The sequence below is a fragment of the Phymastichus coffea genome, unplaced genomic scaffold (assembly GCF_024137745.1).
Source record: "Phymastichus coffea isolate CEN01 unplaced genomic scaffold, Cenicafe_Pcof_1.1 PCOF00028, whole genome shotgun sequence".
Classification (NCBI taxonomy): domain Eukaryota; kingdom Metazoa; phylum Arthropoda; class Insecta; order Hymenoptera; family Eulophidae; genus Phymastichus; species Phymastichus coffea.
Window position 1 is genome coordinate 2175976 of NW_026706839.1, and position 571923 is coordinate 2747898.

The 571923-nt window shown below is 36.7% G+C and overlaps 40 protein-coding genes and 2 long non-coding RNA genes across 74 annotated transcripts; 16 read left to right on the forward strand and 26 right to left on the reverse strand.

The window, feature by feature from the left end:
* Positions 1–1236: 1236 nt before the first annotated feature.
* LOC131662863 (zinc metalloproteinase nas-13-like) lies at positions 1237–5187 on the forward strand. Its single transcript, XM_058932834.1, has 4 exons — positions 1237–1621; positions 2987–3292; positions 3934–4067; positions 4955–5187. The coding sequence occupies exons 1-4, from the start codon at positions 1237–1239 to the stop codon at positions 5111–5113; spliced, it is 984 nt and encodes a 327-aa protein (XP_058788817.1). The 3' UTR covers positions 5114–5187.
* Positions 5188–6480: 1293 nt separating this feature from the next.
* On the reverse strand, positions 6481–38253 carry LOC131675783 (glucose dehydrogenase [FAD, quinone]). 2 transcript variants are annotated; one of them, XM_058954927.1, is made up of 8 exons: positions 38148–38253; positions 20316–20485; positions 16846–17089; positions 15860–16118; positions 15074–15334; positions 14311–14541; positions 8677–9004; positions 6481–7384 (listed from the first exon to the last, which is right to left on the reverse strand). In XM_058954927.1, the coding sequence occupies exons 2-8, from the start codon at positions 20483–20485 to the stop codon at positions 7072–7074; spliced, it is 1806 nt and encodes a 601-aa protein (XP_058810910.1). In that variant the 5' UTR covers positions 38148–38253; the 3' UTR covers positions 6481–7071. The 2 variants fall into 2 exon arrangements, with proteins under 2 accessions (XP_058810910.1, XP_058810909.1); XM_058954926.1 differs by lacking the exon at positions 38148–38253 and adding an exon at positions 37705–38008.
* A 4648-nt stretch (positions 38254–42901) lies between these two features.
* LOC131675754 (uncharacterized) lies at positions 42902–52909 on the reverse strand. Its single transcript, XM_058954876.1, has 15 exons — positions 51782–52909; positions 51400–51531; positions 51005–51097; positions 49651–49818; positions 49143–49280; positions 48567–48715; positions 48408–48512; positions 48272–48303; positions 47803–48001; positions 46221–46445; positions 45243–45407; positions 44437–44671; positions 43782–44359; positions 43201–43719; positions 42902–43138 (listed from the first exon to the last, which is right to left on the reverse strand). The coding sequence occupies exons 1-15, from the start codon at positions 51837–51839 to the stop codon at positions 43025–43027; spliced, it is 2910 nt and encodes a 969-aa protein (XP_058810859.1). The 5' UTR covers positions 51840–52909; the 3' UTR covers positions 42902–43024.
* On the reverse strand, positions 52908–104429 carry LOC131675765 (alpha-tocopherol transfer protein-like). Of its 3 annotated transcripts, none has more exons than XM_058954893.1 (5): positions 104306–104429; positions 56020–56160; positions 55736–55895; positions 54522–54991; positions 52908–53838 (listed from the first exon to the last, which is right to left on the reverse strand). In XM_058954893.1, the coding sequence occupies exons 2-5, from the start codon at positions 56156–56158 to the stop codon at positions 53687–53689; spliced, it is 921 nt and encodes a 306-aa protein (XP_058810876.1). In that variant the 5' UTR covers positions 56159–56160; positions 104306–104429; the 3' UTR covers positions 52908–53686. The 3 variants fall into 3 exon arrangements, with proteins under 3 accessions (XP_058810876.1, XP_058810877.1, XP_058810878.1); XM_058954894.1 differs by lacking the exon at positions 104306–104429 and adding an exon at positions 59931–60061; XM_058954895.1 differs by lacking the exon at positions 104306–104429 and having other exon boundaries at positions 56020–56164.
* On the reverse strand, positions 61674–64205 carry LOC131675764 (uncharacterized). Its single transcript, XM_058954892.1, has 8 exons — positions 64122–64205; positions 63842–63953; positions 63542–63662; positions 63368–63460; positions 62735–62961; positions 62152–62364; positions 62057–62083; positions 61674–61997 (listed from the first exon to the last, which is right to left on the reverse strand). The coding sequence occupies exons 1-8, from the start codon at positions 64193–64195 to the stop codon at positions 61908–61910; spliced, it is 957 nt and encodes a 318-aa protein (XP_058810875.1). The 5' UTR covers positions 64196–64205; the 3' UTR covers positions 61674–61907.
* On the forward strand, positions 66455–78721 carry LOC131675762 (odorant receptor coreceptor). Its single transcript, XM_058954890.1, has 9 exons — positions 66455–66564; positions 68516–68647; positions 68734–69117; positions 69412–69666; positions 70011–70255; positions 75396–75495; positions 75583–75687; positions 75795–75950; positions 76034–78721. Exons 2-9 carry the CDS (start codon positions 68516–68518, stop codon positions 76082–76084), a joined length of 1428 nt encoding a protein of 475 aa, XP_058810873.1. The 5' UTR covers positions 66455–66564; the 3' UTR covers positions 76085–78721.
* LOC131675763 (ras-related protein Ral-B) lies at positions 86414–104022 on the forward strand. The gene is made up of 5 exons (XM_058954891.1): positions 86414–87939; positions 93462–93634; positions 97907–98143; positions 100465–100707; positions 102469–104022. Exons 1-5 carry the CDS (start codon positions 87678–87680, stop codon positions 102640–102642), a joined length of 1089 nt encoding a protein of 362 aa, XP_058810874.1. The 5' UTR covers positions 86414–87677; the 3' UTR covers positions 102643–104022.
* LOC131675759 (citrate synthase, mitochondrial-like) lies at positions 104107–111929 on the forward strand. Its single transcript, XM_058954882.1, has 8 exons — positions 104107–104956; positions 105562–105774; positions 106226–106576; positions 108983–109203; positions 109975–110107; positions 110906–111103; positions 111287–111388; positions 111496–111929. Exons 1-8 carry the CDS (start codon positions 104825–104827, stop codon positions 111712–111714), a joined length of 1569 nt encoding a protein of 522 aa, XP_058810865.1. The 5' UTR covers positions 104107–104824; the 3' UTR covers positions 111715–111929.
* Positions 111930–112468: 539 nt separating this feature from the next.
* On the forward strand, positions 112469–114212 carry LOC131675767 (synaptosomal-associated protein 29). 2 transcript variants are annotated; one of them, XM_058954899.1, is made up of 3 exons: positions 112469–112685; positions 112896–113204; positions 113439–114212. In XM_058954899.1, exons 2-3 carry the CDS (start codon positions 112941–112943, stop codon positions 113973–113975), a joined length of 801 nt encoding a protein of 266 aa, XP_058810882.1. In that variant the 5' UTR covers positions 112469–112685; positions 112896–112940; the 3' UTR covers positions 113976–114212. The 2 variants fall into 2 exon arrangements, with proteins under 2 accessions (XP_058810882.1, XP_058810880.1); XM_058954897.1 differs by having other exon boundaries at positions 112911–113204; positions 113439–114209.
* A 159-nt stretch (positions 114213–114371) lies between these two features.
* LOC131675768 (uncharacterized) lies at positions 114372–116377 on the reverse strand. Its single transcript, XM_058954900.1, has 4 exons — positions 116282–116377; positions 115645–115855; positions 115116–115330; positions 114372–114802 (listed from the first exon to the last, which is right to left on the reverse strand). Exons 1-4 carry the CDS (start codon positions 116294–116296, stop codon positions 114638–114640), a joined length of 606 nt encoding a protein of 201 aa, XP_058810883.1. The 5' UTR covers positions 116297–116377; the 3' UTR covers positions 114372–114637.
* A 1030-nt stretch (positions 116378–117407) lies between these two features.
* On the reverse strand, positions 117408–119229 carry LOC131675766 (alpha-tocopherol transfer protein-like). Its single transcript, XM_058954896.1, has 3 exons — positions 118821–119229; positions 117991–118354; positions 117408–117878 (listed from the first exon to the last, which is right to left on the reverse strand). The coding sequence occupies exons 1-3, from the start codon at positions 119102–119104 to the stop codon at positions 117621–117623; spliced, it is 906 nt and encodes a 301-aa protein (XP_058810879.1). The 5' UTR covers positions 119105–119229; the 3' UTR covers positions 117408–117620.
* A 243-nt stretch (positions 119230–119472) lies between these two features.
* LOC131662864 (uncharacterized) lies at positions 119473–124295 on the reverse strand. Its single transcript, XM_058932835.1, has 7 exons — positions 123909–124295; positions 123457–123820; positions 123125–123379; positions 121798–121905; positions 121376–121677; positions 120692–121055; positions 119473–120614 (listed from the first exon to the last, which is right to left on the reverse strand). The coding sequence occupies exons 1-7, from the start codon at positions 124190–124192 to the stop codon at positions 120357–120359; spliced, it is 1935 nt and encodes a 644-aa protein (XP_058788818.1). The 5' UTR covers positions 124193–124295; the 3' UTR covers positions 119473–120356.
* Positions 124296–124902: 607 nt separating this feature from the next.
* On the forward strand, positions 124903–127336 carry LOC131675761 (CXXC-type zinc finger protein 1-like). Its single transcript, XM_058954889.1, has 6 exons — positions 124903–125081; positions 125288–125409; positions 125480–125570; positions 125652–125893; positions 126003–126579; positions 126649–127336. Exons 1-6 carry the CDS (start codon positions 125055–125057, stop codon positions 127135–127137), a joined length of 1548 nt encoding a protein of 515 aa, XP_058810872.1. The 5' UTR covers positions 124903–125054; the 3' UTR covers positions 127138–127336.
* Positions 127337–127509: 173 nt separating this feature from the next.
* On the reverse strand, positions 127510–129981 carry LOC131675757 (uncharacterized). The gene is made up of 3 exons (XM_058954881.1): positions 129672–129981; positions 128210–129424; positions 127510–128128 (listed from the first exon to the last, which is right to left on the reverse strand). The coding sequence occupies exons 1-3, from the start codon at positions 129724–129726 to the stop codon at positions 127704–127706; spliced, it is 1695 nt and encodes a 564-aa protein (XP_058810864.1). The 5' UTR covers positions 129727–129981; the 3' UTR covers positions 127510–127703.
* Positions 129982–130630: 649 nt separating this feature from the next.
* LOC131675756 (ER degradation-enhancing alpha-mannosidase-like protein 2) lies at positions 130631–134003 on the reverse strand. Of its 2 annotated transcripts, XM_058954880.1 has the most exons (4): positions 133917–133982; positions 133762–133842; positions 131847–133544; positions 130631–131757 (listed from the first exon to the last, which is right to left on the reverse strand). In XM_058954880.1, exons 3-4 carry the CDS (start codon positions 133186–133188, stop codon positions 131030–131032), a joined length of 2070 nt encoding a protein of 689 aa, XP_058810863.1. In that variant the 5' UTR covers positions 133189–133544; positions 133762–133842; positions 133917–133982; the 3' UTR covers positions 130631–131029. The 2 variants fall into 2 exon arrangements, with proteins under 2 accessions (XP_058810863.1, XP_058810862.1); XM_058954879.1 differs by lacking the exon at positions 133762–133842 and having other exon boundaries at positions 133886–134003.
* A 159-nt stretch (positions 134004–134162) lies between these two features.
* Positions 134163–139463, forward strand: LOC131675755 (protein phtf). 2 transcript variants are annotated; one of them, XM_058954877.1, is made up of 15 exons: positions 134163–134294; positions 134455–134594; positions 134663–134874; positions 134961–135141; positions 135231–135467; positions 135537–135752; positions 135972–136036; positions 136208–136374; positions 136466–136602; positions 136691–137000; positions 137090–137318; positions 137401–137496; positions 137559–137702; positions 137783–137878; positions 137950–139463. In XM_058954877.1, exons 1-15 carry the CDS (start codon positions 134269–134271, stop codon positions 138097–138099), a joined length of 2406 nt encoding a protein of 801 aa, XP_058810860.1. In that variant the 5' UTR covers positions 134163–134268; the 3' UTR covers positions 138100–139463. The 2 variants fall into 2 exon arrangements, with proteins under 2 accessions (XP_058810860.1, XP_058810861.1); XM_058954878.1 differs by having other exon boundaries at positions 134663–134868; positions 137950–139462.
* Positions 139464–139989: 526 nt separating this feature from the next.
* On the forward strand, positions 139990–150298 carry LOC131675760 (lysophospholipid acyltransferase 6). Of its 5 annotated transcripts, XM_058954883.1 has the most exons (11): positions 139990–140204; positions 144296–144441; positions 144649–144726; positions 145285–145376; positions 145442–145553; positions 145731–145857; positions 146004–146154; positions 146226–146431; positions 146509–146706; positions 146808–146959; positions 149097–150298. In XM_058954883.1, the coding sequence occupies exons 1-11, from the start codon at positions 140118–140120 to the stop codon at positions 149302–149304; spliced, it is 1557 nt and encodes a 518-aa protein (XP_058810866.1). In that variant the 5' UTR covers positions 139990–140117; the 3' UTR covers positions 149305–150298. The 5 variants fall into 5 exon arrangements, with proteins under 5 accessions (XP_058810866.1, XP_058810867.1, XP_058810869.1 ...); XM_058954884.1 differs by lacking the exon at positions 144649–144726; XM_058954886.1 differs by lacking the exon at positions 139990–140204 and having other exon boundaries at positions 144306–144441; positions 144657–144726.
* A 1602-nt stretch (positions 150299–151900) lies between these two features.
* LOC131662896 (chaoptin) lies at positions 151901–161600 on the forward strand. 2 transcript variants are annotated; one of them, XM_058932873.1, is made up of 16 exons: positions 151901–151947; positions 152343–152631; positions 153580–153750; positions 154004–154479; positions 154668–154887; positions 155055–155383; positions 155462–155680; positions 155740–155961; positions 156039–156210; positions 156254–156804; positions 157476–157670; positions 158042–158326; positions 158527–158652; positions 158716–158829; positions 158916–159151; positions 159224–161600. In XM_058932873.1, exons 1-16 carry the CDS (start codon positions 151945–151947, stop codon positions 159510–159512), a joined length of 3897 nt encoding a protein of 1298 aa, XP_058788856.1. In that variant the 5' UTR covers positions 151901–151944; the 3' UTR covers positions 159513–161600. The 2 variants fall into 2 exon arrangements, with proteins under 2 accessions (XP_058788856.1, XP_058788857.1); XM_058932874.1 differs by having other exon boundaries at positions 156272–156804.
* Positions 161601–161726: 126 nt separating this feature from the next.
* LOC131662865 (uncharacterized) lies at positions 161727–162826 on the reverse strand. Its single transcript, XM_058932836.1, has 4 exons — positions 162740–162826; positions 162295–162613; positions 162002–162222; positions 161727–161936 (listed from the first exon to the last, which is right to left on the reverse strand). Exons 1-4 carry the CDS (start codon positions 162824–162826, stop codon positions 161727–161729), a joined length of 837 nt encoding a protein of 278 aa, XP_058788819.1.
* Positions 162827–163107: 281 nt separating this feature from the next.
* On the reverse strand, positions 163108–169523 carry LOC131662866 (xanthine dehydrogenase/oxidase-like). The gene is made up of 24 exons (XM_058932837.1): positions 169492–169523; positions 168736–168806; positions 168483–168663; positions 168269–168400; positions 168050–168206; positions 167757–167982; positions 167472–167692; positions 167281–167383; positions 167071–167201; positions 166742–166864; positions 166500–166667; positions 166142–166420; positions 165920–166027; positions 165609–165825; positions 165341–165524; positions 164892–165271; positions 164617–164810; positions 164396–164554; positions 164176–164304; positions 163970–164103; positions 163616–163871; positions 163453–163549; positions 163255–163365; positions 163108–163182 (listed from the first exon to the last, which is right to left on the reverse strand). Exons 1-24 carry the CDS (start codon positions 169521–169523, stop codon positions 163115–163117), a joined length of 3861 nt encoding a protein of 1286 aa, XP_058788820.1. The 3' UTR covers positions 163108–163114.
* Positions 169524–170501: 978 nt separating this feature from the next.
* Positions 170502–177031, reverse strand: LOC131662897 (xanthine dehydrogenase/oxidase-like). Of its 2 annotated transcripts, none has more exons than XM_058932876.1 (24): positions 176909–177031; positions 176050–176120; positions 175797–175977; positions 175586–175717; positions 175367–175523; positions 175080–175305; positions 174799–174944; positions 174599–174701; positions 174390–174517; positions 174192–174314; positions 173950–174117; positions 173594–173872; positions 173391–173498; positions 173080–173296; positions 172812–172995; positions 172369–172748; positions 172102–172295; positions 171881–172039; positions 171657–171785; positions 171450–171583; positions 171126–171381; positions 170932–171028; positions 170739–170849; positions 170502–170664 (listed from the first exon to the last, which is right to left on the reverse strand). In XM_058932876.1, the coding sequence occupies exons 1-24, from the start codon at positions 176938–176940 to the stop codon at positions 170597–170599; spliced, it is 3783 nt and encodes a 1260-aa protein (XP_058788859.1). In that variant the 5' UTR covers positions 176941–177031; the 3' UTR covers positions 170502–170596. The 2 variants fall into 2 exon arrangements, with proteins under 2 accessions (XP_058788859.1, XP_058788858.1); XM_058932875.1 differs by having other exon boundaries at positions 174799–175019.
* Positions 177032–180396: 3365 nt separating this feature from the next.
* LOC131662818 (probable serine/threonine-protein kinase ndrC) lies at positions 180397–188395 on the reverse strand. 2 transcript variants are annotated; one of them, XM_058932766.1, is made up of 5 exons: positions 188022–188395; positions 185139–185213; positions 184040–184433; positions 182767–183251; positions 180397–182443 (listed from the first exon to the last, which is right to left on the reverse strand). In XM_058932766.1, the coding sequence occupies exons 3-5, from the start codon at positions 184356–184358 to the stop codon at positions 181769–181771; spliced, it is 1479 nt and encodes a 492-aa protein (XP_058788749.1). In that variant the 5' UTR covers positions 184359–184433; positions 185139–185213; positions 188022–188395; the 3' UTR covers positions 180397–181768. The 2 variants fall into 2 exon arrangements, with proteins under 2 accessions (XP_058788749.1, XP_058788748.1); XM_058932765.1 differs by lacking the exon at positions 188022–188395 and having other exon boundaries at positions 185139–185225.
* Positions 188396–192495: 4100 nt separating this feature from the next.
* LOC131675741 (sushi, von Willebrand factor type A, EGF and pentraxin domain-containing protein 1) lies at positions 192496–217460 on the reverse strand. Its single transcript, XM_058954854.1, has 34 exons — positions 217389–217460; positions 213445–213478; positions 209331–209412; positions 208564–208730; positions 206462–206605; positions 206145–206374; positions 205555–205908; positions 204876–205250; positions 204630–204798; positions 204184–204546; positions 203923–204105; positions 203671–203847; positions 203370–203572; positions 202643–203266; positions 202395–202518; positions 201005–202327; positions 200472–200924; positions 200178–200395; positions 199855–200107; positions 198934–199775; positions 197974–198857; positions 197515–197894; positions 197017–197434; positions 196399–196940; positions 196109–196321; positions 195877–196032; positions 195665–195788; positions 195480–195542; positions 194672–194862; positions 193953–194590; positions 193522–193871; positions 193124–193326; positions 192761–192877; positions 192496–192527 (listed from the first exon to the last, which is right to left on the reverse strand). The coding sequence occupies exons 1-34, from the start codon at positions 217458–217460 to the stop codon at positions 192496–192498; spliced, it is 10701 nt and encodes a 3566-aa protein (XP_058810837.1).
* A 9395-nt stretch (positions 217461–226855) lies between these two features.
* On the forward strand, positions 226856–233983 carry LOC131662867 (UDP-glucosyltransferase 2-like). Its single transcript, XM_058932838.1, has 6 exons — positions 226856–226944; positions 232041–232374; positions 232563–232985; positions 233087–233318; positions 233388–233613; positions 233686–233983. The coding sequence occupies exons 1-6, from the start codon at positions 226856–226858 to the stop codon at positions 233981–233983; spliced, it is 1602 nt and encodes a 533-aa protein (XP_058788821.1).
* An 8290-nt stretch (positions 233984–242273) lies between these two features.
* LOC131662868 (serine protease nudel-like) lies at positions 242274–251106 on the reverse strand. The gene is made up of 11 exons (XM_058932839.1): positions 251067–251106; positions 247701–247961; positions 246983–247180; positions 246464–246670; positions 245421–245584; positions 245233–245357; positions 244461–244826; positions 243368–243663; positions 243028–243169; positions 242830–242954; positions 242274–242515 (listed from the first exon to the last, which is right to left on the reverse strand). The coding sequence occupies exons 1-11, from the start codon at positions 251104–251106 to the stop codon at positions 242274–242276; spliced, it is 2166 nt and encodes a 721-aa protein (XP_058788822.1).
* A 2135-nt stretch (positions 251107–253241) lies between these two features.
* On the forward strand, positions 253242–318777 carry LOC131662848 (neutral ceramidase). Of its 5 annotated transcripts, none has more exons than XM_058932814.1 (15): positions 253242–253363; positions 256182–256372; positions 256907–257050; positions 257544–257720; positions 257852–257979; positions 258630–258828; positions 259587–259793; positions 309039–309161; positions 311705–311899; positions 313357–313593; positions 314248–314343; positions 314458–314628; positions 316699–316814; positions 316891–317059; positions 317138–318777. In XM_058932814.1, exons 2-15 carry the CDS (start codon positions 256220–256222, stop codon positions 317162–317164), a joined length of 2142 nt encoding a protein of 713 aa, XP_058788797.1. In that variant the 5' UTR covers positions 253242–253363; positions 256182–256219; the 3' UTR covers positions 317165–318777. The 5 variants fall into 5 exon arrangements, with proteins under 5 accessions (XP_058788797.1, XP_058788794.1, XP_058788791.1 ...); XM_058932811.1 differs by having other exon boundaries at positions 253339–253472; XM_058932808.1 differs by lacking the exon at positions 253242–253363 and adding an exon at positions 253373–253573.
* Positions 260444–263401, reverse strand: LOC131662850 (adult-specific cuticular protein ACP-20-like). The gene is made up of 3 exons (XM_058932817.1): positions 263306–263401; positions 262173–262463; positions 260444–260974 (listed from the first exon to the last, which is right to left on the reverse strand). The coding sequence occupies exons 1-3, from the start codon at positions 263315–263317 to the stop codon at positions 260687–260689; spliced, it is 591 nt and encodes a 196-aa protein (XP_058788800.1). The 5' UTR covers positions 263318–263401; the 3' UTR covers positions 260444–260686.
* On the reverse strand, positions 267375–271471 carry LOC131662852 (prisilkin-39-like). 2 transcript variants are annotated; one of them, XM_058932819.1, is made up of 4 exons: positions 271419–271471; positions 269681–269836; positions 268793–268933; positions 267375–267868 (listed from the first exon to the last, which is right to left on the reverse strand). In XM_058932819.1, exons 2-4 carry the CDS (start codon positions 269711–269713, stop codon positions 267605–267607), a joined length of 438 nt encoding a protein of 145 aa, XP_058788802.1. In that variant the 5' UTR covers positions 269714–269836; positions 271419–271471; the 3' UTR covers positions 267375–267604. The 2 variants fall into 2 exon arrangements, with proteins under 2 accessions (XP_058788802.1, XP_058788803.1); XM_058932820.1 differs by lacking the exon at positions 271419–271471 and adding an exon at positions 270068–270095.
* LOC131662851 (cuticle protein 7-like) lies at positions 271501–280137 on the reverse strand. Its single transcript, XM_058932818.1, has 3 exons — positions 279998–280137; positions 275489–275752; positions 271501–273355 (listed from the first exon to the last, which is right to left on the reverse strand). The coding sequence occupies exons 1-3, from the start codon at positions 280004–280006 to the stop codon at positions 273083–273085; spliced, it is 546 nt and encodes a 181-aa protein (XP_058788801.1). The 5' UTR covers positions 280007–280137; the 3' UTR covers positions 271501–273082.
* On the reverse strand, positions 302492–305644 carry LOC131662849 (probable cytochrome P450 6a14). 2 transcript variants are annotated; one of them, XM_058932816.1, is made up of 6 exons: positions 305575–305644; positions 304664–305033; positions 303980–304323; positions 303681–303914; positions 303335–303586; positions 302492–303265 (listed from the first exon to the last, which is right to left on the reverse strand). In XM_058932816.1, the coding sequence occupies exons 2-6, from the start codon at positions 305023–305025 to the stop codon at positions 303090–303092; spliced, it is 1368 nt and encodes a 455-aa protein (XP_058788799.1). In that variant the 5' UTR covers positions 305026–305033; positions 305575–305644; the 3' UTR covers positions 302492–303089. The 2 variants fall into 2 exon arrangements, with proteins under 2 accessions (XP_058788799.1, XP_058788798.1); XM_058932815.1 differs by lacking the exon at positions 305575–305644 and adding an exon at positions 305248–305473.
* A 6529-nt stretch (positions 318778–325306) lies between the features above and the next one.
* On the forward strand, positions 325307–346324 carry LOC131662946 (pyrokinin-1 receptor-like). The gene is made up of 5 exons (XM_058932964.1): positions 325307–326728; positions 342227–342450; positions 342726–342875; positions 343475–343744; positions 344495–346324. Exons 1-5 carry the CDS (start codon positions 325837–325839, stop codon positions 344738–344740), a joined length of 1782 nt encoding a protein of 593 aa, XP_058788947.1. The 5' UTR covers positions 325307–325836; the 3' UTR covers positions 344741–346324.
* Positions 346325–349156: 2832 nt separating this feature from the next.
* LOC131662775 (sorting nexin-4-like) lies at positions 349157–351735 on the reverse strand. Of its 2 annotated transcripts, none has more exons than XM_058932686.1 (10): positions 351491–351735; positions 351240–351346; positions 350946–351162; positions 350775–350880; positions 350591–350700; positions 350390–350527; positions 350098–350308; positions 349768–349900; positions 349581–349695; positions 349157–349479 (listed from the first exon to the last, which is right to left on the reverse strand). In XM_058932686.1, exons 1-10 carry the CDS (start codon positions 351575–351577, stop codon positions 349429–349431), a joined length of 1275 nt encoding a protein of 424 aa, XP_058788669.1. In that variant the 5' UTR covers positions 351578–351735; the 3' UTR covers positions 349157–349428. The 2 variants fall into 2 exon arrangements, with proteins under 2 accessions (XP_058788669.1, XP_058788668.1); XM_058932685.1 differs by having other exon boundaries at positions 349157–349502.
* A 2959-nt stretch (positions 351736–354694) lies between these two features.
* LOC131662870 (mucin-17-like) lies at positions 354695–365503 on the forward strand. Its single transcript, XM_058932840.1, has 4 exons — positions 354695–354835; positions 355608–355752; positions 356140–365208; positions 365430–365503. The coding sequence occupies exons 1-4, from the start codon at positions 354695–354697 to the stop codon at positions 365501–365503; spliced, it is 9429 nt and encodes a 3142-aa protein (XP_058788823.1).
* A 1652-nt stretch (positions 365504–367155) lies between these two features.
* On the forward strand, positions 367156–469584 carry LOC131662893 (calmodulin-A-like). Of its 4 annotated transcripts, none has more exons than XM_058932868.1 (9): positions 367156–367650; positions 418591–419113; positions 425682–425723; positions 448150–448395; positions 455113–455146; positions 456858–456959; positions 458305–458440; positions 458582–458730; positions 460921–469584. In XM_058932868.1, the coding sequence occupies exons 2-9, from the start codon at positions 419027–419029 to the stop codon at positions 460950–460952; spliced, it is 828 nt and encodes a 275-aa protein (XP_058788851.1). In that variant the 5' UTR covers positions 367156–367650; positions 418591–419026; the 3' UTR covers positions 460953–469584. The 4 variants fall into 4 exon arrangements, with proteins under 4 accessions (XP_058788851.1, XP_058788853.1, XP_058788850.1 ...); XM_058932867.1 differs by lacking the exon at positions 367156–367650 and adding an exon at positions 400110–400149; XM_058932869.1 differs by lacking the exons at positions 367156–367650; positions 425682–425723 and adding an exon at positions 400110–400149.
* Positions 434026–438693, reverse strand: LOC131662894 (troponin C-like). The gene is made up of 5 exons (XM_058932872.1): positions 438561–438693; positions 438112–438130; positions 437801–437944; positions 435409–435657; positions 434026–434238 (listed from the first exon to the last, which is right to left on the reverse strand). The coding sequence occupies exons 1-5, from the start codon at positions 438561–438563 to the stop codon at positions 434210–434212; spliced, it is 444 nt and encodes a 147-aa protein (XP_058788855.1). The 5' UTR covers positions 438564–438693; the 3' UTR covers positions 434026–434209.
* Positions 448158–450781, reverse strand: LOC131662895 (uncharacterized). The gene is made up of 3 exons (XR_009301807.1): positions 450403–450781; positions 448924–449027; positions 448158–448267 (listed from the first exon to the last, which is right to left on the reverse strand). It is a non-coding gene; the product is annotated as an uncharacterized LOC131662895 (long non-coding RNA).
* Positions 469585–469736: 152 nt separating the features above from the next.
* Positions 469737–474185, reverse strand: LOC131675782 (endoplasmic reticulum resident protein 44). Of its 2 annotated transcripts, XM_058954924.1 has the most exons (7): positions 473971–474185; positions 473448–473520; positions 473143–473298; positions 472262–472562; positions 472060–472107; positions 471497–471792; positions 469737–471412 (listed from the first exon to the last, which is right to left on the reverse strand). In XM_058954924.1, the coding sequence occupies exons 1-7, from the start codon at positions 474025–474027 to the stop codon at positions 471084–471086; spliced, it is 1260 nt and encodes a 419-aa protein (XP_058810907.1). In that variant the 5' UTR covers positions 474028–474185; the 3' UTR covers positions 469737–471083. The 2 variants fall into 2 exon arrangements, with proteins under 2 accessions (XP_058810907.1, XP_058810908.1); XM_058954925.1 differs by lacking the exon at positions 472060–472107 and having other exon boundaries at positions 473971–474181.
* Positions 474186–497019: 22834 nt separating this feature from the next.
* LOC131662871 (transcription factor btd-like) lies at positions 497020–498582 on the forward strand. Its single transcript, XM_058932841.1, has 2 exons — positions 497020–497156; positions 497587–498582. The coding sequence occupies exons 1-2, from the start codon at positions 497142–497144 to the stop codon at positions 498580–498582; spliced, it is 1011 nt and encodes a 336-aa protein (XP_058788824.1). The 5' UTR covers positions 497020–497141.
* Positions 498583–514009: 15427 nt separating this feature from the next.
* LOC131662938 (zinc finger protein 41-like) lies at positions 514010–518085 on the reverse strand. 5 transcript variants are annotated; one of them, XM_058932958.1, is made up of 6 exons: positions 517688–518085; positions 517365–517611; positions 515488–515889; positions 515089–515352; positions 514825–515006; positions 514010–514282 (listed from the first exon to the last, which is right to left on the reverse strand). In XM_058932958.1, coding segments are annotated over exons 3-6 (804 nt in total). In that variant the 5' UTR covers positions 515845–515889; positions 517365–517611; positions 517688–518085; the 3' UTR covers positions 514010–514281. The 5 variants fall into 5 exon arrangements, with proteins under 5 accessions (XP_058788941.1, XP_058788939.1, XP_058788940.1 ...); XM_058932956.1 differs by having other exon boundaries at positions 514825–515352; positions 517688–518082; XM_058932957.1 differs by lacking the exon at positions 514010–514282 and having other exon boundaries at positions 514346–515006; positions 517688–518083.
* An 855-nt stretch (positions 518086–518940) lies between these two features.
* Positions 518941–523262, reverse strand: LOC131662937 (zinc finger protein GLI1-like). Of its 5 annotated transcripts, none has more exons than XM_058932952.1 (3): positions 522396–523262; positions 521623–521700; positions 518941–521035 (listed from the first exon to the last, which is right to left on the reverse strand). In XM_058932952.1, the coding sequence occupies exon 3, from the start codon at positions 520979–520981 to the stop codon at positions 519806–519808; it is 1176 nt and encodes a 391-aa protein (XP_058788935.1). In that variant the 5' UTR covers positions 520982–521035; positions 521623–521700; positions 522396–523262; the 3' UTR covers positions 518941–519805. The 5 variants fall into 5 exon arrangements, with proteins under 5 accessions (XP_058788935.1, XP_058788934.1, XP_058788932.1 ...); XM_058932951.1 differs by having other exon boundaries at positions 521619–521700; XM_058932949.1 differs by having other exon boundaries at positions 521619–521908.
* Positions 523263–537338: 14076 nt separating this feature from the next.
* On the reverse strand, positions 537339–538613 carry LOC131662941 (uncharacterized). The gene is made up of 3 exons (XR_009301810.1): positions 538599–538613; positions 538300–538522; positions 537339–538216 (listed from the first exon to the last, which is right to left on the reverse strand). It is a non-coding gene; the product is annotated as an uncharacterized LOC131662941 (long non-coding RNA).
* A 22119-nt stretch (positions 538614–560732) lies between these two features.
* Positions 560733–561979, forward strand: LOC131662940 (15-hydroxyprostaglandin dehydrogenase [NAD(+)]-like). The gene is made up of 6 exons (XM_058932959.1): positions 560733–560900; positions 560967–561090; positions 561153–561259; positions 561322–561492; positions 561570–561709; positions 561778–561979. Exons 1-6 carry the CDS (start codon positions 560805–560807, stop codon positions 561926–561928), a joined length of 789 nt encoding a protein of 262 aa, XP_058788942.1. The 5' UTR covers positions 560733–560804; the 3' UTR covers positions 561929–561979.
* The last annotated feature ends 9944 nt before the right edge of the window (positions 561980–571923 follow it).

Genomic DNA, 571923 nt, shown 5'->3' on the forward strand with positions numbered 1-571923 from the left:
TGCTCATACTATTTACATCGAGCACTTGAAATTGCGTAATTTCAGCAGAATGTAGTTATCCCACGCTACTCTAGATAATGCAACACATTTCATTTTGGATATAAATTGTGTATTTTTCAAAACTAGAGACTTCAGTCCGCTGGAGCGAGTTCAAAATAAGCGTATATCATTTTGCAATAATATGTTGGCAAACAACATTTCATTAAGAAGTAGTCGGAAAGGTAAATAAATATTTTTTTTATTTTTGGCATTCATTTGTTTCGTATCTTTTTTGCATTTACGTATATACATCGATAAGATACTTCATTTATTATATAGCAAACTGGGTTATGGCCGCTCGAAAAATTAATCATTAACTCACTGAAAAAATGATTAATTAATTGAATAAATTTACCATTATTAATTTTCAAAGTTTCCATAATCAAAACGTTCCTTATTCACATTATTATGCTATGATCCCTAAATTGCTCGACATAATGTATAAAAACAACGACACATGCAAATGCAAAAGCGAAAGTGAATCATTGGAATAACAAGTTTCGTGGATCATCTGACATTGGTCGCCAAGACAGTGATGAATTTTGCAGAGCTAGTTGTTTCCGTTGCGTAGAGCGACTTGGCGGGCTCGATTATCTGTACTGGCCCCGATACTTCCGTATAAGTGTTAGGCAGCTATCGGCCCCCGCGAGGTGGGGCCTTCTCTTACGAGTATAAAGTCGCCAACGGTCAATGAAACTTCATCAGTTAGACGGTGCTCAGAATTCACGTGTCATTCAAGCTCCTAAAATCTAAATTACTTTAATAATTTTCGTTTAATTTTTTAAGGTGTCCATTATAGCTTAGGTAAAACCTAGTTTATTTTATACTCAAATTATTTATTCGATCATTTTTAAAAGCTGTTTGATGAAGCATAATTATTCAAATAACGGGGAAAAGCTAAGGTTATTAGGTCTGACTACACAAGCTTATTATTATTTACTCTATTTTTACAATATCTATGAAATAGTGAATTTTTTTCTGTAAATCTAAGTTTAGTGAAATTTGTGTTTCGTTTCGTTTTTAATAAATATTATATTTTTAAGATTTATCAGCAATATTAGTAGCTTCACTATTAGATATATTTATTTTGATAAGTTGCAATTTAAACAAATGTTTCAACGAAGTTTGCTCGATAAAGCTTTACCGCACATCTAATATTACATTCTCTAATAAACGCAGCATCTTCTTCAGAATATAATGGGACATTCGAGCGCAACAACTGTAAGCATCCTTCTACTTCTGGTAGTTTCGGCACAGGCTTGGCCATACTATCAAAATTTCCAACAATTCGACCCGTTCCGCCAGAGTCGAGATGTGCATGACAACACGGTTGATACTACCGACAGTATAATTGGTCATTTAGCTCATCTTGCTGGTCAACTTTATGGAGAACCCAACAATGAAACTGGTCTTAAAGTCGCCGAATGGCACGAAGGTATGAATGTCAATCCCGAGGAACTAGGAGAATACGTCGAGGGTGACATTTTGTTTCCCACTGCTATTGTGGGAAGAAATGGAGTCAAGGCCGAAACTGCAAGGTGGCCTGATGGCGTTATACCTTACATCATGAGCCCTTTTTTCAGTAAGTTGTGAATTTGTTTTTGGCATTAGATTATATTACAAAATGTAGTGTTGGACAAGTTTCGACTCGCGGTGACTATTCCAATGCTGAAGTATAGTAACATTATAAGGATTCCCACTACAATGAAAATTAAACTTGAAAAAGATTTTTAGTTACCTTATATTTGTATATTCTTAATAACAGTGTAATGGCGATAAGCCAGTGGCACTATTCAGAAGTTACGTTACTGTTTACGCTTGTGGAATCGTTACTTTTAAAAATGCACTTAAATTGAAAAATCGTTTTTTATTTAGTAAATTTGATTCGAATTAATTTATTCTCTATTAAAAAACCAATACTTTTGAATTATTCTATTACGGTACACATCTTTCAAAACAAAAAAAAAATAGACGAATTTTGGAAATAATGCTTTACAAAATTAATGAGTTCAAATAAAAAATTTTTTTTTATTCCGATTCTTTGTAGTTTTCGTTTATTACAAATAGAGTATAAATTAATACAGATAAGTGAAGACTTTGAAAAATAAACACTTAAAAAAGTATGATCGTTTAAGTTTATCACAAGACGTATAGAATTGATTAAAACGATAATTTTTTTATTCAGCAAAATTGTAACTAAGTTGATACTTTAATTTTTTTGTTCATTTATAAAATTTATCTATTTTGCAAACATAACAATAACAATTTAATAATTTATGGAATAATACCTCGTTACGTGTTCTGGAAAAATTGGAAGGTCAATTATTAATTAGTGTATTTGATTTTGGATAATGAAAATTTAGTTGTCGCTATAACTTAATTCTATCGAAATTAGTAACATAGTCACCGAATAAATTTAAATCAGCATGGAATCTTATGAGACAGAAGGTAAGCAAACGCGCTAACTGAATCCGATCAAAATTATTGACATACGCCTACCGCATTGCACGCACATCTACTCACTAGGTAATTCAAGAGAAAAAACCCAAAAATATCACTTCATTGACATAGTTACAAAATGTTTTCAGCCTTTGCTTAAATATACAGATAATATTTATGATTTGCCTTTTTTTCATATTTGGGTCAGTGCTTTCGCAAAGAAAAGCAAATATTATGTTGAAATAGTTCGTTCTTTTGGTCAATCAGGTCAAATGTTATGTTAATATTATATTAGAGATGTTACTGCACGTAGCTATTAGACGATAATGTGACAGATTAAGACACTCTATTTAACTGTAATTACTAGTTATACTGATTATGACAAAAAGTAGTTTCACGAATTTTAAGTTCTATATCAAAGTACTTTTCCTTCAAACGGTGTTTGTATCATTACTACATTTACTATTCGAGCATTCCAATAAATCCAAATTAATTGCATTATTAACAGACCAAAAGCAACGAAGAGTGATTTTCGAAGCGATGGATGACTACCACAAATACACCTGCATCCGTTTCAAGGAATACAAGGGCGAGGAAAGTGATTATATACGTATAACAGCCGGTAACACTGGTTGTTGGAGCGCTGTGGGTAGAGTTGGTGGTCGCCAAGACGTTAATCTCCAAGTGCCCGGATGTGTCACTAAGAAAGGCACCATCATCCACGAACTCATGCACGCCGTGGGCTTCCTTCATGAACAGAGTCGCTATGAAAGGGATAATTATGTCAGTATTCAGTGGCATAATATTCAAAGAGGTGACTGATTTTATATGTCATTCATACTTTTTGGCGGTCGAGTTTTATTAATAATAATGGAATTCAATTAGCCACTTAAAAAAGTAGATTTGGATTCTCATTAATTTTATTTTTCTAACTAAAATAAAACGACTCAAATTTACAGTCAAGATAGCTTTACAATAGCTTAGAGCTTAGAAAGCTTGAGGTAAATAGTAACACTTCTGGTTCTCTATCAGTCAAAGTCGAGAACAATTAATAGCTCGGTATACGGGGCGCGCTCAACAACAATAAAAGAATTGCCGGGAAAATAAAGTGGCCACTGTATTCAATCACGAGTCTGCACTTTATCGCCAAACTTTTTTTATTAACGGACTATCAAAGCAAATGAAATTAACCGGCAGAGCAGTCAAAAAGTTTTGCAGTGTTTAACGACTGCGAACTCGTTCGTGTAATCGGAACGAAACTTAAATTTGAACGACCATTCGCAAGCTCTACAAGACGATCGACTTAATAATTTATGCGAAACTTAAACAATCGATCCCGAAGAAAGCAACACCGACGATGATAAAAGCACACAAGCATTATAACAAAAAGAATTTATTTGCAGCTCTGTTTTCAACTGCGCTAAAAAGAAATATAAAGCAAATAACTTATTACAGGTCGTGAAACCAATTTCGAAAAGTCACAACGTAGCACGACCGATGCTTTGGGCGTGGGTTACGACTACGGAAGTGTAATGCACTACTCGGCTAACGCTTTTTCTCGCAATGGCCAGCCAACGATCGTCCCAAGAGTAAGTATACCAAAACGCCTCGGTTATAAGGAGCCCAAGGGAACAGATGTAAGATCGCTCCCTAGTGGTTACTTGCTCGTCTCTTTTATTCTATTATCGTCATTCTTTGCTTTAGGCTGAGGTAAATTTATTCGCTTTGCTAGTTATTGCCGATTACCTTACCCAAGCGTGCTGCTAAAATTGCTTCAGTCATCGTGTTTATGATTTACTGCGAAGCTAATTTCTACTTGTATCGCACTTTATTAGAGACGAGATTAACTATAATGAATGTTGAAATTAAATGGAGTGGCAACATTTTTTATTCAATTTATTACAAGGTTCCATGCAATTCAACGAAAGATTCAATAGCTTACTAAAAATTTTCGTCAGAATAGATTTCATATTATGCTTCAAGTATGTATTATTTTTTTAAATATCTGAATTTATCTCAGCTTCATTAATTCTGATAATTTAAAAAAATGTATTGAGAAATTTAGTGAACAAATAATTGCCATTTCATAATTATTAATCAATAATTATGAATTTAATTTAATTTAATTTAATTTTATTTGGTTAAAGCTAAGAACAACGAATACTGTGAGAAATTGCTAAGTTATTTTTTGTATTTAATATTTTAACATACATTTTTAACATTGCAAACTTAACATAATATTGTGTTAATATGCGCCAAGAAAAAGGATACTAAATATATAAAATATTAATATAGAATGTTGCAAAATAACAAATGTACAATACCTACGAATAATCCTGACTAACATCAATGTGCATCTGTAAATTACTGCTGAGAGCATTTTATTCAAGTATACTTTATTCATACAAATACCATTCACATAAAAATACGTGTGGATCTATTTTGATTGATCAAATGAATCCTTTTTCTTGGCTAGGAGCCTAGAAATATTTTGGATTTCATTGCCGAAATCTTCCAGGGAAATAGAAACGCACGAATCGGGCAAAGAGATGGTTTGAGCACGAAGGATATTCAAAAGATCCGAAGGATGTATAAGTGCGCAAAACGGCGACGTAGCAGTAGCTTTTTCTTTTGAGCAAATGTCATTCTGAAGAGGCTCGCACACAAGTGATTCATCCAACGCCATTAAGCCATTGAACTGAAAAGCAAATTAAGAAACCAAAGAATAACAAATGAATTAAATATATGTTAACGTATATTTAAGAGATTAATGTGTAAACTGTTTTCATGCATAATTGAGTAATATAACTGCGTAATCATCCAATGTTTTCACCTGTAAAAGTAATTATTCTCTTATACAACGCAATCTTACTTATGAATGATAACTAGTGAAGCTCTTAAGAATCTCATTTTATATATTTGTGGTTCAATATTATACAATAAATATGAATAAAGTTTCACTTTTTAAAACAAGTGTATTTATTTTCAAAGTTTGTTTTGCGTCTAAAAAAAGAATTTGCGTATGAAAAAGAATGAAAACAAATGAAAGTAGCAATACGAGGTTGATTGTATTATTAGCTAAAATACCAAATCCACAAGATTAATGTGGTGCAATTTTCGTTTTTGCCTTCCATTATTTAGTGTGTAATCGTGTTGTACTTGATCACGAATATAAAGACAAAAAAACGAGGGTTAAATTAGCGACTTGGTAATTGGTATACCAACCTTTTCAGAGCTTTATTAAAACCAAAAAACCAAAAAGAATTTCACATTTAGTAACCTTATAACAATTTCTCTCGGCTGCATTCTTGATACTGACATTTTGCCACAGTGGAAAACTATCTGATTAAAACAACTGTTAATTGTTGACTGCGTGTAATCCTTTCGGATTGCTGATTAATTAGCTATGTTTGTTTATTTAATAATGATTTTGCATAATTTATGTAATCACGTGAATGATCTGACTATCATATTTGCTTATATAATACTGAAGATATAAAATATATATGATTATAAAGGTTTGCAGTTGAGAACCGTGGATGCAGTAGATGAAGATTTCGGGTTCCTCCTGGTTACCACCTTTTATGCAAAACAATTTTTTGTTAATTTGATGTAGTTTTGAAATCTTAACAAATACTGTTAGACGATATCTGTTATTAATAATTAATAATAAATATAAATACATCATCTAAGTTATAAATTTTATTTTCATAGAGAAATTGTACAATTCCTCTGCAAGTGTAAATTCCACGGTTGGTAATAATTTATTTAACAGCAAATGACATTCCGTAACTATTTTTGTACCGATAATTTTGTACTGATGGTACATATATCTACCAATCCTTTATTTTAAAGCTTCACAGTTAATTATTCTGTTATTTCCTTGTACATTGATTTACTTACAAGACGTGTTAATATTTATATAGTACATTTAATCTATTCAAATATTTATTAACTTAGAATTAAATTACTTTCATAATAATCAAAACATTCCATAGAATAGTAGTAAAATTATTAGAAAAAATTATACATAATAGGATATACACAAACTATATCAGATAGATAATTTCTAAAGCTTTTAAAATTTACAAAAATATTTGAGCTACTGTCTATTGTGGATTTGTGAAGGCACTGTTATCTAAAGAATGCAGAATACACAATTAATTATAAAAATATTGTAATTCGGCTTATCCTGAATTGTCATTACATTTATTCGTTTAAGGTAACCATGATGAAGTTTATATTATAACATCTTGATTTACAGTGAACGTAATTTCAGGCAAAATACGTATTGAGAAAAATCAATATCTTCACACTACATGAAATAATAAATTCGTTCAGTTTTCCATTTATCAATCGAAAGCGTAATATTGTTTTCGCAAATTGCCTTTGCAAACATAATTCTGTGCTGTTCTTGATTGACGCGCAATTTTTCGATCCAATAAAGAGCAATTCTATATTTCGTCTGAATGCCCCGTTCGTGGAAAATCAAATAAAAGCAATGAAACATCCCTACAAATGAGGAAGATGTGTATTTCCCACAGCAAGCGAGGTACGAATTCATACGACAAATATTTTCATCTTTCAATGAAATCAACCTAACCAAGCTCTTTTAATGAAATCAGCAGCTCGTTCGCCAATCATGATTGCCGGTGCATTTGTATTGCCAGATGTAACCCGTGGCATGATACTCGTATCGGCCACTCTGACGCCTTTGATTCCACGAACTCGAAGTTGGTGATCAACCACAGCGAAGAGATCTTCGGCTGGGCCCATTTTACACGAGCCTGCCTGATGATTCTCCGGCGCTGTGTCGTGTTTAATTGCGCATTCCCAGTAGGCGTCGCAGCCGAATTTCAGGTGCTCGCAATTCTTCACTGCCGTACGATCCAGTTGGAAACCGTACCTAAGAAAAATACGTATTTCAATTAATTACTTGACGTTATTAATAGATATACCCTCATACATAATATTTAGTCGAATTTAAATATTTGAAGTTGATTAGTTTAGTTAGATTTTAGATTTTTTCGATGTTCAAAAAGTGATCTGAAGGTGGAAACAAAGAAATTTGCTTTCCGAGATCGATCCATCTACTCTATTCAGATGGCTTTACAAACACTGAAAAAATATATTATCGAGAAAGAAGAGTAGTTCTTCACTCTCATAGGTTTTCAATAGGAAACATGTAATGACGAGAGCCAACCCTCGATAAAGCATTTATATCATTCTAATGACGTTCCGCCGTCGGTTTGATTTCCAGTCACTTCAGATGATCCAGTCATACATTTTAATAACAGATTCAATGGGATATGTACATTTTTCAGACTTCAAATTATTTGCAGAGTACGAGATGGAACTGACCCAGCAAACCGTCATAAAAATTATATAGTTGTATTTTTATCGAGGGTTGATTCTCATCATTACATATTTCATTCTATGTAGAACTGGTATATCTTAACGCTAAATGATATTTGAAGTCATACAAAAATATCTCTTTTAATTTGCGAACAGTACTGCAATTGAAATTTCGAACGACTGAATTTCGCAATAATGAAGTATAATTTCTCGAGTATAAGTAATTCAAAGAATTCATAAAGTGAAGCTCGCTAACAGTCGAATGAACAGCTGAAAGCATTTCACAGAGTTCGCCATGTTATTTGGATTCGTGATAGCATCTACAGTTTATGAAGTATTTCATGTCTGCGCACAACGCACATGCGAATTTATAGAGGAATGGCACTCGACCTGAACATAAATAGAAAATCAATTACGCGCAAGCGTTTTGAATGCACCAAAGGCATTTATTTACTGGTTGTAAATTAAGTTATACGATGCATTTATGCGATGACAATACAACTTTGTCACGGCCCATTCATTTCATTTATAGAATTGCGTGTAACCGTTGTTGCTACTTTTTTAATTCCGCCAAAAGCCGATAAGATAAGTAGATTTGCTATTTTATTCTCGAATTCATTTGCTCAGATTGCAGAAATACCAATAAATAAAAATCGATGAGCGATAAAATTATATTCTCAACAGCCTATCAAAGCAGAATCAATATGCCAGAGAGATATTAAATCTACATTTATCGGCCTTTTTCCCCTTTGCATCAATAGAAGCTCTGCTCGTGTTAGCATGTCACAGAGAAAAAAAATCTCTTGGCAATAAATAATAAGATAAACGACGTATGCTACTTACTTCTTTAGTGCTTGAGTCTCGGTGAGGGCGATGCTGAATTTGATACCCTCGATGAGGGCGCCAACGTCATCGGGGTGCGTCAGGTATTTGGCATAAATCATGGGCTTAGCCAAGGGGTCGTTGCTTCTAAGACGTAGATATCCACGACTCTTGGGATGTAGAATCGTCGGGATTATGAGTATCACGCGGTTTTTGCCTTTCTTTTCGCCGACCATGCCCGTTTCCGAACAGTCAGCCAGGTAACCACCGAAGATCAGCTGCACGTCCGGATGATCTTCACTTGGCTCTGCATATTTGGTGTTGATCATTGCTGTCACCTCCGATATCCCTAAGAAGCAAGTTTTTCCAATTAAATTCATTGCAATAGAAATGGTTTATCTTACCCGAATAAAATTATACGGATATTATCGTTCGATCGGACAAATGCTCGGTTCTTGGAAAATCGAATAAATTATACGTAAATTATTAAGATAACACCTATTACTATTATCGATTTTATTTGGAGCGGTGTAAATTATATATCGAATATGCATCGTACACTCATTAATTATCAATGATTGATCTGCACTAAACCCTTATTCAGCAGTTTATTTCTTGATATTTGATAGGTGTATTCCCTCTTGAAAAAAATTGATGTACACTACGAAATGGAATGACACTGGGGAAATTTACTCATTTCCGATTGCCGACGACAAGGTGTGAAATCAATAGATCGCGATTGGCGGCGCGGAGTGTAGCGCAACTACAAATGTAAAAACATCGGTGTGTCCGCTTTACGATCGCGCAGCAAACGTCCGGCGTATTATTCATTTTAGTGTTTGTTAAGCACGCATTAAATCAATTTTATGAGAATCCCCTTGTAGCCTCCGCTGCGGGCGCGACTCACAGTCGTTTGCATTGGTAATGCAATCACACCTCTCTCGAGTGCACGCATAAAATTTATAGCCCGAAAGAGCTGTGCGCGCGACATCGCGGCCAAAAGTTACAGTGGGCTCGCATATTATGCGTAATTCTGCCGCGTCGCCGATTAGCTGACTGCGTTAACGCCAATCGACTTGACGCTAATCCGCTTCGCCCTTCGCCCTGAGTACGTGACCCGTCGAATTACCACTGACATCGCAGTTCTGGCCAAAGTCGCCGAGAATATGATTTTATATTAATGCGCTGCTTGGGAACAAGGCGTACTCCACGCGTTGACCTAATTACTTGCCGCGGAACGCGCTCTGAATTCCTAACTTCTCCTCGGCACCTCGGCACCTCGGACGAACTTGTGCGCAAAAATGATGCAGTGATAAATACGGATTTCACCGATTTTTCACGCGAGCGTTTATCGATTTTCTCGTCGGTTGGCCACTTCATAGTTATGTGGATAATTTACATGCGAGCCGTAAAGCTGATTTTTCGTTCCGATAAGCCAAAAAACTCGCTGAATTTCAGTAATCCTGATGGCGAACGTTGAGGACGGGGCTAATGTGCGCTAATGGCAAAATAAAAAAAATAAAGGGTTTATTTTATCATACGAAAGCTCTTCGGGATATTTTACTTATTGCAGCCTGGTGAATTTCGAATATGATGTCGTACAAAACGAACAGAAAAAATGCATTTGAATTCCAAATTGTTTCGGTGAACAGACGGAGAGTGCAAAAGATTGGCGAAATGATAGATCGTAATATTGAAAAACTCTTCTAATAAGCTACAGCACCAGCAGCACTGCAAATCACCCGACAATATCGTGAACGGTGCATTTTCCACGCAATCCACTAGAAGCACCGGTTAAAATCTCAATACCTTTTCATTTGCTTTATTGGCTCGTTTGCATTCTCCGCGCGCGTAACAACGGACAAAGAGAAAAAGAAAAAAAAAAGAAAAAAAGGATCGGATATATCTGGCGATGGACGCCATAATAGCTGGCTCGCAAAACATCGATAATCTCAGCAATCTGTCGAGCGGGAGATCTCGGAATACAATGGTGAGATTGCACAATCCGGCCGAGAGCGGGATGGTCCTCTCTCAAAGTACTTAATCAGCTACGCTCGCGAGACGCCAGCGTTTTGTGTTTGCTTGCCTCGCGCGCAATTACGTGCACCACGAAAGGGACACCACGGCGGTTACATCTCACTATATATGTATATATATAGAAACATGTATGTGTCCACTATGCCTGTTACCCGGCATAAACTTTTACGTAATTGTTAGAGAAGCTACACCAATTTAACGAGTCTGTACCTTATATCTACGACTACGCTTATGTTTATGTCTTGAATCGATTCAACTGTATTTAGCTATTTTTCATTGATTTTCTAGTTTCTTCATACATATTTACATGGTAATTTGACGTTACCTTTTCAGTTGATGTTTTTTCAATGTGAACTGAACGCAAGCTTTGCAGCTGAAAAACACTATTTCGATATTAATGATATTTTGTCACTCATTATTTCTTGAACAAAATTTGAAGTACCCCGACAACGTTTAGTAATTAATCAAGCTTCTTATCTTGTCAAAATATTTGAGCTTATCGCATTAAGTATTGAAACTATTTCTTGTGTTACATTTACTGTCGGGTATGAAATACGCCCGAATGACTTTACACATGGCGAGAGAATGAAAATAAAAAGTTGAGCAGCTACAAGGTTCATTGTTAAACGTGAAACAAGGGATAAATTATTGTCGCGGCTCAGCTAATTTATAATCCCACATAATGAAGTTAAAGCCAGACACGAGGCAAGGCTTGCAGAATGTATCTGCCGGTCAGCCGCGATAATTTCCAGTCGCGACGGCTATTTTCGTTTTGTTTCTTTTCATTCTGTCTCATTCCGTCGCCAGCTCATGAATAAAATGCAATTTCGCGGGAGGTAATACCGAAAGCAATGCACTTTTCTGCGATTTCATTTTTCCTATCTCTCCGCGCGGCATAAGGGTCGAGCCCTCGAGGCTTTCATTCATGTAACACTTGTGCGCTGCCCGAGGGTATGCAACTTGCCCGCGCGCGCGTGAATATTCGATCGTAAATCAAAAAGTCGCGGCGCCTTTCAACGCGCCGCTCTTTAAGTGATTACTTTCCATTTTTCTGCTGCACCACGGAAAGTCCAGTTTCATTAGGACGCGAATGAACGAGATGCACAGGTCGCGTGCGTAGCGTACGTCGGGGTCGTGCGCGCTTGTCCGTCTCTCCCGCTCTCTCACCCAAGCGAGATGCATTTTTAATTGCCGCCCGGAGGGGAAAGTTATGCACGTAACGTGTCTCGTTGGGGCAAACTACGCTAAAGGTTGTATTATTGTGGGGCTTCCGCGACCGTTTTTCAATGTGCGCTCTACTTAGAGAGCTCTAGCTTACACCATGTAATTTTAGATGATACTCCAAAATTACTTTGACTGCTCTATAATAATACACTTGGAAATTGTCATATTTTATCGTCTAATACAATGCCATTCAGAAGTATGCTCTTTATTTAATGAGAATTTAAATTATAATTTAATGCATCGTACTTTACGCAAAAATATAAATAACTTTGACAATCACTAAAATCGGTGGTGTGCTGCTAAACTACAATTGAAAAGTTTACCGAGCAAAGCTCGTTAAAGTAAAATGTGAAAAATTATAATTTTGCAAAATGAAGAGCATACTTCTGAATTTAAAATTTAAATCTTGCAAAATTATAATTTTCCACATTTTAGTTTAACTAGCTATGCTCGTGAAACTTTTCAATTGTACTTTAGCAGCGCACCACCGATTTTGGTGATTGTCAAAGTAATTTATAGTTTTTGTAAAGTACGATGCATGTTTTAATAGATTCTAAATCAATTCAATATAATATACGGATACAAAATTTAAAAAATGTATCTAATTTATTTGTTGGAATCGATTGCCATACATAGACAAGATAGCAGTCACTGATAATAGTTATATACAATTGGGGAAGTACCATTCGAAACTTTATTTCAATAAACTTTATTACATGAACTAATTGAAATACGAAAAAGATAAAAGTCAACTAATTATAGTTACTGTTTTAAACCAATTGCATAACGGTCATTTGTGCTAGTGACGTTCAAAGTTATCACTCGATGGTAGCTATAAAAAAACAAAATAAAATTGATGTTTTAAATGAATAAGTATGTTTATCAGGCAGCACTATCAAGCTATCAAAAATGGAGAAAAAAGCTCGCGCGTCGGCGTGCACAACGCTGGCACGCCAATACATCAGACATACGAAGCTACCCGAGAAAAGATAACAATCAATCCGACAGAGCTTGGCGCCAAGAAAAAGAAGGCCCCTAATTCATCTCTCGCTGCTTAATAAATGCAGCGGCTGAGGCGATTCGGACATATGATAAAATCCGCGTTGCACCGTCATTGATCGCCGCTCGCTCGCGGGCGCGAAACAGATTATTGCGCAATCTGCTTTCACTGGCTGCTGCATGCAGTAGTGCCTCGCGCTAGCACACTATGATGAAGCCGGAATTTCATCGTGAGATGCGGCGCGCTATCGTTAATGACGGGTGGTGCCGTGCAAGCTTGGTTTGCGAGCGAGTCCCGCATCAGGAATTCGCGATCGTACGTGATTTGCTGAATTCCGATGACTAAAAAATTACCGTCAAGCGTTAATGTAGTCGATGCTACGGCGCGTTCAATTGTGTTGTGATACAATTTTATGAAAATCTTCATCGTCGAGGAATCGTGTGCTTACGAACAGTCGATGAAGAGGAAATATTGCGTCGAAGCTTTAGGAAATTTCCTCTCAGCAAATTAAGCCTTGAAAGTTTTTCCTGGAAATATTCCGCTTCGCTTAGTCGTACATTTATGGAAGATTGGAATGACAGATGCGAGTGATGACTTTCTTCGTGCTTGAGTTGATATTTACATTTGGCACGCGAAAAGAATTCGTCAAGGTGACTCCGTGCATAAATCACATTTTTTAGAATTCAATCGCATTTCTGTTGGAAAAAACACTGAGAAAGGAGGAGGTAGGAGTAATCACGAGAAAGTTGCTGATACGTACAAAACTAGATTAATAATTCACAGGAGCCGTTATTGCAGAAAGAGGCAACGGCATTTTACGAGTCGCGCAGTATTCCCGAAAACATCGGAGTCGTGCTTTATCTCAGTTTTGCGCTCGTCTGAGCATACACATCCGTTACTACTTACACTGTTTGGGGGGGAGTAGCGAGCGCAGCGTAAAATCTGTTCTCCTCTCACGGGAATATATGAAAATTAGAGGCGCTCGGAGGCGGCGCTCGGCGGCGGCGCCCAGTTGTTTATTGAACTTTCAACAACAGCTTATAGTCCCGAGCAGTGCGCGCACGATGAAAAATCGCTCTTTACCTTCCAAAATATGAAAGTGTTGTAAATTATGCCCGTTTACGTAATATCCTAGCAACAGCTGCTTTACATGCGCGCAAAATTCTATTTGGGAATATAAATGAGCCAATTTCACGCAGCCTCCAAAGTACGCGTTGATGCTGTCAACAACAAGTATCGATTCTTGTCTTCTCGCCGCCCCCTCGAAAACGAGTAATTGTACGGTTAAGAGAGGCGCTTCAAGGCACTTTCGCCGTGGGAAAAGTGTACTGTCATCTACCTATCGATCGGGAACGTAGTAAATCAAGCACCATCGGATAATAAATCAGACTCACCGGTGCCGGACATCAGTCCGTCCCTGAACAGCAAGTACTCCATCGCGGTGGCCCAATTAAGTGGAGTAGTGTCGGTGTCGTTGATGGTAAAGGCAATCGCGTAAGCAGCATGATTGTGCAGATTCCTGCCAACTCCCGGCAAGTCGTGCACCACGGGCACTCCAACGGCCTCCAGTTCCTCTCGAGGTCCCACGCCGCTATTCAGCAAAACTTGCGGCGAGTTTACTGCCCCTGCACAGATCACGTACGACTTTCTTTGGCTTTTTGCATCGGCTTTCTCGCGGCTATGGCACGCGAATAAAAGCTGGCTGTGTTATTTTGGATTTCGGAGGGTGGGAGTAGTGTCCTTGCGCAATAAAACTTGACTCGATCCATTTTTCACCCAACAACGCTGCGTCAAAACGAACGAGCCGTAACTTTAAATTGCGTTTCTAACTTTGTTCTTTCCAACTTTTTTCTTTGTGTCTGTTACAAGCCAGCGGACAATTTTTCAAAATCCCCGGGTGGTCAGTATACACCAGTGTCAAATTGACTCAATCAAACTAGTGCAATTTGTGAAAAATTGCTGTTTCAGCAACTTTGTTACGATATACGTATAGTCAGTGGACATACCGACCATTTTCTGTGAAGTTATTGGTCGTCGTAAAAAAGCCAAACGTATCTTGATGGCTATTTCAATACTGATTGAAATTACTTACCTGATCAAATCTATTACGAAAGTTAATCAACATATTGTCGCATAAAAAAAAAGTAACTTTCATACCTCCGCTGACAACGACTTCCTTGTCGACAGCCACACGATGCAATTGTCCGTCATGCACGAATTCAACTCCCACGGCTTTCTTGTTTCTGTCGAAGAGTATCCTCGTAGCAGTGGAATTGAGCATAACGTGAAGATTGCGCCTGTTGCGCGCTGGTCTAAGGAAGGCTCTTGCGGTCGATAGCCTCGAGCCGTTGCGCGACGTTGTCTGTGCTATCGCGAAGCCTGTGTGGGTCCTGCCATTCAGATCCACCGAATCGTAACCTACATAACCACGTTTCATTGCCAATCATTATATGTTTATCCATTTGCTAACCTACGTGGGTTACAATTCAACGATTCAAATAAAAAGCGTGGCTGTACGCCTCTACATGCCGAGTGGGAGAAAAATGTACCTAGCTACTAGAAAACTCTAAGCTTGCGCAAGCCGATAAATAGACAAAAAAGCAATCGTGACGTGGGTGAAAAAGGGTATCTAACAAAAAATAAGAAGAGAGGTTTAATTTACAGCTGCGAAACAGAATATAAAAATAAAATCGAAAGGACACAAAAAATCTTTTACGCGCGACGTCGCAAAGAAAAAGAAAGAAGAGTCGAAATTATTTTTTGATAGCGCTATCGAAAAATAATCAAGAAGTCTCGCGCAGAAAGGAAAGGTGCAGCCTGCAACACAGCGACAGAGAAAACGATCGAATTGTCGGGCTAATTTGCGGGAGGATAGGCGGCGGGTGGGTGGGGGAAACGAATGCAAATGCGAATAGTGGAGAGAGAGGGTACATGTTCGCTCACCCATTTCCTTGCCAGCCTCGAGGAGAGCGTGACTCAGCGGCGGGTGATAAGGGAATTGGGTGACGGTGAGTGGTCCGCCGACCCCGTGATAGCCGTAATCCATGTCGTTGACCTGCAGATTGTCCTCGCTCTTGATAAAGTGGGCAAGCACGTCGTCGTACGACCAGCCTGGATTGCCGAGCCTCGCCCAGTCGTCGTAGTCCTTGCGTGAGCCGCGCATGTATGTCATACCGTTCATCACCGATGTGCCGCCCAACACCTGTCCGTGGACGCTTTATTACATCGTACTTCATTCCACCTTCTACTACCGCAAGCTCAAACGCGTCCGGACCAGATACAAAATAACCGCGAGGATCGCGCAGTCATGCAAGCTATTCTGTACAGCTCAATATTTTATTTCGGTATTTTATTCTTTTTGTCGTTGGGGATATGCGTTTTGAAAACAAGGTTTCTTTTTAGCCTTCGTATCGATATCGCGCCATGTAAAGTTCACTGGATAGAGAATATTGTGTTTTCATTTTTCTTTTTGAAAAAAAACAAACAACATCAATCAGGCAAATATAAAGCACTCTATATTCGTTCTCTGCATATCATGTATTCACAAAAGAAAATTAAATTTGTGCGCTTGATGTCAAAAAAGCACAGCGGTCATCGATCTTCATTTTTTCACGTATATTTTTATTAAGCACAATATTAGGTCTAACAACAATATCCGTGAAATAAGCGGATATGATAATTTCCGGCATATTTTCTCAGTAATAAATGCAAAAATTAAGAGGAAAAAATCGCATTCAAAGGATTGTCAAATTTAATAGAATGTGAAGGCAAGGAATTTAAAGAAATGTTTGCTCTTGTTCTACTATCTACTATAATAACAAAAACTTGTTATTTTAGTAGAACATGAGCAAATTCAACAAAAATCCACTTGATTTTTATTAAAGGTGATTCTTGAAAACAAAAAAAAAACGAAAAATAAATGCACGAACCTTTCCTCTTGGCCAAAAGCATTTTCGGTCTTCCTTGTTCAGACATGCCTCATCTTCGCTCTCGGTATAATACTTCCAGTCGATATCCGAGTGTAGGAAGTTGAAGAAAAAGGAAGGTATTTGGGTGCCCGTCGGCTCGTCAAGTCCAGCCTCTAAAAGTAGTACTGAAAATCGACTTTCCTCCGATAACCTCGAGGCTACTGTTGCTCCACCGCTACCTCCTCCGATCACCACGAAATCATACCTGGATATGAAAAACATGGAAACTCTCAGCCGCAAAATGTATGCAAAAAAAATGAAGCTCGTGTCGAAAGTTTCAATTTGGATCCTATGTACAGCATGACTGCTTACATAATCTTTTTTATTATTCCACATACCGAGCATTCAACAGCGTACTGAAAGTTTACGAAGGCATTAAAACATTACAAAAGAGCCGTGGGTTGTCGTAGCCGACAGCTAAAAAAGTCCGGATCATTCGAACCCACACAATCAATTTTCGGCTCAAGTGAAAAATCACTTTGACATGTAGTAAAATGATTTTCAAGCAGACACTGGGGTAATCAATTTCTATATGCGTCGAAGGCAAAAATTGATTGATGTTTCAAGTGCACATCGATGCGAATGAAAACTAGAAAGTCTTGTTCAATGGGCTATTGCGATATGAATCGAGACTTTCGCAAGAATGGAAACGCCTTTCAGATATTTTATGTGAATCCATCGATTAATAATAAATCTGACAGAAACGTCTATCTTTCCAAACGAAGACAAGTGATGTACTTTTGATTCCATATTAGTTTATATAATTAAGTCGATTGCAAATGAGAAAATTGTGTGCCCCAGTTCTTGCGAAATTCATCATTATTTGTTTGAAAGGACATCAATGAAAACTAGTACTGCACGTGAAAAGAAATGTAAACTGATCTGCACGGTTAGCGACTGCACCAGCAGGTGGTGCAGCGCAACCAAGTGTACCAAATCCCGATTATTGCAACGGCATAAAGCATTAGAGTCCAGAGCAAATCCCCGGCTGGCACTTGGGGGGCCATAAAGTGGCCTTAGCCCGAAAGCCCATAAATCGGCTGATACTCGTCGTTCGGTTACTAGCTGCAGCAGCAGCAGCAGCAGCAGCAGCACAAGCTTTCGAAGTGGGTTAGCGAAAGGTGCGCAGTTTCTCACATGTATACTCGAGAGAGGGGGGGGGGAAGAAAACAGGTTAGGTTTGACGTAATTTCATTTCGCGGCCGCGCGGAATCACTTTCTACCACTCTATACTTCGCGGTTTCCGCGCCGTGCAAAGCGAGCTCACGACTTTTCTTTTCCTGTCTCCCAAACGCTCGTGCCGCCGCATCCTCTCTGTGTCCGATTGTTTGGTAATTCTCTCGCTCGCAACGCGCCTAGATACTCTACAGCTTTTACGCTTTTGCGGAGAAAACAAGCATCTTATTCTTCTTCCGTTCCTTGGCCAGTATTATTTTTGCCATTGCTTGGATGGTGTATTCTTGCCGCATAATATTTGTTATCATTTCTGCTTATATCTGAACATCATTCTAGTTTAATGATTGTCCTGGGTTTGTCTGCTTTTTTTAAGCCTCTGCTATAAAACTTGTTGCCTAGCTCTCAAACAAGATCAACGTTTGGTCAGAACAAATTACTTTGATATTGTAATTAAGGTAGACCGTAAACTATGTCTCGGGTCATCTGCTGTAAAGTACGCAATGTGCGACGTAACGGGATCCCATCAAACGTATATCTCACGTACCGAGTTACTCAGTCGAAAATATTTTCGCGAATTCGACGATGAGATGCGAAGAACGAATAATTATTCGAATGGATTTTCGACGAGGCTGATTCGTGTAAAACAGTTCGTGCCAAAAAAGTAATATTCCGGTAATAATGCATGTACGAAAACAATTATAAAAACGTTCTATGAAACCCGCGTTAGTTCTTTTCTTAACGCAGATATCAATAACTATGTTAATTAGAATGATGGAGAAAGTTTATACCGACGTTTGTATACTAACGTATAACTATTTATATATAACCTTTCTTTTATCCAGTGTAATAATAGTTGAAACATATTTTTCCATCACAGTTACTTCGAGAATCATATTGTATTAAAATAATCCTTAAAAAAAGTTGTTTATTTCAAGTAACCTTATCGCGCGCACGTACGACGACCATTAACTGAACAATCGCCATAAAAAAAGAGATCTTGAAAACGGTTTCAAAAAAAACGAAAAAAGAAGGAGAGAAAGAGAGAAGGCTTGCAGCCAAAGATAGACTCTGTGTGCTCGAGTTTTTACGCGGCCCATCAAGTAGTAACAGCCGTCTAGTCGTTAAGCCATTTCAGATAAGAGGTTCTCGTGCTCTCCACGAGGACGACTATTTTTTTTTCGCCGCCCCGAGTGCAATGGTGTCTCGTATGATAATGGCCGTACCGCCAAACAATTTCGGATGAATTATATCCGTGCAACAATTGACAAAGAACGAAGCATTATATTTGCACGAAATAATTGCCGAAAAAGAAAGTAGAGAGCGTGTTTTGTTGCTAAACAATGCACAGTGTGTAGTCGATAATAATGTATGTTCATGATGGAGATTATTTGTGCAGTAAACGAGCATTTTGGTATTGTAATGTTAAGGACGGTATATTAATGATATGCTCTTGGGCAACATAATTCACGCTGGATCCTATCTGTAAATGCGGCGAGGTTAGAGACCCACTGAGGCCTCTCGATATATGCCTACGTGAGCATGTCGATGCGCGAAGCCCGTGAGAACTAATTAGACCATGAGTAACACAAGCACCAGCCAATGCTGTGCCTAATTGCTATTCAATTTCGGGTACCGCTAGACAAGACATACGTATTCATATGCGGCTACTTTTATTTAAGATACTTCATATATCGATTGCTGTCTTTGTCAATATTTTCGATTATATTCCATGATTATGACTGCGTGGCATGAAATTTAATTGTGTCACAGTTCAATTTTGAAAACACCCGTCGGGAAAAATAATTCTCGATATTAAAAATATTCTTTTCATCGCATTGAACCACGATATAAAGTAGCGGGTATGTTAATCAATACGAAAGTATTTTAAAAACAAATAATAGTAAATGATGAATAATGCTTGCAATAACGATTTCATCATTGACGAATTTACTTATGAATATAACCGATTATATACTTCCGGAAATGTTGATATTGCAAATTATTTTTATATTTCACACATGACTTCGATAAGTACAGTCTATCTTTTCCAAATAGTTTCATATCGGGTTACTCGGTCAACATTAGGCCCACTTAGTTCAAAGGTCCAATAGTAAGAAGGGTTGCTTTAAATTACGATAACTTGAGCCAATCACCATTGATTGATTACACGTGGTATCGTTGCTTATGTAAACTTTAAACTTAATCTCATGGTTTGAAAAATATAAACACTTTTTAAGATAAAAGTCGAATGATACCTTGGATTAACACGTCTTTGATGTATAGGCCTATTGCAGGGATCCTCGAGATCGCATTGGCTCCTGAGGAAAACTTCAAGTAAGCCCATAAAGAGCATAAATGATGGTCCGCCACATGTTGATGCCAACGTCGGCCCTACGGCAGTCGTCAAAGGGCAATTGCAACTCATCTGTAATCCAATATCCAATTATATTCGGTAATGTTCTTGAAATCTTATTAACTGGCGACATTGTGGAGCTATTAACATATCCGACATAACTGACGCATTTGGGTAAATTGATGATTATCGATTTGTGACGATAAAATGGTTTCAAATTAATTCTGCGATGTATAGATAAATACATATATACACACACACATATTATGTAAGTCGCTCGCTCGAGCGGGTTCATCTCATTGCGCAGCGACATTTATAATTGTGACCAACCCGCTAGTTTTATTTTGATAAAAAAAAAAAGTTGAATCAACATATTTTGTACGATTGCTGTGCCTATTGACGAAAAGATCGAAATATTCGAGTACTATATCAACTCGCAAAGGTCGTCAATCTGATGAAATGATTAATTGTGATTTTGCTTTTAAACAAAGGCTTAGTGAATTGCTGAAATATATTTGGCGTTCCATTGGTCGACCCGAGCGGTGAATGAATGCCACGTAACAGAGTAAGAGGCGAAGTAAAAGAAGAAAAGGAAAATAACGTTGCGCGCGGGCAATGAATGAATCTCTCGCTCGATAGCCTGGCACATACAGAGGCGTAAGCTTTGGATGGAAGACGTAACAATGGGGAAGTTTATGAGGGTTTCGGGTACACTAAAAGCACACGTTACGCTTTATGGTGCAGTACGATAGGAGGGCGGAGGGGCGTGAAAGGCACTTCTATAATTGAGATAGTTTGGATTAGAACGAAATCGAGAATGAGAAAGCGGCATCTTGATTTTATTGCTCACACGTGCTATCGCGCGCTCGTAAAGTGCCTCTACGTACAGACGGGATCGCTGTTCCAGATCTCATGTCCAAGCAACAAAAAAAAAAAAAAAATACAGCTCAATTTCCAAGTGTTGCAGCATTGCTTAATAAGAAACTTTGTTCCTCGTCTGCTCCTTCTCGGCGGTGAGAGTTATACGCTCCGGGAGAAGCGAGCATCGACGGGTCATCGGTAGCCAAAAAATGGCAAATATACGCGCGTCTCGTCCGAGGGAGGGAGTACAAGATGATAAAGTGCGAATTGGTTGGGAAAGAAGACGTGCTCTCGAACGAGCGACTTGGGAATTTTGCCAAGCGCAATAAAAGCGAGCTTGGCCAAAAGACCAATGCCAAGTTATTATTACAATGTTTCTGTAAAACAAACAATGACTCATCTCAACCATGAGAGATGGATCGACCGCATCGATGGAGAGCCGTATACTCGACGCTATTGTCGTTTCCTTTTACGGCTTCCTATCGCAAAACGAGAGATAATTCATCATCATAGACAAGAGGCTCGTGCAAGTTCACGAACCCTTCCTGCATCAGATAAACGTGAATTTTTGAGCACTTTGTGAAAGCGTAACCGTTGGATCGATTATATCAGCTGTACAGCCGTGGGCATCATCCTTTATAACAGCACGCGGATCCGACACAAAACGTGTAACCTTCGCTTTCGATACCGAAACGAACGCCTTGTACGACACAGCACGCCGTGGATTTTTCAAAAATGCTAAACTATCGACCTCTCACCCTAGCTGCTGGGAACGTGCAAGAGAAAGCACCAGTACATCTGGCCAAAATAAAAACATTCTATAGGTACTGCCAAGAGAGTGAGAGAGAGAATGTCACGTCGACCAAACATACATCAGAACTGACGCTCATATATATAGATGAAACATTGCCATGCAACATCCGTTACTGTTTTTCCGTTCTTTTTATTGGATGCTCCGCGTAAATATTGAAACACGATATGCCAACAATTAGTTACAAGTAAATACGGTCGAGCTTGAAATAGTAAAATTGAATTGACCACCAGTGTGAAATAAAAAAATAAAAAAATAAAAAAAACAGCGTGCTGTGCTCCTTGCCATTTGGTATTTTTTCGCTGGCGCAGCGAGACAGATAATGGCAAACTAGATTTTCTGCCTACCTTCCCAACAAGGTTGCGCGCATCGAAAACTCAATAAACCGATGTTTTTTTTTCCGCCCCGCCGAGACCTGAAAAATGTTATTACTTTCGTTTCATCGATTACTCGGACTCCGCGAGCACTGCTTTGTTTCTGTGTGCCTCGATTGTTGATTTTGACTCGCGGTTTCACGGTTGAAATCGTGAGCAACGGCGCGGTAATCAATAACTGATAATCGATCGAAATAATACGTACGCGCCTTTCCATTTTGTAATAGTGATTACGCTCGGCTTCGGCATTATGAACCTGACACACATTGACTTACAGCATCATCGTGAAACGTTTACTCTCGCAAAAGAAAGACCCTCGGCAATCGGAACTGGTGAAATGTTCGCGAGGAAGGGGCAAGACAATAAAGCTATTCTTCACGCCGCTTTAATCGGCTTTCTAGCGCAACTCAACTCTCGCGAAGCCTCTCAGGCTTGCGTAACATTTTTACAAGAGGCACCTTTTTCGACTTCCTATACACGCATCCGCCGTGCAGACCTTCCTCGCATTTTTTTTATTACTTGTGCGGAGTTCCGCAATGATTTTTTTCTTTCACCCGCGTGCGTACGTGCGTAAATCGTATTTTCGGAATTCGTAATATTTCACTCGGGCGGAATCAAAACGTATGGGCTCTCGATTTAGTATTGCGTCGCCATGTGTCCCCATATTCGATGAATTTCTGTCCACACGTACGACTGCCTCGATTGACAGTGTGAATATGAACTCGTCAAAATGAAAAATTTGAAATCACTCGATATTCGCATCCAAACGAAGATATTAAAAAATAGAGTATTTCTTTTACGCAAAACGTATTGGAAAATTATTTCACTTTAATTAACGCTGCTCTATTTTATTATTTTATCTGCAATACGAATTTAATCATTCGTTGGTATCTTTATAAATTTTTTTCGTATAATCACGGTGCTTTAATTTGCGTGGAAGGTTTGAATTGAATACACTTGCAGGTACGGGTAAACATAATCACAGCCTTACTTCTAATAATGATGAAAAGGAAATTTTATCAAGGTTGAGTGATCAGCTCAGTCTTTCTTCGAAGTATTCAAATTTTCATTTTTTAGTATTTCAGGAAACTAGCAGGACTTTAAAGTCATTCGCTATCAGATTCGATGGCTGAGTTCGGGCTGGATTTGGATCTGCATGAAAGTCCATTATAAACGAGCAGTGATATGGCAAATATGTACCAAAACAAGATCACGGCGGTCGCGAAATTGAAACCCTACGATTCAATAAAAATGACAATTGTGCATCTAATAATAGGTCTCTAGAAGAAAATAGAGGGAAAGATAAAAAGAAGAAAAGAAAGGTAGCGCACTGTTATCCCCGAAATGTAATTAAACCCTTCCGCGGTTCGACTATCTAATAGCACTCCAAGCTCCGGACAGTGGAATAGCACTCAAAGACAAAAGCCGGAGTGAAAAGCGTAAAAGTATCAGTGTGGCGGGAGAGGAGGGAAAATCGGCACAGCCAGACTTGAACTGCGTGACTGACTGGCTGCTATACAAACAAAAACCAATTGTGCAGAGAGCTAGATCAGCGAATTGCGAAAGTCACGCAGCCTCTGCTCTGTCTCGCTCTTCCTTTATTCCGCTCTCCCGCGAGACTGATCGACGTTGCAATTATCATGTGTCTTCCACCGACGGCTATTGTTGCCGTACTCTCCGAGGATTTTGTGTTTTTTCTTATTCCTGGCATTTATTGAAGCCAAATATGCCTTTGCCGGAAGCGCTATACTGACCTACTGCAACTTTAATTATTTCAACTTCAATCCATTGAATGCCTGTAGCTAATATTTACATGAAGTTATGCGGTGAACAGCCATCGAATATCGATAGTTTCCGCATGTGGTACTTCAAAAGAGGCTTTTCAGCTGCGGCAAATAGTTTGGTGGTTATGTCTAGTATGCCTATGTGGCTATTTCAATTTAACTGTACATTTACTCGATTAGTTCTGTACTTTTGTGTAATACTTACACTCGTAAAGGACAGCAAGTTACGCTGTAGTATCAACTTTATCGAGAGTTCATTTCAATTAATCATCTAGCTCGATTCCGTTCGTGTATCTTTTACTTCAACTTTTGACGACACACACAATTTTATCAATATTATTGCACAATTATATATTATATTATATTAAGAATTTTTTATGTTTATGATTTTAGGCTTTATTTACATTTAATAACAATAGCTCATTTGTCTTTTTCTTTGGAGCTTACGTTGAGTAATTATATGTTGAGCTGCACACAATTAATAATTATTTTAACAAAATTTGATCATCTAAACCGTGTTTAGCATTCCAGACCATTGGGAAGTGATTTTTAGAGGATTCATGTATTGACCAACGTTCATCTATAACCGGATTCATTTATAATGGGGAAAGGTTCCGTACGAACAGAAATAGAGAATATATCGAAGGCGTTGTTCACGCAACTTTCAACAGTATGTAAAATCCATTAACATTATTCGTAAGTTCATATTGTGTTGAACAACCTATCGATATAAGAGGCAAGATCGTAAACGATACTAACGTATATCATTATAACGAAAGTAGTCTACTTGGTAAATACGTATATTATGTGCTGTGCAAGTGACGCAACAGTATATTCAATGATCGGTTAAGAAGTGGAAAATCATAATCAACACCTGACCCGCTTATTTTGGTACGTTTAGGCTAATCGAGAGAGAGAGAGAGAGAGAGAGAGAGAGAGAGAGAGAGAAACTAGCTGTTTGGTGCAAAAATTAGAGATGGATGAAAAGAAAACTATCCAGGGATCTTTAGGGTAATAAAAGTTGTAAAGTGTGTTTATTAAAGACGTATTAATAAAATGTTACATCTAGGTGGTTTATACGATGTATTCTATTGTACATAGTGCATAAATATACATGTATATCAAATCTTAGTAAAAATGAACAATTGTATTAAATATCATATTTTTTTTGGAGGTTCCACTACTCCACCTGATCTAGTTGTTAGGAAATGATCATGACGATCCAGCCCTTAATTTTTCAGCAAATTTGTTCTCTCGATTGGCCTATGTGTAGGCGCGCAAAATACAAAAGGTGATTTCCGATTGAGCGAATCAAGTTGTAGCGGCGCGGCGGTAGCGCGATGAGTGGCGCGGCATAAAATATGGATAAAGTTGTAAGGTCGATGGCCCCTCAGTACATATACATATACGTGCGGTTTGAATTATTCGCATTGCTCTTAATCGACTACCTCTGCTGGCATCGTTTGCTTATTCACGTGTATGATCGATAGATACATGCACGTGATGACGACTCATTGAGATTAGCCCGCGCAGCCGATCGATAAATTATTTCTTGGTGGCTCGTTTTTTTCTTGCGGTACAAGGCGTCATTATGCTTTCGTTATTTGCCTTTGGAAGTTTCCCTGAAATGAGCAGTAAGGTTAATTACAAGTTGATTTTACCGAGCGCAATGTAACGTCCAATTTTGTCTAATCCTAGCTTTTCTTGCGCACACGCGTGTGTAACATCCAATAAAACTAAACTGTTATTGAAATTGATACTCGATTGTTCAAGTAACTTTACAGCGTTCGCGTGCATCATTGATTGCAGGTCGTTAATGATTGGCGTACAGCGAGACTAATTATCATTTTACAATGACCAGCTGCTAGTGTTTTAGAGAGAATAATTAATTGCACTCTTGATCAGTGACACGCAGATAAAGCGTGCCCTTACACGTAATTACAGCAGTTTCATAATCCATTAAACCTACGCAAGCAGCATCTATTATTCAGCTTTAGAGTTGCCATTTCTATGAAAAATAATTCCGCGATGCTTGATTAGAGGGATTTGAAAACAATCGCAAATTTGCGACGATGGTCTAACCGGTCGTTACACGCTCGCGTTGTCTCTTCGTTTCACAAGGATCATGGTGTAGAATTGAAAGACCCTCGGTAACACGGCAACTTCGTCGTATCTACATAAACGCACGCCTACGCCGTCGACGATGAGATTGCTTGCGCTTATGATTGTAACACACCATTGTCCCCTTTGTAAAACAAACACTTGACTTCTTCCGAGTCGAGTTTGACGCTCGTGAAATTCAATATCAACGGAGCCGATTGTCCTGCGCGTTTGCAGGGATCATCATTTCACTCTCGGATTTTTTGCTGTTGTTTCATTGCTAATCTACAATTTCGCTATCGTTGTAATACTTGTATGCTGAACTTAAGGTACATATGAAACTTTGGTGAGTGTTTCGATTTATTCGTGTGTTTGCATTTTTCTAGTTTAGATTTGTAGTTGTAATGTATCTTGAAAATAAATAAGCAAGAAATAATAATATAAAGCATGGTCATTTGGAAAGATTAAACGGATGAAACTCAGATAATATTTATGTAGTGATAGCAATCAGAAGTCCCTATAATATTATATTAACTGATTTATTTACGTTAATCTCAATAGTGGTGTTAAAATTGTTTGCATTAAGTAAAAGTTGGTATTTGGTTTTCTTGTATTTTAAGTTACCCATACGTCTACAATAGTTATTAACAACAAAATAAAAAAATAAAAAACACTTATTGATCCACGTGTACGACAATGAATGAGACACGTAAAATTGGACATCTGTGAATCAATTTCTAAAAGTTCTTTTGAAAAAAAAATTTCCATTACTCAGAAAATATTAAGAAGCCTTCGAAAACCTTTCATCTGAAGTAGCGTCAGACCAAAAAGAGAGAAACTTATCTATAGAGAGACTATGATCACATCAAAAGATATACAGTACCTTGAAAACCATTTTATTTATGTACTTGACTTGATTATAGTCTGCGTGTTTTTCTAAATGACGCTTTTATATTTTGAAATGGCTAATTTTCCTGAAAGATCAACTAAAGCTACATTAAATAGAGAAATTATGATGATGTTACTAGAAGTTTCTCTCGGAGTTTTTTAGCAATTACCGAAAATGGGAGTTTTAATTAAGAGCGACGCGACTCGTTAACACGCCAACTACTCTAGGACGGAAAAAGCGGGGCGCGTGAACATGAATCGTGGCTAATTAGGTAAGCTTTTTTACGTTTTTCGTTATTTGTCGTTGCAAGCTCCCGCGAACGAGAAAGCTCTATCTCGGATTTTGCGAGATGTCAAGGGAAACTTTTACTCGCGAATGAATCGCCGAGGCATCGTCCATTGTGTGCCGGTAGCCACTTTATAGCCTGCTCGGTCCACGGCAATGGATGCGCCAAAATATCGCACGAAAAAAGAAAGAGAAAAAAGGGAGAGAGAGAGAAGAGGTAAAGGATAAATCCTCGTCTGTTTACTTTGTGCCTGTCCTTTTTGCTCCTTTCTTCTTCTGCTCTGTTTGCTTTTGTGAATGCACGCCTGTCTTGCCAAATCGCTCAACCTGGAAAAAATTCTTTCCCGTCGAGACGTAACGCGCGACACGTGAAGATATCCAGCATTAGCAAGTTACCTTTTTGTACTTCTTCTTTTCTCTCTTTCGGGTCCTGAGTTTAATTACGGGATTTATCTCGTCGAGGCGTACGACAATACTGGCGCTTCTCTGCACGGCGCAAGATAGAAGGATCGGTAGAGAAAAAGAGAGACTGGAGGACGGTAATGAGGCATGGAAGGCGTTTTACTGTCACTTTGTCGCAATTAAGTATTTAAGTGAATGGCCTATTATCTGCTCTTATAAAAAAACGTATATTTCGAAATACCAATGCTTTAGGTAAACTTGTGCAAATGGTCGTCAACAATTGACAATGAAAATGACGGAGAGTAACTTTGTTTAGAAATGTACTGGGAAGTTTTATAACGAACTTCAAGGGGCCGTTGGAAAGATTATGTCCGTCTGTTTGTTACATTCGTTGTGCAGCGTGTTTAAAATACCATTGCACAAACTAACTACTGTTTGAACATTTATCCGCTACGATTAACCGAGTTTTCAATGTAACCGATTTTCACTGTACTTACAAGTGATTAGGCAAAGGTAATTGTTATTTCAGGTATTAGCAATTTGTAATACGTACAATTAATTTTGTTTTCAATGAAATAGTTTTCTAATATTTTTATTTGAGAAAATATCTTTATTGTTTTAAAAAGCCATTAATGTAAAAACGGTGTAAAGATAATTTATCATAAATTTGAAATTTTTAATAAGGTTTGGGGACGTGCAAAGATCGTCCGTACCCAACGTGATCTAGAATATATATAAGTAAAATCAAATTGTAATTGATATTACAAGGCTAAGGTGTTCACGCTTGAAGTTGAGGAGAAGGAAAATGCTAGAGTGATCTCCGTGAACTAATTTATTTAAAAATTCCCAACGTTTCGGAAAAATTAATTTTCCATTTTCAAGGGCTGCAATTTTTACAAGTGTTTAAAAGGTAGTATACAAAAAATTGTTTACGAAGCGCAAGAAGTACAAAAAACATACCTAGATAAATAAATAGAACACTATTCCATCACAGTCAAATTACAGTACAGAGCAATGCTACTCTGTTTGTCACAGGCGAAATTTACAAACGTATAAAAGTTTTGCAACATTTTCCTTAAAAAGAATTGTTTATGTGTAGCGAGTAAAATTGTTCCACTTGTAGTTCGTAAAAGCAAATGTTGAAACCAAAGAAAGCCAGTCAAAACAGAGCAGCGGTGGGGAGTGATGAGTGTGTATATGTATGTGATGGACACATAAACATGACACTCACTGACAAACCGCTACATACTTTTAATAAACCTCTTGTAACTCGATTTCAAATACAACGTATCATCTATGCGGTTTAAAGTATGAGAATGTGAATAGATTTGTAACATTTCTGATATGCGAGTTTTTTCAACACTATTACGTTCAATATCTAAAACATTTACTTTATTGAAATCTATTTCGTGACCAGTTTTTTTGACATGCATATAGAGAGCGGATCTCTCTGATGTGTTTTTTACGTCATTTTTATGTTCAGATATTCGCAGTTTTAATTTTCTCTCTGTCATTCCAATATAAATACTATTGCACTGTTTGCAATTAATTTTGTAAACTAAGTTGCTTTTTTCTTTATCCTCTAAACAGTCTTTGCCTAATGTGATAATTAAGTCTAGTTTATGACAAGTTTTGTTGATAATTTGTACATTGTGTCTTTTAACGATTTTTTTCTGTTTTTCTGTGAGATTCTTTATATAAGGCAAAACTAGCTTCGGAGTGTCAACTATTGATCTTTTTTTATTTTTACGAGATTGTTCAATGACATCTCTGTTTTTATAAAATTCTAGTCTTTTTTTCACTTGTAAATCGATTAATTCTTCCGGATAATTATTGTTTAATAAATAGTTTTTGATAGTAGCTAAGTTTGACTCATGGAATTTTGTATCTGATAGTAGGATAGCTTTATCGGTTAAGCAGGAAATAATTTGCATTTTTATGGACTTTGAGTGGTGAGAAAAATAATTTAAGTATCTATCAGATGCACATGGTTTTTTATACCAGTTGATTGTTATTGAGCCATCCAATTCTCTCTCAAGTTTTAAATCCAAAAAGGAGATTGATCTATTATTTTCTCTTTCAATTGTAAATTGTAAATTTTTGTTGAAATTATTAAAAACGTTCAAAGCACTGTTTATAGTATGTTTTTCAATTATAATGAGTATGTCATCGACATATCTTTGGTATAAAAAAATCGAATTTTTTAACTTCTCTAAGGCTGTAGTTTCTAAAGCCTCCATGGTGAGTTCTGCAAGCCAAGGACTAGTGCAAAACCCCATGGGGGCACCTTTTATTTGTTTGTAAAATTTGCCATTGAACTGAAGATATGTTTCATCTAAAATTAATTTAATACCTTCTAGAAATTCAACTTTTGAGAGAGGAATGTGATTCTTAATGTAATTCAATTTTTTTGAGATGACTTGTAACATCAAGTCTTTTGGTAAATTTGAAAATAATGATACGACGTCAAAAGACACAATTTCAAAATTATCTGGAACGGTGAGATCTTTAAGTTTTTTCCTTAATTCTGTACTATTTAATATGCATGCTTTAGGTTTTAACCGACAGAGGTTCAACAAACCAGTTATCCATTTGTCGAACTGGTAAGTGGGACTGTTGACGGCTGACACAATGATCCGGACGGGGTAACTTTGTTTGTGTACCTTAATTAGAGCGTAGGCTCGTGGAATATTACTGGTGTTAACATACTTCTTAGTTACTTTAACTGGAACATGATCAAAAACATGGTGTTTCTCCCAATCAACAACTAATTTTGTCATCTTCTTTTGTAACTGTGGGAGTGGGGATTTGTGTAATTTTAAGTATGATTCGCTATCGTTTAGTAAAGATTCTACTTTTTCGATGTATTCGTTACGGTCAATTATCACTGATTTGTTGCCTTTATCTGCACGTGTGACTAGTAGGTCTTTATTTTTCTTTAAGAACCATTTGGTTTTTTCTAAATTATTTTTAATTATCTTGTCTTCGAAAGTCATGTTGTTTCTTTTTGTTTTAAGAGTATGTAAAATGTCATCTCGAAGTTTTTCGTTCACGTCATTGTATTTCAGAAATAATTCTGTGTCTTTAATAAATTGAAATTTAGTTTTTTTATCCAAGTCACTGACAAAATTAAATTTTTCTCCCAAACCAATTGTTTCTTTTACGAATGAAGGTATTTCTTTACTTGTTAAACAAATGACATTGTTCTTTTGTGAAAAAACAGTATGTGTGGAATTTTTTGCTAGGTTGCGATGTGCACCGGATTTTGAGATGCGTAAATTTGAAAATTGTAATTTTTTCCGTAGTAAAACTTGCAGTTTCTTATCATGCGATAATTTTTTCTTTGTGTTGTGAAATTTTAAAAAGGAGTCTAAATAAGAGTCCAAAGCTGATTTTATCATATTATTTGTCTCAACACATACCTTTGAAAGGAGTTCAAGCACTTTTTTGCCTAAATAATTAATATGGATATTTAAATATTTAAATCTTTAAATCTTTAAGCATTGCTCTGTACTGTAATTTGACTGTGATGGAATAGTGTTCTATTTATTTATCTAGGTATGTTTTTTGTACTTTTTGCGCTTCGTAAACAATTTTTTGTATACTACCTTTTAAACACTTGTAAAAATTGCAGCCCTTGAAAATGGAAAATTAATTTTTCCGAAACGTTGGGAATTTTTAAATAAATTAGTTCACGGAGATCACTCTAGCATTTTCCTTCTCTTCTTCTGATCTAGAATATGCCTGAAGGAGATTCGTCTCACTGTCTGTCTCGACTAGAAAATCTGCGGAGATATATTTTACGTACGTTATCCTTTCGACTCGACATTTGCGTTTCTAATCTTCTATTAGGCTAAAAAATATGCAGCCCTCAACTGCAATAGTATCGGAAAATAGTACAAAAATGAAAGTGAAAATATTTTCAAAAGACAATCATGTAAAAAAATATTCATCTTTCGTCTTCTCACGTAATCCATTGAAATAATAAACTTTAACTAACTATCTCTCCATGATTCCTTCAACAAAAAAGACGGAAAAGATTAGCGGTGCAGTACAGCGTTCCGAAGTTAAGAAAAAACACTTCCTTAACAGTGTATCATGCTTTAAATCTCATGTGCCATCAATCAGCCACAACGAAAACAGAAGGAAGATAAAAACGAGGACACCAAGTTTAGAGAATGGTCGCGCCGTGAACACGTTGCCGCGTGGTAGTTTAATAAAAAAGAATCTTCGTAGCGATTTGTCTTTCAGCAAAGACATTAGCGTGCAGCCACAAGTGCAGAACTGGGGGAACTCCAATTAGGCGTAGGGCGTTAATTCGTTACACACGCTCTCTTTATTCCCCCACCCCCTCTTTCTCTCTTTCTCAGCAAAATTTGAATTAAGTCTAATGGTCGTTTTAATAATGATTTCGGTAATTGGTCGCGGGCGCATGCCGGCGAGAGAGTTCGCATACTCGCCTCAGGCATTTTGCACAACCACTAAAGTAGAAATCCTTTCACCTCTCGGCCAGCAAACGTGTACAGACACACACACCCACACACCCACACCCACACACACACACACACACACACACACACACACACACACACACACATAACCTAATTTTTTTGCACTCGTTTTGTGCTCTCGTTATAGCAGCAACGGCAACGGCGCCGTGGCCTATTGTTTCGCGGGATTTGCGGATTCTGTCTCGCGACTTCCTTTTGTCCGGACGTCATCCTTCCGTCGCGGAAGTTTTTTCTTACCCCTCCCTCCGTCACAGAGGATTTTGCAGATGAAGCCTGAGTGAATTGTGACTCAGATTAAAAGCTTGGCTCGTGATTTCTGAACGAGTAATTCCATCGTTTGTCATTTTGAAAAATCTCACAAGATTGATTATTACAGCTGAGTAGTGATTCAACAGATTAATATAAAACCAAGAATGTAGGTCGGATCAGCAAATTAGAAGAACATAATCTAGTATTAATTACCCTGTGATTAATTGTGAGAACTGCTAGTAACACATTATCCAACGAAATAAAAAAAAATCTAAACCGCATAACGTTCAATGAATTCATCTGATAATCTGAAATCACCCGCTGCGCTGACATCATTTGTGAGCCGCAGTTGAAAGATTAACGAGTACTCGAGATTTTCCAAAATAAAGTCTGAACAGTCATGTTGATTTCGGCTTTTAAAATAAAAAGTTTTTTCTCGGTGCCTGAAATAAATAGAAAGTCCCACGCCATAATCCACAGTACACCTACAGATATCTACATCGGCAGCTCTTTCTCGTGCTCGAATTTTCCGCGGCCAAGGAGAAGAAAAAAAGAGGGAGAGCGAGAGAGAGAAAGAGAAGTCGACTGCTTAATTTAGCGGTGGCACGATCCGCTCTGCGGCAGCAAAAGGACATGGCGTGGGAAACGATATGGATCTGTTTCTCTCTCTCTCTCTTATCAACCCGACTCCATCGCGTATATAGAGCAGCGGGTGGCTTGACTTTTCTAATTGAACCGAACGCCTATTTCGTACATTACTTATTAGAATTCTAATTTTTTCGTTTTGGAAAAGTTACAAGTATCCATATGAAATAGAAATGAAAAGGTTAAAAAATGGTTTCGACGGGTGATTCAATGGTACGGGGACCACAAGAAATGACGTGGAATTGGTGACATGGCGGTTGTGTGTGTGTGTGTGTGTGTGTGTGTGTGACGACGGAATAATTTAAGAAGTACTTTAAAATTTAGTACATCGAATTTATCAATTCAGACATAAGCGGAAAGTACAAATTTGCAGTATGCAGAGGCTCCCAATAAATTGATGCTAACTGCCCTGGTCACTAAGAGTCTCATTTTCGGTTTCACTCTCACTCGAACTCTTTTTCCTTTCTTATGACTTTTCTCGATGTCCAGTCCTAAACTCGCCAATCATACATGCTCCGTTCCTTTTTTAAATAGAAAACTACATCTGGTTATGCGTAAACTCGCAAACTCTTGATCCTTTTGCCCCGCCTATTCTTTGCAATAGCGATCCACAATAAAAAAAAATAGAACGGTAACTCTTACAAATAGGTCTACTGCGTGTTAGATTTTGAAATATGACACCCGTATGTCTGCGGGAACTGACTGCAGTACATAACTACATTTTTCCTGCAATGGCAGTTCTTTTGTAGATACTCCCTCGGTATATCGATAGGGAAAGAGACTATCATGAGAATCGGTTTTATGGGCGCATCGTATACGCTATACGCGCGCCGTTTCCCAATAACAGACATGGAAGATGAAAAATGACTATACGCGCAGCCAAGATCAGTTGTACACAGTACACATGCGCGCGCGCGTTGTGCAGTAATTTCGCGTTTACGAGTAATGAAAGAAAGTTTAATAATGAATAATACAGGCCGGCAATTCATTGGAATTTCACATGCGAATGCAAGCATTGCTACAACATTCACTGAAGAACGGTGTTATAACGCGGCTATGACGTTTTAACGCTTACGTGGCGCGTAAATCGAAAGTAGTTCCTATGAGTTAACGTAATAAAAAAGAGCGATATCCAAACAAAGCTTAGCGCACATCGGCACAACACCTATAAGCTAAATCTCAATAAAGCGCTTTAGCGGGCAGAGCAAGGGGCCTTTATGAAATAGCCTCGAGCTTGCTTTATAACAAAGACGGCTCGGGATAGATATATACGCCATAGGAGGGATTACATGTCAAGGATCTAGTCGTTAAGCCCGGTTTTATGAAATTTCGTGGCCAACCTGCGCTGATAGACTGTATTGTGTGTGTGTGTGTGTGTGTGTGTGTGCGCGCGCGCGCGCGAGCTCTTTGATGGAATGCTAATCGCTACAACCCGCCAATTGCCTTGTGAAAATTTCTGCCAGATTATTTTATACGACGAGACTGTACACGAGAAGCGCATTCGACTGGGCTGTTTACTACCGTAAAAGCGTTGCTTCGTAGAGCAAAGGTCAAGGCTGACTTTTGAATGTCAGAAAACGATAATTGGTGAATGTACGTGGATCCGAATGCGAAGCTCGGGTGCAGCCCTTGAATCGGACATATACACTGCAAGCGAAGTTCAATGAGGCGACGCAAGAGCGAGTGGGCCGATACAGTGTCAATAATAGAGAGCAAGCCTTAACACCGTAGGCCTGGGCTGCAACCGAGGTTTGGAGTACTGAGCACTTAACGCCAAATCCCCACTGCACATGCACGAACCTACTGCATTAAAGGATTTGAGGGGCAATGTACACTTGATATCCCTCTCATCCCTGCCACTATAGTCGAGAGTTCGTCCTGATCCGCGGCGCGCTCCATCCACGACGCAGCCAACTCTGCTGATTCACGGGTCTACTCGCGGGCCTCCGACAGTTACGAGCTCGCTTACGGCGCGCCCAAACGGATTCTCGATAGCGCTCCATCTGGCCTTTTTTTTTGATGCCGCTCGTTGAAGGCTATTGGCAAGGTGATGCGCGATTGGTTTACCCGCTATTGCGCACGGCCTTCTCGGGTCATTTGCGAGCAAAGGATGCAATTCAAATTTACGTTGCTTTGCCGAGGGATTAATGGCACAATATCTTCTCGACGAATTTATAGAAAGTTTCCTTTCATTTGAATTTCGTTTTCATAATACGAAATTACGCATGCACGGTCATTACAATTAAGGATAATACGGGATCGGAATGACGGCCGCGGGGAAAAAAAGCACGCGATAAAACTCATTATCCGTCCCGGAATCCAGCGAGTAAACTCCGCAGACTGAAAATTATCGAGGCGTACGTCGGATAATAAACATGGCAGCTAGCCTAGCATAATGAGAATATCAACGCAGGAATAGGAATGGAACGTGCAATTTTTCCGCTATTTTCGTATGAAAACAAACGGCATAACTTTGCCGCTTTTGATCAGAGCATTGTCAAATTTAGCGCTTGCAATCTCAGCGGACCGCATCGCGTGCGAACAATAAGCCGCTTACAAAAGTTGCTAGAGAGAGAAAGAGCTGTGTGTACGTACAGACAGGCCAGAAATTTCACTCTGGAATTTCGCCTCTTTCCTTGCCGTCATCATCCCTTTTCCCAATTAGCCAACGAAAGGGTAGGGGCAGATAAATGGGCTGTGTGTCGGCTGGAATTGCCGGGGCAAAACTATTAAGGAGAGCGAACGAACGGAAAATTTGCGCGAGCTCGGGAAATTGAGCAGCTCGTTAAAAGTCCCGTATCTAGCTTTCCAACCGGGCTTAACTGATTTCTATAGCGCTGCTCGGATTTTCGGCACAGCACTTAAAACCCCATTCAATTTAACCGTTGATTGATCCTGGCTTCTCACTCTTTTTCATTTCGTTCTCGGTGTCGCTTTGAATGACAACGCGTGTATACCCCCGCAGCAAACAATTCTGCGCAAAGAATGTCAGGATTCTTGAAAATTTCGGTCAAATTCCGGCTAGCGATGTATACCCAGTTTGACCCGGGGATAGCACAGAAACGTCGCGCTGATTCCGGAGCAAAATTTTTAACGACATTCTATACCAACTATCTCGCGGTTGCACGACAGAACGTGAGATCGATTAGTATTTGAGAGGCAAGGACGAAATGTCAGGGATTGTGAGAGTTTAAGGTTTATCGGGAAACGTTTAAGTTCTGTTACGTAAGTTGTCAAAGTACGAAACTCGGAGAGGGAAAGAGTGGGTGAAAAGAAAAGAAAGAAATCAATCGGCAACCGTTTTTCTTTTTCCACGAAGTTTCAATGCAACGCTGACGAGATAGCTGCGGTTATTACACGTGCGACGATATACATAGTACACTTGTGGCGGCGCTTTCCTTCTATCCCTAGCTCTCTCTCTCTCTCTCTCTCTCTCTCTCTCTCTCTCGCGTGCGCGTGTGTGATCGCGTCGATTGATTCAAGATGTAAACAGAGCCAATTGACTTGCGCGTGCCGCAACGCCGGTTCCGACTGTTGAAAATTCAATTGGATCTAACGCACACGTCTTTCCTGGTCGAGCAAGCTGCAATCACCTCTAACGCAAATGTAATTTGAACACGAACCTTCAACGGTCATTGTTTCACGGTTACGAAGGGATTCACTGACGATCGCGTTCGCTCAGGACGCAGTTTCACAATGACTCTGTTGTCGTTAGGCAATTCACTCAACCGCGCGGGCTGCGTACTAAAAGTAACACTACTTTTAGTACGGAAGGCTCTCTTTTTTCCCTCCTAATGCTCCAACGAAATTGGTTTATCACTCTTATATCTGCAACGCTTGGAAATGCTCTACGTTACTGTTCTCCTTTGCGGTTTTCAATTGCAATTATATAATTGCCTTAAATAGAAACCTTATATTTTATTCATGCGCGCGGCGTTTCAAGTTCCATCCAGTCGGAAGATTGTAGTAGAATGAGAAAGAAAAAAAAATTAATAATTGCATTAGGTATCAAGTGAAATTACTTTCATGAAGTCGTGGCACGGATTTCGCGTTTTATTTTATTTTATTATCATTTATTTTTGTAATCCGTTAAAAAAATAACGTTACTCAAAATTATACTAGCAGCTGAAATTCAAAATTTTAAAGTTGACTGAAACCGTGCCATCAAAACTTTATCATTTTTTTATCAACGAATAGTACGGCAGCCCAAATAGAAGTTTTAAATAAATTTTAAAAAATTGTGAACTTGGTTGTATCATTCGAACCTATTGTTAGCCCTTTTGAATCTCAAATCTACTATGAATGCATAATACTTGAATGTTTTGATTGTCGTATTTTATCATTAAATGTAATAAAATAAAAAAAACAAAAAAAACTCACCGTCAGCTAAAACACGACCGCTCCAGCCTGATATTGTAGTAAGAAAACCCGTAAAGTGTCCCACTAGCGTGTAAAAACAATTGCACTGCAAAGCGTGTGCCTATTCCCTCGCACGCAGGCGTATGCCTATATATATATATACATATATATATGTGTATCTATCTCTCGTCTCGTCGCACGGCGAGAGCGTCTGATATATATCCGCGCACGAGTTGGCGGCGCGCGATGTTCTGAGCTCCAAAGTCTCGCGACTGGGCGAGTTGTTTGGCGTTGCTGCTCCGTTCGCTCGTTACCTCTCTCTCTCTCTTTCTCTCTCTCTCTCTTTCTCTCTCTCTCTCTGTCTGTCTCTCTCTCTCTCTCTCTCTCTCTCTTGTAATATTCGACAGTCACTCTGAACCTCCACCACCACGGCCCTTTTCCCGGCGTGCGCGCTTACAGCTAACCTTCCTTTGTTACTGCTTGAAGGCTTAGAATCCCCTTCTCCTCTCCCAGTGCCTTCGTTAATTATAATCTATACGTTCTCGCGTGCAACGCTAATGACAATCGTTTAATATAATTTTGGGTGCTAACGATCGCACAATTGACCGTCGCATTGGCTTGCCGAACTATTCTCATTTCACTGTGCACTCTTATTCGACAACGTTACTCGGGATTTGAGGCTTTAAGGATTAGGTTGAGGATTTGTATTTTGATACTGATAATAATTGATCGCATGCCGCTGGGGGCGCAGATTGTAGCGCTCGAAGCAGTCGGATTCTCCGGTCAACTGCGATATAGGATATGGCCCACGGGTTAGCTCAGCCTGCGGAAGCTCAGGTAATGTATCCTCGAAGTATTTAGAAGGGCCAACAGAATCTTGAGCGCAATTTGTTTTGGAAGCGTAACGTAACGACGAGGCTATGACGCCGCTCGAAAAAATAATTAGTTGCTTTCGACATCGTTCGCAAGCGTAAATTTAACGAAAGCATGGCAGAAGATCGCGCTTAGAAGCGTAACGAAGACACAGCGTTGAGCACAGCGAATTAATTAATCCGAAGTGAGGGCAGAGCCAGGTGAGCCGGGTTATTCGTCGAGGCGTGCGCGCGACGCGGGCGTCCTTGCGAACTTTCGGTTTTGCTAGCGCCGAGGGAGCCCCCCCACGTGCGCGTGTACGCCGCGCTTAATATTCAAATCTGTCCGAGCTGCTCGGACGCGGGACCTCGGGACGGGCCGTTCGCAGAAGTACGCGAAACCACGTCGAAGCCGTTAAATTGTACCGGGGTGCATCCAGGCGCGTATAAACCGCCAGCGCCCTCGAGGGACGAGCGTAATCGTCGTCGCAAATCCATTGGCGCGCCCGGAAAATTTCGTGCATGCGCCGGTAATGCCTTACCCTTGCGCCGAACATTAGACGATGAAATATCGCGCGTGAATTCCCTCGGCGGCGCGTGCGACTATGTTTTTGGAATAAACAGCGAGGCTCGAGCGCCCAACAACGTAAACACCCGGGCATCGGCCGGTAACGTGAAATGCTCTATTATGAGGGAGTTATCGTCTATCTGGTTTTATAACGGCGGCGCTATTAATCTGCAAATTACCAGCATTATTGTCAACGATCCATCAGGACGCGGCCGTGAGCTAGAACGAGCCGCGGCAAAATACTGCAGCGTCATTTTCCCGATAATGCCGCGGCTTGTCAAATAAATGAACAAGTGGAGCAAGAAATGTTGACACTTTTTCATATGAGCAGCTAGCTAATGAGTCTGCAACTTTCAAGAAAGTTGCCAGCTGCTACTTCATCCCGGCTCTAAGAGATATCTTTTCGTTGTTAATAGCTACAGCGATGTGATTCAGCTAGCACATTTCAATAAATGTAAGTGCTTCGGAAAGAATAATTAGCGGGAGAGTGAAGGGGGCAGAAGCGCGGAAGTGCGAAGCGCGAAGAAAAAACTTGTGGAAAAAAACAGAGCTAAGCGCGAGAAAGAGAAAATGAGCCGCTCGTGTGATTCGTTTCACTCTCTATGATATAAGTATACAGCGTTGTCGCTGATTTGCAATACAACAGTAAACACGAGAAAATAACCGTAAAGGTCGAAATGCACGAATAAAATCTTTGACGACTTGCCGCTCTGTTTCCAAACTCTTCCTTCCCTCTATGTAGCTAAGGCTATGGTTGCTTACGGTCATTTGTAAGAAGTAAACGAAAGCATTTTGATTTTTCGACGAGTATATTGCTATAAAAATCACTCGGACACTCGTCAAAGCTTGCTATAGATTCGTCGCAGCAACGGGTATGCCATGATACACTTCTCCATCTGCTATCGAGTTGGCAAACTATCTTATAAGGGAATTCTCGATTTAACGTTGAAACCCGGCATCCCGACTAGTTCACAGTGAGCGTATTTCCAAGCAGAACTTGAGTAAATTAGCGCGAGTACAAACTAACAAACTTGTTCGTCATTGATTTTGTTGCTGACGCTTTCACACTGGGCTGCGCAGCTTATCGCAAGCTCCGGTATAGTCGTTCGTGACGATGAATTTAGTCGACATGGAAAAGGCAAAATACGGCAATCTGTATTGCATTGACTGCGATCGATATGTCGAAATGTAACATTCGGGCAATTAATTTCATTGAACGGCATATCCCGCATCAGTCCGTTTACCTGTCTAAGAATTCATCGGCAGCTGCGTTTGTTAGCGCATAAATAATAAACAGCGTCATAAAGCAGCACACGTACGCATTGCAGATAACCGCAGTGGCTAGGAACTGCAGTTAGGAAAATGGATAATTGTTTATCGCTCGATTAGATTCGCTCCGTGTAAGTATTTACTCAATTGTGCTAATGCTCTCATTGAAATAGAAATCCGATAGCGAGTTTGAAAGAACTAAGAAGTCGTTTGAGGCGTGTATAAGGCTTCAGATCCTATAGCGATTACACGTGTACACGTAGTATGACGGCTGAATCGACGCTTTAAATTACAGGCCAAACGTTACGTCCATAGAACTTGAAAGCTAATTACGGATTAAACTAGGACAAAGGCCGCAGAACATTCGTGTACCAAACGAAATGACAACTCTCGACGAGCCGACGCCTCTCTCCTTTAGCCTTGTGTACACCGAAGCGTGTCTTGTCAGTTGTCAGCAACGATGCGACTTTCGACCTTTTGGCCTTTTTTCCCGCTCTAATAGTTGTTGAGAGTTGTGAAGCTCGCTGTTGCGATAATTAGTTGGAAAATTTGAAGGCTGCACCAACCTAATTGCTAAGTTAGGTATGATGATAAGTTATGAATTCCTTTTTGGCATCAGTCAGAAGGATGAAATATTTCAACTATATTGATCGAATTTGTTTGCCGACCATCACTTTTACTTCTCAACGGCATTGCGTAAATGGAAATAATAAGGATGCGTTGAATTATTTGTACTGTTCGAAATGAAAACCAATACTTTCCCGTTACAAATCTTCATATTAAACACTATATCACAATAAATTAATTAAAGAATTAAAGCAACGGCCACTCTTGTCCATAAATTTATCGCCTATTTCATATCTTTATTTATTGTAAACACGATAAAATTGAAAATAGAAACTGGAACATATAACAACTTTACGTAATATTGACATTATATACAGCATAGATTTCATAATGGTTAAATACTTTTATCGGGACTCTTGATAGTTATTGACCCGGTATACGCTTACAAAGATTCAGAATAATCTTCTTGAGAATCGAGAGTAAAAGAAAAAGGGGGATCGACAAGGACATCGATTCCATCCTATCAGCTCAAATTGAAATTCCCTTAGTTGTTTTTAGTTCCTTTGCTTTTTGCACGCAATCGAAAACACTGTTTGGAAGTTTCGCTTAGTGGATGTTATAAATTTTCGTCATTAAATTGGATGGGTTTTCGTTTAGAAAAACGCATTTTCTTAGTCTGCGGCTAGCAATGAGAAAAATTTTTTGAATGAAAAATCACACTGCCGCAAATGCAATGCAATATGATAAAATACCGTATAGCATCGCCAACCGAGATATTTCGCGCGATACGCATATCAGAAAATCAATTTTCCCAAAGCTTACTGAGAATAATAACCTACGACACGAAATTTTACGTAAGCATAGCTGTGTATACTCCCACTGCGGATAAATCATTTTAACGAGATATTTATTGTTTTTCTCGTTATTACAATGCGATAGATCCGAGCAGCGATAAACTTTTATAATCAAAGACAACTTCCTACCTGCGAAGTGTAGCCGCTAAACATCGTGGAAACTCGCAAGTTCGTGATTCGACCGTGCAGCAATCAGTTATAGCAATCGGAAGTGGTAGCAGCAGTTCGATGGCTGTTGGGCCGAGAAAGACGCTGTGTAGAGCAAACTTCATCATTCGCAAGTCTCGCCGATGATTAGAATCGCGTGCGACTCAGCTTTAGGAATTTTACGAATTGAAATATGACCATCAGATTCGCTATAGACTGCAGTACTTTACTGATTGGAAAACTTTTAGATTGAACATTGCATTGAATTGGCCGACTGGAGGACTGGTTTTTGCTTGTTAATACAATAAAATTGATTATTTTTTATCAAGCTATTCACAGATGTACCTTTAGAACTACTGATACAACAGTTACAATAAACTTTCAATTTATTATATAAAGTTATATAAATTTCAAACGCTTGTTTATGTTATTATTATCGTTATTGTTATTATTATTATTATTATTATTATTATTATTATTATTATTATTATTATTATTATTATTATTATTATTATTATTATTATTATTATTATTATTATTACTTTAAGAACCACGTCCATGTGGAATGCTGCGTCGATCAAACCTCATCATCCACAAGTCTCGCTGGAGATTAAAATCGTGTGCGACTCAGCTTCAGGAATTTAACGAATTGAAATATGGGCATCAGATTCGTGTATATTATGCAGACGTATTAGGGATTATTCATTTTTTATCTTGGAAATTTTAATTAGCGTCGTTAAAAAACTAATTAACGTTGAGAACGGATTATTTAATCAATTACGCTTGACAATTGTCAGGGGCTTGAAATATTGGTTAGTTGGATGTGGTAGAGCTTTGTTGCGGTAGAAGTAATGAATTGAGCAAGTAACAACTAGCACACTCAATATTGTGGAGTACTGGTGCTTCAATACTTCAGTGGTTAGAAAATTCTGTTGATTTTTCTCAAAACAACTACTGCATTTCGAAATTACTTTTATTTCCATAAAGATCACGTTATTAAATTCGACTAATTTATAACAATTCTTAATTTAATACAAATCTCATTTTGTATACGATCAGTTTTCCATCGATACATTTAAGTCGCTTTACTCGTAATCGTATTCGTCGTACATATCATGGTCATCATAATATTCGCCTTCGGCATCTTTAGTTGAATTGTCAACATTAGACTGATCATTGCTAGAATTGTTAACTTGATTCTGTAAATTGAGATTTTCATTGAATTTAACGTAGTATTATGTAAAGCTATGTTTTTACTAACCACATTTCTCATGCTGCTATTTGTTTTATGATTGTCTGGTAAATTATGATAGCTGTCGTTATTATCAGTATGTGTCGTTGGAACATCTACGTTTACCAATGTATTAATTTGTTCTCTATTTCTTTCTTTAAATTCATTTAATATTGTTTCATTTTCTTCATTTCCATATACCGGGAACACCCACAACATTTTTGGTATCTTCTCGTCTCCAGTTATATTTCGATGTAATTTTGTCGATGCTATATTGATTAATTTTTGGGATATTAAATCTTTTTCTTGGGATTCGGCGTACTCATCCAAATTAACAATTACTTGATATTGTCGAGAATTTGAGTCATTTTTCTTGTCAGTGATATCCTTTGAAAATAATTTTTTTATTATTTCCGGATTTTTATCGATATCGACAAGTATACGGATTTTCCCTGATGTTGTGTTTGTATTATTTTCAGAATTCCGCGAATTGGGAGAATGAACTGACTCCTCAGGAACCAGTGGATATGTTTTCCTCGAACTCGAGTTCTAGAATACAATATTTATATTGCAATAGCTCTTGCTCATTTATACAAAATTTATTTACTTACCGACAATTGTGTCGAGTTTATATGACCATTTTCGAATAACCATTCTAAAAATTTGTTGAAAGTTGATTTTCCTTCAGCTTCTTCGAATTTTATTCCGTGAGTAACGCTACTAGTGACGCTTTGTGACTTTCCGTTATAATTTCCCATTCTGATTACTGTATCATTGTTATTAAATTTGTCGGATTTACCCAACGATTGTTCTTCATCGTCCCAGTAATTTATGAGTTCTTTAATAATTTTTCGAATGAATTCAAATTCTTTTTGTTTCTCTACCGGACTAGTTTTGTTATAAAAGTTAGGGTTATCATCATAGTCTTCCGGTATATAACTATCACTATTGAACATTCTCATGCCTACTTGAGATTTAGAATTATCCTTATCGTTGGTTTGTAAAGTAATATTTTCGGTATTGTTACTACTCCCGACGAAATAATAAATGAAAAAATTCAAGGGTGGAGGAAAGTAAATCAATAAATTTGGCAGCGGCTTATTATCCTTAGGACTAGATGAAAGCATCAGCTGTGACGTGGACTGACTGGGTTCCAATTTGGCAACGTTTGGCCGAATCTTTTTGAAATCTAAGTAAAGAAACATACTGACGTTCGTAAAATTGACTAATATTTATCTTGCCTAGTGAAAAAATCCAGTTTTTCACCTTCAATCTGCTCTATCATCGCTCCGAGACTTCGTGCCGCCGAGACTTCCTGATGCTTTAATGCCGTGGCGTATCGATCATCTACGAAAAACATTTGCGGCACGCCTGCATTTTGGCGAGCCTTCGTATCCAAATGACCACCGGCCGATCCGGACAGACCTGGCGGCTTTAACTGATAATAGGATTGCCACGAGTTCCACGAGTTCTTGACGACTCCTCCAAAGTTCTGTGGCAGCTACGAGAATTTCAAGTTGTTAGTTTGAGACTGGCCACCATCTCATGATGTTCGTTCACTAAAAAATCGCCAACTCGCTTCTAAGTCCTCATTATTTTGAATTTGAAGTTTTCGTCCTCCAGGAAAAGTTTTGATTAAAGGCACGACAGAGTGACTCGAAAGTTAATTAACCTTGCATAGAATAGCGCGTTATCTTCTGTAATTAACCATTATGTCTACAAATTACAAGATTCAAAAGATTCTTATAAAATCAAGTTTCGCTACAGATTGCTTAAAACAAGAAATTAATATGATCGAAGTGAGCTGTAAGAAGCCATTATAGTAGTTAGTTAGTTTAACTGATTGTCAAAAATGACGGATCAACGAGGATGTAGTTTCTTTTTTTCGAAACATATATATCTAAAAGATCACTCAAGAAATAGAAGCATATATTTCCAACGTAAAGCAGCGATCAAACGCACTCCATTGCCTGCTATTCCAATCGAACAAGGATTTACTGGTCGGTCGCCCAATTATCGTAAAAGTATTTTCTCGTCGATACGCGAAATACGGCTCCATCGGGGATGCTTACCCCGTAGGCAACATCCGACGGACCTTGAGGTCGGAATGGAATCTCAAGATGTGCCAGTCGGCCATCCTCCAATTGACTTGCCTCGTTGAATTTGAAATTGGCCGGCTGCCGAATCGCGCCTCCCGACTCGGCCTTTTGTCGGTGATCCCCAAATGCCAAGCTTTTCTGGAATTTCCAGACTTTTACAATCCTGTTTGCGCGCTCAGTTAAATACACACTAACATTTCGTATTCTAGGTAGTTTGAAAACCTTCTCAATTATGCGACCCGAGTATTCGCAAAGGAAACTTGCCAGCTTCGCGAAAACCCGCTCACGTTGTCGCGTACATCATACAGAATTTCTCCGAACAAACTTTACAAATCAGTTTGGGGATGATTTCTGCCTTGTAGTTTCAAATCCTCCAAGTTCTGTTTCAAGTATTAGTAAAATTTCACTGTGACTAGCATGCGAATTTCTCGGCGCTTCTTTTTCTCGCGTGGCAAAGACGAATTTACTTTATGCTTAAACTTCCAAAGAAAAAATTTATTCAAACTTGGAGTCAGTATATACTTGCGAAGTGTTGGAAAATCTCCTCAACTTGTTGGATATACTCGATGAAAAGTTTCAAACATGGCTTCAAATCAACAGATTTAACTTTTGGCTTTACAAAGTAAATTATTCAATGCAGTGCTCGCGCACAAAAAGTTGGTTAGTCACATTCCAACTGCAAACTAATATTTATGTTTATTAAATAAGTCAAATAAGTTATATCGCTCGAGTATTAATTTAAATTCTTAACATTCTCTCGAAACTCGTCAGGCAATTCCTTCTTCCCGGTAAAAAAGGATCGAATAGGGCCTCCGTGAATTTATCCATAGAGAGAGCGAGAGGGGGGACGGGGAGATCGATCCCAAAGCACGACCCAGTTTTCCGTTTTCTCGCCCGTATAAACTGGATCCGAAGGAATAGCAATGAAAAAAGGTGTCTTGGCATACTCACATCGCTGTAGAAGAGATTTTTCGCTCTGTCGGCTATCGAAACTGGAAGAGTCCTCTGAGTGGGGGAGGCAACAGCAGCGAGCCGATGGGCCGCGAGATTGCGCAGCGAAATCCACGCCTGAAATTCGGGTACATTGGCGCTTGCTGACTCTACTTCCATCAGCCAAAGTCGGTAAGTGTCCGGATCGAGAAGCTCCTCTACGGTGTTCAGCCATTCTACAAAACCCTGCAAATTTTTTTTCAACTGCTCTCCCTCCATCTCCCTCTCTCTCTCTCTCGCTCTCTAATGTGTTATCATTAATATATAATGAACATAATATTTCATTGGCTGTTATTATACTGATGGCACTTACATTAACTAAATGGCCATTCCAATCGGAAAAAGCATTAATAGCAATGACTATCTATCCGGCTACAAAATATATAGCTTCCGGGACAACACCAGAAAATAAATACTGAATTTTTCCTTGGAGCTATTTTTCATTGAGCTTAAAGTAGAAGTATTGAGTTTTATTTCACGAAAGTATCGTATCCCTCAAATTTTATAGTAAAAATGATTTGTTCTTATACGAAAAATTCCATAAAAAAGCACCATTACTCGGAACCGCTTGGAAATAATTTCATATTGGACGCAAACTCTAAATTATACGAATTCATTATTCTATGAAACTAATGGAAGCTAGGAATATTTAACCCCACTTTTGCACTTAACACCCTGTTTTCTCTCTAAAAGTTCTAAAAATATTCAAAAAAGTGAACGTAATTTTGTATGATTTATAATAATGCAGGGCTGATACATTTAATTAACAGTTGCGTGTATTTACAAGGTCAAAATTTCGAGCTAAAATAACTTATATGTGCTTAATATGGCCGCACTAAAAGCAAATACAACTTTTGATTATTTAATATGAGCCGTCGCATATCGATAAAATCACTCTCGGTCAAAAGTTACGTTTGCATTTGAAGTGACCATATTAAACGCAATTACCTTATTGTTTGCGACATATTTTGATTCCAGGAATCCAAATTTGAGCTCAGATTAGCGTTACCTTTCTCAGTATCCGATTGAATTTCGAAACGCCACGGAGAATAAGGTTTTTCTTTCAACTGAGTTTCTAGTCTCAGCGCTTTCATTCGATTTCAACAATTACACGAACAAAAAAAAGTTTTCACGAGTATGCAAAGGATAGTAGAACCATGTATACTCGGAAAATTAAGAGTTCATATATTTTGGACATTTAAAAAAACAGTGTCGAATTTTGGTATTTTTTTATGAAATTTCTCACGAGTCGCGTGCATAAATATAGTACTTCACATCGAATATATTTTCTTTAAATTGAATAAGCTCAATTTTCGAAATAAATATTGATCTTGATATTTCAATTTGAAATACGTACGCGCTTTTGCTTAAATGTTACTTTAATTACTTTGAATATACATGATGTATTCGGTTAGGTGACATTTCCCATTGAATGTTTCCAAATAATGAAAAATACGTAATAAATGGAATTGTTCTCGTCGATCTCTAAGATCCCCAAAGCATTTTTTTCAATTTTCAATTAAGATCACAACGAATAAATTACCTCATAGTCTTGATTACTTTTCGCCTTGTCGATCCAATATCGAACCGCCTCGGCTCCAGTTCGACGCTTCAAATAGGTCAGCCAGACTGAATCGCCACCGTGCTGGGATGTGCTCCGCATAATCGGACTCACACTCACCCGCCCCGACTTCATAGGGGACGCTGCGTAGTCTGGATTTTTCCAGGATGGACCAGCTATGCTGTAGAAAGTGAAATTATTTGATGAAAGTTCAACAAGCATTGTAAATTACGTAAATTGAAATTTGAAAGTTTTGCGTTTCTCAAGAGAATATTAAAACAAATAAGATTTATCCTTTTAGCGAATTTGAGTTGAATTATTTTTATTCAACTCCGAGTAAGATTTAAGATTTAAGGTACAATATATGTCTATCATTTAGCACATTTTACAGTTTATTGAATATGAATTTAGAAATTTTTTTACGAATGACGAAGTAATATTAAATACTCACGATAAAAAACCATCGTAATATCGCTGAATATCCTAAAAATAAAAAACTGCTAGATAAAACTGGATGAATGGAAAAGTAATTTGATATTTGGAAAACTAAATAGATGTTTTCAAATTTGTTTACATCTACAAGTTACCTTTTCCGTGAAATTCATCGCTTCGCGATACTGCTGCAGTCTACGCTGCTCCCCGAGTAAAATATCTTTCTCAATGTCCGAAAGGGTCGTCCGAATGCCCGGGTGCTAATTAATAGTTTCATCTGTAGCTCATATTTCAATCAATAATTATTAGAGTACCTGCGTAAGATCAGATGAAGGTCGACTGCAGGATCTAAGAATTGGACAATTGTTGCCCGGGGTGTTACAGGGAGCTTGCAGTCGTGCCGAGCATACTTGATCTATTGGGCAGATCCAGCCATAGCAAAGCTTGCTTGAAGTGGATTCAACTGGAACGTGATAATGCCGCGCATACAACAATCAACCTAATTATAGAATTCGCATTTGTAAATCAATTAACCGCAGTAGACAAACAGGAGCTTCTGCATAAGAGTATAACTTAGTTTTGATTCCGAATTCATTCAATAGTTAAATACTCATTACGAAACGTCCTGTATGATGGAAAAACTACATTTTATTTAAACATAACGTAACATAAATCATCCTTTCAATGATTGTTATATTATTCATATTTAAAGTATAAATTATTCTTGTTCAAAGATATGATTTGTACTTTTACAGTTTACTTAATAATGTCAGGACAAATAACAACCATTAATAAACAATTCAAATAAAAATATTTAAGTATTTTCAAAAGTATAATTTTTTGCAGAGAAGAATAGAAATCATCTTTCATTAAGTTTTCTTTCATCTCACAGGTGTTTGGCGTAACAAGACAGTCGGGTATGTGGGCACAAGACGACATTGCACATTTTTCTGCAGGTCTTCTTAGGAAGCAGTCGTGCTCGGAACGACAGCCCAATTGTCTGCACTTGTCGAACCATATTTCAACATCTGCAACGAGAACAAATAAAAACCTTCTGTTAATATAAAGGAAATATCAACAATTCTATTATTTTCTAAAATATAAATCACAACTATGCTCCTATCTCTATAAAAAGTCATTGGAAACAAAAGCTTGGTGTGCCCATTATTCTCAGCGCTGCTCTTCTTTACAATTTTATTACATTTATGCATCGATCGTATTTAGAATTTTTATACGATAGAATAACAATAACGTGATAGTAAAATTATTACTCACTGAAACTGGCTCTGAGTTATTGTCAAAATGTCTTTATAGAAAATTTATATTTCTTTTTCGTGCAGTTTTCTCTGAAATATACATTTTTTTCTTACTATAAATGCAGAATGAAAATAAACATACCTTCTGAATAAGCGCAGCTCTTGGTAAGTCGGCAAGGTGGCCTCGGGCAGTAGTGCGTCTCTCTAAGAACGCACTGGTGGCCTTTTCCACACTTAACATTTAAACAGGAAACTGGCTCATCTGCAAGTTCTACATTGGAAATGCAACGAGCAAAACGCTGTTTGCAGTCTGCAAAGAAGATTCAAACATAAAAGTTTATATCATCGACGGTACTTTTTATTCAACAGTCTGGTAGAACATTTGTGTTTTTAGTAAGGGAACGGACAATTAGATAATAGAATTGTTAAGAAAAAACGATTCTTGTACATTTGCATTTAGACATTCAGGCACAAAAAGACATTTTAAATATACATTTTGCATAATATTACTAACTGTCAAAGAATAGTATATTTCGATATTACTTGTGAGAATATCTTTTTTACTTTTTAATTTTTGAATACCACTTTTTAATTATTTCATTCGATTTATTTAAATAAATCAAAAAAGCCCTTTGGTTGCTTCGCTTCGTTCCGATTCTTGTGAATTAATATTATTCGTGTATAGTCCATATAAGATATATTTTTCATGATATATGCATAATTTCCAGTAATTTATGCCTCGAAAAGTGGGTCTATAAACATTTCTAACATTTATCTTACTCAAAGATCAAAATAATGCTTCTTAATCTGAAATTTTTATTTAGCATCATATTGAATGTTAAAAAAATCTTACATCCTCAAAAATTTAATATTGCTTCTAAATTACGACGGATGAAAAAAGACTCGACGTTAGAGTTTGGGTAAAATACGACATAATATTCATTTGAAGACATCACGACTCGTAGCTTAACCCGTGAGTCATGAACAGCACGCTGTTTCGATCCAATTATCATCTCCACTATAAATGTTACAAGTACTTAAATCTCTGCGGAGCCACTGATCCAATGTTGATCATTCCGACTTTCGCTAGGTATCTGCTAAGGGAAAGTGGAATTGCCTGTGTACATTTATTACAATGTTGACTTTTATTGTTCTGAATATGATACCGCAAGAACTCTAAGATTGACATTTCTTTATTATGTCTTTATATATAACATTTTTTTTAATTATGCGTTTGCACAAGTCTTAGGCTGGCCTTTTAATTTTTATACAGGTCTTCATTTGTCGTAGTGACTAAATGTTTTTGTAATTTAAATACTGATTATAATTTTTATTAGTTGCTCTAGAATTAGTGAGCAGGGAAACACCAAAAATTTTTGAAATGCCGATGAAAAATGTAAATGAAAAACAAAGATTCCTCATCAATGTTTAGTTGGCATTCTTTTGATCGATGCGAGTTTACTTTGTGTGAAAGTTGCATCATAATTATTAATTACCGTTATTCCACGTGCATTCATGAGCTCGAAGAACGCATTTGTATCCATCGGGGCAGAAAACTGATTTGCAAGTTTCAGGACCTCTCAGTGACTCTGCAAAATATCCAACGCTGCACGTGTAATATACTAATTAAATTAGAAAACTTTTTTTTTATTAAAAATACCAGCTTTTTTCAAAATTTCAACAATTGCTTTTTAACGTAAACTAAAAGTAAACTAAAAAGTAGTTTGTTTAAAAAATTTTCTCAAATTTGAATTTTGAAATATATATGTTAAAATGTGACATCTAAAATATGTAGATACAGAATATTACAAATATCATATTTGTATAACATCACAAAATTTCTTCTCTGAAAATTATGACATCATCCATATAACTGGATTTAGAAACTTACCTAGTTGTGACTTTGAACAGTAAATCATTTGAGGACACACATTATAATCGCACCAAAACTTGCGAATGACACATTGCTCATTCATTTCGCAAGTTAGTTCATTGCATACTGTTACATGATCAACACTCGCATCTTTAACAGTGATGAAATCGACCATTTAAAAACATTATTTGAGTTATTAATATTTGATAAAGGAATTCCACAAGAGCATTAGACTGCAAAAATATCTTAAAAAACTACATTATAATCCGAAAGTGATTTCGTTTATTACAATAATGAAATCAAAGAAAATTAATTATTCGTTTATTTTTGCACTCAGCACAAAATTTATAAAAATAATACATACAATATCGATAATGCGAAATAATGATTAAAAACTTACTTGTCAATATTACCAAGAAAAATCTTGGAATAAAAGTGATGAGAATGGTCTTGAGCATTTCGTTCGCGGACAGAGAGTTAACTGAGTACTAGTTTTCTTTTCAACGACAATTACTCGTCGATCGATTGGTGATGCATGAGGCTAATATTTCCCGCAAGGATTACATTTCATATAAGTAACGAGAACATCGATGACTGACTCTTAAGCATTGATTTTCATCAACAATTTTTCATACGATATTGAGTTGCTATTCATGCTATTATTTTTATTTACGTAGGAACGTAGATTATTGATCACATATTCAAATGAGCTTATCTATGAATAACATAACTGAAAAATATCTTGATGTAATAAAGTTTTCTTAACTATCTTAAACAGCATTTCTACTGACCATTCATAATGCATGCTTTTTACTTTTCGATTTAATAATTTTATGGTATACGATCTACCTAAATATAATGTAGCCCATCGCCTTTTTAGTTCGTAGTAGTGTCGATTTGATTTAATAACTATAAGAATAAAAAGTGATTTTTTATAAGATTTTGGAATTTAGTAGAAAACGAATAGGATAGCGTTATTTTGTTTTCGACATTCAATTTGACAGGTCAAAATATGCCAGAAAGTCAATAAGTTCTATTGGACATTTCGTTTCTTACAGAACTTTAGAAACAAAAATTTTACTTAAATCTGTCAGCACTCAAGTTCCATTAGCTTTGAGTTTTTAAGCATTGCCACAACCGAGGCCACAAATTTAAAAACTTTGTAACAGTCCAAGTTTCGAGTGGAAAATTAAGTGAAATACGGTTTCCAATGAATTTTGATCTGCAAAATTTGAACTTGTACTTAGATTAACGATATGGTTTCTTATTTTTTATTAAATTTAAAATTAATCCATGACGAATTATTTTTTTTATTTAATGACACTGAATTTGCTACCTCATAGAGAAAACTTTATAGAAACAGGGTTTCAGATGTTAGGAATCATAGTACATCATTTATAAAGAATGCTAGTTTTTATGTCTATGTGTAGATGTGTATGTAGTGTATATGTACACAATATCAAGTTATCTATAAAACAGTAATTGCATATAAAATAAATTTTTTTCTTACTGTTGTTATAATTTTTACATTGTTCTTATGATGACTATTAAGAATTTAAATGGATAAAAACTTTTATTCAGTTATTCGTTATTATTATTATTATTATTATTATTATTATTATTATTACTATTTGAGACATGAGATGAAATTGTAATAGAATTGAAAGAAGATATACGTATACCACGTCAAAAATAGATACCGACACCCTACATCACCAACAAAATTTATATTAAGAACTATGTTCGATACGTAACGTACAAATACATCAGTAGTTGATAATATCAATTATATTCCATCTTTTCCACTGTTTCCTGTCTGTTTCATTAGATGATCTCTGTGATTGCGACTACGGTCGTTTTAAAACTTGTAAATCTTATGCTCATTTTTAAAATGATTCTGAAGTTTAGAAAAAAGTAAAATTTTTCAGAGACTTTTTCCGACATAATTCATGAAAGTATGAGTGTGGTTGAGCATAGGTAATTTATTTTGCTAAGCAATACACCAAATAAATATTTACATGAGTATTAATTTAAAAACTTGTATAAAAGTTTTAAGAAGTATTTAATCATTATTTGAGCGACAAAAATGAAAGTAAAAAAGCAAACTCAACGCCTTTAATGAATATTCACAGATCTACAAGAGAGCTATGAATACGCGATGTAGTAATACTGTTACCAAGATGTATTAAAATTTTAGTAAGAGTATGGTCAGTACTACCCCGTCTAAATAATTCCATTGACCGTAGAACAATGAATAACTTGATGGAAAAGTTTATTTTAAAAACTAAGTCAACAATAACTGTCCCTAGTCGATCGTTAATTGTCGGAATGATCCTTCGAGTCCAAATAGATCATCGTAAGTCTTTGGTTTACCAGGTCGTAATGCTTCATTTGTCTTGATTCCTTCTTGCTCTTTGAACCAAGGTCCATATTCTTCCAATTTCCTTATCCAAGTATCTGAAAATATAAGTGAATATTTTGAAAATACTGTAAATAAAAAAGTAGGTTTACAAGATTTGACTCTTTTTCAGATCAGTTAACTATTATATCTCTGTATAGTTGAACTTGTTCTGTCTATTAAAAGATATTGTGAATTAATATATAACGTTGACTAGAATTATTGAATTGTATTTAATAGTTAAAAGAAATATATATATACGTATTAATTTTCTAACTTCCAAAATCATACCACTATAGCTTGTTTGCTACTATTCAAATAGAATAATTTTTTCATGGCTCAGTAAAGCTTTAGTTGTTGCATTTGCTTTGTAGGTACATCTTTTTGTTAATTTCTCTTTTTGTACGAATTAAGGGCAATGTTTTTCATCATGAGACAACAAAATATAGTCAATATTATAATTTTAAAACATTGATTTGAACACAAAATTTACTATAAACAATGTATCATAACTATACGAGAATAGACATTGTAATAAATGTATTTTTTTGATTGATTATGGATAAAGTACGTTTCATTATTACAATTATATTTCTAAAAGAAATAGAAAATATATTTAACTTCATTCCTTAATAATTTTATATTTATATATATTTTTGCTAACAAAACTAATTATTTCAAGTTTTTAATTATTTAATTGAACCGTATTAATTTCATAAGTACATGATAAATAAAAAATTACCATGAATATCTTGAATCGGACCAGCATTGCCACCGTACTCATTTGGCAAGATTTCTTTCGGTACATACTCATAAAGTTTTTCCAGGCTACCGTGCACGTATATTCTATTTCTGATTTTTTCTTTTAGAAAAGGTTTAACAAAATTAACAATCGTATCAACGAGTGGACTAACGTTGATAACGTGCACTTCCTTGAGTTTGACGGGATAAGCTTCTTGGACACAAACAAGAAATTTTTTTACGAGGGCAGGTGTGAACTTAGAAAAATGGGATGGAGTAGCAACTGTTGCATCCAAAATATAGACGTCACCAGCAACACCAACAAGTTCTTCTTTAAGACGAATATCTCCGATCATCATTACTAGTTTCATTGCTTCTGCAACATTAGGAGTGGGTAGGTCTTTATCAATGCCTCGCATTACAATTACGCGGCGTCCATTTTTAGTTAATCCAGGGAGTGGTGGCACCTGGCTGTTAAAATAAAACAGTTTTTAGACCAACGGAAGAATTTTATTGAAGACTCCATGTATTAGGAGTTTCTTTTATGTCAACTAAATTTATGCTTTAACTGAAATAATACTTAGCAGGGTTTACCATTAAATATTTACATAGCAATCGAATAGAAAATCGTTTTGATTCAAAGACAGACAAGCGTCTCATCAGCTAAAGAACTAACATTTTTTTATTGTGTTATAAATTTTTAAATTTATAATGTAATATTTAGTTGAAGACTCTTCGTGTATATCTTATCTCTCCAATCGTTTGTCTAAATGAAACATACTATCGGTGAAGAAAACTGTCAGTAAATAGCCGTGCCTAAATTACGACTGATCACTTTCAGAGTGCTTCATGCAAATAAAAGATAAAAGGTAAGCATATTTCCCATCTGTAATATTTGTTCACATGAGGTTACATTTTCTTTCAGTCATTAAAGTAACAGTTGGAAAATATGTACTAACACGTTTTCTCTGTAAAAATGGCTACATAGCTCGTTTCTTAATTGATCGGTCACAATCTAATTATAAGCATTATCGAACGTATTCTTTTTGAGTACCATAAATTTTTTCTTTCATTTCGGCAAACGATTGTAAATCGATCCGAATAAATTCTATACATTCAATCTGTTTTACATATTGGTGGGAAATCTTATTTATAATTAACCTTGCCTAACAATACAAGTAGTGCTAAAGCTGAATTTTATTTTTGAATTCTTACACAATGCTTGTGATTTCTCTCATCTCGGGTCTAGTGATATCACGGTTGGCGAAAAATTCGGGAACGAGAGCGCGCATCGTGAAATACATATCCAATTTTCTTTTACATTTCTCCAATGAAAATTTGCATCCACGTAAAAAAGTCATCAGTCTGTAGTCATCTATAATACGTAATATCATTATTCATCAAAAATCGATCGAACGAAACGTCATAATATAAAATTAGAATAAATTGAAAAAGAAAACATAAGAATAATTCCATTGATTGTTTTAGTTACAGCTCACCGTCAAATGTAGGCAAATGTGGTTGTTTGGATAGCCAATCTTTAATGTACTGTAGATCCTTGTCGCGTGTATCAACATTTTCATTAAGCTCCAAGCGAATCAGCTTAGACATTTCCTCCGTCGGTTGAATGAGCAACATTTCTAAAAGTCGAAATTTAAATGTACTTATCGACGTTTTTATATTGAAATATTTAGATTTTATTCAAACTTTTACAGTAACATATATAAACTTGAATAATATAAATATATATTTAATTCAAATAACAATTTTTTCTAAAATAAATCATTGATAAAGTCCCGAACATTTTCTAAGTGGAATTCACATGCTTCTATAAAATATAATTAAACTTGATTTTTAGATCACATACAAAAAGGAGTAACGTGAGAGATTTTTTATAAATCTATGCCTTTTATAAAGAATAATTTAAAGAAGTTAAAAGTATTTTAATTATATACATACTTTTTTAGATATATGTTATAATATTAAATGATGAGAAATATAACAATGTAAAGGTTATGTTTAATACGTGTATGTGTTTTTATATTTCAAGTTGAAGCTTAATAGAAGTATTGTAAGTTGTAATGAAATATAGAAAAGTTCTAATGTATTATCGAATATAATAAGGAAAACTGAATCTCAAAAACTGAAAAACTGACTTCATTCCAAATTTTAAGACTTGTTATCAAAGCTCCCAACTAAAATCTACATAGCCAACTAAAACGGAAAAAGATTGTTGTATTTTTCTTCCATAATTATTTGTTTATATGAAAAATATCTACGTAAGCATAGCTAATTAATTTCAGGACGTTCAATGACACTATCTGACGAAACGGCTGCATAAAATGTTGTAAGATTGATTAGCTGTAATCTAGATATGGAAATACATCAATTATACTTTTTGATATACTGTCTTTCCTACATATTAAGCATTAAAAGAAGACGTGATAAATTTTATAAGTCTTACAGAGCTGTAGATCTACATTGATGGACGGCGGGTCTTAAATTCTATGCTTCGTTACTCTAAATCTTACAAGTGGGCCTAAATTGCTTCATATTGTTGGGGAAAAGGAAAAAGTAAATTTATAATTCATGGAATTTTGTCTCTATTATGTCGAAAATTCAGTGAGCTGAAAATGTGTATACATGAAGTTACAGCATACGTGTGATTGCATAATTGCCATTATTAACGCTGATCATAATATTACGTCTCAGGCAAGTCTTTCGAGAGAGCCATTGCCTCAGAGCATGAAAATTCCTTTCACTTGCAGCGGTTACTGTCACGAAAAAGTTCTGAAAATTGTAATGGAAAATAGACAACACACCCGCGCGCGCACACACACACACCCGCACACACATTAAGTGATTCACTTAAAAAGATCTTATCTCGAAACTAATTAAATAATATGGTGGTGAGATTTTTTGATGAGAGTTCTTTGAGAATTATATGATTGTAATGATTTATATTATTTAATTTCAAAAATCAAATTAATAAGTCTTTATAGTGCGAGTTCATACTTGTATCATGTATATAATAATTCATGATATAATATGATTATTTTGTTCATAATTTTGTTTATCTACTTATTTTTGCAATAAATCTGAATGGAATACTTATGTGACAGTGACCAAAAATAGCCGTCTCTGATAATAAGTGTTTTAGACATTGTTACGAGAAAAAATTCAGACTTGAATATAGTAAACTAAATTAATTGGAATCAAATAACGATTTTTTTCACGTTGATTTTTTTAAATGGTTAAATAAATTTTTTATTTTATAGAAGACGACGTTAGTGAAAACATTATAAAAGAATAAATGTTATAACTCACATTGAAAAATTAATAGTTTTATTTTTAGATATTTAAAATTAAATTGACTGTTGAAAAAAATGATAAAAACATTTATGTATGTCTAAAAATGTAAATTGACCATAGGAAAAAATAAGAAAGCATTTATTCGTTTTACGAAAATAATGTGTTTATGAGGCGAAACGAAGATCAATCAAATAAGATATTAAAAATAATATAACGGAGAAAAATATAATGAAGTGGATAGATTTGAATAAATTGGAAAAGAGAAGCATTTTACTTTTTGCATGGAGACTTAATTCTGAATTTGATATTTCTTATTATTTCTATTTATGTGAAAATCATCTATGCGCTATATTTATTGTAAAAATGATAAAAAGTTTTGTTTTCTGTCTATAAAACTTTTCTTTTTTTATAAAAGTAACAATACTACTTTATCATATATAAGCTCATTTTTTTGAATGCTCAGGCCCAAGCTATCGAGTTTTAGAGGTTTATTTTTCTTATTTTAGCACAAGTCACACGACCAATAAAGCTAAAATAGTGTACTACGATATGTGTGCCTTATAAGTATAAGCCAATTATTGTACGCTGTATATAAACAGACACAGCTCTATGGAGGTCTGTATTTGGGAGTCGTGAGTGACAATGGTTCTCAATCTCACTCTATAAAAGACATAGAAAGTGTTAAAGTCACGATTATAAATATTTCAACTAACATAAAGCGCTTTAGATTTGTTGGTCGTATATTGATTTAATTATAGAACCTAATGTTCATATATATATGAAAAAGTCTTATTTGGATAAAACTCACAGGACCCGATATAAACTTATTCAATTTCTTTACAATAGGCAAACTGACAATGAAAGAGCACCCCCTAAAAACGAAACAGTTATTAGACATGTAGTAACTTACTGTGAGTAAATACTATTATGCTGTAATAAATTAAAATCACTAGAAAATATTGATTCATATTAACATGGTTACTATCATATAACCCAATATAGCTTATAAATACTAATTTTTAGAGATCTAGCATTCATTACATGTTTTATTAATAAGATGTCTCGAAAAATTAAACTTTAAAATTTCTGTAATTTTTGTAACTAATTAAATTATATTTTATTTCATGTTGAAAAATTTTATAATTTGACACCCCCCCCCCCCCTCCAAGTATTTCGGTACATATTATTCAGATACTCATTGGAAACATTTGTTCTATGACTATTCTTTTATCGAGTAAAATTGATATTTGACAGATTTACAACAAATATACTTTTTATATGCAGTTTGCACTAAAGCAATTCCGAATGATTGTGTGCAACCATTTTATTAGAAAAAAAGGACACGATGTAAAGTTCAGATTATAAAATCAATAGCAAACCAGAAGCATACTTATATTTGTTTTATTTACGTTGGAGGCAGCTGAATTGATTATTAAATTTTCATCTTGATTTTTCTGATAAAACGACTGCACAAAATTATCCAGATCTGCTTTATCAAAAACTGCATATCAAAAGATATTTTTTATATATCTACAAATTCCAATTATACTCTAACAAAGAATAATGATCGAACATAGGGCGGCCTGTTTTAAGATTTATTTGTATGCGCGCATGTGTGCGTATGTGTATCGGTGCGAGGGGGTGCTACAGGGGTGTTTGCGATTACAAAAAAAGAATTCAAAAGATTTCAACGACTAATATCTGATTTTAAAGATAATTAAAAATGCTACTAAACCTTCTACTAATATATAATTAACTTTTCATTTTGTAAAAGCAACTAAATTTTGCAATATTTTGGATTGTGAAAAATGTTTGGTATTTAAAAAAAATTGTATGCTGATTAAATCATTGATTATAAGATTCAGTCATGAAATTTCTTTGAGGGCTTCGTTTGGTTTTGATGAAAACTCCTAAGTTGGTAACATAACGCTCTATATTTAAATAGTGATCGATTGCCACCAATTCAATCAAATTGCAAAGAAATATTACACTCAAAACTACTTTCGATGGAAACTACGTATAAACGTACACTGTTTTCACTCGCGTGTAAGCACATTTCATTTCGCAAAAATGACCAAATAAAATATTTAGTACTCACTTTCACTGGCGTTCACTTTCGTTTTTAGTCACAGGTGTAGACAACGGCAAGTTCGCTTTGACGACTGGTTTGACGTCGTGTACCGCGGACAGAGAAACACTAAGTTGTGTTCTTGATGCCAACACACGTAGAGCCATGCTGCGTATACGAGAGTGGGAAAAAGCAAGGACCGGTTTATGATAGCGGACCCACTCTCTTTCCCCCTTCCACGCTGATTTGCTAACTGAACGGTAACCAAAACTTTCGACACTCGACACAAGTAAGCTTTGATTTAAAAAATTATTTTTTCTGTAGAAATAGCACAGAACGCTTCAAAATTATCTAGATATCTAGATATGAACATTGATCGACAATAATCTCTCTGCTTACTTTTTTCTTACCGAGTTTAAGTAGTTAATTACTTTTTTCATGAATACTTGAAGAATGTACTGAATTTTTTAGTTTTGAAATTTTTTGACGTTTCCATGCGAAAATTCAATTTTCGGCAATGGGCTCTGTAACTTTTGTGCATAATTACAATTGTTTTCTAATAAGAATATCATTTTCATGATCATTTGTATAAAAAAAATTAGCTGAAAGTGGCCAGTCCTTCTCTGTCTGTCTCTCCCCCCTTCTCTCTCTCGGTGGAGTAGAGTTACTTACTGCTGATAGGGCATTTTTATTTATAATTCCTAATGACTAGAGAAAATAATGAATATCATTGCAACATCAGAATTCTATACTTAGAAATTTACTTGAATATTTTCTTAAGTACACAATAATAACCGATGAACATTCTGCAAGAGTTAATCTTGTATAAGGATTGCAATATTGCGAAAATAATACAAATTAGCTTGTCATTTGTCAATTGTTTGCCTTGTTAACTTTGATTTTTATGCTGACATGTTCAGACCCCTTCATCGATGTTCAGCCGGGTTTATTTCTAAATAAAATATCTAGCGTGTTATATCAGGTTAGACGTTTGTTTTATTCTCATGAATAAGTCTACTAGCCTCCATATAGAATAAATATTGTATCAGTAAAGTTGCATACAGACTTAAATGACAGCTCGGAATCATCTTTGTTTTTTACAAAGATACCACTACAGAAAACGCTTCCAAATCGATTAATCGCATTCTAAGTCTTATTATTCAACCGTGTAATTTGTTTAAGTACAGTAGTAATAGTAAGCCATAGGGGCGATGTTGTCACTAATTTTTTCCATTAATTATAAATCTAGGGACATTGATGGGGCGCCTGAATTTTATGAATTTCTTTAGAAGAAATTATTATGATGAATGAGTCGAAATTTCTTCTCAACTAGTCTACTAGTTTAGGCAAGAAATTTCAGGAATAAAATATAACATTTATTAAACTTTTATGCGATGTGAAAGTGACATCATGAATTTTTATGATGTGATATACACACACACACGCGCGCGCACCAGACCAAATTGTGTAAAATCTACCTTCTTAGTTTTACTTGGAGTCTCTAATAACGTGGAAAAACGCATATGACTCAATAATTTAGTAATGTACGGTAGTAGTGATTTAATTTTAGTTCGTTTGGCAGAGATAATTATTTAAAATCAAGTTTTGCAACTAAGAGAAATTTTCAAATAATCGGCTTGATTAAACGTCCTGCAAATGAATTAATGTATGTTGCGGGAGAGGCGTAAAATAAATTTGATGCGTATGAAAACGTTAATAGTATATTATGTGTGTTATTTGCTTTATTTATAATATAAAAGGAAACGTAGCGAATCAAGAATATAAACAAAACATAATCGAAAACTTAGTATCTGTGTAATTGATTTGAGTAAAAATTCTATTGAGTGCTTTTATATTGAGATTTCGGATACACATGTCTTTGATCATAAGCCATTATTTTATTAAAATTTCATTACTTTAGTAAATCGCAAATGATGCAAACTGAATTTAAATATTTGAACGAACAATGTAAATATGTACGTATAAACAATAAGAATGTGTGTGAAATTACAATTTAAAAGCACGAGTAATTGTGGCAGTTACAACAGCAATGATCATCAATGTTGAATGGGTAATAGCTTCTTGGCCGCTGTCATCCTGTAAAAATAGATATCTTAATTCAATTGTAGATGATTGGATAAAAAGAAATTTCTTACGGCTGGTGCGTCTTGTCTTTTCCGTCTCTACAAGAAAATTCAGCATGATTAGTTTTATTTAGAAGAGAAATTCAATGTGAAGTTTAAAATCTCACCTCATTATTGTCGTAATAAATTTTTTCCATCTTAGCAAATGCCGGTTGACCAATGATGGCAGGAATAGCAGAAGGCAAATTTTGGAGGTACTCTAATTTACCAACATAAGCAAGTTGTTCCGCGCCACTTCCACCAGCGAAATACGGTACCAAATTGGTACGGTCTTGTGGACAAGAGTTCATCACAATCGTCAGGGTATTTGATGGTGAAACCTAAATTACAATTTCAAATTGAACTTTATGTGGAAACATTTACTTACAATGGAACAGTTATTTAAATTACAAAAATATATTAGATTTATATATATACACACTAATTTCTATAAAAAAAATATCCGCAAATAAGCTTTCTAACGTGTTGTTGCATGAAATACCATTTTTTAATTATTCCAAACTCAACCAACGATGTTTCCCAGATATCTTTCTTGTAAACGTAATTTTTCTTTATTATTACTTTTTACGAGATGGCGGCAAAGAATAAAACATAGACCGATGAGAGTTAGACAGACAACATGGCAGTTTGTAAATAACAACTGAGTTCTATTTTTTCATTATTCGATAGCTGATGGAACACAATACTTACGTAGTGCTTTAAGTGTTCAAGGACGTTGCCAAGCTCATCGACTTCAACGTGCATAATTACTAGATGGCCTCGTTGATTTTCTTTGAAGCTCAACTTTTTAACATCGGAAAGATGAACAATGGTAGGTGCACGCAGTTGAGTCTTCCTCAATCCATCGACAAGGCTGCCGAAGATGGTGTTTTTAAACTTCAATGGCATTTTCGTTTTCTCACCCTGCGAGGTTGGCTCTAAATTAATAAAAAATATAAATTACAAGAAAGGTTAGGTATCAATTAAAGCAATACATTCCTAGAAATTTCTTTCAAGAAAAAGAAAATCAAATTTCACATATAATCCCTAAGTAACTATAAATTCAGAACAGTTCACAGTTGATCGTGTTTTTATTTTTATTATTTTGCTTTTACGTAATTGTTGCAGGGCGGCTATTCTTTTTTAATTATTTGTCTTGCTTTATTTAAGTAAATATTTATATAATATTGCAGCGTATATACATATAATTATTAGCAACATAAATTCAAGTTCACAAGTTACATTGGAAGCTTAGTTTTATTGTTTATAAAATCAATTCGTAAAACTGAACTCTCGCGTTGCTAAGTATAACTTTATACTTAATGATTTGCAAAATAATCTTACCAGTTTGCGATAACTCTAATGCATCTCGACGTTGACCATAGATCAGACGTGCTCGAGAGTCTGAAAGACTAGGTGATATCTTGTAAAGGTCACCTATAAAAATGTTTTATAAAAAATGTGTATTTGCAAGCAGTGAAGCAATCGATTTATTTTTGTGCTAAAACAATCAATTACTTATCGACATGTTTCTGGTTCGTTCAGCCCATGAAATCAACGAAACGATGCTCGATCCCAATTTTTGGTCGCAATCGCAGCTTACATCCCCCTTCGTATGACCGGCGACCGCGGGGCAGGTCTGCGGATATATGAATGTTCTTAAAAAATGATTTTTCTTTACAAAATACTTGCATTGGTTGGTATGCTCCTGGACGATTCGCGAAATATAGCAATTTACAGAATTTACGTCAGGTCGTAAAAGAAAATTGTCTTCAGGTAGAAAAATTGCCGAATTTTCAAATTCCAAATTGAACAAACCTCCAAATGCCCGCGAACGGGAAACTCATCTCGGTTTTCGAGGTACGCAGGCACGTCGCTTCGGTAGAGCTCGTCGACTAGCAGCAGAATCACGTTCAGCGGTCTGTCGTTGCTGCTACGTATGAGCGCATGAAGAATTATCCATTGTCATTCGATTACATAAAAGAGAAGACGAAATAAAGTAAATACATGTTCGAATGCGAGTAAGTTTTTTAGTAATCACACACATTAGCTATAAAACGACTGAATAAAGTCGAACCTTCGCTTCAACTCGACTGACCTTTTATCAATTGCAACTGGCGAATCCTCTTGGACCGGTGCAGCTTCGATAGCACCTTTCATCAATAGCTTCATAGATGGCGGCGATAGAAGCTTTTCTCCTTCGTTCGATTCTAGCAATCACAAATAAAAAAGCACCAAACATAAAAGACATCCTTTACATGGGCCGCGCGTGGATAGGCATGCCAATATCAAAGCAACGATTGATTACCAGCTCCAAAGCCGCTGGCGAAGACTCCCAGCAAAGCAAAAAGTACCAAAGCTTTCTTCAGTTCCATCGTAGCACAAGCTTCTTCAAATCACAATGAAGCGTCAAAGATTCGTCACGAGTGATAACTATTAAAGAAGTTTTTAAGCGATTATGCGGATCGGAAATCCAAGTGTAGAATGACGTCGCTGCCGATGAAAAATTCTCGTCTGGCCAATTAACAAACGAACGAATGTTTAGTTGTTGCTACGTTACGCCGAACAAATTGAACGATTTCGAACTTTTCCCGCACGAATGTTGGTTCGTTGCTACGTTACTGGAGAAAAAAGTGAAAAATCGCAAATTTTCACAAACGATCGAAAAAAAAGCGAACGATTTGAAATTCGTCGCAGCTTGCCGTTTGTCCGCGTGTTCGAAAACAAAAATAACCACGTTAGTCGAGGTTTCGACATGACAGAATCGCGATATCGACGGTGTTTTTCAAGGCGCTTTGGCGTAGATCGATGATTCGGTATATATACATAGGTATATGATGAAATTCAGGACGAACTAATTGACGTGATCGTTAGCATGACAAATCCAATTATTCGTGGGCAAATTCGGTCGGGAGAAAAGGTGGTGTACGGTAGCACTCGATGTTGACACGTTTCGCTCAAATGGAAAAGTAATGCCCGAGCCCACGTTTGACGCTCGTCTCGACGGAAATAATTTTCCTCTTCGCGCGAGAATTGGTGGATCGATATCTGCGAACTTGACAAGAAGCGAGCGAGAAAGCAAGCAGGTCCCTTTCTCACAGTCGGCGTCTACGTGGGTCAATCGTTATGGAACAAAAGAGCACACGAGTGCTCACATGTACGTGCATATATCGGCTCTGCTCTATTTCCAGAGTACTTTGCTTGGACTTTCGCGCGTATATATACACTCGTTAAGCGCTTTCCGCCCGAAAGACGACGACAATGCTTCGACTGATCAATGCACGTGCTTACGGACGGACAACTTGACTACTGGCTTTACTTTGCTTTTCTAATTGAGCTTGCACACGTTAACCTTTGATCGACGCTGCCTTTCTAAAATCAAACGTTCGGCATTTCTCGCGAGCGAGCGCGTTTTCAAGGCTCTTCCGCTGTTTCGAAGGATCGCCGACAATATCGTTATTTATTATCGTCAAGTTCTACGTTTCCTTCGCTCGATAGAAAAATCAACAGTCAAACTGTTCGCGACAAAATTGCCTAAACCTTTGTTTTATCGAATATCCATCATTTCCACTTTCTGATATAGTTGAGTAAGTTCTAGTCACCTGTTAGTCCGTAACAGTGAACAACAGATATACAGTATGAAAGTTTTCAATTCTGTAGAAATGTCGCAACGCAGCACGTACGAAATACACACAATTACGCTAGTTTATTCAGTGCGCCTTGGGATAAGAAAATGTAGCGTATGGATTAAATGTAAGTTGAGTTATTCGTTATTGAAAGAGGTACTATAAGCTCGCAACCACTTTCCGATCCATACGAGTTACGGAGAAATATTTGAAAACATTCCAACCGCAAATTCATTATCCATCCAGAGCCATCCAGATAGAATGCCAGCGACAAGTTTCGAGAAGCTGAAAGGAAGCGCCCAAGTGAATGAATTTCAAAGCGAACTTTTGACCTGTAATACCGCAAGAAAAGCCGATGCCGATCGTATGGAACGTTTGTCAGCGTGAGCTTCGTATACGAATGCGGCCGCGATGCCAAACAGCCGAGAGGAATCGATAATCGCAGCGTAAACATCGAAGAAAAGTGCGTAACAGCAATATCGCGGAGAACTCTCCCTCGACAGAAAATCGGTGTGCCTCCCCTCGCTTATAGCACTCGCCGGGCAGTATAAGGTTCCTCGAGTATGCGTTTATGAATAATGAAGGCGGCGGCGGCGCGATGGCGAGTATCGTTGGCTAGCCGCGACGCCGATTGGTCCACGTTAGGTCGTCCGTCTCACCCGCACTGGTCGTGTAGGCGCACACTCGCCCATTGTCTATAAGGCTTGTGTGTGTGCGTGCGCGTGCGTGCGCGTGTGTGTTTCTCTTTCCGCCGACTATACACCCTCGAGCGAGCGAGCGAGGGCTTGGCGAACGCTTCAACCGGGCAACGTTGACGAGTGTGTCTTAGCGCGCTGTCGGGTGTGCACATCATCTCTGCTTTTTTTTTTTGCTTCTCCGGGGCCGAACGCTGCCATCGCGATATAAGTCTTCAAGGTACGACTGTCACTTTCACTTTTGTCTGGCTTTTTGCGAGTGAAGTGTGCGTTACGAATCCCCCCTCCCATCGCCGCCTTTCTCTGGCTTATCGAGAGAGCAGAAGGCGCGCACGTGACCTGTTGCGTCGCTCGGGCCAGCTCTGATTTTTCGGAGGTTGGGCTTCGCTTCTCTTACTTCTCGCGATAATCGCGCCTTGCCGTGTGCGCGCCTTTCTTCTTCTTCCTCGGCCGCCCGGCGAACGTTATTGTCATGCTCGCGTGTGTTCTCTGACCATTTGCGATGGAGATGCGAGCCAATGGTTTTTCATCTTGAGATTTCGATCAATTGCTCGATATTATGATGTTTGCACTCACGCCGAGCTTGACGACGCCAATCATTTTGCAATCTTTCAATTTTCTCACTACAAAGTTACAAACGGATAGGCAAAACCGATTCACCTATCGCACACACACTGTGACACAAAGCATTTAATCAGCGAAATAGTCGTATTAATACTTTTCTTGGCAAATGCTAATACGCGGAAGCAAAAATCGGCAGTGAAACGGGAGAACGAGGAAACAAACTTTTTTGTTCTATCGAAGCCAGTACAAACCTATAGTCTTGTATATATACAACGTATTACACAATGTTATTTTGATTCTCTTCACTTTAATTACTTGGATACTGAATTGTGAAACCACGCACAATTGGAGCACAAAAATGAGAAATCGTTAGCCTAGCCGTTACGATATGTTGCGTTACAAAACTCGTAAGAATTTCATTTTTCGCTTTGTAATTAATTTCCTTCGTAAATAACGACTCTGTGCACACCGTTGCATCGTAGATTTGGGATATTTGCTAGACCGTACGCCCGTTCTCGTTCCAGAAAGTGAAGCTAAATCTGCAGTAAAATGCATTGCAATTTCTTTACCATTTAAACAAGTAAGCTTGAGAAAAAGCGAGCAGAAAATGGAAATAGCATTGCGGTATTGCATTATTAATTATGTAACAATGTTGTGGTACTAGAGTAAAATAAATATAAAATGTTAAGCCACCGGAAATTTCCGCGAGGTATATTCGTGAAATTGAAAAACTGACGTCATATGGAGTAAATAACAAAAGTGGAAGAGCTCGACACCGCGTACTTTCGAAAATTCGAATTCGGGCTTCGATCGTTGTCATCGTCGTCGTTGACGTCGTCGTCGCTACGACGTAAATACTTGGAGCGAAGTTAACCGTTGCTTATACCCTAATGTTCATCAAGGACCTTGATAGTACGCACTTAAAGGTTAAGCACATCGAACGTCAAAAGCTTGTGAAATTATTCAATAATTGGTTTGTTTTTGCGACATTTCTGGTTCGATCGAGGCTCCGGCTAAATATTTCGATTACGTACTTCGAAACCGCCAGGATTACTATACTGCATTATTCGCGGAACCAAGCAGAAAAACATTTATGCGCTATATTTTCTTTCGATCGTAGCGAAAGAAAAAAGAAACTCGGAAAATGCATTCGATCGATGTACCGTATGTACGGAACCCGAGTGAAAGTGTCATCGCGCGAGTGCAAACTCTAAAGATTGAATGTTTCGAGAAACTTCTGTTATATGTATACGCTTCAGTTAACTATGTTCCGCGCTGCAGAATAACGTTTTATAACGTATACAAGATGTACAGATCGCGTAGATCGCATACGCGAGCTATAGACGAGCGACTGTGCAATATACTTTTACTTAACGCTGTTTACAGACATTTTATTCAACGTAGATTTCGATCTATGTGAAAAAAAAAGAAAAATCATCCTTTTATCTCGTCATTGTTATTTCATTAGAGAGCTCGTAAACATACTCATTAATGAACGCCGAGCAATCTGAGCTGTCGGAGAAACGTGCAGCGCCAATTAGCCATAAGTAAAAGTCCGATGCGGATCGATACCTTTAACACGCTTGCTGGCATTTCAATTTGCGCAGATGATGAAAATGAAGCAAGTGGGCCTTGTGGCCGACCTGATGCCCAACATCAGGATCACGCAAGCCGTCGGTCACTGGCTCTTCAACTACTACAGCGAAGGGATGAGATTCCCTCATAAAATTTACTGCATGGTGAGTTCAGGATCGATAGCAACGCAAATCGCGCGACGGCAGCAAGTAGCAGAAACATAAAGAGAAAATGCGGCGAATCTACGCAGGTGACGCTGTTTCTGATGCTGTTCCAATTCGGCACTATGGCAGTGAATTTGGTGAAGGAAATCGACGACGTCGACCAGCTGACGGCGAACACGATCACGGTGCTGTTCTTCTTGCACCCGATCGTGAAAGTGATCTACCTGGCGGCGCGCGCCAAGATATTCTACAAGTGCCTGGGCATCTGGAACAGCCCCAACAGCCATCCGTTATTCGCCGAGAGCAACCAGCGCTACCACGCCCTCGCGCTATCCAAGATGAGGAAACTTTTGTTCTGCGTTTGCGGCGCCGTCATATTCTCCGTGTTGTGCTGGACGGGCATTACCTTTTTCGAGGACCCCATTCGCACGATTCACGATAAAGAGACCAACGAGACCACCACTATACCGGTGAGTGAAATTTGTCCGTTTACGCTTCCTCTTCAGCTGCACGATCGATTACATTCCGAATTGGCCAACACGAGAGTTGGCTCGAATAATTAACAATTGTGCGTTTCAAAAATGCTCCAGAAATTGCACCGTCAGTCACGGGCTCGCGCTCGCTCGTGCGCCTATGAGCGAGCCAATTATCGCGGGTTGTATAATGAGCTATCGAATAATGCTTACGCGACGTACAGACTCCAACTCGGTGACGCGTCGCCGCTGCCTTATCCCGGAAAAATACCAAGCGACAACAATTTGCAGGTTCCAAGACTGATGATCCGCTCCGCGTATCCGTGGAACGCGATGGGCGGCGTAGCGCACATCTTCTCGCTGATCTATCAGTTCTATTATCTGGCCATCACAATGGGTATCTGCAACATGTTTGACGTGCTGTTCTGCTCGTTCCTACTGTTCGCCTGCGAGCAGCTGCAGCATCTCAAGGCCATTATGAAGCCACTCATGGAGCTGAGTGCCACACTGGACACCGTCGTACCCAACAGCGGAGAGCTGTTCAAGGTAGCTGTTCTTTCAGGCGCTCTTAACGAGCTAGCTGACGGCGCCGCGTTGTCCCTTGCGGATTTCGCTCTTAAAAGATTAACTTTGCAAAATGAAACTAACAAGCTAGCGCGCAATCAGCGAACCTGCGAATGCGGCGACCAATCGGTCCATTCAAGCTCGACCGCGCCTCACGATGTCACGATGATGAATTAACAGATGTTGTCGCAAGCTCTCAAAATCAACGTTATCGGGCCGCGAGACTGCATCGCAATCCATAAATCTGGCCGGCGATCCAATTTCTGCCGATAAATAAAACGACACTCGACAACGTAAAGCCGCTATCTCGAGCTGGTAATTTACAGGCTGGCAGCGCGGACCACCTGAGGGAATCGTCGGGTATCCAACCAAGCAGCAACGGCGAGAACGTGCTCGACGTCGACGTACGCGGCATATACAGCAATCGCCAAGACTTCACGGCGACGTTCAGACCGACCGCCGGCACGACTTTCAACGGGGGCGTCGGTCCGAACGGCCTGACCAAGAAACAGGAGATGCTCGTGCGGAGTGCCATCAAGTATTGGGTCGAGAGACATAAGCACGTCGTCAGGTGAGTTGCAGCAGTAATCGTGGAAAAGCATCGCGCGGCTGATCGATTGATACGCCACAGTCCCTCGGTCGGCGTATCGCTCGATGGAAGCCTATCAATGCGATGCGCACCGATGTGTTATATGCGCGCAGCTTTGGGACGCGAGGCACTCGCGAATACAAACCGCAACGTATACGTCAGTCGCGAATGCGCAGCGAGCGCCACGCCATAAATCAGAGGCCGCGCCGCGCGCGGAATCGCTCGCCGAAATATGTAGGCCGCGAGGGAAAGAGAGCCGCCACGCTCAAATTGCACGGCGTTTAAACTAATGACGAAGAGCGCGGGGCTGCCTCGCGGGAGATATGCAACACGCGCATTTCGCGTCGAGAGCTGCGCGACTCGATTCCAAGTGATTTTTCGCAATCGTAAATCGAGGGAGACTCGCGGGCACGCGGTGCCACTATCGACGGTCAGATCTCTTATCCGGATCTTACGCGGTGAACGCGCAGCTGCGAGCGTGCCCGCCCATTTGGACTCGCAAATTTCACGTTGGCAGTTGCCAGAGCGAATGCAGTTGCGCTCGGAGAGGGAAATAGCGAAGCGTCTGGAATTTCATAGAGCGGCGTGTAAAGTCGACTTGTCTGCTCTCCTTCTGGATGAAAGCAGTTACGTAACAATCGTAAATAAAGTTCGGACGCGATAAGAGCACGTCGAAAATCCTCTATTCTAATCCGAGTGAACTCCGCGATATAATGAGTCTCCGGCAGTAGGTAAGCCTCGCGCTTAAAACAAGCTGAAGTGCAAGGATATTCCGGGCGGGACCGTGGGAAAAGACGAGGGAATGGGTAATTAGGTGGAGCGAAATCCAGGCCAGCCAGCGGGAGCGATCGCTCAAGGGCTAACAAGCGAACAGTTAGAGCCGAGAGAGCTGCGTCAGTCGGATAGAGGCTGAGGTTAACCAACGTCAATCATTAATAGCTCGGGCGATCTTTGCCATTGCAAGCGCGCGCGGCGGCCGCTTAATCGTTTGCTTTAGCAAGGACGCTAACTAACCCTTCAAGGCGGCTCTGTCAACATTTGTCAGTCGAACGCTAACCAAGCCGAGCCGAGCCGAGCCGACAAGTCGACCTCATGTATGCACATCAGCCTTCGCCGTTAACTTTCGTTCCTTTTCTTTTCGCTCGCTCAATTATTCAGATGCTCGCGACAACGAGGCTAATCATCGTCGGCTTCTTTGCGTTCGTTCAAACGTCTATCCTCGCAGATTTAACGAGCTCGTGCTCGTTTGCCAAACATAATAATACCGTGAAAACGGAAAATTTCTCCATCTCACTTTTTGGCGCAACCAAAGTGAAGTAGATGGATAGAAATCCTTTAGAAATGTCTCGCGAGATATTTCTCGGTCGTCGCTCGTCGAAAAAGCTCTAGACGTGCACACGCGAGAGAAAAAAGAAAGTCTCTCTCTCTCTCTCTCTCTGTCTCTCGCTCTCTCTCTCGCGCGCGCGCGCGCGCGCGCGAAGATATGACGACGCGTCGACCAATCGATCGTACGCCAGCGCTTGCCGCAAATAATTCATGCGCGAAGAGACCAGAAACACCCATTATATTACAGACACGGGCTCGATGAACGATGAAGATGCTCGGAACGCGACGCTGCGTGCCAGAGCTAGGAAGGAGAGTTACGAGGGTCAACAGGTTACGCCGCTCTACTGATTCTCGCGGCGAGCGACGGGCTCGCGAAGGTGCGGCGTGGCTTACCAATCGCGCGCGTCTACGCGAGCTTCCTCGGCGTCGAGGAAATACCCGAACGCGGATTTTCCGAGATGCCCGTGCGACGGAAATTCGCGTTTTCGCTTCGACGAGCCATACTCGCGACTGTTGACTTTGTAATTATTTCCGACTACGCACAGCTCGGCCGTCATTAGAGTTTAACAAGTTTCGCCGTGTAAAGCGTTGCGTTATTCATCGGCGAAAGGTATATTCCCTAACTAGTTAGCGCGATAAAATGTAGGGTGCGATTCGGTACACAGCGACTTTGTTCATTAAGCTACCGCGCCGCTCGCGGCTGTCTGCAATACTCGAGCCTTTGCTGGCAGCGCACAGTTAACAACGCGAGCTCGTAGTTATAAGTTTTATTGGGGGGAAAAAAGGAAGTACGCGCGAACCTTTAGCGTCGATCGATAATAACACACGCAGTCGCAAGCAAATCCAAGAGAACGTTTTTCGTTGTTGTTTCGCGCTTGTGTCTCGCTGACGGCATCGATTACGCGGGGAAATAATGAGACGACGATTTTCACGACCACCGCAGCGCCAGTTCGTGCCAAGTAATTGACGTATTCGTCCATCGTAACGTTAATTGCACATGTCGATGGAGAAATGGGATGTAAGCGAGGAGGGAGCGGAAGGACTAAACAGCGTCAAGCAATTACCTCAAGAGGGAACTAAATCTATCAATCAATGCTGTGCCGCCCGACAAAGCGCTCCCGACGCGTGTAACTCGTAATCACTCAGCTTGTCACGCACACCCGTACGAAGTTTAACACTTTGCGCGATTCACGAGATAGATAGATGCATTCGAGTGATTTGCTAATCACTCGGCAATGCGCTCGTCGTCTCCTTTTTCTGGACGCTCGTTATCGCCCGCGAGCATTCAATTTTTTTTACGACATTGACGAGAATTGTTTTTGCGCGGCCAATCGATGATTCTGCACGTTCGGCCGAATCAATTCTTACGACACGCGGTACTCAGCGGTGATGTCCAAGTTTCCCGACGGATAAGGAAATCTCCGATTAACACGCGCATCTCGCATCCTTCGGCAATCCGACCTTGAGTATTTTTACAAAAAATGTACGAATCGCAGGCGAACCCGCCTTGTTTCCCCAAGTTATTTACGCCGAGCGTCGGAAAGGCAAATATCCGGGAGACGCGTGCGGGCGTACGTGCGAGAATCGATACGTCGGTATTTGCGATAAAATATTGACCGAATTCGCGCGCAAGTCGCTCCAGCGAACGCGTGCCGGAAATCATTTGAGCGTGGGCCGAAAAACACTCGAGCGCCGCGCGTGCAAATTTCATTCCGCGGAGCGCCCTGGACAAACGACGCAGCTGCGCATTAATCACGACCGCCCCGCAACTTGAAGCGCAATCGAACGCGCGGAAATGAATAGATGCGCTCGTGCATCTGGAAAAAGCGTCCTCGGTGCGCGGAAGAACTCGCGTGCGAGCGTCGAATGTTCGACGCAGCACGCGAGGCCACGGGCGAAAGTCGAGGACCGGTGCGCGCGAGAGCGTGACATTAGCAGCTCGCTCGGGTATTCGGGCGGCGTAGACAGCGAGAAAGCGAGTGCCGGGGGAGTGCAACTGGTGCGCGTGTCCCTTTATTTCGCTCCTCTTATCGCTACTCAACGATGAGGACAGCGTTTCAGGCCTGGAAAGACAGCGATCGTGAAGGACGCAAAAAAAGAGAAGCTTGAGATGACGATCAATTTAGTCGGGCGAGAGGAGAGAACATAAGGTCTTTTTTTCATCTCGAGGGGAGGTGGAGTTTGATCGAAGTTGCGTTAGAGTGGTGAGAGAGGGAGAGAGAGAAGTGGGTTTTTGTCGGCGAGAAGAAAATGGATGAGCTACGAGGAAAATGAAGTTTGCGAGAAAGAGAGAGAGGGAGTTGATTGACCTTGGTTGCATTTTCCCTTCCAGGAATAAAAGCGTCCTTGTAGTAGAAAAAGTTCATGGAAATAAATTAACCTGCTACTATGTAAGTTGTGAATTTGACTAATCTCTGAGTGATCGATGAAACAAACATTAAATTGATGATGTCGAAAAGTCGTAACTTTGTTACGACGTAGGTGCTTAGGCACAACTGTCATAGTCAGTCGAGTGTTTGTGCGAGCGGTTTCTTCTATTCTTGACCTCAACCTTTAAAAGTTGCCAGTACACGAGTCGGTTAGATTTTTCAAAGTTGTATAAATTATTTTTTCAGGCTGTGTAAGTCTCTCTCTCTCTCTCTTTCTGTCACGATAGTGCATGAAGTTATTTCTCCCTTTCCACCGTGTGAATTGTCGATTATTTACACTAGCAGCGGTATGCGTAATCAATATTGCAGCGTGGTTAAAAAGAAGACAACTTTTCAATGTCCTATGCGACATGCGCTACTTTGTAATTATCAATAGCACTCTTTGTTTCTTTGTTCAAGTACGTACTTGTATTAGCTCAATGTAATTGTGACACGAGTGCGCGCGTGCTCGGCCGAACGTCAATAAAAACCTACCAAGATCGTCATAAGCGTAGCTCCAGTGGTTAATAAATCTGCCCCGGGGCCACAGGGTCAGCACATCAAGAAACTAACATGGAGGAGGCAAGCCCGCAACATCGTTTGATTTGATGCAAAACGTGCAATAACCGGCAGTACAGGCGCATCCCTGACTGTTGATCGGGGACTTCCTCGCGGGGATATACGCGAAAGCGTTTGCGTTTGTTCCGGGTCTGTCTGGCGCATACAGCTTATAAACGACGGCAAGGCCGTTGTGCAGAGCTGCAATCAATCGTCATAGCTTCATTCGTGTAGTTACGCTCACCTTATGCTTGCCAGCGTCAGACTCTAGACGCACTCTATACACCCTTCGAATTGTGTGCGCGCGCGCGCGTATCGATTGACGCTTGAAAGCTCGGATGGCAGTGAGCGAGAGAGAAAGAGAGAGAGAGAGAGAGAGAGAGCGACGGGAAAGTGAGGTTTCCAAAGTTCGACTACACATGAATAATGCAGACCATCGGCTTGGTAATTGCCTGCTAATTCCGTCGCTGCCCCCTTAAACATTAATAGGATGTTCGTTAGTAACGCGAATCGCTATATATAGCGTGCGTTTGCTGCTCGTTTTTGTGGCCTTTTTTTTCTGTCCCGTAGCCATGGTACTTTTCATAAAGCGCCGCGATGATATCGTTAAATTTTATTAGCGGGCTCTTTTATGTTTTACAAAGCACGCCTATCGAGCGAACGGCTAATGAAGCGTTTTATCGGATTGGAGCGATTGACAAGGCCAATAAACGTGATTAGCGTCGGAAAATGATAATATGACGCGGGGGCCGGTATTGCTAGGCGTACATTCATTGCCATGTGGGTGAATTGCAATTTGCACGTTTTTCTAATTGATCGCTTGATTTCAGGCTGGTAACAACGGTCGGTGACGCTTACGGCGTTGCTCTTCTGCTTCACATGTTAACGACTACCATTACCTTGACTCTACTCGCTTACCAAGCCACGAAAGTACGCTTGAATTCATTACTACGAGAGTTTGAGTCGTGAAATAACTGGCCTAGCCGCAATATTTTATATTTGATGAACTGTGTGTAGGTGAACGGGGTGAATGTGTACGCGGCGACGACTATCGGTTACCTGCTCTACACTCTGGGCCAGGTGTTTCTGTTCTGCATCTTTGGCAATCGGCTTATCGAGGAGGTTGGCACACTGCTCTGAATATTTATGAGATAACTTTGTTGTTGCTACCAAGGGAGCCATAATGTATAATATTGTTTTGTTTTTCTCTTTGCCTTTACTTTGCGCAGAGCTCATCTGTTATGGAAGCCGCATACTCTTGCCACTGGTACGACGGTTCGGAGGAGGCAAAAACTTTCGTACAAATTGTGTGTCAGCAGTGTCAGAAAGCTATGTCTATATCTGGTGCCAAGTTCTTCACGGTATCGCTTGATCTATTCGCCTCGGTGAGGAAAAACTTACTCGACATTTACCATATCTTGAATAGTTAACCCGAGCCACTAATGCAATTGACTTTGGTTCAACATAGGTATTGGGCGCTGTAGTGACATACTTCATGGTATTAGTGCAACTGAAGTAAACGTTGAGAATTGTCGGAGCGAGTGAACAACAATATCGATTCGACTTTACGACTAGTAGCTACAACTTGGGATCGCTTCCATCCAGCAGCTCGCTATCTTTCGAGAGAGCGAGCCCGCTCGAACTTTGTTATTTGGGAGATTGCGCAGCCAGACGAAAACCCATCGCTCTCCCGCGCTTACTATCTTTTTCTCTTTCCCTCTCGATGCGAGGCTGAGGGAGAGAGAGAAGGGGGGATATTCGCCGTGTGCTTTTACCTCTTGGGAGACCCGGGCTTGCATACATCTTTGGCGAGTATCGCCGTTTCTCCAAGAATGCTGTCTATTTATTTATGGCCCGACATCTATCTCGCAGGATTCCTTGTTTTCTCCAATCAAAACCTTATTTTACATTTTTTTCTTTGCTCAAAAAAACATTTTCAATCGTTGCCTCTCGTCAAATTTTATTCTATATTTCATATCTTACTCTGGCTAGAGAATATTAAACACAAAATATCTTTACTTTTTTTTTAATGTTCGATACGTATTTCATTTATAGTTTTTTTATCAATTTCATTCACTATGGTAGCCAGCTGATGATCAAACACATTCCGAGTGTGATTATCAGATATACAGCCAGATGAATGAACTACTGCAAGCGAGTTGTATATTCGCCGATGAATTACTTCTTACAGATTACTCATGTTTATTTTGAGCTATCGTTGCCGTGGTTAGCTTACAATTATTATTTATTTATTGATTTACTGTGAAGAGTCAATATTGATTATTAATTTCAAAGTATTAACATACTTGCAGGGGAAATAATACGCTAAACATAATTAAATACATAAGTAAATTTGCATAACAGTTAACAATGTATTATTTTTAAATGATTTATCCATTGTTGATTGTTGAGCTTAGTTCATGAATACATAAAGTAAACAGAAAATTTAATTTACATAATACCTACACTGCATGATGCGCTTTTCAACGACTTTAAGACGTTACCTAAACTGGTCAATTGTTAATTACATTATTTTTTTGTAGCATTTTATTTGGACATCAAAATAAGCTTTGTGTACGTTTTGATTGTTTTCTTTTACCTTAAAATCATGCGAATAAGAAAATTATTAAAACCTATAACTGTAAATATATTTCCTATTATATTGGTTACGGTTGAAAGACAAGTATATTTTACTATAATTAATATAATTTTTTTCTAAATATTTAAGAATTTCTTTTCAAGAATTTTCCAAAAAAATATTTGATGAATGTGTAATAAACTTAAACTAACAAAACAAATTACATTAATACGTAAAATATATGAATAGAGTTTGTGAATGATAATTTGCATAGTGTACATATATATTATGATGCTGTATCTTATTAAGGTAATGTATAAGAAATTGTAAATCAAATCAACTCTTGAATACCAACTGGAAATGTTATTTCTCTTCCTTATTTTTTAATCCCACATCATTGTTAACTATTTTCTTTTTTTTTTTTTTTGAAAAAAATAATTAAACTCTATTTAATCTTTTAGTTATGTTTGAAATAATTTAACTAAGAAACTGCAAAACTACTAAACGAGTGTCTTAAGATATTTTATACTTCAACGTTAAAGAAATATTTCATTTGTTTTACAATCAATTATGAGGAAACTGGATGTCAAATAATTTAGTAAAAAACACTATGTACCAAAATAACTTTAATTTGATAAAAATGCATTGGTATTTTGGGGTTGATTTTTGCAGCCATATACTTTTTTAAAAATATCTGTGATCACATTGAATATAAATATCAATTCACCAACTTCTGAAATCACGTTAATTTTTTACTATTTTTCAAAATTATTTTCCAATTGATGCTGTTTCTATGCAAGAGTATAGTTTGGAAAATTTTGATCATTTTATAATCGAAATGATTATATATTGTTATACGTATCTGAGTAAAAAATCGACCATAATTTCGCATTTACTTTGGGTGTTGGTAATTCAAATTTCGTAAAGTAATAAATCTAGCCATATTCTTAACTGATAACTTTGTTTATTGCAACGTTTGCATTTTTTCAATAAAATATTTAGGATATTAACACGTTGAGCGAAGCATGACTCATTTTGGGCCATGAATTTTTTGTATTAAATATTAAATATCAATTATCCTTTTCTCTCATTAATTTGCAGCATTACAAAAAGCATGATTTGTTTAGAAATAGATACTGACTTATACCAATCTAATTGGTAATAATGTAATATTACCGCCTTATTTGCCTATAAAAAACAAAAATACACCAGACTTTTTAGGGCCTTCGTATTCAACGTTTTAATTAATATCATTGTATAATAAAGTCAATGCGATTGTGAGATCGTTACTATTTTTTAGAACGACATAAAATATTCAATGGGAATAAGTTATTTCGTTAAAATTTACCTAATGTTTTGGTTATGATATACGTTATTTCCATAGTATTGGATTAATATATCATAATAAAATTACAGAGTATTTTTGCAAAAAAAAAAATTTTAAATGTAGTAGAAATTGAATTTTAAAGTGCAATAATATTTTGGTAATTGGTGTTTCTAATTTGTTTTCTCTAATCAGTCTTATACTGAATAACATAATAAAACATTATTCTCTGTAAATTTGTGTAAAAATACTATATTTCTTTAATAAAAACTACGAATTTTCAAACTTTGTTGCTATACCGTCACTTATTACGGATTAAAAATAAAACAATGGATATGAGTTGCCAATATAAAAGAACTTTCATTGCTTATTTTTCATTTTTCTATATAATAATGGATTTCGTTGATAAAAAATTTATCTTATTCTGCCAGTATTTTATATGCTTTCAAAGTACTTACGCACTGGCTTGGAAGACCTTTGTTGAGGAAAGAAGAAAAAGCTCTACATAGTGCAAATTTCAGAGGCATTCACATGTCGGAAGTTTTCAAATAAAACTTGGCGAGCATGATGAAATGGCGGATAACAGCGAGACAAAAAAGTCTAACCAAGACTAACATCATCGTCTATTATAAAAAGTTGTACCCGCTATAAAGTTTTTTTTTACATTTCAGTAAAAAAAAAAGAAATTTCGTCGACGTATGTCGACAAAAGTTTTATCCCAACCTTTCTCTGCCAAGGGGATCATTAAAAAGCATAATATGCGAAAACACGATATCGTACTCGAGTACATACATAGAATGAAGTATAATTAACAATTCCAAGAACAATATTAAAATAGAATTTCAGAAAGCTTTTTAATATAATGAAAAAATAGATAAATACAAACTTTTGCAGACTATTTTTATATCGTGAATGATATTTGAATGAAGCAGCAATAACTTTTGTCAAACACTTCCAAGTACTTTTATTTTTGAATTTATCATTAAAATGGCAATTAAAGAAATGACGGAAATTCTAATCCCAGTAGTAATTATTAGGTTGGATTAGATAGAGAGAAGAAGGAATTGTCATTAATTGATCTTTTCTCGAGTCAATGGCCACCGTTGAATTTGTCAGTAGTAGTCGTGCGATACGTATAGGGTCTAGCGATAAACTGCGAGCTCGACAGAGTTCACCGTGAACGTATCAATTTTGGGCGCGCTTACAGGTGATCGCAGTGGCAAGCATTAAATAAGCATCGCTTTTCGGCGAGCTCGTGCATCGCATCACAGTCGCTGATATGCTGGCGAGAGCGAAGGCCGAAGCGCAGAAAAGCTCATCGCGCAGTCGATCGCAAGTTGCAAGCGTGTAGGTAGCTGCTGGTAGCTTGCAGCTAAGCCGCGGCGCGTGGCGCATGCGCCCGGGCAAGTAGAGTGGCGGCGGCTGGAGCGAAAAGGGGAGCTTCGATCGTGTCGGTGGTGGAGCTGGCTGGCACGCTGAACGAGCGAGCCAGAGAGAGAAAGAGAGAGAGAGAGAGAGAGAGAGAAAGAGAGAGAGAGAGAGAGAGAGAGAGAGAAAGAGAGAGAGAGAGAGAGAGAGAGAGAGAAGAGAGAGAGAGAGAGAGAGAGAGAGAGAAAGAGAGAGAGAGAGAGAGAGAGAGCGCGCGCGGGGTTGCGCCTCTCATCCGTAAACGAGGCAGGCTTAACCTCGTGCTGTCCCCCCAGCCACTTTTCGCCTCCAGCACGATGTGTCGTCGTGGACAACCAGCAGCGACGACAGCCAAGCAGCCGCGGCAGCCAGCCACCAAGACAATACCTCGTTCATACACTTATAGCAATAATTCATTCCTCAGTGCCGCGCATTCGCCAGAGATATGGGGACGAGACGAAGGTGCCAATCAGTTACGAGAAGGTAACCCTTCCCTACCCATCACTTACATGTGTGCCAATTTTTAAAAAATACGAGAGAAGGATCAAGAGAGAGGGAGCGAGAAGAAGATACATAACAAGTGCTCGAACAGAAGATGAAGAGGAGCAGTTGCTGCTCGTCGTCGTTGTTACGGATGATGATGAGGATAATGATGACGACTTGTTAGCGCTTCTTGGCAAGAAGCAGCAGCAGCAGCAGCCACCATAGGGACGAAAGCCATCGGGAGCGGCAGGCGGAGGAAAAGCCTCCCGGCGCTCAGGCAATGCCGTGAGTACTTAATTTTTCAATCGCTACCCCGACAAAGTCATGAGCCAACGTTGCTTGTTTACTCGAATTGACGACCGTTACGCAACGCGTACGCGCACCACCTACATCCCTACCCCACTTGGCGATTTTTCATTTCGATGCGCGGATGAGAGAGCCTTTGCAACTTCGATTGATCCTTCGGAAACGCTGAAATGGCTCGGTCGATTATCTAGCCAAGCGAATTCGCCACCGAAAATAGCGAACCAGGCGAGGAGCCCGCGAGCATTCGAATATATATATTTTTTTTATCCAGAACGCGCTTCGTCTAAAATAAATAACATCTCAACCGTGAGCAATTAAAAAGGCGCCACTGCATCTGTGCACCATCGGTTCGGTTGGCGCGCGCGCGCACCTTTGACATTCGCGTGTATTACGCACAACCATGCTAATGATAACATATTAAATAATATCAATCGTTTCGGGGACATTTGAATGCAAAAAGCTCCCGCCATCTTTAGGGACAATTCTGAATACGCAAGCTCTTGGTGTTGCTTTTCTTTTCTCACTTTTGCCTGTTGCTCAACTAATTAAAATCGGCTCTCGCTGCAGTGAAAGCTACGTTAAAGCCATACGTTCCTGTAATTTAATTCTTCCTAATACACATTCATAGCCAAGTTCCGGCAATAATGATTCTATTTTATTTTAAATTTAGAGGATTCGCTTAAAAATCCATCAAATGGATCTACATAAAAGGGCTGCAATCTCAACTGTGCAATCGATTTTAAAACTTTTAATGCAGCTAGTTTTCAATGATTCAGATTGAGCGAAATAGATCCTTAACAGTTAGCATTACTACAAAGTCGGTTCATCTTAGATTCCGTGAGCCGTTCCGCCCGCATGCCAAATTTCGCTATTGAGCGATCTAGACTCAGATTACATCTTCTCGTTATCACAGCTTTTGTAAGCGTTTCCGTTTGCGATGTTGCTGCTGCATAAGTATTCGCAACGCATGCACTGTATTGACGTGGCATTATGAACAGTGAAATCATAGGGATACAAGTTTCCTTCCAAAAATATTAAATATTATTGAAAAAACTAATGTTGCGCTCTTGAAAGCTATATAAAAGTAGAAAAATATGCAGTCAGGAGTATTAATTGCCAGAAGTATTAAACGCAATGTACCTGTGCATGTAACTGCTACCATTACGCGACTGTTTTACCTTGGCGATGCTCTACAACGCGATGTGAAAAATGGGTATTCGAATAGTTGGCTCGCATGCTACATATAGGAGGAAATGACGATAATTCAAGTAGATATAGGTTGATAGGAAAGTGTGGCATAGAGTAGCACGAGTCGAGATGCACTGATAAGATCGTTTTACGATGATCACTCGACTAAGAGCGAGCGAGCGGCTCGTCGACTGAAGAGCCAAAAAAGGTATGGCCAGTTTAACGAGTACTCGAAAGTTAGCCTTCGCGTAATTTCTCTTTTTTTTTTGACAAATAAGTGCCTTCTCGAGATGTTTACACCCTCGTGCCCAGCGTTGAGATGCATTTCGTTTTTATTTTTACCTTTCTCGAAGACAAATTTTTAACACCCACTTAACCTAACTACTTGGCAACACTTATCATGCGTTATTACGTTTTGCTCGCTCTCCTCGTTGAACTACTTTACTTTAGGAAGCTCGTAAACACACAACGTAGTCAACCGACTGAGAGTAAACAACGTCGTCAAAGTGAAACGCTTCGCATCGTTCTTGAAGCACTTCTGATCAGATAACACAACTAACATAGCCACTATCTTTCACAGCGACTATTTGGATTTATTAGCGGATCGGAAAAAATGTCGATCACTGGGATTTAACCGGAGAAACATCCAAATATTTTTAGACGTTTCTCCGTTAATCTTCTATGACAATTCGCAATGAAGTGTTATTAGATGGGAGTGGTACAGCGTCGGATATCCCGTTAATTTCTTTTTCTGGTTGACAGACAAAATACGTCTTCCGGGGGTTAATCGTGGCTATGTCCCGGGAGGTTTTATTTCGTTCATGTTCTCACGAGAACAAAGTCACTTTGCAACTCTTTCATGCGAGAAAACACGGTCACTTGGCAAAAAACCGTCGCGAGCAGATATTCCTTTTATATCGTTGCGAGAGGAAATTATTTCGTTTTAGCATCTCTCGTCAATTATAATCGCATGCTCGCGAATAAGAAAGAAAAAATTTCACACTTTCCGAAGACATTAGAATTTCAACTTATTAAAAACTTAGCTCGTTTACTTTCTTATCGGAGTGAGTTTCTTCGCGCGCTAGTCCCCAAAAGTTTTCACGCGACATTAATTTTCACGGTAAATCTACGCGTTGCCAATCATAATCAGCGACCAGATAGTTGGGCAAATCTTCGAAACTCAATTTGCTAAAGTACTTCCTGGTCGCCTAGGAAAGTATGAAATAAATAAATCTTTAAGATGATTATAGCTGATGAAAGTTTTCTGGCACTCGTCAACGTTTAAAACCGATGACGCTTGCAAAAAAAAAAACAAAGAAAGGAGAGATTGACAGGGTTTTGGTCCGCCAGTTTTTGAATAATTGTTGAAAGCTCTGGCTGTCTTTGTGGGGCCGATAACGGAAAAAGTTTTCCAAGCTCGTACGAGCACACCGAAGCGCATTAAAAGTGCAGTTCTGCAGTTTCACGATCGCTCCCGGACAAATACCGACGACGGGCTATATGCGACCATTATTCGCAAAGATGTACCGTTTCAGCAGAACACTTTTACGAATACTTGTATACTACTTCTCTCGGCTTTTGAGATACAACTCGTCCGGGCCTTCATTATTCCAGTCGCAGCATGGCACTTGACGATATTACTTATCGCGTCAACGTTGTTTGCAATATTTTTGTACTTGCGAAAAAAGAATAGGCGAGCAAGTATCAAAGTTCCCATTCGAGAGGCCCGCAACGTTTTCGGGGTCACTGGTTTCAAACGCCAGCAAGGCTCTATATTTTTTTCCTCGGCTGCGCGCGGTTCGATGTAGGTTACACTTCAATTCTGCAAAGAAAATGCAAAGCTCGGTGTCCTCTTTTCTGTCTTTTCTGTCTTGATTTCAAGAAGACTACAGCCCGCTCGCAGCATTTCTCGCGACTCGTTACAACGTAATTCAGTTTCAAAAGTCATTTCGCGAAAGCTCCGTAAGAGCGCGGCCTATTAATTTCCGCTCGCAAACCCAAACACTACGGCATCGGAGAAAGACGGTATAGCTGTTGCCTCGGCATCAGTTTTAATTTCCGGCTTGTTTGCAAGCCTTTTGGGGTCCCCTTTTGGACAAGCAAGCAAACGAACGAGTGAGCAAGCAAGCAAGCAAGCGGAGCGTCGCGTATCGGCCACAGATTGCTTTTCCATGATCAGCTGCGCTTCTTGTCCTCTTGCCTCTGTCTTCGCTCGTTTGCACTCCTTGCGCATCATCGATGTTGACAGTGAATATATTGCTCGGCTGGGCTGGGCAGTCCACCCTCCCCGAGGGATACACAGGCAGGTAGGCGTGTGTTGTTGTTGCTGTTTGTTTGTTCGAGCGACTACGGCAGTGCCGCTGCGATGTTTGCACGATTATACGGCATTCCTTGATTAAAATAGATCAAACAAACTTGGACACTGTCTTTAACCCGCAGCGGCGATTTTCTCGCTGTTTGCAAAGTCGAGCTCGCTCGCGCGGCCGGAAATATCATTTCGAAAAGATGACTCCGTTGGAGCGAGTAAGCCAGAACGGCGAAGTCGGTTTCTTTTTCGCTATTTCCCGGCGAATTTGCTAGATTGCATTTTCGACCAATTAGCGCTGCACGACAATTTAAAATTATTCTCTGCTTTTTCACTGTTGCACGGTTATGATGCTATTGATGCTAATCACGCGTCGTCTGGATATCGGTGGCTGTGTATCGTTGATGCAGACGTTGATATACAGTAGGATTCGTGTTTACTCGCGATTTGTCGGAACTCAGCAAATCCAATGAATTGAATGTACACCTTACAACGAATTTACAATTAAAATCGCTGACGTGAAACACTTCGCCTGTTATAATTAACGTACTTTTATTCTTTATCACATAAAAACACGTACGATTGGCCAAATAAATCTTTCAGCCTGGCGTAGGACGAGTTACCATCGGACTGAACGTATAGCTGAATAACGTAACGCAAATGAACGATTAGAACGACACACGATAGTGAAATCATTAATAAGAACACTAACTGATTTCTGAAATGATGAACGTGTGGAGACAGGTCAAACTTGTGAGTGAATAAAGGCATGCTCGATAGCCTTCTTTTTTTCCGTCAGACTCGGAAAAATCATCTCTTTTCACTCGTTTTGTAAAGAAGAGGGCTGTTGTTGATGTCGCAAAGCGCTCTGAGGTTACAAAAATACACTTGTAAAAGCTTTTCGATTCTTCTTCTTTCTAATAAAACGTAAGTCTTGAAATGTGAATTGAACTTTTTCGTGTCAGAATCAAAGTTCCGTCTTTGCTATAGTCGACGACAAAGATTTATAAACATATTTTGAATTAATCAATCTTTAATCGTGAGCTTTCTAGAACAACTTGTCTCGAGTAAAATTACTGATCCATCGCATTGACAATCATTGGTATTAAATAAATACGCTCGAGTTGGAATTGGTGCTACATTTATAATAGATACTTGTTGATGAAAATAAGAAGTTTTGTGAAAAGAGTCAATTTTATAAAGCAGCATTGAGTATTAAGCGGTATAATAACGGTGGAAGCGGCTAAATGATTATAAGACATGGAAAGTTTTACTTGGCATCGTAACTGACGTCAGTCTTGTACAAATTAATTGCTTGGTAAGGGCTGGAACTGTTTATCCTAAATTATATGGACTTAGTTTGATAGCTAACAATCTTTGAATAAAGTATAAAATTGAAATCACTAATTAGTGATGATAGCAATATGGTAAATTACAAACGGCATAAAATATACGAATTACATTTCGTGATAGCTTTAGTGGGTTAATGCTGCATTATTATGCACACAGATAGGCATACTGGTATTTGGCACAATTCAAATGCACAAGCGACACCGGAAAGAAATTCACTCATAGTAATTATTCAGTATCGGTCGCGAAATCCTAGCCACGAACATCATCATCATTGGAGTAACAAAGGAGCATCGCGTCTTGTTTACCAAGCGGTACAGTGATCGTTTCTAATTTGACATGCATTGTTAGTCAACGACAAAACTCGCAGCAAAATCCGAGATGAAAAAAATGACAAGAGACGTCATAATGAAAAAAAAAAAAAAATGAAAGTCGGCAGCAGGAGAGCGAAACATTCCCGAGACTCGCACAATGACTCATCACGTCCATTTACACCACCCAGTGCACTCGAGCATTCTTGGGGTAAAAGATAGCGAGAGCAAGGCACTTTGGCCGCTCTGATAAAAAGTGTCGTCGAGGGAACAGCGCATCATAAAAGAGGGAGAGAAGCTCGTCTCTCCCCGTTAGAAGTTAATTAACGTCGTTTGTAGAACTCGATCCGGCGCGCACTTGCGTCCGCTCTATCTCCGCGACGGCTGAGGTGGAAAAAAAAAAAAAGGCGGAAAAAGGAGGCAAAACGAAAAGTAAAGAACAGCAAAAAAGAAAGAGTACACTCGGAGAGATATCTCTAATCCGATGCGCGCGCGCACGGAAAGTGAAGAGGAGGGTAAGGAGAGAGGGGGCACGAAAACGCGCCGCTCTCCCTATACCCGAGCCGGGGGGTCAGTCGAGCCGCGATACTGCCACGCGGAGGAGTGTATCTCACGCCTGCCGGCTTTTTTCTTTGCTCTCGCACGCCCGCGCCTCCCACTGATGCTCGCGGTCATTGTGCTTCACGATTGTTTTCTTGACGAGTGACGCGAAAACCCGGCCAGCCTCATATGCTTAAATGGTATTTCCGTGTTGTTTGCCCGGAGCAGGCAAAAGTTTCCCCATGCTAAGTTGACGTTATATGGGGAATACAAGATTCTGCCATAACAGCACCAGTCGCGACTCAAAGTTTTTACCCCCTCCAAAATAGTTCCAATGGGATTATCCGCCAAGTTGGTGAATTAATAACAACTTTCTGGGACTAAAATTTCTTGTGGTTTGACGAACATTTATACTGATTGTACGTGTGTTTGTTTCTCGAAGGCTTGTTGATTGAATTTTCTGCAAGTCCTGCGGGAAATAAGAGTTGTGAATACATTTTTTTTAGAGAAATTCAATGAAATTTATACCATTATACCATTTATTTATCACAGTAGGAGACACAAATATTTGTCGATAATAATTTCTCGTTTGTAGCATCTTTAGTAATTTACTGCTTTCGTGTTATACGTGATAAACAAATGAACAATCAAAACAGTTACTACTGTATTTGACGCGTCCTTTCCAATTTATATTTGATAAAATTTCAAAAGACTTCCTTTCAAATAATAAAATTAATCCGTTAAAAATGTGAATAACCCTGAAATGAATATTCATCCTCACGAGAAACGAACACATTTGCATCGATAATACGAGTTTTAGCGTCTATTGAGATTCTGAAACATAATCGAGCTCCAAGTAAATGCAATCGAGTGTCTTTAAAAGCAAAAAGAAGAAAATAGATGCTAGCGGATGTAGCGCCGACGACATATTTACAATATACACTACGCGCTACAATATACAATGTGCGCAAGCACGGCAAAATAGAAATTTTCCCGATAATTTGCTTGCCCCGTCTGGGATTTGCAGTCAAACGTGCAGATGCATGCACGTATACATTTATGACTGCTGCAGAAGTAGCATCAGAGAATAGGAGCTAAGCCTGACAGCGAATTGGGCAAAATTTGGAAACGCGTGCGTAACTCAGCGGCGCAATATATTCAAAAACAGTTTGCGAAGAAAGTGTAAGCGGCAAGTGTACGTGCGTAATAAAAAATGCAGGTAACGTGCGCAACGCCTGGGCGAGCGACGATCTCTTAAATCTGCTCGACGTGCTCAGTGTGCGCGGCTGGTGTGTTGCATAGCGTGTGCGTGGAGGAGAAATGAGTGAGGACGCGTGGTCGCAGCTTGACGACGGCCAGTTCGTTAACAGCAGTGCCAAGTCGCCCAGTCTCTGGGACAGCAGTCTCAGCCAGCCCAGCCTCTGGTTTCTGTCCTCTTTGTCGTTCGTTGCGCGAGCCAACGATCTGTTGAATGGCCACTGGATGGACGAGCACCTCGCCGAAAAGAGCCATCACACTACCGATGCTGCCGCTGTGCCCACCTTACGCACTGGAGCTCTTGTCGCAAGCAAGACTTTGCTCGGTAAACAAATCCGTTCACCGCACCCACATTTCCATGGATTGTTGCTACTTGACTATAGATTTTCTTTTTTACTTTTCGTTTGTTTGTTTTCCCTCGCGGGAGCCAGAAAAATTGCTTTCGTTTGCAGGCTTCCGCTGAATTGTGGGATACCAAACTTCTCGACTTGATTTGATTCTAGATTTATAGACAGCAGAAGGATGATGAGTGCTCAAAGAAAATGAGAAAAATCGCGTATAGAGTGCTGGGCTCTGCAGTAGTTTGTTCAAACTTGCAGCGACAATAAGTCAAAAAGCTTTTACCGGAGAAAAAGCCGTGCTCGCAAATATTTGTTTTTGCGGTTGAAAGCTCGCTCTGCAAAATATTTATTTGGCCGTTTTGGCTCGGATGCGCTGCCACGTCAAATTAAGTCAATTAAATAAAGAACATTGCGATGTCTTCGCAAATATAATTAATCAAAAATGTTTTTCCAGATGCTATAATTCATAAGTACTTAAAATCACCATTAAAAGCGTATTTTGTTGATTTCCAATTTTTGATTCATGAAAAAAAAAGCGTTATTATTCAAAAAAGAATTCTATATGAGCGAATACTGTCAGGTTATTCACTTTGCTGATGATATATTTTGGTGCAGCATTCAATGCAAATTTCAGTTTTCAATCATTTTAATATCTTCCCAATCTTTCTCATAAAAGATTTACCGATGTGTATTCGACTTTTGTGGATACTGCATGATGGAGTTTTTTCACATTCATGATAAAAATTCGACAAATTTTGTTATTTGTACAATTTGTACATCAAATATACGCGAATTTTTCTTTATTCAATAGAATCAATATAACCACCTAAACTTTATTTACATGCGACTAAGCAATTTTATAAAATTTAAATCTAAAAAGTTCACCCATTTTAACGAATCGAAGCCCAATGTGATGCCCCCGGTGAGCATCCTAAAAGAGAGGTAAAAGAAAAAATATATAATTAAAACTTAAAGAAGAAAAATATATATAATTTTTTCACGTAATAAAGCGAATAACACTTTCATTATACCCATTTCAAGCGAAGTTGGATTTCCTCAGTTATATTTTACATGGCTCTACACACGCACACTTGCATTTTTCTTCTAGTACAATCCTCTTAAGTTTTGTCTCAGAATATTTTTTTGTTGTCCCCAATCGATCCTTTTTTTCATTCTATTCGTGAAGATTAACTCGGATTCTTAATGGCGGAAAAATAAAATCGCGAACAAAAGGCGCCTAGCTTTCTTCCTTTTTCTCCCTCTCTTTTCGCCCTCGTGCATTGTGCTTTTTTTCATTTGGCGGATCTCTTTTAAAGTATCTATCTAGTCGCTTCGTCGTTTCTGGTTTTTCAAGCAAAGCGAAGGCTTGCTCACAGAGTTTCAGACGCTGTACGCACACTAACGTCGTAATCACAATACACGTATCAGTGCTACGGCTACTCGCCTGGAAATTAATGTGGTAAAAAGCTTTTCATTGTAACTCTTTATCTCTAATAGAGTTGAGGGCTTTTGATGTTCAATATACAAGTAGTTCACTTCATTCATTTATTCATTCTTAATTCATTTTGTTCGCGTAAAACAAACTAATTTCATAACATTTTTTATGTATCTCTTCTCCTTGCATATAATTTCTTACACGTTATACACCGTCTAAAAAATTTCAATATTACACAGTTCAATATTTCCCAAAAAAGTAAAGCCTTGCTTATTACTCTACTAGTATGCAGCTATATATCAAAAAGCTAAATGTAGAAGTAGGTAATGGTAGACTATATATTCATAAATTATCACTAAATATTGATAAAATAGTTTATATGACTTTTGACAGCTACAAAATAAATATATCTGCAAATTTTGAGATTAATTTTCTTAATAAACACATAAAAAAGGAGAGTTAAATGGGTAATTTAAGGAAATATTTTATTATAATCTTGAATCGTTTTGTTATGCAAACTACATAATTGCTAAAAAAAACTGAATATAACTATTTCGAATTTTTTTATTAATTACCAAAAATTACAAAAGTCGCTGAAATACTACTACAAATATACCGTGTATATTCTGTGGAATTGTGAATTATGAAATGTAGATGTAGAGAGGAACTGGAATAAGTATTTTATATACATTTCAAAACTTGCAAAACAAACTTCTGAAAATAATTAGTAAAAATAAATTTATAACTCAGAATTATTCACTGCGACAGCATCAAAATTATGTATTAGAATTCTTACGTTACCAAAGAAAAAAAAAGAAACAAAAGTATTCAGATTCAAAATTAACAAAACGATCCATAAAAATCGTAATTATATTATTGTTATTAAAATATTGATCATCCACACAATAAGTTTTATGTTGTCATAAAAGTATTGTCAAAAACAAAAAATTAGATAACAAAGAATGTATAATAATTTCTATGATGAAATATTAATTTTATTTTTATTATTATATTTATGGTGCTAATTGTTAAGTATTTTTTAGATTAAGTTTATAATATTCAAGTTTTGTATCTACTTATTTGTACTGCATAGTACATATAATTCTTACAACCAAGAGTGAATTTCTCTCCTGTAGACTGACGGTGAATAGGTTGATACATTTATACATAGTAAAAATAAATAAATAATAAGAAAAAAGTCAATGAAAAATAAAAAAAGTAATAAAAAAAAATATAAAACATGCAGACGTACAAATAAAGCAAATTTCCGTTAGTCCGAGAATGAGATACTATTTGTGCGTAACAAAGTACAACAGATCGTATAAGATTCATATGAAATAATCTTTGCTAAATCATACTTTGTTATTATTTATTTAACATTAAAAGGTTGTTAATAAGTACTAATAACGTAAATTATGCCACAATTATTGTCGCATCGAAAGCGAATTAATCGATATGAAGCAACCAGAATAACAACGATTACTTATTGACTAGACACATATATACTATAGACTAAACGCGAATAATAAACACTAAAATACATGCAGGCATGCGAAAGACTTTAAATCTTCTTCGTTGGCTTTGACACAAAAACAAGTCTTTATGTAGTTCAAGATGAAAACATTGATAGAGCACTTATGCACACCAAAGACAATGCGAGCTCGTTGCCTTGAAGTGCAGTGAGGTACACGAAAGTGACGCTCGTCCGCTCGCGACTTTGTCGTTCTCATCAGCTAACTTGCACATATAAATCTGCATATAGTGGCGCGCGCGAAATTCTCTCCGTTCGCGGGATTATATTATATAAGCTTTGCACAATTTTGCATAGCAGATATGTAGGTTGGAAAAGCGTGCATGTGCAGGCTCTTCGCCCGTCAAAAGATAGAAACGAGTGAGCTTTCCGCGTGCGCGCGCGTGTTTATTTGAATTTCGCGTCTGGCGAGAGGGCGACCAAAGTCCCCGTTTGTGCTGTATATAGATCGCGTTACCGGTGAAAAGCTTTGAGCCAATGGAAGTAGCGGCAGCCTCTTTGACGCGGCCTTTGAAATGGGTCCCGCGAAGTCTTCTTCCACGGCCCTCAATCGGGCAGTCGTCTGGCATACGAATACGCATTACTGTTCGCTTGTGTATTCTGCGCTACTCGACCTCGCCGATCGTTCGCCCTTTATCGTTATCGCGCGCATTCCTGACAACAAATAGAGCCATATCCTTTATTCCTAGCTCGGTCAGATGAGGTTTCTTTGAATTTCCATAGGCCACGACAGAATTAAAGCTGAGACGACAAAGAATTTGCTCTTTTCGAAATGCATACGCGGTAATGGTCGTTGACGCGTGTGTCTACATCGAACAACTTAGTGTCAAACGAAGTTATCATTAATCTAACGTGCTTGTTATCAGGTGCGGGGTAAATAGGTAATTATGTTGGCAGTGCATGCCAGCAACACTGGTAAAATAAAGCTGGCGCTGCGACGAGTAGTGGCAGGAAGACAAGCTACAGCCGCATTACAGGGAACTTGTCTCAAACGCAGCAACTAATATAAATTATGCAATGCAACGCGTGGCATATCAAAATTAGTCGTTTGCATATGCCACGTTCTACGCGTAATATCAGGTAATCTGAACGATCACAGGGAACTGCGTATAAAGAGGAGCTTCGTGGTATGCTTTAAGCAATCTCTTATCTTGGCGTTAAACACCCGTTAAATGCGCGCGACAAAACGCACAAGCGGCGCGTGAAACGGCGTATTTGTTCGCTGCCTCGAAGTAGAAATTGAAAACGCCAGAGCGGTTTTGACGCAGCAAACCCTTTATTGGATAATAAGTGCAGGTGCTTTTGACAAATAATAAGGCTATTTGAATTAGCGGTTAATAGTCCTATATAGCTGGCTTTTATCTCTTTAACGTGGCTCGCCAGATTTACCCGCGTGGTTGTTTTTAATTACATCCTCTGTGTGCACCGACGCCCTTTCTCTCTCTCTCTTTCTTTCTCTCTGTCCGTTTGTCTTTGTGGAAAGGGACTCAATTTCAATACAAAAGGGAAAAAAATTTTATTTTAATACACAGAGGCGAAATTCCTATCGCTAGCCTCCATATTTCAAACGTCCTTTTTCATGTCGCAAGATTCAAAGGAATTACCAATATTCATTGACGAAAATAAAGTAATAAAAAATCTGCGTCGCAAAAGATTTAATAAAGTTGGAAACTAAAATTTTTTTTAAAGTACATGCAATTTTCAATATTATTTGTGATATCCTCTGCAGCATGAGCTTCAGAAACTTCATATAATACCCGGCTCGACCTTCTACTCGCGCAGCTGGTTGTTATCGGATTTACGCATTAGATTCTTCATGGTGGTATGAAGGTTTCAGAACGCCGGGGTGATATTACAGTTGGCTTTCAGCTCAAGATACAAGCTCATTCCGACGGTTTCCACGTGTACAGTGAGCAATGCATAAAGGTCATCATCTTACACCACAATAATAATTAAAAAATGTAGTTTACTTTAACGTCGGGTGGAGATTAACTTCCCCGTGAAAATAAGCGCGTCGGCATCCTCCCGAGGCTATGCAAGGCAAACTCCACGATAAATTGTTTTCCGAAAGTTTGATCAAAGCCGTAAGTCAGTTTTTTCACCGGTAAACTCGTGCCCCATCATTCGCCAGTTCTCAGATACACGCCAAGAAATGAAATAGGCAAAAATATAAGAGAAGCGAATGGAAATTAGAAAAATCCGCCCGTCGCGTTAAAATTACATCGTGAAAATGCACTGCTTTGCAACAGTGGCAGCAGCAGCAGGGCTTTGCTTGGCTTTCGCGATAAACGAGAAATAAGAGAAGAACCGAAAGAAAAAGGCACAAAAGCGCGCATCAAAGCCTCTTCGTTTTCCGTGGGGTGAGAAATCTTGACACTCGAGGTAGCCGCAGCAGCACGGCTCCGCAATTATCGATCAAAGCGCGTTCGGCGGCAATCTAATTAAAGTTGAAGTTGGCTGCGGTATACTGCTATACTATCTGCTCACACGTCTATGTCAGTAGGTGTATGTATGAGTGTGCGTATGTGTGCGTGTTACAGAGCTCGACCTCGACTACTTGGAGCGGCGAGGTGACGGCTTTGGTGAGGCAGAAGCCGCTGCGACGGCCAGCAGCGCAGCTAACAAGGAAGAGGATAGTCCGGCCGACACACTCGAACGAGTCAAAGTCATCTTTCTCGGGGCACCTGGCGTCGGCAAAACCAGCATTATTCGGGTGAGAGTTTATACAATACGTAGACACGCACCTGCTGCCGGCACTGACAAAACAGGAAATTACGGGCCGCCGAGATACGGAGGACAGCAGCTGAGAGCGTAATCGTCCTCGCTGTGTTTCATTTCGGGCAACGAATTAGGCTTTTCGTCGGCGCGCGAGGAAATGCCTTATCTCCCGGATTTTACGTTCACGCGGCAGAGAATCGCAGATGCAGTCTACGAGCTTTCTGTGCGGCAAATATCAAATCCCCGTTTCTCAGATTCTCGTTTCATACTCGATTTCATTTTAGATAACTGCTTATTTATTCACAAGTCACAATCGTAACATCTGTCACTGTACTTATATTTTACATCTTTTTGGTTGTCTACAATTTACTACAGCTATGTAATATAAAAATGTATAATATTATATAACATTTCAAAAAGACGCGCAAATGTTTCGAGAATAAGTTAACTTACTCGTACGTTCAAGCCATAACTTCTTCTAGAATTAATGCTGATTTTTATCGCTTCCTTGTGCAATCCCATTCATTTCGTATGAAAGAAGTCTTTAAGATGAAATACTGAGAGTCTGGTCTGATATCTTCAGTCACAACAGCTATTAATCAAGTTTGTACCAACCGGAAAATTATGGAATCTTTCTCATTGAATGCTTTCAGAACTTGACTTTTCGTTGGAGTCACGGAGAAGCAAGCAAATTTTACGTGCAATTAATGATCTCATTAAAAGAAGAAGTAGCAACTGTTTAATTATCGAGTTTTGGATTCTCGCAGGCAAAATCTTGAGTTGTTTGTTACACAAATTATTTGAAGTATTTATTTTTGAAAGTGTTGGGAAACCGCTTCGTTATTCATATTTCATCAAACATACATTTCATCTGGCTGACTACAGAATCGGGTTATGCCTTTCGAGCTGTAAAATTTTGTTAAACTCGGGAAAACTTTTATATGATTTTTTTGTGATGGATCGTAAAAGAACTTCGGAACCATTTCAACCTTAGATTTTCAAATTTATAAAGGACTTTTATTTTCGATTTTAATTTATCACGAGTACTTTGCTACTATGATAATCTCGAAATTTATAGACCAACAATTTTCCAACATCTGAAATCGAGCACAGTAATGTCGGAAATTCGCTGGCAATGTATTTTACTGGATTGAACCGTACATTTTTATGTATGCATTTCATTTTGGATGAAAATAGCCAGGGCTATTAACGATACGTTATTTGGAAGAGCGAGCAAACCGCACCCGCAGTAATTTATCTTCATCTAGGTTGATAAACACTTCGTTACGCTGAAATCTCATTATTTTTATTTAATCAAGCGAACCTCGCGTACCAGTATTAATCACATTTCGTTCTACTTTTTTTATCTAGTTAAATATGCCTGGCCGAACGGCTCATCTATGCTAATTGCTCTCAATATTTATCCAAAGTTTTTAACGCAACATAGCTGAGGCTTTGGCGCATGTTATAAGCAGTTTCAAGCATAAATTCGAAGGATTCGCTTCAGTTGATGAATTATTAATTGTTGCTCATATTACCGATGGAACATCGAACAACTCGCGCAAACTTCCCACGAATATTAATGATTTTGCGATTCCCATTATGCTTTAATAATTTAACGGGCCAACGGTTACGAGCATTTTCAAGCTCCATTGTTGAAAATTTAAATCTCAAAAATAGTTAAACCTCAGTGGAATATTGAATAATCCATTTAATATACACATTGAATATTCAGACAATGAATAAATTGAATTCAAAGAATTCGAAATTCCTTTGGCAACCCGTGGAAAATCGTAGAAAGTGGACATTAATGTAACTGTTAAACATTTCGAAGAGTTGTTTGAAAAAGCAAAGTTTCTGGGTTTATTTCGCGGTAGTTGTAAGTGAGTAGATTCTCGAGAATTTCCTTCAATTCGATGGAATGCCATTGAATGAAAAGCGGCACTCAAAGCAAACTATCGAATCGTCAACATTCCGTATCCAGCCGCCGGTTCGATTACAAAAAAGAAACAAAAAGAACAACAACTAACGGCAGACGCGCAAACAGACGTAGGAGCGCACGGTATCGCTTGTTGGAAAACAATAGCGAAGCCGAAAACGAATCGTCGGCGGGCGCGTGCACGCGCGGGTGGCAATAACGCTCGGATGCGTCTCGAAGCGCAAATTGAATTTGCCTTTGTCGACCGTTCCGCAGTCTGCAGTCTCTCTTTCTCTTTCTCTCCCTCTCGGTGCAATTTCGTTTGGCCTCCTGCAAAACTACGCGACGCTGCCAAACTAATTATAACGAGAGAGCCAACTTTTGAGGCTCGCTCGCTTTTGTAATTAGCGTCCGTTTCTCGCGTCCGAGCTTTTTTTCGTTCGAGCAAAAAGGAGCTCTAATGCGATTTCATCCATATAGCATTTGCCTGGGCAATGCGTGAGCGAAGTAGGCATCACTTTTCGAAGCGCGCTACAGCTTCTTATTGACATTTTTACTGAACGTGTTTTTGCGGTAAATGTCGTCCGGACAATAGAATTGGAAAAAAAATGTTTGTACGACATGACAAACCGCTAATGTAAACGGAAGATTTCAAGGATAAATTAAATATTCAGTATGTCAATACATCAGCCTAGCGTCGATAAAGAAAGATAAAGAAATGGTTTTACGCCGAACGAACGTAAAACCATTCCAATGTAAAGATGTTCTTACACGTATCCTTAAGACTATTTTGCAGACAATGACAAATCAAATCACACGAGACTTTCTCTGTTCCCTGGCCTTGAAGGTCGTTTAAACGTAAGGCTTGATCGTGCAGGCAATAAGCTAAACTGAGAGTGTTCGTTAATCGACCCTCTGACGCACGGGCTTATGACTGAATTATACAATAGTGTGCGTTGGTTACGAGGGCTCTCTTGTGAAAGCGTCAAACTATTCATAAAGAACACAATGAATAAACAAGCAATCCATCGGCATGATTAACGAGGTATAGCATTGCGGCTGAATGCTTTATTAAAATTTGCCCGCGAACAGGAAGGAAGACGCGACGAGGTAAGCTAAAAGCGTCGGAGGGACGAACCCATTAGGAATTAACGGCGCGGCAAAGTATTGGAAAGATAGGCGTGCGCTCGAGAGGCGAGCTGAGTCGCGACGGCATAATGAAATGGAATATCGCGCGGGCGAGCATTTCATGGGCGTCGATAATTACAGAGGCGCGCGAGAACGTAAAAAAAACTACGACGCGCGTCATTTTCTCGCCTCTCCTTTCGCGCGCCGACGCGTATACTCGCCGTGACGACCAACCAAAAAGAAAAAACAAAGGGAGCACGCCCGATCAATGCCATTACTTTCCACGAGAGAGAAGTTGAAAATCCATTTCCTCGCGAGGCGCTCGCCCGCGAAACGACTTCCGTTCTGTCTTATGATTAGCTCCTCGGCGCGGTTAATTGAGTGACTTGCGCACGCGCGACTCGTCAATTGAAATACAACACACGCTCCATTCCCCGAAAGTTTTCCGCTTTTAATTAGCGAAAAATCCTCTCTGATTGAATATCGTGCCAAACAGAATACGCGAGCAAAAGTAGTTTTAGGTTTTCGATAATAATAAAAATAAAAATGGTGCAGTTACGGCGAAACGAGTGACGCTCTAATCTAGAAAAAGGGGCTATCTTACGAGAGAGAGAGAGAGAGAGAGAGAGAGCGTTGTATTTTCGCTTCTTTATTTTTCGCTTTTCGGCATTCCGCACTGTTGCCTGGCGATACAATCAGTGGGAGCTTTATACCGATTTCATTTTCCGAGAGCTATTTACGCCCCGAGGCGGGGGGGAATAAATGCAGTGCGCGCGGTGGACGCAGCGATTTTTGGTAGACGTCCACCTAAATTAACTTGTGCGAGAAAGAGGCTTTTACCGCCAAGGGGAAAAATAGCGTGTTTTTTTTTCGTAAACTTTCAGTGGGAATTTGCCTCGACAGTTGGGATAACGTTGAATATGAAACGATTGAGGCTATCGAGGGAAAAATGCATTGACGTCTAATCAAGTGCGAATTCAGAGTGATCGAGGACGAAAAAAGGGAAAAATGTTCGATTCTAATTGCTCGAATGCGTACTACCGAGCTGAATCGGGGCGAGATACATAAGCATGCCGTAGTTTCGTTGACAAAGGTCTTTTTAACGTTGCTACGTAGTTTCCGCGCGAGCACGCTGAAGCACGCCGAAGGGATAAAAGCTTTTCGCGCGAGAGAAAAAAAAAAGTGTGCCCGTGTGAGTGAGAGCTGATGTATCGATTGCAGCAATTCGTATGGAGCGAATTCTCGGAGGAGTACAGGCCGACCGAGCGCCGAGAAACCTACTACCCGAGCGTCGTGCTGGCCGAACGGTTGTACGAGCTGAAGATCAGTGATCTGCCGACTATACCATATTTCCCCGTCAGCTCGCACCTCGAATGGACTGACTTCCGTTACTATGGGCTGCGGAGCGCCACCGCCTACGTACTTGTGTTCGACCTCAGCAATCAGGAGACCTTCCAGGTGTGTTGCTTTCGTCAGTTCTTTTTATTAGAATTTGCCTGCTTTTAGAAGCGAGATTATTTTCAGCAGGTTTTCATCTGATTTTCACCCAGTAATTTATTCGACCGCGCTGAAACGGAAAGGTTTTTTCAGTACACATTTCTAGGAGTTGCATATGATTGGCACACCGGTAAGCCGGATCCGTTATATCGACAGCGAAGTTGCGGGAGCGTCGCCGATCGAGAAAAGCTTCGAGCTGCGACGGACAGCTAATTTTGCGTCTGCTCTCGGGCAGAAAAGAGAAAGAGAGAGTTAATCTTCAATATTGGCTGAACTAACATTTACTCTGAGTTCTATTACAATCCAGACAGATAAAAATACGACAGTGCACTGCTATTCATGAATAATTAATGACATAACCAATGGACTGCGCCATTCAGCCAGATTTCCATTCCAAACATGTTTTTAGCGATATATTTTTGAGTTTCGTTCGCTCCAGATTAATTGATAGAAAAAATGCGCATGACAATGTACACGCCGCCGCAGAGACATTCGCCAACTATTCGAATTTTGACACTCGAGAATTTCCGAAAATTTTCCATCGACTGAAACTAATTGCGACGACGTGGCCTTTGATTAAAAGTTTTAATTAAAATTTTCACAGCATATAGTGGAAATTCGAAAACAATGTGCAAATAGCTATTAAAATTTCGGTACGGAACTAATTAACAATTTTTTTCCCCACAAAAATAAAGGGCATATCCGTTGACTTTGGCTACTGCCAATTTAACAGCCAGAACAACCAATCTCTCGTCCAAATAATCCCATTGACCTAGTGAGCCGTGACTGCGACGGGCTACAAAAAAAAAAGTTTTAAAGTCAGAGTAGTTAGCCGCATCCTCATTTATCCGCAACGCCCGAGCTCTAATAAACTCGTAACCATGAAAACTTAACGCCCTCGTCGTCGCTGTAAAAAAAAAAGGCCGGTGAGGGAGATTTTAGCTTTAAATCATACGACGCGCAAAGTAAACGCGAAACTTTTCGCGCGTGCAAACAAAAAGCCACACACTCGCAATAAAATCCAAACGAGTCTCGAGTGCAAATGAGCCACTGCGAAGTATCACCGGCGATATTAAATTTTACATCGCGAGGTTTTCTTCTTCTTCCTTTTGTTTTTATCATCTCTCATTTTTCTCGTTTAGAGACGTCCTGTACAGGAACGCAATTATATCGAGGCATTTTGTTCTCTCTAGCTGCTAAGAACGTCAATTTCGTATAATGAATCGATAGTACTTCTCGATTTTTCATTCGAGCCGGGTGGATTTTCAACGCTCAATTTTTCACGACAACGACCACAATTGGAACGGCATCTCCGAATGAATTCTTATTTTACTCGTACAATGTATATGTAACCCATGCGGTATCGACCTTTCTTGGTCTCTTTTTAATTGTAAGAATTCATCGAGAATATTAAAAGTAAATACGTTTCTCGCCTCGTAAAATGAAAATAAAATTTGATTGTTTGCAAGAAACCCGTATAAGCAGCTTATATGGGATGCTCCTTCGGTATCCCCCCCCCGCACGCCCAATAAATCATTAAAACAAAGCTGTTAGGTATTATGGTTGTCAATGCTGAAACAATTGAGCACATCGTGGATAAATTACGAGAAGTAAGAAAAAAGAAATCCCATCAGAATTCAATTTGCGGAAAAATTGATCAATCACCGTCAGTGATCTTTATTCGTTGCGCGCGTGTGTTTTTTCCTTGGCAATCTGCGAAATCAAACAGACTCTGGAAATTGAATTCCCCGGAAGTTGGCTAGGTCCTTTTTGCCCCTCGGCTGCGCACATACACATACACACACACACCCATACACACTCACAATAAATAAACACAGGAGCAGTTGATGTTTGCAAAAGGGGGGTAGGTTGACTTGCTGGCAGCGTTGAAACTAGTTCATTGAAGACGCGCGCTCGTGCAAACATTTCTGCCTACATAGATGGTATGCAGAGAGGTGGCCATTCGAATATGAATGCGAGCGCGTTACGCCTTTACGTGACACAGGACGCGGAGATCGAACAGCCCTGAATTTCAATTTATGGAAATCTCGCCGCTGACCGGAAAACGCGCGCTGGTGCTGGCCGCCGGTCTGGCGTTGCCTAGGCTGTGTTTCGAGAGGGACCTGTCTCCTTTGGCGCGCTCAAGTGCTTTCGCGAATGCGCATGGCCCGAGGGTCCGTCGCGATGGAATCGAATCGCTCAAGCTCGCGGGGGCCGACGCGCACGTCGGGAGTGGACGCAGGGCCAACTGACCCGCGCCAATCGGCTTTGTGTGTTCGCAGTACATAAGGACGTTGCGCGAGCAGATCTATGAGGCTCGCGACATGCGTAACGTGCCGGTGCTCGTAGTGGGCAACAAACAGGATAAGCTACCCCCGAGCGGTACGGGCGCCAGCGGTGGCAGCGGCTCGAGCGGCGGCGGGCTGCCCGGCACGAGGCATCGTGACATCGTCAACCTGGTGCGCAAACACTGGCGTTGCGGCTACGTCGAGTGCAGTGCTCGTTTCAACTGCCGCGTCGTGCAGGTGAGTATTTATCCCAGCCGTCATCGATGGCATTCTCACCGCACGCGCAATGTCAGACTTCATTATGTAGCCTATTGGCATTCGATTTTGCGCGTGAGAGAGACGTAGAGAGGCGATTTGTGTTTGTGCGTCGTTGACGAGTTTCTGCACAACACGTTGTCGTGTTTTAACTGCTCAAGAGAGTGCGAATTTCCACCTTCTCGAGGCGCACTCGAGTACAGTGTAAATTCATATTAAAATATCATGCTGGCATTATGTGGCCAAGTAGGTAGGTGAATTATGCTGAGTATGATCGCGCTCGTATGCGAGTCGAGCATCGTGGGGTCCTATACGCTCGGAGCTTCTTGACTATTCCGTTTGTTGTGAAATTCAACGAAATTATGCCGTTTTCCTTTTGTTATGGCTAGCGCCGCTATTAAATTTTAATTATAATGCGCCGTAAATTTTCCTTGCCCAATTAATCTGTTTTACTAACATTCAATATTGTTCGTTGTTCAATTTGTTTGTCCCTAATTTGTGCTTACGGACTTTCGTTGTACCTTAGATCGTTAAACATTTATCCACTGAGAATAATTGTATTCGTTGAGTCAGCTGTTCTTTCTCAAATTTATACTAATCGTTTTAATATTTTACTAAAGTATAGTGTCCATATCTATCAAGATGCAAAATAACGAAATATTTAAGAAATTATCGAGTCGTGATAAGCAAACAAGAGCAGATGTTTTTTGAAGCAACTAATAAAAAAAGGGGAGGGGGCAAAGACGCTTGTTACTATGGACGAGAATCATAAGGTTAAGGCTAAATATTACAATTGTCGTAACGATTTTTTTTTTCGAGTTTCATTCCTTTGCGTCGAAGATATGTCTAAAAAGAAGAAAGATGCTGCCCAGAAATGAAAAAACGTCTTGCAATGTATAAAAAAAAATGAAACGCGCGCACGTTGGGATTTATTCTCACGAAGAACAAAGCTATATAGTATCTTCAATTCAGAACAGACGACATAAAACGAGACGGAGAAAGAGGCGAAATCTCTTACTCTCTATAGATCCCGCATATCATTTCGAATTTGTATTTCCTTCTCTCTCGAGCAGCCGTCTCTTTAGAAAAGCTTCTACATAAAAATCTTCTGCTTGCCGTGTCGCGCGAGAGGAAATATATTGCATCACACATAGGGATCGAAAGCTTTTCCAAGTAAAAATTTTTCATGCTAAAGAGCATAAGAATGCACGGTAAATAAAGGAGAAACCACGTGCGCGTTCAACTTCCACGTTTCATGCAAATGTCGTGCCGTTTAAAATGGTCTCTTGAGCTTGTGTTCTTCAGGATAATTACGTTCAAACCCGCACACATATGCTAATTGGTTGTAATTTCTCTGATGCTGAATTTTGCACATGTGAACTACTTGTGCTCGACTTTCCAGAAGCTTTCGCTTTGTTTGCCTTTATCGCATAACTACGTTTATTCGACTTCAAAGCTTTGCAGAATGTGCCTTTACCTTTTTTCTTTTCTCACCGCACTACCCACTCTACTCCACGCAGAAGCTTAAAGCTTTAAAAAAAAGAAAGAAAAGAAAAAAACCTTTGATGTAGCTGTAAAAAAGGACAGAAAGGTTTCGAGCTTACGGATTAAAATAATTAAAATACATTTGTAGTAGGTATAATGTATGTTTTTCTGAGAGAACTCTTGTGTAATCATGAAGCTGTTGAGCGTGCAAACTTGGAAACTACCGAGCCGAAGGTTTATCTATTGCTTCATTCTCAGGTATTCCGTGAGCTGATGAAGAGCATCGCCGTATTGGAGGGTAAAACCGCGTCGTCCCCCACGAGCTCCTTGCCGCTACTACGTTCGCAGGAGGTAACCTCATCAGGTAGCTCGAGTGGTAACGACCCCGCTTCGGCAGGTGCAAGTGGCTCCGACAAGTGCACACTTCTCTGACATCAGGCGAATAAGCCCGACGACGAGCGGCTCGATCACTAATAAATACATCTCTTCCCTTCCTCTCATGCCACCGTAAACCCCTTTCCAATTAAGAAGTAAGTACATACATGTTGTGCTAATCAAACAGACAAAAACAACAAAAGTATTTTTCATTGGGTTCGACGTTTACAACAATACATTTTGGTTATGCATACAGATCGAGCGACAATTTTTCTGTGATTTTTATCGGATATACAAACACGCCCGTCTTCATGTATTTAAATACGTTTCATTACCTGTTGGAAAATAAAACAAATTTTAGGAAAGATATTATATACATCGCGACGATTAAACGTACACGGCCTAACGTAGCAACGTGCCATGATATATAATGTGAGTGACCGAAATAAGAAAAAAAAATGAAAAAAAAGAAAAACGGCTCCAAGCAATATTATTAATATACTTATAACCGATAACTAGCGAGGGGCGAGCAAGGCATTGTATATTTTGCTATTGTAATTAAAAGTTGCGAGAATCTTTTCGGGGCGACCACGCGCGCACGACAGGTAACATCAGCAACAAAAACACATACACGATACAGAGGTTGATGATCGTTTACGAGCAAAGAATAACACGCACCGAGTAATATACATACACGTTCTTCTAGCCATATGAGTTAATACAGAACAAAAAATCGTAACAAGCAAGCAAAAAAAAATTATACACACACACACACGCGCGCGCGCGCGCGCGCGCACACACACACACACACACACACACATATAACTAGCCGTTGACGAACGCGTCCGCTGAATTGAGGGCGCGCGATGTGTGTTTGCAGTATATATTGTTTGTAAAATGTATAAAACGACAAAAAAAAATATGAAAAATAAATCAGTAATATAACGAACGAGAGAACATTGTAATTATAGATAGTGCATTACAATTAGGTTTTAAGAATAAAAGAAAAAAAAGGAACAGATAAACATAACATTGTATTACGATGCTAACGTCAATTTGTAGACATTGAGAGAATAGAACAACAAAGCTACGCGTTCGCGGTAATTAATGATAAATTAAAAAAAGAAAATGAGATGCATAACACTGCACTTCTAACGACAAAAAAGTAATCACTCGAAAGAGTAAACGAGATATACAGAGAATGTCCGACATTGTTCTTTCCTTCCTTTTTTAATGCCTCTCTTGCACTTTAGTTTTATGAGTTTTCATCTTCTGAACGCTGATGGTTACTTTGCCCGATTGGCGATGGAATATCAAGTGCAATGACGTTTTATCTGATCAGTTTGCTTGAAAGTACACGAGATATAGCAAGTGTGTCGTACATGTAATGCAGTGCCAAATTAATATCTGTTATTCGTCGATTAGAGAGTTGACTGTGTGTATATATATATATATATATATATATATATATATATATATATATATATATACACATTCATGCACGCGCGGTTGTATATGTATATCTATTGTTATTACGCCTGCGAGGCGACAAAATAGAGCTATACGTTTTGCGAGCTTTAACTGTTACAACGTGAGCGAGAACAAAAAAAAACATTGTAAAAAAAGTGAAGATTTAATTGACTTTATCATAATATAGTTTAAGCCTGACGTTATTGTATCTAATAAGTTAGATAAAATATATACAACGCGTAAGTCTAACCTTGAAGTGATTCCTTTTCGCAACTGAGTCGCGCAAACGTTGAAACTGTGCCATGTTGTATTATTAGCTACACACACAAATGTTCGAATCATATAATGGTAAATCAGTTTTAGTCGACTCTTTTTACCGTGAACTTTCTTACACTCTTTATTAGCATGTGGACTGTTAAACGAATCTTAGATGAAAAAAAAAGTGATGCGTTAAGCGTCGACTGTTGGAAAATAAAATAAATAAACGTTGTTGCCATTTGTGATTTTTGGCGGGAGTGACACGATGAACGCTAAGAAATAAATAGAGTACTAAAAACCTTCACTTCGGCTCTGTTCAATCTCTAACCTCTTTTCTCATTCCAAATTTCCAAGTTCACCTAGCTGCAAGCTGCTTAGTTTCGGCGCGGTATTTCAAAATTACCATTTCAATTATAAAGTAGCTTTATTCAAAAGTGATTCATTCTTTCGCTATAATCGTTAAAGTACTAGAACATTTGGCCAAGTGCTAAATGTGTATTTATTTTGAAAAATGTTGAAAATCTGTCAAAACGTAAAAAACAAAAGCAATTTTTTGAATTCGGTCAACATGGTGTTACTAAAGCTCGATCAATTATCTTCATCCAGTAGTTTCATCAGCAGTTTCGAAGAATTCCGCATAAAGGTAATTACATAGGTTAAGTGTGTTTTCCAATGGTAGTCACCAGTTTGAGATTTTCCTAACTCCAAATTCAATTTATATCCTATTTTTTGACGTAGCTTTATCTTGATTTTTTGTAAATTTTATGTAATTATTCCATACCAGTGACAATTGTACACTTGATGCAATAGTAGGCGGCAATTAATTAATTAACGACAGCTTGATTTATTATTATAGTATTCATTTAGTAATGGACATATTAAATTACGATCCCCACTTAACTCCAATTAAGGGTAAATTACACGACATGCATTAAGGATGGATTTTAAAAAGCCACTGAGCACTGATAATTATAATGACACGCATAACCAACAGTTTTCAGTGCTATTAATTCGTAATTCAATGAAAACGAGGATCGAAATTTAATGTGCATTGCATAAATTATAAGAAATAAAAGAGAAGCAGCTTGCGCGCGTGCGACACCGCGTATGAGATTTTTTCCTCGAACTCAAGAGAAAAACCAAACGTAAGGGTACTGCAAAGGATAGACTAGAGAAAACTGTCGGACGGAAGCTCCGATCGATAAAGCGGGCATTTAAATTTATAATTTTGTTGTCGGTGTTCCGAAGTTGAGCACAACGCGAGGCGCGCCAAGTACAAGCAACGACCTGAAGGAGGCACTCTGCGAGAAGATACCGCTGCACCACGACCTACTACGCAAGTTCCAACAGCTACACGGCCTCGAGGTGGTCAGCCAGATCACTGTCAATGACATCTACCGTGGCCTAGACGGCGTGGACGCTCTAATTAGAGAGACGTCGGAGGTTGACTCGCAAAGCGGGGTGAGCGCGCTCGAGCCGATTTCAACGGCGACGATCGATCCTCCTGCTCCTTTTCTTTTCATTATTTGAATTGCATAGATGACGGAAACTTGGAGTAAGGCCGTCCCATCGATTGTCTCGTTATTCCTCGGCCGCGCGCGTCCTACTAAATATTTGCAGGCTCGCTGCGCGAGCGAATAATTTACATCGGGAGATATTCGTTAAAAACTTGGATTTCGCACTCTGAGTTCGAAACTGTCCGTGCATTTTTCTCGCGCGCAGTCGGAATACTACTGGCGGCGGGATCCCTTCAAAGTGAACTGCGATTTGCATTTTGGAACTTGTCTGTTCGCGTGCATATTCATGTCGCATTGGTTTTCGTCGCGCTCTCATCGGAGAGCGATTGTTTTTGCCTGCGCCGCGGCCGGAGGAAGGCAAACGAAAACGAGAATGGGCGCGCGAAATGTTGCAGGTAAAGTACCGCGGATTATCGATCCCGGAACTGTTTAACCTGCTGCCACGACGAGGCAACTCGCCGAGCCCCGAGGCGGTGTTCTGGCTACTGCTCACGGGCGACGTACCGACGTGCGAGCAAACGGAATCGCTGGTGGCCGACTGGGCGGAGCGACGCGAGAAGCGCAAAAACTGGTGGTGGTCCGAGTCGTCGAGCGAGAGCGGCGGTGTCGTTGGCAACGTGCTTCGTGCTCTGCCCGACAATGTGCCCCCCGTGGGCAGACTTGCTATTGCCCTTACTGCCCTCGACGCCGATCAGCATTACAAGAGAGCTCTGCGGACGGGGGCTATGAGCTACACTTATTGGGAGGTAAATTTCTTGCCCATTTGTCTCCTGTCGGTGCCCGATCGAGTTACGGGATTGCGATTTTCATGAGGGTTCCGAGGTGGATTGCAAAGAGATATTGCCGCTTTGAACGGGAAAAAGGCGCTCTTCGATCGATATAATCGAGTTTACGAACGAGCATCCCTCTTTGAGGTGCAAGCGATAGCTATAAATTGTGCAATTCCCAGCCTGCAAATTACGTTTTCCTTCTTTTTTTTTTTTTAAGGCCGATCCCCGCGATCCAATTCAGTTACGCGTAAAACTTTCGGTCGAGTGGATCATATTTTTGCCCCGCAGCACTAATGAGATTTTCGAGTTGATCAAAAGAAGAGTTTTTAATCGCATTAAATACATCCGATTATCTTTATTTGCATCATTTCATTCGAGGGTGAATAGTTTCCATCTTCGTCCATTCAATCGAAATTCTGATTGCAATTGCTTGTTTTTATTTTATCAAATTCGTGACTTGTCGCACGCTTCCAAAGTTGTCACGCTAGACACAATTGATAGATCTTTGTGCTCGCTTATCCATCTACGTCTTAGTTTTCCAGTCATCCTCTTCTCATACACGCGGATACAAATTATCGAGCACAGTTGACTAAAATTTATGTATTCGTTACGCGTAGTAGCTTAAGCGTGTTGTGGCATGAGTGTCCCATGACACGCGTTTTTCTTATCGCAGCTTCTGAAAAACGCGTCGATCAGTTTACCACAGTCATCGCGTTACTAAGTTCCTAAACACGAGGCATTACCATAACGCGTTGACAGTTTCTTTTTATCCTATAAAAGCGATATATATCGCGGATGAACGTTTTGCTCGACGTCGGAAGAAAAAAAAGAAAGTTGGGGGATCCATCAGACTTGTCTCGAGTTGAAAGTAAGCGATTTATCACCGCGTTGTCGCGTGTATATCAACGGCAATTCCTGGAATTCACGTAGCTGCGAAAAGTCGTCGCGGAATAAAGGATCTCCCGCGCGTGGTCGTCGCCGCATGAAAAGACAGGAGCGACGTTGTAATAAATGACAAATACATTTTTCCTGACTTTCCGCGATGAAACAAAAGAAGAACAAACAAAAAATATGCCGTCAAAGTGTAAATCTTTGCCGGACGAGTGAGCCGCTCGAACAGAATTTTCGGCTGAAAAATTGTCACGAGGCAGACGCGCCGCGATAACATTATTCGGCATAACCGTTGCCGTTTTCTCTTCCTGCTTCCGCGCACTGCTGCCTGAACTTTATTGTCATTTAACCTTCGAATCGGAAGCTCGGCATCGCGGAAGCGCTAAAAATACCGTGAAAAGGCACGGCAGATGTCCTTTTCTTTTTGCGATTCAGATTAATAGGTCAGGCAAACGTAAAGAGAGAGAGAGAGAGAGAGAGCCACGAGCGTCGTAACGTCACGTTTTGCGCAAGAAGCCGTCAGCGTGCTAAAACAAGGAAAAAAACCTTTTTGCTTTCCTCTCTTGCATTTAGAATGAACAAACGTGCGACTGCAGCGGAAAGCGCGAAGATGGAGACTAATGAGCGTATAATCATAATTTAGAGAGAGAGAGAGAGCTTGATGAGATTTTTTTTCAGCTTAGACATCCGCACGTTAAACGTGTTTTTAAACACAAAATAAAGGCTGCAGTGGTAGGAGACGTTTGAAAGTAACTTATTTCGTGTAAACGGACGAATGCAGTTACACTGGTAACTGGATTCGTCCATGCGCGTACTTTCATTACATAAAGGTATATATACAAAAGCCACGACAAGACGTTATGCAAACTTCAACTGAATTTCGTTTGAGTTCTTTCACAGGAACAGACTATGCTATACGTTTCAAGGGAAGCTATTTATATCTTAAGTCTCTGCAAAAGTGATTTTTTTATCAGGAACCAAGTCTTTATAGATGAAACGTTTCTACGATTCGCGCAAAAGGCTACTTTGCATAAATAACTACAAATCATGAATATTACGAGAGCCATCATGAGTAATCCTCTTCTCTGTAAAATATTTAATCAAAGGAATCTTTCTATTAAAATAAGAATATTTCTTCTTCTCGTGTGCTTTTCCACCACCGTAAGAAGCTTAGTCGACAAACATTAATCTCCTCGCCTCATCAATATTAATCTTTCCATTCTGCTAAGGGAAACTCGACTAACGTCATTTGCAATTCGCAAAGCAATAACAACAATCCATCGACGCGTTTGACCTACGTATTATCTGCTACTCGGGTCATTGAATTAAAATGAACGTCTGCTGCAGAGGCAGACAATGAAAAATAATAATCGCACGGAGAGCGTTTAATCACGTTACAGCGGCGCGTCTGCCTTTAAGAGAAATTCCCTCGTGGCCGCAATGTCCCCCATCAATTACCGCTCGATAACGTCGTCGTCGTTTGCCCACCAGCACATTTACGAGGACAGTATGGAGCTACTGGCGTCGCTTCCGGCCATCGTTGCACTCGTCGGCTCCAACAACCAGTCGCGTCCCACGCCCCTTACGCTGCTCCGGAAAACCGACTGGGCCGACTTCTTTCTTGACTGTCTGCACAATTCTCGCGACACCTTCACCGAGGCGCAACGCCACAGTTTGGTGGATTTCCTCAGGCTCTTCATCGCCGTCAACGCGTGAGTTTCGCTATTGGTATTTTGCTTTTTTCCAGTGGTAAAGAACACTTATTACTCGGCTCTTATGCATGTGCGCGTATTCTCGATCGAACGTTTACATGGCAAACTCTTCCCTCGATCGCACGTATGATCCTATGTAAATAAATCCGAAATGCACGAGACGTATAATAGGGAAATCAGTGATATTTTTGCATACCAAAGCTTACCCGGTCTTTTCAAAGCTTTTATACTCTTCTGGCTACATTTATAAAACGAAAAAAGGGCTGTATTTCGCGCTCAATTATTCATGAAAAAAGTACATAGATATCTATAAGCAGTTCACCTAAAAGTGGCATGTATTGAATTTTTCATGATTACGTTAGCATGAGAAAGAAAAACACAGATGTAGCGCCGAAGCTCGCGAAAGCGAGATTGAATTTCGCACACTGCGCGCACGAGACTCCCGATGTCGTTTTAGATACGTACTGTCAAAGGGAGAAAAAAGAAAGAAAGAAAATAAAGAGCGCGCAGATTCGTCGAGTCGGCTGGAAAACAAATGCAATGTATAATTCAATCAGCTTTTCGAATACCGCGATTTGATGATAAATCGAAATCAACGGAGCAGCGCGCCTCCCGTTTCCGTAACAATAAGCCGCACGGGATCACAGAAAGAACAATGGCCCCTCATCAATCTCGCCAGCCGCAACAGAACGCACGCGTACAGCACACACATGCAGGCCGAGTATTATCGCTGAAGCTCGCTGATTTTGCTCTGTGCGATACGTACTACAGCGACGATGACGGCGGTATACCTGGAGCGCACGTGGCCCAAATCATGGGATCCTGCCAATTCGACGCAAGCCGTGCTCTGGCCGCAGGCGTTCTCGCTTATGCCAATGAACCCATCACTGGAACGCTCAGTCAGGTGCGTATATATACACGCGGCTAGCCGTCGTAAATCTTTCTCGACTCCCCCCCCCCCCCCCTCCCCCTCCCACTACCTGCCGCAATATGTCAATTTGCTGGACCTCTCCATTTGTTCGCACGAGTTCGCACGTTCCACGTCAGACTCCCCGTGTCGGCGTATATGCACCCTTTCGTGCGTGCTACGGCTGATTCGCCGTTGGCAGGCCAGCAGCAAGCATCAGCTACACTGTTATCGAGCGAAAGGAATATTTGTTTTTCCGTTCGCTCACGAATAACGCCGCGTGTTTAATTATTTACAATAGCCAAATATTGCATCGCGTTAATAAACGTGATACCTTTGACGACGGATTTTAATAGCAATGATGGTTCGCGTTTATATCCGCGAATTACACTTTGACAAGTACAAATTGCCAAAGGCGCATTATTAATATCGCTGACGAATAATTAAAATAATACAACGTATGTTGTATTATTGGCATTGAAGCAAATGAACTAGATTGCATCGAACAGTAAGGAATATCTAGAGCGCGATATCTCCAATCTGACTTTTATTAGGTTTTTATTTTGATTACAATATCGCGTACGGTTAAATATTCTGGTATTTTGCCACCTAAAAATAAGTCAAGTTTAGAGTCTACTCGCTTGCAAAGTTCCACTGGAATATTATAACCACGAGCTCCTTTGGGCGTGAAGTTTTCCAAACAAATAGATCCCGACTGAAAAATGTAAGATTCCGTGATAGATTTATAAGCACGAGGTTGGTGTAGCGCTGGTGAGAGAGAAAAATATGTTACAGTATATGGACTTCCTGATGAAGTTGCAGAACGCCGTTGGCCGAGAACCAAAAAACGATATTTTGAGAAACTTTCTCAGCTCGCTCATAGACAAGCGCTTTCAAATCGCTGGCCATAAAATTGCGCAGTTCGAGGACACGCGATACACTGTCTTGCGGAACTTCGTCAAGAATCACGTGCCCAACGATCCGGAAATCAAGGTGATTAATAACATTTTGCAAACTTGCAAGGGAGCTGAGAAAGAAATCCAATGAAAGCTCTCTCTCTCTCTCTCCTCTCTCGACATTTTCAATATCCCAAGCTTTTTTCTTTTTACTGCTTGTGCGTTTCCATTGAAAAGAAAAATAAATAAGCAACAGAACGAGCTTTTCCTTTTGTTCCAGCTATCGCAAGAAGTATCCAGCATTTACACAAAGCAAATAAAAGAGGCGCGAAATCGATCGGTCGTCGCCGAACAGAATGCTATTGCCGCACCCTTATTCCAAGTAATACGGTCCCAATTTTGGGCGGAAATTCTTTGAGAAACCTCGATAAGAGCGTCGGCTCTCAAAATAAATCTTGATGTACTAAAATCTCAATTGAACTATTGCAGTTTTATGGACTGCGCGACATGGAGTACAACCAGCTGGTGCTGTGTATGTCGCGAGCTTTAGGAATCGTGGCATCGATGATTTGGACGGCGGCGTTAAACGCGCCGGTAGAACGACCGAGGGCAAAGTGCACGCACAGCTACCTCAACGACTTCCGCCGCGACGATCATTCCAAGCGCCCTGGCAGAACAGCCAAGTACCACAGGAAGCCCGCAAAATAGAGCTCGACGATTGGAAATTGCTTGCGCCACCCACCCAACCCTACGCACATTTTTCTTCTCTTGTTATATATTGTAAATATTGAATGATATTTGTTTCGAAAATATAATGTATTTTTTTATACATTGAAAATTGACATTTCTTCAAATATATCCTCAATATTTATCGCTTTTGTCGATATTTACATCAAAAAGCAAATGGTACATCGAATCAGATTATTAAAGGCATTTTCATAATACAGAAACAAATTATAAAAATAAAGTTCTGCTAATCAATTTTACGAACGGTTGAATCATTGAATTCCATAAAAATATTTTAATCTTATTATCAATAGAAATCACATTAAAACTTTTATCGATTTTAACATCATTTAACGTGTTTAATGGAAATAAAACAGACGATAAATTAATAATATATTTGTATGAAATTTATACTAACGTTATTTTTCTCCGCTGCAAAATTATGTTTCGTGTATTAATGTAATCCTACGCAGTTGTCTAGACAAGACCATAACATATACGTATGTATGTATGTATATGTACACCAAAATATAAGTTGAATCAGCAGGAACGAAAGTTACAAATATTTTCTATATCAGCGTCGGAGTACAGTAAGTTTTTATTGACCAATTTTTATAAGATCAACGCCAAAATAGATAGACATGGTGCCGCCATCTATTATAATAACGTGGAAACTGGTATCGTCAACGCTGATTTGAGTGTTATTGTCAGTGTCCACTGCCTTGCCCGTGTCATTGTGTCAGTCTATCTCGTCTACATGTATTCTTACAATGCTGCACTTAGTACTTTTCACAGGTCTTTTTTATGTATGATTTTACATTTAACAAAGATATAGTTCAGTATTGCTGATAATTTCACACTTGATCAGTTTATAACATATTATAGAAAGCTGTGAACTTTCTTGAAAGTTAATAATCTGTCAATTAGTGAGAGTGAGAAAGATTTTCCCTTTGGTGAGTCACAAAGAACGAGCTATCACAATAAGAGTAAAATATAGTACAAATATTTGTAACTACAGCAACAATTTTCATTCATTTCTGTTTATTTAAAAATCTTCATAATTAATTTAACTGAGAATTATTTAATTAGTTCGTTGAGTGAAAATGTAAAATTGTGTTTAGCATATTTCTTAGTAGAATTCACAATCATAATTTTATTTTTAGTTTTATATTTTTCAGATCATTTTCATTAATTGATTTCATCTGAAAATGGCTGGTAACGATTATTTGAGAGATCCAAAGAATCCATTTTTCTCTCTAGAAGATGATGTAGACGATGAAACCTTTTTAAAAAGTGCACCACCTAGATATCCTTCCACAAACCCATTTCAGAATTACGATAATGAACTTGAGAAAAAGCATCAAGAACTTGTTGAACGTAAAAAGGAAGTTGAACAGAGAACATTACAATCATCTATGCGTTCTATGTCACTATTGAGAGACACGGAAGAGGTCGGAACTGCCACTGCTGAGGTATCTACTTTCATTTATCAGTAATAGTGATTAAAAGTACAGATTAATTCCAGACATAAGGTCAATCATCTTATATTTCCAGTTGTGGTTTAAAATGACAAAACAATCATTTTAGTTGTGTGTTTTTTTAATACTTATAGGACTTTTCATTAAACTTATTTTGTACATGTCAAGTTTATTTGATAAAGTTGAAAAGAGATGTCCAATTGCTCAAACTCATAAATTGATTTTCAGGAATTAATACGTCAAAGAGAACAATTGGAGCGAACAGACAGGCGTCTCGATGATATCAACAATACTTTAAGATTTAGTCAGAAACATATTCAAGGGATAAAAAGTGTGTTTGGCGGATTGAAAAACTATTTCAGTGGTAGTAAATCCATGGATGCACCTCCTGGATCTAGTGCAGGGGGAATAAAAACTCCTGAATCACCTTTGTCACCAACATCAGAGGCAAATCTAGCTGACAGATTGAATAAAACAGCAGAAAGTGCTCGTCGTAACTCAGAACATCCATCATTTCGTCTTCGAGGTATGACCGAAGAGGAAGAAGATATTCATCCATCAACAAAGAATCTAACTGCAGTTTTAGAGGCTAATTTAGATGAAATGAGTAGTTCAATTTCCAGATTGAAAGGTTTGGCTATTGGCTTGTCAGAAGAAATCGATACACAAAATGATTTGATTGATAGCATCACTGATAAAGCAGAGAAAGCAGATATTACTTTACAAAGACAAAATAAAGACATTAGACATTTATTAAAAAAGTAATAAATTGATTAATTTATTTGTTGTGAATTTGCTTATCTAAAAGTTGGAGAACCCATAAAAGTGATGCATTATCAATTAAACGTTTGTGGATAAAAATTAGAAAGTTCATTTTTAGTACAATTTTCAATGGATTTCTTTTAAAAATATCAGTGAATGTATCATTTTTATAATAGTTAATTTGTACTCAATATAAGATTTATTTATAACGAAGTTAGTCCATCGACTTATAGTACTTTTATATTGACTGTTTTAAATGGAATTCATTATATAAAAAAAGTATATAGAACTTTGTGTATATAGATAGTGTAAAATTATTTCAATTAAGACACATTTTTATTCTATAATTTGTTAATATTTTTATAAGATAATTACTATGACAGTTATAAAACGCTCATATAATATAAAAATGTCACTCAATTTAAAAAAAAAAGTTTCTGTAAAAAAAACTGAAATCTATGACTGCTGATGAATTCATCATGTATAAAGCATAACGTTTACCATTATAATAATGTAAAGAAAATTTACATAAAAGCAATTTATACTTAAGCAAGGAAAATTAAATAAAACGTTTCTAGATCATTTGGACTTCTTCAGTACTGCATAGGTATTTAAATATGTGCAAAGAGTAGAAATGCTTCTATATTAATTCAAACGACTCGAGGTCATTGAAAATACACCTCCGACTCGTTAACATCGTTTGCCACGGAAGTCGCTTCAAAGGCTAAACGTTTAGTTTCGCGTTCTGCTGCTATTGCCGCATGTTCAGCTGCAATCTTTTGATAAAGATCAAAGTGACGGTTCTTTGCCCTCTCTACACTAGCCGTCTCCTGAAAATATTAAAATAAAAATTAGTTTTCATTTTTGTTATGATACAGGCAATTTAGAAAAATTAATCATTTGTTAGTCTCCATAATTAAAATTAATTATAATTATAATTTTTAATATTATATTTAAAACTTTAAACTAAGTAAAAAATACGACTGATCTTATTGATTCTGCACGATATAAAAATTGAAGTTAAAAAGTGAATTTAGATAATATGTTCTTTTACATTTGACATTATTTCCTAAAAATACCAATAAATTTTAATATAACGAACTCTGGCTATTTAATTAAAAAGAATTTATCGACTACCAATACCTTGGGTAGTTGAACTGGAATCCCCTGTGAATTGCGAGCAGCAATTTTATCATAAAGTATTCGATGTCTTTCCTTTGCTCGTCTTACGGCCTCTGAATCTTTTGGTTGTTTAAATACATCGTCGTAATTAATCAAGGAAGGATGAAATCCATTCTCATCTACAGTATATTCAATCGTGCGCACTTTAAATTTCGGGTCGATATAAGAGAAGGATCCTGTAAAGAAAATCATTGGTTAAACATGCCGATTATTCATGAATTTGTTTTCGTATAATAATTAATGTGCGTTATTCAATTAACATCAAAGTAACGAATCTTCTGTCTCGATGTAAGAGCTGCACTCATCGTGATTTTCAGTATGCAATTGTAATCAATGTACAAAGAATTTATCATTGAAAAATAATATTAGATTTATCAGCAGAATAGGACTAAAACAAAATCGCGAAATCGTTGATATACCGAGAACAGAGATGGTGTAGTATTAGCAATAATGGTTATAGACTGATAAATATAGGTATATATGCGCGTACCTTTAACGCGGCCAGTGCCATCGCCTGCTTCGCTTTGAACACGATCAACGTGTCCTGGAAAGCGACCAGCGCTATATTGGAAGCTATAAGGGTTTGGTGGTCCCTGCGTCGTTGTCGTTATTGCGGCCTCGTAATCGTCTGTTAGCGCTGACTGCTCATGCAAAATGTGGGACACGTCGCCACTGCTTAAACTCGCCAACGCGAGGAAAACCTGTGCGTACGCATTCCGTTATTAACTATCTTATATTATATATTCCGTTATAAACTATCATTTCCTTGACGAATTTTTTACGACATCTAATCTATGATGATCCGACGAGTTGTTGTTTGTTATATTTCCAATAAATTTTTGGAGAGGTGACTGTTTCGAACGTAGAAATGCAGTTTCTCAAGTAAAGTTTTATTCAATATATATAAGGTAATCTGCATAACATTAGAATTCCGATTGGAAACATTATTGGCAGAGAACCATCCGAAGGCGGTTTAATTACCACGAGTACTTTCTACTTTCACTTTCCTTTGCTATACTCGCGAAATGATTCTCGTTGGTAACATTGCATCTTGCCTTTCAAACGAACCAGCACTCATTTATCCGTAGTTACTGTAAACAGGCTTTATATTGCGTGAATGTACTTACTATGAGAATCTTCATCGTAACATCAAAACTCGTACGCAATGGAAAGACGAACGTCGCGGAACCTTGTGCGACGTGCTACTGAGACATGGGATAGTCTTTGCGGTTCCAAGTTCCGAGAGCAGTGAAAGTAATGTTTAAAAGCAGTTTGACGAAACGCGCAAGTCTGTCAGTAGACCTCTCTGACGAGGAATTGAATTTTTGAATTTGAAATATAGAGGCGTTATTTTACTATTTTTTTTTTCTTATAAAAGAACGTGAAATGCTTACATTCAGTTTGAATTATAATTTGACTGCACATTAAACTGGTCGAGTGTGAAATGGTGTAGTAATTTTTTTGTTTTGCAAGAATTTATTTTTACGTATGATTGGAAATTTCATGATGATATAATCGTGAAGAAAACCGGTTATCAATCTTGATGATTCTGCGTACTCAAGAAAAAAGACGATTTTAATATGAATGTTGTAGCGTTTTCTACTCAATATAGAAACTCTTCTTTTACTTTGTGAAAACTTCTATCTGAAAGTTTGAAATTTTTATAAATTTATAAGCTCGTCTTCAAATAATTAGATTTGTGCTACATGTACGTAACATTTTGAATAAGAGTCTTTTCTACCCATTACATAAGTAAAAATTTCAATAAAAAATAACGTTAATTTCTTAAAAAGTGGATAAAAATAAATTTGTAAAAAATGTTTACTGTGAGTAGATTCATTATAAATACAGACATGAGTGGAAGTGGGTGAAAATTTTATTAAATTGAGGCTCATTCAAAATTAACATCAGCCAAATAAAATTTCATTCAAAAGTAGTTTTCAGTGTTACTTTTTACTATTAACTTCACTACAAGTTTACTAATCACTATTAGTGAACTTGTAAGATAGATTCTGCTATTTATTGTCCTATATTCATATATTCAAGTAAATTTTTTACCTTTTTTTCATTCCAACGACTGATTCATTCCAAGGACTGATTTCCTACTTCCAACGACATTTTTTAAAACTATTTTCCTTAAACTGTGCTTTCAGAAATTTATATAAAGAACTTTTGCAAGATAAATAGATGCAAAACACAACTTAGATGAATGTTGAAAAATATTGTTATAAAAATTATTCATCAAAATGAGATCATACATTTGTGTTTCTTTATTATGCATTTGTACTTATAATATCGTCTACAAAAATATTTCTCGTGCAAAATCTTTCCACTATTTTAAAGAAAATGACAATGTGAAAAAAATCGTAGAAATATAGTAGAAACCACGCCAAATTCGATAACTGTAGTACATGCAATAGCAAGAAATAACAGTAAAATGATTTTACACAAACATCTTGTTTCTTCTCAATCAATGTCGAGCTTTTTAAAGCTTCCTTCAACGCCAAAAAGATCCGTGGCTGTTTTTTCTTTTCCGGGCCGTTTGCTCTCGTCGACTCGAGCACTTTCCTGCTCTTCCAGAAACCAATCACGACAGCTTTCAATTTTTTTGATTCGTGCTTTGTGAAGATCCTCAAGAGCTCCAGCCTTACCACCCAGCTCATTTGGGAAGATTTCTAATGGTAAAAACTTTTCCACGGATTCCATTGATGTGTGACAATGCATCTGTAAATCAATTTGTTTGACAATATTGTGTACCCTTACGTAAGTACATCTAAAAAGCTGCGTAGAATTATTTTTAAATATTCAATATTAGCGGATTAAATGTCACACTCACCACATCTAAAAGCTCTTTTTTCATAAAAGGTCTCGCCATGTTTATAATTATTTCCATGATAGAGCTCATGTTTACGAAGTGCAAACTTTTCAATCGCACGGGCATGCCATCCTGCAGATAATACAGGAATTTTTTAAGGCCTAACGGGCTCACGCGAGCAGCGTGGCCAAGCGCCAAGTTGGCGACATCGAAACAAATAACGTGGCCGACAATAGGACCTGTCCCATACGACCACAAATCCATATTCATGGTAAGGTATTTCATGTGATCGTTGTAGTTATAATTGGCTGGATCAGTGTCGCGAAGGCGCCCAAATATTACGGTATATCCTTCTTTTGTACGTTGTTCGAGAGGAAATAAATATCTTGAAATGATATGCAAATATAAAAAAATATCGTGTATCAAGAATATACAAACATTATGGACATTAGTTTAACAGTAGCAAACAAACCGATGTAACTTTTGTATTTTAGTTTCAGCGTTAAAAATCATGGGACCCGATATCTACACATATATCAATATAAGATTTCGAGACTGAAAACCTTGTAGTACAAAAGTGAAATTTTATTCAAGTGATGTTTTCACTTACGCGGCAATTGCAAACCGCAACGAGTATTATTTTTCAAAACAAGTCCGTTAATCAAGTTACTTTCGCTATGTAATATTGCAATATAATATTGCAACATTAATTTCTATAAATATAAACATTGTTCGTTCAATGACGCGATTAATAAAAATAGAGCAAACAAATTGTAATTTTTCAAGTCTAACAGATGTGTAAGATAAAATCTAAATCAGTCATATTGTTCGAATAATAGCTAGTAACTTACATTGTATCAAATATTTTCCTTAACTCTTTACAGTTGATCGGATCTCTATTTGAAAAAAATTCAGGTACGTGGGTTCTGACGGTATAAAACGTATCAATTGTATTTTTGGTTGGCTCCATCAAGTAATAATTGCTGTGCAGAAATAAAGCCAATTCGCTGTCAGTAATTTTTGGTAAAAATGGTTGTTTCGCGCACCATTCCCGTAACGATTGAATATCCGATTCTTTCAATTCAGGATTCTTTTTCTTTGCTTCCTCGTAAGAGAAAAAAATCGATTCTGCCATGTCTGACGGTGTGACTTAGTTCAACGTACTTAACTGAATACTTATGAAATGTTATCTAGAGCACTACAAGTCAACGACTAGTTTTCAAATGTCCTCGCGTTTGAAGTGCTCGGCAAAGACTGGAATATAGTATTAGAGTGCAATTTCAATTGAATCTCACGTCATCATCCCGATGGTCACGCATACGTTACCTATGTCGCATTTAAAAAGAATGACTTACGTTCAACGTTTAGATACCAATTGTAAGTGCTTCTATTATTAATCAAAGTTAATTTTCTAAACGTTTTGATTTCTATTTGGAACCTTTTATATTCAACTTTGTTATTAATTCCATAATCTTCACATCATTTTTATTATAGAAGGCTTCATTGAAAACATAGTTAGTGTTATATAATGCACATCATGCGATCTATGTTTAGTATTCTTGCTCGATTATCGTATAAAAACAGCTTGATTATTATTTAGTAATTTAATTGTACTTTTTCAAATGACAGTCGATTCATTTTTATTATCTCATTTAGAAAGTATTTCTTTATTCACTACAGCTATAATAATATACCGACGGAAATAATTGCTCGTAATAAAAAGAGACTGCGATTGGACAAGCTTCGTGTTTTTATACGTTTCCACTCCCAGTACAGACAAACAACGCGATGCTTTCTCGAATAAAGCTTATTGAAAAAGTTTCATTCTACTCTATTTATGCGTTCAACACTTGTAGAAAATGATTGCCATAGCACTTGATTTTTTAAATTTAATTAATAAAGATCAAGTTTCGTCAAGTTACCAAGTAACCGAACAAACTTAGATACGTCAAAATAACTGTATAAGCATCTCGATTACGTCATCGTTGAACCAGCTTTTTGATTTGACTTGAACTAGTTTTGAAGCATAAATTTGCTAACTTTCTGGTGATGAACTTGAATTTCAAAATATACAATTAACCGCAAAGTTATGCTTTCATAAAGTCAACAATGAAACGTGACCAGAACATTTCAAAGGAGACTACCCTCAGTAAAACCGATCTTTATTCAATATTGATATTTTATAAGCCTATATGCAGTTATATAGCGCGCGCGGCGCGCATTAAGACTACTATAGTGTTGATAAAACATTGATGTAACAAAAATTGTCATTCAACTTTTATTATCTTCTCCATAAAGAGAATTTACTGTACGCGTTATATTATTGATGAAGGTATCGTGAATCAAAGAAAATATACACGATGGTAAGCGATAACATGATACAGATTTCAATCGATATCCAGTTTCTTGAAACTACCTTCAACTCCAAAAAGGTCATCCGCCGATTTCGCTTTTCCTGAACGTTTGCTTTCATCGACGCGAGCACGTGATTCTTCTTCTAAAAACCAATCCCGATGCTCTTCAATCTTCTTGATTTCAGCTTCGTGGAGTTCCATCAATGGCCCAGCTTTACCTCCCAGCTCATTTGGAAGAGCTTCAACGGGCAAAAACTGTGCCACACTTTCCAATGATGAATGTAGGTGCAGCTACAAAAATAGTATAGCCCATGATTAGTTGTCTCTAAGTATTGAGCAACATTCTGCACGAATAGCCTTATAGTTACAATATCTGTCAATTCTTTCTTCATGAAAGGTTTCATCATGCCCAAAATAACATCCATCGCTGGAGTGGTATTCATAAAATGCAATCCCTTCAATCTAACGGGCAAAGCTTCCTGCAAGTAATACAAAAATTTCTTGAGACCCAATGGGCTCAAGCGTGCCGCATAGCCAATGGTCACTTTTTGGACGTCAAATAGAAGAATATGACCCTTTGTGGTTCCCTTACTATATAACCACAGGTCCATTGCCATATTGAGAAATTTCATGTTGTGGTTGTATACGTAATTTGACGGATCAAAATCAATGAGTTTACCCAAAAAAACGGTATAACCTTCTTTGGTTAGTTGTTTAAGAGGCATAAAAGACCTGAAAAACCACATTATAAATATGTATTTGAATTCCCAAGCCGATTTAATCTTGGTAGAAAAACTTTTTCATTGGATCAAATAGAATTTTAGAACAACACATCGAATTACAATTTTCTATCGTGACAATTAAAATTTTAATAACATGAAATCAACATTGAGTAACAATCACTTATCTTGAAATGATATGCAAAATTATAATAATATCGTGCATCAAGAATATACGAACAAAAATACATCGGAGATAGAAGCGATGATTCTATTGTTAAAGTTACTTCGTGTTCTTTTTTTTTCTTTTACTTTTTGTGGAAGATCACTTACGATATATAAAAAGCTTGTCGGAGATCTTTGTCACCAAGAGGATCTCGATTAGCGAAAAATTCCGGTACGTGCGTTCTGACCGTATAAAACGTATCGATAGTAGTTTTCGTAGGTTCCATACGATAATAATTACTGTGCAGAAACAAAGCCAATTCACTATTAGAAATTTTTGGCAAGTGTGGCTGCTTCTCGCACCATTCTCTCAAAGATTTAATATCCGACTGTTTCAACTCTTGATTTCTTTTCAATTCCTCCTCGAAAGGTACAGAAAGTAAATTAATACTTCCAGACATAATGTTGATTTAAAATTTGGATTCCAATGAATTATTCAATTCATCGGTTGTGATACCAACTCTTTGAACTGCATTAAACAGACTAACGGAAAACTAGTTAGCGTTGTGATTTCAACGAAAGATACTAACGTAATGATACTCGTAGCCAATGTCATACTCGGTAAAATTGCTACTTCGGCTATGATTTTTGTACACGAGACCGCCCCCGCATGCATTTACATCCTTTTGTTCGAATACCTTGAATGGGGAATGCGTGACAGAAGCTGAATGTAACTAACAAGCGTATTTATTTTTTTAATTCTATTTCCATACACTGTCGTGCTAATTATAATCGTATAAGCGATCTAACTTATATTATGTAGGTTAGCAATACGCAAAACAGTTATTGCCCTTTTCCTGTACGTTGATGAAAAATTTGATCTTTCATCCTCAATCACATCGGAAGTACGAGATTTCAAGAATGACCAGTCAACTTTCTAAATCGAAATTCGATGAGATTTATTTGTGATGGTGGTGAATTTTACTATAGTTGCTTGCCTCTCCGAGTTAATGTACACCACAGATCTTCTCTAAATGAGGTTTTCACTATTTTCAAAGTTTGTTCAGGAATTTACTAAACGAGTTTTCGACTTATTAAAAAACAGAAATGTTATATTTCAAAGAAAATTTAATGAGCTATTCGATGAGCTTATTCATTATTATTATCTTTTTACCTAATTTTTTTATATAATAACCGTGAAAAACATTTTTCATTTTTCAATTTTTTTTCAAAAATTCACCAATTTGTTAACGATTTGTCCATAATATTGTACAGAAATTTTCGTAAACTATGTAAATAATATGAGGAATAAATGCAATAATAAAAAATACGGTTCATGTGTTTCAAAAAGTTACAACTGTGTATCTTTATTATGAACAACAATATTAGAAGTTTTCTTTACAAACAAATGTAAAAATTTCAAATGAAAGCATTTTTAAAAGTTTTTTTTAAAAATAGTTCAGAGCTTTACACTTTTTAATTTTCTCCTATTCCTTCTATGAGTCTTGATTATTTCTTATAATTTATTGTTTTAGTAATTTATTAAGATGCTAGATTCATCACAAAATTGAGAAATGTTTTAGATCAAATCACTGCCGTTATTGCGTCACAGGTCAATAGCGTTTATAATACCAATAATTCTCTTGTTTGAAAAATGATAAAAAAAAATAATGGATCATGAGATAACAATTTTTATTTCATTTTGATCATACACCATTCTACAGAAAAGTAATGATTAATTAGTTACTATCTTTCTGGCATATTTTAAGCACGGAATCAAAAAAAATTTAACGAGATAAACGTGATAATTATTTTAATAAAAATAATAAATAATCAACAATATTATTAAGTAATTTAATTGTTCAAAATAAATGTATACATATGAATATAGTTAATAAAATATTAACTTGATCAATCAATATCAAGTTTCTTGAAACTTCCTTCAACTCCGAAAAGATGAGTAGCGTTCTTTGCCTTTCCTGGGCGTTTGGACTCATCAACACGTTGAGTTTGTTCCTCCTGAAGAAACCAGTCACGATGCTGCTCCAACTTCTTTAACTCCTTGTCAAAGAGTTCCTTTACCGGACCAGCTTTACCTCCCGACTCGTTTGGGAGTATGTCTTTAGAAATATTAAAAGCTGTGATACCATCGGCACTTTGGTGCAAATGCAACTAAAACAATGAATATTTTATAGACGAAATTTGCAAATTATTTCTCTTGGTAAAAGAAATATAAAGTAAGAACTTACAATGTCCAACAGTTCCTTTTTCATAAAAGGTCTCATAATGTTCATAAGTACATCCATGACTGGATTGATGTTGATAAAGTGAAAGCCCTTGAGCCTGACCGGCAGACCCTCTTGCAGATAGTAAAAGAACTTTTTAAATGACATGGGACTGCAGCGTGCCACATGGCCCATTACCAAACCCTTTAAATCCACGATGATTACGTGACCTTTCATTGTACCCTCCTGATAAAGCCAAAGATCCATCACCATACCGAATAACTTCATGTTGTACGTATAATCGTAGTGGCTTGGATCGAAGTCTTGTAGAGCACCGTAAATCACCTTATAGCCATCTCCAGTGGGCTGCTCGAGCGGCATGTTAATTCTAATTTTTTCATTCAGAATACCAATGTAAATGTGTTTATCGGTGTTAAAGCTTTTTGGATATTATATGTTGTTCAACGAATCCTTACGCCACTTTGGAAATGTGCAAGAAATCTTTGGCCTGCAGTGGATCCCTGTTTGAAAAGAACTCGGGGACATGAGTCCTCACGGTGTAAAATGCATCGATGGTAATTTTCGTTGGCTCTAAGCGATAGTCGTTACTGTGCAAAAATAGCGCAAGCTCGCTATCATTGATTTTCGGCAGATAAGGCTGTTTTTGACACCAATCCCTCAAAGCTTGAATGTCAGCTTCTTTCAATTCGGGATTTTTCTTCATTTCCTCTTCCAAGGGTACAAACTTTACCATCACCATTTTCTCTAACGAACTTCAGCAATTGTTCTGTTGGCACTTAAACTGCAGAATATCAAGAGCTTAATGCGAGAGTGGTAAGACTTTCAGATCAAAGTATAAAATGTGGGAAAATGAGAGCTCGACGTAGCACATAAGCTCTAATTGATGTTGCGTAAATGCAAAAGGAAAAAAGGAAAACGTAACCAAGACGTATTATAAAAGTCATGTATTCCTGTACGCCACCAACGAACTCAAATAATTCGCTTGTCATATCGCACTTGAATAAAAAAAGTTATAATGGCATATGCATACAACCACACGTTTCCAAATACGATATTCCATTGTTTTTTCAATACTAGTCAATGTAACTGAGTATATTCAGTTTTTTGCAAAATATTACCATAAGATCGTTAAATTAAATTTTATCTATTTTTTTTCAACAAAATAGAATTAACGAATACATGCAATTTAAATAAACTGATCTAATACTAGCAATTTTTATCATTATTTTCATGCTAAGTTAACAATTAGATTATAATCTTGCGCTTTTATTATCGGTGATATTATTTTATCATTAATTATTAAAAGACTGTCCACCACCCTTTTAACTTACAGCAATTTTGCCGATTGTGCGCCTGAATGAATGCTACCAGGGTTACAAGCTAGCTTGTACAGTGATTGGATCAATATGCATATATATATGTATGTTCATTAACAGAGCTTACTGGAATGAACTCATCTTTGTGTACACATTTCTCCTAGTAAAAGTTAAGGTTTGAATCAGTTTTTAAATAATTTAACACCACGTCCAGCACCATTCATTCAAAATAGCTCTTACCAGGTATCAAATCAGTTGGAATTAATAACTTGCATCATACAAGCGATGGGAGATAAGAGTCATGGATTATCGGTAAATTTGATTTTATTTATTCAATTATATGATATATCATCTTGATTATTATTATTTAGATTGATACCTTTTAAATTAATAATCGCCACTTTTTTTATATATATAAAGTGTATCTTAGTATGGACAAATTGGTTATGTTTATGAAAGAATAAATAGTTATTTTTATTTCAATTTCATAGTTTTTAATATGTTTATAATTACTACAGAAAGAAGAGATTGCTAAAAAGTTTATGCTTCCTGAAAGAAAAAGTAAAATAGCAACTCTGTTGAAGCAAGATGGGCAGGCTTATTGTATTTGTCGTAGTTCAGACAGTTCACGTTTTATGATGTAAGTATATGTTTTAGTGATCAGAACTCTTTTAAATGATACTATCACAATGTTTTTCTGTTTTTTATAGTGGATGTGATGCCTGTGAAGAATGGTATCATGGTGATTGTATAGATGTTACAGAAAAAGAAGCCAAACATATAAAACAGTTTTTTTGTGTGGTTAGTATGCAATCTCAAACCTTAAGCCTATATGAATAATAATAGTAGAACAAATATAATGCTGATATTTTATCTTAACAGAGATGTAGAGAAGAAGATCCAACCTTGGTTACTCGGTACAAACCAAGGAAAACTGAAAGGATTGAAAGGAATGATCAAGATGATCGAAAACATAAAAAATCTAAAGACAAAGAACGAGGTCTGAAATATGAATATGATGCACCATGGAATCCAGTGAGTCCACTAAAGAAGTCTTCTAAACGTTGTGGTGAATGTTCTGGCTGTTTAAGGACTGAGAATTGTGGAAAATGTGATGCTTGCAGGTCATTAAAATTTATGTTTAAAATTTTTGTTTTCAATCCTTGTTTCGTTTTGAATTTCAAATTAACTCAGTGAAACTATATCAATTGTTACTTTTATAAATTTTTATAGGCACTTAAAAAAGTACGGTCCATCAATTCGTCTGAAACTAAGATGTGAGCAAAGAGCCTGCAGAGTTATTACAGATCCGTTAAAACCATCTAGAAGTCTTAACCGCAATGTCAAAATAAATAGAAAACGAAGACGAGACTCTAGCAGTGAAAGAATTGATTTTTTGGAACCTCCTAGACATTGCTATGGCCCTTCTTGCACCAAACAATCTAGACCTGGTAGTAAATATTGTTCTGAAGATTGTGGAATAAAGTTAGCTACTAGTAGGATATTTCAAGTTCTTCCTCAGAGACTTCAAGAATGGGCACTTACATCATGTATTGCCGAACAAAATAATGGAACAGCTTTAGAAAATGTAAGAAGACAAAAAGATGAAGTTTCAAGAATTCTTCAAGAATTAGACAAGCGGCATGCAGAATTAGACAAAATTGTGGAAAGAGCAAGGCATGCCACTATTGATCCTAAAGCTGATATCGATGATAATGATGACACTGAGATGAGTATGTACTGCATTACTTGTGGTCATGAAGTAAATTCGCGAACTGCTATAAAACACATGGAGAAATGCTTTAATAAGGTAATAAAATTTATTAACATAGTAATAATTTTAAAAAATTACTGTATTTCACATTTTTAATTTTTTTAGTATGAATCTCAAGCGTCATTTGGATCTATTTTCAAAACAAGAATTGAAGGGCAGAATATGTTTTGTGATTTTTATAATCCAATCAACCGCACTTACTGTAAAAGATTACGGATCCTATGTCCAGAACATTGCAAAGATCCCAAAATAAGTGATACTGAAGTTTGTGGTTGTCCTTTAGTGACAAATGTGTTTGACATGACAGGAGAATTCTGTAGAGCACCTAAAAAAAATTGTATAAAACATCATGTTTGGGAGAAACTTCGCAGAGCTGAAATTGATATGGAACGAGTGAGACAGTGGTTAAAAATTGATGAACTTTTTGAACAAGAAAGACAAATACGACAAAATATGGCATCAAGAGCTGGTGTCCTTGCATTATTGCTTCATTCTACCTATAATCATGAGATTATGGAGCACATTACCCAAGAGCAAACTAGGGAACAAATGAAAGCAATGGAAGAGCAAATGCAAGCAAAATATAGTATGTAGTTAGATAATTAGAATTAAACTGATTGATGCAGAAAAAGCGTAACTTTAAACACGTTTATATGTAACGCGCATGTTATAAAAAAATCTTACATGTAAAAGTATCTTATCAAAGCAATAACTTAACTTTTGACTTAAGTAAATTGTACATTTTGTAGAAATTGTAAAAATGTCATGACTTTAATACACAGATCGACATACTTATATGTTAATTTATAATTTTTGTACATATTCTTTATTGCATAGTTTTGTTATGTAGAATTTTTTAAACAATTGTGTTAATGAATAAGCTTTTTTTGTTTTTATTATGAACGTTTTTATTATTCAAGTAAAATTGCTTTTTATGTACCTTTACTTTAAGTACAAAATTCCTATATATATATCAGTGTAATTAACTTTAACTTTTTAATTTAAAATCAGAGAACTGATTTACTATATATGAGAAGTTATATTTTTAAATAAAATTAAAAATCAATATTTCAATAAAAAATTTTGCTATAAAATCAAGTTCAATGAAAACGAAAAATAAAATATAAAAGTATTAGCTGCAATATAAAATTAAAATGAACTTATTGCTTTTTGTTTGGAGAACTTTGGAAAGGACTTTGTCTCTTTCCTCTGATGTATTCTCCAACTGGTGATACAATTTGCTTATTCCAAAAATAACGACTTTTTGATGGTGTAGTTGGAGTTTTAATAGGTGATCTTGGACTTGTCTGAAATTGAGATAAATTTCTTGGTGTGACTTCAGGTGAGAATCTTGTTCGATTATCAGCTTTGGGTGATAATTTTGTTTGATGATGAGTTCCAGGTGACAATTGTGTCTGATTAACTACTTCAGGTGATAATTTTATTGGGATGGCTGTTCTAGATGAAAATGTGATTCCATTTCTTGTTGGAGGTGATAGAAATATACTATTTGTTATTTTAGGTGATAATCTAGTTTTATTTGCTATTTCTTCATAATTTTGAGATCTTAAAGGTAATCTAGATTCTGTAACACAAATTACAAAATGTTACCTGGATATTTTTAATGAAATTTACTTTCAATATATATATATATGACATATATTACCTGTTACATTGCTGCCAATATTATTAATTTTGTTAGTCAATTTAACTGGAGACTTCTTTGGACTTCTTTTTCTTTGATTTTCTTTATTATATAATTTTTGGCATGTACAGACAACACTTTCTTTTCTGATTTTTTCTATTTCTTCAGATAAGAATTTCAAAAATCTATCATACAGAAGATGAGGTAAATGCTTAACTTCTTTCAAAATACTTTCACAAGATTTACTTCTATTCATCCTCTTATGTTGATAAGATGTGTTATAATTCTTTAATGGAATTTTAGATAATTGCATATCATCAACAGTTTTACAGCTGGTAGAGTATTCATCATCCCCGTTGCAACTTTCAGTAACTGAATTTAACTGTGTAAAAGAAAAACTACGAGTCATTAACTTTTCTGAAGTCTCACAAAATTTTTCCCAACGAACAAATGATTCAGTAGTGTTATGATTACAAATATTGTTTGATTTTTTAGATGTAGGCAAACTACAATGACTATTTATTGATTTTCCCATCTTTCTTGGCTCTGATTTGTTAGTTTGCTCATCTACTATGTTATCTAAATTTGTAAATACAACTTTTCTGTTAAAATTGTTATTCTGTTCTTCATGAATTTTTACTTGGTTAATAATTTCTGCCACTACTTTACCAGTGTTTGTATTAGAATCATTCGGAGATAAACTTTTAAGAAAATAATCTGAAGTATTTGTAATTTCTTTTTCTTCAATAATTGTTAAGAGTTTTTCATGTAATGTTTCTAACACAGGAGAACAGTCTTCAGGTTTAACATCAATTATCTTCTGGTGTTCAGCTTGACTTGTACTTGAAATATTATTTGATAAATTCGAATGGCCTTCTTTTGAATTAAAAACTTGTCCTAGATGCATATACAATGTACTGTCATTACTAGAATTACTGTAATTAAGATCTCGACAATCACTATAAACATCATCACTACTTTCTGAACAAAGAATAGCCAAATTGAGATTAGGTTTACTACTATCTTTGTCTAATGAACTAATAGAGAAATTTGTATCTTCTAACACGCTATTGGAATCTGTTTCATTTAATACTATATGTCCAGCTAGAATAACGGAATCTCTGGATGCTTGTAATATTTTCTTCATAGTATACATATTGCTTTGAAGATCATCAGAGCATGTGCTGTAATCTGATGAACTGCATGCAGCTTCTCCCTTTGACTTAGGTTTAGAATCTGAAATTTATTATTGAGTATTTTATTTATAAATAATATTTTGATGCTCTGAATGTTAAGACATTTTAATGTTGATCATCAAAATGTTTAAGATATGTTTTCTATTTAAAATAAAAACATTTTTGTTAATTTAAAATAAACATCTAGTTCATGTGATTTCTGGAAAGTATTTGACTCTAATTTGGAAACAAAACAACAAACATTTTTCTCTACATTTTTGAAAAAAGAAATATAAAAATTGACTCACCTTCTGATTCTGATGTATTATGGTGACTTCTTGGTAAATACATATTGTAATTCATCTTTAGAAGAAATTTTATGTATCACCACAGAAAAGGCAGCAATAATTATCAATTGCACTTAGATTTCTATAATATACACTATGTGGGAAGAATCACGTTTTACCGACTTCTTTGAATGACGGCCGACGACAAATGCATGATGATGTATGTGCGGTGAGATTTTTTCCACTGTCTTTCTCACGAGATAACTTCGTAGAAATCGGAGTCCTCTAAAATACTCTCATACTCCTAGCATATTCTGAAGGATACATATGAACGAAAACAGAGCATTTTAAGTATACATCCAGACATGTATAGTAAAATGGAGGGGGCAGGGGAGGGACTTATGGCGCAAAGAAGCAAATAATCGCCCGCGGTCGAAACTCAAACGGTCATTTTTGAATCCGAGCGTGTTTCTACCAATTGTATACGATAAAACTAAGAGATAAACTAAATGGAGTTCAGTCTTTCCATAATCATGGAAGGATGATAAAGATTTTTTATATAGTACACATATTGATTATCGTGAAAATTAACGATCATGATAGACATATCTGTAAGTCAATTTATGTTAGATCTATGCTGTAGTGATGTGAATATGGTTATTTATGTTTCAAAGTTGGGGAATATGGATACACAACCGGAGGAACGAGTTTCTGATTCTCACAATGTTCAAGATTTCCAGAACAAGTGCACGTATATATTATCACAGGTGTATGTTATGACGTGCTAATAAATCGAAAAAATATAAACTCTAGCTATCAACTTACACAATAATCAACCGTTTTTTAAATATTTTTTAAACATTTTTCAATTTATTAACAATGGTATTTTAAGTAGGAAAAAATCGTACAGTATAAGCTTGTAATTTCTTTTCAAACAAAATATATTTCAAACCATTATAACTGTTAATTTGCACAGATTCTTATGATTTAAATCGCATAAAAATTTTATCTCAATAATTGTGTTCCAAAAGAATTTTCATAAGATTTTAGACTTGTAATAATTCATGGACAGATGAGAAAAACATTTGTTAAACAAACGTTTTATAGTTATAGTTTATAAAAAGTAATCCATTAAAATAACTAAAACTTAAAAATGTAATTTTCTCTTATATGTTCACTTACAATACAAGTCAAATCACATATTTTATATGAATTATTTCATACCAATAAATGCATTTATAAGGAATTAATTCATAGATAGAACAATGTAAGTAAAAAGTAAACTTCATTAGAACATTGACTAGCCTGTACATGTACTTATTTCAATTTTTAAGTCAGAAAAGTTACAGTTGACAAACTTTAGTGAGATATGTACAAGTTTAAAAGAACTCTCCTATAATTGATATTCGTTGTAGAAAAGGCTGAGACTGACAGCTCAATAGCTGAAAATCCGTTTTAGCAGTAATGTTTGAAGGATACAAATTATTTTTCCTGATTTTCTCTAACATCATTTGAGGATCAAAGAAAGCTTTCCTTTCTGAGGGAGTGTCTTTATATTCAGTAGAGTTACTCTTATCAGTGGTCTCGTCATTATAAGTTTGAAATTCTTTGCTATCTCTGGAGGTTGTCACCACTGTTTCTACATTTTCACTATCATCCACTTTATAAATCACACTTGGAGGAGCAACTACTCTAACTTTATAGTCACTTGAGTCTATTGTCATGTTAGTCTCAAGATTATCAGTTTTTTTTGTTAGTACTTCTTCAGATGTTTCTACACTCAATATTTCTGTTACATTAACAGCATCATCTAATTTAATTTGTTTAACCTCTGAGAGTTTCTGAATTTTTATAGTTTGATTATTTTCAACTTTCTTATTTGTATCGTCTCCAAAATAATTCACATTAATTGGATCTTCATTTTTTCTATTACTAACTGCAACAAATTTGTGCATTCTGGATTTTTTTTGGGGAAACAAATTGTGTGGGTGTTGACAGCAATGCAATGCACCAGGATCAATTGGATGAGCTTCTGTATTGAATATATATCCACCAGCATCTACAATACAATGTCCCCATGGGGTTTGAATGACATCACCATGTTCTCCTAAATAAAATTAAATCAATTATGATAACAATATAACACATCAAATATCATTGATAAATAAATTATTATAAGGCAGACTGAATTGTGACCTGCATTGTGTATAAAATTATCAGGATCAAAAAGTAGATATAAATATTTTGTTGTTTCTGCAAGGAAAAATGACTCCATTCTATCAGCCTTGCGATGATCTCTAACATCATTGATAGTTGCATACCCACAGGTGGTTTTTGCACTGTGTTGTAAACTTCTCAAAACATCTACTCCAACTTGTATAAGAAAAGGATCACCTGTTGCTCTATAAAGATACATGACTGATTCTATCAATTCAGGTCTCAATGGATATCCTTCTCTGTTTGTTCCTGCTTCAGCTTGTGGAATATTGTAAAATTCTGGAGTAAATCCAAATTGTTTCCAAACTTTATGGTAATTGTGAAGTGACTTCATTGCATCTCCAACTTCACCGAAAAGACTTAAAACACCTGGCCAATAAGCATCAAGTGATTGGAAAACTGGTAAAGTCACTTGACCTTTTGTCATAGAAACCCAAAGGTGCCAATCTTCTCTACGTATATATTTCTCAATAGCAGCTCTATGTTCATGAAAAATTGCTGCTAAAGAAGGATCTTGAAAGAGCAAAGTTCCCTTAGCTAAGTACTCAAAGTAGGAATCAACTCCAGCACCTATTCCAGAATCTTGAGCAGTCCAGTGGCCATTTAAAATGTCTACATGATTACCAACAAGACCAATGTTTGACTTGTAATAATGCAAAGCCTTTACTGCATTCATAGCAACTTCTTCGTACAATGGATCACCAGTTAACCTTGACAGAGTACCAAATTCCAGTATGAATGTTCCAATTCCAGCTGTACAAGTGATGGTAGTCTCTCCTGGAGGAACTCCATATTTTAAATTTACTGTTCCATATGGCATTCCAGTTGGAGTATCAAAGGCAACAATCAATCTTTTTGCCATATCCTCAGCCAATCGTAATAGTGGCCCATTACATGGCCACCCTGGTTCTAATTGCATACCAGCTTTTTTTGAAAGTAAATGTGCACTAAGTAAACCACCAACCACTCTGATATTAGTTTCAAATACAGACACATTGATATTAGCTTCAAAGTCAGATCTTGATGCTATAATTTCTGCTACTCTGCGAAACTCTGTAAAATTACCCATTACAGCTAATGTGTCTAAAGCATCTATAAGGGTCAATGAAAAACTTCCCCATGTATCAAATCCATCACAGCTCAATGAACGTAGTTCATCGTAAGGATAGGCATATTTTAAATAACTAGAGTAGGCATGATCAAACATTGCTCTTGTCTCTTCTCGCAATTTCAGTATGTCTTTTTTTTCTAACCTTTGAGGTAGGCCATCGACTAATAACACACATTTTGCTATAATCAAACTTAACAGAGCTATGAACATCTTCCTGCATGTGTTATTCTATAGTTATCAATTTAAAATTTTTTTCACAGAAGGGCTTTGAATTTTGTTGTTGGAGTATTCTGATTGTGTTTTCTATATATTATCCTCAATCAAAATCTCTAAACAATTAAAATTTAAACAATTACTTTACTATACTTAAAATTTTTGATATTCATATGATATGCTCTTAAAATTATGCTGTTTTAACTATGCATATGGTATGAAATCCGAATTTAGTTTTGGCCATACTAGCCGATAAATCGATCAGTGATCACATATATATCTGTAGGTTAGGTACGTTCTCTTAACGATTTGACAAGCAAAGCTGCATAGCAGAAGAATGTAATATCTGAATACTGAAATTGTAAAGAATAAGTATATGTGAGAAATATATGCAATAGTGGTAGTGTAGTCGTATGTCGACAGAAATACAGTCTGCTGATCAATCATTTTTTTTCGGGCAAACAAAACTAGCTCCTAATTATGGTATTTATGTAATAAATTTAATGCCATAATTATTGGCTGATTTTCAAAATAAAGAAAATTCTTCGTTACAATAATTGTTATTAGTACCTATAATAAATCACAGCAAAATGTTGAGTCAAGATAGTATGTATTTAAATATTACAGCTAACTGCGCAGACGTGACAGCAGCTAAAAAAGAATAATTTTATATAGAATATCGATGTGCACATACCAGACCAACGATTCGACGTTCAATCGTCAACCTTCAATGTCGCAGTCAAAGCCGCAACAACAATGACGGAAGTTAGTGAAAACAATGGGAAAGGCACTTGGCAGCGTCGCGATTATTCTTCGGTTGCCGAGTGATATTCCCCACCGATTATTCGAGAGGGAGAGAGAGAGTGGCAATCTTTTAAAATTTTTTAGAGCACAGTTCACATTTCACTTACTCGGCTCGCTCGTCGAGATCGAGAAAAGAGCTTTCGAGGTTACATATATCCCCGTAAAATATGAGAGTTTTATTGCTTTATTCAAGAGCTCTCCAAAAACTGAAAGAATTCAAGAAACGACGAAATTTTGTAGCTGATTTCTCGTATTAAAACGGAATTTAATGCGATGGCATTAAACAATCTTGTTTATTGGTATGTGTATTATTTTTACGTCTCTATACGTAAATAGTCTTTACCAGAATAACATTTTCACTATCAACCAAATTTTTAAAGCTACAAATTAATTTAATTAATGTTGTTTTACATACATATTTTATTTAAATGTATATGCTTTGAATAATGAATATTTCAGGTATCAAAAAAAAATAGGAACTTATGACAAGCAGCAATGGGAGAAAACTGTAGAGCAAAAAATATTTTCTGGTTTTACCAATGTTCCTATGAGAACAGCAAAACTTAAAACAGAACTGATCGATGTTGATTTAGTTCGAGGTAATTTAGGTTTTACTTCATAAAAAGTAATAGTTTGAAATTGTTTTATTAATGATGATTGAAAACAGGTTCATCTTTCACAAAAACAAAACCAAAACATGGACTGGGGACAGTGGTTTATCTTGCAGTTCAAAGGCTGTTATTTTTACCATTCAATGCACAATGGTGGATTCAACAAACAAGCACTCGCATTTATATATTTTTTTTACTTCTTTATGGCCTGCAAATGCTTAATATCTACATTTACTTAAATTATTACCTGAAGGAAAATGATGTAAAAGTTTAATTGGAATTATTGAATATTGAAATTAATAAATATTGAAATTCAAATGTAAAAATGTTGTTTATAATCTATTATTTGCTTAGGTGGTGACAATGTCAGAGGTTCTTGTACCTGCAGTAATGATGTTAACTTTATCTATGGTACACTCACAAATCGTATCAACAAATTCTGGACCAATGATATCTAATAGCTATGAAAGACAACGAATTAGACGTGCTAGGCATGGTAGAGCTCGACTGAATAAAAGAATAAGAAGGAATATACGTATGTTTTTATATTTGTGATATATTCATAATAGAATTAGTTCATTTTATTTCATTCTTTTTGAATTAATGTACATGGTAATATTTCAGGCGAGAATGACGATTCAAAGACTTTTGTAGATACAAATTCAGAAAAAGTTAGTGCAATAATTACTGAAACCTCACCTTCAGTTAGATTTGCAAAAAAACTCATAATTGAAACATCAGCTGTAGCAAGTACTTCTAGCACAATAAAAGATTGCTCTGTATGTAATAGTCGTAGAAATTCACTGTCAAATCCTCAACCTTATGTTGAAGCCCAGAATTTAGCTATAGAAAAACAAATAGGTAAGTGTTTATAAAATATGTAACAATAATATTGTTTTATATCAACATGATAACTACTTCTGTTTATAGTTTTAATAAATAATTTAGAAGAAAATCAAGAAATTGAAAATGTTGTTCACCAAGATGACGATGGTTTTGAAAGCTTAAATGGTAATGCATCAAGTGATAACGACAGAGAAGCCTCTAGTTCCAAGAATGAAGACAATCAAAATGAAAATTCAGAAAGTATAGTAAAATCAAAAGAAGATAATGACAAAGAAGAAAATCCTTTGTGTGATAAAATTGGTTTGTACTATTATAATTGAGTTAAATTTTATATCTTTTATCAAAAATTGTAACTGGTGTTCATTTTTATCATATTTAACAATACACTCATTGCAGTATGATAAATAATCAGTTTTAGCCATTCTCATTAAAAAAAGTGTAATGTGTTTTATATGATTTAATCTTTTTTAAAAAGGCAAGATGACTTAGCTAAATCAACGTTTTCTACTTTACATGCAGCTTCTAAAGTTTCTAGGAAAAAAGGACATTTTAATGACAGTGAAGAAGATGAATATGACAGTCCGGTAAGTAGCCAAGTTATTTAATAAAATAATATTAGATGACCATAAAATCAATTGATTCAATTGTTGAATTAATAAAAAATTTTCAATTTTGATTGTTTTACCAGAAAATATTGAAAATTGATATGTTTGAAGAAACATGATCAAGTGGTTAACTAAATAATTGTATTACAGAGTAGTGAACATCCTTCAATTCCAAGTTCAAGAAGCAATAGGAGAGATTGCGAGAGTGAAGAAGAAGGAGAATGTGAAGAAACCATGACCAATCATTTGATGGAAGCTACAACTTCTGCAACCGAATGGATGGGTGTTACTACAAATAGTGACGAATGTAGTTACAGGTATAAAGTAAAAATTATATTGACAATTGTGCAGATATTATTTTTATAGCTTTATTGTAAATAAAGATGTTGAGATTCTAATTATTTACAGTTCTGAATTTGAGGAATCTGATCATGATAGTGAAGCTAAAGTGAATTATACAGAGTTTATAGAACATCCATTTTCGTGGGAATTCGAACTACCACCATCAGTTTTCCTGAATTCAAGTACTACTTCATCCGACAAAGGTGAAAATTAATTTTATAAAATATTTATATGAAAAATAAATTATTATTCAACAAATAATTACAATTTCCGATTTTATTTGAATTTTAGTTTCTTGTACAATTTGGACACATAGAGATATTAAAAAAGCTGAATTGTCGGTATTAGATATCAGTTCAGCAATAATAGCAAAAGTTGAATCCATGCCGGAAAGTATGGATTATTTTTATGCTGGACTAGTATTAGCTGTTTTATTGTCTTCTGTGCCTTCTCTTAGACGTGTTAGTGACCACTTTGGAATAGAATCCGTGAATAATACCGTTAGTTCCTTATCACCTAGTGAATTATTAACTGTCGATCCGAAGACGCTTTCAGATATAATATGTAAAATGATTAACGTCGCCTTTGGTTCATCGATGATGTAAGTTGAGTTTACTAAATTTCAGTATTATTCATACATATAATAACGAATAAGAATTAATAACGATTTAAGAAAATTTTCATTTACAGAGATCGCGTATTGATCTTATCTTCAGCATTTGAAAGACTTGTTTTAGCATCACTATTATTTTTTCTATTAGCAGTAGCCGAACGAACATATAAACAACGATTGCTATATGCAAAACTGTTTTCGCATTTAACGTCGTCTAGACGTGCAAGAAAATCTGACTTACCACACTTCCGTTTAAATAAAGTTAGAAATATTAAAACGTGGTTAAGTGTAAGGTCATATTTGAAGGTATATATTTTCTGGTAAATTTTTACAGCTAATTATTGCTTTTATAAACATGTATTTTGATATAATTATTTAAATATTGTAGAGGAGAGGTCCTCAAAGATCAGTTGATGTAATCGTGTCTTCAGTTTTTATAATCACTTTAGCATTACTATCGTTTGTTTGCTTAGAACTTATTAAGGTATGTTGTGATATATTTTAGAAAGTTGTTTAAAAAAATAATATTTGAATTCTAAATTTCAGGATCTTGATACATTACACTCTCATTGCAATGTAGAAGCTTTGTTTTGGAGTTTTTCACTCGGTCTATTCATATTAAGATTCATGACACTTGGAACAAAAATCAATAAAAAGTATAGAAATCTATCAATTTTAATCACGGAGCAGGTAATTCTGAAGAGAATAAAAATTCTCTATTTACACAAAATAATTGATTTTATTTGACTAAAAAAAAAACTATTTTTTAGATTAACCTTTATTTGCAAATTGAACAAAAACCTCATAAAAAAGAAGAATTTATGGTAGCTAATAGCGTTTTAAAGCTAGCAGCAGATTTGATCAAGGTAAGATGTTATTACTACTAAATTAAGATATTGCTATAAATAATTAAATTTTTAATTAAATCATTTTTCAGGAGCTTGAAAGTCCATTTAAAATTTCTGGTTTATCAGCTAATCCTTATTTATATACAATAACAAAAGTTGTTCTTCTATCAGCGCTGTCTGGAGTACTTTCGGAGTTATTAGGTTTTAAACTAAAATTACACAAAATTAAAATTAAGTAGACAATCATTTCATACATTTTAGTGGGTAGCCATTAGATTGGATGGTATGTACCATTGTACAAAGAATATTGTGATTTGAACTTGACCAAATTTGTTAAGAACTCAATTAAAGTTGACGTTTTGATCTATGATAATACGTGGGAGCTTACACGTAGAAAAAAAATTTCATATAGAACAAACAGATTAGCAAGTAAATGTCCTTTTGGAGTTATAGTAAATGAAACGTAAGCTTGAAGTTAACGTTTGCTTCGTTTGATTTTTAAATTTTACGTCGGTTTGTTAAGATATTTAACAGCAACTACCAGTATATATTCGAAGTGCATAGAAAAAAATATTGTTAAACATTTTAAGCTTGTTAAGAAGTCTTAGTATCTAAAGTATTTCTGAAAATTAGAAGTGGATTTCGTGGTAAATAGCAAATTTCACAACGCCAGAAGTGCTTTATTTTTATTGTTAAAACCCAGTAGCAATGTTCAAATTTTAGAAGGTGTTTTACTGGTGATTTCTGTGCAGTTGCAAGCAAAAGTAATTATTATTTCTTTATACAAAGTTTTAACACGATTTTACCATAATGACGAAAATTATTTTTTATGTTATGTATATATTATCAGTAAAGATTATAAGTTTCATTATTCAAGACAAAATGTACATCAATGTATTTTCGTGTTGACTGTTTTACAAATATTTGACGATTAGCTGCGACATTAGGATGACTATAACAGTTTCTTGTAAAACAAGTAAGTATTACGTGAGTTGTATGGATAGTATGAAAGAGAAAAATACTAGAAATTTTATTCTTTATGAATATATTTGTAATATTTAATATAATGCAATATATTCAATTTGTTTTTGAAATAAATTACTGTATTTCAGAATCAATAAGTATATGTATAAAAACACAATGGCAGTTTCTTTATTTTTCAAAATAGGTTGAATTGCCACTCCTAATTCGCGATATGATGTACACCATTATAAGGATATTTTTAAATATAATTATTTACATTGGTAAATTACAAGCTTTTAGGATAACTAATAGAAAATATTACTATTGACGTTAAATTGTATAATTTAGTTAAACAATACATCTTCACATGCATAATTATAACGTAACATTTTCATTCTGAGATTATCATTTAGCTATGCTTTATCGCGATTAATTAAATATCGTTAATGTTTTTAAATTTAATTTATGTCCGTGTCTCGTCATGCATGTATAGTTTATCACATTGCTTGTGATAATTATTAAACTGTAAAAAATAAATACCTTTTAAGAAAGAACTGATCAAATTAAGACATGTTATGATCAATATGTATGTGGTTGTACTTTTATTCTTACAGGATAATGATTAAAATAATATGAAACAATAAATTATTCTTGTGACAATAGATTATTCTGTTGATGTTCATAACACAGTGTATTCTATAATAAACTAGCACGAGTGTATTATAAAGGATAGTAATTGCAGATATATGTTGCTAGTGTAGTTGTTAGTAAAAAAACGTTCAATGCGCACCTTTACGAAGCACTAACTTGAAATATGTCTGAGTTTTTATATCATAACATAATATGTAAATAGTGATCGAATATGTTCAAATGAGTGATTTAAAATATGTACATACATGTTGATTAAATAACCAATAGATTTAAGTGCGTTCGAAGCCGAGAGAGACAGAAGCTATAATTCATCTGTGATCGAATGCGTAAGTAATGTCACGCGGTTCTTGGCTCTGCCTTCCTTTGGTCATCTGAGGGTGGCTCACGCAGCCACATTTCAAACTAGCCAATGTGAACGTAGCTTGATCCGCGAAGCGCGTGCGCACTGCGCAGGCTGTGTGCGTTTCTGGTAGAAGAGTGCGCGCGTGAGAGAGAGAGAGAGAGAGAGAGAACCGGGCTAACAGAAGAGAAACTGTAAAACTAGTGCGGACTGTTGTCGCCGTCAGTGTGTCGTCCAAACGAGTAACGAGTGAGAGAGAAAGAGAGAAGAGAAAAGAGAAAAAAGGCGGCAGTGGCCCTGACCATGGCAGTCGCAACTGAAGATTTCTATTACGATGGATTTCGTACCTTCAGTTGGCTGTCCGAACTCGTTGACATCCCTATCGATCAAGTGAGTTTTACTTTTTGATCGAGAAAAGTGCACGTTTCTTGTTTCCTTTTTAATTTGGATACGCCCATCTTGTACCGGCTAGTCTCTGCTATCTGGAGTCTAGGATGAAGGGAAATGTATACGTACATCTTGCGTGACACGTGCGAGGAACGTTGCAGAAAATTCGTTACAAAAGGGGAGATCTGTCATCTCGCCTGTATACATCGCATCGTCCGCGTGTGTACAATACGTGCGTGCGAGAAAGAGAACACGCGCCACAGTAACGTTCCGATGCGCTCGTTTTTTTTTCCGATTGCCGATGTGGGAATGCCCTTTTTGTCATAACGGTATTCCATCCCGAGAGCAATTCAAATTACGGTCAAGCTTACTTTCACCGCGGGTGTGTCTACAGAATATGATTTTTCAGCCCTCTAACCTCGCGGAGATGCCTTCGCTGTCTGTTTCCGGTCCTCGAAATGGAAAATGTTATACTTGTTCCATTTACGAAACAAGCGAAACTTACGCTGTTTTTCGTAAACTGCTGGCTTTCACGCGAGAACGGCGCGACAGCGTTTTTCCAGGCAAATAGCGATGATCTCACTGCCAATAGTATTTTTAGTTTCAAAGTGTGAGCGCGAAAATTATTTGGGCAGACGCCCCATTTAAGTTCCTGCGAGATCCACGCAGCCAAGTTTCCTCGCTCCAAAATTACGTAAAAATTATGTAAAAATGATAAGTGAACCTTATGATCGCCGATTTTTCGCGGCGCTAAGCCGCTAAGTCGGCGTGAATTGACGTTCACGCCGTTCGCTTCGCGCGCGCACGCGGTCCCTTAATTTACCTAACTGCGCGCGATTCAGTGGACTACCAGACGGTGATATTGAAGCTCATCGATGAAACCCCCATTTGAGCAGCGATTCGCCATAGCTTCCCTTGCTCAATGCATTCTGTATCGTGACCGGCAGTTCTGGAACGTTCCGTTCACGCGCCTAGCGGTCGCTCTTTCTTTTCCGCACGCGAGTATACAGCCGCACACACTTGTTGAGCTTTCGAGACGATGGAAATGGCTGCCTTCGATTTCCACGACTCGCTGAATGAGATTCAAGTGATAAACACCATTCACTTGATGAGCTCGTTTGTTCAAAACCCGCGTGTAAAAAAATCAGAGCCTTTATCTCATTGTCGTTCCCCTTACAACCTTACCCGCTTCCCGCTTCACGGCGCTTTGTCGCCAAGAAGTTCCCGCATGTATAAATATACCTTTTCATCGACGCATACGATTATGTCATCGGACGTAAAAATCAAAGCTTCCCTCGGTCATAACATTGAGTGTGTAATTATATAAACGTGGCTTTCAGTCATTAATTTATAAGTTGCGCGCAACCAGTAATTTTTTCTCGGTCAAACGATGTACAACTTTGCTTGCGTCGATTACAAAAGATCGGCGATGCAGACGTTGTCTATTTCTAATGCTAATGAGATGTGGGAAATGGAATGCACGCGGTTGAACCAGCTGGCGTTGGTTTTGCTGTTTTACGATGCTAAATTTTCAGAGTTACGACCCATCTGAAAATGTGTAGATGGCGCCTAGTAGATTATTACGAACTTGGGCATTAGAGGATCAACAAACAACATTTGACGACTCAAAACAAGTGCAAATTACAGCTCGAGTACTCGCCGTAAACACCACGGTGAAACCTTAAACTTTTTCCATCGGAAGAACAGTTCCGCAGAGCCAAACTTCCACATCTTCCGCGTCTCTCAAGAAAAAAAAAGTCGCATAACACTACACGTGTACGTGCGAACTCGCACGAGACTTTATTTACAGTTAACAGTCTATTTCCGACTATACCGACTCGACGAAAACGCACGTAGGTGCGCGCGTATTTACGCTACTTGTTGCATCTCTCGCGGCTTGCACACGCCAAACTATCTCGAGTTAACTGTAAGCGACATGCGACTTTTTATGGGCCGCGAGCTCGCGCGTGCGGCAATCATTGTACGAGTTCATCTTAGTCTGCGTACGAGCGCGAAGAGCGTTGCAGTGCGTCATTCAAATGGGTGCACACAGCGCTCGGGGTTATATTTATTGGATGACGCGATTATGTCAGGCGTGTCGAATGGAATATCTTTCGCGACGGTCGCCGCGACCGCGCCTATACCGCTCGTTCATTTGCCTCGTCCGTCGTGCGACTTTCAAGGCAAATACACTGGAACGGCGCTGTAATTACACGACAATTTATCTAGATTCAAGATCGATGTGTCCAATTGACTCTCGTGTCAGTTTTACAAGAAAAAAAAAACTATCAATTTTTACGAACAACTTCATGTCGAGCGTGTCATTTTAGAAGACATCCGTTCACGAACGGCGTAACATGTTATGAAAGCATACTCTTTTCAATTTCAAATTCTATTCGCACCGTAGCCATTATTGAGTGACTTTTGTACGAAACGCCAGTGCAAAACACAAGAAAAAACTCAGCAAGCTTGTGCTAAAACCAAATATTTGGTTTCTCGCGCGTCGAAATTGGCGTTGAAAAACGTGGATCGACAGAGGCTATTGTAGCTGTGCGTAAAGTCGCGGCGTGACGTGATTGCGAGGCCGCCCACCGAATTCGAGGGAAACATTTCAACGATCTTTTCGTTCAATCGATAATCGCGAATTCAGCCGAACGGACATGAAATCGAACACCAATCATATTTCGAAATACATAAAGGAACGGCCGTCAGTTGCCGTTGAACGCGTGACAGACATCACGAACGCAATCCCAATCAAGACTATTCGGATTGTCCGTTAGAGGGCTTTGCAGCGAGAAACTCCGAGTGAGCCTGCCTTTGATGATGTACGTTGATTCAAAGCGCAGGCAGCGGACTTATACCGTGTCTCGCGTGATTATTACGCGCGTCTTTTTCATTAGGCGATAATCGATTCCTGATCACGCCCGCTAACCTCCGTCGGTTTGTGCTCTCGCAAAGCACGTTTTCAGTCGAGCTCTGTCACGAAGAACGAGAGCGCTTTTAGCTTTCGCAAGTCATTCCAACGGAGTCGCGGAATAATTTTTTTAAACGAGGTCACCGAAAATTGTCAGCCGCTGAGCTCCTTAACGACTATCGTGTCCTTTTAGACTGCAGTTGCATGCTAATGACATGGACGCTTGCGAAAGATTGTGACAAATTGGTGCTCTATTCGACCAGTTCGAAACTGGTTGTAAGAAAAGTCCGTGCACGGTAAAAATAATTAGATATCGATTTATCGCTCTGCAAAAATATATCGCGCGACAGTACGAGTCGAGCGCCGAGGAGGAGACGAGCTTTCAAAGGGATAATTCTGCCCGCGCCGACTTATCGAATAATCGACATGCATAAATAGAGGAGGAAAAACAAAGGCAGCCGAGAGCTGTGTTTTTTTTCCTTCCGATAATCTCATTATCAATGTAGCTGCAAAGAAGACGGCGAGCTTGAAAGATCTGCGGGGCGTGACAGGTGTAGGTTAGCGCAAGATTAAAAAGGGCCGTTATGTCGAGCGCAGAGATGAACTGATATCCAGTCGTAGAGAGATTTGCCGATATAGGCGTCCGAGCTGGTGAACGGGTGTACGCAACGAGGTCGCCTCTGTCACGCACTCGTTTGCCTTTGTCTTGGAGCGACAGAGGCGCGTCGGAGGAGCGTCGGAGGAGAAATCGCGAGTCCGCGGGCACATTGATACGCGACGCCGTCGCTTCCTTTTCGCCGATCGATTTACCCACACGTGCTCTTGTTGTGTGCAGCGGCCCGATGTTCTCGTAGAAGCAGATCAATACGCGCGCGTTACCGCGCTACGTCGTCGTGGATTCTGCACGAAGAAGCATTTGCGTATATGCTTGTTTCTGTTTTCGGATCGTTCGCTCATTATCCAACGGATATGTTAATTTGGACGCCTTTTGTACTTGTAGACTCTGTTTAATGAGAAACCAATCAATGGAAAATCCCTTTGTTTTACAAAATACGGATGAATATCGAAAGCTCGCCCTGGATTATAATGCGCCAATGGTATTAAAGTTAGATACGATAATCGAATCAGCGGGCGAGCGGCGCAGTAGCAGTAGGCAACTAACGAACTTGGCTTCTTGCAGGTGAATTTCCTAATAACCCAGTTCACGGCATTGGGATTGGCTGGATTACTGAGGTCGCCGTTAAATCCAGTAGTCGCTTCACCGGCAAGCCGACATGCCTTTGGTCTTGTAATTGGCCTTGTCCTTGGTTACTTCAATTTTGGCAAGTAAGGTTTCTGATCAGGCTTACTGTTTCTCGCTATCGAACGAATCGACGAACAACGCTCGCGTTCGCGGAACCCTGTCAGCTCAACGGTGTACAGTTGTCGATTGGACTGACGGTTGAATTTTCGTTCATTGGGTTGCAAGCATCGCGAACACCATTTCGGCCACGAGGCATGCGACAAACATTAATCCATCGTCCGCTTGCTCAGACAGGCAGTGCACTTGGCGGGACTTCCGGCGCTTTGTTACGTGGCGATGCGGATGCTCGATTCTCACCACATGCAAAGGTAAGCAGGCGCAAGATAACAAAGAAACGACGCATTGTAATAAATAATAAAATTTCGCTTGTAACGTCGCTCCCGTATGAGACACTCTGCGCGCCGCGTAATTTTACTTTCGTATGTATCTAAGAGGATTAACTTGCGACGATAACTTGCCGCTGCTGACGATGCTCGATCATTTTGCGGCGAGTCATCCTCGCCGGATGCCTCGGATTATTTCATTGGATTAAGAACGTCCCCAGCAGCCATTCGGCCAATCGCTGTACGTATACCCACCGCGTTCTGCTTTCGTTTTCATTCGCTTGCCGTTTTTCTTTCCTTTTTTCGCCGCGCGAAATTAAAGGAAATCGTTGTTTCCTGTCTCGTTATCTCGATTTGGCTTTCAGCATAGTATCAATGTGTGCGTATGAAGTGCAGCGTCGATGCGCAAAGCCCGCGTATACGTTAATGATCGGTACTGAGTAAACAAAGGTCCATTTGTGCAACCTCGACACGGAATAGATTAGATTTAAAGATATTTCGATACTTCGCTTCTTTCGTTTGTTAATGTCTTTCTGTTCGCAGGGTTGTTCTTGCAGTTGCTCTCATATATCTCTCGTGTATCCATTTTCATCGTCAGATGTACGACTACGGCTCTTGCACATTGGACGTCACAGGTATACAATATTCCAGATATTTAATCAATAAAAATTCTGCAATTTATTATTTTACTTGTTAACAGCTCCACTGATGGTGATCACTCAAAAAGTAACGAGCCTGGCGTACAGCGTACACGACGGTCTGACGCGTAAGGAGGACGAGCTCACGCCCTCACAGCGATATTATGCCGTACAGTACGTTGTATATATATATCTATATATATAGGCACATTTTATTTTTATGGCTTTTATGAGGACACTGCACCATCCAATTTCTTTCCGTTATTCTACAGATTTCCATTACAGATAGTTTATTAAAAAATTCGTATATAAAATTGGTTTACTCTTATTGATTTTTTCATTGGGTTATAGGAAAATGCCAACAGTGTTGGAATATTTCAGTTACGTCTTCCAGTTCCAAGCCTTAATGGCGGGACCCATAATTTTCTACCGCGACTACATCGATTTCATCCACGGGCGTGGCCAGAAATTATTTAAGGTACATATGGAGTATATTTTAAACGAGAGTGAATATGACTTGTGGATGTTCAATTTGTATTAACTCGTATAACGTTGAAATTTAATGGGGACGATTTATTTATAGGAAAGATAGTTGCTAATTTTGTTTGTTTGATCCGTACATAGAGTCCTTACGATGAGCAAAGCACTCGAGTTAATGAAATTGTTTTGGAGCCATCGTTAACGCCGATAGTGGTAAAGAAGGTCATAGCAAGTCTTTTGTGCGCTGTGATTTTCGTTCAATTGATTCCATCGTATCCCATAGAAAAAATAAAAGGTAATGTCTTCACTCTAGAGCAAAAATTATGTTATGTTCTTGCCATTGCTACGTTATAGGTATTTTTACAGATGACGAGTTTCTTTACAATACTTCGACGGCGCAAAAGTACTGGTACCTAATAGTATCTACGATGTTGATTCGTTTTAAGTATTATCACGCTTGGCTGTTCGCTGATGCCATTTGCAATTGCTCAGGTTTGGGTTTTAATGGTTACAACGAAGACGGCACGGCACGTTGGGATCTCGTGTCCAACGTTGACGCTTTTAAATTTGAGGTAAGCTTTTTCATCCTCGATTCCTATCGTGCATATCAATTCAATTTAATGACTGATTGTGTTGTGTTTTTTTGTAGACTGCATTAAGTTTAAAAGATAGTATCGACGCCTGGAATAAGGGCACGAATCGTTGGTTAAGAATGATAGTTTACGATAGAGTGAAGCACAATAAAACCATACTTACCTACAGTCTTTCTGCCTTGTGGCATGGATTCTATCCTGGCTACTACCTTACCTTTGCGAACGGAGCCTTCTTCACCGTTGCTGCACGTACAGTGAGTTACGCATTCGACAACAATTTTATTGCCATCGGTATCACATACTGTTTATCGAGTTTCGTGCGCTTTGACCTATATTCTATTTTTATCTTTTGCAGGTTCGTCGGCATGTTAGACCGTATTTTCTTACCTCAAAGACAAAGAAAGTATTTTATGACGCGCTTACCTTGGTCACGACTCGATTGATACTGACCTATATCACATTCAGCTTCATCCTTCTCGAGTTCCAACCAAGTATCACTTTGTACCTGTAAGTGAACTATTTGTTGCACTTTATTCATGAATATATAACATTACCGTTATAAATATACTAGCGTACACCGGTTAAAAGTATTTCATAGTTATGACGTCAGTCACATTGATTATATTATAACAAAAGAATATCTAATATCCGTTTATTTCGAATTTCTTTTTCAAACAATAGTCTGGAAAAAACACCTTTATTTAACGAACTGAAGAATTCGGGTCATTGTTACTCGCTCGAAACCAATTATTTGACAAATATTTAAATACCTCTTCATCTGGTTCTGATATCGTTCTTTTATCTCGTACTACTTACCGATAGCTACAGCTCGCACCCGAAAAAACATCTAAAAAATTACGCATCAACAACTCCAAGGAGTATTCTCGAGACATGGCAATATTATTGACATATCAGTACACACGTTTTTAATCCATGAAAAAACAAAACGTGCCTCGTTGTTCCCACGAGACGACGCCTTATGCATTACGTATTACACGTTCCATTTTTTGTTATTTTCCATTTACACATGGATGTTTATCATTAAGTGTTTTTGAGATAAGTTCGCTAATTATAGTATCTTTGTTTTTATGTTATGTTCTTATCATTAATCGTGCTATAAGTTACGATCGAGTGCTGCGGAATATAATAATATTGTATACGTGACCGAATAGTCGATTAGTTGGACAGTTCGGTCGCCAGATGACGCTTGGAATAAATATATATCGTGCGTCTCCAAGTACACACGCGTTCGAAAGTCAGTCACCTTTTAAGCTCCGATATAGAAGCAACATACTGTGCATGCAAACGTTATAACAGTTCGCGACAGTATACTCCAAAATAAAAAAGACCAAGCAAGCGTTTTACGCGCAGTATTAAGAATATGTGTAACATTTTCTCAAAGTTAAGTAATTCGAGTGAATTTATTACTTTTCGAGAGATAATCTACACAGTCGAGCAGCGTAAAAGCACGTTAAAGTATTACTGCAAAAGCCGTGTGACATATATGCAGAAATAATCTGCTTTGTAAATTTACTGTAAATAACTGTACATAGAAGTTACCATCTCAAGAGGTACGTATCAAGATAGCATACTTTTCGAGTAAACTTCAATATTGCTTAACACTGACAAATATTCACGATTGTTTTTTTCTTGCCATACAAGGCCCAAAACAAATATACGCAGTAGGCCGCAGGGCCGTACACAAAATATCGGATCCGGCGCGTGTTGCTTGGGCATAGTGCGATATCTATAGATATATATATTCTTACTGCTGTATTGCGCATGTATATACAAAGCATCTCTTCCCTATGCACATGGAAGGAGGAGAGACCGATGCTCCTCTTTTGCATGTACTCGCTTTGTAATTTTTCTTCGACGAGCCATAAATAAAATCATGCATCCTTGAAAAACTTTCCAAAACGCCATCGAGCTCAATACAGTATTTCCATAATGATAACTCATTAATTATTCATAGTTTTTTCAGGATTTGACAAATAATAATCTGAATGATCGAGTAAACAATCGAACCTTACGTGCCGTTGAAAAATAACAAAAATCACGACTGTCTAAACGGTTTATTGATAAAATGCTATTGTTTACGATTTTAATCAGTTTATTTAGGGAAATAGACAATATGACCGCGCGTGAATAATAAGATAACTCACCATTTTCTTCGTACATACAAATTATGTTAGTATCAGGCGTTTCAAGTACAAAAATTATCTTTTTTATCGTACGCGGGTTTCCTTGAGACAGTCTGCATGCATCCATTGAGTTTTGACATTAGTCGAATTCTGTTTGTCGTTTGTTCGACAACGTGCATGTACGCCACAACCATACCATATTGTTAGCGGGATTTGCCACTTAGTTTTGGTATTTATATGAAATGTGTATAACCATCGCGAGTCAGGTATTATGTTCGGAATCATACGTAGAAAGAAACGATTATCACTTGGCGAACAATGTTTTCTCAGTTCTCAACAGTCAAACAGTTCGTGAACCGGTTGTAGCGTAAAAAATTAATAAAAACAAATAGTCGCTTTCAATGACAAGACAGGACGACAGCGAGCTTCGCATTTGAAGTTGACAATGAAAATACAAAGGAAGCAAGCAATTGAGCATGTTTGCCGGTGTGTTTTTGCAGGACCATGTTCCTCGCACCGCATTTGCTGGGAATGTCGGCGATATTGGTGTTGCCTATGATGCCGAAGGCATGCCGCGAAGTGGCCTCTCACAAGCACAATCATCACGCAAGGCACGAGAAAGCGGCCACTCTGTTGCACGCCGCCCACCATCACAACAGCTCACAGCGCACCTCGGCCAGCAATGGCCATGTGCACAAAGGCAAGTGAGCGACGGCAGCGACCTTCCAGTCAACGCGTACTTTACACCGCGCGCAATGCAATATTGTCTCGGTTTTTTCCTCATATTGAGTTTCTTGGATTGTCGAGAGCGATATTGTATCTGCGAAGAGCGGAGTTTGAACATCTCTCTGTCGTTGCGCGTGATAATGGCAGCGGCAACTCGGTCATATATACACACATATACATCACATATATATTTTTTGAAAGAGATATATGTTGACAAGAACAAAACAAGAATATGTTTACAAATACTATATATTGTGTGTGTGTATATATATATATACACACACACACACACGTACATGTAAGATTGTATGCCGTATGAGTGTTTGTGAGAATATTTGCAGGAAGGGACTGCAAGTGTTGTGTATGAGGTATTTGTTGGTATGCGCGGTATGAGTCAGTAGAGAAGATATTACAACTTATAATCGTGGTTTAGATAATTACGCAGACGTTTTTATCAATGTTTTCAGAGAGTCTTTATGTTGAGTGAATACTTAACGCAAAGTCAGTGTACACTGTTAGTTGTTACATAATTCTTTATATCATTATGTGTTCTTCACTTGTCATATACTGCATCCTTTTCTCTCTACTGAACGTTAATTTTTGTGATTTTACACCGCCTTGAAAAACACAATTACTTCGATATTTGCAATTTTGTTTTAAAAAATTGCACTTTAATCATACTTTCGAGAAATTTAAGTTTTTATTTGTATTTAACCATACTTGTTAAGATACGAAAATGCTACTCATTTTACATTCGTTACCAATTATGTTTTGAGATATAAAATGAGAATACATTCAAGTGTCAGACAAAAATAAGATTTCGGAAGAAAAATTTACAATGCAAACATACTTTTTATACGATATTTTAATTTTTATAATATTCACATTTTTACCTTGCAAAATAAAACTGAATTATCTTCAAAGACTCTGAACTATATTTATTTTTGTACAATTCATGGTCAGAGTTGTATCAGCTGTGTAAACGTTTTCTGATCAACAACCATAGAACAATATTCCCATAAGCGTTGATGTTTATTATCAGACTTCACGCTTCTTGCTCGATTTTTCGAGTTTATATTTAGCGCTTCCGATGGGTTCAAATGGTATAAACGGAAATTGAAAAAATGTGTCTACGTTGCATCGCCTTCGATCAGTTGTTTTAAAGCTGAGACTGACAGCTGCGATGTCCGAATTGATAATCAAACTTTTTCCTAAACTAACAAATAAAGTCGAACGGAATCTCCACTTTTAGAGCTTTTGCTCTAAATTTGTAAAACCTTTGTTTATATATGTCTTTCTATAAATTTTCTTTAATTACGCTACGAAAAATATCGAATAGATGCTATTGATGTCTTGTTCATTTTCTCAGCTCATACATCACTGCGAGATGAAACTAAAAAAATAAATTTTTTTCAATTCACAAAATGACAATACAATGTATAAAGTCTTCATTTTGTTGATCATTTAAAATGTTACCAATTATAAATCGATCTAGATGTCTTTCCATATTATGTTGATGAAAGATTTTTTTGTCGTTTCGGGTGCGAAAGTCGCAATATGCTTTTTAAGAAGTTTTCCGTGCGAATATTGGAATAACTGATATTTTCATTCGAAGCAATCATAAAAACTAACACGAATTCATTTTATATGTAATCTTTTTTTTACTCTAAAATTACGACTTTTGTATTGTGTAATATGTTATTTTTTAATACATGAAATTTTCTCCAGATATTCTTGTTGATTTTTTTCACGATTCCCCTTCCCTTTTTCCTGTGGTATTCAACTATTAGTATCATTTAATTTTAGAACGGCTGTTTTGTTTGTTATAACAGTTATGCCGCACACACCTGTTTGTTTAAAATTTTTAACTTAACTGTTAGAACAATATTAATTATTAGGGAAGATAATCATTCTTTCACGAATTGGAAGTTGTGTTTTATTATACTTATCAACTTTTATGTAAAATAAAAATGTTAGCATGAAATATAAGAAAATGCTGTTTTGTCAATAAATTTACTATTTCAAACGAATCATTTTAGATTATTGAATATTTGATAGAACCAAGTGGAAATCAAAGAAAATCACAAGAAACCTTATAAAAATGAAGATTTTCACAAGTCATCTGTCTTCGTAAAAGCAAAGCTTGCGCCAGATCAGCTGTTTTGTTTGGAATAAAAAAAAGAGTATATTGTTGTAAGAGAAACTAACGGAAGCGTATTTAAAAATGAAGAATCAAGTCAGAAGTCGCATTAGGAAAAGTCTAGTCGCACCACGTCGCACCTTGTCGGGAAGTGCAAATAGAAGAAAAACAGGTAGAAGAAATGGGAACGTGGCTGACCGATAGCGTGCATGCTTATACATTTTTGCGCAACTATTTTCATCCGCGACCTAATAGAATATCGCCGAGGTATAATCGGGTAAAGAGAAGCACTGTAAATGTTGGGTTGGGTTGCTTCTCTCCGGCTGGCTCGCGCGCTCGCTCGCGTACTCCAGAAGCCGTACGACTTAGCTTTTCGAGAGTAGCTCGGACTCTCGTCGCTCGGGAGACGGAGACTAGTCGCTCAGTATCTCTCTTGAGGTTCACCCTTTTCGCATCGCGCTGCACGCACGCCCTCGATCGTCATGGTAAAACGGGCTTCTTCTTCATCTGCTACCTTGCTCGCTGCTTTTCCGTGACAAAAGTGATACATACAGTGTGTTGCTCATCTCTCATTTGCATTTTTTTTATTTTCATTTTCGATACCTCCATCTATCTGTGCGTTTCTTTCAGTGTGCTTTCGTCATTGTCTCTCTGTCTCATTGTCTCGTTGTCGCAAGAAACTCTTGTCTATCCTCTTCTCATGCTGGTATATGAAACATTTCTGAAACATTGACAATCAAAGAAAAACAAGCATGAGAGGAATCATCATTGTTGCCATCTAGTCGAGAAAAAGTGCATCGTTTGAGAAAGCAAGTTTGTATAGCAGCACGAAAAGAAAGAGATACACAAAAAACACACACACACACACGATCGATTCCAGAATCTCATGACGTTCGTCAAGATTGGCTACATGATGATGATCATCATCTTCATTTTGATGTTCTGGACGTCGATGGTACGGATGTACGAGCTGCCCGTCCAGTATCCACCATGCTTTTTCAATCCATTATGCACCTGCTCCAAGGCTATACCTGATTTAGGCATCGTCACGTGTTTCAATGTGCCAATGCCAAGGATACCACATCCCATCAACTCCTCTAAGGTGTTTATGCTTCAACTTGAAAATAATGGGTTAAGATCGCTTCAGCCTCAATTTCTCATGAACACTGGTAAGTTTCAGTGCATTTTACTTTTTTAAATACGTGTAACCGCGTTTTTCAATTAAATATGTATTCTAGCTTATGTCCATTTTTTGCGCGTACCACCTACTTATTCGCTTTTGTAAGGCTTGCATCATTGAAAATGATTCTTCTGCATATTTTCTTTATTTATCGAATAAAAATCACTGGGCTGTTCTCACAAGGTACTTTGAAAAAGAGAAATACTGTCAACTGCAGAATATGTTTAGATTTTCTGGTGTGGGATCCTGATTTTTAAATATTTTTTTTATTAAAGACTGAATTGCGCAGTTAAATGAAAACATCGTTTTTTTTCAAAGATCTATGCGTTTATTGAATAATTTTATCAATTTTTTTTAATATTCACGCGTGCAAATCACATAACAGCAAATTCAGGTATTTAAGAATTAAATTGCTCAAATGAGTTAAAATTGTGTATAAAGGAAATTCAATTAGGGATCAGCCGACCGTTGGGTTAATCAACCAATAAGGACGATTTTATAAATTGGTCCTGAAATGGAATGACGTGTAATTATTTCGATGACTGTTCAATTGTTTCAATAACGTGCAGATCAGAATTGTTGATTAACCGATATTGAAATATTTCTGAAATAAACATTGATCAGCGTTTGTAGGATTAAGATGATTCTAATCCTTGACAAGTATTAAATTTATGGAATAACAGTTATAATTTTTGTTGATCGTTAAACAAACCAAGAGCGATGTATAATTTTGAAGTACTTTATTTCTCCGACAGTTTTCGGAAAGCTTTATTGAATTTTAAAGGAAAAAAGAAAACTGATCCTAATCTCTGAATAAAGGCCAGTGATATCGAGATTCGTTACTTGATAGCGCTGGACGATAAAAATTGACAGGCGAAAAAGAAGATTTGAAATTGCACGGCACAGACAGCGAGAGTATATGCCTTATGTGTCCCAGGTCTGTACAAGCTGCAGATCAGGCATAATCCCCTATCGGATATACCGGACGAGGCGTTCGTAGGGCTTGAAAGATCGTTGTGGGAGCTTGAACTACCCTACAACCGTCTTGTGAGGGTGCCCAGCAAATCGTTCAGACACCTTCAGAAGCTGCGGCTTCTCGATCTAACAGGTATTGGTTTTTCCTTTTTCTCGCAATCTCACAATCGCAATCTCCCTCGCTCGCAAATATATATACAATCGCCAGACTCGTGCCTTATTGTTCGCACGCCGTGAAACATCACTGCACGGTCTTCACAGTTACGTCAATGTAAATTACACGTGATCGCGACGTCACACGTGTAAAATTGAAGAAAAAGAGATTACAAGTAAACGCTCACTTGAAAGAGTAAACAGACTAGATTACGTATTTTAATGTTTCTCAGGCAATCAAATCTCACGCATAGCCGCGGACAATTGGCGAGGCTTGGAGAACTCATTGCAGACTCTGCGAATGGGCCGTAACACTATCGACAAGTTACCAGCTGATGCGTTTGCTGGACTAACCTATCTCGAGTATCTCGATTTGCGCGAGAACAGTTTGAAAGAAATAGACCCATCGGTTTTCCGCGATGGCATGGCTCATCTGACACATCTCTACCTCAACGATAATCAACTCAATATGATACCTTACAATCAACTGTCGGCGCTGAAGCGTATGCGAGTGTTGGATCTGAGTTACAATCGTATTTCCAAGATGATACATCCTCAAATGGAGGCGGAAATTAAAAATGTACAAATGAATTTAGATATTCTCAGGCTCGATTACAATCAGATTGACGTGTTGTTGCCGGGATCTTTTCAACATTTCTACAAAGTTAATAGGACTTATCTGAACGGGAATCCCATTCTTAATATTGAGGTAATATTTAGATGCTTTTTCGTTGAAAAATAGATTCACGGCTTAAAAGTTCGAAACTATATTCGAAAGGGAAATTTTTTTATAAAAAATACCAATCCAAGTAATATTAAATAGTACAGTTGAGCCTCAAATTTTCGTCGATATCATTACTGTATATTACATAAAAAAATAACTGTTTTGTATTCAAGGAAGGTGCATTCAAAAATTCAAGAATCCGTGAGCTTTACTTGACCGATTGCGATTTATACGACGTTGACTCGCCAGATTTTATGGGGTTGGAATCATCGTTGGAATTATTAGATCTTTCTGGCAATAATTTGACATCATTGCCGAATCGTATCTTTCAGCAGTACGACTACTTGCGAACTCTCATTTTCGCGGAGAATCATATCGTCACATTTAATCCAAGTAAAATTGATTACTTAATATGATGTAGTTTCCGGATTTGGGGCTGCAAGCAAAAACTAAATTCTGCTGCATATACTTTTTAAGTTACAATGAGACTCAATAAGAGCTGAAAACTTTGCATTTAGTTTTCGTTTGGCCCCTGAACAGTATACTCATAAAAATCTCAGTTCTTAATTACTCTGCAGCTGAAGTGTTCAACGGATTTCAATACTCTTTGTATCATTTGGATTTGAGTGGACAACAGAATGGACAGATATCATTACAAGATTTGCGAACAATGCGAAATTTAAGACACTTGCATATCTCCAAGATGCCAGGATCGACATTGTCGCCGAATGATTTTCTCGAGTTTGGAATGGATATAAAAGAGCTGAGGATTACTCAAAGTAACTTGCAGACTATTAAGAATCATGCATTTCAACATGTTCGGGGAATCAAATATTTAGATTTCTCGGAAAATTCTATCTCGTCGATTGAAGATGATGCATTTTCTGAGGTACAAAAATCATCTTCTTTTCATCATTATTCTATTCTATTGGTAGAATCGAAAATACGTATATACTTTTCCTTCAAGGTTGGAAATTCATTGATGATTCTAAAAATCGCCCATGGACTGTCACTTAGTGAATTACCAAATAAACCTTTTAAATCTTTGACCAACTTGCAACATTTGGATTTTAGTAACAACAAGATAAGGTCTATGCCAGAGACTTCGTTTCATTTTTTAAAGAGAATAAGACGAATTGAATTGCAAGACAATGAGATAGATTCTATTAAAAAGGGAACTTTTCAGGTAATACTTGAATCGGAAAATAATATTATTGCGTCTATTTATGATCTATAATTTTTCAGGGAGATATTCATTCATCATTGGAAGACGTTAATTTTGGTTACAATCGTATCAACAGCTTAGCCACTCACACGTTTGTTGATTTACCAATATTAGGAACTATCAATCTTGAAGATAACACAATCAGCAACATCGAAAGACGTGCTTTTATGAACATGAACAAATTAAAGTATATCACTTTGAGAGGTAACAAGATAAAGACTATGCATGACGAAGCTTTCCAGGTAGATCAACAATTCTGCATACTTTCTGTCGTGAAAAAAGATGTGAATTTCATACGGATGTAACTTTTTTTTCACAGAATCTACCTGAACTAGAATTTTTAGACATCGCCTACAACGAACTTTCCGAGTTTGATTTTGGCGCTTTCGACCAAGTTGGGACGTTATCATCATTCAAAGTCAACGCTAGTCACAACAAGATTCATCGACTAACAGTGAACAGTTCATACTCGTCATCCATAATTAACAATAGTAAGTTGCAAAATCACTTGAATTACATAATTTTTATTTGTAGATTCAATGTATTTTCCAGTGAGCGGAATGATGCAATCAAATATCAAAGTACTCGATTTTAGCTGGAACAATATCACCGAGATAATGCGTTACTACTTCAAGCCAGTGGAATACTCGCTAACGCATTTGTATCTATCGCACAATGATATTTACAATGTGACTCAAGGTGTTTTCGGAAATATGCCACATCTACAGTGGCTTGATCTCAGTTATAATGATCTGATGGAGATAGATTTTGATTGTTTTAGAGAGACAAGGAATCTTCAAGTGCTCAAGTTTTCTCACAATAATCTCATGGATATCCCTGGGGAATCGTTCAAACCACTGAAAAAATTGCGAATAATTGACTTATCGCATAACAGATTAAGAACTCTCACGGACAATTTATTTATGGAAGCCAATATCGAGAGTCTTGATCTGTCCCATAATCAATTCATGAGATTGCCCATCAAAACTATGTCAATGTCTGCGGCTGCCAGTTTGTCGATACTTGACTTGTCCTGGAACTTTTTGTCTGGAGTACACAATACCGATGCCATATTTAGATTGCGAGTAAGTTACAATTTCAAGTTCAGTAATTCTGAATAATTATGTTCTAAATAAAATTCACGATGTAATGATGAACGCTAAGAATTCGGAATTCATGGCAACAAACAGACCATAGACTCGTTAAATATTTCATGTAATATACATATAGTATATGGTTGAAAGAACAGTAAATTAAAATCTGTATCACGTGGGATATTAATAACGACAGGTATCAACTAACAAAATACTTATAATATGGAGTTCATTTAGTAACTGCAATACTTTTTAAAAAACAATACTAAATTTCATTTTTCTTTAAAAAATACATAAACTTTCAATTTAATTAAAATTCTTTGTTAGATAAGCACATACATATTTGTACTTACGTAGTTTCATGAATTTTGTTTCATTGGATTGGACGCACTCACGTCCATTTCGTAATAAAATAAGCCTATTCACCTTTAATATAATAAACCTATTCGACGTATAGCTCTCGTTAACACATAGTAGCTTTCGAAAAGCTCACATCGCTATAAAAAGCAATGACATAATTAAAGTTAACGTTTATACTATCTCATAAAAATACATAAAAAAAGAAGGCGGGAATGGCTGGAGGTTGTTATTGGATTTTCCCGTAGATAAGTAAATTCTTGGATTGTCGATGCCCTTATTTTTTCAATTGATGGAATTTGTAGGGCTTGACTTGGCTCGATTTGTCCTACAACCGACTGGTGAGACTTGATGACGGCGTATTTTCCGATTTGCCGCAATTGTCCTATCTCGATCTCAGCCACAATAAACAGTTGATCCTGGAACCCAGAGGAAGGACTTTTCATGGACTGGAGGATTCTTTGCTTTTTCTTGGACTCAGCAATATTTCTTTACTATCGGTAAATAACTTTTTATTACGTATATTGTGTGTTAAATATAATAAAATCGAATTTTTTAATATTTTTCCATGATCCGCCCCAAAAAGAAGGACGAAGTAAGAATCATGATATTAAAAAAAATCATAAGTAACTGTTCATTACGCATGTATTGAATCATGTTTCGTAATTATGTGACATTTCATAATTATATTAATGCAATCGAAACTTATGATTTGCGATCATGACTCATTCCCATGTAATTAATATCAGACAATCACATTAGCAGTTAAGAGTGTAAATCATTGAGGAAATTCATGTTTGCGTGTGAATATTCAAAGCACCTGGAGATATTGTCTAATATGGTTGCTTGTTTACGAAAAAACCTCGCGTAGGTCCCGGAATTACCATTCCAACATCTGCAAAGGCTTCATCTGGCGAATAATGAGTTGGCTTCTGTACCAGCGGAGATGGCGTCGAACTTGACGAGCCTCCATTCACTAGACTTGAGTCACAACGACCTTACCGTCGTTCCACTTATTACCCATGCTCTGCCCAACTTACGGATGTTCAATATCGCCTACAATCCAATTACGATAATCACGAACACGAGTTTCCTCGGGATCGCCGATAGTCTCGAAGAGCTCGATATACGCGGCCTTTCTCTCTCCACTTTTGAGGTTTGTTCCGCTTTCGTTCTCTGCTCGCTGCTGCTTAGTGAGCTACATTGTCTTTAATTCACTTAGCCGTTGTACTACTTTTGATAAACCAATGAACCGCTGCTCTTTTCTACCTTGCATGAAAATATTTCTTTTCTCACGAAATGCCATATTTCGCTAGTCTTGGCTTTCCTCTAATTTCAATAATTTGTTATAAACAGGCTGGAGCGTTGTGCAAAGCATCGAAATTACGAAGACTCTACTGCACCGCGTATACAGGGTTAAAGCATTTCAACTTCCCTAATTTCTTGCAATACAACCATGGTCTGAGGCATTTATTTATTGACGTAAGTGACAGTCTCAAAAAAGTTGACTCGATGTTCAATCCTCAAATTTTTCAATGATCGTAGGTTCAAAACGAGACGAATTTGGAAAAGGAAATGAAAGGCCCATTCCCGGTGAAATTGTACAACTTCACGTTCAACGGCCGAGCACTAAAAAGTATTCATTCGGATGTCTTACACGTGAGAATGACGAAATCTAATATGATTCAAGTGATTTTTATGCAGGACATTACGATGTGCCAAACGAAAATTTGCTTTACACACAGGGAATGAAAAACCCTCATCTTCACTTTGGTCTCTTCAATACTAGTGTCAACAGCGTGCAGAAGGACATATTCGCACGTGCCGAGCTCGTAAGGAACGTGACTGTCGAGCTTCGAAACAACGATATTCGCACTTTACACAACCCGTCCAATGCGTACAAACCGGCTGTGCCGGGTAAACGATTCCTTCTTAGGCTTCGCATGCGTGGTAGTCATATGAATTGCGACTGTGACATCGGGTAATTAATCTCCTTTTTTTCAATATCATGAAAATATTTCGAAATGTCTAATTTGTACTTTTCCTATTTCAGTTGGATTGAGATGTGGCAGCGAAAGCACAGACAGTACGAAGAAGATCGCTGCATGTCGCATAACGAGTTGAACAATTACGAGCGAGAGGAGGGAAGTGAATACGAGTGCTGGGACAATGGATGGGATGACGATTTGAGGGAGAGCTTTTGTGAGAACAAAAATAAAATGCCCGTGTCGGAGGCCCTCAAAGCTGATCTTGAGTGCGGATGGTCAGTTGGTACCAAGTTGCAACTTTCCAAAATGCTCGCTTTGTCTTTTGTGACTGCGATGCTCGTTACACTTTACTAATCTCTAAAATAGAAAATTTTTTACGTGTGATTGTGAGATATAACATTATTAGACTGCTATGAAACAATGAAAATGAGGGTTGTTGATAGTTGATGATTGAGTGGCTTATTATTTTACACTAACAGTATGAGACGTTCGATAAACAATTATCAACAAGATGGTGTTTCTTAAAATTTTGGTTTTAAAGAAATACCACAGATACCAGGATAAGACGAATTTTACCAACGGTATTTTGAAGAATAATCTTTTATAAATCTTTTACAAATTTCACGGTGATTAACGAACTTACATAAAGCGTGTGGACTAAGCTGTACCAGCTTAGCCTTTACAGCTTTTATGGCTTACGCGCATTTGTACCTTATCGGAAAGAAACTTTATATATTTATATCTATATATATATATAGATATATGTATATATATATTCTTGTGAATACATTTTTTATATACATTCATTTTAGGCACAATTATCACCAACATTTTTATATGCGCTGATGTGCCATTTGTTTCAAGTTGTAAATGACTAATTTATGAAATGAATTAGTTCATTTTATAAGATTGCATCATACGAATAAATATTATGATAATAATACCATGCGAACGTTTCAAACCACGTGCATAAACAATTCTAACGTAAAATAACACGTATGTGGTTACATTCAAGTAGTCTACTCATTGCTAAATTTGAGTGTAATAGTCACATAAAGGTTTGACATTCGGATAAAAGCGATTATAAAGTACATTGTTGCAAATTAAATTCCAACGATTTTCACGATATAGATCTTGAGATGCAAACCCTATGTTTGAATTTAAATAATATAATTTTTGCATGCTTCACTGATACATATTTGGAGTGTTGCTGAATCCATGTTTTCTTTTTGATGATATACATGGATATTAATTTCGAACATAGTTAGAACGAAAAATATATACTAAATATAATAGAAGGTTTTTTTAAATATTTAATTGTAGTAAAATAATCACTCTGACAATGTTAACGAAAATGTCTACTTTCTAATAAGCTCCATACAACATAGTTAATGCCTAATTTTTTGTGAATGTTTTAAGCATTGAGCCTTGCAGTGTATTGTATTTGAGGTCATTTCATTTCACATGTAAAAATTATTCGAAAAAATTGCATTTTTCAATAAAGTTTCGAAGTACATTGCAAAAATTTGCTGAAACGCATAATTCTTAAGAGTTTTTTCATTTTTGTACGATTTCATTGATTGCAAGACTTGAGTCCCTGTTATTTGTTGGTTTTCCGTTGATTGTAAGAAAATGATATGATATTTATACATCAATCAAATGTTTATATGTAAACATAAATATTCATTCTTTTTACTATGTATATAAATACTAAAAGCTTATAATTATACAAATAGTTAATCTTGCCTATATATCTAATTGAACTTTCAAGATATAATCTTGAATGTAACAACGTTTGTTAATTTGATTATTCATATCTTTTTTGACGAGAATTATAATAATAAATATTATTAATTTTTTTTGTTCTTTTCCGACAGCTTTATCTATGATAAAGATGAAATAAAATGATTTTAGGGTGCTAATGACATGTTAAACGAGCAAATCCCTATTCATCGAAATTGACCTTCAATTTTAAGGAATTGCGAGATAGGTACATATTTTCCCAAGTACAGACACAGTTTACAGTTTTAAGAAAGTTTCTGAAGTTACTAAAAATATATCAAAAATTATAATAATTAAGTAACTTTTGTAATGACGTAGTAGCATTGAATGAATCTATTTACTTTTTGTAATTAATTAATCTATTTGCATTAGCATACGATCGACAGCCTGCATATAATTTATCACGTAATAAGCAATGTCATGTAATTATAAACGACTCGTATTCGATTAGTCGAATATGGAGGGAGAAAATATAAATTCACCGATTTACTTGATATCAATTTGTCGATAATGTCTCAACCTCTAATTGTATATTTGAAATATGCAGATTTAATTAAGCTTATAAATATCTCTTATAATACGTAATTGATTATTATCTTGTTCATATTCAAGAAATAACGAAAATTGTAAACAAGTTGAAGAATTTTAATGTACTACTATTTCCTGAAATAAATTACTTAATTTTCTTAAACAAAGCGATTTTCTAATGAGATCCTGAAAAACAATGTTTATACAATGTAAAAGTTTATTACATCAAGTACCCAAAAAATTAAACTCAATTAATGATTAATCGTATAACATGATTTTTGTGAGAATATCAAAGGCCATATGAATAACCGGCCAAACTATGACACCGAAAATAAATACCAAGCAAATGTAGATGCAGGTTATTTGTGCGGCAAAGATCGACATTTTCATGATGATTTGTTTAACATTTTCCGTCTCCTTTAGATATATTACTTTGTCAAGAACGAACCGTACAATGTGCAAAAATATCTGAAAGAGTTGATGATGTTTTCAACAATTTCTTATACTATTATTGAATAACTAACAATAAGGACCTCTAAAATTGCAGGTGCAATGTTAAGAACGACGTAGAATAGCGCGAATAAGCAGCGCCCAGTTGCTTGGCCCAGGATTCTAATCAAAGTAGAAAATGAATATTCTTCGCAAGATATTCCGCGAAGCTCTTGATAATCCACTAGATATTTTCGTATCTTCATCAAAACTGATTCATTCTCCATTTCTTTAACGATGATTAAGTCTTCTATACTTAAATTTTCTAAATTCGTTCAAACACAAATTTCAGAAATTTAATTTATTTAGACCTCCGAAGAAAGTAATAGAAATATACCCCTTTTTAAATCATTCCACTGTGTATTATCCAAATTTTGCATGTAACTCGAGGAGCTATACTTCAATTTGACAGTATTTTCAGCTGTTTGCAGAATTGAAAGATTTGGATATTCATCATCTTTATCGATCATCTGATCAATTTTGTTACCGTTTACCCCTAAAGGTTTCGAGCATAAATACGTGCTGTTGAACATTTTCTGATTCTTATCTCCAGATTCATCTTTATCGTTACTGTCAAGTGATTGATCTGAGTGATCTTTAGTTTCACAATGACACTTCAAGCTTTGGTGAATTTCGGATGAATTTGATCGATTTTTCTAAATTTATGGTAAAAAATAACAAATTATTTTCGATTCGGTGTACTGCTCAATAACTGCACTTATTCTAGATATTGACTATAAATAATTCAAATTTATGAAATTTAACATGTTTATAAAACTTACATCGAGGTTAGTGCTATTTTCAATGACATCTCCACATTGAAGTTGATCAACTAAAACTCTATCGAATTTAGATTTGTCTGCAACCATTTTTATAAACAATAAACCTACACTTTTGAAAGTAAAGCAATAATGATTTTGACAAATGAAATTTTTTGGAGTAAAAAAATTAGTTCATTTTTTATGAAAAACGATGAAGATAATCTATCTAACCAAACGGTGTTTATAAATAACGTGAAAAACAATTGAGTGGCTTCATATGAACTCTATGAGTATCAATACGTTTTGAAAATAAACTACCAAATATCATTATACTTGATTGAAATGATTTACAAATTTTCAATACATTGGAATAGATAACATTATTCTTATTTCTATTTACAACACCATAGCATCAACGTTAGTTAGACTACTCAAAAGAATATTTTCAAGTGTAAGAGCATTATCTGAAAAAAAAACTTGTTTAATTATCATTATATTATCATTATATACAATTATATTTGGTTACGTTTACGTACCCAACTGATACCATTGATCGTAGTTTCCAGCATCAGCACGAGCCGAATTCAACGCATAACGTATTGCGATTGGAATTGAACAACTCATACAGAGTGGGGGTTCACCAGTAGCTAAGCGTTAATATATTTTTACAAAAAAAAGTTACTCAGAAAATTTGAAATTATTAATTTTATATATACGTTTATATTAGCTTATACCTTTCGATCGCAAAATTCCATATGGGTTTGGAGCGTTGCGACGAAATGAAACTCTGAAATCGACCGGAATATCCTTAGCGCCGGGGATTTTGTAATTCTATAAAAAAAAAAAAAGAATTTTCAGAAAAATAAAATTTAAGCTGACGATGCATATTTTACTTACCCACGTTCTGTAATTGGTCAAACCACCAGTTTCCGGATCATAGATCAAATCTTCACACGTCCAGTAACCGATTCCCATAACGAACGCACCTTCTACTTGACCAACGTCAATCTTTGGGCTCAAACTAACTCCAGCGTCTTCCATAATATCTACACGGTGGATCAAGTGTTGACCTGTAAGCATATCTACTTCTATTTCTGCAACTGTCACACCATAAATAGCGTATGGCTTTATTTCTTCTTGGGTCTCAGTGAACCTGCGCGAATGTGATCGTATTAACTTAGTTTGAATTCCTATATATTTCTATTATAATAAACAATGCACTATTTAATATTACGTGTAAGTCTAACTTACATGTAAGAAGCACACATATCAATATTGCTATTATAAGCTTCAAGCACTAAATCTGGCCATGAAGGATTGCCTCCAAGTTTTTCTCTGATTGGTTTTAATCTTTTTAAAAGTTCTCTACATGCCATTACAGTCGCCTATACAGAGTTGGAAATAGTTTAATTATAAACGAAATTGTGCTATTGCATGTGTAATATTACGTAACTCACGTATCCGCATGCATCGCTGCCAAAGCTACCGCCTGTATTAGAACTATTAGGGGATGTCAGACTGATACTTGGTTTGATACTCACCATGTTTACATCTATCCCAAAGGTGTAAGCTACTATTTGAGCAACCTATAATGAAGACAGAAACTTCAAAAGTTCAACTTCTGTTGTATATTGCTTTATACTTAGAAGAAAATATATGTTGCTAGTATAAACTTACCTTAGTATGCAGTCCTTGACCCATTTCGATACCGGCCGTTGTTACGGATACTGAGCCATCTCGCGCGTGTATTGAAACTAAGGAATGATAGTTTCCGATAATTTGGAATGGGTACTTCATTGGTACAATGGATATTCCTCGTTTTTTCCATCGATTTTCCTAGAAGAATATAATTTATCAATTATTGCGCTAAACATTAATTTTTTGTGATTGAATATTACAATATTGAAGTTGTCAACTGCAGTTTTCCGCTGCTCATAATCCGAAGTCTTCTTCAATTCTTCGATCATTGGAATTAAAGTTTCTTTATCGGCAGGGTTCATGTTAATTATTTTAACATCAAGCGCATCTCTTCCTGTTACTCTCGCTATTCTTTCCATGATATGCTCGACTGTCGCTATACCTTCAGCCGAACCTATATAACATTCGATAGATAGAGAATTGTAGGATTGTTAAGCACTAAATAGTAGTATAATCTTAAGCAATTAAAAACTACCTGGTGATCTGCACCAAGTATTTGATGGAACATCAGTTATGACATCAAAACCAGTCATATTCCACGTGGAATTATCATAACAATTGTAGAAATGGTGAATTGTAATCAATGCGTGTGACTCGTTGAAAGCGGCACCACAATTGCCCCAATAATTGCCATTTAACTCTTGAATCTTGCCATCGTCGTCAACGGTCAAATCGTATTCAACGTACGCCGAGGTTCGTTTACCAATCGTACGCATATTGTCTTCGATTGACATTACTAAACGCGTTGGTCGATTCAATAAGTGACAAGCTAATGCACAGGCGCAGGCGATTTGTGTGGCGCGACTGATCTTCGCACCGTATGCTCCACCTAACCTTCTCACACTGACGTTTATGCTGCAATAACAAATTAATTGATTGATTAAAACGTTATGGTTTAATTATTTATTTGATTGTATTCTTTACCTATTTATTTTTACACCTAGTACTGTGGCAATACTTCCCTGTACCAAATCCATATACTGAGTGGACGAAAATACATCCATGCCATCTTCAACAGGGATGCAGACGCAAGATTGAGTTTCCATGTGGAAATGATATTGGGGCCCACACTCGTAGCTACCTTTTATCCTGTGTTTTGGATTTTTTCCTGTCATGCAATATAACAATTAATAAAAAACGTGTTTGAGGTAGTTGATTGACTTTTACGATGTAATTGTAACATGAATGATACCTGCTGGTTGTTTAGCAGGTATTTCGACTACTTTCTTTATACGCATTTTATCATTATTTGCTATAACATCGCGTACGGTTACCATGGGCTTTCGTCTTGGCCCGTCGGGGTAGACAATGCTCACTTTCGATGCTGCCATGTGAGCTATTGTACGAGATTTAGCGACGATCATCCCGTATGCTTGACCTGCATATGTTATTTCTTTATCTGCAAATAGCTAGACAAGGAAGAACTTTTTATATCGATATTGAGATATTAGATATTAAATATTATTATCGAGATTTGCTTATTTGATTTGGCTGGATACGTACAGATTCATCGTATGATAAAAATAAAGGCCATTTATTGCCTGAATTAATAAATGAATTTTTTCCTGGAATATCTTTAGCTAAATAGAATGCTATGACGCCATCTATATTCTAAAGAAAGTAAATTATATTATAGATAAATGAGAGACAACTTGAAATGTTTGTGCAAGCCTCTGTATATATTTTAATAGTATTAATGAATCATAATACATTATAATTATTTACCATGGCCTCTTCGTATTGTATCTTAACAATAGCACCCGGCCTTTCAGCTAAAGTTAAAACGCAAAATACTTCGTTATCGTTGGTAATAATATCATCGATGTATTGACCTTCGCCAGACGTTTGATAGATTGATCCAATTTTTGGCATTGGTTGATTCAGTGGCCATAAATTACGATCTGTATCGAAATCCTGTCTTCCTGAGGATAATTCTCTATTTAGTAGAGATCCACCATTCTGCAATTTTGGATCTGCTTTGTTACCGTACATTTTCAAAACATACTATGGAAAGGAAAATATAAAGTACGGCGATTACAGTATATAGAATTTTATTCTATTGTTAAACTTGTTTATAAAATACCTTATAAAATAAAGATACAGCGAGAAGTTGTCGAAATTCAGGCTTGTATTCTGGCAAAACATGATCTGGATTCAACTCGGATGTTAATATATTTAAGCCTTTTTTCAATGTCATTAAATCAAATATTGATTTTCCGACAAAAAATTCTTCAGTCTTCGTGGCATGAAGCTTCAAAATATATTGTTTATAATTGTTGTTAAAATTCACCTTTAAAAAATACAGTATAAATTTCATTTACTCACAAAATCTGGTCTTATGCCACCAAATATCAAATTCGGTTTCTCTAGAATGTCGCCGTTGCTGTTTAATTTGAATAAGAAACCAGCATTGACAATAGCATGAGCATTTTGAGCTCTCGGCATGATCTATATATATACACACACACACATATATATATATATATATATATATATATATATATATATATATATCCTAAATCTATATATATATTAAATTTATATTAAATTAGATCTATATATATATATATATTAAATTTAGTGTTCTTTGGGGTTCCTTTATTATTTTCTATCTAATCAATAAATTTGTTCTAAGTGATATTATATGAACATACCTTATAGCTATTGTACTTGAAATCTTTTATACTCAAAGATGGAAGAATTATACTGTAAATTAACTTTTTATTCATTTTTGTACTCAAAAATTCGAGAAGAGTCATGCTTATCTTTGAATCTGGAGAGTCCACTGTTTACAGAAAGAATAACTATTAACCCCATAGTTATGACATTGCTTACGCTAATAGTACAAATTTTATGTTATTTACAAATATGTATTTGTGCTCCAGCAGTTTCTAATATCAAGAATATATCCGAAGGAAATTCGTGGTACTGATTTTTTATCATCAGATTTCCAGCTATTGTACCAATCTATAAAATTAAAAAATCAAAGCTCTCGCGATACATTCATAAAATCATTTCACAATTTTGATCATTGAAGAAGAATCATTTTACTCACATTCCTAATAGGGATACTTGCAACGAGATCAATGTGCTTTGCCATACGATTTAAGTATTCAAATCCAGGTTCATTGGAGTATTTCTCAAATGCAGTTTTGGCCATTGAAAGAGTAACATTTGCCCCTAATATTAAGGAGTCCTTTGTTTTCTCAATTCTGTGTAAGTCAGAAATATTGTTAACGTCAATGTATATTTGAATTTTTTTAGATCGGTAAACACCTAAAATAAACGTAAATCGGTAAAGAAAATGCTATTTGGCGTCAACGGAAAATTGTCTGTATACCATGAGCCGTGTTTCCGCCATTGATTATGTACGATGCATCTGGAATTTTTCGAAATATTTCAAAGACATGATCTATGGTTAGCACTTTATGGAATTGTACAGAATCTTTGAATTCGACATAGATAGTTCGAGGAATACTCGATTCATAAACAATCTTCAAATCATTGCATGTATTATTACACATCTTTTTGGGGCAATTCTTACATGCTTGAATCTCATATAATTCCTGAAAAGAATTATTATTGAAATTGTACAGGTCATAATTTAAATCCACAAATGCATTTTTTTGGTACCTCGATATCTTTTATTTTCGCCTTCATCATCGGTGGCGCATCACTAGCAAAACTCTTGAAGGTATCTAAAATAGGTCTATATCCGGTGCATCGACAGAGATTACTTGCAAACGAATTCTCTATTTCTTTCATTGTCATCTTGCCATTTTGCGCAAGACTACACAACAAAATCAACGATTTATAATTGCATTACGTTCAGATATTATTTATTTTGCTCACCTAAACATATTCATGACCCATCCCGGGGAGCAAAAACCACATTGTGAGCCATTCATATCGGCGAGTGCTGCTTGTAATGTATGGTAACCTTTCTTCCGGTTACCAATCCCTTCTATTGTTGTGATTTTCCAACTTGTTTAAACAGGGAAAAAATGAATTAATTATTATTAAAAATCTAATGAGCTACCGAGTGAAGAATTTGTTGCCGTGTTACCCATCACAAATGTAAACTGGGACAAGGCAAGAGTTCACAGATATTACATGGCTATTCATTTCCGCTACTACAATGCACGCGCCACATCCTCCTTCGTGGCACATAGCTTTCGTACCTTTTAGCTTAATAACATCCCGAATAAACGTATTTAGCGATGTATCCACAGGTATGTCGTTAAATACTAAAATCATTAATACATTATTTTAAATACCATCTCAGTCATGAAATAACAATAACGATTCGAAATAATTACCTTTGTACGTTATATTATTTAACGTTATTTGAATCGTATCATCCCCATTACGAAACGTAGTTGAAGACTCACTGAATTTTACAAAAACATATCCAAAATAAGATTGTTTTAATTTTCAGAAATTCTAAAATTTTATTGGAATTTTCTATTTTTAACGCATGCATCGGTTCATAATTTAGTAAAGTTCGAACTCAAGATCAAGTTAGAATGATCTGAGTAGACATTTAATCGAGTAGGTAACTAACTGACTTTACATTGGTATCTCGTCTCAAGGCATGCTCTCTTAATAATCGTAGTATGCTTGTTGTTATATTATTTTATTTTAAACTGTTCAATATTAATGTACACATTGTAGTTTAATAATTGAATAACATAGCGATAATCCTTTTTTATATCTTAGCGGTTTTTTGTTTGACTTACAAGTTCCTGAACAATACAGCGTAAAAATATTAAAATTAAATAAATAGAAAGGTTTTTACTTCAAGTAGGCACAATAACTGAGAAAGAGTCAGTTTTATTGATGATTCAAATTTTGAGATACTATGGTAAAAGTATGAAATGATCAATCGTTTGAAATTTATACTAACGACTAAAGGTCGTTATTAGTTTATTATAACAGACCAATCACCTACTGCGTATAACATCAATCAAATTAATACGTTGCATAAATAATATTAAAAACTATTTGTTTTTAACTATAAAATCTAATTATTTCTACAATATATTTATGGCACGTTTGAAATGTTGGAAACTTACATTTGTTTCAAATTACTTTCTCCTTGATCCATCTTTAAGATGATTCAGAAAATAATTGTATTTTATGTACGTGGTAATATAATATCAGATCCTTTCTGTTTTTATGATTTACTCTGAATGACCAATAACACTTTTGTTTGCTAAGAAATTTAGAAACTTACTTTGTGCTCAACAGTCCAATCACTACTGAATGGTAAAAAATCCCTTTCTCTCTCTCTCTCTCTCTGAAATGTTCCCCACTCGTAAAGCTTGAGCAACAAGTGCAGTTCGATGTAATCTTTTTCTATATTCCTGTTTGTATGAACAGGATCTGACGTAACGATAATTTAAAAAATAAAAAAGTGTTCAGTGCCTCACCAATGCTATGTGTAAACATTTTAAGCTTATAAATTTTTTATATCCCAATGTTCAAATACTTGCCTATTATTTATACTAAAGTTCGAGGATATTTTGTTAAGATCTAATGGAATAAGGAATTCTATGTAATATACTATTCAGTTTCAATCCGAACATTTTATAAGCTTTCTGATCTGAGAAACGCATTACAAATATTATATATATATGCATAGTCTTAACAAATTTGTAGCGCAATAAAGTTCGCTATCAGATCTCACATATATGACGAATTATTAAGCGTAGCGGCATCAAATCAGGGTGCTCGGGAGAGCTCGTTGGTCATTAAGTAAAAATGGTAAGCAGACTAGCTTGGGGTCCTCAGATGGAGTTACGTCGAGTGGAAAGGAACTCGTCGCGGCATTCTCCTCGAAAGATCGCCCGAACCTCGGTCTCTTTTGCCCCACTTCGCAGCTCTGAGACACCTGACTGAGGCTTTCCAACGATTACCAAACAAGCTGTGGGTCGCCATTACGTTGCCATAGGTTAATAGGTCATTTGGGTTATTGGGTCATTGGGTTATATGAAAATTTCATCTCTCAAAAGTTCTCAAAAATCTGAATGACGTTACTGAATTGATAAAAAAAATGGAAATCATCATATAAAATCCTGATAAAGATAGAATGGTCATAATATTGAAATTTATTTTAACTGCTTTGCATACTTTTCTACGATACAATCAAAAATATCATACATATTTAATACATTGTATTCACAGCACCATATCATTAATAGTAGTTAAGCTATTAAGGAGAATTTTCTCTAATGTAAGAGCATTATCTGAAAAATAAAAAGATAAATATATAATGTATATAAAATTGCTAAAGAAACAAGCTTTCGATGCTTTCACCTACCCAACTGATACCATAGATCGTTGTTTCCAGTATCAGCCCGCGCTGAATTCAAAGCATAACGTATTGCAATTGGAATTGAGCAGCTCATACATAATGGCGGTTCACCAGTAGCTAAGTAAGAGAAAAATAATTTTGTAAAATGTTATCAGAGAATTAAAACGCTAATATTTCTGTACGTGAGGTTCATTAACACCTTTCGATCGAAGTATTCCAAGAGGATTCGAAGAGTTTCGACAAAATGAAACTCGGAAATCGACTGGGATATCCTTGGCCCCGGGAATCTTGTAATTCTATAAAAAACAAATGAGTTTTCAGAGAACATAATAATAATAATTTAAGCTGAAAACTGTAATATACATTTGTAATATATATGTATATTTCATTTACCCAAGTTCTGTAATTGGTTAAGCCTCCTGTTTCCGGATCATAAATCAGATCCTCACACGTCCAGTAACCAATTCCCATAACGAACGCACCTTCTACTTGACCAACGTCAATCTTTGGGCTCAAACTAACTCCAGCGTCTTCCATAATATCTACACGATGGATTAAATGTTCACCTGTAAGCATATCTACTTCCACTTCAGTAATTGTTACACCGTAAATAGCGTACATCTTGATTTCGTCTTGTGACCCTGTAAACCTGCCAACGATAAGATCATGTAGTTTAAATTCAATATTCACTTTTTCTCAAATTATAATTTAACTTACATATGCGAGGCACACATATCAACCTCGTTTTGATGAGCTTCCATCACTAAATCCGTCCATGAAGGATTTCCCCCGAGTTTTTCTTTGATTGGTTCCAACCTTTTTAAGAGTTCCTTGCATGCCATTGAAACCGCCTGCACGACAGGAATTAGCTCAGTTTTGCTTGATTTTTAAAATTCCTTTAATATGTTGGAAAGTAAAACTCACATATCCGCACCCATCACTGCCAATGCTTCCGCCTGTATTAGTACTATTTGGAGATGTCAGACTGATACTTGGTTTGACACTCACCTTGTTTATATCTATGCCAAGGGTGTGAGCTACTATTTGAGCGAGCTATAATATTGTAATGGACACATTGAGAAGAAAACTGAATTAGTTGCATATTACTTGTGCTTTTGAGAAAATGGCTACTGTTAGTACAAACTTGCCTTAGTATGAAGACCTTGACCCATTTCGATACCGGCCGTTGTTACAGACACTGTACCATCTCGAGCGTGTATTGCAACCAAGGAATGGTATTGTCCATATACAAGGAAAGGATGCTTCATTGGCACTATAGCTATTCCACGTTTTTTCCATCGATTTTCCTACAAATCAATAATTAGATAATTAATGTGCTAAAGATTCTTTTTAAGCGATTAAACATTACTTTGTTAAATTTGTCAACTGCAGTTTTCCGCTGCTTATAATCTGAAGTTTTTTTCAATTCTTCGATCATTGGCATCAAGGCTTCTTTATCGGCAGGGTTCATGTTAATTATTTTGACATCAAGGGGATCTTTTCCTGTCACTCTCGCTATTCTTTCCATGATATGTTCGATTGCCGCATTACCTTCAGTCGCACCTATTAAAAGGCTACGTAAAATACACATCCAAGAACATAAATTAGAATGTAAAAGCAATAACAAGAAATATACCGGGTGCTCTACACCAAGTGTTAGATGGCAAATCAGTTTTAACGTCGTAACCAACCATGTTCCACGTGGACGGGTCATAGCAATTACACAAATTGAAAATAGTAAGCATCGAGTGTGACTCGTTAAATACAGCACCGCAATTGCCCCAATAATTTGCGTCCAGCTGTTGAATTTTGCCGTTATCGTCAACGGTCAAATCGTACTCAATGTACGCAGGTGTTCGTTTACCGACCATACGCATATTGTCTTCGATTGACATTACCAAACGCGCTGGTCGATTCAATAAGTGACAAGCTAATGCACAGGCGCAGGCGATTTGTGTGGCGCGACTTATCTTTGCACCATAAGATCCACCCAGTCTTCGAACTTTTACGTTTATGCTGCAATAACAGACTCGTTTTAACGATACGTGGCGATCGAATTATTAAAATTTTTTTCTTTACCTATTCATTTGTACGCCCAAAACGTTAGCAATATTTGCATGTACCAAATCCATATACTGCGTGGCAGAAAATACATCCATGCCATCCTCAACGGGAACGCATAGGCAAGTTTGAGTTTCCATGTGGAAATGATATTGCGGGCCACACTCGTAGCTACCTTTTATCTTGTGTTTTGAATCTTTACCTGTTACGCAGTTTAACGATCCATAAAATACAAGTTTGCTATAATTGAACGACTTGCACAACGTAGTTACAGCGTGAAAGTTACCTGGTGCTTGTTGAGCAGGCATTTCAAACATTTTTAGTATGCGCGTTTTGTCATTACTTGCTATGACATCATGTACGGTTACCATGGGCTTTCGTCTTGGCCCCTCGGGGTAGACAATTCTCACTTTCGATGCTGCCATTTGAGCTATCGTTCGAGACTTGGCGACGATCATACCGTAAGCTTGACCTGCGTATGTGATTTCTTTATCTGCGAACAGCTAAGAATAGGTAAGAAAAAACATTTCATTTCACATTGTATAAAGTATATGTAAGTATTGTTCAGTTGACGTAAATTAAAATATCTATGCATACAATTTCATCGTTTATTAAAAATATAGGCCATTTGCCAGATGAATTGCAAAACAAATTTTGTCCTGGAATATCTTTAGCTGAGTAGAACGCTATCACGCCATCTATGTCCTAAAAAGCGTCGATAAAGTAAATGTTTTCAAAAGTGTAAATGAAATAACTTATGATAATTTTACAAGTTAATCTCAATACAATTAAGAGCTTACCATAGCTTCTTCATATTCAATCTTTTCAATAACGCCAGGTGCTTCAGCTAAGGTTAATACGCAAAAAACTTCGCTGTCGTTGGTAATAATATCATTGATGTATTCACCTTCACCAGATGTTTGATAGATTGATCCGATTTTCGTTATCGGCTGATTCACCGGCCATAAATTGCGATCTGTGTTATAATTCTGTTTTCCCGATGACAGTTCTCTTTTCAACAGTTTCCCACCACTGCGCAATTTGGGATTGACCTTATTATCATTTATTTTCAAAAGATACTGTCGAAAAATAAATTATACACATACCACACAGAACAAGGAATTTCATTTTTTGAAAAATATGGATTTTTAGCTACCTTGTAAAGTAGAGATATCGCAAGAAGTTTTCTGAATTCAGGCTTATAATCTGGCAAAACGTGATCAGGATTCAGTTCCGCATAAAGTATATTAAATCCATTTTTCAATGTATCCACGTCAAAAATTGATTTCCCGACGAAAAATTCTTCAGTTTTCATAGCGTGAAGCTTTAAATAAAGTGTTTTGATATTTTATTTCTTCCCCACCATAAAATATAGCTGCGTGCAATGCAATTACTTACAAAATCCGGTCGTATACCACCGTATATGATATTTGGCGTCTCTAAAACGACGCCTTTATTATTCAATTTGAATAGAAAACCAGCATTCACAATTGCATGAGCATTTTGAGCTCTCGGCATGATCTACATGTAGGTAAGTTTTTTTTTCATTATAACATGATCTTTATATTCATTTAACTTCTATTGAGTGAAACGTACCTTATAGGTGTTGTACAAATATTCTTTATCCAGAGCCGGGAGAGCAATGCTATATATTAATTTTTTATTCATGCTTGTATTGAGGAATTCGAGTAGAGTCATGCTTATTTTCGAACCCGGAGAGTCCACTAAAGTGAAGAAAAAATGTTACTACATAAATATGTCATTATGTTTAAAAATACATTATGTTTAAAAATAACTTAATTTACAGAGATGGACTTTCGCTCCAGCAGCTTCTAAAATCAGAAATATATCTGAAGGAAATTCGTGATACTGATTTTTTATCATCAAATTTCCAGCTATTGTACCAATCTATAAAGAAAGTAAAATTTTTTGCAAGTTTTCTCAACATTCTGCCGAAGTATATTTACTAAATTTGATTACTTAAATGGAATCTGTTTATACTCACATTCCTAATGGGTACACTTGCAACAAGATCAATGTGCTTTACCATACGTTTCAAGTATTCAAATCCAGGTTCGTCAGCGTATTTTTCAAACGCAATTTTAGCCATAGACAGAGTAACGTTTGCCCCCAATATCAAGGAGTCCTTTTCTTTTTCAATTTTATGCAAGTCAGAAATATTATTGACATCAATGTAGATTTGCATTTTTTTAGAACGATAAACACCTAAAACAAACCAAATCAACGAAGGAAATGCTATTTGGAAGCAACGGAAAATTGTCGTACCGTGAGCTGTATTTCCGCCATTGATTATGTACGATGCATCTGGATTTCTTTGAAATATTTCAAAGACATGATCTACGTTCAATACTTTGTGAAATTGCACTGCATCGTTGAATTGTACTTTAATGGTTCGCGGAATACTTGACTTATTCACGATTTCCAGATCGCTGCATGTACCATTACACATCCTTTTGGGACAGTTCTTGCACGCTTCAATCTTATACAGCTCCTGAAAATAGTCATAAACAAGATATAGAAATTATAAGTACTGATAGTAATTTCATTCCCACCTCAATGTCTTTTATTTTCGCCTTCATCATCGGTGGCGCATCACTAGCAAAACTCTTGAAGGTATCTAAAATAGGTCTATATCCGGTGCATCGACAGAGATTACTTGCAAACGAATTCTCTATTTCTTTCATTGTCATCTTGCCATTTTGCGCAAGACTACACAACAAAATCAACGATTTATAATTGCATTACGTTCAGATATTATTTATTATGCTCACCTAAACATATTCATGACCCATCCCGGGGAGCAAAAACCACATTGTGAGCCATTCATATCGGCGAGTGCTGCTTGCAATGTATGGTAACCTTTCTTCCGATCACCAATACCCTCAATCGTTGTAATTTTCCAGCTTTGTAAAATAAGAATAAAATGAATCAATGAAAAGAACTGTCATAAACGAAAGGGAATCAATTTGTTCGTTTTGCTACCCATCGCAAATATAAACCGGAACAAGGCATGAGTTGACAGACATTATATATCCATTCATTTCCGCTGCCACGATGCATGTACCACATCCTCCTTCGTGGCACATGGCTTTTGTACCTTTTAACTTGGCAATATCCCGAATAAACGTATTTAACGATGTATCCACAGGTATGTCGTTAGATACTAAAAGCATCAATAGGACATTGAGCGCTATTCCTTATCAAAAGATAGCGTAATGATAAAATTCAGGATCACCTTTGTACATGATATTATTGATCGTTAGTTGAACTGTAGCATCGTCTTGAATAGTCGATAAATGATTACCGCTAATTTTTAAAAGAACACGTAAAATGTTATTTCAAAATATTTTACAATTTTCTTCAAAAATGTTGTGACATGTCATTTCCTCAGGTTTTTAGTACATGGGTATATATTAGATTGATAACAAGGTACATAATATCGTATGTCAAATGCGTGGGTAGAAACTTGTTACAAGATAATATCATGTTTCTCAACAAGCTTCGTACGCGTAGTGTGTTATTTTGTTTTATGTAGTGGATACAGACTTACACATTACAATAGTCCCGAGCAAATCATTAAATATTCCGTTTTTCTATGTACTTTTTATTCACTTTGATTGTCCCTTTAATAAGTACAAGTTAAATAAGTATAAATATTAATCGTATAGTCCAGAAAACCTCCACTTTTATAAGATCTTATGAGCTTTCAAATATAATTAATCGTTCTCTATGATGTTTAGTATCGTGCAGGAGTATTTTCATGATATAGGAATTGACAAAAGCGCAACTGAAGAAAAGTTAACTTACTTTCAGATCAGAAGAGTTTCAGGGTGAAACGATCATTCAAACTATTTATAAATTACCAAGAAATCTTAAAATTGATGACAATATTATTCCGGCTGAGCGTTTCAATCAATGCTAACAATTTGAAACAACCATTTTAAAAATTAAAAATATAAATGGTTCTCAATTAGATAATCTATGTGAATTTATTAATCTTCACGAAGTATGCCAAATACAATTTTTAGTTATAAATTCTATTGATTTGCTTATATTGCATAATATGAATAGATCTTCATAATTTTTTAACTCACTTATTATTTAAATTGCTTTCCCCTTGACCCATTTTTAGGATGGTTTTCAAAACAATTTACAATTTATCCAAGTAAAATTGCAGCTAAACAGCTAGTCGGCGACAAATTTACTTTGTACTTGGCGGAAAACTCTTTGACATAAAAGAGGAAGCCCCTCTCATAAATGTACCCCACTCTTAAAGCTCGAACAGCAAATCGACATTCTCTTCCGCAAGTGTGCTTCTACCTATGATAGTATGTAATAATAAAGCACTGTTGTAGTCATATAGTCCACTTTATTGGCGCTTTTATACAGAACAAGAGCTTATGTAATATCAATTGAAAACTTTTGCTTAGTTAGCCTGTCAATACTATTATTATACAAATTTAAAATGTTTATCTCGAATGTAAATATAAAAATATAGTATTATCTTGCATGTTTTATGCGTGCAGTGTAAATAACGAGAGATCCGTAATCTTTACTGGCATACTTCAAATTCGCGCAATATTTTGCGTTTTTTATTATTTATCTATTTACTCATAAATAATTATTTTTCAAAATTACGCATGTTGAAGGTCAAAGCAAAATACACCTCACTAGCAGTGTGAATATCATTATAACGTATTCACCCCCTGCCCGAATAATTTATAGATCGATTCAATTTTGGGCATTTGTTGATTCCGATCGGTGTCGTAATCTTGTTTCTTGGCAATTCTTTTTTGAGCAATGAGTCACCATTGTGAAATTTCGGATTTGCACCGGTTATACCGCTTATTTTCAATAGAAACTGTGAAAAATAAAAAAAGATGTAGCTTTTGTGCGAAGTATTCAATATAGTTGGAAGAAATGATGTCTTCACTTACCTTATTGTATAATAATCACATGACAAGAAGCTTTCTAAAGTCAGATTTGTATAATCTGGTAAAACGTGCTCTGCATTCAATTCCGCATGTGAAATGTTTAATGTTTTTTGAATGGCTTTGACATCGAAAATTGGATCCTCTTGAAGACATTCTTCGGTTTCTTTAACGTGTTTTATAATGTTTTTATTCAAGGTTTGAAACATTGTTCGAAATATTAAATAAAAATAAATTTAATCATTGCATGCGCATTTTCAGCTCTGTTTATAACGAATTATTGATAGCCATAACAAAATTGCGTTAAATTTGTCGTTAGGCTATAAACACCTTATAAGTGTTGTAGACATATTCATTACTTACGTTTTGAAAGGGCAATATACTGTCCATCAACTTTTTATGTACATCTTATTACAAGTAAACGTATTTAGTAAATTGTATATATACATGTCATTATTGCTGATAAAGTGAGAGGATTTTTATTACTTTCGTGAATTTCATTGTTAATTGTAATTTGAATAATAGTCGTCATCATCCCGGATATATTATAAGCGTTTATGGCTACAATAAAAATAAAATAGTTTGAACTATATGAAAATTGATTTTCTTCAAATCCTGTGATCAAATAGAATAATTTTCGATTCGTATTTTCATATTATTTTATACTAATTTGTTAATCCATTCATTATGTTAAATAATGTTGAGTGAAATACATTGAATATTTTTATGGCTTTTATTATATAAGAAGAAAAATTTTTTGTTAATCTTATTACAAAAAATAAAGTACATCATAGCTACAAGCATAGCTTAAATAGTTACGTTATTGTTGAAAAAAACATCTTTGGGCACAGTTAATCAGTCATTTCTTTAGATTTAGTTAAAGAATTGACTATAAAGCATATGAAAATCAGTTTATAGTAAAATACCAAGTTGTCCTCCATATATGTAAGTATATATACATGTTGATTTTATGGATAAATTTACCTTTCATCTTTTAAATTATTTTTTCCTTGGCCTGGTTTTAAAATACTGGATTTTCAAGACAAAGTAGACACCGCGGAGTTCAACGAGAAATTATGCTTTGAAATATTTATTTGCTTTGTGGACTGAATGCTATGACTACTACAGAATCCAATAATAAAGTATTTTTGTAAAGCTCATCACTGATTACGTCTCAATGGGCAATCAAATCTCATGTAACCCTAATTTGGCAGTTTCTTACGACGAAGACGGTATATATTACTCTACCCAGAGACAAGCTTAATATTTGTTATCATATTAACGTTTTTGATGTTTTTTATTGTAAGAAATTGTAACAAAAGAGAAAAAGAAAACATTCTTTGCTTCAAGTAAATAAATTTACTTAGCGTATGTTTATGAAGTATCAATTATGTGATTATGCGTTTTTAGATACTTCACTTGAGGATTAATCTGGACGATCAAATAAGTTTTCTGTAAAAAAATAGATTATCTATTATCATATCTAATCGATTATCAGATGAAATTCTAAATGAGAATGTTCATCTATAATAAAAACAAATAAAGTTAGGAAAATTAATTATTTTAATATAAAAAAATTAAATAAAATAGTTGCTTTGATAATACAATAGTAATATTTTGAATTTAATATAAAGATTTAGATACTGTAAGTATCTGTTCTATGGAATAGAATTTAAAGAAAAGAAATTATAAATTAAAAAAAAATTTTAATATCTGCATAAGCAAATTTTTTTTTCGCTATATACTATTTTTCTAACTAAACATACAAGGTGGAAATAATAAAAATCGTTCAAATTAGTGGTATATTTATTGCATATAAGTGATACAATTTTTTTATTCGCACGAAAGTTAATATGCCATTTGACTCATTGCCAATCGTAGTTGCGTTCTTGTTTTAGAGATTAATATGTATAGCAATTTTGTGTACACACGAATAAAATAGATGATTTTTTGTATGGATGTTTTGAGAAAAGCATTATTTTATTTTTTAAGCTTACGTTTTTACGTTGTGGCAAGCTATTTTCACATATTTTATTCGAATATTTCATTAAAAAAATGAGTCAGCATTATTATTCAATAAAATAATAAAAATAATAAATTACTGACTCACATAATAAAATATAGTTATTTTAGAGACAAAATCACGATTGCCATTGACGAAGTTAAACATGATGTTGTTGACATTAACTAAATCGGTAAAGATTGTATTTGTTGCACTGCTAAAGTTAATTAGTACTGATACTAATAATACAATATTTTGAATTATATGCAACAATTTTGACAAATAATAGTTTGAAAACCAATATCGTACTTTTCATTTCATTTTTGTTAACAATTTTACATCAATAATGAGATTTGCAGTTTACAAAAAAATAGGCCTTCACTAACAAAATACATTTTAATTGATTTCAATGATCATCAACTTCTGTATCATAAAATATATTAAACTTGTAATATAATAAGCAGATACTAACATTTTTAATATATTTACGGCTTTCTTTTACGACCCAAGCAACTTTTTTTAAAAAATATAATCAGAAGCTTGAGTCAGTCGTTCTACATGTTTACAGTGATCATCAATTCTATTTAGGTACTCGATTTTTGTAGATATCATAAGCCTTTTGTAAAAAATAAATTTATTCTTTATCTCATCTATTTTATAATTTATTTATTTTCAAGTAATTTATAACTGTGTATATTATCTATGAAAAATATAAATTAGATTTTTTCAAATTTTAAAATAAAATTTACATATCGCTGTGTTTTCTAAAAATATAAAATTTTCATCGTTGCAAAATATTCTGTCTTTTTTTTTGTTTATATTGTAAGGTTCAATTGCTTGGTCAATAAAATCTAATAAACACATGCGAGTTTCACTTGGTGCTTATCATAAAGTCACTGTCATTTAAAAACTTCGACAGAAATTAACATAAATTACATATACAATTCATCCAAATTCCCATAAAATAAAAACAAAATTAGTAAATAATATAGAGAATAATTAGTTATTTTCACTGCAAGTGGCCGTATTCGGAGTTTTACATATAGAGCACACTCGGTGGGGTAAATGAGTAATAAACGACGCATCTACACGCAGATTATAATATATTAATTATAATAAATAAAATTTTGGTTTTCCAAGTCTTTTATTAAGAACACTGTCAATGCTATTGAAACGGCTGGCACAAACATGTGCTGTCAAAACCATGCCTTTGTCGGGTCAAAGTAAAACTACTATTCATTTAGCTAACCTACACCCCATGTGATGAGTGAAAGTTTTACTAAAGGGTGAGTCATCCTCCAGTGTAATCAATCCCGTCTCCTGCCTCCTCTTATATAATAGCACTACTACACTAGGAGGAGCTGTTCACGCGTATGGGACCCATATACCGACCGAATGTACTCTGTATGTAAACATCCGAATACGGTCGTCTGCAGTGAAAAATACAATATCAATGGTATAATTTTAAAAATGAAATTCAAGGCATAACTATCTTTGTGAACTTTCAAAATAACGTTTTCGTCAACATTTATGTTGACAGCTACTTGTTATATCATATAGCAGTGTCTAATAATTAAAAATAATAGAACACGTAACTCATTAGTTACGTACAATTATCATCTTATATTAAATGAGTACACAGTTGGATATATTTATATAATGCAAAACATATTGTGTCTTTTTAATAGGAACAATAATATATTTAATTGCTTGTAAATCATAAATCATTGATTTTTCACTGTCAATGTCCAACTGTGTATCACAGAATTATCAAAGCGTTTGCATAAAACCACGCATCTTAGAAATGTCTCCTTTCACAGCAGATAAATTGTTGTAAAAATATAAATAAATCTCTCCCGAATAGTTGGAAATGCACATGATTACGTATATTCGTTCCTCGATCGAAATTATTAAAATTCAGAATCAACCAACACTGCCATGGCAGCGACACGTCAACGTAAATAGAAAAGAAAGATTAAAAATCAAAAGCTGAACCCTGTTTCAGAGGGGGTCAAAACGCTTCAGAACATATTAGTGGTTTTGACATCCCTTTTGAGGGCCGAGCGCAACAGAGCATTGCGCATCGAGTTAACTAGTTTCTCGAGTTCTTCGACCTTCATCTTCAGTATCCGGTTGTCTTTTTCCAGTTCGACTGATCGCCTGGCCATTTCCATTTCCTTGGCTTTCTTGTTCATGCGCGATTTTCGCGATGCCTCATTGTTTTTTTCACGCACCTCTCTGTAACCCTCATCTTCCTCATCGTCATCCTCACTTTCATCGAGTGTACGCTTTCTACCTCGACTACTTCCGCTGAAACTGCTCGTACTCGAAATTGTTCGTGATCTCCGAGGTCGCATTGATCGCCTTTCCACTGGTGTAGGTGGGCTGTCAGGTTTCTCGATTTTAATGATGTTGCGTAGTTGTCGGTACGAGTGTCGCGTTGGCGCCGTGACCTCGGATGACGTAGATGAATGTGGAGAGTGCTTAGGACTTTCATGTGGCAGAGGTGAATCCACAGTTTGAAGTCGAGCTTTGAGCGCATCGCTGGGTGTGTTGGGTGCAGAAATAGCTATCGGTTCGTACGTTCGCGGTGATACTACTATATGAGCGGGCAAGTTGGTCGATGGCATGCTTATGATGTCAGTCACTCTCGATGAATTCGTTGATATGCTGTCGTTCGGCGATGGAATGTCTTCCTAAAATTTAAGCATAAAACTTTGATTAATCGCTGATTTAAGTATCTAGGTGAAATTCACGTTCAGACATGTCGAGTAGGAAGCGAAGATAAGACCATAGCAACGTTGATTAACAATTACATCAATGAATATTGTTATCATTTTACGCGCAAGTATTCTACAGTATAGATAAGCAGAAGCACGGCCGTACTGAAGTTATCATGGCGAGATTGCGAAAACTGATAAGGTGCGGTAAAAGACGACAACATATTTTTCCAATTGAATTCTATCATTGGCTATTTTAATATCGTGAGCAATATTTAATGACTCATTGAAGTACTTACATCGATGAGATAAGATAGCAAATCAAAGTTACTGGGCGCATCAGTCTCTATCGACTGGAAGACGTCCGGTTTCATTTTAAGCTCATCAGATGTAGCTTTCGGCTGATATATCGGTGCAGTTGTAATGGTTGCAGTGGTAGAGTTACCGCTGGGTATCGCAATGATACCAAGATCAGTGAGCTCTTGCCAAACGTTATTACTCGCGTTTGTCTCCGGCTTGATGTCTTTTGAATTCATCCAAGTGTTAATGGCTCTGCTTTTGCTATTTGTGTTAATAGTGTTGTTGAAATACATATTTTGCTGTTGATGATGATGGTGTTGCTGATGATCAACTAATGTATAAGCATGGTCATGCTGTGGCGGTAAGTCGACTCCGTCGCTCGTGCCGCCAAGATTGTTGTTGTGATTATTATTTGTCTTCATTAGATCCCTTGTCGCCCCGTCATCAACAATCAAGACGTCGCTATTGCCCTCATTTTTTGTATCTGTAAAATGAATTTCAACATTGGTTATGACTCTCGACTAACGGAGGCAAATGTGAGTGGCTGAAAATTAAAAAATTTAATATTCACGTTCAATAAAAATTTGTTCGCTCTTGAAACATGAATGTGTCACACCGAAATTAGCTGTTTACTTGAAACAACTCTTGCTAAGATTGAGAGATGTGCGTATGCGTATGCCTGTCCTCGAGCTCTTTAAGATTACAAGTTTTAGTTTCGAATTTAGCTCAAGAGAAGCTATAGGATGAGCGAATATATTCAATCACCAACATTTCCTAAAAGTACAATTTGGGCACATTCGTACTGCTCCAACTTTGATGCATTATTTACACTCTTTTACCCTACATAAATTTATGTAATATTTTTGTTTACGTAACGTAATTTCAACCTATCTTCCAAGATTTTTATTTATATTTTTTGGGAATTTAAAGATTCTAATGTTGTTTGAGAAAGCTCTATATAGTTTTTCAAAATAGTTGTTTCAAATTAAAACAAGTTTAGACGATTCTGCATTATCATCGTTAAAATTTGACAAAAAGAATAATTTATTATTTATCAATATAATTAACGACAATTATCTATCAAATAATTGCAATTACGCTTTCTATGGACTGAAATAATTTAGGAATATTAATGAACTAATAAAGTTACGTAAAACCAAGATTGAAACAAATTAACCGCAATAAAGACAACATTTTTGTCAATTTACCTGCAAAGAAAGATGAAATTTTATTGAAATCACACGTATACAATGACACGAGTGAAATACAAACCTGTGAGTTTAGAAGCCATGATCGATTCACCTACAGGAAAATCGCATCGGGCTTGAATGCCGGCTATGCACCAGCCACTTAGATCCTGGAAGTTCTCCTCCCAAGCGGACAATGGGGTTGTAGCGTTGACGTTCAATTGTTGCTGAGTTAAATGCGTTGTTTGCTGCTGCTCTTGAGGTTGATTTGTAACGGGATTGACAATAGCGTAACTCGCTGGCTCGCGAGGGAATGACCATGGTTCGCGCATCAATTCGAGTTCCATCGTCGGACTCAACAAGGGAATCGTCTCCACTTTCACCGGGGCGAAGAGGTCCGCCATGGGTAGATGCGTCTGCGATCTCACGCCACGAGAAGCAGATGACTGACGATGCTTTAACTTGCATGTTTCTAAACCCTGAGCAACAAAGTCGTCGTACATTGTTAGACCTTCGTAATACTGATTCATGTTAAGCTCGTAGCTTTACATTGTTGTTGTTTTATTGTATTTTATATTTTGGGTCTATTTTCATTTATAAATATATATGCAGAAAAGAAAGTGTTTTATAATAAAAAAATGTCACCAATATATTCAGCTTTGCAGCGTACTTTTCAAAAATCACGAATCCTACGTTTATATCAAAAGGTAGTTTTATCATTTCCATGCTTTCAAAAATTTTTGTACGTCAATTTTTTTAGTAGTTCACAATGTTTATCATGAAGCATTATAATTTTTTAAAATAATTTTCAATTTATTTTTCTATGAATATCTTTATGCCTTATAAATTGATAGAGGGTGATACGCCATATTTTAGTTTCTATACCTCGTATACAGTTGGTAGCATATTGATCTGCCTATAATGCACAAAAGTAAGAAAAAACCAAGTAATTAGTCTATACATTTTTTTTAGACCTTACATAAACTTAAGTTTATAGATTTATTGTAGAATGGAGATAGTATTCTTTCCTCTCTTAATTGCTTTTTTAGAAATATGATCACGACAAGCATAATGTTTACTTGAAAAATACATTTTCATCTAGTCATGTTTATTAAATCGTCACAGAAGCAAGGACATTTTTATTTAAAAATAATCAGGGGAGATCTTAAAGAAACAATGCTTACTTTGACTTCGACCCCGTGCTCAATGGAAATGTTGATGGCCGTTTGGCGCTCGTAGACGGGAGGGATTGTGGATACCTGTAACAGCATCAATTTCACTTTTATTAATTTCAACAGTTTCATCGAATTAGAGTATATTATAACAATTTATTTGAAAAAAAAGTTTTGAGAAATTCCTATACCGCGCTGAGCGACCTCTAAAGTTTTGATTAGTTTAACGCCAATTGTTTTTGAAAACGTTGCAACCCATCGAAAACAGTTACCTCGCGAAAGTCTTACATAAAACCGTCTATTTTTGATGTTGATTACTTCGTAAAACTTCAATATATGCCTCGCGCGTTAATTTACTCGGGACAAAAATAAGCCAAACGAATATACCTAATTTATTCATGACAGTATCTTTCATCAGGCACAGTCGCGAGTTGAATGCAATGCGCTCGACAATTTCAAGCTCTCTTTATTCCGTTAGCATAGGAGTGCGCGCGATAAAAGAAAAAAAAAGGATAGAAAAAACAAACGATTCGTAGAATTTTCGCCAGTGAGTCATTCAATATTTCATCTCTATACATATATTTATTCGCGAGCGCGGCGCGCCAGTCGCAAAAAAAGATAATGAAAGGCCACGTCGTCGCACAAATACAATATCAAACCTTAGCATCAGCCACTGTACTATACTATAGAGCGGCAGAGTGCAGGTTCGTACGTGTTTCGTTAAGAATTTATCGACCGACAATGCAGCGCGTGAGCAACGACGGCAGCCGGCTTTCGCTTTCGTCTAGCAGGAAGACTGACTGATGTTCCCCCTTCTTTGTGTCGCTGAATTCCTAGAAAAGGATCGTAAACGTCGTGCCCTACTTTCGCTGGACCCTGTTTTTAGTACTGCGACGCAGTGCTCCGTTTTCTCTATAGCGTGTGCATCGATTCATATGGTGTGTGCGTGTGTGAAAGAACTAGCGAGTTGAGAGAGGTGGAGCAAAAAGCAACAGCTCGTACATACATGAGCCGAGCAGAGACCTTGATACGGTCGCGTTGTGATCTTATCGCCGCCACAGCGGCGGTAATGTGTTTTTATCCGCTTCCCCTTTATCATCTGATAGGAATGCTACACGAGCCATAGCGATATCTGAATATAATTTTTACAAACATTTCATTGATAAACGAAGCAATTGAATTTTAGTTGAAGAGGTGTATCTTTATAATTAATTTTTTGATAAAGAAATAGCTACGATTTTTCAAAGTAAGCTTGCTGATTGGGAAAGGTATGAGGATCAATAACAAAATTCGAGGAAATCGTTTGCTATTTGCGATACATACGTCAAAGCCATATGTCTTATCTTACTCGACTCGTACGTACTTACTCTCGTGTGTAGTTTATATTGGTTATATAACGAACTGCGCGTTATTTTGAAAAAGGGCATTTTTTTTTTTATTTTTGCTTTTATGAAGTGTTAAATTATTTGTTATTTTTTAATCGGTTTATCCGTGACTACACATCAATGCAGCGAATTATTGATCTATATATTCATTCCCTTCATTAATAATTTACTGTTATATAAGACAAGGATAAAATGAATAAGGTTTTCTCGGAAAAATCAATAATTCATTCGAATTAAGGAGGAATTTTTTTTAATAACTAGTTGTAAAAAGAAAAAAGAAGGCCGTAAATATAATTCGAAAAAGTGACGACAGTATGAAGGGAAGATATAAAAACATTCTTCCCTCGAACGATCATGGGGAATCCCCCAATAACAGTATCGTGTACGGCGAAAGCGTTCATGTGTAGACATTTTCAACTTTGAAAGGCACACATACGAGTGCATTTACCTATACTAACAAGTAACTTGTAAGTGTAGAGTTCGGTCGAGCGCCGTGAGTCACGCGCTCACTCGGCTCCCAAAAAAAAAGAGATACAGTTTCGTGGAGAAGCGAAGAAGCTTTTCGAGTGCAGGCACGAACTTGCCCGTGAAACAGACTTAAATATATTCGCGTCAGAGCCAAGTCCATTGACCGTGTCTGCCGCCTCGTGCTCCGGAAATTCCACTGAGTTATCCTCTCTCTTTCTCCCACTCTCTCATCGTCTCATGCGTGTCTGTCGTGCTCAACGAGGAAAGTTTCATCATCTTCTGAAACCTGCCCTTCTCATCAGTAAAATTAACAAAATCGCTTGTAAAAACGTGTGAATATCACGTGAGATACGTATTGGGTCTGTCTCTTGGTCGGCAAGAAAAACAAAGTACCTCCCTCTATACTACGATGACGTCTTACTACTGCGGATATAATGCATCGACATTGTCGTGGCGCGCTCTCTACAAAACGATGATTAAGTAACCAACGTGTGGCGACGTCTCCTGATGCTATATATTACGTCAGACGAAGTTCGTTGTTTCGTTAGCAACCCATGTGTATCGTATCCGCCGTTTCGTGAGAGGGATGCGCATGGTCGAGCGCAGACTTCTGGAACCTTCACTAAAAAGATCACGGTCACGCGCCTCTCTGTAGCCTACTTTTTTAGTGTCCGTGCAGTTCCAAGAAAACGAACATAAGTTTCGCACGTACACTGCCTGGACATTAATTCGCGATTTGCGAAGTTCAAAATCCAAATTATTTTCGACGATTGAGCATCGATAACATCAAACGGGTTTTTGCTCGCAAGTGACGGAGGGAGGTGCACACAATTAATGTCCGGGCAGTGTATGCTGACTAGATACGATTAAGTTACGTAAAGTCATAGATATAGCTTTGCAACTACTATATGGATAATTAAGTGTAGCACTCACCGGCCGGGATGTTACGTAAACATTTCGGTGTCAATTAATTTCGTCGCGAGAATCTTCACGAGATTAAAAAATCAAAAATGGATATTTGCAATGATTAAGGAAAACTTACCCTCCCAAAAGCTTCGAACCACTCTACGAAGTCCACCGGTGTGGTAAAGTCACGCACGGCTGGTTCGAACAAGGGTACTGCTGGTCCTTGCTCGACAGCTGTCAATTGATGCACTTGTGCTGCTTTATTGTCTTTTGTTTTTACACTTCGCAAAACTTTCACGTATTGCAAAAATAAACAACGTGAAAGCTTGACGGCAAGTAGTATGCGAGCACAGACTGCAGTTTGCTTCTTTCACTGTGGTTATCAGTTCCTCGTGCGACGGTGCGCTGAGTACGAAAACACGTCTGCTTTAGATCGCTCGTCAGTAGTATCTGGCGCCAGAGATGTCTGGCACAAATAGCAGCTCTCCTCACGGCGAGGATCGAAGCAAGCCTCCACGGCACGCGCGTCACGAGCCCGCGGCACTGCTCTGCTCTCTCGCAATAGCCACCAATCCTCGTGGGCATGTCGTGATTCTCGACCAATCAGAGCCAAGCTTCGAAAGTTAGACGTCATCGTGCCTCATCAATTTTGCACTGCTATCGTGTACACGACCGTATGTGTATGTGTGGATGATCACGGCCTGGTGGGCGGTAAGAACAAACTTGTGTTTGTTTAACTGTGTGCATATAAGAGAAAGTTTATCGATTTATTGTGGACATAAACCACCGCGATGGAATTGCAGGGGTCCATTTTATCTTACGAGTTGATACATACATATATATGGGTAATTCTAGGCTATTTCGATTGACTTGTAACCCTTAGATTACGGATTTTTTTTTAATTTGGCACAATTGTTGTACACATAAAACTGAGATTTTTCCCAAATTTTGGAGACGATACATTAATTATATCAAAAGTTATTAACAATTAAAGAAAAATGATAAAAAATTTTCAAACAGCTATATTTTAAAAACTAATAAAGATATCGAAGTCGGATTTTTTTCAAAATACTTATAATGCCTTAAAATTTCGAAATAATTACAACAATAAACAATAAAAATTTTTTTTCGAAAGTTATTAACTTTTTGTTTAAACAATTGCTAATATCTCAAAAAGTATATTTTTTTTTGAAAAATTCTTGCTCCTACGTATTCCTGAGGATTTTTGCTATCGAAATCAATCATAAAATTCAAGGGCCCGACATATCGGAAAGCGTAGCCCTAATCAAAAGAAGACGCCTCGGCGTAAGGCTGCGGTAGCGCTCCAGCGGACTCACGGTCGAAAGGTACTTTAGCTTTAATCTAAAAAACTAATAAAGATACCGAATCGGAGTGTTCCCAAATTACTTATAATACCTTGAACTTTCGAAATAATTACAACAATAAACAATAAAAATTTTTTTTCGAAAGTTATTAACTTTTTGTTTAAACAATTGCTAATATCTCAAAAAGTATATTTTTTTTTTGAAAAATTCTTGCTCCTACGTATTCCTGAGGATTTTTGCTATCGAAATCAATCATAAAATTCAAGGGCCCGACATATCGGAAAGCGTAGCCCTAATCAAAAGAAGATGCCTCAGTGTACGTCGCAACGACAGCAGGACGTCTTCGTGGTCTTACGCTGAGGCGTCTTCTTTTGATTAGGGCTACGCTTTCCGATATGTCGGGCCCTTGAATTTTATGATTGATTTCGATAGCAAAAATCCTCAGGAATACGTAGGAGCAAGAATTTTTCAAAAAAAAAATATACTTTTTGAGATATTAGCAATTGTTTAAACAAAAAGTTAATAACTTTCGAAAAAAAATTTTTATTGTTTATTGTTGTAATTATTTCGAAATTTTAAGGCATTATAAGTATTTTGAAAAAAATCCGACTTCGATATCTTTATTAGTTTTTAAAATATAGCTGTTTGAAAATTTTTTATCATTTTTCTTTAATTGTTAATAACTTTTGATATAATTAATGTATCGTCTCCAAAATTTGGAAAAAATCTCAGTTTTATGTGTACAACAATTGTGCCAAATTAAAAAAAAATCCGTAACCTAAGGGTTACAAGTCAATCGAAATAGCCTAGAATTACCCATATTTATATACGAGCAATAGTATTATATTTCCACAAGTATACTCAATTTCTAACTTTGGTATATTTATTTGAAAGGAATAATCCAGTGACCAATGATTGTCCTTAAGGAAAATCATTAGAGGTCATTCTGTAAAAAGTATAGAAATCATTTTCGACTTAAAAGTCATTACGTAAGCTCTATAAATTTTACATCGTTTTCTGAATACTTAGTAGGCGGAAAATTACGCTAAGAATTGGTGATTTTATAGTTATTCCATATAAAATTTTTTTTTTTAAAGAATGCACGAAGTGATTAAAATTTATGATTAGATCGACTTAACAACTCTATTGTCAATTCGAATTGCAGAAATTACTCATGCAATATAATTGCTAGTTTATTACAATTTCCATCGATTGCGGGTAGGTGCAATTACTTTCTATTTTTAGTTTTAGCAAATGATTTTGCTTTTACTATATTAAGATGTATAAAATATATTCATATTCTGAATTTTATTTTTAAGTAGTAACATACCTAATAGTCAGACGACATAAATTTTGAATTACTACATATGGATTTTTTGTGTAAAAGCTTTTTATATTTTTTGATGATTTTAATCATGAATCAAAAATAATAATCGACTGTACACGTTTTCTAAGGACGTACAATTGTAAAAATTCCATACAACAATTTTTATATGATATAATTGATATGATTTTTATAAATGATGTGTAGAAATTATAGTAAGACTTTAGCAATAAATAGAGTTTAGTTTAAAAATAAATATCACTAGTTTGCGGGTATCGATTATATAATAATTTAATCCTCACGTGCTTTAAGAATTTTATTCAATATTCTGTTTATGAGTAGCGCGTGAATGAACTAATCAGATGATTATTTCATATTGCTTCAAATGATGAAATTGCAAAAGTATAAAAATACAGAAATGATAATCTTTTCGTGTATCGCTATTGATAAAGTTAGATACTGTAAGTACAGTAAGTAATTATATAAGAACAAAAATCGTCGTAGCTCTCGTGTCTTATATGTAGTCCTAGATGGTGATTAGAACATTCGATATTTGTCATTCGGTTATTTTATTAACGCCAATCTACAGCATCTGTAGCAATGTCAAATTTTTTCACCGCATAACAAGAAATGTAGTACAGGATAAATGAAGGAACAATTCCGGGAATATAGTAGAAATATTTTTTTTATTAAAAACAATATTCGTCGAAGCATTTTTACAGTGTCGATGGAGAACAAGCTCTCCTCTTTTAAACAATAAAATGTCTTATACAATGAAAATGCTTTGAGCTTTTTCCTACTGACTATAATGAAATATTTCTTGTATGCTTGTTTATAAATGTTAGTTGTCGAGAGATTTTTTGTTATATGTATACTTTATAAAACATTCTCTCTCGCATTTTGTTTTCTTGTATTTCGGTCAATGTGTAACGTAAATTATTGTACAAATAGTTACATATTTATAATAACAATATATATCTATATAAAATAAAAATCACTTAAGCCTAATTATCATTTCATTAATGTATAATAATTACAGTCAGCACACATTTGTCTTATATACTTTCGCACCGTTAATATATATAAAGAAGAACTATACTGGGAAGACTTTTCAGATGAAAATTTTTAAATAATATAAAGAAAAAAATCCTACAATGTATTAAAAAATGAAATATTCATTCTTAACTACGGAAATACATACACAATATGACTGATGGAAACTCAATAAAAAGTGAATAAACAAAAAAAAATGAAATCACCGTCGCAGAAAAAAAAACTCGAGTATTGTTAAAACGTAATAAACAATAAAATAATTGTATGTATAATAAAAAAATTCACCTATTCAATCAACTTCTCAAAATTAAATATACTGATCTACATGTAGGTCTAAGTTATATGCAACTCGCTCGATCATCTTTCATACCAATTGTAAAATCAGTCGTACTTGGTATTATCATATATAAAGTAAAAAATTAAAAAATCATTCCGTACTTAAAAATTAGGAAAAAAAATCAGAACGATCGTCCATTTTTCGAAGTGTTATTTCATTTTTTAGCTTTCAATAATATGATCGCGATGCTAATAATTGCGAACTGCGAGGAAAACGCGCCGAAGCGGCGATCGTGTACGTCGTTAATTTTCTTGTGTGTGCTAATTATATACTGTTTTTCCTTCTTCGAAACTTAGATAAGATCGATCGCGGCTACAGGAGCTTTTTTCTCGAGCAATTCGTTACGAGTCACCTCAACTTATCTCTCGACTCTTTTTCTTTTTGCTTTCTTATATGGGTAAGTACACAATTCGGATTAAAAAAGCGTGCATCAAAATAAATAAAGTCGTTGCGTGTCAATCGTTTTTTTAAAGTCATTTTCGCAGACGTCGGTCAAACAATCGCATCGTTGAGCTCGTCGTGATAATTATGGAGATTCGTCACTTTCGATTTTGGCCACTTTTCCCGAAAGTCACTGACCTTCGCTATCGCTGTCACTCTTATCTACAAATTCATCACAATTCAATAGAATTAACTTTTCATTGGTCCCAAAAAAAGTGCTCTCATATAATATTATCAACAACAAAAAATAATAAGCTTAAACTCTATATGTAGAAAAAATAAAAAATGAAGTTAAAAACGTGCAAAAAAAAACTATGGCAACATAGAGGAATTGAAAAGTAAAGTGCTTTAAATTTGAACAGCTGTGTGTATTTGTATTTTATATTTCTACGAACCTTTCTTTCCGGGGTACGCGTGGCGTTTCAGTCTGTCGTAAAGATCATCTTTCGTACCGTAAATGCTCGCGTTCGATCGTGCGAGGCTATTCATTTTGCCGCCATTGTGCAAACTCTCTGCGTGCAACGTGAACAAAGAATACAATTTTGTTTTACACTTTTATACATTTAACATGATGAATTATGTGGGCATGACTTAATTCGTACACACCGTTTTCATTTTGTACAGTTTTCACGCGTATCTTTTTTTTATCACGACGTATTGTTTGTGTGCGAGGCAATTTTGAAATTATTTCTGTTCTTTCAATTTTTTTTTGTGTACTCAAAATATAATGGCGTCTGATCGCTCAGATTCGCTCTTACCTTTCATGTAAGTCTCATTGTAAAAGTTGGGCATTTCCCAACCGTCCTCCTCGTCGTCGTAATAGTGCGCATAAGTGCTGTGATGCGACGGCGCGATCGACTCTGCGTACGGTGTTGGTGCACCATAGTAGAAGTTCACTTGCGAGCCGTTCTGGTCCGTTGCCGGTGTTAACATCTTCTTTGGCTCTTTCCTCCTCGACGCTCTAAATAATTAATCAAATACATCGCACATAAGATTTTTACTTTCAACACAAATATTATAAAATGTTTCTGTATCGATTCGTATTCTCTTGAAAGTAACATAATACAATTTTTATTCTAAAGTGGAATTCTTAAAATTTCGATTTTTGTTCATCGTTCATAAAATACATAATAAAATTTTCATCAGCAATACTAACCTCGCGCAAATCATCCAAACGAGCAGCACAACAATGATAATGAGCACGACGCCACTGGCAATACCACCAGTTATATAGAAGAATGGTGATTTCTCAGCACAGTGTTTGCCCGTAAAACTACCACTGCATCTACAAGATGGCTCGCCCTTGGAGTCCTTTTTACAGACGCCTTCGTTCTCGCAGAAACCAAGGCACACGTCAACGCATTCGTAGCCAGTTCCATTGTAACCAGGCTTACATTGGCATTTAAAATCGCTTGTCTCGACGTTGAGTAAACAGTAAGCGTTAGGATCGCAATGCATCTCCTCACCATTGACTTCACAGGGATTCGTGCATTCTTCTTTATTGACCTGAAATTCAAAATTTTATTCGATATTATTACATGTCATTGATGGATTGACCATGATGCGAATTTCGTCAATTATACTCACAGCAGCCGATCCCTTAGTACTGGTATTGGGCGGACAAGGTATACACGAAGTCTGTTGAGCTTCTGGCTGATAAGTGCCCTTCTTACACTCGATGCATTGGTTGAGTGTGCCATTCAGATGACTACCAGGCTCGCAAACTGGTAACGAGCATTCTTCAATCGCAGCCGATCCCAGATTCGGCGTTGTTCTACCCAATGGACAAGATTGACAGGCCGCTTGGACACCCTGCATTCTGTACGTTCCTCGTGGGCAAGGTTCGCACTTGCCTTCGACAGCCAATTGTTGACCGGAACCGCATTCGTCTCGGCATTCTTCACGCGATACAGCCTCGGCTGTACGAGTTGTCTTGCCAAGACCACAGATGAGACACGAGAAACTACCTTCTTCTGGTTGGTAGAATCCGTGACCACAGCTGCGACAGAGTCCTGCCATGTCGTCGTAGTACTTGCCAGCAGGACAACGTTCTTTACAATCTGCCGCGCTTCGAGCGCCTGGGCCTATTGTAACTGACAGCCGGCCAGCTATGACGGGACATTGACTGCACTTTAATTGCCCGGACTCGCTCTGATATGTGCCCATTGGGCAGAGCTCACATTTCTTGGTTGTCGTGTCGTAATAAGTACCGATGGCGCAAGGCACTATTTATTGATAATGACAAATGGTTAACCTGAAGTATCATAATAATTGTTAACATTTTGTGATGAAAGACAAAAACTTACCACAATCGGGAGCCATGACGACTTGGCCGACGGGACAAGCGTAATCGGATTCAAGGACTAGAGAAGCTGGATCAGGAACGGTGTTTGGCAGAATGTCGTGCACGTCGAATTGATCTTCTTCGAGAATCAATTTTTCAAGTAACGTTTGCACTGACGCTCGCTCGTTCGAGTTTGTGTTTAAAATTGGATCGCTAAACAAATACGGAAAAATACCAATTGTTAGGTTTTTAATTTTACACATACTAAATCTACTTTTCGTTTTAGATGAACGCGAATATTTACAAACGAAATATTGGTTAATGAGACATGATATTATAATATAATTATTGGCAAATGAATTGTTATTTAAATGTAAAATCTATCGTATACTGCAGCGCTGTGTACGCAGAAGCAGCCCCGTTTGTACATCCATCCTGTTGGTTTTTTGCCTTAATCTTACGATTTATATCAGCGTCAATGCATTACAGCAGCCATGATTATTACCTGTATACTACTATGAAGCATGTATAGCACTATAGAGGCATATGTCAATATATAAATATTGTTAAGTGTGTATTTTATTTTTATGATGAAGCCATGCACCATACTAACGCTAACTGTAACATAATTATTACGCGACCATATGAGTATTATTTGTTAAATGTTTGTCGATATTATTAGTTTTGCTTATAAAAAATGTTGTTATGTGTGTCCACAATTCTGCTCAATGTCAGGTTACTGAATGATGAGTTTCTCTCGTTAGTGATGGTTAGAGATATCTGAAAATTCTATTTAGAGGTTTTTTTATCGCGCATAAGTCATATCTTACTTTATGGCTGGGAAGGATATTTCCACTTCGTAGGTATCACTGCCCTGGCGCGCTTGTCTCATTCTATTGTGCAAGAAATTATTTTTTAGCTTTATCAAATTGCTTTTGATTTACGTAGTGTTTCTTTTGCATCAATATTAAATTTATGGAACTGGAAAATTTTAACATAATATAAGAGAACTTACGGCTCAGTAAGAATATCGATAGTGGCGGCATAAGTTCCAGGATCGTCACTGGGTGCTTGTCTTGTTGATCGCACACGATGATCGCATTGGACATTAATAAGCAGATCTTTACATTCGCGAGTCCCTACTCAGAGAATAATGCCAATTAAAAATTTATTCAATGACTGTTATTAACAAAACAACATTAGCCATTGTGAAATGAAAGTGCGTACCTTCAAATGAATTAGAACAGAAATTCCAGTCTCTGTTTAACGAGTTCACTGCGCGCCTGACCTTCTGTTTCAATACTTCTTGACCAGCCTCGTTACAAAGTACGGATGTTGGGAAGTTCATCTTGATCTTGAACACCCTTTGTGCTGCCGTGGCACCTATAACAATAAACGTTAGTTCTTAATATCATATTTTCTTTTAACGAAGAATTAATCTAGTATATGAATATCTTACTTGTACAAGCAGGATAAATAAGTGGTAAACCAGGATCATTGGTTGGTCGCCAGAAACCCTCAGCACCGCAAGTATAGAACTTAGGTACTTCTTGAGCGAATCTCAGTCCAGGATTGCAAGAAATTTCACAGACCTTAAACTGACCGCCAGAACCCCAGTCTTTGCACTGTTGTGTACCACCAACAGGATCAGATAATTCAGGGCAAAAGTCGTCTAAAAATTAGTTAAACATTGAGTATATGAATTCAAGTAATAAAATAAAGTTTCAAATAATTTTCATCATCACTTACAAAGTACGTAAACCTTGAAGTTACAGCTAGCAGAGTTTCCGGCCTGATCGTATGCCACATAACTAATATCATAAGTTCCCCAGAGTAGCGTTTGACCAGATCTATGTCCACTCTTCTCCTGTATCCTAACAACACCTACATTATCGCTAAATTTGGGTTCATCCCAAGTGACAATCGACGAGCCATTTTTAGCAATAACCCAAAGATCACCAGGACAATGGTCAACTTTAGGTGGAATCTTATCAGTCTCAAGTTGTTGGCACTTGCTACCACCATAACCTGGTGGACAGACTCGCTGACCACAGTGCGATGGCGCAATACGCTCAACACCACCGATAATCTCATCATATCCAGACCAAGTAAGTACCAAGCCTGGATAAAGCACTGGCTCTGCGCGGCAATCGCGTACTTGTTTTTGAATCTCGTTGGTAACGTGTAGAGCGCGTTCCCAAATCTGAACTTTGGTAAGATGACCTTGGAAGCCGGATTCGGTGTAACCTTTTGGGCTTTCACTTTGTGGTTTACCCAAAACGGCCCATGCGCTGAAAATTTGGAAAATAATTCATTAGTTAAAATAGAGATACAGTTGCTGAATTGTTTTAAAAAATTATTTCTTACTAGGATGGCAAATTTCTGCCGCTACCGTATCCTTCAGTTTTGCTAGCAATCAAACCTTCAGTGATGAGAGTCAATTCACCACCATTTTCACCATTCCAAATGACAGCGATATGATGCCATTGTCCATCATTAATGGTTGCGTATTCTCTGAATGGTAGATAAACGTCTTGGAGATCGTGGAAGATGGATACTTGAACTCCATTACTATGTGCTTGTAGCATTGGCCTACGGTATGTTGGCACATGAGGAGAGCTGACAGCGTAAAGCGTGAAGAAGATTCCAGCTTCATCACGCTGAGTGAACTGCACCCACATAGCGATAGTCAAGCTCTTTTTAGCTCCCGTAAAGAATGGTATAACTTGCGATGCACTGCTACGAGTTGGGTCACTGAAGTAGAGATCGTAGTCGACTTGAATTGCTGCAGAACGTTCAAATAAAAAGTTAGTCTTTATTCAAAATTGTTATTAGATAATAATACTACTCATTTAAAAAACTTACATTTTCTGCAATCATCACCAGTTAGATTGAACGGACATTGGCAGAAGAACTTGCCAGTGAGATCGATACAAGTAGCCGATGGCGGACAGGAGTTCTCTTTGCAATCGATAATATCTTCCTCACAAGTTTTACCCGTATATCCGTGGGGACATATACAAGTGAAACCAATGCCATTATCGATGCACGTTGCACCGTTCTTGCAGGCACCAGCTTGACAAGCATCATACTCGTATTGGCAACCGATTCCGGTGTAATCGTCTGGGCAAGTGCAGTTAAGACCTGAGCCAAAATCTTGACACCGACCGTTATGCATGCATGGATTTCCGATGCAGCGCTCAGGCGCTGTCTCGCAACGTTTGCCATCAGTTCCAGATGGGCATCTATAAATTCGTATTAAATGTTTATCTTGTATCAATGTAATTTGGAAATTTTTTAAAGCATATCTTTATAAATACTTACACGCAGAAGAAGTCCTGGAAAAGATCGACACAGTTGGCATCGTTCTGGCAAGGTTTATTCTGGCAAGTACCGACATCGTGTTCGCACCTATTACCAGTCCATCCTTCCTTACACATACATTTAAATCCACCGATTTCATCTCTACAGGTAGCTCCGTTGAGACAAGGATCAGATAAGCAGTCATCAATATTCGTTTCACAAGTAGCTCCGGTGAATCCTTCTCTGCATTGACATATAAATTGATTATCTAAGTCGACACATCGTTCAGTACCAACAGGACTGCAAGGATCACTAAGACATTCATCGATTTCAGCTTCACACTGTAAACCCACAAATCCAGGTCGGCATCTGCAGATAAATCCTTCGAGTTGGTCGATACAAGTACCGCCATTGACGCAAGGATTAGAAGCACAATCGTCAATTGTATGTTGACATTGTTTGCCAGTATAACCAGGTTCACAGTTACAAATGTAATCGTCGATCTGATCGGTACATTGACCATTATTACGACAAGGTTTATTTGCGCATTCATTAATATTGATTTCACAAGCCGCACCAGTCCATCCAGGATGACAAATACATTCGTGACTAAAGAGCTTGTCTACACAGACACCGTTCAGGCAAGGATTGCCGGAACAAAGGTCGATCTTTTCGTGACAACGTTTTCCTGTGAATCCTGGTGGACAATCGCACGTGAAATCATCGATAAGATCGGTACAGTTAGCGCCAAGAAGGCACGGACGTTCAGCACAATCATCGGTATTAATCTCACAACTCTGACCTTCCCAACCAGGGAGACATTCGCACTTATAACGACCCTGTTGCAAGGCTACGCAAGATGCACCGTTATGACACGGATTGCCGTTTGTAGTGCAAGGATTAATCTGAAAAATTACAATAGAAGTATTTAGATGTAGCACAGAAGATTTGGTCGAGTTGAAATTTAATAAAAATATTTACCGTAATATCGCAATCAACTCCAGTATAACCAGATCTACACAAGCAAGTGTAATTGTTGAATCCAGGTTCGTCTTTGCACATGGCTCGTTCAGGACAAGTGTTATTTTTGCAGTCGGATTTCTCCTCCTGACAATTTATACCTGAATAGCCTGTAGGACACTGGCATCTGTATCCCTGTGGCAAGTCGATACAAGTTGCGCTGTTGTAACAAGGTTGGGAAGCACATTCGTCGATATCAATCTCACAACGTCGACCCGAGAAACCGGCTGGACAGAAGCATTGTACTCCGTGACCCATAGGCACACAAAGTCCACCATGTTGACAGATATTATCGGTACACTGAACAGGTTTGCATTCTTCTCGACCAACAGCCCCGGGTTTATCAGTGTACGAATTTGTGGGACATTCTATGCAAGTTGTTGCACCATGCTGAGGTTGGAAGAAGTCCTTAGGACACTGAGCACAAGGCGCGAGTCCTGTGTCAGAGTACATTCCAGGAGAACATTTAGCTTGGCAGCGGTCTTTGCCCGGGGATGCTGGTTGATAAGTGAAAGTTCCAGCTGGACAAGTCTGACAGTCTTTAAAACCACCGATAGGAGGTTCGCCACTGTAGCTATTCCGTGGGCATTCCAGGCAAGGAACAAGACCTGTCGGTGAGTAGGTACCATAACCGCAAACAGGTATGCAGTCATCGATGCTTTTTGAACCTTCTTCTTTGGTGTACGTTCCAAATGGACAGCGAAGGCAAGTACCTTGACGGTCAGTATTTTGGTAGAATCCTTTAGGACAGGAAGTACATTGTTTCTGCTTTTCGCCAGCAAAAGTTCCAGCAGGACAGTGCACTAAAATTGGCAAAATATATTTATTATTTTAAACTTATGAATTGTTATTTTCAATTCTAAAGCTGGTTGAGATACGTACAACATCGTGGAACATCATTGGTGTCCATATTGAGTACTTCACCGATACTACAAGTAAAACCTCGCGAGATTGATGATTTAAGAGCACGAAGAGGAACACATTGGTTGCCAATGGCCGAAACATTCAATAGAGGTTCAATGACTTGACTGGATTGAGGTACAGATAAATCAAAGATCAAATTCAATGTTGAACCGCAAAGATCATATAGTTGTGGTTGACGGACCGCTGGTACAATCGACAAAATGAAATCCATCTGTAATATAAATGTCCCATTTTAAACTACTTCTTCATCTTCACTATCTTTTTACAGTATAATTACTAACCCTCAAAAGGTTTTCTTCGAGCAATGTTGGCACAGAACGAACAAATGACACATTCATATGTACATTGATAGCAGAACAACGTTGAGTCAAGATGTTGTTAAGATTGTAGTAGTATTGTGAAAGTAAGTCTTGGTATTGAGGAAGGCATGAGCGATGAACAACTCCGTTAGCTCGGTAGTTGACCGATGCAATAACATGGTAATCGGCTTGTTGCGTGTCTGTCAATAAAAAATTTTAGTATTAGTAACAAATCTTTTCACAGAGAAATAGTTTATAATTAAGTTATAAACTCACTTTCAGAAACACAGTCTGGTACAACTGAGCTTGGAGCCCAATGTTTTACAGTGTCACAAAAGTATTGCCTAACAGCCTGACCGTCCGTAAATCGGTATCCAGCTTTGCAAGTTGCGATACAATTTAATCCCTTCTCGCTGGGAAGGCATTTGAGTCCTCCGTTTGCTGGAGGCTTTAATTCCCAATCGACGCAAGGAGTAGCTTGGACGGATACTTGGAAATGACACTGTGCCCTATTTCCGCTGGAGTCGGTTGCATAAACAGTAACATTTTCAAAACCACCAATTGGAATTATCGCACGCTCAGGAATGAAAGTTATTCTGACAGGACCAGATGCATCGGTTGCGTTAATTCTACGACGAGTCTCGTTGAAGTTCACTGAATAGCTGTCCTGCTTGTCTACAAGCTCAATAACATAACTTTGCGGGCAGCTTAGTTTTGGCGGAGTCACATCTGAGAATAATAATATACTATTACTATAGACTTTTCCTATAAAAACATATTTGTACAACAATAATTATGTATAAATTTACCTGGTACAGTAATGTTGACCTCACAAATAGCTACATTGCCATCGTAATCATAAGCGATATATTTAACAACAGTATCCTCGAAAATCTTGATCGGAGTCTTGAAATATTGTGGTTTGATCTCAAGCCTAGCAATGCTACCACTATTGTCAATAGCTGTAGGCTCAGTAAAATTCACTGGAAGCAAACCACCATCAGATCCTTTCTGTACCATGATCGGTTGTTGTGGGCAATTTTGGAAAACTGGTGGCTCGTTATCAACACAAGGTGAAAATCCGTAATCATAACCAAGCAAAGGTTCTTCAACTGGTTCATCACAGCCCATTAATTCGAATTTCAAACAAGCGTTATCCATGTAGCTGACAATTCCAAGGATAACAAATCTAGCTTGAACGTATTTTGGTAGAGTAATCATAGCCAATTCACCATAGTTTCCAGGATCACGCATCGTTAGATTAAAATTGGGGAAGTAAACTACGTAATTTTCGCTCTCGGATTGCTTGTAGAAGAATCTTATTTCTGTTGGTCTACCCACTATGTCATTGGTTACAACACCCTTGACTAAAATAGCCTTGATCCTGTATACTTTGCCCATATCAACACTAACGTAGGTAAATGCCTCTTGCTTTCCACACCAACCAGTAACCGAGTTGAGCCTGATATTTTTAGCCTCATAGTTGGGTCTTTCAGAGGTAGCATTAATAGCGGAATCTGGAATTTTTCCTGAAGCCAAACCTAAAGGTTTAACAACTTTACATTCGGGTTCTCGTAGACAAACGATCGGTCTGGGATTGATCAAAATATAGCCTGGGCGAGAACAACCAAATTGAACTTCAGAACTCTGCTCGTAGCTTCTAGCAATTTGATAACCGTCAGCCGGTCTCCCAGGATCTTCGCAGACTGGTCCTTCGCAACGTAAGTTACCGAAATCCCAGATACCGTTGGCCTGACAACGGACTACGTTATCATGACGATTCGTCTGTCCTGCGAGTTTGAATGTATCTTGACAGCCAAAGAAGAACGAAGATTGATATTTGGTGTCCATGTATTGTCCGTATTCGGCACCAGGAGTCGGTAATGGTAAACCACAATCGGCTCGTGGGCAAGCTGGCGGTGATCCAGAGAGCCAATAATCTGGATAACCTGGTTTTGGATCGTACACGCATTGTCGGAAATGAGACGTAGCAGTATTTCGGAGAGAACGTCCGTTATTATTACATTTGAGTGTAACATTTTGTTTAAAGGGAACCAATACACTAGTTTCGTCACTTCGAAGTACCGACAGGCCTTCATTTTTGTCGTCCGGTAGCGAAACACATTTAGCATCTAAAAATTGAGCATATGATTTAGAAACATTTCAATAAAATTAAAAGATCATCAAGTATCGACATACATTGACATTCTGGAGTTGTGCCGTTCCACACCCCACTAGAAGTGCAGAGTACAGCAGAAGGTCCAGCAAGTACGTATCCAAAGTCACATTGGAATTTTACGAGATCACCAAAATGATATTGAGCCTAAAAAAATTTATATATATATATATGTGTGTGTATGTGTGTGTATGTGGGGGGGGGGGGGTATTAACGATTTTTTTCTAACTCCAAATGTTTTTAAACAGTCATTCTTGGAAATACTATTTACCTTAGTAGATAAGATTTTTCCGTTTTCAGGAGCAGCCAAAACAGGACACATGACTGATACGCAAGTCTTATTTCTCTGATAAAGATCGCCGTCCCGTTCGCCGTTTTCAGACTTCGCGATGGCAAAACCAGCAGTACCATTGCCTTTGTAAAGTTCATAACCCGTATTACACGAGCATGTGAAGCTGCCAGGATTATTGATACATTTCTGATGACAGCCGCCATTGTTAGTGGCACACTCATTAATGTCTGTACACTCAAGACGAGTGCAACCCATAATTTCAAGTTTCATGCAGGGAGCTCCCACATAGTCTTGTATGCGGAACCTGATGTATCGCGTCTCAATTGGCATCGGCAAGTTCAGAACCGAAAGTGTAGCCTCGAGGATGCGGAATTCCACGGGCGTGCCGTCGGGATTTGTGTAATCTTTGAAGATATCGGTCAGATTATCGGTGTATTGAATGCGAACCGCGGTAGTGAAGGCAATATTTCCATCGGCACGAGCAACTACTTGAGTTCTGAAGCCTCGTATTATGGTCGGCGCTTTCATGTCGATTGTGGCCCAGTTTGCTCCTGGCTCTACACTATTGCCACACCAGCCATCGCCGTTGTTCAGTCGGATGCCCTATAATCATTTCAATAATCAAACTGAGCAAATACTGCACAAGTAACAGCTGTTACATGCATTGATTCAGCGAGAATATTTTGTAACAAAATTCAAAGCATACCGATTTAGTATATCCGTTTTCGGAGCTGGATACGGTAATCGATTCATCAGGAATACCGCCGTTAATCATACCCAAATCGCCAATCGGTCTACATTCCAATGTCGAAGCAAAGCCTGATTTGCATTTACAGGTGAACGCTCCGGGTGTGTTAATGCATTCTGTTGAGGCGAGATCGCATTGGCTTGAAGCGCACTCATTGACGTCTATTAAGAAAATTTTTGGTCATAAATCTCATGCACTCTATCGGCTTGTATTTGAATTTAAAAATGATTCAATATAGTTAAGTAGATAACCTATGTACCTTCACATGTGGGTACGTTTTCGAAACGCTGCTGGGTGCCGCAAGTGATTATGTTTGAACCGGATAATTTATAACCTCGGTTGCATTGTACACGAGCCTCGTCGCCGAAAAAGTAGTCTTTCGAAGAGTCGACCACGAACCCGTTCTTGATAGTTGGTGGGATCGGACATTTAGCTCCTGTAATGATGAGTTTAGCATTTTTTACCACTGCTCAATGTATGAAAATGTCAGATTTATTTTTAGGAAACTCACGGGAACAAACAGGAACGTTGTCAGACCAAGTTCCGTTACTCATGCAAAGGATTACTGGATGACCACTTCTGACGTAACCAGGTTCACATTCGAATCTTACGATTGTACCGTAGCTTCTTCCGCCACCATTTAATACAGTAAGCTCGGCATGCGGTGCTTCCGGAAGAGGTGGACACTGAGACGCTATGAAAAAGTATAACCAAATTAAAATTCTGCAAAGTCATATTTTTTAATTTTAATTATCAGACAAACAAGCTTTACCAAGGCAAGCAGGTTTCTTCTCCCACATGCCGTCAGCTAAACATGAGATCTTCTCAGTAGGTCTGCCAGTTGGGAAGGCGAAACCAGCGTAACATTGGTATGTAGCGATTCCACGATAAGTAACGTTAGTCGATCCAATGGAGAATCCATTATCTATTTGTGGTACTGGACCACAATAAACTTCTTGGCATTTTGGTATGTACGTGACGGACCAGTTACCACCAGCCAGACATTCGGTAGTAATTTTAGCTTTGCCAGTTGCAAATTCTTGACCGAGAGGGCAAGAAAATGTGATTACGGTACCAAAGGCTGTGTCGCGACTTGATGCCATTGCTCCTTCACCTGGTTGTAGTGGTGGGCAATCTAGAAAAATAAATATGTAGCTGAAGAATAATTATTCTAATTTTTATTTTGAACAAAGATGTGATAATATTAGAAAGACGAACCAGCTGAGAAAGAAGCTTGCCAGCCGACTTCACTGTGCAGAGCGTCAGAGACAAATCTAATCAGCATCTCTCCGCTCTCGGCTGTCAATGTAATCTTTGGACGTGTACTAGTTGTGAATCCACTACCAGAATGTAGTCTCAAACCGTTAGTGTTAGGTCCATCGTAAACCTACCGATGAATTTCCATGGTGTCGATCAAATGGAATTTCTCAAATCTCAATGAAAAACGATTTATTAATTATTTACCTGTACGAAATCAGTCTTGTGAACGATAAACCTGTCGAACTTCAAGGACAATGGGCCCCCCTTAGGATTCTTAATGCGATACAAGCATTCTTGATTGTTGGGATAATCATTGAGGGAGAATGATGGTGATTGAACAGTGCCATTGCGAGCAACGATAGTAGCTTTGCATCCTTGAGTGTAACGTATGCTAAAGCCACGACGCGAATCTCCGAGGTTAGTCTTGAAGTAAAGATAGAGGTTGCTGCCCGTCGACATAATAATCTTGGGGTAGTCGTCGTCGGCGCCAGTAAGCCGTGCAATTGGTCGGCTCATTGGTGTATCGCCGTCCCTTATCAAGATGTAGTCGCGTTCTGATTCCAGATCCATATCTTCGATCTATAGAAAACAAAAAAAAGTGTACCTGGTAATTTTGGGTTTCGTGATTGGTTTGCCTGAAGAATGTGACCATGAACGTGCAAGATGTATTGTTTCGTGTATATATCGATTGTCGATTTCAGTTAAACTAATTTGCATTTCAAGGATACAATTGAATTTTTCGATCGCGAGATGTTAATAGTTCTCGCATTAGCATGCGGTCGTGTTGGTTTAGAAAAAAAATTTAGTAATTTGACGAGCGTCGAGATTGAACGTTATATTCCAATCAAATGACGATATTTCATTCATAATAAAATAAACTTACCTCGAGCGATAAGATTCTTCCTGGTTGTGCTTGAATAATATAAAGGCACTCGAGTCCACCAGGATAGTTCTGTGGGTAGCCTGGTGAGGTGAGTAATTGGCCCTGAGGCGTGGCCCTAAGAATGCCGCCACAAGTTTGCGGCTCAGTCTTCCATGAGGCACGGAAACCTTTACGTTCCACCGAGCCATCGGTACTGAACTTCACGATCATGAAGTTCGACGCCGAGACAAATAGTTTATTGCTTAGATCTTGTTTGCCCGAGAGCGTTGCTAAGTTCACCGATTTTTCTTCGGTACGACCGCCTACTAGGATCTGTACTGTGTCGTAGCTCTTCTCTGTCTCGAATTCTTGGAACTGATGGCAATTTTTTTTTTAATTTGTGGTGTTTTTATGCTTGTGGTCTTTTATTACTTTTTAAGTGATTGTCAAGTTAAGTAGCGTAACGTAAAAAGGTGGTTATGTTTTCATAAAAGGATGTCAGTCTTGAAAAATCGTTGTGCAATATTTAAGAGGAGCGACAAGATTATTTATTGTATATTAAATAACAATTGTTGATAATGTTAAAAAATTTATCAAATCCAACTATATACCTGAAGAAGAATATTATGTCCTTGTGGTCCTTCAAGTGTCCACTTGCAGTTGCTCAAGGGTGTGTACTTATGTGGATAGTTCGGACTTTCAACAACATCACCACTACTTGCCATATAAAATTGACAATTTATTGGACAGTCAATTTCATCGGAATAATCACCACAGTCGTCCTGCTTGTCGCACTTGAATGCATTGTTGATGCACTTGCCATTCGAGCAGTGAAACGAGCCTAGAGAACAAACAGACAAACGAGTATTAGTCCAAAGCAAGTCTTCAATATTTTTTTGTGTTCGACAAGTTGGAAAGTTAAGCTCACCTGCCGGACAGGCATTGGCACGACACATGAAAGGAAGCAACGACTCGCAGGTCGTGAGCTCCCAAGATTGATGCTGCTCGTCTGTAACTTTGACGTCAACGCATTCACCATCACGGGGGTTCGGCTGTCTCGTCGCCCAGAAACCTACATTCATCGCCAATACGTATGAAAACAATCATTTGAGATGAATAACGTTTCGCATTTACCAGTAATAACAAAACCTACGCGTATCTTTTTTGTTGCCCCGTTGGACTTTCTACATAGGTGCGTGAAACACGCACACACACCGCCGTGAATTAATAATTTATGAAGAGAAACAGGCAATGCAATCTATTAAAGTCGTTTCTAATTACTTGATTAACATTTATTATCTTAAATGACTTGTCTGGTTATGTGGAATTTCCTAAATTTAAAAGTACAAGTTTTCTTTTTTTATATATACACGTGCTTTTAATTCTACTCCCGCGTTCCTATTATGCAAAAAGGGAATCAGCCTAGCGCGTCCGTACAACTAATGTAAGCGAGGGCATTGTAGTGTGGACGTACGGGGAAAAGTGTGTCTTCGTGCCGCGAGGCAAGCATCAAGTTCCGCGTTTCCGCGACCTCGATATGATGCTACTTTGCCGACTATAAGACCCTCTGCGTGAGCCAACGCGATTTTCTCGCTCGCGTGGACTCGATTGCGAGCTCTTTTAGAAAATTCCAACGGTTGACGTGACTGAAGACATCATTGTGTTCGTGCGCCTGATGGCCATTGCCAACGTACATGACTTTTCGAGCGTAACGACATTTTGTTCCTTTTCTAATTTTGATCATGTTAATTATGGGACATTTAATAAGTTTCGTAATAAAAATACTAAAAAAACGTAATAAATTCCAAAGTGGAACGACTTTCATGAGTAAAGTTGACGATATGAGTTATAAATTTTTAAAAAGTTGATGAGCAAAGAAATTCATCAATTAAAATTACAGTTTTCATGGAAACGCTGTGACTAATTAATTAAAAATCTACGAAAAAATTAGACGCTGGCTTCGCAGTTAAAATGATATTCGCAGACTGTAATAAATTATTACATAGCGAATCAGTAGTCATTAAATAATTCACATTCGTTTCCATGTTACGAAATAATTAATGCACAGTCTTTTTACATAATGATAAACGGCGTTTTATTTCGTCGATTCGCCATACTCTTTTAGCATAAAAAAAAGTTGTGAAAATCCATAAATATCGCAATGACAATTATTACAAAATCCTAGACTTCGATTTCGCACGGCGTTTCAAGCTCGAGTAGTCAAGACGAACGCGTAATCGAGCGACATTTTTATTCGCGGCACTTTCATTGATAAATTACTTGACGAGGTGAGCATGTCATTTTCGCTAAATACCAGTGATGCGACGATTTCGCTTTCGTGCATAATGTGTTATGAAAATGTTTTTTCATTTTCGAAATCTCAGACTGGACAATTGCTATGCATTCTGTCGCGATGGTAGATTATATCAAGAAAACGGAAATAGGCCTGCTGTATAGGAAAAAGATTTTTATGCGCTGCGAAAAGATGATTATTTGCGTATTTATCGCTGTTATGAAAGCTCACTTTGCCGCAGAGCTATTTTACATCCGGTCATGATGGTTTATGGTTGGCTTACAGAATATCACTGCTGTTGTTTCATTAACTCGGAATGAATATTAAAGAGAAAATACGATGTAAATTGTGCACGTGAATCAATCGCTTTTACGTTAAGGTCAAAAAAGAAGTTACGCATCAATTATGATCAATAAATGACGCTTTACTTAATATATCACACTTCATTCTAAAAGAGAAAAACGCAAACAAATTTCTCTTCCGCTCTGATGGTTTTATTGAAATTGCATCAAGTCCATGCATATACTTAACAAGACGGATTTCTATACAATTAAACTACTGGTATTTTTACATAAGAGAAGCAACGTTTCTTTTTTTATACAGGAGATTTATAGAGTTTCTATTAACATTGATTTTTACGTAACAATGCCAGTTCTGATGTGCATATTGCAGTATAGTTGTACTTGGCATTAATTTGTTATTTCTGGTAAATACACAAAAGCAAATGATGCACTCACCGGCATATTGCGATACGAGCATACCAGCAGCGGATTCGAGGGTGTTGGTTCTCAAGTCGTCGAGGGAAGCTAATCCAAGCCAATAGCGGTCTGAGTGACGGCCGATCATCGAGACCGACACGTTGTTTTCCGCGTACGACTCGATCACCATCAACTCGCTGCCGTATCTGTATTTTTTTTGTTTTTGGGATGGAAAATCTTTGAGTAATGATTTAATCTTCAAACTTACATGCTGTTATGGTAAAGCATCGAGTATTCATCCATCATCGATCAACTTGCAGAGAGTTCTTAATAGTCATTTATTTAGATTAACAGTGGTTCGATCGATTCACCGAGATTAGAAAGAAATCCTCATAAACTATCACATCGTATCTTTAGTTAAAACTTGATAAGAAATCAGCGCATTATGCAAATGATTGTTCACGTGCAGTAAAATTTAGGAACAAGTTCAATGAAAATAATGATGTTTCATTTTGCCTCTTCGCCCTTATAAGAAGAACATATACTTGAGTTGCTCTTGCTCACATAATTAAGCCTTTAGCACAAGTTTACGAGTACTAGTTGGAGCAGTAGCCTATTTGCATGCCCGAGTTACTCAATCTGATCGTGCGTGCGCGGTGCGCGCTCTCGATTACAGTAACAGGCGCGTAATTGGAAAGTATCGAGGATCAACTGCAACTGCGATCTTTTGACGAACGAATATCGGAAATATATAGACGCGTTTACAGCATCGTGGGAAAGTATTTATTTGTTCTTGTGTACTTTACCTTCTGCATAGTTCCGCTGCCTTTTCCCATGAATGCCTGATGTTGAAGAATTTGTAACAGTGGATGCCCTTCAGCTCCCATCCTATGAGCAAAAGATCATAAAAAAAGCAGTGATGAGTTTTATCGTTCGATATTTACCGTTAGGACTCGCAAGTTTGCAAGATTTACGAGTTATTCTGCTCGCGCCTTCTTTTTTTTTCCACGGGCTGACAGTTTGTTTTTCAATGAAATTGTTGCAGATTATCACTTGATATTCGAGACTAAAGAAAATGTACGTCGATTTTCTCGAGTTTTCTCTACGTTGCTCGTCGAAAAATGTATACGTTTAAAAATAATTGCATGGCTGACAAAGGCATAGATTATTGAAAACCCGGTACTTTCTAAAACAATATTGGCACGCGAGTTTTTTCACACTCGCCGAGCAATCAAATTGTTGACGGGCTAGAACCATACAATTGCAGGTGAGAAATACAATCGCAACACCCAATCATCATACTTTATTTTGCCACATACTCACGGTCACAGTCAAACAAACTCTAATATAATGATCGGGTTAGCAATACGACCTTCATAAGCCGTGAAGGGTCAAGCTTACCGATATAACGATTGATCTCTGCTATGAAGCTGTTGAAGAGCACTGCGAGGAGATCTTAGCTGACCTCGATCGTTTCTAGTGCGCGTGCGTGCAAGTATTGCCTGTGCGCGCATATACACAACCAAGCGAGGAGAACGTCCAGGTATACAGCCAAAGCACGTATCTTTTATACCATACATTGGGTTGATAGGTTAACTCTGGAATGCATTTTGTTGTTTAAGGCTATTTCATGCCTTATCTTTCTTTCTCTTCCTCGCGTCTGTCTCTCTAATCTTTGCTTCCTCTTTTTTACCGTCTGACCGTGCAGGACGCGCGTTAGGAATCACATGGTTGAGATAATCGCGAGAAAGGCAATCGCAAAAAGCGAGATTTTTACATTGACCGATGACTGTGCACATTTAAATGTGAAATAGCTTCGAGTTTGATCACTTGCAAATGTATAAAACGCTAATCTAGCGATATTACACACTTGGATGGCTCATTAAAGAATGACAACATGGAATAAACTGCTGAAAAAAATTGGCTATTGAACCAACGTAGAATAATCAACCTTGTATCACTATTATAATGTATTGAATTTTTTTCGAATCCAACACAAATTGTATTCAGGGTCTTCTAACAAACTTTCAACTTTTTCTATCTATTTAACCTATTCGTCCCGAACCAAAAACTATCATATTGTCATCAACCAGCAAATCATGAATAAATCAGTCTTTCTAATATAAAGTCTTTCTCTCTGTAAACCCATTTATACGACAACTATATTCGGATGAAGCGTATAATCAGCAATAACTTTCGCAGGTGACCTTCAGTAACGTAATTTAAAAAATTTTCTCGGTCCTAATATCTCCAAAATGCAAGTTACAAAGATAAAACTCTAAATGAAAATGAAGCTGCCAAATGAATTCTGAAAAGCTATCTCTCAGCTGTACATTACTCAAAACATCCAAGAAGATCCGTCCGTCCGATATATCGAGCCTTTCAATCTGAACGTGCATTACACAATCCGCCGCACAAGGTTGCGCAAGGAAAAAACCCTCGAGAGACTTTTGGCTGCGCCGTCGCTGTGCCACTCCTCGATAAAAGATCCCTCTCGGTAAAGGCATCGCATCAATCACCGGCCAATCACTTCCGCGCGATATGCATCTATATATAAAAGTCGATCGCCTTGAGCAGTAGAGGGGGGGGGGGGGGGGAGCGACGATCCCCGGAGTAAAAATCTAGGCCGTGCTCGAATGAATCACGCATTCGCGCGGATCCTGTGCTGCCGAGGCGCGCAGCATCCGCGATCGCAACTCTCTCTTTTCGCGCGCTTTTTCTGCGCGTCTTTTCTTTGTGCGTCGCGCAGCCGCGCACTGTCGCGTTATTCCGAGAAGCTGATCCGTGTCACCTGAATCCCCCCTTTGGTCTGTACGATACAGTAGAGGAGAGAAGTCAAGGTGATCGACCTCGAATCCATTGCAAAAGTGGTCGAGCGGCTACTTTTCGGACTGCATCATTCTTAGGATTTCTCTTGTTTACCGCACTCGTGCGATTATCGCCAGAAAAGCTGTTTTTTTATCGCGATTTATTTGGATGAATTGTTCTTTTTAGTTGACCAATCAACCTATCAAACTGTTTTTTACTATCGCGATTATGAGTTTAATGCACTGAATTCGTGTCTCCTATCTTTTTTTCTCACGTCTTTCGGCCATTGCCAAAACTGTAAAGTTGCTTTCACGTGGAGTGTTTAACGAATCTGTGACTTTAGGATAACTTTCAGAAAAATATCACCTCCTGATTGTCGTTTGCCTTGGGTTATACCTTGCATTTTAAATGACGCGGCTTTCGCAGCTTCTTGAAAATTTGCATTCGAAATCACTTTACCGCGCAGACATAAGTGTTTATTAAAAATCAGATTGTTTGCGTGTGTCAACTAGCTATAGAATATTCCACGGCATAGAAGCTAAAAACCAATCTTTTAAATTAAACTAGCCCACATGCCAAGAAGTTTGAAGCAATTGGCAATGAGCGCGTACAAATGAGGCAAATCAAGTCGATACGATGCTCCTATGTGCGTTAGCTGCAGGATGAAAGTGTTATTCCTTCGACACGTGTGTGATGTGCATAAAAAGAAATATACGGCGGCGTCCGTGGAAGCGCGAGCGCGCGCGAGAATTCGAGCATTCGTTAGTGCGCGCGAAGGAAGCAAGGCACGTCGTTCCACTTTTGCGCAATTATGTAGGTTGCCGGTACTAGCAGCAGTAGCCGATCTTCTCTTTTCTTGGTGCCGTTAACCTCTCTCTCTCTCTCTCTCTCTCTCTCTCTCTCTCTCTCTCTCTCTCTCTCTCTCTCTCTCTCTCTTTCTCTCGCTGACTCGCGCGCACATGCGTCAGAAAATCACGATGCGTTGGCTACCTTACGCTCCTGCCGCGTGAGATGGCAGTGTGTCGGATGTTACGCGACTCGAGAGATGTCGAGGAAAAATGTCGCTATGACGGTTACAGATTTTTCCCAGCTTGCCAGTTGCAACGACGTCGATACCGGAATTTCCGTTCGCAGCGATAAGTCAAGTTAAAATTGGTCGTAGTCCGTCGGAACGACGTGCTTAACACCGTTTTCTTGTTCTCGCGTGCATTGCTAAGGATCGCCAAGTCAGCAGATAGATCGCCGTGCGAAATTTGTAAGCCGCAGCTACGCGATAACTACGAGGAAGTGAAATTGATGTCACTGTGTAATCGCAACAATTTTGCTGCAATCGATTTTTCTTGCGTATTCATTAAAATAAAATTGGCACAGTTTTCATTTGAAGTAGCTATAGTTAGGTCTAATCGTATTGACAATGAACGTGCTATAACATCTCACTTATTAGAACGTCCAGGTTCATTAAACCAAATGATCGTGATCCGGTGTGAGTTGTTAGATAATATTTTCATTGTCGAATGTGGAAATATCGAACGGTATACCATAAGTTGCTGCCGCGAGTGTAGAAATTATTTATACATCAACGGCAGTGTGCCATTTTTAAAACACATTAATGCCGTTAACGGTCTAATCATAATTCATTAAACCGCAACTTGATTAGCAATCGCGCGCGGCATTCCGTGCTGAACAAAATCATTCGCGCGTTCACATATTTCAGCGAGCGAAGTACGCGTAGATATGCGCTTTCGACTAGTCGCCGCATTAGCTTACGTAAGTCGCATGCTAATTCGAACATTTCACTGAAATTCAAAAGCGGAGTCCGAGTGAATTCTCAATTCCCAATGGATTTATCTAAAAAAGAACCTTTCATCTGCCCGTTAAACTTGCGTATACGTATATAGAAGAAAAAAAATGCGCCTTTCTCCATGTGCGCGCAAAAGAAGGCGGCGTCGGCGAGGCTTGAAGATCACGCGGAGAAAACTCGAAAAACCAGACGACTTTCCCGACTCCGAGCCACATGCCTCTGTCCCTTATTTTTGTTCCGATGACCGTATCCCATATGTACCCCACACGGGCGTCTACATATTCGTGGCGGATGCATGTGCTTATACTCACCGTTCGGACAGGTGAAGATGCTTGTGGCCGAGACCTGTAACAAACGCAAGCAGACATGTTATTTGTACAGAGCCAGACAGTGACGGCGATAAGCACGGCTTCGTTTCTTTTCTTTAATGGCTTCCCGCTTCGGTACTCGGAGACACTCGCTCAGGTATTTCTTTTTACGAGCTGCAGGTGCATAACATATCGACGGGGGTACGATGTAATTGCGTAATCGTGTGCGCAAGAGGATTTTTCAGCTGCCTGACGCACTTGTTGCGTTTTATGCGTGTGCGCATATATATAACATGAGGAGAATTAGGTAATATTTTAATATTAGTCTGTGCAACATTATTCGAGGGGAATGCGCATGGGAATATATCTAAGTCGACCTGCATATACTTAATGACACTAGTAATTTTCAGTTTTGCCATGATAGCTCGCTTTGCTCATTTTCCAAAACGTGTTATTTTCATCGAGAAGATGACATGCGCAACTTTTCATTGATTGGACACACAGGGCTTTAATTGCTGTTGTTCCAGGTGTGACGGAAAACATTTTTTTTTTTCGAGAGAGAATTCGATTTGAGGGCCGGGCCTATAGCTTTGGTATAAGCGACAACTTGATATTTCAGAGAATCTGATACTCATCTATAAGAGAAGATATATTTAAATGCTTGAAAACTGGATGTAGTAATATACGACTTTTAGAGTTTATTGAACCCTTGCTGCTGGCTCATTAAAAATACGAGATCCTAGCGCGACTTTCTATACGGTCGAAGAGACGTTCGTTGACCATCGTGCGGCATACATGTTGCTTGTATATACCGGCTTTACGACATTTTTACGGGCAAAAACCCATAGACTTCCTTTGTGCGAAGTCACTTGCAAAATTAGCCTGCAGAAAAAAAAGAACGTTCTCGAAGTAAAAAATTGCAAGTTTTTACATTATACTTCGAAAGAAAATCTTTATTGACATCATAAGCAAAATAAGTCCAACCCTAGAAAATCTTTGACTAAGTTAAAAAGCAACCGCAGCAACAGAAAACGTTTCAATATCGTCCTTTTGAAAGCACTAGGCACAAGGCTGGCGTGCGCGCAACAACATCCTGCTGGAAACTATAACACGCAGTATCCAATCTTAAAAAAAATTGAAGGAGAACAGAAGTCTGAAATAGCGCAAGTCAGGTTAGCGTGACGGGATGCACAATTCGGTAGTTGCAGCAGCAGCAGCAGCAGCAGCAGCACGGACAATAGGTGCATATAAGAAGCCGCAGGTTGAGATGGCTTCGCTGGTCTCAGCTTTCTCCAGGCAAAGCTGCATTGCACCAGTGATATAACAACTTCTCGTGAAGATGTTTGCGCTTTATCGATTACTGCTTTGTTATTGGCGACTTGTGCAAGGCATGTAAGATTTTCATCCCGTTGATTTGTCTCGCACACAAGTTGCGGCCAGAAAATTTTGCGACGCGGAGAACTTTCGTGTGGATCTTGTGTAATGAAACTCACGGCTGTCTCTGGATAGTATGCGTTGTGTTCAATTGAAAAATCAGATTCAATCGAGATTTATTTTTTTCAGCGAGCAGATATATACGATTTTATCGCGAAGCAAATGTGTGTATTGCTGTTCTATTTAGAAGCGCGCAAGTTTCATCACACGAGCACCTGTTGTGGCAATCGTTTTGTTTCCTTTAAGTCAGCTTTCAACGGGTCCAAGATCAAGCGCTTGCAGGTTTTTCTAGGTGAATGGTAGTTAAAGTTGCTTGAATGAGCAACACACATTCCACTATACTTGTTGTTCTGGGCCGCAACTGATGTGGTGCACTTAGTGAAAGTATAAAATAAACCGAGCGATTGCACCTCGTCGGCTAAAGCGCTCTTTTTATACAATGTGCAACGGAATGTCGATGCGGTCTTGGCTATATTTGCATTCCCGACGTAGTCGAAATAAGGAGCCGACTCGTTAGTGTCATTCTAGAGTGTTATCTTGTTTTTTCCACGTGTGAAAAAAGCCAAGTTTTTATATTTACACACAGCTATGGCATTGTCAAAACAGTTATAGCGGGCTTCGCATAAAGATTTTCATCGAGCAAGAATACGCGCGCATTTCGGAATGAACATTTTTTACGTTAGAGAAAATATTATCAGACTGTCGCGCTGTATACAGTTACAGAGATAAACTACTCGGGCTATCGTTCTTCTATGAAAATAGCGAGATCCTCAGACGACAAGTACTTCGAATCGTGCTTCCGTCGCCCGAGTACAAAAGATCGACCACGCGAGAAGCCACTGCTCTATCGGCTTTACGAATCTCGGGGCGCATGTGATCATCGTCGTCCTAGCAGTTTTCCCTCTATATTCGACGCATCTGAAGCCCTTTTGCCGACAAAAGTTTTAGTAGGCGATGCGCGCCGTGTATTACAGATACACATACAACTCGGTTAAATGACATAACGGATTATCGCATTCCATCGGCAAGAAAGCATTATATGCCGTGCCCGTGCGCGAGATACGCATTCCAGGCGTGTTGGCCAGATTATCGCAGGCGCTTTTAATTTATGGCTCTGCGGAAATATCTCTCGGCGAAGTCTTTCGTTTTGTTCGCAATTCTCGCGTGAAAAAATTGGATGTATTGTCGATGCGAGGTATGCGCTATTGTTTATTGTAACCCTGAATTGATTGCCGATTTCTTTTTTATCCTCGGTCACTGTTGCAACTATACGTGCACGTGACATTGTAATTTCTATTATCAGTCAAATTTTCCATACAACTTCATCGGAGAGGGAGAGAGTTAATGGCGATCGCGCTAAACGGTTGAATCGCCTAACGAATTGCACACGTTTTGCGCAATAAATCAATTTATCTCAGCACGCGAACATTGTAGTCTAATGTACGTTACGGCAACGTAGGTATATTCGCCATCTGAAAACGTAACTTTGCGTAAATCTATGTGCAATTGTCAGGCATTTGCCATTTACGCAACGTGGAGATATTAGTCGAAAAATGGGCGATAATACGCCACGACAGATCTAGTTGTTTGTGTGTTGTATTATATATATACGTATACAGCGAGTGCCAATTTTCTGCGTGCAGCTCTTGGGCGCACAGCAATGTACTTTCACCGCTCGGCTGCTTTAGTATTAGGTGCGGAGATCGGCCATTTCGCGCCTGTATAGCCAGATACCTATCTCTGTGCTTTTTTCGACGTCGCGACCGTTTAATAGCCTTTGAAATCTTTCTTCGTTTAATGAGGTTTTCCTGTCGCCAATATTGTAATTTTAGAAAGGCATTATTACGAACCAGCCTTCCGTAATGCACAAAGTTGATTGAACTTGATAGTTTCCTTTGCGCGAGCTAGAGACGTGGCCGATCGCTGTATTGACAGGTCCGGCAATAAATATATCCGCGTGCGTTCGTTTGATCGACAGTGTCGCTTAAAGGAAAAATCACATGTTTGCTCTATACTTGGCGTCAGTTTTCCCAGCGGCTATTTACGGCACGAGTCGTGTAATAACAAGGCGTCACGTTGGAAAAGAACGATTATTAGCTCGCTCTTGCACCCTTTTTGCCCCTGGATATCGCGGCACGGCTCGAACCACTGTGAGAATTGCCAGCCGCTAATTTATTTAGTTCCGACACGCGAACGCGTTGCTCTGAGCTTTTCTCGCTTCTGCAGCTGCGCGCATTCCGCGTCTCGCAGTGACGAACTCGGTTAATTGATAAATCTTGTCTTTGCCGTAGCGCGCTTTCTGCGCTTGAAGAAGGAAAAACGTGTAATTGAAAGTGAGAGACGAATATATTGTTTGCGGTCAATCGTGAAAGCTGTACACCGCTTATTCGTTATTTAATAATGTTTTCCGGTGTATGAGCTTTTACTTGCGCAACATCTTTGCGAAAACCTGTTTCGAGCTCGCGTGTGCGTGTGCAAATGCGTTGAGAGAGAGAGAGAGAGAAATAACTTACCTGAGACTCCGTTAGTCCAAGATGGCATAAGAGGACGGCCAGCCACACGGCCGCCGATTTCCTTATCAGCATTTTCTGCAAGAAGAAAGAGGGCTATTATAGCGCGCGTGCGTATCGAATGATTTGTATTTCTGTTAAACTATTTTAATTGCCGGCGGTGTGTTTTCATGCGTCGTATAGAATTTCAATGGCATGCGCGCCGAGATTATTTATCGATACTCGCGGGGATCGTTGCTTTGTTGTGGTCCGTTTGCCAATTAAGTCGTCGAAAAATGCACGCTTGATCGTTCGTGCAATCCGAATCAGCTTGTAAATATGATAACAAAACGAAATGCGTGACGAAACGTTCCCAGCGAGCTACACGTACATGACGAAATTCGCTGAATTAATTCAGCGAGGAGAGGAAAGGAGAATAGAAAAATAAAAAGGAAACTGTAACGCGGCGCGCACATGCGCGAGCATTGCGCATTACTGCAGTTTTATCGATACACGAATCGCTTTTGCTCGGCGCACGCTGCGCTTTCCTTTTGTTTTCGCGCATTGCGCACGTGTGCACACGTGTGTACGTGTGCGCGGACGATTCGTCTGAGAATTTTCTCGGCAGACAATGGATGACATAATTAAACGTAACGGGCTAAGGATGCCTATACCAGCGTCCTCCATTCACATCACAGAGCCGTGAGAGCATCGTTTTGGCGCCCCGATTGTCTGCCGATTCGTTGCGTGCACTTGCGTGCGACGTGCATTGCCAGGTTTATCGGTTGAGCTTTACGAGACATACTTATCAGAGATTATCCATGGAAATGTTTGATTGTCACAGTCCGCAGAGACAAATGTTTACGGATTTATATCTATGTACTCGGATGTTGTTGTGCGAATGGAAAGTTATGAATGATTGAGTATATTACGTATTTGATGTACGACTTTGTGATAATATCGATGATTAAGTTCAAAATAGATTTAGTATCAATGCATTGATTGGCAATTTAATTGTATTTTTCACGTTGTAATCAATGAATTACATTAATTATTACTTTATTTCAATTATCTGGTACCTAAATTTAGACTTTGAATGCTACGCATAAAGTAAAATCATCAAAGCAATTAATTTCATAACTCAAACGAAAGTAAAGAAATAGTATGGACCATTTCCTTGCGTCAAAAATTTCACCAAACGCATCAAATAACAATAACAGTTCATTTCTCAAAAAAACAGCATTGTCAACGATACCCAGCGTCAATCCGTCATAAATAAGACCTCTTGCAAAAAAAGCCGCATCTGTGTTCCCATGCATGATATATAATACCGCGCTGGAAATCCCTATGCAATTCTTAATTGCCACGCACGCGCATGACGTAACGCGTGACGAACACTCGGGTATATAGCGATGAGAAGAAGATGCATCCGAATTCCCGACGCGAAAAAGAAAGCTTTCGTTAGGCATACATCCCATTCGACATAAAATTCTTCTCGAGTATTTTACAGTTATGATCCCGTAACGACACCTGCGAAACCAGTTTTCCACGAACGAATAGTTTCTGTCCGTTTTTTTTTTGCCCCCAAGAGATTCCAATAGATTTACTTATAACTGTATGGATTGTCGAGTGGTTATGCGGCAAAACCGAGAATTCTTCTCTTTATAATATCGAAAATACTATAGAATTGTGAAAATAATTACGTCCAGATTTGAATGTTCATTGGACGCGAGAGCCCATTCGTTGGGCATGCGCGCGAAAAAGAAAATACACGCATAAGCTACCGTTCCGCGAGATCGGACGTCTCGTTACGCGGAGAATCAAATACTATGCACAGGCACCGTTACACCTGCGTCTTCCACACTGCGGAGCAATTATAGCGGCTGCGATTCGAATGCCATTAGAGGGCGCGTCTCGAGGCCACGCGACTCCTTGTAATGCCGACACCGCTTTCCGCTTAGGACTTCTACAATGTATGACTTATCGTTTTATGAAAAGTGACATGATTACATGTGGGTCGGAACGGTACTCTGCGCTGTTCGAACATTCTATCGGGGAATGAACACGTTTTACAGTGCGCTATCATGAAACGCGCTAAGCGCGAATCAGTTCGCGTCGATAAATGAGAGAGTACTCGTATATCCCTAAACGATAAGCTGTGAGAGTTACAGACGGACGACCACGGGGATGGGCTGTAGCCAAAACGTCTGTGCAACGATTGCGCGCAGGGCTTGTGTCGGTCAGTGAAGAAGCATCGATGAGATAACACGTCGACGCCTAACTATGTAGGAAATTACTTGCTTAAAGTTGAGTTCGCTCTTTCATAATAAACAGATAAGTTACTGATATGTACATAAATATCAACGACCAAGCCAAAATTTAGCCGCAAACGTCGGTGATCCATTAATTAACCACGCGAGTGAGCATCGTGGCCGATATCCATGCAGATCTGCGCAACGCAATGAGAGCTTTTACCCGTGTACTCGTAATTCGCTCCAGTTACAGAAGAGCGCGAAGGGAGATGAGCGACATTGCACAAACATTGGATTATAACGGCGACGTAACGGTGCAAGATTTTCATTGAATTGTTGCGGCGCGCGTCGAGATGAGAAACTTACCAGATGATTTTAATGCGAACTGTTGGTTGCGGCTTTTTATATGAAATTGTGTTAATAACACTCGTATCCATTTCAGTTGGGCATTCGATTAGTTTTTCGTTTCGCATTAGTAGCTCGTTCGCCTGTAGCGCGCGAAACCAACTAGTAGTTTAATTATTTGCTTGAGCAATCTCTCTTGGCGACATTCGCGTGTAAATTGCTCCTTGTGTCGAGCGTGCGAGGGGCTCGAATAAATTGTGTCCACAGTGTGCACAGAGCGCAGCGAATGGCCTCGCACGAGGGGGGAGAAAAAGCGGCAGCAACGCTTTTCAGTAACACGAGAGTTTTAACGCTCTCTCTAAAAAAAAAAAAAAAAGAAAAACGATGGACGATTACGAATTCAGGGTTAGTCGTTGGTACATATATATAAATAAGTCTTTTCGCGCCTTTCCACGAGAGAAAAAGCGTACAATCGAAAGTGCGTGTAAGTGGCTTTTCGTAGCGCGCCCATCGACACGCAAACGGTGAAATTGATTTCGTGTTGAGAATAAACTTTATGCTGGATTTAATGGTTTAACGAGCTGTGCGTGCAATGAAAATGGCAAGAGAGGAATAAGAAATTTTTTTTTCCCGAAGCGAGCGAATTTCTACCGATGAACGCAAGGCTTGACGAGTTCATAACTGTTTTGTGTGGCGGTTAATGGTGAACACGGTGCGTGAGGATGTCGAATGATTGGTTTTATTTCGACGAGATGGTTATTATTCAAGAATTTCACCGCTAAGAATGAAGCAGACGCATTTTGAAAGTGCCGAGTGGATAGTACGCGGCAAGATCAACGCCAATTCAATGGTATTATCGAATTGACAAAATACAAATTCGTTGCAAGTTATTTCGAAAGAACAACGTAACGAATCGCGATGAGTGAAAAAATAAATCTAAAAAGTTACTGTAATCAGAACAGTTACAGGACAGGTGCCAACTCCCGTCTCTCCAATAGATTACTCGCCGTCGCCTTCGGCTTTTGTCGATTCAGGTGAGGGGAAACGACGCTTGGAAAGTATACAGGCGAGGTGAGAAAGTGCGTGCAACGCATATAACACTGATATATCGTGTAACAATTGGCATGAGACGCACGCGCCCGCAAACGGCGATTCGACGTTGACGTATTTACGAATATATACATGTGGCCGCGTGCGGAACTCCTCGCGTTATTTGTCACCGCGCGAACCGGTATTGAACGTCACTGTGCATCAAAATAGAAATCTCGTATTTAAACTATCGTTACGGTTGTTGAGGCGTTGACACGACTTTTTTTCCCCGTATATATCGCTTTCGTCGAGTAGGTGCAATCCAGCTGTAAGAAAACATCCACGGGAACAAGTAACCAGTTGCACGAAAAATCTACAATCTAGAAATGCGAGTATTTACAGTTATTGCTCGGGCAAGTGTTATCGCTTGAAGATATACTTCGCCAAGTCGCGAGCGTAAACTTTCATCGCGCAAGCTAAACCAGCGCGCGCGCGCGCGCGCGTAACTACTCGGCGCTACAATTACAGCAATTTTTTCAATCAGTAGCCGATCTCTAATGCCCATACTTTTTCTTCAACCATCCAGCACGTCCTTACTAGCCGAATTAATGAAGACTCCGAGTATATAAGATGTGTGTGCAAGTGAAACTCGAATGGTTTTCTTCTCTGAAAAATCTCCGTACGGCCGATCGTCACACTTCATCACATCGACATATAATGAGTAACGCGAAGCGAAAGTAAACTGTGTGCGTGTGAAAAGTTTATATGTGTATAGAACAATGAGTCTACTCTCGTGCGTAGGCGAATGGACGTTTAAATGCAGAGGCGAACGTATGAAGCCGGAAAAAAACACGAACTCAGTGTCGCGTGGTTATATCAAGATCGATTACCGAGAGTCAGGTCGGAAGTATTAGCCGATTAATAAATAGGAAAGAGCTTTCAATTTTCGTGTTCTTTTCTTTTTTCCATTATCACTTTCAGGTAAAAGTTATTCATATTGTTGTATAAGGATTATTAAACGTTCCGAAACACTGAATGATAATTTTTCGTCGAGTACGCATTTTCTCCTTCACCAGTTATTTTCATAATTTCATCTCTCTCTCTCTCGCTCTTCGCAGAAGTAAACAAGTATTATAACGTGCAATATTTTCCTTTTATGACCCTTTTTATACTAAAAAACGTAAACTCAAGTGAAAGCTAAGCTTTTTTTTGAATATTATTGCAATTCTGTAAAATTTGAATTTCAAAAATACTTCTGACCTCTCGCAGTCAGAATTATTGCTATAGCAAACTCTTTTTCCTTTTTACAACCCCGTGTTTATAACTCTAGCTCCGTTTTGCAGCGGAACAGTTACGCGCAAAAATTTCTCATCGCCGATAAGAGAAAATAGCGTTCGAGCACACCCGCATTCCGTGAAATCGGGTGATAACAAAAAAAAATGACAGAAAAAAGAAGGCAAAGACGATCGATTTTGTTCAAACTAAGAACCGAAGAGGACCGAGTTGCGTAGAAAACCCCATCGCACTCAGACACAGCAGTAGGTCTTTCTCTCTTCTAACGGTACACGATCCCGCAATCGCACAGTATCGGACCAAACGACAACGACGCACCGCACAAATCCAAGAGACACTTTTGTCGACTTTCGATTTTTCGTCTTCTTGGTCTCTGTCTCTCAGTCGCTCGCGAAAACTACCACGCCAAACCGGGTAGAGGATGAGTCGAAAATATTCTACGTGACATACGTGTCAACAGCTCATTTGCAAGGCTAAGTTTGTGAAAATTGCACCTTTGCATTTGTTCAGTTTGCGTGCGAGTGTGACTTGGAATATCTTTAAAGGGGAGAAAGCCCAGTACAATGAACATATAGGATCAAGTCGAGTCATCAATCGTGCTACAGGTCAACAAATTTTCAACGAGTGTTAAACACTACCGTGTGACTTTTTTTGACCGCTAATGGCTATTTGTAATCATCACTGGAAGAGCATATAATAAAGGACTAAATAACCGCAATAATACCGCATAATTGATCGTAAAAAGGGAGTTATTATCCTTCGTCCTTTGTCTCGACACTTTTGGCCGCTCGCTCGTTGCTGCTGATGGACTGGCATAATGGTGCGCGCGCAGAGCACGTTTTCCCACGGCGGGAAACGCGCCAAGTCGCCCAGGATTTCACGCTTTGATGTACACGAAAGCAGCTCTTTCGCACAAACGCAGTCTTTATCGGCGTTCTGGTTCACGAAAAAAAAAATTAACGCAGGGCAATTAGTATGCGTCCATATACTGCCCCGAAGGGAAGTTTCGTTCTTTATTCGTTGCTACGGCTTTCGTCGAGGCGTAGATTTTTGTGCCTATAGCTTGATTTCTCAGAATAATGAAGGCTTTACCTACACGATAATGTTCAATATTAACGAATCCTTCAAACGTGTAAATCGTTTGACTTGTTTCAAAGGAAAACTACTATTACTCGTAGTTCTCAATACCCGCTATCCTTATAAGCTCAATCACCTAAAAAGCAATCAAAATAATCTTCTTCGGAAACTTTAAAGTTCATTTAAAGGCTGTCCAAGACCAATTATCGTACAGCTCAAGACGTCAATACCTAATGACCCACTCAAAACGGTCATCGAAAAGTGGAGTCCCTCGGCTAAAAGCCAAAAGAGGACGGAAAAAAGGAAGTCTGTAACATATTTTCCGAGAATCTACACTTGTTTTACTGCACAGTAAGGTGGCATGGTTTTCGCATCGGCCCATAGAACTCGAAAACGTATACGTATACATATATACCAGCATAGGCCAAAGAATGGTCGAGAGTGAGAGAGAGAGAGAGAGAGAGAGAGAGAGAGAGCAAAAAAAGGTAGTGTAATAGGCCTTGAAGATGTGCCGAGCCCTCCCTTTTGTTTCTTTTCACAAAGGATGCTAAGAGGCGCGTAACGAGCGAGTGTGTATGTGTAATGTCATTGTAATCAAACAAATAATGCACAATGGTTTTGCGCGAATGCTTTCACGACCTTTTTTAGTTCGTTAAAAGTAACGAAGAAAAGTTTCTTTTTTTCGATCGATTGTATCGCAACTTATATACATATTGTAGAAATCCAATATACGGTTAGTCACCTCTTTTAAGCTGTCGAGCACTGACTATTAATCCAATGCCTATATTTGATTCAATGTCGATCGGTTATATCATATAGATAATGCATACCAATGTCTGACACACACGTGCTTAAGAAAAAGGGCGTTGACCACAAGAAGTCTTGATCGTCGTGGACGATTATCAACGGAAGTATTAATAATTAGTCAATAGCCAACGGGATATCTTGCGTTCGTGATCGTTGCAACGTCACCTTATTTGGTAGCCTACTTTTGCCAACCTGCGACGCTGACTGAATATACATGAAGGAATTTTGTCGGGACGCGCGAAAGTTCGCGATATTTGATCGGACACTTTTTTGCGCGATTTCAAGTCCAGTAAAAGCAAGTGTTGTTGGTTTTTCAACCAGACCAATAATTAAGCTCGGCTGATTTTTCGGGAAACGCGACAACTGTTCGATGATTGCCGGCTTGAGAAAAATGTGGAGACGTACCGTTAGGATAGCAGTAGTTACGACCTTTTTTTGATTCACGAGGCTCGACCGGAATTTGTTGAAACGTAGATTTCAGATTACGCAGGTTTACAGCATGGATAATTAATAAGTTGATTTGAGAAGATTCTCGGTTGGAACAGAAGAAGATAATCGGTTTGCCAAAGTCAAACGGATGGCGAGAAATCGGTATTGTCGAAACTCGATCCCAGCAAAAGATGGGCCTCGGCGATACACACAAAAGAAACCCATCGCCAAAAAGATTTACAGCACTGCAACGCGCCATAAATAAATCCGTTATTAACAGCAATACACGTCACCCTCCACTGCACGATGAATATCACGCAGAGTGTGCAATCCTTTTTTTCCTATAGATATGCCCAGCTCCGTAATCGTGACGTGTGTACTTGTGGAAATGTAGAAGAGCCGATATGCGAAGGAAAGTCGATACGATCGTTGACCGTCAACGGGTGCAATGTCTGCTCTCTGTACAGTAGTCTTTATATATACTATAACACGCGTATGTGTACGCGCGCGCGTGTGTATGTGTGGGTGCCCACCTAAGCGAACTTCCGCGGATGGCCAAAGTACCTTGGCCGTGTGTGTGCGTACATCACGTGTTTATTTCATCTTTACATTTCGTCTCTCTAAGCACAGCTGTGAACAGCTTTTACACTGATGAGCTACTTCTTCTCTGTTCCCCTCTTTTTTTATCACTTTTTCGCGTTATCACGTTGTTAATTTGCTAGCGTGTCAAACGACGCGCGCAATCGCGAAAGACACTTTATGCACAAAGACAATCGAAGAACGAAGACGTCCGATTGTGATCTAATTGCCACAGCGGCGCACGATTGCAAAAGTGAGTCCCACGCGATCTATTACTGACGAAAGCTAATTGGCCGTGGCATCATCGATGCAATAATACACCGCCGCTGCACTTTTTTCTCGCGGCCGTGACATTACATACGCACTCGTTTCCGTCTACTTCTCTCTAACCGATCGCAATCATTAGATATAGATATATATGCATGTACGAACGCGCGGAAAACGCGTAACTGTATATATATATGGAGCTGCTGCTGAGCTAATTATGATTCTGTATCACTGACGCGCGCGTGCCTCGAATACGCCATTCAAATCTTAACGGGACGCGAAAAAAAAAATCCCGACGAAAAAACCTTATTCGTTCTATGAAGATGTTAAAGAAAGAGGGTTTCAAGGTGAATGTCGAGGAGTGAATCATTGCAACGAATCCTTATAGAGGCGAGATGCACAACCGAGGCCATGAATTTTCGCCACACGCGTGCGGCGAAACTTTTTTTTAACGTATGCAACGTATGCCTTCAGGATGAGAGTTTGAATGATAAAACACACATCGGAATTGTTTTTTCTTTCCGATCGAGTGACGAAGGAAGTCTGCGAAGAATACGTATTAGTGAAGTCGTCGTAGGCGGTATTGCAATTTATTTATTTGCAATGCATTTTTGTATCTCCTCAGCAACAAAATCCCAACGAATTGCGGAATAACGCAACGAAGGCATACTTTTTTCCACTTAGGTTTAGAGAAAAACTTCGTCGTGGCTATAGTAGCTGGGTGCGCTAATCATCATTACGACGCTTAATTGCTTTTTGCCGAAATGAAATTCAACGCGCCCGCGTTGTCTGCGTCTCTCACGGCTACTTTTACTCGCTCGCAAGCGAGCTTACGTAAAGTATATGAATGCGCTTCAAGGGAGGCACAAAGATGATTAGAAAGTGAATAATAACACTTGTTGATTATTGCGTGCGTCGCTCGAGTATCACACGCTTATCGGAGAAAGAAAAGAAGAGGAAGAAACATTCGGATGTTGGACGACGTGTGAGACTTTCTAAAGTCGATGATGATTTATCCATATCTATCAATTATCCAGTGGTACAGTAAAGCATCTCTCATATGTACGCGTGAGAAAAGAGACTCTCCTTTACGTCCGTTGAGCACGCGTTCGAAAGTTTGTATATATGCCTATTCAACGGTATTGGCTACGTATTCTGATGCATAACGCATAAACATTTATTATCGAGTCAAAATTTCTCAACGAAGATTAATTTGTATACGCGTTTTAAATATGCTTGACAAAGTACAATGCCACCCTAGACAGCGCGCGCATTACAGTAAAAGGCTCGTCCCTGAAAGAAAAGCACGTAGTTTTTCACGCTGGGCTTTTCCTACGGTGGAAAGTAAGTTTTAATGGACTTTCTCTCTCACGCGCTCAACGCAAACATTGCGCAGTGTATATATCTTAAAGGATGACCAATCACAGTCCTACATTGTTTTTTAATGACTTCCGATTTCTACTTCTTCCAAAATGCAAAGGCTCGAGTAGGCTTAACGATAGGTAATGACAAAAGAACTAAGCTGTCGCTGGGTTATTTAACGATAAAAAAGCGCGATAAACCGTTAAGGCGATAAGACGGCGTAAAGACACTTTTATATTATACACACACACATATATATCTATATACGCGAAAGAACGACGGTCAACGTCGTCATTGGAAATCGAGAGAGAGAGACCATAAGGACCGGTTTTGCCGTGTGCTTTTCTCTAAAGCGCGCGCGAGTGAGCCCACGGAAATACCCTCGTTCTTCGAACGGTAATTCATTCCCGTAGTAAGCAGTAGTAGCTTCTCGTGCTTGTACTTTTTGTCGCAACCCCCCCCCCCCCTCCCCGCCCCTTCCAATAAAGTCACCGTGTAGCTACGTAAGTTTTCTAATGCTTCTCAAAGAGGAACCATTATACACTAGAATACGGAAATTAGCAAAAGCTCGATGGTTATTTAAATAGCAAACACGTATCATATCGATATTTACCGCATTCCAAACGATCGCAAAACTGGGAGAGAGGTACAATATCCATGAGTGCGAGCGCCGCAAGGATTCAAGGTTCCTCCTCCCTCCCTCTCCCTCCCTCACTCTCTCTCTCTCTCTCTCTCTCTCTCTCTCTTCTCGCATCGTTTTTATCTCTCTTTGGTTGTTTTGCGTTTATGGATCTCCAATCGCAGCGAAATATTCTCTCCCCCGCGCGCTAGGAATAGAAAAAAGTAAAATAAAACGTGCTCGCCCCGGCTCGAAACTCGTTTTTGCCGCAGGTTAATTATATCCCCGCGCTGTCTTGCCGATCTTATTTTATTTCATAGTGTCTCGCGCGTGGCGTATGTATAATTGAAAATGCAGCAGAGGGCGAGGACGAAGGCGGGTGCGAACGAACGCGCGCGCGCGCGTCGAACGAGCAGGTGTGCAGCACGCGGCGTTCATCCTTTCAATCGGTACGTTCAGCATTGTTATCTCCTTTATTTCTAAGCAACTTCATAAAACTCACTTTTTTGTAAGCAGCAGCGGCATATGGACTTAATAATCACTGGTGCGAGACAAACAATTATTCCTTCACTCGTCCCTGTATTTTTTGACTACTGGCAGAGGGCCGTTATTTCGTTAACAATCCATATATATACACACATATATATATATACACAGGTCTTGATATACACGCACACTTTTTTCTCGATGTGGGCCCTCCCGTTCAAAAAGGAGTCGCAGCCTTACCTCCGGCCCGCCGCCTTCGAGACTAAGCTGAGACGCTTGGGCCCCAACCGTGAGTTGGTTCCAACAACCACAGGCCGCGGCGGCGCGCCAGTGAGAGGGGAGAGAGAGAGAGAGAGATTCTCGAGGGACTTCAGGCGAGGCGGCGGTGGCTATACGGCAACCTATCCTACACAGCTCTCCCTCTCGCTCCTTCTCTCACGCGAGTTTGTCTGGCTACGTGTATACCTGTTCCCCGAGACACACACACACACGCGCGCGCACATACGGCCGTTAAGCTTTGCCTCCACTGACCGAGGACTTCCCTTCTTTCCGAGAGATTGATTTTGCCCGCTTATTGGATTATGCAGTCGTGGTCCAAGGCTTTTCAATGGGACTTGACTTTTTATAGAAGATACACGTCGGCTCCCCCGCTCCCCCTACTCTAGTCGCCCACCTGCGTAAATATCTCAAAGTAGATTTATGCTTCCGAAACGCTTCGATCGATGTTCAAAAAGAAAACTACGTTGCGCAACATGTGCATGCCTAAAAGTGAATAATAAAGGAGAAAAACGGCGTGCTTGGTTATTCAACCATCTGCTGGCCGAGGAGGAGGCAAAAGTGGAGAGCGCCACTCTGGCAGCAGCAGCAGCAGCAGCAGCATTTGAGACGTTGGTGAACGGCCAGAGCCGCAGCCAACGTTGTACCTGCTGGCTTCTCTCTCGTGCGGCGGCGCCGCGTGTATATACGTACGTACATTTTCCTTCTCTTTCTCTTTCGCCCATGCTTCGTGCGTACGGACAGTAGGCCATGAGACGACTTCTCTCTCGACATGCGTGTGTGGGGAGCAGTGACTCTGCGCGACTTATGCCCTCGCGCGGACAGTATGTCGAGAGAGATGCACACACGCGTGGTACCTACCTCATGACGCAGCCGAAACGTCTTTGTTTTTTCTCGTTTTTTAGAGCGAGATAGAGGATTCTTTTGTTGTTTTCCTCTTACTTCGCCTCTTCTTCGTGGTCTGATTTATTTTTTCTTGGGTTTTACATTTTTTTTATTTGGGATTGCTTAACGCTAATCAATTTTTTCTTATTTTCTTTTGCATCGTGCACGAAACTGCACATGAGATTGGGTGGAATATTCTGAGGGACATGAGTCATTTTGCCTTAGCACTAAAACCTTTTTTTAATGATGCAGAGTTCGTTCAATGTAAAGAAAGACTTTTTGCTTATTTTGGGCCACAGAGTCACCTCCCTGTATTTTTATATAACGAATAAAATTTTTATATAAATGTATAATTATCGATCTTATTATTAGTACATAATATTTGATGAGAAATTTGAGAGTAATCTATTCAATGTTACTTGTAGTACCATTTTCGTCTTAGGATTGCAGATGACAGTACCACAACATAGTTACACTTCAAACGTTTGTTGCCAAGAATTATCTTACAAAGTGAATTGAATGCTTGGACAAGCGCGAGTCATTTGACGATCCATTAAATTCCAAGCTCTGTCATCATTCTTTTATAACGCGGCACCATCGCGTCTCCGGCAAACTCACCAATGGCGAATCGAAAATTGATAATTTTTTTCAATAGACCTACACAATGAATCAATTGTCTTGCCATTTCGTTCGGAAAGTATACAATTATCGGTACTCTTTTCAGTTTCATTTAGTAAAAATTTTCTCATCGTTTAACAAAAATTGACCTTACTTTCCTATCTCTAACGGGAAAAAAGTCAAAATAATCTGTCCGAGTACTTTCGCATCCAGTAGGTCGTGACTATCGTGTTCTGCGCGATATCGCTCGTGCGTCTCGTATATGCGTAGATTGTGCAAAGACCAATTTTTCGGTGAGAGTTGACTTATAATTATAGTATTATATCAATACTACTGCTGCTACCTTAGCTACTATTAGCAAAAAGAGCTACTAGCTTACTTGATATTCATTAACTAAAAAAGATAAACCTTTTTCTTTCCTTTTCTACTTGATACCGATGACACGAGACGCTATGTACAACAACATACGACCGTTACGGAAAATGCTTTTTTCGTGTTTCACTCCACTCGGAAACTTCTCTGAAATGGCGTTGGTGCTGTACTGTAATCATCAAACACGGAACATTTTTAGTTTCCTTTGTTGCTTTTCATTTCTCGTTACGGTTTTCAGATTATAATAATATGTGTCAGCGTACGCGTGTTATCAAGAGCGAGAATTAATATACGTTAATGACAAGGCATTAAAACATCATTGCAATAACTTCCGCAAATGCGAGAGCCACTGATTAAATTGTAGAATTACTTTTTTAACTTTAAAAGTTGAAACAACTTGATTCCCAATTATATATTTATGTATATCGCATAGGTTGCACATCCTGTAATTTCATTCATAATCTCGACGGGCGTTTAACAACGCCTACAAGGCTCAAGATGAAATACCATCTGCTTGTACAGCAATAAACTCAAATTCATCAGGGGACGGTCAACCCAATTTCAAAAAGAAAAAAAAATCTCGAGCTTGAGAGCCATCGAGATCCCGCAAAAGCAGCAACGTCCATATAATCATTACACACGCGCGGAGCTTCCTCCCCCTTTATAGTTTCGCGCGTTAAATCTGCCGAGGAATATAAAAATTACAACGTCGTTTTGACGCAGCTGATATGTACACTTTAACGAGGCAAGACTGTATATATCGTAGGTGTACTTTACCTCCTCTGTTATCAGTAATATACCGTGGTGTATGGTATGGGTGAAGTCCGCTGCACACTGTATACTAGTGCCTAGAGGCGTTCAACCCAACAGCCATCCTACTCTCGTCCTTAGACTGCTCGGCAAACTGGAAAATCCTGCACGCCGACCGAGTGCAATGATTTTTTACGCGCGATACCCATAGCTGCTCGCAAAACAGCACGTGAGACTCGCTGCAAAGTGTCTCGTGCGAAAAAACGATCAAACTCTTTTGTTCTGATTAATTTACGAGGGTTGTATTATTGCCTGTGAATTGAATTTCAGTTATTTGTACGTACGATAACGGTTACACGAACATTTAAAAATGTAGATAGATCGGAAGAAGATTATTAGCTACCGAAAAGCATTTTCGTATCAAATTGAAATAACATATTCTAAGGGATAATAATAATTTCTATGTATTTTATCTAAATACAGGGAAATATTAAGCTTATATTTTTTCGTTTCGCTTAAAACTAAGAATTGCGCGTTTTCAAATAGCACTACCAGAAAATGCAGTTGCATGACTAACAAAGTTCCTTCAATAGCTAGACTACCAATTCTGATACTCGTTTGATAACAAATGTTTATTGAAGATATTAGTAAGTTTTCAGTGAAATAATTTATTTACATAATTTTGCAATTTTTTAAGTGAATTGTTTTATTAGAAATGTTCAAAACGAACTTGATTAAAATGGCCTCAATTAATTTATTGCATTATAAGCAAGGTGGAAAACTTTTTTGGATATAGTTCGTTTGGGATTGTGTAAGTCGATATTGGAATAAAATATCTCTGACTGATAGGATGTAAGAGGAAATTTTTATCAGTACAATGGATCAAATTTGCAGATATTGAAGATAACGATGCATTCAATCTTTGAATACAAACTAAACGACTAGCTGATAAGAGATAATCGTATTAAGAATGTATTTGTAGACATATAAATATACGAGTATACATGAATTGAATAGAGTTCTTAGCAGTTTGGTTGCAGGCGGATGGCGATTTTATTATTCCGAAAAAATTTTCCGCGTCACCGCGATCAGATGATAAATCAGTTGAAAAATTCCAATAAAATTAGTAAATTTCGTAGTAAAAACGTATCAAATAATAAGAATGCTTTTAAATCGTATATTATCAATTTTCTTTTTACTGCTACTATTACGATCTTGCAAATCTTATAGAATTTTAGCGCTTGCGCCTGTGGAAGGTAGAAGTCATTTCAATGTCTTAGAACCATTGTTCAAGGCACTTGCAGAAAAGGGACATCAAGTAGACGTTATTAGTCATTTCCCATTAAAACAACCATTTCCAAACTACAACGAAATTGTGAAATTACCACCACTCAATCTCTCGTCAAATCACGAATATGAAAACTTTTCGACGCGCAAAAAGAATTTCAAGTCTCTGCATATTTGGAAAAGAAAGTATTGTATCGATACACTTGAAAATCCGGAAATAACACGAATCATCGACCACCCACCGACCGATCCACCCTACGATCTGCTTTTAATTCAAGTAAGCACTTTCAAACATATATAATAAGAAATTTCATACAATTTAAATAATTATAAAGAAGTACTCAAATTTACCGAGTGCAATTAGTTATTTACATTGTGCAAATAAATATTTAAAAAAAGTCAAAATTAAAAAAGAGATGTTGAAAAAAATGCTAAACTATTGACCACCTTGACATTCTCCCTCAGTTTGTCAGCGGGTATCAATGTCTTACAGCTATTGGACACAAATGGAACGTTCCAGTCGTTGGAGTCGCAACGACATTTTTATATCCATATAATCATCGTTACATTGGGAATCCATTAAATTTGGCCATGTCATCAAGCAATCTTCGTGTTGACAAAGAAAAAATGAATTTCTGGGACAGACTATACAATTTCATCATGACGCATTATGCAATTTACGAATTTTACTCTGAAGCTTATAAACAAGATGCGATAATGAAAAAATATTTAGGTACGAACACACCTCATTATTCCGAATTAGAAAGAAGTGTATCACTGTTATTGAGCAATTCACATCACAGTCTTCACGGAGTTTTACCGAAGGTTCCTGCTTTAATTCAGATAGGCGGAATCCACATTGAAGATGATAATTCAACAATTGATCCGGTATGGAAAATCACCTTGTTATCTTTGTGACAGACAGCGTATTTATAAACATTTATATGCACAGACATTTAATACATATCAAAGTCATTATTTTTCAACAGAAGTTAGCAAAGATAATGGATGACAGTGAACATGGTTTCATATATTTTTCATTTGGAACTATTACGAAAATTGAATCTCTACCACCGGAAGCACTTGCACAATTATTTGTTGCTTTTCGAAGAATATCACCTATTCAGATAATCATGAAGTCGCAAAATCCTAAAGCTCTACCGAAAAATCTACCGGATAATGTACATACATTTTTCTGGTTACCACAGCGGAAAATATTGCGTCAGTATCAGTATATTTTATTTGAAATCTAAGATTCCGAACCATGGTTATAATATCTTTTCATTTTAGAACATCCGAAAATTCGAGGTTTTATTTCGCATGGAGGAGGATTAGGTACTCAAGAGTCCGTTTATTATGGTGTGCCTACTATTTGTGTTCCACTTTTCGCTGATCAACATATTAACTGTGATATTACTTCTGAAAAAGGTTTCGGACAAAAATTTATCATGTTCAATGCTCCTCAAGAAGAGTATCATCGTGTAATTGACGAATTATTGCATAACCCATCTTACAAGTAAGTTCTTTTTTTGAATAGTTTTAAACGAGAAATTTTGTTTTATTTGTATTAATTTCATATGTTTATCAGACATGCCGCAAAACGAATATCTAAAGTGTATAAAGACCGTCTGGTAAGTCCAAAGGAGGAGGCAACATACTGGATAGAATATGTAATACGTCATGGAAAAGATGCTCTTCGATCTCGTTCGTTAAATTACAAATGGTGGCAAATTGAATTGTTTGATGTTTATGCTTTCATAATGATATGCATTTTAGCTGCAATGTACACAGCGTATTTTGCTGCATGCCGTTTAATAATGTTCGCTTTATCATTTATTAAATCGTTTACCTTAAGATATATACGACTAAGTAAGAAGTTACGTTAGAATAATGTCAGAAAAAAGTGTATTATTATTGTAGTTAGACGTATCTTAAAATAAAAGAGAATGGAAATTAAATATGTCCTGTAGTCAAGCTATGGTATATTAGTCCGTGCAAATACATTTTGTACCCAATAACAAACATCAACAATAGCCCAGTGAAAAAAAAACTGATTCAGGGATAAAAAATACATAAGAAAGCATAACTATTTTCCATTTGCAGAGAGAACATTGCTCTATGCTGTGAACCCACGAGAATTCCTATTGGCTTTTATATTCGCCGATCGAAGTGAGCGTAGGCATATTATGGACGCGCGCGACTGTGCGTATTCGTGACGCAACGGTCACTGCCGTCGCAGTTAAAAATTGGCTTTCTCGCAAGAGTAGCAAGAATATGTGTGAATGTTTGTGCAAGTATTGATGTAAGAACAACACATATATATATAAGAGTGTGATGCTACCATCGAGAGATAAATGACTTGCACGCCTCGTTAGCTTACAAAATAATTGAAAGCCTTTTTTCTTTATGGAAGTGTTTAACTACGCTGCGACTGTATGGAGTACCACCTTGAGACGTGCAGGAAATTGCGAGACTGCGTTTCTTTATTTTTACTTTAGAAAAGTATTATTACCGTAAAGTCTCTAAAGAAATCACGGAGATGAGAAACGCGATTTTTCGGTGCTTCATTTTTTATCCAACTATTAACTCCTACTATTAATTGAAAATTATTAGTTGGAACACTATGGATATCAAAAGATGATCATATACACATAACGAGTGAAAGTAATGAAAATTTTTGATTGTTTTGTAATAATATACCCGTATGAAGCATCTGCTTTTTGCATATTTATGAGCAGAGAATAAACAGAACCGGAGAGAAATTTCAAAATCAACATAAAAGAAACTACAATTTCATGATGTTTAGTTTGAAATTGTTTTTCCGCTCATTGCTGAGTCTACTTCAGATCATTCAGAAAAATTGAACTGAACAGATAGATATCAATTGAATGGCACTACGTGACAGTATAGCTAATTTTCATCGAAAAAAGTATGTAACTTTTAAATACATTACACAGTTAAATGAAAGAATACATTTACTGGATCTTTGAGTTTCATATCTGTAGTTCTTAAGCTTTAAAATAAAGTTTTTATGAAATCTATATTCAACAGATTTTTTTTTCTATTTATATCATAATAATAGTCTACATAAAGGTAATAATGTAGATATAGATACACTCAGTTTATCCATCAAGTACCGGTATTCATACAGAAAAGACCATCGTGCCCTAACGGAAAGGGAAAAAAGGGAAGAAGAAAAAAATGACGCACAGACACCGTACGGAATCGACAAGTCTCAATCTGCCACACTTTGCACGCCAACAAAATCAATTATCCATCGTGAAAGTCAGGAAGAAATGGCGCCAATTTGAAAAAAAAAACATGATCCACACATTGATCACCATTCAACGTTTCCTCCCCCTCCAGAGAGAAAAAAATCAACTCGTCTGCATACCGACCAATTCCTAGCGGTAGGATATAAATTTGGACTGCGTAAGGGGTCATCGGCCTTCTCATACTTTCGCAGGTGGTTATATATGTTACGTCCGCTTATGCTTTTTTTCGGGCGATAACGCTTTGCTTGTATGTTGCATTAAAAAAAGGAGGGATCTTGGCCTACAAAAGGCCTTGCGCGCCGCACCGTTTGCTTTTAAAACCGGATGGGTCATTACATCGTGATTCACGGCGAGATGTATTCTTCGTTACCTTCTTTTTCTTTACCTGGTTATATGTCCGCTAGGAAAAGCGGCTGAAAACTCACGAGATTTTTTTGGACGGAGATCGTCCAATATTTGTTTAATCACTGTGATTTATACATCATTCTCGATTTGTGTTAAGTGCACCCAGTGCCAATTACTTTTCACACGCTGAGCAGTGTCGCGATTTGCAGAGTCACGATGCACGCGTGACTTTGCAGAAATTTCTACAATTGTCTATGAACGTCAAGCATTTAGGATTCAATTTTTGTAAAAAAAATTGGCTGGACGTTCGACGTATCCATCATCATCGTCGCCGTAGTCGTCCGGTTAATTGGAATTCTCTGCAAGAGGCCCAGGAGTGTAAGTTATGCGCCAAGCCGTCAAAGCCGAGCACGCAGAGGAGAGAGAGAGAGAGTCGCGACTAACGGGACGACGACACTCCGCCGCGGCCAGCCAGCTGAGCATAGCTTGTTTTGCGCACGGACACTTTGCGTATAACGCAAAGCTCGATCGTGCTTCGACTTCGAGCTGTTCCCGCTTATAGTATGTGCTGGGCGAATTAGAGGTGCTTGACTATCGCTGACAACATTACTGCTATAGTATTTACGAGTTGTCGAGTGACTTGGACTTTTCTCTACTTTGAATCTCATTGATGTCTTTGATTGAGTGTCACGTCTGCGAGATATTAATTTTTGAAATGGGACAAGATTAGAGAAATTATATATATATTCTCCTTTTTTCAAACAAATATTGCTTTTATCATGGGAAGCTTATTAATAAAATGTCTAGTACATGTGTATACATAACTCTTTACTGCATTATATCTTATCTAGACAAACATTCTAATCTGAAAGCTGTGTGCTTTTATCCTGTAACTAACTTTGTTATTTGATCCGTCTGCTATTCTTCTACTTCAATTAGATTCCAATGTGAATAATTATCTATTCTTGGGCAGATTGATTTGTTTTCGTCGTAAAAGAAAAGAAAATTTAAGTGTGTCAAGTTGGTCAAGAACAATTGAGTTTCGTCGTTAAAGATAAGTAGGTGAGAGATCGCGAATCCAGCTGACGGTAGGATGTCATTATCAAAGTAAGCAAAGAATGAAAACCGTTGAGCGAGGGACACGTTTTGCCACTTGTCAGCGTCAACAACGCGAATGGTAATCAGTACGAGCGTGGTTTTCGTGGCTTTGCGAAAAAAAAAAAAAAAAAACGAGGCCTCGCGGAGCATGTAATTTTTCGTCATGTTGTCGTTAAATTACATAATGAAAGAAAATTAATGTTATATACTACTTTCATCAGCTTATTATGATAAGACGGAACAAGGTTACTGCGGCATACTCTACCACTTGATTTCTTTACGAAAATTTGTTTCGAGTTGCATATAAATAATTAGTTTCGGCGTTGAAAAATTATTATATTTTTATGTAGGTATACATTTATTGATATTTATTTTTGCAAGGAAAAGATTACGACAGATTGAAAAAATATATTGAAGACATCGTTATTTTAAAAATTAATTTGAAGAACTCTTTTTGAAATTGCAATGTATACGTAATATTTTACAGTGTTTCCGAAAATCCTAAAGAGACGGAAAGTAAATGAAAGTTTCGCAACATTTATACACATCGATCGTAGAATCTGATTCTAAAGTCATTAAATTGGCGAGAGTCGTAAAATTGTTCTAAAAAGTATCGCTGTTAAGCATCTGTACTCCAAGTCGTGAAGATTTTCAAGCGATAATCTATACGCTAACGTAACTTCTCTCACTTGGAAATTTTATTTCAATAGGGATAGAAAACCTGTTGATCAACAATACCCGTAAATTAAAGAAAAATCAGATAACTTCTACGGTAAAAACGTTCGTAACATTCTAATAAACATAAATAAAATATTTGTCGTCATCCTAGTACGCAAACATAGTTTCGAGTATTCAAACAAAGCGCGTACGCACATACCTCACTCAGTCTCTCGATATTGCAGTTAAGAAAAAAGAAGCAGAAAAAAGAGATCCGAATACTAAAATAAAATCTGAAAATACAAGGAATTCCTGGGCCTCGCAAAAATGTTAAGTCGCGCATGTCAGCAAAAAAAGGGCGTTAAAAACCAGTGGGAGCTAACAGTCGTTTTTTCTTCTCATTTCACGTTCCTTCAATTCTCTCTCATCGATGCTCGGTCTCGTGTGCGGCTGCACACACGTAATATGCAACGGAACTTCACACATTCCTGACGGCGGCAGCATGCAGCAGTAGCGATGCAGGTGCTTTCTCCTCGCCTCTTCGTCATTCGCTCTGTTTCTCGCTTCGCATACATCGGCATCCGCCTTGCTCTCGTCGCGCAACATAGTTTACAGCTTCAACAACCGATTCTTCTTTTCGTGATTATTCGAAGATGTATTCACTTCTTTTCAAAAACCTTTACCTCATTTGCATGAGGTTTATTAAAAATAGGAACCGTTACGATACGTTCACTCGTATATGCATCATCGAGAGTAAAAAAAAAAAAATCCGATAAGCTAATGCTCAAAAAAATACTGTCTATTCAGTATATACCTCCACTTCATACACTTTTAATACACATTTCGCCGATCTATTTCAAGCCAATCTTTCTCTCTTCTCTCGCTCACCTCGAAGGATGGTTTAAACGAACGGTACTTGTCCTGCGCGGCGCCAATTGCATAATCACAGGGCGTGTACGATCTGTTTAGAGCCGACACTGCAGCAAAGCCCCGGAATGCCTATATATATAGCAAAAAGAGATCATTGTATATATACAATATTAATAACGAAAATCGCAGTTCAGATCCTCAAGCTGTTTTTACAGCGCGCGGACCGTCCCTATTATTATGTATAGCGTTGCACGGCGTCGAGACAACTCGAGTTCTGATGAATCGCTGGGTGTGTATTATATGCCCAGCAGCATGCTCGGTGGTCGGCATAAGAAATAAAAATGAGTTTGAGATTAGTATCGAGGTTTAGCTATATAAAATTGCGAGAATTAACTTTTTTCTTTTAATATTTATATTTACAGCGAGAATCTGTGTGACGAAATGTGCATCAAAGCTTTGATTCATGCGACGGCAGAAGCAACAATTTTCTCTCGGCAACGACAATTCCGCACGTAATTGACTAAATAAAAGTATAATAATGCCGCGCTGCGCGTTGAGCAATTCACTGGCGCAAGCTTATACGATGGTTAGCTTGTATATTGCGCGCCGCCTCCTGCTTCACGTTGCGAGGGTGCAATGCATATACGTACACAACTTCGTTGTAGCAAGATGTGTACGCTTCGCTCTCTGTTTTTTCAAGGTTTTCTCCGCGACAGGATAAATCCTTTGCGACATGTTGCTTCAAACGATTAACAACGTGGCTCGTTGTATTTACAAAAGAGCCGCTCGCGCACGCTTGCATTAAATTCACCACAGGAAAGGTCACGACGACGACGTTGTCAGTTTTACGCGGATAATATCTCCTCGTTTCCGGTTTATGTAATTGACTCGGTCACAAAGGATGGTGCGATTGACAGTATCGTGAAATTGGTTCGTTCCTCGAGTAGATAGTTATACCGTCTTTTATTTTGATGATCGCGAGGTGATTTCAGTCTAAGATCCATCATAAAGAAATCCGGAAAGAGCATTTGTGACTATAAACAGGGAGGAAGAAAAGAAAGAGAAATTACAACAGCCGCTGCAATGGTACACGACGATTGGTTAACTGTGCTGTTTATTGAATTGAAAATTGAATATTCCGATGGGTGTGGTTATAACGTAATGAAAGTTCTTCTTAGTCATGGCAGAAGCTGGGAACAGTAGGTACATCAGATCGAACGGTTCCGTTTAAAATGCTGTGAAATAGGCATCGATAACGGAAAAGGTATAGAAGAAGAGAGGGCGCAATTATGCTGATCCGATCACGGTGCAATTACAGAGACACGAATATGTGCTAGGTGCACATTCATCCCTGCAGCATTGCTGCGCTATTTCAATCACGAAGCAGAGAACGAGAAAGAGTCGTGAATCAGAGTTATTCCCTTTGGTTTTCGCAATAGTGCGCGCACGCTAAACGTGTGTCACGTGCTATATAACGGATATTCTTCGCAGAGAATTCTTACGCATGCTATTTCATAGCAATTACATATGGACAAACGTACAGTTAGGGAAATAAAACGATATGGCGATCGGTCGACGCGAGGCTCATTGATTGCGAGGCGCGCGCGGCGATATTATTCAGCGGGCATCATCAGGAAGAAGAAGCGACGCGCGAGGATGGAAAAGGCAAAAGGTAGGCGAGCGAGCGTGAGCCGAGGAGGAGGTGGAGGGAGCGAGAAAGAGAGGAGAAGGAATGTAGCGAATGGGGTCGCTGCCGTTGAAGGCGAACGGCTGCGCCTGCCTGCCTGCCTGCCTTCCTCCATAATACTCAGCCAAGCCATTCACATTCTCTGCGTACTAATTCGCCAAGAGGGAGAGAGCAACGTACGCGACCGTCAGACGAACGCGCGCTTTCCTTATGTTGCCGCATGGCGCAGCGAGAGAGAGAGATGGGATTTACGGACTTTTGACATCTCGCTTGACAGACTCTTGCGGCTATGTGTATGTTTTAGCTGAGTTTTATGTCGTGGGCAGATGCAAGTTGTGACTACTTCTTTTATTTTCGAGCTTGTCACTTATTCGCAGAATCGTTCATCATTTCGCAAATGCCCTACTGAATTGCTTACGATGACTTTCTTTTTTCTCATTTTTGGTGTGTTGTGAGATTCTAAATTTTTTAAATACGATTATCTTGAATCCTACAATGAGTTTCCATGAATTCAAAAACTACTCGTGCATTTGTATGGACGTAATAGGATAAGTGAGCTTTCGACTTATTTACGCGTTTTTTACTTTGTGCGAATGGTTTGAGAGAAAATTACGTTAATTATATTATTGCTGGCGGTCGGCAAAGCTTCAAACGATACTGAACTGTCTTCCTGCGGTGGCACAATGCTGCTTAGATGGCAGCACCTCTAGCAAACGTTTAACAAAATTACTGTTTTACAATTTCAGGATTAAAGTTGTTATTTTTAACTATGAATTTGAGACTGTACTTTAGAATATTCAACATTTTTTGTATTATTGAAGTGAGTTGCATTACAATTTAAATATACGATCATTCTAATTAATTTTTTTTATATGGAGTACAAATACAAATTTGATCGCAATTCCATATGTTAAGTTTCTTATACGTATAATATGAAATTGAGAGAAATCACATAAAAAATACCTAAAATTTACTCAAAAACGCAGTACAGAGTGTTCACTTTTATTTTTATGCCAATAAAATTCAAGATTATTCCAACAAAAGCATGAATTTTCAGTTATTTTGATTACGTGAAAATACTATTTGCTATGATTGTAAAGAATCTAAAACAATTTTTGAAGTTTATGATTTTTTATTGACAGTTGGCAAAACATTCTTTCAGTTTTTATAGTTCCTCTACAGACCGTTAATGTGACGCAGATGGCAGCACGTCTATAAGATTCCTAGTAGAGGTGATGGTAGGATATAAATGAGTATTTTATTCCGCAATTATTTCATATTAAATAAGATCAATTTTTAATTTATCTGAAGCAAATTTGTTACATTAATTTATACTGATATCATATAAAAAACTATCGTAGAAATATTATTTTCGAAATATTAATTAAAATTTACGAAATGACCAAATTTATTTTTGCATTTTAGGAATAGAAGGAATTTCTTATTCAGCCTGAAATTTTCCTATTGCTATTCCGCGCATATCTCTAGAACGATTCAAGCGATTTCAAAGGGAGTAAACTATTTGAAAAAGTACGCTTCCTAGACAGTGCCGTTTCCTTACTGAATTGATTTGAACATTACATTATGAGTAATTGCAAAAATTTTTAAGTCGGCATTTTTTTTTATTTAATACTATATAATAGTATTATTACAGGAAGGATGTTGTAGTTGGAACAACTACGAGTATAATTAATAATTATATTTCTTAGTATCGCTCGAATACTTATTTAATATATGAAATATTTAATAAATATAACAAAGAGAATCCATAATTAATTCGAAAACAATTCATCATAGAAAGGCAACCTTAATATTAACACCCCATAAAAAATAAAAAAACAGGTTAAATCCTCTAACAAAACCGAAACTCATTTTTCATTAAACTTTGATTATACCATGATGATAAGGATAACAAAACGTAATAAAATTCGTCTTAAAATAGATACAGTGATACGCGAGATGTCTGATATTTATTGTTGTAAGTGATGGCGATTGTAAATGATTTTCGAAAAATGATGGTGACAACATCCGACCCGAGAATCTGATCTCGTATCACCTTGACCTTTAAGTTATCAATAACTTACATGAGAAAACAACGTAAAATACGGTTGCAGATATTTTTCAAGCTCAAAAGTTCAAGTTCGTCTTCAGGAACAATTTATAAAGTAGCACAGATCACATGGTTCAAGATCTAATTCAATTTTCCACGATTCTAAGCATTCTGTAACTTTCGAAACCACTCAATCAAACTTCCGACCTCTCTTGCTCGACTTCTCGTTTGTGGTGCGTAAAAAGTCCTTTGAGGAAGTGAGTTGCACTTTGGGTCATAGACCGAGGACAGTTTCTTTCATCTTCAGCCTCGAGGCAGTCGACAATTCCGTCGCATTGCTTTTTTCCTGGGATGCATCTATTGAATGGCGGATGGCAGACGAATCCCGGACATTTGTCGGACGGATGAAAAGCAGTAGATAGTTTTGTACGATCATCTGTAAAATAAGTTTATTTGAGAAAAATGATAATCGAACTAATAATAATAAGGATAACAAAACGTGATAAAATTCGCCTTAAAATAGATACGGTTAAAATAGATATGATCGTAAAATAGATATGGTTTCGAAAGTCACAGAATGCTTAGAATCGTGGAAAATTGAATGATCTTGAACCATGTTAGCCATGATTAGCATGACTGTAAAGGATGTATCAATAAATTGTGTGCCAGGTAGAGTGATGACTATATGTAACATTTGACACCCAATTAATTATCTAAAAATTTTTATTGAATGAAATTAATTTTACTCACTTATAATGTCGTTGATCCAGTCGACGAAATAAGAAACTTTTGTATAAGCTCCTGGTTCGTTTACTCTGGCGCAACCAATGCCATGGCTGACTACACCACCAATATACCACTCCAAATTAGAATCTCTGCGTAAAAAGGAAAAAAACAGAAGTTATATGCGATGTTTTCTAAGTATCAATTACTATAAATTTTATAAACCTGCACATCAGAGGTCCCCCGCTGTCTCCTTGACATGCATCACGACCTCCCAGTTTATAGCCTGCGCAGATTTCCGCAGCATTTCTGTCTGGAAAATGTTTGCACGGGACTATTGGCACTTCAACTTCTTGCAAATGATCAGCTGCGAAAGAGAATAACATACGTCAAATTGATCGTCGACAACTTTGAAAAATATCTTTCTGTTTAAGAATACATGAATCTTTTTTTTTTCGTTCGAATGCATTGTTTCATATCAGCAACCTGCGCGCGGTGAACTGTACGTTGGAAATTTCCATGTAACACTCATTTATAGGATATAAAAGATAGAAAGTTTCCTTACGGTCGGGTCCGCCTTCCACGAGAGCACCCCATCCCAGAGCAACGCAACTGGCACCAGGGCTTGGTTCCATATTCCAGCCACTGAAACTGACGGATGCGGGCAAATTCACGGAACTAACCCATTCATTAAAATCCAGTGGTTCATTCAGTCTTACAAGAGCGACGTCGTAAATTAAAAGTTGCGAGTTGAAATGCTGATGTATAATTACTTGGGTCACACGACGAATTTGACGTGCTGGTGAAAAAGAATGACGGCGTAGCGAACCTGCTTCAATCTCAAAGTAGCTGTGCTGGGCACTGCATGAAAAATTATTAGAATGTCTGAGACGATTGGTGAGAGTACTTAAAAATATATGCGAGTGTGAAATACTACAAATCAAAATTATAAGCTTTTATTCGTAGCTCTATAGTTTGTAGAAGTAAGATAGCACAAAAATTATAAAAAGTTTATGAAAGTTTTCTTTCATTAATTTAAAATGTTAATACCGCTTGGCAGAATTAAAATTAAAAACGTTGTCTTTGCAATGTTTTAGTTTGTAGAAATGAGATATCATCCGATCATTATTTAACTGAGGTATGGGACTTATTCTACTTGATTTCTTTTGAGCTTTTTATCAAGAAAGACAGACAATGCGGATGTCGTAACTGGAAAAGCTCGAGGGATAAATCATTTGCCGAAGTATTAAATCCAATTCAATTCTTTGAATATTAGCTAAAGCATAAACAACTAGATGTGATCTTTCGCCTTCGACAGATTGTTTTTTCATCGAGCTTGTCGTAATATTATATGAGGTCCATTATTGTTATTATGACTTTAAGAACTACGTCCACGTAAATGTCTATAACGTTATTGATCATTAATTAAATTTAAGTATCCATCAACCATCGATGAAAACACATTTTAACACTCTACCACAAGCTTAGCGGCATTCAATGACGATTTAATAAAATTTATCGAGACCTTAAAATGCTCCCCATTGCATTGAAGCGCCACGTGATCAAAATCACTGGGAGTTCGAGAATAAAAAAGAAGAAAAAATAAAGCAGCTTTTGCTCTCGTGGACAAAAGCCTCGCCACTCGCATACGCACTCACCCAGAGAAGCAGTGGGCAGCGCTGAGTATCCAATATGGGTTGACGACGGCGCCGCCACAATGGAACCAGCCGTTTTTATTGATTGCCACAATGAACGGCCAAGCGCCTGCTCTCGATGGTCGACCACCTACGATGCTCACGAGCGGATTATCCGAGTTACTTGAGTTTAACGCCTGCAGCGAACGGTCGTCGCTTGTTGTCGTTTGATCGTCCCTGCTTCTGGAATTATTCACACGACCGGCATCTGGACAGCGCACGAATAATATTTCTTTAGGACATTCCTGAATTATCCGGCCATCTTGTAGCAAAAAAGGACCGAAATCTTGGTGATTTGATGCGTCTACCATTTCTTGCTCGGGTTGGCGGCTGAAATTTCAAGAGAAATCCTTGAGTATCGGTGTTTTTTAAATGAACATTTGAATAATTTGATCTTTTGTTCGCCAAAGAAGGTGCGGAATCAAATTTAAATATTGAATAGTCTCAGTTTCAATCAAGTGTCACGTGTTAGTAAACGCTTTGGTAGCGGAGATAATATTAAAACTTTTAGTTACGGTCAATTATCGAACACGGCTTCTTTCAGCTTACGTTACCCGCTTGTGATGCTCACAATTAATGTAATGGGGAAAATCAGATACTTGACGAAAGAATCCATACAAGAAAATATTTTGTTTCGCTGTCAATCTCGTTCTTTCGAAAATATGAATTTTAATTGAATTTGTTGAGTTGGCTCGTATTACGTAGAATACTCATCAATTTTAAATGAAATAGGGACCTTAGAAATCCAAGCTTAGCGAGACAAGCCTCGCTAGCCCAATGATTAGCTTTGCTGCAGACGTGATACCATCTACCTTTCCAATTTCTCTGCAAAAATCCGTAAAGTGAACCAGCTGGAAAGAGCTGAAATAGAAAAGCTCTCGGTCACTATTCGGTCGTTTAAAATAAAAAATTTCATTCCAATACCCCTAAGCTAGTTGCAGCGTAAGATCGAGTTAAAACGCTGCAATCTTCTTCGTCCTTTAAGTTGACGCAGGTATTGTTTCCGTCGCAATAGTCTTCGAGCGTGAAACAATTACTAGGTTTACCGCCGATGCTATCATGGCAGCTGAACGACGTCTTCGGACAACCTTGAACAAAAACGAGATTTTCCGTGGTATATATGATTTTACATGTAGCGTATACTACTAACTTTTGTTGAAAAGGGTGTTTCATTTTCCCAGCACACTTTTATACTTTATTTGTGATGATCCTTTTGTTCCCACGCGCGTCGACTTCGTTTGTGTTGGTACGAGCTTTGGGTTGGGTTACACATAATAGAACATGGCATCGTTAAGAAACGCGAGTGAGATTGAAGTTTGATTTATTTTTGGTAACAGAAAAAATTGTGTGAAACCTTAACTTATCGCTTTCTGCGAGATTGACAACTCGAGATCGGTTTCATCGAGAAAATTTTATTGATTAGCCGGTACATTAAGTGCTACGACAAAGCAGCTTTTGTTAAAAAAAGCTGTCATACAATTTTACGAGATAGGATATGATATTTGAGTTTTTTTCATATGTAGATCCTTTATTTGCACGAGTCACATGAATTATTAGCAAACTGCACGTGGGGAATTTTCTACAATGGTATTTACCAAGGTTTGATGAAAAAGATTTTTTAGATTGTTTTGTGCATAGCGAGTTTTGACTAAAAATAAGTCCATTGAATTTTTCAAAAGGTATTGGTTTTTATTTAAAGCAACATGTTTTCAGATTACTTTAGCTGCTTAAATTCTTCAGAATTACGCTACGTATATTTGGCCTACGATAGAAGGCTAATTAGTGCATTATGGTGAAGTGGTAAATCGCACATATCCTTGAAGCACTTCATCAAAACTTAATCATTAAAATGTATTAACATCCGAACGAAATAAAAAACAAGTTTCATTTTTTTTAGCTTCAAAATTACATACAGGAATCTATTTCAAAAGAGTTGATTTTAACAAATATAATAATGATCAAATTACCAAAGCATCCAAGCTCGTCCTCGCCATTTGGACAGTCCAGATAATTATCACAGTAGCGTTTGCTATCTAGTCGTTCTCGACACGAGCACGTCCTCTCGTCACTCGAGTCCGGGCAATCAATTTTATTGTCACACCATTTAAATTTGGGAATGCATTTTGAACCGTCGCTGCAAATGTAATGATTTAACGGACACTCCCGTCTGTGTTCTGAAAAGCGCAAAATTGAGTGTGCCTTTGTTAAAAAAGCATCGATATTTAAATATTTTTAGCGCTTCTTGTTATTTGCTCAAACTGAGCTGTGAGACGTATACTTAAACTTAAATATGTAAAATGGAAATTGAAAAATGAAACATGAATATAATACAAATAAATATGAAATAAATAGGGATGAGAAATTTTTAAATACAAAAGGTAAAAACATAAAATAAATAATAATACAACCTTCGTGCAGTTTTACGTGTGGGTTGAGTTGTGAATAAGAAAAATCAGTTGGAACCCTACTCTCTTTTCGTATAATACTGAAATCAGGATTTGCTGGAAATTGGTAAGTCATTGGTGACTGCTGCACAGGCATAAAGGTGCAATAAAAGAGAGGATATGCATTTTCTTGGTTTTGGAAGCATGCTATCTGACCGTTTGATTGGAATGGCCAATATCCGGGCGTAAATGCATTGGCGTATACTTGTTGCACTTGAGAAAACTGCCCCAAATCTGACACTAAAAAGAAGTCAATTTATCGACATAATGGTAATGCATGTGCGCAAAAATCGAAATTTTACAGCCAGATGTACAACTAAAAATATACCTTACGGAGAAAAATACGTTTTGAAAAATGTTTTTGGATCTTCGTGTCAACAATAAATGTCATTGAATATTCTCGATATATGAAATAATTTCGTTAAGTCGAAAGAGATAATATCTCGTTATATCGAAAAATGACCGCGAATCATACTTGGCAAATGCTGTTATCGTAATCGCTTACAAATAAATTAATTTACGAAAATTATCAAATGACGGAGCTGTGCTGGTATACTCAGCGGAGGAGAAAGAAAACTACATACACACACACGGGCGAAGAATAATAATTATAAAAGAATAAAATAGAAAATGCATTGTCGATAAAATCTAAATTTGCGCGCTACGTACGTCACCGTGACGCGATAAAAAGTTGAAAGCGTCAATATCCATCAAGTAGCGCAACAGTACGGCTTCTGCAAATATAAAAATGGGAACTCACTTGACTGCGTATCTAGTGATTCGGGAGTTCCGTAGAAATAACCGAGTTCCGGTGTAAATTGTATCTGCTGACTGCTTTTTGTCATCTCCATAGCAGGCAATATAGAGATTCTTTCTCCATCTGCAGCTTCGCGCTTAACGCGTGCTGTGAAAGAGCCGCGGGAATTCACTGGGCGAATTGGAATTGCATTAGCCCCCCGTGATTCCTGCTGGTAACTTTCACGTCTGTCCGATTGTCTTGCAATGCGAATGACGTTCTCACCTTGAAAATTGGAAATTGTTTCACTTCCTTTTGTCGATTATAAATGCAGTAAAACTACTATTACCAAAGTCAACATCACTGAAGGTTAGCAGCGCATAGAACCAAAAACTGCTGACCAGAGCGAGTAGGATGATTATCAAAACTGCGCGATATCGATTCACTAGAAATAACAATTATCAAACATTTATCACATAATTACGTCGCATGGACTTTCAATATTAACTTTCAAAGAGAACAATACTTTATAAAAGTTTTATAAAAGCGTCGTATTTTGCACTATAACAGCTATAAGTGTTAATACGGTAAACTGCGATGTATATGACTGTTGAAATTAAACTGCGAACAAGTAATAATTCCGATAGAACATTTCGAGTAAACGCTATACGAAAATTGCCGTCGTAAGCTGAAGTATCGAAAATTTCGCAGCTGCATTTCGAAATTTCAGGTGAATGCCATTTGAGACAGCAGCGTGCGCGTTATTTTCTCGTGTTCAGCCCTGTTGTATATAGGTACCACAGCGACAACAGCCATGCCATTTCACGCTGACGTCGCTGAATTTGAATGTAATCGCATACAAGATTAAAACGTGGAAACGCTTTTTGGCGCTCAGTTAAAGTATATTATCTAGAAATATAACTGTTTTCATGACTGTATGTCATAAACGTACAACTTTGAAGGATGAATATTCAAAATAGTAGCAGCAACTTAATTATTTGAATTAACGCGCTGAATTGAGAACTCGTCTAATATATTTGTTCAAAGGTTGTTAGCTCGACTTTTTTATTGGTAATAATATCAAGCAAAATCAAATCGCATCAACAAATATATAAATAATGAATAGTACGACATTTTCTTAATCTCTGCATTTCTAAGTACATGAAATGGAAACTTTTCATCAAACAGAAATCACCTTTATTATTTACAATGGCTGATTCAAGATTCAATACGTTTATTTTCTTTATTCTTCTTATATTTTTGACCTTGCGATTAATGTCTGAATAGGGATTTGGGTGGAAATTCAAATCGATATAGCTTGTTACTATTGTGGAAAATCGCTTCAAAGTTTTAAGCTCATTAGTGTCGCTGAAAATTGCTTTACGACCGGAACAAGTTTCAAGTTTTCATCCTGCTTTTAACCTTATATAAGCTCATTACATATACTTGGGTGTAAAGTTACAGAGCCATTTACATACATGTATTTGGTTCTTATTTTCAGTAGAATTTATCAATTAATTACGATTTCATTCCAAAGGTAAATAATAAAACAGCTGATTAGCAAAAAAAATTAGTTATTAATGAGACACAATGAGACATGATCCTGTCGTTTCTGACAGAGAAGCAAATTAATTTTATTTCTTGTAAAGCTTTAATAAAGTTTTCAATACAGATTGGCTTGATGAAAGAAGTCTACAGTGAATATTGACGTGAACTGATCTTACTATCTTAATAAGCATCCCCCAAGAATTATCAACAGAGCTTTATTAGCTTGGATTACCGTAAAATTTATTTTCCTTTTTTGTTATTGGATGAAATTGAGTCTTACGCTCAAATGTCAGATTTTTATTGTTATCAAAAAATGTAAATCCCTTGTATAATTTTTTGTTACTCTCGATTACTAAAATTCCACCTAAATTAATTCATTATGTATTCAGTTAAATTCGGAAGTCGATATTAAAAAAAAAGACATTTCAAACTATTGAAAGCGTCCAAAATACAAATCATCGTTAATTGATCGCTATTGTGCGACAGTGAAAAATGTGTCTAGCATTTCATGCACACGACGGCTTCTCTTTTTTCTTGTCATCGCTCGATGGTGTAACAGATATTGGCCGAGCAAAAAGAGTTCAACTGGCCTCTCTCTCTGTCTCTCTTTCACTTTCTCTCGGACGATTCTGTCTGACTACACACCACACCATAGTAGTATATCCACAACCATTCGTTCGCTGTGGTGCCGTGATAAAGTGCACGTTTTCTCTAATACGATATCTAACATACCGTGTACTTTTTAATTTGTTTTCCTTTCGAAAATGCTGATTTTGACATTGCGTAAATATGCAAATCACTACTAATTTGTTACTTACTGGAACATAAATTGTGAACGTATAAAGTGAATCGCGCGAGGATTTTTGGGAGAGGAGTTGGATGTCGCTATTGATAAATGTTGTTAGAGGAAACGAGAGGGATAATAGGATATCCAATCTCTTCAAGGATGTTATCGAATAAGTTTCATTCGACTTTAGAATTGCTTAACAAGATGCATTTCGAAGATATTGGACGGGGTATACGGTTGCGAATCACCCGTTGATCAACAGATTCCACTTTCCTTTATTATGGTGAGTGATTTTTTACCCTCTCTCTCTCTTTCTCTTTTACTTTGCGATTGAATTACTTTAAGCGTAGGAATTTTTCCCAATTACGAATCTCGCAACATATGAATAATTGAAAGAAAGTAGAGTGACATTTTAAAGCCGACAAAAGAGTACTTATTCTTCAAAAATCGGTCTGAAATTAGCATGTGTTTAGCATCTAGAGAAAGTTGTGAAAAATGCGGTCAAACTTGACCGTAACCAAAGAACGAATGAAGCAAATCCACTTGCTTAAAAGTGGGAAAGTTTTTTGATTGTTATTCTTTTCTGTTTGTCAGCATTACTTATTGATGGTTCATTTGTGTAGTTATAACGTATTTCTATGAGAAATAAAATACAAGGTATTCGCGTTAATGTTTATGCGCCTTGTAAAGATGCGTTGCTTGAAAGCTCTAATCATTTGCAAATTTTTGAGTGGAATTTAAAAAATCATATACACCGTTATATGCCAGAATGGACGCTAAGTTCGAATTCTTGATGACAAATTTGAAGTTTACGAAATAGCTTTTCAACTTATGACATTAATTAAAAAGTTCTTATGACAAGAAAAAACGAATAAAGAAAAAGGTTATAATCTCCCAACCCAACATCAATCTATGTGTATAACCGTGTGTACAAGTGACATCTAAATCGATGTTGCAAAAAGAAATTACAACCTGTACTGCTGACGAGGAAAAGGCCATTAGCGTTATCACGCGTAATGATAATACATATAGTTGGTATCTGTGGTGATTATTACATCCGCGTGTATGGCAGTGCAGCTTTTGCTCGTCGATCATTTTCACACTCGACTTCCTGACTCGTTGCCGTCGTTACCAACGCAACACAGTTCCAACGTTCTTTGATTCTCACGACGAAATTGCCGGTTTATAGTTTTACTTGACGACGGCGTTACGAAATGTTGATAATGTCGATATAATGGTGAAAGATTTTTTTTTTAACTCGCAATCGACGATTGACATAAGTTTACTTTTTTGCATAAAAAATTTTTGAAATTTTTATATTTTATATAATTTTATTTTTAATTAAGAACTAAATTTCTCGTTTTAAGAGCAATTTATATAAGTATATTGAAAATCTCAAAATTTTATTTTGTAACATTTCAATTGTTGGAAAAATTTTCCTTTCAAAATTTAACATGTAATCATAAATCGATGTAGAATAAAATAATTTTATCTAAATTCCTTAATGAATTTTTTCTGCCTTAGTATTTAACTTACTTTTCTAGATAAAGCATACAATAGAAATGACATCACTTTTAGCGATAAGTTAAAAAATGTTGCTCTTAATAGTTTCATAATTCAACCAATTCCGAGATAATAAATTATACAAGCAAAAAAAATGGAGCTATGAAGTTACTTTAGGAATCTTCATAAAATACGTAATTAGAAAGCTTTTATTGGCACATTATTGACAATCCATTTGTTTATCAAATTTCAGTCACGCATTTGTCCATAAAGAAGAATTTACGTGTACAAACGCCGACCCAGAAGGTATCTTAGTTCGAATGTAAAAGATCTCTGATTTCTCGCGAGTCAGGGCACATCGAAAACCTGACCTTCGATGATTTGGAATCGTACATTCTTTGCGTGTTTCCGAAACGTGGACGTATTTACGACTGACAGATACTCTTCCGCTTTTTTTTTTAATTTCGGATACTGCCTGCGGCGTATCTCCGTTCAGTGATCGACGTGCAAACAATAAGCGATTGGCGATACGTGACAGATAAAAATGTAGATTTGCGTACAATACGTTATTGCCCTTTTAGTTGACGAATAGTGCTTTTAGCGAGCTTCCATATCAATCATTGGAACCATTTTTTTTTACTTTTATTCAAATTCAATAATAAACAGAGTGCCATCTAAGTCAACATTTCATTTCATTCTCGTCACGAGTCTGTTTTATGAAAAGTTTGTAAAAGTTCGACATGAGTCAAAGCACGAACCATTTCTATGTACGTTCGCTAATCTTGTTGTTAAATAAGCGTCATGCAAAAAATGTAGAAAAATTTTATTAATATAATTGTAAATCTTCACTGCGCTCGTATACGGACGACATTACCTATAGAAGATGCTCGAATATAAAACTGGAATGCAATGTTTTTTTTACCTAAAAATGTCAAATGACAATTAATAAAACATCGCATATAAACTAATAATTCTATTTAAAATCTACACATGACAAAATTTTCAAGAATAAATTTTTAAGGTCAATAACAGCCGGCACTCGGCGACCTTGACAGATAAAAATTTCTAGAGCAACTGAAACCCGTTTGCAAGATAGACTAAACCGTAAAAAACATTAACTGGCAAAAAAGCAGCTTTGGCATATACGTTAAGACGTGGTTGTCTCGAAAGCAAGTGAAACATATTACAAACCGCATTTCTTTCTGAATTATTTTCGGTAAAAAGTGAAAGTAACAGTTCTTAGCATCTCGCCCGCAGCCTCGCCGGCGGTTTATTCGTCGGGCGACGAAGCTCTTTAATAGCTGCGATATTTCGCACAGTCATCGTGTCATTCAATGGAGCGCTCGTGACTGAAAATTGAACTATTGCTAACGATGCCAATCATGGATAATACGTTCAAGTAACTTAATTAATTTAACGGTTGGCATTCCTTAACCTTCTATTCCATTGTACAACGCTTTGAAATGTTCAGCTATACAAGGAAAGTTCACGGTGCACATTAGAAAAATCAGCGAACACGCAGTAGGCAAGCGGCAACTGACGTGAAAGTTGATAATACTAATAAGTTGGTGAGCGAGTTATCCACTGACGATATAGAATGTAAACAAAGTCCACGTTGTCGTAATGTGCGCGGCTTTTCCATCGATCGTAATCGTAAAACATGCGTGCAACACTTGCTCTACAATTCGGTGATAGCAATCGAACGCTAACAGCGAGAAATAGTCGCGGCCGGAATGTTGTGACAAGTGTGTGCATACGTGCGAGCGTACGGTGGCCTGTCAGGGGAAGCGGCGGGGGCTGACGTCAGTGGTCCGCGGAGCCTGCGAGCATAGCAGTGCGTGCTGTTGCGGTGAGGCCCCGCGCGAGCAGCGCAGTCGATCAGCGAATTGAAAGGAGAGCGAACGACGAGAGATCTCTCTGCGTTGAAAGACAGTGAGAGAGAGAGAGAGAGAGAGAGAGTGAGAGCACCGAGTGCATTTTTTTATAGTTGTTTCTTCGAGTGCTCGTTGTTTCTCCAGCGCCTACCGAACGACGAGGATATAGACAGTGATAATACAAGGTGGTGGCTACCTATCTCTTTAGTCTGTTTGTTCTTTGTGCGATTTTTGGTTTTCTCGGTTTTTTCTCTCTCCTGTGCAAGCACGTGTTCGTTCGTTGTTCCTCGAGCAAATTAATGTTTACTGCCGGGCTTCTCGCTCGCTCTCCTTCGTGGCTCGCTCTACAGGTTTACAGCTTGGAATCTTTTTGGAATTCTCGACACTTTTAGATCTTTTCTCTCTTGCCTAAGAGAGACAAAGAGATATCGAAGCTACTTTTCGTCGAATACTTCTAATGGTGACCGGCTAAGCGAAGAATTCTTTGACAGCTGAATCACTTAGTGAAGAATTTATCAATTGTTTCGTATGAAAAATTAGTATCTACGTGGTTTGGGAAGGCCGTACGAAGATTCACATTGTCGATACATTTGTTCGTTACTTATAATTTTGAAAGCATCGTGATATGTTCTTGCATTTTGCAATATAAATGAAGGTCGGTGAGAGCATTAACGTCGAGATGTTAAACGGAGAGTCACGGCTGCACTCGCATAATGCACGTTAAATAATTGCCATTAATATTCCAGTAAAAACAGTTTTATCTAAGCCATCTTTTTGTCGATTCTCATTATGAACGCGCTCACAGATTATCCATTTACGCAGAACGATATTTGAATGTCAAGAGCAAGTGGCACAGCATAGAGTATTTATCGTCGCTCGCGCGCACGCAACGATAACATCCGTTTGGGATATATATACAAGTATTTCCTTGACTCGCTTTCCCTGTATGCGTTGTAATCGCTTGAACGAAATGGCCTGTGTATAATAAGCTGAATTGACGAAGCAACCAACAATAGGCTATTCACGTTGTACATATTTCGGCAGTAAAAGGAAGTTTGCTCTTGGAGACGAAGTGGTGCGCAATAAATTATCGCGAAGGACTTGAAAAAATCAAGTACATATAGGTGGCTCGCACGTGTGCACGGAATTGAGAGACAGAAAAAGAGTCGAAACGCGCAAGCGAGCGTACACGTGTGTGTGTTCGTAACAGCGCGAGTGGCGTGTTGGTGATTCAGTGAGCTTTTTGCATGTGCCAAGTGTTTTCCTCGCTGCACAAGTGTTCACTAACTCCAGAGAGTGTCGGATATTTCCAGCGGCAATTTTCACTGGCCGGATGTGCACTTAGGTGAGCGAGGGAAAGAGATATAGAGGGAGAGCAAAGCATTGTGTAGCGTGTCACACGATAGCGCAGCGACTGCTTATGCGTTGAGCGTGCGCGAGCTTATCGCTTTTGGCTGGCCGGTTTCGCTTTACGGGAGTTTCCTTACGACTCGATGTCAGCTACTAATTGTACCGTGGCTGGTTCTACTTGTGCATCGCCCGAGGTATTTCTTATATACTTTTCTTTTTCGGATAGAACTTGTTATGACGAGTTTCCGAGGAGTTGTATAAGCTTCTTTGTTAGACTGCTAAATGGAATAAACTTGTATTTAAAGTCATTCCTAAACTAAGCAGACAAAATTAATAATTGATTGACCGATCTTGCCAAATTGCTGATCATGATGTTTACCAAAATAATTAGATTTGCAAGTGTTCCTCTTTGATAATTTCATTTTATGTAACTTTAGTTTACTTTGTTATGCCCATCTCGCTGAATATTCTAATGAAATTAGTCCTGCTTATGATTATCTCTGTGACCAAACGACAGTCTTGGACATTATATCGTTTGAGCGCGTACCGATTGCAGCGATAAATTTGAAAACTAATCAACGTGCTATAAATTTATCTTTATCATAAATTATTATTATTATTTATGAAGAATAACGATAAGACAATGAATCATTTAACATATTGTCGTGAATAACAATCGAACACAGTTGATGGAATCAAAGTACCGTGCACGCGCGTCATCGTTCATTCACACATGGAATTTGCAAATATTTCATAAGAGTTACGATTAATGTGCATTATCGTAATGTAAGCTTCTGTGCGGGAATAAAAGATATATTTTAACATCTGTCTGCATGGTTCTGGGTCATGCACTGCTTTCGTCTGACTTCGTTCAACTATTAAACCACCCTTTTACTCCATCATCTCTTCGTATATAACGCATTCGAAAAAGCAACGCAAATAAAGTCTGGAATTCCGACCAAGTTACGTATTGGTAATACGTATTATTTCTTTCTGAGTAGTTTTAACTTTGCTGCGGTATTGGTCAGTAAATTTTAACTGTTTTTAACAAATGTTGCAATCCAACTGTTGCAAGATGAGCTCTTTGTTTCTTACTTACGTACTTCGGTATGGCAGGATGACGAAGTGTCAATAAATCTACTTTTTAAATAACATCGGCATAAAAAATTATCTGATTCAAACGCACGACACATGTATTCCTATCTATTTTACCTGTTGGAAACTAACTCGTCGGAATCGCTCCAATATTCTGCTGTTTTTTTTTCGCAAATGCAAATCCTTTTACTGTAATGCAATGATAAATCATTCATCGTGTCGTTACAAATTTATCACTAAATAAAAAAAAATTATCATTCTTATCGTAAAACTAAGTAGATAAGATGAGATAAAAACACAGGTATATAATAAGCATGAGGAATAGTCTATTGTTTTGTTGTATCGCAGAGGAGTCTTGGGGTGCGTTGGAGAGAACAGGAGATTGAATGGATTCGTTGACGTTCAAGTGGAAACCGCCGACATGTGGTTTAATTATGATCGGCCTTCTAATTGGTTTACTGGTACCGAGTGCCGCTTCCTCTTACAGCATTGGCATCGGCATCTCCGACACCACTGGACCTGTCGCCGAAGTCGTTTTTGTAAGCTTCTCGTGCTTTCAAAATATAATTAATTAAATTTCAAGGTACTCTGTGCTCTTATTTTTTTCATATTTGATGGATGGTATATCGGGATATTTTTCAATGTCGAACTTTCTCTATTTATCTTAATTGGTTATCGATTTTACAACTTTATTAAAACTTTGCTTTGATTAGATTATAAACTTTCGATTTTGTATCTTAGTACGAGATTAATTTTATGCGTCAAAATGATAAGCTCTAAAATTTTACGGTGATGGCTACATATATTTTGTACATGAATTTTTACCTTATAGTATCGTTCGTTATTACTTGTTAACAAGCGATACTTTCGAGATTGTAAATCTAAGAAAATTGAAAAATATGGAAATGGTATTTAATATCGTTATACAATGTATAAGTAAATATGTATTTGGAAAGAGCAATTACAAATGTCAATATACTCCTGTGTAGTGAAAGAAAATATATCAACGTAAAAATTTGATTCCCAATATAAACATGTACAAATGCAATAATAAATAGTTATATTTTTTATAGATGGGCTACGCGAAAATGGACCAAAAAGGCTCTGGTCTTCATTTGAGAACATTCTCCCGAGCATTTATTATTGACGATGGTGAGCAGAGGTTCGTCTTCGTTACGGTTGACAGTGCAATGGTTGGCCACGACGCGAAAGCTGCGGTGAGTAGGATCAGCCGTTATCGAACTGTATTAGTTGTGTTCCTGTACATTAGTTCGAAACAGAAGGTCGAATCGTAATCGATGCTATCATAATTTGTCGTGCTTATCGCATGCGTACAGAGCGTTGTCAAAGAATTGATACAGGTGTTCGAAAATTTTTCTTGAAATTCTTATATATCAATTGTCTTTTGACTTTTATGCAATTATTTAAAAATCTTTCAGCACATTTTTAGCTTTTTAGCTTTTAAATTTTCGAACAATTGCATTATAAATACAGTTAATTTGATTGATTCGACGTCACTAATAATGTACCTCTACAAATGAACGCTGTGAATGCAACTGAAGTCACTTTAATTAAATGTTTGAAATCGCATAATTATTGGTACATAGTTGCTAATAAAAGGACAACAATCACTATACAATATATAGTGATACACTAATAAAAAAGCGTTAATTCGATTGCAAATTATAATCGCATTACGATGTCGTGCAGGTACTGCGTAACCTTCAATCAAAGTACGGCAAGTTGTATACGGAGTCGAACGTGATGATCAGCAGCACGCATACGCATTCGAGTCCAGGCGGTTTCATGATGGACGTGCTTTTCGATTTATCGACCTATGGTTTCGTCAAGGAGTCATTTAGCGCTTTAGTCAACGGCATTACCAAGGTAGGTAAAACACGGAAATCCGACTACAAGTACGCGACAAGCGGCTTTGATGAGTCTGTAGACAGATCATCGCCACTGTCACGCCGTCAATTGACCTTTCAATTGTTCTTTTCCGTTCTGTCTCTTCGCAGAGTATCGACAAAGCACACAACGCCATTGTACCTGGACGTATATTCGTTACACGTGGACAAGTATTGGATGCCAATATCAATCGCAGTCCATTGGCCTATGTGAACAACCCTCAAGAAGAGAGAGACAAGTTCTGTTATGCTCGATCATCTGATAGCTGTTTTTTTTTTATTTGATTGTTACGTGAGATGTTTCAGTTACGACATAGAAATTCATAAACGCATTGCACTATCAGACGTACAGCGTGTGATTTTTATTGGCAACATTTTGAGAAACAAAAGCAGTCGCTCCGTGTACGACTATAATCTTTTGTACGCACTTCATTTACTATTTATGTTAATCTACTTTTTGAAGTAGCCGTAAATATATTTCATTGTCGAATATTATTACTGTATACGTACAGTACTTCTAAATTTTACAATGCAGTATTGCAACATTCTTAACATAGTGTTATTTGTTTAATTTTATGATATTCGGATAGGATTTACTTCATTTTCATAAAATGTTCTAAATGTACATTAATTAATTGAATGACGCACTACATATTTAATGCCGTCTAAATGCGCGTTGGCTTATTTAAATATGAGGTAGAAATATTCAAAGCGTATCAAATTATTACTCGCTGAAACTGAAAACTCGACATTGATCTCTTTGGTTTTGAAGTTGTTGAAAATATGTTAATTTTGTTTGATCTGAAACGTCAGCAGCAATGCAAAACAATAAACCGCTAATTGTTTGAGCACATAAAACAATTCTGTTACATTCGCATTTACTTTGCAGATACAAATATGACGTGGACAAAGACTTGGTGCAACTCCAATTTGTCGCAGCGAACGGCCAGCCACTGGGTGTGATCAACTGGTTTGCCGTACACCCGACAAGTATGAACAATACGAATCACCTTGTTTCGAGCGACAATGTTGGTTACGCGTCCATGCTCTTCGAGAAAAAAATCAACAAGAACGTCATGGTGGGAAAGGTAAATGAATTGTCCAGAGCAGAGTAATTTCAATTGCAGGGTTTTGCGCGGCTGCACGCTTTAGAAATTCAATCCAATGATATTATATAGTCAACCCGTTCTTGTATACGCCGCCAGAGATGGAGTCGGCACTCCTGCGAACCGATCGACTGAGAAAGCTTTGACGTTGAACGGGTGAATGGTGTCACGGCGTTCGGCGTTCAATAGGCGCGCGCCTGTGAATGGATGTTTCGCTTTGCAACAATTTACTTGGCTTGTAGCGTGGTCCCCGAGAAATCAACTAACCGCGCGTCGAGTTATTTTACGTGTATTTTCAAAGTGTAGCCAATTAGAGCAATTAACTTGGCTGAGGCGAGAATTCGCCATCAATTGCACGACGGAATTGCGGAGGAAATGATCCTTTTTAAAGCTTTTCCGTGACAAACTCTTATTAATTGAATGCCAAATGTGAAATGCTATAGAACATTAGTTGAATCGTATTAATCAAGTGCTCGTATTACCGGAGCATGTTGAAAATTAATCATTTATGCAAACTATTCAAGGACTAAAATTATTAATGCTATACGTGCTATTTCTGTTGATTCAAATTGCGATGTTGATTGCCATTGGGTATTCTGTATAGCGGTTTCAAAATAGTTTAAGAAATCAGTGATTCTCAATCGGACTAGTGAAATAAAAATATTTAAAAGAGGATTGACATTAAAATATCATATTACTGCTATTTTACTTATTTTTGTGTTTGCCATGATGAATTACAGGGTGAATTCGTCGCGGCCTTCGCCTCGACTAATTTAGGAGACGTGTCGCCGAATACCCGTGGTCCGAAGTGTGAGTTCTCGGGAAAACCGTGCTCAGCGCAATACACGTGCCCCGGCCAAAAGGAAATGTGCTTCGCTTCTGGGCCTGGCAAGGATATGTTCGAGAGTACCAGCATTATTGCCCACAAAATTTTCGACGAAGCCTGGGTAAGTCTTCTTATAAAATTCTCTTAATCGCCGTAGTTCGTTATTGTCAGCAAAATATCCTTTTGCGGCAGATTTTAATTTCGTAAAAAAATTTTTTTCTCGCGGTAAATGTGAAATAGAGAAAGTGGTACGTTGGAAAATCTTATACGTGTCCGTGGCGCGTTTATAAGCGTGGGAAAAAGCACCGTAAAAAAGATGTATACGAACGTTGACATAATCATTTAAGCACGTATTAGCGGGGAACAGCTTACGAGCTGTCGCATTGAGAGATTTCAAAGTATAAGTATCAGTACGTGAACATCAGTTATATGATTAGCGTCGTGAGAAGAAAAAAATGCCCGTTTAGAAAAGAATAATAGACTTGTGATGGACGCTATCAAAATCTTATTTATCCTAAGATTATTATTATTATTATTATTATTATTTGCAATTGTAATTAGAGAGCTTCTTCCGGGAAACAAACCAGGTAAGTAAGACGTTTGAGAAAAATATTGAATACTGGTAAGATGCATTTTCCGAATTAGCACGTAACGCGCAAGTATAATCTACTTAGAAATTGATATTTCGAGTGCAAATGATATAATAAAAAATCGCTGCAAGCACTTTGAGAAACATTAGAACGAAGTAAGGTGCACTAGTTATGAGTTTTCTTGAAAAAATAGTTTATTCAATTCGTGAAAAAAATAAAATTTGCACAGTTAACAGTGATTGTTTAGTGCGCTCGACTAAATAATATTAAATAATACTAAGGTGAAAATTCTCGGAGCAGTCTCTAAGTGACGCTTAAATCGTTCAGAATCGAAAGCTTTTGCAAGCTCGAAAGATTTATCTCTGTGAAAGCACACACAGATCCATTTGGTCGAATCTCGTTGGTAACATGTCGAACAGGATATTCATTTCCTATCGTAGTGATAATCTCCGTAACCGTGAAGTGGAACGGTAGCAATTGGCACTGGGGCATGAATCGGTTGTGGATGAACGGCATGACCGATCTTCTTGACGACAGCTTGGAATCCATTGTGATCATCGGCGGTATACTCGACAACACGAATTGTACCATCGGGCTCGTTTACACTGTACGAACCCTTGACCACGTCGCCGTCGCGTTCTTCGTAAGCTGATTTGACATCACCGGTGTGTGGATCGTTTACTCCATAGTTGTAAGCGTATTTCGGGTAACCCTGTGAGCAGATGCAAATTGATTTATTGAACAGAAATTTGGAAGGGCAATGATCGTATATTGTCTATTTGAAATAGGTGAAATATGGGTGACGAATGATATACTTTTTTATCGTTGTTACAACTGATATTTGCCTATGTCAATTAGTGGATGAGGTACGAATGAAACTTGTTAAACTTTGTGGCAAACACCATTTTTGACATTGAATTATTGTTGGCAACAAAGTACTTGAGTTGACCTTTGGGATATCGTCTTGTTTGAAAATATTTGAGCAAATTCTTTCAAGTATAATTTATTTAAACTTATTGTCAATTGGATTCAAGTAATCTATTAAACATCTTCTATATATATTTTAGTCAATTAAATATCGATTAGACGATAATTTAATTTCGCTTTTACCATCATTCGTGGTAATGCTGTGACTAATCGAGTGAGATTGAGAATTTGTTAAATCATGCAAACATAGTAGTATAAAGCAATTTTCACGAATAGTTTAGAGTGTGACGAATTAAATGAATCACATTTTAAAAGGACAGTTGTTTTGAAGTATTTCAAAATAAGAAGTTGATTAAACCAACGTGATTAATCAACATCGAATGACCTATATACTCTATTATACAAATCGCGCTAAATTTCGAGAATTCTCTCTGTATTGTAATCACAGCTCTGGTATCCGGTTGATCCTTCCGCTCCTACCCGTTCGCGTGTTTATTCAATGCACGAAATAACGCGTACCATTGTTGGCGTAGATGTTAATTAGAGAAAGATAAGGGTATACTAGATATTATTGTACTTTGATGTAAGAATTACAAGAAATTATGACGTGTGAACATATCACCGTTGTATTTTATTTAATTCACCTTATATAATCATTTTATAGTTCATTGCAATGAAAAATATCACATGTCCATAACGACATTTTGTTGATTGGTTACACGATTACATTTTATGAAATAATAATTTGTATTTCATTTAACATAAAAAATTGAAATAACCATATATGAAAAATGAGTTGAAAATAACTATAATAAAAAAAAGTATCAACTTTTAAATTAAATTTTTATTCAATACGCGAGCGAAAATCCTTTGATGCATGAATACAAAGCAAGTCGTTTTAAATTTTCCTACTAAAAATTCGTTAAACTCTACTCAAGAAAATTTCTCGATTATAAATATAAATGAAAAAATAATCAACTTACATGGTAGTCTCCGTGATGTCCGTGGTGTTCATCGTAAACACCATCATGATGATCGTAAATACCGTGACGTCCATAATCAGCGTAAAGAGCATGGGGATAAGCAGCAGGTGTTCCGTAGACAGCAATAGGTTGATGACCAAGTCCGTGAGTAGTAACGGTGACAGGCGCGGCAGCGAGATGTCCATGAGCTGTTCCGTAGGGATAACCACCGTCAAGGGCGTTGTAATGGGCGAGCGGCGCGACACCGGCTAACGCGCCACCACAAGTCAGCAGAAACACTAGAGCGGCACTCTGCAATTTTTTTCCCTTTTTTTTAATGTGAGGCGTGACTTCTCGGTCTTTTGCATAATGCTTTCGCGGGCATGAGAAAATTTGCATTATATATACGCGAGCATGGGAAGTGACGGATATATTAGATGATGAGTGCGGACTTTTTTTCTCTCGACTGCCGTAGGATGAACGATGGGACCATCTTAAATGATTTTAGATGTGACGTTGTTACGGAAATGACATAGTTCTATGATACATCCTGTCAAAAACAAGTGAAACGAGGATTTGTAACTCGATTAATAGTCTTGTCAGTGACAAAACACTCGTTTGTAAACAAAAAGGCACGTAAACAATTTTTTAACAAAATATTGACTTAGCTGTGATTAACCGTGGACGAAGAAAATATTTGAAATTAATACCGAATGTTGTTTGAACGAGCTAAAACATTTTTCATTTTAATTTAATGAAACTAAGTGGAAAATCGAAATAAAAAGTATAAACGTTTTATTTGAAAATTGAACTAAATAAACTTTGAATTTGAAATAAAAATAGTCTCATTACAACATACGAAATTTAGAACTTGCAAACTCTAATATTATTTGAATTAAGCGCTCGCGCAATCCATTCTACTGAAAGCTCCACTTGACACACAGTATACAGTATGTATTTCACGAAGAGCGTAAACTCGACGTTAACACCAGCTTTCGAAGTACAGTACTCAGCAATGGTATGGATGGTAATTGACAAACACTGAAGCCACTGGCTACAATATAAGAATGAAAAGCCCAATCGCCCATACAATGCGCTCGCAAGCTCCCGCACAAAACAATGATTGCACTTATAATAGACTTTTTCCACTGTACCTCGGCAAACATGTTGAATAATGTAAACTTGTTGTATAAGCTTGAAATATTATTAGCTGAACGCTAGGTATTGTCGAAGTGATAACTAGACTCGTGCATCGCTCGGCTTTTATACCTGTGTTCGGGGCGTGTGCTGCTCGTCTCGAGGGGGCAACACACACACAGACCACCTCTACTCCACGTTGTGTAATTCAAGGTCTGAGACACACTCTTAAAGGCAGCTCCTTATTTTTTTCCTCATCAATGAAACTATGAAATTGTTGTGTGCGTGCAGCTCGACTTTCTTACCAAATAGCCGGCTCTATTATGACGAAGGTCGCCGCGAAAGTCGTCCACCGCGACCAGAGGGGGGCTTACCGTGAAATCAGAGCAAAAACGCACAGACGCGAGTCGAATTTTTTGTCTCTATCATTTTTTTATCATTGGAGATATACGTGCTTTGACCTCTTGCGCTGGGTTGGACAGCTTGAACTGTGCAGCTTACCGTCTTTACGGTTTTATCCTCGGATTTTTCGGCCGTTTTAACTTGCGATGCGGTCAGTTGATCTTCAATTTTGTGTTTTTCTGATTTCATTTTTTTATACGTGTTTCATGTCTGTATTTGCATTCGGGATTGATATTTTGTCAAGCTGGGTCAAACATTTCTTTTTGTTTTACATGGAAGAATAAATCTTTGACACTCGTTGTACGTGACGTGTTTGAATTATAGGAGTAACGAATAAAAACTGAAATATTGTCAATAACGAGAAAAAAGAAAATATGCATAGGACCTCTACAAACAAAACGGCGTGAAACATTATTTCATTTCGACAAGTGCATTGTTGAAATTTACGAGTTGAATCTTTGTAGAATTAAAAAATATATTTATCAGCGAAGAATGAAATGAAATTATTTTTAATTTTACCATCAGTATATCAAAGATTAAAAATACTATATAATTTTGAAATTTTTCCAAATATCGTTTTTCCAAAAATTTCACATGAATGTTGCTCTTTTTACGTAAGATATTCAGATAAAAGTAACTACTGTTCGCAGCAGTACATATCTTAATCTGATTTGTAGATTACAGTCACCCGCGCGTTTCATTTTTAGTTCACGGACATCGAAAAAGTGACAATTCTTAATTATAACGATCAAGCAGATTTGTTGTAAATAAAATTAATTTTATATTCACATTACGACCAAATTAATTTCACTTCACGCTAATTGTATAGTCGCAAGCATTCATAATTATTCGTGCTTGCAATTAATGCGGATTATCAAATTAACAGTTTGTAGAGTCTGACATTCTCAAAAAAAATACATATAACGAGTACACCTGTCGTTACACAACGCGCGCATAATTTCAGAAAAAAGTCGCGGTACTGCTGCTGCTTATGTTCATCCGAGCGTGAGTTTTGAAGCGAAGAGAAAAAAAACTCGTTCAGCGTGATAATTACACAAACGGAATAAAAAGAGAAATGCAATAAATCCATCAAAAAAAATTTTCTCTTTTTTATGCGCAGTACAATGATATAGTCATATTTTTGCATGGCCTAATTTTTGTCTTTTTGAAATAATTCGTACGCATACAAGGCCTCAAAGCTTTTGACGTGTAATAGCACGAAGACGCATAGCGTTTATTAAAGTTCTTATCCGCGGTAATCAGTTCACTAAGGCGTTACCCATAAGATCACCTCGCCTATTTTTACGCGTCTCTGCACGGTTTTTTCTCGCCTCGAGTGACTCAAGTGTCTTACAGTCCGAGCATTTCTTGAGAACGCGGTTTTACGACGCGCGGGTGCGGAGGGATAGACAGAGAAAAAAGAAAGAATCCTTCTGACGAATGAGTGTCAAGGCGCTAGGTCAGGGGTTTCCCATTGATGTATCGGTTTCCAAACTATCGCAGAAGCGATGAGGCGACAAATTGCCCATCGAAAATCACTTCTCCACTTTGAAACTTCTCTGTACTGTTGTTGAGACTAATAGACCTGTCGACGCGACGATGTGAAGGTTTTTCACGACTGCCGGAAGTTTTTAAAGTGCATGAATGTTTAAGACTTGATATCGCCTTGGAGAAATCTCCTCGAATTATTCATTCTTTTGTGATTCCGTCTGTGTGCGTATACCCGAAGAATGAATATCTCTTCATTTTTTTTATTTCATCGTACAATGCCGAGATTTCAAAGAGTGCTCGGTGGATTCAAGAAGCGGAATTATTTATAGGCTAAACCGAATAAATAAAAATATATAACTGTGTATATTTATTTTGTGATACTTCTTCTCGAGAAATTTCATATTTTTCTTTTTCTTCTTCGAGTGGTTGCTTAACCATAAGTGAGACCATAGCCCTGTTTTTCTTTTTATCACTGTAATAATAATAAAACTCCGCATTGAGAATCAATTTTCGTGTCCTGTAGGCGAACACTCCGTTCTTCTTTACTTGGAGAAGGGAAAAAAATTTACGATGCTACTGCGAAACGTGCATCTTTCTAGTTCGTGCATGATCCGAGAAAAACAATGAACATAGGGCGTGTACGGCAAAATGTAGGTGAGCTTCACAATTTGCTGCGCTTTTACGATCTGCACCTGCAGGGAGAATCTAATTACTCATTCTCTCTATGCGTGTTGGAAGTGAAAAAGGATTACGGGTTTTTTTAATGTTGTTTAATTCGTATTGATAGCTTTACGCAGTAGGATCTGTTATGGGAGCAAACAGAATATGTATGTGTTCACTTGGCTAATTAAGCGGACTGAGCTAACAATATCATCGAGTTGACTATTTGGTACTGTGTACGATTTAATTGAAAGCATTAATGCACGAGTATGCGTAGCTTATTTGCATTTACCTACTGTTACATGTGTATTCATAATTAAGCTGAACAGAGTAAATAATCCAAGCAACGTTCATCATAAAAACAGTCATTTTACTTTCAGTTTGAAAGTAAAATTAAAAAACTGTCATGTAGTTGCGTGCGTTTACACAATGCGTCCGTATGTAAGTTAGCCAATATCTTTTGTTAATACTGCGCAAAAAAAATTCAATGATACGCGTAACTTTCACAAAAGCATTGGTCGCTACACCTACAGCATACTTCCTTTGAAAGATTATATTATATTCGCTCGAATACATTTAAATGTGATTACATAATGTACAGCATAGTTTTGGAAACGTAATTGATGTATCAGAAATATAAAGCATTGTTGAAAACGTGCAAAGATTATTTTCATGAATCATCTTTACGAGTACGCGAAGCTTTTAATTTCCTTTCAAACTTTTGCAAACGAATCCATCTTTTTCGTTTCTTGCCCTGTCGTTTTTTTGCAAGATTAATGAACATGCAGCTTTCCTCGTCCATTAACAGACTCGATAAATTAAGTTACTCCCGCCCTGAAAGTCAAACAAAAAAAGTTAATGTTTCCTGACTTTGACCATTCGTTAAAAAGAAAAAAAAAAGAGGGGACGCGTATTCATATAACGAAGTAAGTTGCTACTATCTCTGAATGAGCTTTCCGGTGACGCGGACGCGTGTTGCTAACGGCAACCCGACAGCCAAACTCTCTTGATCTTTTGACTTTATGAGAAGCACTCTTACTTTTTTTTTATCACCCGACGCGACTTTCCGTGATTTGTTAATTAAACTGAAAAACTAGGGCTATGTTCTGCAACAGAACATAGACGTGGACCAGTAGTACACGTGTGATAGAGTGAATAACAGCTCGTTTAGGGCAGTAGTTGAAAAAAAGTTGAACACCATTCAAACAGAATGTTCTCAAGGGATACAGATTTGATGCAAACAAATGTTCATTGAATGAATTATTTAGGCTATTCTCTTTCAAGAATGGTCACTTGGCCTCCAAAAATCAACGTGTCTGCAATATTATATGAATTTTTACATCATTCGAAAATGTATCTCACAGATGAAATTAGGATGTTTTCATTGGCACAAAGTAGACAATAAGAAAGAGATCTATTATGGCGGCGCTTAATAAGCTCATTAGGATATATCCTAAGAAATGAAGTTCTACTGACAATTAGTTCACGTTCGTACATATACGTAAAAGTCAACATAAACATATGCGATTAATATTCACTTTATTTACTTACAAATTTGGTATAACATTCACAATATAAATATTTATTTAGTGCAAATATATTTAAAAAAATCAATTCATTTTCTTCAATGACTACAATCGGCATTTAATGAATATCTCTTACGCATATCCATCAAATGCTATAACTCTGCTGCTAACTTTCTCAAGTACGCAGGCATCCTTGTAAAGTTTCAGTAGTAGTCCAAGCCCACAATATAATATGGCTTAATAATAACTATGTCCGTAGCCGCCGAGTCCATAGCCTACTCCTGCACCATATCCACCGTACCGATAACGATTATATCCATAGTATCCAGGCCACGCACTGTAATAATAGGGATAAGATGCGACAGTTCTGCCAAGTCCGGCTCCATAACCCCAACCGGTGCCATAGCCGTCGTTATAATATAATGGCGAGATGACGTCAGTTGCGCGAGGATAGTAGCCATAACTATAGCCATAACCTCCGGCATAGCCAGGATACTGATTCTGTTTTTGCGAAGATAGAAAATAATTTTAGAATGGCTTTTAATAATTATAGAAATTTTAGCTTCGCGGAGCTTTGCTATTATATTGAATATTGATCTTTTGGGTATTATTTGAAAGAATATTTAATTTCGCTCGAACGAACTGTGTGTTATGATTTATTTTATTGAAGGGCGGTGGAGGGGGGGGGGTGATCAAACAATTTCGCCTTATTCACCACTTTAGAATTATATAGCATATATTGTAATATAACAGCAACTTTATTTTTATTTGTCGCGTATTGTTCTAATTTTATGGCACGCCATCTGAAAATTAGTGCAAGAGCACTTTAACAGTTGTTACCGAGAAAATGCATGTGGGTAGGAGTATACCGAAAAAAAAAAGTAGAATCTAAGTAGAAAATGAAAGAGACCCAGCGAGGAAAAATGAGTGGGCCTGAGTACCACCGCGTAAATGCAAAGCATTCGACCATGGCTTTGCATTCCTAATGTTAAGCGCCCCGTGGCTTTTTCTTTCATACGTGAAGATCCTCAATAAAAATTTCTCTCACGCGCAAAGAAAAATAAAAAACGAAAACATTGCAGTAATGCGACAAAAATTTTTGTAATTACCGAGTTTAACAGTCCAGCGACAACACGAAAGTGAAAAAAATCTTCATCGCTCGCCACGTAAAATGCACGTTTAATCTCTTGCCTAACAATTACGACCGATAATTACTCTCTTGGATAAATCCTTCTCGAGGTTCATAGCAACTTCGCGTATCATTCTCTAACTCCCCGAGAGAAAAGAATAGATAGTAAAGTAATCTGCCTCCGCAGCAGCAGCAGCAGCCCACGCGTGCCTCTTCGTAGTCAGCGAATTTCATTTGAAAAGGCGACCACGTACGTCACGGATAATAACTCAACGCTCCTATTTTAATACACTCACGTAGTACAAGTCATCGTCACGTGCGAACAAGTTGGCGATGCTTCCTGGACTGGCAATATCTCTCTTCACGCCTTTTGACGTCGACGCCGAGGGCAATGATAATGACACTGTGGCCAAACATAGCTGTGCCAATAGCATCAACTGCAAAATATGTTTATCTATAAATTATATGACAACTGATTTATGATGATTAATGCGTCGACATTTATCTGTATATTTCATCAAATTTTTTGAAATTTCAGTGATTAAGCATTATCGAACTGCCCTATGATTAGATATTAACAAATTGTTTGAGCTATATTAGTCACTATTGCGATGGAGAATCGAATGAAATATAGCGTCTATGATATTACGTGATTTCATCAACTTAATCGCGTTGAACTTTTTCAATAGAATAAGAAATAGTTCTCGATGCTTATGAAATATTATGTAAAACCGTATATCGAGTGGCACATCTGTCTGTCAATTAACAAAGGAGTCATTTATGACTGACATATTAGACGAAAAATATTGCAAATCATGAGAAAGTAACGTCTTTTTTTTACATTCTTATCAACTTTACATGGAATTTCCGATACATTGACTGCGATACATTAGCTCTTAAAACAAGCTCTGCTAATAACATTATTCAAATGAAACGTTTTCTTATAAATCACTGTTTTATTCCTTCTTACCCTGTCAAGTGAAATTGCATCTAGTTATACATATATACACCGCGACGGATTTATCTTTCGATATCGTATCCTACTTTGCGCACCTTTTTCTGCTGAAAATCAACTTACTTATGCTCACTAGAATTTATCTGATTATCTGCGACGTTTCCTTTTTACCGAATAAAAGAAGTCGTGCAAATATTCAAACAAACAATTGGATTGCAATAGAACTCACCTTAAACATGTTGTTTCTCGTTTGAATCGACATCTACAAGTGACATCATATAATGGCTGTAATCTGATTTATATACCGTCGTGTTAACGAGAAAAATCCAGTGGCCATCATATTTTTTTCTATGCAGTCCATTGTCATTGAACAGATTTCTCTTCTCTATAATAAAACATAAAGCGATATAGGTATAAAAAAACATTATTCTCGATTTGCATGTAGATCAATATCGCAAGGCATCTGAAGCTGCAATTGCAGACGTAAGTGTTTAACGACGAGTAGTAAAGTGTGTCAGTTAAATCAAAACTCTTTGTAATTATACTCGCTACATAGCTTCTCTGAGCATTAGAGAGGTAAAACTCAATTTGTTATCGTTAGTAGTTACAGTTTCACCTAGTATTATAGGAAAAGTCAAGCGCGCGAATGCGTGTGCGAAGCAAACACAAAAAAGGCTTATGTAAGGAATGAAATAATAAAGAGTTAGCGCGTATATTATACGAGTTGTCACATATTTTCTTGCGCAAAATGATAGCGCGCGCACGCACACAGAAGAAAGTGGCGAATATGCGCAAAACTGATCCACGCGCTAGCACATTTTCTCACGTTTCCAATTCACGTAATAATCCTCGCCGCGCGCGCTAACCATTATGTTAATTTCATTACAGGCAACCGCCTGCTCGCTGCTCATTCTATGTCGGTCGTGTGATTGAAGCAAAGCTGTGTATTTTTTTTTCCTTCTTCGGTACACTCCTCCGCGAGTCGACGACACTGGCATTTACACGAGATCACTGCATCTCGGAAATGAGTTGCGCCTTTTTTTTTTCCTTTCTCAGTGATATAACGAGTGGGTAATAGAGAGTGACATTGCGGATTCTGCCGAGCTTTTTAAAAACTTGGCGAATTACGGCAGGCTATGTCGTTGGACTTTTCGATCGTTTGCTTTAATTTTCATAATCGTATGACGATGGGCTTCGACACTGTTGCACAAAAGAACGTAACTCAAAGAAAAATAATTTGAATGAAACTTGGACAGCCACCGTTGGGAAAGGAGAAGATTGTTATGCAGTACGGATCGTATTTATACTTGCATTGTAAGTCATCGAGGGCACGAAATTGCAACACGCACGAGCTCGCACTATTTTATTTTTATTAGAAAACGTTGCAAAACCATCTGCTGCCAAGTTTATTATGCACATGGTGATTAAATAATTTTTTTCCCTTTCTAAACAAACACCATTAGCATATTTCAACATTGTCGCCCGCTTTGTACGCCACAAGTCGATCATCGGCAGTCGGGTAGAGCAAGGTGAATTTTCAAAGACGACAAGGGATTTTGAAAAGTTTACATCCTCCGGAAACAAGCAACGATCCTTTCCCGCAGGCGACGTTATTGCTGAGCAATCGGGTTTCAAAACCGAACGCAAAAACTGCTACACTGTACGCGCGCGGCAAAAAGCTCAAGAACACGCGCGGGGAACCTTTTGCGCAAGCGCTCGATTATACTCACACGGCTACTTATGTATCACGTCGTCAGCCGAAGAAAGTACAAAAAATACAAGGCATAAGAGGTCCTTCACTTTCGAAAGGACTTTCGAAGATACGTTATGGTCGCACGTCCTTTACAGCTAAACTAAATTAACTTGGGCGTTGCTGGCGTGCTTGCGAAACCCTTCGCGAGGAAATGGATCGCTGGGTTTCCGTTTTTGTCTTTTCCTTTTGTCCGTCACGAAGGAAGGATTGTTACCTTGCGCTAAACGAGCGATTATGTTGTCGAGGCTGGGAGTCAAAATGGTTACGAGGCAAAAGGGGGCGCTGGCCAGCCTGTAATTATAATTTTACTCGTAGTATATGCGTTTGTCGGTTTGGTTGAAAGGACTGCAAAAGGGATAAGTGTATACGTGGAATCGTCTGTACATTTGGCTTCGAAAGATTCTTTCATTTGGCTGTATTTTTAACTAATCTTATACCAAACTATTTTAAGACAATTTTCCAATAACAAGAAATTATTACGAGTGGTCGCGATTCTCATACATGTAATTAATTTATATCCACGTCATTCATACTCACCTTGTATTAATTGTGTGAACTATCTTTAAATGTAATAATATTAAATGTGACTCATGACGGATGTAACAAAGGTAAATGAATTTTTGTGGTTTTTATTGATATGTCATGACAAGTTTGTATAAGCTTTACAAAAATACAATATTTTTATTTTCTCTTTGATGTATGTAATTGCTTATATATATATAGTGTAATACCGTATTAATTACATGAGTAAATGCGCATCGTCCAATGTCTTCCTCTCTTATATTCTTTCTGCGCAGGCGGCTAAAGTGTAGAGTCGCATATATTGATCGATCAATACTAATGCAATTCGTTCATTAATACGTCGACGTAAACCGTGTCGTAATATAGTTGATATACGTTAGTTTTATTTTTTTATGTATATAATAGATTGAAGATAATCGTACACTCTGTACACCAAAGTAAAAAAAAAACTTTCTTATTGTAAACAAAATTACATAGTATTTTAATCGTTTATTTATAAATTAAATACTTTATCTACGAAACCTTTACGTATTGTTAGGCTTGGATAAGTTCGATTGAAAAGTGTTCTCACACTTTGTCGATAAGATAAGTTATGAAAATAAAAAATTCAAAGCAGAAACGAGTATAGCGGAAAGTGTATTCAGTAACTCGTGACGTGAAATTGCTTCGCTAATGAAATCGCATGGAGTGATACGCTTTGATGCTGTATCCACTTTCTCGTAGATGTAAGATGAACTGTTCATGTTGAACACTTTCTTTTACTTTTTAAGAAAAGGAGTATTACTTTTTTTTTAATTTTACGTCATCTTATGATCTTGAATTTGATTTTTATGTTAACAGATTACATTTACATTTTAACTTAAGTATTTATAATTTCACACAAAAACCAAATTGAGTTAGACGTGCTTAATTTTCCACATCTAAGAGATCATTAAGAATTACAACACAAAAAAATATTTTCCAAGGGTAATCTCACTGATTGCTAACTTTTTCACAATTTGAATTTAAATTTTGCAGAGAATACACAATGAAGTCGATAGAATTTTCACCAACTCAATCTAGATTTAACGGAGTAAAGCCACTGTCCTATTGAAAATATAAACATATTAACGCCATAACTTTTTTCACAAGTAAAATAATCACTCCTTAAAATCTACTTAACAAAATTGTCAAAAAGTCAATACTCTGCGTTTAATTGACACAAACATCAATACCAGACTAACCTAATCAAGCAAAATAAACATTTATTCGTTATAATTGGCTGACTGTATAAGCCTTTCAGAGCATTTCATTGTGTACCTCTGTTCCACACTCCGTAAAACTTTACTTGCATCGATTATTTCAAATTAAAGTCGTCTAAGGAAGATGCTCGTATCCGTAATACTCAGGCGCATGTGCTACAAATTTAGGTATGGGATGAGGATGAAGTTGTGGTCCAACCTTCTTGACAACAGCATTGAATCCATTATGATCATCAGCTGTATACTCGACAATTCTCACACTACCATCAGGCTCATTTACACTGTACGAGCCATGAACTACGTCACCATCACGCACCTCGTGTTGCGTCTTTACATCACCGGTGTGCGGGTCGTGAACTCCATAGTTAAAGGTGTATTTCGGATGAGCCTACAAAATAAAAAACAAATTTGCATTTTTACTGAACGTATTCGTACTTTGTTAAATGGTATGAAAGCGATTGCCCAACTCAATTTCGAGGATTTGCTAAAGGTAATAAGACTTTTTTTGAAGTTAAAGTTCTATACCTACTTCTTGGTAACAAGCTCAGGCGTTTAAAGGGAGCATCAAAAGATGCTAGACGAATATCTATAATTAGTTTACAGTGTATACAAAAAATTTGTTTACAGCTTGGCTGAGGTATTTTAACTACGTGGTGCTTTTTAATATAAACGTGTTACGAATAAATTCGTGAAAATTAGATTTATTGTGATTGGATGAAAACTGTTTAAAAAGAAAAGTTAGTAAATAAGTTTTTAATCTATTGTTTAATATTAGTTTTATCGATCAACAGCATAAAATAATCTAATAAAAAGGGTTTCTCAATTTGTTTTTTTGTTATCGAACATCATAGTCATCAGTCTATGTCAAATAATAGTCAACAGAAAAGACTAAACAAGTTTCGCGAACTTTCGAGAGATAAGTCGATTCGATTTAAGAGAGAGGTAGAAAGAGAGAGAGAGACTCGTGGAATATTGTCAGAAAAGCATCTCGATAAAATCAGCCATATACACACCCTTAATGTCTACATAGAGGACAAAATTGAAAGAAATAACAATAACAGTGTGAGGATACATCGTAAACCAAGTCGAGTATTGAGACGAAAAAAATCGGAAGTATATATAAAGTTAGCGCGTTTTTCTTTTAGACTTATTTCGTATATAACAACGTACGATTGCGATATAACTAGCAGCTGTTCTTTCACATGTTCGAGCTTTCCGAGACACGAAAGCTATTAGATTGAAAGATTTCGCGCGCTTGAAAAGACCATCACGCAGTAAAAGTATAGTTAAATGTGCAAACGACCAAGATAGAAGATTCTTTTTCTGTTCGACAATACAAATGACTCTGTTTTTCTATCGATACTTTTAATTATCAAAGTAATTGTGGAATGACATTATTTTTTAATGGGTACGTCGATCTTGAAAATTCATTTTATATATGCATTTTTTAGACGTTTCAATTAATTTTATCGAGAGTAAGTACATTGCCTTCAAGAACCCTACTTTATCTAGACAAGACAATTTCAGTGATATTAGACCGAATAAAATCTACAGATAACGCCTTCGCCTAATAGTACAGACATGCTATATTGTTGAGATTCGTTTTTTGCCACACAATTGCACAAAAAAGATTTGTTCTAGAAGAAGGCTCATTTTATCGTTCATATGCCTTTTACGATTTTCTTAAAAAAAATAACAAGCAAGTAAAAAAAAAATGGTTGAACAAAATGTATCAGAAAATGATGGAAAGACAGCCAAACTAACTTTCGTATTTTGAAACTTGCAACGATTATCTAATTGTGATTCCCCGAACACTTTCTTTCGCTCTCCGTGGAATTCCTTTCTATTCTCTCTTGTTTGATCAGCGCGAGTATAAAAACGAATCGTTCACACGTCACGACTTGTATATACCTACACATACATACATACTGTGAGAAAGAATACAAATATCTGTATATCCACAGAAGACTCACAAATTACACATCCGTAGACGAGGTGAGAAAATGCGACAGGTTTCGTGCATAACCATCAAACTGTCGTCGCGTGCATGAAAATTCGATGCAATAAATAGCCAAGACAAAAATCAAACATCGTCGTACAAATTCTAGCTAGCATAGATTTCGCATCGAGGTGAACTCGTGATTCCACCTGGAAATATCATGAATAAATTTGAATGCCCAAAAACGTGCGATAGATTTCGACGGATATTTCACACGAGTGAAAAAATCATTCCCAGTCTACACTACATGCACATAGACCATCACCATAATCAACATCGACGAGAGAGAAAGAACGAACATCCTGTCCCACAAGCGAACGAGCGAGGCGCGATGGGGATAGGTAATCCCGGAGCGGCATCGCATGCGAGTGTCGCAAGTTAGGTGTCTGCACACAGCAGACAAAAAGCGGTGGCGGTCTTTGGCTTGCAAAACTACATCCTTCGTCGTCGTTGTTGGGTATCCTGCAATTATCATTGGACGCGGATCGCGGAGAAGAAGAGAAAGATTGAACTGAGACTTACGTAATAGTCATGCTCAGGCTCGTGATCGTGGTGATGGTAAGGCTTAACGTGGTGGAGATCGTGGTGTTCAGCAGATAACACGTGGTGATGAAGTGGTGCTGCCGATACTGCGTGAATAGGTACTGCTACGGTCGGTAAAATTGCATGACCATCGTGATAATCCTCCAATGCGTAGTCAGCTAATGGAGCGTGATGGTGACCACCATTGTAACCAATTACCAAACCATCGCACCAAACTATCACAACACCCAGTATCCCCAGTATCTGTGTAAAAATTATCATAAAATTATATCACATCAGGAAAATATGCGAGCTTATGATGATTCATGGGCTCAACTGTTTAATTCTATTTGTTACTGAATAATTTATGCAGGAAATAATTGTATTTTATCGCCTTAATACGACGTCAGTTTACAAGTTATTCGTGCAATTTTTTTAAGAAGTAAGCGCGTGATCGGTTTATTCAACGCATAATAAAATGTAATTTCATTCTACTTAGTATGCATCAACATTTTCTCATAAATATTGCATAAGATTTTAACGAGCTTTCAAGTAAACATAGAATTTACCAAGCTCATTTATACCATGGATGAAATGCTCCACGGACATATTAAAATGTTTTTTTTTTTGCAATTTTTCAAAATCTCATATATATATATACATATACATATATATATATATATATATATATATATATATAATACGCAGGTAAATTTTACAGTACATATATCCTAATTCGTTATTTTACGTTTCACACGTTAGTGAATTTTGTCTGTGTATAATGGCATCATAAGAACCATCTGTCTATGTGCGCGAACATTTCCTTTTAAATTTTCATCGTACGACAGATGTTCAACACGCACGCGTAAACATTACTAAACCATAAACTGTTATCCATTAGAATAATAAAAAGTCTTCATTGTCGATAAAACTGAGTAAAACAAATTAATACCAACATGATTTGGCCAAACGAGCATATTGTATACAAATATTAAAATTCACGTTACCTATAATGTCAATAACACTATTATTGTTTAAGATGTTTACCGAAACATCAGTCACGATATTTTCTAAAATCTATCAATTAATTTTCTGAAAGTTTTTCACTGTTTAATTTATAAAATCTTAGTCATCATGCGGAAATCGATGAACGCTATCGATCTGAAAGAAATGGTAGTCGCGTGTGATAATAAATTTAAATATTTTCCGTCACACTTTTGTGACAACCTAATTACTCGTAAAAATGTCTTCTGCGTGTTACAATAACATCGTCGACGTCGATTTCACGCTGCGTAATAACCCTTGTGCAGTTCGACTTAACGTATCGAACAAAAAATAAAAAATTCGCAATCTTATTTCCAACATCTGTTATACTTTTTCTCGTGTGTGCTAGGAAAAAAAAGACACGGCATTTCCGCGCGAACGGCCTTTCAAGTCGTCCTTTGAATCACCGCTCGTTATACGTTATACTCTTATATATATGCATTATCGGCTGCCGACGATCTTGAGCGTTTAGTGCGTAACTTGCGCAGCTGTCTTATCGATGGGAAACTAGCTATTGTGGTTTTTCTCTCTTGGATACTGTGTTGTCGGAAACCTTTTAGGCAATCAAGTGTATATGATATTTCACAAACTTTGAATAATGGAAAAATCGATTGGTGCTGATTTAGCTATTGTCGATGTGTATATTCGTATACTGATAATGCGCAATTAAAATGTCAAAAGAAATAATGAATGACATTGTGTCTGATTTTCAGTATAGATACAAAATTTTCTTTTTGTAAAAATGTAAACGAAATTTCATAAATATTCTATTTTCATTAAAAATTTTCGTGGAATGAAGAACAGAATAGGTAGCAAACTTCGTCTGACCTTTTACATTCATTTCTATTTAATAATCTAAACTGCGTTGAAAAATCTGTATCTCAAAAGCGCATTTAATCTAAAATACGCACGAGAAGCTATAGAAGATTTTAGCAAATACTGTTCGTTACTCGAGATAAAAAATTGTAGAAAATTAATTAACTACATTAATTTGGCTGATGATTATGCTTTAGCACACTTTTCCATGACGATGTTTGTGTTTCTGAATGGCAAATAATTTGTTTATTATATTTCGAACAGCAAATTTACTATAAAATAAATGTTATATCTCGTAGAGAATATTTTGTAATATATAGTAATTTTTCAACATAAAAATAATTCATTAACAAGCTTACATCTAACTACAATTACAATAGACATTATTTCAAAAGGAGAAATAGCGTTAAAATAATATATCATTACAGCGTCTATCAGACAGATGAAAGGCAACGCTCTTAACAACTTACAAAACTATGGATTGTTTTTCACACGCACTATTGTTCGCAAAACAATCAATAAATATTTCTTCTACGTTCATATGCTAATATGCGTCACTATGATAAGAGAAGCTCGCGATCTCATACACAATTTTAAACAGGATATCCATTAGTTCTTGAGAAGGCGTTCAACGGACAGCTCTAAATCATGTAAAGTGTCATAATTTTAGCGAGTAAAAAAGTTTTCTTTCTTCTTCTTAACGCTATGTAACTTCGCGTCGCGTAGACCATAATCTAATGTGTATAGAAAAGCTATTCGTCTTAATGCTTAGTGAGAGTCGTGTGAAACTGCTAACGCATGTGCTTCTAATATAATTTTTTTAATTTGTATAAAAATGAAATGTGCAGTACGTGATGAAAATGACTCATCTCTAGAGTTTAATCTTCAATAGGATTCGCCGCCAAGTCGAGATCTCATTACAGAAGTATTTTTACGTAATATACGGTGAATGGAAAGAAAATTGAATTACGCCAATTGAATTCAACGAGCAAGAAAGAAACAAGAATCACGCTGACACAACAATCAGCAACGAAATAGTGGCGTACACAAACAAACAAAAAAGTGCATATTCGCACGCTATACGAGGCACGAAATTTATTCGCGACCGAATCATTGTTCCGGTCGAGTGAATTTTTCGCCGGCATGGCAACAATGAGGGAAAGACAGAAAAGTAGGAGGAAACGGAAGCAGGAGTACGTGCGATCTTGAGAAAGTTGAGTGTTAGAAAAAATACGAGAAGGCGAGAGGAAAAGAAAACAAGAGCGTCTAACACGTGTCGCAAATTTGCAAAGCACTTGTGTATAACCAAAGACGAGTAAGTGTCTGGCTTTTTTTTTGTTAGTTTTCTCCACACGCGCGTTTAGATACACTTAAAATTTGCCCCCTTTCTTCTCATCAGAGTTTTTCTCGGCACGAGGGTTCGAAATTAATTGGCTTGGGAATAAGCTTGTTATTATAACGCTAATTATTCATTACATCAAATGGCAAGTGATGTTTCCTTAACCTTCAGGATGTTTGGAAAGAGTGCAATTACAATCAGTTTTTGAGTAAGGAAATTAATTAAATATATTTTTTGAAAAAATAGTTTCAACAAAAAGTAATAAAAACTATTAATATACGCGCCTGTTACTGATGAATGATCCATCGAAAGGTGTCTTCAAATTACCTTAACATTTTCATTGCGTTGAAAAAAAGATGATAATAATAGTAATCTCCGTTACATGCAATTAAACAAAGTTACATTACTACCTAGGGACTCATAACAAGCATTAAAAAAAATGTTGGAGTAACGAGAAGAATAAAAAAAAGGAGTTGCGCGTGCCGAGAGCATCAAACGCCTTTCCTTCGTAGCTTAATAAGATAGTAGATGATCGTTAAACTGGTAAGCCAAGCCCTGTAACGACGGCGTACCTAATAACACTTTCCTCGCAAGTCTATCTTTCTCCTTCGTCGCTTGTAATAACCATCGAAAATACGAGATAAAGAGATTATGAAATATTATGTTAACGCTTAATTGACGATAACTACACGGTAGCTAATGTTAATAAAAATAAATTTATCATGACATGATCTTACGATTGAATATTTATACGAATAGTTTACACGATAATGTATTTTTTTTTAATTAGATTAGTATCGCTGTTTAACTCTGCGCAATTGAATATATAAACTGGTCAAGCGCAGCTTTAGAGTTAAATTTTAAAACGTACAGGGCTGAATTTATGGTAAACATGTCTGTCTACAACACTCGAGTATATATCTTTACCTTGAAAATGTTGAAATAGCTTCTGCTATTTCTATGGCAAATGAGCTCGCCAGAGTATAAATACAGCGCGAATAATGATTTTGGCTATAATTGAAACTTAACATTCGCAGTTAATTATATGTATGTAGTCGAAAGTAAAGATGAAATTCATTATTAACGTATATAATCTTACGTTAATTACGTCGCGCATCATAAAATTTTTAAAAATATTTTTTTACCAATTCCGTAAAATAAAAATAGTGAATAAAGTACATTAGTCGATAAGTGTACATCTCTAAAAGACGTTTCAGGCCGCGAGCATCACACGTATCCATAACCAAAGTTGCACACATGAATTCCAATAAAAAATAATTTCACAACGTGTATAATAATAATAATAATACCTTAAACATCCTGACGAGTTAGGAAAAAAAGAATAAAAGAAATTACTAGGCTGCACAGAATTTTAGCATATAAAATTAAACACACAAGAACAAAACAAAAAAAATATAACAAACTTTGGTGTACGAAACGAACGTAAGAGTGGTTTTGCGCGCGAAGACACTGATAGCATCATCTCTGTACGATGGGCTTATATCCACCTCCCACCCCACGTAAGCAAGGTTGAGAGTTGGTCCCTCTCTAACGGCTGCATAATCCCTTCTCCCTCTCTCTCACGCTGCGGCTTGTTTTTTTTAGTATGCCGTCAAAGTAAGAGAGCAAGAGACCCTTGCGCGAGGGCTCCTTTCTCTACATACCTCCCACTTTCAGAAGTTAGCTACTGCCCGCGCGTTGCTATGTATAATACACGCCGAAATGATCTCTTTCTTTCACTGTTGCTTTGGAGTTTTTTACTTCTTCTTCTTCTGAGTGATAAACGTTTTGTGGATCGACTATTTTGTTGGATTGAACTTGTCGCGTGGTAAATCAGATTTTCATGAAGTCATGATGCGAGTTACGGAAATTTGAAATGAATGTGCAACATCAATAAATTTATTTTGATATTAAACACCGTGATTATTTATTTACACAGTTTGATATAAAAGCAATTTATGTATCGCGGCTTTACACCCATTACAGTTCCAATTAATGTACACACGAAGTTCCTCATATTCCGTTTAATTATATAATAAAGATACTATTGCATTTCTAACAAGGCATGTATTATTTGGTATTCAAAAATTTGCAGTTTTCATTGTTTTTGCAAATAATTAAAAAGTTTTGTCTACAGATCTTGCGAAAATAATTATTTCATTTCCGGTAACGTTAAGTATTAATTATTTAAAATTGTTTTCATCAAACTCAATGCTCGATCAAAAAAACAACTTGACGAAACCATCGTTTGCCAAAGCGAGACAAAAAAAATCTACGGTTTAACGATGCTCAATTGAGAGGATTATGCGCGGCAGGGTCGTTGAAAAGATGTGAGGCATGTGTCGAAAGTGAAACCGCGTCGCCGCGTATTATACACGTCAGAGTATCGTTTCGGCCTAGTTTTCGCTTGGCTTGGTCGCGCGAGCGCAAAGGCGTGGTGAATCTCTCTCTTTTTACTTTTGCTGTTGCGCGACACGTGGACGTTTGAAATGGCGTAAGAACATTGCCGCCACACACACGCGCGCGCACACCCACACAGACACTCAGCTCGCGGAAACTCTTAAAGAACTTCCTTTTCGTATTTTAATTTCTTGCGAGCTTTTGCAACTTCGACGCGCGATGCACGTTTAGCGCCTGCTTAATTGCTCGACTTTCCACATGCAGTGCAGTACTTGGCGTCGTCTTACATGCGGAATTTCAAGATTACGCGCACACTCGACTTAACTTGATGGTTCCTCTTCACTTCGGAGGTGTTACGTAACCTTATAACTTTTTTTTGTTCAAACTCGACTTGCATTTTTATTTGGATTATTCAAGATTCGATTTGTGAAATATGTTTCTGACCTAGTCTCAAAACTATCACTGTATTTCTATTTCATTGGATAGATTGCTAAAGGCACTTCAAATTACAGCTCAAATGCAAACTCGAATCGATGAGCTAAATTGAAGCGCTTTCGTCAGTTTCAAATGTATTGTACATCGTATTAAGGACTCATCCCTCAAAATCTTGTTTTCCGCTATATCTATACAATTCGAACGAGGTATTGCGGTTGAATCAATTAGTCGTAAATATTCGTTAAATAAGCTATTGTAAGAAAATTGATAGAAATACGAAAAAAGTGTAAAGATCAATAAATTGTACAATCCAAATATCATGACTCGTGTATATTGATCATTATAACCTTATAGCGTTCATGACAGCTGCTGTTTTTTAATTTTTTTCACAACATGGTTTTGTAACAATTTTTATATGCGCAATAGACACTGATGACACTAACGCATAGCGTTTTATTAAAAAATCAAAACAGCGCAACATAGTCATACACATGTATATTCACAAATGTGCACTGAAAATAAATCCTTGTAATCGTACTATGCCATGTATTTCCGCAAGATCTTTCGCCTCGTCAATGTAACCGTCACGCGGCGGAAGAGTCGCGAAAACGAAACATTTCGTAAGAGAACTTAAGCCAGCGCAAAAGGTTATTTTTTGTTTTTGTTCATAGAAATATTTGGCACGTTGCTGCTCGCAAAGCGAGAGATCAACATAACCAATCGTTCGAGTGAGAAATCACGCCTCTAAATAATAGGTCATTGAACGTAATTTCCCACGAAGCGCATATGTCTACTGACATTTATCGCTATTAGGAAAACGCTCGGAGCGACTTTATGTACTACCGACTGTTAATAGATTTGGGCATATGATTAAATGTATCCAAAGCTTACTCTGCATTACACCTGTATACTTAAATTATATTCGTGATCTCCGCGAGATTTGTAATGGGAGAATCGTACAGTGTCTCGATTTTATAACCGTTTACTTATATACTTGTCTGTGAGATATCGCGCAATTGTTGTAATTAAACAATCTTTGAACCGTTGAATTTTTCTTTATTTGTGCGTGTTCTTTTCTTTTCTAATGCATTTAAAGTTTCCTCCACTGAAGCATCGCAATTTTACCTGTACTAAATAAGTTGTCCGCACGAAGTATTACGTTTTATTACGGTTGGGATAATTGAGAATAAACCATGATCGCTTCATCAACAAGTGCATTCGTTCCTTGGTCCGTTCGTTTATAATAGAATAACAATATCAACGTAGCGGAACTACAAGTTAAATAGTCATTTTAATTATTATTATTATTATTATTATTATTATTATTATTATTATTATTATTATTATTAAAAGAATTATTACGTAATGTTTCCAATATGAATATCCGATACTGATTGACATTTACCTAAATATGTGTATACTAGTGAAATAAATGAGGTGAATTGACAATATATACCTACTTTCAGAGGAAAGCCCTAAAAAATAACTACGGAGAATAAATCAACAAACCGCTCAAGTTATTGCAACATCAGATATCACTCTCTTTCTCATTCTCTCTCTCTCTCTCTCTCTCTCTCTCTCTCTCTCTCTCTCTCTCTCTTTCTCTCTACATATGTAATATATCGGGTCATCGATCTTCAAGAAATGAAGATCAAAAGGTTGCCAAGAAGTTTATTGATTGTCGTGAAGCGAATCAGTCGTTACAGGGCAATATGTTATATGTGTGTTGTTATTATATCAATATTGGAAAATCGAGGTTGTTGTAATGTACATATCAAACTGAAACTTTCCATGTTAGTTGTACGACTTTCTGTACATAAATCACAATCCAATCAAGCGCTACGTAGCGCGTCGCATAAAAGCAAATTCACGAATTTATAACGAATAAACTCGAGGAGCGCATACAGTAAACGTGTGCGAAAGCAAAGTTGGACTGTGAGTGTGCTATGAAATCGCAACGCCAGCTCCAACAAATGAAATCGCGTTCGATCGCGGAACGGCTTGCTCAATGTAGGGTAGGATGTAAGGGTGGCCGCGTACAGTAATTAACGGCGAAGCTCTATGTGGCATGTTGGAATTACGCTGTTCCTGTATAACTGTTAAACTGCGGGCCCCGCGAGTTGATGTGCAATTTCCAGCGAATACGACATGTTCGAAATTTAGTCGCGTTAATTTATTTGATTGATCAAAGGAGTAAATTGCGTTAATTTACAACAATGATATATCCTGTTGGGCAGCACTTTTGCAACAAGTCTTTTATTCCAATGACCACGGATGAGAAGCCCTGAGTTTAATGAATTGCGAGTATTGAACTCGAGACGTCCAAAATTTTCTGCTTCAAAATTCCACACCAAATCTTAGCACTCATTCTTCATTTCATATGTAGAAATTAAAACTTTATTAATATTGACCAAGTTAAAAGCTTATTCATTTTGGAATTTAGTGTAGTTACAAATTAATTTTTTATGCGAATTTTCAATTCGATTTTTGTACATTTTCTTGCAAAACTTTGAAAAAAAAATCAAAAAATTGTATGTAAAGTAACGTAAAAGTGTCACATGTTACAATACTCTAACTGACGTTACGATTGTCGACGCAGTACAACATCTTTTCAATTATATAGTCGTTAGTAGTTCATTTAGCGTATTGATCAAAATATAATTCAATAACCCGTAAACCCGATGAATTTCCGTTCTATCTCTGCAACAATTGACTTTGTTGGTGTTAATAAGGATGAAGCAAGCATGAGCCGAAAAAGAGATTCTCGTTCGAAGCATCATCATCGCGCTGTACACATAGAGAAGAATGCAAAAAGCCATAAGACGTCGCTCTCGCGCTCGTGTAATCGACTTACGCAAGAGTAATTAAAGAATTTATCATCAGCGCGAATTTTCTCCCTAATCGGCATAAAAGCGTGCGCACGATCGAACCGGATGTTTTGAGACGGCTTGCGCTCGAGTACCGTTGCAACATCATCGTTGTCGTCAGCGTCGTCGTCGCAAGTATAGCTATTATATAGTGCATTTGCGAGAGAGGGAGGGAGAGAAAGAGAGAGAGAGAGAGAGAGAGAGAGAAACAAACTTTCTTGCTATGAACTTTAGTCTTGTCTCCCTTTCCCTTTGCTGTGGTTGCTGTTAGTCTCGTGTTAGTCGTGTGCGCTATAAACCTCGACAGAATCGTCCTTTCAAAGCCACGATTTACGAAGCTTGTATTTGTGCAGCTGCAGCTACCGATAGACTTATATGTTGACATGATAATGACGCCATTGTGCTTACAAACTTTGTTATCAACAAGTGATATTGCTTTTATTTGAAGTTGAAGCTGCTCACGTTATTTAGTTGCCTTTTTTTTCTTTTAAGTGGATTCGATAGCTTAATATGGCAATGACACTGCGAATAATTTTACTCTAATAAAAATTACAAGATGAAATTGTTTTCGATGCCACAAGACTTTAGTTTAGAACATTTGAAGACAACAACTGTGTATATAGGCAAATGAAAGCTCTATTCCTTTCATGTAATGTGAATGAAATGTCAGAGAGGTCGAGACGAAATTAAAAAATATTGCTGTCGCGAAAGCAGCTTTTCACTAGACTGGTATTGAGAGCATACTTATTTCCTTTTTAAATATATATATATATTGTCGACATGCGAATTCTTTGTAGAAAAATTCACCACGTGAAATGCGAATGGCCATACGTAGGTGACCTTATAAAACTCGGCTATATTATCAGCTTCGAAAGACATACATAAAGCTTTTGTAAAGCTTGCGCCTTATTCTAAAAATACCTTTTAGCGCAAAAAGAATTACCAATTGAAAAGTCAGTTAACGAAGAGAACACGGCATTATAAGATAGGCATAGATTTTCAACAGTTCAAAAATAGAAAATCACACGAGGATTAACAAACCATAATTTATTCCGAAATACATCGAGAGTCGAAATCGATTTTCCTTTCGATGGAAATGGATTTCACAATAAGCATTCCCAGCAGGCAATCAGTTATCTCACTGCACAACTCCGATGGCACAATAAAAGTCTGGTATAGTCAGCTCGAGAGAAAAAAAAAAGCTTGTCGAGCATTTGACTGTAATCAATCAATTGAGCTCTTTTCCATCATAGTCAAACGTGCGCATACGAGTAGTAGCAGCGCATTTCCTCGAAAAATATCCTATCTCCTCTCTTACGACTGGTTAGCTATACGCATATTTCGTTCTCCTCTCCATCCCACGCGCGTCTAGCGCGCGGTACAAGATTTTCCAGAGACCTTGATCGAAAGTAATGCGCCTCCGCTCAAACGAATTTCGCGCGCATCCACGTGCCTATGCGCCTAATTACAATTCCCTGTTCATTCAACTGTACTCAAAGTTCTCGAATAGTAATAGTTGACGCAAGCGAATCACTGATAAAATGCTGTAATCGAATTACTCTTTAGGATCCGCGTGGCGCAGGATCAAAGAACACGTCGGTATAACAGAAAAACAAATAGAACAGATTTAAGTTACATAAAATATATCTTCCTCTATATTCTCAGAGAGCACGTAGACAATGCTCATTCATTGGCATGAAGAAGAATCGCAGTGGTATATATATATAAAATATCCTTTCTGTCACTTTTTTCTCTCATTCGCTCGAGTGGTCCGCCCATAAGATATGCCAAGTATAATATAATTAGCTGTGTACGTGCGATTCATTTCGTAATTCATACCTTACGGTTATGCTCGCACGCCGACTCTCTAACAAAGTCTTTCCTGCAAAAAAAAGAGAAGAAAGAGAGCAAACAAGTAGTGCCATTGTGCTAGTCTGGCCGTGCGAGTTTTCTTCTACATATTTCTAATGAAATATATATATATATATATGAAAATGTAGTAACGAATATTATGCATTACATGAAACGAGAGTAACCTTTTTTTATACGTTGACGAGTATAAGATCTTTATCAGATAACGTAAAGATCACATTGATGAGTTGAGGCTACTTATTATTAACTTGGATTCCATAATCCATTGATTAATCGCATTGATGAACTTATTTATATAACCTTCTACGGCGGTAAAAAACTGCCAGAGTTAGGACTTGAGTCCAAGTCTTTATTTTTGTTAGTGGTTGACAGCTGAAAAACTAAAAATAAATAATAGATTTACTCAAGAGTATTGTTATGTACAAAAATGCTCATTTACGACAAATGGGAGAAAAATGACGATGGCGAAATGTAATATTCATGTAATATATTGATATTGTTTTTAGATAAATATCGCAATTTTAACTCAACTTGACTTCTCATTATTTTTCTTTAAAAATACATTCTATTTTTGATGGTAAATTAGTACATTACGATACAAGTGCGGGAGAGTAGTCTCGTCTCGTGTAGCGTTTACGCTCAAGCGAAGCGGGGGTGGAAAGGCACACGAGACGAGAAACTCTTTTCTGAACATGTGTCGTACCGTATTTTTCGATACGACGTGTGGAAAGTGTGATTTTCAACGCACGTTTTTCGCCGAGTGTGTGAGAAAAACGAATTTTGCGCACGGAGTGTCAAAAAAAATTTTTTGTCTAACTATTTTTCTTTGCAAGCTTATTATTAAAATACATATATTTTCTAAAATATATGTAAGCTATTTTAGTGAAAAGAGTGCGATAAATGGGTGTATTAATGCGTTTGAAAATATTTTTATATCTATCATGCACAGAAATCTTTCAATAGCTTTTCTTCTTGTTAAAGAAATTTTCGTACATATAACTTAAAAAAAATTGTTCACATGATTGCTTATCGCTGTATCTTTTCGTAACGAATCTCGTTATCCATCGTAAATCCTGGAAAAAAAAATAATAAATGTGAATCACAAAAATTTGTCATGCGATAAAATGCGAACAGGCTTTATGCTTGAAGTATAATAGATTCACCTTTATAGCAATTCAATTTATTGGGAGTTTTACAAGTAATAAAAGTTACTCGAGTGACTTGTCTCGTTATTTGCATGATTTGTGGGTGTTGTGTATACAACGGTATACAGTATAATTTGGTATATCTGTAGTCTTGCGCACCCACGCGTAACATCGCGCTTAGATTTTTCACGCCGAGGCGTGATATTCTTCATGTGGAAAAAAGGTGTTTTTATAATAAGAAGTTATCTTTGCATTGTGAGAAAGCATCTTCTTGTATCAAGAAGATCGTCTTATTAGATGAAATTATTTTTAGATGAAATTATTTTTAGATGAAATTAGAAATTAGATGAAAACCTCTTGTTACAAGGGGATTATTCCTTCAATATGATATTAAACTTTTACTTTTGACAACGCAATGCCTGAACGCGATACATGTTAGAATAATGAAATAAACTGTACGCATAAAAATTGCTTTTTTGATAAAGCGAAAATTTCCACATTGAATGAAATATACGTTGCGTTTGACGTTACATGTTATCTAAGAGATGTTTTGGTTTGATATACATCAAAGATTGAATTTCCCCAAGAATGTAGTCGAAAATAAAATTATAAGCATTTATACGTGTGTTACATTTAAAGAAATTACGTATATTACTCTGCTTTTGATGGCCTCTTGATTGGAAACAATCCAGTGAGCTTGATGCATTAATAGAAAGATTTAGCTGATTTTAAATTAGTTCATTCGGAAAACTTTAATTGAGTTAAATAACACGCAAATGTCCACTTATTAAAATTCAGATTATTTTCATTTAAAACTTTCTCTTAACTTATCTAAGTAATTTTTCTTCTAGATCGTAGAAAATCAATTCGAACGATCAGAAAAATCTTTCACTTTAATAAAAAAAGTTTCGTAATTACAGAGTTGAAATGACTTTCCAAAAGTATTTACTTCTTCATCGATAGGAATCTTTATGAGCAACACATGCTCAAAAAGAGCTCATTCAAACACATATACACATACATTGACCCATCACAAACAAAAGTTCGTTTTATTTTTTAATATAACATATGAATCTATATGGCAATCAATCGAAATAAAAGCTACTATGCGCACCAATTCTAATCCACAAGGGTTACGCCGCGAAAGGAGCTGAATGACGTGCGCATGCTTACAATGCTGCAAAACCAATGGTTATCGTTGTCGAACACTGCGACAGATGTAGCCTCAGTAACCGCTAGTTAATGGTAATTGGCGTCGCCTCGCAATCCCAATAAGTACCGCGAGGTTCACGACGAGCGGCAAAATTTTCACCTCATATTGGGCAATTTGTGCAGTACTAAGACAAAAGGATCCTAAGATTCTACGTGTACATGCAATTCTGACAGTAAATATTCCATTCTTCTTTCGTATCGAGCACATTGCAATAGATGCGACGCTGTTCCTTATTGGATAGGTTTTATTAGTGTTCTTATCTCGACAGGTTTAGTATTTGCACGTGGCATTGTTATATTGAAATAGAAATAATAAATTTTGAATTGTCGACTATTCTACGAATTTGAAAGCCATTCAAATCTGCTACATTTTAAATGAACGAGTGAGCAAGACGAATATTTAATTAGTATACTGAGCAGCAGCAAGATGTAGCTTTCGAAATTGTACATCTACAATCGAAACAATCACTCGCTCAAAAAAGCTGCGATTAGTCAATTTTTCATATTCAACAATCGAAAGAGAATAACATAAGCAGAAGTGCCATCAGAGATGAAAAAAAAAACAAACGGAATCCTCGGGAAAGGAAAGAAAAAAACGACGATGGCGCTCACATAAGAGCCTAGTTCGCTCTCCTTTCAGAGGCAATTCAACAGCTCGTGCATCGCGCGCGCTCGCGCCTGTCGAATTCACACGGAGTGCCTCAAAGTATATATAAGGCGTGCATATAGACACACGTCGCTTGGAGCAGGGCTCGTCCCCGCGCGACGATGTATAATATATCGCCGTATTCGCGAAAAACAAGAAGCGCTCGCTTATGCACAAGAGCGTAACTCACACTAGATGAGCACTCGACGACGGCGCACCCATGAAAATAATCCGGACCACCGTGCAGCAGCAAACGACGGTACGATCGCGCGCCCCGTGCACACGTGTGTGTGTGTGTGTGTGTACGTGGCTATAATTGACGATGATATTCGCTAGGGTACGGCTTTCCATAATACGTGTCAAGGATACCTGCTCCCTTCCACGTCACGTTACATCGCGCGGGGCTAGGGATTTTCTGAACAACGTTTCCGCGTACATCAACGATTCGAATATTTCGATTCGCAGCCCAGATCTTTCTTTCTGTAGGTGAGATAATGCCAAGGGTATTGTTACGCGGAGAACGAGCAGATTTTGTTTCCACCACTATCTAACTTTATTGTTGCGGCTATGGCGAGGAAATGTATATCAATGGAACTCCAAGCCCTTTAGATAATTTACCGAAATATTAGAACGCTAGATTTACGTAGTCTCGAAGATGAACCATTCTTGGCTTCCGCGCAATTATCGTATCGCACAAATTGGTCATTATTGTGAGGCTGATTCGACGTTGACTTAGTTATTGGACTTATCTTTATTAAGCTATGCTCTTTCATACAGATCATTAGTATGATTAATGAATCAGTCGTTTATTATTATACCTGATGCAATATGTTAACGGGGACGAAGCTATTTTATAGCAGTCATATGGCGATAGGTTGATACGCTATTCATTATTCCTGCTCTGAAATTACTAACGAGCTTATCGGCAAATCTGTAGCATTAGCATTGACCGGTAACAGCAAAGTAGCCATGTGTGTATCACTCGCATTCGAAAATCAGTTCAAATTGTACTCCTTAATTAAGACATGATGGTTATCTTGAGACTTAATGAAATTCAGAAATGTCAATATCGGTACAAAATAGTACCTTCGTATATATCGATCACAAATTGTAATGGCTTTTTATGCAGTCAATGGTGAAGCCGGAAAAATTGCACTGCATAACGCAGCGTCTCAGTAAATTGCGCGCCCCAATTAATGGGTCGCAACGACACTGATCGCCCCTTGCAATGCAAGCAAATGCAGTGGGTGTTTGCGCAATGATTAGAAAACCATCGCGAAGATTAATTAGTCGATCTCTTGCCTTCGTTCTCTACCTGTGTGTAGCATATGTGTGTTGCGTATTTGTGTATTACGTTCTATACGCGTGAGTCGGTGCAACAACGTCTTTATTATTATATTTCTCTCTCTCTCTCTCTCTCTCTCTCTCTTTCTCTCTCTTTCTCTCTCTTTCTTGTGCAAGTCATCTCTATTATAATATGCATGCATGAAATTCAGTGCATTGTATGCATCTCAAAACTTCGCCGGTGGGATTATTTAGAAGAAAATTTGCGTAATGCAACTTTGCTAAGACGAAATCCATACGTATGTTGGTGGCTAATAATGGGAAAGTTCCTAGCGTATGTATGAATTTTCATATAATTATTAAAGTTGTTACCAAAGATTTTAGTAAAATAAAATAGAAGTCACTCATAAAGCTTGTGCAAGCGACTCTTCAGCAAGGTTTTCACGAGACAATACTTCGTGATAGTTAGAAAAGCGAGGATGTTGAATAAAATAGCCTAGTTTATTAAATAATTAGGTTACATTGTGATAATGATTTTGGTGCAAGATCATTGGGTAATTATATAAGAACTACGTTTGAATTGATGAGCGAAAAAAAAAATGATTGCATACCAAGTCGGAATTTCGTCTATTCAAGCGCGAAATCCACATAAAAACGTATTATTTATTTCGTATACTTGCCGACTCATCGTGCCAATGCGTAAACTTGTTGATTCATTTATTCGCAAACTGCCGCTCTGTTTACCGTTGGTTCGAAGCTCAATTTCTTTTTTCTCTAGCCACAGCCGAGTGTGCCGAGCGTGTATCTTCTCCTATGTATTGCGTAAAGCGAAAGTGAAAATGTACCGCTATCCCCCTATGGTCAAACATATTACTGCTACTGAAGATTCCTTATCTATCCTTGCGTGCGTACAAATCGATATCCTCCTCCCACGTCGTATGATCATTGCCGCTGTTGCGATTCGAGGGAAGGTATACATATATACATTGTGGATAATGAATTTCGAATTAACGAAGGTGCTGTTGCTTGCAGGTAACGTGGGTCGCAGGGACGTCGCATCGTACGATTTATTTTCTGTAAAGAAATAACGCACAGAAATGAATAAATCAGCGATGCTGTGTATAGTATAGACGTCGTCGTCAAAGGACGTGTAATTAGCAAGCACGCGCCACTTGGAAATTCAATTAGTCCCCGTGCGCACAAATAAATAATGAAACGGTCGCAATCGATTTCCCTGAAATGTACCACACGTTCGATGAATTCAGCATATTGATTTACAGAGAGCAGTGAAGTTTTCAATATCCGGCAAAGTAATCTCTGCGTTTGGGGCGCGAGGGGAGAGTGACGAACTGCGCTCTATGTTTCCCACGTAGAATACATGTGTGAATATATATATCACCTTCATTACGGAATAGATTTAATGCTGCAATACTGCACTCCTTTTCAACTTATCGGCTTCACAATCGTCGCGTTGTCGACGAAGTACACCGGTTGATAAATCTGACCTACTTTTCTTCTTCTCCTTTCTGTATAATCTTTGTTACTTGCACATCATGTGATAGAGGGCGAGTTAAAATGGGATTTTTTGTCTCTTTGTGGCGACAAGTGACTCAAAAACAGAGTAACAATTGAAAAGAACGAGGGGACTTTGACAATGCTTTTTGGTGTTTCAACGTACGAGTTATTTTTGTCAGTTTCTTTGACTCGAAAAAGCTTTCTTTTCATCAAACTTCCTACGTGTTTACAATTATTTTGACGATTTCGTTTGACGAAACGGAAAATTATTTTCTGGGTACAGTGTTCTGAGATCACATAGTCGAGTTTCGAGGGTAAATGAAAAATTTAAATTTTTCTTCATATTTAATAATTCGGGACGTACATGAGTTGCAATCAATCAAGTTACTTTCATGTTTGAGTACCCTTAGTTTTTTTTATTTTTATCTCGCACTCAGTTTTAGTTCTACGTACGTCGTTTTTGCTACCTAAAATAGTCGACATTATTACGAAACACATAGCTAATTTTGTCGAAACAATAAATAACAATTTACGTCGTTTTTCTGTTTCAGGTAAGCGAGACAAAGCAAAATTCAATTTCTACTTCCACAGAAATGTTTGCGTGAGTTGAACCATTCATATCAATCAGTAAAAGCCGTGAGTATTGAATTAAGCAAAAAAAGGACCCGAGTTGGCAAAAACAGATCAATTTTCCCAAAAAGAGAGAAAAAAAAACAAAAGAAGTCCTCCTCTCGAGTCGGCCGTCGGAGGCAAACAAAAAATCATACATGATCACACTAACGAAATTCATCTCGTCTTGATCTTCAATCTCTTTCGCTCGTCGTCGTTGATGCCTGTGAGAGCTCCGCTGTCCTATTTCCCTGACCATTGTGTCAGCAATCTCAATGTGCTGCCGTGTCTTTATTTTTTCTCCCTTTTTTTTATATTTCTCGTGGCGTTACTTTCTCAACCTTCGCAAGGCTGATTTTTTCAATTGAAACCCATACTCTCGTTGTGATTTGTCACCGTATAGGACAAGAGCATAGGATAGCGAGCGATAAAGATATAACGAGTTGAATCAAAACTGCGTACACCGGACGTTGTTGCGTTGATGCGTGTACGTTTCTCTCGCGCAACCTCCTTCGTGCATGTGATTCTCTTTCTCTCGAGGGGATTGCCTAAGACAACACTTTTATTGGTACCTTTTTTCGCTTGCAACGAGTTTATGGGGGTGGATGCTAATCATCGAGCCTTGCGCTAGTCTAGTGGAGAAAATAAGAAGGAAATTATGTAAATCATTACTTTTTAATAATGCTGACATAACGAAGATGTTGATGCGTGAACAATCTTGGCGACGTGAGCGTTAGTAGATTCTGTCAGTATACTCTTTACTACTTCTCTTGAACTGCGAGGAGATTCTAATTCCTCGAGTTATCATTTATTTAATCACTATTTTAAACTTAGTCATTCTTATTTTTATAGCATTTGAAGATAATTTGTTTATTACACGAGGAAAAATCTTCGGCGTACAAAATTCAACATTTCATTAATTGACTACTTTCATTCTCTTCGTTTATTTCATTACGTTCATTAACAATTTCAACAAGTACATCTGTTAAGTAATCCCCTTAGTTCCCGCTAACGTTAATGTTCCTTGTACCATTTCACCCTTGTTTACACGAGGGCAAGAAAAATCTGTTTCACCTAGCAGGATGATTGATCGAATCACCGCGGGGAAAAATACATTTTTACCTCGTGGATATATGTAGGTAAGTTTTTTTCGAAGCTGTGTATCCAGTCGAGTGTCGGGTTTCCCACAAAAAAATCTTTCCATCAAGCGTAAACAACGTTGCGATTTTATTCTCAGTTCAAGAGTGTTCAGTCGAGAAAATTCCAATGTTGATTTTCCAAAAATCATAACCGGTCGATTATGATTGCTTGCAGCCAACAACAAAAATTTGTAATTAAAAGTCAATCTTGGGGATGCGTTGTTTCCAGAAAATATTATGATTTACAAAGCTGAGGAGGGAGGGAATTCGTCGAAGGCCGCTATTTCAAATTCGCGATGGATTTGCGTAACAAACGAAACCTTCGGAAAGTTCAACGTACCTATTTTCGTCCGGGGAAGGTCTTCTCGTCTAACTAAGCGTTCTCGCAAACATTGATCCTTTCGATTTGCATGGAAAATTTTCGACTAATCTATGAGCGTTATTTTCACATCGACGCGTGAATCGGACTCACATTGCTTCGAGAATCAATGTACACCACTGCCCTTCCTTCGGATTAACCTCCTAACGAACGATTCATGTAACGGTTTATATCTGACTGTTGACGTTTAATAATCTGACACACTGATTGGCGCGCTTCGTTTATTTCACATGTTCTTCAATGATAAACCTGTAGATAGATACGACGAATATATATATTAAAGTACAAATTAGAATATTCGAGGTATTTCTTTCAATTCCTATTATCACATATATGGATCAAATTATTACTGACTTTGTAGTCTTTTTCACTCATAACACTTGCTTATACCTATTCTAGAGGTTGAGGAAATAAAGTTATTAATTACGTGGTTTTTTATATCTCTTAAAAATATATATGTGTTTACCAAATAGCATTCAATATTTCAACTCAAAGAGTGGCCTGATCATGGGCCATGACTTGTATTTTTCTGTAAATATATTAACTGAAATCTATGAACAAATTTATGAATAATTTGATAAACATTAAAGAAAGAAGCAACTATTATTGGTTTTAACTTTGTGCATATGCCTCATTTGAAAATGAAAACCAAAAAGTTTTTTTCTACATTTTCCTTCGAGAAACTAGAACATATTTATTTAGAAATATATTGTTAATATTTCAAAATGACTAAAATTAAATAAAATTAAATAAAATTGCTTCAGATTTCGATTTAGTCTTTTGTTTTTAATAAATGTCACTTTCGTATACGTATATGTAAGAAAAAGAACAATAGCTCAGAACTTTTATTGAAGCTTTGAATAAAAGTAAGGTATTTAGGTACATTATTTCTTATCTAACAACAGCTTTTTGTTTCGCTGAGAAATAAAGTATAGCATTATCGTGGCGTCGACGTATTTTCATGTTTAAGTGGAAGGCCATGGCAAGTTTACTCGTCACGGAGAAAAGACGGAGAATTTATTAATTTTTGCATTATTAAGACGTAATTAAAAGCTCAGAGTAAAAGACGAATGTGCAGCGGTTAAAAAATAAAACAAGTTTATTGCAGCTTTGCCTTGCGTTAAATTCGACTTTCACTGCCACGCTGTTCTTTTACTTTTTTTCCCTCCTCGCAGATGATTAATAATTTCAAATTTTTCCTTTTCCTCTTTTTCCAGCAATGCGAATATAAGATTTTCAAGAGCGCAGTTTAGCCTCCTTACGTTTAAAACCTTATAATCCGAACTGTTTAAGATCGTTGAAAAACGAGGTCAGGTTTAATTATTCACATTATTGACTTTTTCAGGGTTTGTTAAGTGAAACATGATTATACTCTTTCGATCAATCGCTTAGTAAAATTTTTCAGATTACCGACAGGTATTACAAAAAAAGTATAGTGTATTTAAAACAAATGATGAAATAGGATACTATCGGTTATCAAAACAGGCACTTAATTTTTAATTTATTTTTTATAATGAAGATTATTTTTTGTAACAAAATATTTTTGAACAAAATATCATTGTACTCTTTGACACAGTTTATCTTCCAGTCACTGGAAATTTATTTTCGCGCCATACACTTCATTCACACGATCTTTGACCGCGTAGGAGCGACGCGTAACAAGTGGTCATGTAGATTTGCTCGTGAGCACCGCCGCTCGAGTCAAGTTTTGCTGTGAGCAATTGGGGCGACGATTTTATTCTCATTCTTTTTTATTAGCATAATCTTAAGTCACAAGGTCAATATGAATGAGAATTCATTGGTTACTAGTCTCGTCAAGCACGCTTCTTTCATTTGTACTAATATTCAGTTTCATGTGCTTGAATCGCAAATATTTATAGGAAAAATTACAAATTCTAAGATACACCACATACATCAAATAATTCTATGCTTTGAAAATCCGTTAATATTAATTAGTAAATAAAAACTTAATTAAAATTACATTTGAACTTACGTGAACATTCGGTAACTCGTATCGTTTGATTTGTATTGTGAACATATTTTTGAATAAGTTTATTGTGAATGATGCTTCATCTTATTAAAAAAAATAATGAGTCCATATCCAGCATTGTGATTGACTGAAGCTTGAAAAAGGCGTGGAGAGCATAAGGACAAGAACGTTATTATGCTTTAAAATATTCATGTTAATATGTAGTTACATAAAATTTATCTTTCAGTGGTGTATTCAGTTTGTAAACAAATAAAATGATAACACTGAGAGAGACTGTAGCAACTATAAATATTATGTAAGTTCTAGTATATTTTATGAACCGTAGGTCTATTCAAGCTTTTGTATCATTTAGATATATTTCAGAATGATCAATGAACATTGATGGTCATAGTGTTTCGAAATTACATTATTTATTCATGTTTCTGTGATATTAGAATATTAAAGTTGACAAACAAAAGATTTGATTAACGCAATAAAAAACTAAAAATCGAAAAGGAAGAGCGCACGACGTGCGCTTGACAACACAAGTAAATTAACAAAATATAATCATAATTTTAATTTACAAATAAAAACGAGATTCAAGTGATATAGTTGTCTTTCAGCATAATAAATTAATCATGCGGTTTTGGAATGCTTATATACTATTCTTTTTCCAAAAATTTACAATTAAAATTTTTTAGAATACACGCAAGTTGTTCTGCGTGTGAAACAAGATATTTTAATCGAATTTCATTGATAAAATAGCCGAACATTGACGCAATTTGAGTTGATTGCTATGCTTACCTTTGTTTCTCAAAATTTGATATATTGAAAGGCACGCAAAAGAAAACATTTGATATATTGAAAGAGAATATTTGATATATTGATAGGCATGCAAAGGAAAATAGGATATAACACAAAGGATATAGCTTCATTTGTCCTTGAGGTATCATTTTTTCTGAAACAACAAGACGCGGCTAAAGTTTTCTTAGAAATGAGATATTCGACTGTTTCAATAACGTCTGTTAATCAGGAAAGCTTATTGAATGAGAAATTTTTTCTGTTTATAGTTGATAGTCTTCGTTACGTAAAATAAAATATACGATATTCGAACAGAACAACTATCTTTAATTACGTGTGTGCAGAATTTGAACATTTGATGTTTTATTGCATCAGTACGTGAACGCGACCTTCGTAAAATTTTTAAGTCTGCTCGATCGGAAAGCTTGAGGATAATCCGGGTGAAATCGCTCAAAGCGAGGATTTCAGGTGTCTATTTTTTTGCGCTCGAGTGATGCTGCAGTATTTTATCCTCCAAAGCCACCGAAGGATCATGTCTGTTGCAATGAGAAACAACGTTGAAAAAAGAAAAAATAATAATAGAAACTTTTGTCAATTCCGTCCAGATTTTATTGTTTGCATTTGTAAATATTAGCCGTAAAATGTATTCCTATCAAAATGACAAATTAAAAAATATTGTTATTTAATATTTTCGAATGGAATTAGATAAATTTTGCTCAAATCGTTTAAAAAATTTAATGAAATTTGAATATATAAAACTATATTTCCTTTTAAACATAACAATAGATCATAACCCTTAAAGCAACTACGTTTAATTAAAAGTCGTAGTGTATAGTTGAGTGATTAAAAAGTGTATTAATAATTGGACGGTTGTGAAATTGAGTTACTTCGGGAATTTAAATTGGTTGGAATAGGCGTTGATTCTGTAGTGTAGATTTATTTGAAAAGTTACGATAGGTAATTTAACCACGAAAGACAAAGGGTGAAAATACAATAATACGGAATGTGATCTCACGTTTTTGTCAATAATGAGTCTCAATCCTTCGTCGATTTACCGTGAAATGGGAAAAGGAAATGGAAGAAGGTTTACGCTTGTCGAAGGTCGAATAGTAAATTTTTACAGCACGTAGATACATCTCTGATGTTTGTTCGATCTATTCGCTGCTCTTAAGTAAATCTAGTTTAAAAAGAGTAAATTCACTGAAACGTGTAAAGGTGTAGGGATGACGAATGCATCAGTAAATACAGTGGAATATGTTCGAGAGAGCCCGTAAAAGTTATTCTTACTGTTAGTGTTTTCAAGAGTATTGTAGATTAAAAAATAACGTAAAATCATTTTTTTAAATTGTCCGTTTTCAAAGAAATATTAATTTCTACAATATTACATATTTCATTCAAAATATGCAGTATTTTTCGTACTTGAAATATAGTTTTTCAAGGTAAGTGCAATCCACAAATTTTTTATTGTTTACTTTTTGAAAAACTGTTGTATATTAAACTCTCAAATCTATATATGTATAGAGAATACAGATTCTTTTTTATAGAATGAATAGAAATAAAATCTGAAATGCTATGAAAATTAAAATGTGATAATGGAAAGATTGAAATTAAATTTAAAAAATATATATTTTTGGGCTTCAATTAAATTAATCAAACTTTGCGTCAATATACGTATGTTAAATTCATTATATTATATGTGATTCCACTTTAAGTACTCAATATTAATTTTTTATGTGTTTCTCGCTTATCAATCCCTCGCTGTTTCTTCTTACATACGAAATATCAGTTTTCGATACTCTGTGCGCAAAGCGCGTCTTTCCCGCACGCTCGGCAGAAAATGTACATTCAAAATCACACTTTCCACACGTCGTATAAAACAATACGGTACGGCACATGTTTGGGAAAGAATTTCTCGTCTCGTGTGCTTGTCCACCATCGCTTCGCTCGGGTATAAACGCCACACGAGACAAGAATGTACTTTCCCACACTTGTATCATAATATACTATTTATAAACGATACAATTTATGAAGGTATATGTGTATGAAGAAATCACTTTTATATATATATATATATATCTATATAATGCTAGTACTATCTAACTATTTATACCAATACATTGAATTTTTTAATTTATGAAGATAGTTCGCATAGAAATGAAATCGCTCAAACTTTTCAAGAAAATATTGCTTCCCTAAAACGTTTAATATGCCCATTCTCATAATCTCTTCGTATATGAAAGACATTTAAATCAATGAAACTTTTCCAATTCCGTTTTCATCGACGCAGAAGCGTAATCAATCTGTACATTCGCCAGGTGTAGCCTTCTGCCGTACCTCTTTTGTTGGCCTGTTTCGAAATCATGCACGAACGAGTTACATTCCAACAATAATCATAATAATGAACACAAACAACAACCACAACACGAGCTTTTATATGCTAATCGAAGATGCTCCTTTTTGGACAAGAATTCCTTCATTAAGTACCAGATCCTGGAGCATAGATACATCAAACACCAATTACCTCTCGAGCTGTGTCAATCGCAACCTCTCACGTACACACGTGCATATGTATTGACGTAAGTGGGTCACTGCTGATATTCCAGTGCTAGCTCAACGATATCGATCGACGTTGCGATGTATCAAGCGATCCCATGGGGGATATTCATATTCGCTCTTTGTTAATTCTTTTAAAGATTCTTTACTCTCAAATTAAAATATTTAATTTCCGCGTCAAATCATTTTTTTTAATTGAATATGGCGATAAAACAATTATTTGTTAGCAATTTTTTCAACAATGTCAAAGTTTTTTCCATAAATTTCTTGTAAGTAATCTTGTGAAAAGTTAAAATTAAGAGTTCGTTCAGTTAATACTAAGCTTTCAACCGTAGGCAATGTTATTTTCATTGTTTACGATATCAGATTTACAAAAGTTTCACTCTAATACTTCTTCGCATAAAGCACCAAATATTTGATTTTTAATGAAGTTTACGTTTCAAATTTTCATAGTAAGCTCTGTTATACTCCCGCAAAAATTCATCATTGGTCTACCGTTCAAACTTTGGAGAGAATCGTCAGAAGCTCTTTAAACATCAAACATTCCTAAAACATAGTTCAGCACGATAATGTTGGGGGAAAAGGGGGTATGCATAAGTCAAGCTTGACCTTGTGTAAACTGAATTCTCTGTAAACTCCCAATTCGATACAATCCATTATTTTGGCGTTGTATCCAGGAGTGCAGAGCGATTAGGATTTATGTGCGTCAAAGCTAAAAAGAGCTCCTTTCGGAAGATGATTACAAACTGGTACGACAATGTGCAATTTCGGAAGACTGTTTTTCTCTGTTCCTAGAATGACAATGTTATGGTTACAGGTCACTCTTATTCATTGAGGCATAGAGTCAATGGATTGTTTGCTAAGCAGTTCAAGGATTTCAATTTTTTTTTACGTCGTACGAGATTTTTGCCATTATACGGGAATACACCTTTAGCTCGAGGGAAAGAAAATGTAAATATAAAGATATATATTTATAGAGTCGGGATAGTATCTTATCGGGTGAAAATATTTTCCAAGACGCTCGCGAAGACGTTCGTTGGCAGTTGCAAAATCGAGTCGATGAGCCCTTACTCGTTCTGTTGTAGATGGCAACTCGATTATTGATTATGTGCTATATAAAAATGTTGATAAAAATGACTTTAAAAAAACTTTATATTTGATATCTCGTAAAATTAAAGAGTAAAGATGATCATGAGCAATTATACATACTTAAACCAAATAATTACGGGGCTAGTATATTTGGTATACTTAACTAAAAAAATCAATACATTGATTGATTGTACATGACGCTTGATCCCAAGTCAAAATAGGAAAAACATGTGTGAAGGTAAATAAAGTTTTCAGAAGTTTTTATTACAACAACCTAATAAATAATGCTAAATAACCAGCAATTTCTTACGGTTAGAATTATAGTACATATTTTTATTAATTATCAATTATCTTTGTTATTTTCATGTAAATATTTACATTATGTACTTTATTAGTATACGGTGTGAGTCTGTTACTTTTTGCCTATTTTAACGTTATAGGTAAATACGAACGGAAATCGGACCTGTCGAATCGGTTCACAATGTAAAATCCTAAACGTTAAAGATTAGAGAAAGAAAAAATTCATGTCTGAATAGAAATTTGTCGACGAATGAAATCGGTGACGTAAAAACGCCGCAAACAATCATGCACTATAAACAAAACGAGAGTACTCTACGCGAATGCCTCGATTTGCAACTTACATAACAGACAGTCAAATCAGTTATGACACAAGGGAGACTTTTTTAGTTCTTGCCGGAATAAGCATAAGTTCTAAGTGTTCGTCAGTTCCCATGGATTTACTTTGAAAAAGCCCGTCGGGTAAAATTCATATATTCGTCGGCAGCTTACAATCATGCAATTTTGAGCGTAGTATACAGCCTTGTTAAAGCATCAAGCGATGACGTTTCACGCGCGAATTCGAATCAAGTCAATTCTTATGCACACTCGCATGCCTATGCAAAGTCGCGCTCGGAAGAAAAGCGAGTCGATAGGTACGGTCGTCGCAAAAGGAGCATCGTTCTTTTGCTCGCGCGCGCAGTTCTGCACACGTGTCGAAACTCCCCCCTCCCCCCTCCTGTATACACATACGCGAATGTGCATTTCACTTTCGCTCGCGCGCGCGCACACACCGAACTCGCTTATATACGTAATAAGCGCGGGACAAGATCGACGAGATGCATTGCTCTGAGCGCCCCGAAAAACTTCCATCTATAATACACCGCACGTACATATATATGTATATATATACTACAAAGTGCACGAGCATGCGTGTTTCTGTGTGTTGCGTTGTTGGCATAACCGCACTATTTCTTGCAAGTACATTTTTTCTTTCTTCCTTTTTTTGCGTACCAACAACAGGATGTTCTCTCTTTCCCTCTCTCTCTCTGTCTTTTAGTTATTATAATATATACTTAGGTTGTGGATGAAGGATAGAGAGAGAAAGAGAGAGAGAGAGAGAGAGAGAGAGAGAGAAACCCAAAATGTATTGCACACGCTTCGCACACGTATATGCACGTGAAGGATTAAGTGTTTAACGACCTCCGCTACACAGATTTTACGTCTAATGTTATGTTCGCGGGCTTTTAACTATCCTTTACGCTTGACATTAATTGAAGTAATTTAGGCAAGCCGACACATTTCTCCTTGCGAAAATTGCCGCTTCTACTTTTTTATGTTTTAGCTCTCTAGCGAAATTAATGAAAATAGCGAGGTTAGATTTTTTTCTTCTTTACCTTTGACTTTTATTGTTTGTTGCGAAAAATTAGTGATTTAAGAAGACAGGCAGCAATATTGTTTAAGCTTTAATTGTATTTCATAGTTATTTCGAGGTGTCGTATCTGAAAAATAAATCGTGAATAAATAACATTTACCGGTATATGATTGAAACAATTATAACTAAAAATATATAATTAATAAGAGAATTCAAATCCAGTGGTGATAAATAGAAGTATATGTTCATCCTTGGGATATAAGAGTTGTTTTGTTCGTTAATTTATCTTGGTTTCTTATCAAAATGCCGTGAGTGGCGCATGCAGGAGCAGTGAGAGACCTTTGAATTGGATCTTACCGTCCGATTGATTCAGCTTTAGCAAACTCGTCGTTTTCATTTGTATTGGTAGTTGTACTTACGAGAGATCGATGCAGATGCAGGTGAGGGTTGGCCATGAGAAGGTTCGCTACGTTACGTGAACGGTTACATTATCGACTTCGAAGTCACTGAGCTCTCAGTCGCTCTCTTTGTTAACCTTTCTGGATTATCCTGACTGATGTTGTGTAAGTTATGCAATGTGTTACTTTTTTTGAGAAAAAATATATTGTTTAAACAAATTCAATTCTTTTATAATTACATAAAATATTATTTGCTATATCTCGTTGCATATGTGTTTATAAAAAAATAACAATTAACAGAAATCCAAATATATACTCGACTGGATTTTCATTTGATTGGAATAAGTCGTTATTTTTGGTATGTACATTCTTTAAATAAATATTTTATTTAGCATCTAAGGGTATAAAATGTAACGTTTAAATCACATGTAAAAAAAACTATAAAGCAATCTTTCGTTTATCAACTTTTAAATAAATACCATTTTTAGGTGTTTGAAATATAGACTCTGTCGCATATTCAGCTGTAACTGGAGTTTTATTACAAAGAGAAAATTTATAATGCAGAATCAAGTGAAATAGAACCATTTTAGTTTGAAGTTTTCCTAGACCCTTACCTATAAACAGAGTATTTTATGGAAGTTTATTTTAAATATTTATTCAACTATTTTTAAATATTAATTTACTTATGCAACTTCTTGGGCCTTGACCAAATGGTAAGTAAGAAAAGGTATTTTGGGATGCAATATTTTCCTTACTAAATCTCATTGGATCAAACTTTTGTGGATCAGAGTGAATATCTTCATTATCGTGAATGCCAGAAACTGAAATTATAATACGTGTACCTTTTTCAATAATAAAATTTGAGTTTGGAACTTGGTAGTCTTTTACACAAACTCGATTCAAAAACGGTACAGATGGATGTTTCCGCATTGTTTCTATATAAAATAAGTGTAATTTTTTGATTAGTTTCAACTTTCTCATATAAATATCATAATTATTAACTATGCACTATGATATTCAAACATATACCGTGAAAAGTCATGTCAAGATATTTTAGTTCCATTAACACTTCATAAGTTAATTCATTACAATTTTTGTTCGAATTAAATATTTCTTCATATAGCTTATCTTGTACATCAGGATTCAGAGCTAATTCGTAAATGCAGTGCGTAGCTATTGAAGACGACGTTTCAAATCCAGCCAAGAAAAAAACTATGGCTTGAGCTATGGCTTCTAATGGTTCAAGTCGTCTTGCAATCTTTTCTGTAAATGTTTCATGAAATTTAAATATTTATACTTATGTTTTTCATACATAATGCATTGATTACCTTCATTTATTCCATTTACAGAGTCTCCCATAACTTCAGTTATCATTTGTTCATAATCCATAAGATCCATTAATGAACCCAAAAAATCTTTTCTACTGATTTTGCCTGCTCTTCTTTGATCAACCATATCTTGAAACAATTTTACAAAAAATGACGTGATTTGAGGGTTTATTAAAGGTATCCGAAAAAAATCCAAAACACAGGGAGCGAAAAATCCTAAAGCAGCTCGGACTATACTATTTTCTGCAAGCAATTGACCATAATGACGATATATATTGTCAGGATTCCTAAGACAGTAACTGTCTAAGCCAAAAGCTAAGCTGAAAATTGTATCTGTAGTATATCTGTAATTGATTATTCTTTATTATTTTAGTTATTTATTTGATTTTCTAATAAACTTCTACATATTAATAGCTTCTATTTTACATAACTTACGAGGTATTATATGTTTATATTCATTCGTTAGTAAATCAGTTATAATTTCAATTATAATATTAGTCATGTCAAAGATTTGTAGTCTATAAAAATTATCATAATAAAAAAAAATAATTATAAACATTTACGAACATCACGTAGTTAGAACCTTAAATGTAAATCAAGTAGTATTTGTGCTAAAAATTAGTCAAGCAACATGATGCTTCATTCAGATTTAAAAAAAAAAACGATACTATTGAAAGCACGTACCTGGCAATAAGATCTTTAAGTTCAAGATTATCGGTCTCCGATAAATTTTCATTGATTACTTTGATCATTTCATCTGCAATATTCTTTAAAATAGGAAACATTTGTTTGAGCTTCCCAGAAGTAAAAGATGGTGATAATTTAGCTCTCATAGTCCTCCAAACATCTCCATTTAATAAGAATATGTGTGCACTCAATGGATCACATTTGTGGTTTGAATATAGACCTCGATCGCAGAAATATGTAAAATCCTTTACTAATACGTTTCTAATAAGCTCAGGGTCGTTGATCATCAAGACTGGGTTGTAGAAAACGTATAAACCATGGAAAGGATACTTTTTAAATTTTCTATAACTTCTTTTCATTACATTACCTTTGAGTAGAAAAATAATTATTATTACATTCTCATCTAGAATATTTTTCTCAATTCGTAACGAATGATATGACGAATGGTAAAAGTGACACGAGAACTATGAAAACTGATGTAGATATTTATCAGAGTATACTGTAATGTGACTGCAATCATGAGAAATTTTTAAAGGCAGTGAATCAATGTTTATAGTTACATAAAAAATGATAATAATTACCTAAAGTAATTTTTTTTGTAAAAAAATCTATACCGAATATGCCAGTGAGCACTGTGAAATCGTCATGAGGTATTTTTTTCTTTCGCCAATATGAATAAACTTTTCTTTTCAGATATAAATAAAAGAGAATAACTGCACTAATTAACCAAAGTACTTTTGAGTGTAATATTTGTTCTCCTAATTCAAACATTTCTGTAGATAATTAATAAGTTTAAAAAATAATTGACTTTCTTGATTAAAAATAAAAATGTTTTCACACTCTCAACAACAACTCGTATTATGCTTCACTAGCTTGCTCGGACAGGCTATGTTTGTTATGTGACTTACCAAGATCTTATTTCTTGCCACACTGGATGGTCGTGAGAAGCTGATTCTGTGCATATGAGATGCATTATCTGAAAAAAATCAACTGAATAATTTATTCCGTGACCACAGTCATAATATTTAGACATTTTTTTACAATTACAATATAAGACTCCTGACTTATAAAGTTTAACAAAATCAATCACGATCTAGAGTTTCTATTTTAATATCAAATAAAAAAAATGAAATTTCATAATTATTCACGTGTATTTTTAAATAACAAATAAATAGAATATTTGGATAACGATCATTTTCATAGTCTAATTAATTGTTCAAATATAAACTATTTAAAGTACGACTAGAAAACGTTGATGATAGTTATAAATCACTATTTATCAGAGTAAGAGAAACAATGTAATATCAAAAGATGTCGCAAAATAAAAAATAAATAGGAAAAAGTCTTTCGCATTAGAGATCACTCAAGGAATGTTCGTGCACGCATACTTTCGAAGTTAAATTTATGCGCGCCTCTTGCAAAATGTTCTTTCCGCGTACGTGCGTTTTTGGTCCTCGCGCACGGAAGCATGAAAGTTTCTCGCGAGCAATTGTGTCACTTGGCGCGCGTCTAAGTGCGTTACGCAGATATACATATGAGAGATTTTCGGTGCATAACGCAACTACGTGCTCCTTGCTAATAAGGTTTCCAAATCATGTATTACATTCCTGTTGCTCCGAGTTTATTGACGCAAGTTCTTTCTGCTTTCCTTTTTGAAAACAAATCTGAATGAATAGCTTTACAAAAGAAAACTGATGTGTTTGAATGGTATTTATCATTTTATCCACATTTGATGAACGCTGCCAACATCGATTTTACTATTACATTGGAAAATAATGAATTCCATTCTCATTTCATTCTTTTTTAAGAATTCATTTAATTGAAACAAAGAAGCATCATGTTTCATTTACAAAGGCTTAATCAAAAAGAGGAACATTATTACCGTGGCGACGGCGCGGTTTCCTTGATTAAAAGAGACTTTCTACATTGAACATAAAAATAAAAGTCGAATATAATCAAGAGCGGGCGCGAATGCTCGAGTCGCGCGCACATTTAATTTTCAACGTGAATAAAAAAGAATTACCCGTGGTGTCGCTTGCAAAATAGATTCACGCAGTCGCGACCGGAATGCGCGCAGACAGAACGTCGCGCGCCTGAACGTATGCGTACTACTTCAGTGCGGTTGCAAAGCCCGACGACCTTTTGCCGTACCGAAGGGAGCCACCAACGCACAAAGTACTCTCAAATCAGATCGTTCACGTTTAATTTGTTCTTTGATTCTCAATTTTATCATCTCATTTCGTAAGATTCATTTACGCATACTCCAGTTACAATTGTAATGAGCATTTTCATGAAAAAGTTTGCTCTATTTTTGTAGCGCGATATATATCTTCCTCGCAAAGAATACAGGCAGTTATGACATTTCGCTACAAAAACAGATGAATAATGCAGAAATCACACATGAATAAACAACAGAGCCGCGTAATTTGTATAATCTGTACGCTTTACAATGGAATGACTACATCATCGAATTTTCATTCGACAGCCCAGCGTGCAATTCTATTCGCTGATGCGAGCTGTCATTATCGAGTATACAAGGGATGTTGCTTTTTTTTCAAACCGATCGATTTGTATATAGCCGCCGGTGATGTTGCCTGTTTACTAGTACACGCCTGTGAAATTAGAACGACATGTCGGCGCCTATTTCACTTTTGTTGCTGAGCTTTTATTTCTCACAGGAGATCTACGTGCATTGTAACACGCTGTTTTTTTTCCTTTCTTCGGGGATTAAGCGCGGTACTTATTGCTTGTTTCCCCGCTTTCTTCTTTTCGACGCCGGTTTAATATTGAGTAGGCCTTTTTCTTTTCATACATCAACCTCAACAATGGCCTCGTAGCTTTAGTTTTAAAAGCCTCGGTTTTTTATTTGAAACGTGAAAACTTTTTTAATCGAATTTTTTATCAGATCTTAAAGTTCGATGTAAGTATAATTTCAAAAACAAGATAAAAAAAGCCTTTGTACTTTACAAACTGATGAATATCTTTAATTTTATCACCTTCCAAAAATTTCATATATACTTTGCATGACCGATTATTTATTATGTTGATTTTACTCCTTATTTCTATTAAAATCGTCGAAATATTTCATTGATTTTACTGAAAATTGCTTTCGATGTACTTCAAACTAATACTATAATTTTAAATGAAGTTATCAAAGCATATTTTGAGCAATATTTTATCAATTCCTGGCAGAGTTTTTTTTTAAATATATGTTTATTGTTTAAATATGCAGAATTCAATCAGTAAATATGACACTCTACTTGAATGATATTAAAAGCTGCCATTTACGAAAATTTACAAAGAATTGATGAAAGAGAAGGAAATACCGCGAATTAGCATTCATCCCATTTATATCCGTCCATTCACTCATTCAGAAATTCGCACCACGTTACTCTATCAGAAAGATGAAAGGAAAAAGAACGATCTATGAAAATGAAACTGCGCAGATTGTTATCGTAGCTGCCTTTTATTTGCTTATCGTTGCATGCGACAGTAACAACTCTTCCCATGCCAATCCTGTAACGCCTCTTGCATCAAGGCAGCAGCTGTAATTTTTCATCGATCGCACCGGTCCGATACAAATTGGTCGTGGCACACGATCTTGCGTTTGCGTGCCACACTTGCCTCGCGCCACGGATGTTAGTCTGATAAAATTAGTCGTCTATCGACGTGGGCGTCGTACCTTTTCTCTTTGTCCAACTTGTTTTATTTTCATCCTGCCACCCAACAGCGTGTTTTTCTCACTGCATTATTTATATGCTCTCGTGCCGATTTCACGCCAATCGTTTCGAAATATACGTATGTTATATACTACGTGTATACTTATTTGTAGAGAGAAGAAAAATGGCGAGGTGATAAAGCAAATCGATTGGGAAATCGGGCAACATTATCTATTGTTTACTTTATTTATAACACTAGCAACGGTTTCCTTCTTCTTCTCTGATATGTTAAAACCGATGTAACGCTTGGCCAGTCGCTCGTGAGAGATTCAGCATTTATCGCGAGGTAAATAATTCGTCAAAATGCGTTTATCATCTGTTCTGCGTATGGAAGCAGAAATTTATAAGTAATTGACAGCCTTTTCAAATATTCTTTTTGGTGACGCAATGTGTCATTGTAAAACAACACTGATATCGATATTGTTTTCTTGATTATATCATTGCTGCGACGATGAGTACATTGATTTGTGGTCGATCATTGTACGATTAAAGAACTAAGCTGACGACCTTGTTATTTTCAGCAGATCATTTTCCCATTTAATGAAAAACATCCTTATATCTCATACATCACTACATTAGTAACAGATTAAAGCTTTCGCGTTACCAAAAATTTGTGATTTAGAAACATTAACCTTATTATTTTTCATTTTCAGAATCTATGGTCGAGTGGAATGGCAAGCGAGGTGAAAGGTCCATTACGCGTCGTTCATCGTTTCGTCGACATGCCCAAGCAAAAGGCCAGTTTCTACAACCAGACAAGCGGGAAGGTCGAGGAGGTAGTTGTCAACCAAGTTTTTTAGCAGTACTTCTCTCTTTCACCCACGTGATTCTCTGCTGTTGTGACGGTATTACACAGCAGCAGCTTTATGCGTGTAATCTGATCCGGCGTTTGCACGCGTCTGACGAAATACGCGTCGATGCGGAGGCAAGGTCGGAACCTTTGCAATTCCGGCTATTGTTGAAAATCAGATTAGACTGAGAAACGGACAGGAGATCAGCAGCAGCGCATAGCTTGCTCTTATCGATCGCGTCTCCTTCACTTCGAAAGACACACTTTTTCTCTCTCTCTCTCTCTCTCTTTTGCTGATCTCATCCAAGATATCATTTTTCCATTCTCTCTCTCTCTCTCTGGCTTTGGATCATTGTGAAATAGCAGGCTTTCAAGGTGGGAGAATATCTCTCTCGTGATACTCCGAATTTTCCGACAATCGCGTCGATGCTTTTTTCTCACAATTCTGGGGCGTGAGAAAATAAACAAGAATCCGATTAACGAAAATTTTGTTTATCAAGGAACAAACAACACCCACGGGTCTGTCTATCAAAACATACCCACAGTACTAAAAGCTGCACAGTGTCTTTAGATAATCATCGTAGACTGACATTGGGTGAGAACTATTTATTGTTAATGTCAAAAGCTCATACGTGCGTAAACTTTTGCTTGCAGGCATCGCAATAGTTTTTTCGCTCTCCTGCTTATTCGGAAAGGATCGATGAGCTTTTAATAAGCTTGCCGTGTAGTCGATCTGGCGATAACGATGCGTATATTTCTAAGCTGTCAAATTCGTTTTTATTTTCCAGCTTTCAAAAAATATCCTGCCAATTAAAACACCACTTTCGAGTTGCGTTTCTTCTTTTTTTCTTCAACGGTCATTAGTAAACACGTTTGCAAAATAGTTTGATACACGGAATAATCTTGCGAAATATAGATCATCAAAGTGCAGCATACACCGATGTATAAATCGATCTTAATATTTGCACTTGCACGATTTATATTCCCGCGCGCGCTTGGAATAATCATAATTCTTGCATATCAATCGCCGCACAGCGATCTCTCGTGTAAATAGAAAGCAATTCCCTTAATGAGCGCTCATTGTTTGTAAACTTCCTCTTGATCGCTGTTGCTGCAACGTCTAAGCATTGATGAATTTTTTTTCCTTTTGGTCAGTCCACGAGTAACCTTCAGGCATCGGCAGCGTCATTGCATCGATGGTAAATCGTTACTTCCATTTTCGTTTTGATCTAATGAGCTGGCTCTTTCTTGCTTTCCAAGTAGTCATTCTCACAATCGAACGCGCGGCCGCTTTATCGAGAGCAAATAGCAATCAGACCAGATTATCTTTCAACGGCCAGCAGCTCTATTTGTAGTAATAATTATAAGATAAACATCGCTGGTATTGCATTGTCTCGTTAGCTACCATTACTCATTGCGAATTTTTCAAATCTTTCGCACCATTATTATTATGATCGGCAGCTGCCACTAAAAGGAGCCCATGGCGAGCGATCGATCGATTGGTGTGTAGCCCGTTGAGAGTCCAAGGATCTGTTGCATCATGAAGTTGCTTCCGTTCGTGAAAGGGAAAGAGAGGAAAATCAGCGGTTGGTCTACTTTTACGTTTAGATATCCAATGAGATCTGATCTGCAACGCGCGTGCACGCAACGTAATAGATCCGTTTTCAAAAGAAATGACGCGCCCCTGCCCCAGTACGAGAACTGAAAGTATCTTTGCGTATATACCTGCTTTTAACCTTGATGCCTAGGGTCGACAGAAAAAAAAGGACTGTTATTATTTTCGCATCACGTCGACGCTTGTAGGACTTATGGTGGTAGGGTAGATTAAATTTTGAAGAAAATGTTTGTTTTGCTTGTCGTCGTCGTCGATGAATTTTTTCTGAGCGATTTGAATAAATTGGGAAATAACTGGAGTGCCTGAGACAGGTGTCCGTTTTTTGGACGTTGAAAATTTTTCAATTGGCATTGAGAAGAATGTTATTATTTTGCTAAGTTTTCCTGTGGGACTGACGTGATAAATAAACGTTTTTAGTTTAGTCTATCAACTTTACAATGAACAAAGTTCTGTCCAATCGGCAAACGAATGTTCACAAATCAAAACTGAAAGCTTAATGTAATTTCGATGTAAGATTCGATTCTACCTTTCTATTTCCTTTCTAAAACAAGTCAAACAGATGGAATACAAATTTTCTCCCGCCAAAATCATTAAAGAAGTTCAATGGAATTTGTATTGAAATCTTTTCAGGTCAAGTGTTTTAATTCCGTTACAAAAAAAATTATCCTTCGAGAATCGATGAATAACGAAAAAATGAATTAATGAAATGATAAAAAAAGTCCTAAAAGTAAAATGCATTCCTTTTTTCACCATACAATTTTATCAAACGAATAAAAATAAAATTACCTTTAACTTAAATTTTTAATTTTAGTATTCATCATAAGTCTAAATACTACGAAATATCTCACGCACGGGAGGTATAACAGAAAAAAATGAGCTTAGCAAGATTATAGCCATCAATAATATTGCTACAGGTACACGGCTGTCTACCGGCAATGGGTTACAGTTTCGCAGCTGGCACGACAGACGGTCCAGGCTCGTTCGCCTTCGAGCAAGGCACAACCACGTCCAATCCGTTCTGGAACACCGTGCGCAATTTCCTAGCTAAACCGACGGCCGAAGATATTCGTTGCCATGGTGCGAAGCCAATTCTACTAGCCACCGGTCGTGTGAGTATTCTACTTTTATTTCTTGTTTTGGCAATGCATAGCTGCGTCAGCTCGCGCCAACTTGCTGTACGCGATAAATTACCTATGGCTTCTTACCACAGAAAAGAAGAACGATCATGCTTGCAACGTGATTTTATCGTTTACGGGGAAATAAGTTGTTGTAAGTTCTGATTATGTGTCGCTTGTGCATGATGAAAAGCTTGCCTGTGTTATAAATAAAAAGATTTTCTATTGTATACGAGTTGACAAGCAATCGCTTTGTCCAATATATTTTATTAAAATTCCTTTTTGGTATGGAAATAAAATAAAATTAATTGATTAAATGCAAAACGTGCAAGAATATTAAATTTTCATGGATGATCTGTTGTACGTTATCTTGAAATAAAGCTCACCAAAGGACATTGAGCTTTTATTGATTATGCCATGGGTACTTCAAAAACGGCAAGTGCAGTTTACTAAGCAAATTCAAATCTTTTTAGCTTTAAAAGATTTTTCTGGTATATATTTTCGGTGTAATATCTTGAACTTATTAATATTTTAACGATCGTAGTATACAAAAATAAATTCATCGACCAAATAATCTTTTAGTGCAGCATTGATTAACAAGTGTAGTCCTCTTATCAAACTTTTTCCTCGTAAAAAAACATTATCACGTTGAAATTTATTCAGGCGAAGTATCCAAAAATAATCCAAGGCTTGTTATTAACGTTCAATAAGACATCTCTCGCGATGCGATTCGCATTAAGCATTAAACGAAGTTAGAAAGCCAAGTGCTGGTTAATTACCTTTATATAAATATAGTTTAGCAGAGCACGGCGTAACCTGGCGTAACAACTCTCAGAAAGGGTGAGAATGCTTCATTAGTTCGAGGCTATTACAGCAAACGTTGGAGGGTCATTATTATGATGATTATTATGTTTTGCGAAATCGCTGACTATCGCGCGGCTCTTTGTTTCTGTAAATGACAGAATAGTAGGCGCTCGTTTGAAATACAAACAGTGTGTATGAAATGATGCTCTATGTTCCATGTTTCTTTAAATGTTCGTTCGCGCGTGTAATTAGGCTTTCGTTAATTGCATGCTAGCAAATACAGTGCGCGATATAAGCTTTGACCAACTGAAACGCGCGTAAGTCCGTATGGAAATATGAAATCGCTTGTGTATCTGAGTCTTCATTTCGCGTTTGACGTATTATCAAGGATATTCGTGAAAATGCAATTTGAAACATGTTACTAGAAGCTCTGCAAAATCACCAAACTCGATAGAAGTTATATTCTATATGACGTTCTATTTTTATGCACGAGAATAACTAACGATATCAGTGCAATATGAAGAAAACGAAACACTGACTTTCAAAAAAAAATCAAATTCAGGGCATGAAGGCGTGTAAAAAATATTATATTGATCCTGTAAACCTCGTACATAATGCATAAAAAATAAAATAATAATACGATACAGATGGTGCTACCATATCAGTGGCAACCAAAGATTGTATCAACGCAACTGGCACTAATTGGTAATGTGGTATTGGCTGGGGTGCCGGGTGAGTTCACGACGATGTCTGGCAGGCGACTACGCGAGTCTGTGAAAAAGGCTATCACACGAGTAGATTCATCCCTTGAGAACATTAACGTCATCATCGCTGGACTCTCCAATACATACAGCGATTACGTTGCCACTCCCGAAGAGTATCAGGTATTTATGTGCTTTGAATATTACATATAAGGTTGCAGTCGTATAGTTTTCACTACAAAAACAATTTTTAAATTAAAAAGATTAGGTTTTGAAATGAGTATACAGCAAATTAAAGAATTTCATTTTATTTCAATTAACAAGCCACAAAAATGATCTAAAAATGAATACGTTTTATTACTCATATCGACGAGTGCTCGATAAAGTAAAGATTGACCCTTGTGCCAAGCATGTAAAAAACAAAATAAAAAAAAACAAAAAATACGAAAGTTTTGAAATTGTAAATTAAGCAATTTTTTTATAGTGTTCTTTTATGAAGCTATTTTTATCTGCAGGTAATTGTTACGAATTTTATGTATTTTATTATGTTACTCTAGATATGAAAATTATTTTGTTATTTATTTCACGGAATACGTAATTTGAAATTGAAAAATATCGAGGTTCCTTTGTATTCTAATATCTTTCCCGATCCTGTAAAATTTTAATTTCGTACTAACCATCTATACGTACACAACAAAAGCAAATAGAAAACAATTTCCATGTAGAACTTTTATTACTCTCTTGTATGCTACTGACCATGAAAAGCAAAAATCAATAATATGACGTAAATTTCAATATTACAAATTAAACTGGACGATCAATAATTATTTCTCGCAGATTCAGAGATATGAGGGAGCATCAACGATATTCGGGCCGCACACATTGACCATCTACCTAGAGCAATACGCCGAACTTGCAGAGGCACTCGTAAAGGTATGTACTTGCACCGCATAAATTCGTAAAATCTCTTTTATCTCTTCTCTTGCTTTGAATACTAAGTATTTAATCAAATTTTTCCTATACTTATATGTGCGTGTTTATACACAGAGAACGACTGTTGACCCTGGACCAACTCCACCCGATTTATCAAAAGTAAAGTTAATCAGTTTGGTGCCACCAGTTATTTACGATTCGCCTAAATGGGGCAAAGAATTTGGTGATTGCGTCAAACAACCACCACGCACTGCTAGGCCTGGCGATACTGTCAGTGTCCGATTTGTAAGTATTGTAAACTATATATGAGTATAGTGGATGAATATTTTGTGTTTATAAGTAAAAAAATGCCTTTCACTCTTCACAAAACTCGATTTTGTCGAATATTTGAATGATTTTGATAGCAGGTAAAATAATTGTTATAATTTTAATTTTCTATTTATTATTGGATTATATTTATGTCACTAGAAAATACTTATAATTATGTAATTATTTAATTAAACGTATTAATTTACTAGAGCATTAGATATATTTAATTACATAGAAAAATTGTAATTTTTTACCTCTCCAAAGGTCAATTTGTTAACTTTATATTTGACATTAATTTTAATTTTATATTTAATTTCATGCAATTTTAATTTTATTTTATATATGGTTTTGGTGAATGCAAAACATTCGTAATTACACTTACTATGTTGTTTAAATTTTAAATATAAATTTTTTTAAATTTTTTGTATAAAAACAGAATTTAGAACAAAGCTTCCTCTACAAAAAAACAAAATATTAAATAAAAAATGTTAAAAATTATCAAGACTTTTTCTCATTAAGAGTATTGAAATCTTCATCGTCAACGTTTTTTTAAGAGAAGAATGGAATTCGAGAGTGAAATTATCCACCATTTATTCCACCATTTTTTTCCGCACAGTAGATTCACCGGTATGTCAGGAATTTCATTGCAATTTGCAGTATTAGCGCTGGTTTGAAAAAAACCAAAATAGTTAAGATAAGTTATTTTAATTAGTAATTACTCATATAATGTGGAACGTGGATATATAATATATACTTTTTTTGGTTAAAAATTAATAAGCCTTAAATCTGTTGAGTTTGCCGAAAGCAATCTGAACAATCTTTCAAAGATGATTTTATCTAACGTATCATTGAGTCAATTTAGTCGTGCGCGGAATTCAGCGCGGAAAACGGATCATGCGTAACGAAACGGAAGCAAACTTTTTCCCATCGTACATAAAGGCGTTGACAAAAAATACAACGTTATATGCATTGCTCTATCCGTCTCTTTTTTCACAAAATTCCATGCCTTATACGCATTTTTAAAGACTAACTTACTGCCGAAATGATCCTGTGCTTATTAAGTGACGTTTGAGCGATTGTTAATAAAACGAGAATAGCCGTTTTCTCGATTGCATTCACGTGCCAGTTTGACATGCGCGCTGAAAGATTATATATGTATATCCACGGCGAAGCTCGACGATTGTATAAGATTTTTACGTAAAAATGCCCTCGTTTTGGTGCAAAAACATATTGCATGCTCTCTCTCTCTCTCTCTCGCTTGTAAAAGGATAACACATTTATTACGCAACTGTCGGAACGAGCTCAAATGAAATTACTCGAGCATGTAATAATTTTATTTCCCATTTTCACATGCCGATGCACTCACCGAGATTGAACGTATTTCTCCCTCGGTCTCTTTTGGTTTTCATGCGGCACATTCGCTTCAAGATTATGTGGCGCAGGATTATGCGCACTCAAGACGAATAGCTACTCTATGGATATATATCGATGCGCATGTTTGCAAAGTTATTATACATATCGCATATGGACCATTTATTTCGCAAAATGCTTTCGAAGTGATTGAATTTCCGATGCTCTTTCCCTGTATGCATGCGAGTATTTTATTGGGAATATTTCTCAGTTTTCTCTTGTGCTACTTTGGGTTTTTCATTCGTTGCTCTTTCGTTTCTCTGAAAATTTATTGACAAGAATGTTGCTCTAGAGAAGAATCGATAGACACCTCAAGGATAGCTTTTTTATAGAGTTTTTCAAAACCAAGACACTGTGAGGCATTATCACTCTAAGCTGAGAGCGTGATGTAAAAAAGCGTCATGTCTGTGATAGTCGATTTATCGAGTGCCGTTTTGAATGACGATGCCAGCACCGTTTAAGCGTGCATCCTTCAGGTTCCAACGGAGTAAACGCGCGGTTGTACGCGTCACGCAAACTATAAACGGGTCGATAATCTACCCTCACGGGGCATTACGCTTGTCGTGGAATTCTTTGCTTTCTTTGCGATTATAAATTTTTATGATTCTTGAAGAATGTTATCGTTTTTTTTTTCAGATTTCCGGACATCCAAGAAACAATTTTATGACTGGAAATACGTATCTAACTGTCGAGAGATTGGAGGAAGACGAAACTTGGACGCCAGTTGCTACAGATGCTGATTGGGAGACCAAGTAAAACGACAATCTATATTCAAATTAAGCACGTACTATTAATCAAAACAATAATGATAAAAATGTCCATTTCTAGGTTTATTTGGGAAAGAACTTCAGTAATACTCGGTTCTAGTCATGTAATAATTAAGTGGGAAATTCCCGAAAATGTTATACCAGGGGAGTATCGTATTCGACACAATGGTTACTACCGTTACATCCTTGGTGGAGTATATCCATATCAAGGAGTCACTGATCATTTTCAGGTAAATTCACTACGACAACAAGAAATATAAAAGATTTTGTTTTGTTCCTATTGATAATTTTACTTGTAACAATTGTAGGTAAAAACGCCTTACTTGAATTACTGATAAGTCTTTGCTATAATAAATTCAACGACTAAAAGACTTGAGATATATTCGAGAATGAACAAACGAAAACCACTGAATAGAAGTAATGAAGAGGAAAAAAGTCTTGCCAGTGGAATAAAAAAAGTTTATGTGCTTTACTTTGAAAAAAGTTTCGCGGTATTCACTTTAAAGAAAACAGACTACTCTTTAAAAAAAACAGACTACTCTTTACAAAAAAACTACTCTTTATTCGTGTACTACAAAATAGATTCTTTTGAAAGTGATTTCAAAAAAACTAATTACTGACCACTATCGAGACGTTGAAAAGAAATTTAACTACGTAGAATCGACTTTTAAATTTAATTATGTGTTTTGAAGACTTTTATTGAAATAAGTTCTAAAAGACTTTTCATCGTTAAATTCATTCCAGATTTCATTAACTTTCATATAGAGTTAAACGTAGATTGCACTGTTTTGTAAATAAATTTGATTGATGTTTAATTTTTATATCATTTATTCTTATATATGCGGAAAGATTTGACTACTGCCAAAATATTTATGTAAATCCCCTTTTTTTTATAACCATAACAGTTATAAGATAAATTTTACAAGAATCCAATGTTTGTATGTGAGATCCAATCTTTTATAGATTAAAATAGTCAATAATATGATAAAATTACATAGCGTTTTCCCAGGGTAAGTTTATAATAATTTCTACTTCATATGAAAAATAATAGTTACATATTACGAAGATAAAAAAAGTATCTGACAATCCGAATTATAATTATAGATTATGTATGAATGATAATTAATTGTCGTCATAATTTTTTAACGCAAACGGTAGTGGAAATTTAAACTACATAAGATATAAGATGTCATTATGAGTTAAAAATATTGATTATAATAAACTATATTTATATAGAAAAATGAGTGTTACTTTGTCATGATTGTTCAAAAAATATTATAATTTTGAAAGTTATTACTTTAAATCATGAGTTTATCGAAAAATATGTACTAGATTTATAGTAATTTTTTTATACTTTTAATTTTTTGCACAAACGTCTTTCAAAGCGTTATAAATACTCAGAAAATGTAAGTCGCAATTATTTTTGTTGAGAAAGTTGAATATTTAATTGTTCTCGTCATTTATTCGCACGATTTCACTTGTCATTACAAAGTAATCGTATATGCTGAGAACTACCGGTATTGCAAGGTTTGTTCAAATAAGAGAATTCTAATGAACTGCAGAATTGAAAATTTAATTAAACCAAAAAAGCTTTAAAATAATTTTCAAAGCATATAATAACAAATTTAAAAAATGTATTTATTCAAACTTTTTAGGATAAATAAAATTTTGGATCATTCAAACATAATACTACAAACCATTTTTTGAATCGTGTAAATTCTTCGACAATATATCATTCATAAATAAATTCGCTAGATATTTCAAATGTAAAAACTTGATTGCTGAGTCACAAATTAAAACCTGTCTTTTTAATTGCATCCAGAATAGAGCACGTATCATCAGTTAAAAATTCAATCATATCTCACAAATTGTTTTATTTTTTCCAAAGATTAAATCGACATCTTCGTAATAACAACAGCACATTTATACATATTAATAAATATACTGGTTAATAAACTTTGTAAAAAAAGGAAAACTTCTGACTTGACAACATTTTCTCTTTTTTATTCTTTATTATGTATAAAAACCGACAGATTTATTTGTAAACAGAAATGTTAAAAAGATTTTATTTTCAAAGAAAAATAAGAAAGTGACATTTCCAAAGTCATTGTTGAATTAAATTAAATATTTTTTCTCGAACACCGTTTAATGAAGAATATAATTAAATTAAAACAAAACGATTTAACAGATAACTTCACGTTTTCCTTGACTCTGAAAGAAATATTTACTTCTTGAAATGAAATAAATTACTTAGTTTAACACTAGCAACTTTTGCATGCTTGTGTCAATCCTTAATTGTCATTTCTCCAGCTTTACAAGATGAGTGTGACAGATTATTATTATTATTATTGAAATAATTACGTTCATTTAAAACTACATAATTTTCCATAATACAACATATTATCTGATATATACGTACGGAGACACACACACATATGAGCCAAAAGAATATGGAATGTATTTTAAATGACATCTATTAAAAGTTTATTGATTGTAATCTCCGATCATCGATATAACAAAAATATTTTACCATGACAGGAACGGTAATCGTTATGCCCTTTTATAAAGAATTTCTGTTAAAAGTATTTTAAAATATAAAAATTTATATTGAGAATGTTCGTATAAGCAAAGAATCCGGAAAGAAACGCTAGTAAATGTCTCTGGAGAACAGAAAGTTTAGTTTGCATGTTCATATACAATAGTAATATACGAGTACCAGTAGGCAGATGTGAATCTATACGTGAAGATCTTTCGACATATGCTCTGGCTGTCTCAGGATATGTATGTATATATATTGCTAACATAGTTTCGATACTTTCGGTGATAAATAAATAAAAAGCTTCTGATGTTGTTTTATCGTCCGTACTTTGAGCTTTTTAATAATGAAGTTTGTATAGAAAAGGCTATTGAATTTTTCTTCTCGAGACGGATGGTTACTCGTAGATGAAAAAGTTAATGAAGCTAGACTTTTGTAATCATTATGCTAAGTTAGTCATTAGCATAGCTGATTAAAAAAATTTATCATATCTATTTTGAAAAATTCATTTAGCATAGTTACTCGTTAAGATTCTTTGAAATTATTTTAAGGGACTAATATAAAATAGGATAGGAAGTTGGATAGAATAGGATAGGTTTTATTATTATTTGCATACTCTTTCTTTTAAAGCAAAAGTTAAGCTTTTTATTGAAAGATAAATGATAAATAAATGGAAGCTGATAAATATTGAAGTATATAATTTCTTACCAGTGCTAGCGAATAATTTTATTTTACCAAATTTAGTAATTTCATTAGTTGAAAAAGATAGATATTTACTCGACATTTAATTAAAAAGTGAGTAAACTCGTGTGAACGCCCAAGCATATAAGATAAAAGAGTTTTATCTCTGACCTGCCTGAAAGAATGAAAAAGTGCTCTCACTATTCTCGACACTGGCAAATCGCAAAAGAAAGACAGTGGCTGCGGTGTTCTCGACAATTTTGTTGTGTTCATCCGAGTGTAAAAAAAGAGTCAGTTGCTTAACTGAATGAGATAGCCTCCAATGAACACTGACCCTCAGAATATAACACAGCTACATCGATACTTCATTTTAATGGAGCTAACAATGCTCAAATTAGTGGAAAATTATTACAAAGATACTGGTAATTATTAATATAACGTATATCTTGAATAATAAGCTTATTTTGAATATTCCATTGTAATACTCAAAACTTAAACGTAAGATTAATTATTATTTTGATTTATGACTGTTTATAGTAAATATTTCGATCTTCAATTTTACAAATACAACTTTGCAATTTTTATATTCAATTATGGATTAAAAATGAATATAAGCTTGGTTACAAATTGTCTTTTTTATCTTTTTCACGGACGATTTATGAGTAATGGCTTTTTAGCTAAAACAATTACAAAGTATAGGATAAATAATGCTCAATTCGACATTATTTGTAACTTTTTCAAATCCACATATAGTTTCAGTGATCGATCTTAGGATCTCACCATGAAGAAATTAAATGCCGTTGATATATATTGCAATTGATACGCGTACGGCTTAATTTAGAATTGATATAAGGCAAATAACATTGATTTTTCGTATCTCTTAACGAAGTAAAAAAAGCAATACTATTTCCTTCTGTACTCGTTGATTGTAAACCACGCTACATTTTCCCTCGCAAAACTTCGATACGAATTTCCTGATGCGCTTTAGCAAGCGAACGAGTTATTGTTTACAATTGATTTCTGTACTAGAGGGGAGAAGGCGATAAATCTACTTGCTTCGTCCGGTGCAAAAGCGAGTTACGATCGCTCCATGCCAAATGTAAACGAAATTTCGCCGAACAAACATATATATTATCGTTATCTTGATAACAGGTCGAGAGATTTTCGCGCCTCTTGCATCCGTTCAACGTTTTCACCTCAAGCCAATTGTATTCTAAGCAGTGCTCGCTTTTTCACTTGTCTGCGAAAATGCGCCTTGCCGTAACATCTCTCTCTCTCTCGTTCTCTCCTTTTCAGCGAGTATCCGGTTTTGTGGGCACCTCTTTTTTTTCGTGTATGTTAAAATTAATTGAGATGGAGAATTGTTTCAGCCAAAATTAACGAGGGATTCCCATTGATACGCCTAAGTTTAAAAAAATAATTTATACGAGGCTGTAGAAAAGCTTTGTGTCAAAATTTATAGTTGAATCGAATAGTTTCTTGTGTAAATTTATTATTTTCAGCCGATTAACAATTATCTAATCAATTTTTTTGCTTAGCCCAAATTTCGATATAGAATTGATGATGATACTGTCATATTCTGAAGCAGTTAAATTAAAATTATCAACCGACAGTATAGCTTGAAGTAGGATAATTATAAGTTAAATTACATTTATGTTGTAGTTTCTTGTTTAATAGTCATTTAGTTTCTTAAAGTACATTTTCATTTTATCTAGAAGAGGTCCACTTAATAGCTAGATATATTTGAGTAAAAAATGGTTCTAATCTAATTCAGCATCCAATCCCTCTCCGTTCGTATAAGCTCTTATTTTTCGAATTTATCTCACTTCTATAATTTTATCTCTTTGTCCGGGCAACCCTTGTACGAAGTTCAATGTTCCCTTTCCCGACCGATATTTACCAAAAAGCTTAATCGTGGCTCAGCGCGTCTGGCAACTATAACGCAAACACGTGAAAGTTGTGAAATGCACGTGTTTACTTGAATTGAAGTAGCATCTGTCACGTCTGCTATCGGAAACAATTGTTAGCATTCTCCAATCCTAAATAAAACAGTACAAATCTACGAATGCATAGCAAATATGATAAAGCTAGTGAATTTCATTTGGAGCCATTGCGTTATTCAATTTTCTCTACGGTACTCTTCGTAATTCGATTCAGCGCCCACCGAAATTGATTTATGAAAATTGATAAGAGCTGACCACGCGTCTGAGAATTGGCTGAGATTGCTGCGGTCAGGTTCAAGATCAACCACATCTGTTTTTATGCCTCTTTACTCGGAGTAACAGATCTTTCTTGGCGTTGCGAACGACGCCTGAAAATTAATTCCCGAGCGACACTCATCAAAGTTTATAACGAATTAAGAGAGGACATTTTTCAAAGACAAAGAGATAGAACAACGGATTTTTATTGAAGGTAATATCGAGTCTGGCGCCCGTATTATTTTCACGTTCGCTTTGACAATCGATTTTCGTATATAAACGTCCTTCAAGATTTATACCCGCAGGATTTAACGCAAAAGGTTGAGTCAACTTTAGGGTCGTTTTCACACGTTGAGAGAATAACAAATGATGTAATGGTATTAGTGAATTAACAAAAAAGATTTAGCTTGATACGAAGATAACTCTTCACTGCTTTTGTATTTATGAGAAGTTTTACCCATAAAATTATTTTATTAATAAGTTAAAAAACCAAACATACTTACATAATTTTTATAAAATGTAGCGGTCATTAACTTTTTTTACTAAACAAAGTGCCATTAAAAAAAGTTTTTCTTTTATTCTCCATTTTTTTTTCAAACAAAAATAATGATAGCATCGGCTATAAGTTCTTTCTTATTTCATTCATTTTTCACGCATAAGCTAACAAAAAAGTTATGATTATGAGGAAATAAATTGATCAAGGCATCATTTTTAATTATCATTTTCTTAATTATAATGCTTACGTAATTTGTAACTTTGTCCGGCATAAAGGCAATATTTAATCATACAATAAATGCTATCAATCAACATTTGATTTAACTTTGATCTTATGTTTAATCAATCAAATCATGTACACATATTGTTTTAAATAAAAAAATTTATTTGGGTCATTTTAGTTTTTATTATTATTACTTTTACAGATGAACACTAATGCATATTAAACTTTGGTTGTGATGTTACGTTTGTAAGTTTTATTCGCTATAATAGATTGTATACCGTGAAGGTATAAGATACAACTGAATCTTGGACCAGTTTTAAGAAATTGTGGCTCCGTTAATTTTTAATATTTTTTCACGCGGGAGACATAGTCAAACATTTATAATTTCAGAAATTTGTAAAGATTTGGTATATGATATAGGTCATAAGTGGGAGCTACAATGATTAAATGATTCATTATTTTAAAAATCAAAAGGTAAATTATTTTTCAAATATTTCTAATTTTATTGCATTAATTAAAATAAATAGCAGCTTAAGTTAATTCTTAAAAAGATTAAAAATATACCGTTTGAAAACTTTAAAATAATAAAAATTAACAAATTATCTTGATGCCTCTTTAAAAATTACTTCCAAATTTATCTTATGATGCATAACTATATATCAAGAGTGCGTGTGATTTAAGTTTTGGTATGCTTTGTTTAAGTATTTTCTGGTTGTCGTCAAATATTTTTGGAATGGATCAAATAAATAGTGTCACATAGATAAAAAAGAGATAAAAATATGCAAAGCTATAATTTTCGAAATATCATTTATATAGATTAAAGATTACAGTTTCTTGTTACGTCATATTTTTACAACTTGAAATCTATGTAATTAACCGATAATTATCTGAATAGTATCTAGTTTCTCTGCAAATAAAAATCATTATTACGCTATTTTGGTAAGAAAGGATATGATAACCAATGAATTTTTTTCCCTTTAATTTTTAAATTCAAATAATTCCTGTTGCACCTGTTCAAATTGATGATGCATGAAAATTCTTCCATACATATTTTCGAAAAATCCAATAATCTATATAGCAAAGAATCCAGGAGTTCCAGATTTTTCTTTGAAATGATACAGAGATGAACAAAAAATAATTTATGAGTAGCATTTATTTACAAATGTGAGATGACCTTAATATCATTTTCTTTTAGTAAGTTTACGAATTATTATGAATGAATGTGCTTTCACGACCAAAGAGAATTACTGGTATATTTTCCATGCTTTCACTGTAGGAGTTTATCATTGAGCCTGGTGAAATGGTATATTCATAGATTTTTTTTCGCTTGTTCTAAGTATATTTGAGTGTGCAAAAAGTATCTCAATTACAATCATGTGATCAAGTTGACTTCTTAGGAATAATCAGAATAAACATGGAAAACATCCAGACGAGGCCATCTATGTAATGAGTATTTTTGTCATTCGATATTATTTTGAGATGAACCGAATCTAATCAATTTCTTCTTTCATTTTTAAAATACCGAATGATTGTGATAACTACCACTTGAATTATTCGTTCGATTATTTTATGGAAATCTTTATTACTTTTTTTACTAACTAAATATAATCTTTTGTTTTTATTGAACATGTTCTAAGTAAATCTATGAATCGAAGGCATCGATTGAATGATACGTTAATTTATTTCTGATTGAACTGTGAAAAGTAGCCTTGAGTTTAAAACATATTGATTATTAATTATTCAATCCATATAATTAAATATGATAAATATATCTAGCATTTATAACGTGAATAAATACATAAAATTGATGAAACAAATAATGTATTTTTCGTTGTTAACTGGTTTGCAGATAATTTGAAAAAAATCACCTTTCAAAGCTTTTTACTGAAAATATTAGAAAAATGTACACACTAACTAAATTAGAACTTAGCGATCAAATAGATTTAATCTTCACGTAGATATAAATTTATCGGTAAAAGAAAATGTTGGATTTCTTTTTAATCTGACCAATCCTTTATTAATATCGCGATGTCTTTCATAGTCGATGAATATTTTAGGAGATAATCGTACCTATAAGTCACAATTATTTAATTTTATCCTCTTTATTTTTCCATCGCGCTTATTTATTTATTCGAATATAATAAATCCGTTCAAAGTTTGAGTCGCTCGATATCCTCAAAGAATTCTAATTAGCCTTTCTACTTAACAACCACGCACGCGCAGTCGCGAAGTAGGGGTAGCGTGCAAGCTCCCCACCGCTCTCTTGCAAGCTCTCGCAAGCATATATACATCCACTCAGTATACGCTTTGTCGGAAAAAGAGAAAGATAGAGCAGTGTTGAAGTTCGGTATTACGCTCCCTCTGTTACTGTGTGCGGGCATCCCTTGCTCGCCCTGAAGCATCGCCGTTTGCGCGCATGTGGCGCTCGGTCGTCCCGCCGAATGACAAGCCGCGGCGCAACGGCAAGCGAGCTGCCCGAGCGTCAGTTGTCGCTGCGACAAGTGAGAGAGCACACCGATGCTGACAGAGCTGATGATACGCTACTATTTCGAAATCCCACGGGCAGTCGAATTCAAGTTTAACTCAAGATGTACATGTACACTTAGTTTGTTTTAATTGCTGCGAGGAAAAATATATAATTTTCACTTTCCACTTTGAATCGTGAGGTGTTTTGCTACTTTGTGGACTATTTATTTAAGTGTTTCAAGTGAATAAATTCTTGCCGCTCCAATGACGGATGGATAATTAAAGTTGTTAAGAATTGTAAAGAAGCAACAATGTATTGTGACTCAAGGGCGGCGACCCCGCCGTAAACTCCCAGTAACATAAGTTAATGTTGATAGATTCTAATAAAAATTAAAGGAAAAAAGAATCATGAATGATTCGTACGAAATCTTCAACGAGTCGTTCGTGAACGACAACACGACAATAACGGCAGTAGCAATTGCTGGTGATGTGAATGTGCATCACACTATTTACAAATTATACGGCCCAGTTCGAGATCCACTTTACGTGGTGATCCCGATCAGCATAATCTACGCGTCGATATTCGTTACGGGAATAGTTGGCAACATCAGTACCTGCATCGTCATCGCGCGCAACAAGTCAATGCACACCGCGACCAATTATTACCTGTTCAGCTTGGCAGTCTCCGACCTGTTGCTCCTAGTGCTCGGTATACCACCTGAAATCTATATGGTTTGGTACAAGTATCCATATGTTTTCGGTGAGACGTTTTGCGTGGCTAGAGGTTTCGCGGCTGAGACCTCGACTAACGCCTCGATATTAACAATCACGGCTTTCACAGCCGAACGATACGTTGCCATTTGCCATCCGTTCCTTTCGCAGACAATGTCCAAGCTTTCACGCGCGATTAAGCTGATATTGTTGATATGGGTGATAGCACTGATATGCGCGGTACCTCAGGCTGCGCAAATTGGTATTGTGCCGTACGGGGAGAGAGACGATGAAGTGATGTGCGTGTTTAAACCGATAAACATGAAAAACTGGTATGAATCGATGAGGGTGATCATGGAACATTCTTTCGAAATGTCCACTTTTTTATTTTTTATTGTGCCAATGGGAATCATCATGGTGTTGTACATACTGATTGGTATGAAATTAAAGAAATCGACTCTCATGAAGAGGAGTAGTCAACAAACGTTTAGAAGATCCGAAAGTACCAGGGTCAAGGTTGGCGGCTCCAGAATGAATAGGCACTGCAGGCGGCATAACAGATCTACGTCGAGGGTCGTCCGTATGCTGGGTAATTCATAAATCTTTTTCTTTTTAATTCGAATGCCAAAGACCATTAGAAAAGTATGCTTTCGTAGAATTGTTTAACACGCATTGCATCTCACGTTCCTACCTACGGCTCCGTCAAGTTTTCCGGCTGAATCATATTATTTTAAAGCTAATAGTTTGATTAAGATAATATCTAATATTAATCTAATTGCTAACATCACATATTTTAGGAATGCTGTATTATAATAAGGCAGTATCGAGTAGAAAGAAAATCAACAGTCGTAAAATTCAAAGTTTATTTTGATAAATTTAGCTCTCCGACGAAAATAATCTATTAAGACTACACATGGAGAGACAGCTTTATAGCCGGAGGCTATTTTGAGTCCGTCAAAATCTTCCTATATTTGTCCTAATGATCAGTAACAAAGTGAAAACTTTGAACCCTTTTGAGTGCGGTAAAGTTTTGCCTGTCTCACGTGATTATAGAAAAACAGGGAAGGAGAACGAACTTGCAGCGGTTCAACTTAATTGATCGTTCTGTGTGCTTGGAATATATTGGATAAGGCAATGAAACAACGGCAATACTGAATTATGCTAAGAAGCAGGTGGCTTTTTTTGCTGCCATGACTTTTTTCTTGCTGTTGGCGTTTCCTTGACGTGCTTTGAAAAATGATAACTCGTGAAAAATCTGAAAAGGAAGATAGGAAAAGATTTAGTTAAACAATCATTAATGATGCTGTCGATATGATGTTTTTTTTAATTGTTGTTCAGCTTTATTATTAAGCTGATCGAAATTGCGATTTTACGTACAGTTTCCGGATGGTATAATAGTTGAATATTGAATCAGTATATTTTCTACTAAGTAAACATAATTGATTTTAATTAGTTTTTATATCTATACCACATGCACGTATGCGTATGCATACATTTTTTAAAAAAAGCCAACTGAGTAAATATTTATTTCGTATTTTCATGGCTACGACACTTTTTGTTGCTTCATCTCTGCCGAAAACAAAGCCTTTTTAATGCTTGACTAGTCAATAATAACATAAAATAAACATTTATTTCATTCGTTTATTATTAAATTCTGATTACAGCTCTCTGAAACAGATTAAGCCTGACGAATGATTGTATGTGTGTTTCGTTCATGATGTAGTTTTTGTCACATTATGTTAAAACTGACATATCGCTCGGCAAGTGCAAAATAAAAGCTCTAGTAAAATTAACATTGAGTGCATTGCACTTTTACATTTTTTATTCATGTGCACAAGGAGAACGGTAAATGTTGCAAGAAATTACACAAAAAAAAGGATTTACAAGGGGACATTAACACTCTTGATACGCATCAGATAAAACCATATAATTATAGGAGAAAACTTTCCTTTGGTGCATCGGTCTAATATAAACTTTTTTCATAAAAATACTGTCGTGCAGACAATTGTGGTTTTATTATACACACAAGCTACTGCGCGCGGTAATATGGCACGAAGGAATTCTTACGCTGTTACTGTATACAATAGTTTCTATGTATAATGAAACCATGCACAACTATCTGCACATCAAAAATACTTTCGATCGATTTTTACTAGTTCCAAGAGAGAAAAGAAAAAAAATTGCCGAAGCATCTTAAGTTTTGACCGGTTTCTTTCCATCATTTCCAGTAGCAGTGAATTCATTTTTCTACGCTGTGAGAGATGTGAATCATATTGAATTGAGTTTGGAAATACGGGAGGAGTAGAGAGCGCGGAAAAAAGGTCGCTAAGAGGTCGACTTGGCTACGCCATTCAATCCTTTTTTTCCCATGCATTTACATTTGATAATTATCAGTATTCGACGAGCAGCTTTGAAAAACTCCGAAAAAAAAAACACCTACCGCTGTTTTAACACACACACGTGTGCTCGCGCGCATACACACAAATACTCGCACACATGAGTGATGTGTTCTTATAAAAACGACAACAGCCATGAGAGCGGTGTCATTCAAGTTTATTGGTTAATCGAAATCAAGGACAAGTATAGTGATTATGGTTTTGTACGTCGAAAATAAATGCAACTTGTTTTTTAGACTCGGAAATTAATCGTATTATGTGAATTGGTTTTATATTTCATTGAGTTTTATTAGAAATATCTAGTATTTAATCGCTAGCGCTATCTCTCATGTAGTGATCGAGCACGATAGTCATTGAGTAAAAATTCTTTTATTGAAGTTAATATTTCAGCCTAAAGTTCGAGATTAATTTCGCTATTAGAAAAAGAAAATAACGGATATTAAATCGATATATTGAAAAACTGGCAAAAGATTTTTGTTTATAAAATATAACTTCATAACTGAACTAATTAGGTGACAAAAGAAAGTGAAAAAATAAACATCATTCTTGTGCAAATTGTAAAAAATAATAAGCATCAAGAAGTCTTATCTCGGCAATGTACCTCGCTGCAAGTTCAACTTCCAAAGAAAAATGCAGCCGAATAAAGTGGCATTATTCCTTGTCATCTCGAGCTCATTATAGCTGCCACTAAAAAACACAACTATAATTCATAAGTAATTTCAAACGAGGCCAGACAAGCGCGCCAAGTCTTAGCTAGTTTTTTTTTTATTTCACTTCGTCTTCTTCCTCCACCTCCTCTCCGAGGACTAATAAGTCACATCGTGTAACAAGGCCGTTAACCGGCTATCCTTAACGGCGCCAGCAATGTGATCCTATTCGGGAAATATGTGCTATCAATAGCGCGCAAGAATACGAGAGGAGTTGATCTATCGGCAAAAGTATCTTTATAGGCAAATCTTGGAAAAGGAGAAAGTTGAGCTTGGTATGCTTATTGATACTGATGGATGAAAAAACCTTCCGTGCGTCAGCAATGAGGGGAAAAAACCGGGAAGTCGATTGTAAAACGGTATGCTGTACCGGCGCAGGATATGTGAAATAAGAAATGAAAAGAAAGCAAGTAGTAGTAAACGTGAACGCTTGTAACTTTAATATGTTAACTTTGCTTGTGGATTTTTTAAGTCTTCGTGATTTGTCGATATTCTGGCAATAAGTATTACACAGTATTTATTAAACAGAAGCAATAATACTGACAAACATTGTAACGCAGAAAATTCAAGCACATTTCACTGCCTTGTTTTTCGTCACTTCTCTCATTTAATTATTTTCTAAATCTTTCATTTATCTTTTCTCTTTGATGTTTTGTGTGTTTTGCGAAGTATACGTTTACTTACATGTTTGCATGACTAACACAAAAATTGCATTGCTTAAGAAAGCTTGAGTTTTTTTTGTTTTGCAAAAGCAAATTTAAACTAGTATAAATATTATGATGTTAAAATTGTAAAATCTAATTAAGAGCCACGTAGGATTATGTTTTATGCGGAATTTTATTCATTCGAGTGAAAAAAAATACATTACAGCGATTTACAAGTCGTTTTCCTGACAATATTAATTAATTTTAAGGATTTTGATTAATATTATACGTCTAGAGATACGAATACTTGTAGTGATTATATTATGCTCAAAATCATTATGTGACTAATTTGAGTTTTACCAATAAAAAAACTAAAGTTAATATTTTTTATATGAAAAAAACTAAATTTTGTTGATTAATATTATTAAGGTTTTATAGGTTTTAATAATTAGCTTGAAAAGAAAATAATGCTAAAGAATACATTTGCAATTTTTGTGGAAAATCTGTGATCCGGTGATGATACATTAACATAATTCATGTTAATGGATTATATTCTAGGGAACAACTTCTATCTATAAAAATCATTGTACGTAATTTTGAATTCATTGTGATATCCTAATTTCCATCAATATGTTTGAACAACTGCATCGATGAGTCAAAGTAGATTTCTTTAGATGAAATGAAAAGTGATGACCCACAAAATTACTTCCGTCGAACTTTGATTTCTAGTGTACACCCGTATTACTTATTTACAGTTGTATAAGATTGCGAAGATTACATTAATTCAGTAGTGTCCCGACAAAACTGGTCAAGTTTGTTCTTCGTAATTTCGAAATATTCAAGAATTAAAGTTCAGACGTATTACGTACGATCCACAAAATGCTTTTAATATTTGAAGTTAGCCTAAAATTATCTATACTTTGGTCACGTTAGAATGTTATATTAAAACGTTTGACTAAAATGTTGTATAGTCTCATAGTTTGAATTTGACTAGATTGACGTCGCATTTTAGTAAATATAACCTGTCCCTGCTATCAGAACTTTTTTAGCATACATCATCTGAGATATTTAATAAGGACATGCAGTAGAATACGACTGATTACTAGTTAATAATGACAGATTATGACAATAACTGTAATGGATAATATTATAATGGATACTATTAGACGTTAATTTGATTCATTCGATTACAATAACATAAAATTACGTCTGATACAACGTTAACAAAATACAACTATTTTATTATTATACATTGTATATGATATTATAAATCATAATTTTATAGATTCTAAAACTTTAAAATCAATAAAGTGTGAATTTTATTTGTTTGTAAGATAATAGATGCGACGGTAAAGTTAAAATGAATGACTCATTTATATTAAGGTGCAATTTCTATTCGTCCAAGTGCGATAAAATCGATGTGTGTGTATATATATATATATATATATATATATATATATATATATATATTTGATCGCAATATCATTTTGATCCCAAGTATTATTTCGAGACATATTTCGCCATTTGAAGCGAAAAACTTGATTAGACGTAGCGCACGAAAGGTATAAATTTGTTGGCTAATATTCCAATCTCTAGTGGTTTGGCATTATATTGGTAAAAGTTTTTACTGGATGAATCGATCCATAAAATGCACGCGCGTTTTTCAAGCTCAAATCCTATTACACGCGATTTGGCTATCTTTCCATACAATGCCAATAACGAACTTTGCGCTTTTATATTATAAAAGCTCTTACGTCTATTACTTTGTCAAAGCACATCATTTTTGATGGAGTGATACCAATACAATTTACTTCCCCTTGACGTTAAAACTGCTCGTTCATTTAAGCTTTTCCAAGTTTTCTAATTGATTGACAATTTCATCGATATTTCTGGCGTTTGACGATAGATGAAATATAACAATGGCTATCTGCATTCGAGTGAACGGAAATCGCTTATTGATTTTAGGCGTTCAGCGGAAGCGTGAATTTCAACTTAGCATAAACGTATTCGTGTGCGAAAGCGCACGTACCTTGACGTATTACAACGAGCGAGGAGATTTGGTGATTGAAGCTGCATAAAAAACGTAAAGACCACAATTGGCAAAAGTTTATGTTACTGAATGAGCCGGACGACGTTTTAGCGTTTTTCTCGTATTTCTTTTAGATTTTATTCTTTCAAGAAAAAAGAGAAAGAGATATAGAGACAGAGAGAGAGAGAGGAAAACTTGTTCCCTCTTGTCCGCGCTGAGCGATCGTATATATCTATACGGGCTTATTGTAATCGTTGCTGTCAGCGAAAAGAAATTTTTTATTATTACACTCCATCGAAATGCAAGCTAGTACTTGGTGGAAAAATAAAAGAAGCAATTGAGCAAAGAGTAAAACAGAAATAAAATTAGTGCAGAAGACGATAACTTGTTTGTTACAGGAGTGATCCCTTTATTTATTCACTAAGGGAAGCATGATTTTTGCTCAATGAGAGGTTCGAAGCTAAATCGAGATCCTATAGCATTAGGGTCGCGAACTTTACGGTTAATCAATATTTGGCCTATAAAGTACAAACACATGCAACTTCATCGGGTATTCCGCGTCGGGATGATCTATAGTCGTTTGATAATACGATTATCTATACGGAGTTGCGTTTGAACGCAACATCTGGTATGCAATCCTTATTTATTTCTAATTTTATTTGAATTATAATGATAGAGACTTCACAGCGGAGGGATAACTTGATCAATACGCTTGATATCCATAACTGCCCTTTAACGCAAACTAATACGTAATCAGAGGTTATCATATAAACAAGGCTCATTATTCGCTTATCCGTGTTTAGTTCCTCTCTGCACAATCAAGTAATATTAAGAGCTTTTCGGGTATTTAGATTTCATAGTAAGCATAATTGATAGAGCATCAGGGGGACATTTAGTCACTGTTTCTAGAAGTTTAAATTTAGTTTATAGACAGCTATCAAATTTTCGCTCAATATAACACTGCTGCGAATTTCTAGCCCAAGGCACGTTTATCCATAAAGTTTACAAAATAAAAATCGATTTTACTGTAAAACCATTTGTGTTTCATGGGCATTCCTATAAGAAAAAGGAGGCTTATGTAAAAAATCGACAAGAAATTGCATATGTATACTATTGTATGGTTGTGATAAAGACGCGCGGATGAAAATAATGTGACAAGTTGAATTAAGAAGACTTGTCTTTTGTTTTACAAGAATTTTGCACAGCAATCTGTTACGGGTCTTACGAATGGTCGTTGATAAATGATACATTTGCGAATTTCGATGATTTTGTAAGCCGTTAGATTAAGTGATTTTTCATGAGTATTTCCCTAAGTTTATTACGCATCATTAGTTATAAAATGAAGCTGATAAAGAGCGTTATTTTCAGATTATTAATATGTGCTATATTCGAATATGTGTATTCGAATAATGACACAGTTAATTTTTAATGAAAAACTTACTTGTAGCTAAACATTTCAGTGCATTTATTATCTGTATAATTTAGAAAATATGTACAATATTTAAATCACGAGAACTTTGGATAACGATAATACGGATTTCGATAGTATTCGTATATGCGTTGATTAATTTATAAATTTATAAAAAAAATTACTTTAACAAACAAAATGATTCTCAACCTTAAAAATTATAGGTGTAATTTTAAGTGACTTTGATTCCAAAAACAGTTTTGTTATATTTAATATTCATAATTTCTTTCAAACATACAAAATATGCTATCACTGTACAAAGAAGCGTCTAGTAGAAGTTGAAAAATCTACAGTGTTCATCAAACGAGCTCAATTATCACTTGATATTTATGACTATCTTCAAATTAGATCTCGCCTACAGACATGTCTAGACGAATAAATTGACCCGAATTTGTCAACGATCAGCATTAGTCTGCTTGGATTTTGTCGATTTCGAGATCACGAAATAGCTCTTATTTTATTCATTTGAGACGAAAACATCGTTGACGTGGTGACTAGGTGAAAAAAACTTACCAAGAAAAGTATCGCCTTTAGAATAATAATAAAGTGAAAATAACTTCGCAATTGGTGGTTTTGTATGGTTAGATTTAGATAATGATATATAGAAATAGCTTATGGCAACGATATGAAGAGTGTATACCAATCTAGACAAACCTATGCGAGTGAAATATTAATACCGCGTATACGATTACTTGTGGCCTTTGATTATGAGCAATTTCGATTTGTCATTTGTTCAAAATCATCTAATAGAAAAGCAATATATTGATAAATATATGGTGATATATTTAAGTACACCTGATTACTTTGTAGGCTTGTTTAAATGGAGTCAACATTAAAAATTTATTTTTATACGTGAATAATAACGAAGCTCATTGTCATTCATATTTTTATAGATCTTTCTTAATTTCTTCATTGAAATTCAAATATTGAACAGGATATTATTCAATGTAACTCGCAATGAATTATTATCTGCATGATTTAGAAAATCAATCATTATATTATTGATTGAAAATTTGATAATTTATGTTGAAGATAATTTAAAGCAAATTTGTTTGATCTTCACATTTTTAATTATAGATATGATTTACAGGTGTGTAAAGATTAAGTATATATCTTTGTTTAGACAATGTTATGATTATACATTTTTATTGGTATAATATGTTTTTGAATGTTTGAACTCCAAATCAAGGTCGATCTACTTTTACCTGTACATGGAATGAGGTTAAGATCACTGATGTGATAGTGAATTTGATGAATTGAATTGAAATAATTAATTGAATGATGAAGTGGATAAGTTGCATACATCTTTTAAGTTGCCACAAGTTATACAATAATACATTGTAAGGCTTTTCCGAAACATTTTTTATTACAAAACAGACTGGATTTCTGTCCACAACAAGGACAGATCCAATACAATAAGACTTAATATTGGCTTCTTTATGATAACACGGTTATTTAATCAACTAGTACTTTCATCTGTTCTGGCTTAGCAGTCTCGTTATAAATACTAAGCTAGATATTTATTTAAAAATAATAATTCTATAAGCCAAAAAAACGAGTAACTATGGCTATTTATAACGCAATTTTATTTTGTCAAATATATTCCAAATAAATTTTTTTAAAACGATCGCAAAGATCATCTCATCATTATTCATATACTTGAGAGATAAAAAGTCTATTTATACGAAAAAAGAGAATTACATATTTCTCTCATGCGTCGCTATATGCCTAAAAATACATTATTAACTTCAAGTTTGTTTCCATGTAAACAAGCTCGAAGAAGCAAATAGAAAAAAAATCTGAAAATTGTTCTGGAAGTTTTGCTCATAATACGTAATAAAAATGCGCCCCTCGTTTGAGTACAAAAAAATTTGGACCTGGAAAGACGATTATACATACACGCTTCCGTCGGCACGGAGATGCAGAGAGATACACGCTTAACTGGTCTCGTCTTTCCTGATCTACCAAAATATCTGTTTAAGCCAAGGACATGATGCACGGAAAGAAAGATAAGAACACTCGATAAAAAAGAAGGAAGCCAAGAGTAAAAAAAGTTATGCTGCCGGAACAGCATTACTGTTTTATGTATCATCGGCTAAAGTCCGCGTTGTGAATCTCTTGTTTATATCCCTTTCTAACTTGCAGTTTACGATTGCGGAGAACAAGTTTTTAAGCTTGACCATGGTATAATATTTGGCAACAGACTGATCGTTTTACACGTGACCAACTTTATTTTTATCAATCTAATTTATTGTCAAAGAACTAAAAATTGTTAAAGTTGCGCATATTATTTAAAGCTTATCAAAAATACTGTTTCGGTTCAAGGTATTCTTAGCAAGTTGACACAACTTCATTCTTGAATAAATTGGATTTTTTAATGTTTTCAGTAGTTTTTTTTTTGTAGTACTTGTAAATCCATTAATAAATCATTTCGCAAGTGAAAAATATCGCTAATGAATGAAATGTTAACACTTGTTTTAATATTGCGTGTCATATATAAACAAATGGATAAGAAGCGCGTAACGCGGGCATCCATTTCATACTTATTTACTCAGAATCAATTTTATTTATTGAAAAAAAAATTTCACACATAAACGAGAACATTTTTTCCAATTATGATCAATGTACAGATTGTATTGTTATTTTTCTAGCCTACGATTTATAATATAAATTTCGCGTGAAACAAGGCAGATTCTAGCGTGTTCAAATCGTCATTTAATGAAAACAATAAGAGAGTCGTTGTAACATCACCAGCTATATATTATGTAAAGATATGTTTGCTCATGTAAAAATTCAAGCTTGGTTTTGTAACATCATAGTCTTGGTCTTTTCTTACCCAATGAAATCAACAGTGTTTCGAGCCGAAACTGTGCGATGTGAAAATTCACGAAAATGGGAAAATTATTAATGAACGACTGATTATGCTCAAAAGATACGAGAATGATAAATCGCGTTGTATATCATATAACAAGACTCGTGATTCTCCAATTCAAATTGATCCGATTTTCAGTGATCATGTGAGAACTTCCTTGTTTATGAAACGTAGCGTGCCACTTTAGAAGCTTGTGCGACAGGTTATCAGGTTATAAAGCTTCCAACTGTTTTGTAATCTCCGCGAGCTTTTGTTCTTGGCAACAGTGTTTCTGCGAATACCTACTCGTCGGTGTAACGATTCATAATTGATGGAGCCCGAATGAGATTTCGCACTAATGGAAGAACTTTGTGCACGTACATGAGTGTCTCGTCTATATAGTAAGTTACGAGTTATACGCCACATTGTCGTTCCTGTTCTACGGTTGCAATACGGCGTTGTGCAGTTAATCAGATTCACTGCATTATTGTTATTATCGCTCACATACAAAAATTAGATTTTTACGCCTTACGATTATGTTTTGTGAGAACAATGAATCGCGATAGCGTGAAATACAGCGTGAAATTTGATTTTAAACTTCGCGTGAAAATTGTGTCATTTCAACGAGCGCCTGCCAATATTCAATTTATTTATTTTATTCGAAATTGAAATTCGAATTGAGATTTCATATTCGAATGCCAACTGAACACCAAAATAGAGAATTTATCAAATATGATCTTTTACTAGTGGAAAGAAATATGTATATAACCTTTATTTCATTTTAATGATAATTCGTATCTAAAACGTACTTTTCAGTCAGAAGAAAAATTGTGAATTACGTAGTTTCCAGAGAAAAGAACAAAGTTTAAAAAGAATTATGATGTTAAAAAAAAATAGATTTTCAATGTTATTTTTCGGGATTATGAAACAGCAGTTTTCAGTTACTATAATCTGTTTTTCTTGTTCACTTAGCATGTTTCGATGATAATCAGGTTGAAAGCCATTGCATGTTATTTTTCGATAATAATTAAGCTGTTCCTATAAGTACGTAAAACTTCCACGCGAAGTGCAAATCGTATTTGTTGTCGAGTTAAAGCGTGAAATGAACTTTGCTGCGTATAAATTGAAACTAATGCCGAGCGTATGGATCAGTTGCGACCTTCGAAACTTCGTACGCGCGTAAATGAGGGCCCGCAAATTGTAGTTTCACTCTTAGTTCGCTAAAATACGAGTCAGATTCTATTTGTTAACGGTTAGTGAGAAAGCGCTGATATAGCCATTACACTGATTCAAGTGTGTGTATATGAGTATTGTACAACATTGCACAAATCATTCATCTCATTAACTGTGTAACGCCATTTCTCAGACAGTAGCAAAATAGTCCAAGTCAAGAGTGGTAGAGTTTTACGAGACTATTAATTTTTGGTTGTTAACGATATGCAATTGAAACAGCGGCGAATTAAAAAACAAGCGCAATAGTCATAAATCGGTATTAAAAGGAACGAGTGAGCAACGACCGGAAAAAACTAAACAGTAGCGGCTGAGAGAGCTTAAAACAGCCGCGGTGAATTAGCATGTGATATGTCAAACCTCGCGACTCCCTGCGAAAGTATAGTAATCGTTAATTTTTCCCATCGAATTACGAAACAACTCTCGCGCAAGCGAGCCGCGCTGCCACTTTAGATGCGCCATTTTTCTAACAATAATTATTAGAGTTTAATTCTCAAGGCTGCTTCTACTATAATAATCGTCTGATGCTACATCACTCGGACAATTAATCAAAGTGCCATATAAGCGCTCCACTGCGATGATTACACATGGGTATAGTAAGAATGAGATTAAATAAAAAAAAGGAAAACTACATTGAGGACGTTCTCTTGGAAAGCCCAACTTAGATTTTTTATCATAAAAATAGTTATTAGAACATGATTTATGTGCACGGAAATAGTGAAAAAAATTGATAAAATCATATTAGTTCATAAATTTCTGTACATACTGTACTGCTATATAGATATACTATTAGCATGATAAGAGAAATTGCAATAGCTGTAACTTATCTATGAATACCGGTATCTATATTGTTTATTATTTTAATAGGTTTCAAATGATTTTTGAAAAAACTCTAAAGGAAATTAAGTTTACAATCGAACGAAATGTCATGAAAATTAATTTAACCTATCTGACGTTTTTAAATATCTGTCATGTTTTTTTCGGTAATGAAAAAAAGTAACTTATTTTAAAAGTTTGTGGGAAATATAAAGAAAAGTAATTTTAAAGAGAACATCTTTAAATTAAATTTACGTGCCTTGTAATATCAGCAGCATCGCAAGCGCGCGCACTGGAATAACAAGGTCGCGCGAAAATTTTCGAACGCGGATCATTGCAACAAGCATGACTTTGCATTCTACTATACGTAACCAGCATTCGATACGAAAATTTCACCATCGTTCTTCAAAAACTTAGAAATTCCAAGTCATTTATCACTCATCGTGTTAATACAATTCGAACGAGAAAAAGTTATGACGTTGGCGATTAAAAGAATTCTTGTACACGACGTTTTCCCTGAAAAAAAGGAAGCTTAATCGTAAAAGCAACGCACACAAGATCAATTTCATTCGTATTCATGAATAATAGAGTCGACTCTCTGCAGCAGCATACAGTTTTCCAGGAGCGCATCGAAGCGGAATTACATAAAGCTGATCTCCGGTGCTTGTTTGCCCGAGTATTCTTTTGAAGTACTCACAGACGATGAGTTGATAGGATGTCATTTCGCCAGCTGTCGTGGGTGCACATGTTTCTTTCGAGGATCCCCGGGGATGTGGACACGCGTATACAGTCTGCGATGAGTTTTTAAACGCAATAATTTGCATGACCGGAGAGAAAGAGGAAAACGCACGCGGCACTAAAGTAGAATTTTATCCTGGTAAAATATAAGTTACTTGGTTGAAAAAAGCTATATTCTTATTGTAATTGAAGTTTCCTTCACTAGAATAACCGAAGCATGAAAATGAAGGTATCGATATGGTAAGTAAATTAATATCGATCGAAGAGTAAAAAATCCGATTAATATGATGATTGCGTGTTGGTGATTAAAGGCGAATGAAATGTTGGTGCAAATCTAAGCGCATTATTACGCGAACAATTCTCGGCAGGGTTAACAAAAGGAAGAGTTCTAGATTATGCATTCGAAAAAAATAAATAAATAAAATCACACGTGGCAGCACGTACATCTCATTCAGTGATATATCTTGGCACTCGCGACTGTGCGCCTCGTTCTTTTCTTACTTCTTCTTCTTCTTCCCTACTTGTGGTTCGCCGTGAAATTAAAGCAATCACTGTAATAATCTTTCAATCACGTGAAAATATGGTAGCCAAAATGTAACCGAACGAATACGTCGGTGCCAGCTCGCAGCTAATCAAACGCTTTTTCATTCAAACGACAATGCTAATGAAGAAGGAAAAAAATAATAGCCCTGATTTCCGTTCCCGCTTGCTGGTTATTATTATCATTGTTATCGCAAGTGTGCGATGATTCAAATTCAAAGCCAGAGAGATATTGTACTATGTATTTCGGGCATGATTGACTTTTATTTCCGCTTCGGCATATTTCGATATACGTATAATAGTTTTCTTGTGAGAATTTTTTTTCTTCTTCGATAGAACTTGGATGTTGCTGTGACCCGTATAAGCCTACCATTGATAATGATGTTCTTGAACTTGAAATTGTTATTTTAACTGTAGTTGACGTCTGACAAGTAGTTGTCACGATGAAAAAATAAAAGGTAAACGATCGATAAGTTTTTAATTGAAAGAGACTATTGTTTTTATTTTTCGCTATAATATCAATAGAGAAATTACAAACTTTATTAATACGGTAATTGGATAGGAGAGATGTTTTTTATTGATTTAGCGAACTATCAGTAAGACACATTGCGCAATACGTGTTGAGATCACCGAAAAATGACAGAGATATACTCTTATCATTTTTTATACCGGTTTGTTATATAACTAAATTTTATACAAAATATTAATACGTGACATACAGTAAATAAAGAAAATAAAGATAAACGACGTTTCGAGTGTCTAAGCACCAGTAAACGAACAAAGATTGAGTCATTTATTTCTAGATTATTGTCTTTTAAGCTTTCTGCTAATCCCTTTACGGCAGATCGGAATAGAAACGCGAGTAGAATGTGATCGGTCAGACTTGCCGCGAATACTTTCTTTGTGTACAGTATACACCGGCAATATATACTCGTTTATATTTTATCGTGTAATTTCGTCAACTCATATACGAGTATATTTCACTTATATAGACTCGATATTAAATTCAATGTACCAGGTCGTTCAAGATAAAAAAAGGCCGGAGAAACCCAAACACATTACTAAAAAAATATTGTTTATCTCGTCAAGCACTAACGAGTGTTTTTTTTCCTAAAACGCACGTTTGCGCTCTCCTCGTTCGTTTATACGCAAGCGGCATTATGATAAATGAGTTCACATTGTATTATAGCTTCGCGCGCATTCAGCGGTCGTTGTTATGTGTATAAATATGTGTGTGTACACGGCAAAGCGGCATGAAATATACACAAGTTCCTAGCGACACGCGCGTGAACGTGGTACATTACCTGTAAAGCTTTACAAAGAAATATAAGTGCGCCGATGAGTTGTCGAGGTGGAGGATTTTCAATTGATCGATCATCTCTGGATTTGGAATATGCCTGAGCAGCCCGAAGAATTAATAGTCTTTGTCCGACTGGTTGCCCAGTGCGTCAAAGTGTCGCGGACGCGTTCGCACGAGACACGGAAAGAAAAGATGATAATCGGCGACGTGTTCCGCCGCTACATGTACCGCGTGCATATCTACGATCATCATAATCCTCCGACCACCGCGAACAAAACATATTGTCGAGGCGGGCACACGACGAAGCACGTGCACTCCTATATGTTTCGTGAGTCCGCGACAAAAATTGACATTTTGCACCAAAAAGAACTATTTTGCCGTTACATTCAACGGCAAATCTTCTTATACGAAAAGGATTCCTGTTGTTTTCAAAAGGATTGGTTTTTCAATGTAGTACGAACGATTTACATACGAGACATGGAATAAAAAACCCAATTTGCGTTGCTCAGACAGTCATTGACAAACAAATGGTAGCGTGATCGGTCTTGAACATCCAGTTTCATTAGATCTGTTTCCGGCGGGATCTAGCTTTCTTCAATCGAACTTGTGGTGTCATGTGCATGTGCTATAATTGTGTATTCAGAGTCAAATGTATTATCATTTTCTTTAGTGGTCTTTCGCTTTAATTGACATAATCGGTCGTTCCGTGAATTTCTTTTTACATCGCACGCATAATCGCTTCACGTGTTTCTTCGTTTCTTATGCTATAATATTATGCACCAAAAGTGTTTTTCCGTTGAGCTCATGTGCCTCGTACGAACGCGGCCGCAACTTCACGAGACTTGATATTTACGAGCGCAATAAACATGTTAAGTATGTGTATACACAAAGCGACACACAAAAAAACAGGCTCATCGCGAGTCGAATTTGAATTTCCTGCCCCCGTCCCCACCTGCAATATGTGCGGTCGTCACTTTAAACTTGTTTTTCGTGAACTATATATAAGAAAATTCATACCGTAAGTTAATTTTCAGTCGCATGAGTCACGTTTATTTACAATTGTTAAAAATAAATTTATTTTGGAGAATCTGGAGATACTAGTTTTTCTTCGGGAAGTGATCTATATACGGAATAATGAAAACATTTCAATTTTGAAGGAATCAAGATTTACAAAATAAACTGTTTCAATTTGAATGCGTAACAGTGATACGAAAAAAATTTACACATACAGGAAGAATTCCATCATATCAACTTTTTTATCGCGGGATGAAAAAAAATAAGAATGCAACAAGAAAATCATGTTCTATTTGTGTATCGATAGAATATCCCACGGGCATATATCTAATTCGCATGTTTATCTCATTGCAGTCGCTGTGGTCGTGGCATTCTTCATCTGCTGGGCTCCATTCCACATGCAACGACTAATTGCCATCTATGGAAAGAGAGAGCATCATGTACCTGGTGGCAGCAATTGGTTTGAGAAGCTCTATGTCATTTTCACATATGTCTCGGGGGTGCTTTACTACTTTTCGACAACGATCAATCCAATCTTGTACCACATTATGTCGAATAAATTTCGGGAAGCTTTCATGGTAAGTTAAAGATTTATTTTTATTTCTGCGCGTTTATCTTCAACGAGTCGAAAATTATACTGTAAAGTTTTTGCTCAGACTGGTTTATAAGCTGCAAGTATATTGAAATTTGTATGAAATTCGTGAAATTTTAAATCATCATAACAAGGGAAATTATACACGTGTCAGATATTGCCATGAACTTGAGCGAACGATGAGACGCGAAAAATTTGTTGCAGTTGAATCAAACGCGAACAATTCACGCAGTGCGTATTTATTGTCGTAAAACTTTGCAGGAGACATTAGCGAAAAGCTGCAGATTGTCGAGGCTTGTGGTACCGCACGAGAGACGCTCATACTCGTCATTGTCGCGCTCCCAACCACGGCATCCCGGCAACTATCCATCGAAAACCACTGGGATCAGCAATGCTACTGGTTTAGCACAGGTAAGTTTTTCCTTTTGTTCATTTAACAATTCCACAAGAGATTTTATTTTTTCGAATGCTATTGCGGATGCCAAGCGCACACTACGGCACATTGTTGCGTAAGATATTACTGCATCTGATTATACATCAAAATCCATTATGTAAGGCTCTATTATTGTTTAGACTTTTTGACTATTTGACAAGTCGCCTCTTCTTATTTCTTCATGTCGATTGACCGCGCTATTATTAGATAATTAGTTTTATTTGCGTTACGTCAAATTTTTCTGATTAAATCCAGATAGTATACTGCATTAAATTCTGCGTGAATCAGATGTTTGAAGGAATTCGCATGCGTCTGTTAAAATTAGAGATTTATGCTACACCGCTGACACCATCATCATTCCCAATAAAACTTGTCAGACGAGTACAACGTCACGCCGAAATAGCAACCGGTCGATCAACAGCCAAGCGCGAAAACAAACAAACAAACAAACACCAACGTGCGGAGTGACGATCGCATCTATATTTTCCATCTGATCGATAACTGCTACTGATGTGGCATTAGTGTTATTACCCACACCCACGTAATAACAAGGCCATTTTCCGATGTGCATTTGCAGGATAGTACCGACTGCTCTGGAAATTCATTCCGAGAAGAGACGCAAGCAAACGGTGCTGTGGTGGATTACTCTACCTCGGAGTCAGCGCCGATTTATGGTAGACGTGGTGTACTCACTATCGATGTCGATGATAGTGGTCCTCAGTCAATTGTACCATTTCAATCGAAAGGATGCTCAGGACCCTTGATGACGCATTTCATCGATTTACCACAGGCTCGAAACGAACTTGCTAGAGAATTGCCGTCGCCTGGCTACGAGCAGTGCATCCGGGTAAGCTTTTAATTCTCTTTTAATTAGAGGGAACTATTCTAATTCAATATTTTATTGATTTGGAATGGACAAATGATTTTATTTGATAGCTGATTTTTTATCATTACGAATAAATGCTACAATTTAAATTTACAATTTAAGTGAATTTTAACTTAATTGAGTTGAATTGGATAATCGTAACTTATTAGATTTAACTGTATCAAGATATTTTTAAATTAAAAAGTTGTCTTGTACGAGAAACATAATAAATTAGGTTACTGGTTACACAATATAAAAATTTTTGGAAAATGTTGATTTTTACATTGTATTTATTACAAATACAACGATTATTTTATAATTAGTAATTGTATAAATTTTCTAATTAATAATTAACAATTAATAAATTTATAAATCAAATAATTAACTAATAAAAATGAACATTTCTTTTTTAATGAGATTTAATGAGATATCTTACATTAACTGAAAAATAACACGTTTCCTGAAACAACCTTCGATTTTTCACTCGTAATCACCGAGAATTGCACGAAGAATACCTATAATTCATTGATAGATGCAAAAAAATGTCAGTACAACTTATCAACAATTAGGGACATAGTAAACAGATATTAAGTATAAAAATAATCAACCAAAACAAACGTAAATCGTAAATCAAACGCACAGGCCTCGCTCCACAATCGCTTTTCATCTTGAACTATTTTCATCACTGACATTATCAATCAGAAAAATGAAATTACGTTGTTACGATTACAGATGCAAGGTTCATCCGGACGAACGGTGCAGCATTGCAACGTTATCAATTGCCGAAGTAATACAAACTCAAAGAAGAGATGGTGGCGTTTACTGGACTGGTTGCCAGGTCTCAAGAACTTGCGAACGTCACGACTTGTGAATCGATCCAGTCAGAACATAATTGTCGATATACCTAAACCACAAGACGATTGCTTTTTGCAACTGCATACCTTTGGTATCAAGGACGATAGCTGTAGACCCGTATGATGGAGGCAGAATCTCGCTTCGTCCTGGCCATCGATCAACGAAACAACTGCCACCTGATCCACGACTTCGTTAAAAGTTCTATACGATTGAAAACGTGGCTCAACGAAAATTATTACTATCATCGCCACATGATCTTTTCATATTTCGATATCCGGTTGATTTCCTATGTTTGAGCGAATAATATTTACTTGACGCTTCAAAGTAGCTAAAATTTCAGTCAGACTTGTCGTGTTTATAATGTAAGATTCCTTTATTATTCATCAAAACTTTGAATGACTGAAAAAACTTTTCTATATCTTAATTTGTACCTTTAAGTTTTTTTCATCGGCTAAACATTTTTAATCGCCACAATCACTGTTGGTTTTTATTGTGTTCGATTAGATATACTTGTAAATAAATATTTAGATCACCAATTTTCCAGAGATGAAGAATGACAATAAGCTTTTTTTAAGATCATACGAACGGAGGAATTAAAATTGTTCCTTGCTTATATTTTGAATTGCCGTATTATGCTAGTCGATTAATATGTTTCAATTACCAATGATTGCTTCATTTATTTCAAAGAAAGTAGAATGTTTATGCTTTATCTTTATATAACTGGTAGTTCATAAAGTTCAAGTTGATAAAAAAACTATGCGTATTTCGTAAATAAATCAATATTTATTGAATTAGTATATTTCGATACTAGCGCGAGAGAGTAATTTCAGTCTCGTGCGGACATTTGCGCTCGAACGATGAGAGGACGGAAAGGCTACACGAGCCTGAAATTACCTTTCGACAAACCGTGCGTAGAGACTCGACTTTACGTACGCTAAAAGAATCGAGCATGCTGAAAATCTCGTCCTACTCACGTCGTATTAAAACCTAAAGTTAGATACATATGCGTGGATAGTACATTTCGCGTGCATAAAGTTGAGTCTCCGCGCACGGAGTGTCGAAAGATATTTTGAACCCATTCAAAATACTACAAAGTTTTCGAATTTAACATATGTATAATTGTTCTATACGATATTGAACGTGTACATACAAGGATAAGAAAAAATAATTTGTTTTAAATTTTTACATCTAAAATTGTTTACTGTTTAAATGAAAATAAGCTTGAATAATAATATAATACATCAATGATGTACAAACGTGTGAAAAGATCTTAAATGGAAGTTACTTTTTTATAAAGAGAAATCACTACGTATTTTCTGGAATAAAATAATTTTTCATATACTAAATGACTGTCTCAAAAGACAAAAAACAATTGCAAGACGAACCACAATCAAAATTGAATTTACGTATTCACCACCAATTCAACTTTCATATCGCATTGTTTAATACAAATTCAATAAAGGTATAAACTGGTGCATCGCAAGAATGTTGCATGAATACGAAATAACTGATTTTAAAACTGTGATATTTTCTGTTACACTACTAGTATGTAAGCTATAAAAAAACGATGTGTTGAAAAGTGTTAAAAATTCTAACTTTTATCGTACAGTTACATGTATAATAATATAAGTAAAAGACACAGCGTAAATCAATATATTTTATCTTTAGATTTTACGAATAAAATATGTTATCATTATTATAACAGGAATAATTTTCTTCAATAAATGATTTTATGTATAAATTTTTACATTTTATAAATACCTGTAACCATATGGTATCTAATTTTTATTTCCAGTTTAGCGTTGAAAAATAGTCAAAAACTTTCCTGACGTTGGAAAATTTGATTTCAGTCATAAGTTCATTCAATAAGTAAATAAATAAATATTGGCAAAAGATGGAAAGTTTCACATCCTCTTATAGTTAACGAATATCATTTTTTTTGATTGATCTTGTTATAACTACTTTTTCATAAAGCTACATATTACTGTTTCTACAATTCATATAAAATTAATCATAAAAATAAGAGTTTGATAGTTTACTTTCTTGAGTTATTAATTCATTTAAATTACTAATTTAATAATAAATGGTATTCAATAATTGATCTAATTAAATTTAGGTATCAAAATTAAATTTTGTTTCAGGTTTGTTGTTTGCTAATAATAAAAATGATTCTTATTTTTGCTTAAAACTGTTTCAGTTTCATTGTTTATTTTTGGTTTCACACTAACCAAAAGCTAAGATAAACAATTTCAATGCATTATACAATTTTCTAAAAACCAAGTCTAATTACATTTTTTTAACAATTTGTAAGAACTTATTATTTATTAATTTAATTTATACTAAAAAATAATAACACAAAGCGATGTAGATTAATAATACTGATAAATAATTATTTTTATTGGTTTTTTTTTTATTTATACATGTTGCTATTAATAAATTAGTTCTAAATAGTATAATGCTATATTCCTTAAATCACATAAACATTCATGTGCGCATTTTTCGATTTATATTTATAAATTTTTCGTAATGGTAGAAAATGCATTATTGAAAACGCACGCATTGTGAATTAAAATTTAACATTTTATGAACGATAACTAGGTTTCATAAATCATTTACATACATATACGTAGACTTAAAATTAATAACAATAAAATACAATTTTATATAAAAAGCAATTCCAAATGGCGCCATTTGGAAAGGACGAAATTTTGTTAAATGGTGCCACTCATGTGGCGTGTGATATTGACGTACAACCTAGTTTGTCAATATAGTCGGAATTCTGAATACTTTAGCAATTGGCAGAGATCCGTACTCATTGAATTTCCAAATACTCAATAAAAAGCTAACGATTATTCCTGGAGCTTAGATGCGAATTCACCGCTCTAATGAATCTGATTATTCATTTAGTAACAGAGAATTCCAAACATCTAAGAAATACAATCTCAGAAGTGTGAATGCCTCAGAGAGCTTATAATTGACTCCGAACGGCACAAATCACCTGATATTAGCTCTTGTGGCTGCTCTGACTGCTATCAGTTCATTAATCAATTAGGATGTTTTACAATCATCAAAATTAATCTATCTAAATAATTCACTCAATATCAACTGGTGCTAAGCCGAATTATGATCCAAGTAATTTATAGTTATGTTAATAATTTAGGAGAAGAATGGTTAATATATTTTCGAGAATGTATAATAAAATTTAATGAATATACACAAAGAGTAAGTAAAAATGATTATGTTAATAATAAGATACTTCAATGTATGATAAATATAAGAAGGTTGATTTATTTATATTTTTTGAAAAATATAATTAAAATAAATGAAGATCAGTATGATATGAATAAGTCTGTTAGCATAATTATTGATATGTCCAATCTTTATAACATAAATTTCTATATTGAATAAAAGAATTCAATTTCCTAAACATGTATTATACGCTATATTATAAAGGGACATCTACTGGAAAATGGAGATTTAACCAAGCAAATTGAGTTAAATACTAACAAATCAAAGAAGAAAACATAAATCAAATAAATAACTATATAGATGAAAATGTAAGCACTAACGAAATTTTAATTTATATTACAATATATAAACTTATGGACTTAATCACTAAAGTAGCTAATGAATGTATACCGAAGTCAAAAGGAAAAAAAAAAACAAGAATACCAAACTGTATGGTGGAATAAAGAATGTAAAATAGTGATAAAAAATTCCAAAAAAACTTTTAACTGATACAAGAGAAAAATTACGGAACCTAATAAATCCATAGCAAAGATCTTAACAAAAACACTAGCAGCCAACTCAAGTAACGAAAATTTCTTGGACGAATTACTTCAATTTAAAAATTACTCACAAACACATGCTAAACAGACAACCAACCTGAATGTACGATATACCTATCTCCTATTTCAATAAAACATATCCTCATAAACTGCCCCAAATACTATAATGAACGAATTAAATATAAGCTGAAACTAAATCTATATGAAATACTAACTTCCAAAGAAAATGCAGAAAAGTAATCGACTTCATTAAGAAATAGAAATTAAGATTTAACTTAAATACTTTATATATATATATATATATATGTACAAATGAAATGTAAATTTTATATTATCAAAACCTAAGCCTAGATGTATAAAAAATGTATATTGATATGTTGCTAATGCCTATAAGGGGATGCGACCTTAAATAAATTAAAGAAAAAAAAAGAACAATTGAAAAAAATTTTAATATCATTGAATTTAGTTGAATTAGATAAATTCATTTATATATTTTTAATCCAAAATTAATCTTTTAAAATAAGATAAACAATGAAAGAATTATTATAATTTTAATTTTTAACAATTTGTAAAAAGATTATTTTTCTTTTTATAAAATTATCAGTGTAAAATATATATATATATATATATATATATATATATATATATATGCATAATTTACCTATGTACATATTTTACCTTGTAAAATATGCTAAAGTGTAAAGTTCATAATAGAAAATACTAATCTCAAATTAGATAACTACTATAAAAATGTATTATAAATTATGTATTAAAGCGATATTTTTCGAGTTACGAGAACAATATATCTTTTTAAGTGAGTGAAATTTAGATATTTTGAGTTCTTCCAAAATAATTAAAAGTTAGAAAAACGATAACAAAACTTCATTTAAATTAAGATATTTAAAAATGTTTGCTCAATCAATAGAATTTGTTTTAAGAGAAAGTATATACGACGGTAACGAAAACTTTTGAGTCGACGTTCCATTTTATAAAAAGTAAAAATGTTCGATTCCAGTCAAATGATTATGGCATACTTTCTAAACACTGCTTAATATGCTGCCAAGCTTGCAGACCCTGAAAAATAATTGAAAGTTTTTCTATAAGTTCCCATAAGCACACGAGTCCTTAACTTAAAAATAATATTCACCAACATAGTGATGTAATAAAATGCTTACTTTTCTAGCAAGTTTAAACTGAAGGACACAATATGCCGTCAACGTTTCTCGTAGGTCAATCACTTTCTGTACTTGAAAACGCTCAATGTCTTCCATTGCTTTCTCAGAAAATAATCTATAATGGAAATAATTAGTATTTCAGTCAATTGCCAGAGTATGATTTTGATGGTTATATGTAAATACTCACACTAATTCTTGGTCACTTTGCCTGACTACCTCTTCACCTTGATTAATTTTTTGATCAATCTGCAATATTTTTAATTCTCGAACTTCTTCAGTATCGACAGAACCAAATAATCTTGACATGAGTCCGGATTTTCCTATGATACATGTGTTATATATTATATTGTACAATTATTTATCTTTATACAAAACTTATTTTAAAGAATCAAAATAAGTAAGTTAATTAATAAATATTAAATGGTGCTTTCATTTTAACAAAATTTCATATTTATTACGTAATTAATTAATATTTTATAAAAGTGCCTTTAAGCCAGATTTTCATGGCATGCCTTACCTTGAACAACTTTTTCTTTCTGTTCTTGTAATGCTGCGAGATTGTCAAAAGCTTCTTCTTTGCTAAGCTGTAATGCTTCACGCCTTTTTACTACTGATTGTAATGCAGATGACGCAAATAACCATTCCTTTAATTGATCTGCTATTAGTTCTTCTTCCTCCAGAGTTGCATCAATTGCAGCAGCAAGTGAGTCCAAATAATGACCAGATTTCTTGAAACAATCATTCTCTTATTTTTTTCGTCAAATAGACAACGAAAAAATCATTTAAAATCATTTTACTGAATTATATACCTGTAGACCATCTCCCATTTCACGCTCAATTGCACTCCATTCACTGAACACGCGTCCATAGTTTGCATGCAACTTATAAAGACTATATTGTTTTTCAGCTAATCTGGCACGAACACGGAGAAGATTGTTTAAATTGTTCTGAAATTAAATTATATTAATTTTACTTAAGAATTTGAAAGTTAAAAATACCACTCAATCAACCTGTAATTCTATGCCATAAATTTTTATAGTCTCAAAACGTTTGTCTGGTTTACGTAAACGAACTGCCACACTTAAAGCTTTCAATTTTGATTCAGCAAGTTGCAAATATCCTATTGTAATAAAAAACATGCACACTATTCATTACTGTATTCTGACTTTAATAAAATTTTAGAGTTGCTCATACCGGATTCTTTTATACTTTCTCTCCAGCCATCTTTTTGTTGTAAAAAACCTATGAAATGTTTGTCAAATGACAAAACTGGATGAGATGATACACGAAGTAGAAAGTTCTGGAATAATAATTGTATAATATTAGATTAATAAATATCAGAGAAACATGAGTTGTAAAACATACTTCTAAACCTGCTCGTCGACGATCAACAAAGTCTGGATCAAAAGTATCAGTAGTCACTTTCTGCCAAGCATACAAGACTTTTTTTTCAGGTAATGGTGGCAGAACAATGAAAGGATATGAGATTTCTAAATAAGCTCTCAATAATTCAAATTCAGTATAGCGACGCCACAAGGAACTAACATTTGTAAGAGCATCCTTAAAGTCAGGATCTATAACTCTATTGTTAAAAGACAAGGTTAGCATGAAAACAAAAAGGATTTGGAGTAATTTATTAGCAAGATTAGATAAATATACTTGGTTTCTATGAGATATACTGTATAAAATTCTTTTATATTTAGTGCGCCATTAGCTCTTTTTTCTGCTTCAACTATTGTTATTTCCATGTGATCAAGCAATGTGTCCTATAATTATTTAAAAATCACAATATTTACTAATTACTGTTTGTAAATAAAATATGTGTAACATTTTTCTAATAACAATGAAGTATTCAATGAAATAACATTTTATGAAGACTTAAAATATAAAACATATTTTAATAAACTTACTTGTTTTTGTCTTTCAGCTGCAGGAACCACAATACTATTTGCAGAAGCTGCAACTTGGCTATTTCCATTTTTAACATTGTCCTCCATTGCAATTAAGACTACTAACTAACTTTTTCTTAACTTTTACCAGAAAGTTAATGTATGAAGAATTTGAAAATTTAAATATTGTAATACTGTTATTGCTATTAGTCAAAGATCAGTAGTTATTATCTGAATCGACTACTGAATCAATAAAGACTATAGCAAAATTCGTAATGTTGTGAGTGAGGGTTAGTGACATTAAAACATTAAAGATGGAATCCGCCTATTAGTATGTACTCTATATATATATTGGCTGAAGTCGGAAATATAGAGCGCTTTTTTTATAGTAGTAAATTTTTTTAATTTCAAGTATATTAATGCATAATGTTATAATAAGAATTTCAAATTTGAGAAAGTAATAGATATAACAAATTTTTTGATCATATAAATAATATTTTATTGACAATATTTTTGAGAAACTATATTAATGTATAATATTAGAAGAAAATCCACAGCAAACTATGATATCATCACGGTACATTTTTAAAGCAATATATAAAACATGGCTAGAATAGAAAAAGAGGGTGGGAGAAAGAGAGACGGAGAGAGAGAGAGAGAGGCAGAAACCAGAATAATTACAATTGTTTATTTTTGCATTTACAAGAAAATATAGAATGAATTCATTAGTGTGCAACGACTTATTTGATAGGTAATTAAAAATGGTATCAAAGTATGCATACCTACATATTGTATATGAAAAAATAATATTATTATTTGTATTTAAAAAAACAACATTTAAATTCAACAATATTTTAAATGGCGCCAAAAATGTTATTCTTTATGTTATTGTTAAAATGCTCTTGTATAGTATTCCATTATCAAAAGTCGTTAAAGATGTTTTCGATTCCGTAAAAGTATCTAAAAATTTGCCTAGACTAATGATAAGATCAAATATATGTAATCTGGTTGCCATAAAGTTTCATCGATGCAGCGTTACGGTTATAGACAATATATCATTTATAAATATAGGAGATAAAATTTGATAAATTAATTATCTCCTACAAAGTAATTGTCATTAAAAAAATAGTAATATACCGTAGAAATCTACTTAGACACTTACTAAAATAGTGTGATTCTCAATTTTTTTTTGGATTACTGATTTGATTATAATTTTTAGGTACCAATCACATAAAAATAATAAAAAACTTCAACCGTTCGAGTACTCATCATATTTAATTTTTCTATAGTTACAGGCTACTGTACTATCTGACCGATTTTTATCAGTGAAAATAGTTTAAGGAATAAGGAGCTTAAATAATTCTATCTCCTCCACTATTTTATTTTATTCTATCTTTAAAAAATGACGATTTTTGGACATCCAGTGTGATTTGTTGATACTAAAAAAAGCGCGAAATTTTGAATTTTCGAGTATACTTGGAAACATGTATCTAGGAGTGTAAGATGTATATTCCATCAGTAAATTTAATATAAATAAAAAGGATAAAAAGGAAGGAAATATTTTTTTACCTTTGGTAGATTGTAATTTAAGAAGTATGTGGGCAACGCAATCTAATTATCAAAATATTAAACACGTTAAATTTGATGGTTAATCGGTTTTTGTGAAAAAATGGATTCAAATTTTGCATATAATGTAGTTTTTAAATATATTCGATTTATTGATGCATATATATCATTATAATCTTGAATTTATCATGTAAAAGCTTAATATAATGTAATTAACAACAGAAAAACGTAAAATAAAGATCGCGATAGGCGCGTTAAATAACGTTAGTATTATTAAATGGAAACTGAGATCTAATTCTTCATGCAAATTAAAAAATTAAACGACAATAGAATTTCATTGCAATTAGCCAATTCTTTCCAATGGCGTTTTATTAAAGTAACTACAAAACTCAAAGTTGAAAACTAAAAATAGGATTCATCAATTAGAAAGTTCTTAGGCTTTAATGATGAAGAAAATTAATGTTCTTAAATTATAAAAATGTCCATCTATCTTTAATTAGTTACAAGATCTTACAAGTCTCTATATCATATAATTATAGTTATATCTTTCTTTATCTGGAAAACTCAAGGGAAAACCTCTAAAAATTATGCCGAATCACCGATAAGCCAATTCATTAAACACAAGAAGACTTTCCTTCAATGTCTTTGGAAAGCTGATACTAAATTCAAAAATTATGATTTCAAGTTTCGTATACATAAAAAACGATGTACTAGTAATAATGCTTTTAGGTATGCATTATTTTATAAAGTAAATAATGTTTAGAACTATAATATCGTGACAATATTATTTAATACCAAGTATTGACTATTATCATGAAAAACTAGAAGAATCGTTTAAATATATAGATAATCTTAACAAGTTAAGCAATGAACAATAAACAATTTTCTTTAGAATAAAAAATGTTTAGAATAGATCTACACATAATTTAAAGACTAAAACCACTTGTTGAATGGTAAGCACTAATTTTATAGAAATACTGTAATGGGTTGACTGAAAAAGAATAATATTATTATTACTTTGAAAAGTAAAGTTCTTGATTGAATATGATTGGTTCAAATTACATTAGAAGTTTCTGAAAAGAATCGCAATGAAAATGCAGACGAAACAGATGTCAGATATTCGAATGTATTGTTCGATATTATTAACTTAGAATTAATTGTCTGGAATTAATTAATTAAATAGCACTTGATCAAATAGCATCAATTTTATTTCAATCTTTCATTTTTTGATACCTTGAGTAGGTCCTGATTTTTTGAAACATCATTTTAAGATTGTGTAGAGTCACAATTTTCAGTTACGTCATGTTATGCACGCACAAGTGTTTCAATCACTGTTGAAAGCGTAAAAACAAATATCTTATCAATAATCCAGTACCATGCGACGGTGAAATAACGATGCTTGACGTAAGTTGATAAAACTTTTGTCGATATCTGACAATTAGTTAGCAAGACAGGTATAAAAGAGTGGAATAAAAACATGAAATTTGCATATACATCTTGCATGTGCTAGTCCAAAAGGTGAATCATGTTGGCAAGCCATTCTGCTTTAATTGCTATCATTTTATTTTGTTGATTTTATGTACAATGCAAAGTCGAAAAAGTGTTATTTCAATGTGAATTGTCTAATTATTTTCAGAAATACTTTCTTCACTGTAAAATATGAATTTGAGAAGAAGCACAGCATTAAAACTAACTTTAATCACAATCGTACTGTCATATGCTTGTGGACAATGTGTTGCTAATGCTCAACCAGTTAACTCTGATGACGAAGATGCGCATTCGAAAGCTCAGAAACCCAATGTGAGTAATTACTATTCTAATATAATAAAAATAGAAGAGTTGGAATCGTAATATTTTGATAGTTAAGAATTATAAATTAATAATTTCATATTAACTTTGGGTAAGTTTACCGCAGTTACCGTTCACTTGAAAGTTTTTCTAATTCAGATGGTCTAATAAATAAAAAGGACGTCTATGTTATTAAAATCTATATTATTGCATTTTTCAAAACAAATAAATAATACAATAATTTCTCGCATGTTCAATATATTTCATAACTATTTTCTGCAATTATAAAGACATATTCGATACGTCAGTACCCCTTTATTATTTGACTGGAAAATTATAGTTGATTATCCACCCATTCTAATTATAATGATATTTTGTCCATAAGCACTTGACCAACCTTAATTAATTTTGGTGAGATATAGATCATAGATAGAACAACATTTTTGAGCTTATAATAAAAGGATACAGATGGAATGCACAAACACTTATCATCTACGTTTACAGTTCAGCATCTTAAAGAATCAAACACATTTAAGGCTTTTCATAACATTGAGAATGAAAATAATTTTTTAATAATAACCGTAATTTTATTAAAATTTGGTAGAATATTAAAAAGTAAGAAATAAATTATATAAATCGAGATAACTATCATGTGATAATAACAAATTCTGATAATATTTGCAATGCAACCGTTAAAAGTAACTTTTTAAGAAAAACGAAAAATAATATAATCACAATTTAGATTACATATTTGAAACAACTAAAATAAATGATTTTTTGATAGACACAAGGGATACTATGCGATGCAATAGATTTGGTTTCAATAGCGCCTAAATTTGTAAAAACTGTGTTGAAAACTAAGAACATTAAGGATATATTCTGTAATGAGAAAGCATTTACTCAATCACATCAGAAGCCCAATCACAACGGTAAGGAAATAAGACGCATATCTATCTCGAAAATTTTCTCATATATTATTTTGTGACACCTCTTGAAAATAAAAGAAATCATTTGGAAAATAAATACTACATTATATTTAAATATATTAAGTATAGGAAAGAATAATGTTTGTAAATAACTATACGATTATTATAATCGAATAATGGGGAACGAATAAGTGTTTAATACTTCACGAAAAAATGATGGAACTTCCTATTTTAACAAAAAATAATATTATTTACAGTATAATTTTATGAATAGAAAAAGTATTTATTCATTACCTTCGAATATATTTAATAAAAATTCATTACTGATGGTCTACAAAATTAACAGATAAATTGGAAAAAATACAGATAAATACAGTATTCTAATTGCAGGAAAACATATTGGCATTCCGCATTCTGAACCAGGAATCAATGTCAAAACTGATACAGTCCAAACTACAAATGCACCAATAATATCTACAAAAAAATATACTCCAGAAACAAAGTATCAAACAAAACCAACCTATAAACAATCTACATATGAACCAACAGATAAATCAAAAACCATAGTTAATGTAGCAGCCGCCAAGCCGACTACTACTGCGTACACATATCCTACACAGAAATCTTATAAGGACCACGAGTATGTGACTGGCGCTAAAACGGTCAGACCTACATATAAACCAATTTACAAACCAAAAACTACCAGTCACGCGGGTATAGTGGAAACGACCACCAAGGGGTATATGCATCACACACCAAAATTTTCAAACAAATTCGTGACCGAGGCTCAAACAGTGAATCCTATTTACAAGCCAACTCACAGGCCACAACCTACCGTTAAGAAGGAAACAGCCAAACCGACAAAGAGCAACTATACTCACCCTACTTACAAATCATGGCACGACTACGTAACCGAGACTCAAACGGCCAAGCCTACATACAAGCCAACTAATAGGCCACAACCTACCGTTAAAAAGGAAACAGCGAAACCAACAAAGAGTGACTACACTCATCCTACCTACAAATCATGGCACGACTACGTAACCGAGGCCCAAACGCTCAAGCCTACATACAAGTCAACTTATAGGCCACATCCTACTGTTAAAAAGGAAACAGCGAAACCAAAAAAGAGTGACTACACTCATCCTACCTACAAATCATGGCACGACTATGTAACCGAGGCTCAAACGGTCAAGCCTACATACAAACCGACTTACAAGCCACAAGCTACCATTGAAGTGAAAACAGTGAAACCGACAACGGCCGATTACACTTATCCTACTCACAAGTCATCGCACAAATATGTGACTGAGGATCAAACGGCCAAGCCTACCTACAAGCCGACTTACAAGCCACAAGCTACCTTTGAAGTGGAAACAGTGACACCGACAACGGCTGATTACACTCATCCTACACACAAGTCATCCCACGAATATGTGACTAAGGCTGAAACGGTCAAGCCTACTCACAAACCGACTTACAAGCCACAAGCTACCGTTGAAGTGGAATCTATGAAACCGACAACGGCTGATTACACCCATCCTACACAGAAGTCATCCCACGAATATGTGGCGGAGGCTGAAACGGTCAAGCCCACCTACAAGCCGACTTACAAGCCACAAGCTACCGTTGAAGTGGACGAAGTGAAACCGACAACGGCTGATTACACTCATCCTACACAGAAGTCATCCCACGAATATGTGGCGGAGGCTGAAACGGTCAAGCCCACCTACAAGCCGACTTACAAGCCACAAGCTACCGTTGAAGTGGACGAAGTGAAACCGACAACAGCTGATTACACTCATCCTACACAGAAGTCATCCCACGAATATGTGACTGAGGCTGAAACGGTCAAGCCTACTCACAAACCGACTTACAAGCCACAAGCTACCGTTGAAGTGGAATCTATGAAACCAACAACGGCTGATTACGCTCATCCTACACACAAGTCATCCCACGAATATGTGACTGAGGATCAAACGGTCAAGCCTACTCACAAACCGACTTACAAGCCACAAGCTACCGTCGAAGTGAAATCAGTGAAACCGACAACAGCTGATTACACTCATCCTACACACAAGTCATGGCACGAATATGTGACTGAGGCTCAAACTGTCAAGCCCACCTACAAGCCGACTTACAAGCCACAAGCTACCGTTGAAGTGGACGAAGTGAAACCGACAACGGCTGATTACACTCATCCTACACACAAGTCATCCCACGAATATGTGACTGAGGCTCAAACTGGCAAGCCCACCTACAAGCCGACTTACAAGCCACAAGTTACCGTTGAAGTGGACGAAGTGAAACCGACAACAGCTGATTACACTCATCCTACACACAAGTCATCCCACGAATATGTGCCTGAGGCTCAAACGGTCAAGCCTACCTACAAGCAAACTTTCAAGCCAGAAGCTACCGTTGAAGTGAAAACAGTGAAACCAACAACGGCCGACTACGCTCATCCTACACACAAGTCTTCCCACGAATATGTACCTGAGGCTCAAACGGTCAAGCCTACCTACAAGCAAACTTACAAGCCAGAAGCTACCGTTGAAGTTGAAACAGTGAAACCAACAACGGCCGATTACAATCATCCTACACACAAGTCTTCCCACGAATATGTGACTGAGGATCAAACGGTCAAGCCCACCTACAAGCCGACTTACAAGCCACAAGCTACCTTTGAAGTGGAAACAGTGAAACCAACAACGACCGACTACGCTCATCCTACACACAAGTCATCGCACGAATATGTGACTGAGGCTCAAACGGTCAAGCCTACCTACAAGCAAACTTACAAGCCAGAAGCTACCGTTGAAGAGGAAACAGTGAAATCAACAACGGCCGACTACGCTCATCCTACTCACAAGTCATCCCACGAATATGTGACTGAGGCTCAAACGGTCGAACCTACCTACAAGCCGAATTACAAGCCACAAGCTACCGTTGAAGTGGAATCAGTGAAACCGACAACGGCTGATTACACTTATCCTACACACAAGTCATCGCACGAATATGTGACTGAAGCTCAAACTGTCAAGCCCACCTACAAGCCGACTTACAAGCCACAAGTTACCGTTGAAGTGGACGAAGTGAAAACGACAACGGCTGATTACACTCATCCTACACAAAAGTCATCCCACGAATATGTGACTAAGGCTGAAACGGTCAAGCCTACTCACAAACCGACTTACAAGCCACAAGCTACCGTTGAAGTGGAATCTATGAAACCGACAACGGCTGATTACACTCATCCTACACACAAGTCATCCCACGAATATGTGACTGAGGCTCAAACTGTCAAGCCTACTCACAAACCGACTTACAAGCCACAAGCTACCGTTGAAGTGGAATCTATGAAACCGACAAGGGCTGATTACACTCATCCTACACACAAGTCATCCCACGAATATGTGACTGAGGCTCAAACGGTCAAGCCTACCTACAAGCAAACTTACAAGCCAGAAGCTACCGTTGAAGAGGAAACAGTGAAATCAACAACGGCCGACTACGCTCATCCTACTCACAAGTCATCCCACGAATATGTGACTGAGGCTCAAACGGTCGAACCTACCTACAAGCCGAATTACAAGCCACAAGCTACCGTTGAAGTGGAATCAGTGAAACCGACAACGGCTGATTACACTTATCCTACACACAAGTCATCCCACGAATATGTGACTGAGGCTCAAACTGTCAAGCGTACTCACAAACCGACTTACAAGCCACAAGCTACCGTTGAAGTGGAATCTATGAAACCGACAAGGGCTGATTACACTCATCCTACACACAAGTCATCCCACGAATATGTGACTGAGGCTCAAACTGTCAAGCCCACCTACAAGCCGACTTACAAGCCACAAGCTACCGTTGAAGTGAAATCAGTGAAACCGACAACGGCTGATTACACTCATCCTACACACAAGTCATCCCACGAATATGTGACTGAGGCTCAAACTGTCAAGCCTACTCACAAACCGACTTACAAGCCACAAGCTACCGTTGAAGTGGAATCTATGAAACCGACAAGGGCTGATTACACTCATCCTACACACAAGTCATCCCACGAATATGTGCCTGAGGCTCAAACGGTCAAGCCTACCTACAAGCAAACTTACAAGCCAGAAGTTACCGTGGAAGTGGAAACAGTGAAACCGACAACGGCCGATTACACTCATCCTACACACAAGTCATCCCACGAATATGTGACTGAGGCTGAAACGGTCAAGCCTACTCACGAACCTACCTACAAGCCACAAGCTACCGTTGAAGTGGAATCAGTGAAACCGACAACGGCTGATTACACTCATCCTACACACAAGTCATGGCACGAATATGTGACTGAGGCTGAAACGGTCAAGCCTACTCACGAACCTACCTACAAGCCACAAGCTACCGATGAAGTGGAATCAGTGAAACCGACAACGGCTGATTACACTCATCCTACACACAAGTCATCCCACGAATATGTGACTCAGGCTCAAACGGTCAAGCCTACTCACAAACCGACTTACAAGCCACAAGCTACCGTTGACGTGAAATCAGTGAAACCGACAACAGCTGATTACACTCATCCTACACAGAAGTCATCCCACCAATATGTAACTGAGGCTGAAACGGTCAAGCCTACTCACGAACCTACCTACAAGCCACAAGCTACCGTTGAAGTGGAATCAGTGAAACCGACAACGGCTGATTACATTCATCCTACACACAAGTCATCCCACGAATATGTGACTGAGGCTCAAACGGTCAAGCCTACTCACCAACCGACTTACAAGACAGAAGCTACCGTGGAAGTGAAATCAGTGAAACCGACAACAGCTGATTACACTCATCCTACACACAAGTCATGGCACGAATATGTGACTGAGGCTCAAACGGTCGAACCTACCTACAAGCCGACTTACAAGCCACAAGTTACCGTTGAAGTGGACGAAGTGAAACCGACAACGGCTGATTACACTTATCCTACACACAAGTCATCGCACGAATATGTGACTGAGGCTCAAACGGTGGAACCTACCTACAAGCCGACTTACAAGCCACAAGTTACCGTTGAAGTGGACGAAGTGAAACCGACAACGGCTGATTACACTTATCCTACACACAAGTCATCGCACGAATATGTGACTGAGGCTCAAACGGTGGAACCTACCTACAAGCCGACTTACAAGCCACAAGCTACCTTTGAAGTGGAAACAGTGACACCGACAACGGCTGATTACACTCATCCTACACACAAGTCATCCCACGAATATGTGACTAAGGCTGAAACGGTCAAGCCTACTCACAAACCGACTTACAAGCCACAAGCTACCGTTGAAGTGGAATCTATGAAACCGACAACGGCTGATTACACCCATCCTACACAGAAGTCATCCCACGAATATGTGGCGGAGGCTGAAACGGTCAAGCCCACCTACAAGCCGACTTACAAGCCACAAGCTACCGTTGAAGTGGACGAAGTGAAACCGACAACGGCTGATTACACTCATCCTACACAGAAGTCATCCCACGAATATGTGGCGGAGGCTGAAACGGTCAAGCCCACCTACAAGCCGACTTACAAGCCACAAGCTACCGTTGAAGTGGACGAAGTGAAACCGACAACAGCTGATTACACTCATCCTACACAGAAGTCATCCCACGAATATGTGACTGAGGCTGAAACGGTCAAGCCTACTCACAAACCGACTTACAAGCCACAAGCTACCGTTGAAGTGGAATCTATGAAACCAACAACGGCTGATTACGCTCATCCTACACACAAGTCATCCCACGAATATGTGACTGAGGATCAAACGGTCAAGCCTACTCACAAACCGACTTACAAGCCACAAGCTACCGTCGAAGTGAAATCAGTGAAACCGACAACAGCTGATTACACTCATCCTACACACAAGTCATGGCACGAATATGTGACTGAGGCTCAAACTGTCAAGCCCACCTACAAGCCGACTTACAAGCCACAAGCTACCGTTGAAGTGGACGAAGTGAAACCGACAACGGCTGATTACACTCATCCTACACACAAGTCATCCCACGAATATGTGACTGAGGCTCAAACTGGCAAGCCCACCTACAAGCCGACTTACAAGCCACAAGTTACCGTTGAAGTGGACGAAGTGAAACCGACAACAGCTGATTACACTCATCCTACACAGAAGTCATCCCACGAATATGTGACTGAGGCTGAAACGGTCAAGCCTACTCACAAACCGACTTACAAGCCACAAGCTACCGTTGAAGTGGAATCTATGAAACCGACAACGGCTGATTACGCTCATCCTACACACAAGTCATCCCACGAATATGTGACTGAGGCTGAACCGGTTAAGCCTACTCACGAACCTACCTACAAGCCACAAGCTACCGTTGAAGTGGAATCAGTGAAACCGACAACAGCTGATTACACTCATCCTACACACAAGTCATGGCACGAATATGTGACTGAGGCTCAAACGGTCGAACCTACCTACAAGCCGACTTACAAGCCACAAGTTACCGTTGAAGTGGACGAAGTGAAACCGACAACGGCTGATTACAGTTATCCTACACACAAGTCATCGCACGAATATGTGACTGAGGCTCAAACGGTGGAACCTACCTACAAGCCGACTTACAAGCCACAAGCTACCTTTGAAGTGGAAACAGTGACACCGACAACGGCTGATTACACTCATCCTACACACAAGTCATCCCACGAATATGTGACTGAGGCTGCAACGGTCAAACCTACTCACAAACCGACTTATAAGCCACAAGCTACCGTTGAAGTGGAATCTATGAAACCGACAACGGCTGATTACACTCATCCTACACACAAGTCATCCCACGAATATGTGACTGAGGATCAAACGGTCAAGCCTACTCACAAACCGACTTACAAGCCACAAGCTACCGTCGAAGTGAAATCAGTGAAACCGACAACAGCTGATTACACTCATCCTACACACAAGTCATGGCACGAATATGTGACTGAGGCTCAAACTGTCAAGCCCACCTACAAGCCGACTTACAAGCCACAAGCTACCGTTGAAGTGGACGAAGTGAAACCGACAACGGCTGATTACACTCATCCTACACACAAGTCATCCCACGAATATGTGACTGAGGCTCAAACTGGCAAGCCCACCTACAAGCCGACTTACAAGCCACAAGTTACCGTTGAAGTGGACGAAGTGAAACCGACAACAGCTGATTACACTCATCCTACACAGAAGTCATCCCACGAATATGTGACTGAGGCTGAAACGGTCAAGCCTACTCACGAACCTACCTACAAGCCACAAGCTACCGTTGAAGTGGAATCAGTGAAACCGACAACAGCTGATTACACTCATCCTACACACAAGTCATGGCACGAATATGTGACTGAGGCTCAAACGGTCGAACCTACCTACAAGCCGACTTACAAGCCACAAGTTACCGTTGAAGTGGACGAAGTGAAACCGACAACGGCTGATTACACTTATCCTACACACAAGTCATCGCACGAATATGTGACTGAGGCTCAAACGGTGGAACCTACCTACAAGCCGACTTACAAGCCACAAGCTACCTTTGAAGTGGAAACAGTGACACCGACAACGGCTGATTACACTCATCCTACACACAAGTCATCCCACGAATATGTGACTGAGGCTGCAACGGTCAAACCTACTCACAAACCGACTTACAAGCCACAAGCTACCGTTGAAGTGGAATCTATGAAACCGACAACGGCTGATTACACTTATCCTACACACAAGTCATCCCACGAATATGTGACTGAGGCTGAAACGGTCAAGCCTACTCACAAACCGACTTACAAGCCACAAGCTACCGTTGAAGTGAAATCAGTGAAACCGACAACAGCTGATTACACTCATCCTACACAGAAGTCATCCCACGAATATGTGACTGAGGCTGAACCGGTTAAGCCTACTCACGAACCTACCTACAAGCCACAAGCTACTGTTGAAGTGGAATCAGTGAAACCGACAACGGCTGATTACACTCATCCTACACACAAGTCATCCCACGAATATGTGACTGAGGCTCAAACGGTCAAGCCTACTCACCAACCGACTTACAAGACAGAAGCTACCGTGGAAGTGAAATCAGTGAAACCGACAACGGCCGATTACACTCATCCTACACACAAGTCATCCCACGAATATGTGACTGAGGCTGAAACGGTCAAGCCTACTCACGAACCTACCTACAAGCCACAAGCTACCGTTGAAGTGGAATCAGTGAAACCGACAATGGCTGATTACACTCATCCTACACACAAGTCATGGCACGAATATGTGACTGAGGCTGAAACGGTCGAACCTATTTACATGCCGACTTACAAGCCACAAGCTACCGTTGAAGTGGAATCAGTGAAACCGACAACGGCTGATTACACTTATCCTACACACAAGTCATCCCACGAATATGTGACTGAGGCTCAAACTGTCAAGCCGACTCACAAACCGACTTACAAGCCACAAGCTACCGTGGAAGGTGAATCAGTGAAACCGACAACAGCTGATTACACTCATCCTACACACAAGTCATCCCACGAATATGTGACTGAGTCTCAAACGGTCAAGCCTACCTACAAGCCGACTTACAAGCCACACAATACCGTTCACCCGGAGGAAGTGAAACCAACCACAAGCGCATATACGCACCCTACTCAGAAATCTTCTAAGGAATACGTCACCGTTGCTGTTCCAATGAAGCCTACGTACAACCCAACTTCTAAACCACAAACTACCGTTCACCCGGAGAAAGTTAAGCCGACCACGAGCGCGTATATCGATCTGACTCCGAAATCTACTAAGGAATACGATACTGATGTTAATCCGATGAAGCCTACGTATAACCCAACTTACACACCACATACTACTGTTCACGCGGAAAAACTGAAACCAACCACAAGCGCCTATACGCACCCTACTCAGAAATCGTCTAAGGAATACATCACCGACGCTGCTCCTATGAAGCCTACATACGGCTCAACTTACAAACCACATACTACTGTTCACCCGGAAAAATTGAAGCCGACTACGAGCGCATATACTGATCTGACTCAGAAATCTACTAAGGAATACGGTACTGATGTTAATCCTATGAAGCCTACGTATAACCCAACTTACACACCACATACTACTGTTCACGCGGAAAAACTGAAACCAACCACAAGCGCCTATACGCACCCTACTCAGAAATCACCTAAGGAATACATCACCGACGCTGCTCCTATGAAGCCTACGTATAACCCAACTTACACACCACATACTACTGTTCACGCGGAAAAACTGAAACCAACCACAAGCGCCTATACGCACGCTACTCAGAAATCATCTAAGGAATACATCACCGACGCTGCTCCTATAAAGCCTACATATAAGCCAACTTACAAACCAGAAACTACCGTTGGAGCGAAAACGACGAAACCGGGTTCTCATTCAGATAAATGTAAGTTCCTACAGTTGATTACGTCTTGACCTTTGGTTTTTTATTGATAGTAAAGTATAAATTGCCAGGCTATATAATTAGATGATTTTATACTTTTTTTGTAGAATGTTTTGCTTATTCCGATTTTTTGTTAATTTATGATGAGCAGTATATTTTTCCTTCATATACATTTTAATATTTTTTGTAATGTCTGTGTTTTTTACTTTAATATTTATTTGCAGGTAAATTCGTCGCTGGCGTTCAGATTTGTACGAATAAGGCTGTATTTGAAGATATTATAGAATTTGTTTCGTAATGATGTGACTTCCGAGTTAATGCTTATTGATTTATTTGTATTTGCCATTATTTCTTGAGTTGCTGTACATATTTTTAATGGTAATTCATTTGTTTGTTATGTTCCATTAATAAACTTTTTATTCTTTTTCACATTTTGAAAACTGTATTTTTTTCTTGACCAGAATAAAAAATCGCATAATTCCCATTTCTTCGAAATATGTATTTCTATTACAATAATAGACTGTATGTTATGTTACCTCTCATTAATTTCAAATTAATGATATGAATTTATTCTTGTTGATAAGGTCTCTGAAAATTTTTATTTATTGAGTAAACTTCTTCAAAGTTTGATGTATAATATTTGGCTATTGCATAGAATATTATTAAAATTATTATCATCCACCTAAAGATGAAATAATTTTAGATAACTGGCTATATATGATATATACTATTATAGATAATCGACAGTTATGGTTAGTTTATTTTCATAATGTTAATTAGGATTTAGCAACTCTTTGAAATGTTTCATTTATAAATCTCCAAAAGTTATAATTCTTTTTATAAATTTTCGAACATATTTCGAGAAAGATATATCGATATTCATATATTTAATAATAAGAACATTAATGTTGTTATGTATAACTACTCAAATACGTACATTAAATAATATTTAACTTTACTAACATGTCCATTACATACAAAAATGAAGATATCATTAGAACAACATTTGTTTATGTAAGAAGATGCAGGGACACAGACACATACACACACATGCACACGTACAGTTATTTAAAATCACATCATGCTGCAGATTAAAAAATGTTAACTAATAAATGTTCCAATGATTATATCGATAGTCTAGAAGTACTATCAATGATATTTGATAAATAGATTGACTAAAATTAAATTGGATCATCTTCTGTTTTTAAATCTTAATCTGCTTACTTTAAGATATGAATCCTTAATCTAAGAGTTTGGAACAAATTGATGTGCAGAATATAAATTATGAATCAATTAATTACATTAAAAAAAATATATATGTGAAATTCTCAGAAACGTGGCAAATCAGTAATTGTAGTTAATATAATTAAAACTAAATAATTAATTAAATTTTATTAAGTTTAAATATAAAATCAATTTATTGAAATATTATATATATAGGTGCTTCGATATGTAGTAAAACTCTAGCACCGAAGAATATTAATTTTTTACGCAACTTTTGATAATAAAATGAAAATTTTTCATGTAAATGATTTAACGTAGTGTACTTTCGCTCTATCTCGATAAACTTTATATAATTTACTTAATTCATATATAGAAAGAATGTATGGTGTTTCAAAGCATCGCCATCCTTTGTAAAAAAAATAGAATTCGTCCATAACATTCTCATATGCCTATTAATAATTTAAGTTAATTGCTGTACGAAGAAATAAGATAAAATGCAACAAGAGATCATTAAAAATATATCTATATATATAAACAAAAAAAGTTATATAAATACGGGGTTGAGGGGCGTCAAGGGGACCAAGGCGACCTTAACATAGGCGCGGCCCTGGCGAGCGAGTGTGCGCGGGAGCGTTAGGGTGGTCTCCCAGCCTTTCTCTCTCGCTGGCCCCCCTCAACGCCGTAACGTACAGCCAGACGATCAACAGTCGCGTTCTTCGTTGATCATCCGGACGAACGCGTCTCTTGTCTCTCTTGAATCATCTTTTGTTTCGACGAGTTACTATCTTCATTAGTGTTCATTAATAAATCGTATAATAAAATCTTAAAATCGTGTGTTTGTGTTTTGTCTAATTTACAGTATATATTGTTGTTTGACTTTAATCACCACTACAACTGAAACTCACTTTACTTAAAAAATTAGTCTGAAAACTTTAGTACCGTTATTTTTTACTAAGAAATATTCGTGGATGCGGAATTGACTGGTATTGAAGCTGCCGCCAGATCAGCGACCACCTGTAGTTGCAGCCACCCTCTACCCGCATTCTTAGCTGAGTCATCGTATTCCGCGCATAGCTGACTTTGACTATAATTTCTCGGTTTATTACGAGAGATTGAATTAATAAAGCGTCTTCCTTATTTCATATTTTGCCGCTTGAAGTTTTAATAGCTATTTCAACGAAAATGAAGACCTCATCGTTTTCACTCCGTGTTATGCGAAGGGTAAGCTTATATTTATTACTGTGAAATTTCTAGAATAAATTTTTTTTATATGACATGAAGAAATACAAACAAAGTATGCATAAGTATTCCTTAAGAAAAGAATCTGACGTATTATTTATTTTTTCCTCCTGTTTGTCCTCCGTTGAAACTTAATCTTTGTAAGACAGCATTCACGTTAAGCAAAGCTTCAATTGACGCTGCAAATGTACACGATTAAATATACCATCCAATGCATTTTATTAAACTTTCTCTTAAATTTCAATACGCGTAATAAAAGTACAAATAAATTTTCAAATTTATGAAAGCTTTGAGGAAATATTTTTCAAGGTAAAAGTTCTCCCACCAATTCATTTTTTACGAATTTATATAAATATAAGATAAACGCCAGATGTCATAGCTGATATTTCGAAAGTATGCAATCACAGTAAACGTTTCTTTAAATTCCAAAGTAATTAAATAAAATTACATTACTGAAAGTTAATCCTACGTCATTATGCAAGTATTAACAAGTATAAAATATAAATCATTTGTCCTCCAAATATTGTTATTTGCATGTAAGAGATTAATTAAAAATTTTATCGTGTATTGAAATGACAAGTATGTTAGAGGGCATCTCGATGTCATAAAACTATCTAGGAGCCCAAACTACCTTTGGCCATTAATTGCGTCGTGTTCACGAGTATGAGAGTAGTGCTGACACTAGAACTTGACAAAACGAAGGAGATCGGGTATAGTATACGCGATGGCAATGACGAGGCAATATAGAGGTTCGTTCGTGTAGTCGCGCGATCTACCTTCACCATGCCTGTACGTGCCAGGCTTACAGGTTATTCAATGGGTGGCTCAGCAGCCTACGCACGTCCCAGCTTTTCTTTTCCAATACCCCCAGTGGTGAGATCCAATAGCATAGACAGTCAAATCACCATCAAACATGAATATTGGACGCCTCGATGAAAAGTACTTTTATATGACAGTTGTTTTTTCTTATTTTCTGTCGTTTTTTTTTACTGATAAACTATTAAACAATCTGTAGAACAAGGAGACAGACATTAAAAATCTGTTTGCTAAAGTATGTAGTCACTAATATCATACTTTTATCTGACCACTATCGATTCTTTCTACTTACACGTGTGAACGCCATATCATCTACACCAAGATATGGGTTGTTACTGTTTATTTTTGATTGTGAAATTTATGCTCGATAAATGACAATGTTGTAAATGCTTTTTCAAAAAGATTTAAAAATAACGCATAAATCATTGAACAGTGCACAAAAGCCGTCACCTGTGTATCAATAAAAATAAAAGGAAGAACACCAACACTCATATAGGTACACACTCACACACACTAACAATTTTGATCTATAAACCTAACGACCAGAAAGATCTTTCGCAATCATCATGCTTCCTATACCCTTGAACAAACACCGAGACGCGTGTGTGAGAGAAAGAGAGAAAGAAAGAGAGAGAGAAAGATGAAACATACGATGAAACATAAATTGCGAGAGCGATGCGAGAGATACACACGTCGGGTTAGCCCCTATCTCTTTGTATGAAGCGCCAATGAAAAGCCTAGTGCAGTATCTGCAGCGAATCCATCAAAATTTCCTTCCGTCTATGAATTTAAATTCATGGGCGATGCACGAGACTTGAATGAACGTGGTTGTGTGAACGTCATATCCTTCCGGATAATTATAATCGAGCTTCCGCGTGATTACCGCGAGCTTAGTTTATATAAGGAAAGAAGGTCGACCCATAACAGCTTCAACAGTTCTTTTGCTGCTTATACTTACTTTTTCCTCTGTGTTTTTGTAAATTTCGTTTCAACGAAGAAAAGCTATAGGAGTTACAATGTCTGCACATATGAGTTTTGCCTTCCGCAGTATTTACTAACGAGGGCTCAGAGTTTGCTGATAGCGTGTCGGTCAAGGTAACCGTTTGCTTTTATCGTAGTCGAAATAAATCTTGATATGATTTTATGGGCTGGTCGTTTCTTCTTTTAAGAAGAATTAATGTTATATCAGTTTAGTTGTAGGCTATATTTCAATGCATTATTTATTGAATATTTTAATTTTTCATGTAATGCGTATATTTTTCAAATATCATATAATAACATTAATTTTTTTATTTGAATCTGTAATGTATAATATTAAATTTTTCAGTTTCATTTATTTTCTTATTAATTCCTTTCGCTTTTTTCGATTTTTTCTTTATCGCAATCAATGAAGTTATACAAAAAATAATACATCTGATAAACCTCTCATAGAATTCCAATCTAACGCGTAAAATAGGGATGACACATTAAAATTATTATAGGTTCTTAAAATTGATAACTACTAGAAAAAAGCTATGATAAAAATGGTCATGATCTATAAAAACTGCACTTAAGCAATATTATATTAAAGGAAAAATTTTTAGCATTTTATACCTTAGTGACGGCAACATTCACCGCTCGAAGTTATTTCTGTAAAGTAGCTTTTTCTACTTCGGCAACATACTTTAAACCATAAAAAAGTATACTCAGCCTCTCTCACTTATACAACATGCATTTTAGTTTCCTATAAGAAAATAAGTTTTCCACGTAACTTTTTTATTTTATATTTAGAAGTTAATCTTCTATTACAGCTTTTATTCAGCTTGTAACTCGAATCTTAGTATTAGTATTCATGTCCGTTCAAAAAAATCAGAAAACTGAAACTAACCCCTTTCGTATATATCTCATGCGTGTGAATGGGTTGGCGTTAGGAAACTACAATTGTACCTTAATGAAAGAGAACTTTTCTCATTCCAAGGGAATTTCTGAAATAACAGAACTCCTACTCCATTAGATGTCTTCATTTTCGTCACTGGCGTTTACGTCGGTACAAAATTCGTACGCGTAAACTTTTTCTTGATGAAATATGTCCGTACACGTCGTCATAGAAACATCTAACATTAAATTAGATTTTCGCGAATAAACTAAAATAAATCAATAATACATTTTTTCTTAGCAGCCCGATATGTCGAAATGTTATATTTATCACAAAGTATCATTCAAGCTTAGGAATTCGTGAACAAGACAAAGTGTGACTGGTAGCCTAAGAGGAAAACCAAACTGAATATGTTAATTCAGATCTCGCAAGATGGAAGAGCAGAAAAGATTTATGAATGTCACCCTTCACAAATTGAATTTCCGGCATTGACGAAAATTCATTATAAAAATCCGGGATTGATAACATCTTTGTATTAAAACGAATAAAAAAAATCTAATAAAATCAAGTATTAATTAAACTTATCACATCTCGATTATTGAATAAGACTAATCAGCTTTTAATCCTTATTTTTCTCAAATTTGTAATGAACCAATAATCTCTTGTTCATAATATTCAATTAGTTAGAAAACCATTGATCTCAATAAAGTGCAAAATCAAACAGTGCACCAACGAGTCTAATTTTTCAAAGTCAACCTGATGTCAATAGCAATAAGGATTTCCATCCTACGTACGTGCAAGAAAGCTAAAACTATCGTCTTCCTCTATTTTCTACATTTTCTGCAGTTTCTAAAAACTTCGTGACGTCGCAGTCTGACTCCAATTTATGTTAGTCGTGCAAATGCTCCTCTGTAATGCAGACATATGCATGCCAAGCGAACAACCGAAGCAGGTGAAAATCCATTTATCTTGGTTGTCACCTGGTAGGAAGGTACAAAATGAGTTACTATGAATCGATAATCTCACGCTCGTACGTGCACGGTAAAATGTATGCAGAATAACTTCGTTTAAATGAATATTATTTTCGTTATTGACAGACAATTGTAAATTATTGTATTTAAATTTGTCGTGATCAATTCATTATTTATTAGCTAAAATGGATTTGATATTAATTTATTTAAGTAATTGTGGTGAAACCATTCGCAAGTAGATAAAAATAAATTGATCGAGCTACGATTAAATATAGCGGAACTTCCACTTGAAAAGCGTATTAAAACTTCTCTCTATCAAAAGTAACAAGTTCCATCATAAGACGAAAAGTTTTATCATTAAAAGTACTTATAAGAAAATACACATCGACGTAGAATAGTTTGGGCGCTAAAATTACAGACATATTTTTATCTTATTATAAAGAGATTGAAATGATTTTCCAATATTTGTTTCTAAAAGAATTAGCATTATTACGCGCATCGAGTACATGTATGAAAGATATTAACTGACATAATCATATCGTAATATTACAGCTATTTATATAACACAGAGCCTATAAAAAATTATAAAATGTTGATAAAAAAAGTACAATACATGTATTTTACTTCTCAAGGATTTATAGATACATAATATTAAAGAATAATCATTGTATCAAGATTAGCCAAATTAGGGAATTCAAATAATATTCAAATCTGAATTCGAGAAAAAAACATTTCATGACAAATTCTTCCTAGAAGTTCTCGGGTTTATGTACAATTTGTTACTTCTATATAATTATGATCAGCAGAAAACTGCGACGACAAAGTTTCTCCAGCAGCGAAAAGAACCCGTTAAAGAACGGAGGTAAGAAAAAATGTGAGAGAGAAAAAAGTTTATATGCCTCTGGCTAACCAAAAACCTCATTTTTCTTGGCGGAACAGAAGCACATAATGAGGTAGCTTACTGGAGACAGCGAAAAGTGGCTTCTTGTCGGCGTACACGTGCCACACGTGGCAATTGTCTCGCTCTGAAGGACTCTCGAGTGAGAGAAGATACCCGCAGCCACGCGCGAGTCCTTTTACCCAACGTTGTTACATTAACTCACGGGAAAGAACAAAGTCTTCCTTTTAATTTTATTTTTGTCTTTCTATCTCTCTTCCTTTTTCTTGTTTTATGTTTGTAATACAAATACGCTTTATTATTGTTGAGTAAATAAGATGCTCGCGTTGCTATGTACTACTTCGTTGGCGATGTTCTAGAAAACAGTTTACATCTAATTTAGAGGATTTCTTCTGAATGTTGTTTTTAGGATTTTATTATTGTACTTTGGGTATTAAAAACTTTGGACTTGACGTTAAACTTTGAAATACATTGTTATTCCTCGGTCGTCAGTAGATTCTGCGAAATTTTCCGTCAGAGTACAGAAAGATTTAAGACAAGTTTTCTTGGATGGCTTTGGATTAGGAGGGAAGAAGCTTTACGTTTGAGATACTGCTGTTTTTCAATAAATGTGTAGCACAATGGTAGAATTTAGAATATAATTAAAGGGCATTTCAAATGAATGTGTAAAATTTCGAAAATAAATAATTTCCCTTGTCGTATTTTCTGTAACATTAAAATGCCTGACAGAAGAAACATTATACTAATTATTCACAAATTTTAAATTGCATAATTATTTATACTTATTTGAGAATATGACGTAACAATTTGAAAGAAAATTATATTATTAAAATTAAATTATTGTATTATGATGTATTTTTTTCGCTTAGTTTCGCTCATGTTGGCGTGCACGCTATATATGAAAAAATGTAAGTCTTTGAATCAATATCTTGGAAGTTTTTCATAAATTAGTCTTTCTGATTATTCATAATGACTAGTACTAATCAATAACTGAACTTATTATTGGTATTTTTCACATTTCTACAGCTTAGTAAAGCTAGTTTCAATCCGACCACGTACAAGTTCTTTACAAGTAATCATGATCTCGATAATGCAGCCAGTATACTTGGCAAAAAATTAATTTAGTTTGGTTTAGTCATAGTAAGAATTTTATGTCGTAGTGAAAACTTTATAACGACCTATGTTTACATTTACGCTATCACTCAAGATTTTGTTCCTCTGTTTATAATGAAATTCAAAATGCTATCAAACACACCTAGTTCATAACAATCGAGCTAGTTGAATATGGATTATAATATAAGGAAAAAATTGAAGTAAAATTTAACGTTAAATCATTGTATTTAATGAAACGTATATTGATAGTATCTTTAAAAATCTCATATGACTTTTCATTTGCATGATTTTTTCAAGTCTTATTTCCAGCGTATATGCGTGTACGAGTATCTTACCACGCTTTTCACTGTTTTGACGTCAGAGTTGGAATTACAGCATGATAGAAGATATAGGGCGAATGAAGGGACAAGAAATTAGAAGGCAACATTGGTGCTGTTACAGTTTTAATGAATAGCCTCATATACGTCGTGCACGTAGGTAAGGAATGACCTTCCAATTATGTGACCGTCGGGCGATATATTTTTATGAACTTATTTACAAAACATATATAACGTACTGTTGCAAATTTATTTCTATAACTTATTAGTTATACTTGCTTAGTAAATTAAACTTTAGGAATATAACGTTCAATGTTAATTTACTATTGCTGAATGTAACTTAAAATTAAACGTTACAACCTAAAATCAAGCGTGAATGTATATAATTTTGTTAGCGCATCAAACATTTCACAAAGCTAAAGAGAGGGATGGTTCAACAACACACATACATAACTACGTAGCAACTTGCTACTTCCATAATAAAAATTGTACTACGCGCCTGCAATGCTATTGAATATGAAACACTTGATAAGCAAAGTTGATTATATGATGGTGCGTTTGCAACGGGTCAATCTTCAACGACATCGATGAGAGCTTTGTCAACAAGAATGCGACTCGATCGCCGTCGCACGATTCAAAAGGAGCATAACGTACCTATATATTCTCGTGTGGGAGTAAAATGAGTTTGCTCGACGACAAACACGCGAAGAACTGGATGTGTATCCCTTGACAACGCTTGCTGCGTACATATCTGGGTCTACATTCTGCTTTCGATGGATGGTAAACTGCTTTTGTCGCTCTCTCCGAGAGGAATACCTTATTACCTATATACCCTGAAAAACGAGAATGGAAATTGAAGATGGGACACGGAATGAGCATAGTTGTAATACGATTGATCGAAATGGATGATGATACGACTAAAGTGGAATAATAAAAAGAGGATTAGATAGTGGCTTTTTTAGTAGAAAGAGTATTATTATTAATAGCTTGATTTAAAGATTACTTTTTTTTTCCATTTTCTTTCTATATTCTCCTAATTTTATATTTTGTTTGCGCCTTTCGTTCATAAGTTATTGATATTTATTATATGATTATTGTAAAATCTTCGAGATTATTTCAACAAGATTTCTAGTTCGTAGTGAAAAATAATTTTTTAGCAATTGATACTTTAAATGATATATTTCTGTTGTATATTTTGGTAGATTAATAAGAAGAAGATTTTGTTGAATAGAGCGTCATAAGAACTGTAATCGATAAACGTCTTTGATTTAAATTAAACAGAAAAGGTGATTTTTAAAAACCAAAATAAAAATGTGCAAAGAGTGGCCTAGAATTTATTTTCAATGTATAAATATTCAAATGAAGATGAAAAACGAAAAGCAGTACTATCAATATCGCCTTTCTTTTCATGGGTGCCAAGTTCAAACTATTAATCAAGGTGTGCAGCGCGAGGCTCTAAAATACGTCACCAGCTGTAACCACCCTTTGAAGCGTTCGGAGTTGTAGATTCGTATTGACCTTGTTTGCATGAACGATATTAATTGAACGTGGTTTCAAGTGCTTGCCTCTTTCGCTCACGATAAAAGCCAGCTGATAATGTACCACTGGAATAATTCATAAAGAAATCTGTTAAATCATTTTATATTTATTCAATACGCATTTTATAACTTGTCAAAAAAATGTTTTTTTACCATTACTTTCAATTCAAATGCACAGACAGCATTTTTAATTTGCAAACAAATGTGTTGTAAAAAAAATTGTGAAATGATCATTTTTATAATCACAAAGCAAATGATTGATTTATACTCAGAAGACTCTAATGAATGGTAATTGTCAATCGATCTTAAAATTGCCATGGATACTACATTAGCTTTCCAAAAAGTGTGATTACGCAACAGATTACTGATCGACCATGTTCTTTCCTTTGATTAAATAACAAATGATTGTTGTGTAAGTTTTAGAACCGGAGTATCGTCGGATAATGAGAAATACATAACTCATAATGATGATAAATGCAGTTATTATGTGGAAATGCATAATGAGACGTAATGAGATATGAAATGAAGCAGGGAAAAAATGTATTCCAAAGTTTTATGAAATGTTTTATAAGTAAAAAAAATTTGTTTGCAAATTGGTCTTAAGAAGTGAAATATTAACTTTTATAAAACTCCATTTCTATTTCAATCACAATTGTAACCGAATAAATAACTAGTAATTTTATAGAGACTGCAAGTTCGTAAGAATTTCAAGGTCCTTTCTTTTTTCGTTTTTCCCTTTTTTTACCATATTTTAATTCAAAGAAAATGTCTCACGCAAGTCAAGCCACTCATGAATAGTGCAAGAGCTCGAAGAAAAATTGGATTATCTGCCCGCGCATTCTATTTGAAATAGGATTTTCTAGTCTTTCATTAACGACAAAATCGCGATCAAATTATACGTACAACAATGAAAATGTTTCGTTAAATAGAGTTTACAAAGATATCAACGAATATTAAAAGCTCGGTTTTAATTAGTTTTAAACTTAAAGGTTATAAAACATAGTTTAACTTTCCCTTGTAATAAGCAGATATTTTGTATTTCATGTTACAGAGATATTATCATTTTAATAGGAGGTTAATAATTACTTTGTTATCATTCATGCACGTAAATTCGAATTTCTTATTTGTATCGATGATCCTACGGAAATAGGTTTAAAAGTTAACTATCAGTTAATTAATTGTAAAATTCAAAATTCTCACGTAGAGAAAATTGATAAAGGTCGAAGTTAACGTAAGTCATCAACTTTCGAAATCTCATAAACTCAAAGAATGAATTGTAAGTTATACACAGTTAAAACTACTAGATATTTCATTGTTAAACAAAAACAAAACTATTATTCATTTTCATTGTAACAAAAAATATTCAATATTTAAAAAGAAATATGTTTTTCCAAAGAAAAAGCGAAAACTTTCTCAAAGTTCCTATACAATTTCCATACGTTCCGCAGACAGCTTCGATTTTCCATTCCGATAAGTTTTCACTTCGCGATCCATTGTCCGCTTCGTACTTCCATTGCATCTGTGCTACTGGCGTTAACTCTTGACTTTTACGCAAAAAAAACCTTTATGTGAAATAAAAACGAGGCAGTGCTGTCAAGGAAGGTCACCGCTATAGCAAGCAATTGGTCTATTACGACTCGACGTTCCTTTTTCTCTCTCCTAGACCCTTATAGCCCATGACGTTTGCTTTATTTGAATAATAAACTTTCTGCTAGGCGGATGCTGATTGCACGAGAGCTAGACTCGGAATCGGATTTCACGCTTATTGAATTCGAAATGGTTTGAATTAGTTTTGCCCACGTGAGAGTGTTACAAGTTAATAATTTCAGTTCTATCAAGTGGAAAATCTACTTCTGAGTTTAGAACTTAAATCATTAGATTGTTTGATTGGGAATATTGAATTATAATCGATCGCGTCGGTAACAAAATGAGCATAATTCCACTATAACGGAATTTCGTAGATGTCATTAATATTAATCATTTCTACGTGAACATCTAATATAAAATATTTCTTTAACATATCTTCTATATTTATGAAACATATGATACATGTTTGTTGTAGAAATGTTAGCAGCGGTGTTATTTGAAATAATAACCGGATAAAGAAAATACCTTGACATATGTTTCAGAATGCTTGAGGGATTTTGTGTGCTATACGTTGTATCGCGCATCCCGGGGTTTTTACCAAGATTAGTTTTCTTCGCGCTTAGCACTCTACGCGGGAATTTTACGGGCGCAGTCTGATCGATAAGATCATTTTCACAGAATCTCACCCGTTACTTTTTCCTCGCACGCAAAATTGAATTTACTAATGAAGACAAAAAGTTTGATCAAATATATGTAGAAGAAACATAGAAAAGTGGAAAGTTTGCTGTACGTTATATATAGTCTTGGTGCTAAATGTCACGTCTTATAGGCCTACGGCAACAGGTGGGCCAAACCGTCTTTATGCTACGTTATTTTCTTTGGATTTGATCAAACTAATTTTTTCCTGACCTTTTGCTATGAAAACTTTTTATCGAAAAATCTACATTTTTTATTTTATTTTTTATATAATTATCGAATGTGATTTGCCCAACTGAGAAAGCATTGTGAAACGGCACTGAAATTGTGTGCCGCGGAAAATACTAAAGGAGCGTTACCTTATGAGTAGGCGAGCAGCCAGTCTACTTTCGGTGAACATCAAATCCGTCCGGCGACGATGGCTGAGCGTGGCATCAATGTTTTCTAAGCCTCGAATTAACCACTGGCGCGCTGCAGTCAAACTCAGGGGCTGCTTTTCTCGTTACCATGACTACGGCAAGTAATTACGCTTATTTGCTTGCGCGCACCGGCCACTCGAAAGTTTACCTATCCAAGCTCTCTGCTACACGCTTGTCGAAGACAAATTATCATCTCACCACCACTTGCTTCGCTTCCTGTTCTTTTTATCTTTGTTTTTGCAATCGTACAATCGTTTTTAATCTAACATTGTTTATTTTCAATGGTCCATTTATAAAAGCGAGCAAGAGAGTTAAACTTGAATCATCTTGAATTGAACATGATCACGCTAAAACGGCTCCCCATTGGTCAATCAAAATTCGATTCGATTCGATTCAAGTCAAGTTCGAGTTCAAGTTAAAGAGAAATCGAGTATATCAAAACAATTAAAACAAATGGGAAGTTAACCTTATGCAAAAAAAAATATATTGATACCGTAGTGAAATATATCAATCATTTAAAAATTATCAATGGTATAGATAATGGTATAGATACTCATTTATAAATGACATCAAACATTCAAACATATAGCAAATGGTACTTGTTACACGCGCGCGTTGTGCGCTGATAAACTGGCTAGTCATATTAAAACCATGATATAGGTTTAATAAGCGATACGTTATATCATTCTTTAGCTACATACGCTTTGAACTTTATTTTCAACGAAATAAATAACGCTGTAAGCTTGACATTTAAAAAAAATGTATCTTATGATGAAAGTTGCACATCGAAGAGTTAGCACGAAAAAAAAAGAAATATGACGGCTCCACTATGAGAGTGTAAGTGCTAAAACGCGTACACTCTGGAATATATCTTTCAAGATATATATCTATATTGTAAAACGATGCCAAGCAGTCGACTAGGTGCATTTTACTCGACAAATGAATCCCGCGAGGAAGCAAGGCTATGCGAATTAATAAACAGCCCGCTTTTAAAGTGCCCTAGGGAATGTTCACCGGCTATGAGGTGTCGTGTAAAGGAAGATGCATAGCCGCAAGGTTGATAATTGTCTTCAAGACGCTCGTCCTTTGGCGCAACTACAACGCCATTTGTGTCCTCTTTACGACTGTATGGATGGAAGAAGAAAGCAAATGAACGTTTTAGTGTTTTTAATGAAATTATTTCTTTTCCTGTCTGTTGTAAAAAAAATTTTTATTATTTAAACAAAAACTGGACAAAGTTATTCTTTTTTTCCTTGTTGAAAAAAATTTCAGTTGCTAAGAATTTGTATTTAGCAAATAAAAGTGTTAGTCAATGAGTACATAAATAAACTCATATATCTTAACACAGTTCCCATTTCATTAAGATAATGAGCGACGCTAGTTTCTGCAGTCACGTTCAGCTGCATAGGTATACATAGCAAACATAATATTCAGAAGAAAAGTGACAGGTATTCTTTTCGTTTTTGTTTTTATTTAGCGATAAAGCGAAACAGAGTATTAATACTCTTAAAAGCTCGGGAAAATTTAATGAGGAAAATAGCTGTTGCGAAGAAAAGAACTGACCCCGCGTGAGCCTTCGTTAAATTTGTCAACGTACTTAATAGCACTGAGAGAGACATTTAATATAATAGGGTGGTAAAAAATATCTAAAGAACTTTTTAAATTTTACGAGAAAAAATGATAATAACTAAGTAATTTGTTCTTAAGACTATTACAAACATCGATACAAAATGGTTAACAAATTTTGTAAATGTTCTCAAAAAAAATTTTTCTTAACTAATTCAGATAAGCATATTTTCTTTTGTTTTGTTAGGATATATATACATGTAGAGAAACTCGTTAGTGCGCAAAGAGCACTCGAATAACTCAGCACTGTCTGGGTACTGATTAATAGATTGGCAGCTCTGATTAATTGTCCGGCTGTTTCAGTTCTGTTCCTTCCGCATCGAGTGCTATATCACAAGTTCTCTGCTTCGCTGTGGATATTGGCGTTTTCAATAGTACCTCTCGCGTCATTTGCTGAAACAAACATCCACATGGAAGATTCATCTAGAAACACACATAGCGCATAGAATGCCCATCACTTTATCGTCCAAATATCGTCGATCCGTAAAAAAAAGAAGGTGTGATTTCATGCGAAGCCTTCGAAAGTTTTGGCCATAAAATGCTGAATGTAAGAAAGCAACGGAAGCATAATTTTCCGGCGACACAATAAAAGTTTCGTTGCGAAACAAATAATGATTATCCCAGCCGAGGGCATATAATTCTAGGGTAATAATTCATGATCTATATACGCCAAGCGATATTCGAATCCCCGCGAGCCAAAACAAGGGGGACGACTGCCTCGTCCACTGTACGTTAATGTATCATGAGACGGGCGCGCCACCACCGCTGCGCGAGATAATTCAATTCGAGAATAATGAACGCGACAAAGCACGTTACAAAGAGTGGACTGTTTGCCCTGCATTTGGAAATTTTCCACACCTGCGTAGAAGTTAAATATCTGTTACTGAAAGCCTCGAATCTATATATAATACGATTATGAAATTCATGTCAGTATTTCATTTTATAGAACCTGATATTTACATTGTAACTGTGAAATCTGTAGAACAATTATCATCACTACTTCTTTTTTGCTTTTTTTGTGGATAATGGCGTATTGTGAAAATGCTATAAGTACTAACGATAATCCAATTTTGTTCTACTAATATTGCAAGCTTATGGCTTCAGCGTAAGGATACAAGCTGAAATAAAAGACAAATACTGTTAATAACAGATGATTAAAATTGGTTGAGCTTATTGTGATTAGCTTGAGAATAAGGTAAATGACGAACCTCATCAAGGCTATAGATATTGAAGGCCATGATAGTTCGTTGAGATATGTTTTCAAGGAGATATTTTAAAAGTGGTATTATTGAATTTTGGAGAAACGTACGATAAATAAAACTTTGCAGTTTTTTAATTTTCAGATTGCATAATTTGGTGCATCATATTTCAAGATGATTCAACAAATCAATAAATTCAATTTAAAAAATTTTAAAGTTCTGCAACTTTAATCAATTAAATTTGAAAATTAAGTGGTGCGTATTGCTTTACTAGATAGCTTCTGGTGTCAACTGCTGATAACTTAAGATAAATCTATTTGCACGAAGGAAAATTCTATGAATAAATTGCAAACTCCAAGTTGCTATCTTCATTACTATAAGTTATAGAATGGCGTGTTCACAAGAATAATGCGTGAAAGTTGTTGACAAAATAACTCTGAATTACAAATCTTGAATAAAAAATGTAAATAACAGCCTAAACCCGAACGCAACAGAAAGTCTTAAATGACTTTTTCAAATTCTGTATGTGCACTTGTAAAGAATACTCTCTTCCATGAGCCGATGAAAGAAAAAAATGTACAAGTCGTATGTTTCGTAGGTGGAACACGTCTCCGTGATCTTTTGATAGTGCACGAAGAAAACGTTTTCCACCTTATTCTGAAAGCAGTAAAGAAAGAGCCGTAGTGGTCAAGCAATGAAAAAATATAGTATTACGTTTTAATTTGATTTATTAAATTTCTCGGGTCTTGTATTCAGACTACAAAAGAATTAAATAATTAACGCTGTAAACTATAAAATAGCGTAATGTCTGAAAGTATTTTTTTCGAAATTTTAATAAATCCATATCTTTAAAAATATTATTGGTATGCTGCTCAACTTTTTTCATATATTTTCTTTTAAAAGTGCATATAAGAAGCTCAACACCAAAGTTTAGGTCTTATATGAAATCGTGAATGTGGTGACGGTAGCAAATGATCTCTTAGTCAAATATTCGTAAAAGTGGTAATATAGTGCTGAGTAAGTCAGCCGGGCGATCGGAAAAAAGTGTCCTTAGGTATATGTACTTGTATGTACTCATATCAGTATTTCTAAGCGCAAAACTGAATGCAATCTCTTGGTCGTTGCAATATACCACAGATTTTTCTCTTATACCAAGTTTTACGTTTTCTTTTCACGATGTTTTCTTTTTTTTGACTCATTTCTTTTCCATTTTAGTTTTCCTCATCCTTAGAAATGTATCTCGTGCTTCTCTTGAATTCTATTTTTCTTTGCTCTCTTTTCTCACTTTCTTGGATAATGAAACTTTTTATGTGAAAGTTGAGAAGCTAAGTAAGACTGTTCATGAAACGAATAATAATTCATAGACAGGAAATATGAAAGTCTAATTCTTTATTTTAGTTGAATTTTCATTTTGCAATAATTCATTCGAGCGAGTTGCCCACTACTTTTTTCAGTTAATATCGCGCCATCATCAAATTTAGTCACGTTCAGAAAATCGATCGTGATATTTTATCACAATGGCATTTCCGTTATATATCTTTGGTATGTTTCAGTCTTTCGGCCGTCTTTTATATATTTATTTTTTTGCCATTTCCATTGGCATCGTGGGAATCGCTGTATGAGTTTACGAGCTAGTATAGCTACCGGCAATCTGGTATACATCGTGGGCTGCTAAAGCTCGTCATTCATATTCAGCCGAGGAATCGACAGGTCACCGCCACAAGCTTCATTTACATAGATATGTCGGTTCGTTCGATATTTTCGCCAAGCTAGTGTGTGCACGTTCGACGTAATATAGCAGTGAAGCTAATTTGCCAGGCGAACGCGCGCGTTCTCGGCTATCGCAAGCTCAAAGGAGTCAATACGAGAACTCAACAGCTCCTCTTTTCGAGCACTTTTATCTATTTTATTTGGAGCGTCAAATTAAGACTCCGAGCACAAAGAGAGAGAGAGAGAGAGAGAGAGAGAGAGAGAGAGAGAGAGAGAGAGAGAGAGAGAACGAGCGACTCTGTGTCGCAAATTGCACGAAGCGAACGTTTCTATAGCACGCTGACACGATCTGATTACTATCTACGCGGATAGCTTGGGATTGGACTTCCGTGACGAGATTCGCATACTTGGTTACGTGAGATTCGCCTGCGAGAATTGTATAGGGTTCGATTGGCTATTAATCAGTGTTAATTCAGAATTTCTTGATATCAATTGAAATGGAGATAACGCATTTAAATTACTTAGTTTACTGTTTCTTATCCTAACCAATTCTACAAATAATAAGAAAAAATTATTGGTTCAATGTTTTCCTCAATAAAAGTGACATGAAAGACAATGATAATAAATTTCATAATTACAATTGTTTACCAAATATATTAATCTTGTAACACTGAATACTAAAAAATAATAAAATTTCATCTCACATTTTCTATATTTTTTATAAGCATTTTTTATCGTTCTCTCAAAATTCTTTTCGAGCGGAGTTTCTATATTAGAGAAAAATAGAATTCTCAAGAATTTATATATAAAAATTTTTTATCGATTTATCTTTAAATTCCATTGATACCGAAATCAGCTGTTTTGTAGGATTTCCTGCAAGAAGTTAGTAGGTGGAAACGACACTGCGATGCCAAGGATCACCAAAGTATTGGTGTAAATACCAAAAAAGCTCAAGATTGCCAACTACTATTTACTTATAGTTATAAAATTTATTGAAAATGAAAGAAATCCCAGCTTTAGTTATAACAAAATTTGTTATATCTACGTATGATTAGGAGTGAGGTGAAACGATTAAAATACAAAGAAATAATTGAAATATAAAAAAATAAAATACAAAAAATTTTTATGAATAACATACCATTCTATTATAAAAAGCCAGTAAAAATCAAATATTTGAATAAAGCATCACGAATAATAGCATATCGATGTATAAATTATTTGGTAAGCTTCAGCACATCTAACTCCAAAATATGTTTACTGAAAGTATATCAGCACCAAGCACGCAATAAAGAACAGAGTCGTTGAATTCCACCAGAAAACCAGCTGAACTTTATCGCTCTTACGACGTTCAATTTGTTTTGTTAGACTCATGGAATATGCATATGTAGCGCGCAAAACAATTACGAATGTTAATGTCCAAAGTTTACAATCAACTGATAAGTGCTAATTCATCGTGAGTTCACTGTATATTTGATGAATATGAGAAAACTACTACGTCGACGTAGTGTAATTAATGTAGGTGCTTCGACGGTGGTAGTTGATTATCGAGGGGTTGGCTAGTTTCAGGAGAGGTTACAAGTTGGCTATTAAGGGATCCAGCCACTTGACATGACGTGCGTTCGTGTATCATGCAATCAACTGAGTGTTGATTTTTTCATTGCTGATAGGTATTTGCTCGTGGATGATGAGTATATCAGCTTTTTATCTGATTGCGATCCGCGTGCGCATGAATTGCCAAGTGTTTTATCCACGACGTGGGCGGGAAAAAATGTGAACACGAGATAAAAATCTGTCATACGATGATTGAATATAGAGGCTTATCGGTTTGAAATAACTATGACATTGATATACAATACGTGCAAACACTGAAGTCGTACGGATGTATGTATTTTCATCGACGCTCGTCAAGTCTGACTATAAATGGACTTTTTCTACTTCGCCTATGTGGAAACGAAAACAAAGTTTCTATAATAACAAGATTACACGTGTATGAGATAATATGATAAATCAAATAAGGTTTTGTATCATGGGTAACGTAGTAACGAATTATCCTATACGAAAATTGACTTTTATTTTTTGTATAATTTTATGTGTGGTGTTGTTGATGTGGTGCAACGTCGATTTATAACGTCGAGTAACGTGTTTATTTCGATACAATAGTGGTGTATGAATTTTAGCACCAAAATGGTCTCTGCTAATAAGGAACGACATAAGTCATCTTCATCATGTGTAAGATTAGCTAATTAATTTTGCTCTATACCAGTACGGTTAATTATGTATACGTTAATTAAAATACAACTGTATATTCTCCGTAGTGGATATACGTGAATCTAATTATTGTTTTTACCGAAGTATATGTAATTTTTTAATTACGAATAATTTCATTTAATATTCATAAGTATGGTAATTATGTAATTACTGAAATATGTTGTGCGATATTAATTCATCGAATAACGATTAGGACTAGTTATATAAACTTCACATAAAAGCTAACGTATCCGTTTTATAAATTTCTATCGAAGAATGATTGATTTTCTTGAAATTCTTTTGTCTGTCGCACGTAAAATGGAGATTAATTAAAAAAAGGAAAGGTTATTTATCTGCATGTAAGGAGTGAGACTGAGTAGGAATAATATTCTTCTTTTGTTTTACTAATTTCTTGAATTTACTTTATGACAGTGTCATTGAACTTAAATTAAAATTTAGGCTTAAAAATCCTTCGGTGAAAGGAAAAATCAAGTTTTTACAATTCTTTTGAAGCGCGAATAGTTGAATGGGGGGGGGGGGGTATCGTGCTCGCTGCAGCGGAAAATCTTAACTAAACAGGTTTTCTGACTTTGGCTCCCGCAGAGCCTCCAGCGCTTACCCTTTCGTCCCCTACCATAGCCGATTTTCCGGGATCGCTGCCCTCATTAGGTCTTGGCGACTCGCAAATTTTTTGGCCACATCCGTGTCGCTTCTTCTCCTCGCTCTCTCTCTCTCTCATTCCTTCGTGCTCTCCCTCTCGCTCGCACCCTCCCTCGCCAGCCCTCGGCCCAAAGTGCGGCTCGCGCTTCCCTTTGTTCATCTTGGGTATCCACAAAACCCGGAAGTCATGCTCTTACTGTGGGGCTACTAGCCTCCAGGAACCGAGATCCTCGAAGCTTAGCGCATGGCTTCTCGGCGACGATACGCGCTGAGCACGTGCCTACGTTAATGGGTCGAGTTCGAGTAACGGGCGAGACTGAAGCCGAGTCATTCAATTGATCGATAGGCTTAATTTTAAAGTAAAAAGGAAGAGACAAAACGGCCACGGGCGTCTCGCCCCTCCAATCGATTTTGTTATGACTAAACACCGCTCGCACTATAATAAAATATTAAGTTGAAAACTCGCTTCGCGAATCGTTAGAAACTTGCATATAAATACTTTTTTGTAAGGCTATCATTACAAATTTTCTTAGGATAACGCAGTTCACAAGGTGACAGACACAAATTTATGATCGTCGCTTTCTGGATGTGGAAGGATGCTGAGAAAACAACATTTGCAAGCTCCTTATTTGTTACCTCGATGGTCTGTTCGTGCCTACATGCGTTTTCGACGTCTAATGCCTTAATTTGGGAAATCTCAATAAGCGCAGTAAAGACGCTGGCGTGGGGGTCACGTGTAACACGTGGGCCCGCGCGGTCCTTTCTCGAGCGGAAATTCCCCGTTCTTAATTACCATATACAGCCTTCTGCATGCGCTCACCGTGTTTGTTCTTCGCTCAGAAACCGTACCCTATCTCGAAAGTACCCACTGCTTTGACGTTTTTTACACTGCTGCAAATCAACGCTCTGGAATATATTTCAAGGTAAAAATGTTGTGGATGGTATGCGACTCGATCCAAAGCATAAATCCTCGGGCATCTGGCTTAAAACTAATTCCCCTTTGCACCTTTTTCTTTATTCACGCACTCTGCACGCGTATCAACTGCTGCTGCTTTCCAGAAATTAAATTTACGCGAGAGAGCTTGACTGCGGCTAATTTATACAACTTGGAAAAGTTAAATTGAAAAAAGCGTAATTGATGCCATTTAGTAAATCATTTGAATTCTTTTTTTTATTACATTTCTTTGCTGATAGAAATCAATGCGTACTCGTACTAGAAAATCCCTCTGTATATTTTTGCATATCATTTACTGAAGAATTTATTATTGGAAATGATAATTTGAACACATTACTCTCTGATGATATAACAAAAAGTAATGAGTTCTTTTATTCGATACTCACCGAGTGTACTTCTAAAATTAGTTTACCGCAATAAAAGCATAATTTACAGCTCATCAAATATTACATATAAGTTAGTTTTAAATTAAACCGCTATATCCTTATATTGATAGATATATTAGTAATTCTAACTTTCAAAAATATGACTTATGGATGGAATTTCATTAAAGTCTCAACGGTTTATTGAAACTTGAAAACACGAATCGTCACAATAGTATGATTATTATCTCGCAATTATGCTTTCAATATACGTAAATGACGAAAATCAGGTACAGTAAAAGCTGACTAACGATTTTAGCGTCCATTACAAATTCAGCGACGCGCTTTCGAGTAGATACATGTACGTGTATACAAGCATTCATTCGCAGGGTCAGTGTGTCGGCTCGTTAATATTCAAATGGGAAGCTGGTCGTCGCGGGTAAAAGCACGCACTTGCACATGACGAAATGCACAACGTTGAATTTATGGAGCAAATATCTATTTACCTGCATAAAGTTTCCATCTTAAGTTCTACTACGTTTTATACTTTGTCTATAGTTCTAAGACTTTTAGTCGAATTGCATCTATTATTTATGTGGCACTGAAAGACTACCGAGAGAGGGGGGAATAGATGAGCTTCTGTGTTTGCTAGCTAGCTTGTCTACTCACTTTAATCGAATTAGATGGATTAACATTGCACGAGTCGCTCACCACGTTCTTCTTTCCATTTCTTATTTTCTTACTACTTTCCATTTATTTAATATCTGTATGTAGGTGTTCCTAGCTCTTAGAATGCTCTTTTTGAAAAACGTACAAGCGCATCAAAAATTTTTAACGCGTGCAAAAATTTGTGTTGTGTAATGTGCTTAATTACATTGAAGTAGATAAGTGTTCAGGGATAGAGAATTTAATTTGAAATTTCTGTGCTATAAGAAATATTGTTGTAAACTTTACAATAAAAATGCGAGGTATAAATTATACATAAAAGGTTTCATCGACAAATTCAAATTGAGTTTGATATAATAATTCAAGATCTAGTGCAACCATCTTATCATTCGGTAGCATAGAGCGAGCAAGTAAGGTCACAACAGAGAAAAAACTTAGTATTTTTTCCACCCGTAGAGCCAACTGACGCACGGAACGAGGAAAAGAAAAATATCCTCTCTATGGACCTAAGAATTATTCTGCGTTGACATATAACTAGAATTCATCTTTTCTTTCAATTAGTCAAAGCACGTCAGTGAAGCTTATCTTTTTTTAAGGCCGAACCAGCCAGCAATTCCCGGAAATTATGCACGTGCAAGAATGATCGATCAATTTTCGAAGAAGGCCTCTCTCTTCTTCTGCGCGCATTTTTCTCCCTTGAGCATGAAATTCTCTTGGGATGAAACTGAAAAATAAACGATAAAACAACCAAGGCTTTCTCTTGTGGATGAGAGAGTGCAAAGAAAAAAAGTCAAGAATGCGTCAGAAGCTTGCACTGTTACTGTTATGTAGCTGGATATGTGTGTGTGTGTGTATCGGCTAACAGCAAGTTTCTCTTGATCGATCACGTCGAGTTTTCCTTTTTGCGCATGTAGCCTCGCACAGCTTCTCCGATAATAAGGGTGGGCGAGAGAAAATTCTCGGGTGATAGCATTGAACGTATACTCGTTGCATTATTATACAGTGGTCGTTTACTGTCTTGGATTATCAGGAGCAAGGTAATTTTATAAGTCTATCTTTTTTCAAAGTTCACTGTTATAGCTTTGTTTTTATCGTGCTGTGTATCCTTTATCTGAAACTTGAGGGTATTGAGATATCACGGTATTCCTAGAACTGTGCATTAAACGCAATATCGATTCTTATTATATCAAAATATTTGGGGTTAACCAATAGAAAAGAATTAACACTGATGGCACAGCGTATTTACTTTATTATTTGCTGACTATAATAAGCGTAAACGTCTATTAGTTATATCGAACGAAAGTTTAAAATTTAATTTGTTCATATCTTGATTTTGTTTCATTTTACGTTTTTTACTTGAATTAAACATATTTTAAGTCAGCTTGATTTATAAAAAAAATTTTTTTCATTACAACTTCATTAAACGTATTTCAAGTCAGCTTTATAAAAATGAAACATTTTTCATTACTATATGATTTGCAGTAAAACTTATCAGAAAACATAGTATTTTCTCGAGGAGAGTTCCTTTATAAAAAAAGAAAAAAAAAAAACAAGAAAAAAATTACGTACGCAATTTTATTCCGTACCTAATCAGATGTTACAGTATATTTCTTCTTCTCAGCGTAGAAGAGGAGATTGAGATTTCAAAGGAAGAAGCGGGAGCCGTTAAACAGGCTTCTACTGTAATAGGATCAGGCAGGGACAACGTGGAGTTACGAGTTACTACCTTTTACATTTTTAACCTTGCCCCGGTATCGTAAAATTCAATCCGATTCGGGAGTCGAGGTGCCAACTTAGCCAACGTGATTTCGCACGAGTACTAGCTTGATAAAATTTGTAGGTGTATGGCGGATTCTCATAAAATTATATTGCACGTCACGCCACGCTTAACAACAGCTCGCTTCTGCTCTTTTTATGCAATAACGCTGTTGCGACTTCAAAAGATTTATGTATGTTTTAACAGGTGCAAATAAATTTCTTTTTGCGTACATAACATTATTACGAAAAATAATATGAGTTTTTTAATATCATTGTTTATTAGACCATTTTTAAAAGATGCATACTTTTAATCGAATTTTTTAAAAAATAATTTTTTATTAGAACTGCTTTGAAAAATTAAAAACAAACAAATAAAAATGCGATTATCACCAGATTCTCACAAATAAGTCATGGTTAAAAGTAATAATGTACATTATTTCCATGTACACTCATGTGAATCGAAGGTCTAATCAAACCGTGGCTCTGTTATGATTTCCTAAATTTTCATCTTAAATTCTTCATAACGTTTATTTTGAGTTTTGGAGCGCATCTAGTAAGCATCAATGTTCAAAGGAAAGCGTTTAGAGCCGTTTAGGGCACCTTTGAACAAGATTCGTGTGTGCGGCGGCCTTCGATGCTCTCGCGGCGCTGGGCGCAGAAAGGAAATTCCACATGACGGAGCTTCTCTTGTGTACACACAGTGGTCATTCGATCTCAACGCTCGCTCGCGCCTCCAACGTACAATGGCCCGTGCATGATAGATTTCAGATAGGGTTTCGCCTACAAAAGCTCAAAAAAAAGAAGAGAGAGAGAGCGTTGTCGATTTGCATTTATTTTCCAGCTGCACAGGTCAAATGAAATTTTAAGCTGTAAAAACTTTCTTTGACGCACAGCAGTTCTCTGCAATTTAGTCGATATGTTTTCATGGATTGACATTGGTTTGTTTACTGAGACAGCATAGTTCAATAGAATTCTGTAGAATGAAATAAAAGGTTCGCCTTTTTTTTTTGGAAATAAAATCAAACTAGTGGCTCTCGTGCGCGCGTAGTTTGAATTTTGAATAAGCACGTATAGTGGATTTCTCCGAACTTATCGAAAATTCCCATTGCGTGTGCGATATTTACGCTACCTGAAAACATCAATAAATCAGACACTTTACCCTCTTCTTTCGCAAACCTCATAGCAACGTTGAAATCCGAATACGCAAAGAGTTCTTCAATATTAATTACTTGAAAAGCTTATCTCAAATTCCTGGCTTCCTTCCAAATACTCTTCCAAATTCTCCACGCGAGAGTTTGTGAAACATATAGCAGCCGCAAAAGTAAATGCCGTCAGTGGATATTTTTGTCGTCGCTAATGTCTCCAAATAGCACTAAAGAGTTTCAAATGCATTGCGGTCGGATATAATTTACCCTCGCTAGAAGGTAAGTTATTTGTAGTAATGATGGGTTAAAAATGTCGTATCGTTTTCGTTTGAAATACGAAAACTTTTCAAATCATAAAATAATTTGAATTTATGATCGACATTCCTATTGTTTCAATATATCTGCAGTCAAATCGATCACTGGTAAATTATTTGCGAATTGTTTTTTATAACTATCCAATTTTTATCTATAACATAAACAATTAATATTGTAGTCCTCTTGCAATATCCATAAAAAAAGTATTCGTTTTCATTTAAATTTAAAGTCTTTAAAAATAACAAAATTTTAAAAAGATAACAACTATTCGAACAGTATTATCTTATTAAAGTAAAATCCTACACAAATGAGATGTAGGGAAGCTATCGTTTTGCGAATGAAATTGCCTTCGCGATTACATTGGAACTTTGCTTCTTTAATGACCATCAAAATACCACAGCGAATGCGTGATTCTCCCTTGGTTCATAATTGCTCAATTCCACGTAAAGCCTTTCACAATCGAGCTTCCCGTCAATGTTGATTGATCCTCTTCGTAGCTACGTGCACTCGCATAATTTAAATGGAGCATTGGAATCCTAATGTTCTTCGTAGCTACGAGCTTACACTAACGATTGCGGCTCGATTATTCAAAATTCTTTTGGTCGCCTGTCAACTTGATAAGCTTTCATTTCCGAAATTCACGAAATTTGGATTTTATTCAATTGAATTTATAACGAAACTGGCGTACTTTTATCTTAGTGGTCGTTGGAACCTTGAAGTAGTTTCTCTTGAGCAATTATACCAATTATACGTACAAAGAAACTTCCTTTTTGAATTCTGTAACAAAAGATTGGAACCCTGACCTCAAAAGATGCCTACGCGTGGAAAGTCAAAAGATCAAATTCAATAATAGAAGCGCAACCTTAGAGCAAAAATGCATCATTTTGAAGTTTCCAAGGTACACAGAAGCACGAGCTTCACTTTCGTAACTTACATTTTTCATGTACAACAATTAAAATAATCTACAACAATAAAAATATTATGCGATTAATGATCTGTCCATCGATGATGCTTTACGAGGCGATTGAGCTTTATCGCATCCCAATTGCGGTGACATTGCAATGAAGTGCATACTTGGAATTTCGCATTTAACGCGAGATAAATTTCGTATGAGATCAGTTGTGCATTATAGCAGTGAGTGTTCATTGTTACTCAGTTATAACTATATGTATTGTAGAAATGAAAATTCAATAACATGTACTCATTACTATAGCATGATTACTTTGCATAATCATGACTAATGACTAGAGAATAAAAATAAAAAATCGAAAGTTTCCTACGAAATAGCTGAAATAATGTCGGCTTTTATCCTATAAAAAGACATCAATGACATTGAAAGAAAAGCTATTTCCATTTAACAACATACTTCAAAATTTTATAATGAAGGTAAAATGTGGAAGCCATTCAAAGAAGAAAAATGTCCTTTAACCGCAAATGCAAGACTACCTTCACGCCTTCAAAGAGTAATGGGGAAATGATAATTTTATTTCACGAGAGTCGAGGTGATTTTCTTGGTTGCGTCTGGTGCGCAGAGAAACGACATTGCGCACGTCTTTCGTCGAAGTGTAATGGAAGTGACAAAGTCTCAAAACGAATAATGGATGCAGCATTTTACCCTTTAAGAGCCCTTGCACGGGTACATGCAAAGTTGCCTTGAATGATGTAACAAAGTCCGTTTTATTCGCGAGGTCATTGGGGCTGTAATGTTGTGAGAAGATTTCAACTTATTACTTCCTTGTTTGTATATGCATGGTATTATGAGTCACGTTGAAAGGGAAATTATACGTCAGTGTATATCATAGTTATATTAAATAGATTCGTATTGTTAACATATTTTAAAAAATAATTTATTTTTTCTCAAAAATTTATGTAAAACATTTGAACTAATATTTTCAAAACTTTTCGCGAAAGTTTAGCTTGCAAAAGTTAGGAAACTAATAATAATTCATGAAAGCTAACTTGTAGATACGATTTCTATTTGATTCTCATTCTGCAATTCAAATATTTTCTGACGCTTTTGTGGAGAGAAAAGAAATCCGAGTAAATGAAATAAAAGATGTGAATCCTTATAAAAGTACGTAGTTTTTTGAATAAAGCTATAAAATAAAACACCTTGGCGAATTGTTCGGAAACTTACCTAACAAAGAACATTTCCAACTATTGTCATGATTGTACTGGCATACAAATAGGCCAATATATCTGGTTGGCATGCGCAGACTAAAGCTAACTAACGCATTTAATATATATGCACGAGAATTAAATTATTAATGCGTAACGAGGTTTGCGGGAATTTCATTGCTTCTTTGTCTTTTATTTTGTTATATTGATGGTCGTGTGCTACAATTCAAAAACTTTTCACACGCAATTTCCAAATTGTCGTATCAATTGTATATATATTTAAATAATTTATAAATAAAAGACATCAAAAAGTTTTTAATATCATTTAATATCATTCATTCTAGTTCAATTGAACAAAAAAAAAATCAATTGTATCACCGTGAATATGCGTGTTCTTCCATACCGCATGCGCCGAATATCATAGCCTTATCAGTATATGAAACATAGCTGAAATATTAAAAATGTAAAAATTATGAAAGGTCAAGGTAACAGCTGCTTTTCCTTCTTTTTTCGATTGTCAATCTACGCGTAAAGCAATTAAATAAACTTCATCGCACGCGTGTAACTTAGAAAAGCAAATAAGGAAAGATAACATGCTCGCGACCTCGCGATTTATGCCATGCTTGTATCACGTTATTGATGGTGTGACTGTTGTACTTCGCGCATCATTGATCGTGCCTCTGCGAGTACGATTGCGTTTCTGTACCTGCAAAGTCGCCATTGCGAGCGTTAGCCAGATTGCACAGATGCTTCGGCTTCTGATTAGCATATTTTTGTTTTTCTATTCCAGTTTAGTTTGCAAAATGATGTTGCGAAATGATTGACGCTGTCCAATTTGCATCGAGTTTTATTTGCTTTGTCTAAGCAATTGCCGTGAAATATGATTGCTTTTCATGTCTTTGACATTTTACAAGATATAAAATGTCATAACACGAGTGTCTTCTTAAATATTCGGCTCGTAATCTTAATACCAGATTTGCCTTCATAGCGCCACCGTCGAAAGCAATTTAATACGTGAGCAACACGTTGTCTGCTGGGAACAAAGCATATAGAGCTTCCTTGTCTTGGCTATCCTGCCTTGATCAGGACGTCAGTGGCACAAAAGAGCAGCGCACGCCACATGAATGCTCTAACTCTTATCATGCAGGCAAAGTGAGAGGCCAAGGTTTGGAACCTCAATTACATCAAGTGCGCTGAGAATATTGAACAGGAGAGAGCTTAAAACTTTTGAATCTCTTTTACCCAACAAGCGAAAATCCCATCTGGTGAACTTATCTGCTACGCAGTATCCTTTTCTTTCCTACCTCTATATTCTTTGTCGGCGCGCCTTAATTTTATTTCTACGTGAGATTATATCTGCGGCTGCTGAAAGTCGCTCGATGTGATTGGTATGAGTGTTTGTATAAAAATTGGCGGATTGGTTTTCTTTGCCGAATAACGATGATTTCGAGTATTATGTTATTTTGACAATTTTTTATCGAGAATAAATAATTTTCATACATTATTCATGTGTTAAATGAACGACAAAAAATCACTGTTGAAAAACGAACGATCATAAAGCATCAATTTGGTATAATTGAATGAGCAAATGTGAATGGACGTCAATTTTGATATGATTCGACTTAATCGCCAGATGATCGTAGCCTTATCAACGCGGCACTGTGGAACTCGCTTCTCTTTTCTTCCTTGAGAGCGCTAATTCGATTTCTCCAGGGAGAGAAAAGCCAAAGAGACTTGACGATGCCTCGGGTAGTCGTCGGAGAAGGATCGAGAGAGAAGGGCTTTAGCTGAACTTGCCTGTGTAGATACTGCGGCTGCAACGCTTCCGATGAGATTCCACGAACGGGCGGCGCGAAGATCCCGTTCTTACTTTACGAGCGCTTCCTTGGCCCTTCGCGTAATTGCGTCTGGCTTGAGACTGGCTCGTGATGAAACTGCGATTCGTCCTCGCGTATTCTCTTTTGTAAATAGAATAGGAACCTAAAAGTAATTGCAAAACGGAAGCTCGATTTACTGGACGGCGTCCTTTCGTTTGTGGCTCAAAATATATTGGCAAACAATAACTGTTGATTTTAAATGGATCGTGCGTTGACAGAAAAGATGTGAGGATATATAGTGTCGATTCGATTGCTTTTTTCAATTACTATTGTTTACTCAGTGACGAAGTTGAAGCAGCTTTATCAAGTTATTAACATGGAAAAACAATCTTTTTTGAATGGTTGAACTTTTACGTTGATTACGAGCGAAAAAATTCCACGCGTTAGTCAAATTCTCAAACTCTTTTGTTACATCCAAAGTTTGAATGAAGTTTCAGAGCATAAAAATACTGCGTGCATCAACTTTTCGTTTCGCAGGAAAGTAGACGAAAGTTTTTACGGCCCCGCGGGATATGCGCGCACATTACATTTTTAAGTTATTGTTTCATATTTACATCCATAGTGTTTTGATAATATATTCAAAACTAATCTATCGTCGTATATGTAAAATCTCATTATTTTTTTACTTGACTTGCTTTCTAAGACAAAATACATCGAACTGTTCTAAAATCGTTTTCTTTTAAAATATCGAAAACTAGGTATAAAAAAAGTAATTCTATTTTTGGTCTCTTTCATGGCAGCAAAACAAGCATCACAGTATCGACAAAAACTTCGTATCTATTGATGTTTGCCATCAAGTAAAAGCTTACAAAAATGCTGATGAAAGATGTGTAAAAAAATAAAAATGCAAAAAGTAAACAACGTAGACGCTTTTCTCGCTGTTTACACAAACCACTACGTACTCTTTTTCTGCCCTGTACGTAAAGCCTTTCTTTATCTTTTTTTACTAGTACACATAGGTAAAACATGGCCCATTAGTTGTGCAGATGCACATTTTTATGACAAAGTACTATTGCGATTGCTACTTAGAATAATTGTAATTTAATGAGATATTTAATTTAGAAAGACATGTCACATGTAGGTTACTAGTAAATTGGAATGATACTAAGAGAGAGAGAGAGAGGGAGAGAGAGAGAGAGTGATACAAATTTCTGGAAATAATACTTCTATACTAATTTTATCTTGTCACTCATCCGATGAAAAAAATTTAGTTCAATCTAAAATTTCCTTCCAAATACGTGACTCGAATAAATTCACATGTTTGCTGAAATTTCATCTCGTAGAGATGTACGTCTTAGCTAAGAAAAATAAATTCATAGAAAGATCCCGTAGTATACAGCACGATAGATAAAATAAACATGTGCACGGATTTATGGAATAAACGTCAGAGTATAGTATATCCTGTGAATACTAGAATCAGCAACAAGTTCAATACTATTTTTACATTTTGGAGTACAAACTACATAGCCACGCGACTCTTCGGATATACAAGATTTCACAAGTTTTCTAAGGAACGAAAATGTAGGATATAATATTTCAAGATATATGAAAAATAACATTTGAAATGTGCGATTTGTCTTTTACGAAGTTGCTCACAATCGACTTGACCTTATCTCTGTCTCTCTCTCTTTTTTTAGTTAGGTTGTTAGAATTTTGTAATTTTATAATTGTTCATTAATATAAAACTTTCATTCAATATTTAGAAGAATAAATTTCGTTCAATATTTAGTTATGGGTTTGCAAACAAGAAATCAGTAGTACGATAATAACAATAAAATCCCTTATACTCAAGCAAAAAGCATCTTTTGCTGCATAAAATATATTTCTTCTATAAATAATAATTGAATTATTGATTTAATCTTTCATTGATGTTCCTTTTTTCCAGGTAAGTTCTCCATCTATCGACAATGTACAATTCAATTATGCCTGTCGGTAAGTCAGAAATTCAATTTATTGTTGAGAGTTTTCGAGCTTTCGAGATCGATAAAACAGACCGCTAATAGTTAAGCAACAGCATGCGATACACTCCCTATAATGGTAACTTACCGATAGAATTCGAACGTGTAAATCTCTACCTACCCATCACATTTAAGCGTCATCTCAACAATATACCGACAAAAGCTCAAGCTCTCTTTGTGATAGGCAAATAACCCATAGTATTCTTTATCGAGCTTGTAACGCATCGTCTCTGATAGATTTAGCCCTCTTTAAGTAAAGAATAAAAAAAGATTGAAAAGTATGCTCCGAGTGATGTAGTCTCACTTTAGCTATGCGCTGTATCATTGAAATTCGCGTATTGATTTGTCGAAGGCGGGCAGCGCGAGCGAGCGAGAATTTCGCGAAGGCCGCGTAGCCCGCGACAACGAAACCGAAAACTCATCCATATTCATTGGTGCCTCCCGGGTTGTCACCGCGCGTTGATTGCTTTTCGCTTTCCTGTCGAAATACGCTTTTCCTACTCCCTTCCTCAAATTGTATTGGATTATATCTTTGCAATGTAATTCATGCAATTGCAAGGATCGAGACGCCGAGAAAATAAATCTTGAATATCGTGCGCGATGGAATGATGCGATTGCAATCGGGTACGTCGGCGAGGTTAATTGCTTCAGCGTAGATTTTAAGTGGGCTGCATTATCATTCAAGATGCTTAGGGTTCCTATACTGTGTCTTATCGACAGTGCTCTTGCAGATTGCTTGGAAAATTGGTCTTTTAAAAGCAGCAACGAGAAAGCGGAACAAGTTTCCATTTAAACTCACGCTATTATTGAGTTTCCTTTTCTCACTGTAAGAATCGCGCGGAAAAATATCATTACACTGAAATTATTAAATGTCAATGCATTTTTAGCTGCAAAACCCTATTTTTCTTACTTCTTCTACAGTATAAAGAAACCACACCTACTTGCAAAACGATGAGCATAGTAATCATTAACTTTTAGTATAATTGAATAGCCATAAAGTATTTTTGACACTGACATTTTTCTAGTTGTATACTAAAGTTTTCATCATCATGAATGGCTCATTCGTATTCGATAATTGTGTGTATATACGGCTTAAGAGAGCTCTCGATCATTTGTTTTATGGTCATCAGATAAACGACGGTAAAGTTTCATATAAAGCATTTAAAAATCCAACTTCAGTCGACTTCCAACATTTTTCAATCGATTGAAATTGATAACTGTAATTATTGGTCAATAACTTGCATGTGTAATGGGTAATGAACTTGATCAGACTTATCAATTTTCTTCAAAAGCGTAATCGTTGCGCAAAATATGATGAATATTAGTTTACAGATAAGAAATTTAAAATTATTATTAGGTTTTTTACTTAATCAATTAATCTCTTATGAACGGTTATTTAATCATCAAATATTAAAAGAAATGGTGATTGTAAAGATAATGAACAATAACGAGGTAGACAGATTTTATGAATATCAACGTTGTTTTGTAAAAGTCTTATCAATATTAAATATCGGATTAAATTATATCGAACAAGATTGAGATGATATTATTTATCATCAATAGATAAAACTTGATTTGAATTATCGCCGTTGTGTAAAGTGTAAGTTTAATTTGGCACAACCGATACCGAACGAGCGATGAATGGAATAGAAAACAATGATCAAATCATATCACCAGAAATAAAAAAGTCCGAGACAAAAAAACCATGCCCTTAAACAAAAGCAAACGCTCTACCAGTAAAGCCTGTCGGTGGCAGCTCAAAGAAAGTAAAAAAATGGCAGAGAACAAAAGCCACGGCACAAAGTAAAAAAAAGAAAGGTGGAATGAAGCGTCGACGTCGACGCGCGATTGTCTTCCCTAGTCCATTTAACGCGGACGGTGTCCCGCGAATCGACTGTCGGCCTTTATAAAAGCTTGCTCCTTTCAATTCGAGTTGGAGAGAGTCGAGAGTGGCAAGGATATATACCGACGACTCGGAGATTATTCAGTCGAAGCGCTTCGCTTCGCGAAGATGACACCTGCCAATAGCCTCGGAAATCGAGGAACACGAGCGCAAGAAATAAAATGGATTATTGTTTTGTGGGCCAGCGCGAGTCGCCAGAAGAATCTTTAAGAAATAGCCATTGTTTATCCAAGGGCAGACTTATAATTATCAAAGCTGTTTGAACTTAACTAGTTTTTAATTGATATTTAAGCTAAAAATAGGTTAAATTAACTGTCGTTATTTTTTGCAAGTCTGCAGTAATTGGAAAAAATAATTTTATTCCGATAGGTTCAGATAACCTGTGAACGTTGTAGCGAGTCACGAATGTGACGTTATATTCTTAACTCACGAAATCTAAATAGCTCACTATCGATTTGCTGGATCTTACTTCATAAATCTGTCTTATTTCTTTGATCTTGATTATTTTATATGCGACATTTTAATGTTGCTATTTCCTTGAAGAAACCTGCACATAATTCGCTAATATCAACACATTCCAGGAAATAGTGTGGTGAATAGCAATTAAACATATTTAACGCATAAATTTCATAATGACAAATTGAAACACATCACAATACTGAGAATTGCTTCAAACACGTGCCCATACATTTTTATATGTATGCATAATCTTACCACGAGTGTGGTAAAACTGCAAAATGGCATTTGCAGATAACTGCAGCAAGCCTACGATGAGCCATTATATGAGCTTAATTTCCATATCACTCCTATAACATTGCGTTATACAGATATACACGTGTATTTGATAAAGGGTATAAAGTAGTTATCGTTTAAGAAAGTTATACATCATATCATCTTATATAACATTGGGGCGCCCTATTATCACATTTAACATTGCATTTCTAGCGAGTATTACGATAAAATTTAATTTTTTATACTAATATTTTTCATACTTGTATACATTAAATTTCATCGTTAAAATATTATTTTTATTTGCGTAGAAAAATATTGTGTAGAAAAATAAAAATATTCCAGGTTAGGTGTTAATAGTATATTGGAATATGCGTGACTTAAGTAGCCCATTATTGCACAGCGTGATACTAGCACCTGAGCACAAGCGAGGATGATTGCTTTGGGCCCTGACCTCTCAGTGCAAAATTGACCTATCTTAAGTCACAGATCGACGAACCATAAATGCTGATTTAAGTGACGCAATGCTATAAATATATTATAAAGTTTAATTAGGTATATTTTTAGACTATTCTGTAATGCGATATCAGTATTGTCGTAATCGATGTAAAACTGACTAATTTTTTTCTGCAAGTTTTGAAGAATTGTATAATAAACAAAACTTTAAAAACTATATTCATATAATCGATCATTTGTACGAAAAAAAAGTTTATTTATATAGCATACGTCATAAAAAGCCGTCTGATCAAAAGAAAAGGCAATAAAGCACGATCTTATTTAAAAGAAAATGTTTCCGTTGATAGAAGTAAAAAACAGATAGGTTGAGATACACGCAGTTCACGCACGTTGTTACAGTTCGGCGTTCTCCAACTTGATCGCACAGACTCTCTCACACGTATACACAGATACATGTATACAGGTTGGGGCATGCGCGCGCTGGGCGGCAAAGAGGGGCGCGCCGCTGTGTCTCTGGTGCGCGCTTTACACTTGGCGGGGTTGTCGGGGGGTTACCAGTCACGGCCCATCTGCCCAGCGTCCAGCACGTAAGTCATTTACTTCACTTAGCAATCATCCACCAGACAGAGAAGAGTAATCGTCATTGATTAAAAAATCGAGTTTTACTCACTGGTACCGCGGGAGTGGCAACTTGAACCCATTCTCAATCAAAGAAATATGGCGCCCAAAAGTGCAAACAAACGGTTACCAACAAAAGTGCAGTGTCTGCGCGCTTGTGTCTGTTTGTCAACATTCGGATGGTTATATTTTAGTTATATTATCGAAGATCAAGGCTTGTGACGGGCGTTTGATACCAACAGTGTAATGTCCATTTATTTTTTACGCTGGAGAAAATCAACCAAAAAAAATTTGAGAGGAGAATGTCAAATAGTTTTTTTTTTTGTGAAATAAGTTGATAGTACGAATCGAATGCATAATTTCTCATATCAATCATAACGTCTCATATCGATGCATTTTCTCAATGAAATTGATCTTTTATGTAATCTTTTATGAGACAGATATTTGAATACATGTTTTGTAACATAATCGATGTCCTGGAGAATATTCATCAAATTTAATGTTAGGTAATCAATACAGCTTACTCGATCTGATCTCAAAAATTGTGGTATAATCAATTTCGCTGATGAAAATTATTTATTAATTCTGATTATCGAAATCCATATACATTATCAACACAATAGAAACGGTCAATATTCTCCGCCACAAAGTAATTTACAGTTAAATAAGCCGATCACAAAAGCACAAATAAAATCATCCTAAAGTTGACAGCAGCGCTGGAGAACCATAACAAAACCGTAATAAAAAAGAACAACAAAGATTTATTGAAGTGTTACACACGTGTATGACGCCTAGTGCTTTTTGAAACGCGGTGTCACTTGACACTGTTCGCCAGAGAGAGGCTCGGCGATCTCGGCAGTTTCGATAAGCTCACGAGTCGTCGAGCCGGCGGATTTTCCCCATGGGCAAAAGTCTGTATGTGCGCGTCAGACGACTATTCCTGTTCCCAGTGCTCTGCTCTCCTCCGCAATGAGATTCATTTTAAACTTTAAATGCTGTGGTAGCATTTGCATTCTTGATGTTTCGCATTCGAGTAAAATATAAAATTTATTTTCAAGAACTCTGTAATTTTTTTGAAGCAATAACAAAACATTTTAAGATTTTCCGAAATTTCTTGGGATTGCGCAAAATGTTTCTATAAGTTTTGCTTCAATTTTGCATATACAAAAAGTTGCTCTTATGGATAATAAAGTCTTACGATTTTCATAAACAAAAAATGTGTACGACGATTACTCTTCTTTCAAGATTTAAACGATAAGAAAGTTTGTATTAGTATACCAATGCATCCGGCAAATTAAGATGGTGTTTTCACAGTGACAAAAAATATACATGATAAACATAAGAAGCATAACAAATTTAAACACATCAAAAATTTTTCTTATATAATCAAAGATTGTTTACCAAACAAATACGTCAATTTTAAATTTTATTTTTAAGCTAAAGAGTTTTAATTACAAATCACCAACTGGCAACCATAATTTTTCCATCTTAAATTACAGTTACCATTCATTTCGAATTACATTGATGCCAAACTGAATGCAATATAAATGAAAGAGAGCAAATCGAGAAAACGGCGCTCGGTCATCAAAACTCGTAGGAAGCACTGACCTTTCCTGAAGGCGAAATCGCGTATCTATATAGAGGAGGCAAAACGGCAAACGTCTATTCGAATGAGGTCGAGCTCATTCAAATGGCCCAGCTTTCTCTCTCGCTGTCGTCGACTAGGACGACGATGCCTCTAGCTCGGAGTAGGTGGCTGGGGCGTACACATCAAAATGCACTTTTTCGGCGTCGTTTTTCGGCGCGCTTTTGTCGATCGCGAGTGACCCGGATTCGCGTGTGGCAAACGCGTTGATGGAATTTTGATTAAATGTATGCGCATTGGGATGATAGTGTAGCTTTTGGTGTTGGATCACTAAATTTCTTGACACCAAATACCAGAGAACATTTTTTTTTTGCTAATTATTTTCTCGAATTAGACATAAGATTTCTTACGTGTGGTAATTTTTTATTGTTCATTGAAAAGTGATAAATTTTCACTCTAGTGTGATGCGAATTTCATTTTATTGGACATTTTAGCGTGAATTATGAAATCCAAGAGAAGAAAATAGGTTATTCACAGGATCTAGGATTCTGCCCCAGTCTGGGTAGAAGATCTGAATTCAACTTTAACTCTTTTCCAGTTGTACGTATTCCTTTTATTCCACGTGAAATTCAATAGAATTTAATAGTTTTATCCAACTGAAATATTCAAAACGATGAGGCAAGGTTACGATCATTTTATGCGATGCCTGACCAAACGCGGATTTTTCTACTTCAAATGTCACATATTATGGATTTGAAATGCTATTGTACGTTGTCTGTTCCTTTCGTCTATTTTATTTCACGAAACAAAATGCCAACTGTAATTGTCGTTAAAAGCGTCTTATAGCCGTATAAAGAGTTAGGCTAGGATGTCAGTGGGTCGACGATAAATCCGCGCTCTCGGGCACAAACAAAACAAACGTTATCGAGCGAATCCACCGCGGCTTGTCTACTTTCAATTATCCCGTTCTTGTCGGCGAACTGCTGCTGCATGCGTATGAATTCTGGCAAAGGGGGTGCACGTATATCGCGATTGATAATAGCATGGATTTTCGCGGCTCACCACGTCATGCTGAGCATCGATTTTCAATCCTGCCCCTTTGCGTTCGCACGCTTTTTTATTCGCGATGCCACAATTATCGATCCCTTTTCTCATAGCACGTAGATTTCCAATTAATGAGGATATTGTACAGAAATAATATTTAAAGCGAGCGATCCGATCAATTCGTATCGTTTCATATATTATTTCATTGAATCTCATTTCTGATTATATGCGTTTTATTGAAAAATTACCATACAACTGAAAATCATTTCATGAATGAAATAAAATTGAACAAGTTCATTTTATTACAATTATTTAGCATTACTGTAAATTGACTCCTAAAAAACAATAAGTCAAAAAATCGTTCACGTTGCATAACCAACAATGAAGCCCTTCTTCTGTCCTCGGATTTTTCACTGAAAAAGCTTGATGCTTTTGTTTTGGTATGTTTCCCATTTTGTTCTCACGCAAAGACAGACGTGCATACACAGCTGATAAATTAGAGTCTGTCGATCGCATTAGAAGTCATTGTGTAATACATCGCTCATCGAGGTTCCTTACAGCATCAACAAAACAGCACTCCAAAGTTATGCTCTTCTGCGAGAAAAGTTTTGCACGCGAGGTCTTAAAGCGGCCAAGGCACACACACGAACATTTGCACGAGAGTGTCACGTGTACAGGAACTGGGTGATCCCGGCGAAAACTTTTGGCTTGCGTATCGTTGAATCTCGTCAAGGACGCGTGTAAATTTTGCGCTTTTTTCTTCTATCTTCCTCTTTTCGCGCGAACTCACATCGCGCTGTCTAGCTTAACTAAATTGTATACTCGTATGCATACATTTGTTTAGTATACGAGTCATCGATTCGCCATCCTCGGCTAGAATACACTTGAAAAGCTTGCCGCTTGCACGTTTATGTGAGAGAGCTTTCGGCGCACGACCGATGATAGAGACGTGTATAGAAATACTTATATCCGATGCCAGGTTGATAGAATGTACTGGAGCTAAAGAACTGGGGATAAGCAGGGGAAACCAGAGTTTTCTGCGTATATGTATTTATGTAAATTTGAATGTTACATTTAGATGCAGAATTGGAATATAGTTTGCTGATCCCGAGGTAATTTCTCAAACATTTTTCCTGAAAATGAAATAAATTTTAATACAAGCTCTGTAAAATTATGTCCTCTTATTCATGATTTTATCGAAAAAAATTAAAAATATATCAATAAAAAGATTCATTTTAATAAAGTCGTTATGTACAGACCTGTTTATATTGCCAACCGAATGGTCGACCATAAATTAAAAAATCAGAAGAGCCGACATGGCTACGTAAGTTTGTCAAACATTTATACATACAGCGTATACATACGAGTTTTAGTAGGCTGTAACAGAGGTATCAGCGAAATGAATTTGCACGTCGAGAATACCAATGAAGGAACAAACAGTGCAGCTAGCAAGCAGTTCGCGTGAATTATTCACCGCGGTCAGCGATAAAAGTGGGGAGGGATGCTCGATCAAATGGCTCCCTTTTTTCTCTCTAGCTCTCTTCATGAAAGCGCGCTACATTTTTTCGCTTCATTACCGCAAAAGCCTGCTGTCGATCAATTATTCCATCCAGCCGATTTACCGTCGCGTGAGTAGATTTTCTTTCTTTTTCTCTCCATATGCGACGTTTTGGAAATTCGATTAATTTTCGTGCACAGCGGGCGTGTACGAGCACCGTTAAAACGTAAATTACACCCTCTGCTGGTCTCTACATCGATTTGCCTTTTTACTGAGATCTCGAAAGTAAAAACAAAATAATGCAGTTAGTGCAGAATGCAAGCTACATTGAATGATAGCTTTTTAAAACACGCGAACTCGTTACTCTATTCAGGGGATTGGTGTATAAGGGAGATCGATGTTTTGCCGAGACGTTAGTCCATCTGTCGTCCAGCGATTATCGAGCTCGAACGCGTCGCCCTTCCGGAGAATGCGAACGACAGGTTAGCGTGACCGTTGGAATTCATTTTTCACGAGAAATCAACTCGTCCGTTTCTCTTCGTCTTTTGTTGTCGCCGCAGTGTGCTACCGTAGATAAGCCGCGACACCTAAACATTTCGCTTTACAGCTAAATTATCGACTATGCGCGAAAAGCGACTTTGCTTAATTAAATCAATTAAATTTACGAAGACTGCACGACGAAGGTTTCAAGCTTTATGCTTCCACAGTTGGAGCGATGAACTTGCCTAGCTGTACGCGGCAGAGAGAAGCTCTAAGCTGTGGTATCCATTTATCCTCTGAAAGCTATTTTGTATTGAGCTTAAAACTTGTATATTACGCAAACTGAGAAAACGATTGCGGCAAGAAAAGAATAATTTTATTCCAAATCAAAATACAAACAATATTTTTGTTTTCGAATACGAGATTAATTGTATATAATGAAAGTGTATTTCAGCTATTTAACTGCAAAGCTAAAGAAATCTATTTTTACGTGGTCCCTATTTAATTTCATCGAAATTGAAACGTAAATCATCCCCTTTCTTGATTTCACTCTTATCGTGAAAAATGGCAGTACCAATTCGAATCCTTAAAAATTCGACCTGTTTCAACGTGACTTATGTCGGGTCATTATTTAGCTTTAGAACTCTTTTACAAAGAAAGCTTTTCATAAAAATCAGGCATTGACTGACCACTTTTCTTACATGCGTGACACTGAAAAATTCACAGAACTTTTTCCAGAGAAATGTTTTTGTCTGAGTAATATGAAAAAAGAGATAACGTAAAAACACGAATACGGTTATTATTATTGTGTTCGATTTTGAGTAGACTATTTTGTTTTTTTAATTTCACAGGAGTTCCGGCTTAATTCAAAGCAGTGTCTGCATTTACGAGTAGGTGCATTTCTAAGAAAAAGAAATTAAAGTCAAGAAAGGCGTCTCTCTCACTCGACCTATCTCTTGCAATCTTTAATTTTCCACCGCTTACTTTTATCGCCTGAGGCCGGTACACTTGTCTCAGTCGACCGGTGCAAATGACTTAGTCGAGTGCACTTTATCAAACGCAAAAAGACGGGGGGCCTCGAGTTGTAAAAGGGGCTGAAGCGTTTAGGAAAAACGACGATAAAGTAAACTCTATTTGATCCTTTTTCGTCTTCATCAAGAATACAGCTGCAGCAATATCTCTGAAACGGAAAGTTATAAAAATACCCATTGTATTTGATGTGTAAAAAAAACATAAAAGTATAAAAATAATCAAGCTGTCATCGATTGCTCTTTATTGGTGGTAATTTAAGAGACTCAGAATATAGCAATTATTTTTATAATTATAAAATTTTTAATCAATTTTAAAAAATCGCATTTAGTTGCGATTAGTTATTAAAAAATAATATAGGATAAGATAAAACATTTTCTGGAAAATATTTAAGCATTTCTAATTGCAAGCCCGTCGGAAATATCACGTACAGAAGTTAAACGACATGTTTCCGCTGACGCGCTTTTCCTGCAAATTAAATTTTGTCCAAAACAATTATACTCGCGCATGACCTACCGGTGAAAATAAACGTAAAACTAAACTTTCAGGTTTTAACTACTCGAATACACACGATTGATGAATTTCTCTCGGCAAAAGTGCAATTAGCGGTGACTTTTTAATTTTATCCGACTGTTTGTATTAATGAACTTTTACAAAAGTTCAGAACTTATATACATGTGGCTGTGAATATAAAGCTCATTTTATTTTGTAATGAGATTTCTTCACTTATTTTACTGTCATTGCAAAGCAAACTATACAATATCATGGTATTATCTATATTATTTTTTCATAATTGTAAGTTTAGTTCACTTACTGTCGAATCAATCAGGTGTGTGTGTGTGTGTGTGTGTGTGTGTGTGTGTGTGTGTGTGTGTGTGTGTGTAATTATACTAATCAAATCGTATTAAGTTTCTTAATATTACTGCATTCTCTGAATATATTTTACATAATGTACATATATTATTTACATTATTTCATTACATATTATGCGCTCGAAAAATGGATCGGAGAACTTTAGTATTTCTTCTATGAGAGAGAGTTTATTACTGAAAATAATATTGAGCACATGTATAAACGATATGCTATATGATACCCATCGCACTTTTTTTAAAATTTATTTTAATAACGCTATGCATATTTCACAGCACGCAGGTGTGATTCAATTTCATACATTTATACAGTTATATATCCTTCACTTTTATTACGCTCAAATCGTCTTTCGTTTCGTACAAAGATCCAGACACCTTCCTTTCATAAAAATCAATTTCCTAGCGCGGCTAATCAAGATCGCGAGGCTCTATTGAAAATGGATTAAAGAAAAATGGAACAGAGTCGTACTAATGAAATTATTAAAGAGATTTATATCGTTTGTATCCTGCGTGTAAGTTTGATAAGGGTCTTGGCGATATTCTTTTGCTTGTGAATGAGTTATGCAACAGAGACACGGATGAACAGCGAACATCCAAGGTTTTAAATGTAATTTTAATAAGAAAATTAATGGTCTAGTATTGGTAAAAAAGCGAAAGCTAACGAGGCTAATGTGGATTTAATCTTCAAATTCGTGAAATCGATCTTGATGGAATTGCAATTTCTTTCATTCATTGGCTAGCGTTAATGTGCCAACGGAATCAACGAATTTCCAGTTTACGGCCAAGATTAACATCGCCCGAAAGCTCATGTGATTAATTTTGTTAGTTAAGAGCGAATGAGATTTAAATCTGAAGAAGACAGTGCTTAAATTGTATTTCACTAGATGCTACACGTGTGTGAAAATAATTTCTTCTCCAACTTGGTACATAATTCAGTGAAAAGTCGTGTAAAATATGAAAGTCTACTGTTCTAACATTTAAACAGATGATACCGGTAGCACGTATCGCTATATAACGAATATCTTGAAAATATCGTGAGAAAGTCGCTGACGCTTTCGTTGCGACGAAGTCGCGTTTTTGCCCTCAACTTCTATCGGCAGTAACTGTAGTTTTCGGAAAATTATTAGCGAGCAAAAACGCGAGTCACATTTTAACAAGCTTCTGCACATCTCCTACTGTTTGTCAAATTCATGACGGGCGTTTACATTCGTGATCGATTTTCTATGAAATATTTTCACTTTTACTCTCCCCAAGTTTGAGCTTTTGCAATAGTAATACGCGAATCCGCTGACGCTCGCGCCGTGCAAGAATCATTTGAGAATCATTTTATACCTAGCTTTTGCAAGAATTTTCTTATTTACAGGGAGAATGCTCAATGGAAATCCATTGCCGCATTAAATTTATACAGATAAACATAAGCGTTGTCTTATGTAATGAACTTACAATTGAATTTCTGCTTTGAATAATTTTACCTACTTACTGTGTAATTATTGATCATTTTCATACCATGTTAGAATTAAAAAAAATTTCATATGATTTTTATTTAAACTACTTTTTATTTTAAGAAGACATACTCACCCGTGGACATGACGAACAATACCAGCTGCTTTCCTTCAAGTGAAATCCACGATGACAGACTTGTCGTCCACGTTCAATTACGCTCGAACAAACAGCAGTAGCAGCAGCAGTAGCAGCGCTCGAAAGACAAATCCACAAAAGCCAATTTGCAAACAAAGCTCACGACAGAGTTGCGAGGGAAACAAAAGAATTAAACAGAGAGAGACGAGGAAAAAAGGTGCACGGAGTTAGAGACAGTTTCACCGTGCGAAACTTTCGAAGTGAATTTGAAATTTTAGCTGCGTTCCGAATAAGTCAGTGCCGTATACGTACTTGCAACAGTGAGACGGTGAAAGAGAAAGCCCTCTTTCGGTGCTTGCAACATCATTGTCCTCGACAGTTTATTAGTTTCTTTTTTCTCTATTTTCCTAATTTCGGGAACTGATTTTGCACATACTTAATTGCCACTTGGCAATTCGTAGCTTTAAATTGTCTTTTTGGTTTTCGTCATTATACACTTTTTTTTCGTTTCTATTCATTTTCATTGTGTACACGAACCGCAACAAAGAAAGAAAGTCATCTCTAGTTGGCACTCATTCAAATTTAGTCGTTCGAGGTTTTCAAAGGGTATACCTTCGAATATTCGGTTGTTGAGTGCCTCGATATTTTGCCAGTCATCAAGAGCAAGCCTTTCTCTTCTCTTTAGTTATTTTTCCATTACTGATATGAACATTCGGAATTAGCCATCGACTTCTCTCTCTCTCTCTCTCTCTCTCTCTCTCTCTCTCTCTCTCTTCTCTTTCATAATCTCTTTTTGTTCTGTACGTCAATTTACCTCCGAATTGATATGACATCGGTCGATATGCATATGTAATACACACCAATATTGGCAAATCTACGGATTGAAAGCAGATAAATATATTCATTTTCCAGGGGTGAAAAATGAAAATTCATTTGAATAAGAGTCAGTTTGGCTATTTGAGCTTTGGCGCTAATAATCGAAAGCTTAACTGCAGCATAAACTATCATTACACTCCCGTACGTTTATTAATGGCTCACGAGCGCTTTTCATTCCAATAGCCATATTGTCACATCTCCTACACAACCTATTATATGCTTACGGCAGCAACAGCGGTGAATCTAATTATCGACCATGAGTTCTGATTGGAATCGCACTCTCTCTCTCACTCTTGCTCTCTCTCTCTCTCTCTCACTCTCTCTCTCTCTCTCTCTCTCTCTCTAGCTGTTTCGGAAATCGCAAGTTGTAATGCCAGCCTAGTTTCCACAGCCACATAGCTATATAAAACGCACAGCAGTAGCTCCGGGCCTCAGAAGATATACACGTAGAACGCAAAGTGAACAATTCGTGGCAATAGTGCGTCGGAGATAAATTTTGTAAATTCAAGGATAATTGCACGAATGTACGTGCAGAGCAGAGGAGAAGGGAGTGAGCTTGGTGGGTGTGGGCCAGAGCCCTGGCGCCGCTCTAGTTCGATATCCGTAAGTAGGACATGAACCTGTGCGACTCCAGCGCTCCTCTCTCTCTCTCTCTCTCTCTCTCTCTCTGTCCTCCTCTCTCTCTCTCTATATATATATATATACATATACATATACACAGAGAAAAATATAGACTCAGAAAATCCCCATATGGATACACAGAGTTTTAATAGGGCATTTTGTTAGCCGAATGAGGCACACTTTGTTTGAGCACTCTTTCTCCCACAACTTTTTTTCTTTCTAACGCGGTTGCGATAAAACCGTAACGGGCGCGAATGAATATTCATAAGTTGCAAAAATAAAAAGCCAGAAGGAAGGGTTCCGTTGCTTTTCTTGCTGATGAGAATTCTCTTTCTGTTTCTTTCACTTTGATATGAATAAATGCATTTTCGTAAACAATCTTGACGATTCCAGTATGCGTGAAATATTTCAAGGCAACATGGAATTCCAGAAAATTTATTACCATGCAAGGCTTTCCTCCTTTTAATTGCGAAGATGATACGCATTCAAGCAATACATTTGAGACAACAAATTTTTTTAACGAATTTGATTGCCTTAGCAATATTGAACATTTTAATTACATAAAACTCGAACTGTTTTCCTTTCATGAAATGCACGCTTAATTTTTTGTATCCAACCTATATTTTCATCATAATATTTGTATTAATGTAAGTAAATGAAAGTAAACTAGAAAAATACAAAATTGCGCACTTTTTATTACATTTTTCACATATCTATTTTGCATAAAGAATTTAAAATAAAAAAAGAGATGTTTTTCTGAAAAAGACTTCTACGTTTTGGTTATATGCATTTGTTGTAAGCTATTTTATTCCATTATAATCTGTTTTTTTTATGAAAGCTAAGCTTTATCTCATTATTAAAATGTAAAATAATTTGTATCCGTTGCTATATAATATAAAAGGAAGTATGCGTAAAATATTATACAAGATAAGCTGAATTCAAATCAAGAGAATGCTAGATAAAATTTGATTATTAAACTGAGTATCAGTAGTCGATGATACTTGTTTATTTGAATCCCGGTAGCTTCTTTTTCCGCCCACTTTATATATATCCAATTATATAGTTATTGTGATAGCCATTCTATAACAACTGGCCATTTTTTTAAAGAAAAAACTGAGCCAAGGTTTCTCAAAAATGTAGAGCACGTTCAGCGAAGATAATCATTTCGGAGTGCAATTGTTACCGCAAACGGCATGAGACGAGCTTCCGAAGTGACTTGCGTAGTCCTCGAGGCTGGTATGTGAACGACGGAGAATATCGAGTGGTAGGATACTTGAAAGAGGTGAAAACGCTGGGAAGAGAAAGAAAGAAAGAGTTGTTCGCTAGGGAACAAGAGCCCGACGAAACTGTAATGATCATTAAAATTGATTGTGTTTTTGCGTGCTCTCTTTCGCGAGAAAATGATAGTACTCGAAATCGCAAACATAAACTGGTTTCTTTTTTTTTATTTTCATGCATTTATGTTGAAATGAGATGTAAAGGATAAAAATTGTTAACTAACGTTGTCTTTTCAATTACTCGTTAGCTTTGTGAAATAGTTTTGTAAAATTATAATACAAGCTCTGAATTCATTTAGTGCTTTAAGCAATATAATGTAAAATAATAATCTACCACTGCTCGATACGAGTATTTTGATTGAAAATTCTTCCAGTAAATAAGCAAACGCAAAATATTACGATTAAGTAATAAATTGACATTGTTAATTACTCAAGCAAATAAGTTTAATATTTCACTAAAATAAATAATTCTGTAACAGCTAGATTAAATTTCGCACGAGAATGTAATAAAATTGAAGAAAAAAAACATGTAGCACTTGATTAGTTAATTTCTCCCATCAGTTTAGTCAGAAACCGCAGAGAACATGTTCGTGTCGAGAAATTCGTCAGTAGGCTGCCGTGATACCCCTTAATAAACTGGCAGAATAGGGCGCACGAGTGTCACCGGTAATACACTTCGCAGCCGATAGTCCCTGGCGCCCCATTATCGTTTACGCTTGCTCGTTCGTGTCACGGAAGTGCTTTCATTGCATTTTATGTTACATCAACAACGTAGCGTGGGAATCCGTAAGAGAAGAGGTATTTTCGCGCTTTCTTTAATTTGTAAGCGATAAACTTGTCATAAAAAGTATACGAACGAATGGTTCAGATATGATTAGAAATAAACTTGTTAGTCGCGGAATCGTAGAAAACGCTGACGAACCATTTTTTTTTAACTGTCGCTATGTGTATAGCCTGACTGTATATAGCTTGTTTCACTTAACTTACTTTTTATGGTCCACTGGTTCATTTTAACGATATGTGTCTTTTGTAAAATTTATGCACTCGTCATTTCTGCGTTTCCCAACTTAATTCAGAGCAATTTACTTACGGGCTGTGAAATTTTTTTAAACGCGCTTTAATTGAGGTTTATTTAATTAATATTCTATTGACAAAAACTCGAGCAGTTCCGGGCTACAAATAAATATAATTCGGAACTAAAAGTCAAATTACTTAATCATTTGACCTATAATGAGTCCGTCGAGTTTGGAGTAACACGAATGGTCGCGATCGTGAAAGGGCCGCGAAGTTATTATCAGGGCATCTTGGAAAGAAATCAATTGTTGAGATTCGCGCGACACAAAGAGAAAGAGAGACACTTGGTTAGATAAAGGAAGCAAGTTAGCAGAGTGTGCTTGAAACTTATGCAACTTACGTGATGAGGAGCAGTCGCCGTGAGGAAAGCAACAACTGGGATAAATTTCGCGCGCGCATGGCTATTGGCTGAAATGTTAATTGAGAACGTTAGATCTTATAACTCGAAACAGGTAATAGTTGCAAAACTTATGGCTCTTTGGAGGCACTCGCTTTGTACTTAACGTATAGCTGGGATATACGATTTCTCGTAACTTCTTTTGTTCGAAACTTCGTTTCGAGAGTAGTTAGCTTTCCTGTTTATAAAGTTTCTGTCGATAATTATAATAATTGCTGATTTATTTCTCATACCAGGGTTATATCCGAGAGTGTCTGCTTATTAAAATAAGTGCAATTAAAATATTTTAATTAAAAAACTGTCAATGAGCCAAGATTTCACTTATCCTCTGACAGAATATAATTTGAAATACATTTTCAAAAGCTCCGCAACTTTTTAATCACCAAAAATAAAAAAGAAGGTGGGATGTAAAATATTTTCATGAAAACCGAAAAAATATGGAGCTAGAGCAAGTTATGTTTTTTTAAAAGTCTTCGCTTCTGAAAAAAGGTTACTATTAATGCACACGCGTATTTATTACCATATTCTAGGAAAAGCTCGCGCGAGAGTTAATGAAAGAAAATGATCTTTTGCACCAATTCAACACGAAGACGATACATGCAAGGAACAGTCTATCTCGTATACGTTTTCTCTTGGAGAGAGTGAAAGAGAGAGAGAGAGATCATGACGCTCTGATTATTTTCTTCGTGTACGCTTTGTAGGAGAGTAGAAGTAGTTTGACAGTTTCTTTGCTCTCTCAACTTTTCCTTCTCGAGAAAGAAAGAAAAGCGATTTCATCAGAGAAATTTCGTAACAAAAGAGTGATTAACGTATTATTCCTTTATTTTTTGCTTGACCGAACTCGATGGCGATCTGTGTGTTTGATGTTTAAGCAAACGAGCGCGTGCGATAGACAAAAGAATTTCTTCGAAGCGAGTTATTGCAGCAGGATCGAAAGGAAAGTTCTAACACATGATGTTTATTGTTTCGTAGGTAGACAATAGTTTCTTTCTTTCTTCTTCGTTTGGCAATGGAAAGCTTTGCCGTGCGTAAATACACGCTCATAGTATAGCTTTGGTCTGAAAGACCCTTCCAGTACGTCTTAAATCGTTACAGCCTTTGGTTAAAAAAGTATTGTTTTTTTGTGTAAAGTTGAACTTTGATTGCAAATCCTTTCATTTCGGTATAATGAAGAAGTTCATGGCCAAAGGAAAAAAGTTATACAAAGTAATTCTGAACTTTTATTTAATATTAGTTTTTATATAACAAATTCATATTGGTATAGAACAATAGAGATGAAAACTATTTACCATGCAAAGATAACTTGAGTATACGTAATATAAAATCCAAGCATTCGCTTAATCATTGCATAAGTAGAAAACATTAGAGTTAAGTCAGGCAGAGGAAGCTTCGTTATTTATAAGGGTATAAATCGTAACATATTTGCGCGCTGTAAAAAACATTTGATCGATGAATTGAGATATATTACGTAATATTATATACATTGCTAGTTACAGTGTATCAATCACTCATCTCTCGCTCGCAACAGTACCCTCAATCAATATACAACCTAGTTGCTAAAGCCAAGCGGTATATTAACTCCGTGAAATGATGCGCTCGTAAACAGCTGCGTTAGCCAGGTAAGCACTCAACGGTGTACAATTGCGATACGGAGAGAGAGAGAGAGAGAGAGAGAGAGAGAGAGAGAGAGAGAGAGAGAGAGAGAGAGAGCGCGAGAGCGAGAGATTTCGAGGCCGATGAGAAATGCAGTTGTGCGATGAGTCAGATGGGGCTTATCACGACCGCGTGACTCAAAGTCGTTAACCCATAAGCGCACGTTACTTTCCCTTTAGCCTACAAACTTGTTTTTTGAAGGATACTTGCATACCTATCGTATCGAAAACTATTTTTTATGTTTTTTTTTCTTGAATCTTTTTACTTTATTGAGTGAGAAAAGTATAATTATTAAAGAGAAGCGAAGTCGAGAGTTTTCCGTTGAAAAGAAATGCCAGTGCATACGCACGCACGCACACATACACACACACACGTGCAGATATTACTTTAAATGCGTGAAGATATAACTTCAAAGAAATCTCTACTTAGAGAGCTATTAAGAGAGAGAGAGAGAGAGAGAGAGAGAGAGAGAGAGAGAGAGAGAGAGAGAGAGAGAGAGAGAGAGAGAAGCTCAAGTAGATTATTTTTGCCGATCGATATCACTACTCGCAGGAACGCAGAAACGTGAAGTTTTCCATTTTCTTGAAACATAAATAATTCTAGTTTGATGCGTCGGCGTCTATCGACTATGCATGAGTAATTTCAGCATATAAGCTCATTATACGTCGGGAAACTAATGCTAACAAGCATATGAGCATCTAGGTTTATTCAATAGTAATAATCTTTTCTCTTGTATGCGTATTTACCCACGTATGAATTATACAAAATTCTAATACATTTAAGTAGTGATCGATCAGAACATACCTTTTCTACGTGAACTCATCATTCTAATTTTAGCAAAAAAAGTCAAGTACCTACTTGAATCTTTCAAATGTTAGCCTCTTTTTTGGAATTTCAAAAATTTGGCTATTTCACATGTTCGTTTCCCGATTTTAAAGCTTTTAAAGATCAATATGTTTTAACACTTCTAGGACATCGTAGCGCTTTTCTTTGGCTAGCGGCAAGAGAAGTTTCACGTAGTACAGCAACATTCGTCTACTTTACTGTCGGGGCGTGGTGCTGCTTGATGAGCGTCGAAGTGTGTCGGCAATTTATGAGCTCAAGCTTGCAAAGGATGTTTCCGGGCTGCGCTCGCTTGTATAATTTTAAAAATTGAAAATTTATTTTAACTTGCGCAAAAGTCATTTCTTGCTGCTTCACGTATTTGGCTACACAACAATTACAAATGGCAATGAAATATTGCCCATAAACGCAGTTTCATAGACTTGTCGTGTCGGAAAAACTGATGTCATAAAAATAAATTGCACGAAAAGTGTACATCGCCGCGATAACCCACTGTGCGTGAAACCTGTTATAATTGAACATACAAAAAAGTCACGTTTTCGGATGAAACAGGGCTGCAACAATGTTTCAAGATCTTTTTTGCAATTTTGATAAACTTATTAAAAATACTCAAATTTTATTTTATTTTCTGATATTGTATATTCTGCCGTGGAGTTTGTACATTTGAATATCAGCGACTACTGATATAGTAATAAAGATAAAATTGAAGAGCTTGGCCTTTTGTCAAATTTTTCGTTATTTATCTTCAGGGACATACGAAGTTGGATTTTGAATTTCGACCAAGAGATATAATCTTTGCTATTTAAACTTTTCGAGAAAGCAAGTGTTTTTTTTTGACTTTTTATAAATTAAAAATAGAACATAATCATACAAAGTTAATTTTCGTAACTTGGTTGAAGCTGTTTTCAATCCATATAAATTGTTTCAAGAAATGCATGAAAAAAATGTTAGAAAAATCTATATTTTCAATTTTAAAGAATTGAGTTTCAGAAATTTTTACAGTTTTTAAAACGGTTATTAGAAAAGATAACAGAATTTTAACGAATTTATATTTAATTCAACTTTATCAAGTAGACTAATACATTTTTTATAGAACCATCTAGTATCTTATAAGAAGAATATCGTATACAAGTTAGTAAACCCAGATGTGATATCGCTGATGTTTTATTGAACAATTATTAACCATTACAATTCATCTCAAAACACATAAACGTTAAACTACAGAAAATTTCCTTTATTGATACCAATAAATCTTTAAAAAATTACTTATTAAACAAAACGTTGAGTGTAATAGTAAGATTGAGTAAGGAGACGACTCCGAATATAGACCGATCCAATATAGTCTAAAAATGGAATTGTAAAGTATACGATGAAGTATAAATTGAGAAAACAGAACGGACATTGAAAACACGCATTAATGCACATAAGAATAAAAACAAGGATGCGGTCATAAATATGCACATGCGAAAATTTAATCACGAGTTTGATTGGATCGGCGCCAGCATTCTGGATTTCGAATCTAACTGGTAGAAGCGTTTGGTCTAAAAAATGCTACTTCTTAATATTTTAAACTGTAAAATTTTAAGGTTTCTCCATAAAATTAATGATAAAAAGGATACCGTAAAACTAAATAATGTATATAATCTTATTACCAGCTTACTGCGGATTAAAGATTGGGAGCAGGGTATATAAGATTGAATCATAATAATAAGGCTAGTCGTCCACGACATTTTCGAATTGTTATTTTTTAAATTGGTTTTTTAATTTGTGTTGGTATGTTTCATTTATTTTTCATAGTGTTTTTTCATAATAAATTATCTGAAAAAATTAACGAATCCGCTAACGAAATATCAAAATTTGTTTTCTTTCTGTAATGCATCTATGAATCGAGCACAGCTTTAACTATGATAAAACTATGATAGGCGAGAACAGCCAACAAAGGAAAATTAATTTTAAAAAAAATTAACAAGTTGTCAAGTAAGACGATGAATAAATTTTTTTCATCTGTAACGTTACGTTGAATGATCGAGCAATGAAACTGCATTATAAATCAGAAAGCGATATTTAAGCTTGCTATTTTCAAAGTGAATGAAGCTACATTTTTAGAAGAAATAGGTTTGTGGAATTCCAAGCAAAACTAAGTGAAACTTTGCTAATATTGCCAGTATAATACAGGCAGATTAGCTGATTCATTAAAGAAAACAAATGAATGTTGATGAAATAAACACCGATAAAAATGCAACAGAAAATTTTGAATTTTATAGCTTTCAAATCGAGAGGAATATACTTTCTTCTCGTGAGAATTCATATTATCAATTACAAGTCATCTCGTATTTGCATAAGATCATCCCTTTCACCAACTAACATCGTGGAGTTCTTTACCGACCGCAAGAAGAGAAAAAGTTGCCGTAATCAGCGTTAATTGCGCGAAAACGCTAACGTTCGCAAAGAGTAGATTCGGTCCAGCAGCCTGTGCGTGTGTGTATGCACGCGCAAACTCTAGCGTAGAGAGAGGCGTCGGCTGCACGAAACTCAATTAGGGGAGTTTCGAGCCGACGTTACTGCACTACTACTCGAGAGGGCACAAACCACTTCGTTCCCGTTCGGAATTAGGGCTGCTGGTGGTTTATCCTCGAACACGCGCAAAGGACGAAGTCAAAATTTGGATGCCTCGTGATGCATGGGATTTTGTGTAACAACGAAGTTTACTTCAATTTTAACTTTGATGGAATTACTTCGGTTATCTTTACGTGGGAGTACGAAAATAGATGATTCTAAAAAAAATATATTACAGTGATTTAAACTTATCAAGGTTTTTTTTTTTTTTGAGAATTCATTAGCGATCATTAGAAAAGGGATTTAAGCTTGAAAGATTAAAAAGCTTTTTCAGTTTCGAGTATAATACTTTGCCAACGTATAAAAAATTTAAAGTTTAAACTTCTTTTTAACTTTAGGAGGATAAATTCAAGATTGTTCTAAGGATTATACTAGAAAATGGTGACATTTTAAAATGAAGCTTTTTAAGCTATACCTGTTATTTACGATGTTTTATTTACGCGGAATTTCAGCTTAATTCGTGCAATAACTTGCTAAAAGACCATAAACTCTCCATCAGCTAGGTAGCTGGTTAGCTCAGTTACCCTTTGATTACCAGGTGTAAATTGTCTTTTACTTGGAAAGAGTCACTCATTTCAAGCGAATGCGCGAAATTTGCATTTCTAACGACCTAACCCGTTTTATGATTAGAAAATATTCGTAACGTTTTTCTCAGTTTTATCTCGATTTTTTAAGGTCACAGAGACTATTAAATAGACCTGTCGTTATATTTTACATTAAAAAAGTTACCTTTTTACTGACGTCATTGATTTATAATCTACAGATATAAATGGTTATATTTTTTTCTATATCGCTAACATTGACATTGAAAAAAAAACTGACTAAAAACAATTTTCTTACAAAAGTTTTTGTGTAACATTGTCATTCAAGTGGAAACACCATTAGATTAAAATATACAAATGGTTAGCATCTAGAAAATCAACAATAGAAAAATAAAAAACAAATCTACGACAGATGATTTCTCTTTTAGATTCATGGCCGTATATCAGTAGCGAAGTTTCGCCGTCGATCAGGCGAAAATCATGAAGATCCAGCCGAAAGCGAAATCGCGCGCAACGTAGGGTCACAACAGCAGCATTTGTCTTTTTCTCTTCACAAACCTCAAACGTCAATAATCCCACAAGTACTAACAAAAAATATACATACCCACATAGAAGCAGTCATCTCTCACGAAAGTAGATTTCAACGGCAAATGCGGATCGGAAGAGTTAACAGGGCTACTGCAACTGCTGGGCGACATATCGTCGAGCTTCCACTTGATTTTCTAATTGCGTGTACGTAGAAGAACAATTTCGACAAAAAAAGCTCTGCTGTGATTTGAACGTCTCGAAGCGAAGTTTTGCTGCTGTTTTGTAAACTTCTTTTGCCAGAAAGAACAAGAAAACAAAACAGAACCGAAAGCAAAGATGGCGTTCGCCGCCGCGAGGATGATCCTCAAGGATAAACGCAGGAAGCCTAGCAAGGAAGACTTTACACCACGCAATAGAAGCAAGGTAATGTCGCATGCTATCTTTCTTTTCTTTTCTCATAATTATCACCGTTTCCGACATATTGCATTATTATGATTATACAATATGATCGTCGATAAAGCACACTCAGTATCGTGATATTGGCACCGATAATGTTCTGTGTATACAACAAAAGTGTGAAGTATTGAGCGTTGTGATATACAGTTCAAAGATCTCTGGTTATTATCTTCTATACCCTGTATGTTTATTATACAAGCGCACTAGCTACCTGAAGTGTGTGTGTATACACATCATCTAAGTGGAATGTTACTGATAAGGTTGAGTTGATACATTCTGAGAGATGGATGTACTTAAAAATCTTACATTCGATAAAGGAATATCGCGTCAAGATTGTCCTTAGGACCTGATGTACGAGAAAAATTCTGATTCATCTTTTCGACATTTAATTGAGTTTTATCATTAAAACAAGTATTTTTAAGCTTTAATTTATACGAATCATTAGTATTTGATTACTGATTTAAATTTACCTTTTCATATTCATCCCATATAATATTAAGCTCATTAAGCTGATTTCGCTGGATTCTCAGCATCTATTTTCGGCTTAAATATAGATGCATCATTAAAAACGAGCTTAAAAAATATCCATATAAATACGAGAAAAAGATGGATCGTACAAAAAATTACCATAAAAGCTTAAATAACGTTCAACCATCTACAATTCAACGACGTAAAAGAGTAAAGCCGCATTATAATGCCAGTTAAGGCCGTAAATAATGAGAACGTGTTACAGCGCAATTTTATCTAGACACACACCGAAATCGTCGTCCGTTTCCCATTTTTTTTTGTCTTCGCGTGCGTCGTTGCTCTGGTCAACTGACATTTCCTGCCATCCACTACGTAAACACACCTGTACACATACACGAAGACACGCATATGTATATCTGCATATGCGCCCTGAGGCGACTGATATACGAGTTGTGCTCTTTTGCGTTTACTTTTCAAAAGCAAACGCGAGGTGCGCGAGCGATCACCCCGCAGCGCAGCAATTTCTCCCTTTTCCTTTTTATATCGTATGCGTAACCTTCAGGCGTAAAAACGCCATGTGCGCAATCGTACAGCTCGATCCAATGTTATATCGTTTCACACGCGAGTCACTCTTGACATTTCTTATCGTAATTTTTTAATTTTACGATATATTTTAGTTCTAGTCATATAAGCCAAGTAAATTCAAAGGTTAACACCATTTGATTATTCCAAGATCATATCAATACAAAGACGTGCGATAGTAAAAATAAAAATTGCGCTGAATATTTTTCAATGTCAGTGTGAGCTGTGTTTTCGTGTAAGAATCGCGGGGTCGTAAATTTGCATATTCGTATACTTACAGGATATATTGTCGATCTCGATGCTCATTTTCTGATAACAGTTACATCAGTTTGGTTTGTTAATTTTTTTAAAATTATCACGCCATATATATTCTCCACTCTATTTATGATCTATAGAGTGGCGATGAATCTTTGTATTATTTTCTATGGTTATTTGTGTAACGATAAATCACGTCGTGATTTATAAAATATTGTTATAAATTGGTTAGGATTAAGCTCACGATAGAGAAAAAATTTGACAATAAAAACGAAAAAAGAAGTCAATGATTATATAATTAATAAATTATACTTTTTATCAATTCACCTAAAACTTTCTATGTTATTTTACTTGAAAGTCCCGTGCAACAAACTTGTAATTTCATAAGATCGGTAGTTTAAAAATTTATTTAGATCGAAAGGGGGAGAAACTGGAACTCGTCTTTAGATACCACGTGGTTATTTCACTTTTCTTTCGCGCCTTCGCTAAGAAACTTTAATTGAAGGCAAAGTCATTTATCGTGATCCAACGATAGTCCACGTCGCTAATGAAGCCTTTTGTCGTTGATGCCCCAGAAAAAAAAAATCTTGAAGCGCGCTCTTCTTCGCCAAGTATACATATGCATGTAACGCTTTGTAATCAGATTTTGGCGATTTCATTTATCAAGCTTACCCTTAAAGTTATTTTTCTTTAACTTTGATTGAAGACTAATTATTTGATGGAAAAAAATTTGCAATTTAACGCGAAAACTTTAACTAAGATGTATATTTAAATAAAGTTATTGTATAATCTAATGTCAGAGGCTTTATATATATTTTTTTTTCAGCAATATTAGGAAATAAAATTTGTTTACGTCTTGATAACACCAGATTTATTATGTAACGCAAGTAATTCCCTGTTGGCATGAAATAATAATAGAACGTTTCTTCAATAGGAAAAGGTTTCCTTAAAAATGTATCAAAGTATAATTCAAGTAATGTTATACCACAACAGGAATTTCTCGCAGCTAAAGTAAAGTAATATCGGGAGAAAGATAAATAAAAAAGCTTTGTGAAATCGATGAAATTGTTGACTTTTCGCAAATAAATTGAAACGCAATCGACTAAACGTCAACGATCGACAATGGATCGAGCCGGGAAGAGATAGATAGGGCTAGAGGTAAGGAAAAGACGAGAAAGGCCACGAAAAGGATCTCATTGAGTATTCCAAGAGCCGAAGCAAGATTCATTTCCATTTTTGGACGGAAACTGCTTCCTCGATACAAACATTCGCAGGTGCAGCTTAATCGCTCCCTCCTTCTTACACATACATATATACATATATATATATATTCGTAGAGAGGGGGCGCTTATTACCCCAGCGGGATAAAGCCCCGAAATCGAGGACGAGCGGGCATGGTGTAGTGACTCGGTGATCAAGAGCTCGGGCGCAGATCTTAACGAGCGCGATTACTTACGGCCGGAGAACAGGCTTCTTTAAAGAGTCAGATAAAAGAGAAATTTATAAACGATCCACATTTTTATCCTTCCACGTGCGGTATAGGCGCTTTTTTGTAATCTTCTCCTTAATATTAAGCCGATTCGCGGTAGAAAGCCAAAAAGAACGTTATTTATATACGAAGGCAAGTACGGAAAATAGTCATAACCATTTTTTTTCGTCATTAAGAGGTCTATAATGACACTTTGGTGCTTTTTTTCTTACGAAAAAATTGCTTAATATATTTAGAACGGAATATCAACGAGCATCTTTTCATTGGTATTATATTCGATTTCATCTGATAATGAGTTCGATTGGTTATGAAGTATGAGTGGATAAATAAATTAATTGGCTAGCAATTATATCTATTGAGTATAAAAACCGCTTATTCGATATAGAAATAAAAAAGCGTTTAATTATAATTATCCGTATGATGTATGGTCTCGGGAACCATTGACTCGGGAAGATTAACTCTTTGTAATTATAGCAAAAGATATACTACATAACGTAATTTCATTCAAATATAATGTGATAGTTTTTGCGATGGTGAAATCTTAATTTACATAATTGATTGAAAATATAAAAGTCGATCGATAGGTCAACACTGCAAATCGGCCAAGAAACAAACAAGAAATTTCATCGAAACCGAAATAGCACAGCCGCAAGACGTCGGGGAAAACTCCGAAAAAGTACATCGCAGTCGGGGTGATGGCGGGCGTATCCGTGAAAATCTGGGAGCCGCCGCCGCTGCTGCCGCTGCTGCCGCTACTGCTGCAAGCGGGTGAAAGTCGTTTTATCGATTCGCGCGCGGCCAAGCTCGCTCACTCGCGGGGGGTGCAAGCGAGACGAGGCGAAACGCTTTGCGCTCTTTCTCTTTCTCACTTTTACTCCTTATCCTTTGCGCGGCATGTGCATCCTTTCGTTTTCGTGCTTGGATTATAGCTGGCAAAGGTTACATTGTGTTGCGCGCGCGTGTTCCCAATTCTCTCTTGGTACCTCCTAATTTTGTCAGAGCAAAAGCGTGTAATTGAACTGCTTGTCGTGGGAAATTACAGCGTTACTTTTAGGTTGGCAGTGTCGCTGTTGTTTTGTCGTGATATAAACGATCGACTTGAGAATATAGAATCTTTGCGTGAATGTAGGTCACGAAAATTCTTCGATAATAAGAAATTTGAAAGTTGTAAGAACCAATCGTGGTTGTACGCTCGATGAAGTTTGTAGTTTGTTAGTGCGAGGATGAACTAATTACGCGTAGCATGATTGCCTTTGAAAGTGACACAATAAAATCGTTTCTATCTCTTAGAGAACCCTTTAGAAAAATAGTGTATGGACTTCCGTGATAAAATTACAAATGAACCAAACTGACGTCCCGAATATTTAAATACCCTTCATTTAATCGAAGATTCTCAAGACCAGATGGAGCATATCACCAACGATAGATCGTCCAAAAAGCCTTATCCAATAAACCATCGACTAATCGAATGCCCTCTCTTTGTCTCTGGCACACTGACACCCTTTATACATAGGACTTGGGATACCGGCGAATATTTGCACTCAAAGAGCGCATAGCAATGTTATTTGTTTGCTAGGCGAGCCACAGCCGATCGAGCGAGGTGAGCGGCAGCTAGATTAATGATCGCAAGCGAAGCGCTAGCGAAGGGAGGGAAGCTCGAAACTAAGGCGAATAAGCTGCGGCGGTAAAATCGATATGGCCAGAGGAGGAAAGACGATGAAGAGCGCTTTCTGCTAACGTGTAACTCTTGCGCGCAATTAAAGTTGTTTGCGCGGGGCCAACAATGTTACATCAAAGTGCGATCATCGCACCACGATCGGATGCTGCTACTCTGCACAGTCTCAAACTTTTCTTGGTATTGCCCGCGGATTGCTTTCGAGATCGCTTGCGAGGGTGCTTTCTTTTTATTACCTGTCAGATTGTGCAGTGCAGTACACGCCGTATTATTGTCGTTATTCCTTTCAATCTCGATGATTTATTGCGTGCGTCTAAACTTGAATAATGAAATTGTTAGATTGACCTTATTTAATGACAAATTTACGTATTACTATTGTCGCCAAAGTTATTTATGAAAGCATGAGTTCGGAACCGTAAGGAGGTGAGGTATAAAGCTGCCGATATAAATAAAATTAACTCTCGACGAGTGTACACAATTTGTCGATGAATAGTTGATCATTTCGATGTTCGTCACGGCACCAATTAATTTTCTCGTCAAAGCTTTCAAATAAAACCATTGGATTTTCCAAAAGAAAAAATTGAATTGCTCGGTCACTCTTTCAAAGGGTTTAAAAGTTGTTCTAAATTAAATAAACGTTGCCAATACGGATAAATATCTAATGATTCAATTTATTCGCGAATCCAATCTTTGCCACTGCGAGTGTAAGTAACGTACACGCATCGACGAAAGGTCGATGAAAAATCGCTCGGGCATTGCACTTGGATGTATACGGCAAAAAAACCGAGTGAGTTTTTTTCCTTGACCCGCGTGCATTTAAACCGCTAACGGCCTATTGCATTTTTCAGAACCAACTGTATACACGCAGACACGTGCAACTCTTACTTTTACTAAAGTAAAATGCATCCGCTGAACTTTCTACTCGAGTTTGCGCTATTATAGCTTTGCAGTCTACGGAAAACTTATTTCACCGATATAAGACCAAGTAGCTCGTGTAACACACGTATATGCTATAACGTGTGGCGTAACTAACTTACACGATAGACACACGCACGCGCAAGCGCGCACACGATTTTCTAGCGAAATATTGATGTTCTTGCATAATACTTCGATGTGCTTTACAATATCTCACGGATTGATGATTTTTAGTAGAGCTCAAGAGCTTTTGCGATTTGATATTGACCCATTTTCAATGATCGTCGTAAAAAAGTTGAATTACTGTCCAAACCATTTTTAAAAGTGGAAATGACGCTATCCCCATTCGGACAACGTATCGCGAGAGGTCTCGCCAGCCGAACGAATAAAAATACATTAGCTAAAAAATAAAGAAAAGAGTGACGAATTGTGCCACGTGTTATACCCGCGCGTTTCGCAATAAACGCAGCGACGAATAGAATAAGTAAGTTTGTAAAAGAGTATTTCTCCAGCAAGGCCAACTTAAAGAAATCACTCAATCTTGCTGAGCAACAAAAAGCTTTAAGGTAATTGCTATCGCACGCAAATATATAGAAAACTACACCGAAACACATATACATGGAAATTATTCTACAGGCACGTGTGTAAAGATGAGAGCGCAGCTCCTAAATTATAGGTACACGTATCATGGTTATGTGTGCGCGCGCTCGTGTGTAAGCGCCACTTAAACTTAAATGACCTCAGGCGTCGCCTGTATGTATTGGTGTACACGTATCTGCATATCCTTATAAATTCCGTTACACTATATCTGCCTCAAAACACTGTGTCTTTCTTTCTTTATGTGCACTGTACACTGTTGCTGTGTTATATTTCACAACTTCTTTGTCTTACTTTATCTATCTCTTATACGTGCGTGCAAATATAATATGTATAGTGTTGTGATACATGCACAACTATGTGCCCTGTGTTAACAAGTGTCTAAGCACACGAATAAAAAATATGTCTGATATATAAATTGTCGATTACATATTTATTTTTGTTTTTTATTTTTGTTTTTTATTTTTTCGTAGTCTGGATATTTTAGCTATATTTTTTCCCTTTTTCAACAATGATCTGTGTGGTGATGAACCGTACTGTACTTGTGTTTACAGGCCCGCAGCGCCAGTACAAGTAGCTTTAGAAGCCTGAGCCAGGTATATAAACAAAACGATTGACAGTTTATAATCCTTTGCAAGTGCCATTACATAGTCGGTAGAAGGAGGCTAAAATTATTTTTAGATCCGTTACTTAGAAAAATTGACATTTTAGATAGATGAAAAAAAAACAGAAGACATATTTTCTTATAGATTTGTCGATTTACACTCAATCACATTTAGGTAGCTCGTTGCATACATTTTTTAGATCATAGGCTTTTGTAGTTAATGCACATTGTAATTAAAGTAATCACTGATATGTACATGCTTATATACTTATTACTCTGTATACAAGGGTTGAGGGTTTCGAGTCAATGTGAAATCAAATGCTCACGTAAGGCAATTCTATTCAATTTATTTATTTAGTAACATTCATGGTATACATATTTGTACTTCTTTTATATTTTTAGTTTTTCACATAAGATAGAAACAATACCATTTACTTTGGAATTGTAGTCATAATTAAAATAGCTGTAATTTTGCGATAAATAGAAATGAGCATATTAGAGGTCACGAACTCAACTACGAGCACAAGTGTTCAACCAAAGTATCGATTAACGATCGCAAAATAGCAGCCATTTAAAGTTAGTAACTTCCTTCCCGAGGAGAAGTTAAAAAAGTGTTTCATTAATTTTCTCTTTTTTTTCCTCCTTGAGTATAGTTTCATCGATACTTTTCAAACAAATTCTCCTCTCCAGCGTCTCCTGCTGTTAAAGTTAAGTATCGAAATACCTCGCTCCGAAGAAACAAAACAAGAAAAAACGAACACTCGAAGCAACACACTGCAGCAAAGTTGCAGCCGGCGCGGCGCACACAAATTGCAATTTATTTCTCGTTACACGCGTGTGTGATTCGAGATTTTTATCGATATCGCACGCGCGCGAACCAAGAACATCATCATTGTGCATGTCACACGGTATAACGAATGAATACACGAACTCTCTCTCTCTCTCTCTCTCTCTCTCTCTGTTTGTCAAAATAAACAAACATAAATATCCCTCATCTCTTTCTCTTTATCTGTTTTTATTTTTCTTTTCGTGGCACTACTATACACACGAAATAAGAGTGCTTTTTCACACGTATGTAAAACAAGTAGCTTACAGGAAGAGATTGCATGCCGATTAGTTAGCGTACCTATGCTTCTTTCTCTTTCACGCTAGTCTCAGTTGGTAGGGAGCTTGTACGCCACCGTCGTGAGGTCGCTGTTCTAATTTTTTTTCTCTTCTCTATACTACTACTACTATCGAAAGGATTACCACTTGATTGATTTGACTTTTTACCGACTTTCAAATTGAATCAGGTAGTGTATAGATCACTGAAATCCCGCGAAATCTCGTACGAAAAAGCACGAGAACTAGTTAGAAAAATCTGAAAAACCAATGCTATTTTTTTTTTAAAGTTGCTAAAGTCTACATAATTTAAGTATTCTCCAAACGAAATTACCTTCTACATATATAGAAACATGATAAATGTACGCCTGAAGAAACTAGCAGAAGTGTATATTTCTTCGAATTATTATTTATCGAACTAAACCGTTTCTATGGCCAAACTGAGCATTCAGATGTTAAGTAGTATTTTCAGACTAACTTGGAGAACTAAGAACAATCATATTCTAGTTTAAAAAACATTTTTCAATTCTAAGAAACTTCTGCACATACAGTCATATGTAAAAAAAAAAGTAGAACTCGAATAAATAATGCGCGAAACAAAGTTTCACTCGACTATGTTAAGAAAAAGAAAATCATTTATTGAAGGCTACCACTGTCAGTAAGTTTCGATCTAATTAAATCAGCTGCATTTAAAACAAATACAGTTCTTTTAAGCGTACTCTGGAACAAGTATTTTGTTCGAAATCAACGTTTCAACAGAAGTTTTTGTTAATTAAGCAGCGGGCTTATGTATATATTGTTAAGCAGCAATTTCGTTCCTTCCCCTTCGGCCTTCCTTTCCCTTTAGGCCTTCCTTTTACCGTTATTTACGATTAATTTCACGAGGTAGTCTCGTACAGCAATTACACAACAAGTCTATGCATGCAACACACCATTTGTATATATTAGCGCAAGCAACGAGTGGCAACACTATGCACACGCATTGTAATTAACTCGAGCAACAGCTGACCGAAAAGAGCAAGAGCTGCTCGATTCTAGTTTTTTTTTTTTTTTTTAATTTCAGCGACCCCAAGAGGTAAAGCCAAATTCTTTTTAAGATTGTAGCACACCTCTTTTTCATTCCTGGGCGGGGCACCTATTTCAACGCTAAACTATATAGTTTCTTCTCCCTCTCCCTTGAGGGCTTGTATTTTCTAACGTCTCCTTAAAATTACAATCTGCAGACGATAAAGGGATGTTTGTTAAGCAAGTAAATAGCTCATATTGATCAAGGGTATATGCAAGTATTATTGTATTATCTAAATGGCAATTTTAACTGTGAAAAGTTTGATATGTTTTTGCCAAGACTTTACGTAAAAAATTATACGCTCGTTGCTTTTGCTTTGGAAATGCTGCTTCACCGTTTGTAAAGATTTTATTTCCTATTGGAGAATGTATTGTTCTATAGTTTTTAAATGTTGAAATTGAAAATTATTGAGTAGTGTAAATCAGATATAGTCGGACAAAGCGAATCGCATTGAAAAATTAATCACTCGTGTGTTCTAAATCCGTTAAAAATCGAAAGCCGATAGCGAGTCATTTTATGAATGGAAAAGTTGTGCTCTACATCGGTATAATTGATATTGTATGCTCTACCTTTGTCATTCGTTGTTAATTGATAATACATCAAATAACCTTTGCATGTGCAGCACTTAGCTGAATGTAAGGGGTACAATCAAGGGACGATTTAATAGCTTATAATCATCTGAAAATTCGAAAATCTAGGTCAACACCAGCAATCAATTTACAAATTTAATTCATAAGATTCATACGTATTTAACGATTTTGTATTATTGATGAACTTTAAAAAACTTTAATTTCCCTGATTACACAAGCTTGAATTCAATACCAATATAACGTAACTAATTTTCGGTCGAGTGATCTTGATCAATAATCTTGGCAGATTGATCTGTCATCGCTTGACCTACAAGACCCTCATCATTTCCACTCTCTTGACAACGTGTAATGAGACGCATCGATTGGGGAGAAAGAAGAAGGGCCACGCGTAAAAAAGATACATATATATATATAGTGCGGAGATAAAATTAATCATGCGCGAGTAGAAAATGACGTTAATAGAGTGAGAGACAATAGAAAGGCAAATACGGGCGACTTCCGCTGGTCCTTTTCCTTAGACGTCCTAATTGTTCGCTGAAAAATTTCCTGAACAGTTTATATCGCGTAGGCAGCCGGTGGTGCCTTGATATGTAGCTTACAAGGGCTCTGGCTAGCTCCGCTGGTTTCCGTATAGACTTAAGAATTTCATTATGCAGAATAAACTATCGCGAGCCAGGATAATGGAATTCATCTCGAAAATGTCTTTATTTATGTTACATACATAATGCATATAAAGTACAACAATGCATGCGCGGACTATATTTTTCCCGGAAATTTCATGAAACATCGATCTTTTCGATAATTTTCTAAAACATTTATCTATTTGGACTTAGCGGTTAACAACATTATGCGATTGGAACTCATGCCGTAATCCCATGCGTATATTCATTAGCACTGATGTTAGTTCGTTATAGTTGCGTGTGGCTCATTGAATTACACCCAACGTATAATGATTCCAGCACAAGTCTCTCTGTGCTTTATAGCATTCCGGTTGCAAATTTAACAGAACTTTAACATATGCGAGGGGCATGATTAACCCTTTATCTTCAGCAGTATTTGGTCGATTATGCTCTGCCTACTGTTCGTGCGATGGACGAATCCTGATTTACATATAACGACTCTGTCGCGTAATTATCGAGCTCTCTGAAACAGCATGATTTGCATTGTCTTCAAGCAGTGACGAGTAGAGATAATATGATAAGAATCAGAACCGCTGATAGTGCAGTTACAAATCCAAAGTTTCCATGAAAAATAGAAAAAACAAATTACATCGTAAACTATGTATTCTGGCTAACCAAAACTAACCTTTTCATTTATAACTATTCCACTTTGATAATTTTGCCACTTTTTCTTCTAAAATAGGTCATTCAATTTAAGATGTCTCATTTTGGAGCCAGTCTATCACGCGCAGATTTTCTTAATCGATCTCTATGATACCGCTGCTATCGCGATGGTCTCGCCGAAAAATTCGTATTACTTTTTCGACAGGGAGAGGAGCAGAGAGATAGAGAGATAGAGAGAGAGAGAGAGAGAGAGAGAGAGAGAGAGAGAGAGAGAAAGAAAGAGAGAGAGAAAGAAAGCTACACAAGGACAAAGAGCGCTTAGAGAGTTATAGTGAGCAAGTGAGTGAGGTTAGGGGTCGACGGGGTTTGTCGAGGTCGATCGATGCCCCAGGTGTAGTCCGCGCGCGAGACCGTGTTGGAGAACACATACCCACCACTCGCCACGAGTTTAATTATTAATCCCCTTTTCCCATTCGTGTCTGTTTCTCGCACCTCTTGGCCTTGTATCAGTAACGTATGCGACACGTCTAAATAGTTGCTCTTATTTTATCCTAATTACCTGCATAATTTGCCGTCTTACCGTTGAATTGCTAGCTTACTGCGCGTAGGACTTTCACAACTCTATAATATTGATAGGTGTATTTCCAGCTCCATTGCCCATTTCGCTGATATATTTCTCTCTTTCTTCTACCACTGAAATGGAAAATAAGACTTATTTGATTGCGCGCTGAGATATAGAGCAAGCGCACACCGATAGCACGAAAAGCACAAAGGAGACGCGACACCCTTTCGTTATCATTTGCACACGTAATGCTGTTCACGTCTCGAATGAGTAAAAAAAAAATAGAGTGGAAGATTATCGCGAGACGTATCCTAACCTTTTTAAAACGTGATTTCGTTCACGCACTACTGGAGCATATTTCGAAACGATGACTTAATTGATACAGTTATGTGTAAAAAGTATCCAGTTGACATACAACGCAAATTGAAATTGTATATTTGCTTTGAATGGTATCAGAACGAAATATTGGATGCGAGTACACTTTTACTTGCACTACTGACAATTGTGAATCATGAATATTTCAGCGAATAACAACGAGCAACAGACACACACAAGACTAGGTCAGGTGAAATCACTTTTAACGTGACTTTGGGCTTGTTTGCTTTGGTAATTTATCGATGCTTCATGCTTTGAAGCCATATTTTATCTGACTTACTTGTAACCGTACGAATATGTGAGCTTACGTGTTATATACTAAATTAATTACTTCTCAGTTTCAAGGAATATCTATAACTCTGTTGAAATTTTCCTCTCAGTTATAATGTTTATTCAATTCAGAAAAGAGACGATAAATCGCGCAGGATTTTTCGAAGATGAATGTAAAAAATTATAATGCGCGGAAATTGTTGGGCAGCAAGAAAAAAAACCATTGTAATAAATAGTCGAAAACTAGGCGAAGTATCGATACTCTTGAAACGCGTCCTCGTTTATTAGAAAGCTTTATTATTTTTAAATTAGACTTTGAAGGATATGCGTGGTCTGGATGACTACGAAAAACTCCAGTACTAATGACGGATCGCTATTTTCAACGAGCGCTATAAATTTTTCAAGGATAGTCATTGCAGTTGTAGCGACTGTATTGATCCTCACGTGGTTAAGCGATTTTTCCGGAAAGTCGCTTGCGACTGCAGTGATCTAATGAAAAAATAAATTCGTAGTATTAGAAATGTAACCTACACGAGGAAGAACAAAACCATTACTGTTCCTCTGACACGTTACTATTGCTTCGAATGAATTAAATTACCTTCGGTTGGCTGCGAACACTTGATGAACAACGTCAACTGTCGTGACAATACAATTTAGAATTCAACAGTTCCTCCGTGAAACATCTCTTTTGTTTCTCGTGCGCGAATCGCTAAAAGAAAGAAGTTTAAAGCGCGAGACACGCGAACTTCGAAATGCTATGTCCGCGCTTACGACCTACTTTCATTCTCTCTTTCGTTTGTTTGTTTTTGTTTTTTTTTTCTCTCGTGCTACTATGCTTGGATTATCGGTACTGGGAAAACAAGACGCTCCAGTATAACCGACTCACTAACCGACCGGCTCTGGGATTATTGCGAAAAGCCCAAGTGTAGAGCGAGCTTGCGGAACTGTTTCGATGCGAGCACTTCACTCCCCCCATTTCTCTCTCTGTAGCTTCGCTCTCTTGATTCTCGGAAGATGGAGATACAAGAATATCTTTTTCTCTCACTCGACTACTGATTCATTCGTTTTCATTATACTCTGTAATCTATTATTTCACAAATAATTCCTATTCCAAGTTTCTATTAATCAGGACATCTATCAACGAATAGTAATTAATCTCTCGGGACTGCATTAATTCAAATAGTCAAGAAAATGAAGCTTTTAAAAATGTATTTTATGTAATTTTTCGTTAACTCGACTAATTCCAGATTCGTGTTAATTTTATACTATAAAATAATAAATATAACGGGCAGCATCAATCCTATAAAAATAAATTCTAATTTCCAAACATACAAGTAGAACATATCAACGTTAAGTCAGATGTAGTAAGTTCAACTGGTCCATATGCAATGCAGGTGGTGACATTAGAACGGCGCAGCACATGGCAACTAGGCATAAATACGTGCGACGCATAGATCGTTTTCCACTTAGCTGCGACGTGGGCAGAGTGCCGCTTTACAGAGGAGAGATATTAGAGCCTTACCATATATATCGTCCACGATCGTTACACTTGGCTTCACACACGGTGATTGAAATTTGCTCCTGCATTCGAGTGCAAGAAGATATCTGAATTCCTCTCTTGCGGCTACGTGTGTCTCCAGAGAGGTTGTTGTTTAATACTCTGTTGAGGTCGCGACTGAGTAAAAGCTGCAGCGTGAACGTACGACCCGGTATTAGTCGAGTTTATTAATTGCTCTGTGTGAAGTTTGATGAATATACCCGAGACAGTTTGATATTGTTAATTCTTGACTTACTCGCGCTTCGTGAGTCAAGAATTAACAATTTCACTATCTTTATACTGTCTTGAATAACCTTTCGTATATTGAATATTCTGCGTAATTCTGTGCATAATTATATCCAATATAGACGGCATTAACATACTTGACTGTAATCGACGTAACTCGTGGCATATAATTTTCTCCGAAATACTAACGTCAATTCCAATTTCCAAAATCACACATATGTACGATAAATCCGCAGTAACGAAGGTTGAACACATCTCGTACGTTTAACATACAGATCTCGCAAGGGCAATTCACACATACCAGCAGCTCTTGTGAATCATTAATAATTCTAGTGGTGTAGATCTGGTGTGGTGGCTTGGGTGAGAGGAATACCATAATCCACGCGAAGGAATACCATAAACGTAAAATCGAAACAGTCGCGCAAATGTTACGTCGTGATAAGCGCCAAGTCGGAGAAAGGGGCCGACAATGCAGTGCAGTATGTGACCGAAGGATAGATCAATAATCTCGACTGATTTACGGTAACCGAGCGCTTGCGAACGCGAATCGTAAACCTCTCGAGGAAGAAGCGTCCACGAGTTTATACACACACACACACGCGAAAGTACAAGTCGTAAGAAACAAGGATATGATGGAAATTTAATATTACGCGACTGATTTTTGTTTTGTTTTGTTTACGTAATGTTTCTTTCAAGTTGGTTTAAAAGAAAGAAAAACAATAAAGCTGATATTGGTTTAACGAGCGTATACTTGTATTTGTATACGAGAGAAAAAGAGAAAGATTGGAAATCGGATGTAGAGATTCTTCGCCAGACTAATAACTTCTGTAAGCACGTCACTGTTATTATTTAGAGTGCGTGGCGCGCGTTATGCAGTTTTTTTTCAATCTCATATCCTCCTTTTCGTCGGAAGAATGCATACGGAGCTCTGTGCTGAGATTTGATTTATGAATGTATGCACCGTTGGGCGTACAGTTTTTTTCTTTGTTATTTTCTAGAAAACGCAAGACAAATAGTTATGTATTGAATCTTGGGATATGCACGTACATACGACATTTTGCCAATGTCCAATAGTGAAATTGACTATTCCGTGCATTTTTTTATTTCATGCTGTATGTGTAATCAACAATCAAAATTGCATTGAATACTCGTAGATGTAAGCTCCTGGTAAAAAGAGCTTAGATATGTAGCGTGAATCCACAGTGTTGAAGCTGTATGCTAAATAATTTACACGATATCTTGGTGAATTAATGGATTTATTTTTATTTCGGTTTATCAAAATCAAGGTACATTTAATTAAAAGAAAGAATTAATTACTGAAGAGAAAATTGGTAATAATGTTCTTTTATTTAATTAAAAATTATATATTTCTTCTTATAGTTATGAATAAATAAGTATAATATCAATAATAATGTACACGATCAGTATTAAGATTATTTTGAAGTCATTCAATCACCAGTCATCATTTCCATGAACTCTGAAAAGCAAACCGAAAAAAATTAGTTAAACTTGCGTTCATTAATGTGTCGAGTTTGTCGGAGTTTCTTATGTTTATTGTTATTATATTTTTTATGCAGCACACATTTTGAATGTATTTCATTATCTTGAAAACCAGATCGATAATTATAATGGAAAAATCTGATCAATAATTAACAAAAGATATGATACGAAGATCTCGCAAATGAATGAGAGTTGAAGCTCGTGTAAGCTCCATTGGTATACATAAGCATCTATTACGCAAGGATAGGGAGAACGTCGAGAGCGCTTTGCCGTAAATGATTACGAATTCATTTGCTGGCTGAACGAACGTCTCTCACTACCTACTAAAGTATATATGTGCTCGTGATCCCTGTTTTTCCTCATCAAGAACGATGGCAAAGGAAGCGGGGAAAGAAATCGGTAAGAGGATGAGCAAATATAAGATAAGCTACTAATGTCTCTCTCATTGGTCAACTTAATTTACGGTATCATCAATTATTAACGATTCAGCTCTCGGTTCTAAAAATAAAAACACGCTCTGAGCTCGTTAAAAATGTAGCGGGATAGCAAATTATTTATTCGCTTTTTTATTCAATTTCGTTTCGGCTAATCATATTTAACTCATATATGTTTGAATGGAAAAGAGGATTATTTTTTAAGTAAGGCTTGTGGCATCTACGCACACGCACTCGAGGAAACGAGGTTAACAAAAGCGCACAAGTGGACTCGCAATTAAAAAAAAAGAAAAAAATCTTGAAGCCTCCTAACGCTATCGAGGTTCTTTTGTTGGATAGCTGGAGGTTAAAACGAACAAGTGGTGCACACTGGAATTCCACGCGTGTTTTTTTTTTGCGTACTCTCGGCATTTCTTTCTCACTCTCTTCTTCTTTCTGGTGGAACCGTATTGTTTCCGGTAGAATAAAGCAAGAGGTTTGGTGTGTACTGCTCGTGGAAAAAGGTGTCAACCGAGAGTACGTTGCGTTTCTGTTTCTTTTAAAGCTTTTATTTTTTCTAGTTGTTCGTTTTTTCAGGGGTTGGGTTTGTTTCATTTTTTAAACGCATTCTTTGATTTTTAGTTAATGGGATTACTAACAGACCATAACGGTTTGTAATATTTAAAAAAAAAATGTTGTAAGCCGAAATTTCTCTCATATAAAAAGTTGATTACCATCAAAGTCAACAGTACCGGAACCGTCCGTGTCAATCTCAGCAATCATGCCGTCCATCTGGTCGGGTGTGATTCCATCATCAAGAGCGTGAAGGATTTCACGAAGCGAACTTGTCGGAATGTAGCCCTTTTCATCTTTGTCGTACAAACGGAAAGCTTCCTTAAGTTCTTTCTGCAGAGCTTCGTCATCTTCCTCTTGGAAATGGCATGCCACTCGGAAGAATGATTCAAAGTCTAATACTCCGCTGCCTGTCAAGTTGAAAAGTAATCATTATTGAATATTCCGTACTATTAGTTTCCGAATAAACTAGAGCTTGATGGCATTCTTTAACTCAATTTAAATCAACTTTATTTAAAGCTATCGTCAGTTTCCGAATAGCTTGTACTATCAACGATTCTGAATTCTATTTTATAATCATGAATCTGTCTGTAACAATAGATTAAAAATAGACAAACATATCTATAAATACTCTCAATTTTTTTCTCGAAATAAGGATATTTAGGTACAAGCTCCTTACTTCAACATGCTAGCACGTATCAATAAATGTGTATATTGGTTGGCTTATATTTATCGATTAAAAATGCGCTCGAATGAAATATCTTAAAAATAAAGTCGACGTCGATTTGAAAAACCGTCGACGAAAATTAAAATAGATATGCCACATTACTTCAACTCCAGGGACATACATGAACTGATAATAATACAGGGACATCTATTGATGAATATATTGATGACAATGTCGTATAACACGGCTCTACGAGGGAGGTTTATTAAGACAAAAGATCGAACATCGGAATCTCTCTTACTCTCTCACATTGTGCCAAAAACATCACAACGGTATAATGAAATTTGTACGAGTCAATCATTAAAAGTGTCTGTTTTGTCTCGACATTTCTCATAAACATGAATACGTTTTACTGGAAAATTGAAAAAAAGTATATTCAGATGCCATTTTCTTCTTATTTTACATGACCATTTGTAGTGATAATCGATAAACCAATGGGACGTGATTTTTCTGATATTTATTAAAACATGTAGAGTAGCAATTTGCTCGGAATTCAGTGTCTACGTTCGACAAAAACCTTGTAGGCAAACCTAGATGCTTAGCACACATGCATGTATCCCAAGCGAGAGAGGGATGAAATGAAGCGTGAAATTTGAGCCGATTGCTCATATTTATTTACAGTGCTCGCGAAAATTCTTGCTGCGTGCAAGGACACAACGAGTTGTTTACACAATTGTCAACAAGCATTGAGAAAAGTCTCTGCGGATTACGCGCGAGTCATTTCCCAACGTCATTTAGCCTCGCTACCATGTACGGCTTACACGGCAATATTGACCCTTTTTCTCCTCGTGCTACTCACGACCTACTATGCCGCTTTTACGTTTACGATAGTTTGACTTTCTAAGCTTGCTCGCCATTGTTTTGAGCTTCTACTTGAGTCGCTTTTCCATTTTTGCTTTCCACCTTAAAGATCTTTTCATCTTTTCAAAGGATCAGCAAAATTGAAATTTTCTTTTCAATGTGAAGGTGGAGACTCATGAAGAGACAGAAAAACTACTATGTTTTTGTGTTTATGTCAAAATCGAATCATAATTATAGTTGACATTATAGTATTTACAGTAATGAAGCTAGAATATGAAAGTGATAAAAAAATAATAAAAATAATTGTGAACCCGTGGATTATCAAATATCCTATTAATCTCTCAATAATAGTACTTACATTTTTACTAGAGATTTATTAACCTAACATATCTAACCTTCATTAATCAATGATTCGTGTCCTTTCTACTCGATATTTTTTCCGATTAATGCATACCGATGAAAACGCAAAAACGTCAATTTTTTAAATTCATTCTCTGCTGTTACTCGAAAAACATGCGGAGAATACTCAATTAAAGCATGCCTGTAATCTGGTTCTATTATTCCAATTTCCATTCACACGCTAATTATGCAGATATTATCTGGTAAACTTACTGAAAACATGGTTGGTCAACTTGTGCGTTGAAAATGAAACAAAGGATATTTGAAATTGAAAAAAATCCGTACAGCTCTATGACCCAATTTCTGATATTCGAGCACTCATCGAAACAAGAATCATCAAAAGGATACATCAGCTTAGCATGTGCTCGCGAGTCTTTGTTCTTTGGAAAAGAGAAGGGGTTCTTTTCCACCGGAGCCTCCGGGCTCAGGATAAATATTCCGCGCAGGAGCATTGTCGTGAAAATTCTTTCGCGTGAAATTCCTTTAAAGCTCTCCGAGTGGCCTCTTGTCTCGGAATAAGAACAAATATCCCCTTTTTTTCGGTGGAATTTGAACGCGTACAACGAACGAAAGAGCAGCAGGAAAAGAAAAAATGTATTATGTAATTAACGCTTAATGGAACTTACCGTCGACGTCTTCGGCTTTCAGCATTATGTCGAGCTCGTGATCGTCGAAAGTGTGACCGAGTGTGTTCAGGATTGTGCGAACCTTTTCCTTTTCGATCTTGCCCGACTTGGTCGAGTCGAACATCGAAAAAGCTCGCCTGAGCACTAAGCCACAAAAAACAATGATTGAACTTTAGAAGATTTAAAAATCAGTTGCGGTACATTTAAAAATTTATTTAAATGTGTAAAAATAGAATAAACACGATTTATTTTTTTCAAACGTAATACTATGAAATAAATATAAAATGCCTTTCTTATTAACTATTACTTACTTTGAACTGATTCGTCATCCTGAAAAATATTTATAAAAATTTAGTATGTTATAAAATTATTCCGTATGCACATTGTTTATATTTATTTCATTTCAATTTAAAAAATATATAATAAAAAAAAATCTTAATTATTATCTTTAATTATGTAAGTTGTAATTTCTACAATCCTGTTTAATAAATTATGATTGATTAATATTCTTAAATAATTTCATTCCGAAGTTACTAGATAACACTACTTTCAAGAAGAAAAAAGTAGAAAAATATGATAAGACGTTTTTACATGCGATACTTCAAACTTCAACGTTAGCGCAATGAAAAAAGCTGTCGGAAACTTTTCTAATAATCCAAGAACTTTAAAACGAATCACAATAACGTGCTGAATTGCTTAGGATGTAATACCAAAGCCACTGTTGTATATATCGTTAATACGTAAACACATCAACACTAACCATGATTATTTTTTGGTTTTTAAAATTGGTTTCCGACCCAGAGTTGCTTTACCTCAGCACTAACGCGCAGCACGTTGACGAAGATAACTTTTATAACCTCCAGCGGCAGAATCTTTTCGCGGCCGCGTGAATTCCCCTTCCACCATACACTTCTTCTTTCTTGAACTCGACTATAATGCTGTCGTCCTCTCTCTTTCAAGCTCGCGCGACTCATCGATATCTCTTGTCACTTTTTATGAAATATTACAACGTTCACTGGATTTTCGGTTTCGAGTGCTTGAAAAAAAAACACGAATCTACATTGAAAATTTTCGCAGGGAACTTCTTCAGCATAGCAGCGTGCATTTTTAGAATAACGATGTTACACGCCCAAGAGATATTTTGAAAATGTGAAACTTGCTATACTTTTGATAATTTTTGAATGGCCGATGCACAAACTTGCTGAAATACTGCATAGAATGATTACATGACCGATTATATCCTCGTTACTCACATTACGGACTATTAAAATCACATCGGTTAATTTCGACAAGACCTGTCGATTGCCAACTCCAATTCTTAGAATTCAATTGAGATTTGATTAAGCTTTATTTGAGTATGACGGGCATACCAGAATAAATTCAATTACAATTCAGTACAAAAAGTAATTTTATGCAAAAATAGCGATCTCTAAACGTGACTTTGAGTAAAGACGTATGTCCTGCATTAGTAATTTAGTCATTTAGCGCTACATATAAATATCACATTATAAAATTTCCCTTGTGAATTGTATCTAAAACTTTTTTTAAATTTCTTTAGAAATTCGGAAACCATTCATCTTTTGGCCTTTCCATGAATTACGTAAAACACAATGTCGTGCAATGTGAAATCTTTTCACGGTTGAACGAAAAGGGAGCTATTTTCAAGTGGTTTTCCACAGACTGCGATACTGTTCTTTACTATGCGGGCCGCATTTTTCGTCAAAATCAAAAAGCTCTTTCGCCGCAAGCGCCGTCTATAATGCGTGAGCGCGAGGACCCGTGACCAAAGTCAAAAAAGCATGTATGCGTGCGCCAGATGCAAATTAAATGACTAAGCAGAGCTTCCAAATCTTCGCGTACACGTCGATCAGAGAAGTTTCATTTTTTATGCTTTTCTGTTTAATATTCATTTCGGTTTGTCCTCGACGAGTAATTGATTTGCACGCTTTCTTCTATTTTTTTAAGGATGATATGTTTGATTTCCAGCAAGCTCCAAACGTCATAATACGCTAATTTGTTGTGATGGGCTTCGTGAGATATTGAATTTTAGGAATGACTAATCGTTAGTAGTCCATAAAGAATTTACTGTGAGTTCTAATTATATGACTTGATGAAGATAGTAAACGGTTTCTATTCGAAATAAATAAAGTTTAAACTGCTATATTTGACGAAAATTGACACTGAGATTATTTTCAATAAATGTTTTTTTGTGCCCAAACAATCTTTTTCATCGATCTTAATTAATGTATGTATAAATACGTAAACGTAAATTAACTATTGACTATTTTGGAAGATCTCGCGACCGAAATATCGATGCTACATTCAACCTCGAAACATGAAAACCTGAATAATATTTTCAAGGATTACCTAACGTGTTGAAACGAATGATAAAACAAGCTAATTTTACAATTCCCTTACCCAATCAAGCGTAAAGCAGAAACGCTCGAAATCTACTACATCAGTTATATTTCTGTCAAGCAGCATAAACATCATATAGCTTAGCTGACCGTCGTTGGCGCATCTCCGCGTGGAAATTCAATAATGCACGACATTTTTGGAGCGAAAAAATTGAAGAGGAAAACAAAATGTCGAGTTTAATGTGAACGAATGTATCACGGTTAATCATCGGTTTGTGACTTCGATGATAAGATGATGTACACAATAAAGATGCAGCCGCGAACGTGTAAAATGCATAATGTGATGAACGCGCCAAATAAGTATATGTACATGCACATACGTGATCGAGGAGTCATTCAATGTAACCCCACAACGGCAATGATATAATGGTATTATTGGAAGGGTCTTAGGTCTTGTATACATTAAATTTGGAGTGGCGATACTCATTGAATCACCACTAAAGAGTTACAAAAAAGAACTTTGGAATATAGTAATAACCATTAACTATTTTCAAAAAATTACTTAAAAAATCATGCATATTCCCATTAAAAGTACAATCGACTTTGCAGAACACTGCGTATGACCGCAACAAAATTCGTCGACAAAAGAACTCAAATTACACGAATAAGATTTTGCAATCAGTTGAAAGGGCAGCATAGCTGAAACAATAACTTGGTAAGCTGAAACTTCTCTGGGCTCAAGCAAGCGAGAGACCAATGACGTTTTCAATTCTCTCGCTGTATAGAATTGCAATGGTATATAGAGTCGCGGCTGCTGCAATCCTAATTGAGTCGCATTACAAATCTAGGTACATGCAGCTCTGAGAACTCGGAAATTACGTACATTGTACTCTCTCTCTCTCTCTCACTCACTCTCTTTCTCTCTCTAGCACCGAAAACTTTACTAATTAACGGCGTTTACACTTTGGCCACAACCATTAGCATTCCTGCCAAGCTTTGCAATTAAACGTGCCATTGATGGATATCACTTTGTCCCTTCACTGAGAATTTGGGTTCTCTACAGGAGAGCAATAACCGAATTCAACAGTGCGGTATATTTATTTCGTTTTTGCGCGTGAAAGCACATCTTACAAAACGGTTTCCTATTGATTTCACTTCAGTTGGCTTCCATTCTATCATAACCAATTCTTCTCCGGCTTTATTCAACTGTAGGTCAATAGAAAATTTTAAGTTGCGTAAAGTAGAATGTACTCAAGATTTAATCCAACATTAAGGATAAATTGATAACTGAGTAGATTATAACAAAATAAATGAAGCGAAATAATTTGTGGGGTAGAGAATCAACTATACACTGCATTTGGAGCAAAGAGAATCGGAAACGTTTGCGTAGCGTCAATGATTTTTGACCAGTTAATTAAACGTAGATATCTTAATCAACCTAAACTAAATTGATAATTACGAATTTCACGGCTATCATAGTTTCGTGTATATCGACGTCTGTACTCCTCTCGCCTCCAAATGTATATTTAGCATATAGACAAGGATTCCAATTGCCCCAGAGTTTCCCTATCGATATCATAGCGAGATAGTATTTATGAATTCGTAATTTGAATAATTATAATAGTTATAATTATTACCTATTAACTGTCTAACATCTTGTTCGGGAAGGTAATTATTTTCATTCATATTAGACTTCGTCTTTAATATCAGATTTCGAGTTTTAATTATTTCTTGATTATGAACTATAAGCGTCGCAAAAAATTTGTAAGTATCTCGAGTTTCGATATAACTTCGAAAACAAACAAAGCGAATACGCTCGTGCAGTTAAAATAACTCACCGGTCGTCGAAACAAAACGACTAGAGAGCAGCCAACATTTCAGCTTGTGCCCTACTATGTTTTCTCTATGTCCTACTCTCTTCTATGCACGTAACATTGACAATATCCTGCTTGGAAAAACAGAGAAAGCAAGACAGCAAAAATTAGCTACTGTAACATACTAATTAAGCCTGCTCTTCAAAAACACTCGATAACAACGACGAAGTTCGTCTAAACAAATATCGGCAATGTTCTATTTCTTTGGGGATTCCACAAGAGAACTGTGTCAAGCTTCTTCGACAATGTTCTTTCTCTTTGATAGCAGATAAATTATCATGTATGAAATTGTAAACTTTCTCTCTTAGTGCGTTGTGAAATTTCATTCTCTTGACGATTATTTCGCGCTTACGTAAGCTCGTGATACTACAATTTCTTCTTCTTTCTTTTTCGATTGATTGAATATAAATCTTTCTTCATCCGAAAGAAAATTTGCTGTAATTATGCCGACAGTGTGTCGCCCACGCTTAGCGTTAGCCGTCTATTCATCTGAGTTATTATTCCAATAAACCCATCGCTATTTTCGGGTCAGTCAGAGCTTTCTCCGTTTCTCTCTCTTTCTCTATCCGTTCATCCGTCTCGTCGCTCGTACTGTCTCTCTTTTGCGTGCGTATGTGTGCTGTGCTCGCAATAATCTGTCATCCCGGAAACAGATGTGTGAGAGTGCTTGCAACGATCGCGCATCGTCAGTCGGATTCTAATTTTAATTTCTAAAAGCCATTTCAGATTTTATTTACTTGGCTTCTTTTTAATTTATGGAAATCATAAATCAGATGAAGGTTAATGATGAATCATAATGTAGTTCTGAATTTTTTTCTCCAACTTCTACCTTAAAAGAAATCGTACGTAAGGTTTATTTATATATATGTATAGTTGTTGGGAGGGGAAGAACAACTTCGTTTAGTATATAGTACGTTTCCAAGATATATATCATACGACATTGACAGAGATTATAAATAGATTATGTGTTTTTTACAGTGTCATCTCTCTCTCTCTCTCTCTCTCTCTCTCTCTCTCTCTCTCTCTCTCTCTCTCTCTTTCTCTTTTCTTGCTGCTTGTGTCATCGTCAAAAATGTCAGAATTTCTAAGACTATATGTAGCGAAATAATTTTTGAACGTGCGATTTCTATTTATCATTTTTGAAATGATATGCAGTAATAAACTCCGCGAAACACGTACCCGTATATATACACTAACGTAGAACTAATCTGTTTCAGCATGTTACTAATTACTGCATTAGACCGAGCGTCAGACGTTTCAATTTAAATTTTCCCAAGCGCCAAATTACATCCCCACGTATATACAACATACTTTACTCTCATAATTTAGAGCAGAACGAATTACGGCGTTGAAGGGTGCTATGAATTTCTGGAATTTCTCCAATAGAAAATCTCATATTTCGACGACTTACACCTGATGTGCTAAACTGTGTACAGGTTGATTGATTCAATTGCTATAGCATACATTCAATCTCATGCACAATTGTAAAGTATAAGCACTTTTTCGCTTGTTGGAAAACGAGAAACGAAAAAATAAAGGATTTTTTGGAGTTTTATCGAATTTGTTCGTTCCAAGATGCTCGTTTATTATTACAGTATACACGGGTTTGATTTATTATGTAACGGATGACAAACTGTGAGATTACTTGGGCAAGACCTTTTCCGGATAGTGCTGTGACATTCGATTTATAAAGCGTGCGTCCTCGTTATATACAACCAAAGTTTCAAAATTGAAAAAGCTTCAGACTATACTCGTACTTCCAACACTTATTCAATGTTTCGGTGATGGACCGGATAGTTTTTTTCGCACAGCCAGTGATTCGGCTGTCATTTTTCTTTTTTATAATCTCTCTATTGTTGTCCAGATGCAAATTCATCTGTACCAAGGGAATGAATTTTTGATTGCCCGAACTGCGGGCATAAATCCCGATGCATAAATACGAGCACATTCTAAAAAACAAATTAACCTTCGGTCCCACTCGCATACACACATGTATATACATCGCGAATTACTTGTGGCAAGCAAGGTCGGTAAAATAAACACACTGGAAAATACACGAGCTTCTCTGTAGCGCAAAATCCGAAAAAAAGAAATCGATTTTATGTGCAGTCCAGCGAGATTCTTTTTTTTTTTTTCACGATGCGTTATACGAGCCGAATCAGAATGTTAGTGCCGCGCATAAATCGTCAGTTCCGGCAGCCTTGGTTTCATTGCTGTGTTATAATGGACTGGATTAGTTCGTTAACGTTTGACCTATATTATTTCCCTTTACAGATCAATGTATTTTTTCTTACAGTTGGTGGAGGTGCATTATTTTTTTGAATCGACTGTGCGTTTGATTGCTCTTCCACTCAGGGAACAAGAGTTTTCTCAGCGAAGCTCGATGAAAATTGGCTTTCAAGTTAGATCGACTATTTCAATAATGCATTGTTAGTAAGAATGAAAATTATTTCGCTTCCACATTATTGATTATTTTTTAATGGCAGCTGACTGAAATATCACTAAAGTAAAATAGCTAACGTAGAAGCAATATACTGATTTTGATGATAAAAAAATTTCTAATATATATCTCCCACATCCTATTTCATATATACGTATTTATTCTTTTCCATCGTTCGTCTAAAGATTGATTTACTGTGTACTTGTAGAAAAAAGAGCTCACCCCTCTTTCAATTTTTACACGTGTTCGCGCGCTTGCATGAATCTATCGTCCGCAAGCTCCCTTTTAAAATTGTAATACCTAAATTTGTTTTGTATCAGCTCTTATCATCGATTCTACTACACGCGGCATCTTTCCCGTAAAAATATAGATGTAGTGTGCCTAATTTCATATGCATTCGAAGATATAACTCCTTGAATTTTTCTATACATCGAAGAGCGCATCGAAAATGTTTCTTAAATCTTCTTGTTCGTGGAGAGAAAGTTTTTCTTTGCATGCGTGAGCGCGCGCGTATATGTGTGGACGAGAGAGAGAGAGAGAGAGAGAGAGAGAGAGAGAGAGAGAGAGAGAGAGAGAGAGAATCGACAACGAAAGTTAAGTTGGCCTAGTTTTGAGCTTGGCAAAGCCTTCCTTGGTAAACAACCTTAGTTTTACCATTATTTGCCTCGCGCGAGGATACGTAAGTGCGAGAATAAATGTCTTTTCGTTCAGGTACAGCCTCCGCCGATTTGTCAAGTAAGATTTCGTCTTATTTTACGATATAAAAAAGATAGTATCTATTTTATGTAAAAGAAGATTTGCGAGGAATTGATATTATTTATTAAGTATTCTATACTGATGGATTTGTGATCTAATGTGAAACTAATAAAATCCTCTAACACAGATAGATGTGCGAACAGTACATCTTCTTTAGTTATTGGTTGGATACTTTTTAAAGGTAGATGGTAAGAAAAGACTTTTTCCAATGTCTTTTATGTACTAGAAGTTGAAATTGCCTGAACTATACTTACGTTAAAAGAACTTTTAGGTACAATACGTGCCCGTGCACAATTTTCTCGAAATTCTGTGATCCACATATCATGCGTTATCAGTCTATTCAGGTAGCTACACAATTGCAAAAATGCTCTATCTACATTTTATCGTGAAAACTGGTTTTCACGTATATTCACGTATTCACCTGCATGTGTGAGCGTGTGTATATATGAATAGCTATTTTTCATGCACTCTTATGAGACTTTTTGTATTAATTTAATATTTATTAGAAGAACTTATGAAATTCATTGACAGAATCGAATTTAGATATAAAAAGCTAGCTTTCAGCAATGAAGATTTTAATTGATGTTTATGTGCCTAGTTCATAAAAAATGATGAAGTCTAGCGCTTCAACTATGCAGAGTATAAAAACTGAGACGCAGTGAAAGAAATATGAGATACGTGACATACTTTCTTCTCTTTGAATCGAGCGCAAACGAGAAAGAAAGAGAGGTCAGTATCAATTAAAATTTAAGAGTTGCTAATGAAAGCTTTTTATAACAAACGTCCCATATTTTTTTAATGCAATTTCGAGAGTCAACGTGTGCCAAACGAAAGCATAAAATCCAGCATAGAACACCGCCGAATAAAAAGATTTAAAGTTGCTCTCTCTTTCTCTCTCCCTCTTCTTCAAGCAAAAAATTACAAAGAGGGAGCAGCCTCATCATTGCTATGTGAAAGAAGTAGGCAAAAAAACCCTTTCTCTCTCTCCCTCTCTCTTTCACACTCCCTCTTACTTCCGTCGACGTGTGAGCGAGGCTCCCGTCAACGAGTTCCGTTAGAACAGCCCTCTTCTGTTGTTTCTGTTCATAAGTGTTTGCGATTCAAAGATTTGATTAATCACAATATTCCAATTATTCATTAATTGATATTCATCCAATTAAAAGTTCAAATTGAATCATCGACGAATAGTAAAATTTTATATTTTAAATTCGATTCCGTAAGCTATTCGATGAATTGCATGAAAAAGATACTTAAAAATTCATTTCAATTGAGTCTTTGAAATAATTAATTAATCGAAACCGATATTGTATAAATATAACAAATTAATAAAATATGATTACCCCGCTCAGCCATCGTAGTATACTTATTTCTTGCTTTACCATTTGATTGTTTAATTAGTGAAAATTAATTACACGCAGTAAGACTAGCAGCATTAAACTATTCTTATAATTTTGTTTAATTTTCAAGTTTGAGGATAAAATATTTTTTTTTGTTCCAAATATGAAGCAGTAAATATATATTTAGCAAGTGGTCCACAAAAGGTACTGTAAAAAAATGCTTCTTAGAGTTTGCCTACTTAGAGCTGGTATACAATTTCTTAGTCGACAGAAGGTACTTTAACTGCTATATTCATAGTTAAAAATTGAACAAAACCTAGTTAGTTCAGAGAAAGACATCAAGATACATAAAAAATGATAAAATATAGCAATGAAAGCTAATGAAGCAGCTTCGTTAGGTTGAGCGACAAAAAAATGAAAAGAAGAAACAAAAGCGTAGACTTCCCCCTCCTTTGAAAACCGCAAAACAACAATAGAAGCGCTCAACAATATATCCACATAGTTTCTCGTAGTTAAGCCAAGCGAGCCGCCGCAACTTGAAATCCAAGCGAACAAAACGCATTATCTTCTTCTATTCTATAGTGTAGAGCAGCCTCGAGAGCTTGCGCATATACATTCATTCATATACACTCACACATACATACTTACGCATTTTTTTATCTTGCAACTCTCGTTTAGGCTATGTGCGAGAGAAAAAATCAGCTTTTTTCTCTCCCTCTCTCTCTCTCCCTCTATCTATCTTTCTCTCTCTCTTTCTCTCTCGAAAATTCCGGGGAGCTCCGCCCATTTCCAGATTAAAGTCCCGAATGGACTTTGCTTGCTCTGAAGCCTTTGGCCGAGTTTCGTCATGCGCGCGAGAGAGATAGAGAAAGCCTGGAATGGAGGAAACGAAATAGTCACACAGAATAGTAGTAGTCACGAAAATACTTGCAAGATAGAGATATATCACAACGCCAGGAGGAGGACGACAACGAGACTCTGCTGGAAAAGTCTACCATCAACCGGATAAATAACTTTTGACAGTATGAACCGTGCCTTTTTGGATCGAATTTCGGCTTTTTGTTTCTTCCAGTTTATTTCTGGCTGTATAATTATTATTTTCGCGAACATTCATTTAGTTTTTAGAAAGGATGAACGAAAAATTTTGTAACGATAATTACCTTATTTGATTACATCGAGTTATATAGATGGCAGTAAATGAATATATTTGGCAGGTGTCTTAATTTATTAGTTTGAAAAGAATAGTACGCTTTTTACCGTTATCTCTTTGCTATGAAATAAACAATTTTTTTTGGTTAAAAGATATTTAACTGTACATAAGACCCATCACGAATATAGATTATATTTTTTTCAAATAGGAAACATTTTTTTGCCAAATATTACTTCCCATATTTCAATTCTGAGCACAATATCTCATCGTGGACTATTCGGCAAAGGCACAGTATAATCTTTTTCATTTTTTACAGTTGAAAATTTTTGCGCTTCTAGTTCATAGGACTTGCACTGCGCAATGACATTTTTTTGAAGAAAGTTCCTCGTCAACAGCAAACGATACACTAAAAAGGAAATCGTGGATTTTTTACAGGCCCGGAACAAACCGGCAGATGGAGTTGGGCATGTCAATCAAAAAGGGACTACCGGTCAGAAAGGACCAGCAACTGCTGGTCAAAAGGTGGCACCAGGTGCCAAGTCAACAACCAAACCTGCAACCAAACCAAGTGCACAAAAGGGTCAGGTCAAGGTTACACCGAAGGCTGCTTGTGTCAAGACCGGCAAAAACAAAAAGAAAGGACAAAGACAGCAATATGATCTTATCGTTACTATAAATCTGGTGAGCATGCTTTTTTTCTAATTTTAGCGTGAAAATCGATTACGTAACGAACAATGACTCTTGTAACATATAAAAGCTTTGATGTGTGTGGCGGGTCTTATGAAAAGTTCGTGGTTAATTAGTTGCGCCATGTTAAAACAAAAATTGATAAAGCAAAACAGTCTCAGTTGTAACGTTTTGACTCTTTTTAACGAGATTTTATTCAGAGCAGATATATACCTTTGACCATAGATAAAAACAACTATTTGGTTAACTAGATTTTATTGCATTTGTTTGTTTTGATGAAATATGAACAATACTAATTTACGCTGTTTTATTTTTATGTGATATTTCTGAAAAATTCGATGCTAGATAAACTTTTGGTTTTTAAATTCATTTATCAATTTTATTCGGTAGTTAAAAAAATATATTATGCATGCATACAACAATGTTACAATGAGATATGAAAAAATAATGATTTGGAGGTCGGCGGTTATAGTTGAGTAGTCGTAAATCTCAAATAACGAAAACTGAGACAGCTAAATTTACCTTCATGGGCCATCTACAGTCTCGTTACGTTTAAGAGGATCGAGTCTCAAAGTAATCTCATCATCCTGCGAGCCTGGAAATCCATGCTGGGCTCTAGGTACCGCCTAAGATATAATCGCCACAATCCGGACAGCCAATTAATTAAACAGAAACACAAATTTCACTACAGTCGTGAGTTAATCAAGCTCGATGAGAATATCGCCGTCTCTACTATTCTGGTACAAGAAACATGCTTTCGTTGTTATACAAGTTAGGTTTGATTATTTTTTAAATTGAAATTTAAGATAGCACTGAGGATTGAAATATTTTAAAACGTAGATTGACAACTTGATACACAAATTTTGAAATCGTTAGCAGAAGAAACGATGTTTACCACTTTCTTGCAAAAAGTATAAAATCTACTATTATGTACCGTCTACAGTTTCCTTGTAGATAATACGCATATAATACGCAATAGCCAAGAATTTTAGTATCCGGGGTAAAATCAAAGTCGACGGTGTACGTGTACACTTCGAGAAGCGACCGCTTCTGGCGAGGGCCGACTTAAAACTTGTTTTCTAGTTCTTTAATCTGACCCAGTTGGGTACTGCGGCAATATAATCAATCGATAGGTCCTTAACACTCAGCTGGCTTCCAAGGTACGCTGCTGCTGAACGCAAGGAGGAGGGAAGAGAAAAAAGAGCGCGACTTGCACACACGTGGACAGCTCCCCGTGGCAATGCAGCGGCGATATCCCCGAGCGATTTCTCCGCGAAGCTTTCGTCTTTTTTCGTCAGATAGTGCTTTCTCAGTAACTTTAATAGAGCCGGAGGGATGAAACTGTGGGTTTGTGCGCAGGTATTTTTACTTTCTTAAGTACAAAACTGATGTCATATGTACGTAGTCTGACTAAACTTAGTTCGTATCTACTTGAAACAGAATTTGTTCTTATTGCCTTTTCAATCAACTGGCTGATTACATTGAAATGAACATTTGAATTGTGTGAAAACAGAAAAAAAGGTATTGTTCTGTAAGATCAAATGAACAAAAGTCTAAATAAATGAAACTAAAGTCATAACCATGGATGAAATAAAAATTAAATTTTATGGCGATTAAAAACGATTTTCACGATCTTGTTAGATTGGGTCATTAGCTTTACTTTATAAGAAACAACGAAGCAATTAACTATTAAAAAAGTGCCAGTGGATTATTTGAAATGAACGATTTCAAAGTTTTTATATCGTTCAGTCCACGTGCATAAATCTTACGTTGAAGAACAACAACAATATCGTACTGAAAAAACCAATCTCAGCCCGCGCATTAGTCTGGCATCTCCCAGAGAGAGCCCAAGCATTCCTATTTCAAAGAATAGAACTATCACAATTGCCAGTTACGAAATTAACGAGAGTTTCTAAAATCACTCGAGCGTGCGCAATAAAGTACAAACTTGTCCGGCGCGCGGAACGTTCTCACTCTCTCGGCACAGTCGTGTATACATACGTTTTCAGCGTGTCACGCATGATGCGCGCGAAAACGCACAAATCTAGCGTGCAAGGCGCGTCTTTGGCAGAGACAAAACGCGCGCAATCAACTACACTTGGCTCTCTTGCAGAGAGTGAATGCGCGTTGCGTGAGGCCAAGACAAAAGGGCTCAGCGTGTAAAATTGACCAATCGCGCGACATTGTCGAGCGTCTCGCGAATGTTCGATCTAAATATAAAGTGAGTGATCTCCATCTCTTCCTTATTCCCCGCGTGTGCGCAGATATGACGTTATATGCCCGTGGCAGTGTCGCGCGAGAAGACGCGATTGACAGATGAGCTAATACCAAAGCTGATCGCGTTCTGTGCGTGCGCGATAAAAAGTACGAGTTCATAGGTGACGGGTTCATTGGTTTTTCGGTGAGCTTGTCTTTGTTTTTACGGCGTTGACAGACTGATGAATGTTAATAGTGCTTCCGCAATCTGTGAAATGAAGTCATAATAGACTCAAAACGATGTTTTAAGTGTACCGGTGTATACTGTGTTAAGTTGTGCTGAAATACCATGAGTTTTAACTTTAACCGTTCGTATTTGATTTAATAAGTGAAAATTCCGATTTCATATCTGACGGTTTATTTATTGAACGAGGAAATTTCCAGCAATTAATCACTCGAAAAGTCAACAGATTTTTGTTTACAAATGTAGCTATTCGAGCACAGAGAAACTTTATTAATAAAGATACGATGTTATTAATAAAATAACAGCAACTGCTTTCGAATAATTCACTAGAAGTTGTAACTAAAATATGACGGACGTCGAGAAAAAGTACTCAAATGAATATGGACGGCTGCGACGTCTTACGAGTAAAATCGATGGGCACATCCGAAAAATTAGTGTAAGTTTAATTTAGTTGGCATGTACATCTGAGACACTTATGAATTTAATAAAGCCCTGTTAAATAAGTGGCCATATTTAAAAAGAGGTCCTAGTCATTTTCAAATAGTAAAATGAGTAGTTTTTCATGTATAAAAGGTCGAAGACCCATTATTATTAATAATTCAGTCTTTCTAAAAATAAAGGCTACTAATCATATTTTTCGTTGAGAGTAAGAATAGCTTTAAATGCAAATGGACGTTATTAATAATGAGCGCGTCATTCATCCGCGAGAAAACAAGTGTTATTCAGCAGAAAATATTTCTATTTTCAAGATATTCATACCTTTTTTTGTACCGTTATCCATTCTATTATCAGTTACTTTTAAATTATATTTTTATAAATACAAATAATATATAGGCAATTTTAAAGGCAAAACTATCATGACAATATTTAGAGTTTCGGACTTTCTAACAATTCAAGCGAGTATTTACCGTCATAGCCCTTCCCGTATAATGAAAATTTAGTAGTAAAAGTAAAGAAAAAAAAAATAAAGAAAAATAGTACGTGACCTAGTTTAACAACTTTGTCTCTTCGACGGTGCTGCGACGCTTCGAAATTTAGAGGCAGAAGATGGATGCCGGGAATATTTATACGGCTCTACTTTAATGACTAGTGAGTGAGTTGTGCATATGAGATGCATACACTTCAGCTCTTAATTGGTTGAGCATGTAATTATAATGTGAACGTAAATGAGATAGATAATCACTCGCGGGCGCGTGGAAATGGTGTTCCTATGTCCTTTGATCATAAAGTTTTTACCAGAATGCGTAATTGAAGGGATAAATTTTGAAGTAGGATAAAGTTTGAGAAAAAAAACATTAAAAGGGGTGATATTGAAGTTTGTTATCAATCTTATTGCGGATAATGCAAAATGAAGACGAAGTGTACGGGAAAGTTATACAAAAAGTATCGTTATGCATAAAAGTTTATTCCTCAAGCTTTCAGTAAAGTTTTATATACCTATTTCAATATCGTTACTCTCTTTTTCAATGGATTTATGATGGGTTCAATACAATATCCTTATATACGCTATATGTATATTTACAACAAAAATTAGAGTACTAAACAGAGTTCCGGAAAAGATAGATGGGCTTTCTAAAGTTCTTGCTAGAAGAAAAAACTTCAAAAGTAAATAACTCTTCTGCAAATACAGAAAACTGTCGTAGCATTACGACTACGTAAAAGTCAAGCAAGAATAGAAACGAATAATTATTTGTTTAGACTAGAAGACAACGACGTATCTGTGAGCTCAATTGGTCTGAATATTGTCATGCCAACAGTGCTTTAGTCTGCGGCTGTGATAATTAATTATCGAATTCGCGAATGAAAAAATGTTTCTCATATGATCATTATAACAATTATTAAACGATCGAGAAAAGTCGCCCAAATTCATCTGGCTGCAAGTTCGAGTAAACGTTTCGATGCTACAGGCTTTGTTCGTCACTTGGCACCTACTGCCTTTTGAATATTTTTAAACTTACTATACATGCATCGTTGACATTGTATAAATAACCTTTTAATTCTCGATAGCACTATTGAGCCAAGGTGGTTGTTTTTTTTTCGCTTACGTTACGATATTTTGTAAAGTGAGGTGAATAACGAAGTATTATTATTTCCAATCTCTAAATTTATTTCAATTACATAAAATAGAATAAAATTTCAATACATCGTATGAATCTGTAGTGTATTACGTACATTATTAAGACAGTATCGATGAGAAAAATAGTAATTTCAACTAGTATAAACAAGTAAAGCTAGTCAGACATGATTTCAATGTATATAATAGGCTTTCAAATAAATTATTTACCCTTTAATTTCTGAAAAACATCAATTGTACACTATTTTTTTTGTTCAAAATAATATATTATGCATTCAGTATTCAAAATATTAACTTCTTGTGTTTTCTTTCTCATGATTGGAATAGTAAGAACGAATACCAGCTCCTGTCTCTAGTTATATTCTCACTCTCTCTCTCTCTTTCTCTTTCTCTGACACAATAAATACAATATGCAGCATTGCGCTGAATAATTTCATAATGCCACCAAGCAGAAATTTCCAACCAAACTCAATATAATATACTATAAGAGAAAGATACGTATATATACAGCCGAGTAGCTCTCTAATTTCTCCGTAACAATCTAGCGTAGTTTTAACGGGATGCAAAAGAGAGCGAGATAGAGAATATTCTCATGACGAATTGCTTGATATTCTGCCAGTGCTCATTGCAAGCGAGATAACGTTGCAAACTTAATGAGAAGTTGTTGTCGACTTTTTGAATCTTGAGACTGATAATTTACATTTTTTGCTCCGGATAATCTCCTGAAATAATGTACGATAAACCAGGCTAATTCTCGGAAAAAATGATAAATTTTCAATGATGATGCGGGTTTTTAATCTTTCATTAGCAGTTTTTTTTCTCTTTTATTTAATTTCAACGATCATGTTAAATAAATATTTTCTTCAATAATATCATTGTTGAAAAAGCACTGCGGCCTGTATGCCCTATTTTTGTTATCATATTTAAACATTAATTTCTTTTTCAACTGTCCATTCTGAAAATAAATTAAAAAATAAATAAGAAAAAAAAACAGCAGAAAAGAACAAAAGAAGGGAAGGAAACTAATTTCAAGTGTTCTTAATATTTTTCTGGAATAAAAAGCAGCTTTCGACCTTGTACCGGCCGGTTTTTATTGTCAATCCGGGAGCGCACATTTGCGTTCAACGACCCAATTAAGCTGAGCGCCGCTGAGCGCCTCTGGTAGGTGTATTATTAATAATACGGGAAGTGACCTCCCACCACCTATCTCTTTCCCTCTCTCGACTTCATTCCTTATACTTACACAGACATACAAAGCATCTCTCTCACAAACGCACTCGAGAACCGAGAGATTTACATTCCTTACATTCGGCGAACACGAGCTTGCAAGCGCAGATACACAACTTCGGGTAAATGTTTATTTTGTACGACATGAGTTTGTCCTGGCTTTTATTATTATAATAATTTGAAAAGTTCCTTACAAGTAACAAGTGTGCCTAGCAGTAGATTCATTAATAAACCGACGTGGTAGTAGCTTAGAGCGTTTGTTCGGGGAAAACGAGTATCCGTCGACAGATGTGTTAATACGCGCACTCTTTCGAGGGCCAATCGCCGGACACAAGCTTAGCGGGACGCTTTGATCGCACCCTGGTATAGCCAGAAGCACGCAACATGGCAGATCCTAAGAGGTACAAGCATGAGTATCAGAAGCTCCGTAAACTTACCAACGAAATCGACTGCCAGATTCGCCGGCTCTCCGTGAGTGTTGTTGTAGTGACTTATACGTGGGCCTTCTTAACGCAGCGTATAGTGTGTCTGCTTTCAGAACGCTATTTGTTATTGTGCGTTTATTATTAGTGACGTTGTGTGGCGACGCACGATGCCTGATGCGAATCAGTGGCTCGAGCTTTTTTGGGAATATCTTGTACTGACTCAAGAGGTTTCTTCTAACTTTGCGCGGTCCTTTCTTTATTGCGATTCTAACTAACGAAACAAAATCTAAAGTAACTTAGATATTTATGCGTTATTACGTTTAATTATCTACTTTTTTTCAAAAATATCACATAAAAGCTGAACCATTTCCGGATTGCAGTCAATTTTTTATCTCTGAAATCTGCATCTATAAATTTCTAATCGATACCGAATAAGCGACTAAATATCGGCTGACAGTTCAATTTCAATAAAAGTCATATAAAATTGTTCATATTTTCATATACGTATACGTTAATTTACATAATTTTCTCTTTAACTGTTACAGTCGGAATATGGACTCACAGAGGACCAAGTTGCGGGTGAGTTTTTTCCTCCATCCAACTCTCTATGAAACATCGCTATAACATTGACATTTAAAATGTATGTGCCATTGTCGCTCCAAGCAATTCCAATGAGACCTTGGAACCAATTGTAGTTGTCGATAGACGAAAAAAAGAAGAAAAAAACGATATCGCGCACTTTTCTCAAAGTTGTGTGCAGCCGAAACATTTGGCTATGCATCAAGAATGAAATTACTTTTTGACTCTCATGAGTGTGCGAGTTCGTTGAATATGTGCCATTTTATTAAATTTTCAAAAACAACGAACATTCTTGAATGAAAAGCTTTAACGATGCTCTTTATATATATAGCGTAGAATGTATACATATAGTAGCACAACGTGTCGGCGCGAACGATATTCCGCTCTCTCCCTCACGCTCTTGGTCTTTTTTTAGCGGCGATCGGCTTCTACTGTGGCGCTCAACTGTCGGCACGCTCGAGCTATTGACTTAATAGATTCTTTCATCTATGCATTTTCTTGAATGATCAGTTGTCTACACGTGCTCTTTACAATTAAGCTATAATTTGTTAATGAACGATACTTGTCAAAGTTACAAAGTTAAAAATTAAATTGGGCGAAATTAATGCCACAAAATTTATAATGTACATAATGACGACCTAAAGCTTTCAAATCACTTCAAGCCATACCTTGCAAGCATCTTTGAAATCAAATCTCTCTCTAGGCGCCTCTGTAGCGATCGCGTGTACTGAAAGAGAAAGAGAGAGAGAGAGAGAGAGAGAGAGAGACCGAGAGCGCTTGAGATTTAATTTGCGCTCCGTTGCTCAAGTATCCTGTAACGACGAGGGCTTCAGATAAGGTGCTTTAAAGACGTTGCCGATGAATTTTGTAAGTTTGGAGAAAAGGTGAATAAATAAAAAGATTATGCGAGCACGATATGCCGCTGTTTCTTATTAATTCTGGAATTTTATTATTTGTTGGAAGTTCTATCTATTTATATTAAATCGTATTTAGAGTTGGCTATTCCATAATTGTTTCTAGATATAGCCGACTATAATAAATTACTTCAAGCCAAATCTACTTTTATTTTTCAACAAAATTTATAGTTAGTTAGTCATTTACTTTTCTGTTAATTATTTTCAAAACCAAAGATTTATAACTCGTAGAAGATCAGCTACAATAATGATCATTTCGGAAAGGCTTTGTCATTTACGCTATAAATAATGAAACGTATAATTTTGAAAAACCATGTAACTCTTAAAAGCTCTAAATTAGACACGTCTCTAGTAATTTTAAATAAATCGTCATTACAAAATAAATCAACTGTATCTATCTTTAAAAGAAAGAAAAAGAAATTTCTCGCATATTCAATAATATAATACAATAAAAAAATATATTTTACTAGTTCACTAGAGCAGTGAAAAATAGCAAAGTGTGTTCACAAAATCATGAGTAGAACCCGTTATAAGAAAAGGCTTAAGTGCCGAATGCAGAATTTATAAGAGCTCATTCGGGAATTCGCTTGTCTGGCGATTTGCCCGTGAGATTCTCTGGAATTAAGGGAGCTTTTGCGCGTGTATGCGTTGCGTCACTTGTCGTAACTTGAGTTACCACTATATTCCTTGTAAAACGCAGCGCCTGCTATCTCAGTCGAAAATTGTATTTTGCAAAATAAGTAAATAAATAAAAAAATGTTACTTAACTTATTCTTCTTTTTATATTTTCTGTACAGAATTCAAAGAGGCTTTTATGCTGTTTGACAAGGACGAGGATGGTACTATCACGATGGCCGAATTGGGAGTCGTCATGCGCTCCCTTGGACAAAGACCGTCCGGTAAGTGAAAAACCTGGCCACGGGAAAATAGTTTTTAATTTTTTTCAAAAAGTTGTTATTACATTGCAAGTCGACTTCTTTGTTTTCTTTCAAAAGTTATAAGAATAAGTTTGCAAATCGCAAGCTTATTGTTACTAAAAATCTATCTAAATTCGAAAAGAATGTTGGAAATGGTCTCATTGTGGTCAATAATACTTCAATGCCTGAAAGTTCTCCACTAATTAACCGAAATGTTGATTCTGTCTAGCGCTTCTCCTTCTCGTATACCTATGCGCGCGGAGACCACTGAAGCATAAAACTCTCTTCAGGGAAAAGTAGGATAGGTCATGGCATGCACTCGCTCACCACTGGTATATATACGTCAAGTTGTGAGAGAGAGGAGGAAGAAAGCACTAGGGAGAGTCCATAAAGTATCTCGTGGCATTTCTGGTTTTCTTCAAACGCGACTTTTCTCTCTTACTTCGTCTTGTGCCAATTCCTGCATACTTTTGCGTGTGTCTTTTTAGTCGAAATTGTATACAGTTCTAATCTTAATGATTTTCATATCCATCATTTACCTATACATTTCTATTATACCCTTAAAAAATATATTTATTATATATATATATCGTAAGTACAAATAGTTGAACGTCGTTCAAGATTTGCAAAATTAAAATTATTCTTCCTTTTTTTGTAATAAAATCATCTTTGCCAATCTGATGTAAGCCGGTAAAAATCCAAGACTCATAATATATCTTCTATATTTAATTTGAAAATGATTTTTGTGTTGAAAGAAAAATTTCTACTTATAGTGAGATTTTTTAATGCATTTTTTACCGAAACGATCCATTTTACTTTAATTTATTGAACGAATTGAATCAAACGCTAATAAAAGAGTGTAGCTCGCTACAACAAATATGAATCTTCGAATAAAATGACTTTGCATCATAGAATTATTATTGTCTTTGAGCATGATGAAGAACCCACAATCAACATTAATTAACGATACAATTTTCTGACTTCATCAAAATTAGGTTCCACCAAATAGAGAAAACTCATTTACATTATGATGCAAGACCAAATGAAATGACGTATACATCAATGAACTTATACTGTCATTACATTTTACATTTCGCTTGGAGAACAGCTATATTTTGCTCTCGAAATCATGCTGTAACTTCAGTTTATTGGTAAAACAGCAAGTGCACAAATTTTAAACAAATTTTTCTTCTAAAATATTTTACTCTGACTGTGGACAAAGAATAAAGAAACAGTAGTATTTAATTTTAGAAAAAGAAAAAAGCTTTAAAATTACTTTCAATAGAAGCCAGCGATAAGGAAATATTAATCGATGTGCCATTTTCAGAGAATGAATTACGAGATATGGTGAACGAAGTAGATCAAGATGGTAATGGCACAATCGAATTCAACGAGTTCCTACAAATGATGTCGAAAAAAATGAAAGGAGCTGACTGCGAGGACGAATTGCGTGAAGCTTTCAGGTTTGCAATGTTGATTAAAGTTATTTTGCCTTAATCATTTCGAATATCATTTTGCGTGTTTAAACTAGTATAAAGCAAATTTCTCACGATCAGTTTTCAGCTATTGTTTAAAACAAAAGCTATTCGCATTTGTGATTTCAGAGTTTTTGATAAAAACAACGATGGCTTAATATCGTCTGTCGAATTGCGACACGTAATGACGAATCTTGGCGAAAAGTTATCCGAAGAAGAAGTGGATGACATGATCAAGGAAGCAGACTTGGATGGCGATGGAATGGTTAATTACGAAGGTAACTAAATTAATTTTCTTTAAGGGAAAAAAACTACATAATTATCAAATTTCCAATTTGAAATCATGATTTTACTGATATTATAAAATTGGGGTTTAGCCCTAAAAGAAAGACTTTGCAAGACAGAGAAAGAGAGAGAGGGGGAGGGGGGAGAGTGAACGTATAACGACAGGCTACGCTCGATCGAACTACTTGGCCAAGATAATTAGAACCTTCAAGCGCGAAAAGGGGTTTCAAAATTGTGGACCAAGAGAAAGAGAAAATTCATGTGCGGACCAGATTAATTACTCGATTTAGGCACGCATAACTTAATGAACAGCTTTAGCTAAGCTAATTAACCTATAATAATTTTTTATCGAAGACTTCAATCGTTTTTCGATTTTCAATTGTGATTCTTCACGAATTAGAAGGAAAATATTATTCTTTGCTCGACCAACACAGAGATCCATCGGAGTTCGTTTTATAGGTTGCGGGGGTTTATTATTTCTGAATCTTTGCAGCTTCTCTAAGACTTGAGGATGTACTCGAGTGCATTTTCTTTCAAGTGAATTTCTGTAATGTTTCACAACAAAGCACAATGATGAATTTTTATGTGAAATAAAGTGAACAAAATTGAAACATAATTTTCAAGACAAATTCAAATCAAATGTAAGAAAAAGTATTTTAACCAAATCCAGAATAACTACAATTTTTGGAATATTCTTATCAACATTTTTATGTATAATATTAGTCAATATTTTTAATGCATCTTTAGTTCCTATTTTTTATAAAGTCGTATTGATTAGATAATATCATATTGCTATGCATATATTCTATTACATATAAGTTTTACAAATATGTTTCTATATATTAGAAATAAGTGAAACGAATATATAATATACTACTTTATTTTTTTTACCATTATGAATCGGAATAATTTCTACTTATGTTTAATCACCTGACCAAACAGATAAATTAATACATTGATTTACAAAATTTCGAAATTATACTATATAGTGTATTAAGCTCCTTCAAGAAAATTGCAACTTTAATCGTGTTAAAGTTTTTTTTTTCATTTGATCAAGCGGATGAAATCTTGTTCTCGTGGCAAACGTGTGTGAATTTACAAGTATGTATGACCGAAATTTTGGAGGTCACAGAACATTTATAGCTCTATAAATGCTCATGGAATTGCTGCTTTGTCGTTGCCTGTATAAACTTTAGCGAAGCTAATAGTATTATTTATCGTCTAGGATTACCATTATAATGTGCTTCAGCTTGTCTACTCGACTTGAGTTTAGCTATTTTTGACATTGTGATTACTGAAACGTGAGAAGGATCTTAATACTAAGGTTTTTTTAAGCTTTTTTCAAGCTTTCAAATGTTTGATAACGACGTCGTCTTATATCTAATCTACGAAAAGATTGTCTTAATAAGAATAAGTAATAAGTGAATAAGTGAATCAGTAATATTTTATCTACTCGAATTTCAAATTAGTTAAACAAATCATGACGTAAAATTGAATAATCAAAATCACACACTATAGTTCAAAGTTAATAAAACTATCAATATACCGAATTAATGAAGTATTCGGGTATATATAGCCAAAGTTATTTTCATATCACATATAAAACGCGAACAAATGGCCAAACATTAATTCACGTTTGGTAGCCGGTAGAATTCGCGTGCACGCGAGGGGCATCGGACATAGTTTGAATAAGTTTGTAAAACTATCCTTAAGCGCAATGGCAGGGACGCGAGCGCTAGCGTTGGCAGTATAAATTGCATTCGAGAAAAATGCAGGCAAGCAGCGAAGCTATTTAAAAGTTAGGAAAGAGAAAATGGTTTTAAAATTCAATAAATCATAAGGATCGATCCTGAGCTCTTTCCATTTGCCGCACCTATAGCCTCGACGTACGCGCGCGTTTACTCTCTCGGTCCTTTTCGGACAAACTTTGGCCTTTCGCAATATTGACCCCATTGAAAGAGCTGCGGAGCTTCCATGTGGCCCGCGCTAAATGCTTCTCTCTCTCACTCAATCGCAAAGCTTTCGGCCAATAATCGTAAAAGTAGGTCGAATCGCTTTTAAAAATAAGCTCGTCAAGTTGGCTTCTGCACGGTAGGCAGACTTCTAGAAGAACGACTATTAATCTATGAATTCCTTACTATTGTCTTGCTTTACTATCTTTTTTTTGAAACTTACTGTTTCAGAATTCGTGACAATCCTGACGTCGAAGAATTAGTCGGCGAACGACGACGAGGACGGCGACGCGGGATAGATAAACGCAAAGCAAGAAAAAACGGCACTATTGTATAGATCGGAGCCGAGAACGAAGTTGACGCAACATTGAAGACGGATATAGTCAAGTTCCTCTCTTTAGGTTCATAAACCAATATACACAAGAAAAAAAAGTAATAGCCATTTTTTCATAATCATATTATGCAGAGATACGAGAAAGTATAAATATATAGCGATTATTAACTATGGGATATATACACATGCGTGCAGACAACATGAAACATGCTAGAAAATTCGAATATTCATTGCGAAAATGAAGAGGAACGAAAATAGTATTTTTTTAGGGCAAGATACTTGTATTACCGTTACAATTTTTAATATTTTCCATATGATTATTTTATAATTTTACATTTTAAAGTAATTTTACGATTTGTTATATAGCGTGCGACTGCGAGCAAAGCATATATTAATATTGTGAACGTTTTTGTGTAGCTTGATTACATGCATATAAATATTTAATATAATTATACTTATTATTGAATTACCTATTTTTATATAATAAATGATACAAACTACACTTATATTGATTATGTATATACTGATATTTTCATTACTATGATATTTCGAATATTACACAGAAACGTACTTTTTCTTGTATCTTATATACTGTTCTTTTATTAAATAAACTTGCTTACTAAACCACAAATACGACAGCTAGTTTTCTCCAAAATGAATAAAAAGAAAATAACCTATATAAGAATGACTACGTAAATTCTGCGACCCAAGATGTGCTTTAGACTTGGAATTATATAAAATGACGTCGAAAAAACAGCCGCTCCTAAAACAATCAACAGAGCTTTGTTTAGCAACTTTACAATTAAAAAAAGTAAAATACAACTGTAGACGAGCATAAGTTTGAAAAAAACTTATACTCTTCAGATATCTTACTGCATCAAACTATGACTCTCATGCCGTTAACTATGATATTATTTACGAATTCATACAGATAAAAACTCACAAAATGTTTCATAAGTCGCAAAGATAATAATGATTTACAAATGTTTCATTCATTTAAAGGAAATGAAATAAGAAAATTCCATCCAGAAACAGCGTTAATTGCGCATACCAATCAAGGTTATTCGATACTTGACATTATAGATCTTTTTATCTTTGTCTCCTTTGAGCAATCTAGTCGGTACATTTAGGATATTTCACACTTCAGGCACAGGCGCATGTATAAGTCTATTATAACTAAGGTAAAACGAACGTTGGGTTCTTGGTAACAAAAAAATTACTCCAACGTCGTAAAGTCTAATCAAAAAAACTATGACCTCAAAAAACACCCAGTCTCTATCTACTCAAAGTTTTTCTATATAAAACATGACCTTCCGTCATATATTTCACGTTCTTACAAAACTAACATGATAAGCAAACATGAGCAAGCAAGTGTTACGATTCAAAGTGGTGCTAAATCAGTAGGTTCCTCATCCGCAAATTTGTACTGCACACCCGAGCAGAGTACAAATGATTCCAGTAGTTAAACAAAGTATGTATATCGCTTCTATCGACGACGTAATGTTCACGCCGTTAGAACAATATATAAACTTGTATATTTTTTTTCTATTGAATGAAGTGAAAAGATAAATTTAATGCAGCCGTTTTATTGCCGTTGCACGTTGTTGACGCGCGAGTCTGGAAAAACGAAAACGCAAAAAGAGAAACAACGGCCGGCTTCTCGCGGCACGGTTCTTATTCCTGTACGCACTTGGCTAAATATTGTAACGACGTATGTATTATAATGAATATATGCACCCGCTGTTATATGTGAATGTGCTACGCGTTAATATGCGTGAATCGAAGGAGGTCTATTGAAGAAAAATATCAAAGTACGGTGCTTATTCGATCGGATATTAATGTTAGAATTAGAATAAGAAATATCGTTAGATATATGCATTAAGCATGCATGATTTATACGTAGCAAGTGGAAAATGATTTAAAATTGTCTGAAATTCCAAATTTGATAAAATAAGCTCTTTGATGAAAAAATTGACAACAGTGCAATATTGAACATTATCCGACAATAAATCATTTTCTACGCGCACATATAAATTAGCAAGAATCCTCTCTCGATTTGAGATTTAGAAAACAGCTACACAAAAGAAATATTCGGTTTAGTGCAAAGTTTATGATATATATGTGTTGTAAATGTGTTCTCAACGTAACAACAAAAAGGACAAAACACAGATAAACCGCAACTCTTGTAAAGTCCATAATAGCAAATTAATACATATGGATGTTTATAGATATAGCTAAGTGACATCACTTTGCGGTATATCATTGATTGTAAAATAGCTTAAATGTACAACTATATCCAAGCAACGGATACGAAATACAGGGAAAAGCTTTAGCTCGACGAACTAGACCGAGGATCGATATTTCATCAAAAGAGTTATAATAATTTTAAAATCAGGCCTCGCTACAGTAGAATAAAATATGTAGTGCAAGTAGAAGTGACGTATGTATATCGATCCCATTGAAAAAAAAGAACATCATTAGAATCGATTCAACAAGGCCAGTACTGTTGTTGTTCATTCGTTATAACAGAAAAGAAAAGAGATTTAATAATAGCTAGACAATAATGCGTTGTGTTTACCTTCATTCAATCGCCACTATACAGACAATGTACAAAATTATGTGGAATGCAAACGATTCATAAATGATTATATATTTACGTATGTTATATATTGGGAAATTCTATATATTCACAAAGACATTGTATTCATCCACTAAAGTAACCGGTTTTCATGCATTACAATTTTTTTTAAACAAAGGAATGCTTTAAAAATTATTTCTAATCCATATTGAAAAATCATTCTAAATGATGTTTATACTTTTTGAAGTATTGTCGAAAAAGAGAATGAACTATTTGATGATTTAATGATATGTCTCAAGTATAAATATCATTGCTAGTACAAATACATTTAGTATAATTTTTGCTCAATAATTAGTTTACAACATTAAAACCAAAAGTAAAACCTCACAAAGAGGAAGATTAATAATTATATCAAAAATATATAAAAATATGTTAATCAACAAGATTAATCCACCCATATGCAAAGGCAAGATTTTTAATTACTAAACCACAACACGTCACAAATAGAAATGTAAAACGTCCTAAAGACAATACAAACTATTTGAACAGAGATTTATGATTGAAAAAATAAGATTATAGTGATCTATTGAAGGAAATTATTGACTTCTGAGGCCTAAGATTACAAGTGTTAATATCGGGAGTCCGTCAACAAAATATGAAAAATACATAATAAATCAAGCAAACATCGCGTCCGATACGATGAAATATGTCTACAGAAGTTACATTTATAACATTACAAACGAAAAAATGCATTATTTGAAGCACTCGTGCCGCGATTAACCTGAGTGACAGCAAGCAAAGTGTTTAATAAGAAAAATGTGAAAAACAAATCCGCGTCAAAACGATCAGTGACAACAAAGCTTATGACAAAGTATTAAAAAATATACTTTTTCATTGTGTTTTTATAGCTTTCGAATTTCCTATATCCATAAATTGGTTATTATGTAAATATCCATCCTCTTCTTCATTTAATTATTGATCATTTTCACTAGTAGACGGTATTATAATTTATTCCAAAGCAATTTACTATTACGTTAAACGTAAATAAAGTTTAATTATTATAATATAATTTCAATAAAACAATAAATTTTATTTTATCGTATAATAATAAAAAAATCACGAGAAATGTCCGAAAAACCATTATTTTATTGTAAATATGTAACGAATAACGATTTGCAATATTAATTAATCTTTTGATTTAGTTTAACATGAAAATTGTTATATTTAAAAATATTTAATAAAAAAAATAATTTCAAATATTTTATGTAAAATAATTTATGTAAAATTGTTAATATTTTCTTTAGGCACAATAATGAACATTTTATTAGTCATGTTTTGTGATAAAATTTTTATGAATATTTTCTTCTGGAAAGCTCCGAATATGCCTTAAATGAATCTTAAATTCACACGACAATTTGGTTCTAACATTTAGTAATTCAACTATAAAATTATACTTCTATTTTACGTACTTGTGATTTGAGTCTTCCTGCAAACACCTGCTTAAAAAAGTTTTTTAAACAAATACATTATTACAAAAAACTGTTAATTAACCTTATTTTTATAACGACCTTCATATCATAAAGTTCGTTTTATAAAGTTAAACGGTGATAAAGTACAATAGAAGTATTTAAAAAATATGTTTAAAAAACTTTTTCCAGGGCACTACGTACAACCTTTTACGCGATATGGAAATGTAGTGCATAGCTAAGATGCAATGTCATACAATGCACAGATGCTAATAAACTATATAACATGCTTTTTTATCCTAAACTTGACTTATCAAATAATCGTGACTTTTTAAATGCGAGCTTTCAAATCCTTACAATTGAAAAGGAATGAAAATTACTACTCGAATTAGTAATGAGCTAATCTTTCAGATATGAAACCGTGTATTCAGAGTTTTTGTGTTGTAACTCAGTTGAAAAAGTAAATTAAAATGCATATTAAATTCGCAAAAAAAATTTAATATACTAGTTTTATTGTTCTTTGAAATTTCATTTCTCATCGAAATTCGTGAGAAAATTTTGGTATGAATTATTAAAGTTGGATACTCTGAATATTGATACTACGGATAGATTCAATGTTCCATTCCTTTTCATATTTATAAATAATCACAATTTACGCACACCGCACTTTGGAAAAATGAATTCGGGTAAAACTCGTTAGTCTGTTTTATAATATTTCACAGTGAGCGATGTTTTACAACAATTTTGGATACAAAAGGAACGAAACGATCTGTTGAATATACAGAATGCACTTATTTATATGCTATATTAAAGTTATATTCCAAGAGAAAAAGAAGTAATTAATAAGAAGTGGTAATAAAGAAGTTTACGGAAAGGAATTTCAAAAAGTTAGGGGAAATAAGTTGTTCCGATCTTCAAACTCTTCGTTACGGTCAAACGAAAGAACATCATATACTAATATGCACCTCGAGTACTTCAGAAATTCGATAGAAGTATAATACATATAATAAGTAAAATATAAAATTACATTTAATGTATAAATTTAGATATGAGATATAAAATATGCATAACGCAAAAGTAATCAAATAATAAAGATAGGAAAATGATGTACAAGATATGCAACAAGATAAAGCTATGAGAAAAAAGAAACTAATTAGATCGAAATAATTCTTTGAAGCGGTCATAAACAAAAATGTAATAATCATAAAACATCTGACTTTTAAGAAAGCACAGTCGACAAAACTTTCTGAAGTAACGATGATCTATACTAACACTTTAAGTCGATAACATACAATCGCATTAACAACTCAATATTTACTTCGAGAAAATATACTTACAAAAGCAGTGCATTACATAAAATATCTTCATTATGATATTAATTTTCTTTAATATGATTACCGACGAAAAAAATTAATATTAGAACACTAAATATAACATAAAGCATTGATAAAAATGGCTAAAACGCATAGCTTTTTCTCAATTTTGCGTATACAGCATTCCTTTAATAACAAAATAACGTTTAAACAAAAAAAAACGGTTAAAGAGCGATCCGACTTTTCGGCTCTGCCCTTAGCTTTAGCATAATGTACTAGTTAATCATTTAATAGAAATAATAACAAATATATAAAGCATAGTATACGTAGAAAATGGAAACTGCGCGAATAAATTGAGACTGTCAACAGTATAATTGGATATAAATGGACAAAAAAAATATACGCATATGTTATAGAAAAATGATTAATGTTATACAAAGAATATAATAACAGAATCGCGAATGGCTTAATTGTTATAGATGTTAATCGTTCGACGTAACTAATGACATAAAAAAACAAACGTAAACGAAAAAAAATCATTGAACAGAGTATATTAATCGAAGAAGCTTGCGGGAACCTGCTATAACTCGCGTTTACTTAACTTTATACTTTATTCGTTTTTTCGTTTTAAATAATTCATTCTAACTTTACAAGTACACCTGAAAAGTGTACAAGCAACTAAAATATAAAAAAGTTACGTTCGATAACAAGCCAGCGATACATTGGGGCGCTATACAAACTATGTACGCAAGAGAAAAACTAATTGAATTTCACATGTGCACATATAACATGGAAATAATAATCAAGCACAAAGAAAAGCTATAAATATACTATTGGTTTCAAAGAAAGCTTAAGAAGGGAAGAAACGATTAAGGTACTTTATTACATTATGACGCATGAGGAAAAAAGAAAAAATGCGAAATCATAATTTAAATTAAAGCTGAGATTTAGCTTCTAAAAAAGAAACATATATACTTGAATGTAGCATCCAGCATCAATCAGCAAATAACCATTTTAGAGCGTAAATTACACAAGGATAATAATGACGATACAAAAGCGCGATTTACGAGTAATTAAAAATGCAGATTTTCGAGGCTCTTCGATAGATAAATCGTCCGTAATTACGTACACGATATATCTAAGCAAAGGAATTTAGACAAATGTATACTTTGTAAATTTGTGCCAAATTTTTTCTCTGCAATGTTTTGTTTCACGACATATCGACAAAAATATCATTATTGTAAGGAAAATATATAAAATAATTTATGCATTTACAAGAAAATATAATCGTTTTAATTATTTTGCAATAAAAACTGTCTATCTTCTCTGTTGACAAATTCACAAAAACTATATTTTTATATTATGATATTGTACAAAATTATAAAATTACGATACTGTAAAAATATAATTTTTAATATTTGAAAGAAAATTTGGTATAACTTTCAAAGTGTATCTTTTCTAGAGTGAATAAATATGAAGTGTGTATTTCTTAAACATGAATATTGAACTGAAAACATATAAAAGTATCGTAATGTTCCACTATTGGCAGACAAGAAATATGTATAAGGCAATTGTTAAATGAAAACAATGTCTTTTATTATATTACTTTTGAAAAGTAATTTGTGTAACGCCACCCGAAAAAGGCTTATATTGAAAAAAATAAAGCGAGCTCGATCTTGTGATGCATCTAATAAGAATAAAAGTTTGTAAGGCCCTCGCCACATATGCGCATACGCGCGCGTACGAGGGCGTACAAACGTGTACAAATCGCTAAAAATTTTGATAGTGCCAAATAGAGAAAATTACTACTATTCCTCGCATGCCCCAAACGAACACACTTACTCCCGGAACAAACGTTTGGGGCATGCGAGGAATAGTGAATAATAGTAGTAACTTTCTGTTGTTGGCACTATCAAAATTTTTAGCGATTTGTACGCGTTTGTACGCCCTCGTACGCGCGCGTATGCGCATATGTGGCGAGGGCCTGAGAACTACGTTTGAAATGAAAAAGTGATAGATACAACCAAAGCGAAACAAAGAAAAAAATAATAAGTGAAAGAGATTTGTTCTTGCGCGAGTAAGTTCACGAAGATATGTCGTTTATATTTTTACTTGAGACAAAAATTGTTGTAATGACATCTTTTCATAATAACAGAACTAACTATTAATAAAATCGAAAAATCGTACCGTGAGTGCGGCTTTATCGACGTTATTTTTTCTAGAATAAATTATATATGTATATTTCAGAAAGAAAATAAAACAAGAAATAAAAGATATACTAAAGGTGAAAATTTGTGGTTTGTCACAAATTATGGCGAAACGTGCTGGTGTGTGGGCTTTATTTGTTATGTAAGGACGGAGTATTTATAAATTCTGAAGAAAATGTTAATTATTCGATAAATAGTTGTAATTATTTTTTTGTTAGTTCCTTTCTATAAAATGATGTATACAATTTTATTTATTCATTTCACGTGCAATAAATTTTTATTATAATTTTATTGCGAAAAAAATAGAAGAATTTCTTTACATGATTGCAGAGAATAATATTTTGAATATATAATCACTGAACTCTTTTTATAAACGTTCGTGCTTTTTGTAAGAATAATTAGAATAAGACATGTGTACTTAGTATTGCTTCATTCTTTTTTTCGTCAAACATATATTAAATAAACCAACAAACACATTGTACTATTTGCTATTAAGATAATATAAGTGAATGCATATAGTATTTTTTAAGAGGAAAAAACTAAAAGCCGCATTAGAAAGTTACCAGAATCATCACCTAGAAAAATCCAATTGCTCCATCCACGTTTCGTCGTAAAAATAATTCCAAAAAATAATGAAAATAAAGCAAACATAAAAGAAAGAGATATTACATTTGTGAAAAAAGTTGAGAATTATTGATAATACAGAGCTTTGTCAAAGTGAAAAAGAGAGCTTCTAAAGAAAAAGGCATAAGACAACGTGAAACATGTGAAAGAGTGATGAATTTGAAATTATTGAAAAGTGCGATAGAGTGAGATGTCTGTTATGCCGTATGTGTGATGTTACGTGTATGTAAATCATGTAATACTTGTAACGTGATGTCTCCTAAGATTAGAACACGGCATTATGATAATACGCAGAAACGACATGGCGTGCACATTAAAATGGAATGTAATACATGTATCGAGTTACTTCTAAATACAGCCATTTTATAATGGATGAATTATTGTTATTCTAATTTTATCACCCAACTGTGTCAACTCTTTTCCTTTTGTATATGTACCTAGATCGACCTTATTATAAACATTCATGTCATTTATTTATTGATTTAAAAAAGTCGGTTCACGGAATAATTTACCTTTACAAATCTATGTAAATCTGTTAAATTTTTATTGATTGACGTAAAAAAAGGATACAAAGACGTACATATTAAATGTTAAAGATCAATTCATGACTTAGAAAAAATTCATTAACAATAAAAGTCAATACAAGGAAGTGTCAAAACCAAAATCAGTATTCAAAATATTTAATATGCTGTACAATTTATTCCTATTACTATGAGTAACTGTAGACATGCCAATAACATAATTCGATGTTCCATTGTTCGAACAGCACATGAGTAGCAAAAATCTAGAGTATTAAAGATAATTCTCATTCTAATTTTATTATATGTATGTATAAGTATTTCTCAATCGAAAATTTCGTGAATACATGTTCAATAATACATTAAAAGTTTGATATTTCCAAGTATCTACTTGATAATTTATTGTTTCGATAAATCTGCAACTGTTATTACCTTTATAAATAATATTCTTTTTTAAACATTTTACTGGTATTTTATAAGAAAAGATTGTGATTAGAATTCACAGAATAACATTGTCTCTAAAAGAAACAAAAAATTAAATTAAGTCACATTCTTACAAAATGAAATAAATCTTTACCAAAACCTTTGATGTTAACACTAGAGAAATGTATAAAATACATTTTTAAAACACTTCTATACAAATTGAGACATGTGCATTTCGGGTTAGGCAAAATGAAAAAATATTTTTATTTCCAAAAAATTCAAAGTTTTCTTTGTTTTATAACTTATGTTTTTAGATTATTGAAAACTTTACATGGCATACGGAAGCGATGGATCTCTTCAACATTATCTTCAATTGTCTCATCAATAACATTAAAAATACACAAATATTTCTAATATTGAGCAAAATATATAAGTAATAAGTCACTTGAAAATTTTCTCGAATATTTCAAAATGCTAATTATATGAAGAATATCGTGCAAATCAAAGTTATTGTAACCATAATCTTAGTATTCATAACTCTGCTATTGACATAGATGCGTTTCACGCTCAAAAAAATCTATCTATTTTCATTTATTCATTCATACATACAAAATATATCGGTTCATACTTCCATTCCAAAAATAAAATCCCTAAATATGAAGCAACGTAGACAATAAACACTTTAGCGTTTTACAATGATTGTAATGCAACTCTGCTTAAAAACCCATTAATTTTGATAGGGCAACTGTACAATTGTTGTCACTGGTTGAGTCTTTCAAAACTGTATCCATATTACATAGTTTCATTTCACTATCTTAAACAGAGTCAATCTCTGTAAAAAAAGATGTTATTTTTATATGCACTGATTAAATGATGGTAATTCTTGTCCAGTTTGTTGTTTCATTCATAATTGTATTTAATACAACCATTTTTACAATTCATCTCGAAGTAACGTGTACCTATTTTTACTTGGTGCCAATTTTTTAAATGTTGATTCAGGTGGTGTTGTTGGCACTATTTGAGTTACATTAGAGTTAGGATCAGGCCCATAGTGAAATTCTCTATGCAATTTGCCAGAGTACAGATCTTGGAGAAAACCTTTCAGTTTACCAGGTATAAACATATCTTGAAATTTAGGGAATAAATACATATGGCTAAAACTGTCAATTGCTATCAATGGTAAGTCCGAGGCACTTTTTCCTAAATGATGAAGGGGATGAGCAAACTTGTGTCCATCAGCAGTAAGGAAATTCACATTTTCTGTAAGAACAAAATCAAGTAATAAATAAATATTAATTTCTTAAAGTTTAATAATAATTTTTTCATTTATCATTGATTAGTTACGTTTTTCATCAACCAAAGCAGTCGAACAAATATCTTTGAACTGTTTCACACTTTCCAAATCTTTTGGGTCATGGAACAATATAAGGAATGGTAATCCTTCTTCAGTAAGCTCTTCAGCATTTTCAAATGTTATTTCCCTAACAAGTGGAACACATTTTTCTTGTGCCCAAATGTTTAATTCATCATAATTTGCTAAGCTACCCTTGTATGTTTCATTGTCATCGTTTGACAATGCTCTGTCAGATCGGAATACAATGATTGGTTCACCTGGTGGATGCATAGCCTTACTGGCATCCCTAAAGTAAAAAATAATTTATCAGTTAGTATAATTCATTATTTTTATCGTTAATTATATAAATATGAATTAACTTATAAATAAAACTAAATATGAGTAAAAAATAATATTAATTTTAAATCTTGTCTTATAATAAATACGATTAAAGATAAATGCTCATTATCTAAAAATGAAATGATAATGCAGTACATAATATTATATAAAGACATAAAACAAAGTTATAGTAAAAATTGTCTATACAAACAACTGTTATTTTTTAATTACTTACAACAAATTTAAATGCTGTCCAATATCACATTTTTCTTTGGAACATATGCTTGTTAAATATAAAGTATATCAGTATGTTGGATTTGAATCTACATTATTATTAATTTATTTACTTATTTATAACGTTAAAAAATATTTATGGTTGTTATTTTTAGTTAACTCCTATAAACAATTGAGATGGTATGTAACTATACAATTCTTACCCAAATCCAACGTGGAATTGACAGTCATCTTTCAAATTTGTGGCTACTCTTCTAAACAGTTGATACTCAGGTACATCTTTCCTATCAAAATATCCTATAATCATTCTCTTTTTATCATCAAGATTATGAAGCTCTTTCAAATCTTGAAATTCTTTGATTGGATCCTCTAATTGTTTCTTTACAAACTCTACAAATGCTTCAACAGAACGTTGGCCTCTATATTCTCTTTTAGTTGGTTGGCCATTTCGTATAATTTTTAGTGTTGGATATTTTGTTATATGAAACCTAGATGCAACTTTAGCTGTAAAATGAAAATTTTATGTATAACACATGAAAATAATAAAATCAACGTAGATAACAAAATAATAGGTAAAAACATTCAAACAAAAAAATCAAGTATTCTTGATGTAAATACTTTTAAGTTCATGATTCGAAATAATAAACTCGAAGATATTCAACAAACTCTTTTATCGTCCCAGGAATGAACATAAATATTTTATAAGTCAAATAAAAAGCATTAGTTTTAAATAAACCAAAATCTGTGACTCATTTTGATAAGTGTTTTCAATAGAAAATCACCTCTATTATACCTTCTGCATTTTGGTAATCTATTGTTCACTGTTTATTTATTCTGATATTAAAATTGATAGAAGTAGTAGTTTAATTAAAATTAATAAACTTGATAACCTTGAAAAATATTTTATAGCAAAAGTATGCATATTAACGATTTATATAAAACTGATATTTCAGTAAAATTGAGCAATGGATAATTCATGCTCATTGACAAATATTTAAAATAGATTCAACTGGCTTATAATATTATTTAAACTTGTTTAAGAAAATGATTATTTTTATAATAGTAAACTTCTTTAAAAACTTACATTCTTTATCGCAGTCTACTTTTCCCATAACAACTCTTCCTACCTCTGGAAAAGCTTCTTTAATTTTATCAGCAGCTTCATCGAAAATTGGTTGTAGAATATTACTAAAACGACACCATTCAGCATAAAAATTTATAAACACCAATTCATTTGAGGCTGAAAAAAGTTATTTATTTTTACAACAAAAAATAAAGATAAGTATTTCTTGCATTAGTAATAAAAATAGCTAATAAATGTAATGAATGTACAAAAAATGGTCACACAGATATATTCTGAAGCTCTTAAGCTCAGATAAAAATACATACCTAAGGTCATTTCAATATTTTCATGTGTGAGATGTATTGCAGCTCCACTCACACATGATGACTGTAGGAATACCTGTAATAATAATCAAATATGTTGATTATTGACATTACATCAAGAACCACGATTTTCAAAAAAAAATAAAATTTATCCGATTCTAAAAAAGTGTGTTGACATTTGTGACTAAAAACATTACATAAATTAATCTTTTTTTCCGCATAAAACATAATAAAATATTAGAGCTAAAACGTTGGTACAGTTGAGGTTATGGAAAGCAGATGGTAAACAATGTTATTGCAAGATGAAAACAATCTGTCATTAAACCAAATAAAGATCGATCTATCCATAAAAAGTAACGATAATAATGTAAAATTGTAGACCGGCGCCTATTCGTCATTAACGGTGCCGCGTAAGAGATTCGTGGCACTTGTTAGATAGACAGGTGTGAAATTCAGTTTCATGTATTTTCTGTTTTAGCAGAAAGTTTAAAGTTAATAATGCTCCTCAAGACGAAAAAGAACTCACCAAAAAAACCGTGGACAAGACGTATCTTACGCCGCGGCTATCACAGTAGGTCAGCATTATTATCTTGGGCGACGTTTACGTTGAAAACCCGGTAATTGGAGTGCGATTTGGGCTGTCGTAGCTCACAACATCGAGCGAGCGAACAGGCAAACGACACGGAGTCGTCAGACCAGACCGAGGAAATTGCAAGAGTCCGGAATCGCCACGAACGCAGTCAACACTACTTAAACGACAGGTGTCATTTATGGATAGTAACATGCCAATTTCGACTTGTCAATTTTTATTTTGCTATTGCACTGCGTAATTTTTCGATGGTTGAAATACTATTGATTATACATTAATTAATTGCAAATTTATTGTATTGATCATATAAGTTTTCACAAAAAATAGTTGTGGTGCTCTTACTTCATAATCTATAGTTGAAAATGTAGGTATTTATATTTCGGTATCTGATCATATATAATATAATATTGATTCGCCTATCTACAATAATTCGCATATAATATTATACGTAAAGATAATGTACGCCACTGCGGATAAGACATTAAATGATTAATTGAGTAAAATATCATTTTCATTTGATGCATGCATAATAAAAACTTTTTCAATAAAATTCAATAATAAAAATTTTATTTTTATTATCGAATAAATGTTTTCAAAAATAATATTTAAATTCAAACTATGTATATATTTTAAAAATAGGTTTTATGCAAGTTTTTGACATAAATATTAATATAATATACAAATATGAAATAATTAGTACTATGAAATATTATAAAATAGTAGTATCTATTTTATACTACTATTACTATTTTATATCTATATTATATTTCATATTACTAATAATATTAGTAATATGAAATAATATGTATAAAAATAATTATATAAAATATAGGTGGGTGGGATAACATCTGAACGTAAGTCGAGTCCGATCAATCTAAGAGCGCCTACTAATGTATGAAACAAGCTGAGTTCATCATTCCTTCACCGATTATTGCTGATGGCTGTTTTAAGCACTTTGCTATTTATAAAATTTATTTTTATTCTAATTTTTATTCTAAATAAATTTATAATAATCTGAATAAAATTATACCAAGCTCACTAAGTTCCATAACAAATAATAAAAATTTATACTTATTTTATAAACCTATAACAATGTAAAAATCTTATTGTCTTTTCGCATTTTCAATTGATTTTCGAACTTATTTCGAATTTTTTGAGAATTTGTTGAATATTTTATACTTTCGTTTCAAACTTTCAACAAGATTTTACTCCGAATTTTTGCAGACTATTTGCATCTAACCAGTATGAATTTTTTATGGAATTTAAAAGTTGAATAATTGTTAGAATTTCAGTTTTCTAACAATTAAACTTCGATTACTTACCGTAATAGCTAATATTCAGGTCATCTCAGATTCAAAGAAACCAATTATATAATGGAAAAAAGAAAATTGTTAGTTGTTTGACGATTCTTTACAACATTTTTCGATATCTTCAAATAATGTAAGATTTTAATAAATTTCAAAATTTTAATTTATGAAAACTGAGCTTTAGTTGCTTTTCATGACTGTAGTCAATTTTGGCTTATATAATGTTGAATATCGTAAAATCCTATCTATTTTTTCTATCTTAAAAAAATAATGCCGTCGCCACGACATCCTGTAACATCCCCACCCTTGCCGTTGGCGCGAACAAGGAATAATTTGTATTTAGTTGTAAGCGCGGGATGAATTTGAACGTGACTCGATAAATAAGGAATGAGAGCGTTCATTGACCGACTTTATAATTTGGGTAGCGTGGAAAATTCAAATGAAAAGAGAGATCAGTGATACTTCAAACTGCCAATTGCTTTTAATGATGTAGAATACAAGAAAAATGTCACAAGTTTCTCTCGTGAGGGCTCTGCTCTGACTGACTTGTCGTTGTCCTGGAGCGTCCTCCTCGGCGCTCCCCTCTGTCACTCCCAAAGGGGTAGGTTTAGCATCAACACCTCCAAAGAGAGGGAGGAGTAAGAGTTTTTTCGGCATCCAGTCATTTGATGAAGTGGGCGTCATCCTTTCTTCGAGAAAGGCCTCGAAGAAAGGATGCAGTAAAAAGGGAAAGTTTTCGCGGCACGTTCGGACCTACGTGCTTCATCCTTTATTGCCGGTTTAGAGCATTTTTTCTGCTGTTTGCTCCGATGCCAATCTTGCGCTCGCAATTTGTCCAGGTGAGCAACATGTGTAGCGCAGACGTCGGCGCGCTCGAGTAGATGCCGTAGTCGAGATTTATTGTAGTGCAATAAATCTTTCTTTATTCGTTTGTTTTTTTTTTTTTTTTCCCTTTGAATATTCGTAGTAAGAGTTGCATTTTCAAGTGACCATTTACACGTTTTCGCTTATATTATCGACGTTCATAAATCTCGCGGGTGTACATATGCTGTTTGCGCTTGCGCCTTATTTCATACCTGTCATATACATATGTTATAGACGCAACGTGACGTGTCCGTTCGTCACAATCCACAGTTGTGATCATTGGTTGGTACTAAGAAAGAGCGCGAAAATTTGAATTTTCGTATACTTGAAAATATTTGTATTATATATTTAAGGATGTGAAATTTATATTGCAGCAATAAATTCAATTTATGAATAACTAATACCAAAAAAGATTTCAAAAATGGAAATATGCAATTAATAAATTAGTTTAAGAAAATAAGAAATTATCATTTCAAATTATGCCGGAATAATTTGATAACCATCAGTGAAATTATCTTGAAATGGGATTGGAAAAAAGAAAAATTTAATAGAATAAAATGGAGAAAATTACATTTTTAATTTTATACATTTGTAAAGTCAGAGCTTTGCGGAAAACGGAAACTAATTATCAGAATATTAAATTTGAAGGATGTTCACGAGTGTTTTCAACAAGGAAACAAGAAAATATTCGATGTTGAAATGTGTTACTAATAGTAATAGGTATTTATAAAACTAAAGTCCTAGTTAAACACCATTGCTACTGACTAATTATGATATCGTATATAACAGAATATTACCATAGCACCAACAGACAGCAGATAAAAAAATTATTTATATGATTATATAAATAACAGAAAAATAATATTAGAGGACTAGAGGTGCGCTAAATAATGCTAGTCCTATAAAAAGTGAAAAAAGAAAATAATTAGCTACTTATGTATGAAACAACTTCATTGATATTTCAATAATTTTCAAATTTTAATTTTATGATAATCTTTGATAAAATGTGACATGATTTCTTATTATATTTGTGATAAGATATATGCGCATAAAAATGTGTCATTTGATTTGAAAAGTCGCTAGAATTGGTAAATAAATAAAATTTTGAAAATCGTTGAATAATATTCTTTGTTCTTGAAAAATTCAAATTTAGACATTTTATTGATTTTGTAAAATTAATTTTTATTTTACTTAAAAATAAAATTATAGATTTTACGTGTATAAAATGAAAAGTTTTAGTTTTACAAAAATTTAAATACTTAAAATTGTAACCTTAGATCCTATTTTTATTTTTAATAATAAATCTGTTCACTGACGATTTATCGACAAATTTATTTGGTAAACCTTTTAGTATTGCAAGGGTAACTTGACAAACAAACTAGTGATTGTTCTAAATAATTAAATTTAATTTTCTGGATGCAACGGCATATTTTATTTAGAAAACAGGAAGAAGACGTTGTTGTATTAAAACTTTGGGTTACTCTACATTTTACTTCCGAATAATTTATGACAGAATTAGTAACAGTAGGCTGTTTCCACAGTATCCTGTCGTGAATGAAATAGACAGACTGAGGAAACTAAAATTTTGAAATTTTCAAAATTTTAAAATTTGACAAGTACCCGAGGGGCACGCGTAGCCCCTGCCGTGTTTCCAATAATTCGCTTTTACAAGAAGATTCAGCCCGTGTGATTGCTTATTGTCGAGCGCCGGAACATGCGTTAAGTCTAGACCTGAACCACAGTCACTGTTCCTAGACGCATGGATACTAAATGAGGCACCGATTCTCGTGAGACGAGTCCTTTTGCGGGATACCTTTCTCGACTGACCTCAAATACAATGCGAGGATCATCTCCGTAGAATTGTTTCTCTTTCCCACCCGAAAGACGCGCACTTTTGTGTTTTTACAATGACACTTTTGCCTGTTTATGTTAAAGAAATGTTGTTCTTCTACATTTTAATTCTTTTCAGTTCTCAAGAAATGCCAGACAGGCTTTTATTATGATGATTTGACTATTTGCTTTATATAGTTGAGAATGATTAATAGAACTTTTCAAAAACTATACTCGCCACTTTTATAGGGTAAAATATCTTTGTTGTTTATAAAGACCGACTGATGGGTCTTTATTTTCTATACATAATGTCCTAACAAACAGTTGATAGCTTAATTATGAATTACAAGATAATTTTCCAAAATATCTTATACACCTACAAAAAAATCGTTTAGCAAATCTAAGATTTTTCTTACACAAACAGGTTTCCTTTTTTTGCAACACGAGTCGTCAAGCGCGCTTCGCGTGCTTATCTCTCGTTTGTATTAATATTCAATTTGAAGCTTGAATAGAATCAAAACTATTATAAAATATGTCGTATACAATTTGTACAAATACAGTAAAATTTAACTCTTAGTTGAGATAACTTGCAATGAGAATTCAATTCTATAATACTTTTGAGTATACTTATTATATTTTAGCATGTAGACGTACAAGATTATCTCAATTGGGACAGTATTAACAATATCCATAATAATATTTTTTGAAACGTGTAACCTAGGTTTGAGCAATAAATCCATTGAAACTAAATGGTAGACACTGCTTGACAAGAAACATCACTTGATATTATCGGTCTTAGACAAAATGTACAGAATACTCTTGAAGAAGTTTTGTCAAGCACTTGGTTTCAATGTACTTGTTTATCGAGCATCAATCACAACTATTAAAGAATATTTGTCTGGATACTCTTGTCCTAGTTAACTTTTGGAATACGAATGTAAGTCCAGACTACTTTACTGCATACAGATATTAAATCCTACTATTTAATTATTTGGATACAGTGTTTTTCAACGGCATCCTTATGGAGCTCTTTATGTAGAATCCTTAGATAATCCTTACGTATAGATTTAGGTGATGATATCTTGAAAAGAATTACAAAACATCAATCAAATTCTTCATACAATTTAAAATCAAGTAGAATTAATAATACTTATCTAAATTCAGTATTGTTGACATTTAATGATTTTTAATTGAATATAATATTTGGTTCATTCATTACACATATATATTTTTGTTATTTATTTATATTACTTTTATCTGATCTCATTTGATTTAAAACAATACACTATTCATCACTGTTTAAAACTTGGTTAGATTTATATGCCCATGTAGCAGAAGAAAAACATTAATTTATGATGACATAATATGTTGCCAGACACTTTCGATTTCAAATGGAGTGGACAGAATCAACTTCCACAGGGACTTACATATACATACATACACATACATTCTGCCACGGATGGTAACCCACGTGATTACCTTTCAGCCAATCTTGCATAGCTTTATGGAAAATTCAATAACCATTTTTAATATTTAATTAATTGTATAATATATTTGCAAATTAATGCGGACACTTCCTGAAACTACTCACGCGTGATAGCGTAAGCAGTTGTACAAAAGCACTCTAGATGATATAGTTCTGTTTGCAGTAAAATGCCATTGATTTGCTCTAACCGTACCCAAATATTTGCAAAGCGCACTACAATTTAGAGAGTGAAATCGATAATGTTTACATTGATCTCTTTTTTAAAATAGTAATAATGATACATCCTTGTGCAAATATAATTTTTATATATAAAATCTAATAAAAAATAGAATTTCAAACCAATAAGATTATTTTCAAAATTTATGCAAAACTGAAAAAATGGCTAAATCTTTGGATTAACCCATTAACGCCGAAAAAGCCAACAATCTTAACTTTATTTTGCGTTTATTTTTGAAGTACTTAAGCATCAAGAATATGTCTAAATATGACTTTATGTTTTTGGGGTCGCTCTACAAGATTCTAAAGTTAAAATGATGATTAGACTTCAAGAAAAAAAAATATGGTGACTTTTTTCGAAAAAAGCACTGAAAAATTTGTCGAGAAAAATTTTTAAATCAAATTTTCTATCAAAATAGCATGTTTTTATTCAACAAAAATGAGCACAAGTTTGCACAAACATTTCAAACTTTCGCAATATGACCTATAAAAATTAAAAATTTCAAAATGTACGTCTCAAAATGGCGGCAAATTAGAAATTTCTTTTTGAACTTCAGAAGCGTTTTTCTCGAAAACTAAAGATTTTTGCGAAAAATTTCTAGGAACAAAAAAGTCTTAAAATTAGCCAAGAAATACTCTAAAATTTTTTTAGATTTTTTTGAGACGATTTTCGACTTTTTGGAAAATCCGGAATTAATTCATTAAAGGTTTCAATAATTTTGTTCTCAAAAACAAAAGACTTTAGCGGAAAATTTCTAAAAACAAGGAAGTCTTAAAATCAGTCAAGGAACACTATCAAATTTTTTCAGAATTTTTAGACATTTTTGAAAAATTGGATTTTCCGGATTTTCCAAAAAGTCGAAAATTATCTCAAAAAAATCTCAAAAAAAATGAAAAAATTTGAGAGTATTTCTATGCCTATTTTAAAACTTTTTTGTTCCTAGAAATTTTTCGCGAAAGTCTTTAGTTTTCGAGAAAAACGCTTCTGAAGTTAAAAAAGAAATTTCTAATTTGCCGCCATTTTGAGGCGTACATTTTGAAATTTTTAATTTTTATAGGTCATATTTCGAAAGTTTGAAATGTTTGTGCAAGCTTGTGCTCGTTTTTGTTGAATAAAAACATGTTATTTTGATAGAAAATTTGATTTAAAAATTTTTCTCGACAAATTTTTCAGTGCTTTTTTCGAAAAAAGTCACCATATTTTTTTTTCTTGAAATCTAATCATCATTTTAACTTTAGAATCTTGTAGAGCGACTCCAAAAACATAAAGTCATATTTAGACATATTCTTGATGCTTAAGTACTTCAAAAATAAACGCAAAATAAAGTTAAGATTGTTGGCTTTTTCGGCGTTAATGGGTTAATAAGTTATAAGAATGAAAATATTTTTTCGCATTCTAACCTCAAAATTGTACCTTTGATAATTTTGTATATATGAAATGTAAAATTTGGTGAAACAACAATTTTACGGTACGAGCTGAAGGGGAGTTAGGAAATGTACTATTCTCGCATGAGTATTGAAATATACTATTTTTGTGACGTTTGAAAACACTACTATTATCAAAATGGTGTAAATTACATTAAATTAGAACTGACACTCTATACTACCGACAATCATAATTAGAAGTAACAATAGTACATTACGATACAAGTGCGGGAAAGTAGATTCTTGTCTCGTGTGGCGTTTACGCCCGAGTGAAGCGACGTGTGGAAAGTGCGATTTTCAACGCATGTTTTCTGCCGAGCGTGCGGGAAAGACGCGCTTTTCACACGAAGTGTCGAAAATGTAATAATTTTGTCATACATATTATAAATTAGAATGAAGCTAGTAAAAATAGCTTTTTCAAGAAGTAAACAATCATGGTAAACACATGTTCTCCCGAGAAAATAGAACTCCCATGTAAAGTCGCAGTTATAAAAAAGAACCACTTTTCCGGAAATTTATTTAGGTGCTAACGAACTGCCCCAAAAACAAAATAGTTCCCATGCTGTCACCATGTAGTACACTGCATTAAAAAATCGGCTGGTCATCCGACAAGTTTATCCTGTTTATGCGTCGGCACGACCTTTTCCCAACTTTGATAACCGAGTCGCTCCGTCGACGAGCATTTATATTCCCTCATTTCGAAGCCAAAAAGACACGAAAAGCAGTAGTCGAAAAAATAGACCGAGCTTCCGCGAACAAGGGGCTATATAGACAGCTTCGAAAAGACACATGAGAAGAAAAATCAGGTCAGCTGTACGTACGTGTGTGTCGGCGAGTTTTTCAAGTCAACTACGTATGCACCCCGCGGGGGAGCCGCGTTTGAAGCTGCGCCGATGTCAATCCTCGTGTAATTCAGGTTTTTCCCACTGCGGGAGTGCCATATAACAATACTTGGCATTGTTGTACCATAATTGACATGGACGTTTTGACCACGAAAATATCAGGTGATCAAGCGCGGTCGGGCCGATACCTCATGCCGTCAAAAGTTTGTATACACATAACAATCGTGCGCCAAATGGTGAGAATATAAAGAGATCGACTGTCTTGAGCTGTCGACGCATGGAAAAACTTTTTCACGCAGCAGTTGCGACAGATTTGTAGCGCTATGGATACCTGTAGCGCACACCTGCTTATTATTCCATATATATTTTCAGATATTTTATTTAACTTGGAATTATTGAAAAACGTAGTTTATTTTTACTATTTTTTTATATTTTTTTTCACATTCGATAGACTTAGCAAATAATGTCAAAATAATTCCAATTCTAGATTCAAGATTTTATTATTTTATTATGAGATCCAGGCTATTGACCTTTATTGAAAACAAGAGATGGTTCTCTTACCTGTAGGGTTCATAATTCCATATTCTCTACTATAACTAAATTCGTGTGACTCATAATCAGAAGCAATTATAGCAAGACCAAATAAATTTTTGCAACAAAAAGTAAATTGATAATAATAAGCAGCATTTTACGTCATGATTTATTGGGCTTTTATAATTTTTCGTTCTACATATATTTGTAATCTTTCCTTATAAACTTTCATTTTATAAACTTCTTGTAAAAATTATTTGAGTTATAGATAAAAAACAGCATAACTCATCTTCACAACCAAAGCGAAGTTACAGAAATCCTTGTAAAGATCCTAACCAAACCTTGAAACCGATCCTTGGCATTTTCCTGAAAAGAAACATAAAAATATTTTCCATCTAACCACTCGAGTAGGTGACAACTCTTTATAGTTTTTTTCTGCCGACTAAACAGCTCAATTTTTTGCCACTGCTCTCGTTTAAATCTTTTTGCTCCCGCGCCAACACAAAAGAGCAGCTTGACTTCTCTCTCGTAGCCCATCGATAATTAGTTCCAAGGAGCGAGAAAAAGGACCTTGTACTTCAGCTGCCGCTGCTACTAGCGAGTGAAATTGGAGTGAAGAAGAATAATAAAACAAGACAGGCTCGTGTCTGAGGTATAAAGGATCGTTCGATAATTGCCACGCGCCGGTTTTTCCAAAGATCTGTATGGTTCGTTCGGGGGCAGTACGGCCTCCTTTCGATGCAGGGGGCCAGTAGTACCTTTCCAGACTATCTTTAAAATAAATTATAGGCCCAACCTACTTTTTTGTTTCTCCTTTCAGCTTATAGCGGCCCATGCGAGCAGATGATATTGACATAAATATTTTTTATGCGTTTTAAAAGAAAAGAAAAAATGGACAGTTTCTGCGGTGATGTCTAACGCCTGCTTTACGAATTTATGAGGTTGCGGCGAAACTCTAGAATTTTTTAGATGTTTATGTGTATAGTCAATGATCATATCACCGCATATATTAAAGCTGAATAATCTCAGCTAAAGATCATATAAGTAACTTCCGAAGTTTATATACTCCTTCAAATTAATTTTTCATATTTTGCGTTACTATATTACCTTAGTTTAATGACTTTATTACAGCTTTAAATCGAAATATATTTCTATTTGAAGGAATAAAAAGATAGCAAGCAAACTTTCGTATTGAATTTTAGTAATGTTATGTGTCGTTATTTTATCACAGATTATTAAATTGTTTATTTTGTTAATATACTATATATATATATATATATATATATATATATATATATATATATATAAAGCTTTAATTGTCTTTCAGAGAATTGGTACAAAACTTGAGAAAATTTATAAGCTGACCACTTGAACTAGAGTGAATAGAAAAAACGTGATCGCTCTATATATATCCTCGTCCTTCGTACTCTATTTTCCTGTATCTTGTTGCGAGAAGTAACAGAGGAAAGGCCAAAAAGTGACGGACACGTAAGTGTAAAAGTTGGCAAGCTACAAACATCTAACATGTCGACGGGAGGTCTAGCACTAGTCCGAAGTTTCGTAGAAACGACGCGTGGACGGTTTTATCTTTCCTTTCGATCCCCAGCAGAGAGAGAAAGAGAGAGAGAAAGATCAAGTTCCTTGAGTGTGTAGAGATGAATGTTGACTGCATAAGATTAGTGACGTTCTCTCACTTACTAAATCTTGTCGGTAAGTAGAAAGATATAGTTCTCGTCACCTTTGAAATTCGATAAACGGACGACATTGATCTTGATTTTAGCGTTGTGCCGGGAAAACATTTTCCAAACCTGGGATTATCGGGATAAAGAACGACTGTCATTCCTTGAAACAGTGTCAGAAACTACTACAGTAGTTGGTCGATTTCGATGACCGTCCAATATTGCATATATATTTTTGCGATCGGCATAGTAAAAAGCGTGCCGAAATCATTAGTTTTGTAGCGAAATTCGTTAACAGTTCTACCTGGAACGACGTGGGTTGTCTTCAGCGGCGCAACTGTTTTAGTCGAAAGGATTACATTATAGAAATCGTCAGTTTATTAATTTACATTATTCATATGTGTATATGCGAGCTTCGACCACAAAATGAATTACGTGACTGTTAAATTTGTTATGAAAATCAGCTTTTCGATGACATTTGTGGCGCGTTTTACATAGCTGTGGTCGTGCGTACTTGATCAATTAATCATTAACAACGCGATTTCGCGAAAATTCAATTATTAAATAGTTTGACGCTTCTTCTTATATATACGCACATTTATTTGAGAAAACTTTATATATGTTTGCTGTTAGAATTTCAAAGTAATTTTATATTTGAAATAGGTACCTGAAAAATGAATATTTGTCACAAGAATGAAGCTTAATGACGTTCATTATTCGTTCATTACGAACAAGTCAAATTATGAACATACACATAGCATTGTTCATCGTTGAACGAAGTAGTAGTCTCTCGATCAGTTCTCAGTTCTCAGGCGCTCTCAGACATTCGCTTTTTTCTCTCTAGATTTAAGGCGCAGCAAATGATGCCTGGTCGGAGCGGCGGCCGCGCGGATCCCTCTCTGACACACAAATCATATTTGTCGGTCAGTTTATATATCTTTTTCTCTTTTCCATTTTTTATACCTCCTCAGCCGGCGCTTCGCTTTTTCAAGACGCCGCTGTCGGCGGTTTCTCTCTCTCTCTCTCTCTCTCTCTCTCTCCCTCTCTCACGCACACAACCCTCTTTCGCGCGTCTGTGCGAGAGCATTATTCTTCTTTCACTGACGAGTTTCATTAGGCATTTGGACGCGCCGCGGCCGCACCGCTTTCTTTTTTTACCAAGGCTTCATTTGTCTAGAGCCACTTTCGAGGTCCTACCGCAAGCTGCACTGCCAATGTCAATATAGTTTCGAAAACTTTATGTTGCCACTTGTTTTGTTGGTCGGGCTTTTTATGTATGCTCTGTGCTTGTCGATTCGCGTGGCTGTTAACTGAATTGATTATAATGCGCTATAAGAAATAACTGTAAGGTCAAACAGGCTATATTCAAAAACACGATATATATAAATATAAACATGTTTCAAGTTACCTTTTTTTTCATGATACTTGTAACATTTTTTATGTGGTTATTAGTACAAACGAATTTATAGGATTACTTACACTACTGATACAAAATTTACGAAAATTGCAACTCCTTTTTTTATATCTATAATTTGATTAGGAAATGAAATTTTCGTTATAGCGATTAAAATAGTTTGCGTGCTCCTGTAATTAACAACGCAAGATAATGACTTTCTGTCCCACTCCATTTCGATGCGCAAAATTAAAAACTGCAAGTAGCGGTCAAAAAATGTGTACGTCTCGAAAATTCCAGAAAGAGAAAAATTCTGAGCGGTCTCTCTTTAGTGACAATGAAACATAGATTACAACGTCGAAAAGGTAGCAACCGCACACAAGAAGCCAAACAGAAAATCTTTTTGGACACGCTCCGCTTGAAAGTCCAGAAGAGTATTTTCGTGCGGTTGAGTTAGCTAGCGCGGATTAAGAAGTCATAGCTGATGAGGATATATAAAGCGGATTTGCCACGAGGGGGTCATATGATTTCTTGTCGCACACTTTGTCGGAGAACGAAATAAGTAATTTTTCTCTCTCTTTCAAGCAGGTAGGTTTTAGCAATCTGTCAGTCAATTCAAGTTTGACGCCTTGACTTTTACCGCGAAAAGTTAACATTTTAAAAACTTGTAATATTCTTTTGTTAGCTAGAATATAAAATCCAACATGGTGCAACGGTTCAAAGCAACGCACTAAGCGTATTAACGTTTTTTACACATTTTTTCATTCTGAAATAAAATTGACAGTAAATAAAAGCGAAGAAGAAATTAATTTCCTCTGCTGAGTTGCATATTATTTTGAAACGTACATATATATATGTATATTGCTATTCTGTATTATATGCATATGTATTATATGTACTCTGGTTAATAATAAATAAATAAAAATATCAATATTGCAATTTTATTATCAAAAAAATTTTTGTACAGTGACAGTTTTTAAGGTTCTGTAAAAGTTACATATTTTTGAAAATATATGTCATAGGCAGTCGACAGAATCCGGTAGTCTGTCGGCTGCCCCTAAGGAATTGATAGACTGTTTCTAAGTAAAAAGTATAATTAAGAATAAATTATTAATAATTATTGTCAATATTTATATCACTACATTAATGTATTAATAGTTATATTTTTTCCACAACGTAGTAAAAAGTATAATTAATGATAATTATTTATTAAAAGAAGCGAGAGATTGATGTGCAGAGATATACTAATTTTCATCAGTAAAATCCTTCAAACGTAAACAGTCGGTTGACTCTCCAGGTAGTCCGTAGATTACCAAAAGTTAAACGACAACTGCCTGCAGTGTGCAAATCGCTTAAGTGAAGCCAGGTAGAGATGACAAGTCATTTTCATAGTGCATTCTTTGAGTTGTTCAGTTGCCGGTAGTCTGTCCGATCCCTACGTAGGCTGTACTGTCGAAGTCTGTCACCTGCCTATAGCAAATGTACAAAATGAATAGGTCTATATTATTACGAGAACCTTTACAGTGTTAAGCGTGCCCATTAGTGCTGTGCTTTATCTGTTTAGGCAATCGCCATGAAGCAGAGTGTCGTTAGAAGTCAGAAATTTTACACCGATGATTTGAAGATTTGAAGATTGACCGTCAAATTTCTATTCAAATTCTCTTTATGACTTTACCTAATACTAAAATATCGATTTACCAATTCAAATAAAGTTAATCTTCGTTGATTTTACGTCCCACAACTTAAATTATTGTTTACCTGACTTATATATGACCCGAGTGGATTTCTATTTTATTACTATGTTGTTAAAGACTGGAAATTTACAAAAATGTCACTATATAAATCCTTGGAAACGTACTTTCCACACGCTTGGCCAAAAACGTACGTTCAAAATAGTACATTACGATACAAGTACGCGAACAAACGTTACGACACATGTTCGGGAAAGAGCACTTGTATCGTGATGTACTATTAAACTAAATATGCAATGATAGATAAAAATTAAAAAATGAAATTTGTTATTTATTTATCGTCTATAAGGATCAGTTCAACCACGTTTATCTTGAGATATCTGGTTTTTATCATACTTGGTATATTTTTAAGTATACTAAATAAACATTCCTAATTAGTCTCAAACGAATACGGTAACTTTTTCAAAAGATATTGACAATTTCATAAAAAATGCCTTTATTTTAAAGCCAGGGCTTCGGTAACCATTGTACTTATCGGGATGAAACTTTATTTCAATCCGTATAACATATGCTTCAAGAATAAAATTAATAAAGACCAATTCATCTTGTAATAACAATTTTATTAACTTTTTTTTATGAACATTAGCTTATATTTACAAAATTTCAAATTTTACCTAAAAATTCTTCATTCAACGTGTCCTTAGATATTTTTTCTATTGAAAACAGCAATAAAAAACGTGCAATCTACTGCAAAAAAAAACGCATAGTAGGTAATAAACAAAGTGAACACACATCAGGCCGTCGGCGCGCGCGTTTTACGATTCAGTCGTTTATGAGTATCAATATAACAATTAAGAATATATAATTTGATTCTTCAAACGAATGAAGAATCGAAAAAAATCCACCAAAGACGAATTCTAATCACGTCAATCTCTGCTCTAATATTAATTTACTTCTACGTTCGTTTTTCAAACATACACAATGAGACTGGATCCAAAAAAGAGCTTAGGTGCCACATAAAAATATTGAAAAGCTCTATATATATGCTTTCGGAACAAATAAAAAATCGGCATTGATCGTAGTGGTTCATTCAATCGGACATCTTGCTGCGCGAGTTACCCCGAAACTATAGCTACAGCCATGTAAGTATAATAGGAAATAAATTCTCCACCAAAAGCCCATATATATAAGGCGCGAGTAATATCCAGGTTTAACGCGTCTTTGGTATGTGTACGTGTGTGTGCGTGTGTATTTGTGTGTGCGGCAAGTGGCGTCCCTTTTGCCTTACACACAAAAGTCAGGTTGCGTAATGGGGCAAAGTCATAATATAAGACCAAGTCGGCTTCTCTTTGATACACGAATATTCTCACGACAGCTCTCTTGCATTGGCCCGTCGGCACCTTTTATTTCATAAAACGCGGGGGCACACATTAACGTGTGACACTATAACAGTACTGTTGCAGAAGAAAAAGAGGTGCGCACCCCCAACCCTCCCAACTGACCGCGCGTGGTCATTTGTTCGTACCGGAACATCTGAGACAGCGCGCACCGACTATTTGTAAGATGAATGCGATATTTAATAGCTCGCAGCCGGAAGCTTTTGGAAGTTCGCCTCGACACGCCTGAATGTTGTGAAAATTGTTTTCCTAAACATAACCGATTTTTTCTCTCCGACTTTGGTTACGCCAGCGTATTCACTACTGTTGTATTAGACGCGCAGTTTTGTTTGCGGGTTTGAATAGATCGACTTTTTTATACTGATTGAAAGTGTTCTAATACTTTTGCAAAAATAATAATAATAATAAATAAATATAAGCAAAAAAAAGAAAGCTTCTTAAAATGTTATCTAATTTAATTATAAAAAAAAACAAATAATTTAATTGTATTTTCCATCTAATTTCTATCACCATTATCATGTGTGAGGCAAATATTTAAATCGAACGCTCAATAGACATCTAAAATGTTCCTTAATAGAAAACCAATGGAAATTTTCTAAGAAAGAGGAAACGACGAGTCTCACGCACATGAGACAGGATCGTCCTCCAATATGTCACGCAACTATCTAAGCATCGTTGGGTGACTGTGCAAATTCGCCCATGACAAGCTGAAATTTTATATACATATGCATCTATGTGAAAGTTTGCTCATCCACCCTTAGATTCTGCAACGATTTTTCAGGGTAGAAGGTACCGTAAAACAAACACGCTGGTCATTCTTTTGAAGATGGCTAAACGATTGATGACAAAATGAGTCGACTGCTCGGTATTTCTTTCAAATTCATCAGTCCTTCCTGGTTTTGCCATCGGTTACACGGTGATTGATGGTTTTAAATTGTATTCTATTTTATATTATTTTTTTTTGTCAATCAGAAAATTATGAGCAATATGTTTAATTTTATGTGATAAATACTTATTTTATGTAATTTTATAAAGTTTATTCTATACCATAGCTAACCTCGCTAGAAACATTCCGTTATAACGATATTTTTATGTTTTTTCGTCAGTTTCTTAAGCGATTTAAGGAAAGTCCAAAAACTGCAAACTTAGTATCTTTTACACTTTTAGATTAGGATATTTCAGAAACCTAGGGTAATAGAGCAATTCTGACCCGGGATTTGTTATCAATGATATTAATATCAAGCTTATGCCCTCATCTATTGATGCTGATTGCCATAATCTGTTCATTTAAAGCATAAGACTTTCCTTAAAACAGATATAGCGAGCAGCATAATGGTTGCTTATTTCTCTGATATCTGGCGTTAATATTAATACTTAACTAATAAGAAGTCGAATCACTTTTTAGATATTGAACAGTTTGTTTCATTTCTAATCTTTCGTTCGCGATTTTTTCACGGTAAACCTGATTAAAAACGTCTCGCTTGCTGTCTTTTCCACAAGTATACCATACACATGTTAAGTTTTTGCAATGCAATTAGCCTTTGCTCTCGCTTTTATAAATGTAAAAGCGAGAGCTCTTTCAAAGGTCGTTTCATATGCCGAAATACATTTGCTTTGTACATCCTAACATTTCTTCTACGTTCTTAAGACTATTATAATTATTACTTTTGGTCTACAAAACAATTCAATGAAAGCCGCTCTCTCTCTCTCTCTCTCTCTCTCTCTCTCTCTCTCTCTTTATAATTTAAAAATTCCTAAATCTATAAAACAAAGGGTGGTAATTGCTTTTAGCCCACCAAGGGTCGTTTCAAAGTAATTTTTGCGTGAAATTCAAACTCTTAAATGGGCTTTCCAGGTAGTTATTTCCATTTATAGAAAAATAGTACATTACGATGCAGAAAAGTAGACCCGTATTTCGTGCGCACGGTGTGTGCTTTTACGACGTTATAGAACCTCAAAAATACCAAGAGACTGCTTTTCTCGCCTTTTTAGATTAGGATATCTAAAAAACCTGACATGATGGATAAATTCTGGCTTCGGATTCGAATTCTACGCAAAAAATTATTTCGGAAATGACCTTGAGTTGGACAAAAACAAAATCATACAGATCTGTAATATAATTCTACAGTATGAATAACTGAAGTTTATGGGAATTTCACGTTTACAATGTTTCATTCATTAATAAATAAAGTCTTTTTTATCTTTTCATTTGTCTTGGTAAACGGAATATTTCCCGTATTTGTATTAAACTGATATATGTAATATTTGTTTTTACGATGTTATTAGTTAAAAAGTTAGGATCAATAATAATAATAATAACTTACATGATAATTAGATTTTCCATGTTTATTAGACTTTTCTGCAATTAAATAATAAATAAAAGCTTTTTTTTTAAACAGTAACACGATAGAAAGACAATTGGTTAATTCCATTACCACATAAACAAAATTAGCTGTAAGTAAAAGAAACTTTCACACGCAAATAAATAAACAATTTCCCACGAGTTATAAAAAACTTCACGAAATCCCACAAAGATATTCGAAGATGATCGGCTTTGCCTCCCGAAAAATTCGTAGAAACATAAAAAAAATCGTCAGTATTATTTACGAGAATATTCCATTCGCCATACTGCGCGCGCTACACAGGTATACGCTGCGACGCATACGCGAGTGAACCTCTCTGACAGAGATTTCGAAATGCGTGTCTTTCGGGGTGAAAAGGGAATCGAATAGAGCAGAAAGAAAAAAAGAGGAGAGCTCGCCGAGGTTTTTCAAGCATCATTGAGCGGATTAGTAGAGCGCGCGCGCGCGCGACTGTGTAGAGGGAGAATTGATATACGAAGAGCTCTTGTATTTTGCACCTGAACGACCGATCGGATTTCCACGAGTGTTCTCCCTATCTCCCACACACAACTGACGCAAGCGCACTTTTCTCGGAGAAAACTTACGCGTGCAGGTGGATGACGTTTTTATACTCAATGCGTTTCTTTATGTCATTTTTTTCCTGTGGCCTTTTGTGTGTTTTTTCCTCATTCTTGTGTTTTCTTACACTTGTTCGGTCGCCTACTGTTTGTTGGTTATGTTTAATGTGATCGCGTTGACCTAAATTTACAATACTCCAATTGGAAATGTTCAAAACGCAACACTTAGAATTACTTTTTATGGCGAAAAATATTTACTTTTTAATCGTCTTATAAAATTATCATAATAAAAAAAAAATTCATTTTACATTCAACAGGTGTCGATTCTTTAAATAAACACGAAGAAAAACGAGCTTATAATAGCTTTTTCCGAAATATTTTTTCTCATAAAGTTCGCATTTTTTCTCGCGTCGTCGTCATAAAAGCAACTAATAAAAGATGAAACGTGGTTACGTCGTGGTTAAAGAATAGCAAACGAGGATCTTTAGGAATTTCTTGTAAAACCCATAAAAAGAAACGACTCAGTTGGGTACAAACTACGGAAGTCGCGCATAAGCGCGTTTTTAGGATGGCTTTCGTGTGAGGTGACTTTTTAATGTTATGAGTTGAGAAATAAACGAGTTGAATGTTATTATACTTTATCAAAATCATGCATTGAATGATTTATTTAGTTGCGAAATCTATATATCTGATAATTTCAGGGACGTGATTTACGATTATTTTTCCGTTATGTGATATAACGGAAAGATGATTTATGTATATACTATACTACATGTTATAGAGAAAAATTATGAAAAAAATTCAAAGAAGCGACTTGTTTTGACAACATCACTCAAGCTCAAAAAGAAAGGAAATTCAGCGTACAAAAGCCGCATGCACGAGTCAGCCATACATGACAAAAGACACGTTCCATCATATCTGTAAAACATCTAAATTCGCTAGAAACTTTTCGAATGAAGATCGATCCTCCGGAGTGGCACGTGCAAAGGAGAGAGCACGAAATAAAGAAGTGACACAAAGGATGTGGAGGGGAACGCGCGAAAATGGTTACCTGCAGCTGATTTGCATCTCGCGCCTCTAACTCACTCCTCAGCATCCCCACCACCATCGCCACCCCCTGAGGTTATTTGTTGCGACCACAGAAGAATGTCAAGATCCACGAGATAGAACCAGGAGGGCGCGAGTTTTCTCGAAAAAGAAGTCATAAATATCTTTTTTTTTGCTTTTGTGAACCTGCTGTCCCGATTTTTTGCGCCCTGGCGCTTCTACTACTGCTGATGTTGTGTTATTTTTTTTAGCTGGCGCGATGAGCTGGTTTGCTCGAGTTTTCACGCTAATTATCACTGTTGAATAGTCGCCATTTCTTTTTCAGTTTCTTTTATGTTCGCCGAACGACCCTTTGTTCGACCCTTCACTGATTTTTTCTTCGAGATAACACGCGGGATTTGAGTTATAGTATCTTCAATCGCGAGTAGAGCTATTTTAATAGTCATAGTTACAATCTTTTACGTATCAAATATTTTTTCACAATGGATCCTTCTTTTTCCACGTTTTTTTTTCTTCGCCTTCTGGGAAAATATTATTGTGAACCTTAAGCACTTCGTCAAGATACATAGTCGAAAAAAATATTAATACTTTTTATAATCAACGTTTATAAGGTTTTGGAAACGAGTTTTTCTACTTAGCATCATAAATAGACGAACAATGAAAAACTAAAATATATTTACTATGTAGCATTCGCTTATTATTTAAAAGATTGATTAATTTTTGTGTAAAATAAACTTTTACATAGCGAAATTTTACAAATTTGAAAAATGTTTATTCGTTTTCAGCGTATGAAGTACAATTTTAGGTATTAATAAATATTGCCAATATTTATGTTTGATGTTTTTCCCTAAACAATTAATACAAATTAACAAATTTTTATTATAATTCAATATACAATTTTCTTCAAACAAATCGATCAAGAGCAAAACTCTAGGATAAAAATCGGTAATGAACGAAATTATCTTGATCCTGCGAATTGCAAGTATGGGGGTAATATTTATCGCTGAACCACTTTCCTCTTTCAGACAGTAACTAAGCGGCTTATTAGCGCCACAATAGGCATAACTAAAGGGTCGCGGTGACGACGGGAGGCATTTACGGGGGCGGACATCTTTTTCTCACGCAAATGATTTACAACGTCGGACGCACATGCTTGGCAGATTCTCCTCGCGTGAGCTTTTTCACCACAGACAGACAAACCAATTGGACAAACAGCACAACAACGCAGGCGGAGACTGCGCGATGATCGATGCTGACTTGTCGTTTTCCATTCATTTTCAAAAATTTTCCTAGACGAGCTCGCGCCTGTTCGCCTTTTCTTGACTGCTTCCACAAAAAAGAATGAGAAAAGACCTTTCTGTTTTGCTATAGTGATTACAATAACGGTGTCTCGAGCAATCAATTTTCTCCGACGAAGGAATGAATGGAGAATCAGGGGTGGGGCTAACGTGATATTGCTCTATCGCTGATGGTAATCCGAAAGCGATGTGTACATGTGTGTGTTGTCGAGATAATGGAGAGTAGCAAGCCACTTCCGGCGGCGCTATCCAACTGCGGGCTTATCGCTTGATGGCTTACGCGCCGCCCCCTCGGATATATCGGACTTCACGTGAGGATCAATGATAGCTGTATGATAAAGAAAACATGTTGAAAACCATAGAAGATGTAGGCTTCGACTCTAACTTGATTGATATTCTTTAGTGCTTGTTCAAATAAAAATGTTTCATTTCAAGAGACATCTTTATTTTAATGATTTTAGGAAACAATAATAGCTATTTCTATATTAAAATTTTAAAAAATTCAAAAAATCAAGTTAATTTATTCAAATGTAATAATCGTTCAAGTCGAAAGCAGTTGAGTCTGTCGAATGAACAAATAAATGCCACTTAAAATGTTATAATAATTTTCGTCAAATTAACAAGGCGAAACTGATACATGAAGAGTTTCAAGATTCCATCCTTACTTCCAACTAACAATTAATATATTCAGTAAAAAAGCAAAATAACTATCTTCCGGAAAATCAATGCGCACTGTAAAACATCGCATCTTCGCGTGTCAAATGCGAGTCTCGGAAAAGTCGGACAAGTCAAAAGCCTCGATGAAAGAAAAAGTCGATAGCCAGTGGATACCTTTTTTCCCATGGCCTCTCTCTCTCTCTCTCTCTCGCGAAATAACGCTCCATAAATCTCCCTTGTCGATCTCGTGAGCGCTATACCTACATGCCGCACACAAAAAGCGAGACAAGTCCCTTGCATATCTACAGCCTACAAAGCGTTTCCCGTCGCGCGGCAACACAATGCGATCATTGACGCGCGCCTCTCATACAGGTGACGACGTTTTTCGCGCGAGCCGATCATACGAAAGGACCTGCTGAGCTTTATAGAAAGCAAATCCATGAAGATACGCGTCATTACGTCTGGAAATTGGACCTCCCGACGGGCAGCATCGACAGGTTCATCCAGAAAAAAACAGCCCGTGGTTTTTTCCCTCTCGCTTTTGCAGGCAAGAGTTGGAGAAGGGAAATTCGCCATTGTGACCAGTAGCGAAAGAAAGTCAATGAGTGACCTTGCGTACCCATAGACATGCACAGAGGCCGGAAGTTTCCTTTCACTCTGATTCCGCTTTGCACCCTGCATCGCTAACTTTTTTGTCTTCCTAAAAAAGACGGCTAATTTGTGGGCTCTTCCTCTATCGCTCGGGGGATGGGCTCCTTGTCTTGTACTTCCGAAGAAATGCTGTCGCGCGCTTGCAATAGCCGAGTACTGCCGAAGGATCGCAGGTATACATTTTTTTTCTCTAACGACGATTAATTTTCAAATAGTTGCATCTCTGTTGGAAGCATTCGCACCATCAACGCAAATGACTTACCTAAATTGGAGTTAATTTAAATTTCTAGGACGCCGCTATTCGGGAATAGTAAAGCGCTTCAATGGGCTAAGCAACTTAGTACACACTATCTCCGAGTTGATCTTAAGTATAGTTAAATTCGTCTGTCAGAAAGATCAAATTAATGTGCACAAATTTAAATTACTCGTCCGCTTCTCCAATTGTCTCTCCGCTCAAATTTGTTGTTTGCAATTTATTTAATGACTCATTATATCCTAAATTATGTCAAACAAAAGAAAAGCTGATTCTTCGTTGGTTTGCATCTGTGTATAGTCGGCGCTTCCGTGAAGGGTATGTATGGAAATCTAAAGCAGGTAATTTTAACATTAAGTCAAAAGTACCTATTATAAGCTCTAGTCACGTAGTGCCAAGTTGCGGTAGTGCTGTATCTGTTCGTATACGTATTTTAGCCTTGTGCAAAAATGACTGAAAACGTACACGATATAGTTTATTGAAATCGCAACAAAACTCTCTACACGCTCAAAGTCGTATACACCACAATGTACCGGTAGTGTTATGCTAATTTTTTGGTCTTATTACACGTGCCCTTATTTTGCTTGGTTCATCAATGAGACAATTTTAAACATTGCAAGTTCTCTCCTTAGCAATTTTGGGATTACTATCGTTGCAGATTCGAGTTCGACGGAAAGAATAGCTACGCTGAAAATGGTTGATCGATAGTTTGACCATCCTAAAGCTCCTCGGCATGCAGACCATTGAAATGTCGATGCTCGCAAGAAAAAGCAAATGCAGCAAATGCACGACAAATTTATAGTTTTGCCACACGGGATCCTCCTACGGAATTTGCGCACCCAATAATAACAAACGACTGAAAGCGCGTTAGCGTGAAAAATGGTGAAAGAAGAAGCATCGCTACACAAAACGTCTCGGCGCATCATCCCGTCGCATGCCGGTAAAACTTCCCATAATCGCATTGGTTGACAAAAAGCCGAGTGTCGTCAAGCGGTCTGCTTCGCCTTTCCAACGGAGAGGGGGACATTTTTCAAGAAACAAATTCTACGGATGCTACTGAGTGTTATAGCGGGGGGGGGGGGGCCGAGGGACGCGCGCGCCAGAAGGAGCGGTTCCTTCAAAAGTTTTTCAGTGATTTATGCATCTGCGCATGCTCCATGCATTTCAGTTTGGGGGCCCGGCCCGCTCGTCCCGTGTGCGACGGGTCCAGTGCGGTGTAGCGCTGCCTTATCCCCACCTTCGTTTTTCACACTGTAACGAATGCCTATACTATGCGTCCCCACTTCCACTTCTCATCCTCCTACTCTCTCACGTTGGAGCCGCAGCCCTCTCCACACTGCATATCTACTCGGTTATTAGAGCTGAGAGGACACGCGGCAAACCAGTAATTATTCGGTGGTCGCCCGAGGTTACACAGCCAAGAGGAAGCAACCCAAACGCTCTCCTTGTGTTTTACGTTCCAACATTCGCTTGTGTGCCAGTGTTTCTTGTGTGTACTCAGTGCTTTCAGTGTCATCAAACGTACTACTATATAGACTATTTTCTCGCAAAAAAGAGCTCAGGGCGTCCTGTAGCTTTTCTATTCAGACTAGATTCGCCGGGCGGAATATTTCGCTTCAACATGCAGACATATCAGGTATGCGCATCATCCCGAGTATTACTTAGCCTTAGAACTTTCTTTCGTTTCTTATTGATTAGTTTGATCAACTTTTACGAAAATATCACTTTAGACTTGACATTTTGACTAATGACATCCCTAATAATCAATCGAATTGCATAAATTATTGGAATCGTGTATCGCAATAGACCAGACAATTTTTAGTAACCTTTGTGCCGAGCTTTTCAGTAAAACATTAGTATGAGCATTCTTCTTTTTGCGTCTTGTTTGAATCCTATAAAAATTGTCTAAATTTGTTGTAGTTTTTATAATTGTTTTTCATACGCTAACTACCGGCAATGTTTTTACTTGCTTTGTGTCCTAGACTTCGAAAGGAATAATTAGCTCTCTTGATACTCAAATTATAGCGAATTAGTAAAATAACAATTGTTCTATTATCTAATTGCAGATTGGTCCAGCATCGGGCTCTGCGTTTTCATTCAATGAGTACAGCTCAGTAGCCCCAACATCGAGCCAGCAACAATTCACGCCGGTAGTACAGGCAGAGTGCAAGTACGATTCAGGCAGTGCCGGCACAGCGAGCATACACTATCCAACGTATACCAGCCAACTTCAGTTATCTGGGCAGCAAGCCCCAGCCGTCCAGCCAAGTCACTCCTCTTACTGCTGGTGTTCGTCAACCAATGCATGTAGCAATAGTTGCGCTTACCTCCAGTGTGCCTACGAAGCCAGCGTCGCTCCACTCACCGGTTCCAGTAATAGCTGTTACAATAGGCCAATAAAATCGTCCATGCTGTCCTCGCAATCGCCAAGCTGCTGTAGCGTGGATAGCCAAATGTCGTCGCAAAGCTATTCTCAACCGCCGACTCCACCTGAGGGCAATATACAGCAAACTCCAATTTACACACAGACTGCATACGATGGTCTGACGTACAGGTCAAATACCAAAGCTTCTTGGCAGACCCACCCGAGCGTACGCTACCAGCTTCCACCTACACCTCCGGACTACTCACCAACATACCCATCCTGGTCATCGAACATGATCATCCTCGATGTGGACAAATCAGGAAACCGGAAATGCTCGCGTTGCCAGTGTCCCAATTGCCTTCTCGATGGCGGTAACAACAGCCTTGGACCCGACGGAAAACGACAGCATCTCTGTCACATTCCCGGATGCGGCAAAATCTACGGCAAAACGTCGCACCTGAAGGCACACCTGAGGTGGCACAGCGGCGACAGACCGTATCTTTGCAGCTGGATGTACTGCGGCAAGAAGTTCACGCGTAGTGACGAGCTGCAGAGGCACATGAGGACTCATACCGGTGAGAAGAGGTTCGTCTGTCCGCACTGCGAGAAGAGATTCATGCGCAGTGATCATCTCACCAAACACGTCAGAACTCATGAGAACCCTAAAAGGAAAGGAATAAAGAGAGTACAGGAGTAATTATTTCTTTTGCCACGTGTAATGTACAGACTATTTTTATATACCTCAATGACGCGGACTGATTAGTTCAATAGTAACGTATAGTGTTGTGTATATATTTTTATATAAATTTAGGTGTATTATCATGTAAATAATTATATTTTAATGTTAAAAGCCAAATGCGAAAATACTCCGAATACATATTTGTAAATAGTGACAATATAGAATAACTCGAATTTCGATCGACTTTTCCGACATGATATATTCAATTATTTATTGTTAATGCAAATAAACATCATCTGAAGTTACTTATAAACTAATTTTCTCACTCATTAATTTTTATTGTGTAACGTCACTAATTATTCGACAACCTTTATCGCTTTAAACTAGTTTAATATGCGTTTTGCTTGGCGTTCAAGTTTGTAGAAAAGATGATGTGCAAATATCTGATGGAATTTCAAAAAATAAAATATTAATGAATCGAAACAAGTATAATAATTTAACAACACCAAATGATAAATTTCGTTTGTTTTGGGTATAAATATTAATGAGTATTACTTTTATAATGTTGCTTTTGCTTCCTTGAAGAGATCTTGAAACAATGATTTAGCAAAATTTGTCTATTTTTATGGTAGTTTTTTAATATTTTATATTAAGCGCCATTTTTTTATTTTATATTATGTTTGATATTTTATTTGATTCCACGTGGAAAAAAAAAGTTTGGTACTTTATTTGGGACTTTATAGAAAAATTATTTTGTTCAATTTTACATGGTTTTACAAAAATATGTCAAATTCGTAACAAATTTTATAAAATTTTATGCGATTTTATAAAATTAAATGTAATTGTAAGATTTTGTAAAATTAATTAAGAGATTTTATTGATTAAAGAAACTTCTGGTGAAATATAGCAGATATATATTAAAAATAATTTTTCCACTAAATGTAGTGTACCGCGATATGTATCAAATAAAAAAAATAGCGCTTAATACAAAATATCAAATAAAAAAATAGCGCTTATTTAATTATTGAGCTAGTTTAGCTTTTTATATACAAGATTATGCGACACATTTTAAGACTGACAAAGTAACTGAAATTTTAATAGACTAAAACTAGTGAATAACCCCTCGTATATATCATATGACGTTATATAACGTCATTCCAACAAAGACAGGAGTACAAAATCTTAGTTGCAATGATAAAAATTTGCAAGAGGAATAATAGACCGGCGTATAGTAAACATTGTGCTACGTTGCGCTCATTGTCAATGTAGGGCGGAGTAGAGGATGTAAGTATCAAGTAACAGGAAGACGTAAAATGCTACGTACGACAAGGGGATGATGCCTTATTATGTCAAATTTCACGGTGTTCTATATAACTTTCATTTTCGTTAACAGTACTTTCTCTATATGACAAGTCTTTAAGAGAAGATTTCTGACAGATTGTTTCCCTCTGTGATTTCCGCAGGCTGCCTATTCGAGATTATACTTTTTCTACACATATATTATTCTATCGACCGTGCGTTCAAATTTGCAAATATTCTTGGATGTGGTTACTGCGCCGAGAAAGAATGGCAAGCCCCCCCCCCCCTAAAAACTCGCGAAGCGTTAAAAAAAATGATCACCGGGCCGCTGTCTCGTCGAGCGCACCACTGAAAAGCGCAACGTTTTGCCGTTCTCGGCACCGTTGAAGTTCACAGAAACGTACAACAGATGGCTGCAGCAGTGTCTTGCGCGCGACGGTAAGTGCGTTCATTACTCGGCTGCACAGGTATGTACGCATACACATGCAGACAACACCTCCTTCGATCGCGGCCAAGTCCCTCTCTCCTACGTACACAAGAGGGAAACGGCTATTAAGTGGGCGTGTCCGTGTATAGCAAGAGCGCGCCGCGGCGAAGATTCATGGCGCTGGGTGCCTTAAAAAACGAAAAAGTAGCAAATGCCGTCGAGGTCGGTGGGAGGTAGGTAGGTCGCTTCGCTGCGCGCGCGCGCGCTCTATCTCTCCTGAATCCTGAAAACGCCGGAGAGAGAGAGAGAGAGAGAGCGCAAAAAGGTAGGAGGAGGAGGTGGGAGGGGGGAGGTGGCGCCGCCGCTCTCGAAGCCGCCTCGTGTACTGCGCCCGATAGCACGTGCGTGTCAACTTTCTCTCTCTCGCTCGCGCGGCTTCTCTCATGCGCGCTATCTCAGTGCGCCGCCGCGATTCGCAGCACGCGGCCACCGTACCGCACAACACAACGGCGTACGTATAAGCCTTTCCTATCTCTCATGGCAAAAGTGTGTTGTGTGTGCATGTGCTTCGTTGTTGTGTTTTGACCGACGCGAGAGAAAGGGATTTTGTGTGACTATGAGGATTTTGCTGAGGTGAAAGACAGAGATTTGAATTCGGCTAGGAAGGGAGGGTACGGTTGGATCAAGAGAAAGGGAGAGACAGAGAAAGTGTATCACCCAGGCAACCTGGAGGCGGAGGTTGGCGGTGGGGGTCGCAGGGGTGTTAGCCCCACAGCACCCCTCAACTCTATTAACGTGAGTGTTTGCACTATTCTCACTGTGTGGCGTGCCATACGTTTGTATATCACCTATGTGATGTGTCTATGTGCAGCTTAAATGAATATCACTCTATGGTACTTTGAAAGTGCAGCACATTTCTATTGGGACCAATAGCTGGCGTGTATGCATTGCTATATGTGTTTAATGTGGCTTACTATTTGTCGTTTATTAATTAACAACTCGTAACTCTAAAATGGATAATATTACTAGAAAATAAATTATTGATTTTAAAGTATGTTTTTAGCAGATGCATTTGCTATTGCAATATTTAATTAAATGAAGGTTTGGTAAAGATTTTGCATGAATTTTGGTAGAGAAAGCTTGGAACGATTAATTTTCAATTGACATGCCGTTTTAACAGTCGCACCTTTTACAAGAACGAATTTTTACAGCATCCATGGGTTTGGTTAGGAACATAAATAACAAGTAAAACAAAAGGCAAAGCACGCACACATCCACTGTTCGAACTGAGATCGAAGCGCCAGTAGTCTACTTGAACTGCTTGAACCGGCACACGTATCAGGTTCTCTTGTTCGTCGCCTCTTGGCTCTGCCTCGGCGCTCCCTCGAAAAATGCGTTTAATAGCGCACGAGAGCGGCAGCGAAACGTGCTTTCGCATCCAAAAAGGGGAGTGAGGAGTGAACGAGCGAGGCGAGCGCGCGAGTGTTATGAAATCATTATTCCGAGCTCGCTGCTCTCGAGTATAAGCCGATCGCACGGGCCGCCCACCGTATACATCAACCAGAGCGCAATCGAACAGGTGCTCGCGTATATTTTTCTGCCGACAGAACGAGGAGGCGTTACTCTGGTTCCAGTGAAAAATGCAATTTTTTCGAGACAAAACGCGCCGGAATTGCCGCCGATCTTAATCCGCCTTAGCATTGTTCGAGGTGGCGCTTTTATTTTTTTCCGGCGAGGGCAACATTGTGCTCTTGGTTGAGCCCTCTTGAGCGCGCGCGCGCGCATTTCTGAGGACTTACATGACGCGTTAAAAAGCTCTTGTTAAAACACACCTGTGTTCTATCCATCATGCGAAATTATCGAAGAAAGTGCTACGAGCACAAGCGCAGAGTACTGCTTCTACCGCTTGGATAATGTTCATTACAAAACTCGACATATGACTGTCGTGCAAAGAAAAGCTTTTGAGAGACAAAAAACCTACTTGACACAAGTGCATCCCACCCACGGAATAACACTCGGCTGCCTCGGCGATCAACTGCTCGACATTTACGATTTTCCGAGAAGCTCGCTCTGTGCGTCAGTGCAGCATGCGGCACGCAGCGAAAGATCTTTCGTCGCGCATCCGGTGGAACACTTCTCGCTCTCTCCCGAAATCATTACGAATCTCGACGTCGCATCTGGCCGACAACGCGCACACGCGTGCCTATATTATTCTCGGTAATACTCCAATTTTCGCGGCTCTAGAAAGGAGGAGCCCGTGAAGAAAGCGAAGAAAAAAAAATGAAACACGTGCCGAAACTTCTCGTCGAGAGAGTGGTTGACACACCCCCGCGTTTCTCGCACTAAATCTAATTAATTTAACTATGCTTGGCGTCGTAGTGCCGCTCAGGTAGGAGGAGTGAGCGAGAGACTTTTTTAGCCCAGGTGCCTTCTTCTTTTTTCGGAGTTGCGTGTATTATATCGCCGTTGTTGTTTTGTGGCTTTATTAGCTTTCCCTTTGTTGGCAGCGCAGCGGCTTTTGTTGAGCCGCTCTCTCGTAAATATGTATTTTGATCAAACAGACGGTTTTACGGGCTCTGGCTCTTTTTTGTTGTGCTCTTTCTCGGCGCTTTCTCTCGTGATTAGTTTTTTGGTTACACGGTTTAATCTTGCTAACGCCAGCGTGGCCATTTGTTAGTGTGGCCAATTGGTAAATATATATCAACGCACAATAAGATTGATTTTTCACTTAACGGGATCGAATATAAAACATTTTGAAATTTAAAATGTTATAACGCTCAGTACGACGAGAATGATATTGTTAATTGATTAGTAATAGCAAGCTTCCATCAATCTTCCATCACCACACACTTTCAAAAATGTATCCGACAAGTGACTCGTCAAACATGACCTAATAAACGTCAACAAACTCTCTCTCTCTCTCTCTCTCTGTTTCTCTTCCCAAAATAAAAACTTCGTATCGAAGCTCAATGCTAAATAACTAGGTACCCTTGAAAGGCATATAATATGAATGAACTATTCATACGCGCGCCGGTTTTTATACATATACAGGTTCCTTAAATCAACTGATCATTCATGAAGAGAGGGGGAAGGGCAGCGGTGCGAGGAAATTGGATGGTATATACGAGGGCTGTTATCGAGTCGAACGTGCACCGTTTGACTTTCGTTTTGTTTTATTTTGTGAGTAAATCTCAAGGTGTGCGCGCTCTTTGCCGTCGGATAGCGGTATGATCGATAAACTCAACCGACACACGCTGAATGACATTTTTTATTCGCTCTATCGGAATTAGCACGCGAGAACTTTGTCTCACGCGCAGCTTGATTTATTAATAGCCCGCGATTATTTTTCCTCAGTGCGGCTTGTAAATTTTATAGGGGTCGGATTGAAATTGCAGTGCTGTGTGCGAATGCGTCGTGCACTTTACACGTCGTAAAGAATCTTTGTAGCTTTTGTGCGGACGAGAAATGCAATTAGTTTTGAGATTAATTTTGGTTTGTCTTCATGATTGTGCTGTAGTTCTATATAATTCGGAATGCAATTTATACCTTTCCCAATGTTAAGCATTGTGTTCAATTAATACACGATTCACCAAATAAAATAATCAGTTTTTTTTCCGATATGAATATGCAAATAAAGGAAAAATAAGGAGGACAAGCAGGCAATAAATGTTAAAGTCATATGTAGCATTTACACCACTATAAAGAATTTACACCACTTACTACAAGTACATTTAAAAAAGAGAGGCAACCGCGGCCGTAACAAACGTTTCTCTCTCGTCGTTGGCAATATACTTGGCAGCGCAAGAATCGCATCTAATTGTAGCAGCTCAAGTAGTCGGAACGAAAATCGTTATGCAGTTTAGCCTGAACGGAGGCAATTTACGCGTAAACGTGCTCTCCTCTCTCTCTCTCTCTCTTTTCTCTCTCTCTCTCTCTCTCTCTCTCTCTCTCTCTATCTCTCTATCTCTCTCTCTCTCTTTCTCTCGCAAGTCATTCGCCCAGGTAAAATGCGCAAAGCACATTACAAACTAGGTGCGTGCGCCAAGGCATAGAAAAAAAACATACCACACGCGTGAATTGCGAGATTGAACTAATCTTTAGCGCCGAGTGTAGAATGAAAAAAAAAGTATAAGGCATTCATCTAATTATTATAATTGACTCAAATACACGCGGCGAGGAAACGAGAAGGGAGAGAGAGAGAGAAGGGCAACTGCCTTTACACGCGAACCAGCTGGAAACGAACGGTTTGGTAGTTCGAGGTGGTCGACCCAATCGCTTTCTGACACTGACCTCATATACTAAGACTGCTCGATATTCCAGTATGTATCAGATTGTGTGTATTTAGGGGGCTTTGAAAAGATTGTATAAATGTGTATGATTCGTGTTATCGAACTCGTTGTATTTTCAGAAACAACTATATTGATTCTACTATGAATTTTTGACAAATGTGGACATTTATTTTGAATAACATTTTTTAACGATCATCATACAAAATATGTTTGCTATATGGAGTCACTTATTCACTTTAAAATTATTTATATCTGAAAAATAACATTTCCCTATTAACATTGATACGGGAACGAAATGCAGTTGTGAATGCAAAAAACTATTGAAGATTTTTTCATATTTGGATAAAGCAAAACAAGTCGTGTAGTTGTTTCCCGTCCGAATTATGTAATAGCTTTGATTGATAGCTGTGTCCATGGTAAAAAACCAGTAAAAAATCAATGTTGGTATAGTAGATCAATGATATTATTGGAAATTGACTGGTATTTTTGGTAACAGTGCTTAAGTTATGATTCAGAGAATATGATCGTTATTGGTTCACGCGTACCAAATAGAAATGTATCGAATTGAAAAACGTTAGTTTAGTACATTCAACCATAAAATCCAAACTAGCCCATCGATAGAAATTGTGACTCATGATAAGTGTCTATATGAGAAATTCACAAAGATCATATTCATAAGATTAAGGCTTAAAATGATAACCTTTAGAAATTTGTACAATTTTATCACAAACGTCACGTATTTCTCAATTTATCTCAAAAATTAGAAAAAAAAGGAGTCCAAAAGACAGAAATGGGCCGATTAAGCCGTCGTTCTCTAGTGTAGAAAATCCTCGCAAAGCGAACGAGAGAAGCAGTTGTCCGCCATTAGCGGTTTCCCTGCTTGTATAACGCGCCGCGCGTGTGTTCGCTCACCGGCTGACGACGAGGGGGCTCGCGAAGACTCGTGAACTTTGCACCTGCAAATTGACTTGCGTCGCCACTGCGGGCACCGCATAAACCGCGTGTACGTGGTTTTGCGCTTTTACCACCGAAGTCACGCTGATTTTACGACTCTTATTTTTATTTATTTATTTAGCTTCTCTTGTATGTTTATTCATTTGGCTGAATTAAGGTAATGGGGCGGTTTTGCATTGTAAATTTCATTTTCAAGACGCTGCTGAACAGAGTTGTTTAACATTTTAATAGACCTGTTATGCTTTTAGTAATTTGTAACTTTATATTCTATACTATTTTACACATCATGATTTTTTAATTACTACTTGCAGCTTTATTACAATTAATTGAATTTAAGTATTGTACAAAAGAACAAGTTAATCGAGTGAAATAAAAATACTTCCGTCAGCATTTTACATTGCAAATTTTTTTTAATAATATTCGTATAAGCTGCTTGAGGTCGCTTATCTCACCTTGATATTTAACTCATGTCGTAAAAAATTGTCTCATCATATTCCTTACTTAACGAACTTTGGAAAACATTGTTATGACGAAACAATTAAGCTATAAAAAATGAAAGTCACAGCAAAAAATGCCTCGCATTAGTCTCAGACAATTGAATTCGCCAAGCCATAGCCACAGTGTGCGACGGCGGGAATGAAGACATCGTCGTTACGTACACGCTAACGATAATTTTCTTCTGTTTTTTTATTTTAATTTTTTTTTATTTTTAGAGGCTCTTGTTGTCAAGATAATATTTTAATTTACGACCTACGCAGGCGCATCGTCGCATAATGCTCGATAAAGAGAAGGCTGCTATATGTGCGGCTTTTTAGAGTGCACCTGCGGTCAATTACACCCCGAGAGCTTTTTTGTAAGTCATATTTATATTGATGCTTTCCTTTTTCTATTGTTAATTTTTTTCTCGTTCACTTCATACCGACGACTGTGCAATATATGTCTAGAAGTATTAGGTGTATAATATAATCACTGCAGTATGTTATAATTATTCATCGCAGGCCTCTGGGTTTTAATTATGTACCGTGCTAATCCAGCTTTTTCACTTAGCAACTGGACAGCGATGATATAGCTCCTTTCAACTATTATAATTACATAGCTGTTATGAAGAGCATTTCCTGTTTATATATTACTTATTTCTTTCTACATTGTCACCTAAATACTTCTCTAATGGTTCTACTCTATAAAGCACACCGAAGTGCATTTTTTTTCAGGGTTGAATTTATTCATCGATATGCAAAGCATCTTATCTTCGTGACATAAATCTTCCATGCTGCGGAAAAACCGGAGTCTCATACTAAATAAAAAGAGAACGTAGCAACGTGCACGCCTGCACAGAGAAGTATAGAAGAAAAACAGTGTCGTTTTCGAGCAATTTCGCAATTATCGATTGCACGATACAGGCGATGACACGTCACTTTGGTATTTATGCATTTGTGCGAGATTTCAAATAATAATAAGCGCTCTATTCTGGAAAAAATACACGTATGCCACCAAAGTTTCCGAAATAATGATCTCATTAAAATTGCACAATCATTATACATCGCCATGTAATTTCAGCTTTTCATGCACAATCTTACGCGCGAATTATCATGGACAAACACGTTTTCATATTTAATGAACAATTCATACAAAAATGTATGGAGCCAATCAAGGTTTTGTACAAACTGGATCTGCGGGGATGGAAATATTTTAATTGAGCTACTGCTCCGGCACGGAAAATCTGTAGGTAGGCTGATTATTACTATGGAGCTTAGAGAGAAAGAAAACGAAGGAAAGGAGAAGACGACGTAGGCAAAAAATAATCGGTGCCGCGCGGTAGCGTAGACTGGAAGCCGTTCGTTTCGTAATCGCCACCGGGATCATTTTCTGCACGACTGCTCGGGAAATTAGATCAGCTTCTCTCTCTCTCTCTCTCTCCCCCTCGGTATCCCGCTTATTCGCACAGCAAGCTCAAGGTGGAATATATATACATTTGCGTGCACGTCATGTTTATGTGTGTGTGATGCACCTTGTGGGCTTTTACTGTACCTTAATTTCTTAAGTTTTCTCTTCTTTTTGTTGGCTAGCATTACGAACGCTCGTTGAAAATTTTCCAACGGGAAATGAATTAAGATTCTGAAGCATGTATATACACGACCACACGTCAATCGATTGGAGGATTCACTTTTTCTCCTCCCGAGATATTCACACGTGCAATTTTGAAAAGTACAACGTGCAACAGGAATTTTGAAATTTTCCACTTCGAAAAAGCAAAACTGAACGGTAGCAAACACGTACGTTTACGTATAAAAATCTCTATAGCGAGGCAAATTAAACTAATTTCAAGATTACCGCGTCGAGAATAACTAGCTCGGCTTTGCGATATTTCCTGATCGTATTTTCTTGCAAATTTCTCGCGTACGTGCAAGCACACGGTAGCTCACCTGTGCGTGCGTGGACGATGATTGACAAAATTTGATTTTTCTTTTCACTCCCTCCACTTATCTTTACTATACACAATCAGCCCGTTTGCCAGGAAATCTCTAAACAGCATCGCATGCATGTCGCACAAAATCTCTTCTTCGATAATTTAGCAATTAGATGATGTGCGCCTTTTCCCCGTGGAATACGTACGTTGATTTTCAACTGCTGCATAAACAGCCGATTTCCTCCGTTCTTATATACCGATTTTCTTTCCTTTTTTTGAAAGCCGTTAGATCGATAACCGTAGTGTTCCGTTATCGATACACACACGTTCTTCGTTTTTTTTTTAATCGCGATGTAAATTTCTCGCTGCTGAGAAGGATCAACTATACCGCAGGCCAAGTTTTGCCATGGTTGATTTTTCCTATTCAATTTTACTTACATCGTAAGGCAGTACTCGTATGATGGGTTTTACTGATTATTAATTTGATGTAAACGCCGTATTTTTTTCCTTTGATTTTTTTTTTGCTGCACACTGATCTGCAAACTTTGTTCTAAATTCGTTACCGCTGCGCGCACGCGTAAACATTATTATTATAGTCGATCTAGCTTTTCACATATGTGCGGCGGTGACTGTAATAAGGCAACGCTGTATCGTGTGTGCTTTCTTTGAACTTCCGCTTGATCTAAATTTCAAAAAGAGCTAGGCTTGATGGAGAGATTTGTGTTTTAAAGTATGACAATAATTGTTGCAAGAATTTTGTTTTGTAGTCATCAGTGACGGAACGTTAAGCGATAAAATGACAATACCAAGGGTCATTAAAAGAGAGAGAGAGAGAGTGAGCAGCTGAAATACGAGCGATTATTGTAATTTTGCAATTAAAAGGGGCGCAGTATGGTTTTCTTAACCATCCATAGGTTCAAGCTTATGATTATTTTCTGAATAAAAATCATTCCAGGCGATAACACTCTTTTCGTACTTAATAAATTATATACAATGACACTATCAAGAACTTTATAAATTACCGTCGAAAAGCAAGAATTAAATTACCAGCACTTACTTCCATGAAACTGAACAATAAAAAAAAAAACACTTCGTCTGATCGCTATTTAAAAAACGTATACAAAATTTTCGTGGTCAGGGGCTTGAATATATCTTTTCTTTCCGTTGAACGATAATACATGGTTCTGATCGAAGACCTTCGTTATACGTCATTTGCAGCAAAATTTTATATAAATATATATATGTTTATATGTGTGGGACCCCTCCGTGACGCCAACGGGCGCGTTCCGCGACTTCGATTACGATGAACACAAGAGTCTTACCTCGTTTATGTTCGCTAAATTAACGCGAGATAAGGCTCCCTTCAAATTTTCAAGACAGCTGTATTAAAAAGGAGTATGATTTTTTCCAGAAAAAAAACAGATTGATTTTAACGATCGTTGCGGTATCATGCGGTTGCAAAGAGCAATTTTACACGTGAATGAATCGCCCGTGTGAGTGTGTATTTTTTTCCTCAACAAGGTGAAAGTTATACAAATTATCCGTGATATGAGAGAGAAAAAAATTGAACGTTGCGCAAAGTGTCGAGATTTTATTCACCTTCCAGCTCTGAGAAGAGAGATATATTTTTATTGGCACGAAATGGTATTGCGTCACGCGACGACGAACCAACGTCTTGCGTAAGATTTTTCAAGGGTTACTATACAAGACAATAGAGAGAGAATAGGGCACGAGCTATGCGTTGTTTTTCGCTGCTCACGCACAAAAATTAGAGATATGAGAAAGCTCCGAAGTTTCGGGCCGGGCGAGTAATCGTTTCCTCGAAGCCAGCCCTCATTATCGAGCCCGTCGGCCTAGCAATTACCTGCGAAACCAAACCAGCGCTCCGCATAAGACCCTCGACAACGATGTAGTGTACGTATTCACGCGTGTATATACATGATTGAATTTCGGGGCCCCTAGGGAATCAACACGTTTTCGTTCGTGTTTTTTCTTCTTCGCGGTGACCTTATATTTCGGAAAAAACGTTTCAGTTGTCGATACAGCAATAATTATCTGGAAGTGTCGAGCATTCAACAATCGCTTACGGGCCATGTTTCTTCAAGCTTAATTAAGTAGTAACCGGAATAGACAAAGAAAAATTTCCATCTTAACGCCCTCTTTTGAAACATGAAAACCTAAATTACATCCAATCTCTATTGGACCGAAAGAATAAGAAGACAAAAAGACGGGATCAACGAAGAAGAAGCGGGAATAAGAAACCGCACGGCAGCATGCATAAGAAGAAAGAAAAGAAAAAGCGCGAACCGTTGGATATCAAGGGGAGATAATTAGCGCGCGCGCGCTAGCCGCGTGTACGCGATAATTGCTGGCTTCGAGACACGACCGAGCACTCTCTCGACTTCTCGAGTCATCCGCGCGCGCAACAATCCTGCCGCCGTTGCAACAGCTATTTGCCTGCTGGTGTGATAGAGGAAAAATCCACTCGGAAGCTATCTACTAGATCACGCTACCTCCTGTCCATCTTGCCGACCGACTTGCCAATTTCTTGTTCAGCTGCACGCTTTTGCTTCTGTTTAGATCGAGGCTGAAGCTGCATTTTATGCCTGTTCTTTTGTTCAGAGAGAATACTGATAAGTCTTCTTCTTCTTGTCGGTATTGTCGCGTGAGCAGAGTATCATCGTCGTACGATAATCCATTAGATAAAATTACACATTGATGATCAAACGTTTTTATTAATAACAGGTCTACGATCAGTAGCAGCACGTAAACAATGACTAGATTTCTCATTAATTATAAAACTGACCCAAAACAGTAAGATTAATAATCCACATCGGAAGCAAGAACATAAATCAACAAGCGCGCGCGCAGGCAGACAGATAAAAATCTGGTTGTATATAAAAAAATAGAAGGGAATATGCCGCGGAGTGCGATCTCGGAAAAATGAAAACGGAAAGCGCGCGTGCGTGCCACGACCATTATCGCGCTTGTATCCGCGATCTTTTATTTATTTTTTTTTTTTTTTTTTTTTTTGTTAATAGAAGAAAGCTACCCAGGTGTGGGCTTCGAGTAATTATAATGATAGATAACGTCATTGATTTGTATATGTGTGGCATATGACAGAAAACCGGAGAGTGAGAGAGAGAAACACGGAAGGCTAGAGAAATTATTTTGAAGCACGATATATACGATTTTTGAGCATGCATGTGTGAGTAGAGCGCGAAAATGAAATTTTTATGTATTTATAAATGAAATATAGCTCGAGTAAAAAAATCTGATTTTGAAAATATTGATATAGGTCAGCTGTTGTCTATAAAAGATTATGAAAAAAAAGAACGTTCGGCAATCGAAACCGACGTCAAGTCTGGCATCGACAGATGGCCAAAGATTGCCCTCTTCCCTTTTATAATACGGCCTCTTACATACTCAAACCCAAGCTCATTTCGTTCTCTCTACTAATATAAAATATAATAAACGCCTACATGGTACGATAGATGGAAAGAAAATTTTTTGCACATAAACAAAAATACATTAAGATATATTGAGTTATTTGGTATCCACAAAACGTATCAATCGAAAACAGCGAGAAAGTATGAAGCGTTTGGGTAAGATAATAACAGTTACCTAGGCAGCATTAGTTCTCTTAATCAATTCGACGGAGACTCACGTAGGCGCCATTAATCGCAGGACAAAATGAAAGTCCCGTGACTTTTAAAAGTTAGGAATTAATTGGAGGTGGCAAGACTACGCAGTGAAGAGAGAAAGAAAGAGAAGTCACGGCATATAGCTGGAAATTAAGCGGAGACACGATGGTGGGGCGCTGGAAAGCAATTAGATGTCATTAGGCACGAGAAAGAGAGAGAGAGAAGCAAATCGGCCGGATTCGCTTTTGCTGAAAGTGATTATTTTTATTGTTCTTTCCGGTCGGGTTTCTCGGAAATCTTGGGGAAATGCTACCGACGATCGCAAGATGCGCACGAAGCCACGGATAAAACGATAACTACTGCTCCGAGAGAAATTGGTGTGAGGGATTTATGGCAACGAATTTTTTTAAAAATCGAGATGTTACTAAAACAAACGATTAGGTAGTGGCGATGGTGACTTGCGGTATTGAAACGAATCGCTGTACATTGTTTGGTCCAGAAAACGAAAAATGATGACAAAGACGATAGTATTTTGGTACGGTAAAATATCACATATTATAATTTTAGATTCATCGTTGAAATTATGCAATCGACGCGCGTTGAACTTTTTTCTCCAACATCAATGGAAAAAAATCAACACAAGGACCCATTGATTGGAGTCCCGAAAATCCTCAAAACGTCGAGCAACATCGAACGTATTATAGATTTTCCAAGAACCATAACCCACCATCAATCACAATGATTCAAAACGAATTAAATCGGCAGCACGTGTTGCATACCAAAAAATTCTTGGAAGCGGCGCAAAGATTGGACATAGACGCGAATCTGACCGCGTCGTGCGCGGTTTTGACATATCAGGAAATATCAAAAAGCCTTCATATTTGCTACTCGCTTCCAATTCGCGGCGTTAATTAAGCCGTATTATTTATGTTCTACCGCGCGAGGAGAGTGCGTACGAAAATATGCTAATCGAATTACGCCAAACGTACGTTTTTTTATGTTTTTTTTTCTCTTAATGCATGTCATTCGGCGCCTATATAAAACTGTGCCGCTAAACGTAATTTGCATAAGCCGATCGACTTACGGCGATGAGTGAATAAATTTTAATCCTTCTTTTTTTCTTATTCGCGGCGGCTTCGCTGTATGTATTATTTCATTCTATCTCAAAGGATTTGGAATGGTCAAGATCAAACATCGGTTTTTGCTTACTTGGCTTAATGATTCATTTACAGAGAGAACGAGTGAATATTTTTTTTATGAATGGAACTCGTATCACTGGTTTACTTGACGTCGGAACATCTAGAAACGTATTTTCAAATAATTTTTTTGGGTACAAATTGATAATTAATGTGACCAAAAATTTAAGTCTGGAATCGTCATTGTGAACAACATAATATATTTAAGATTCTAAACTGTCGTATAAATATTCAAGATTTATTCAATTTTTAGGTTTAAATAAATATTCAACTCCTTTCAAAACTTGTTGAAGACTGATCAAAAACAAAAACATCCTTTAAAAAATAATTTTTCTGACACACAAAATTATATTCACAGATAACAATGCCTTTATCGATGGCACGTTCGCGTACTATTGGAAAATTGAATTTATTTTTAGCTCAGAAGAGAGAGAACGTAAGAGAGAGAGAGAGAGAGAGAGAGAGAGAGAGAGAGAGAGAGAGAGAGAGAGAGAGAGCACAAGTGCAGCACACACCGCCGCCTATAAACGCGAGGCGCATCGCAATTTATGAGACGCTAAATATACATTATCGCAACGACAGCAACGGCGGCGCGCATAGTTACGTGGGTGTGTATACATGCTTGGAGCATCGGCGGCGGCGGCGCCGGTGATTTTGCGAGCGTGCGCATGGAAAAAGGCGATCGACGCGAAGAGGGCGCGATACCGGTATCCCCTCATTCCAGGATAATCGGCCGCCGCCTGCGAGGCAAAACGTTGAGAATATAAGTCGAGCCATTTTCAACGAAAAAATATTTTTTTTTCTTTCAAGCGCCTCGCACAACGCTCAAGTGACGTCAAGCACACAATGCACAATTTTGTATGTAGGTCCGAGTAGAAAAATTGTAAAAGAACTAAAATGTATTTCAACGCCGTGGGAAAAAAATACAACAGTTATGTGCACATATTAGGTGCTCTTCGTTGATTTAATGCGCTAAAAGTTACTTTAGAAAGTGTTCTTTTTATATGTAAATTATCGCAGTAGATGATCGGTTAGAAATAAATTATGTGCTAATACTTGACGTGAAGAACTTTACAACTTAATCGTAGTTAACAGTAGATTTTGAATGAATAGTGAATCCAAATAAGATACAATTTAGAGTAAAAATAAAGTCTGTCATTATTTTTTATATGTTAATTGTATGTCTAACAAAAGAAAAGTCATGTTTACAACACAATTGGTTACTTGGATTGAATATATCCTTTAACATTATTCATTCCGGTTCGGGCTATATTATTAAGATATGAACTCTGCGCACACTGACGATATATTTAGTAAGACTGATAAATTACAGCACGTAATCCTTGAACATACATCAAGTTAAGTAAATAATTGTTATAATTCTAGGACAAATAAAATAATGGATTATGTCATTAGGCTGATTCTTATCACAATGACGGTAACTTCTTCTTGGAAGATGGATTCGTAAATTCACAAATGTAAGCTCACTATTTACTTCATTTCTGAAAAGGACAAAATTACTATACGATATACTCAAAGTTAAATAAAATACTTGTTTTATTTATTGACCTTAGTTCATTAATAAGAATAAATTTTATATACACACATATCCACGTTAAATAATAATAATATATTCGATTAATAAAAGTAGATACTAATAGAAAACATTAAAATTTAATTTAACACCTCGCCATATTTGGCATAAAAATCATCAATCATATGATTTGTCATATTGACGTTTATAATCAATGTCAAATACTACGACTATAAAACAATGTTCATTTCGATAATAATTCTAATCTTATAAGTGTATTACACAGAAATTTATTCTAATACTGTTTATTAAAAAAAATCCATTCCTTAACCAACCAAATAAATTTACAAGTAAATTATTTGTAATACTTATTCCGAGTTAGATTTCGTTGTTTTCGATCCCGTGTGTATTATTAATATGTTTGGTAAGATGGCAACTACGTGTGAATTTTGAGTCGCAGTGCGGGCAAACGAACTTCCTGAATTGAATATGACTATTTATGTGCCTTACCAGTTCTCCTTTTCGTTTGAATTTGCTGTTACACGTATGCCAAGTGCATAAGAACGGCTTGGCTGGGCTGTGCGTTTTGAGATGAATTCGTAAAATTGATGGCCAATCGAAGGTTCTTCCGCATCCAGGAATGTGACATTTGTGCTGTAGCTTACCGGTGATGCTATAGATTTTGTTACCACCTTGGACGTTGCAATTGGGACATTCACAGGGTATCCGTTTTTTTAGTGTAGGCTTGCCGTATGGCCACATGGGATTCGGTACCTGATTCTCGGCTTCATTAAAAATGTTTCCTACACGTGCAACAGTCTGCCGACTGGAGGTCTTATTTTTTTTATTAGTTTGGCGATTTTCGCTTTTGGTAAACATTGAACATAGACCCGTTTCTGATGGCTGTGACGATTGAGTAGTCCGATTGACTAGTTGCTCAAGTTCATCAAGGCAATTACTCGAATCACAATAGTTATTGGTCCCCGATCTTTCTATTGCATCATACATGTTATACGATGAAGACGATATTAAGTCAATCTGTAATTGTAAAAATATAATCGTTAGAGAATTAATTGTAGCGAATGAAAACCTGAAAAAACATTAAAGTATCAATATTTTCATATCTGTCAGACGGGTCTGACGATTCTGGCTATTGGTAGACATTGAACATACATTTCTTTCCCATGGCTGTAGTGGTATTTGATTTTGTGTGACATGTTGGATTGAGTAAATAGATGAGGTGCTATGAACAGAAAACTGAGTATTGATTCCTGTCGATGTTATTGGTAGTGGATTAACCTCCGAGACTTGACCCATAACATTGGAACCGTCAGACAAGTCAGGTAGTAAAGTACTATTTCTTTGTCTGTTTTCGCCAAAGAGTACAACAGTATTGTTCGGAACGCAGCTGTAGCCATTGAATGAGTCCGATAAGTGGATAGAATGTTCTAACTGAGTAGTTCGGATGACCAATTGCTCAAGGTGCTTGAGACAATTACTAGAATCATAATTGTGATTGGGCAATGACATTGTTATTATCTATGAGATGCTATATGATTATGATATGATGTCGATCTGCAATTAAAAGAAAAAGTGTAATCGTTAGTTAGTCAGTTATAGCAAAGTGGAGTCTTTAGTAAGTAATTTAACTATTACAATTTTTTGTACAAGTTTTATTTTTGAATTTCAGCTTTCGTTCTAACGCTCTGTTCGAAGTAATTGTATGTAGTTAAATTAAATAGTTATCTTTCATACTTTACAATAAAATTTTAACAAAAAAAAAATAAGCTATGATTAGATGTAGAAGCATTTGTGCATAGTATATTTGTTATTCACGATATTCCTGAAGTGGAGCTGAATACAAAAACAAATTACTTGCAATTTTATCATTGTACTCGATTAAGGGATACTTGATTAGCATGCAAAAATATTTTTAGCCCGATCCTCTCCCTGTTTCCAAAAAAAAAAATCGGGTTTAAAAATGAAAAAAAAAGAAAAAGTTTACTTCAGGACTTATTTATCATCATATTTTTTTTTAATAAATAGCACATGTAGTTAAATTAAATATTCATCTTTCATACTTTACAACAAAATTTTAATGTTTCATGGAATATTGGAACATGTGTTAAGATTCTTAATAATTATCAAGAATTTCTTATTTATAATTAAGAATCAGTTTTTAAAAACTAATTAAAAAAATATTACCTTAAAATCAAAATATAAAAATATTTTTTCGCGCATACTTTTGCTTTAATGTTATTATTATAATAATAATTTTTCTAATTGAAAAAATAATAATAAATTGAAAGTGGTCTCAAAACATAAAAGCTATAGGAATCATATCATAAGATAATACGGTGCATGTAAATATTTTGAGTAATGATTACACTCCTGATGTACTACATGCATACATTGCTAGTACATGATGAAATAAAACCTTCAAGAAATAATTAAACTTTTTTTACACTCATGTTTTCTAAAAACCGATTACCACCATGAACAATGATATTTTTGCTTTGATGGTCACAGAACAAACTGAATAACAAACTGCTCATTTCCATGCATGCAGACGTGCAAATTAAATGTCCGTTTCAAACTAAACTTCGAACATTAATGAATTTCTACTTTAGATGAGTACATCAAACAACAACACACACTTTTGAAAATGAAATAGATTGTAACCATATCGATGGACGTGACTGATAATAATTCACTTTAGTTTTGCGACCCCACCAACGAATAAAATACATCCAGATATGTACTTTTAATTTGTATACAGAAATTAACTTTGTGATAAAATTTTCTGAATGAATTTTTTATCGGAGAAGTCATTTTTACTAAATAGCAGTTCGAGATTTTTTCGGGCTAAATATGAAGGTGAGAAAAAGGTGGCTCAAATGCTCCCACCCCTAAATGATAAATTAGGCAAATGCATCACTCAAACGTATGAGAGCAAATCAGGAACATATGCAAATGTATAATGGAAAATAAGTTGACATAACACATTCGTTTATTCTTAACACTTGTTAGGAAACTTGTTAGCAACCTACTCAGGTGCAATTTCATTACATCTTCTCAGTCACGATATAATCGTTGTACGAGACTATACTTCTCAAAATGGCAGTATACTTCACAGAAACCGTCGGCTTGGACAAAGGCATCGCGTGGGTGAACAGCACTAATGATGCCATTAATTGCGACATCATTTTCGGTCAACACCCAACTCGCCGAATGTCGTAATGCCCATGTAGGACACTAATACTCATTCGCAGCAGGTACAGGATCTTGGCCCAACATCTTAAACCGAGAGAAATAGAGAGAGAGAGGGAGAGGGAGACAGACAGTCAGGCAGACAGTTAAGGAAGCTACCTACCATGCTTGGAATGGCGACGATGGAATCTCGATGAGGGTAGCAGACAAAGGCGAAGTGTCGTATTCGACGTACGGTGACAGGCAGTGAGCTACGTCCGTTTGTTTTTCGCGTCGCAGTAGTTCACGTCACTACTCAGCTCTCGTAGCTGCGGCGACCATTGGCCTCCCAAACTTTGAGGCTCGAATTCTGCTTGACCCTAGTTCTACTTTCGCTCGAATCAGGCTCGACTCTCTTTAGTGCTATGCTCCCCTCTCTGACGGCCAGAGGACCATTATAGAGCGTCTGTACGTACAGTAGGAGTGTATAAGTACGGAGTCATCATGGCAAAGGCTTTTATGTAAATTACTAGCGTCTGGTAACTTTTAATTAAATTTTTATTCAAATCTGTCTAACACTCTATATACAGCGATAATTAATCAAAATTTTTATGCTTATAACCCTCAAACAGTACATTCTGATACTTTTTAACCTAGTGTGGCCTTTTCTCCCTCACTTCGCTCGGGCTCAAGCGTCCACACGAGGCTCGAAACACTTTCTCGCACTAGTATCGAAATTAGAAACAGCAGCTCCACATAAAGATCTCAGTTTTTCACTTTGAGAAATTTTGTTGTGATCAGGCATGGAGATTGTTTTCTAAATTTAACAAAAATTTTAACCAGAAGTTTTAAATAAAGGAGCCAAGCATGGTTTTCTATTACGTCGATTTTATTTATTACATAAATAAATTAATATAATTACATATTGCTAAATTTCGATTACACCAACTTAAATGAAAGTTACTAGACGCTAGTAACATTAGCCATATTCGCTTAGCGGCTATACGCACTACAACCAAACTCAACTACAGTTCGTAGTTACGAAGTTGCACAGTTCGAAAGCGGGAAAATGCAAAAATAAGTCTCCAGCGACGCACGAATCTATTAGTGCCTCCCTTTTCCAACATAAATTATTAGTAAAGAAAAGTCTCGCGCAGCTGTTAAACAAAAATAATTTTCTCTATTACAACTTTTATAAAACAGATTATGGATCAGTAATTTAATATAATTATATTCAACGTAATTCAATGGCAATGCTTTTCAATTCATTCTATATTGCTATTTTTGAGTTGACTTATTTTTCAATATTTAGAAAAAGAAGTGAAATTACAGTAAAAACTGAGTAATAAAAGAGAAATATATAGGTTTTAATTGTTTATCATGAAGATGATAATTTATTATAAAGTATAAAAAATTGTCATTACGTAAAATTATTAGTTTCAGAAAATGTAGTCATTTAAGGATTGTAAGCATTCAAATTTTTATTAAATGTAATTATATATAGAGTGTTAGACAGATTTAAATAAAAATTTAATGAAAAAAATATTGTTATTTTTACAGTACATAATCTTTTTTCTAAAAACACATGAACTTTTTATATTTACTTATACTATCGTAATGAATATAATGCAACGTACGGCAATAATCTACGTTGTAATATTTAGAAAGCAAAGTTCGTAATTTTTGTAATTTAAGCTATCTATGTAAGAATAAGTTAGCGTTTGTTGCATGGATAAAAATAGTTCTTTGAAAGACGAATGTATAATTTTATACTGAATAGCCACGTGTTTTACAAAATGTTGTCTAAAAACTTCGTGTTAATACATAAAATAGATATAATTTTTATGACAATAGTTGATTACATATTTTACTAAAAATGTGAAATCATGCATTATACAAGTATAATTTCGATAAATAAAAACTTATAATACTATATTCTTATTATTTTTATCAATAATAGTTCGTCATATTTATTACAAATAAATCACCGATATCAACGTGATTGACGATGATGCACTTTTTAGGATAGCTAATTTAATGAAGTAATTTTGGTCGTTGATGAATATCGTATAAAATCGTTTTTGTACATAATCTTTCATACAGTACTAGACATTTTTTTACATGGAAATTAGAGTAAAGGTCCAACATTTCACATTCTTCGTAAAAGATCTTATATACATTTTCATGTGGTTGTTAATTTGATAATTTTTCACAATTTTCTTATCGTGTAAAAACCAACAAAAAATAAAAAGTTTCTTATTATTATGAGATGATCTCAAGGGTGCCAATATTAAATATGAAATTAGCAAGGTGGTTGTAATTCTGTTTGCCCTCGAGATTTTTGCTTTTTTGGTCTCCTTTTTGGCTTCTTTTGGATTACCTCTATCTCGCTAGTTTGCTTTTCCGACTTTAATATCTCAGCATAAGACTTAATATGATCTTTTGATGCATGTATCATCGTACATTCAGGTGGTGATTGAGGCAGTACGTTTTGAAATTGTTTGTTTAAAATATTTGAAGGAAATTCATTCTTAGGAGTCGATGTCGCTACCGGCTCCCAAGGCTCATTTATCTCATAAACATTTCCCAATTCGGATTTTACTGGATTCTTATCCAAGATTTGATGCTTGTCTCTTGTAATCTTAAATTTCCTTTCATTAGTATTTCTGTGCATATTAAAGTGATCGCTAAAATAATCCTTGTGTGGAAAACTCTTCTTACAGTATGTGCAAAAGATATTCTTCTCGTCCTTGTAGTGCCACTGCAAATGTCTCTTTAAATCTAAAGTTTTGTTGTAGACTTTATTACACCCATCTACATGACAAATGTGCTGCTGCTTGCTGGAATTTTGTTTGGCGCTGGTTTTGTTGTCAGAGATTCCAGGATCTTTGGTGATGCAGATGAGGGATTGGCATTCTCCTTGCATGGTCATTTCTGAATTTGTCACTTCAACAATGTGCTTGTTGTCTGGTTTTCGTGTTTTGTTTTTACGTCTATGCTTAACTTTTGGATTGGGTAGCGGATTCTGAGCATCAGGATGAGTTTTAAGAGTCAATGGAGTATTTGGTGTATTGTTGGAATCACCTCGAATCTTCTTCCTCTCAGTAATATACTCAACATGTGTCGCTTTACATGGTATAACAATATGTGAAAAAATTGATAAGGGTCTGCAAGATAAATTTGGATAAATATTGTAAAAGCTGGACGTGGGTACTATATTTGATAGTTGAGAAACCGGCAACGTTGGATGTAAATTATTGTAGTTATTCAATGGTTGATGCAATAAAGGAGATGATGTTGGTGATGTATTCGCAATTACCGGCGAGACGAATTCATAGTAACAATTATAACTTGGGACCCAATAGATTTGCTTATTTGGCTGAGAAATATGATTGGAAAATTGCTGTACTTGATTCATATTGTACGTGTAACTTATATTAGCTCCACTTGTATCATAAATTATCTTTCTATCATTCATCAATACTACTGACTGTGTCCTAAAGTTGCTTAATGATTATGACGCCATACCTATCTGTAATTTAATTTGCAGATCAGATGATCGATTTAAACCATACAGGAAATTTATGAAATTCAGGTTTATTTTTTATTTAAAAACACAAGCTATACTCGATATGTAATTTCTTCTGCAAAACGGTTACGATTGATCATCTATAACGTTATTTTTTATTAATAAGTTAAAAGAGTGAAACATTTATCTTTATTACTTTATCAATTAATAATAGACAATCTATTAATTTTAATGAAAATAAATGTATGCTTTGCGTGACATTATGCGAGACGTATATAGAGTGAACAACTAGCAAAAATTTCAATGTTTGTAAAAGGAATAATGTCATTTTAGTTATTGAATTGAAATAAATATTCAAATAATGGAGGTCAGATATAATATTGTTATATAATATAATTAAATTACGGAAACTAATAAATTATAGATATGCTCCTTGGCACTAAGATTTCAATAACATCAACATTTATGTTTTTCCAAATAAATAATTTCAAATGTATATTCTACTACCGAAACAATATATTAAAAAATGTGATTATGAAATCACAGTTAATATTTGGCTAGTATAAATATTTTGAGTGGTCATTACCTACACAATATACTACGTTGCTCAACGTATTTCACTATGGAAAAGAAACCACTCGCACTTTTCTCGTAGTTGTGCGTGTTCACTGTGAAAAATGTTTTTTACTGATCATTACTTTTCACTGCGCCCTCAGAAAGAATAACGAACTTCAAGATTGTACTATTATTCGTTTGATAAACTATTGATATGAATGCAAATTTATGTTTACCTACAAACGTTCGTCCAAAGTAATACCTCTAGAACAACTGAATTAGTATTGTGGAGAATCATGTGTTTACACATAGCGATAACTTCTGTTGTTCAAATTGAAATAATTCGCATTATATATGTATTTATAGGTAAGACCAAATGATTTTTTATTTCACTGTAGTCGATAATATTATTTAATGATAATTAGTGAAATTTTTCGTATCGAAGATAACAATATTTTTCGAACACACGTAATTTACGTTTTGCAAAAAAATGCATCAAGTCTTTCTATGATATTGGCTGTAATCATATAAAGACATATTTCATCATATTCAAAAATCGTAATTACATTTAGACATTAACATGCAGAAAACAATCTGCATATAGTTAATAATAGTTATAGTTGCAGTTTATAAACTGGTTTACAATTATTCCATTGACCTATCAAATACGGTAAAAGCACTTATTGCTGTGCGGTGATAAAATACGTCATCTACGGCAGTTAATTATTTAATGGATTATATGTTTAGAATATGAATGGCTACCGTTCTCTCTGAAAATATGCCCCAAATTACGAATATTTTTCAGTACCTTGCTATCCGTACAACGTTATTTCCGTTGATAAATCTATTCTTCAAACAACTCTTTCAATTGGTCAGTTATCAACCCAGAAACTCGCGAACTAGTAAAGAAAGCTTTTGCGGTTCCTGCCTCAATCGTCTTGTCAGTTGAGAATAAAACCGAAGCAATTCGCTCATTCGCTAGAAACTGGAATTGGTTGTTCGGACTCAATGAGACCTTGTTGTGATCCTCTTGGTATTTGCACAAATACACGCTCGCGTTATACCTGGGTCTTCTGCAAGATCGCGTGTTTCACGGTTTATGGCCTTGACGCCATGAGCGGATCTCTTCTGTGCGACTCTTTTCAAAGACCTCTTTCTCGCTCCAACACTTGCTGCTACCTCGACTCGTATACAAAGCTTCGGAAATTCGTAGAAAAATCGGCGCGATGATCATCTCGATGCCTCTTTTTAGCATGCCTTTGTATTCTTTAGAGACGCGCTTTCTTCATTTAATGAGATCACGTTTTCTAACTCAACGAATCTATCATTTTTTTTCGCCATTGTCGAGCCCATTTTCGACTCTCGCAATAATAACTCCAATTTCGCTTTTTTTCATGCCAAGCAAATTGAGTGATTTGTACCCACTGGTGACACGAATATATTTCATGGGCGAACATAATTAGTTGGTTTTTAAAAAGATACTGATTCACTCATACTCAAAAGTGATGAGGATTTTAATGCTCAAGTATCACTTCACAACTGACTAACAAACATGTCACCTGATTTTACAAGCTGTCGACTACTTGATCGTTTCGAACATTGTACAAAAAATTGTAGAACGTGCGGCTTGTTGCTTGAAAATAAAGGTCGATTCAATCACGGGATAGAATGTAGCAGCGACCATATTCTCGCGCGCGACTGGTATTAAAAGTGACACGTGAATATTATAGCCATTTAATGTCCGAAGGGAAGTGGCACTCGCGTTCTCTCTCTCTCCCTCTCTTGTATTTATGACGCGTAGAAACCTGTGTGTCTATGCATGCATATCGGCTGGACACTTCAAGTATCTACAAACTAATTACAGGATACGCACGCGATAATTGCACGTAGCTTATTAAAGAAGCTGTTTGAAGATACATATAGAAAAAGAGTCTTCAATAATTCTAAGACTTCATTTCATTACATACTTTGAAGTTATTTCACGCGGAAGAGTTGAAAATAACCGAATTTTATTTAATTACGGTACTCGATTATAACCGTGTGCTTTCAAAGCAATTGAAACTACACTTGCAAAGCCGTGTTACATACGAATACAGTGTATCGGTAAATTTGTGTAATTATACCGAGGTGTTTTTCAAAAACATATGAATTTTCGCGATGGAAAATTGCAATGAAGAAAACACGTTGTGTGCCCGTAGCTTGTATACAGTTGGTTTAATTTGCAAAATCGTGACTGTTGGCCAGAGTAGAGTCGCCGACGGAGAACGCTGCGCCGTCATCATTAAATTCACGTATATACGCGAGAGAAGACGTAGAGACTGACGGATTCTCGAGTGCAACTAATCGCGCACGCGATCTTTCTTTCTGTTACTGTGCGTATGCGTGCAGTAGTGCGACCTTGACAGGACTCTTACTTATCCCCCTTCACTTCGATTTTATCTACACACCATTTTTTTCCATCTGCACGCAGTTGTTTACTTTGCTATAATGTTTATTGATCTTGAAAAGAGATAAAAGAACCTAATTATATCCAAGAAAGGTTAATAATTTGTCAACATGTATTGTTCACATTCATAGATGAATGCAAGTCGTACAATCTTCGCTATTACTCTTGCTGAATACATTTTTCCATGACAAGTCGTATCGTTTATTTCATATATTCTCACGTAATTGATGCAAGGTATATAGCTCATACAAAAGTCAAACGTTCAGAGATACCTTGTGTACAAATGGAATCAACCTTATTTCCATCTATCTTGAGCAAATATCGTCAATTTTTCCTATGGCCGATTTTCTCCACTTCGCGATGGCGGCTCATCAGGCGATATATATCGGCTATACAACATACGTAGACCGATCTATTTTTAGCGCCAAAATTGATTGACCTGTAAGTAGTTCACTTAATATGTAAACAGGTAAATTGTACCGGCTACGCGGATGTACGTTATATGAGGCATGTAAGTGCGTTTATTTTCGTACGGACAACGCATAGGAAATCAAGAAATCAATAATAACGCAGTGGCGACAGCGTAAGAACAACTGGAAAATTTATAACATACTCTGCTATTAATAGTAATCACCGCAGTTTATATTAAAATCATCACTTTTGTTAATTGATTGCGTCAGTGTGAGTTGGAAAAATATTATCGTCGTGCAATGAATTTATAACGTAGCGCACGTGAGAGGCGCTACTTGCCAAGAATGCGTGAGAATATACGCGACTTGCAGAAATTAGACTGATGTTTTGAGTGACGCACACGCATGCAGCAGTGAATTGTAAAGAGCCGTCGCGTGACCGACGCTCGAATCATGTGTCGCTGTACTTATGGTTTTTTATTTTACTCTACTGTCTCTCATTGTCAAGTCAAGATACGCATTTACCGTTGTTGTTTCCATTCATAATCAGAGCGCAACTTCTTTGTTTTTCGTCCATTCGACGGAAAATGAAATCGGCGAGAGAAAAAGATGCAAATTCATCGATTGTCGAAGTTCATCGACGACAAGCCTCAACCTCTCCCTCAAAGAATCCGATAGAACGAGAGAGAGAGAGAGAGAGAGAGAGGGTCCTACGAACAGGCGGTACTATGAATACGAAGCAGCGGAAGCTTTCGGCCGCCGCCACGCTGCGACACAAATCCTTCCCTCTACCGCGCCGACGAAATTCATGAGCCTGGAGTAGAGAGAGAAAGAGCTTCCTCCGCTCTCTCTGCGACATGCAGGAAACTCACTTGGGTTTTCCGGCTTTGTAAACTTTTATTTACTCTTTTGTTTATTTAATTTGTAATAATTTTCGAATTATTTCTTTTGTTTGAATTATAAATAAAAAGGCTATCAGAGATTGAAGGAAAAACGAAACGTTTATATTTTATCTGTAGAATATCACATAAATCGCAAAATTAACACACGAATCAATGAATAATCCAGTGAAGTAAAAGGAGATAACACCTTTTTTGCCACTCACTTCCGAATTCATTTTATCTCTGTCCATCTGATGTGTCGCTATCGAGCCTCTCTCTTCCTCCCTCTTTTGCCCGCACGTATGTTTTTTTCTTTCATTTTTTTTTTGCATTTTCTCTTTGGCTAGCAGAGAGCCCAAGCGAGTCCATTGAGTCGTGACGCGCGCTCGAAAAAGGGATCCTTTATAGTACTGTTTGCCCTCTTCGCTCGAGTGGCCAGCAGCGTTTCTTTCTTTTCTTCTTTTTGCTCTTTCTTGCAACCCCCAACTCCCTTGGCCATTTTCGTTTTTAACGCGACGCTTTATGCGACCGAGCCTCGCACTGCGACTATAGCTGAGCATGTATTGATTAATCTTTGTTATATTGTGTTTGGTTTTGTTTGCTACGATTTTTATTTTTGCAATGTTCCTTTTTCAAAATTCATGAGCGAAAAATTATTATCAATTATAATAATTTCGTAAATACAATCACTTGAATTTCAAGTGAGATGTAGTTCAGGACTTATCACGGCTATATCAGATAGTAACTACCACAATATTTATATGAATAAAATGATATTTTGATATCAGGTATACCTAAAGTATCGAATGAGCAAATAAATATCTGTCGATATATATATATATATTCGCAAGTACTTACCAACGCCATATTATCAAACCTCAGCGTATCTCTTATTCCGTTTCTTTCTTTTTTCACTTTGTACATTCGTTTGCGAACAAAATGGTGAACGGCATTGTTAACTCGATAAATTTAAATACATAAATGTACATCAGTTCGAGTTAATATACGTGTATCGTATAGAGCCTTAATTACTTTTATCCAAGATTACACTTGTCACTGTCAATAACAAAGTTTTTATTCTTCGCCACATTTAATGAAGTATATGGGGATGACCCAGAATGACCACCGCGTAATTATAAGTATATAACGCACGCACCGCAGCTGATGAGAACTTTTACAAGACCGAAATCGATTTAGCTACGTGTATACGATTAATCTAAAGCAAAAAAAGGAGTTAATTAGAAGAGCGCGCGAATGAACGAGAAACGCGTGAGCGCGCCTGGACCAATTAAATTCAGGCGCCATTGCCGTCGCGCTCTTGAAAGGGAAGCGTATCACCCTTCGAACTCGCTTTCGCGAGACCCTTAATTACTACGTGACTGCTGATTGGGCGGCAATTTTTGAAAATACAAAACAAAGGTTAATATCGCCCTCCCACCTTATCTACGATTACCTTCTTCATTATTTTTCGCGGTGTATTGGAAGATTTCTCTCGACTTTCTATTTCATTACACCTATTACGTTTGGAGTTACAGCTCAGAATTATGAATCATTTTTTACTTGCTTTGGTTTACTAATTATTCCGTTTTATTTCTATGTTTCACACGAGTGTAGATAACTATATTATTCTAGTAAGTCATAAGTTTGTAAAACTATACATTTCAGTGCGCTTACATCTTAAAAGAATATTCTAGTCGATTAAAAAGAACCAAAAAATAGCATGAAATAAATGACTTCAATGAACAAAATTGGCATTTTTATAATGGTGCATTAACAGTAAGACAAAAGGAGAAAGCGCAGGGTTCTGACGAGGAAAAGGGAGGGGGGGGGGAGTTTCAAGCGCGATTCAACCTATTATTATCCAGCGCCGCAGATAATTCAATTTATTTCTCATATTTATGGGACGCGAATGTATATCCGAGAGAGAGAGAGAGAGAGAGAGAGAGAGAGAGAGAGAGAGAGAATCTTGAATGGAAAGGAGAAAAAACAATTTGCTGTGTATAAGGGGGCGCAGCCCCTGTTTCATTTTTGATCTTTTTCGCTAAAATAAATGCGCATATTACGTTGTTTTTATCTTCGCGAATTGTTGGAAATAAAGTTAACGAAACTTAATTCAACTGCGTTATATGCTTGGGGTGTATAATGATCGGGGACTGAATAGATTGTAATTGAACATTTTTTTTATCTTTCAATATTCAAAAATGAAAATTGCCAGGTATATGTTGAGAAGGAAATGACTGTGTGTGATGCGAGTGTATGTGCCTATCAAACTGTGTGAAATTGAAGCCGAAATTTCAGTTTTCATGCTTATCCGAAAATATATCGCATTATCCGGAAATCATAACTCGCTGCATAAAATATCTCGACTGATTTTCACTCTTTTACCACTCGAATTGAAATAGCTGGACAAGTATGCTCGGGACGAAAATTGTTTTCGACGGCTCTCTCTTTCTCTCTGTACATATATCGTTGTAAACTCGAGAGCTTTTGATTTCACTATCCAATAGGGGGTGGTAGTCATGATCGGGCAAAAGCGCGCGCGCGCGTCGACGATCATCGGCCGCGAACCCTCCCTCATGTAATATTAATGGCCACCCCGACGACAAGAGCGCGTATCGAATGATATAAGCTTTCGATGGTGGCGGAGGCGGCGGGTGAATGCCCGTCGCGTGGCATCAACAATCGCTTCGTTATTTGCTCTTCCAATTCGTTGCGTGCGCCTTCGTTTGAATTTGTTGAATGTCATTGCTTTGTTTGTCTTTACTTATCGCTTTTACTTATCTAAAAGTGCAATTGTTAATTGTCAGACAATGCCTCTCACTTGTCGAATTAAATCGAATAGCTTGAATGTCAATTAACTTATCATCCAAATCCATGAGCTTACAAAAAATTATAAAATTACGCCAACCCATTTTAAAGTAGAAAAGCAGCATTATCAATGTAGTACACGTACGAGTACAAGCGTATATCTGAATTCAACTTCAATTCAACTGTCTCTTTCACTCGCTCACTCAATTCTTCAAACTCTCACTTGATTTGTCGTCGCGCTTTTGATTTCTCGTCGGCTTGGCGTGCTGTACTCTGTCTTTTTCTCCGGCTGATTGGCCGTTCTGATTTTCAATGGCGCGAGTGTACGAGAGTCCGAATTTAAACTATGATTATATGGCAACGCCCTGATAAGTATGGGTCTCCTCGTCGTCGGTGAAGCCGTAATGAAGCTTTGACAAATTAGAACTGTCGAAAATTACCGAAGCGACTAGAGAGAGAGAAAGAGAGAGGAGGTGGGGGGGAGGAGAGAGAGAGAGAGAGAAGGAGGGCAGTGCCGCTAATGGATCGATTTATTTCGGGGTGGCGACTCTATTGCAAGCTAAATTAGCTCGTCGCTTTTGATGAGCGACGTGCGTTGTATCTTTCTTCCTCTGGCGCTGCTTTAGTAGCCTTTGATTGATCAGCAATCTAGGCTCTCGGGATCTTTGACTTTGATGTAGAACGTCCACTCATCACGCGCGTATATTTTTATACGACTGCGTAGTTGCTTCGATCGACGTTCCCGCTAACCAGACTATGCTACTCACTACATGTAATCGACGCATAACCGTTGTTTTCACTATCGTTTTCGCTTCAACTCGCGGGGGCCATTAACATTTCAGCTAAGCATCAGTTTAATTAGGGTAAACACAGCTCTGTACGCAATTAAAATTACATATTTCATGGCCGCGAGGCATGCATGTGGTTTCGCCTCTCTTCGCCAACTTCAGCAACTTCAACTTTCCCTCTTCAGTTTTCACTGGTCGCATAGTGGCGCAAAAGCAGCGGCAGATCTCGCCGGAAGATAACCAGCGCATACCTCCTCTTGGCAAAGTTTTCCTTTTACGCTCCGCACGCGGCCTATCGCGGATATCCATCAACCTTGGCGGCGAGCAAAAAGACTTACGAATTTGTCGTTCAACTCGTGGCGGGAACTTATTCCAACCCTTGACAAGCTAGACCCAAATTCGACTGAAGGGCTAATACTGGCGCCAACTTGGCGCGATCTCCTCATTTGTTATATGTTATATACATGCCGACGTCGACGCGGCCGTGTGGGAACGGACACGCCGCGAGCTTTGAAGTCTAGTTCGCACAGCGATCTTTGTTTTCTTAGATTAATTGCTTTTTTCGATGCGCTCTCCAGCTTCTTCTTCCCTCTCGTTCCCATTCTTTTTCTCATTTGCCGCGTCCCGTCTGAGACTCTCTTTTGTTTTAGAGTCCGCGCCGGTGGTTCATAATTGAGTTTAGAATGTGTGGGGGTGGTTCGCAGTGCTGATTTCAATAAATTTGCCACGCTTGTGATAGTTTTGATTTATCGTTGTGTAATTACATGTATACTGCGAACGTGGGCTGATACGAGTAAAGCAAATTGCAATCGTCGGGCCGGTTTTTAAAAGTGCAAGATTCGACGTCATTTGATCTTCAAAATTGTTCGACCGACGTGAATTATTTCTCTGAAACTCAGACTCAATCGCGAGAGTTCAGCAGGCGGTGAATTTCAAAGTGCAGAGTAAATCTTTGAAAGCCACACAGTGCGCTCGCCACCGACGTAAGACAACCGACGACGCGTAAAAGTCACACGAGTATAGCAGCGGCCGCGAGTTCTGCACGTGAGCGTGTCCGACTAGATGAATTTAGCGAGCGTATGTTACTCTGACGAGACGCTAAGTATCAAAGTACCTCGGTACTTCCAACATTATTGTTTTTCTACGTAAGAGAAAGACGCCGAGATAAATATAGACACCGACTGAGTTTTAGCGATGTTCGCTCAATTAAAAACGTGAGAAAATCAATTATTTCGAAGGCCACACCAGATAACAGCAAGTGTGATCGCACTAACCGCAACAACAATAACAAAAACGACCATAAAATTAATCTGAATTATCCAACGACTGGTGTGACCAACTACCCCTCGAAAAGAAATCTCATGCGCGCGCGCGCACGCACACGTATGAGAATTATAATAAAAGCAGGAGAGAAGAATCGGAGTCAAGTATGTTCGGGTATACGAGGCCATTTGTGCGTATGCTGCGTCATTGACAGTGGCCGCCTTTAATAATTTATTAGCGGGTTCTCTCTTATACGCGTGAGCACCCCATGATTGCGTCGTGTCGACTGTCCCCGACAGCGAGCAAGTAGGAGAAATCGTGCCACCGCGGGTGGTCCTCGACACGGATCCTCTAGTCGTTATTAATGCCCCACACACCACCGCCGCGCGCAAGCTCCAACAAGTACCCAATCAATTATTTATACGACCTCGGCTGCGTACGCGCGCGCGTTAAGGTGCGACATGTGCTAAGGACGCTCGCCTCTTCCTCTTTTTATTGTAGAAAGAGAGATCGCGCGGTCGGATAAAGTTTTTCTTGCCGGCAGATGAAACGGCGCTTTTTGTCGCCGATGTCGCGCGAGCCGATACACATCAATTTTCGTCGAATGGATCTTTCTAACGAGATGGATGAAATTGCGATTCGGAGGCTTTTATCGCTCGTTAACGCGTGTTCATTATTTCACTTGGACATTATTAACAAAAGAAACTTTGCCTTTTCACGAGGCACGGCATACCGAAGAGTGCGCGCGCACGCGCGCACGCGGTTCTTAGTAACGAAACTAAAAAACAAACTTTATATTTCTCTGGATTGCAATCTCACACACACGTACACACAAAGCGAGAAACACCCGCGCGGTGCAAAAGCATTAAAATACCATACAGGAAGTCGTGAAAAAAATTACCCCGAAGAGCGATAAAAAAATCGTAACGCGCTCTCATATACCTTCTCTCTCTCTCTCTCTCTCTCTCTCTCTCCCTAATTGTTATAAGTAAGCTCGAGCAAACATGAAAAATCACACGGCGCACATCTCCACGTAATGTTCCGCTGTGTACACGCGAATGATAATAAGGCTCACAGGCATTACGATTTAAAGTCAACTCTATACCACGCGCGCAGGCGTGTCAATGCTCATCAGTATAGCACCGCCTCTCAGCAAAGATTTCTTTAATTACTTAATTGCCCAGTCTGCGAGGCTTGCGATTCTTCGCTTGTCTATATAACACACGGTTTCCACCCATTCTCGATACAATTTCATATATCGTCCTTTCAATAAACCCTCGAGCCACATAGATTCGATTCGTTTCGGTCAAGACGGATTTATTTATCAAGAAAAAGATGCGCACAATTAGCATACATCACGTGGTTCGTAAGGGTCAGTAAGCGCGGCGCAGGGTCAGAGACGATTGGCAGCCTGTTATTAGTGGGGTTGCACTTTGAGAGGAAGAGAAAGAGAGCGAGAGAGAGAGAGAGAGAGAGAGAAAACTGAGAGAAACGTTTACGTGCGCGTACGCACTTATGCCCGTGTGTATACCTGTTCTACCCTTGCAAACTGATTAATTCACGCGTCATGGTCGACATTATTGCTCGTATTAATGTAATTATTCTCGGTGCCGGTATCAAGTATGTTCAACGAGGAGGGTACGCGCCGACGATCGATTGCAATATTATCCTACCAAGACGAAATTGTCAAGTCGCGAAATTCCGTAATGGATCGATAAGGAATGTAATTGTTCTGTGAAATGCATACACGACTGTCAAAGATGTAAATTTGTAGCATACGCTCAATTATGTAATGGCAAGTCTGCGGCATTTTAAATGGCAGACTACCGCGGCGTGCTACACATTATTCCCCGCCGTTCAACGTTTATCTAACGCGCGCGTACGAGTACTTTTAAATACAAATTGAGCCGACAATTCGATATAATGATATAGCGGTAAGAGTATTGTTTACAAGTAATTGGCATATACGATGCCCGATAACTAATAAATGAATATTGTAAAAACAGATAACTACCGGCTTGCCGTGCGCTAATAGAAGCATGCGTATAATAAGTGTGTGCGATTATTATTACCATTGTTTTTCTTCTCTTTCAGTTGTCATGTATACCTCGTTACGATATCTGACATTGGTGTATATTTAACTAGCCAGCGAATGTACGTGATTTTTCCACTGTCAATTTAATCTAGCCGCAATTTCGGACGCGCGCGGCAATAAACATCAATCTCAATCCGACCCCCTCTCTCAGCGCGAGTTTAATCAAACGCTAACCAGCGCGCGCAAGATTTAATCTGTAACCCCCGTACTCCGATTCGTGATATACTTTCGCTTACGTGCGGCAAGCGATTCTAAATTTCCAAGCTTAATGTAATCACAACATCGAGGGGTGGGCTATGTCGTACATTACATTCACTTGGGATACACTTCGGATGTACTTAAAAGAGTATGTGCATTGGCGGCTCGGTGAGTTTTAGCTTCATGATGACTTTTTCATCTGTACTGTATTATACCTACATGATAAAATTATTATAAACCGTCCACTGATTGAGTGAATCGTAAAAGACATCCACTGAGCAGAGAGGTGTTTCGCTTAAAATGAATTTACTAAAGTTATGAAAACTAACTTAAGTGATGATGTTGCTGGGATGTTGCCTTTATTTTTTGAAAACGATATATATCGGGTCGTTATAAATGGAATGATATTGCAGACATGTGGAAACACGTATGAAAAAGCGAAACAAGATGCAGCTTAATCATCTAACTTCAACAAAAGGGTGAACAATCGGTAGCAACCGTGCAGGGAATAGTAAGGTGAGAAAATAAAGATCGTATTCGCGTATTGTTCTTTGCCGATTAAATTCTATCCTCCTGCAAATGTAACAAAAGCGAGGGAAATCAAACCAGCAATCTTGTGCGACAAATAGCAAGGTGTGAAAACGCAGAACTTTTCTTTACTTATGCACGTGGAAAAGCGTCCTGCGACCAAAATGCATATACTTAGTCGGAGTTTTAGCAGCGTTTCATATACAGTGTGCACCCTATGATTTGGCAGAGCGAGAGAGAGAGAGAGAGAGAAAAGTATAAGCGGCCAGTGCGATGACACGTTGTGCATTGTTCGCCCTTCATTCTTCTTTTGTCTGTCGATGCGTGGAAAAGTATAAGCGTTTTGATAATGCACAGCCAGCCGTCTGTCGCAGCACGCTGCTATGTCATCGATGCCATTGGTATAGTTTCCTGCGAAAGGTCTTTCATTTTCCCTCTCCCGCGCCAAGAGTTCGCTACTGCGAAATTGCACACGGCGACACATCACTTTATTTCAGGGCAGATCCAGCAAGAGACCAAAAAGTCCTCGTGTGCGTCAAAATTATAGTAGTTTTTCCTTCTCTAAGCGACGCGCAGTTTTGCTCGTGCCAATGTCGTCGTGCGAGTGCTTAGTCTTTTTCTTTCTATTGGATAGCTCTGTAATTTAAAAATATGAGAGTCGGCAATAGTTTTATCGTGAAAAGCGATAAATCATCCAAATGTCAGTTTGTACAATCTCAAAAGTGGAAAAAGGCAAATGTTATATTCCACGAGATATCGTTACAAGCTTGCGTAATATTATCTCGTTGATTTTCCATAAAAATCAAATTATACCTTCGCTCCACTGTAATCTTCCGATATTGCGTTTCCCGACAGAGAGGCGTTTTTTTTCACCCTTTTTTTCATTATCCAAAACAGGTGAGCCGCACGCGTAATAATGAAATATCGGCGTTTTCAGCAAGAAAATGCTATGCTATAACACAATGCAACGTAATAAATGTTTCAATGCTAATAGGAAACGATAGATACTTGGCAATTTTCGCCAATCGATATATAGGTGGAACACGCGCGGCGCACAAGAGACAGAAAAGTAATAAATGGCTTGGAACAAAAAGGGGAAGAAGCTATGCCAGACGCCCGCATATACATATACATATACATAATACAAAATACTTGCAATGCAACTCTCTGTGAGGCACGTATAAAACGAGCTTTGCTATTACTTACCGATAAATCGAGCTAAATTTTCATGTTAAATATTTTATGGTTCAATCCAACGAAACATAGGCGAAAGAGGCACGTGTTTAAATTTCGCATACAGCCATGAATCTTGCAAGTGCTTGGTAATGTCAAGCATTTCCCATGTTGTCAGATTTTACACGTGAATCGTTAACTGCGTAAGAGCTGTTTTACAGGCGCTATGCTGAAAATGTTGAAAAACTGCATCTCATTGATCAGCAGCGATGAAAAATTATTCACATTAGAAAAATCTCGAAATCATCGCGTTTGTCGGCACGTAACCCACAGACGTTGCACATCTTGCCGGAGCCAGGCGCAGCTGATGATGATGAGAGTCACGAGAGACAAAGACAGAAGGAAACGCGCAACCTGTATTTGTTCGGCAGCGAGCTGTCACTTCTGACTAATCTCGCAACGAGCGGTAGGCGGTTTTCGGCACGTCGGCGGGACACGAAAATTTGGGACCTGCAAAAGAGCCAGCGAGGCTCCGATCTTATCGCTTGCGATGGATAATTATCAAGCCAGAGCCACACAGACGCCAACTGTGATGTTCATTTTGTCGTTCCTTGGATGGGAAAAAAGAAAAGTCGAGCGCGTTTCTCATTTGTCAAGAATTTCTATGACCGTCTTGGAAAAGTTCAATTTCAGAGAATTGAGCACAAATTGCAACTACTTACGTTGTGTCTACTGAGATATTTGTAAGATATGTATTATGTATGTATATATATAATACTTGTGTCATTTTCTATGATTTAAAATTTCTGAAATCTGTGCATTAAAACAATAAACCACTAATCCGTTTCTACAATAGTGAAATAAATAAATAAGCATATAATCAAATTCAAAAATAAAACAATTGAATTCTTTAAACATTACTTTATGTTTCTGTCACAAAAATATAATATGAAACTTTTAGCGAAGCGCATTCTATCTGCGTATAAAGAAACAAATTAAAAATAAATAAATACTATAACATATTGATGTGTATGAAAACGTCGGAAATGAAGCATCTCTAAGCACAAAACCTTCAATTATCAGACCTAATTTTCCATGCTATCTGACAAGTATCAAACGAAGAACAGGTGTAAGCTTTCTAGCCGAACGCGGCAATCCGAATCGAATTTGGTATTCAAAACGTCATCCCTTGCACATCTTTCAATCAAAATAACGAAATAAAAACAAAAACCATCGCGAAGATCGAAAGAGAGAGAAATCAAGGCTCACTCTCTCGAGCGTTCGATTTAATTCCAGTAATCTACGCGTCAAAGCGGCTCCTGCGAACTTTAAGCTGAGGCCTCGTAAAGATGGATAGAACGGTCTTCGATTTCACGTGAGAGCAGCAGCAGTACACCGAATAATAACACACGTGCCTCCCGTGTAATCCCGATTCCGCAGCAAAAAACGAAAAGAAAATCCGAGTGAGCACGGAAAAACCAAAAGGGACTCGATAATTACTACCGGGAGTCGCGTGGAGGTGGCCGATTTACCCTCCCGCAACGAGCAAACGCGCAATTATTCTTCGCCGTGCTCTCTTCTTCTGAGTTCTGAGATCGGTCCGATTCTTTTACTCTCTGCATCTGCGTTTTATTCTGGCGCCGATTGGTCCGCTCCTGCAACCGGTAATGCCTTGATTCGCGTGTACCACGCTTCTCGTGTTACTTATTCGCCGCGGCTTTGCATGCAAATTTCATTTCACGCTATCCGATTTCTTCACGATACTGTAAAAATTTATTCTATCAAAGAGAAAAGGTCAAAGCTGAAATCACCTACCTTCAAAGTACGACGAAACACAGTACAATGCGCTTCACTTAGACTTTTATTTACTATGCCAAAGAGAAAAAAGTCGGATAAACATAGAAACGAGGCGAAGTATTTGCGTCATGAATGGTTGTGTCGATCCCTTAGAATTAGTAGGGCTATTCACGTCGATCGGGTTCAAGAGGTTATTTTCGTAGACCTTCGAAGCCTTTTATTTTCGCGGGACTTTGTATCGTCGTCACGGACGAGCGAATGAGGTCGCGAATGAACGTCAATGCGGCAAACGACGATGCAAGTTTACGTGCGCTTTTGTAGCAGTACTTTGTCGCGCGATCAAACGTCTTTTATTGAAATTCAATTGATACGCCGGCTGATAACTATAAATTCGCCGACAACCAAAACTTTCTCTGTTTCAAATTAAATGAACAATGATTCTAGTTATTTAAGGAGACGTAATAGCTAGCCATGTTTATTTGAAATTTAAAGTAGCATTTCAATTATTTCATCAGTTGTGCAGACTTTTTTTTTAACAATTGATTCCTTCAAATTTAAACTTGAAGCCTCGAGCGAAACTCATTCTCTGTTGTGAAATCTTATGGAATATTGTCGATATGATCGATCACAATTCACAGCAAGTAGAGGCGATCAATTTTTTTAACAGATATAATTGAATATCACATGATAGTGGAGAAAAAAATATCGCTACTATAACCATCATCAATTCGAATTTGACGTTGTATAAGTGGATTATGTACCAATCACTGAATTTAATTTCTTCCCGGGCAGTATATCGATATAAAACATAGTCAGCGGAAGTAAACGTTAAACCGAAAGACGTTGTAATGACATTTAACACTATTGTCGTAATATGGCGTCACAGCAAGTCCATGCATATTAAATCAAACACGATTCAACTCTCGCACTCGCGTTCGATAAACAAGGCTTTGCAGAACGTCCTAGTCACCGCGCCCACGCCGCTTTAACGGTACGTCGGATGGAGATAATAAAAAAAATCGCGACGATGAAAAGAAAAGAAGGACGCGCAAAGCGAAAGTTAAACTAAGAAATACCGCCTACACACACACTCACAGATCTTTATCTGCTGCGAGCTTTAAGCTATTAGCTAAGATCGCGTCGAAAATACTCATTCAGTATTCGCCAATCGATTATGTGCGCGACGTTACGTTGTAAGACAATGAAATCGTAAATTACGCTGTACGTTCGTGCGTTAAAGTATGCCCTTTATTTGGCGTTTAAATGATGTGCATAGTGATGAAGGATGCTATGTTAGAAAGGAACGTACGATTGTAAATGTGTCGATGAATTATAGCCTATGGTATAATTGATTAATGATGTTCGCATAATAACTAAACATTGCACTTTCTGGAATGTATTTCGAACGTATCTTTTCAATAATAATATAATTATACAAATAATCACAAAATCGATCCTTATTGGAGATATAAAAATTAATAAATTACGTAATGCTTTAATATTGATTGATTGATTTTATCATGCTTATTTACACTGTTCTTTAAAAAAACTTAAATTTCATATTCACATATGAAAAGATATTCATTCACCAAAAATGAAAGTATTGACATAATTACACATTTTTAACACCCATCATCTTTCCATAATAAAATTATCAACTGTATGCAAGTCAAATAGTGATTTCCCCTTCCTCAATTGCAGCGATTACCTCGAATAAATTTTTAACAGGTTTGCCATGCAAGTCACTAACTCTAAACTTCTTAGATTCTTTCTGGTCGTCGTCCTCGTCGTCATAGGGTTCACGAGGTCTTTTATACTCTATCTCGAAAGAGTCTTCACTTTCATCGGAAATAGTTTCAAAATGAGAATCACAAGAGGAAGTGCTATTTCCTCTTTCCAAAGTTTGTTGAGTACTTTTATAAACAGCTTCATGCGATTTGTCGGAATATTGAAATAAGCTATGAAAACTTTGATAAAAGGAAATATGTGATTCGTCTTGGCACTGAATGGGTGAATAATCCATTTCCCAATTCCTAAAGATTGACAATGCAAAAGGTTTGGGCGTCGAGTTTCTGTTGCAAGTGTTTTTCCTTGGAGGTGCTCTAGAAACGAATTTTGTCAAGGTTTCTTGTCTATCTTGATCAGGATGTGCTTCGATTGTGGACTTGAAAGATGAATGGATTCCTTTGAAAATGTTGGTAAACATCGCAATTCCTGACTTATAAACCTTTGCAAATGGTACCTATTACAAATTAATTGATTGTAGTATAAATTTACCAACAAGATTCAATTATTCAATTACCAGTCCAAATTATCGAAACTTACTGAGTTATCGTTGAAAACTAGAATATCAAAGCCAATGAATAATTATAGCGAATCACTTGCTAAGAATCAGTACGTGGAGACACCCGAACCTTCCGACGGTTCGGTATAACAACACTCACTTGTCCGTCAAAAGTTTCTTTCGTGTTTACGTATACTGTGTGGAGAAACAAATTATAACCGTGCAGTTTTTAAGAGTTGAAGATCCAATCGTCGAGCTTAAATGCTTGAATACATCAATTAGATTTAATCTGTTTAACTTGACATAAATTTAGGGAGTGACAGCTAATCCTGTAACTTACTAATCCAGGGCGTCTTTAGCGATAGCTTTATAACTTTCTAAAGATGCGTGAAATAACAGTCTTGTAAATAAAGATGGAAGGTAATGATTCGCGTAAACTTACATTAATTGTTGATAAGTATAGTCTATTGCATTAAAAAAATGTATAAATAAATTTTATCATTTAAAAGCGATTAAAACAAAATCATGTGGAAGAATTCATGTGTGTAGGGAACAACAATGATTTTATTTATCTCTCTTTATCTCGGAGTTTCTCACAAACATGTTTCAAATAACCAACGACGATATTACATTTGTTAATAGTACACGTGGAAAATATATGAACGGATTAAAAAATAAGAAAAGTATAGATTTGCAACAATAGTCGAAACTAGCTATTACTTGATAATTGAAACCCGACATCGTATACAGTTTGTACAGGATTTTCAAACGCGTGAAATATATGCTCGGTACAAAACACTTGTCATTATCATATTAATTAACTAACCGAACCGTAGAAAAGTCATTGAGCGGGCAAAGCATCGATCTCGTCACCTTTTTCAATCGTCGACATCAACACGCGCGACAGCATATCGATAATGTAATAGCGAATGGAGCAAGCACTAAAGTATCGCTTATGAATGAATGAGCTGTGGTGGCCTCCCGTAGCGATACAGAGCCGGCCAATGTTAGTAATGACAGAGCGATGACTGGGCCTTGTGCACGCGCGAGCAAGGAGACTAATGCCCGTCACGCACCTGCAGCTTATCAGCCGAGTTATCTCTCTTGGATGACGTCTACACGTCCTCGTGGTCGTCGTGGGTGGTAAAGAACGCGTCGTTTATTTATCATTCGTATTATCAACTCTCTGTGCGATGACTGCCTGCCGAATCATCGTGTAGCATAGTGGTGAATCTCAGCGGGATGGCGTGAAGTTTCGCGCCTCTGATGGAATGTTATATTATATCGCCTGCTGTGCCGCGCGCTGCTGCGCGGGTTATTGTGTTGACCAAATAACCGATTGTACCGTATAGATTAAGTATACGAGTGAACTCACGCCCTACCCATACTTTTTTCTTTACTAATTGGTTGTCAATGGGAGCGAGGTTTGACTTCAATACAATGAATGTACGCGCCGATATCATCAATATACTCCTTTATTATGATTAATTTTTATGTTTATCGAGCTATGAATAATTGAATTTTTTCGAAGAAATGCTCTCGTATTCGAGGTTGTTTTTATAAGAATCTTTGAGCCATGATGGACTCATCGTGATATGAGTGCAATCATTATGTGATTTTCAATGGATTTCAATTTTAGAATTGTCGAATTGTATAATAAGCTTAGAACGCGAAGAAGTTGGACTTGTTAAACCTATAAATGCATACTTTTGCGAGTTAATGTATTTATAGATTTGACAGTGAGAGAATAAACACCTAAAATTCAAATGTTCGTAACTAGTGCACTTGCTCGGTAAAAAATGTAGAGTAATATATATCGCACTACAAACAGTTCTGTTAGTTCAATTAGTTTCCAGCACGCCAGTATAATACAAATCAACATATCATCATCGCCATCCGGCGTTGACAACGCAATGGAGCTTTGTACATGACATTTACAATTCAGACAGTAAATACACTTCAATAGGATTTCTCTTCTTACGCGTATTAAAATAGCTTGGGTGCACTTGTATACGCTACAACGAAGCATGCCTTCTTCGTTTCTAAGCAATGACACCTACGGACAAGTTTACCATATGGAAATATTATTCGCGAATCGTATCGCCGAGCTACAGCGATGAAAGTGAAACATCACAGAACAGCTCTTTGTAATTCAACTCTATATCAACAGAGCAGACAGTTTTGGGAATTCAAGATTTGTTTCATGAAACACCTTCTGCATGTTATGTCTATCCATTATAACTGGTAAATATTACAGTAACGTTCTTTCGTCACGTATTACAATTAAATTGATTTTGGAATTTGGAAAACTATAATTTATTGTCATACGTGAAAGAAATTTGGATCGTATTGATATTTAATGCTGTTTTCTTTATCGTTTCCTAATCGATATGGCGTGCTAGTAATTAGTCAAAATATTGTCATTATATCACATGAATAATTGCGGAAAAATGGAGAGTTCAATATCATTACTATCATTTATATTGTTCATTTTCCTTCAATCAATCATTGGAGAGACAAATAATGAACGGCCACTCAGAAATACAGAGTTGAAAAGTTTAGTTAAACCATCTAATCTAATATAAAGAAATAACACGAAGAAAAAATCTTTACAAATCGATCCATTCGTCAGCTTAAGGTATCATATCGCAGTATCATTTTATTTCCGAGACAATTTATAGTTCCGGCAAATGTAAACAGTGTTCAATATGAATAGCAACCTCGAAAAAAAAACAATCATGAAGTAATAAAAGCTCGTCTCATAGCCTCTGCTCATCAAGAGCAGCATCAAGCGAGACAGGTCTCGTCTGCGCGCAAATGAAACAATAAAAGCGGAAAAGCATCAAGATATCAGTCTCTTTCCTCTCACTCGCTCTCTCTCTCTCTCTCTCTCTCTCTCTCTCTCTCTCTCTCTCTCTCTCTCTCTCTCTCTCTTTCTCTCTCGATCCAGCAATAAACCAGTCTCCTAGGGGCGAAGTGCGTCGCGGCATACATTAAAAGCTCTCTGCACGCACTTTCGCTGTGGCTCTCTCGTCGACTATAGGTATACGTACAGCAGGGCGTGGCCGGGCGAGAGAGAGAGAGAGAGAGAGAGAGAGAGAGACGCAAGCCGAGCGAGCGCGCGACGTCCATTTGTCTCGGCAGCCTCCCGCACCAGAAACACGCCCTCGCAGCATCGATCACGTCTTTCGCGGCGGCGCAATGCCACGGATTTCCTTCTTTTTGCTCGGTGCTCTTCTTGGCCCATCGAGCTTTTTTATTTCTTTTTCTTCCACTTCTGTTACCAGGTTGTGTTTCCTTGAGATCGTGGGATTTTTGTAGCGAAGTCGTGACAGGGAACTTTTTGCGAGGTGTTTGAAAAGCTTTCTTTTTATTTATTTTTTGTTTCGTTGGGCACCGAAGGCTTGCTTTGCGTTTTAGTTTTCCTCGCGAAATTAAAAACGACGATGTTTTACTTTATATACGATTAGACTCGTTACTGACGTATTCGAAGACTGAACAGTTTGTAAAAATAAACGTATCTTGTGCGATGTAAATAATAAGTATTATTTTATTTTGCAGCCGGTAAGTTCATGCAGTTTTCGTCACATTTCCAGCCGTTACTCTAAACTCGTAAGTACTCTGTACGGTAGACATTATCGAATTTATTTACTTTTCTGAAATACCCATGTGGAAATCGTCAACGAGTAAAATGATTATTTACAGTTGTAATAATTTGCACGAAAATCATGAAAATCGCTATGTAACCGTCAAGAATATCTCTCGTTAAGTACTCAAGTAAAGCACGTTCCCGGTGCACTTTTCAACGGTCTAACGCGCAGCTTTCGCCAAGCGTCGTATATTCTTGCTTTTTGTCGCTTATTTAAAAAGGCAGAGCATGTACGATTAGGCGTCTCGAGTTGTTAGGCGGCGGCAGCGCGTTGTAGTAGAAGATCGCTTTATCTCCGCGAGTTTCGCGCTGCTCTGTGTCGTTTTGCGCTTAACTATGCAGAACGTAAGCTATACTTTCCACGCTGCTCAACATGCCAGGTTCGTATCTTTTGGCGGCTGTGCATATTCATACTACTAGGTTGATGCACAGCCTGATTCTAATATCGATGGTACGGGAACTTTGTGAAATTCTTTGAAAATTAAATTGCACCGAGGATTCCCGCATTACAACATCGAAATTATAAAAATACATTGGTATATTAACTAAAAGCTGAAAAATTTGAACGACTGTATGTAAACGGGTACTCTCGCGAAAGCAAACGGAATCTGATGAGAAAAAAAATGGGCAAAAACACACACCGTGGCGCAGTTTCGGTGTAAATTTATGCATCCACAGTTTTCGCACGGCAGAGCTCGCATACGCACACACGCACGTAGCTTACGCGCTATAGAGTAGATGCAATCGATATGAACGCATCGTTGCATACGCATAAACGGCATTCGCCGGCTAACAGCATACGCATACTTCTATATCTGATCGACGCACGGCTGCGTTGTTGTTTCTTTCGACTTTTTCTTTTTTTCTTGAGAACTTCCTCGCGCGCGAAAAATCTCGTTTGCCTTGGTGGATTTGTAATCGGCTGTGGCCAAAAGTATAATTAAAGGCGATATCGGATTGCTTGCGTGAGAGATTCTCAGCTTTCCGAGTCGACTGCTTGGCTGGCAAGTTCTCGAGTGCAATCAATCAAGCCACCGATAAGTTGGAACGGTAGCTTTGCGATCTTGATCGCGAATTTCGATTGGATTTCCAGCCGACGTGGATGAGCTCGGAAAACGAGGAAAATGTTCCAGTTGTCGACAGGACTAAGACGGCCGAATGACGCTTAGCGCTGGAACCATGCCTCGCCGTAATCGTGACGACGAGCGGGTGAATCGTGTCTTCGGCGCAATCGCAATCTACGAGCCGCCCATTATTTAGCAAAGTAAACACATTACCGATTTTTCATCGATCGCCACGCCTCGATTTCTCCAGAAAGAAGTCGCAGGTAATTCTAGGCATTACCAGGACGCTATCACTAGCACCTTGAAGCTCAATGAAAACGTAACGCCCCCCGAGGGTGTTTTTAACCGATAAAAAAGAAGCCTCGGTAAACTTTGGATCGAGCGATATTCGATTGAAAGCTCACTCTCCGGGCTTCCTTCTATTTTTTTTTTTTTTTTTTTTGCGTCTTCGTCGTTGTTGTACGAGAAAGACCTTAGTCGAGGTCGCTCGACACCGTCGGCAACCATTTGCTGGCCGGCAGCTGCAGTCGGCCAGCAGATAGGAATCTCTGCGCGCACCAGCTGTCTCCTCCCGCCAGCCATACCAACTATCTTATGTATGAGGGCTTATCGTTTTCCGACTCTGCCTGTTTTTCTTTGGCTTTTCGTTCGACCCAACCCACATTTCTATATATGTCCTTTCAACTCCGATAGACATTTTCACGTAATAGAGCGATTTTAGTGGGCTGGCCGCGGCGCTTTTACCTTCTTCATTAACGGCTCTTTTTTGTTTCTCTCTTGTTTTTGGGGAAATGAGTGTTTTGTGTGTGTATTACATGCTGCAGCGGTTGATTTATGTGTAGTGTAACGATTGCCCGCGCGCGAGCAAGCGCGTGCCTTGATCGTCGATAAGACGAGTAATTTATCTTCTTCTCATTTATATAAATTATAATTGTGTGTTACGAATTTTTAAAAAGTCAGGCGTTTTATGTTAAACGCCATGTTAGTGTATCATACATATCACTTGAATATTATTTTAGTACAGATTTACCAAGTATGATTGGTGTATTTAAGTATCCGTAGGCTATTCTTATGTCTGCTTTGTAGTTATAGATAATAGAACAGTAATATTATAAATTATAGATTCATGCGTTCCCATTGCTGATAAAGCGAACTGTAAATTATAATCCATTCTTTTTTACGTGTTTGCTTTGTGTAGAAGATGGTATCTACTTCATTTATTTTACATTTATTTGATAATAATTGAAATTTATTAACTTGGGTATGAATTTTGGACGTGATAAATAATGAATCCTATTTTAAGATTTTTTCATTCAATCAACTTATTTTCAGAACGGTTTTCAACAATTTATAAAAACTTTAGTTTATGAATTGAAATGCTCGTCTCAACATAATTAATGAAAAGATTATCTGAGCGCTAGAAATCAAACGTTTTCGAAAATGTCAGGTACAGTTAAAAACTGCAATCAAACATTTATCACGTTAGTGTTATTTAGCACTCTTTCTTTTCGATTTTTCTCTTATTTATTACATTATTTGAATCTTTTACATGCCAGCTTTTGATCGTTACGAATAAATCATACTCTTTAAAATAGACTACATGGGTCCATATTTATTTATGAATATAAAATAAGACTTCCACCCATTTTTTTACAAAAACCGATGAACTTTGACTTATTTCAAGATATATTGGGAGAATTATTCAAAAGATTAATTCACCCTACGATCGATGAAGCTGTTATACCATCTACAACATTAAACTTTACATATTCAATAGCAGTGTAATTATGGCTCCAATCTTGTATTAGTATGAGTAATAAGTTTATCATTATGTACTTTTTGTTGCCTCTATGAAAACACCCGTGAATATTTTCAAATTTAACGGGTTTCATATTCTGATAATTAGTTCCCGTAGCTTGTATACTTATTAATTTATAATGTACATCAAGATATAAAAATGAATTCTTCTCTATTTTATTCTATTCATTTTCTTTCTTTTTCTATCAAATTTTAATATGACAATATTGATTTCAGTATCACAGATGGTCATACAATTAACGATTTCTAATAATAATTTTAAAACATAACGCTTTATGTTCTCAAAGGGATTTATTAACGGCATATTTTCATTCCTGCAGAATATTATCCACGTTAATTATTCGTAAATTAAATTTACTGTTGAAATATAAATTTACCACTCGTAGATTATAATAAAATTATTTCAAATTATACGAAAATTCAAAATTTCGCGCTCTCTTTTAGCATCAATGAATCACAACGCTGAATGTCGTCAACTCAATATTTTTTTTAAGACCGATTTTAGGATCCGCAATCGAACCTCTCGAAACCATCACGCGACGACATTGAAAATACCAAAGGAGCCACAATCGTGCACACGAATCTCTCGGAATTTAGCGCGCGCCGCAAAGAACAAAAAAGCGAACGAATGCACTTTAGCGTGGGTCGGGGAGAGAGTGAGAGAGACCTATATGAGATTTTGTGGGCAAGTTTGACGCGTGTCCACGCCCGAATATTAGCGAGCCATGTAATTTCAGCGCACATGCAGCTCGCGAGTCGCTCTTCGTTGCGCATTTCATTTCTCGCTCGCAAGAAGTGACGCGCGCACCCCTTCGTCACTTCTCTCCGTTGCTGTTGCCTACGGGGATAACAAGTGAATTACTGCATTCCGTTATTCCAGCTTGTACGTAATAACATTGATTCACTCGGTGACGAAAATAAAGGATCGCTCAATTGCATCTGGAGGTGAAAAAAAAAAATGCGCAAAACCGCGGAATGCTTCGTCGAGGCGCCGAGCAAGATTGTCCAAGGGACATTGAACGAAACAATTGCGCGCCTGAAACGGCAGCTCGCCGGAGCCAGCCAAAGGGAGCAAAGCGTTACATGACCCGTTCGCGGCTTCGAAAACACTGTGTTTCGCGCATACTGCCCCGTGCCGTATACGAGAGCTCCGCCATTACGCTAAATAAAAGGCTCTCCGTGCCCGCACCTCGCGCCTGCTCACTGCCAAGGTCGCGTTTGCAAATGAAATCTCAAAGTTCCTTCCTACCTCCTTTTCCCGACTTTTCTCTTCTTCTCCGGAGAGGGCAAGAGAGAAGCACACCGCATAGAAGCTGCCCTATCGGCAATTTGGCGCTACCGCTAATTGTCAGAGATTAGAGGACTTATAATTGCTGTATGGTAGCTTGCTCTGTGTACTATACGTTCATTCGTCCTCGCGCGAGGCTTTTTACTGCTCGATAGTCAGTCGACTAGCTTAATTTAAATGTCAATCCTATCGCGGAATTCCAATGATTTCACTAATAGCGATTATATTATTTGCTAAGAAATGTGCACTGTACGTTGCATGATGTACATATTAGTACGTAATCATCGACTATTGGAAAACATCCGAGGAGACCCAATCTTGACGATCGAGGTTATTAGACACGAGAACGCTTTTTTCCTTCAATGGTAGGTTTAGCAATGAATGTACAGATTTTTTGTTTATTTGCGTGATGTGTGAGGTTTTTCCTCCGCTTCAATGGTGCAACGTGACATTAGCAAAAGCGATAATTTTGTTTATGACAGATTTTAATTATACAATTGCAATTCTTCGCTACGTATATTCAGTAAATAATGCCGATTTCCTATTCATAAGTCGCGTGATAGTTCTCCAGTAAACTGATTCCATATCAAATATAAAAACAATAAAATCAACAAGAACTCTACACATCTACATTATTTTTTACAACACTCTTTCTCACATTTATCATGCGAAACGCGCACATCTTTCATTCGCAACAAGCTGCATAGGCAAAAAAACTTCTTCAAGTTTGTTTCTCCTGTACTTTACATAGAGAGAAGCTTTCTCTCTCTCTCTTGCACGCGCACGGGCGCACGAGTCACGAAGTAATTGCCCCCCCCCCCCATCTCACGGTCCTTAATTCCCTTTGCTCGTCTTTGAGCATGAAGCTGTCTCAAAGGCTTCTTACCTCCCCAAGAACTTTTTTCTTTATACCTTATGAGTGCAACAATATCCGTGATTTATTATTGTCGTAATTTATTGAGTCGGCCAACGAGCGGGTCGCGCTCGCGCGGATATTGTGTTGCGAGAGACCGAAACGTATATAAGTACTATGGGAACTTTTCGAGAGTGCGAAGGTCGAGCAAACAATTTCCAGTATGTCTTTACGCGGACTTGAATTTTAGAATGATTTCGTTGGTAAACTTGAACGAGCCCCAGCGGGAGCTGCGATATCGCAAGCACATCTACCCGCCAAGGTTATTAAACGCAGTTAGATTTTGCGCTAAGAGATATGCGATGAAGCGAACGCGTACGTAGACTTGGAAAAAGAAAGATCCGAGAAAATCGCTCTCGCCTGCGTGAGCTCGAAGCGATGCGTCGGTACAGCTATACAGATGGAGAGGGAGGTTGGGATTTGACATCGAATGAAAGACTCGGCATATATTCGCGCTGTGCAGTTGGCTGCAGCTTATACGAGAGCAAGAGAGGGAGAGGGCTGGCCCCTTATGACGGCCGCGGTACAACCCAACAATTAAATATCTTTCTCTCTTCGAGCTGTCCGTGTGCGCGTGTGTGCGTCGGGACGGGCTGCTATTATCGGCGAGAGTTATCGTTTGGCTGCGGCTGCGTTCCATTGTCAGGACCGCGGGCTACGTCTTTCTCTGCCGACGTGCCACTCGATTAATGTCTCCGGTAATTAGTCGACACGCGCACGCAAAACATAACGACGCGCGGCCAGATAGAACGCGCGCGCGCACTCGAGTAACATACGCACCGGCGACTAACTCCCTCAAGGGGATTAGCCGAGTTATATGCTTACGCACATCGCGGATATCCATTGAATTGCGCGCGAGAGATTTCGAAGCTTATAATTCGATGCCGAACTGCATGTGCAAGCTGACAGAGAAACGAGACTGTTGAATTGAATTCAACAATTCAATGGGAGTACCTGCAAGTGTGTACGCGAAGAACATTTCGATGTAATTGTCGGTTTTAATCGCGTCTTGATTATTTAAACTTGGCATTTTGAGGTCGCGCGACTTGAGAAATTAGGAAGGGCGGAATGACAGGCTCTTCGTCAAGTGCTCGTCGAGAACTACCAATTTTTGTGAAATTAGATTGGTTTTAACGAATAACTTTGGCAAGTCCAAATCATTCGAAAATCGTTATTGTGCCGTAAACGAATGAACTTCGGTGAGAAGTCACGAAATTGGCATCGTCCAAGTGTACGTAGAGTGTGAGAAAGTGAATACGAGTCCGACCTATTCATCCACATCCATGTCGCGTAGTCGGCGCCGAATTATGCTAATCCCGCGTATAGGCGACGACAAAAGAGAGGGGTGCGAAGCGGCGAGGCTGATCGTCGCGTCTCTCGATGCAGCGCTCGGTCATCATCGACGAGCTTCCTGCTGAACCACTGGCAGTGCGGCCACGGACAATGTTGCGTAATGCTGGAAGTAATGCGATCGCTACTCGCGCGAAAGATAGCCTCGAGCCGCTGCTGCTGACCTATTATATTATACGGCGACAATGCATTACCATGTAAACGCGCCGACACCAACTCTCCACTGCTTGTTAGGATTTCGGATCGCTAACGATGTATTGACTTTTGCTGGAAGTAATTCGTCTTATTATGCGTGCTTGGTTGAAAGCTGATTTTTCTTTGCACGTATCTTTAATGAGATTTTCATCGTCAGGCACAAAGCTATTAATGAATGCATTTAATGTTGAGATAATACTGCAAGCACATAGAGCGTAATCATAATTATCGTCACACCTTCGTGGCGTGCGGAGGTGTAATTCAGATAATACACGCGGATAAAAATATAATTTCATATTTCCAGTTGACACTACGCGCAAACGCAATTCAATCATCATCAAGCTATTTGCCGCTCTAACTGAGAATTCATAACTGCGATGCCGCGTAAAACCACCCACTTGCAGAAAAGCCGCGTACAAGTACTCTGTGATCCACGAAATCCTCGGCGGCCGCGCGCGCGTTCAATTTAGCAAGTAACGTCGACGGCTGCTGCGGCGAATTAAGGAATTTCCCTGTCGGCTTTTTCCGCGAGCGAATTCGTCGTCCTCCATGATGACAGAGAGAGAGTTGCGGGAGGCTGCGTTTATTACGGTGCGCGACCCGCGATTACAGGGCGCAACCCAGGCACAGACCGACAGACCTCAGCTCTTGCTCTATGTATAATGTCCTCTCTATCTATCTCTCTCTCTGTCTCTCTCACGGCATTCGCAACGTCACCGTATGGTTTACCCTCGACCGTAATAGTGCGAGACTGATCGTTGCAAGGCGGATCTATTTTTTTTTGCACGGATACTCGATCATTGATTTTATTGCATTACGGACTATCGTTTATTTTGACGTTTCAAGAGAAAATAAAACCTGCGTTGGAATTTGCAAGAGCCAGTTCGAAAAACACCAAATTCGTACCAAAACACGATAAAATAAGGCCAAGAGATGCGTAAAAAGAGTGTAGCAGGGGGAATGTAAGTACAGCAGAAGGGAAGAGACTGCAAGGCGCAATTTATGGCCTCCAACTTCCGCTCGACTCGAACATTACCAAGATTAACAAATGCTCATCGACCCTCGCTCACTTCTCTCCTCTTTTTTTGCCAAAAAATGACTATTCGATCACAATATCAAGACCCCTCTTCTAACGCACCCTCACCGTAATAAGAAAAAAAAAGAAGAAATTCTTACACGCGTGAGATTGGACTCAGCCGATTTTCAATCTCGGTGCTTTCACGAAGATCAACACGAGGAGCCACTGACAGCTCGCAACAATCACTCGTTATCACGCCTAAACGTGCCTGCTTGGGTAATTACAAGCGATCATCATATATGTCTCGCCTCTCCTCGTCGGAAAAATAATCATCGCGAACAGCACTCACTTAGGAGAAGCCGCCGTTACGAGTAATTGCCGAGAGCGAATACACAAGCGCGTCTGTGAAGAAAGATACAAGGCTTCGAGTAAAGGTAATTATGAGCGAGGCATCAATGTTTCTTGTTTCATTTTTTTTTCTTAAAAGCCCTTTTCTGGCAGGGCCGTCGGCACACTTTACAGTTATAATATCGAAAGTTGTACGTTATCGCGACGCCTAAATCTTTTCCATTATAAAAAATCCTATTAGGCGCGATAAACCTCGTGAATCGAGGGCACTGAAAGGGCTTTCTTGGAATATAGGTTGATTTTGGATATTGATATCGCGCGCTCGGTCTATGATAATTTTTGCATAAATCTTTTAGAGGATGGATAGCACTTGTTTTTTTCTTCGTTGGCGGATCGTTCCCACGACTCTGTCGCATTTTTCACAGAAAATCACCTTTCGTGAAATTAGTTAAATATTATTTTACGAAACGAATAATGTCCCATCATAATTTTCAAATTCAAAACTACACGTGCAAGTGTAATCGACATTAGAATCTCGATAAAAGACCTGAAAATAATCCGCGCCTATACGTTACTTAGCATAACAATATAACAAGGACTATGAAACCAGTGGAGCTTGGTGCGAACATCGAGGCAATCGTGTAATAATTTCCCTTGTGCTTGGTGAAAAGTGAATAGGCCAGAAAACGAAGGAATATACGTATATATATACACGCGCGTGCAAATGTAACGGTGCTCGCTCAGCTGTGTGAGCTTCGGCGAATCGAGGGAAATTTATACCCCGAATCATCATCTACACGGATGTGTACGTGTATGTGTGGACGACGTTGTTGGTCGCGCTCATGCTCACTCGTTCGTTGTTATCTATGTATATGTATATAAAAGCTGCCGGACCCGATGATTTATCAGCCGGGTAGCGGGACAGAAAACGACGAGCTATCGGCAGTGATCACGTTTTTGGTCGAGTTGTGTGCGCGCATTCGCAATGTTTTACGCATGACGATGGCCAATTACCTTGTGATTCTTTCGTGAAATTCTCATGCGCGTCATTGTATTATTCGTGCAATGATTTTAGTGACGGATATAGAATACGCAAATGAAGATCTTACCGCAACGACGAGCCAAACGCATGCACACGGCAAAATGAATGTCGCACGAGTTCTTGGAATAAAGCGCATGTCTAGATATAGAGGAGACTAGCGCAGCTCTAGATTTACGAGATCCTCGTTTATGCAAACAATAAACGCGCGCGCAAAGTGCAAATCGCTCTTTCTCCGAGTCTGTTGCGCGGCTTCACGTCGCTCGTTTCGCCAATGATTCAGCGCGCGCGCACGAGCAGGAGGAGGAGGTAATGGAGACGAATGCGCACATAACTCCTCGTTCTCCGCGTGCTTTTCTCAAAGCAGGGAGAGAGAGAGAGAGAGAGAGAGAGAGAGCGAGAGAGAGAGAGAGAGAGAGAGAGAGAGGATGAAGAGACCTCGGCGCCTTTTTCGCCGTCCTTTCCACTTTGAGCCGAGCCTTTTATTATATGCGCCGACGATTCACGCGCGCGCACCCCGCAAACGATGCAGTACCCGCGCGCGATGAAGCGCACATAGCGAGCCGTTAAATCCTTTTTCTTTCCTTCTTTCCGGTCGTAAAATGCGATTTTAGTTTTCGCTTATTACGTTTTCTAAATCGAACAACAAAACAGAGTACCAAATTAATTTGTATACTAAGTAATTACACGATTCGTCGTTAAAATATATATATCGCTTAACCGGCTGATTACATATTACATATAATTCTAAGCTAGGCTTAAACGTGTATACACTTTCAAGAGTTAAATAAAAATGAGCTTCTTACATACTTTATACCCTCGTTAAGTTGATCACTCGATATAAATGATCGAGAGCATTTTCTATATATGTGAAAACCTGTTGCACTGGAAGATGAATGGTTAAAATGAAGAATCGAAGAAAGTCTAGATACATAATTATGTATTCGAATACGACGTAGTCTTTTTGATCAATTACATGAAAGGTTTTTCGATGCTGAACAAGTGCATGCTTATATATTGTAAGTATCAATCAATTAGAAATTGCGACATAAAGTTTAATGAAACAAAATCCATACGTCGTATCGATTATGTAGAAAACTGCGAGGAAAAAAACGTGCTCAAAAGAAGCAAGAAAAACAAAGAGACGCGTTTACGACACACCTCTATATATGTATATAGCATGCGCTGTACACGCAGCCTGTGAGTAATCGAAGCTCGCGTCTATATATGCCGATATCAAACAAAAAGACAAGCTGCGGCGTTCGATCTCTACGAAGGCGGGAGGTAAAAATAAGAGAAATCGTTGGCGCTCGATATATCGTTCTCTTATACATATAGTACCTCGAATGTCTATCGCTGAGTGTTATTTCTCTTAACCCGCGTGCACGAGCATGAGTGAGAGAGGGAGAGAGAGAGAGAGAGCGAGAGACCGGGGGGTGAGGCCAATTTAGCACAGGGCACATTACCGGATAATGGTACGCAATTTCTGGCCTTTCTCGAGCGGTTTCACACCTCGCCAAAAAGGTTTTCGCTCTCTCTCTCTCTCTCTCTCTCTCTCTCTCTCTCGCCTCGAGTACCCACATTCGACTCGTCTTTCTTTTCGGAAAGCGCACTTGATGAATTTATGCCAAGTAATAAACTCGCCGCGGAGAATGCTGTCGGACGAAGCAATCGGCAATCGATTTCCGTACCATTAGTATTACACCTGTCACGCGTACTTTTCATTAATAACAATCTGTGCCTGACAAGGCAATGCTTATGTTACAATGCGATACGAGAGAGAAAATTAAAACTTGCCCTCTCCCCCACGCATATATGGACTTGAATTAGCGACTGAGTGAGAGGCCACCCGCGGTTCTCTGCCTATTCACGCCTCGCACACAGCTTGTGGCAAACAAGATCTTCAAGCGATACTACGACAACAGTTGAATCTTTGTGCGCTTTTTCGGAGAACGTATGAGAATGCGAGCAGAATAAACAATGAAACGTTGTTTTTATCATCCCGTAGAATTAAAATTTTGACAATTGACTTCTTAAGGCACAACCTGCACAATATTATTGTACTGTGCAGAAAAAAAATATTTACAGCAAAAGTTGTCAGAGTAAACCTCAAAATTTAAATAAATTAATACATCTTCATATTCCTCGATAATTACTTGAATTACACTTAGTGCAAATTTGCTTGTCGATTTATTATAATGTTTTGTAGTCACTATATGCATTATACAAAGACATTATTGATAACAGAATTTTATTTTTATCGTGATAAATAGTGATCTACCATGTAGTTTTGATCTAATAAATTTTAGGGTTCACTTTCACAAACTTTGGTGTAAAAATACTTATCTGTACTAGATGGAAAATATAACACGTAATATTATTACATGTTTGTTTACTCTAATCTGAAAGTCATAATAACAGCAATTTTTATAACGAACTGCGAGGGGAAGAAATGTAACAATGAAAACTCATCACACTTATATCACATGTAAAACGTCTGTTTACTATACAATTATACGTACTTAAAAGTCATATATTCTCTTTTGATAAAAATATACGTAGGGGAGTGCGTACGAAATGCTAAACGTTATTCCAATCAAACATTAAACATTTATGCGATCGACGTGTGTATAATGATTCTGACATGAACAATGCACACAACGGCAATTAATACATCCCATGCGATTGCCTATAGTTGATATAACACTTGAGGTAATTTCAACATACGATACTTATTGTAAAAGAGTGAGAGAGAGAGAGAGAGAGAGCGATCGAGGAAGGGAGGTGAGAGAGCGGTGAGCCACGTATTAATTGATTAGCGCGGTACGCAAGAGTATTATAGTAGCAAGTGAAGCCCGCGGCAGGAGGTCCTGACCGCGAGTGTGCGTGACTCAAGTGCAGCTCACTACGAGCTTTTATTATCCTTTGCGGCACTTCCTCTTATACTTAGTTTTTTTTAGATAATGCATAGAGATGTCGCTTTTCATTTATGTACTATTTATCTGAGTTTTTTCACATGTTCGACGATCAAATGATGTGATCGAGAATAAAATTTTTATGTAATATGATGATGCGATAATTGACCACAAGATGGTTTACCGACTTTAGAAGTGATATTATACTTTTGAAATTAGAAAATGATGAAAAATACTACGCTGAATATTGTTTGAATATTATTCTAATATGGACTACCGCATTCTATTAGACTTATCTTAAACTGTTATCAAAATTGTAAGAACAAAGATGACTATGTTAATTGCTTTAAAAACTTTTATTTGACCGTATTACTATCGATAATCTTCACTCTATTTTACGCAAAAACAATAGCAAAATTACAATCTTCCCAGGAGATATCTCAGGACGATGGCGTATACATAGTTGAAAAAGCAAAAATAACGACCCTCATGCGTAGTTCGCAATATGCACGCACTATAAAACATCGATCATTAATCGAGAAAATGAGTCTGAGGGGCGGTCGAAGATCCATTAGCTTTTATACGCGAAGGGACTGAGATAAAGAGAGCTACCTCGGAGATGCCACCAGTTGATAAAGTCCGCGGGAGACAGAGAGTATGTAAGCCGATAGATCGCGTCACGGTAATTAGAAAATTAAATTGTCCGCGCTACACTCGCAACGTTGACGCACTGTCATTCATGCGTATACAGTTATACGTTTACAGGCGCTGGGGTACCTTCAATTTCAACTGGAAGAAATTTGTGTTCTCGATACCACTCACAATGGTATTTTCCATAGAAATATTTAATTAGTAGTTAAAAATAGAGTTGTGAGAGAGTCTCTGCAGAGAACATGTAGATTTGCAAATTGGTTGCGTGTCCTAATTCTCAACGCGCTATCAACCCGAACCTCTTGTTAGTAAAACAATTATACAGATGTATAGGAACCGTTGATAAACATACGATATTTAACGTAAATTCGGATTTGATACCGATACCATACCATACAGATTCGAGCAGTTTGATAAAAAAGTAGACACGGAAACGCAGAGACTGGTTTATCAGCCTTAAGAAATCATGTCTCAAAGCCCCCTTGATTCATACGGAAGTACGCGCAAGCTAGGGTTCCACCGAGAAAAAAAGGCAGCTCATGTGCAAATGCAGAACTCGTCGAAAAATCCGGCGTGGACGCGGCAGATAATGGTAACAAACAGTCTTCCTTCCTGTACAGAACGCTCTTTTCTCGCACACACACATACACGCGCGCGCGCACACGCGCACACATACTGCTCAAGGGGCCGAGAGAGAGAGAGAGAGAAAGATAGCGGCGCGATTTCCGTATGCAAAATTGAGCGCGCGCACGCATATGCCGTATATACGCGCAACGATGGATGGCGGTGCATCACGCGTCGTATTAAAATATCAAGAGGAGGAGAGGGACGATGCTCGCATTAAATCATCCACCCACGGCAAGCCAGCGTCTCGTTCGAACGCTATCTTTGCTAACAATCGACGAAACGATGGACCTGCTCAGCCGCCGCCGCCGCCGCCGCCGCCGCCGCGCAGCTTTTCCCTTTGGGCGATGCGCTCGTGTTTATGGACGCTGCGCTCTTGCCATTTTTACGCCGCCCGGCCGCGCGCGACTTCGTATCGGATACACTGGAAAATTGTTTTTTCACATTTTTGTAATGGCGCGCGCCTCGCGTGTGATTTTATCGCGAGCTCTTGCTCTCGGAACTAATTTTTATTGCAGTTCCGACGGGCTCGCCTCGTTCCTTGCTTTTTTTCCTTTTTATCACTCGGCCGACCAGCGGCCTACCTGATAATTCGTCGATAAAAATTGTCGACGCCGAGGGTTCTCCTAAGCGTCGCAAGGTAATCTTGGAGAGATGGTCCAAGCTACTTAAAAATTGATGAAAATTCAAATTGGGTTGGCGCGCGCGAGGATAATGCTTCCTAGAACGGTCGAGCACGCGGATAATGCCTCGGATGCAAAGCAGCGCCCACGCGTGGATGCCTGCTCGCGTGCTAATCCAATTCTGAAAAGTCCGTCGGGATATACGCACAGACGGCGCGAGCGCGCACGAACCGTTGCGTCACTGTCTCTCCTCTAGAGCAGCTCGTTCCCACATTTTGCCAAAACCACCCCCGCGTGTGTTCGCTGAGACGGCCTCGGTTCCTAATCTCTTCATCTCTCTCTCTCTCTCTCTCTCTCTCTCTCTCTCTCTCTCTCTCTCTCTCTCTCTCTCTCTCTCTCTCTCTTTCTTTTTCGCGATCGAGAGGCAGAAGAGAGCGAGCTTGTGCGAGAGAGAAAAGAGGAACGTTATTTTTTGTGTCTGGCGGGCGCGCACGATTTAGTGGCCCTAATTGCAGGGTTGCGCTATTTAATTACCGGGTTCGAGGACCGCCGCGCGTATATAGCGTATCGGTTTCTTCTTTCGCCCCCCCCCCCCCTCTCCTTCTCTCTCTTGCTCTTCCTACGCAACGCTCCCGACCCAGCCAAGTATATATAAGTTTCGCAGCGAGATACGCACACCATGCGTGTGTATAAGGCGGCCAAGAGTGAGAGAGAATAAAAAGGATCATGCGCTTCAGGGAGATGAGGAAGCAAAAAACAAAAACAACCATACATATCCTCAGCTCCCATCCTATATGTATATACGTGGGACGATCGACGATTTGAACGGATAACGTGCGAAAATCGCATCTCTCGATTGCCTTGTACGATTTCAGCCAAATTTATGTGCAGCCGTCGTCTTGTGCACGCAGACAAATACACGTACCATCGTTTTATTATACGCAAAACTGGTTTTTATCGGCTTTCAAGTTTAGCTGCTAATTGAACAAGTGTTCGCGTTTGATTGTCGGAACTATTTTAAATATAGCGGATTGGTCAATGAAAACCTTGATCTATGCAAACCGTCCTGCCAATATAATAATCAATCGTCCAAGCCAAATTGAGATTCAAAAGTTTACAATTTGTTGTATTCGTTACACGTAGTTAACGAATTGATAGCAAAGCTTTAATTTGTTAATCATACAGCTTCGACTCGTGGAGTCTTCCACGCGACTTCGAGGAAACACTGCAATATCGTCGCACGGGAAAAATAAAAGCCGCGATGCGAGCAAATTTGATATTGCACTGCGCATCGTCAACGTGTCGATCACCTCGTGAAGAGCGCGAGCGCGTGCATATACATATAACTCGCTGGCGAAAATCGCGGTGCGCTGCGGCCGCAACTCCTCGCAGCGGGGCGCACTTCAATTTTCCGTGAGCGCGTACTCGCTCGCTCTTCATAAACCACAAAGTCTCTCGTTACCCTCTATCGCGCGCATAGACGCACACGTACACGGCTGAGTCTGCGGGGTGTATACTTAGAAAAGGCGCGTGCGGCGCTCGCGGCTCTCCTTTTTATTAAGCGCTTACTCGTTACCGGGGCCACCATTTTATTTCGCACCCACGCGATATTTTACTCTCTTTCTCTTTTTCTCCCTCTCACACTCGCTCGCGGCCTCCTACCCCACTCATGCAAAACGTGACGGACGCGCCAAAAGAGAGAGAGAGAGAGAGAGAGAGAGAGAGAGAGAGAGAGAGAGAGAGAGAGAGAGCTCGGCCTCTCCGGCTGCATCCTTTTATGATTTCTCCTTTTTTTCTTTTCCTTCGCAACGACGTCTCTTCTCTTTCAACTTTGATTATTTATTTTTTTACGACGGACTTTCTGGTTATTTTATGTCAGGGCATGCTGCCTCTACTTTTTATTTTTTAATTTTTTTTGCTTTCTCTTTGTTGAACGTCATTTTATGATGCACGTGCGTCGGTTCATCTCTGCTCTTTTATTTATTATCGAATGAAATTATTCGTAGTTTAGATGAATTTACTTTTAAACTATTATTCAATTGAACTTCGAATGATCGGAGGAGCCATTGAACATCTCACTACAAATCGTTGGTATGTCAAATCACTAGATGACAATATTGTTCGAATTTTCTATTTTCGAGAAACGCACTCGATCATTCCACTTTGCTTTCAATATTTCCATCAATATTTGAATCATCGAATCATCGCATTAAAAATCATTGGAGATGCAGCAAGCACGTATCTAAGAAACGAAACGTGGATGGAGAAAGTGCAAAGAAAAAAGAAGAACGAAAAGTCAAAAAACGAAACTTGTTTGGTGTCCAACAGAGCGTCCCCACGTCCGAATCCACCTATAGCACACGAGCTTAAGCTCAACATCGCTCCTCCTCGCGGTGCATATATCACCGTCATCTCCGGCTCTTTCTTTCTTTCTTTCTCTTTCTCTGACGAGGTCCACCATCTTTCTGCGAAGGGCATCACATGCGCAGCCATGTTGGTAACACACCACACGTATACGTACACTCAATTCGATCCGTCATGCCGCCGCGCCTTCTCCGACGGATTCCGATGCGCCGCACGTTCTTCAATTACGCCAACCTTTTAAGGACTCGAGAGAGCGAGAGAGAGAAATTAATTCATGTTCGCACGCGCATCTCATTTTTGCGTTTAGAGTATCTACGCACGATAATTTCCTATACCCTCGAGATTTATTGTTTTTAATGTTCGGTTTAGTTTCTTTTGAAGAGCTGTGTTTCGCAACATGAATTGTACGTCGCGAGCGATCAAACTTAATTGTTATTAAAATAGGCTCCGGGATATCGAATAATTCAATCAGATAATTGTCGCTGTTACCGAAAATAGCATCGTGCATTGTCAGCTCGGTCTCTCCGAAAAAGTCTCTCGACGCGTTCGCAATATCCACGTGCATATTCGCGTGCTGAGTGTGGTAAATCAATCAATCACGGCAATTAGTCATGGCTATGCGACTCGAAGCCTATACTCAACGACAAAAGCGCGTGGTATCGAATGCCAATCAAGATCGAAATGCGTATTTCCCACACGTCAGTGTAATTTTTTATATTCCGCTAAGTCGCAAGTCAATAACACATAAACACATTGGCAAAATCGACGTTCGTATCACGTATAAGAATACTCCGCGAAACGATATATATCATTGTATCTTTCTTTCTTTGCCTCTGCGCGCAGGAGTGAGCAGCATGCAATTACACGATTAATTCCATCTATATTTTGCATAATTGTCGTTATAATTATGACGCGGACAATTGCGAAGCCAGCGCCATTCATCATCGGTCGCAAATGCACGCATTTACAGGGTGAATTAATTAGCATAGAGCTTGTCTCGTCATCGTGGAAAGTCTTAAAACAGAGCGCTACATTGATAAATCTTGAGGGAGCAATCGTGTAGATGCATCTCGAGAATCTTTTAATAACAGGCCGATGCTCGATTGATAATTCCATACAAGGTTTTCTGTGTGTTTCGGGGATTTCTTTTTTCAGCCGCAGGTGACCGTGTAAGGGTTTGACGTGATGATGAGCGAGTTTCGCCGAGCTGTGCGAATCATCGTCATTATTACATGTGTGTGCGCGGGTAATGTTTAGCTTCAGTGCCTACACTGCCACTGGATTCGACGGACGTATATAATTCGGCGTGTGCTGATTTAACGCTACCGATCCGCGATTAGCTTGGACACTCGCCGATGTTTTATGATGATTAAGTGCTCTCACTACATAGTGTTGGGGCTTTGGAAATAGTTCGGGATCATTATCGCGTGCTTCGAATTTCGCCGTGGATGCCATTGTTGCGAGCTCGTAAATCTACTGGATTTATCGTAGCTATTATGTTATAGAATTTTTTCTTTTTCACGAGCTGATGCGACATAGATCGCAATCGAATAAAGTCACGTAATACATGTGTATTTTAAATATAAAGCGAAGTTGAAACCTTATAGTAATTATTAGCTAGATGGGATGGTCGATGTCGAAGTTTACACCATAACTATGCATAAATTTTACATCTAGAATTGTTCTATAGATATGTAAGAAAAGGAGCACAACTTGAATAGTAATTATCTTATGCCACGTGTAAACCGCCGGGTAAACTCATTTTAAAAATGAGTCGACACACGTGTGCACGGTCCAGAGCTGCTTCGAAAACTAATGATTAACCTTCGAGAAATGTACTCGACTGTGCACGCGCGCGGTAAATCAAAATCTTGCGCGAGCAACAAAAGTAATGAAAGCCGCGCGCGAACATTGTAACGAAAATAAAAAGCAGTCATATCTCAGAGAAGCCCACTTGGCGCTTGGTGTGCTGTGAAGCAGCGCCGAAAAAACGAAAAGAAAACCTACATGGCAAAACATTGATTTACAACGTGGCGTTTTACGGTCGGAGAAAGAAAGAGTCGATTAGAATGAAGCGCGTGCGCGGCACAGCGCGGCACACAACCCCTCTATATACTATATGGGAACTTGCGGACATTTAATTGCAGGCTACGGCTGACCGTGTGTGTCGGGGGAGGCTATTCTTCTTTTGCGCGATATATATATTTTTTTTCTAACTCTTCTCCTCCACCGAGAAAGTATTTCTCTTTGAGAGCGAGAGAGAAATGTCTAGTCGCGAAACTGTAAAAGAATCAAACGAACGATACGATGGATAATAACAGAGCGCGCAGAAACGAGCTTGGCCCATGTGGTCGGATCCGAGGTTGCGCCAAGTGCATATAAGGTGACTAATGTTTATACTGCAACGGACTTTTAGGACGTAATCAAGCCTCGGGGAACGATGGAAAAGTCTTGTTTCTTCGCAATTCGTATGTAATTTGTTTGCCTGCCTTTCCTCGTAACAATGCTCTTCAATGCCAAACTTGTTAGCAACAGTTATCGTTCAGACCGCTGACGATAAGAAACAAACTAGTTTTTTTGTTTGTGCATGTCAATGCTATTCCGGAAATTATTCGTTGAAATACTACTGCAGTAGGATTTTAGCCGTCACTTTGCAAACACCTTGCCAAATTTAACGTTCAAGAAAAATGAACGATCTCAAAGAAAAAGTGGTGGTTATCACTGGTGGATCTAGTGGTATTGGTTTAGCTATCGTTAAACAATTATTAAATACGGAAATTAAGGTTAGTCTTGCTTTTGTTAAAATCGACTGAATATTACACTAACAAATATTTTTTCAATCGTCGCAGTTCCTCGCTATGTTTGAACTGGATCACGAAAACTCTAGAAAAATAGTAAAAGATTTAGAAAAAGTGTATAAATCAAAAATCGGACTATATCCATGTGACGTATCAAAAACTTCTCAGTTAGAAGGTGAGTGCTTGCAATTTACGTTTCTTTGTTTTCAATAAGCAATAATTGATAATTCTAAACAGAAAACTTCGAGAAAGTATTTCAAACGTACAACACTGTCGATATTCTCATAAATAATGCTGGAATTGCCCATGAAGATAATCCAGAGCTCATGATGGACGTCAATTACGTACATATAAAAAATCTCATGTATTTTATTAAGAATAGTTGACATTGATGGAATTCCCACAGAAAGCTGTCGTCTTGGCTAGTTTGATGGTGATCAAACGCATTGGAAAACATAAGGGTGGCGAAGGTGGCACCATCGTTAACATCGCGTCGACATTGGGACTTCAAAATATTTTCTATCCTATTTACTGCTCTACTAAACACGCTGTTGTTAGTTTTACGCGAACAATGGAGGTTTCATTTTATCATTTGACTTTCTTGAAAAATTATTAACAAGCATTCAACTAGAAATAATGGAACATTGTTAACAGCAACATTACGAAACGACTGGTGTTAGAGTGGTTGCAATCTGTCCAGGTTTGACTGATACACCGATTCTTGATACCACCTATAATAATTTGGAATTCAATACTTATTATCTCATGGATATTTCATCTCTGAAGAAACAATCGTAATGGAATTTTGATAGTTCGATGCCAGAGAACTGGATGTTAATGAAAAATTACCGTTCCATTTCAGACCTGATACCGTAGCTGCAGCAGTAATGAAGATCATCAAAGAAGGAAATTGTGGATCCGTTTGGGTTGTGGATAACGACGAGCCGCCATTCGCAGTGAAATATCACCCTCAAATAGATCTTCTCGCAAATTCTATCAAAAGTAATTTGTAAATATAACTCGAAAGATACAATGTTAATTTAAAAATGAAAACGCGCACAAGAGTCGCACATCATGCGTTTTTATAAACCCTTCTCCCTCTCGTTCGAGCTCATCAATCATCTCGTACTGCTACTCTTATTTCGTGAAAACTCGGCAGATCTTCGTTGGTACTCCGCAGGCGCCACCTGGCCGGATGTGGATATTCATCTTATGCGCCCGCGCGCCGGCTAAAGGTATCCGGGTCTTGCGGGTTCGCGATCACTCTGGAAATATACGAACGACCAACTCATTTGTAACTGACTACGCGGCTAATTAATCAGAGAGTTTTAGAGCTATAGACAGAGTTTAACGAGATAATTGCAGCAACAAAAAAGTACGCCGGTATGCTTGAGTAATTTTACGCGTGCAAACGTTTGTTTGAAACCTGCCATTTCTTATCAGGACCGCATGCGTGCGATCTGTAATCGACATCCGGGGAGCAGTTACGCGCCGCGAACGAATGAATGACCGAACGCGAATGAATATTAGAGAGTTTCTCAATGGAAGTTACGCGCCGCTACCACCGAGGGCTCATGTTACGCGCGCTACGTTACGATCTCTTCTGTTGAACCCGATGAATCTCTGTCGGTCTGAGGCCAAAGATATCATAGCTCAGCTCGTGACTGCAATGTATATGTTTCATTCAGCCCTTTGCGATCGGACCTCAGATGTGTACAATGGATATTTATGAATGATGAGCCGACGAGTCATGGTATATATTCAAAGTAGACGGAGTTCCAAGCGACCCGAGCAAATTCAAGTTTTAATGCGTTTTAATCTGTCTATATTCGTCTATTTTCTTTGCAGCTGCATAATTTGCTCTCTCAAAAAGTTGCTTGCTGGGAAAATTGATACACACATTTAGATAAATGAACTCGATATTCCTTAAGTAAAGAAGTGAAAAAAAACTGGAGCGATAAACGTTGAATAAAAAATGCTTAATAGCCTCCAATAACCAGCTAAAAATACTCACTCAATTTTCAATCCCCCTCTCGGATCCCGCAGTTTTAATCCAAAAGCTCATCGAGTCTCTCTCTCTCCCACGTATCGGCTCGTTTGCAAGCCTGCGCGCGGGCGCTCCTCGTCGGCGCAATAAAAGCACGACAAACTTGTGGCATATCCGCCGCGGAGCCTCCAAGTAAAGAAAAAAAACAGAAAAAAAACGCACACGGCAGAAACGAGAAAAATAAGACAAGAGGAAAAAGACGAAGAAGGGGCGACAGCAAGTTGCGCTCGGGACAAGGAGAAAAAAGGATCGAGAAACGCGAGTTGCAATCTCGGTTTCTCTTGCTTGGTTGGGAGAAGGTGACCACGTGATCCGCGGCAAGTTTTAATTGGCCGCACGCATTCGCCAGTGGAAGGGATATACTTTGGCGCGGGGTTGAACAGAGCGGGAGAGACTACACTCGCACGTACGTTCAGGCAGCGGCTCTTGGGATTAGATCGCGTCTCGAGACAAAGCCGAGGGCGGAGAGTGAGAGAGCAAGAGAGAGAAACCCCACCAGCGCGAGCGAGCAAGAGAGCGTGTACACACATGCGTGAAAGAAATAAGACGCGCGGGGTCCGCCTCCCACAAGAGCGAGAGAGAGAGAGAGCGCGAGCGCGCGTTTGCCGTGTGGATCCTCAGCTCTCACAGCAAAAGCCCACCTCAGTTATAATTGTCGGCCCTTGAGAGCTGCATCACTTTGCCTCTCTCTCTCTCATAATTGTTTGCTCTCGCTCTGCACTCCTACGCTACATACTCTCTCTCTCTCTCTGTCTGTCTGTCTTTCTCTCTCTCTCTCTCGGGTCACTGGGTTGCTCGCTCGCTCATGCGTGAGATGCTTCAATTGAAGGCGTGTGCTATACGACGGTGAACATAGTTCTGTATAGTGACGAAAAATGAGTGCCTGCCAGCTCGTGCGAAATTGAAAAGGAGATTCATTTGATCGGATTTTTGTTTTTATTATTATTATTATTTTTTTTTTTTTTTTTTTTGAGAGTGTGCAGTGATTTGACGAATACACGTAGAGAAATATAAGGCGAAGATGAATTGCGCTTACCAGTATCCGCAAGCGATGCATCCGCAAAGTGCCATGAATGTGCATCAAGCGATGCCACAGCAGATGAATCATCAACCCCCCGAGAACGAGTTCCTCGAGGTAACTTTTTATCTTTTTTGAAATTTTCTTTTCATGCAAATGTTAAGCTTTCAAAATTACGTATCTATGGAAAATTCATTATATGTAAATCTTTTCAGTAGAAAAAGTGTAGTTTCGGTCAGCCATGTAGCTTAGTGTTTGATAAATAAAAATTGAATATTATTATTCGATTGCAAGTGGTTGTATTTTGTTTTTCATAAAATTTAGTTTAAGATAAATATTAATATAAAAAATATTAAGTGCTATACTAAATGAAGAAATTCATATCACCAAGAAAATCCGCAAAATACTTGATCATTTATTTTTATTAATTATAAGTACAATTTTTCAAGATCTTTACAATGAAAAATTTCTTGAAGAAACTTTATGTAACGCATCAACAACGTATGTCCTTATTCCTTTAATACTGACAGATCCCGTATGTTCTTACAAACTTTTCATCGTTTCCGTTACGATTCATTACAAGCCACGCAGCTCGTAATACAAAAAATGAATGACACTGACTAATCACCCCGCCAAGCTCGCCGCCAAGCCTTTCCGACATCCAAAACTCTAAAGAAAAACTGATTATGCCGGTAATTTCCTGGATGCATTTTCAAAAATATCCGAAACGCCGACGCAAATCATTAATCTTAACCCTAATTTTACTGTGCGTCGACAAAATGTTAAGTCGTAAATAATTACGACGATCCGTGCGAGGAGAGATAGATTAAAAAGAAGAAACTTGATAAAAAGCAGCATCTACCGAGCGACTATATATGCATTGGGCGTGACTTTGTTTAATTGTTCATCTCCCGTCGCCGATGTGAAAACTTAATTTGTTCGATTGCCAATTGAATATCGAAGAGAGAGCTGCATACATACATACACACACACACCCTCTGCACAGTAACTCTCTCTCTCTCTCTCTCTTTCTCTCTCTATCCGTTCTTTGATTTTATTTCGGGTGTATCCACCGACGAGCCAACGAAGAGTCGTCGGGCGAGATTTGCAATTCGGATTTTCAAACGAGCGAGAGGAAGTCGGATTTCACGGGAACTTTACTTGCTGTATAGTATTCACTGCCGAAGTGAGCTCGGGTGGCTTGGGGGCAAAAAAAAGATTTTTACCCCGAACATTTGAAGCCCATTCGCTGATTTCACGTACATAGTGTACCAAAGGGACGAATCATTTCGCGAAATTTGATCGCGAACGGGAGTTACAGAATGGAAAACGTAAGAGTGTCTCTTTCTAAATATAGAAGTTTGATGATGCCACGAGATGGTGGCGACAATTTCATGGATGATGTAACGCAAAAGCGGCGAAGACAAACTGGAAAGTTGAAAGCAAAATAAATTGGCGTTTTATGATGCCATTCCGCTTACAATGCATTGCCAACAAGAAAAATGTTTGTCAATGGTGAAAGGAGATTTTTATTTCTTTCTTTCGTACGATGACGCTATTCCTTCAATACGGAACTTGACAGGCACTGCAAGACTGAAATGAAAGGAACGCATAGATAACACGTTTCGTTTATCTTTCTAACTGTAGTCGAGAAATAAGTTCATCGAAATTGGCAACAACACACTCATAACGACGTGTGAAGAAATAGTTGAAGCTCGCGCGTTCGCGCATAAGTAGGAAGCGCGGAGAGAAAGAGAGAGAGAGAGAGAGAGAGCACTCGCGCGCGAAAAAGAGACGTAGCTGGGGGATATTAATATAAGGGCTTCGATGCGTAATTATAGTGATTACCGTATTGCCGTGGGGCGGTCGAGGGCGTCGCTCGAGTTTGCACGTTATTTTGCACAATCTCAGAGAGCGAGAGGCGCCCCGAAACATTTGACGCGTCAATCGCATCACGCCAATATGTCGATGAGATGCTGTTGCTTCAGAGTTATCGGCCAAATTAATCATCGTCGCACCTTCCCGAATTATGCAGACGAGATACTTAGAGTGCAGTACGCCGCGCGTTCCACATCCGTGATTACGCGTGTGTGTGTACATTGTATTATATACCTAATTTATGGATATTTTATACGAAACTTCGAGTAATACGAAATTGCCCAGCGTGCGCGGTTACGCGCGATGCATACCCACTGTTTACTACCACGGGATTTTTTTTTCGTGAATTCAAAGCTATTTAGTAATCGAGCGTCTTTAATGACTCCTTATCGAGGACAATTATTTCTCTCTCGTTCGCGTTTTTCCAAGAACAGTGCGAACGCGATAAAAAAATTTAAAAAAAATAAATAAAGCCATGCAAATTGACGCGCGATGACGAAAATTACGACCGGCAATCAAACTATTTAGCATCCAATAAAGATATCATTATATTCGTCTTCGCACGCGGTCTTGCAGAAAAAAGAAAGAAAAAAGTAGCCCGACACGAATAACTCATCGACACGCAATATCGCGCGTGCACACGATCGTCCTCTCCGGGGAATCGCGCGCGCGATTTATTTTTCCTTTCTACGCTGACGTTCCCGCGCAAAAAAAGAAAGAAGCACGCATCGCGCGACACGAAAAGAGGCAGGGAAAAAAGATGCCATTGGCATATGATCAGGCGCGCCCGAGTTTCCATGAGAGAGATCTTGTCGTTGGCAACCAGCAATTTTCCAACAATTAGCCGCTTATATACCATCGCCACATTATCTCTGTTTTGCGCATAGGCCAGAGAGCAGCGGTATTTATGTTATACGGTAGCGTTATATGTGCTTAATTGTCGCTTATGAGCGCAGCCCTCTGCTGCGCGCGCGCGCACGCGCGTGCGTCGCTGTAATTATCGCTATTATCGTGTCATGCGGCGCGTGGGTCCGCGGCAGCTTTTGTTACATTCGCGCACGCGAAAACTCGGACGGTTGACACGACGACTTTAATTATTTTGCTTGAGCGGTGCATACGTTCAACTCTTACGGCACGTCTTCGCTTCAACTGAACATGAACGGAAGTACTAAGCCAAGCATGACAAGTGGGGAAAGGGGACGAACAAGAAAGCGAAATATAGGAGGACAGTCATTGGCGTTGTGCAACGACATTTAGTAAAGATTCATAAGACGACTTGGCGAGAATTACCAGCGGAACGAGATAATACGATGATTAGCTAGCGAAAGACTAAAATATTGGTGAATGTGCAGTATTATATCAGTTTACGATGATTATTCAAAATTATTTAGGTGAAGCGGATACTTTTATTAGTCAAGCGTTCAATTAAACATCCTCCGTAGAAATCAAATTTCGTAGATTACATATTCTTATGATTAAATCGCACCCCATGCACATCATTCGCAAGTAATTCGATAAACGAACCGCAAACGAAAGCTTCGCTTTTATTCCTGCGAAAATATCATCGCGCCGTCGTCAGCTAAGAGAGATAGAAATAAAAGTGCCTGAAGGAATGAGACAAGGGTGGCGTCCTCGTCATCACCAAGAGCAGGTTTTACTGCGTTTTCGCCGAAGTGCCTCTTCTCTGACGATCCTCGGTGACACTTGTGCGTGATATAGTCGTAAAAACGTGCGAATGTGAAATGTATATATATATGTATATATATATATATATATATATATATATATATATATATATATGTCTGTGTGCGAACATACACCCCCGTAAATCTGCGACTTTTTATAGAGGACGAGTAACTACTACTCCGTCGGGCGAAGAGTTCGTAAATCAACTAGTCGTTTTTGATTTTTGTCTTAGACCTTTCATAACTTTGGAAACACACTGCTGGATTTCTAGATGTTACCGCTGCAAATCTCGAAAGCTCTCGCTTTTTCCTTCGGAATTTCATCTGATTTTGAATTGAGAATTTCTTAATAATTTCGATATTGAATAGCTCACGACATTACTTTGAAAGCTATCTACTTGCAACTTACCTTGACAAACATAATTGTAGCTAGACATTGCAACATAATTTTTATGATTACGAGGATGATCGTACGATAAACATTGATGTAATTAATTTTGCTGATTCACTGGAATTACCGTGATAGCAGCTATTATGATTGTTACAATATCCGTTGAAAATTGAGAAATACTCGAAGCTTCATTGCCATTTAAAAAGCAACGCGTAACGATCGCAATAATTACATGGCGATGATTATTTACAATTATCCAGTTGTAAGGCAAAATTAAATGACGTGTCGCGTCGAGAGCGAAAGAGAGAATATATATTCAGTTCATTACTCCGTTGGTTATTAGTTTGTCTGTTATATCGATTGCATCAATAACAGTAATCGTGAAAAAAACAACACTTTAATTAGTGTAGCAATTTCGAGTAATCATCGGCATATACACGATGGTAATTGCTCTTTTGCAAAAAAAAGAATCGAGAACCCGATACTTTAAAGACCCGAGAGCGCGATATGGCAGCGATGAAAATCATCGAGTAATTAAAATGACAATTAAAAAGAAAGTTGCGCGCAAGCGGGCATTTCTGAAAAAAGTTCTGATACCCTCCCTCCCATCGTCGCGCGCGCGAGCGCAGAGAGAGAGAGAGAGAGAGAGAGAGAAAGATGATAAAGTTACGGCGGGCTGCATGCGCGGCAGGCAAATAAGACGTTGTCGAACAGAAGAGAGAAAAAGTTTTATAGAGACATTATAGTCTCTAATTTAACAGCGGACAAACCGAAAATTGTCAACTCTTGATAATTGCACATTGTCTATGCAATTTGCAAATGCATAGATGGTACGCGCGCGCACGAGACACGAAACTTTGACTGATACTCGTACGTGCAAAAAGTTTGATAATAAGTTTTGCCGAGCAATGTTTTTGCAGCCTCGCCAAACAAAGAAAACAGCAACATTGACAAGCCGAGCGTCTGGGGAAGAAATCACGGATGTATGACTAACGAGAAGGCGATATTTGCGCTCGCGAGAAATCCAGTCGTTAAGCTGATTGTGTGCCACGAGTCAAAGGCGCAACTTGATTACACCCGGTGGTCAGATCAGTTGCGGTGGTTGGAAAAAGGGGTATCTATTATCGTAAAAGCCACAAGCGAATCATTCGCATGACTCGAACTGACTGGTATATACGGCATAGAATGACGATCGAAGACGATGTATAACAACTTTATTTCCCTTGGCCGCGAGTTTATAAGACGAGAAGCGCATATATACGAGAGTAATTTTCGAATAAAATTGCTCGAGACGAACGCGATCGCGGCGCAATATAAAATAGAGCGAGCCATCGAGCCAATGGACTGCTGATGAAAAGCCGTGATTCCCGCGGAAAAAGAAAGGCAAAAGGCAGTCCAAGCAGTTAACGGTCCCGACGTGTGGTTTAAGACTAAGCCAAGGAGCGCAGAGATCCCGGAGCGTCGCAATTTGCCGACGAGATCGATCTTCTTGCGCGAGTTAACACAATTATTCGCTTATTCGCGACCTCGGGGGATCATTTGGCGAAGGAGAGAGCGCGTGGCCAAATGGAATTTACGGGGCTGTGTAATCATGCGAGCGAGGGAGGAGAAGGAGGAAGCCGCGCTCGCGCATAATCAGCAGCGCGAGTACGATGCGTTTTGCCGATCACCGGCAAAAGAAAACGGCGCTCCACGTCATTTCCGGCGGGAGAGCAAACGAGAAAATTCTCCGCGTACCACGCGATATGGGCGCTTTTTAATGAATTTGCGCGATATGTGCGTATATGCGCGCGCCACGCCGAAATTGCCGCTCGCATGTACTGTGCACTTAACGCTCATTACCGGCCTATGCTGATTGCGGCTACGGGCGGCACTGGCTTGGCTCTTATTTTCGGAAGGAAGCTCGATTGCTCGTTTCCGGCTATGTACGATGCGACTGCGGATTGAGCCCATCTTATTTTTTTCTCCCGCAGGCATGCAAATTAAATAATGCGCATGCTGCGACCATTGCCAAGGATGCGGCGTTTATTTGCTGAATCAATTGTCAGGTTGCGTATGTGATTCTGCACAGGATGTGCTGAAGCCTGCCATATAAGTATGCCTACGTGGATGTTGGCATCACAATCGCATTTCTGAGAGATGTGGGAACATTTTCCGAATAACAAGTACATATCCAAGTTACTCGTATTGTTTTTTCTTCCAGACGTTATACGTACATTTCTTATTTTTCTGCATAAAGTTACTCCATATCAATTCAGATTTGTGCAATTTTATTGGCAAGTAAAGTTGAAGATTCGTTCAATATTTCGAAACCTCACATTTGTTTACTTTATAGACTTCAATCTTTGTTGAAATTAATTATTACATATTATTGCAATTCCCATACCTTTGGGATGAAAATCGTTTCTTGAAAATTAGTTTGATGGTGGAAATAATAAAATATAAACTTATGTATATCAATATTCTACCCCAAGTACTCGTAGATTAAATCAAGTTGCATAACTTACAACTCTTCAAAAACCGATAAATTATTAACCTGCAATCCGAATACAATTAAGTCAAGAAAAACTGCCGGTGAAAAACCACAAAGCACTGCAGCAGGATGAACAGTAAGCGTTCAGGATTTGTAGCAATTATAAGTCCATCGGCATCTCTCCCGATGACCACATGGCCAAAGTAAAAGGCACGTGCTGGCCGAAATTCCTCTTGGACGGCCGCCCTGTTATTATCCGCCCCCGATGCCTATTTTCCCTTTCAACCCCAAAGAGTGAGTGAAGCGTCTGCCAATCAGCGATCCGTCGATCGCTATGCATGCGTGCGTGTAAGTGTGCGGCCTCAACAGAAGTCGATAAGTATAGATCCTGTCGAACGCCAGGGACAAGATCGTCGGGTATTAAGGAGATTTAGCGCGCTCAATCACTTTGTCACGTCATTTTTCACTCGATGTTTACTAATTTCTTTCCATCCCCCAATTTACCACTTGGAGAGTTATTTTAAAGCGCTCTTAAATATATTACGCAACGGCTATTCCGTAACACCTGCATTCCACCCTGATCTTGCTTACTAATTTCATCTTTATTTCTTTCTGTTTTAGGTAAGTCACGTTGACGATTATTTCATGACACATACACCTCCATCATGTAAGTCTATAACTCTGCACTTGTATCGATAAAATAGAGAAGAAATCGTTCATTCGTGGCCGCAACTGATGAAAAACCTATGAATTGACCTCGTAAATCAAAGCCCAAAAAAAAGCATCCCAGTCAAATTAAACTCATCGACGCGTGCATTTTGTTCTTTTTTTCCTTTTATATGCGCGCCTTTTCGAGTAGTATAGCCCTTCAGGCCCTCCCACGACTGCCCATTGTCTGCGGCTGACCGTAAGGGCGCCTGTATCGCCCCTCGCAGCACCTTGCCTTTGTCGGCGCTTGCGTAGAATGACACGCGATATTCGCATCATCACCTTGTTCCCTTTTCCTATACCTTGTACATATTGCTCCTGTTCTTCATTTGAACAAAATTGTTTTTTCTAAAGCCACTCTGAGTGATAGTAATTTACAATGGCCAGGAGATTGATATTTATATTGGTGATTTATCGCTTTCGATTAGAGATCCGTAATTGAAAGAAAAGGCTTTCATGCACTTCTTTATCTTTCGTTTATCGCGCAAATTATACTTTGCTATGCACAAAACTGTGCTGCTGCTGAAGAAGGCATAGAATCAATATCGCAACGAATCTTTTATTAACCATGAGTTAAATGCCTATTGTCCGTTTGGCCATGATAGATTCCAGCGTTTGATATCGGGAATTAATTGTATCTAAAAATAATGCACTGCGACGATGCGCAAGCAATGAACGATTACGCCTCACGCACCAATGGAATGCTTGGTTACATTTGGTCGCGGAAAAAAAATTGAAGCACGACCTAACAAAAAAAGCTAGCTATATCGCATTACACTTTCCATCACCGCAATCTCGCATTAATGAT

Excerpts from the sequence above, each read along its gene's own strand:
- LOC131662863 (XM_058932834.1), top strand. The coding sequence starts at position 1,237 with ATGGGACATTCGAGCGCAACAACTGTAAGCATCCTTCTACTTCTGGTA. Across the intron at positions 3,293-3,933 it reads GTGGCATAATATTCAAAGAG|GTCGTGAAACCAATTTCGAA; the intron begins GTGACTGATTTT and ends AACTTATTACAG. Across the intron at positions 4,068-4,954 it reads AGCCAACGATCGTCCCAAGA|GAGCCTAGAAATATTTTGGA; the intron begins GTAAGTATACCA and ends TTTCTTGGCTAG.
- LOC131675783 (XM_058954927.1), bottom strand. The coding sequence starts at position 20,485 with ATGAGTTGCAATTGCCCTTTGACGACTGCCGTAGGGCCGACGTTGGCA. Across the intron at positions 14,542-15,073 it reads GGAAGTCGTTGTCAGCGGAG|GGGCAGTAAACTCGCCGCAA; the intron begins GTATGAAAGTTA and ends TGATCTGTGCAG. Across the intron at positions 7,385-8,676 it reads GAGACTCAAGCACTAAAGAA|GTACGGTTTCCAACTGGATC; the intron begins GTAAGTAGCATA and ends TATTTTTCTTAG.
- LOC131675754 (XM_058954876.1), bottom strand. The coding sequence starts at position 51,839 with ATGCTCAAGACCATTCTCATCACTTTTATTCCAAGATTTTTCTTGGTA. Across the intron at positions 48,716-49,142 it reads TCTTGTTACGCCAAACACCT|TTGAATCCACTTCAAGCAAG; the intron begins GTGAGATGAAAG and ends ATCACGTTCCAG. Across the intron at positions 48,513-48,566 it reads CTTCATCTGATCTTACGCAG|CACCCGGGCATTCGGACGAC; the intron begins GTACTCTAATAA and ends ACTATTAATTAG.
- LOC131675765 (XM_058954893.1), bottom strand. The coding sequence starts at position 56,158 with ATGTTGCTCATTCAACCGACGGAGGAAATGTCTAAGCTGATTCGCTTG. Across the intron at positions 55,896-56,019 it reads ACATTTGCCTACATTTGACG|ATGACTACAGACTGATGACT; the intron begins GTGAGCTGTAAC and ends TACGTATTATAG. Across the intron at positions 54,992-55,735 it reads AGAGAAATCACAAGCATTGT|CCAGGTGCCACCACTCCCTG; the intron begins GTAAGAATTCAA and ends TTATTTTAACAG.
- LOC131675764 (XM_058954892.1), bottom strand. The coding sequence starts at position 64,195 with ATGAAGCTATTGATGAAAGGTGCTATCGAAGCTGCACCGGTCCAAGAG. Across the intron at positions 63,461-63,541 it reads AACCAGAAACATGTCGATAA|GTGACCTTTACAAGATATCA; the intron begins GTAATTGATTGT and ends ACATTTTTATAG. Across the intron at positions 62,365-62,734 it reads TTGAACACTTAAAGCACTAC|GTTTCACCATCAAATACCCT; the intron begins GTAAGTATTGTG and ends ATTGTAATTTAG.
- LOC131675762 (XM_058954890.1), top strand. The coding sequence starts at position 68,516 with ATGATGAAAATGAAGCAAGTGGGCCTTGTGGCCGACCTGATGCCCAAC. Across the intron at positions 75,496-75,582 it reads TCGCTTACCAAGCCACGAAA|GTGAACGGGGTGAATGTGTA; the intron begins GTACGCTTGAAT and ends AACTGTGTGTAG. Across the intron at positions 75,688-75,794 it reads GCAATCGGCTTATCGAGGAG|AGCTCATCTGTTATGGAAGC; the intron begins GTTGGCACACTG and ends TACTTTGCGCAG.
- LOC131675763 (XM_058954891.1), top strand. The coding sequence starts at position 87,678 with ATGAGTGAGGACGCGTGGTCGCAGCTTGACGACGGCCAGTTCGTTAAC. Across the intron at positions 98,144-100,464 it reads GCAATCAGGAGACCTTCCAG|TACATAAGGACGTTGCGCGA; the intron begins GTGTGTTGCTTT and ends GTGTGTTCGCAG. Across the intron at positions 100,708-102,468 it reads TCAACTGCCGCGTCGTGCAG|GTATTCCGTGAGCTGATGAA; the intron begins GTGAGTATTTAT and ends CTTCATTCTCAG.
- LOC131675759 (XM_058954882.1), top strand. The coding sequence starts at position 104,825 with ATGTTGAAAATCTGTCAAAACGTAAAAAACAAAAGCAATTTTTTGAAT. Across the intron at positions 104,957-105,561 it reads TCGAAGAATTCCGCATAAAG|TTGAGCACAACGCGAGGCGC; the intron begins GTAATTACATAG and ends GGTGTTCCGAAG. Across the intron at positions 111,104-111,286 it reads CCAACGATCCGGAAATCAAG|CTATCGCAAGAAGTATCCAG; the intron begins GTGATTAATAAC and ends CTTTTGTTCCAG.
- LOC131675767 (XM_058954899.1), top strand. The coding sequence starts at position 112,941 with ATGGCTGGTAACGATTATTTGAGAGATCCAAAGAATCCATTTTTCTCT. Across the intron at positions 113,205-113,438 it reads TCGGAACTGCCACTGCTGAG|GAATTAATACGTCAAAGAGA; the intron begins GTATCTACTTTC and ends ATTGATTTTCAG.
- LOC131675768 (XM_058954900.1), bottom strand. Across the intron at positions 115,331-115,644 it reads TGGCACTGGCCGCGTTAAAG|GATCCTTCTCTTATATCGAC; the intron begins GTACGCGCATAT and ends TTTTCTTTACAG. Across the intron at positions 114,803-115,115 it reads TTCCAGTTCAACTACCCAAG|GAGACGGCTAGTGTAGAGAG; the intron begins GTATTGGTAGTC and ends TAATATTTTCAG.
- LOC131675766 (XM_058954896.1), bottom strand. The coding sequence starts at position 119,104 with ATGGCAGAATCGATTTTTTTCTCTTACGAGGAAGCAAAGAAAAAGAAT. Across the intron at positions 118,355-118,820 it reads AGGAAAATATTTGATACAAT|ATATTTATTTCCTCTCGAAC; the intron begins GTAAGTTACTAG and ends TATCATTTCAAG. Across the intron at positions 117,879-117,990 it reads AAAAAGAGCTTTTAGATGTG|ATGCATTGTCACACATCAAT; the intron begins GTGAGTGTGACA and ends ATTGATTTACAG.
- LOC131662864 (XM_058932835.1), bottom strand. The coding sequence starts at position 124,192 with ATGGTGATGGTAAAGTTTGTACCCTTGGAAGAGGAAATGAAGAAAAAT. Across the intron at positions 121,906-123,124 it reads GTTTCAAGAAACTTGATATT|GTATTCGAACAAAAGGATGT; the intron begins GATTGATCAAGT and ends TCCCCATTCAAG. Across the intron at positions 121,056-121,375 it reads CGACAAGCTTTTTATATATC|GTCTTTTATGCCTCTTAAAC; the intron begins GTAAGTGATCTT and ends GTGGTTTTTCAG.
- LOC131675761 (XM_058954889.1), top strand. The coding sequence starts at position 125,055 with ATGGGAGATAAGAGTCATGGATTATCG. Across the intron at positions 125,410-125,479 it reads GACAGTTCACGTTTTATGAT|TGGATGTGATGCCTGTGAAG; the intron begins GTAAGTATATGT and ends TGTTTTTTATAG. Across the intron at positions 125,571-125,651 it reads TAAAACAGTTTTTTTGTGTG|AGATGTAGAGAAGAAGATCC; the intron begins GTTAGTATGCAA and ends TTATCTTAACAG.
- LOC131675757 (XM_058954881.1), bottom strand. The coding sequence starts at position 129,726 with ATGAATTACAATATGTATTTACCAAGAAGTCACCATAATACATCAGAA. Across the intron at positions 129,425-129,671 it reads TAATACATCAGAATCAGAAG|ATTCTAAACCTAAGTCAAAG; the intron begins GTGAGTCAATTT and ends AATAAATTTCAG. Across the intron at positions 128,129-128,209 it reads TATTGGCAGCAATGTAACAG|AATCTAGATTACCTTTAAGA; the intron begins GTAATATATGTC and ends TTTGTGTTACAG.
- LOC131675756 (XM_058954879.1), bottom strand. The coding sequence starts at position 133,188 with ATGTTCATAGCTCTGTTAAGTTTGATTATAGCAAAATGTGTGTTATTA. Across the intron at positions 131,758-131,846 it reads TAATTTTATACACAATGCAG|GAGAACATGGTGATGTCATT; the intron begins GTCACAATTCAG and ends AATTTTATTTAG.
- LOC131675755 (XM_058954877.1), top strand. The coding sequence starts at position 134,269 with ATGGCATTAAACAATCTTGTTTATTG. Across the intron at positions 136,603-136,690 it reads TACTACTTCATCCGACAAAG|TTTCTTGTACAATTTGGACA; the intron begins GTGAAAATTAAT and ends TTTGAATTTTAG. Across the intron at positions 137,703-137,782 it reads CAATTTTAATCACGGAGCAG|ATTAACCTTTATTTGCAAAT; the intron begins GTAATTCTGAAG and ends ACTATTTTTTAG.
- LOC131675760 (XM_058954883.1), top strand. The coding sequence starts at position 140,118 with ATGGCAGTCGCAACTGAAGATTTCTATTACGATGGATTTCGTACCTTC. Across the intron at positions 145,377-145,441 it reads TTGCACATTGGACGTCACAG|CTCCACTGATGGTGATCACT; the intron begins GTATACAATATT and ends ACTTGTTAACAG. Across the intron at positions 146,707-146,807 it reads TCACCGTTGCTGCACGTACA|GTTCGTCGGCATGTTAGACC; the intron begins GTGAGTTACGCA and ends TATCTTTTGCAG.
- LOC131662896 (XM_058932873.1), top strand. Across the intron at positions 152,632-153,579 it reads TCAATTTCTCATGAACACTG|GTCTGTACAAGCTGCAGATC; the intron begins GTAAGTTTCAGT and ends TATGTGTCCCAG. Across the intron at positions 154,888-155,054 it reads TATCGTCACATTTAATCCAA|TTCTTAATTACTCTGCAGCT; the intron begins GTAAAATTGATT and ends TAAAAATCTCAG.
- LOC131662865 (XM_058932836.1), bottom strand. The coding sequence starts at position 162,826 with ATGGTTGCAGACAAATCTAAATTCGATAGAGTTTTAGTTGATCAACTT. Across the intron at positions 162,614-162,739 it reads AAAATAGCACTAACCTCGAT|AAAAATCGATCAAATTCATC; the intron begins GTAAGTTTTATA and ends CCATAAATTTAG. Across the intron at positions 161,937-162,001 it reads TTGCACCTGCAATTTTAGAG|ATATTTTTGCACATTGTACG; the intron begins GTCCTTATTGTT and ends CAACTCTTTCAG.
- LOC131662866 (XM_058932837.1), bottom strand. The coding sequence starts at position 169,523 with ATGGATCAAGGAGAAAGTAATTTGAAACAAAT. Across the intron at positions 168,664-168,735 it reads AAATAATATAACGTACAAAG|TATTTAACGACATACCTGTG; the intron begins GTAATTATTTCG and ends TAATGATTTTAG. Across the intron at positions 167,693-167,756 it reads TGGCGGAAACACGGCTCATG|GTGTTTACCGATCTAAAAAA; the intron begins GTATACAGACAA and ends CGTTTATTTTAG.
- LOC131662897 (XM_058932875.1), bottom strand. The coding sequence starts at position 176,940 with ATGGGTCAAGGGGAAAGCAATTTAAATAATAA. Across the intron at positions 173,297-173,390 it reads TTTTAATAAACGATGAAATT|CTGTTCGCAGATAAAGAAAT; the intron begins GTATGCATAGAT and ends ACCTATTCTTAG. Across the intron at positions 172,296-172,368 it reads CACTTGGTGTAGAGCACCCG|GTGCGACTGAAGGTAATGCG; the intron begins GTATATTTCTTG and ends GCCTTTTAATAG.
- LOC131662818 (XM_058932765.1), bottom strand. The coding sequence starts at position 185,225 with ATGCTGTTACAGGTATCCACAATCCCTCCCGTCTACGAGCGCCAAACG. Across the intron at positions 183,252-184,039 it reads CATGGCTTCTAAACTCACAG|ATACAAAAAATGAGGGCAAT; the intron begins GTTTGTATTTCA and ends TTCATTTTACAG. Across the intron at positions 182,444-182,766 it reads TGCTATCTTATCTCATCGAT|GAAGACATTCCATCGCCGAA; the intron begins GTAAGTACTTCA and ends CTTAAATTTTAG.
- LOC131675741 (XM_058954854.1), bottom strand. The coding sequence starts at position 217,460 with ATGCTGATAAGGAAATCGGCGGCCGTGTGGCTGGCCGTCCTCTTATGC. Across the intron at positions 208,731-209,330 it reads GCAGCGGAACTATGCAGAAG|ATACGGCAGCGAGTTGATGG; the intron begins GTAAAGTACACA and ends AAAAAAATACAG. Across the intron at positions 202,328-202,394 it reads CACAACTCCAGAATGTCAAT|ATGCTAAATGTGTTTCGCTA; the intron begins GTATGTCGATAC and ends CTCAATTTTTAG.
- LOC131662867 (XM_058932838.1), top strand. The coding sequence starts at position 226,856 with ATGACCAATCACAGTCCTACATTGTTTTTTAATGACTTCCGATTTCTA. Across the intron at positions 232,375-232,562 it reads ACGATCTGCTTTTAATTCAA|TTTGTCAGCGGGTATCAATG; the intron begins GTAAGCACTTTC and ends ATTCTCCCTCAG. Across the intron at positions 233,614-233,685 it reads TTGCATAACCCATCTTACAA|ACATGCCGCAAAACGAATAT; the intron begins GTAAGTTCTTTT and ends TATGTTTATCAG.
- LOC131662868 (XM_058932839.1), bottom strand. The coding sequence starts at position 251,106 with ATGATCGACGAGCAAAAGCTGCACTGCCATACACGCGGAT. Across the intron at positions 247,181-247,700 it reads ATCACTAGATACGCAGTCAA|TGTCAGATTTGGGGCAGTTT; the intron begins GTGAGTTCCCAT and ends ACTTCTTTTTAG. Across the intron at positions 243,664-244,460 it reads GCTGCCCACTGCTTCTCTGG|TGCCCAGCACAGCTACTTTG; the intron begins GTGAGTGCGTAT and ends TTTTTCATGCAG.
- LOC131662848 (XM_058932814.1), top strand. The coding sequence starts at position 256,220 with ATGGATTCGTTGACGTTCAAGTGGAAACCGCCGACATGTGGTTTAATT. Across the intron at positions 258,829-259,586 it reads AGAACGTCATGGTGGGAAAG|GGTGAATTCGTCGCGGCCTT; the intron begins GTAAATGAATTG and ends GATGAATTACAG. Across the intron at positions 313,594-314,247 it reads CCACTCCCGAAGAGTATCAG|ATTCAGAGATATGAGGGAGC; the intron begins GTATTTATGTGC and ends TATTTCTCGCAG.
- LOC131662850 (XM_058932817.1), bottom strand. Across the intron at positions 260,975-262,172 it reads GACATCACGGAGACTACCAT|GGTTACCCGAAATACGCTTA; the intron begins GTAAGTTGATTA and ends ATCTGCTCACAG.
- LOC131662852 (XM_058932819.1), bottom strand. The coding sequence starts at position 269,713 with ATGTCGATTCAAACGAGAAACAACATGTTTAAG. Across the intron at positions 268,934-269,680 it reads CGAGAAACAACATGTTTAAG|TTGATGCTATTGGCACAGCT; the intron begins GTGAGTTCTATT and ends CATATTTTGCAG. Across the intron at positions 267,869-268,792 it reads GTGACGATGACTTGTACTAC|AATCAGTATCCTGGCTATGC; the intron begins GTGAGTGTATTA and ends TCGCAAAAACAG.
- LOC131662851 (XM_058932818.1), bottom strand. Across the intron at positions 273,356-275,488 it reads AGCCTGAGCATGACTATTAC|GCTCATCCGAAATACACCTT; the intron begins GTAAGTCTCAGT and ends TTTATTTTGTAG.
- LOC131662849 (XM_058932815.1), bottom strand. The coding sequence starts at position 305,437 with ATGTTTGAATTAGGAGAACAAATATTACACTCAAAAGTACTTTGGTTA. Across the intron at positions 304,324-304,663 it reads CTTAAAGATCTTATTGCCAG|ATATACTACAGATACAATTT; the intron begins GTACGTGCTTTC and ends AATCAATTACAG. Across the intron at positions 303,915-303,979 it reads TGTAAATGGAATAAATGAAG|AAAAGATTGCAAGACGACTT; the intron begins GTAATCAATGCA and ends AAACATTTACAG.
- LOC131662946 (XM_058932964.1), top strand. The coding sequence starts at position 325,837 with ATGAATGATTCGTACGAAATCTTCAACGAGTCGTTCGTGAACGACAAC. Across the intron at positions 342,876-343,474 it reads ATGCTACTGGTTTAGCACAG|GATAGTACCGACTGCTCTGG; the intron begins GTAAGTTTTTCC and ends GTGCATTTGCAG. Across the intron at positions 343,745-344,494 it reads GCTACGAGCAGTGCATCCGG|ATGCAAGGTTCATCCGGACG; the intron begins GTAAGCTTTTAA and ends TTACGATTACAG.
- LOC131662775 (XM_058932685.1), bottom strand. The coding sequence starts at position 351,577 with ATGGAGGACAATGTTAAAAATGGAAATAGCCAAGTTGCAGCTTCTGCA. Across the intron at positions 351,163-351,239 it reads GTATATCTCATAGAAACCAA|AGTTATAGATCCTGACTTTA; the intron begins GTATATTTATCT and ends TTTTAACAATAG. Across the intron at positions 349,503-349,580 it reads AGTTTAAACTTGCTAGAAAA|AAAAACTTTCAATTATTTTT; the intron begins GTAAGCATTTTA and ends GGGAACTTATAG.
- LOC131662870 (XM_058932840.1), top strand. The coding sequence starts at position 354,695 with ATGAATTTGAGAAGAAGCACAGCATTAAAACTAACTTTAATCACAATC. Across the intron at positions 354,836-355,607 it reads CGAAAGCTCAGAAACCCAAT|ACACAAGGGATACTATGCGA; the intron begins GTGAGTAATTAC and ends ATTTTTTGATAG. Across the intron at positions 355,753-356,139 it reads TCAGAAGCCCAATCACAACG|GAAAACATATTGGCATTCCG; the intron begins GTAAGGAAATAA and ends TTCTAATTGCAG.
- LOC131662893 (XM_058932868.1), top strand. The coding sequence starts at position 419,027 with ATGGCGTTCGCCGCCGCGAGGATGATCCTCAAGGATAAACGCAGGAAG. Across the intron at positions 425,724-448,149 it reads GCTTTAGAAGCCTGAGCCAG|GCCCGGAACAAACCGGCAGA; the intron begins GTATATAAACAA and ends GATTTTTTACAG. Across the intron at positions 458,731-460,920 it reads TGGAATGGTTAATTACGAAG|AATTCGTGACAATCCTGACG; the intron begins GTAACTAAATTA and ends TTACTGTTTCAG.
- LOC131662894 (XM_058932872.1), bottom strand. Across the intron at positions 435,658-437,800 it reads GAAAGCCGAAGACGTCGACG|GCAGCGGAGTATTAGACTTT; the intron begins GTAAGTTCCATT and ends TCAACTTGACAG. Across the intron at positions 434,239-435,408 it reads CGGTACTGTTGACTTTGATG|AGTTCATGGAAATGATGACT; the intron begins GTAATCAACTTT and ends TTTGCTTTTCAG.
- LOC131675782 (XM_058954924.1), bottom strand. The coding sequence starts at position 474,027 with ATGCTGACCTACTGTGATAGCCGCGGCGTAAGATACGTCTTGTCCACG. Across the intron at positions 472,108-472,261 it reads CAATTCCACGTTGGATTTGG|CATATGTTCCAAAGAAAAAT; the intron begins GTAAGAATTGTA and ends ATATTTAACAAG. Across the intron at positions 471,793-472,059 it reads GGACAGCATTTAAATTTGTT|GGATGCCAGTAAGGCTATGC; the intron begins GTAAGTAATTAA and ends TTTTTACTTTAG.
- LOC131662938 (XM_058932955.1), bottom strand. The coding sequence starts at position 515,844 with ATGTCATTGCCCAATCACAATTATGATTCTAGTAATTGTCTCAAGCAC. Across the intron at positions 515,353-515,487 it reads TACAGCCATGGGAAAGAAAT|ATTGACTTAATATCGTCTTC; the intron begins GTATGTTCAATG and ends TTACAATTACAG.
- LOC131662937 (XM_058932953.1), bottom strand. The coding sequence starts at position 520,981 with ATGAATGATAGAAAGATAATTTATGATACAAGTGGAGCTAATATAAGT.
- LOC131662940 (XM_058932959.1), top strand. The coding sequence starts at position 560,805 with ATGAACGATCTCAAAGAAAAAGTGGTGGTTATCACTGGTGGATCTAGT. Across the intron at positions 560,901-560,966 it reads TATTAAATACGGAAATTAAG|TTCCTCGCTATGTTTGAACT; the intron begins GTTAGTCTTGCT and ends CAATCGTCGCAG. Across the intron at positions 561,710-561,777 it reads TCATCTCTGAAGAAACAATC|ACCTGATACCGTAGCTGCAG; the intron begins GTAATGGAATTT and ends GTTCCATTTCAG.